Source organism: Bufo gargarizans, chromosome 8, assembly GCF_014858855.1.
Source record: "Bufo gargarizans isolate SCDJY-AF-19 chromosome 8, ASM1485885v1, whole genome shotgun sequence".
In the NCBI taxonomy this organism is placed as follows: domain Eukaryota; kingdom Metazoa; phylum Chordata; class Amphibia; order Anura; family Bufonidae; genus Bufo; species Bufo gargarizans.
The window spans coordinates 84,983,446-85,542,515 of NC_058087.1; the positions used below are offsets into that span (position 1 = coordinate 84,983,446).

Here is a 559,070-nt window from a genome sequence, read left to right on the forward strand (position 1 = left end):
CTTATATCAGATATTTAAGGACTCTTTAATGACAGGGAGTGTTTCACAGGATTGGCGCATAGCAAATGTGGTGCCAATATTCACAAAAGGTCCAAAAACAGAGCCCGGAAACTATAGGCCGGTAAGGTTAACATCTGTTGTGGGTGAACTATTTGAAGGTTTTCTAAGAGATGCTATATTGGAGTACCTCAATGAAAATGTCAAAATAACGTCATATCAGCATGGCTTCATGAGGGATCATCATATCAAACTAATTTGATCAGTTTCTATAGGGAGGTAAGTTCTAGGCTTGACCGTGGTAAATCAATGGATGTCATATATCTGGACTTCTCCAAAGCATTTTACACTGTACCCCATAAAAGGTTAGTATATAAAATTAGATGGCTTGGACTGAGGGGAAATGTCTGTATGTGTGTAAGTAACAGGCTCAGTCATAGAAAACGGAGGGTGGTTATTAATGGTACAAACTCAGATTGGGTCACAGTCACTAGTGGGGTACCACAGGGGTCAGTATTGGGCCCTATTCTCTTCAATATATTTATTAATGATCTTGTAGAAGGCCTGCACAGTAAAATATAAATTTTTGCAGATGACACTAAATTGTGTAAAGTAATTAACATGGAAGAGGACAGTATATGGCTGCAGATGGATCTGGATAGATTAGAGGCTTGGGCAGAGAAGTAACAGATGAGGTTTAACACTGACAAATGTAAGGTTATGCACATGGGAAGGAATAATGCAAGTCACCAGTACATACTAAATTGTAAAACACTGGGTAGTACGGACATGGAAAAAGACCTAGGAATTTTGGTGAACCGCAAACTAAGCTGACTAAACCAGTGTCAGGCGGCTGCTGCCGAGGCCAATAAGATAATGGGCTGCATCAGAAGGGGCATAGATGCCCATGATGAGAACATAGTCCTACCTCTTTACAAATCACTAGTCAGACCACACATGGAGTACTGTGTACAGTTCTGCGTTCCTGCGAACAAGGCAGACATAGAGCTGGAGTGGGTAAAGAGTAGGGCAACTAAGGTAATAACTAGAATGGGTGGACTACAGTACCCTGAAAGATTATCAAAATTAGGGTTATTCATAAAGTACTTTGTACACCTCTGAGAGGTCAGCGGTGTGGAGAAAAGTGAATTTAGAGCACACAGGGAAATCTGCGATTTAGGGGGGAATAATTCTAGTAAAAATGCTAAACCCATAAATAAAATTGATTAGAAAATTATTATTAAGGCATTTGGGACATTTAAAAAAAAAATTACTGGAAGTACTCCATGGTATGGAGATGTAGTGACAATGCTCTATGGGAAAATAATATGCAAAGAGGTATCTCCCAAGGAAAGAGAAGCATCTCACCATCGTTACCGTTTGGAAGTGGCTCCCTTTTAGTCAACCTTCCATCAGGTCTTGTGATTTAATAAAAGAATATAGCCAAGCCATATATCCATTCGTAGACAGCTGTTTCAGGGTACTTATTACTATGTTAAACCCCTCTTCTCAGTCGCAGAATCCACCAGTCTGTGTGCCTATACTGATTTCAGTGTTCTTCTATGACAGAAAACTGGTCTAAAAGATGATAAATGTGCAGGGGCAGATGGTGTTCAAAAACTTGCAACTGTACAGTTTATGACTTTTTCATGCCACAAAAGTGGGAAAACCAAATTATAAATCTGCCTCACAGTATCTATCCACGTTTTATCTGTACTGTACTGACTATGTTTGGCAGATCTTCCTCTATCTGTGGCATAAGCCATTCCCTTCAACATTTCTAGGTAGGAGTAGCAAGTGACAGTATCCTCGACAAAAATGACCATAGACTTTTCTCCTGCTCGTTGCACGGGATTCATTAACTTTGGGAGAGTCTCTCATGTGCTCGATAAAGGTACATGGGTTTTCTGAGCCACAGATTCTAACATTGTGGTTTTGATCTTTCCACTGAGGTGAAAGGTAGCCTCATCTCTGAACACCAGCCTTTCAGTATCAGCCCTGCAAGTCTATGCAAAAGTCACTGAAATCTGGATGACTTACAATGCAGATGTTTTTGTAAAATATGCTATAATGTGGTTTGTTGTACTAGTAAGTCTGGTCGATTTTCTAAGGCTATGATTTTACATGCGAATCATGTGTCTCTTTGGGGGGCCTTGACTTTTTCCATGACGTGAACAGCCAGTAGTTTTGACTTGCTTCACCCAACACCCAACATGTTTCTAGGCAGAGCACATTTACCAGATTTATTCTGAAAATGTCACCGTACTGTCACAACCGACCCTGTTCTTGAAAATTCCAACACATAAAAAGCATTTTCTTGCTGCAGTGTCGTACATCTTTGTGTACAGGTCTCATAACACATAGATGTGTTACGTAACCTACTATTGACACAGATTCATTATAACTGTCCGTGCTGCGATCCACAAATAGCAGTCCGCAATGCACAGGCACTGGCTGGGTACACGCCATTTGCGGATGCGGACCCATAGACTTGAATGTGTCCACGATTTGAACATGTTCTATTTTCTTATTGTGCGGCAATACGGACCAAAATCCGAGGGAAGCACTTCGTAGTCCTTCCATGGACTTCCGATGCATACCTTTGCACGCAAAAATATAGGTGAAGTCCTATCTTCTGTAATTTCTGGCATCCAATCACAGCACAGCTTTCATATTTCAAGAGCAGAATTTGTTTACTTTAACTGCAGACCTTTACTAATTTGCAGAATCCTTTTTGAATCAACCAGTACAAGAGCAATTGCTGAAAATGTTTACATTGTATCAGAAAATAACCATAAACAAGTGCACATTCTAATCATTATGAATTGGCTCTTTCTGCCACTATTTTTGCCACTTATAATTGATTCTCTTTTATGGTCAGACTGCAATTGAGTGTAAATTAATCCACCATTCATATTCTTTATTTTCTGGATGCAACATGCTGTTTATTTAATACAATTTTTATCCCATTAACCACACAGTGATTTTTCTTTAGTTTTTTACATTGTCTCATTGCAAAAACCATAACTTTATACAATGTCCGTAGATGTAGCTGTATGTGGGCTATTTTTTGTAGTGTATTATGGCTGTCAACATGACGCTGACAGCCACATTATTAGGCCTTGAAACTAACACCTTCACCAGGGCAAATTTGTTATGACGACTAGGGATGAGCGAACCCGAACTGTATAGTTCGGGTTCGTACCGAATTTTGGGGTGTCCGTGACACGGACCCGAACCCGAACATTTTCGTAAAAGTCCGGGTTCGGTGTTCGTCGCTTTCTTGGCGCTTTTTGAAAGGCTGCAAAGCAGCCAATCAACAAGCGTCATACTACTTGCCCCAAGAGGCCGTCACAGCCATGCCTACTATTGGCATGGCTGTGATTGGCCAGTGCAGCATGTGACCCAGCCTCTATTTAAGCTGGAGTCACGTAGCGCCGCACGTCACTCTGCTCTGATCAGTGTAGGGAGAGGTTGCAGCTGCGACTGTTAGGGCGAGATTAGGCAGTGATTAACTCCTCAAAAACTCTTAATTCAGTGATCGATCTACAGCTGTGGATCATTGAACTGCTGCTACTTAATTGCTCACTGTTTTTAGGCTGCCCAGAGCGTTTTTCAGTCACATTTTTCTGGGGTGATCGGCAGCCATTTTGTGTCTTGTGCTGCCACCAAGTCCATTTAACCATCAATAGTCTGGTTATTTTTTTGTTATATCCTACATCAGGGGCTTGGCTGTGCTTGCTATTTTATTGAGGGGTGAAATACAATTGCCAAAATAGCAGTACCCTAAATCTGGTGTTTCAACTGTGGCCAGCCAATTGTAATACTGTCTGCTGTCTGGCAAAGGATATATTTTTGTTCTGGGTTGAAATACAATTCCCAACTTAGCAATTCCCTAAATCAGTGGTTTCTGCTGTATCAGGCCTACTTTAAATCTATCCATTTAAATCTTTAAATCTATCCATGAAAGGGTATATTAGATTGAAGGTGCGGATAGTGTCATCCTCAATAACTTCACACGCTACCGTGCATTCCCAAGTCTAATTCTGTTCCTAAACGTATACCTGTCACCCAGCGCCTAAATAATAGTCCTAAAATATATATTCAGCTAAATCTGTGTTTATTGCTGAGGCTGGTCAATTCATTTAGTGTCCGCCAAAGCACAGTTTTTGTTCTGGGTTGAAATACAATTCCCAACTTAGCAATTCCCTAAATCAGTTGTTTCTGTTGTATCAGGCCTACTTTAAATCCATCCATAAAAGGGTATATTAGATTGAAGGTGCAGATAGGGTCATTCTCAATAACTTCACACACACACTACCATGCATTTCCAAGTTTAATTCTGTTCCTAAACGTATACCTGTCAGCCAGCGCCTAAATAATAGTCCTAAAATTTATATTCAGCTAAATCTGTGTTTATTGCTGAGGCTGGTCAATTCATTTAGTGTCCGCCAAAGCACAGTTTTTGTTCTGGGTTGAAATACAATTCCCAACTTAGCAATTCCCTAAATCAGTTGTTTCTGCTGTATCAGGCCTACTTTAAATCTATACATAAAAGGGTATATTAGATTGAAGGTACAGATAGGGTCATTCTCAATAACTTCACACACATGCTACCGTGCATTTCCAAGTCTAATTCTGTCTGTAAACGTATACCTGTCACCCAGCGCCTAAATAATAGGCCTCAAATTTATAGTCAGCTAAATCTGTGGCTATTGCTGTAGCTGGTCAAGTTATTTAGTGTCCGCCAAAGCACAGTTTTTGTTCTGGGTAAAAATACAATTCCCAACTTAGCAATTCCCTAAATCAGTGGTTTCTGCTGTATCAGGCCTACTTTAAATCTATCCATAAAAGGTTATATTAGATTGAAGGTGCAGATAGGGTCATTCTCAATAACTTCACATGCTACCGTGCATTTCCAAGTCTAATTCTGTTCGTAAACGTATACCTGTCACCCAGCGCCTAAATAATAGGCCTCAAATTTATATTCAGCTAAATATGTGGTTATTGCTGTAGCTGATCAAGGTATTTATTGACCGTCAAAGCACAGTTTTTGTTCTGGGTTGAAATACAATTCCCAACTTAGCAATTCCCTAAATCAGTTGTTTCTGCTGTATCAGGCCTACTTTAAATCTATCCATAAAAGGGTATATTAGATTGAAGGTGCAGATAGGGTCATTCTCAATAACTTCACACACACACTACCGTGCATTTCCAAGTTTAATTCTGTTCCTAAACGTATACCTGTCAGCCAGCGCCTAAATAATAGTCCTAAAATTTATATTCAGCTAAATCTGTGTTTATTGCTGAGGCTGGTCAATTCATTTAGTGTCCGCCAAAGCACAGTTTTTGTTCTGGGTTGAAATACAATTCCCAACTTAGCAATTCCCTAAATCAGTTGTTTCTGCTGTATCAGGCCTACTTTAAATCTATCCATAAAAGGGTATATTAGATTGCAGGTGCAGATAGGGTCATTCTCAATAACTTCACACACACGCTACCATGCATTTCCAAGTCTAATTCTGTCCGTAAACGTATACCTGTCACCCAGCGCCTAAATAATAGGCCTCAAATTTATAGTCAGCTAAATCTGTGGCTATTGCTGTAGCTGGTCAAGTTATTTAGTGTCCGCCAAAGCACAGTTTTTGTTCTGGGTAAAAATACAATTCCCAACTTAGCAATTCCCTAAATCAGTGGTTTCTGCTGTATCAGGCCTACTTTAAATCTATCCATAAAAGGGTATATTAGATTGAAGGTGCAGATAGGGTCATTCTCAATAACTTCACACGCTACCGTGCATTTCCAAGTCTAATTCTGTCCGTAAACGTATACCTGTCACCCAGCGCCTAAATAATAGGCCTCAAATTTATATTCAGCTAAATATGTGGTTATTGCTGTAGCTGATCAAGGTATTTATTGACCGTCAAAGAACAGTTTTTGTTCTGGGTTGAAATACAATTCCCAATTTAGCAATTCCCTAAATCAATGTTTTCTGCTGTATCAGGCCTACTTTAAATCTATCCATAAAAGGGTATATTAGATTGAAGGTGCAGATAGGGTCATTCTCAATAACTTCATACACACGCTACTGTGCATTTCCAAGTCTAATTCTGTCCGTAAATGTATACCTGTCACCCAGCGCCTAAATAATAGGCCTCAAGTTTATAGTCAGCTAAATCTGTCGTTACTGCTGTGCCTGTATTAGTGTATCACGGTACCTAAATAGATAGCCAGATAGTGTTAGGTGTCTGTAAAAAAAGGCCTGAATTTGAATTCAATACATTGGGCTAAATAATATTTTTCTTATTGTGGTGAACGGTAACAATGAGGAAAACATCTAGTAAGGGATGCGGACGCGGACATGGTCGTGGTGGTGTTAGTGGACCCTCTGGTGCTGGGAGAGGACGTGGCCGTTCTGCCACAGCCACACGTCCTAGTGAACAAACTACCTCAGGTCCCAGTAGCCGCCAGAATTTACAGCGATATTTGGTGGGGCCCAATGCCGTTCTAAGGATGGTAAGGCCTGAGCAGGTACAGGCATTAGTCAATTGGGTGGCCGACAGTGGATCCAACACGTTCACATTATCTCCCACCCAGTCTTCTGCAGAAAGCGCACAGATGGCGCCTGAAAACCAAGCCCATCAGTCTGTCACATCACCCCCATGCATATCAGGGAAACTGTCTGAGCCTCAAGTTATGCAGCAGTCTATTATGCTGTTTGAAGACTCTGCTGGCAGGGTTTCCCAAGGGCATCCACCTAGCCCTTCCCCAGCGTTGGAAGACATAGAATGCACTGACGCACAACCACTTATGTTTCCTGATGATGAGGACATGGGAATACCACCTCAGCACGTCTCTGATGATGACGAAACACAGGTGCCAACTGCTGCTTCTTTCTGCAATGAGTGTGCAGACTGAACAGGAGGTCAGGGAGGAAGACTGGGTGGAAGACGATGCTGTCACGGAAGGTGTACAGGTAACAAGACAATGCAAAATGAATGTATGACTCACTGGATTCAAAACTAAGGAACAAAAGGGAGACCCCTGCATAAGACCTGGCACTCTCCCTTACTGGTCAGCCTATGCGAAAATCCCAATGGTGGATGATCGCATATCCTCGTACCTCGACTGTATAACACCTGAACACCCTACAATAGTGAGGGGACACGACCACCGGCTCCCTACACTAGACACGGAGGGAGTCAGGGTCACCTGGGATCCAGCAAACAGGAAATCACAAAAGAATGTAACACTTAACTTGTAGAAGACAGGGAAATAGGATCAGCATGCACACACACTCCAGGAAGTTGTATAAGCCGCACACTAACGCATTATGGGGAGGAATTTAAAGGGATGCAATCAGTCCAACTACATGACAGCTGAGAGAGGCTAACGAGATGAAGAACTGAAAACCAAAACAAAGAATAGCTCAAGGAGGAGGTTCTGAAAGGCATCTGTCAGAGCTTCTCAGATATCTGGTTGTGACAGATGCAGGGGACGATGAGGTCCTAGACCCCACATGGAATGAAGGTCGTGCCACTGACTTTCACAGTTCGGAGGAAGAGGCAGTGGTGAGACCGAGCCAACAGCCTAGCAAAAGAGGGAGCAGTGGGCAAAAGCAGAACACCTGCCGCCAAGAGACTCCGCCTGCTACTGACCACCACCATCTGGGACCGAGCACCCCAAAGGCAGCTTCAAGGAGTTCCCTGGCATGGCACTTCTTCAAGCAATGTGCTGACGACAAGACCCGAGTGGTTTGCACGCTGTGCCATCAGAGCCTGAAGCGAGGCATTAACGTTCTGAACCTTAGCACAACCTGCATGACCAGGCACCTGCATGCAAAGCATGAACTGCAGTGGAGTAAACACCTTAAAAATAAGGAAGTCACTCAGGCTCCCCCTGCTACCTCTTCTGCTGCTGCCACCTCGGCCTCTTCTGCTGCTGCCGCCTCGGCATCTTCTGCTGCTGCCGCCTCGGCTCTTCTGCTGTTGCCGCCTCGGCCTCTTCCTCCGCCTCTGGAGGAACGTTGGTACCTGCCGCCCAGCAAACAGGGGATGTACCACCAACACCACCACCTCCGTCACCAAGCATCTCAACCATGTCACACGGCAGCGTTCAGCTCTCCATCTCACAAACATTTCAGAGAAAGCGTAAATTCCCACATAGCCACCCTCGATCCCTGGCCCTGAATGCCAGCATTTCTAAACTACTGGCCTATGAAATGCTGTCATTTAGGCTGGTGGACACAGACAGCTTCAAACAGCTCATGTCGCTTGCTGTCCAACAGTATGTGCCTTCCCTGCACAACCAAGTATCCGATAAAATCAAGTGTGCACTGCGCAACGCCATCTGTGGCAAGGTCCACCTAACCACAGATACGTGGACCAGTAAGCACGGCCAGGGATGCTATATCTCCCTAACTGCACACTCGGTAAATGTAGTGGCAGCTGGGCCCCAGGCGGAGAGCTGTTTGGCGCACGTCCTTCCGCCGCCAAGGATCGCAGGGCAACATTCTTTGCCTCCTATTGCCTCCTCCTCCTACTTGGCTTCCTCCTCCTCTTCTTCCACCTGCTCATCCAGTCAGCCACACACCTTCACCACCAACTTCAGCACAGCCCGGGGTAAACGTCAGCAGGCCATTCTGAAACTCATATGTTTGGGGGACAGGCCCCACACCGCACAGGAGTTGTGGCGGGGTATAGAACAACAAACCGACGAGTGGTTGCTGCCGGTGAGCCTCAAGCCCGGCCTGGTGGTGTGCGATAATGGGCGAAATCTCGTTGCAGCTCTGGGACTAGCCGGTTTGATGCACATCCCTTGCCTGGCGCATGTGCTGAATTTGGTGGTGCAGAAGTTCATTCACAACTACCCCGACATGTCAGAGCTGCTGCATAAAGTGCGGGCCGTCTGTTCGCACTTCCGGCATTCACATCCTGCCGCTGCTCGCCTGTCTGCGCTACAGCGTAACTTCGGCCTTCCCGCTCACCGCCTCATATGCGACGTGCCACCAGGTGGAACTCCACCTTGCACATGCTGGACAGACTGTGTGAGCAGCAGCAGGCCATAGTGGAGTTTCAGCTGCAGCACGCACGGGTCAGTCACACTGCGGAACAGCACCACTTCACCACCAATGACTGGGCCTCCATGCGAGACCTGTGTGCCCTGTTGCGCTGTTTCGAGTACTCCACCAACATGGCCAGTGGCAATGACGCCATTATCAGCGTTACAATACCACTTCTATGTCTCCTTGAGAAAAACCTTAGGGCGATGATGGAAGAGGAGGTGGCCCAGGAGGAGGAGGAAGAGGGGTCATTTTTAGCACTTTCAGGCCAGTCTCTTCGAAGTGACTCAGAGGGAGGTTTTTTGCAACAGCAGAGGCCAGGTACAAATGTGGCCAGCCAGGGCCCACTACTGGAGGACGAGGAGGACGAGGATGAGGTGGAGGAGGATGAGGATGAAGCATGGTCACAGCGGGGTGGTACCCAACGCAGCTCGGGCCCATCACTGGTGCGTGGCTGGGGGGAAACGCAGGACGATGACGATACGCCTCCCACAGAGGACAGCTTGTCCTTACCTCTGGGCAGCCTGGCACACATGAGCGACTACATGCTGAAGTGCCTGTGCAACGACAGCAGAGTTGCCCACATTTTAACATGTGCGGACTACTGGGTTGCCACCCTGCTGGATCCACGGTACAAAGACAATGTGCCCACCTTACTTCCTGCACTGGAGCGTGATAGGAAGATGCGCGAGTACAAGCGCACGTTGGTAGACGCGCTACTGAGAGCATTCCCAAATGTCACAGGGGAACAAGTGGAAGCCCAAGGTGAAGGCAGAGGAGGAGCAAGAGGTCGCCAACGCAGCTGTGTCACGGCCAGCTGCTCTGAGGGCAGGGTTAGCATGGCAGAGATGTGGAAAAGTTTTGTCAACACACCACAGCTAACTGCACCACCACCTGATACGGAACGTGTTAGCAGAAGGCAACATTTCACTAACATGGTGGAACAGTACGTGTGCACACCCCTCCACGTACTGACTGATGGTTCGGCCCCATTCAACTTCTGGGTCTCCAAATTGTCCACGTGGCCAGAGCTAGCCTTTTATGCCTTGGAGGTGCTGGCCTGCCCGGCGGCCAGCGTTTTGTCTGAACGTGTATTCAGCACGGCAGGGGGCGTCATTACAGACAAACGCAGCCGCCTGTCTACAGCCAATGTGGACAAGCTGACGTTCATAAAAATGAACCAGGCATGGATCCCACAGGACCTGTCCATCTCTTTTGCAGATTAGACATTTATAACTACCTCCCCTTAACCGTATATTATTGTACTCCAGGGCACTTCCTCATTAAATACTATTTTTATTTTCATTTTACTATTATATTGCGGGGCAACCCAAAGTTGAATGAACCTCTCCTCTGTCTGGGTGCCGGGGCCTAAAAATATCTGACAATGGACTGTTCCAGTGTTGGGTGACGTGAAGCATGATTCTCTGCTATGACATGAAGACTGATTCTCTGCTGACATGAAGCCTGAATCTCTGTTATGGGATCTCTCTCCTCTGCCTGGGTGCCGGGGCCTAAAAATATCTGACAATGGACTGTTCCAGTGTTGGGTGACGTGAAGCATGATTCTCTGCTATGACATGAAGACTGATTCTCTGCTGACATGAAGCCTGAATCTCTGTTATGGGATCTCTCTCCTCTGCCTGGGTGCCGGGGCCTAAATATATGACAATGGACTGTTCCAGTGTTTGGTGACGTGAAGCATGATTCTCTGCTATGACATGAAGACTGATTCTCTGCTGACTGAAGCCTGAATCTCTGTTATGGGACCTCTCTCCTCTGTCTGTGTGCCGGGGCCTAAATATATGACAATGGACTGTTCCAGTGTTGGGTGACGTGAAGCATGATTCTCTGCTATGACATGAAGACTGATTCTCTGCTGACATGAAGCCTGAATCTCTGTTATGGGACCTCTCTCCTCTGCCTGGGTGCCGGGGCCTAAATATATGACAATGGACTGTTCCCGTGTTGGGTGACGTGAAGCCTGATTCTCTGCTATGACATGAAGACTGATTCTCTGCTGACATGAAGCCTGAATCTCTGTTATGGGACCTCTCTCCTCTGCCTGGGTGCCGGGGCCTAAATATCTGACAATGGACTGTTCCAATGTTGGGTGACGTGAAGCCTGATTCTCTGCTATGACATGAAGACTGATTCTCTGCTGACATGAAGCCTGAATCTCTGTTATGGGACCTCTCTCCTCTGTCTGGGTGCCGGGGCCTAAATATATGACAATGAACTGTTCCAGTGTTGGGTTATGTGAAGCATGATTCTCTGCTATGACATGAAGACTGATTTTCTGCTGACATGAAGCCTGAATCTTTGTTATGGGACCTCTCTCCTCTGCCTGGGTGCCGGGGCCTAAATATCTGACAATGAACTGTTCCAGTGTTGGGTGACGTGAAGCATCATTCTCTGCTATGACATGAAGACTGATTCTCTGCTGACATGAAGCCTGAATCTCTGTTATGGGACCTCTCTCCTCTGCCTGGGTGCCGGGGCCTAAATATCTGACAATAGACTGTTCCAGTGTTGGGTGACGTGAAGCATGATTCTCTGCTATGACATGAAGACTGATTCTCTGCTGACATGAAGCCTGAATCTCTGTTATGGGCCCTCTCTCCTCTGTCTGGGTGCCGGGGCCTAAATATATGACAATGGACTCTTCCAGTGTTGGGTGACGTGAAGCCTGATTCTCTGCTATGACATGAAGACTGATTCTCTGCTGACATGAAGCCATATTCTCTGCTATGGGACCTCTCTCCAATTGATATTGGTTAATTTTTATTTATTTTATTTTTATTTTTATTCATTTCCCTATCCACATTTGTTTGCAGGGGATTTAACTACATGTTGCTACCTTTTGCAGCCCTCTAGCCCTTTCCTGGTCTGTTTTACAGCCTCTTTAGTGCCGAAAAGTTCGGGTCCCCATTGACTTCAATGGGGTTTGGGTTCGGGACGAAGTTCGGGTCGGGTTCGGATCCCGAACCCGAACATTTTCGGGAAGTTCGGCCGAACTTCTCGAACCCGAACATCCAGGTGTTTGCTCAACTCTAATGACGACCCATCGGCACCCCACAATCACGTTGTGGCAAGGACAGGTGCTTCAGGGTATCAGCTGTTTGCTGATGCCTGCTGTTGATAATGCAGGCTCAGCACTTGAGCCCATGCCATTGTTACATTGTATACTGTACCTATGGCACATTACGCAAACAGCCAACCTGCTGTACCGTATATGTATGGAGCAGCGTGAAAAGGGGTTAATGATTATACTGTACACGCAGGTGTGCCACCCCTCCATACTGACTACTGCTAATATCCATGATCACAATCGCAAGCATAAAGCTTGTTAGAGCAACTTATAGATGTAATATGGTGGAGAATTATAAAGAAAGCATTTTAATAATTGAATAAGTGAACACATCTGGGAGACACTCAGACAGTATGCAGGAGAAATGCAGCATAGGGCATGCAATCTACACAGTGCATCTTACATCACTTCCTTTTCCATTCATGCATTTTGGACACTACTAAATCACACAATAACATTATAATTTATTTTTAGATATTAACATATAATGTGATTGATTTTGTAAACATGGTATTTAAATTTTTGCCTTTTTCTTATGATTTTGTATCATAATCATCGCCGCGTTGTATAGTGTCTGTATGGCAAGTTACGCAAAGATCAACCCTTTTTTGTTTTACATAGAGCATGTAGAGCATGCTCTATTTTTTACAGTTTGCTGCATACTTCAATAGAAAACAATGGCGCACTGTAAAAATTGTATCTTTGATGTTCCATAGAAATAATATCAGGAATATTTCCTAGAGCTCTGTCTCTAACAAAAAATATAACTCCTGTCATGGTGTCACGAGGGTGTCAAGAGCCACGCCTGACTCCGTTGTACCCGGGGTCAGGAGGTCGCAGCGGTTGGCTGCACGCTCTATGTCAGAGAGGGAAGTTTCCTTATTGTAGCTTTCTGGGTTTGCTTTACAAACCCTTTTGGCTCACTCAGGGATCCGTAGCTCCTTCTCTCAGCTGTTCCTTGTCCAGCACTCCCAATCCTCCTTATATTCCCCTCTCACACTTCTCTGGTTGCCAGATATAGAGCTTCCTGCCTGGACATCTATTCTGACCCACTGGAGCTGTGTTGCTGCGTTCTCTGAGTGTTGCCTTAGAACGCTACCCTCCGGATCCCTGTTGGACCTTTGTGGACAATTGTTGCCGTCCACCTGGGTGTTTGTGTTTGTCTGTGTTTGTCTGTCCTCTCCCTGGTGTTTCCCTCTTAGTGCAGTGGTGAGGACTAGCGATCCCACCGGCCCGTTCATTATCTAGGGCTCATTTCAGGGAAAGCCAGGGTTTAGGCACGTGATCGCCGCACGGGTGAGGAACCCGTCTAGGGACGTCAGGGCAGTCAGGTGCCAGCTGCAAGGTGAGTTAGGGGTCACCACCTTTCCCTCTCCCTTGGGCAGGGCTTTCCCTGTTTTCCTCCCTGTGCGTGTTGCCGGTCATTACATTATATCTGGCCCTTATTTTTGTGTAGGTAAAATAAAAATTAAAAATAAAAAATAAAAAAAATAAAATTTTTTTTTTATCTACTTAGAATCCAGTATGGATCCAATTGCTGCTCTGTCCAAACAATTTCATGGCCTGTCTTTGGAGGTGGCAGGATTGAAGGCGTCGGTCCTCCAGCAACAGCAGCAATTACAACAGACCGCAAGCCCAGCGGTTGCTACTGGTAACCAGGTTGTTGCAGAACCCAAGGTCCCTCTCCCTGACAGATTTTCTGGGGGAAGGGACAAGTTTTTGACTTTTCGTGAGGCCTGTAAACTATACTTTAAACTGCGTCCTTACTCCTCTGGTAATGAAGAACAGCGGGTGGGTGTTGTTATTTCCCTGCTGCAGGGGGACCCGCAGTCCTGGGCGTTCTCTTTACCTACTGATTCCCAGGCTCTTCGGTCAGTGGATGAGTTTTTCGGGGCCTTGGGTCTTGGGTCTCATATATGACGACCCTGACCGAGTCGCACTGGCTGAATCAAAATTACGGAGACTCCTACAAGGAGAGCGGCCGGTAGAGGAGTATTGCTCTGACTTCCGTAGGTGGGCTACGGATACCCAATGGAACGACCCGGCTCTCAGGAGTCAGTTCTGCTCTGGGTTATCCGAAAGGGTTAAGGATGCGCTTGCATTGTATGAGACCCCCTTTTCCCTTGATGCAGTTATGTCCCTTTCTATCCGTATAGATAGACGCCTTAGGGACAGGTTGAAAAAAACAGAGCCATTGGTAACCCCTCCCAAGCAGCAGTTAGTCTGTACGGACGAGCCTATGCAGCTAGGAGGAACTACTCGTCAGGTCCGTCCTCCTGAGGTTCGCCGTAGGCGTGGGGGTTGTTTTTTTTGTGGGGAGAGGGGTCATTTCATTAATGTCTGTCCTTCTTTCCTCAGAAACAAAAAACCATCGGAAAACTACTAACCCCAGGCTGTGTGGAGGATGTCAGCCGGGGGGTATACGTTTCCTCCATACGTACATCGCAATTTGTGTTGCCAGCGGTTATTGTTTTTGGTGATAAGACAGAGACTATTTCTTTCTTTCTAGACAGTGGAGCAGGGGTAAATTTGATAGATGCCCATTTTGCCCGCACTATGGGTTTGTCTCTCTGTACACTACAGAGACCTATTCCCATATTTGCTATAGATTCTGCTCCTCTGTCTCAGAGAAACCTCACCCACATCGTTCATAATTTACACCTTCGGGTAGGGGACCACCATAACGAGATGCTCTCATGTTTTGTTCTGGAGGGGCTTCCCGCTCCGGTAGTGCTGGGTCTTCCCTGGTTGGTAGCGCACAATCCAGTGGTGGATTGGCAGGCCAGGGAGATATTGGAGTGGAGTGAGCCGTGCAGAGAAAATTGCTTAAATAGCAATTGCTTAGTCGCCTCCATAGCTACCCTACCTACATTTGTTTCGGACTTTGAGGACGTTTTTTCTGAAAAGGGTTGTCAGAAGTTACCACCTCATCGTCCTTATGATTGCCCGGTTAACCTTATTCCCGGCGCAAAATTACCCAAGACCAGGTTATATAATCTTTCAGGTCCAGAGAGACAAGCCATGAAGGATTATATCTCCGAGAGTTTGGCTAAGGGACACATCAGACCCTCTTCTTCACCCGTGGCTGCAGGGTTTTTCTTTGTTAAAAAGAAAGATGGGGGCCTGCGTCCTTGCCTAGATTTTCGTGAATTAAATCGGATAACCATCCGAGACCCATACCCTCTTCCTCTCATTCCTGACCTGTTTAACCAGATTGCGGGTGCTAGGTGGTTCTCCAAACTCGATCTTAGGGGGGCCTACAATCTGATTCGTATTAAAGAGGGGGATGAGTGGAAAACAGCTTTTAACACCCCTGAGGGGCATTATGAAAATCTAGTTATGCCTTTCGGCCTGACCAATGCTCCTGCCGTCTTTCAACATTTCGTTAATGACATTTTTAGTCATCTAATCGGCAGGTTTGTGGTAATATACCTAGATGATATCTTAATTTATTCGTCTGATCTGAGAACACATGAGGAGCATGTCAGACAAGTACTACAGGTCCTACGGATGAATGAATTATATGCTAAAATTGAAAAATGTGTTTTTGCCGTTCAGGAGATACAATTCCTAGGTTATTATTTATCTGCGTCAGGTTTCCGTATGGATCCTAGGAAGGTCCAGGCAATTTTGGATTGGGATCTTCCTGAGAACCTCAAAGCACTACAACGGTTCTTGGGCTTCGCGAATTTCTATAGGAAATTCATTAAAAATTATTCGGTGATCGTAAAACCCCTTACTGACATGACTAGGAAGGGGACTGATTTTTCTAAATGGTCTGGCGCCGCTAAAGTTGCTTTTTCCTCTCTAAAAGAGAGGTTTACCTCAGCACCTGTACTAGTCCAACCTGATGTCTCTCAGCCTTTTATTGTTGAAGTCGATGCATCAGAGGTGGGAGTGGGGGCTGTACTGTCTCAGGGTCCGTCTCCTGGCAAATGGCATCCTTGTGCTTTCTTTTCTAAAAAACTATCTGCAGCAGAACAGAACTACGATATTGGCAATAGGGAACTGTTAGCTATTAAACTTGCGTTTGAGGAGTGGCGTCACTTTTTAGAGGGGGCAGTCCACCCCGTCACTGTGTTTACGGACCACAAAAATCTGCTGTACCTCGAATCAGCTAAGCGTCTCACCCCTAGACAGGCTAGGTGGTCGCTATTTTTTACCAGGTTTAACTTTGTGATTACCTATCATCCTGGGGTAAAGAATACCAAAGCTGATGCACTATCTCGTTGTTTCCCTGGAGGGGGTAATGTGAGTGATCCGGTACCCATTCTACAAAGAGGAGTGGTTGTCTCTGCGGTACACTCTGCTTTGGAGGGGAAGGTGTTAGAGGCCCAGGGGGACGCCCCGGTCTCTTGCCCCTCAGAGAAATTGTTTGTACCGTTGAACCTACGTCTCAAATTATTAAAGGAACATCATAATTCGGCACTTGCTGGGCACCCGGGTAGTAAAGCAACCTTAGAGCTATTGTCTCGTCGTTTTTGGTGGCCAAGGTTGCGTCAGGTTGTATTGGATTTTGTGTCTTCTTGTTCTACCTGTGCGCGCGCAAAAGTTTCACATACACGTCCTGCAGGGTCTCTATTACCACTCGTCATTCCCAATAGACCATGGACACATCTGTCTATGGATTTTATCACTGACTTACCTTTGTCTGCGGGTAAAACAGTGATTTTGGTAGTAGTGGACAGGTTTAGCAAAATGGCACACTTTATTGCGTTACCCGCACTACCTAATGCTAAAACTCTTGCTCAGGTATTCGTCAGTGAGATCGTGAAGCTTCACGGGGTCCCCTCCGATGTTGTTTCGGATCGGGGAACCCAGTTTATTTCTAAATTTTGGAAAGCTTTTTGTTCCCGTTTGGGGGTTCACTTGTCCTTTTCCTCAGCTTTCCATCCTCAGTCGAATGGACAGACTGAGCGTACCAACCAAAACCTGGAGACATATCTAAGATGTTTTGTGTCTGAAAACCAAGAGTTGTGGTCGTCATATTTACCGTTAGCTGAGTTTGCCATAAATAATCGCCGTCAGGAATCCACTGGCAAGTCACCATTTCTTGGTGCATATGGTTTTCATCCCCAATTCTGTACTTTCAAACGGGGGGGTCTTCTGGGGTTCCCGAAGAGGAACGGTTTTCGTCATCTCTTTCATCAGTATGGCAGAAGGTGCAAGCTAACTTGAAAAATATGGGAGGTAAATACAAATGCATGGCTGATAAGAGACGGTCGCCATGTCCGGACCTAGGAGTGAATGACTATGTGTGGTTGTCTACTAGGAATATCAAGTTGAAGGTTCCCTCTTGGAAACTGGGTCCTAGGTTTATTGGTCCTTACAAGATTGTAGCCATCATCAACCCCGTGGCTTTTCACCTAGAGTTACCTCAGACTTTTAAAATCCATAATGTCTTTCATAAGTCGTTACTCAAAAAATATGTTCCACCTCTAGAACCGTCACCGCTGCCACCCCCTCCTGTTGTCGTGGATGGTAGTTTGGAATTTCAGATATCCAAAATTATTGATTCTCGTCGGGTCCGCCGCTCTCTCCAATATCTGGTGCACTGGAGAGGTTACGGTCCCGAGGAAAGAATGTGGGTTCCTGCGTCTGAGGTAAACGCCGACAGGCTAGTTCAGATTTTTCATGCCTCTCATCCTGAGAGACCTGGTCCTGAGTGTCTGGAGGCCCCTCGTAGAGAGGGGGGTACTGTCACGAGGGTGTCAAGAGCCACGCCTGACTCCGTTGTACCCGGGGTCGGTTGGCTGCACGCTCTATGTCAGAGAGGGAAGTTTCCTTATTGTAGCTTTCTGGGTTTGCTTTACAAACCCTTTTGGCTCACTCAGGGATCCGTAGCTCCTTCTCTCAGCTGTTCCTTGTCCAGCACTCCCAATCCTCCTTATATTCCCCTCTCACACTTCTCTGGTTGCCAGATATAGAGCTTCCTGCCTGGACATCTATTCTGACCCACTGGAGCTGTGTTGCTGCGTTCTCTGAGTGTTGCCTTAGAACGCTACCCTCCAGATCCCTGTTGGACCTTTGTGGACAATTGTTGCCGTCCACCTGGGTGTTTGTGTTTGTCTGTGTTTGTCTGTCCTCTCCCTGGTGTTTCCCTCTTAGTGCAGTGGTGAGGACTAGCGATCCCACCGGCCCGTTCATTATCTAGGGCTCATTTCAGGGAAAGCCAGGGTTTAGGCACGTGATCGCCGCACGGGTGAGGAGCCCGTCTAGGGACGTCAGGGCAGTCAGGTGCCAGCTGCAAGGTGAGTTAGGGGTCACCACCTTTCCCTCTCCCTTGGGCAGGACTTTCCCTGTTTTCCTCCCTGTGCGTGTTGCCGGTCATTACACATGGAAAGTCACATTTTCAGGTATCTTTTACCACATTTCCACTTTGTGGTTGTGCTGTGGCTTTGATTTATACCCGAATGCAAAGTCTAAGGGCTCATGCACACAGACATAGTTTTGGTCCGCATCCGATTCTTTTTTTTTTTGCGAATCAGATACGGACCCATTCATCTGATTAGGGCTGCAAAAGATGCATCAGTAAGTCCGTTCCGCAGCCCTACAAATAAATAGAACATGTCCTATTCCTGTCTGTTTGGGAAGGGGTAAATAAAAAGTGGCAGGCTCTCAGCTGGTATACATGTTTTGTGGGTCCGTGATTTGAGTACCACAAAAACTAATATGGTCATGTGCAGGAGCCCTAAGGCTGAGAGCTGCATGGAAACTTTGATCTCATGGTGTAGCTGCTTACAAGTTTCATGAAACAGAAATGTGTGTGATTTTCTCTGCACTGTGCGGCTGTGTTGAAATCGCTTGACTATTTACTGGTTGCAAATTCTATGTGATTTAGGATTTGTGACACCCACCAATGGACAGTGAAAAGATTCTGACCTATCATGGTCATGTCATGGTAACATCATACGTGTGTAGTAAGGTAACCATGTTAACAAACATTTCTTGCGATGAGGCAATACAGTCTTGCGCGCCTTGTATCGCATGACCAAAGCCCTAGCACTAGTTTAAGAAATGTTATCTTGCTCTTCAAAAGATGAAGTTTAGGAAACATAAGAGAAGGATAAATCCCAGGAGCATTGCTTTCAGAACAATTTCAAAGGATCCAGAATATTAAATAATAGATAAGTACTTTAATGATTATATGGGTGCAAGTACATCTATGTGTTATGAGACTGAATGTGTCTCTTCATCAGAGTATTACACCTAAAAGCTTCAGCTTGCAAGGCTTATCTACTGTATATTATGCAGATACTGTTTACCTTGTTTGGACCCAAGCCTCTCCTTCTTTCCTTCTATAGTCCAACGTGGCTATAAGCACGTAGCATTTGGAGCTCCAAATAATTCTATTTTATCAAAATTTTATATGAAACTGAGGAAATCTGTGAATGTATCATATGTCATTGTAACCAGTAAATGAGTAATATTTAAGTTTAATTTATAATTGCTTTCTGTTTGATGTTATAAGTGCCAAGAGGATGCCTTGTGTAAAAAGACTGTTACCCAAACAGAAAATCTACAGGACCCATGTACTACAGGCACCAGGCTACCTGCAACACCAGTCCTCCCTGGCTCAAGTACACTTCACCTAGTGACAGCCAAAAAAGCAATGCTACCACATGGCACCATATACTCCTGAACTGCAGCCAGATGTTGAGCTTCTTTCCATGAACATTATTGGAGCCATGCTCTACCACTGCCCAGAAGACATGACAGATCCTTCCAAACACCAGAAAGCGCCAAATATCTGCTGGAGAGCAGCAGCCAGAAGCTACAGCTTCTGAGTCCAGTCCTGCTGTCGTGGGTAATGGGGAGGGGATAACACCCGATAAACAGAAGGAATAGACCGGAGTCTAGGCCTCAAAGCTAAGGGAGAGAGATAGTGATCTCCCAGGATTCCCTATACCTCTCCCTGACTCCTGCCAGTATGAGTAGACCCTGAAGGTAGAAATACTCATACACCGGAACCTTAGCCCTGGAGACCCTGGAAGGCCTTAGAAGTGGTGGCAAGGAATGAGACTACCGGTTCCTCCCCAGATGAAGGAACCAGTGTCTCTCTGAGGTGTAGACAACAACACACACAAACAAAAAAACAAAATGCAAAACAAAATAAACTTAGCTTAAAGAAGAATGGAGGAGCAGGAGATCCAAAAGATCGAGCAGATAATATCAACCACATGGTAAGCAGTGTGAGTCAGAACTAAATAGAGCCTCAGTAATGACCATCAGCAGCACCTGACAAGAGGTGTGGTCATTACCAAACAACAACACTGCAAGTTGAAAACAGAGAGACTGCCAGATACCCTCACGTGCCTCCAGTCTCTCAGATCTTCTCACCTCTGTCATGGGAGGGACTGTGACACCTGCAGATCCTGGATCTGAGACTCCTGAAAGTTCAGAGGCCGGAGATACCACTCAGCCTTAAACAGAAAAGAGAAAGAAAAGCAAGGAGTCCAGAACCTAGGGTAAGAGACTGTATCTGTGTTTCTTAAGTGTTTGACTACCAAGAACCTTTCTTGTGACCTCTGTTCTAAGAGACTCCACCTCCCGTTTGCTGAGGTGTTTTGCAATGTTCAAGAGATTGTGTAACTTTAATTTACTTAAGCCCCTCTGAAAAGTTCCTGCAGTTCCAATTTTGCACTTTCCATGGGACTATTTCAGAATTTTGACATGGTCTTGTTTTGTACTACTGGCTATTGACTTCACTACATTCACTACAGCTCCATTTCACCCTATCTAAGATTTCATCAGCCCAGATCCCTCCTGCTGTGATTTGCACTATTTATTTGCATATGCCTTAACCGCCTCCGGACCACCTAACGCAGGATTGTGGTCCGGACGCAGCTGACTCAGGCACAATCACGCGCCGGCACGTCATCTTGCGAGACCCGAAATTTCCTGTGAACGCGCGCACACAGGCGCGCGCGTTCACAGGAACTGCAGGTAAGCAAATGGATCTACAGCCTGCCAGCGGCCCAAATTCCAAAGAGCACCTTTAGGATTTCACAGGGCATTTTTTACGCATTCGGATTCCAGACTTCTTCTCACGCTTTAGGTCCCCTAAAATGCCAGGACAGTATAAAAACCCCACAAGTGACCCCATTTTGGAAAGCAGACACCCCAAGGTATTTCGTGATGGCATAGTGAGTTCATAGAAGTTTTTATTTTTTGTCACAAGTTAGTGGAATATGAGACTTTGTAAGAAAAATAAATAAAAAAAATAAAAAATCATAATTTTCCGCTAACTTGTGACAAAAAATAAAAACTTCTATGAACTCACTATGCCCATCAGCGAATACCTTAGGGTGTCTATTTCCAAAATGGGGTCATTTGTGGGTGTTTTTGTACTGTCTGGGCATTGTAGAACCTCAGGAAACATGACAGGTGCTCAGAAAGTCAGAGCTGCTTCAAAATGCGGACATTCACATTTTTGCACCATAGTTTGTAAACACTATAACTTTTGCGCAAACCAATAAATATACACTTATTCCATTTTTTTATCAAAGACATGTAGAACAATAAAGTTAGAGAAAAATTTATATAGAAATGTAGTTTAAAAAAAAATACAACTGAAAGTAAAAAATGACATTTTTTTGCAAAGATTTTGGTAAATTTCGATTAATAACAAAAAAAGTTAAAATGTCAGCAGCAATGAAATACCACCAAATAAAAGCTCTATTAGTGAGAAGAAAAGGAGGTAAAATTCATTTGGGTGGTAAGTTGTATGACCGAGCAATAAACCGTGAAAGCAGTGTAGTGCAGAATTGTAAAAAGTGGTCTGGTCATTAAGGGGGTTTAAGCTAGGGGAGCTGAGCTGGTTAAAAGGCATCTGTCAGCAGATTTGTACCTAGGATACTGGCTGATTTGTTGCATGTGCGCTTGGCAGCTGAATGCATCTGTGTTGATTTCGTGTTCATACATGCCCGCATTGCTGAGAAAAAGTATGTTTTAATATATGCAAATGAACCATTATGAGCAACAGGGGGTGTTGCCATTACATCTAAAGGCTCTGCTCTCTCTGAAACTGCTGTGCCCTCTGCACATTGATTGACAAAGCCAAGAGTGATGACGGTTTCACTGCCTGGCCCTATCAATCAAATAGAACAGGGGAGACAGAATGTAATTGTGCATGTGAATGCTTTCTGTTTTCTAGGTCACAGGATAAGCGCAAATGCAGTGCCCCAGTGGACCACTGCAAAACTGAATAACTGATGACCTATCCTCTGGCATTGTGCTTGGTGAGCTGAGAGAAGGCCATGGCGCTACTGATAATGGCAGTGCCATCTCAAACAGCTGATCGGCAGGAGTACCAGTAGTCGGACACCCACTGATCAGATCCCAGAAAATCCCTTTAATTATTCCATGCACTATGTATCCTACATGGCTGAATATAAGGCAAGAAAGTAGTTAGCTATGGCAGCTCTAGTTAGGTTGCCAGGATGATGTACTGATTATGAGCCTGTCTTATTAGGTTAGCTCATTTTTGGCGATGGACTTTGCTGCCTGTGTAGAGGCTATATTGCTTTGCGCCCACCACACTTATATAACGGATTGGCAATCCATTTGAGGATCTGCACCCTGCAGTGTTAACTGCAGTACTGATTGTGAATTCTGCCTGTCTGTGATCGATTTGGGAACATTTTAAAGTGAGTGAGACTCAGGGACTACTACTGCCATCATTACTGCTTTCTATACACAGCCTTAGGAAAAGCTCTATGAAATACCTCAGAATTGGGCCTGATATATTCTTGTACTGCATTATCTGTCATCCGCAGTAAAAAGATTGTTCTTTGTTATCACTAAACTGAGCCTGGTCATTGACTTTACCATCCATCCGCAGACCCACTTAACTCTTGCCTTGCACCCTGCCAACTATCCACCATCAAGGGTGTGCCATCCATTCACTGCACGGCCCAGGATGAGGAGTGCCACAGTAAACTGTGAGTACTACTACCACCATTATAGCCACTACCAGTCCTCCTATCCTCGCTTCCCCTCTGGGTCACTGCATAAAGTGTACACTGTATTATATAACACTCTGGTGATGGAGAGATCCATTAATAATGAGTTACAGTAATTGAGATGGGAATGGATCAGGGCAACCATGAGAATTTTTATTGCTTCCACAGTATGAAAGGGGCGGAAACTAGAGATGTTTTTGAGGTACAGGCAGAATGAGCTGGTAAGTGATTGAATATAGGGGTAAAGGAAAGATCAGCCTCAAACATAACACTGCGACAGCGAACAGACAATCACTGGTGTTCTGTAGAACAGCAGTGGTGATGCCACTGGAAGAAGTATATAGTTGGGTGTCATCGGCATAAAGATGGCGCTGGAAGCAAAATCTGTTGAGTGTTCAATAGGGGCTGTGTAAAGAGAGAGAGGAGAAGACCTAGAACTGAACCCCAACATCAAAAGGGAGAGGAGGAGAAATGGAGCCAGCAAATGACACACTAGAAGAGCAGCCAGAGAGATAAGAAAACAAAACAAGAGAGAATGCTGTTCTTAAGGCTCATAGATTAGAGCATGGTGAGGAAGAGATGGTGGTCTTAAGGTGTAAAATGCAGTGAGATCGATTACAATTAGTAAAGCATAGTCACTGTTGCATTTAGCTGTCAGGAGGTTATTGGTCACTTTGGTGAGGGCAGTTTCTGTAGAATGTAGGGTGTAAAAAACTGATTGTAATGGATCAAGGAGAGAGTTAGCGGAGAGATAGCGGATAAATAACTGCCATTTTGAGGGAAAAGGATGGAAGAGTCTGAGGGTGTGGACCTCAAAAGATTGGAATGGTAGTGGGGGAATGACGCGAAAAGTGCATTGTGGGGAAAAAAAGGATACCCTCTTTACCACCAACTCTGTCGCCAGGTCTCGGGGTATGTAAAAAATGTAGGCCACTGTAAGAGAAAGCGGCAGGAGAAGCAGTGTCAGATTACTAAATCAAAGTTTCAGTAAGGGCCAGCAGGTTAAGAGAATTAGTAAAAAAAAAAGTTGTGAATGTATGGGAGTTTGTTACTCACTGACCATGGATTTCAGAGTTATAAGAGGACACACAACGAATGTTTATGGGATTAGCAGGGTTTCTATGAGAGATGGGGAATGGGTTAAAAATAGAAAAGGTGTGCCAATCAGGGGAAAGCATCAAGATATGTTTTAGATATACCACACCAAAATGACCCAGGAACTCCCGAAAGATGTTATTAACTAAGTTCTGAAAAAAGACTGGGGAATTACATAGCCCAAAGAGCATCCCCAGGTATTCAAAATGCCACTCGGCGGTGTTGAATGCCGTTTTCCATTCATCCCCCTTCCTGACTCTAATCACATTGTAGGTTCCCCTCAGGTCAGTCTTGGAGACTCACTGTCACGGAAGGTGAGAGAAGAGAAGCAAACCAAACGCTACAAAATAGAACAAAACAGCAGGCTAGGCCCCACAGCTAGGGAACAGGGAAAGGTCACCTCCTGACAATCCCTGAGCCTTTCCCTGATTGCCTGTAATAATATTACAGGCTATAGCTACTAGAGAGAGATCGTTGATCCAGGGATTTATTCTGATTGCCTGATTGGAGTCGGGAAGGAATTTTTATTCCCCTAAAGTGAGGAAAATTGGCTTCTACCTCACAGTTTTGTTTTTTGACAGGCCGAACTGGATGGACAAATGTCTTTTTTCGGCCTTATGTACTATGTTACTATGTTATGTACTATGTTACCCACATGAACAAATCTCGATGGTAGAAGTGTTCATGCACTTAAACCTAAGCCCTGCTGCAACTGACACAAACCCTCAGCTAGGGAGCATGAGAAAAGACAACTGGTTCCTTACACAAGATGAAGGAACCCGCGTCTACCTAAGCCAGTACAAACAACAGAAGGAAAGGAAGGAGGACTTAACTGAAGACAAACTGGGAGCAGGAGATTCACCAAACACCAGGAGAGAACTCCAAGAGAAACTACAAACCGCAAGGGCTATAGTGAGAGGCAGGTATAAATAGCATCACTAACAAACAAATGAGCAGAACCTGTGAGGGGGTGGTATCCTGCCCAAAGCCACAACAAAGCAATCTATCAGATAGATTCACATTTAGGAAGTCTGACAGATCTTCTCAGATTACTCACAGGGCAGTATGTGACACTCACCGAGCCCCGACAATCTGATTGAATAAATCAGGAATAAAAGGAAGGGGGTATTGGTTCTGGATGGTAATTTTATTGAGTTCCCTGTAAGCACAAGCCCCCATCCTTCTTTCTGACAAAGAAAAAGCCAGTCCCCTACTGGAGAAACAGTCATACAGTCAGGTCTATAAATATTGGGACATGGACACAATTCTAACATTTTTGGCTCTATATACCACCACAATGGATTTGAAATGAAATGAACAAGATGTGCTTTAACTGCAGACTATCAGCTTTAATTTGAGGGTATTTACATCTAAATCAGGTGAACTGTGTAGGAATTACAGCAGTTTGCATATGTGCTTCCCATTGTTAAGGCGCCAAAAGTAATGGGATGGAATAATAATTATAAATCAAACTTTCACTTTTTAATACTTGGTTGCAAATCCTTTTTAGTCAATTACAGCCTAAAGTCTGGAACACATAGACATCACCAGACGCTGGATTTCATCCCTGGTGATGCTCTGCCAGGCCTCTACTGCAACTGTCTTTAGTTCCTGCTTGTTCTTGGGGCATTTTCCCTTCAGTTTTGTCTTCAGCAAGTGAAATGCATGCTCAATCGGATTCAGGTCAGGTGATTGACTTGGCCATTGCATAACATTCCACTACTTTCCCTTAGAAAACTCTTTGGTTGCTTTTGCTGTATGCTTTGGGTCATTGTCCATCTGCACTGTGAAGCGCTGTCCAATGAGTTCTGAAGCATTTGGCTGAATATGAGCAGATAATATTGCCCGAAACACTTCAGAATTCATCCTGCTGCTTTTGTCAGCAGTCACATCATCAATAAATACAAGAGTACCAGTTTCATTGGCAGCCATACATGCCCACACCATGACACTACCACCACCATGCTTTGCTGATGAGGTGGTATGCTTAGGATCACGAGCAGTTCATTTCCTTCTCCATAATCTTCTCTTCCCATCACTCTGTTACAAGTTGATTTTGGTCTCATCTGTCCATAGGATGTTGTTTCAGAACTGTGATGCCTTTTTTAGATGTCGTTTGGCAAACTCTAATCTGGCCTTCCTGGTTTTGAGGCTCACCAATGGTTTACATCTTGTGGTGAATCCTCTGTATTCACTCTGGTGAAGTCTTCTCTTGATTGTTGACTTTGACACACATACACCTATCTTCTGGATATTGTTCTTGATCTGGCCAACTGTTGTGAAGGGTGTTTTCTTCACCAGGGAAAGAATTCTTTGGTCATCCACCACAATTGTTCTCGGTGGTCTTCCAGGTCTTTTGGTGTTGCTGAGCTCAGTGTTCCTTCTTTTTAAGAATGTTCCAAACAGTTTTTTTGGCCATGCCTAATGTTTTTGCTATCTCTCTGATGGGTTTGTTTTGTTTTTTTCAGCCTAATGATGGCTTACTTCACTGATAGTGACAGCTCTTTGGATCTCATCTTGAGAATTGACAGCAACAGATTCCAAATGCAAATAGCACATTTGAAATGAACTCTGGACCTTTTATCTGCTCATTGTAATTGGGATAATGAGGGAATAACACACACCTGGCCATGGAACAGCTGAGAAGCCAAATGTTCCATTACTTTTGGTCCCTTAACAAGTGGGAGGCACATATGCAAACTGTTGTAATTGCTACACCGTTCACCTGATTTGGATGTAAATACCCTTAAATTAAAGCTGACAGTCTGCAGTTAATGCACATCTTGTTTGTTTAATTTCAAATCCATTGTGGTGGTAAATAGAGCCAAAATTTTTAGAATTGTGTCGATGTCCCAATATTTATGGACCTGACTGTAAATGGGGATTACACAAAAAAAAGAGAAAAAATACGATACAGTGCAGTGATAAGAATCTAACTTACTGTAGTCCCCTCCTAAAGTCCCTGAATCTCAAGTCACGTAAATTAAAGCCACACACTTAATACAAACACACACTTGAACTTAAACACATGAATGCTCACAAACATACGTTGTTTGTCTTCTTGTATAAGTGCAGCTCTCAAACCAGACAGCTTTTTTCCCTCTGGATTCAAAGGACTAAGCTGCCCTTGGCAGTAAAAATTAAAAAGTTGCTTTACACCTACATTTTTCATTTTCCCAAAGGGTAACGGGACAAAATACACCCCACATTTTGTTCCCCATTTCCACCCAAATATGGTAACACCCCATATGTGCTCAAAAACTGATGTATGGGCGCACAGCAGACTTCAGAGTGGAAGGAGCACCATATGTTTTTTGGAGAGAGGATTTAGCTGGAATGGTAATTAGGAGCTCCCCACATTTTGTTCCCCATTTTCTCCCCATTCAGGAAACACCCCATACAATGAGGAACAGAAGTATTTGAACACCCTGCGATTTTGCAAGTTCTCCCATTTAGAAATCATTGAGGAGTCTGAAATTTTCATTGTAGGTGCATTTCCACTCTGAGAGACAGAATAAATAAATAAAATCTGGAAATCACATTGTATGACTTTTAAAGAATGTATTTGTCTTGCACTGAGAAGAATTCTGTCTCTCAAAGACCTGTTACTGTGCCTTTAAAAAGTTCACCTCTACTCCACTCATTAATCTAACTTAGTAGCACCTGTCTGAACTCTTTAACCCCTTCCCGACCGCAATCTGTATACAGGGAGTGCAGAATTATTAGGCAAGTTGTATTTTTGAGGATTAATTTTATTATTGAACAACAACCATGTTCTCAATGAACCCAAAAAACTCATTAATATCAAAGCTGAATATTTTTGGAAGTAGTTTTTAGTTTGTTTTTAGTTTTAGCTATTTTAGGGGGATATCTGTGTGTGCAGGTGACTATTACTGTGCATAATTATTAGGCGACTTAACAAAAAACAAATATATACCCATTTCAATTATTTATTTTTACCAGTGAAACCAATATAACATCTCAACATTCACAAATATACATTTCTGACATTCAAAAACAAAACAAAAACAAATCAGTGACCAATATAGCCACCTTTCTTTGCAAGGACACTCAAAAGCCTGCCATCCATGGATTCTGTCAGTGTTTTGATCTGTTCACCATCAACATTGCGTGCAACAGCAACCACAGCCTCCCAGACACTGTTCAGAGAGGTGTACTGTTTTCCCTCCTTGTAAATCTCACATTTGATGATGGACCACAGGTTCTCAATGGGGTTCAGATCAGGTGAACAAGGAGGCCATGTCATTAGATTTTCTTCTTTTATACCCTTTCTTGCCAGCCACGCTGTGGAATACTTGGACGCGTGTGATGGAGCATTGTCCTGCATGAAAATCATGTTTTTCTTGAAGGATGCAGACTTCTTCCTGTACCACTGCTTGAAGAAGGTGTCTTCCAGAAACTGGCAGTAGGACTTGGAGTTGAGCTTGACTCCATCCTCAACCCGAAAAGGCCCCACAAGCTCATCTTTGATGATACCAGCCCAAACCAGTACTCCACCTCCACCTTGCTGGCGTCTGAGTCGGACTGGAGCTCTCTGCCCTTTACCAATCCAGCTACGGGCCCATCCATCTGGCCCATCAAGACTCACTCTCATTTCATCAGTCCATAAAACCTTAAAATCAGTCTTGAGATATTTCTTGGCCCAGTCTTGACGTTTCAGCTTGTGTGTCTTGTTCAGTGGTGGTCGTCTTTCAGCCTTTCTTACCTTGGCCATGTCTCTGAGTATTGCACACCTTGTGCTTTTGGGCACTCCAGTGATGTTGCAGCTCTGAAATATGGCCAAACTGGTGGCAAGTGGCATCTTGGCAGCTGCACGCTTGACTTTTCTCAGTTCATGGGCAGTTATTTTGCGCCTTGGTTTTTCCACACGCTTCTTGCGACCCTGTTGACTATTTTGAATGAAACGCTTGATTGTTCGATGATCACGCTTCAGAAGCTTTGCAGTTTTAAGAGTGCTGCATCCCTCTGCAAGATATCTCACTATTTTTGAATTTTCTGAGCCTGTCAAGTCCTTCTTTTGACCCATTTTGCCAAAAGAAAGGAAGTTGCCTAATAATTATGCACACCTGATATAGGGTGTTGATGTCATTAGACCACACCCCTTCTCATTACAGAGATGCACATCACCTAATATGCTTAATTGGTAGTAGGCTTTCGAGCCTATACAGCTTGGAGTAAGACAACATGCATAAAGAGGATGATGTGGTCAAAATACTCATTTGCCTAATAATTCTGCACTCCCTGTATATATACGTGATAGCTGCACATACCCCGTTCTGGCAGCTCTTTAATCCAAGCGCTGCAAAACGCTTGGATTAAAGCTTCTGCCCCTGCCCTGTATTCCCAATCTATGCAGCCCCCCCATCTGTGCAGCCCCCCCGCCCCCGATCTGTGCAGACACCAGAACCCCCCCCGATCTGTGCAGCCCATCTGTGCCCCCTCCATCTGTTCCCAGTGCTGCCCCCTCCTTGAGTCCGCCCCCTGCTGGCGTGACATACCTCCCCCCCCCTTCCAGCGCTGCCCCCCGTCTGTCCCCCTGCTGTTTGATGGCGGCGGCTCCATTCCTCTGCTGTAAGTTCTGCTGTAAGTTCTGTAACCCCATAGATGCTGTGGCAGCGGCATCCATGGGGTTAATAGAGGGAGGGGGCTCTCTCTCTCCACCATCGGGACTGCTGCGCTGCGATGGCAGCCCCGATGGTTGCCCTGGCAACCGGACGCTTTGCAAAAGCGTCCGCTGTTGCCACCTACAGGGCATCTGAATGTATTACACTTTGCAATGCAAGACTGTCTCTATAAAGATATCACATGATAGACCCCGTCCGATAAACACCATAAATATAAAAAAAAAGTGTAAAAAAAAAGCAATTTTTATCACCTTACATCACAAAAAGTGCAACAGAAAGCGATCAAAAAGGCGTATGACCCCCAAAATAGTACCAATCAAACCGTCACCTCGTCCCGCAAAAAATGATACCCTATTTAAGACAATCGCCCAAAAAATAAAATAGCTATGGCTCTCAGACTATAGAGACACTAAAACATCATTATTTTGGTTTCAGAAATGCTATAATTGTGTAAAACTTAAATAAATAAGAAAAAGTATACATATTAGGCATTGCCACATCCGTAACGATCTTCTCTATAAAACTATCACATGACCTAACTCCTCAGATGAACGCTGTAAAAATAAATAATTGAAAACTGTTCCAAAACAGCCAATTTTTGGGTCACCTTGCCCCATAAAGTGTAATAATGAATGATCAAAAAATCCTACGTACCCAAAAATGGTACCAATAAAAACCTCAACACTTTCTGCAAAAAACGAGCCCCTGCACAAGATGATCGACAGAAAAATAAAAAACATATGGTGTTCAGAAAACCAATCCAGCACAATCTGCCTTCCAAAAACCATATGGCATTCCTTTCCTTCTGTGCCCTGCCGTGTGCCCGTACAGCAGTTTACGACCACATGTGGGGTGTTTATGTAAACCGCGGAATCAGGGTAATAAATATTGAGTTTTGTTTGGCTGTTAACCCTCAGTGTGTTAAAGAAAAATGTTTTAGAAAATCGAAAATCTGCCCAAAATTTTTAATTTAGAAATGTCATCTCCATTTTCCTTTAATTCTTGTGGAACGCCTAAAGGGTTAACAAAGTTTGTAAAATCAGTTTTGAGTAACTTGAGGGGTGTAGTTTCAAAAATGGGGTCATTTATGGGGGTTTCCACTATGTAAGCCCCACAAAGTGACTTCAGACCTGAACTGGTCCTTAAAAAGTGGGTTTTGGAAATTTTCTTAAAAATTGTAAGAATTGCTTCTAAACTTCTAAGCCTTCCAATATCCTAACAAAATAAAATGATATTTCCAAAATGATGCCAACATAAAGTAGACATATGGGGAATGTTAAGTAATAAATATTTTATTAGGTATGACTTTCTGTTTTAGAAGCAGAGAAATTGAAATTTGGAAAATTGTGAATTTTTCCAAATTTTGGGTAAATTTGGGATTTTTTCATAAATAAAAAAGGTGAAATATATTGACTCAAATATATGACTATCATGAAGTACAATGTGTCACGAGAAAACAATCTCAGAATGGCATGGATAAGTAAAAGTGTTCCAAAGCTATTGCCACATAAAGTGACGCATGTCAGATTTGTAAATTTTGACCTGGACACTGGGGCATCAATGACCCTTGGTCATGAAAGGGTTAAAGACACCTGTCCAACCCACTGTCAGTTAGACGCCAACTACTCCCATGGGCAAGATCAAAGAGCTGTCAAAAGAAACCAGAGACTAAATTGTGGACCTCCACAAGGCTGGGAAGGGCTAGGGGGCAATTGCCAAGCAGCTTGGTGAAAATAGATCAACTGTTGGAGCAATTGTTAGAAAATGGAAGAGGCTAAAGACGACTGGGGCTCCATGCAAGATCTCACCTCGTGGAGTATTACTGATGATAAGAAGGTGAGGAATCAGCCCAGAACTATAATGGAGGAGCTGGTCAATGACATGAAGAGAGCTGGGACCACAGTTTTAAAGGTCGGTAGAACACTACGCCGTTATGTTTTCAAATCATGCATTACACGGAAGGTTCCCCTGCTCAAGTCATTACATGTCCAGGCCCGTCTGAAGTTTGCCAATGACCATCTGGATGATCCAGAGGAGGCATGGGAGAAAGTCATGTTGTCAGATTAGACCAAAGTGGAACTTTTTGGTCTAAACTTCACTCATGTTTGGAGGGAAAAGAAGGATGAGTTGCATCCCAAGAACACCATCCCTACTGTGAAGCATGGGGGTGGTAACATCATGCTTTGGGGGTGCTTTTCTGCGAATGGGACAGGGCGACTGCACTGTATTAAGGAGAGGATGAATGGGGCCATTTATTGTGAGATTTTGAGCAACAACCTCCTTCCCTTAGTCAAAGCATTGAAGATGGGTCGTGGCTGTGCCTTCCAACATGACAACGACCTGAAGCACACATCAAGGATAACCATGGAGTGGCTCCGTAAGAAGCATATCAAGGTTCTGGAGTGGTCTACCCAGTCTCCAGACCTAAATCCAATAGAACATCTTTGTAGGGAGCTAGAAACTCAGTGTTGCTCAGCGACAGCCCCTAAACTTGACAGATCTAGAGGAGATCTGTGTGGAGGAGTGGGCCAAAATGCCTGTTGCAGTGAAAACCAGGTCAAGAAGTACAAGGAACATTTGACCTCTGTAATTGCAAACAAAGGCTTCTGTACCAAATATTAACACTGATTTTCTCAGGTGTTTAAATACTTATGTTCAGCAGTGCAAGACAAATACATTCTTTAAAAATCATACAATGTGATTTCCTGAATTTTTTTTTATTCTGTCTCTCAGAGTAGGAATGCGCCTACAATGTGAATTTCAGACCCCTCCATGATTTCTAAGTGGGAGAACTTGCAAAATCGCAGGGTGTTCAAATACTTATTTTTCTCACTGTATATGCAAGGAGGGAAGAATAATTATTACAACTACCCTAATAAAGATTTGAAGGTGTCAAATATGAAAATGGATACTCATGTTAGGAGCTAAAATCGCAACATTGAATGACTACAGTGGGCAAATTTCTCTAGTACATACATCACTCCTCAATAATTTAGCATATACTTATATTGCCCTTACTGTGTATATTGGCACCTTTGATAACATTATAGATGCGGGGAGGGGAGAATCACATTACCAAATTACTAGTGTTGGGCGAGCATGCTTGGCCGAACACAAATTTTACTTGAGCATCGCGATGCTCGGCACATCGTGGTGTTAGGCCGAATACCGCCTGTGCTCAAGCGCGATGCTCGAGTCTCCTCCCCGCACTTTTGTTGGCTGCTACGCAGCCCAAAAAATGTTCAGGTAAGTGCTGCCATTCACTGTAATGCCGTAGCCATGTTGGCTACTTTCATTACAGTGTTTGGCTGGCCAAAACGCGCCATCGGGTGCTATATAGCACGCCCTGATGCATGTTCGGCTCAGTCTTAGTAAGGGAGAGCTAGAGAGCAGAAGGAAGAGATAGTGTAGGGAGTGAAATAGGACTATTTTAGCTTTTGTACTTGTCATATTCCCAAAAGCCCTTTTAAGGACTATTGTTGTGTGTGGCAGCAATATATATTTTTAGCGCAACCGGCGCTAAATAGCTTGCAATTGTTTGGCCGCTGCAGACATTATCTGCGCTACATCTCCTGTATAAAGTTTGCGTATCCGAAATATCAGTGACATTCAATGTAATTCTTTCCGCCGCTGGTGACAGCGACATTATCTGCAATACATCTCCTGTGTAACGTGTGAGCAGCCTAAAAATATGTGTGACATCCAGTGTACTTTTTCTATAGACAGTGTCCGCAGCGGACAGTTACATTACCTGCGCTACATCTCCTGTATAACGTCTGCATATCCAAAATATCTGTGACATCAGTCAAATTTTTTTGCTCCTGGTGACAGCGACATTACCTGTGCTATATCTCCTGTATAACGTTTGTGCATCCTAAATATCTGTGACATTCCATCAGTGTAATTTTTTATTAAGCAGTGCTGACAGCGACATTACTTGCGCTATACCTCCTGTTTAACATGTGTGCATCCTAAATATCTGTGGCATTTATTCAGTGTAATGTTTTATTAGGCAGTGGTGACAGCGAGATTACTTGCACTATACCTCCTGTATAACGTTTGTGCAACCTAAATATCAGTGACATTAATTCAGTGTAATTTTTAATTAGGCGGTGGTGACAGCGACATTACTTGGGCTATACTTCTTGTTTAACGTGTGCTCATCCTAAATGTCAGTTATATTCATTCAGTGTAATTTTTTATTTGGCGGTGGTGACAGCGACATTGCTTGCGCTATACCTCCTGTATAACGTATGCGCATCCTAAATATCAGTGACATTCATTCAGTGTAATGTTTTATTAGGCGGTGGTGACAGCAACATTACTTGCGCTATACCTCCTGTTTAACATGTGCGAATCCTAAAAATATCTGTGACATTCTGTTTACTTTATTTGCTCATACACTTATAAAACCTGCGCTACTGTACATGTGACATACTTGCAAGTATATATGCCATTGACATAAGTCGATCTGATTCCCAAACTCTGGAGCATCCACAGTCAGAAGAAGATGACAGTGGGGAATGGCAATTAGTGTTTCACGAGGTGGATGATGATGATGAGATACAGTTGCCAATAAATCAACCGCAATTAGTGTCTCAAGAGGTTCATGATGAGGATGAGACACAGTTGTCAATAACTGGGGATGTTGTTAGGTCAACAAGTAAGTAAGATGACAAGAGTGAGGAAGTGGAAGCGGAGGTGCTGAAGTCATTGACCCAACCTGGGAAGGTGGCAAGTTGAGCGATTACAGCAGTACAGAGGGGGAGGGATCCACAGCCCTGCAACAGGCTGGAAGAGGCAGCGGGGTGGCAAAAGGGAGAAGGCGGGCCACAACAAACAGGCCCGCAACTGTTCCCCGGAGCATCCTATTGCGGCAATCTCCCTTGCCAATGGGTAGGTGTTCTGCAGTCTGCCGCTTTTTTGAGGAAAGTGCGGACGATAAAAGAATTGTCATTTGCAAACTGTGTCATATAAAAATGAGCAGGGGTGTGAACACTAGCAACCTCACCACCACCAGCATGATCCGCCACATGGTATCAAAGCACTCTAATAGGAGGGCCAAATGCCTGGGTTTACAACCAATGTCTGCGGGTCACACCACTGCCTCCTCTTCCCCTGTGTTACATGCTGGCCAATCCCCTGTCCAAGACGCAGGCCCAGATGCCTCCCGCCATGCACCTGGACCTTTGCAAGCACCATCAGCGACCACATCCACTTTTGTGTCCCTGCGCAGTGTACAGATGTCTATACCCCAGGCCTTTGAACAAAAGCGCAAGTACCCAGCCACCCACCCACAGACCATAGCACTAAATGCGCACCTTTCCAAATTGATGGCCCTGGAAATGTTGCCATTTTGGCTTGTGGACACTGAGGCTTTCCGCGGCCTGATGGCGGCGCTTGTCTCGCGGTACTCTGTCCCCAGCCACCAATATTTTTCACGGTGTGCAGTCCCAGCCTTACACCAGCATGTGTCCTGTAACATGACCCGTGCCCTGACCAACGCAGTTATTGGGAAGGTCTACTTAACGACTGACACATGGACAAGTGCTTTTGGCCCGAAGTTACATTTCCCTGACGGCACACTGGGTGAGGGAGCGAGTCGTACCCTGGGATGGCACAGGTGCTACCAACGCCAAGGATTGCGGGCCCTACTTCCATCAGGGTTTCCTCCACCACTTACGTTAGTGGCTGCAATCCCCCTTCTCCTCCTTCGCCTCCTCCTCCACTTCCACCTCTGAATTATCATCTTGAAGCACCAGTCAGTAGCTGGAAGCAGTGTAGCACCTGCAGTGGGGAAGCGGCAACAGACCGTGCTTAAACTGATCTGCTTAGGTGACAAACAACACACTGCCGCAGAGCTATGGCAGGGGATAAGGGACCACTCAACCTAGAACCAGGCATGGTTGTGTCTGATAATGGCCGTAACTTGGTGGCGGCTTTGGAGCTTGGCAAGCTCACACACATACCATGCCTAGCCCATGTGTTCAACCTACCCCAATTTGCCTGAGCTCCTGGTGAAGGTGCGCCGCGTGTGCGCCTATTTCCGTAAGTCATCGACAGCTTCCGCTGGTCTGGCAACGCTTCAGCAGCACATGCAATTTCCAGCTCACTGACTGTTGTGCGACGTGAGCACGCGCTGTAACTCCACGTTCCACATGTTGGCCAGGCTTTGTGAGCATAAGAGGGCAGTAGTGGAATACCAGATGCAACATGGTCGTTGCCTTTCCAGTCAGCTTCCGCTCTTTACAGGAAATGAGTGGGCATTGATGTCTGACCTCTGTGAGGTTTTGCACAACTTTGAGAAATCAACACAGATGGTGAGCAGCGATAACGCTATTATCAGCGTAACCATCCCACTTCTATGTCTACTCAAATGCTCACTGCTCACAATTAAGGCGGATGCTTTGCATGTGGAAGAGGTGGAAATGGGGGAAGACAGTACACAGGGTGATAGCCAGACCACCCTCAGTTTGTCTTCTCAGCGCAAATTGGATGATGAGGAGGAGGAGGAGCAGGAGACGATTGCCTCTGCTACAGAGGGTAGTACCCATGAAAGTTTTATTCTATCTGTTCAATGTGGATGGGTAGAAGAGGAGGAAGGAGGATGAGGAGATTTAGAGTCATCCTCCTGATGAGGACAGCAAAGTCTTGTCTGTTGGGACACATGGCTGACTTTATGTTAGCCTGCCTTTCCCGTGACCCTCGCGTTGTATGCATTTTGGCCAACACCGATTACTGGTTGTTCACCCTTCTCGACCCCCGCTACATAGAGAACTTCTCATCTCTCATTCCTGTGGTGTAGAGGACGAGCAAAATGGTGCAATACCAGAAAGTCCTTGTGGAAAAACTGCTCCAAAAATTTCCAGCTGACAATGCTGGCTGCAGAGTATATAGTCCCTTGGCCAATCGAGGACGGTAACACTCAGTAGTTTCAACAGAGGCAGGACAACACTCTCCAAGGCCTGGGACAGTTTTATGACACCCCGCCAGCACCCTCAACCTCGGCCTAGTGTCAAAAGGAGGGAAACATTGTGGAAGATGGTGAAGGAGTACGTAGCAGACCATGTCAGCGTCCTCATTGATCCCTCTGTGCTATACAACTATTGGGTGTCCAAGTTGTGTCCAAGCCGAACTAGCGCTCTATGCGTTCGAGGTGCTGGCCTGCCCCACCGCCAGCGTTTTGTCAGAGCATGTATTTAGTGCATAATGCTGACCGGTTGACTCTTTTAAAAATGAACCAGGCCTGGATTGCCTCTGACTTCTCTACTCCACCAGAGGTAAGCGGCTGAACATAAAGGCACACTAAATGTGGCTTTTATGGTGTATTAGGCTGCCCTCGCTGCTAATGTTTTAGATGGTCACTTCAGCAGCAGGCCCTTACCCATAATGTTTTAGAGGGTCACCAGCAGGCCCCCTCCCATGTTTTTGAGGGTCACCAGCAGGTCCTCAACCATAATGTTTTAGAGGGTCACCAGAAGGCTCTTGTTCTTAATGTTTTAGAGGGTCACCAGCAGGTCCTTGCCCCTAATATTTTAGATGGTCAGATCAGCAGAGGCACTCGCCCCTAATGTTTTAGATTGTCAGATCAATTACTGAAATAAAGTGGACTAAATGGGGGAAAATGCTCAAAAACCCCAAACACTGTGGCATATTTATAACCAGGGGAGCAATTCCTCCGCATGTGATCCGTTGCTAACAGCAATCCCTAGCAAAAATGCATACAATGGAGGATGTCGGCAGTGGACCACATGCACCACAATGGCATCCTACACAAGATGGGATAATGTGTGGATGAAAATATAAAAATACATAAATCACTGCGAAAGGTCCACCACAATGATATGTAACTGACAACACTGGCTAATCACTCAAGCTGATGTTAAGAACTGAGACTTTAGCTAATGTATTCCTGTCAGGAACACATCGGAGCCCTCAAGGTATATCAGCGTGGCATGGGTTCCTACCACTAGACTGCCTACGGTATGTGAACACGGTCTGAGAGGTGCTAAGATACAACTTACAGCCAAGCTCCCACATTACCTCTTTAGTGAAATAGCTCAGGTAGTGGGAGAGATGATAAGGCTGTAAGCCCCACCTATAACAGGCCATGTGACACAGGCTACCAGGTGCAACAGAATGCTACCAGCAGTACGCAATGGTGATAGATACTAGTTGATAGATACTAGTTCCCTGATTACTTTTTCTGAATAGAAATGTCTAGGAAGGGCAAACAGTCTTTCTAAATGACTGACGTAAACCTGAGGTTTAATGAGTTTGTATTTAGATGCGACACAAACTCTATGAATTCAGTCTTGGTACCACTCCAGATGACAAAAATATCATCTATGAAGCGTGCCCAAAGTATGACATCAGTAAGACCTGGCATTGGGGATAGCATGCTACCTTTTATTCTCCGGCGAAAAAAACTGAAGACTTGCCGGAATGACGGATCCGGCGTTTTTCTCCATAGGAATGCTTTAGAGCCGGATCAGCTTTTCTTTCTGCGCCTGTGCAATCGAATAGGAGGAGCTGTGGGTGAAGTCTACTTCCTGTTCTCTCTTCAATCCTGCCTGCGAGGGAGAAGGGTGGACGCCATTAGAAGTGAGTAGAAAGTTTTTTTTAATTTTGTTTCTGTATGCAGGAAAAAAGAAATATAAGCAGCATCTATGTATTTATACATAGGAGCTGTAGTAAATAGGTCATGCTAGGAGTAGTAGTCTTGTTGATTACCACTCCTAGCATCCACTATGTACTTGTACCACCTGTGGGGCCCTATGTACTTTTGCATAGGGACTGCATGTGGTGCAAGTACAAAGTGGATGGGATGCTAGGGGTGGTAGTCCTGATGACTACCACCCCTAGCATCCATTATGTACTTGCACCACATGCAGTGCCTATGTAGTTTTGCATAGGCAATGCATGTGGTGCAAGTACATAGTGGATGCTAGGGGTAGTAGTCATCAGGACTACTACCAGTAGCATCCACTATGTACTTGCTTTACATGCATTGCCTATGAAAAACTACATAGGCACTGCATGTGGTGCAAGTACTTAGTGGATGCTATGGCTAGTACTCCTAAAAAATTTTGGCGAAAAAAAAAAAGCCAAATAATTTGCCTTGCTCGTAAGATCAGGGAAAGGGAAACCGAAACAGGCCAGCCAGAAGTAAACATTTTTTTAAAATTCAACTATAATGTCAAGTAAGTATTATTTGTGTGGGTTTGTTGTATTATTAATAGTTCAAATCTAATTTATTTACTTTTTTTTCTACAGGCTCATCATCTTCTACTGAGGCCGGGACCTCTCCTCCAAGACGTCGTCGTAGATATGATATGGTAAGAACATTTTAGAAGCATTCAGCATTATAATATCATGAACGCATTTTAAATATTAAATTTATATTTTTCACAGTAATCATCTGCGGAGTAGAGGCCTCCCGGCCCAGACACCGCAGGAGAGGAGGAAGTCAGTTGTGGAGGACAGCAAGCGGTAAATTTTTATTTATTTTTTGTTATTTTTTAGTATCAATATTATGATTTGTATATTTGAACTTTTTTTATTATTGTTATTTCTATTACAGGCAGCTCATCCCGTTGACTCCAATAAAGGTCGTCAAGAAAAAGCCAGAGGAAGTCGGGGAGCACGCGGTGGTCGTGTTCGTGTGAGTATTTTCTCAATGAGTGTTTTAAATTGGAAATCTGTCAAACATGAGGTTCTAATTTTTTATTTATTTTTCTATTTTTAGGGTTCCAGAGGCTCCACCAGAACGGATGAGGAGGAATTTGGCAGTTTGATTATCGACAATGAACTCCTCATCCAGATGGAGGAGGACAGACCACTACTGTGGGACCACACCGACCGCCGCCACGCAGACCATCATGCTACCCGGCTCCTCTGGCTTGAGATATGTGAAGTCATAGTGCCAAATTGGGACGACCTCAATGAAAGTCAGTGGGAGGAGTGCCGTAAGTACACAGTATAACTTTGTATAATGCACATGTCTACTTTTCATTCAAAATTTGTTTTGTGTCTGGTTGAAGTTGGTTACTGCTACCTATAGTGAACATCAATATTTTTTTATTGTTGTTGCGGCAGGTTCAATCAAATACTAAACCATTTTTGATGTCTGAAAAAATTTTAATATATATTTTTTCTTGTGGACAGGGACGACGATCCTGGTGCGGTGGCGGTCAATGAGGGACCTCTATAAGAAGGACTATAACGAGGAGGTCAAGCGCCCGAGTGGCTCAAAAGCGAGCCAAAAGCGGCCGTACTGGTATGCGGCCGCATTAGGTTTCCTAAGACGAACATTACAGCTGCGAAGGTAAGCTCTAATGTTTATAATAATTATGAATGTTAATCTCCAATCTATGTGTGTGGCCCAGCCAGACTATCATTTGACACTCTGTCCGGGACATCCACATATAGTTCCCTATTTTTTCATTAATTATTTTTTTTGTTTCCTTTACAGCACATCTAGCAGTACTCAGGCGCACAAACCTGCTCGTGAAGTCCTTACAGAAGCTGGAGCACCAGAGGCGGTCCCCGAAGAGCCGCCCACTGCGGGTCCCTCTCGTCCCACTCCAACAGCTGGTCGGGACCTCAATGTTCCCCTACCTGTGCCCTCTGGCGACTCAACAATGGCCACAATGGCACCACTCTTTGAGGCATTGATGCGTCGCCAGAGGACCGGTAGGAGCCGTCAGGCGGACTACGAGGATCTCACAGGGCTCGTTTACGAGTCCTTGATGGGATTCACCAATAGAGTTGCTGCTTTGGAAGACACAGTGCGACGTCTGCAGGAGGGGGCGGTGCTGACGTCGCAGTTGGGTCCGGTGCATCACTATTGGTTATCGTTGCTCCCCGTGATGGAACGATTTACGCCCGACCAGCTGTTTGAGGCCTGAAGACAGGTGGACAGTGTCTTGTGTTAAGTACAGCCCCATCCCACATCCTATCCCCTGTCCATGCCCTATCCCCCATCACAACCTCAACAACCCCCTTCCCAAACTACCTACCCCCCTTTCCAACCTCCTCAGCCCCCATCCCAGCCTCCCCATCTCCATTCCCAATCCACCGAGCCCTTTACTCAACACTTTTCTCCTTCTCCTCCTCATTACTTTCCTGCTACCAGTTTCAACACTCCTTCTACTCATGCTCGGTCAACTCCTTCTCCTGCCCCCCCATCCAGATTGCATACTCCCTCTGTTGTGCTTGCCCCAACACACACTTATATGTCCACAGGGGCACAGGAACAGGAACGAGGGGGACCAACCAGTGTTTGGCCCTCCACCCCCCAACCTTCTACTCCTACCGGTCCAACCTATAGGCATTTGTAGCCTTTTTTTTATAATTTTTTTTAAATTTATATTATTAGAAAATATTTATGTTATCAAATAAAATATTTTTTGTTTGAAAAATGTATTATTTTTTTTTTTAAGTAACCAACTTCAAGTATGCTCCTGCTCCTCTAGCGTGGGCAGATTAAACATCACTCTACATAACAGGCCTGATAAAATCTACCAGTGCCAGTGGAGCGACACAAGTAGGTGTCGCTCCTCTAGCGTGGGCAGATTTAACCTCACTCTAAATAACACGCCTGATAAAATCGAAAAAGGAAACAGGTCAGCACTTCACCTTTTTGTTGCACGCTGCACGGGAGAGGAGCGGCCTTTAATGGATAATAGGTAGTAAATCCCAGCAGCTGTGTCTTTTGTAAGTAAGTTTCTTTTTATTTCATCAAAGCAAAAAGTACTCTAACCAGAACACGTTTCGGCATGCAAGCCTTACTCAACAGGTACATCCAACAAAAGAAATCAAACTATATATAGGGTCTAGTACCGCTCATAGGGACGTCTCCACCCTTTTTAGTGGGAGGTGTTTGAACATTTGTCAATCAACTAATGAAACAGAGTAGCAGAAAAATAAAGTGACATATGGCAGAGATTATTTCTACCTTATTGGAGAATCTAAATGTCCTTTTCATCACAAGGCAGAAGTCTAAAAGGAATACATAAGAAATATATTAAACATTTATATATATTTTGATATATCTGAAAACATCACAAATGTATGACCTCATAGTCTCTATTCAGGCCCCTTGGGTGCAGTGTGTCAAGGGTGTGTATCCAAAAGGCCTCTCTTTTAAGTAGAAGCCTTTTGACATCACCCCCTCTCCTTGGTCTCTTCACCTGCTCTAATACTTGAAATCGCAGTTGTGCAATGGTATGTTTAAATTTATACAAATAACTTGGAACTGGTAACATCAGTTTTTTTGTCCTAATATCGGATTTATGTTTACTAATCCAATCCCTCACTGCCTGCATTGTCTCGCCCACATATAATAGACCACAAGGGCATTTGATCAGATATACTACATTTGCTGAGTCACAGGTAAAAAAACCTTTTACTCCAAAACTTTTACTCCAAAACTTTTACCTGTATGTGGATGGTGAAACGAAGGGCCTTTGATTACGTGGGAGCACTGTAGACAATGCAGGCAGGGGGATGTACCCATCCGTGGTGTGGATATCCGCTGTTGTTTTAATATGGCTTTAGTACTACCCAAATCTGCATGTACTATTTTATCACGATAATTTGGATTCTTTTTGTTGCAGATAAGGGGTGGACACTTAAATTCATCAACCTGAGGGTATGCTTTATTCAGCAGGTGCCAGTGTTTCCTAACCGTATTATCAATACCCACATTAAATGGATGAAATTTGTGAATGAGGGCAATTCTGGACATCTTGCCTCCATCTTGTAGGACCCTTTCACCTTCTATCCCTTCTCTAGCTTTTTTTAAGATAGTCTGCGGATAACCCTTCTCCTGAAATCTCTCTTTCATTTCTGTCATCCTTATATTTTGTAGGACCGGGTCTGAGACTATTCGCTTCACTCTTTGATATTGAGATCTAGGAATGGCTTTTTTAAGGGGTAAAGGGTGGGCACTTTTAAAATAAAGTATGCTATTTCTGTCAGCGTCCTTACGATGAATATCTGTAAATATACGGCCTCCAGGGTCTTTGATGACCCTAATGTCCAGGAAACTCACCATATTAGTGTCAAAGGTGACCGTAAACTGTAGACCATCAACTGCGGTATTAACCACTTGCCATCTGGGCCATTTGCCCCCTTCCTGACTAGGCCTAATTTAGCAAAACTGACATATCTCACTTTATGTGGTAATAACTTTGGAACGCCTTTATTTATCCAAGTCATTCAGAGATTGTTTTCTCGTGACACATTGTACTTCATGATAGTCATAAATTTTAGTCAAAATATTTCACCTTTATTTACGAAAAAATCCCAAATTTACCCAAACATTTTAAAAATTTGCAATTTTCTAAATTTCAATTTCTCTGCTTTTAAAACAGAAAGTGATACCTCATAAAATATTTATTACTTAACATTCCCCATATGTCTACTTTATGTTGGCATCATTTTGGAAATGTCATTTTATTTTTTTAGGACGTTAGAAGGCTTAGCAGTTTAGAAGCAATTCTTCAAATTTTTAAGAAAATTGCCAAAACCCACTTTTTAACCCCTTAAGGACATAGGACGTACCGGTACGCCCTATTTCCCGAGTCCTTAAGGACCAAGGACGTACCGGTACGTCCTAACTTTAAAATCGGCATTCCGGCGCCCCAGGGGTTAATTTGAACAGGATGCCGGCTGAAATCATTCAGCCGGCATCCTGTTAAAACGCCAGGGGGGGTCATGTGACCCCCCCGTGTCGGCGATCGCAGCAAACCGCAGGTCAATTCAGACCTGCGGTTTGCTGCGCTTTTTGCAGTTTCTGATCCCCGCAGTCCCTGACCGCGGGGATCAGAAACTTTAGAGTGCCTAAATCAATATTGCACCCCTGCACGATTTGATGGCGGCGGGTGGTGCAGGGGGGGTGTCACAGGCGGTGGGGGCGTTGCGGGAGGCGGGCGGTGCGGCAGGCGGGATCGCGATCCCCCGCCCGCCTCCCATTGCGTAATCATTGGTGTACAGTGGGTATACCAGGGTGCCAGCACATTGCTGGCACCCTGGTATAAACGGCTGACATTGTTGATGTGATGTCAGCCGTTTAACCCTTTCCATACAGCGGTCCGTACGGACCACTGTATGGAAAAGGTTAACAGTAAGAGGGAGCTCCCTCCCTCTCCGATCGGGGGGCTGCTGTGCCTTTGCAGCCCCCCGATGGGAGAGGGAGAGAGCCCCCAGACAGCCCCCCCGAAGCCCCGTCCTCACCCTTCCCCGTCTGCGAAGTTGTGGCAGACGGGGAAGGTTCCCATGGCAACAGGACGCCTGCTCAGGCGTCCTGCTGTCCATGGTGCTGAACAGATCTGTGCTGAAAGCATAGATCTGTTCAGTGTAAGTAAAATACAGTACAGAAACCTATATAGGTTCTGTACTGTATTTTACAGACATCAGACCCACTGGATCTTCAAGAACCAAGTGGGTCTGGGTCAAAAAATTTAAAAAATAAGTGAAAAAATTTAAGATAAAAAAAAACATTTATCACTAAATAAAAAATAAAAAAATTCAATAAACGACACATATTAGGTATCGCCGCGTCCGTAACGACCTGATCTATAAAACGGTCATGTTACTTTCCCTGCACAGTGAACGCCATAAAAATAAAAAAATAAAAACTATGAGAAAATTGAAATTTTGCCCACCTTACTTCCCAAAAAAGGTAATAAAAGTGATCAAAAAAGTCGCATGTATGCCAAAATAGTACCAATCAAACCGTCATCTCATCCCGCAAAAAATGAGACCCTACTCAATATAATCGCCCAAAAACTGAAAAAGCTATGGCTCTTACACTTTTGTTTCAAAAATAAAATCATTGTGTAAAACTTACATAAATAAAAATAAAGTATACATATTAGGTATTGCCGCGTCCGTATCGACCGGCTCTATATAAATATCACATGACCTAACCCCTCAGGTGACCACCGTAAAAAAAAAAAAAAAACTGTGTAAAAAAAGCTATTTTTTGCCATCTTACGTCACAAAAAGTATAATAGCAAGCGATCAAAAAGTCATATGCACCCCAAAATAGTGCCAATCAAACTGTCATCTCATCCCGAAAAAAATTAGACCCTACTCAAGATAATCGCCCAAAAACTGAAGAAACTATGGCTCTCAGACTATGGAGACACTAAACAATTTTTTGGTTTTAAAAATGAAGTTATTGTATAAAACTTACATAAATAAAAAAATTGTATACATATTAGGTATCGCTGCGTCCGTGACAACCTGCTCTATAAAATTACCTTGTGATCTAACCTGTCAGATGAATGTTGTAAATAACAAAAAAAAAACGTGCCAAAAAAGCTATTTCTTGTTACCTTGCCGCACAAAAAGTGTAATATAGAGCAACCAAAAATCATATGTACCCTGAACTAGTACCAACAATACTGCCACCCTATTCCGTACTTTCTAACATGGGGTCACTTTTTTGGAGTTTCTACTCTAGGGGTGCATCAGGGGGGCTTCAAATGGGACATGGTGTCAAAAAACCAGTCCAGCAAAATCTGCCTTCCAAAAACCGTATGGCATTCCTTTCCTTCTGCGCCCTGCCGTGTGCCCGTACAGCGGTTTACAACCACATATGGGGTGTTTCTGTAAACTACAGAATCAGGGCCATAAATAATGAGTTTTGTTTGGCTGTTAACCCTTGCTTTGTAACTGGAAAAAAAATATTAAAATGGAAAATCTGCCAAAAAAGTGAAATTTGGAAATTGTATCTCTATTTTCCATTAAATCTTGTGCAACACCTAAAGGGTTAACAAAGTTTATAAAATCAGTTTTGAATACCTTGAGGGGTGTAGTTTCTTAGATGGGGTCACTTTTATGGAGTTTCTACTCTAGGGGTGCATCAGGGGGCTTCAAATGGGACATGGTGTCAAAAAAACTGTCCAGCAAAATCTGGCTTCCAAAAACCATACGGCGCACCTTTCACTCGACGCCCCGCTGTGTGGCCGTACAGTAGTTTACGGCCACATATGGGGTGTTTCTGTAAACAGCAGAGTCAGGGCAATAAAGATACAGTCTTGTTTGGCTGTTAACTATTGCTTTGTTAGTGGAAAAAATGGGTTAAAATGGAAAATTAGTCAAAAAAATGAAATTCTCAAATTTCATCCCCATTTGCCAATAACTCTTGTGCAACACCTAAAGGGTTAACGAAGTTTGTAAAATCAGTGTTGAATACCTTGAGGGCTGTAGTTTCTTAGATGGGGTCACTTTTATGGAGTTTCTACTCTAGGGGTGCATCAGGGGGCTTCAAATGGGACATGTGTCAAAAGAACTGTCCAGCAAAATCTGGCTTCCAAAAACCATACGGCGCACCTTTCACTCTACGCCCCGCTGTGTGGCCGTACAGTAGTTTATCTCCACATATGGGGTGTTTCTGTAAACAGCAGAGTCAGGGCAATAAAGATACAGTCTTGTTTGGCTGTTAACCCTTGCTTTGTTAGTGGAAAAAATGGGTTAAAATGGAAAATTAGGCAAAAAAATGAAATTCTCAAATTTCATCCCCATTTGCCAATAACTCTTGTGCAACACCTAAAGGGTTAACGGAGTTTGTAAAATCAGTTTTGAATACCTTAAAGGGTGTAGTTTATAGAATGGGGTCATTTTTGGGCGGTTTCTATTATGTAAGCCTCGCAAAGTGACTTCAGAGCTGTAGTGGTCCCTAAAAATTGGGTTTTTGTAAATTTCTGAAAAATTTCAAGATTTGCTTCTAAACTTCTAAGCCTTGTAACATCCCCAAAAAATAAAATATCATTCCCAAAATAATTCAAACATGAAGTAGACATATGGGGAATGTTAAGTCATCACAATTTTTGGGGGTATTACTATGTATTACAGAAGTAGAGAAACTGAAACTTTGAAATTTGCAAATTTTTCCAAATTTTTGGTAAATTAGGTATTTTATTATGCAAAAAAATAACCAGTGTCATGAAGTACAATATGTGACGAAAAAACAATCTCAGAATGGCCTGTATAAGTAAAAGCGTTTTAAAGTTATCAGCACTTAAAGTGACACTGGTCAGATTTGCAAAAAATGGCCTGGTCCTTAAGGTGAAAATGAGCCCGGTCCCTAAGGGGTTAAGGACCAGTTCAGGTCTGAAGTCACTTTGTGGGGCCTACATAGTGGAAACCCCCCATAAATGACCCCATTGTAGAAACTACACCCCTCAAGGTATTCAAAACCGATTTTACAAACTTTGTCAACCCTTTAGGCGTTCCACAAGAATTAAAGGAAATTTTTAAATTTCACTTTTTTGGCAGATTTTCCATTTTAATCAAATTTTTTCTTTAACACATCGATGGTTAACAGCCAAACAAAACTCAATATTTATTACCCAGATTCTGCGGTTTACAGAAACACCCCACATGTGGTCATAAACTGCTGTATGGGCACACGGCAGGGCGCAGAAGAAAAGGAACTCCACGTGGTTTTTAGATGCCATGTCCCATTTGAAGCCCCCTGATGCACCCTTACTGTAGAAACTCCCAAGAAGTGACCCCATTTTGGAAACTAGGGGATAAGGCGCCAGTTTTATTAGTACTATTTTTGGGTACATATGATTTTTTGATCATTCATTATAACACTTTATGGGGCAAGGTGACCAACAAATTGGTTGTTTTAGCACAGTTTCTATTTATTTATTTTTACAGCGTTCACCTGAGGGGTTCAGTCAAGTGACATTTTCATAGAGCAGATTGTTACGGACGTGGCGATACCTAATATGTATACTTCTTCTGATTTATTAAAGTTTTACACAATAATAGCATTTTTGAAACCAAAAAAATGATGTTTTAGTGTCTCCATGTTCTAAGAGCTATAGTTTTTTTATTTTTTGAGAGATTTTCTTATGTAGGGGCTCATTTTTTGTGGGATGAGGTGAAGGTTTTATTGGTACCATTTTGTGGGACATACGCGTTTTTGAACACTTGGTGTTGCACCTTTTTGTGATGTAAGGTGTAAAAATTGCTTGTTTTGACACATTTTTTTTTTTTTTTTTTTACGGTGTTCACCCGAGGGGTTAGGTCATGTGATATTTTTATAGAGCTGGTTTTTACGGACGCGGCAATACCAGATATGTCTATTTTATTTTATTTTTTCTATTTTTTCTATTTTTTTTATTCCTTACTTGGGGACTTTTTTTTTTTTACATGTGAAACTTTTTTTTATTTTATTTTTTCAACCCTTTATTTATTTATTTTTTATTTTACACTTTTAGTCCCCCATAAGGTCATACAAGACCTCTGGGGGACATTTACTTCACATTTTCTTTTTTTTTTCACTGTTGATTTCTCCTGTAACTGGGGGTGACATAGTAGCCCCAGTTACAGTGGAAATACACCCCCCAGAGAGGCTGTACAGCGCAATACTGCACTGTACAGCCTCAGAGCAGGGTTGATCGAGGTCTCTGAAAGACCTCACACAGCTCCTGCACTCTCCGGTCCCGGCGGTCACATGACCGCCGGGCCGGAATAGGAAGCGCATAGCGCTTCCTGCTCTGCATACACAGCGCTCGGTGAGCGCTGTGTATGCAGCGATCCAGAAGGCAGGGACACCTGGGAACTGTCCCTGCCTTCCCTCTGGGTTGCCCTGCTGTCACTGACAGCAGGCAACCCGATCAGCAGCTGCTCGATTAGCGTGCAGCTGCGATCTCTGAAAGGACGTTTTAAAACGTCCATTAGGAGATAGAGATCCACCTCCCGGACATTTATAGTCTATGGGCGGACGGGAGGTGGTTAAGATGATTCATTAAATCTGATAGGACCTCACGGGACCCCACCCATATGCAAAAAATGTCGTTGACAAACCTTTTCCAAATGATTACATTCTTACTAAATATCTCATTATTGTATACATTGTTTTCTTCAAATGCCGACACAAATATATTTGCATGGGGGGGGCACGATCGACACCATCGCGGTACCACGCTTCTGGAGGTAAAATGTATCCATAAATAAAAAATAATTTTCATAAAGGACCAGATGTAGTAATTGTCGAAAAAATTCTTGTTCTGATGTTGTATAATTAGTTCCACTCAATATAGTTGAAACAGCTTGTATACCTTCCTGATGACCAATTGAAGTGTATAAACTGACAACATCAATAGTCACTAGGAGGCTATCAGGGGGAACAGGACCCAAATCAGCAATAATCCTAAGAAAATGTGGTGTATCCCATAAAAATGATTTCGTAGTTTTTACCAAAGGGGTTAAAACCTTCTCTAGGATGACAGCTGGAGGGGATAAGATGGATCCCACTGAGGACACTATAGGGTGTCCTGGGGGATTAGTCAATGTTTTATGGACCTTTGGTAATATATACAGGACTGGAGTCCTAGGGGTGTGATTTACCAAAAACTTGCAGAGGTGTTGATCAATTACACCTAATCTCGAATAGTGCTCAACTATCCCCATGATCTTATGTTTTTTTCAAAAAGGGGGTCTCCATTTAATGGTTGATATGTGGATTGGTCTGATAATTGTCGCATCACTTCCTGAATATATTTGGTTTTATCCATTATTACTTTGGAGCCGCCTTTATCCGCAGGCTTTATTACCAAATCCTTATCATTTACATTTTAATGGCTCTCTTCTCACTAACTGTGACATTGTGTCTTAAATGAAATTCAATCTTCTTTATAGAGTCTAGCTGTTCCCGCACCTCCCTAGTAACTAGTTGTATATAAGTTTCCACAGGGTGATAGATCTTCTCGGATTTATTTTTCAGACCTAAGTCAACTAAACTTGGCCAGATTGTGTCTCTACATGCTCCGTGTTCCACTGCTTCCCAACAGGTCCAGAAAAATGAGCTTTAAGTCTAACTTTTCTGAAGAAAAAGAAACTTACTTACAAAAGACACAGCTGCTGGGATTTACTACCTATTATGATAAAATCTACCAGCGCCAGTGGAGCGACACAAGTATGTCGCTTCTCTAGCGTGGGGAGATTGAAAATGAGTCTCTATAAACATGCCTCACATAATATACCATCGCTAGTGGAGCGACGCAAGAATGTGTTTCTCCTCTATCGTGGGAAAATAAATATATTAAATAAAACTTTCAATTACGTTGAAAAACAATATTAATTGAAAAAAATCCAATTGAAAACAAATACAACAAACTATAACCACCAACAAACAGGCAAACAAACAGTTATTTGAAAATGAATCACAAAATGATTATACAAATCGGTCCTGCCAGTCCACCCTTCCGGCTTCAGAGCAGAAATAATCTGCAAAACAGTCTCTCATACGTGAAACCGCTACACTTGACTGAGGTCCAAAACTTTGAATGCTTGCCATTTCGCTGTCCTCTGGTATCTGTTCCAAATTGAGTGGTTCTTTTTTAAGGAGGTAGTTGTGTAACACCACAGCAGACTTTACAACCTCGTCAACCGATTCAACCTTCATATGAATTGGTTTAGTGAAAATCCTCCATTTTGCTACCAAAATTCCAAATGTACATTCAACCATTCTTCAAGCCCTGGTTGTCACGCTGGACAGGATACAAGATACATAGAAGACCACCAAACAAGTGTCTAGGCAAGAAGCTAGGGACAAAGGTCACCTCCTGACAAATCCCTACCAGCTCTCCCTAGACTTCTATGCCCACATTCAGACCCTAAAGGTGGGAATAAACGTGTCCCTGTGTCTAGGCTGAAGATTCCATAAAATCCCTAAGATGGTGAAAGGGGGAAAGAGGCAGCCTGCTCCCTCAGGACCTGGAGGGGGCAGGCGTCTCTCTAACAGCCTAGACAGAAAACCACAAGAAAAACAAAACCAACATATCTTGTTACTGAGCAGGAACAGCAAATCCTTCCTTCCTCTGAGCAAGACAGAAGCTATAACCCGCACAGGACACTGGGAGTGGGCATAATTTAAACTCATACCAACGACCCCGCCCAGTGCACCTGAAGGGAGGCGGATACAGCTCAACTCCAAAACAAAAACAAAAGGCTACACACGTGCTGCTAACATGGCAGACCTCTGTAGGGCATGACACTGGTCAAGCGGTAATTGTATGTGCGTTTTTTTAAATCTAATCTGCGGCTTGAATACGGTTTCAGAAGATTTCCACACATTTGGAAGGCCTCATCACCAACCAATACAAACGGCATGGGTGGGGCATCTGTACCTGGCAGTGGTTGAGGCAGAGGAAAATCAAATTGTCTGTTATATAGACTACTGCCCATATAAGAATTTTTAAATACCATTGAATCGTTGGTGCGTCCATAGGCCCCTACGTCGAGTGCAACAAAACTATATTGTGCATCTGCGATGACCATTAGGATTATCGAAAAATATTTCTTGTAGTTGTAAAATTCTGATCCGGTTCCTTGGGGCTTGATAATCCGAATATGTTTCCCGTCTACCGCACCTATGCGGTTGGGAAACTGAGAAAACGTCCCAAAAATTTTCAGCTATTTCTGTCCAATGCTGTCTAGTTGGATGTGGAATAAATTCATCATGCAGTTGTTCCCACAAAACACGGCATGTCTCCTTCACAATTATGGAGACAGTTGATATGCAAAGGCAAAATTGAAAATGGAGTGAGCTGAAACTTTATCCACTTGCCAGAAACCTAAAAAATAAAAAGTATTCGGGTATTAGATTCTCAAAAACCATAATATACAAGGTATATCAATCGGACGCAATTCTATGGGACCTTATTTCCATATTTTTATTTGGACAAGATTTTTTATGTGGCCAATATAATTTTTTTGAAAAAACAACGATAAAGGTTTCTTCTCGGTGGTGACCGATATTGCTCACAGTTCATTCTACATTGTTAATTACCATTATATGGATTAAAACTTTAACATACAAGATGTAGAAGTAAAAATAATAATGCTGAGCATCAATTGTGGGCAAAATTATGCACTTTGTACAGTGATGCCAGAAAAAAATAACAGAGCAAATTTGGGTTCAAAAAGATTTTTTATTTCACACTACCTGAAAGATCATCTTTAAAAAATGTATACAGAAAATAATGTGTACTATATATAATAAGTATGTACTTTACCTTATGGTCAACAATAGGCGTTCTGCTGGGGAAACACAGCGACGGAAAGTGGTGTCTTGTCTTTGAATGTGAGGTGACACACGTTGTAACAGATCATCAAAACTTTCTACGGTCATCCGTAAGTATTTGAAGAATTTTTCAGAATAATCCCTCAATTCAGGAAACAGAGTTTCAAAAACTCCCCTTCTTATTCTTGCAGAGGTTATTGAATGCACCCAATAGCGACGCTTACGACGCTGTCTGGCTCAAAGACGTCTTCTCTAGCGTAAAACCAGAATTAGAGCCTGAAATCCAAAACGAATATGGTCCGGCATCATCTTTGCAATCTGCAGAAGGAACTTCTGAGTGGTAAGTGACCTTCGGTTGTCTTTTATAGCCACTGTAGTATTTGCTTAACAGATTGCATCCTTTTATCTAAAAAATTTGAATACCAGATCTGTCTTTCCATTTAAAAACGGAAGAAAACGGAACAGACAGATCCGCTATTATGACGGATCCAGCAAAAAGTGTCTACGGTATGCAACGGAATGACGGATACGGCTTGAATTTCCGTCGAAAGAACGTTGCATGAAAAATGTCCGGTAATGTTCATTTTGCCGGATCCGGCAGGCAATTCCAGAGACGGAACTGCTTGCCAGATCACTCTGCCGCAAGTGTGAAAATAGCCCTCCTAGATAAGTAAATATACTAAGGAGCCACCAGCTCTTAGTCCTAGCAATATGGTGCTGCAGTTGCCTAGCAGCGCCCAAACCACATCGTTTTATCTGGCAGCTCCCCCTCTGAGGCTCCCCCAGCTGCCCGTGTAGCGCTCATACCGTGACATCATCGGGACTCCCGTTGGGGAGGAGGGCTTCGTGCTCTATCAAGGCACACATACTAGTGGAGCGGCGAGGCACGCTGGTCTCCACTAGCACATGCAATTAAGATGACACACGCATTCTTACTTTGGGTCTGAGCATTGGGCAATACCTTGAGCCCTGTGAATAGTGGAAAATGGAGCCATATGCCACCTTAGATAAAGGTTCCAGAAGGACTTGTCAGGGCGATGACTTCGTATTAGGAGTAGATCAGGGTAAATGAAATCTGACAGGGCAGTCTAGGGATAGTGTTCAATACCAGGACCCTACCCGTCATCTCTCTCTGAAGTGAAACCCAATACGCTTCAAGTTTGACTCCAGATGATTCTTACTGTACCTATCAGTAACATTGTTCCTTTTTTACTCGGAAACCCTTACGTCTCTGGTTGTTAGGTTTACTGTTGCTATGCCCTTGGGATTGGTTGATATAAAGGACATTTGGCAATCATTTGTTGTGTTTGTGGTACGTGTGTTGGTTTGTGATAGGAATCTCAACGTCCCACTTGGTACCCCTGGCACCAAACTTCTAGTATCGGCTTGGTTTGAGTCTTTTTTCTGACGTCAGGAGAGCGCTTCACTCAGTAGGTAATAAAAGACACAACAGTGATGTACTGAATGAACACTCTGAGGTTTATTTTTAATGCACACAGGTTATATAGAGGGGGCTTTACCCCCTTTATTAGCATATCATCGTAAGTTATGTATTCAACCTATCATATTAACACGCTCTATTCTACAGACAATGAAAGAGAAACAAAAACGGAACTTCCATATTAGGAATATTGTCCGGGAGTAGTGCCAAAGAGATAAAATTCAGGGTTACAGAGAATAGAAACTTAACAGCAATTAGTTTGACAGCAATCAGAGCTATTTCCTAACAGAGAAACAAAACTTCAGCAAAATGCAGAATTTGTTTTTGACATTAAAAAGAACATGGATTCCTTTCAGTTTGCAGGTATAAAGTGTATATTAAAACTTCACTTTTAATTCGACAAAATTGTAAAACGGCTGTGAGCCATAACAAACAATTAAAACATTTTGTTTCGACCCCAAAGAGTTGACGACTTAGTGCACATCTCCCCCACCTTGGCAGCAACTATCTCCTATTCACCACAACTATATCTGCAGAGCTTGAACATTGTGTGGATAGACTAATGTAAGCAAACTACCTGTAGTTGCCTGCAAAAACTGATTAAATGGAATAGGTAACTGTGCTCCGACACACAAACGTTCCCAGCACAGCACACTTGTCTGACACTATGTCAGTAGCTGTCAAGACGCTTTCACACACGGTGCTGAGCGCTCCACCTAGTTTAAAAACCTTAGATGTCCATTATCGCCATTATCAACAGCAAGCTTTTAGGAAGCTTAAATCTAAAATAACTAATTTTGATATATATAAGAGACTAGCAAAAGGACCCAGCTTCGCACGCTACATTTCCTCTATTTCATTTAATGTTTCTGCGTGTCGTTAAAAGATATCAACAGTATCCCCCATAACAGTGACCTCTACAGCATCACGCCCCCTTAAAAGATAACTTCACTGCCCCCCACCCCTTAAAACTGACCTCCTCACAGTGCCCCGCCTCCTTAAAATGGGATCTCCACAGCAGCCCATCCCCTTAACTTTGAACTTGACAGCAGTCTGCCCCTTTAGCAGTGAGTTTCACAGCACCCCACTCCCTTGACAATGACCTCCTCAGGTGCCTGCCCCCTTAAAAGTGGCCTATACAATACTCTGCCCCTTAACACTAACCTCCATAGGGGACTGTCCCTTTATCTATGACCGCCACTGTTCCCTGTCCCCTTAACATAGACCTCCACAGGACCAGTCCCTTTAACAGTGACTGCCACAGTACCCTGCTCCCTTAACAGTGACCTCACAGTACCCTGCTGACTTAACAGTTACCTCCACAGCAGCTGCCCATTTAATAGTGGCCCCTGCCCCCTTAACTGTGACCTCCACGGTGCTCGCCACTTTAACAGTGACCTCCACAGCAGACTGCCCCCTTAACAGTAACATCCACAGCAGTTGCACTTTTAATAGTGGCCCCTGCCCCTTAACAGTGACATCTACAGCAGCTACCCCTTTAACAGTGACTTTCACAGTGACTGCTCCTTTAACAGTGACTTTCACAGTGATCGCCCCTTTCACAGTGACTTTCACAGTGACCTCCCCTTTAACAGTGACTTTTACAGTGACCGCCCCTTTAACAGTGACCGCCCCTTTAACAGTGACTTTCACAGTGACCGCCCCTTTAACAGTGACTTTAACAGTGACCTCCCTTTTAACAGTGACTGCCCCTTTAACAGTGACTTTCACAGTGACTGCCCCTTTAACAATGACTTTTACAGTGACAGCATCTTTAACAGTGACTTTCACAGTGACTGCCCCTTTAACAGTAACCGCCCCTTTAACAGTGACTTTCACAATGACCTCCCCTTTAACAGTGACTTTCACAGTGACCGTCCCTTTGACAGTGACTTTCACAGTAATCGCCCCTTTAACAATGACTTTTACAATGACTGCCCCTTTAACAGTGACTTTCACAGTGACCACTCCTGTAACAGAGACTTTCACAGTGACCGCCCCTTTAACAGTGACTTTCACACTGACCGCCCCTTTAACAGTGACTTTCACAGTGACCGCCCCTTTAACAGTGACTTTCACACTGACCGCCCCTTTAAAAGTGACTTTAACAGTGACCTCCCTTTTAATAGTGACTGCCCCTTTAACAGTGACTTTCACAGTGACTGCCCCTTTAACAATGACTTTTACAGTGACCGCATCTTTAACAGTGACTTTCACAGTGACTGCCCCTTTAACAGTAACCGCCCTGGGCACCTGATGTACCTGTGTGCCAAATTTGGTGAAGATCGGTCGAGTCGTTTGGTCGCGCATAAAGAACGTCCAGACAGACAGAAATTCATTTTTATATATATAAGAGACTAGCAGAAGGACCTAGCTTCGCACAGGTATATTTCATCTATTTCATTTTACGTTACTGTGTGTCGTAAAAAGATATCGACAGTTTCTCCCATAACAGTGACCTCTACAGTACCCGCCCCTTTAACAATGACTTCCACAGTGCCCGCCCCTTTAACATTGACCTCCACAGTGGCCGCCCCTTTAACATTGACCTCCACAGTGCTCCCCTTTAACAATGACCTTCAGAGTGCCCGCCCCTTTAACAATGCCTGCCCCTTTAACATTGACCTCAAGTGTGACCGCCCCTTTAGCATTCACCACCCCTTTAACAGTGACCTTCATGGTGGCCGCCCCTTTAACAGTGACATTCACAGTGCCTACCCCTTTAACAGTAACAAACACAATGCCCGCCCCTTTAACAGAGACCTTCACAGTGCCTGCCCCTTTGAAAGTGACTTTCACAGTGACCGGCCCTTTAAGAGTGACTTTCAGGCCTCTTTCACACGGGCGTCAGTTTTTTTGCCCGGATAAGAGCCGGGTGCGTTGCGGGAAAATGCGCGATTTTCCCGCGCGAGTGCAAAACATTGTCATGCGTTGCACTCGCGTGAGAAAAATCGCGCATGTTTAGTACTCAAACCCGAACTCCTTCACAGAAGTTCGGGCTTGGGATTGATGTTCTGAAGATTGTATTATTTTCCCGTATAACATGGTTATAAGGGAAAATAATAGCATTCTGAATACAGAATGCATAGTAAACCAGCGCTAGAGGGGTTAAAAAAAAAAAAAAAAAATTTAACTCACCTTAGTCCACTTGATCGCGAAGCTGTGAGCTGCTCCATTAAATACCGGTTAAGGACCTTCGATGACGTCACTCCGGTCATCACATGGTACGTCACATGATCTTTTACCATGATGATTCAGCATGGTAAAAGACCATGTGATGACCGGATTGACGTCATCACAGGTCCTTAACCTCTATTTAATGCAGCAGCTCACCCCAGGTATTGTTCAGCAGCAGAGGAGACACAAGGAGATGCCGGGCTTCGCGATCAAGTGGACTAAGGTGAGTTAAATTTTTTTTTATTTTTTTTTAACCCCTCTAGCGCTGGTTTACTATGCATTCTGTATTCAGAATGCTATTATTTTCCCTTATAACCATGTTATAAGGGAAAATAATAATGATCGGGTCTCCATCCTGATCGTCTCCTAGCAACCGTGCGTGCAAATCGCACGGCATCCGTACTTGCTTGCGGATGCCATCCAATTTTCACGCACCCCATTGACTTCTATGGGGCCTGCGTCACGTCAAAATCGGACAATATAGAGCATGCTGCGATTTCAACTGAACGCACAAGTGATGCGTTAAAAACAACGCTCATGTGCACAGCCCCATAGAAATGAATGGGTCAGGATTTAGTGCGGGTGCCATACGTTCGCCGCACGGATCGCACCCGCACGGAAAACTCGCCCGTGTGAAAGGGGCCTCACAGTGATAGCCCCTTTAACAGTGACCGTCCCTTTAACAGTGACTTCCACAGTGACCGTCCCTTTAACAGTCACTTAACAGTGACTTTTACAGTGGCCGACGCTTTAACCCCTGTAGGGGTGCATCAGGGGTTCTTCAAATGGGACATGGTGCCAGAAAAAAGGCAATCAAAATCTGCCTTCCAGAAACCATACGGCGTTCCTTTCCTTCTGCGCCCTGCCGTTTGGTCATACAGCAGTTTACCACCACATATGGGGTGTTTCTGTAAACTGCAGAATAAGGGTAATAAATATAAAGTTTTGTTTGGCTGTTAACCATTGCTTTGTTATTGGAAAAAATGGTTTAAAATGGAAAATTTGCAAAAAAAATAGCTGTTTTGGCACCGTTTTTATTTTATTTTTTTGATCGTGTTCATCTGAGGGGTTAGGTCATGGGGTATTTTTATAGAGCAGAATCTTACAGACGCGGCGATACCTAATATGTCTACTCTTTTTTTTATGATTTAGGTTTTACACTATATTATCCTTTTATAATAAAAAAAAAAAACATTTTAGTATCTCAATAGTCTAAGAGTCCGTTTTTTTTAGTTTTTAGCCGATTATCTTAGGTAGGCGCTCATTCTTTGCGGGATGAGAGGGCGGTTTTATTGGCACTATTTTGGGGGGCGGGGGGCATATGACTTTTTGATCGCTTGCTATTACACTATTTGTGATGTAAGGTGACAAAAAAATACCCTTTTTTGCACAGTTTTTATTATATTTTTTTGACTGTGTTCATCTGAGGGGTTAGGTCATGGGGTATTTTTATAGAGCAGATTCTTATGGATGCAGCGATACCTAATATGTATTTTTTATTTATTTTAGTTTTACAAAATAATATTTTTGAAAAACAAAATTTTTGCTTTAGTGGCTGAAGTCTGAGAACCATATTTTTTTTTTCCGATTGTCAGTGGCTAAATGGAATGAAAATTCAAAAAGGGGATTATAAATTTAGTACTCCATGGAAAGTGTGGTACTCCCTGAAGCAATCTATAATGCAGAGGCCCGGATGATCAGGGCACGTGTCACACTGAGAGTGGTGTCCTTCCGTATCCCCCTACTGTGACACACTCTGCACCTTTTTGGGGTCCGTCCCTTCTTTCCAGTATGGGGGAACCACATCTGGAAAGTGTTTTACAGGGACGATCCGGGCGCCTCCAGTTCCCGAGGTACTCCGGCCTGCTCTTTCCCGGTCAGAAAAGATCAGGGCCTTGAGGACTGCCTTATAGAACTGCAGGAATTTCCCTGTGTTGCCAGCGCTCCGGGACAGCACAAAAGAGTTATACAAGGCAACCTGTACCAAGTAGACCACAACGTTTTGTACCATGCCCGGGTTTTGCGCATGGCATTATATGGCTTGAGGACTAGATCAGAGAGATCAACTCCTCCCATATACCGATTATAGTAGACGATACAATCAAGCTTAAGGACTGTTGCGGTACCTCGCACAGGGACAGCGGTGATGCCATTTACCGTGAATTGTGGACAATACAAGGACATCCCTGTTGTCTTTATATGTGACCAGCAACAGGTTTCCACTAGTAAGGGCACGGATCTCACCCCTGGGGATAGGGACCTGGAGGGGGTGGGTAGGGAGGCGGCGTTGATTTTTCCACACGGCCCCACAAGCGGACGTGGATCTGGCGGCGAGAGACCTGAACAAGGGGATACTATTACGAAAGTTATCCGCGTACAGGTGGTAACCCTTATCTAGCAGTGGGTGCATAAGGTCCCACACAAGTTTCCCTCTGGGGGTTCAATACGGGAATCTCGCCCCTTGTACACACGAAACTTGTAAGTGTACCCTGAGGTACTCTCACAAAGTTTGTACAGCTTCACTCCTTACCTCGCCCGCTTAGAGGGAACATACTGGTGGAAAATGAGTCTCCCCTTCAAAGCAATGAGAGACTCATCAACCGCAACCTCCCTTCCAGGTACATAGGCCTCCAAAATTTGTCCCCAAAGTGATCGATGACCGGCCTGATTTTGTACAGGCGGTAATAGGCAGGATCACCTTGCGGGGGACATGCTGCATTATCTGCATAATGCAGGCATTTCCGAATGGCCTCAAATCGGGAGCGTGTCATGGCCGTACTCTAAAGTGGGGTCTGGTAGAGGACGTCCCTGCTCCAGTAATGCCTGACTAGGCCCATGTGCAGCACGAGGACCCAAAATGTCCTCATCTCAGCTGCACTGACTGGAGTCCAGCCACCGGCCCTAGCCAAAAAGGAGCCCGGGTGTTGAGCAATGAACTGTTGGGCATACAGGTTCGTTTGCTCCACCATCAGATTCACAAAGTGGTCACTGAAAAAAAGACTAAAATAGTCATATTCAGTGAAGCCCACTGTGGGAATCTGGATTCCTGCTTGGCCAACAAAATCAGGAATTGCAGGCTCAAAATGCTCTGGGGTACACCATGCAAGTTCACCGGTAGGGGGCTCTGCTGGACTTAACTGGTGGGCCGGAAAACTAGTACAGAGTTGCTAGTACTAGTGTGGGCCACAGGGTCCCTAGCATGGCAGTCCCCTTGCTCCAGCTGGCGGCGTCTCCGCCACCTTGGGGGCTCATCATCATCGATAGATGATGAGGACGCGGATAACAAGAGGAAAGTGGGGTCATCCTCGCGCTCACTGGTGCTCTCAGAGTCGCAGGCAAGCAGGGCGTATGGTTCCTTGGCTGAGAACGTTTGGCGGGCCATAGGGGAGTGTGTGTGTGTGCGTGGAAATCTTTATTTGGTGTGTGTTAGTGTGGGGGCACAGGTGTTCGCGGATTTTGCCCTAAAACTAACAGAAAAAAAAATACGAAATAAAAAAAAGGCCCAAAAATGTTTAAAAATAAAATAAATGTAGACGCGCTGATCAGCCGTCCGAAGCTGATCAGCAGTGGGGTGTACGATGCGCTAACAGTGGCCGGGCGCTAAGAGTGTGTACGCAGAAAAAAAACCTGCTTGTGCCCCAAAAAAATGTGCGTGGGGGGGGGGGGGGCAGGGGATTTTAGGCTGCAGCACCCCTGGGGGGGTCTAGGGTCACACACCTGATTAGGGTGATGCAACAAAAAACTTTTTTCCTACTAAACTTTTCCTGAATATCCTTGCCTAACCTAACCTGTCCCTAACCACCTTTTAGTGCCAGATGGCACTGTGGAGGGTCAGAAGGGGGTTCTGGGCAGATACGGGGTGCTGGCTCTGGAGATCGATGCATATAAACCACCCACCTGCCCCTGCAGCCAATCATAAGCGATCCTGAGAGGTGATGTCACCATCACCTCTCAGGACCGCAGGATAGTGATTGGTGGTGCATTAGTGCATTATTGCACCACCGATCACCATCCTGTTCCGTGTTATCAGTTCCCCAGAGACCCGAATAACCTGGAAACGCAGCAAACCGCAGGTCTGAATTGACCTGCGGCTTGCCGCGATCAAAGATCCCGCGCATTGTCCCAGGGTGCCTGCTGATTTACTTGAGCAGGCACCCAGTTCCGATCACCGCCCACCATGCGGCGGTGATCGGAACTACACATGACGTACCGGTATGTCATGTGTCCATAAGTTTCGGGACATCATGACGAACCGGTACGTCATGTGTCCCCAAGAGGTTAACACTGACTTTGACAGTGACCGCCCCTTTAACAGTGACTTTGACAGTGACCGCCCCTTTAACAGTGACTTTCACAGTGGCCACCCCTTTAACAGTGACTTTCACATGACCGCCCCTTTAACAGTGACTTTCACAGTAACTGCCCCTTTAACAGTGACTTTCACAGTGACCTCCCCTTTTACAGTGACTTTCACAGTGACTGCCCCTTTAACAGTGACTTTTACAGTGGCCGACCCTTTATTAGTGACTGCCCCTTTGACAGTGACTTTCACAGTGACCACCCCTTTAACAGTGACTTTCACAGTGACCGCCTCTTTAACAGTGACTTTCACAATGACTGCCCCTTTAACAGTGACTTTTACAGTGACCACCCCTTTAACAATGACTTTCACAGTGACCGCCCATTTAACAGTGACTTTTACAGTGACCGTCCCTTTAACAGTGACTTTCACAGTCATCCCGCGCATTGTCCCATGGTGCCTGCTGATTGATTTGAGCAGGCACCCAGTTCCGATCACCGCCCGCCGCGCGGGACATCATGACATACCGGTACGTCATGTGTCCCCAAGAGGTTAAAAGTGACTTTGACAGTGAACACCCCTTTAACAGTGACTTTCACAGTGACCGCCCCTTTAACAGTGAATTTGACAGTGACCACCCATTTAACAGTGACTTTCACAGTGGCCACCCCTTTAACAGTGACTTTCACGTGACCGCCCCTTTAACAGTGACTTTCACAGTAACTGCCCCTTTAACAGTGACTTTCACAGTGACCGCCCCTTTAACAGTTACTTTCAGTGACCTCCCCTTTTACAGTGACTTTCACAGTGACTGCCCCTTTTAACAGTGACTTTTACAGTGGCCGACGCTTTAACAGTGACTGCCCCTTTGACAGTAACTTTCACAGTGACCGCCCCTTTAACAGTGACTTTCACAGTGACTACCTCTTTAATAGTGACTTTCACAATGACTGCCCCTTTAACAGTGACTTTTACAGTGACCGCCCCTTTAACAGTGACTTTCACAGTGACCGGCCATTTAACAGTGAATTTTACAGTGACCGTCCCTTTAACAATGACTATCACAGTGGCCGCCTCTTTAACAGTGACCACCCCTTTAACAGTGACTATTACAGTGGCAACAGCTTTAACAGTGACCACCCCTTTAACAGTCACTTTCACAGTGTCCACCCCTTTAACAGTGACTTTCATAGTGACTGCCCCTTTAACAGTGACTTTCAAAGTACCCGTCCCTTTAACAATGACCTCCACAGTGCCCACCCCTTTAACATTGACCTCCACAGTGACCGCCCCTTTAACATTGACCTCCACAGTGCCTAACCTTTAACAGTAACCTGCACAGTGCCCGCCCCTTAAACAGTGACTTTCACAGTGACCACCGCTTTAACAGTGGCCGCCCCTTTAACAGTGACTTTCACAGTAACCTCCCCTTTAACAGTGAATTTCACAGTAACCGCCCCTTTAACAGTGACTTTCACAGTGACCGCCCCTTTTACTGTGACCACCCCTTTAACAGTGATTTTCACAGTGACCGCCCCTTTAACAGTGACTTTCACAGTGACCTCCCCTTTTAAAGTGCCTTTCACAGTGACCACCCCTTTAACAGTGACTTTCACAGTGTCCACCTCTTTAACAGTGACTTTCACAGTGACCGCACCTTTAACAGTGACTTTCACAGTGACCGTCCCTTTAACAGTGACCGCCCCTTTAACATTGACTTTCACATTGACCGCACCTTTAACAGTGACTTTCAAAGTTACCAACCCTTTAACAGTGACTTTCACAGTGACCGCCCCTTTAACAGTGAATTTCACAGTAACCGCCCCTTTAACAGTGACTTTCACATTGACCGCCCCTTTTACTGTGACCACCCCTTTAACAGTGATTTTCACAGTGGCCGCCCCTTTAACAGTGACTTTCACAGTGTCCACCCCTTTAACAGTGACTTTCACAGTGACCACACCTTTAACAGTGATTTTCACAGTGACCGTCCCTTTAACAGTGACCGCCCCTTTAACATTGACTTTCACAGTGACCGCCCCTTTATCAGTGACTTTCACAGTGTCCACCCCTTTAACAGTAACTTTCACAGTGACCGCACCTTTAACAGTGATTTTCACAGTGACCGTCCCTTTAACAGTGACCGCCCCTTTAACATTGACTTTCACAGTGACCGCCCCTTTAAGAGTGACTTTCACAGTAATCACCCCTTTAATAGTGACTTTCACAGTGACCGCCCCTTTAACAGTGACTTTCACATTGACCGCCCCTTTAACAGTGACCGCCCCGTGACCGCCCCTTTAGCAGTTACTTTCACAGTGTCCTCCCCTTTAACAATGACCTCCCTTTTAACAGTGACGTTCACAGTGACCGCCCCTTTAACATTGACTTTCACAGTGACCACCCCTTTATCAGTGGCCGCCTCTTTAACAGTGAATTTTGCAGTGACCGCCCCTTTAACAGTGACTTTCACAGTGACTGCCCCTTTAACAGTGACTTTCACAGCAACTGCCCCTTTAACAATGACTTTCACAGTGGCTGCCCCTTTAACAGTGACTGCCTCTTTAACAGTGATTTTCACAGTGGCCGCCCCTGTAACAGTGACCGCCCCTTTAAAAGTGACCGCTCCTTTAACAGTGACTTTTACAGTGGCTGCCCCTTTAACAGTGACTTTCACAGTGACCGTCCCTTTAACAGTGACCTCCACAGTGCCCGCCCATTTAATAACAGTGACCTCCACAGTGCCCGCCCATTTAATAACAGTGACCTCCACTGGGCCCGCCCCTTTAAAAACAGTAACCTCCACATTGCCCGCCCCTTTAAGCAGTAAAGAAAAATGGCTGGGTTGTTAAAGAAAACCTGGAGTAAAACTGTTTTTATAGCAGTTGGGATTTGAAGAGAAAGACTTGCAGGCTTGTATGGGAGGGCTAATTTTTTGGGAATATCTCACGAAGTTAAAGAAATATTCATGTTTTTCAAAAACACACAGGAGTTTATCACGGATTGATTTAGTTTTCACTAACATTAAAGGTATATAGGATATTGAACGAGTTAGATATGGTCAACGCGGAATTTCGGATCATAACCCTATACACTACGTGCAGAATTATTAGGCAAATGAGTATTTTGACCACATCATCCTCTTTATGCATGTTGTCTTACTCCAAGCTGTATAGGCTCGAAAGCCTACTACCAATTAAGCATATTAGGTGATGTGCATCTCTGTAATGAGAAGGGGTGTGGTCTAATGACATCAACACCCTATATCAGGTGTGCATAATTATTAGGCAACTTCCTTTCCTTTGGCAAAATGGGTCAAAAGAAGGACTTGACAGGCTCAGAAAAGTCAAAAATAGTGAGATATCTTGCAGAGCGATGCAGCACTCTTAAAATTGCAAAGCTTCTGAAGCGTGATCATCGAACAATCGAGCGTTTCATTCAAAATAGTCAACAGGGTCGCAAGAAGCGTGTGGAAAAACCAAGGCGCAAAATAACTGCCCATGAACTGAGAAAAGTCAAGCGTGCAGCTGCCAAGATGCCACTTGCCACCAGTTTGGCCATATTTCAGAGCTGCAACATCACTGGAGTGCCCAAAAGCACAAGGTGTGCAATACTCAGAGACATGGCCAAGGTAAGAAAGGCTGAAAGACGACCACCACTGAACAAGACACACAAGCTAAAAAGTCAATACTGGGCCAAGAAATATCTCAAGACTGATTTTTTTAAGGTTTTATGGACTGATGAAATGAGAGTGAGTCTTGATGGGCCAGATGGCTGGATTGGTAAAGGGCAGAGAGCTCCAGTCCGACTCAGACGCCAGCAAGGTGGAGGTGGAGTACTGGTTTGGGCTGGTATCATCAAAGATGAGCTTGTGGGGCCTTTTTGGGTTGAGGATGGAGTCAAGCTCAACTCCCAGTCCTACTGCCAGTTTCTGGAAGACACCTTCTTCAAGCAGTGGTACAGGAAGAAGTCTGCAAGGTAAGAAAAACATGATTTTCATGCAGGACAATGCTCCATCACACGCGTCCAAGTACTCCACAACGTGGCTGACAAGAAAGGGTATAAAAGAAGAAAATCTAATGACATGGCCTCCTTGTTCACCTGATCTGAACCCCATTGAGAACCTGTGGTCCATCATCAAATGTGAGATTTACAAGGAGGGAAAACAGTACACCACTCTGAACAGTGTCTGGGAGGCTGTGGTTGCTGCTGCACGCAATGTTGATGGTGAACAGATCAAAACACTGACAGAATCCATGGATGGCAGGCTTTTGAGTGTCCTTGCAAGGAAAGGTGGCTATATTGGTCACTGATTTGTTTTTGTTTTGTTTTTGAATGTCAGAAATGTATATTTGTGCATGTTGAGACGCTATATTGGTTTCACTGGTAAAAATAAATAATTGAAATGGGTATATATTTGTTTTTTGTTAAGTTGCCTAATAATTATGCACAGTAATAGTCACCTGCACACACAGATATCCCCCTAAAATAGCTAAAACTAAAAACAAACTAAAAACTACTTCCAAAAATATTCAGCTTTGATATTAATGAGTTTTTTGGGTTCATTGAGAACATGGTTGTTGTTCAATAATAAAATTAATCCTCAAAAATACAACTTGCCTAATAATTCTGCACTCCCTGTAATATAAATATAGAAAGGAGGTGAAGAAAAAGAGGAATATGAATATAAATGTAGGGTGGATAAATATAATGGGTATACATGATACGTGTTTCTGTAAACTGCAGAATCAGGACAATAAATATTTAGTTTTGTTTGGCTGTTAATCCTTGCTTTGTTACTGGAAAAAATTGATTGAAATGGAAAATTTGCCCAAAAATAGCTGTTTTGGCACAGTTTTTACTTTATTTTTTTGACCGTCTTCATCTGAGGGGTTAAGTCATGGGGTATTTTTATAGAGCAGATTCTTACAGACATTGCAATACCTAATGTCTACTTTTTTAATTTTATTTAGGTTTTACACTATATTATCCTTTTAAAAAAAAACAAAAAACATTTTAGTGGGGGGGGGGGGGGGCTATTGGCGCCATGATACTGGCACATGGAGGGGGGAGGAGAGAGGCACTTGATACTGGCACATTAGGGGGCAGGGGGAGAGGATGGCACTATGATATTGGCACATGGGGGGCAAGAAATGGATATGAATCATGAGGGGCAGTAATGTGAAATGATTTGGGGGGGGGGAATGGACATGAATCATGAGGGGCAGAAATGTGAAATGATGGGGGAGCAAGAAATGGACATGAATCATGAGGGGCAGAAATGTGAAAATGATGGGATGGGGGGGGGGGGCAAGAAATGGATATGAATCATGAGGGGCAGAAATGTAGATTCGCTTTTGTTGACAAAAATCCTTGCACCAGCCCTGGACAGGTGTATAGTGTGAATCCATCACAGTAGTGTGTATGTAAAATGTGTAACACAGTGATATATATAATGTGCCACTCAGAGCTGTGTGTTTAGCAGAGCTGTGTATGTAAAATGTGTAACACAGTGATATATAACAGTGCAAAAACCCTGATGCTCTCAAAAAGATTAAGCAATACAAAACATTGTAGTTTGATACCTTTTACCCCTTAAAGACTGGGCCCATTTTCATTTTTACATTAGCCATAATCTTTTTATTTTTCCATTCACAGTCATATGAGGGCTTATTTCGTGTGGGACAAGATGCATTTTTTAAATGTTGCGACTTAATTTACCATGTCTTGTATCAGAAAGCAGGAAAAAAATAAATTCTTTGTGGGTTAAAAAAATAAAATAAAAAACACACACAATTCCGCCAAGGTTTTTGAGGTTTTGGCATCATGGTGTTCACTAAAAATGACGTCTTTATTCTGCGGCTCAATACGATACAAAACTTGTATAGTTTTTATTTGGTTTAATTACTTTAAAAAGTTACTTGTCTATATTTCGGTCTATGTGAGGGCTTGTTTTTGTGTAACGATCGGTAGTTTTCTTGGGGGGGAGGGGGCCCCATACAAAAATGTGCTGTGGGGCCCAGTCACTTCTAGTTACACCCCTAATTATCTACATAATGCAGGCATTTCTGAATGGCCCCAAAACTAGCGTGGAGCGTGTCATGGGCGTACTGTAAAGTGGGGTCTGGTAGAGGACGTCCTCACTCCAGTACAGCCTGACACTGGGTTTCTTGACTAGGCCCATATGCAGCATGAGGCCCCAAAATGTCCTCATCTCGGCTGCACTGACCGGAGTCCAGCCACTGGCCCTAGCCAAAAAGGAGCCCGGTTGTTGAGCAACAAATTGTTGGCCGTACAAGTTTTCTTTGCTCCACCATCAGATTCACAAAGTGGACACTGAAAAAAAGACTTAAATAGTCACATTCAGTGAAGCCCACTGTGGGAATCTGGATTCCTGATTGGCCAACAAAATCAGGACTCACAGGCTCAAAATCCTCTGGGGTACACCATGCAAGTTCACCAGTAGGGGGCTCAGGTGGACTTATCTGGTGGGGCCGGAAAACTAGTACGAGCCCCAGAGCTGCTCGTACTAGTGTGGGCCACAGGGTCCCTGGCATGGCGGTCCCTTTGCTCCGCCTGGCGGTGTCTCCGCCGTCTTGGGGGCTCATCATAATCGCTAGATGATGAGGAGGACGTGGATGATAAGAGGAAAATGGGGTCATCCTGGTCCTCACTGGGGCTCTCGGAGTCGGAGGCAAGCTGGGAGTATGCCTCCTCGGCCGAGAACATCTGGCGGGCCATGGGGGGTGCGTGTGTGTGTGCGTGCGTGGTAAACTTTATTTAGTGTGCGTGTGTGTGGGGTCACGGGTGTTCGCGGACTTTGCCCTAAACCTAACAGAAAATATTCATACTTGCTGATCAGCCATGCTGATCAGCGGTGGGGTGGGCGATGCGCTAACAGTGGCTGGACTCTAAGAGTGCAGGCCACAGTCAGCGTAAGCAAAAAAAAAAACACTTGCGCCCCAAAAAAATTGTGTGTGTGTGTGGGGGGGCAAGCTGCAGCACCCCTGGGGGGTCTAGGGTCTAGTAGACCCCAGACACCCGATCAGGGTGATGCAACAGTCAAATTGTACTTTATTTTTTTCCCTAAACTTTCCCTGAATATCCCTGCCTAACCTAACTTTTCCCTAACCTGTCCCTAAAGTACCTTTTAGTGCAGGATGGCATTGTGGAGTGTCAGAAGGGGGGTGCTGGGTCAGATCCGTTGCAGGCTGCTCTCTCTTCTCGCTCCCGAACACAGAATGGAGGAGGAGAGGACAGCTGGGGGGAGTTAACCCCCGCCCGTACAGCCAATAGCAAGCGATCCTGAGAGGTGATGTCACCATCACCTCTCAGGATCGCCGGATGGTGATTGGTGATGTATTATCACCCCACCGATCACATTCTATTCCGGGTTATCGGTTCACCAGAGGGTTACCAGAGACTGTTTGCTGCGGAAACGCAGCAAACGACAGGTCTGAATTGACCTGCAGTTTGCTTCGATCACCGATACGGGGGGGAGGGGGTCACAGGATCCCCCTCGACATTGTCATAGAGTCCCTGCTGAATGATTTCAGCAGGCAGTCTGTTCCGATCACCGCACACCGCGCGGTGGTGATCGTAAATACTCATGACGTACCGGTACGTCATGTGTCCTTAAGTACCAGGGCTTCATGATGTACCGCTACGTCATGTGTCCCCAACAGGTTAACAGTGACCTCCACACGGCCTGCCCTTTTATCAGTGACCGCCCCTTTACAAGTGACCTCCACAGTGTCCGCCCCTTTAACATTGACCGCATCTTTAACAGTGACCTGCACAGTGCCCGCCCCTTTAACATTGACCACCCCTTTAACAGTCTTCAGAGTGGCCACCCCTTTAACAGTGACCTCCACAGTACCCGCCCTTTAACAGTGACTTCCACAGTGCCTGCCCCTTTAACAGTGACCTCCACAGTACCCGCCCCTTTAACAGTGACTTCCACAGTGCTCGCCCCTTTAACAGTGACCTCCACAGTGCCCGCCCCTTTAATAGTGACCTCCACAATGCCCACCTCTTTAACAGTGACCTGCACAGAGCCCACCCCTTTTACAGGGACCTCCACAGTGCCTGCCCCTTTAACAGTGACCTCCACTATACCCCCCCTTTAACAGTGACCTCCGCAATGCCCGTCCCTTTAAAATTAAACTCCTCAGTGCCCGCATCTTTAACAGTGACCTCTATAGCACCCGCCCCTTTAACAGTGAGCTCCACAGTGCTTGCCCCTTTAACAGTGATATCCACAGTGCCCGCCCTTTTAACAGTGACCTCCACAGCGCCTGCCCCTTTAACAGTGACCTCCACAGTGCCCGTCCCTTTAACATTGACCTCCACAGTGCCCACCTCTTTAACAGTGACCTCTACAGCACCTGCCCCTTTAACAGTGACCTCCACATCGCCTGCTTCTTTAACAGTAACCTCCACAGCGCCTGCCCCTTTGACAGTGACCTCCACAGTTCCCATCCCTTTAACATTGACCTCCACAGTGCCTGCATCTTTAACAGTGACCTCTTCAGCACCAGCCCTTTTAACCTCTTGGGGACACATGACGTACCGGTACGTTTTGATGTCCCGGTACTTAAGGACACATGACATACCAGTACGTCATGTGTATCTACGATCACCACCGTGTGGCGGGCGGTGATCGGAACTGGGTGCCTGCTCAAATCAATAAGCAGACCCGATAACCCGGAAAAGGATGGTGATCGGTGGTGCAATAATACACTACCAATAACCATCCTGCGATCCTGAGAGGTGATGGTGGCATCACCTCTCAGGATCGTTTCTGATTGGCTGCAGGGGCGGACGGGCAGTATAAATTATTGCAGCGCTCCTCTTCGCCTCCTTTCTGTGTCCGGGAGAGATGAGGCTGCATCGATCTCCAGAGCCAGCACCCCCATATCTGCCCAGCACCCCCCTTCTGACCCTCCACAGTGCCATCTGGCACTAAAAGGCATTTAGGGAAATGTTAGGGACAGGTTAGGTTAGGCAGGGATATTCAGTGAAAGTTTAGTGGAAAAAAGTTTTTTGTTGCATCACTCTTAGCGTCCGGCCACTGTTAGCGCATTGCACACCTCACCACTGATCAGCTTCGTACGGCTTATCAGCGAGTTAAAATTTAAATTTTTTCATATTTTTTGGCCTTTTTTTATTCCGTTTTATTTTTTTAAAGTTAGTTTTAGGACAAAGTCCGCGAACACCGGTGCCCCCACACACACCAAATAAATATTTATACGCACGCACACACACACACACGCACACAAACACTCCCCTATGGCCCGCCAGACGTTCTCGGCCGCATACTGCCTCCAACTCCGAGAGCCCCAGTGAGGACGAGGATGACACCACTTTCCTTTTGTCATCCGCATCCTCCTCATCATCTAGCGATGATGATGAGCCCCCAAGGCGGCGGAGACGCCGCCAGGCGGAGCAAGGGAACCGCCATGCTAGGAACCCTGTGGCCCACACTAGTACGAGCAGCTTTAGGGCTCGTACTAGTTTTTCGGCCCGCCAGTTAAGTCCTCTGGAACCACCTACCGATGAACTTGCACGGTGTATCCCAGAGCATTTTGAGCCTGCGATTCCTGATTTTGTTGGCCAAGCAGGAATCCAGATTCCCACAGTGGGCTTCACTGAATATGACTATTTTAGTCTTTTTTTCAATGACCACTTTGTGAATCTGATGGTGGAGCAAACGAACCTGTACGCCCAACAGTTCATTGCTCAACACCTGAGCTGCTTTTTGGCTAGGGCCGGTGGCTAGACTCCAGTCAGTGCAGACGAGATGAGGACGTTTTGGGGTCTCGTGCTGCACTTGGGCCTAGTCAAGTAAAACAGTGTCAGGCATTACTGGAGTGGGGACGTCCTCTACCAGACCCCACTTTACAGTACGGCTATGACACGCTCCCGGTTTGAGGCCATCCGGAAAAGCCTGCATTATGCAGATAATGCAGCATGTCCCCCCCCCCCCAAGGTGATCCTGCCTATGACCGCCTGTACAAAATCAGGCCGGTCGTCAATCACTTAGGGGCCAAATTTGTACAGGCCTATGTACCTGGAAGGGAGGTTGCGGTTGATTTGTTTCAAGGGGAGACTCATTTTCCACCAGTATGTTCCCTCTAAGCGGGCGAGGTATGGTGTGAAGCTGTACAAACTTTGTGAGAGTACCTCAGGGTACACTTACAAGTTTAGTGTGTACGAGGGGCGAGATTCCCGTATTCAACCCCCAGAATGTCCCCCCACTCTGGGTGTTAGCGGGAAACTTGTGTGGGACCTTATGCACCCACTGCTAGATAAAGGTTACCTTCTGTATGTGGATAACTTTTATACTAGTATCGCCTTGTTCCAGTCCCTCGCCGCCAGATCCACGTTCACTTGTGGGACCGTGCAGAAAAATCAACGCGGCCTCCCTACCCACCTCCTCCAGGTAACTATCACCCCCTCCAGGTGCCCTTACCAGTGGAACCCTGTTGCTGGTCATATATAAGGACAAGAGGGATGTCCTTGTACTGTCCACAAATCACGGTAACGGCATCACAGAGTGTGTCACAGGAGGGGGATACAGAAGGACACCACCACTCAGTGTGACACCAGCCCCGATCATCCAGGCCTCTACATTATTGATTGCTTCAGGGAGTACCACACTTCCATGGAGTACTAAATTTATGATTCCCTTCCTCAATTTTATTCTCTTTAGCCACTGACAATCAGAAAAAAACTATGGTTCTCAGACTTGAGACACTAAGGCCTCTTTCACACGGGCGTCATGTATTTGGTCCGGATGCGTTAAGGGTGCGTTCAGGGAAAATCGTGCGATTTTGCTTGCGATTGGTGTTTATTTTGTATGCGATTGCGTCTCGTTTGTGCGTTTTTCCTGCGCGTGAAAAAAAACTGATGCCTCCACTACATTCACCTGTGACAACAAACTAATATATAAACCCCCATTATGCATTTTATTCATGATCAGCTCCATTTTTTGGAGGGTTGTTTGTGGTGTGGTTGGTGTGTGTGTATTTGATAGTAGATTTTCGTTGACAGGATGTCCACTTTCTCCATTTCATCCACTGACCATCACTTCCGGCACTGGCTGCTCTCCCACTGTTTTGGAGATCAGCTCGAAATGATAGAGGATGAACCGCGGCGGAAGCGTATGTGGGTACATCCTATTGTTTCGCAGCGGGCCAGCAAAGGTGTATTTGTAGGATTGTACTCTGAACTCCGGTCACACCCTCAAAAGTTTTTCAGTTATTGCTGCATGTCGGTGTCAACATTTGATCTGCTGTTGGGGAGTTGAGGCCTACCTTAACTTTCCAGGACACTAATATGCGGAGGAGTGTGTCCCCAGAGGAACGTCTTATTATTACATTCAGGTGAGTCAAAAAAAATTCTATATAATACTTATAGGACCCACTGTTTTCAAATACATGGTAGTTTAGTCAAAGGTATATGTATGTTTAATTGTTATTTTTTACAGCATAAGTATGTTAAAACATTAGACATTTATTTTAAAAGTTTTATTTGTATTCCTAAAGTATGGGTGCTTAAAATATTCACACCAGAATCCTGTTCCACAGGGATTAAGTATTCAAATGAAGCTTGTAATGATGAGGATACTTCCACCTGTGTGTATATGTTAATTATTTCTAACTATTTTCAACTAAATGTTTGGCCTTTTAACTGATTTTAAAACAATCTAAATTATGGCTTTCAAATGTACCATTATATGCTAGGTTCATGTATACTTTACATACGCATTGTCATTAAAGAAGGTCAAGTAATGTACTTGATTTGTAAATCAATGCTATACAGAGTATTAATAATGTTTATTTTGCCTTTTCAGATATCTGGCGACTGGAACTTCTTTTTCGGCTTTGCATTTTGATTTTCGCATGGGGACATCCACAATTGCTTGAGTGGTACGGGCTACATGTTCCGCCATTTGGTCGACACTTAAGGCTTCAGTGCTGCCACATCCAACCAGGCAGCAGTGCCTAGATATATCCCAGGGCTTCCTGGAGAGGGCTCAATTCCCAAATTGTATTGGTGCCCTTGACGGGAAGCACATACGGGTTAAGAAGCCACCGAACTCAGGGTCCCAATTCTATAATTATAAGCAGTTTTTCTCTGTAGTTTTGTTGGCCTTGGCTGACACAAACTACAGTTTTATAATTGTAGATATTGGGTCCTATGGAAGTTCTGCAGATGCTCGCATCTTCAGGGCTTCCAGAATGGGTCGGTGGCTTCAGTCCGACCAACTGGACGTACCACAGCCAGCCAACCTTCCTGGCTGTACTGGGCCACCAGCGCCTTATGAAGTTGTTGGGGATGAGGGATTTGCCCTTTCAAGCCACCTTATGCGTCCTTTTCCTCGACGAGGTTTGGATGGCAAGAGGCGGAATTTTAATTTTCGTTTAAGTAGAGCCTGAAGGTATGTGGAGTGTGGCTTTGGGATTTTCTCAAATAAATGGCGGGTTTTCCAGTCGGCCATCCAGCTTGCGCCACAAAATGTCAATGTGGTAATCAAGGCGTGTGTAGTGCTGCACAACTATATACTCATCTATGAGGCCACACCTGATGAAGACACACAAGTTTACAGTCCATCATCAGGAGAGGCATTACTACTTGGAAGATCTGGATATGCTGGACTGAGAGTGAGGGATTTATTCTCTGATTATTTTATGTCCCCTATCGGATCATTAACTTTTCACCAGTAGTCCGATCCTAATGGGTGTTTTTTTTTTTGCCTTTTTTTTATGAACCGGATGGTTCATTTTTTAGTTAGGGACTAGCAAGATAATGAGGACCCTTGATGTGGGTTGCGAGCTTACATATTTTGCTACCAAATAGTGTCAACCACATGGTATGCGAAATACAGTATGTACTAATACCTCATTTATCCATTAGCTACACATTGTTTAACAACTTTTGACAGTGCTTAATGGGGCTAAATTATTGCATCTTCGGAAAATGATTATATGTATAATACTGAGTTAAATAAATGTGTTATATTGATTATATGGTGTTCTAGAAGTATAGATTTGTTGGTCTAACATGTTCTGTATACCCTCACCTAAAGAATTATTAGGAACACCATACTAATACATTGTTGGACCCCCTTTTGCCTTCAGAACTGCCTAAATTCTACGTGGCATTGATTCAACAAGGTGCTGATAGCATTCTTTAGAAATGTTGGCCCATATTGATAGGATAGCATCTTGCAGTTGATGGGAGATTTGAGGGATGCACATCCAGGGCACGAAGCTCCTGTTCCACCACATCCCAAAGATGCTCTATTGGGTTGAGATCTGGTGACTGTGGGGGCCATTTTAGTACAGTGAACTCATTGACATGTTCAAGAAACCAATTTGAAATGTTTCGAGCTTTGTGACATGGTGCATTATCCTGCTGGAAGTAGCCATCAGAGGATGGGTACATGGTGGTCATGAAGGGATGGACATGGTCAGAAACAATGCTCAGGTAGCCTGTGGCATTTAAACGATGGACAATTGGCACTAAGGGGCCTAAAGTGTGCCCAAAAAACATCCCCCACACCATTACACCACCACCACCAGCCTGCACAGTGGTAACAAGGCATGATGGATACATGTTCTCATTCTGTTTACGCCAAATTCGGACTCTACCATTTGAATGTCTCAACAGAAATCGAGACTCATCAGACCAGGCAACATTTTTCCAGTCTTCAAGAGTCCAATTTTGGTGAGCTTGTGCAAATTGTAGCCTTTTTTTCCTATTTGTAGTGGAGATGAGTGGTACCCGGTGGGGTCTTCTGCTGTTGTAGCCCATCTGCCTCAAGGTTGTGCGTGTTGTGGCTTCACAAATGCTTTGCTGCATACCTCGGTTGTAACGAGTGGTTATTTCAGTCAACGGTGCTCTTCTATCAGCTTGAATCAGTCGGCCCATTCTCCTCTGACCTCTAGCATCAACAAGGCATTTTCGCCCACAGGACTGCCGCATTCTGGATGTTTTTCCCTTTTCACACCATTCTTTGTAAACCCTAGAAATGGTTGTGCGTGAAAATCCCAGTAACTCAGCAGATTGTGAAATACTCAGACTGGCCTGGTTGGCACCAACAACCATGCCACGCTGAAAATTGCTTAAATCACCTTTCTTTCCCATTCTGACATTCAGTTTGGAGTTCAGGAGATTGTCTTGACCAGGAGCACAACCCTACATGCATTGAAACAACCGCCATGTGATTGGTTGACTAGATAATCGCATTAATGAGAAATTGAACAGGTGTTCCTAATAATTCTTTAGTTGAGTGTATATGTGTAATAAAACATACTTAGTCAAAATACGTAGGACCTACATTTAGAAGTAAAAACCCCTAAAAAATAAAGTAGTGAACGTCAGTGTTTGTGTGCAAAATTAACAATTCATATGTGTAATATGTGGTTACTAATGTTTATTAAAATTTTTATATCTAAATATTGTGTTATGTGTATGTGTATGCGCAATAAAATAAAATCTGCAACATTAGAAACGTAAAAAACAAAATGTGTTTTATTGCACACAATTTCAAAATATATACTCTGTTTTATTTAAATAAAATTCTTTAAATAAAAATATAGCTATAAATTTACATACTGCCTTGATGGCGTGGAAGGTCCCTAATAAGGAGGGGCTGAGTATTGGCAGGGGCCAGCTTGATTAGATGCTTGCCCCTCATAAGGAGTCCCTGAATATTGGCCCTGTGAAGTTGAGCCAGAATATTGGGCCTGTGAAGGTGGGCCAGAAAATTGGGCCTGTGAAGGTGGGCCAGAATATTGGGCCTGTGAAGGTGGGCCAGAATATTGGGCCTGGGAAGGTGGGCCAGAATATTTGGCCTGGGAAGGTGGGCCAGAATATTGGGCCTGGGAAGGTGGGGCAGAATATTGGGCCTGGGAAGGTGGGCCAGAATATTGGGCCTGGGAAGATGGCCCTGAATATTGGGCCTTGGAAGGGGGCCCGAGGCATTGTGGTGGGCCATAATGATCCCTTGGGGGGGGGGCATTTGTTGTTGGCCCTGTAATGGCTGTGAATCTGTGGGGTTGTTGGGGACAAACAGTTGCCCATGGCGGCGCAGATTTTCTAGTGTATCATGCATTAGAGTGGGATGGTTTGGGGGAGTTGCTAGCTCTAGAACGATCTCGAGAGAAGTTCTCGTTCTTAATAATCCTTCTGGAGGTAGCTGCCACATATAATGGGCCAGACTATGGGCAAACATATCATGATGATCCTTATGCCGGGCTCTAGATAAATAATCCAGAACTTGGACATTAATGTTGGAGTCGGCAGGAGGATTTGCCCGTCGTCTGGACCTGCTGGGTAGAGCCAGAGGGGGGGAGGGACTCAGCTCCCGATGCTGCAGGAGGCTGGGAAGGTGCTGGTCTGGGTCCAGGAAGAGTCTCCCGCTGGGCCGCTGTCGTCTCCTCCTCACAAGCGCTCGACAGTTGTGGAGCCGAATCATCACCTTCCTCCTCTAGGTTGTCCTCCTTTCTACAAAATTAATAAAATACATATACATGACGATTAAAAATAATCCTTGCACATATTCCTGTCATGAGCTACACAAACTACATTTGTCACATAGTACTAACTGGCCCAACAAAGACATATGTGGTAATTGTGGTAGTATATATGTAGCAGGGATACCCCACACACTCTGAAATAGAATGTCTATACTCATAGTCTTATCTTTAACCAAAACAACTTGAAAAACTAACACATTCGGCTTTTTTACACATTTAGTAGACATCTTATGTCCCCTAGAGCATATGGGTTAACCCAGCTACATCAGTAACCTAAGTATCCAGACCATCAATCTTACTCCACTTGTCACTTAAATATGCTACTTTTGGTTAAGAAAGGAGCAATGTGAATGGTTACTATTGCCAACTATGACATTTCACATTGATCAATTCCAACCATTCACAGTACATTAAAATTCTACATACAGTGCGTATAGCTTCACATGTTGTGGACAGTGTGTAGAATGGACTTACGGACGCAGCTCCACGAAGGCGCGCAGAAACATCAGCTGCTCTCGGAAGAGGTAGAATCTTTTCTTGGGGGAACAGTCCCACTCCGCCCCTGATTTCTCATTTCTTTGCGGTAACTGGTCACGGCAGCTCTGCCAACGATTCTTGACCTCTTCAACTGGTAATACAAAGACAAGAAAGGAACATGTATCAATTTCTAAAGTGATATGTACACTAACGTATAACAAGGCCTATATACTAGGTACACTAACGTATAACAAGGCCTATATACTAAGTACACTAACGTATAACAAGGCCTATATACTAGGTACACTAACGTATAACAAGGCCAATATACTAGGTACATTAACGTATAACAAGGCCTATATACTAGGTACACTAACGTATAACAAGGCCTATATACTAGGTACACTAAAGTATAACAAGGCCTACTAGGGAGGACAGCATGGATCAAGCATGTATACATTGTTTACTTACTTAAAGGAACCTAAAACAAAAAAACTGAAATTTCAAAACTATTATTTTGTAAAACTAAAATAAAAAAAGTTGACATATTAGGTATCCGCCGCGTCCGTAAGAATCTGCTCTATAAAAATACCCCATGACCTAACCCCTCAGATGAACATGGTCAAAAAAATAAAAATAAAAACGGTGCATCACAAATAGTGTAATAGCAAGCGATCAAAAAGTCATATGCCCCCTCCCAATAAAACCGTCCTCCCATCCCGCAAAAAATGAGCCCCTACCTAAGATAATCGGCTATAAACTTAAAAAAACTGACTCTTAGACTATGGAGATACTAAAATGTTATTTTTTTTGTTTATAAAAGGATAATATAGTGTAAAATCTAAATAAATGTAAAAAAAGACATATTAGGTATCGCCGCGTCCATAAGAATCTGCTCTATAAAAATACCCCATGACCTAATCCCTCAGATGAACACGGTAAAAACAAAACAAAAAAAAGGGTGCTAAAACAGCTATTTTTTGGCAAATTTTCCATTTTAAACAGTTTTTTCCAGTAACCTTGCCTCAAAAAAATTTAATATAGAGCAACCAAAAATCATATGTACCCTGAAAATAGAAAAACTGCCACCTATCCCGTAGTTTCCAAAATGGGGTCACTTTCATGGAGTTTCTACTCTTGGGGTGCATCAGGGGGGCTTCAAATGGGACATGGTGTAAATAAACCAGTCCAGCAAAATCTGCCTTCCAAAAACCACACGGTGCACCTTTCCCTCTATGCCCTACCGTGTGCCCGTACAGTAGTTTATGGCCACATATGAGGTGTTTCTGCAAACTACAGAATCGGGGAAATAGATATTGAGTTTTGTTTGGCTGTTAACCCTTGCTTTGTTACTGGAAAAAATGGATAAAAATGGAAAATCAGCCCAAAAATTTAAATTCTTAAATTTCATCTCCATTTGCCAATAACTGTTATAGAACAGCTAAAGCGTTAACGATGTTTGTAAAATCGGGTTTTAATACCTTGAGGGGTGTAGTTTCTTAGATGGGGTCACTTTTATGGAGTTTCTACTCTAGTGGTGCTTCAAATGGGACAAATAAACCAGTCTAGCAAAATCTGCCTTCCAAAAACCACACGGCGCACCTTTCCCTCTACGCCCTACCGTGTGCCCATACAGCAGTTTACGGCCACATATGGGGTGTTTCTGCAAACTTCAGAATCGGGGCAATAAATATTGAGTTTTGTTTGGCTGTTAACCCTTGCTTTGTTACTGGAAAAAATGGATTAAAATGAAAAATTTGCCAAAAATTCAAAATTCTGAAATGTTATCTCTATGTGGAACACCTAAAGGGTTAATGACATTTCTAAAATCAGTTTTGAATACCTTGAGGGGTCTAGTTTCTAGAAAGGGGTCATTATATTATGTAAGCCTCACAAAGTGACTTCAGACCTGAGCTGGTCCTTAAAAAGTGTGTTTTTGAAAATTTCAGAAAAATTTCAAGATTTGCTTTTAAACTTCTAAGCTTTGTAATGTCCCCAAAAAATAAAATGTCATTCCCAAAATGATCCAAACATGAAGTAGACATATGAGGAATGTAAAATAATAACTATTTTTGGAGGTATTACTATCTATTATCACATTAGAGAAATCAAATTTGGAAATTTGCAAATGTTTCCAAATTTTTGATAATTTTTTTTTTTTTTATTAATAAAAATGAATTTTTTTTTACTCCATTTTACCAGTGTCATGAAGTACAAAATGTGACGAAAAAACAATCTCAGAATGGCCTGGATAAGTAAAAGCGTTTTAAAGTTATTCACACATAAAGTGACACTGGTCAGATTTGCAAAAAATGGCCTGGTCCTTAAAGGGAACCTGTCACCGGGATTTTGGGTATAGAGCTGAGGAGATGGGTTGCTAGATGGCCGCTAGCACATCCGCAATACCCAGTCCCCATAGATCTCTGTGCTTTTATTGTATAAAAAAACTGATTTGATACATATGCAAATTAACATAAAAGAGTCATATCTTACTTGTGTGACCAGAGAAGAGTCATATTTTCAAGCTCTGACTCATCTCAGGTTAATTTGCATATGTATCAAATTGTTTTTTTTTACACAATAAAAGCACACAGAGCTATGGGGACTGGATATTACGGATGTGCTAGTGGCGATCTAGCAACCCATGTCCTCAGCTCTATACCCAAAATCCCGGTGACAGGTTCCCTTTAAGGTGAAAATGAGCCCGGTCCATAAGGGGTTAATAGTGACCTCCACAGTGCCTGCCCCTTTAACAGTGATCTCCACATTGCCCGCTTGTTTAACAGTGACCGCTACAGTGCCCACCTCTTTAACAGTGACCCCCACGGTGCCTGCTCTTTTAACAGTGACCTTTACAGTGCCCGCCTCTGTAACAGTGACCTCCACAGTGCCTGCCCATTTAACAGTGACCTCCACAGCGCTCTGCCCCTTCAATGCTAGGGGTACACGACAACATATGTTGCGCAACATTTTGTCTCAATTTTTATAATGGTAGGCTATGGTGTCGCACTGGGACAGTCGCAAAAAATCAATCCAAGATGGATGCATGTAGCAGTGTAGTTGTGCCCTATGTGTCGTGCGACTTATTGTCGTCCTGTAGCCCTAGCCTTAGGGTCCATTCATACGTCCGTAATTTGGGTCCGCATTCGTTCTGCAATTTGCAGACCCATTTACCTTCAATGGGGCTGGAACGGATGCGAATCCGCATTTTCGGGATCCGCATCCGCATTTTCGGGATCCGTATCCGTTTTTGGGGGATCTGTTTTTTCGAGATCCGCAATTCCGTTCCTGAAAAAAATTGAAAATGTCCTATTCTTGTCCGAAAAGGCATTTTCTATTATAGTGTGTGTGATGTGCGGTCCGCAAATTGCAGATCGCACACTGCAGGTGTCCGTGTTTTGCGGATCTACAAAACCCTTACGGACGTGTGAATGGACCCTAAAGCTGACCTCCAGCAGTGAAGAAAAATGGCTGGGTTGTTATGGAAACCTGGAGTAAAACTGTGTTTATGTGGAGAATAAAGGACATGTGACCGTGTGTATGGCAGTTGGGATTTGAAGAGAAAGACTCGCAGGCTTGTATTGGCTAATGCAGGTAATTTTTGGGGGAATATCTCAGGAACAGTAAGTCCTAGAGAGCTGAGACCCAGTCTAAAGCCTTCCCGGACACCTGATGTACCTGTGTGCCAAATTTGGTGAAGATTGGTTCAGCTGTTTGGTCGCGCATAAAGAACAGACAGACGTTCAGGTAGACAGACGTCCAGACAAACGTCCAGACAGACAGAAACAATTTTTAATATACAGGTCCTTCTAAAAAAAATTAGCATATTGTGATAAAGTTCATTATTTTCTGTAATGTACTGATAAACATTAGACTTTCATATATTTTAGATTCATTACACACAACTGAAGTAGTTAAAGCCTTTTATTGTTTTAATATTGATGATTTTGGCATACAGCTCATGAAAACCCAAAATTCCTATCTCAAAAAATTAGCATATCATGAAAAGGTTCTCTAAACGAGCTATATACCTAATCATCTGAATCAACTAATTAACTCTAAACACCTGCAAAAGATTCCTGAGGCTTTTAAAAACTCCCAGCCTGGTTCATTACTCAAAACCGCAATCATGGGTAAGACTGCCGACCTGACTGCTGTCCAGAAGGCCATCATTTACACCCTCAAGCAAGAGGGTAAGACACAGAAAGACATTTCTGAACGACTAGGCTGTTCCCAGAGTGCTGTATCAAGGCACCTCAGTGGGAAGTCTGTGGGAAGGAAAAAGTGTGGCAGAAAACGCTCCACAACGAGAAGAGGTGACCGGACCCTGAGGAAGATTGTGGAGAAGGACCGATTCCAGACCTCGGGGGAGCTGCGGAAGCAGTGGACTGAGTCTGGAGTAGAAACATCCAGAGCCACCGTGTACAGGCGTGTGCAGGAAATGGGCTACAGGTGCCGCATTCCCCAGGTCAAGCCACTTTTGAACCAGAAACAGCGGCAGAAGCGCCTGACCTGGGCTACAGAGAAGCAGCACTGGACTGTTGCATGTCATTCGGAAATCAAGGTGCCAGAGTCTGGAGGAAGACTGGGGAGAGGGAAATGCCAAAATGCCTGAAGTCCAGTGTCAAGTACCCACAGTCAGTGATGGTCTGGGGTGCCATGTCAGCTGCTGGTGTTGGTCCACTGTGTTTTATCAAGGGCAGGGTCAATGCAGCTAGCTATCAGGAGATTTTGGAGCACTTCATGCTTCCATCTGCTGAAAAGCTTTATGGAGATGAAGATTTCATTTTTCAGCACGACCTGGCACCTGCTCACAGTGCCAAAACCACTGGTAAATGGTTTACTGACCATGGTATTACTGTGCTCAATTGGCCTGCCAACTCTCCTGACCTGAACCCCATAGAGAATCTGTGGGATATTGGGAAGAGAAAGTTGAGAGACGCAAGACCCAACACTCTGGATGAGCTTAAGGCCGCTATCAAAGCATCCTGGGCCTCCATAACACCTCAGCAGTGCCACAGGCTGATTGCCTCCATGCCACGCCGCATTGAAGCAGTCATTTCTGCAAAAGGATTCCCGACCAAATATTGAGTGCATAACTGAACATAATTATTTGAAGGTTGACTTTTTTGTATTAAAAACACTTTTCTTTTATTGGTCGGATGGAATATGCTATTTTTTTAGATAGGAAATTTGGGTTTTCATGAGCTGTATGCCAAAATCATCAATATTAAAACAATAAAAGGCTTGAACTACTTCAGTTGGTGTGTAATGAATCTAAAATATATGAAAGTCTAATGTTTATCAGTACATTACAGAAAATAATGAACTTTATCACAATATGCTAATTTTTTTAGAAGGACCTGTATATATAAGAGATATAAATAAGGCAGCACTCCACATATAGTGAAAGGGTGGTGGACCCGCTTTATTCACATTTGGTTTGGAGTGAATAACGGGGGTCCACCACCCTTTCACTATATCTGGAGTGCTGCCTTATTCTTCTGTTACATTCATTGGCTTTTAAAGGGAACCTGTCACCTGAAAAAGACAATTTACACTAATAACAGTACCTTAAAGTATCTCTCATAGTGTGCCCAAAGTTGTATTCATATCTTCTTTCTGCGTTGTGCTGTCTCATAAAATCGACTTTTTAGAAGTCGTGCTGAAGTCACGGGGGCAGCGGCCTCCTTGACTCAACCATCGGATAAGCCCGCCCCTATGCCGCTCCTCTGCATATTGATGGACATTTTTCCCTGTAGCCGTGACTGTGCTCTTCTTGCGCATGCGCCGTGCGTGTCCTGCCGCAGCGCGATCCCGGCTATGGCTCCCTCCCTCCTGGCATCCGCATGTTCACTGCGCCTCCGCTGCAGTGCAAGCAGACAGTGATCGCGCTCACGTTGCAGGGGAGAAGCGATGGGCGCAAGCGCGCTGTATAGGAACGGCGCAGGCGCAGTGAACAAGAAGATGCCAGGGAGGGAGGGAGCCGTAGCCGGGATCATGCTGTGGCAGCACACCCACGACGCACACGCGAGAAGAGCGCGGTCCCGGCTACAGGGAAAAATGTTCATCAATATGCGGAGGAGCGGCATAGGGGCGGGCTTATCCGACGGTTGAGTCAAGGAGGCCGCTGCGCCCGTGACTTCAGCACGACTTCAAAAAGGTGCCAAACACAGTTTTATAAGTCGATTTTATGAGACAGCACAACGCAGAAAGAAGATGTGAATACAACTTTGGGCACACTATGAGAGATACTTTAAGGTACTGTGATTAGTGTAATTTGTCTTTTCCAGTTGACAGGTTCCCTTTCACTTACAGCCTGGTGAGATCGCACCCAAATGATTTTCAAACTTTTAATTTGAGCTGCTGTGTTTATATATATATAGAGAGAGAGAGAGAGAGAGAGAGAGAGAGAGAGAGATGAGCCTATATCTATATAGATAGGCCTGAAGAAGGGACTAGTTCTAATTCAGTGTGAATTAGTGTAGTGATCAGACACTGTGCCTCATGACTCTGTGCCCTGGCCAGTGCCTGGTGCAGTACAGCTGTGCCTACCCAGTAGTTGCCATCAGTCCTGCTCATACAGTGACATGTCATACACACTGCCTACATGATAGTCCCATAGGATTATAGTGTTAGGGTTGTGCCACATCATGGCTGGCATGGGGTGAATGATAGGCATTTACAATTAAATTAAAAACAAATGAACGAATAAAGACAAGGACTGCCCTGCACTAGTCACCATGGTGCCGGGTGCCGCTCCTGTGTGTAGGGCGGCACTGACCGCTCTCCAGGTTGTGCTCTGCATCCTTGTGGGATCCTCCTCCAGCTCTGCAGCACGCATGTGCTGTGGCAACCTCCTCTCCTAGCAACAGAAGCATCAGCACCAGCCCAGGGGAGGGCGGAGCGGCCGCAGCTAGTAACCGGCTCCTCCTCTGTCATGCAGCAAGGAGGCGGGTGGGAGGTGTAATGTGGAGAGAAAACAGGAGAGCGAGCCAGACGGGTGGATACTGTGGGAGAGGGCTGCAATAGCTGAGGCAGCTGCAGAGAGGATCCAAATGGGAGCCAGATAACCCCTGCCGGGGTGTCCGAACCCCCTGTGTGCTGGAGACAAGAGCATGCATCACACAGGCTGAGCTGCATCCCGGGTCTGCAGAGCTATGAGATATGGAGGAGGCTGGCAGCTCCCTGCGGCATCCCCGCTCATCCTCTCCCATGCCCCATCTGCCAGCCCAGCTCCCCTGCCCTGCACTGCTGCACCTCTTCTGTCTGCTGCTGCTCTCCTGCCCGCAGCCCTGGGGAGCCTCTGCCACCCAGACAGGTGAGTGCAGCACTTTCTACTCTCTAGGCACTTGTCCTGCTGGCACCTGCAGTATGCCACCCACTGCCCACCTGAGACCAGCAGCAGAAAGTTGCATCTGTGATGGCTCTCCCAGGACTCAGAGCACAGCAGCTGTCTGCCCATGGAGTGCATGCTGGCAAATCTCTGCCATGTGTTCCTCCTGCTCACTGACCACCTGGCACCTCATCACTTAGGGCAACTCATGCAGCAAGAAAACCGTCCCGAATACAGAAATGTGCAATGACCTCTGCAAGGTGTAAGGGCTGCAGGAGCAGAGTAAGTGGAATGCAGATAATAGGGGTTATAGTACTACTATCAGACGCTTACTGTCACCTGAAGCAACCTGGTGCCCCGGCCTCTGTGTCACTGCTTAACCCCTTGATGACACATGCACTTCTGCATTGCAGTGCAGCGGCCATGCCTGGGAGAGGGTTAGGAAGTTTCCAGCTTGTTTATGCTGCATATGTACAAGACGTGTCCACCTAGGAGCATAGTACTGGCGGATTAACCCTGTCAGCGCTAGGTGTCTCTAATGCACAGCTCTTTTCAGACCATTGCCCAAATGGCTGCAGAAGAACAGATTGAATTGTTAAAAGCATTCCTGGCAGCCGGTGACATTGCCAGTATAGCTGAGTGGCCTAGGTAGGACATTGCCGGAGTTTCCTATCTTCCCTTACTGCAGTGGGATCTGCAGTTATGGCACCAGGAAAGCAATGCTGACTCCGCAGGGCACAATGCTCAGATCAATTTTACCCTGTACTTAGCAAATCATATGTCTCTGCACTAACCCAGAAGACACATCGCCATGCTGGCCGTGAAGCAGGATTATACTGCTGTACCCTAATTTTGGAATATTTGTATAGCCTTTTTCTTTTCTAAGATCTTGACCATGAATGACAGGGTCCACCATCCAGTGGTTGGCTGTTTGATTCTTTAGATATCTTCACCATTTTAAGAATGGTCCAGTGATGTAACTTTTGCTGTTTCCTATCATAGTGTCTGATATTATGTAAGGGTTCCCACACAAGAAAAGAAAGGAAGTCTACTTGTGTAAAGTGATGTGTAATAGTCAACGGGGCATTATACCGCTGTATATATACTTGTCAGGATGGCCCAATTTCTTATAGGGAGAAAGTTCTAAAAAACACCGCCCTTCTGTCACCTCTGTAGTCCATGGACTGTACAGAAGATGAACAAAAGTCACTACTGCCCCCTCATTACTTGGAATATTGCACTACTGCCCCCTCATTACTTGGAATATTGCACTACTGCCCCCTCATTACTTGAAATATTGCACTACTGCCGCCTCATTACTTGGAATATTGCACTACTGCCCCCTCATTACTTGGAATATTGCACTACTGCCCCCTCATTACTTGAAATATTGCACTACTGCCGCCTCATTACTTGGAATATTGCACTACTGCCCCCTCATTACTTGGAATATTGCACTACTGCCCCTCATTACTTGGAATATTGCACTACTGCCCCCTCATTACTTGGAATATTGCACTACTGCCCCCTCATTACTTGGAATATTGCACTACTGCCCCCTCATTACTTGGAATATTGCACTACTGCCCCCTCATTACTTGGAATATTGCACTACTGCCCCCTCATTACTTGGAATATTGCACTACTGCCCCCTCATTACTTGGAATATTGCACTACTGCCCCCTCATTACTTGGAATATTGCACTGCAAGAACCAAAAACATGTCCTGAAAATCCTCAGCCCCAATGCAAAGTCTGTGACGGGGCCTCCACCTGCCATGTGCTGTTAGGTGCAGTGGGCCCTGCCCAGCCCTAGGGCCCAGAGGCACCTCCTATTGCTATGCCAGGGAGCTTGGCCACTGAACTTCACATACCTATTACTACTTAGAATTTTACCCTTTTATTTTTGTCCAGTTTAAGACAGTTCTTATAAGAGTAACATGAGCCACGGTGTAAAGTATGTAAATGTTCCGGCAAATATATGATGCATCATCTATAGTAGTGGTTCCCTCATACCGGGCCGGGGGAGACTTTGAGGCCTGCAAGCCTGGTGGGCCTGGGTGTGGCCGCACTCTCTTCTTATACTTACACCCCTGACCAGTCTACAGGGTATAATACACAGAAAATAATAATCTGAAATCTATAATAATCTATAAACTTTTATTACATTTATCAAGCAAAGTTTCTTGTACTTTGCCGTTTAGTTACAAATCATCTACAGTTATACCTCAAAATCATTTGACGGGTATTGGGTAGAGTATCAATAAAGGCTATACACAGGTGGCATTGCCTGGGCACGGCTCAGTGATCTCTGAATTGCTTTATCCGTTTATTTCTCCACGCTTTACTCTTTTCCACTTTGAATCTATTTAACCAGCAGACAATCTCTCCTGACACAAGAAGACATCCATGCCTTTAAATCACTTCATGTTCTTCTTTAGATGTGTGTAATGTTATGCATCACAGGCTGTGCAGCATAGCTGGGTGAGAAATGAAAGAGGTCTGTGGAGCGTTCAGCCTTTCTTGGCATTTTTTGTTTGTAAAATTAATTAAAGTCTGTGCAGAAAACGAACAGGCTTGCCACCAATCCTTCACGTGCTTGGCTTTATAGAGACATCTATGTCACGTTCTTCTTCAAATGCAAAATTCTGCTGGCGAAATCTCTAGTAAAAATCCTCCTAGATAAATAATTTATTAACAAAATAAAACTCAAGATATTCTTGGATATTTCAGAGAATATCAAAGTAGAAAGAAAAAAAGACGACTCATTATCCATCAATGAGGAGACTGATGTTTTCGGATTCTTTTATGAAATGTTTAATAATGTTACCAACAATGTATCAAGTGATTGTTTATGTGTAAATACGTCTATTCATTGAGACCGAAGGTATTGGTGTAGCCTCCAAACTACTGAGCAGAACATACTGTTCTCATACCAGTGAAGTCTCTGAGGGGCACAGGGAGGGTCTGTCTTCTCTCATATCTAATTCAATTTCAATTACAAATTGCTGTACCTGAACTTGTTGTAACTGGTTTACTAGGAACTCTTCAGTGGCTGATTACAGTGTCCCTATATAATATGCAGGGGACCTTTTAAAGGGGTACTCCCATCTCAATGATCATAGTTTAATCTTTTACTTAGGTGCCAATGATTTTTTATGCAAATATGTTGTATTATCCAATTCCCACCCTTATTGATAACATTCCCTTCCTCCTACCCCAGTGTTGTATTTTGGTTTCCCATAGTTACGGCCGCCGCTCCTCTGCCGAATCCATGGGCCGTGCTTACGCAGAAGAAACACTCTTTTTTCCACTGGCCTGCCTCTCATAACATTCATGAACGTGCACGCCGCCGCGCAAGCGCAAAGCTTCCTTCATTCCTCTGAGCCATGTCTAATACAGAGCCGCGCATGCTCTGTATGCAGCGCGGACATCGGAGAGTGATGTGGAGAGAGAGGTCGTGCCGAAATTGTATCGGAGAACCGGGAGAACTATAAACTATGTGAGTGGCATTTGTACCTAACTAAATTCAGCACAAAATCCACCAACGATATTATACTATAAGACAATAAAGGGGGTTATTATATCAAAAGGAGGAACGTAGATGGATTACATTGTGAAGTTGAGGGAGGCTGGGGGAGGACATTATAGGGGAGGTGGACACTGTGGAGGACACTATTGAATGGAGGGACAATTGGGAATAAAATTATGAAGTGGAGGGACGCAGATTGAGAACATAGGGGGGGGGTTGGACACTGGGGAGGACATTATAGATTGGAGGGACGCTGATGGAGGGTATATTGTAGGGGAGATGGATGCTGATGGAGGACATTATGGAGTAGAGGGACACGGACTGAGAACATTATGGGAAGCTTATGGAGGGTATATTGTGGGAAAGATGGATGTTGATTGAGGACATTATGGATTGGAGGACATTATAGGGGGAGGGACACCTGGGAGGACATTATAGGGAGGACATTATGTGTAAGTGGCGCACAGCCTGGGGATCATTCTGTGTACATGGTGCACAGTCTGTGGATCATTATTTCTAACTGGCGTGGAGTCTGGGGATCATTCTGTGTATGTGGTAGACAGTCTGGGGATCATTCTGTCTATGTGGTACACGGTCTGGGGATCATTCTGTCTATGTGGTGCACAGTCTGGGGATCATTCTATGTGGTACACAGTCTGGGGATCATTATTTCTAACTGGCGCACAGTCTGGGGACCATTCTGTGTACGTGGTACACAGTCTGTTGATCATCATTTCTAACTGGCGCAGAGTCTGGGGATCATTCTGTGTATGTGGTACACAGTCTGGGGATCATTATTTCTAACTGGCGCACAGTCTGGGGATCATTCTACAGTCTGGGGATCATTATTTCTAACTGGCGCACAGTCTGGGGATCATTCTGGGTATGTAGTGCGCAGTCTGCGGATCATTCTGTGTACGTGGTGGGCAGTCTGGGGATCATTATTTCTAACTGGCGCACAGTCTGGGGATCATTCTGTGTATGCGGTGCACAGTCTGGGGATCATTCTGCTATGTGGTACACGGTCTGGGGATCATTCTGTCTATGTGGTGTGCAGTCTGTGGATCATTATTTCTAACTGGCGCACAGTCTGGGCATTATTCTGTGTAGGCGGTGTATAGTCTGGGGATCATTATTTCTAACTGGCGCACAGTCTGGGGATCATTCTGTGTATGCGGCGCACAGTCTGGGGATAATTCTGTGTATGCGGTGCACAGTCTGGGGATCATTCTGCTATGTGGTGTGCAGTCCGTGGATCATTATTTCTAACTGGCGCACAGTCTGGGGATCATTCTGTGTAGGCGGTGTATAGTCTGGGGATCATTATTTCTAACTGGTGCACAGTCTGGGGACCAATCTGTGTATGTGTCACAATTTTGGTGTAATTGATAATCTTGAACACTGATGGCAGATAAAGGGAATTCACTATTTGTTATACAACAGTTATGTGCCAAAAACATTTGATTATTATGTCAAAATACAATGGAATGCTTGATAACAATGTAAACTGATTGAAAGCATACAAAGATAATAGAGACACTGTTTTATATTTTAACTTTTTTTCTATTCCAGTAACACACTTTACAGTGTGTCATCGTGTTGATTCGTGAAACCGATCCACTAACTGACATTAGTTACAGAAATCACTACGCCTGGTGCCTGCTTTCAACGGTAATTGATCTTGATTTTTGTACTTGACACTAATGATCTTGCAAATATTTGACCGAAATACAATCATCAGTATTACCCTCTCAAATATATTGCTAGGATATGACCCCGTTGGATGATAGGTTTGTTTCTGATGACTTGTGTGTATGCCACCGCCATGTACTTCAGTGCAGCCCACGTACATAAGCTTGCCTATTTTCAATGTTCACACGGCAGTAAACGGAGGACGGCTGCATACGCAGAGTCTGCTCTTTATGACTTTACGAGGTCTGCTTACCAGATGGATGCGTGGTTCCATAGGTGCTAAAACCACACCTATGGTCTACTGGGGGGCATATGCAATCAATATACCACCAGTGTCTGGGATTGAAATGCATATTTTTTTGGTAACATTTTAAATATGTTTTATTTTATTACACATGGATTTTTTCTTTTTCCCTTTTAGATAACTAATTTCTGAATTGAGACTATGCACTTATGCATTATAAAGGAATGTACACACACCTGGAGGGACAAAGGGTAAAATATAATAATGCGTATTTTTCCCAAAGATTGGAGAATTATCCGTAAATGGATTGAGCAGGCTCCCAATCATTTTCCCAACGTGGATGAATGGGTAGAAAAAATGGATTCCAAAAACATAACAATTATCGATTGTGCTCAAAGCACTTTGAATGTTTTGCTTATGAAGAAGGTGGCTTATGTAAAAAATTATGTCCTGACGCCGTGCCCACCATTTTTCTAAAATCCTAGTACACAGGATTCGTCAGATGCAACTGCAGGAATAGCCAAAGAAAGCCCATCAACCTCTGAATCATTCATGAGTTCGGACTCGCGATCTGCTACCCCTTCTGCACATATTTTGGAAGAAATATTCGGTGGACAAAGTCAGGCAGCAGCTGTAACAGTGCCCACATTACAGACTACGCCATCTGTCCTAAGGAGACCGAAACAAAGGAAGGTTGCAAATATGCCAAGTACCCAAGTTAGGTCAGATCCTGTTACTTCAACAGGTAACGTAATTCTGACGGGGGAAATGAATTTATTTGAAAGCATGATAGAACTGCACCTACCGTTGACTTCTACCGTAACCCGATACAGATGTTCAGATTGCAAGTCCAAGTTTTCTATCAAAGGAGGACAAAGCGACCAATACAGACTTGCATTGGTCAAAAGATCACAATAGATTTGTTTTTGATACCAGTTTTCTTAAAAAAGTCAATATTGGTATTCAAACCCAAAAAATTAACTCTAGACAACGTGGCACACAGTGCCGTTTATTGGTGGACCCAGTTAAAATTGGCAATGCACCTGTTTCAAGAGTGACTAAGGGTACTTTCACACTAGCGTTTGAAGAATCCGTCAGGCAGTTCTGTTCCGTATGCAAACGGATATCATTTGTTTCCGGATCTGTCTGACAAATGCATTGCAATACCGGATCCGCCTCTCCAGTATTTAGCTTTTTCACAGATTTAAAGGTCTACGCATGCGCAGACCAGGAAACCGGATCCGTTTCCGGAACACTTGGTACCAGATCCGGCATTAATACATTTCAAGTGTTTTGGAATTCTCCGGCCAAATACCGTAAAAGGGACTGAACTGAAGATATCCTGATGCATACTGAATGGATTGCTTTTCATTCAGAATGCACTGGGACAAAACTGAAGCGTTTTTTTTCCGGTATTGAGCCCCTATGATGGAACTCAATACCGAAAAACTTTAACGCTAGTGTGAAAGTAGCCTAAGAGAAAAGTAATGTCTATTGAAAAACCAGCAATGGAAACTGATTAACCACGATTGAATGAAACAGATAATGGGCACAGTTTTCTGAAGAAGATATTGACCAGTCAAACAGATCCGACAATAGCAATAATGATTCCCTCAAGGAAGCCATAGAAGCCATAGACAGGTCGCAAAGTATATTTTCGTCCACCCCATTAAGTGAATCCAAAATGTGCAACAGAGGACTAGGAAGATGAGGATTTATCTGCATTTATTGAGATTGATCCACTAGAGGAAGTAACTACAGTTCTGGGTCAAATGGTGGCGATATAAAAGATCTGGTTGCAGATAAAAAATGTCTTGTCTTTCAGAGATGCCTGGAAAGTTTGGTCTCTATAATAGCATGCCAGTACAGAAAAATATGTGGTAGAAAACGAATGCATATGAAGATCAGACAGACAGGATCAGCTATAAATTTGGTTATAAAATGTGTACGGGGACACATTCAACAACTGTGGACCAGCCAGCTGAGAGTAAATCGAATTGTGGCAGGCAAGCTTATCTTGTCCAGTGCAATTGTTGTAAGTGGTAGCCATTTCCAGAAAATAAAAAAATGTATTTGAGCTAATCAATGTGTCGATGATATTAAAGTCTACACAATATCATCAACAGCCCAAGTATATCTTCCTGATCATAAGCGGAGAATGGCGAAAAGAACGTGCCCAAATAATATCCACACTTGGAAGGACACCTGTATGCTTGGCAGGGGATGGTCAATCCGACAGCCCTGGATTTTCGGCAAACTATTGTATCTATACAATGATCGAGACAGACCATGGAAAAATACTGAACTTCAGTGTACAACCAATTATTCCACCGGCCACTTCTGTAAGCTTTGAAAAAAAGCTTTTAAAGATACTATAGACCGTCATATTGATAGCAAGGTAAATGTGCGAATAGTGGCAACTGATCGGCATGTTGTCATATGAAAAATAATGAAAGAAGAATATCCACGTATCGGGCATGAATTTGATGTATGGCATCTGGCCAAGTCGGTTGGACAAAAGCTCCTAACTGCTTCAAAAACCAACCATTGTGCCTCACTGTCACCATGGATACCATCCATTAAAAATCATCTTTGGTGGTGCTCAAGAAACTGTGATGCAGACCCAACTGAATTAATAGAAAGATGGAAGTCCGTTTGAAAACAAGTGATAAATATTCATGAATAGGAATCTGACAATGACTACTCAAGGTGCCATCATCAAACCGGGCCGGTGCTACCATAAGGCAGACCAAGCGTCTGCCTTAGGGCGCACCTTGGGGGAGGGCGGAAAAATGTGACCTGGAGGGGGAGAAATGTGACATGGAGAGCTGATATGACATAGGAGGTGATTTGACATGGAGGGGGAGAAATGTGACATGGGGGGCTGATGGCTGACATGGGGGGGCATGATGGCTTACATGGCGGCATGATGGCTGACATGGGGGTCTGATTAACATTGGGGGTCTGATTAACATTGGGGGTCTGATTGCTGGTCTGACCTGAAGTGTAATGGAAAATATTTTTTTCTTATTATCCTCCTCTAAAACCTAGGTGTGTCTTAGAGGGCGACAAATATGGTCCTCAAACTAGCGATTGTCTGAAGCAGAGAGAAGATACCAGGACCACACAGAGGAGAAGCCAGCTGCTGCAGATGGGACCAGGCCAGGTAAGCTGCGACGGGGAGGAAGGGGGGGGGGGGGTCGCCAAAATGTAGCTTTGCTTGTGTTGGCAGCAAAAATCCTTGCACCAGCCCTGGGTATACAGGATACAAAGTGGCTCAGTACCGACTCCACCGCAAATTATTCAAGTGTACTCAAGTACCGTTCAAAACGGGTGCATTTTTATTATGATGCCATGGTTGCTCGAACAATGCAAGCTGTTTTGGACCACAATTCAAATGTCGGCAGAATCTAGGCAGTTTTAAAAGGATTTGAGTACAGTAAGGCACGTAAAACCTGGGTGGTTAAGATACTCTACGAACCACGTTCGCAAGAATTTCTAAATCCAATACTCTCTAGAATTCTTGATTTTGCTGAGGGAAAAATAGAGTCAACATGGCAATTGGCCATGTCGGGGTTGCCCAAAAATATTGCCCCAACTGAAAGGCCACCAAAAGAAGACTGGTTCGAAGACATTTGTTTAGAAAATAAAAATGATGTAAAGCAATTATAACTTAGCAAATGTTGAATAATATTGTTTCATTGCTTGTAGAATATTTTTTTTTACATGTACATGTTAATAATGTTAAATTTTTTTAATTCAGTAAAAAACATATAAAAAAATTTTGGTTAATGTTTTTTAAATATTTTTTTATGTCCTGGGTGGTACCTACATGTGTGAAAGGCTGTGCTGATAGAGGAATTCAGATATGCAAATAATCGGTATTGATACCCACTTTTGTACCCCGTTACCCAATATATTTTAGTTTTTATTCCAATAGCAGACACTGGTGGCATATCTATAGGATATCTCCCCACAGAATGATGGGTATGAGTCTAGCACCTATCGGAACAATCAGCCCTCTGTTAAACAAACCTAGTAACGTCCTCGACGATTGATTCAGATATTGACATTGAAAATTGCTTGTAATTAAAAAGTCTAAACAATGAATTCTCTTTTCAATTATTTATTTATAATAACTTAAAAATAAATAACATACACTATATTATATATATATATACACAGTACAGACCAAAAGTTTGGACACACCTTCTCATTCAAAGAGTTTTCTTTATTTTCATGACTATAAAAATTGTAGATTCACACTGAAGGCATCGAAACTATGAATTAACACACGTGGAATTATATACATAACAAAAAAGTGTGAAACAACTGAAAATATGTCATATTCTAGGTTCTTCAAAGTAGCCACCATTTGCTTTGATTACTGCTTTGCACACTCTTGGCATTCTCTTGATGAGCTTCAAGAGGTAGTCACCTGAAATGGTTTTAACTTCACAGGTGTGCCCTGTCAGGTTTATTAAGTGGGATTTCTTGCCCTATAAATGGGGTTGGGGCCATCAGTTGCATTGTGGAGAAGTCAGGTGGATACACAGCTGATAGTCCTACTGAATAGACTGTTAGAATTTGTATTATGGCAAGAAAAAAGCAGCTAAGTAAAGAAAAACGAGTGGCCATCATTACTTTAAGAAATGAAGGTAGGTCAGTCAATCCGAAAAAAAAGGCAACAAGCAGAAGAGACTTGTTTGGGCTAAAGAACACAAGGAATGGACATTAGACCAGTGGAAATCTGTGCTTTGGTCTGATGAGTCCAAATTTGAGATCTTTGGTTCCAACCACCATGTCTTTGTGCAACGCAGAAAAGGTGAACAGATGGACTCTACATGCCTGGTTCCCACCGTGAAGCATGGAGGAGGAGGTGTGATGGTGTAGGGGTGCTTTGCTGGTGACACTTTTGGGGATTTATTCAAAATTGAAGGCATACTGAACCAGCATGGCTACCACAGCATCTTGCAGCGGCATGCTATTTCATCCGGTTTGTGTTTAGTTGGACCATCATTTACTTTTCCAACAGGACAATGACCCCAAACACACCTCCAGGCTGTGTAAGGGCTCTTTGACCATGAAGGAGAGTGATGGGGTGCTGCGCCAGATGACCTGGCCTCTACAGTCACCGGACCTGAACCCAATCGAGATGGTTTGGGGTGAGCTGGACCGCAGAGTGAAGGCAAAAGGGCCAACAAGTGCTAAGCATCTCTGGGAACTCCTTCAAGACTGTTGGAAGACCATTTCAGGTGACTACCTCTTGAAGCTCATCAATGTAGTGAAGTACGGACGGCACTCCTAGTCTTTCCAGAGGTCCCGGTGCTCGAGTCAGGGAGAGACAGCCCACTTGATTCGCAGAAAAGACCGGCACTCGGGTGTTTGAAGAAAAACTGCTTTATTCAAGCATCAAAGGGTCAAAGCAGAGAACAGATAAGCTCGGCTCTATGAGCCTTGAAGCTCATCAAGAGAATGCCAAGAGTGTGCAAAGCAGTAATCAAAGCAAAAGGTGGTACTTTGAAGAACCTAGAACATGACTTGTCTTATTATTGCCTGCAAATAACGATCTATGGCTCCATTCAAGTGTCAATGGGTCCGCCAAAAAAAACTGAATGCATACGGAATGCATCCATATGTCTTCCATATCCGTTCCGTTTTTGCAGAAGCATCTATTGAAAATTTTATGCCAAGCCCAATTTTTTTATGTACTTACTGTTTAAACATTATTGTATGCTTCCGTTTCCATTCCGCAAAAAACGGATCACAAACCGAAACCAAATGGCAAAACAGAATGGAAGCGGAACCACTACTGAATCGGAAAAACGGCCTTAGGCCTCTTGCATACAAATGTATTTTCTTTCCGTGTCCTTTCCGTTTTTTTTGCTGACCGTAAGCAGAACTATTAATTTCAATCGGTCCGCAAAAAAAATCGGAAGTTACTCAGCGTGCATTCCGTTTCCATATGTCTGTATTTCTGTTCCGCAAAAAAATGGAACATGTCCTATTCTTGTCCGCATCACGGACAAGGAAAGTACTGTTCTATTAGGGGCTAGCTGTTTCGTTCCGCAAAATACGAAATGCACACGGATGTCATTTGTATTTTTTGCGGACCGCAAAAACATACGGTCACGTGCAAGAGGCCTTGTGCATTCTGCATCATGGATGCGGACCCATTCACTTGAATGGGTCCGCAAATCAAGAGATGCGATGTGGAACGGAACCACGGAATGGAAGCACTAGGGAGTGCTTCTGTGGGGTTCCGCTCCGTTCTTCCGTTCCGCAAAAAGATAGAACTTGTTCTGTCTTTTTGAGGAATGGAAGCATTGCGACCCCATACAAGTGAATGGGGTCGCGATCCACATGCTGCTGGCCCACGGTCAGAGCCCGTGCATTGCGGACCACAATTTGAGGTTCGCAGCACGGCCACAGGGGACACACGTTTGTGTTAATGTGGCCTTATTGTTCCTGTTACATAGGATGGGATCGGTATACATACATGTTTTCCTAGGTATCCATCCAGGTGGTAAATTGCCGATAAGCTGTAAGGTGAAGACAACAACAAAAAAAAAAAAAAAAGGCTACATTTTTTAGTAATTTTTATCACTATGTTCCTGTTGACTATGTGAAAGGTAACATACAATTCTGGTGACAGGCATTTTTTTTTTACCATAAACGACTGCCTTAGGCCTCTTGCACACGACCATATGTATTATGCGGTCCGCAAAAAAACAGATCCGCAAAAAATACGGATGATGTCTGTGTGCATTCCATATTTTGCGGAATGGAACAGCTGGCCCCTAATAGAACAGTCCTATCCTTGTCTGTAATGCGGACAATAATAGGACATGTTCTATTTTTTTGCGGAACGGAAATACGAACATACGGAAACGGAGTACCTTCTGTTTTTTTTTTTTGCTGACCCATTGAAATGAATGGTTCCGTATACAGTCTTCAAAAGAAAACTGAACTGACATGGAAAGAAAATACATTTGTGGGCAAGAGGCCTTAGAAGTTGCATGTAAAACAGATTGATATCTGTCATTGTTGACAATTACTGGTTTTTAAAATTGATCAATACATTATACTTGGCAAAGCAGACCTGACATCTGCGCTAGCCTTTCCCTTTTGTCTGCTCCATAATAGGATCTTTACAAGCAGCCTGAATTTTTTTTTTTATTACTCAAATGACTAACTTTCATTTTCTATTTAAAAATTTACAAATATAAAACCTGTTGTTTCTGATGTCTATTATAAAAAAAAATATTTGTGAAACTGATGTTCATGGATGTCACCGCCTTTGGTGGAGGGTATTGTTTGTCAAATAGAATAATTATTAGTTTGGCAGCCACAGTGCTGATAGTTGAGGGGAAGATAGATGTAGCAGAGCTGTATATGAAGTTGTTCAGCCACAGTGCTGGTGGCAGAGGGAAATAGACAGATGTAGCAGAGCTGTATATGAAGCTGTTCAGCCACAGTGCTAGTGGGGGAGGGGAAGACAGATGTAGAAAAGCTGGATATGAAGTGATTCAAACACAGTGCTGGTAGTGGAGAGGAAGACAGATGTGGCAGAGCTGTATAGGAAGCGATTCAGCCACAGTTCTGGTAGGGGACTGGCGAAGACAGATGTAGCAGAGCTATATAGGAAGCTGTTCAGTCACGGTGCTAGTGGGGGATAGGAAGACAGATGTAGCAGAGCTGTATAGGAAGAGGTTTAGGGAAGACAGATGTAGCAAAGCTGTATATGAAGCTATTCAGCCGCAGTGCTAGTGGGGGAGGGGAAGATAGATGTAGCAGAGCTGTATATGATGCTGTTTAGCCACAGTGCTAATGGGGTAGGGGAAGACAGATGTAGCAGAGCTGTATATGAAGTGATTCCAACACAGTGCTGGTAGTGGGGAGGAAGACAGATATGGCAGAGCAGTATAGGAATTGATTCAGCCACAGTGCTGGTAGGGGACTGGTGAAGACAGATATAGCAGAGCTGTATATGCATCTATACAGATACATGGTCTAAGGTGTATATACAAATGTAGTAGAGCTGTAATAAAAACAAATCTGCATCAGTGCTGGTGGGTGGGGGATGGTCATGTTTTATGGGAGGCAAAACCACAGATCATATGGCTACTAGCTAACATACTTTTTAGATAACGTGTAGAGTAGTGAATTGTTGTTTTGATGCTCAGAATAGGTTTGTAAAAGATAAGACAGGTTTAGGGTCCATTCACACGTACGCAAATTGGGTCCGCATTCGTTCCGTATTTTTGTCCTGCCATATAGTGAGGAACAGAAGTATTTGAACGCCCTGCGATTTTGCAAGTTCTCCAACTTAGAGATCATGGAGGGGTCTGAAATTCACATTGTAGGTGCATTCCTACTCTGAGAGACAGATAAAAAAAAAAAAGTCAGGAAATCACATTGTATGATTTTTAACCTCTTCGGGACATTGAGCAGGCACCTTGGCTAAATGCGTGGAGGGGATCCCGTGACCCCCCCCCCCCCCCCGTGTCGGCGATCGCTGCAAACTGCAGTTCAATTCAGAACTGCGGTTTGCGGCTTTACCTGCAGTTAGCGGCCCCCTGGATCTCGCAGGCTGGAAGCTGTATGAGTAATACACACAGGATTACTCATACAGCCAATGCATTCCAATACAGAAGTATTGGAATGCATTGTAAAGGATTAGACCCCAAAAGTTCAAGTCCCAAAGTGGGACAAAAAAAGTGAAAAAAAAGTTGAAAAAATAAAGTTTCCCCCCCAAAAAACTAAAAATAAACAAAAACGGCATTTTCCACAAATAAAGTAAAAAAAAATTGAAAAACTAGAAAAGAAAAGGATACATATTAAGTATCGCCGCGTCCCTATCGACCGGCTCTATAAACATATCACATGACCTAACCCCTCAGATGAACACCGTAAAAAATAAAAACTGTGCTAAATAAACCATTTTTTTGTCACCTTACATCACAAAAAGTACAACAGCAAGCGATCAAAAAGGCGTGTGCCCACCAAAATAGTACTAATCTAACTGTCACTTCACCCCGCAAAAAATGAGTCCCTACCTGAGACAATTGCCCAAAAAATAAAAAAAATTATGGCTCAGAATATGGAGACACTAAAACATCATTTTTTTGTTTTAAAAAAGCTGTTATTGTGTAAAACTTACATAAATAAAAAAAAGTATACATATTAGGTATCGCCGCATCCGTATCGATCGGCTCTATAAAAATATCACATGACCTAACCCCTCAGATGAACACCATAAAAAATAAAAACTGTGCTAAATAAACCATTTTTGGTCACCTTACATCACAAAAAGTGTAATAGCAAGCGATCAAAAAGTCATATGCACCCCAAAATAGTGCCAATCAAACCGACATCTCATCCCGCAAAAATCATACCCTACCCAAGGTAATCGCCCAAAAACTTAAAAAATTATGTCTCTCAGACTATGGAAACACTAAAACATGATTTTTAAGAAATCATTGTGTAAAACTTACATAAATAAATAAAAAAGTATACATATTAGGTATTGCCGCATCTGTGACAACCTGGTCTATAAAAATATCACATGATCTAACCTGTCAGATGAATGTTGTAAATAACAAAAAATAAAAACGGTGCCTAAACAGCTATTTCTTGTTACCTTGCCTCACAAAAGTGTAATATAGAGCAACCAAAAATCATATGTACCCTAAACTAGTACCAACAATACTGCCACCCTATCCTGTAGTTTCTAAAATGGGGTCGCTTTTTTGGAATTTCTACTCTAGGGGTGCATCAGGGGGGCTTTAAATGGGACATGGTGTCAAAAAAAAAAGTCCAGCAAAATCTGCCTTCCAAAAACCGTATGGCATTCCTTTTCTTCTGCGCCCTGCCATGTGCCCGTACAGCAGTTTATGACCACATACGGGGTGTTTCTGTAAACTGCAGAATCAGGGCCATAAATATTGAGTTTTGTTTGGCTGTTAACCCTTGCTTTGTTACTGGAAAAAATGGATTAAAATAAAAAATTTGCCCAAAAATTTAAATTCAGAAATTTCATTTCCATTTGCCAATAACTCTTGTGGAACACCTAAAGGGTAAACGACATTTGTAAAATTAGTTTTGAATACCTTGAGGGGTATAGTTTCTTAGATGGGGGTCACTTTATGGAGTTTCTACTCTAGGGGTGCATCAGGGGGACTTCAAATTGTATATGGTGTCAAAAAAAACAGTACAGCAAAACCTGCCTTCCAAAAACCGTATGGCATTCCTTTCCTTCTGCGCCCTGCCGTGTGCCCGTACAGCGGTATACAACCACATATGGGGTGTTTCTGTAAACTACAGACTCAGGGCCATAAATATTGAGTTTGGTTTGGCTGTTAACCCTTGGTTTGTAACTGGAAAAAAATTATTAAAATGGCAAATCTGCCAAAAATGCGAAATTTTTAAATTGGATCTCTATTTTCCATTAATTCTTGTGGAATACCTAAAGTGTTAACAGAGTTTGTAAAATCAGTTTTGAATACCTTGTGGGGTGTAGTTTATAGAATGGGTCATTTTTGGGTGGTTTCTGTTATGTAAACCTCGCAAAGTGACTTCAGACCTGAACTGGTCCCTAAAAATTGTTTTTTAGAAAATTTCTGAAAAATTTCAAGATTTGCTTCTAAACTTCTAAGCCTTGTAACATCCCCAAAAAATTAAATATCATTCCCAAAATGATCCTAACATGAAGTAGACATATGGGATATGTAAATTAATAACTATTTTTGGAGTTATTACTATGTACCGGTATTGTAGAAGTAGAGATATTGAAAGTTAGAAATTTGCACATTTTTAAAACATCTTGGTATTTTTTTATAAATAAAAATGAATTTTTTTGACTCAATTTTACCAGTGTCATGAAGTACAATATGTGACGAAAAAATTGCCTGGCTAAGTATGAGCATTTTAAAGTAATCACCACATAAAGTGACACTGGTCAGATTTGCAAAAAATGGCCTGGTCCTTAAGGTGAAATAAGGCTGTGTCCTGAAGAGGTTAACCCCTTAAGGACCGAGGACGTACCGGTACGCCCTATTTCCCGAGTCCTTAAGGACCGAGGACGTACCGGTACGTCCTGACTTAAAATCTGCATTCCGGCGCCGCGGGGGTTAATCGGAACGGGACGCCGGCTGAAATCATTCAGCCGGCATCCCGTAACAATGCAGGGGGGGGTCATTTGACCCCCCCGTGTCGGCGATCGCAGCAAACCGCAGGTCAATTCAGACCTGCGGTTTGCTGCGCTTTTTGCAGTTTCTGATCCCCGCGGTCCCTGACCGCGGGGATCAGAAACTTCAGAGTGCCTAAAATCAATATTGCGCACCCCCCCCTGCACCCCTGCATGATTTGATGGCGGCGGGTGGTGCAGGGGGGGTGTCGCAGGCAGTGGGGGCGTTGCGGGAGGCGGGCGGTGCGGCAGGCGGGATCGCGATCCCCCGCCCGCCTCCCATTGCATAATCGTTGGCGTCTAGTGGGTTATACCAGGGTGCCAGCACATTGCTGGCACCCTGGTATAAACGGCTGACATCGGTGATGCGATGTCAGCCGTTTAACCCTTTCCATGCAGCGGTCCGTACGGACCGCTGTATGGAAAAGGTTAACAGCGCAAGGAGCTCCCTCCCTCTCCGATCGGGGGGCTGCTGTGCCTTTGCAGCCCCCCGATGGGAGAGGGAGAGAGCCCCCAGAGAGCCCCCCGAAGCCCCGTCCTCACCCTTCCCCGTCTGCGAAGTTGTGACAGACGGGGAAGGTTCCCATGGCAACAGGACGCCTGCTCAGGCGTCCTGCTGTCCATGGTGCTGAACAGATCTGTGCTGAAAGCATAGATCTGTTCAGTGTAAGTAAAATACAGTGCAGAAACCTATATAGTTTCTGTACTGTATTTTACAGACATCAGACCCACTGGATCTTCAAGAACCAAGTGGGTCTGGGTCCAATTTTTTTTTAAAAAAGTGAAAAAAGTTAAGATAAAATAAAAAAACATTTATCACTGAATAAAAATAAAAATAAAAAAATACACTACACATATTAGGTATCGCCGCGTCCGTAACGACCTGATCTATAAAACGGTCATGTTACTTTCCCCGCACGGTGAACGCCATAAAAATAAAAAAATAAAAACTATGAGAAAATTGAAATTTTGCCCACCTTACTTCCCAAAGAAGGTAATAAAAGTGATCAAAAAAGTCGCATGTACGCCAAAATAGTACCAATAAAACCGTCATCTCATCCCGCAAAAAATGAGACCCTACTCAAGATAATCGCCCAAAAACTGAAAAAACTATGGCTCTTAGACTATGGAAACACTAAAACATGATTTTTTTTGTTTCAAAAATAAAATAATTGTGTAAAACTTTTATAAATAAAAATAAAGTATACATATTAGGTATCGCCGCGTCCGTATCGACCGGCTCTATAAAATTATCACATGACCTAACCCCTCAGATGAGCACCGTAAAAAAAAAAGAAAAAAAAAGTGTAAAAAAAGCAATTTTTTGCCATCTTACGTCACAAAAAGTGTAATAGCAAGCGATCAAAAAGTCATATGCACCCCAAAATAGTGCCAATCAAACCGTCATCTCATCCCGCAAAAAATTAGACCCTACTCAAGATAATCGCCCAAAAACTGTAAAAACTATGGCTCTTAGACTATGGAGACACTAAACAATTTTTTGGTTTTAAAAATGAAGTTATTGTATAAAACTTACATAAATAAAAAAAATTGTATACATATTAGGTATCGCCGCGTCCGTGACAACCTGCTCTATAAAATTACCACATGATCTAACCTGTCAGATGAATGTTGTAAATAACAAAAAAAAAAACGTGCCAAAAAAGCTATTTCTTGTTACCTTGCCGCACAAAAAGTGTAATATAGAGCAACCAAAAATCATATGTACCCTAAACTAGTACCAACAATACTGCCACCCTATTCCGTACTTTCTAAAATGGGGTCACTTTTTTGGAGTTTCTACTCTAGGGGTGCATCAGGGGGGCTTCAAATGGGACATGGTGTCAAAAAAACTGTCCAGCAAAATCTGCCTTCCAAAAACCGTATGGCATTCCTTTCCTTCTGTGCCCTGCCGTGTGCCCGTACAGCAGTTTACGACCACATATGGGGTGTTTCTGTAAACTACAGAATCAGGGCCATAAATAATGAGTTTTGTTTGGCTGTTAACCCTTGCTTTGTAACTGGAAAAAAAATATTAAAATGGAAAATCTGCCAAAAAAGTGAAATTTTGAAATTGTATCTCTATTTTCCATTAAATCTTGTGCAACACCTAAAGGGTTGACAAAGTTTGTAAAATCAGTTTTGAATACCTTGAGGGGTGTAGTTTCTTAGATGGGGTCACTTTTTTGGAGTTTCTACTCTAGGGGTGCATCAGGGGGGCTTCAAATGGGACATGGTGTAAAAAAAACTGTCCAGCAAAATCTGCCTTCCAAAAGCCGTATGGCATTCCTTTCCTTCTGTGCCCTGCCGTGTGCCCGTACAGCAGTTTACGACCACATATGGGGTGTTTCTGTAAACTACAGAATCAGGGCCATAAATAATGAGTTTTGTTTGGCTGTTAACCCTTGCTTTGTAACTGGAAAAAAAATATTAAAATGGAAAATCTGCCAAAAAAGTGAAATTTTGAAATTGTATCTCTATTTTCCATTAAATCTTGTGCAACACCTAAAGGGTTGACAAAGTTTGTAAAATCAGTTTTGAATACCTTGAGGGGTGTAGTTTCTTAGATGGGGTCACTTTTTTGGAGTTTCTACTCTAGGGGTGCATCAGGGGGGCTTCAAATGGGACATGGTGTAAAAAAAACTGTCCAGCAAAATCTGCCTTCCAAAAGCCGTATGGCATTCCTTTCCTTCTGCGCCCTACTGTGTGCCCGTACAGCAATTTACGACCACATATGGGGTGTTTCTGTAAACTACAGAATCAGGGCCATAAATAATGAGTTTTGTTTGGCTGTTAACCCTTGCTTTGTAACTGGAAAAAAAATATTAAAATGGAAAATCTGCCAAAAAAGTGAAATTTTGAAATTGTATCTCTATTTTCCATTAAATCTTGTGCAACACCTAAAGGGTTGACAAAGTTTGTAAAATCAGTTTTGAATACCTTGAGGGGTGTAGTTTCTTAGATGGGGTCACTTTTTTGGAGTTTCTACTCTAGGGGTGCATCAGGGGGGCTTCAAATGGGACATGGTGTCAAAAAAACTGTCCAGCAAAATCTGCCTTCCAAAAGCCGTATGGCATTCCTTTCCTTCTGCGCCCTACTGTGTGCCCGTACAGCAATTTACGACCACATATGGGGTGTTTCTGTAAACTACAGAATCAGGGCCATAAATAATGAGTTTTGTTTGGCTGTTAACCCTTGCTTTGTAACTGGAAAAAAAATATTAAAATGGAAAATCTGCCAAAAAAGTGAAATTTTGAAATTGTATCTCTATTTTCCATTAAATCTTGTGCAACACCTAAAGGGTTGACAAAGTTTGTAAAATCAGTTTTGAATACCTTGAGGGGTGTAGTTTCTTAGATGGGGTCACTTTTTTGGAGTTTCTACTCTAGGGGTGCATCAGGGGGGCTTCAAATGGGACATGGTGTCAAAAAAACTGTCCAGCAAAATCTGGCTTCCAAAAACCATACGGCGCACCTTTCACTCTACGCCCCGCTGTGTGGCCGTACAGTAGTTTACGGCCACATTTGGGGTGTTTCTGTAAACAGCAGAGTCAGGGCAATAAAGATACAGTCTTGTTTGGCTGTTAACCCTTGCTTTGTTAGTGGAAAAAATGGGTTAAAATGGAAAATTAGGCAAAAAAATGAAATTCTCAAATTTCATCCCAATTTGCCAATAACTCTTGTGCAACACCTAAAGGGTTAACGAAGTTTGTAAAATCAGTTTTGAATACCTTGAGGGGTATAGTTTCTTAGATGGGGTCACTTTATGGAGTTTCTACTCTAGGGGTGCATCAGGGGGCTTCAAATGGGACATGGTGTCAAAAAAACTGTCCAGCAAAATCTGGCTTCCAAAAACCATACGGCGCACCTTTCACTCTACGCCCCGCTGTGTGGCCGTACAGTAGTTTACGGACACATATTGGGTGTTTCTGTAAACAGCAGAGTCAGGGCAATAAAGATACAGTCTTGTTTGGCTGTTAACCCTTGCTTTGTTAGTGGAAAAAATGGGTTAAAATGGAAAATTAGGCAAAAAAATGAAATTCTCAAATTTCATCCCAATTTGCCAATAACTCTTGTGCAACACCTAAAGGGTTAACGGAGTTTGTAAAATCAGTTTTGAATACCTTGAGGGGTGTAGTTTATAGAATGGGGTCATTTTTGGGCGGTTTCTATTATGTAAGCCTCGCAAAGTGACTTCAGAGCTGTAGTGGTCCCTAAAAATTGGGTTTTTGTAAATTTCTGAAAAATTTCAAGATTTGCTTCTAAACTTCTAAGCCTTGTAACATCCCCAAAAAATAAAATATCATTCCCAAAATAATTCAAACATGAAGTAGACATATGGGGAATGTTAAGTCATCACAATTTTTGGGGGTATTACTATGTATTACAGAAGTAGAGAAACTGAAACTTTGAAATTTGCTAATTTTTCAAAATTTTTGGTAAATTAGGTATTTTATTATGCAAAAAAATTTATTTTTTTGACTTTATTTTACCAGTGTCATGAAGTACAATATGTGACGAAAAAACAATCTCAGAATGGCCTGGATAAGTCAAAGCGTTTTAAAGTTATCAGCACTTAAAGTGACACTGGTCAGATTTGCAAAAAATGGCCTGGTCCTTAAGGTGAAAATGAGCCCGGTCCTTAAGGGGTTAAAGAATGTATTTGTCTTGCACTGCTGAACGAAAGTATTTGAACACCTGAGAAAATCAGTGCAAATATTTGGTACAGAAGCCTTTTTTTGCAGTTACTGTACAGAGGTCAAACGTTTCCTGTAGTTCTTGACCAGGTTTACACACACTGCAACAGGGATTTTGGCCCACTCCTCCACACAGATCTTCTCTAGATCTGTCTGGTTTCGGGGCTGTCGCTGAGCAACATGGAATTTCAGCTCCCTCCAAATATGTTCTATTGGATTTAGGTCTGCAGACTGGGTAGGCCACTCCAGAGCCTTGATATGATTCTTACGGAGCCACTCCTTGGTTATCCTGGCTGTATGCTTATTGTCGTTGTCATGTTGGAAGACCCAGCCACGACCCATCTTCAATGCTCTGACTGAGGGAAGGAGGTTGTTGCTCAAAATCTCACAATAAATGGCCCTTTCATCCTCTCCTAATACAGTGCAGTCGGACTGTCCCCTTCGCAGAAAAGTACCCCCAAAGCATAATGTTACCACCCCCATGCTTCACAGTATGGATGGTGTTCTTGGGATGCAACTCATCCTTCTTTTTCCTCCAAACACGATTGAAGTTTAGACCAAAAAGTCCTACTTTGGTCTCATCTGACCACATGACTTTCTATCATGCCTCCTCTGGGTCATCCAGATGGTCATTGGCAAACTTCAGAAGGGCCTGGACATATGATGACTTAAGCAGGGAAACCTTCCGTGCAATGCATGATTTGAAACCATGACGGCGTAGTGTTCTACCGACAGTGACCTTTGAAACTGTGGTCCCAGCTCTCTTCATGTCATTGACCAGCTCCTCCCTTGTAGTTCCTGGCTGATTCTTCACCTTTCTTATCATCAGTGATACCCCATGAGGTGAGACCTTGCATGGAGTCCGAGGGAGAGTGACAGTCGTCTTTACCCTCTTCCATTTTCTAACAATTGCTCCAACAGTTGATCTATTTTCACCAAGCTGCTTGGCAATTGCTCTGTAGCCCTTTCCAGCCTTGTGGAGGTCCACAATTTTGTTTCTGGTGTCTTTTGACAGGTCTTTGGTCTTGTCCATGGTAATAGTTGGTGTCTGACTGACTGTGGGGTGGACAGGTGTCTTTACAGAGCTCAGACAGGTGCTACTAAGTTAGATTAATGAGTGGAGTAGAGGTGGACTTTTTAAAGGCACAGTAACAGGTCTTTGAGAGACAGAATTCTTGCTGTTTCTCTGGTTATGTTATGTTATGTTAAGCAGTGCAAGACAAATAAATTCTTTAAAAATCATAAAACGTGGCTTCCTGAATTAATTTTTTTAATTCTGTCTCTCTCAGTGTGACTGCACCTACAATGTGAATTTCAGACCCCTCCATGATTTCTAAGTGGGAGAACTTGCAAAATCGCAGGGTGTTCAAATTCTTCTATTCCTCACTGTATATTGATGACCTATTGTCAGGATAGATCATTAGTATCTTGGTATCCCCACTCATCAACTTATTGAAATGGAGGCGGCACTCCATGCAAGTGCTGCTTCCTGTTTATTACACTGCACATTGTCTCCTATGGAGCAGTGGTTTGTCAGTGAATGGAGCAAGTACTTGTCATTACACTGCACATCCAAGATGACTCACAGTGTCATAAAGAGGAAGCAGCTCTCGCATGGAGCCCCTCCTCTTCAACAGCTGACCGACCAGTGGAGGTATCGGGTGTTAGACCCCCGCTGATCAGATATTGATGACCTATTCTGACGATAGGTCATCTATATATTGCCAGATACCCCCTTTAACCACCTCAGCCCCCCTAGCTTAAACCCCCTTAATGACCAGACCACTTTTTACAATTCTGCACTACACTGCTTTCACGGTTTATTGCTCGTTCATACAACTTACCACCCAAATGAATTTTACCTCCTTTTCTTCTCACTAATAGAGCTTTCATTTGGTGGTATTTCATTGACATTTTTACTTTTTTTGATATTAATCAATAATAGCTATATAAGAGGGGCACACCTACATCTGATTCATACCAAACTCTAGACAATAGTTCATTTAAAAAAAATGTATTAAATACAAATAATGTGCAAATAAGGTACCTATTCACTCTAAAATGCAATATATATATTTAAAATATGACCATGCCAAGGGTGCTCGATGTGAGGCCGCAGCAAATGATGCAATGTCTATTTCAATAGATCGCAGCGATAGATACAATGTCTATTTCAATGGTCTCAGCTTGTACTGATAGTGGATACAGTCTGTATGTTGATCCACAATTTGTCAGCGATATATCCAATATACAGGTATACTGAAGTAGCAAGATTTTTGCAATACGTTGCATATGTACTTTCACAGCTATAGCTTAATTGTATTTAGCTAGTACACTGCGAAATGTAGTATTAGCAGGTTACTCACTGTTTCGAAGCAGTAAAGTGTTCGGATTTTTGTGCTTAACGTGGCGTCCCACGTATTGCCAGCACAGATGGTCGTACCTCCGATCGGCTTTTGAAGAGAGTAATAAATTTGCAACCATAGAAAGAGTCCGCTTAAATGCAGGGGTAGATGTGGGATTGTACCCTCTTACGGATTGTGGTGACTCAATGTCTTCTACCCAGGACAAGGCAGGACTATCGTTTCTTTCAGCAAACATTCGGATGTTGCAGATAAAGATGCGCAGGTGAGCTGCGGTTTTTCTTCCTTTTGTAGAGACTTGTATACACCAGACGCGTTTTGGAGTTAACACGACTCCTTCCTCAGTGGTCAAGTCTCATCTGTTGTATGGCTGTTTTTATAGAGCTGAATCCATTTCCTCATCTAGAGCTGTTACATCATTAAATGAGAACACCTGAAAGTCTGATTTTGGCTTGGCCAAACACTATTTGTTTCTTCAGTTTTGTATTGTTTTTGTTGCGGTTTTTTATGCGCTTATTGTGCGTTTGATTTGGGCATATAGGTGTGGTACAACAGGTTAATTAAAATGAATCTTCTATAAACCTTATAAAATCCTTAAAATATTCCCATGAAATATAAGATGGTGTTCATATATTATAACTATATATATGTGGGAATTTAATATTGAAAATAAATAAATAAATACATACATGGAGTTTGTCTGGCTACAGTTCCATATTGTGTGAGAGAATCTTATAGTTGAGGTATGGTAGTAGTTAATTTCATTATATGCAAGCGAGCACTTAGTGCTAGTAAGTGATTATATCTACAATGTAGGCATATATACTACTTGGTTTATATATATGTTCCTAACGGTCTCATATATACCTCATAGTCAATACATTATAGGTTTACATATTGCAACCGCTTGAATGAGTTTCCTTGGATCGTCTCTTGAAATCGTCGGGTGTGCCTATGCTCCTGCGGTTTTATATTTACTTGTTCGTTTGGACTATATAAAAAAGGTTTTTATCCATACTGCATCTTATTAGTAGCTGTTAAGTTTAGAGAATAAAAAATATGAGTATATTAAAAATATATGTGTTTATATTAGATAAAAATATTAAAAATATTTAAAAAAATAAAATAAAATGTATTAGTTAAAACTGTATAACACCACAATTTTAAAATATAGTACACATGTAGAAGGTAAAATGTTTATGTAGAATCAAGTTGGTGTTGTACAAGTAGGAAATGGGGCTTATTCTCAATGGTCCTCTTTTTATAAAAACCCAAATATCTCCATTTCTGCGTTTAAGCCTTGCGGGAGGAGGGAATTAAATTCAGAGGAGGGGACCATATAGGCAGAATGTCTAGGATGGAATCCAGAAAGATTTTTGAATTTAATTCCCTCCTCCCGCAAGGCTTAAACGCAGAAATGGAGATATTTGGGTTTTTATAAAAAGAGGACCATTGAGAATAAGCCCCATTTCCTACTTGTACAACACCAACTTGATTCTACATAAACATTTTACCTTCTACATGTGTACTATATTTTAAAATTGTGGTGTTATACAGTTTTAACTAATACATTTTATTTTATTTTTTTAAATATTTTTAATATTTTTATCTAATATAAACACATATATTTTTAATATACTCATATTTTTTATTCTCTAAACTTAACAGCTACTAATAAGATGCAGTATGGATAAAAACCTTTTTTATATGGTCCAAACGAACAAGTAAATATAAAACCGCAGGAGCATAGGCACACCCGACGATTTCAAGAGACGATCCAAGGAAACTCATTCAAGCGGTTGCAATATGTAAACCTATAATATATTGACTATAAAGGTATATATGAGACTGTTAGGAACATATATATAAACCAAGTAGTATATATGCCTACATTGTAGATATAATCACTTACTAGCACTAAGTGCTCGCTTGCATATAATGAAATTAACTACTACCATACCTCAACTATAAGATTCTCTCACACAATATGGAACTGTAGCCAGACAAACTCCATGTATGTATTTATTTATTTATTTTCAATATTAAATTCCCACATATATATAGTTATAATATATGAACACCATCTTATATTTCATGGGAATATTTTAAGGATTTTATAAGGTTTATAGAAGATTCATTTTAATTAACCTGTTGTACCACACCTATATGCCCAAATCAAACGCACAATAAGCGCATAAAAAAACGCAACATAAAAAACCGCAACAAAAACAATACAAAACTGAAGAAACAAATAGTGTTTGATAATGTGGACATATAGGATGTTTTTAAACATTTCAGGTGTTCTCATTTAATGATGTAACAGCTCTAGATGAGGAAACGGATTCAGCTCTATAAAAACAGCCATACAACAGATGAGACTTGACCACTGAGGAAGGAGTCGTGTTAACTCCGAAACGCGTCTGGTGTATACAAGTCTCTACAAAAGGAAGAAAAACCGCAGCTCACCTGCGCATCTTTATCTGCAACATCCGAATATTTGCTGAAAGAAACAATAGTCCTGCCTTGTCCTGGGTAGAAGACATTGAGTCACCACAATCCGTAAGAGGGTACAATCCCACATCTACCCCTGCATTTAAGCAGACTCTTTCTATGGTTGCAAATGTATTACTCGCTTCAAAAGCCGATCGGAGGTACGACCATCTGTGCTGGCAATACGTGGGACGCCACGTTAAGCACAAAAATCCGAACACTTTACTGCTTCGAAACAGTGAGTAACCTGCTAATACTACATTTCGCAGTGTACTAGCTAAATACAATTAAGCTATAGCTGTGAAAGTACATATGCAACGTATTGCAAAAATCTTGCTACTTCAGTATACCTGTATATTGGATATATCGCTGACAAATTGTGGATCAACATACAGACTGTATCCACTATCAGTACAAGCTGAGACCATTGAAATAGACATTGTATCTATCGCTGCGATCTATTGAAATAGACATTGCATCATTTGCTGCGGCCTCACATCGAGCACCCTTGGCATGGTCATATTTTAAATATATATATATTGCATTTTAGAGTGAATAGGTACCTTATTTGCACATTATTTGTATTTAATAAAATAAAAAAAATTAACTATTGTCTAGAGTTTGGTATGAATCAGATGTAGGTGTGCCCCTCTTATATAGCTATACTTTGACTCTCTTTTAAGGTTTGGGGTAACCTTTTTAGGGGGAGCACCCTTTTCCTTGCAACTTGGAGGGTGAGCCATCCCTATACTTCCTATACTATTAATCAATAATAATTATTAAATAAATGGCAGAACAGTCCAAACCAGTAAGCATATACAGGTAACCAACTCAAATAATAACCTGTGCAGGGAAACACCAAGGGGACAGCCAGTGACCAGGCCAAAGTTCATATGTGCAGTATTAGTACGTGTAACTTGGTACCTAGGTATGAGACATCAGGATTTTCAGGGTCCGATCCAAGGTCATACACGAGACCAACGGTTTCCAGAGGCAGTCTCTAGAGATAAATCGAGGAAGGCAGAGGTCATGCACAGGTAGTCTGGGAGAATATGTACCGCAACATACACCCGGGTTGTCAAAACAACAGTGGGCACTGACCAGCCAGGGAGATCACCTTTTAAGTACCTGCTAGCCAATCACAAAGTGACATGTGTCTATTCCTCATAGGTCATATAATGATCCTAATCCCTGACACTTGTGCGGCCTAGGCTGGTCCTTAGTCACTTAACCTATGCCTGCCCTCTAATCTACTAGATTTTACGTACAGGTATTTTACCCATCAGTGGCCGGCGTAGTGGATAAGATGCGTGTACGTTCGGCCTCGTATCCTTTTGCGAACCTCCTCTCGAGCGTGCACGCGGACGCTCGAGCGGCTCTGCATGAATACACAATTGCGTTGGCACGGACACTGGCACGGAATCCGCAGGCGATACCGGAGACAGGACTGGCCGCTGTGTGCCGCCACCAGTCTGGTCAATCTGCCTCCGAGACCCTTGCGGTCTTCCCCTCCGGCGACCATGCGGACACACTACCGCGTCTGCCCGCAAAGGATTCGGGACCGAAGATTCCCCAGGCACATGCTTGACCTGTCCCACTACTCCAACGGGGTTCCCCATAGGCAAGCCCCACGAGGACCCCTGGGGGCCCCAGTGGATCGCGGAACAGGAGAGTGTCTTACAGGTTGGTTCTATTTAAATATTACTGCACTTTCTGTACTTTCTTGACATCCATTTACATTATGTAATTGTAACAAGTGTTCTATTTTTAATGGTGAGAACTGACAACCACACCCATTATTTATAAATCTTGGAGAGGTCACAACACCCGTGACCATAATTAGTAATACAATCATGTTTTTGACGTCTTTACTTCAGGGTCCATTCACATGTCCATAGTGTATTGCAGACCCGCAAATTACGGATCCTCAATACACCCAACTGGCACCCCCATAGAACTGCCTATTCTTGTCCGCAATTGCGGACAATAATTGGACATGTTCTATTTTTTTTCTGGAGCCATGGACCGGAAGATCGGGGGCTCGCTCCGGATATGCGGATGCAGACAGCACACTGTGTGCTGTCTGCATCCATTCCTGCCCCATAGAGAATGAATGGGTCCGCACCCATTCTGCAATTTGCGGAATGGATGCGGACCCTTTCTACGGACGTGTTAATGGACCGTAACAGTACATGTTAAGTAAAGGATACATTTCCACTCTACATTTTATGATATGCGTGGCAGACACAGCACTATGAAGTGCCTTTTGCGCTGTGGCATTAGAAAAACTTTGATATCTCTGACTTTTAGTCTAACCAGACTGTCTATAACTGTAATTCCTCTAGCACTGTTCTATGGAAGCAGTAGGTTTAAAGAGCACACCAAATGCTTGAAATAACTTCTTTATTAACTTCAACTTTTCTTCATATATAACACTACTGCCTCCGCAGCAGATAGTCCATGTACAAAACACGCGTTGAATAAAGTATCATTAAATGGCGGTATGCATAAGATGGGGGTTCAACTGTTTAATCTTGTCATTCAACATAAAATGGTGGATATATTTATCTCTTGAGTATCTGTACTCTAAAGGGCTTCTGTCACCCCACTAAACGGATTTTTTTTTTTGTGTACTTATAATCCCTATCCTGCGATATTGCTATACCTTATGTTATTAATAATTTCCGTTCAGTAGATTTTGCAAAAAATGTACTTTTATGATATGCTAATTACCTTTCTACCAGCAAGTAGGGCGTCTACTTGTTGGTAGCAGCTGCAGAAAACCGCCCCCTCCGCTTGTTGATTGACAGGGCCGGCCACGAACTCCTCCTCCGGCCGGCCCTGTCAGCATTTCAAAAAATCGCGCGCCTGTGTTGATTCGGTGCAGGCGCTCTGAGATAAGGAGGCTCGCCTCCTCAGCACTCCCTCAGCGCGCCTGCGCCGATGGCGTCACCGAAAGAGAAGACGTCATCGGGGCAGGCGCACTGAGGGAGTGCTGAGGAGGCGAGCCTCCTTATCTCAGAGCGCCTGCGCCGAATCAACACAGACGCGCGATTTTTGAAATGCTGACAGGGCCGGCCGGAGGAGGAGATCGTGGCTGGCCCTGTCAATCAACAAGAGAAGGGGGCGGTTTTCTGTGGCTGCTACCAGCAAGTAGACGCCCTACTTGCTGGTAGAAAGGTAATTAGCATATCATAAAAGTATGTTTTTTGATAAATCTACTGAACGAAAATTATTAATAACATAAGGTATAGCAATATCGCAGGATAGGGATTATAAGTACACTTTGTAATCTCTCTGAGAGGTATATCTGAGGTTAACCAATAGTTCACTTGCTCTACTAGGTTTGCAGTTTTCCTCTATACAATTGCTTATGATCTGGTATGATTCCATTTGTATGCAATTTGTTTGATTGTATGGCTCAGTAGTTCGTTTGTATGGTGGAACTGTAAGTAAACATTCATACAACCAGTTCAGTATACAGTTCTAATCACTATATTAACAGTAGGAACATTATAAAACTGTTTTAAATAACTGTTTTGCCTTCTCTGCTTCCATAAACACAGATCTTAGTGGAGTGAATATCTTTTCAGCTTCTCTCTCTGGTGAATAATGATTTGTAGCAGCTCATGCTAGGGGAATTTCCCGCACAGGCTGTGTGTGAGGCTGGCTGTGATTGGTTTAGACTCCTGCCATCAACAACAGTTTACCTCTATGCATTCTGTTGTTTCTGCTGTGTCATTGAGCTTACCTTACATTATATAATGAATCTTAAAGGCATACTATCTTTTCTGCTTCTGTGAACACAATATATAACAGTTATATGACATCCAAACATGAAGTCACTGTAAATAACTCAGCTTTTTTCTTTAACACACAAACATAGGAACTGTATTAAGGTTATTGGCAGGTCTAGCTGTATAAACATATAAGCTATATTAGCAACCTAGGACCGGTCTTAGCTGGCCAGCTACACTCCCACCAAAGTTACCTATAATTCTATGTTCTTAGTGGTAGGACTTGAACATGAATTTGAGGAATTTTCCTTCAGATTCTCAACTTCCAAGTGTCATTTATCACTCTCAAATAGAACTAACTTCTGTATAGGACGTTCCAACTTGAGTGGAGTAGTGAGACGTTTTAAGTCTTCTATTTGTAACAACACTCTTCTTACTAGTTTGTCTTTATCCTCTTGAACTTCTAGAACTTTGGCCAATTTCCATTGACTTCTAGGTATATCTTCTTTTTTCACTAACACTATGTCACCAACTTGGACATTTTTTCTGGGTGTTTGCCATTTACTTCTTAGCATAAGATTGGCTAAGTACTCTTTTCTCCATCTATTCCAAAACTGTTCTGATAGATATTAAACTCTTCGCTATCTCCTTTTAGCATATCTCCTTTTAGCATATAAATCCTCTTTGGTGAACTTGCCAGGTGGTGGCTGTATGTAATCAGACTTAAGGTGAAGTAGATGGTTGGGAGTTAAAGGACCCAAACTTGTTGGATCGTTGATATTATCAACTGTAAGTAGACGACTGTTAACAATAGACATTACTTCATAGACCAGGGTCCTAAGTGAAGCATCATCTATTCTTCTGGTGTTCTTTTTTAAAACTCAAATTAAAACATTTCTTATAGTGCTGATTTGTCTTTCCCTAACTCCTCCTGTATGGCTTGCATGTGGAGCATTCGTGTGAAAATCTCTAGCAAATAGTTACCTTTTCTTTATCGATCGCTTGGTCTTATCTTTGTAGTTTGTCTAGTAGAATCCTTGCAAGTAGAAATGTATTTCAGTACTATTACACAGGTAACTTGAATAATACAATCTTTGTAGATTTAGAAGAGTTTTCATAGTTTGTAAAATTTGCAAACTGATAAGGATTAAAATATCACAATCTATGACAATGATGGTCTGTAGACATCTACAAGAATGATAACTTTACAATACTTGCCTACCATTTTAATCCCATTCCCCACTTGGCAGTTTGGGATCTGTAATATCTATTTTACCAACATACTCTGCAGCACTGAACTTACATTGTCAACATTCACTGTCCACATTGAGGCATGCTAAATTTAACCTATCAGTATACAGGTGAAACTCGAAAAAATTTGAATATCGTGCAAAGTTCATTTATTTCAGTAATGCAACTTAAAAGGCGAAAATAACATATAAGGCTCATTACATGTAAAGCGAGATATTTCAAGCCTTTATTTGTTATAATTTGGATGATTATGGCTTACAGCTTATGAAACCCCAAAGTCACAATTTTGAGGTACCCTTTGCTCAGGGGGTATGGATTAGATAGCTAACTAGAGTGTGACACTATGAGCCTAAAATACTGAACCTTTTAACAAAATTCAAATTTTAAGCTGCATTAATGCAATTCCTTTTAATTTGCATTACTGAAATGAATGGACTTTTGCACGATATTCTAATTTTTTGAGTTTCACCTGTGTGTGTGTATATATATATATATATATATATATATACTGTATATACAGTACAGACCAAAAGTTTGGACACACCTTCTCATTCAAAGAGTTTTCTTTATTTTCATGACTATGAAAATTGTAGATTCACACTGAAGGCATCAAAACTATAAATTAATGTGGAATTATATACATAACAAAAAAGTGTGAAACAACTGAAAATATGTCATATTCTAGGTTCTTCAAAGTAGCCACCTTTTGCTTTGATTACTGCTTTGCACACTCTTGGCATTCTCTTGATGAGCTTCAAGAGGTAGCAAATAAAGTCAAAATAATCTCCCTATAGGGTGAAGTTTGTCAGCTTGGGCTGCCACTGATTTCCAAAATGTAATGGTTCTATAGAGTGCTAAACTTCTAGTACTCTGAGATTTCAGTTACTGAAAGTCTCACAGAAAATGGCCATTAAAACCAATGGAAATATTCTTGTAATATTATTTTTGTATCTTGTTATGATATTCAGTAACATGAAATCTGTGCAGTAGGGATTTCGTTGTGCAATAAAATCTTCTGTACCTATGTCATATCAGATCATTTTAACAGTATTTCCCCATGAACAGGTATTTATGCAAGTATGTATTAAACCTTTCACAATATAGAGACAAAGCTAAATATAACACAGTTTGCATTAAATATGGTTTCCCTCATCCCATGCTGTTAAACAGATGGTATATTCCTGCTGTACATTTGACTGGCAACATGAGAAATAGACAAAACAAACCTTAACATATTTAAGTGAAAAGCTGTTCACAATTTTTCCATGCTTCAGCAGGTGATTGTACATGAAAAAAATCTGTCTATGCAAGGCACATGGACTGATTTGCGGTCAAACACAAAAACTTGTAAGGAGCTTTAACAACATAGAACTAGAGAATACTAGAAGGAGATACTGGATGTAGTGGCATCATTGGATCACCTCAGCTGTTGTTGGGTGAGAAACTCAGGACTTCTGATGTGAGTTCTTGTCTCATTTTGTAGTAATAGATGGATGAGTCTAGACATGCAGAAAAAAAATAAGAGCTTTGTACGAATCTACTATGTAGAAAGAATCTTCCATTTGAAGCTTTATTAGGTACCAATTAAAGTGTGTCAGTAGTTGACACACTGTCATCAACATGTGTCATAATATATAACCTGGGATACACACCACAAGGCAAAACCTAGAAATTAGCCAAATAAAATACCCAAAAAGGGTGCTTGGTTACAGATCTAGGAATAGATACTTGGTCCAGAGCCATGCACTGGCCCCACAGACAGACTCTATAATCTGTTCCAGATAAAACATCCAGATACTGGAGTCGGGCTATAATCCTGGACTGACTCGATCAAGCCTGGCATGACTACACACTAGAATATTTACCATTCCATATTCACTTTTGTCGTCATCATTAGTGATAGACTAACATCGGCCGGGACGTCGCATTCGCGATCAAATGTTTGTGAACTGCGCATTCGCCGCGGGCCCCATTCACTTTAATGGCAGGCAAACCTGAAAAAGCTTCAGGTCATATTTGCAGCCACCAAATACTTACTAGAAGTGCAGAAATAGTCCCGCAACATCGACAGTGACATACCAGAGGGGGATCAATGGCAAAGATTCCCACAAAAAATATGTATTTTAATCAGGGTCCATTTTTATGCGTCTTAAAGGGAAACTCTCAAAAATGTGCCCTTCTGGAGCCTAGAAACTTTTTATCTTAGGCCACAGGAGTACAGGCCCCAAAAATTAGGCATTCACCTGACAGAAAAGAACAAGTGATTATGTGGCAGGAGGTACATTAGGCAGTCACTGAATAACAATTTTACTGTAGGCCAGTGGAGTACAGGCCCCCAAAATCAGGCATTCACCTGACAGAAAAGGCCTTTTATGCTGCTGTATATACATAAGACAAGGACCATTTTTTGTTCTGGGTTATGGTGGATATGTATGGGCTGGCATGAGGAAACTAAATTACATGTGGTTGTCACAGGTGTTGAATTCCTCCGATATCCATGTCTCATTCATCTTTAGAAATGTGAGGTAGTCCACACTGTCGTGAGCTAGGCGAGTGTGCTTATCGGTCACGATCTCCCCTGCTGCGCTGAACATCCATTTGGACATTACATTCCACAAGGAGCAAGCCAAGAGTTCCATGGCAAATTATGCCAGCTCTGGCCACAGGTCAAGCCTGCACACCCAGTAGTCCAGCGCTTCCTCGCTTCTCAGAGCGTCCACATCGGCCGATAAGCCAATGTAGTCTGACACCTGTCGGTCTAGGCGTTCCCTGAGGCTGGATCTAGAGGGTGACTGTTGATGGGTTGGCTGCAAGAATGATCTCATATCCGTAGTGACCAACACATCTTCAAACCACCTTCTTCTTGCAGGCACGGTAGGATTGGTACCCACACCTGTTTCGCTGTGGGTGGAAATTCCTCTGCTAGCGCCCGCAACAGCAGAATGCAGCATCTCTCGCAGCAAGGCATGGAAATGCTGCATTCTGCCAGCCCTCTGTGATGCAGGAAACATGTCTACCATTTTGTGTTTGTAGCGGGCGTCTAGGTACGTTGCCACCAAGTACTGGTCCTTGCCCTTTATGCTTTTTATACGGGGGTCCCTCTTCAAACACTGGAGCATGAATGCCCCCATCTGCACTAAGTTGGAAGTGGTTGAGCGCCCTTGCTCCTGCTCAACACCCAGGAGAATGTCGTCCTCTGTCTCCTCTCCCCATCCACGGACAACACCAGGGATCCCTCTCAAGCCTGCTCTTTTTGCTCCTCCTCCTCCCCCTAGCCACCATCTTCCTCTGACTCCTCTTCAGACTCCTGCTGACTTGTCTCAGATGTAGTAGCCCCCCTATGGAATTCATTTAGCATTGCGATTTCCTCATCTTCCAGCTCCTGCTCCTCGACAGCTTGATCAATGACACAACGCAATGCACGCTTCAAAAAGAAGGCATAAGGTACAATGTCACTAATGGTGCCTTGGCTGCGACTGGCCAGTTTAGTGATCTTATCAAATGGCTGCAGAAGTGTGCATGCGTCGCGCTTGGGCAGCCATTTGAGCAGTGGAAAAGGAGGAGTCAGCCGAGGAGGAGACAGAGGATGGAGTAGGAGGAGGAGAAGAAGAGGCAGGCCTGCATGCAATCCGTAGCGGTTACACCAAATCCACACGGGTGCCATGGGTTACATGCTTGACGGCCATCAGAAGGTTCACCCAGTGGGCAGTAAAAATTAGGTGCTTTCCCTGCCTGTGTTTTCTAGACCACGTGTCTGTGGTCAGATGTATCTTGGCACCGACACTGTGTGCCAGGGATATATTCACTTGCCGTTGAACGTGGCCATATAGCTCTGGGATGCCCTTCTGAGAGAAATATTTCCATCTGGGACTTTCCATTGCGGTGTGCGAATGGCCCAAACATTTCTAAAGGCCTCCGAGTCCACCAGTTTATATGGCAGTAGTTGGCGGGCTAGTAGTTCCGACAATCCAACGGTCAGCTGTTGGGCAAGAGGGTTATCCGGCGCCATCAACTTTTTATGTTCGAACATTTGTGCCCACGGAAGCCTGCCTTCTGCCAGATGAACGAGACGACGGCACAGTGGAAGGTGGAGTGGAGGACAAATGGGAGGAGAGAGGAGAAGAGGAAGGACGTGGAGTGCCAGGAGTGTGGCTTTGTGGGTTCTGACAACGTTGCTCCCACTGGGCTCGGTGATGGGAGGCCAGGTGCCCTCTTAAGGCCAACACTTACCTAGGTCCCTAGGTAAGTGTTGGGCTTACCGCGACTTATGCATTGACCGCACAGGCTGCAGATGGCAACACTACTGTCAGCAGCTGACAGGTTAAAAAATTCCAACACTGCAATGTGCCAGCGCAAGATGTGACCTTGCATGGTGGATGGCTCGCTCCAGATACATTTGCAGTCTGCTTTTTGCCTCCTGTGTAATGCTGCTCCGTCTCTCCCTCTGAACTCCCCTCCTCTTCCTCTCTTGTGGGCACCCACGTGACGTCAATCGAAATGTCATCATCGTCACCTTCACCACCACTGACATTAGACATCTCGGAGTAGGCAGTAACAGCGGGGACCACCCTCCTTGGGCTGATCTGGGTACTGTCGTCAGACCGCTGGGTGGCGGCTGTTGCTACCTCCTCTTCCTCATCCGATGCCAAGAATGGCTGCGCATCGGTAAGGTCTGGGAATGGATGGGAAATTAATTCCTCTGACTCGAATGCAGGGGTTATGGTGGTGGTGGTGTCTTTGGAGGTGCACACAGCAGAGAGTGAGGAGGGTGCAGAAGCGGAAGGCTGAGTGTGTCCTTTGATGTAATCGCACACACCTTCTCTAATTTCCCACTTAGGCGTTGGCCTGGTGCACCTGCCCGACCCCTACCACCCCCGCGGAACTGCCTGCCTCTTCCTCTGCCTGTCATTTTCAAAATGACCCTGTGCCAAAGTTCCTAAAGAAGAGCAGTATTTGTGGAAGCAGTTATATCACAGGCCTCAATCAATATTTGGTGGAAGCAGGTATATCAATCCCCTTAATCAGTATTTTTTTAGAAGCAGGTGTATTGCAGGCCTCAATCAGTATTTGGTGGAAGCTGGTATATCGCACCCCTCAATCAGTATTTTGTGGAAGCAACTATATCAAATCCCTTAATCAGAATTTTGTGGCAGCAGGTATATAGAACCCCTTAATCAATATTTGGTGGAAGCAGGTATATCTAACCCTTTAATCAGTATTTTGTGGAACCAGGTATATCGCACCTCTTAATCTGTATTTTGTGGAAGCAGGTATATAGAACCCCTTAATCAATATTTGGTAAAAGCAGGTATATCGCACCCCTCAATCAATATTTTGTGGAAGCAGGTATATCGCAGGCCTTAATCAATATTTGGTGGAAGCAGGTATATCGCACCCCTCAATCAGTATTTTGTGGAAGCAGCTATATCAAACATCTTAATCAGTATTTTGTGGAAGCAGGTATATTGCAGGTCTCAATCAATATTTGGTGGAAGCAGGTATATCGCACCCCTCAATCAGTATTTTGCGGAAGAAGCTGTATCAAACTCCTTAATCAGTATTTTGTGGAAGCAGGTATATTGTACCCCATAATCAGTTTTTGGGCGGTCAACAGGTATATCACACCCATTTCAATTAGTTGTTCCAATAGCGTTTGTCTTTCTATATAGCTGCGGTGTTGCAGCAGAACTGCACACAACTGCTGCATAATACAAATGCACTATAATATACTTTCTACGTTAGAAAGTGTATTATAAGTATATCACACCCCTCAGTATATCACACCTATCGATAGCACACCTATACCAGTCCTTAAAAGGACTTTTCTGGCCCTATTAGCTAGCGTTTGGTGTCCAAGTCTGTCCCTGCTCCACAAAGCAACCTCTCCCTACACTGGCAAAACACAGAATTTAAAATGGCTGCCAGATCGGGTTCTGTTATAATGTGCTCAAACGTCTCAATTGGCTGTCCTGTCTCACCTGATGTGTGTGTTATGGGTCAAAGTTCAGCGCAATGCAAAAGAATATGGCTCCATATTTTCGCATGTTTGGCGAATCGCAAACGCGCAAAGTTCGCCATTAAACCGTTGGGCGAACCGCAAGGCCATCTCTAGTTGTTATCATAAGAATGAATGTATTTTTCTAAAGAACTTACTTGCAGATGTAATTTATAGAAAGGAACTAAGAGAGGTATTCATTTTAGGAAGCATGACTCACATTGTTACACTCTGTATAGTCTCCTATGAGACAAAGACCAAATGCAGTAAAATCTTTTTTTTTTCTCTCCACCAGCTCCACACCGCAATGAGACTGCAGGAGGCATGGCTGGCACATTGGCAGATGAAGAACAGGCAACACAGCATAACAGCAGCAGTAGGGAAAGCACTAACCACAGCCAGAGCAATGAAATGCACAAAGAAATCACACTGCCTTCAAGACTGGTCTATTACCTTAACAAAGAATCTGAAAGTCCATACCACATACTGGATACAAAGACAAGGGACCAGCAGAAGCATAACAAGGTACACTTTCCCTTGGGCAAAAAAAGAATGTTAGTTGACATGACAATACTCTACAAAGAATCATAATTCCTATCGCAATAATCATATCAAGACATATGCATGAACTATCTCTATATATAATCAGATACACACTGATTTGTAGCATACATGCAAGTTTGGGCACCCCTGGTCAAAATTAGTGTTGGGCACCTTGTACGGTTAGTACCTAGTAGCACCTCCTTTGGCAAGTATCACTTGTAAACGCTTTTTGTAGCCAGCCAAAAGTCTTTCAATTCTTGTTTGAGGGAATTTCATCTATTCTTCCTTGCAAAAGTCTTCCAGTTCTGTGAGATTTCTGGGCTGTCTTGCATGCACTGCTCTTTTGAGGTCTATCCACAGACTTTCAGATCAGAGAACTATGAGGGTCATGGTTAAACCTTCAGCTTGTGCCTTTTGAGGTTGTCTATTGTGGATTTTGAGGTGTTTTTAGGATCATTATCTATTTGTAGAAGCCATCCTCTTCTCAACCTCTTGTTTTTTACAGTGGGTGTTATGTTTGCCTCCAGAATTTGCAGGAATTTTATTGAATCCATTCCTCCCTCTACCTGTGAAATGTTCCCTGTGCCATTGGCTGCAACACAATCCCAAAGCATGATAGATCCAACCCCATGCTTAATGGTTGGAGAGGTGTTCTTTTCATGAAATTCTGTGCCCTTTTTTCTCCAAACATAGCTTTGCTCATTGTAGCCAAAGAGTTCTACTTTAACCTCATTGGTCCTCAGGACTTGTTTCCAAAATGCATCAGCCTTATTTAGATATTCTTTTGCAAACCTCTGATGCTGAATTTTGTGATGAGTATGCAGGAGAGGTTTTCTTTTGATGGCTTTTCCATGAAGACCATATTTGTGCAGGTGTCCTCAACTCTAGAGTCTGCTAAATCTTCCTGAAAATCTTTTGTAGTCAAGTGGGGGTTCTGCTATGCTTTCTAGTAATCCTACCAGCAGCTGTCTCTTGACCCCCACTGTTCCTTTTAACTGCCAAGTCTCAATTACATTTAGAAATGGCCTAAAAACACTTTGCTATCTTCTTCTCTTGCTTTGCGGGCTTTAATCATTTCCATTTTCAGAATGTCAAGAAGCTGCAGTGCTTAGAGGAACCCATGGCTGCTGTTTTTTGGAACAAGGTTAGAGGAATCTGGGTATTTTTAAAGCTTTGAAATTTGCATAATCTGGCCTTTCCTAACGATGATTGTGAACAAGCCTTAACCCTAACGGGCTACTTAAGGTCCGAGACCTCGGTCAAAGTTATCTGTGTGCTTAAATCTCCTTGGGTTCCCATACTTTTGCAAGGTACTCCTTTCCTATTTTCACTCTAAAATTGTACAAAATCAAAATAATACACTGATATTGCTTAAAATGTTGAAAAGTGTATTTCATCTTTAACTTTTTGCCTTTTGGAAATGATTTAATCTTCAACTGTTCACAGTAACTGTAATTTTGACCAGGGGTGTTCAAACTTTTTAATTCCACTGTATAGTATTTTTATTCACTCTTATTTTGCCAGAATCTTCATTAATCCCTATACTCCTGTATTAGTGTACATGTCATGTTTTAGGGGATTAATCAATATACTTTGGTTACGAATATGCCCCATTGTGTTTAGGAGTGACCTTTGAAGATGCCTTCTGGCCTGTCACAACTGAGTAACCAGAAAAGACATGGCTGGAATCATGAAAAGAGTCAGGAATCGAATTAGATATACTTTCACAAGGGGTAATGATATAAAAGAACCCATCATTTGTTACCCATTTTCTCCTGAATATAGTCACACCTCATATGTGGTCATAAACTGTTGGGGCACACTGCAGCGTTCAGGAGAGAAAGAGCCCTATGTGCATTTGTGGCCTAGTTTGGCGATTTATACAGCACTGGCCAACAACTGCAAAGGCTCTGAGGTTAAATAAAAATGTTACCCCATTTTTGAAACTACACCACTTACAGAATTTTCCAAGGGGTATAGTGAGCATTTTGACCCTACAGGTGTTTTGCAAAAATGTATTCACAGCTGATTGTGCATAGTGAAAATTCAAATTTTTCACATATATGGCATTTCAGTGCCCAATATCTTGTGTCCATCATGTGCCAGTGCGAAAAGCAATCCAACACATTATTATGCAGTGTTCTGGTTTTATAAACACCCAACATGTAGCTCTAATCTTTTCCCTGAACATATGAAAGGGCTAAGGAGTAAAAGAACACCATGTGCATTTCAGTCCTAATATGGTGATTTACACCTCTTGTGCTGACAACTTAAGAGGCCTTAAAGTAAATTAATAAATGAAACCCCTGAGATGTGACCCTATTGAGGTTTTAAGTAGTGTAGTAAGCATTTTGACTTCACAGGTATTTTTAGAAATGTATGCACAAGCGACTCGGCAAAATAGAAATTGCAAGTTTTCTACATATATGGCATTTCACCAGGGGCAGATTGGCCATAGACCCTACAGGGAAATTTCCCTGTGGGACGATGCGCAGAGGGCCACTCAAGCCCTCTTGATGGCCGCAGGACAGGTACATAATGATCTGTTGCGTCCTCATAACAGTGATACAATTGAATACTGTGGCTGGGACTGCAGTATTTTGTGCTTCCCTGTGGTATTTGGTTCTGCTGAGGTGGGATTCTGTGCCGCACTATGGTATTGCAGACCCCGCCTACTTCAGTTGTCCCCTATTGAACCCTGTTTGGGTACACTGCAGGGTTTACAAGCGCCATGTTGCTTGCCTTCCTCTGGATCAACTTGCAGGATAACAGGCCGAACTAGATGGACAAATGTCTTTTTTCGGCCTTATGTACTATGTTACTATGTTACTTTGGAACAGCCTCTGGGTGTTAGTGCAGCCATTTTCTGATAACCATACTTTTTGGGTTAATTTTCTTTCAACAGAGCTGTGTGAGCGCTTTTTATTTTTGTGGAATGAGTTACCATTATCATTGGTTCTATTTTGGTGTACATTTGACATTTTAATCACTTTTTATTTAGCTTTTTGGGAAGCAGGATATAAAATGCAGCCATTCTGCCATTGCTTTTTGGGTTTTGTTACTGCGGCGTAAACCATGCGGGATAAATTTAAAAATTATCCTTTTTTTTTTACATTTTACCACTTTTACAAAAAGTATTTTTGAATAAAATCATGTTTTTGCATCCCCATTTTCAGTGAGCCATATTTATTTTTTATTTTTTCTGGCGATGGCCTTATTTGAGGGCTTGTTTTTTTGGGGTACATAAGATTATTTATTTATATTATGATTTTGGGGGAAAGATGACCATAAAATAGCTGGTCTAGCATAGTTTTTATTTATTTTTTACAGCGTTCACCTGACAGTAGATCATATGGTATTTTTATAGAGCAGATCGTTATGGACTCTGTGATACCAAATACGTATTTTAAAAATGTTTGTTTTGTTGTATCAATAAAAGCATTTTTGAAAAAAAAAAAAATCATATTTTCGTGTTGCCATTTTCTGAGAACCATATTTTTTTCATTTTTCTGGAAGTGGTCTTATGTGAATGCTCATTTTTTTCATGATGAGGTGAGATTTTTATTGATATTATTTTGGGGTGCATGATAATTTTTAATCACTTGATATTACGCTTTTTGTGAAGAGAGATGACCTAAAAATTTATGTTCTGGTACCATTTTAAATTATTACGGCATTCACCTGACAGGGTAGATCATGTGATATTTTTATAGAGCCGGTCATTACGGACATGGCAATACATAATATGTCTAGGAGAGGGGTCCTTTTTTCCCTTTTCTTTTGTCCCACTAAAGCACGTAAATATTTTAGGGTCTGATCCTTTATCCAATGCAGTACAATACATGCTTTATTGTACAGCATTGGAACTGTCAGTTTCACGCTGACAGTTTGCCTATGAGACCCAGCCTAGGGGATGGGCCTCATAGGCTTCCATAGCTGACAGGCCCCTGCCCGATCAGTGCACCATACATTCACGCTGTTTGTATATGTCGAAGGTCAAAAAGGCATGAAATGCAATCTGAAGACAGCATATTAGACAGCTATCAGTACATATGGGAGGTGTTATCAGTGACTGACAGCTATCTCTGTATACACACTTACACAGAGCATGCTATTAATCACTGATAACACCTTTCCCCATGTACAGCTAAAGTTAGAAAGAGCAGTGTATAAACCACAAGTTTTACTGAATCTTTTCCCAGATTTTTTTTTAAATGAGATATATATATATATATATATATATATATATATATATATATCAGTCTGCTTAGCTACCTCCTGCTCTCTAACATGAGGCCTGCAGACCTCACTGCATTTTGTGTTGACTGGTCCTCTTTAACATAAACTGGGGTTATGTGGAGATAGGAGGGAGTAACTGAACTGAAGAGTGTGAGCTCTTGAAACAAACCTTAGTGGTGGCAATGTAAAGGTATTAATTATCTCGATATATCAAATGTTTTTTATTGGTTGTTCAGCCACACCCACACATCATGTATACTTCAGCGAGGGTAATCGTGACACATAGTCTACCCCTCACCCAAGGAGCCAAGTGCCAGTGAAAAGGGTTTGATTCTGGTGTGACTGTGACTGTTGTCAGTGACCCGTAATTATATCTGGAGGTGTCAACAGCTTAAGTTCCACATCCAGAAGACCAAGAGTCCCACCTAACTCCTCAGCCATTGTTTGGAGATCAGTGTCTTAATGTTTTGAGACCTAAAGTATGTTTCACCATACTTAAAAAATATATCACAAGATGAAGTTCTTAAATTTTTCTTATTCTGTCTTGTGGTCACAATTTCCATTCATTCTGTTCCTTGGGAAACTAATTGACATCCAACCTGGCTCCTGTTCTGTAGACCTAGCTTTCCAGCCTGTTAATGGCAAATCTGCCAGTTGCTACAGAAATACATGGTTGGCACTTGAACGGTAGCTATGTTGGCTGAAGTCTAGCTTTCCTTTAAAACATACAGTAAGGGCATCTGTCAGCAGATTTGTACCTATGAAACTGTCTGACCTGTTGCCTGTGCGCTTGGCAGCTCAAGGCATCTGTGTTGGTCCTATGTTCATATGTGCCCACAGTGCTGAGAAAAAATATTTTTTTAACTATGCAAATGAACCCATAGGAGCAATGGTGCCGAGGCCATTACTCCTAGAGGCTCAGCTCTTTCTGCAACTGCTGCGCCCTCTGCACTTTGATTGACTTGAGAAGTTAGGTCCAGGCGTGATCACGTTTACACTGCCTGGCCCTGTGAAGGATAGTGGAGAGGGTGCGGCAGTTGCAGAGAGAGCAGAACCTCTCAGAATAATGCCAACGCCCACATTGTTCCTAGAGGCTCATTTGCATATATTACATTTTTCTCAGTAATGTGGTCACATATGAATATGGGATCAACACAGATGCCAGTTTCATAGGTACAAATCTGCCCCTTAACAATTTGCAGGAGCCCAATTGGGAACTTGTGCTAGTGACTTATTTTATTTCAAGGTCATTTTCTGTTCATCGATAGCATGACTAAATTATGTCCTGTCTACCTGTGTATGTCATTGTACAGACAAGAAAATGCGGAAAGTTCTTTGGTTTTCAAAGGTTCAATTATAGTGCTCTTTAATGAGAAGTCAAGAAAAATACCCACCCTGATGATGATTATTTTATTTTATCTATATCTAGTTATCTCATAGACACATTTACCTCCATATGTGTGAATGGTATCAGCAGCTCTTCTTGTTTTCAATTCCCATTGGCTGAATAACGCTCCAATCTTTCACAGTTCTGATAGATATGGACATCAGATGTCAGGTAGTCACTAGTGTATATTATAATGTAATCGCTGAGTACCTTCACCAGTGTAAAACGTAGCATTTACCGATGATCATTAAAAAATCACCCAATTTGTGCCCTTAAAAAGCAATTAACATTGAGGCTGGGCAGGACAAGGAAAAGAAAATTGACCCAGACTGATCCCTTATCGTACCCTCTCCAGGCTTGGCATCTCATTTGGGATTTAGGGAAGAATATTCATATCCTCCCCTTTCTGTCATAGCGATTATTATGTTGATTGGCCTACCCTGCTGTTATTTCAATTTGAGCCATACTTTGATTATCAGTATTTTAATGTTGTGTGATAGATTTTTAAAAGTGTCTCAGTAGTAGCACTGTGGACATTTGGTATGTGATGCAGATGCATTATATTTGGTCCCAAATATGTGTGTCTTTCTTTATGGCCATAAGATATACTATTATCATTTGGCTATTACTACACTAATATAATCTGATTCGCACACATATCATTTCTGTATGGTTTGTTTTCTTGGAGTTTTTTGGTTTTATGTGGTCCCCTGATGAACTGACCCCAGAGAACGGTTCAGAGAAACGCGTCGGGACAAAGTTTGCATCCCTGGGACATATGGTATGTGTGCCTATCTTTTCCACTGGTGATCAAAACCTGGACGCCACTGGTTTATTTAGGAGCATATATGTATTATGAGCGATTATTATCGTTGTAACTTTATTATTTTCTGATACATACATTGACTCATGACATTACTATTGGACTGTAGTCATATTAGGTCTCTTCTCGTGTGGCAGTATCTATCCTTTGTCAGGAACATCTAGGGCTTATCAGGAGGTTCCTGACACGGGATCGCCCCTATCGGGATGGCCATTCCGTTTTGCTAGGCAGGGCCTATAGCTTGATAGGGCAAGTGTGAGACTGAGTCAATTTTATTTTCCTTGTCCTGCCCAGCCTCAATGTTAATTGCTTTTTAAGGGCACAAATTGGGTGATTTTTAATGATCATCAGTAAAGGTTACGTTTTCCACTGGTGAAGGTACTTTGTGATTACAAAATGAATGACGCTCCAGAATATTGCAGGGCATCTATAGGGACATTGATATCAAGATGGTCATCACAATGCAATCATCAACCAATCATTTCAGCTCATCATTTATACACAGACATATTTTAAGATAGCGTCAGTTGAGCTACTAGAATGGTTTCACATTTCTTAGTAGTTGACTGTAATATAATTGTGTCATCTTGACAAAGATTACTAAAAGTTTACGGTGAGAGACATTAACACACTGTACTTGAAAGCACACGTTTGTGATATCGTTTTTCTGGTTCTGAGAGATACTAGATATTACAAGACATAGACTGAAAGAAAAATCCACTGAAGCACAGGTCTAAGATGGGGCAAGATCAGAGCTTTGTCTCATTTGTCTGGAAGGAAATCATTTTCTGTCTCTTCATGGTGCGTCACCCAGCATGTAACTTTCTGCTAGTTGTTCCCCCAGCAATCTCAGAGATGTAGGATGGAACAGTAATGTGAGGAATTATGTAGGATTTACTGTTTCATAAAGGCATGTCCACCCACGCAAGGAAATTTGCAGAGTAGTACATGGTGAATTGAAATACATAGGCGGCCTATATAGAACAGGCTGCTCCTGCTGATTTTCTGATTGCTCCATGGTGACTCTTCTGAGTTTGAGAGAATTACAGTGTTCCTACCTGAAACCACTCTCTGCTCGGTACATGCCAATCCCTTTCAGTGCAGCTGAGCGTTTCTGGAGGAAAGATGTCTTCATGAGTTCTCTATCTCTAAGTGCAAAGCTTTTCAGGCGCCTTATGTTTCTCTTCATTTTGGAACTGGTTTAAATGTCATAATTTTCCTGGTTCTTTGGATTGCATTGCAGGCATGATTAGCAAGTCTAGCATGTTCACATGGGCTTATATGTCACAGACTCCTGTTACGTGAATCTTTCTTAATGTAACAGGTGTCGGGGCTGGGCACTAACGTTATTTCTTCTCCTCCTCATATGACAGTTACTATGTGTTTATTGCAGTTTGACATACTTTCTCATATCTGTAAATAGAAGTTATTCTCTATTTATAAATGTTCAGCTTTTTTATATATGTGTATATTTCATTTAACACATTGTCATGATGTGTGTATATTCAGCATATTCATATTTAATAACAGGCCTCGGATTGAAATTAAAGAGAGCCCTGTCATCCACACATTCCCGCATTCACATCCATCTGTTGGGATATGTGGTTTTAGCAAATAAAGGTTATGTGGCACCATCTTCTAGTCCTTAAAGAGGTTGTCCCGGCTTTTTAATATTGATGATCTATCCTCGGGATCGGTCATCAATATCAGATCGGTCAGGGTCTGAAGCCTGGCACCCCCGTCAATCAGCTGTACAGTGTGCACGTGCCATCTCCCTTCCGGTGCTACGGTCCCATAGACATACAGCAGATGGCATGTGTGCACAGCAAGCGCCATCTCTACAAACAGCTGATCAGCGAGGGTGCCGGGTGTCTGACTCCCGCTGATCCGATATTGATGATCTATCCTGAGGCTAGATCATCAATAGTAAAAGCCTGGACAACCTCTTTAAGGTTGATTTTTATGTTGGCTGCGTCTTTTAGACTGTGGTCACATGCCATGTTTGTAGATTTTTTTGATTATTTTAGCTTTGCAGCAGCTTTCACAAAACTGCATAACAAATAGGGTGTTTTTTATGAAGCCATGACTTTCTGAGAGCAGTTTTGTTGAAATCACGACTAAAGTGTGTAAAATCACAACATATGAACAAATTACAACATATGAACACAGCCTAAAACTCTGATCCGGGGTATAACATAATGTTCTCCTAATTTCATATTGGATTTGCTGTATGTCTGTTATTCACACTGCACAATTATTTCCAGGTCTTGGTGTTAAAACATGACCTCAAATGGACATCTATTTTCGGTGTTTTGCAAACTTGACCTGAAATGGACATCTATTTTCGGTGTTTTGCATTCTCTAAGCTTTTGCTGGTATAGCTTCTGTATTTTCTTCTTCTCTACTACTCCAGGCTTACAAGCTAATGCACATTGTCATATCATGGCTGTGGGCAACTTCCAAGTTGTAGGAGGGTGTAAATTTGATAGAGTCTATTGTTTTTGTATTTTAAATGGAAGGCATAACTGAAAATGACCCTTTTCTCTCATGCTTGTAGATTTACTGCAGTTGCAGCTCATGATCCGTGAGATGAATGAATACTTTAGTCACATGATCCATAATGGGCCATTTCATTCTTTATTGCCATATGGCCATGCAATGAAGCGTAGAATGAGGCAGCAAAGTAGCCGTGCTGTCACAGTTTACTCATCCTCTTCTTAGTTAATTCACTGGAAATCATCATCATCACAAAGGACTCATGGGTTCTCATGTCTGTCCTTTATTCTTATTTAAATCCAGGAGGATTATAGGCCATATATGCCCCTCTGGAATTCTAGGAAGAAGGTATCTCATTGCATACCTTCTTTCCAGAATTCCATAGGAGCATATATGGCCTATAAGTCTCCTCACACCAACTGAGGCACTTTCCGTAGGGAGAGGTAGTTTCCCCCAAATCCTAACTTAGGACTCACACCCAGTTAAGCCTGTACTCTCTGCAGTGATGGGGGCAATCACCCCAAAACAGCTGTCTGCAGATGAGGTGCTAGCTCTTGAATTTTGATAAAAACACAACTTTTTGCAAAATATGTCAAATCAATCATTAATAGTACTGTGATATCAACACAATATGTAAGTATACAATTTATGACATATCTATTATTTATCTTTATCTTAGAATAGAACATGAGGCACCACTCCAATGTTAGTGAAAACAATGGTGGCCCTCTCTCTAGCTATCTATCTGAAATGTATCTAATATCTAATAGAAAACAGAAAGCAGGCACAACCACCTTCTGGAGAATATAACAGCAATTTAATAAAATGTCAGCAATTTCATTCAATAAAAAAATATATCTGCAATTTCATTAATAAAATATCCAAAAGGCAACCAGTAGCAGCAAACAGTAGAAGCAATATATTCAGTAATAAAAACAGTAGCAGCAACATATTCAGTAATCGAAAAAACTAGCAGCAATTAGATCCAATGGTGAAATACGTGTATACACTCAATACTCAGTTCATATAGAGATGGTATAGATGTAGATATAGATGATGTCTCTGAGTATAATTATGTCAAAGGCCCATATTTCTCGTCTTGAGTAAAAAGTCTCCTTATAAGGATATAGTAATGATATAAAGGGAGTCCCACTTTTGAATGTATACACCGCCAAATATCCAATAGACAGCCCAGTGTGTAGAATCATATAATATGGATACTTATAATTTGTACAACCTTTTTTGGAAGGTCTCAATGAGACTCTTACCGCTCGATGACTGCTGGAGTGTCCGTTAGGTGTCTCTGCAGATAACTGCCTACTGACATGTGTGATCGCGCACAATCCAGGAAGCGGGGAGTGAATGGACAGATCAGGTGGTCAGGTCAGCTGGTTCACTGCTGTGATCAGGTGATCCACAGGTCTTGTACACCACAGGTCCTATACGTATTTAAAAGCTGTATTAAAAACGTCTTCTTTTGTGCGCACAATTCTTCTATACTTTGGGTCCGGACCGATAGTGGAGATGTAGAAGCCGCAGTTCGCTATTCGCTAGACGCGTTTCGAGGTGATTTGCCTCTTCCTCGGTAGCACAGAGGAAGAGGCAAGTCGCCTCGAAACGCGTCTAGCGACTCCCTTTATATCATTACTATATCCTTATAAGGAGACTTTTTACTCAAGACAAGAAATATGGGCCTTTGACATAATTATACTCAGAGACATCATCTACATCTATACCATCTCTATATGAACTGAGTATTGAGTGTATACACGTATTTCACCATTGGATCTAATTGCTGCTAGTTTTGATTACTGAATATGTTGCTGCTACTGTTTTTATTACTGAATATATTGCTGCTACTGTTTGCTGCTACTGGTTGCCTTTTGGATATTTTATTAATGAAATTGCCGATATATTTTTTATTGAATGAAATTCCTGATATTTTTTATTGAATAAAATTGCTGACATTGTATTACATTGCTGTTATATTCTCCAGAAGGTGGTTGTGCCTGCTTTTTGTTTTCTATTAATTTTCTCTGTTTACTGGGTAGGTGACCCAGTGAGCAGTGCACCCACCATTATCTATCCATCCAGGTGTTGAGCCTCCAATCCATTTATTTCAGTCTATCTCATATCTATCTATCTATTTATCTCATATCTATCTATGTCTCTCATATCTATCTATCTATCTATCTATCTATCTCGTGTCTATGAATATACAACTGACCTTAATTTTATTCTCAGTCAAAATAAGTTCAAATTTGCATTAATTAAAAGAAGCATTTCTAGTGAATTAGTTGCAAGGTAATCTCAAGGTCCTCTTCTGTGCACATCACTCATTTTTGCTTGCTTGGCAGAACTCACCTTGTTTGACCTTCTGGTTGATGGACATTGAAAACAGTGTTTCTCCATTTGCTGCTATGCTCCCTTGCACTGTGATAATACTATGTCAGCATACAGTTCTTTAGACCAAATTTAAAGGGAAACATTCTATACATCTGATTATGAAAGTAAAAGAAAACAATTCAGGACACAGTCAATGACTACACGGTACAATCTGCCAAGTTAGTGAGTGAGCCATGTAACAATATGTTTGAAAAAGTGTCTTCTAGACGTCTCAAATCATCTGTCATGAACAAAGTGTGACATTTATAACTTGATGATATGTGCTGTATACACCATAGACTTTAAAGTGTATCTCCAATTATAAATGTTTCAAAAATAAATAGTGCAGGTGACAATAAAAAACTTTGTAATGTTGTTGTTGTTATTCCTCCCCAACCGTCCCGTGTAAATTTACATCGACAGTCGAGCATTTAGAAATGGCGCCTGGTAGCAATCAAAGTGGGCACCATAGCAGCCAGGTGCCTGCTGTCTTAGACAACAGGCACTCAGGACTAATGTATGCGATTGACAATACATTGAAAACATCTAGTAGGTTAAAGACCGAGAGCACGTAAAAATGAATGGGCATCAGCAGGGGTGAAAACACCCATACTATTAAAATATGGAATGGCAAATTGTGGGAGTTGTAGTTTTACAACAGCTGGAGGGCCGCAGGTTAAGCATCCCTGCTTTAGAGGGTAGAGTCCTGACCAAGTTTTCACCTCCAGTAGAAGAGGAGAAGATCCCAACTGGGCCCCCTCTTGCTCTGGGCCCCATGGCAGTCACATGGTCTGCCGCTATGGTAGTTACGCCCCTGCTGTCTAGACTTCTTTGCTTAACATATTTTGAAGCAATCAAAATCTCTGAGAATACTAGGACATTCAACATTAAATGTCTTGGTTTTCGTGTTGAAAAGTCCTATCAGATATGATATTTTAAATGTTGTTTTTGCAGGTTAAGGAGATCACAGTAATGGCCTCTAAGAGGGTTGTTTACAGTAATATACTATTTATAGCCATTGTATAGTGAGTATAATAAAAGCTTCCTGATGAAGCTGGTGTGGCGAAACCTGGGTCGAGCGCTGTTATAACCACGGAGATTTTATTCTGTTTTAGGCTACTTTCACACTAGCGTTCGATCGGATCCGTTCTGAACGGATCCGATCATAATAATGCAGACGGAGGCTCCGTTCAGAACGGATCCGTCTGCATTATTTTAGCATATAAAAGCTAAGTGTGAAAATAGCCTCGTACGGATCCGTCCAGACTTTCAATGTAAAGTCAATGGGGGACGGATCCGCCTGAAGATTGAGCCATATTGTGGCATCTTCAACCGGATCCGTCCCCATTGACTTACATTGTAAGTCTGGACGGATCCGCACGGATCCGCACGCCTCCGCACGGCCAGGCGGACACCCGAACGCTGCAAGCAGCGTTCAGCTGTCCGCCTGTCCGTGCGGAGGCGAGCGGAGCGGAGGCTGAACGCCGCCAGACTGATGCAGTCTGAGCGGATCCGCTCCATTCAGACTGCATCAGGGCTGGACGGCTGCGTTCGGGTCCGCTCGTGAGCCCCTTCAAACGGAGCTCACGAGCGGACCAGCGAACGCTAGTGTGAAAGTAGCCTTATGCCTATTGATCTTATACTTTTGTGAGTATAATAAAAGCTATTACAATTGGAAACATTGGTGGACCTTCACTATGTGCTTGCACCTTTATATCTACAGAGGGGTGGTTTTGTGACCGAGATTATCCTCCTGTGGAACCTCGTTGTTTGGCATCACCTAAAAGCTGTTGTATCCTATCCTGATCAAGCCCTTTGAATCACAGCCAAGTGAGGCAGCGCGGCACCTTCCTTTGAACAGAATTATAAAGTATATGACAATGTCTTTCTAATAAAGTTAGAACCAGCCCTTCACCTCACATGGATCCAGTGCTCCCCCCACTCATTGTTCCCAATTGCTCTGCTAGATTTTCTTCAGGCTGGCAGCTCAGGGGACATGCTGTTTCCGCTGCAACTTTCTCCCTATCACAGCTCAGGGGGCATGTTCCTTCTGCTGCAGTTCTCACTCCAGTAGGGGGTGGTTCAGAAAACTGGAGAAACATTTCTAGACGAATGTATTAAGTTTAAGGATATATTACATTTAAAAATGTGCAATATTGGATAAATTTGCTGCAGATTCAAGCAAAAGTTAGATCAAATACTACCCTCATAATAAATTCTTCCATATGGCCCACATTTTCTATAAAAAATACTCCACTTTCTTTGTGGCAAAATTTTGGTGCACCTAATTTTAGACATATTTACTATTTAGATAATAGAAAATAATAATTGTTTCTGACATCCACATTTTTTGTTATAAACTAGAATGTGGTTGTGGCCAGCTTTTATTCATCTTATAGACACATTTAGGCTAGGTCTACACGACGACATTTGTCGCGCTACAAAAAGTCGCGCGACAGATAGGGCGCAACAGTTGTCGCGCGACATTTTGTTGCATCAATGTCGCGCGACAATTTTTATAATGGCAGTCTATGGTGTCGCACTGCAACATGCGACATGTTGCGACTGCGACGCGACAGTCGCAGAAAAATCCATCTTGAATGGATTTTTTGCGACTGTCGCGTCGCAGTCGCAGCATGTCGCATGTTGCAGTGCGACACCATAGACTGCCATTATAAAAATTGTCGCGCGACATTGGTGCAACAAAATGTCGCGCGACAAATGTCGTCGTGTAGACCTAGCCTCAAGATGATGAAATCTGTGATTATAGTGCATAAAAGTGGCCCAGATTAGAGCAATTTAGAGTTTACATTTTTTTGAGGACAGAATTTTGGTGCTTTGGGACACAATTTTGGTTTAAGAATTTTGGTGCATTATGAAACGTTTTTCAGTCTGAGACAAAATTTTGGCATATTGGAAAACATTTCTCATGTCATTTGGATAAATGTTTGGTGTAAACTAAGCCAGCAAATAGGTATTATAAACTAGACTAGATAGTTTAATTTAGCACAAATTTTTTATTTATTTCCAATGCAGAACTATTGCAAAAGTCATAAACTGTTTGGAGTTCCGGGCACTGAGCCATCATTATAGAATTTCAGACACTTTTTTAAGAACTGTGATTTGGCTGGGACCTACCTGCCTCTTTGAACGTAATGTAATGACCTATCTGCCTCTTTGATCTATGTAATGTAGAACTCATCATATAAGTACAGTATCTAATGTACGTCTCAAGGCTCTTAGCCTCTATACTCAGAAGTTCTGTAAATGATAGCATATATATTGATTCATTTGTGCATTAGCTGTTATCTTTCATAACTGCAATATAACCTACACCCAAAGAAAAGAGAACAGTGTCCTACGTTGTAATTAGCAGCGTGTGGATACCCCATTCTTTTTTTGTGGCTAATATGGAAAAGGAGCCATGTCTGATGAATGTTCAATGTAGTTTTACATAGCCCATTTTTGATCTTTATATTTTATAGCAGAGCCCAACATATGGTGCTATATAAAGCAGTACCTCTCAAATTTTGTGGTGGGCTTTATAGTTGAGGCATGCCCATTTGTTGATAAGTTCCAGAGGCTGTTTAAAAGTCAGCAGAAAATGTCATAAAATGGATAGATTAATCTGTTAAATCACTTGCAGATCTAGGAACAATGCTTTGGTGGGCTTTTTTTATATGTCTACACAGTGTCGGACTAGAGGGCTCATTAGTAAAATTCATTCTGGGGCCCACTGTACAGCTACATGCAGATACTCCCAGCTGGCACAGTGGCAGACAGCAGCAAGATGCTGACTGGCTTGGTTCGGTACCCTAAAGTTATCTCAGCTAGGGGAATTTCCCTGTTTCCCTGTGGGCCTGTCGAGCCTGTGCCTGCAGATATTACATATTAATGCCAAACTGGAACATGATCATTTCATCCAATGGCTGGTTACAGTGGTTATTCCAGTAAGTATGGTGTGTCACTGCCAAGGCCGGTGACTGCCTGAGTAATCACATGCATAATTTGCCTATAGTCCTTGCCTTATCTTGACATATGCCTTTCACTCCCATAAAACTTAACTTTTATTACAGCTGAATCATTATTACTGGCCATTAAGTCTACCCATTTAAAAACTATCAGTTGTGTTGCCTATGTTCTGTTAATGGATCAATTTATACTCAGTTCACTATCTGGACTGTATTTCAATAAGGGTCTGGAAGCTGCGTGCTAGCGCCATACTCCCCCCTATTCTTAGACTGAATACACTCGTGTTTAGACTGAATACACTTGTGTTTAGACTGAATACACTCGTGTTTAGACTGAGTGCACTCGTGTTTAGACTGAGTGCACTCGTGTTTAGACTGAGTGCACTCGTGTTTAGACTGAGTGCACTCGTGTTTAGACTGAGTGCACTCGTGTTTAGACTGAGTGCACTCGTGTTTAGACTGAGTGCACTCGTGTTTAGACTGAATGCACTCGTGTTTAGACTGAATGCACTCGTGTTTAGACTGAGTGCACTCGTGTTTAGACTGAGTGCACTCGTGTTTAGACTGAGTGCACTCGTGTTTAGACTGAATGCACTCGTGTTTAGACTGAGTGCACTCGTGTTTAGACTGACTGCACTCGTGTTTAGACTGAGTGCACTCGTGTTTAGACTGAGTGCACTCGTGTTTAGACTGAATGCACTCGTGTTTAGACTGAGTACACTCGTGTTTAGACTGAGTACACTCGTGTTTAGACTGAATACACTCGTGTTTAGACTGAATGCACTCGTGTTTAGACTGAGTACACTCGTGTTTAGACTGAATACACTCGTGTTTAGACTGAGTACACTCGTGTTTAGACTGAATACACTCGTGTTTAGACTGAGTACACTCGTGTTTAGACTGAGTACACTCGTGTTTAGACTGAATACACTCGTGTTTAGACTGAATACACTCGTGTTTAGACTGAATACACTCGTGTTTAGACTGAATACACTCGTGTTTAGACTGAATACACTCGTGTTTAGACTGAGTACACTCGTGTTTAGACTGAATACACTCGTGTTTAGACTGAATACACTCATGTTTATACTGAATACACTCGTGTTTAGACTGAGTACACTCGTGTTTAGACTGAATACACTCGTGTTTAGACTGAATACACTCGTGTTTAGACTGAATACACTCGTGTTTAGACTGAATACACTCGTGTATAGACTGAATACACTCGTGTTTAGACTGAGTACACTCGTGTTTAGACTGAGTACACTCGTGTTTAGACTGAGTGCACTCGTGTTTAGACTGAGTGCACTCGTGTTTAGACTGAGTACACTCGTGTTTAGACTGAATACACTCGTGTTTAGACTGAATACACTCGTGTTTAGACTGAATACACTCGTGTTTAGACTGAGAACACTCGTGTTTAGATTGAGTACACTCGCGTTTAGACTGAGTACACTCGCGTTTAGACTGAGTACACTCGCGTTTAGACTGAGTACACTCGTGTTTAGACTGAATACACTCGTGTTTAGACTGAATACACTCGTGTTTAGACTGAATACACTCGTGTTTAGACTGAATACACTCGTGTTTAGACTGAGTACACTCGTGTTTAGACTGAGTACACTCGTGTTTAGACTGAGTACCCTCGTATTTAGACTGAGTACACTCGTGTTTAGACTGAGTACACTCGTGTTTAGACTGAATACACTCGTGTTTAGACTGAATACACTTGATGCCAAATACATTCCATTATTATGCTGATTATACTTGTGTTAGGCTGAATACACTTATTGCTGAATACACTCCATTATGCTAAACACACTCCATATCTATAGGCTATACCCCTGCTCTAAAAATACTCTCCCCCATGTATTGAGTAATCACATGCCGCACAAACCTTTATGTAACTGCGATAATCTCTGGTTCATGGACACATTTGACTCCTCTTGTGCATATTTGATTGTTCCACTGCACTCAGAAGACAAATAATTTATACATTCAGATATGCATAAACCATGCCCAGGCTGGTAAAAATCCAGTAAGAAAAAATATTGAGACTCTTTTTCTTATTCTGGGTGGAGAACATATCTCTAAATTGGCGAGTAGTTTACTGAGTAGTCAAAAGAACTCAAGAATGCGTTTAAATTATATTAAAGATGGTAGCTTTTGAGCTGGAAGAGGAGTAATGTAGATCATCGTGGATTAGCTGGCTAATATATACTGTAATAGTAATGATGTGAATATTCCATAATTAATTGTAAAATTAATTTTGTAAATAAATGATTCTAACATGTGAGTGTATTACTGTATGTGCGCTAAATGCAATTGTATACACTGTGACTACAGTATTTCTTTTTACTCTTAGGCTGTGCATCTTGCCCAGACTAGTTTCCAGATAGAGGCCTTTGGTTCCAAGTTTATCCTTGACCTGTCATTGAACAAGTAAGTATATTGTCATCAAACACTGCATTTCACTTGTGTCAGTAAAACCAAATTATTCATAGGGTATTTTGCTCAGTTGCAAAAATTATAATGAAATAGTATAAGAGGTTTTTGTACAGTCCTTTTATTTATGGGGTAACATGGCTTTCCAATTGCATGTTTTATAAATGTGACTTTCCTCCCTATGGCATCTGCGTACCGGAGCACTGCTGCATTACAGCTGAGACCAGGTCTGTACATAGTCCTCACCCCAGTCTGTATGTGGCACCCCTACCATGGGGACCCCCCTTCTATGTAATATATGGATCTGTGTACATTGCACACTGAGCATCACTGCAAGTTTTTTATTCAAGGGTGTTCATATAAACGGATGTACTTCATTTTTTTTAAACATGCAATGATAAAGCTATCTTAGGGTTGTTTCACTTCTACATTTAGAGGTCTCTGGCAGCCTTTTCTTTCTGAATCTGGCATTGCCGAATGTTACCGCTTGCCCACTGGCCCCATTGACTATAATAGCATCCGGCAGAGGCTGCACGCAATGAGTTTTGTCCAGCCAAATCCCAGCATATTTGCTGGGAAGCGTCTGGATCTCTGCTGGATCCCATTATAGTCAATGGGTTCCAGAGGACACACAGTGGCTATGGCAGATCCGGAAAAAACTCCGGCAGGCTCTTCTGTGCTGAAACAGTCTGCCGGAGACCTCAAAAGATAGCGTGAAACTAGCCCTCATAATAAGTGGTCTAGTCTTCATAATAAGTGGGCTAATAAAGGCCATTCATCAAATACTTTGTCTCAGTCAACTTACAGATTTCTGTATTTCAATCACATACAATATACAGTGTTGTGAAAAGGTATTTGCCCTCTTGCAGATTTCTTTTGTTTTTGCACATTTGTCACACTTAAATGTTTCAGATTATCAAACAAATTTGATTATTAGACAAAAATAACCCAAGTAAATACAAAAAGCTGTTTTTAAGTGATGATTTCATTTATTAAGGTAAGAAAGCTACTGTATCCCAAACAACCTGGCTTAATGTGAAAAAATGATTGCCACCCCCATGAATTTACTGTGATTAACCACAGTTTTTGGAAAGCTGATTTCCATTTCACTAATCACACCCAGGCCTGATTACTGCCAGACCTGTAGAATCAAGAAATCACTTAAAGGGGTTGTCCAAGTAACTTTTTTGATGACCTATCCTAAGGATAGGCCATCAATATAAAATGACCAGAAAGCTCATTTAAAGAGGACCTTTCATCTGACAAAACATTGTGAACTAAGTGTCATAATCTGTACAGCGGTGCCCAGGGATGTCACTGAACTTACTATTATCCCTGGGCGCCGCGCCGTTCTCCCGTTATGCCCTCCGGTATCTTTGGTCACTGGGTTATAGTAGGCGGAGACTTAGGAGACTTGGTTATAGTAGGAGGAGACTGCCCTTGTTCTCCTGGGAGTCTCCTTCTCCCAGGCTGTGAGCTCTGCACTGCGATTGGCCAGCTGTACAGCCTAGGAGAAGGAGACGCCCAGCAGAACAAGGGCAGTCTCCTCCTACTATAACCAAGTGGCCGAACATACCGGAGGGCATAGCGGGAGGAGGGAGCGGCGCCCAGGGATAATAGTAAGTGCAGTGAGATCCCTGGGCACCGCTGTACAGATCATGACATTTAGTTCACAATGTTTTGCCATATGAAAGGTCCTCTTTAAGGATTAAGAATCCTGATTTATAAAGTGTTTTTAGAAGGTTATGTACACAGGAATATTATCAATGGATATAATCATCAATGATTTTAACAGATTTTCATTAGATCTTACTGCACAAGAAAGATAAAATTATTATTCATCAACATAACATAAAATATTGAGGAACTCAGGTCAAAGGTGCCATAATGAGACAAACAACATAAACAAGTTAAAACCAAACAACATACTAACTGGAATAGGTATAAACCTAAAAGTGTTGCTAAAAAACAACCATGGAATGCCCAGTATATTTAAAAATATATATACTTTATTATGTCATAAATTGATAAAAAATCATAAATATAAGACATTATTGGACAGAATTAATTTGGAAAAAAGTCAGCAAACAACCTGGATGCCGTAGTCCCCCCGCCGGTGTCTCAATAGCCCGCCAAACAGATGGAACACATGTAAGGTGTATGTGCAATATGCATTGTGGTGATATACAAGTAGATAGTATCTGGTACAAAACAACTACAAGTAACTGTGATCCTCACTCCACTGCATAACCCTGAGGAGAGTCTATAAAGGTGTAGGGCCCTAAAAAATTGTATAGATACTGACAAAAAAGATAACACAGTATTTATCTGGAATGTTCAGGTAGATACGTCACTATACACCAAGCCATCAATATGGAGGCTACAGGAAAGAAACTCTCCCACAGGTACCTGCTATAAAAACAAACATACCCAAAGACATGATGGAGGGCAGAGACAACGGACACAGGGCAGGCTGGAATAGGTAGCAACCTATTAGTGCAAAGAAAAAAATGGGGGTTAGGCCTCTTTCACACTACCGTATGGCTATTTCAGTGTTTTGCGGTCCGTTTTTCACAGATCCGTTGTTCCATTTTTTGTTTCCGTTGTGGTTCTGTTTCGGTTCCGTTTTGCCGTATGGCATATACAGTATACAGTAATTACATATAACAAATTGGGCTGGGCATAACATTTTCAATAGATGGTTCCACAAAAAACGGAATGGATACGCAAGACATACGGATACATTTCCATATGCATTCAGTTTTTTTTGCGAACCCATTGACTTTAATGGAGCCACGGAATGTGATTTGCGGCCAAATATAGGACATGGTCTATCTTTGCACGGAACGGAGATACGGAAACACTGAAAAAGAATGCATACGGAGTACATAGATTTTTTTTGTGGACCCAGTGAAATGAATGGTTCCGTATACGGAACTCAAAAAACGGCCCGCAAAATGGAAAAAAAAAAACGGCAGTGTGAAAGAGGCGTTAGTCAGGAAATCCCAGTGCGCAGGTGCACATCGCCATGGCTGAATGCGCAAAAGCAAACCCAATGCAACAGAACTCTGCAAACACAAATAATAAAGTGCCATACGCACTATAGAAAATCTGCTAATGCTATGTTATAAATGTGAGATTCTTGGCAAGTACATTTTGTACAAAATAATTTGTGCCTGTCTGCCAGCATCGAGGCGATCTCTTTAGGACGGGAACATATGCTAAATACTACCTCTTCTGGTGTCCTACTGGCCTCCATTAAATTCAGAGAATGCAGTTCCACATGCATGCTGAGCCCACTCTGTATTATTATTATACCTCTTTTTGGTGATACTGTACATATGGTCATATGACACTTGTCAAACTTGAGAAGGGACATCAGGCAGATTGCAAAGATGGGAACCAAATGCAGTGCATATCTGGCTATTTTTCCTTATGCCCCACTTATTTATAAAGGACATGCACATAACCTATGAATTTGAATCACAGATAGTATACACTCACCTAAAGAATTATTAGGAACACCTGTTCTATTTCTCATTAATGCGATTATCTAGTCAACCAATCACATGGCAGTTGCTTCAATGCATGTAGGGTTGTGGTCCTGGTCAAAACAATCTCCTGAACTCCAAACTGAATGTCAGAATGGGAAAGAAAGGTGGGCTACAACAGCAGAAGACCCCACCGGGTACCACTCATCTCCACTACAAATAGGAAAAAGAGGCTACAATTTGCACGAGTTCACCAAAATTGGACTGTTGAAGACTGGGAAAAATGTTGCCTGGTCTGATGAGTCTCGATTTCTGCTGAGACATTCAAATGGTAGAGTCTGAATTTGGCGTAAACAGAATGAGAACATGTATCCATCATGCCTTGTTACCACTGTGCAGGCTGGTGGTGGTGGTGTAATGGTGTGGGGGATGTTTTCTGGGCACACTTTAGGCCCCTCAGTGCCAATTGGTCATCTTTTAAATGCTTCGGGCTACCTGAGCATTGTTTTCTACCATGTCCATCCCTTCATGACCACCATGTACCCATCCTCTGATGGCTACTTTCAGCAGGATAATGCACCATGTCACAAAGCTCGAATCATTTCAAATTGGTTTCTTGAACATGACAATGAGTTCACTGTACTAAAATGGCCCCCACAGTCACCAGATCTCAAGAGCATCTTTGGGATGTGGTGGAACAGGAGCTTTGTGCCCTGGATGTGCATCCCTCAAATCTCCATCAACTGCAAGATGCTATCCTATCAATATGGGCCAACATTTCTAAAGAATGCTATCAGCACCTTGTTGAATCAATGCCACGTAGAATTAAGGCAGTTATGAAGGCAAAAGGGGGTCCAACACCGTATTAGTATGGTGTTCCTAATAATTCTTTAGGTGAGTGTATATGCACCCTTTTAGCACACCTTGAAATGAAATGAATAGGCCCTGAACAAATACAAACCACACAACAGCTCCTTTAAAGATATAGAGCTCAGCCTTTTATACCAACTCCAGCTCAGCCCTCTATACAGACTCCAGGACAGACCAACCTTGTATGCAGACCTCAGACCAGAAACCCTGTAAACAGACCCCAGACTAGACCCCCACTGTTTAATGATCCTAGATCAGACCCACCTTTTTACAGACCCCAAACAACCCTATTATAGATCTCAGACCAAAGGTTCAGCTCCTCTACCTAGCTTTGTGCTTGCCTTTGCTCCTGGACACCACTGCAGACAATGTTATGATGGCACGATTTTGGGAATCTGGGAGCTTTCCTGTTTCTGGCAGTCTCCTGGACATTCTTGGAGACTTGACAAGTATGTATAACACTTGATTGCTTCCTGAAAGCACAATTTGGAATCAATGATTTCTAGTGGTGATATTATATTTCAGACACCGTTTAAAGCTCTATTTAATAAATATAGATCATGTTAAGGACTGTGCAAAGGAGATGTCCGCTATATCTTCTCAGAAAGTTAAAATAGATTGCTACAGGTGGAGACAGTGGGTGTGGACTGCCTGAGACTTTTACTTAGGCCTCATGCACACGAACATTTTTTTCCCCTTTACGTTCCATTTTTTGCGTTCCGTATACGGACCGTTTACGGAACCATTCATTTCAATGGGTCTGCAAAAAAAAAAAGGAAGGTACTCCGTATGCCTTCCGTTTGCGTATTTCCGTTCTGTTCAAAGATAGAACATGTCCTATTATTGTCTGCATAACGGACAAGGATAGGACTGTTCTATCAGGGGCCAGCTGTTACGCAAAAAATGGAATGCACTCAGACGTCATCCGTATTTTTTGCGGATCCGCTCTTTGCAGACCGCAAAATATTGAAAAAGCCATGCGGTCGTGTGCAAGAGGCCTTATGCTGATACAATATATTATTTACAGTAGTCCTTCAAGTTACAGTAGCCTCATGTGACTGTATTTTCCACCTACAGTGGTCCTTCCTAGGCCATCATAACTTGAAACCACATTTGACATACAAGGACACCAGGGCTGTCTTTAACGCGAGGCAAAAGGGGCAGCTGCCCTGGGCCAGTTGCCCCTGGGGGCCCAAGGCAGCGTCATCTTGAGACCCACTGGCCACTGGATGACCTTTCATGGGTCCATACTTTATTAACTAAGTAGCAGGACATGTAGGGCATACATGGGGGATGTCCCTGCACTTACTATTATTTCTGGGTGCCGCTCTGTTGCGCCGCTGTGGCCCCGTTACATTCTCCCGCGCTATATGCTAAGTAACAGCATCGGAACACCAGAGAGAAGACATCAGCTTTTCTCCCTGGGCGTTCCTTCTCCCTGGCTGTAGCGCTGTCTCCTCCCTGGTGTTCCAATGCTGTTACTTAGCATACAGTGCGGGAGAATGTAACGGTGGCCACAGCAGCGCAACAGAGAAACTATAGTAAGTGCAGGGAGATCCCCCATGTATGCCCTGCATGTCCTGCTACTTAAATAATAAAGTATGGGCCCATGAATGCGGCAGCAGCACTTGTGTTCTCCTTCTTGCCCAGGGTCCAATCAATATTAAAGGGTTTCTACCACTTAGGTGTCACATATTTGGCTGTCAGACACTAGCGATCCGCTAGTGTCTGCTCTGGCCAACCATCCTAATATAATTGCTTTTGGGGCGGTGGTTTGGCTAAAAAAACTACTTTTATTAATATGCTAATGAGCCTCTAGGTGCTATGGGGGCGTCATTAGCACCTAGAGGCTCCGTCTACCTTCAGAAACTGCCGCCGCCGAGCGCGTCCCTCCAGCCCGCCCATCTCCTCCTGAATGCGATCCTCGTATGTATTCTGCGCATGCGCAGTGAATGTCTGACCGCTTCCTTGCTCAGACATCTCCACTGCGCCTGCGCGATGACGCCATAGTGCTCCGAGGAACAGGCGCAGTGGAGATGTCTGAGCAGGGAAGCTGTCAGACATTTACTGCGCATGCGCAGAATACATACGAGGATCGCATTCAGGAGGAGATGGGCGGGCTGGAGGGACGCGCTGGGGGCGGCAGTTTCTAAAGGTAGACGGAGCCTCTAGGTGCTAATGACGCCCCCATAGCACCTAGAGGCTCATTAGCATATTAATAAAAGTAGTTTTTTTAGCCAAACCACCGCCCCAAAAGCAATTATATTAGGATGGTTGGCCAGAGCAGACACTAGCGGATCGCTAGTGTCTGACAGCCAAATATGTGACACCTAAGTGGTAGAAACCCTTTAAAGACGGCCCTGAAGGACACAGATGCTGCTGACCTGAGGTTTGTGACATGAGCTGGAAGATCCAGACAATCAGCATCAGTATTTCACTGTTAAAACACCCATATTACTGAAGCTCTAGAAGCGCCTCCCCAAGGTACAGTGTGGTACTACATGTTCTGTGCTGACTGGTTGAGCTGCTCCTATGGACTCCAGGTGAGGGCTTTAAAGAAAAGGTGTCACCGAACATTTTGTCTGTCAGTTAAAACCAGATAGTGACACATCTTTTGTCTAATCTGATTTTATTTTCTGATTGCAGATTTTTTTTTTTTATAACTGAACATGATTATGGGGGCAGCCATCTTGCCTGAGCTGTTCTTCTTAACAGCATTTAGAAAGCATTAAGAAAATTACTTTACGGCACAATGGTCAGGAGAGGACCTCACTGACTTCTATGGGAGAGTCTTCTAGGCATGCGCTGTGCCCTGTGCAGAGGCCATTGTACAAGGAAAGAATAGATAAACTTTGACAATCACCTAATGTGAATGGTGGACCCTGTCTTATCTATACACAGAGGTGATATCATTACAGGCAGAATTAGAATACCAGATAAGCAGATAAGTGCAGCAAAGTGATCTGTATAAGACCAAGAAGTAGCACCTATCATTAGGCTCAGTGACCAGTGCAAACACTGAAGGAATTCGTTTTTTGTTTAAATATAGATATTGACATGGAAAATTTTAAATAACATCAACAACAATTATTTAAATAATATGTTAAACCTAAAAACGTGATTTACACAATTGGTCATTTTCTGATGATGCATTCCCTTTACAGATGCCTCATAGCAGACCATGGTGAGGGCTGCGTCCTTTTCAATGTTTACCTGCATGTCGCCTACAATGCAGTGGTGTGCAGTACTTTGGGACGTCAGCTTGAAGGTTTTGGCTATTTTAATAGAAATTGGTAGAGAACATTTGGAAAGTCATTGAATTATAAACTATGTAGACTGCCCAACTAGATCAGAGATCTGTGGTAGAGAAATGTGACCTTGTGCACACGGTTATATTTACAGCTCTCTATTATATAACATTTTAGAGACAGTACACATAAACCCGATATATATATATAAGGCAATGATCTTCACACAGCATGCATGATTAGCTCTGTGTGTAAGTTCCACAGCCACGCTTCCCTGTGCTTTCAGATAAGCATCATAATCTGAAAAGAGAGCAGTTAAGTATTAGGAAAAGGAACTTATGTCTCCTGTGCCTGCAATGTAGCATGGCAGGAGCTTGCTGAGTCAACATCCGCCACGTTTCCCCTATTTCAGCATGTTTCAGGAAAAATGAATCAGCACAATTGGATATTTATCCTGAAATAATAGTGCTGTTTCTTTGTATTTTCGCGTGACTGTAAATTATGCTGATGGTTAATAATGGGCTGGTAAGGTTCAAAAATACTTTAGGATTGTTAGTAAACCTAGTAAATTCGGTTTAAATGTGTAAAATTCGATTTGATATCTGTAAGATAAAATAAATCGCAACTTGATTTGTTAATGCAAGGCTCCAAAGATAGGGGTAAAGATAATAGTGGGGCATTACATATATAGTAATTCCATCATGGAGAGTAACTGTTGAAATCACTGTTGTTTTAAGCAGGTTTATAATATGTTTTTCACTTCAGCGCTTAGACCGATGATATCAACAGATATTTCTCATATTCTTTGTGTCTAGCACAGGGCAGTGCAAGGCATAGCTAGGGAGGCTAGCATGGCATGTGCTCCCGCAGCTAGGGGACAGAGGATGCCCCCAAAAAGCCACTCCACCCTATCTAGGCTATTTAAAGATCTACACACACGCCACTACACTCTGTATCTACTTTGTGTCGTTTCCAGTCCACTGTAACTATAGAGTATAATAGCCATACAGAATCTCACAAAAGTGAGTGCACCCCTGACATTTTTGTAAATATGTAATTATATCTTTTCATGGGGCATCACTGAAGATCTGACACTTAGATACAATGTAAAGTAGTCAGTGTTCGGCTTGTATAACAGTGTCAATTTGTTGCACCCTCAAAATAACTGAACACACAGCCATAAATGTCTAAACTGCTGGCAACAAAAGTCAGGACACCCCTAAGTGAAAGTGGCCAAATTCTGCCCAATTAGCCATTTTCCAGCCCCGTGTCATGTGACTTGTTAGTGTTACAAGTTCTCAGGTGTGAATGGAGAGCAGGTGTGGTGTCGCTCTCACACGCTCTCATACTGGTCACTGGAAGTTCAACATGGCACCTCATGGCAAAGAACTCTCTGAGGATCTGAAAACATGGCTAGGCTATAAGAAGACTGCCAACACCCTGAAACGTCTCTGAGTTCAGCATTCATTATGGGTCTCGGGGGCAGGTATACCCCTTTAGCAAAATAACCGCCAAACATGGAGCTGAATTTTCCATAACCTATGGCAGTGATGGCGAACCTTTTAGAGACCGGGTGCCCAAACTGCAGCCCAAAACCCACTTATTTATCGCAAAGTGCCAACACGCCAATTTACCCTGAATACTACAGTCCAGTACAGTAGATCTTCCATGTACTTTATCATTTACCTATAATAGCCTGTCTGCATTCAGTGCACTGCTTGTGCTGTTCATAGTGCACTCTGCGCTGATGAATGGCTGGTAAAGTCCAGAGTATATTGGTACACCATAGACTTTCCAGGGTGCGGGTGCCCACAGAGAGAGCTCTGAGTGCCGCCTCTGGCACCCCTGCCATAGGTTCGCCATCACTGACCTATGGCATCTTGGACTCGCTCCTTTACATTTGTGTTTAGTACCATTGCAGATCAGTGTGTGTGGTGCAGATACCATTAAAGGGGTTGTGTCACTTCAGCAAATAGCATTTATCATGTAGAAGAAGGTAACACAAGCCACTTACTAAGGTATTGTTATTACTCATATTGCTTCCTTTGCTGGCTAGACTCATATTTCCATCACATTATACTCTGCTCATTTCCATGGTTGCGACCACCCTTCAATCCAGCATCGGTGGACGAGCTTGCACAGTATATGAAAAAGCGCAGGCCTATGAGCACTCCCATGGTCCCAGCCACCAGACAGGCCAGTGCTTTTTTCTTTAGTCTACAAGCATTGCCACCTCTGATGGATTGAAGGGTGGTCATAACCATGGAAACGGGCAGTGTATAATGTGATAGAAAAATGAATCCAACTAGCAAAGGAAGCAATATGGACAATCATAATACATTAGTGGCTTGTATTAATTTTCTCTACATGATAAATGACACTTGCTGAAGTGAGACAACCCCTTTAAGCCTCATGCACATGACCATATTTTCGGTCCCTGTCCCATCTGCATTTTTTATGGATCACATATGGACGCATTTAATTTCTATGGGACCGCAATAAAAATGCAGACAGGGCACGGATTTCATCGCTGTGCTATCGACATCTGTGTGGCGATTCATCAAAACATAGAACGTGTCATATTCTGGTCCGTTTTGTGGACAAGAATAGGCATTCCTTCAAAGATGTTGCGGCATACACCCAGCCAGTATTTTGCGGATCTGCGGTTTACAAAAATACATACAGTCGGGTGCATGTAGCCTAACAGTTTGCTAAGTGCAAGAGCCAATGTTATGTAGAAGGAAGTGTGTGGCCGATCGGATTTCTCTGAGTTCAGCAGTCTTTATGGGTCTCAGGGCAATAAATTGATGATTCTAAGGGAACAAGGTCCTGTAAATGATTTACAAACACATCTAAAGCATAAGCCTAGGAAGGGTCAAGTCTCCTTCTCTGACAGTTTAATAGAGGTGGTTTTGTACATGTGAGTGTCTTCCTGCCACACCTTATTGATCCCAAAGACGTATTCAACAACATTATTGGAATAGCAGAATAAAATAGAAGCTACTTGGAGAAATAACCCTCAAGGACATACAACGGGCTCATGCACACAACTGTAGCTTTGGTCTGCGTCTGATCCGCATTTTTTACAGATTGCATGTGCGCCTATTTATTTCAATGGGTCCACAAAAAATGCAGACAGCACACACGTGTCATCTGCATGCTGTCCGCATTCCTGTGGCCGTTCCGTTAAATTGAAGAACATGTCCTATTCTTGTCCGTTTTCTGGACAACAATAGCTTGTTCTACTACAAAAATGTGGCATACACACAAGCCGGTATCTGTATTTTGCGGATCCGCAGTTTGCAGACAGCGAAATGGATACAATGGTGTACACGAGGCCTTGATTATTGGACATGACAGGAGAATATACAAGACCGCATGCACTAGGAAGGTTAATCACAGACACATACAGGTGCAGCGGAGCTAAAATTTATAGTTAACGTGTTAAGCAAAAGATGGCACAAAAAGGTTAACTAACTTTTGTCAAAAGATGGCAGAAGATAACTGCGACATTTGTTATCAGTTATCAGAGCCAATTTCAGCTCCGCTACATCTGTATATAGATCATCCTGATTAGGCCTGTTGGAAAAAAACCATACTCATAGTGACAATGGCAATATATGGCATAAAGCATCTACCGCTATAAACCACACGATATGAGGTTCTGTGGCCATATAAAAGAATACAGATAAGGCCTCATGCACACGACTGCATATTTGGTCCTCATCTGATCCACTTTTTTTTTGTGGATCGTATGTGGACCCATTTATTTCAATGGGGACACAATAAATGCAAACAGCACACTGGGCTGTCCCCATCCATATATCCATTCCACCGTCCTTCAAAAAGATAGAACATGTCCTATTATTGTCCATTTTGTGGACAAGAATAAGCATTTTTAACATAGGACGGGACGTGCGAAATGGAAAAATGTGGTGCTCATACAGCTGGTATCTGTGTTTTGCGGTCAGGTGCATGGGGCCTTATAGAAATCTGGGGTGACTTCTAATATTTTGTAATAGTTGGGAAAAATGGGAAGGAATAAAATCAACCAGGGAGCTAAATATCTGTGTGGAGGAGAACTAGATGATACTGGGTTATACAGATAGCTGGATTGTATCATTTGATGTGTTCCAATTACATTTACCAACTGAAACAAAAGCTAAATGTTTAATGATAGGCAAATTATTATACAATTGTGATGATTAAAATTGTATGTAATTTACATGCTACAATGATTTTTCTTATGGATAAATGATCAATTGTACAAGAGATGAATAACTGCGGTAGGTCGTCATTTACTATACTTCAGCTAAAGGTAGCTGTGATCGATACCCAGCAGTCAGAATGGTAAGATTATTGGTGCCTGTAGATGTGCCCCAAATGTGCCCTAAATAACCGAAATCATGTTCCTGGAAATGTATCTGACCTGTGGAATAAGGCTGTCTGATAGTAAGCAGCCACCACAATTGAAGTGTTCACATTGTCATCTGAAATGTTTCATGCATACTGCACATGACAGAAGGATGTTCCTCATGGAGTATGTGCCAGTAATTGCAAAAAACGTTATGATCGATTAACCATAATCAAGTTAAATCAGAAACGAGTGAACACTATAAACCAGCTTTGGCCAATGGAGCAAATTTCCACCTAATAGGACCAACTGTCATAATGATAATAAATACGGTTTGGCTTCTATGGTCTTATTGTAAACTTTTTGTGGTGGGCCTGTGGTGTCTATGAAATGCTAGACACCATAAAAATGGAGAAGAGGATAGCCCACCTGTTACACAATGGTGCCCCGGAGTTCTGTATATTTAGGCTTCTGTGATGTCAAAGCAAAGAAAACTCCCCTTTTGAACATTTTTCAGTAACAGTATAATATGGGAATACTGCATTATGGGCCCATTCACATGACTGTATATTTCTGTCAGCATCCATTCTGTAATTTTGTGGATTGGATGCGGACCCATTCATTTCTGTGCTGTCCACATCCATGTGTCCTTTCTGAGGCGCCACAAAAAAAGTTAGAACGTGTCCTATTCTTGTCCGTATTTGCGGACAAGAATAGGCATTTCTATCCTGGAGGTAAATGTTCCATTCTGCAGAATGCAGAAGGCACACGCCCGGCATCCATGTTTTGTGGATCCGCAAACCTGATTAGCGCTTATATTCAGCTATATGACTTTTTCACCTTTCATACCAAAATAGAATGCAATCATTTTGCTGACTCTTTATTGGAATCTTTATGTGGTTTATCTTAGGACCCCGCAGACATTTATGCATGTCAAAGCAGACTCCAACCCAAAAAGTAAAGCTTCTCTGTTACATTTGTTTTACTTATAGAAATATTTACATTTTCACTTTTGCTTTTTGTGGAGCCCATTTTTTGTCACGATGGTCAGTACATGAAGTGCAGTGATATTGATTACATCATTTTGATCAGTTTCTAAGCAGCTAACTGTAGGATAATCATTTTGTTATTTTAAAAGGATGGCTTATTGTCAGTTTATGTCAAACTAATTTAAAGGGAACTTGTCATCAACTTTATGCTGACCTCACTGAGGCCAGCATAAGTTAGTGACATAAATGCTGATGTCAGCGGTGTGTCACTCATGAGCTAAAAGTAAGTGGTTGCCGAGAACCAGCATCATAATCATTGCAGCCCAGGCCTGGTAAAGAGTCAAATCTACCTGAGAAGAGTCCTGGTTATCCATAATCTCCTGCACTCCCTACCACCCATCTGCTGATGATTGACAGTTCTCTCCTAGAGAAAGACAGAAAACTAGGTAGAAGACTGTAATCATCAGCAGGTGGGCAGGAGAGCAGGACTTCATGAGTAACCATGACTCTTCTCAGGTACATTTGACTCTTCTCCAGGCCCAGTTTGCAATGATTGTGATGTTGGTTCTTGGCAACCACTTACGTTTAACTTATAAATGACAGACCGCTGAAATCAACTCGCCTGTCTCTACTTTATTCAGCTGTTAATATGGGCAGCATAAAGTTGATGACAGGTTCCCTTTAAAAGTAACAAGCAATATGACTTGATTTCCAAATGAAAATCGCAAAAATATGGCTGCTTGATATCACTGTGTCCATAACGACCTGATCTATAAAACGGTCATGTTTCTTTACCCGAACGGTGAACGCCATAAATAATCAAATTTTGGTGCATTCTCTGACTTTTAATCTACTAGTGTAGCTGAACTCAGTTTATTTTGCATTGGGTCATGTGCCACTTGGGAGACACTTCACTGCTGCAGCGGCACACATGATCCAGCATGCAGTAAGTGCACGGATAAAGCCACATTCACACATCAGTGTTTCATGGATGTGTACTGTACGTGTTCTCCACGGACAGCACATGTCCCCATTCATTTTAATGTGTGTATTCAGACATCAGTGTTTTAACCCTTTGCAGCCCCCAGACAGGATGGGGAGACAGAGGGAGGGAGCCCCCCTCCTTACCCTTCCCCGTCTGCTCAGTTGTGGCAGACGGGGAAGGTTCCCATGGCAACAGGACGCCTTCTCAGGCATCCTGCTGTCCATGGTGCTGAACAGATCTGTGCTAAAGGCACATATATATAGTGTACTGTACATATATAGTGTACTGTACTGTATTATACAGACATCAGACCCACTGGATCTTCAATAACCAAGTGGGTCTGGGTAAAAAAAAAGTTAAAAAAAGTAAAAATCAAAAAACATCACTGATTAAAAATGAAAAAAATAAAATTCCCTACACATGTTTGATATCACCGCGTCCGTAACGAACTGATCTATAAAATGGTCATGTTACTTTACCCGAACGGTGAACGCCATAAAAAAAATAAAAAAATTAATGAAATTGAAATTTTGCCCACCTTACTTCCCAAAAAAGGTAATAAAAGTGATCAAAAAAGTCATATGTACGCCAAAATAGTACCAATCAAACTGACACCTCATCCCGCAAAAAATGAGACCCTACCTAAGATAATCGCCCAAAAACTGAAAAAACTATGGCTCTCAGAATATGGAGACACTAAAACTAGATTTTTTTTGTTTCAAAAATGAAATAATTGTGTAAAACTTACATAAAAAAAAAAAAAAGTATACATATTAGGTATCGCCGCGTCCATAATAACCTGCTCTATAAAAATATCACATGACCTAACCCCTCAGGTGAATACCGTAAAAAAAAAAAACGGTGTAAAAAAAGCTATTTTTTGGTCACCTTACATCACATAAAGTGTAATAGCAAGCGTTCAAAAAGTCATACGCACCCCAAAATAGTGCCAATCAAACCGTCATCTCATCCCGCAAAAATCATACCCTACCCAAAATATTTGCCCAAAAACTGAAAAAACTATGGCTCTGAGACTATGGAGACACTAAAACATGATTTTTTTTGTTTAAAAAAATGAAATAATTGTGTAAAACTTACATAAATAAAAAAATAGTATACATATTAGTAATGCCGCATCTGTGACAACCTGCTCTATAAAAATATTACATGATCTAACCGGTCAGATGAATGTTGAAAATAACAAAAAATAAAAACGGTGCCAAAACAGCTATGTCTTGTTACCTTGCCACACAAAAAGTGTAATATAGAGCAACCAAAAATCATATGTACCCTAAACTAGTACCAACAATACTGCCACCTTATCCCATAGTTTCTAAAATGGGGTCACTTTTTTGGAGTTTCTACTCTAGGGGTGCATCAGGGGGACTTCAAATTGGACATTGTGTCAAAAAAACGGTCCAGCAACATCTGCCTTCCAAAACCGTATGGCATTCCTTTCCTTCTGCACCAAGCCGTGTGCCCGTACAGCGGTTTACGACCACATATGGGGTGTTTCTGTAAACTACAGAATCAGAGCCATAAATATTGAGTTTTGTTTGGCTGTTAACCCTTGCTTTGTAACTGGAAAAAAATTATAAAATGGAAAATCTGCCCAAAAAGTTAAATTTAGAAATTGTATCTCTATTTTCCATTAAATCTTGTGGAACACCTAAAGGGTTAACAAGTTTGTAAAATCAGTTTTAAATACCTTGAGGGGTGTAGTTTCTTAGATGGGGTCACTTATGGAGTTTCTACTCTAGGGGTGCATCAAGGGGGCTTCAAATAGGACCTGGTGTAAAAAAAAAAACAGTCCAGCAAAATCTGCCTTCCAAAAACCATACGGCACACCTTTCCCTCTGCGCCCTACTGTGTGCCCGTACAGTAGTTTACAGCCACATATCGGGTGTTTCTGCAAACTACAGAATCAGGGCTATAAATATAGCATTTTGTTTGGCTGTTAACCCTTGCTTTGTTACTGGAAAAATTCATCTCCATTTGCCAATAACTCTTGTGCAACACCTAAAGGGTTAACAAAGTTTGTAAAAATCAGTTTTGAATACCTTGAGGGGTGTAGTTTCTTAAATGGGTCACTTTGCCTTGTTATTGGAAAAAAATTGATTAAAATGAAAAATTTCCCATTTGAAGCCCCCTGATACACCCCTAGAGTAGAAACTCCAAAAAACTTGACCCATTTTGGAAACTAAGGGATAAGGTGGTAGTTTTTTGGCACTATTTTAGGGTACATATGATTTTTGGTTGCTCTATATTACACTTTTTGTGAAGCAAAGTAACAAAAAATAGAAATTTTATCACCATTTGCCATTAACTCTTATGGAACACCTAAAGGGTTAACAACGTTTTTAAAATCATTTTTGAAACCCTTGAGGGGTGTAGTTTCTAGAATGGGGTGGTTTCTATTATGTAAGTCTCACAAAATGACTTCAGACCTGAACTGGTCCCTAAAAACTGGGTATTTGCAAATTTCTGAAAAATTTCAAGATTTGCTTCTAAACTTCTAAGCCTTGTAACATCCCCCAAAAATAAAATATCATTCCCAAATTGATCCAAACATGAAGTAGACATATGGGGAATGTAAAGTAATAACTATTTTAGTAGTTATTGCTATGTATTATAGAAGTAGAGAATTTTCAATTTGAAAAAACAAATTGATAATTTTTTGATAAATTTGGTATTTTTTACTTAATTTTACCAGTGTCATGAAGTACAATATGTGAGGAAAAAAACAATCTCAGAATAGCCTGGGTAAGTCAAAGCGTTTTAAAGTTATCAGCACTTAAAGTGACACTGGTCAGATTTAAAAAAAAAAATGGCCTGGTCCTTAAGGTGAAATAAGGCTGTGTCCTGAAGGGGTTAAGGTCATGTTCAGACTAGCATCATGGCTTCCTTTTAAAATGGAAGCCACAGCACTATGACAGATTCATCATACTATGGATCTAAACAGTAACTGATGGACCCTATTGACTTATAATTGGATCTGTTGGGTTTTTGTCATTTTGACAACTTGAATAGCCTCGTATTCTGTAGTATTGTCAAAAATATCAGAAACTCAAATGAATCCCAGACAGAGGGTCTGAATGCAGTATGGATACAGTATGGATCCGCAAAATATGGATGAAATACGGATGACATACGGACGTGCTCCGTGTGCGGTCCATTATTTTGCGGACCCGTTGACTTGAATGGGGCCTCGGACCGTGATTGGCGGACAGTAATAGGACATGCACTACTTTTTTGCGGAACGGAAATGGAATGCACACGGAGTACCTTCCGTTGTTTTTGCTGACCCATTGAAGTGAATGGTTTCACATACGATCCGAAAAAAAACTGAATGGAAGCGGAAAGAAAATACGTTTGTGTGCATGAGCCCTGAGTTACTGTTTCCGTTTCTGATCCGCAAAAAATGGATCAAATACGGAAACCATAAGGAAATGTTTTGTGCAGGAACGGAAGAGCACTTAAATCAGAGGAAAAAAACTAAAGTGCGGAACAATGGATCCGTGAAAAACAAACCGCAAAACAACAACGGTTGTGTGCATGAGCCCTAAGGCTCAAATCAAACCAGCATACAAGGGAAACATAATCATTAGGGCCCTTTCACACGGGTTTCGAATTCTGTGCGGGTGCGTGAGGTGAACGCATTGCACCCGCACTGAATCCAGACCCATTCATTTCAATGGGGCTGTGCACATGAGCAGTGATTTTCAGACATCACTTGTGCATTGTGTGAAAATCGCAGCAAGCTCTATATTGTGCGTTTTTCACGACGCTGGCCCCATAGAAGTGAGGGGCTGCGTGAAAATCGCAAGCATCCGCAGGCAAATGCGGATGCTGTGCGATTTTCACACATGGTTGCTAGGTGACGATCGGGATGGGGACCCGATCTTTATTATTTTCCCTTTATAGCATGGTTATAAGGGAAAATAATAGCATTCTTAATACAAAATGCTAATTAAATTAGGGATGGAGGGGCTAAAAAATAAAAAATAAAAATTTAACTCACCTCATCCACTTGTTCGTGTAGCCCGGCTGAGCGCAGTGACGTCACCAAAGATCCTTTTCCTCCCAGGTCCTCAAAGAAAAAGAAAGAAGACGAGCCGGGCTACGCGAACAAGTGGATAAGGTGAGTTTAATTATTTTATTTTTATTTTTTAACCCCTCCATCCCTAATTTAATTAGCATTCTGTATTAAGAATGCTATTATTTTCCCTTATAACCATGTTATAAGGGAAAATAATAACATCTACACAACACCTAACCCAAACCCGAACTTCTGTGAAGAAGTCCGGGTTCGGGTCTGTGTACCAAACATGCCGATTTTTCTCATGCGTGTGCAAAACGCATCAAAACGCTTTGCACTCGCGTGGAAAAATCATGCATTTTCCCGCAACGCACCCGCATCTTTTCCCGCAATGCCGTGTGGACCCAGCCTAAGTCCTACCAGAATCTCTACACAGCGAAAAAGACCAATGGATATCAGACAATTCCAAACGTTCAGTTGCCAGCAATGTTATGTTCATCTAAAAAGTAGGTGCAAAGATAAAAACTAGAGAAAGAAGGTAGACAATATAGCATTCTTTCTAGTATGGAAAACCAGAAGCAGAAAATTATCACCAAGATGGTGGTGGGTGCTTAATTTGCTATTATACACCATACAAGAGGGTGTATAAAAGACATACTGATGGGGAACTTAGATTGTGAGCCCCATTGGAGACAACTTGATGCTAATGTCTGTAAAGCGTTGCAGAATATAGCAGCACTATATAATTGCGTAAAATAACGAAATAAAAACAAATTATGACAGACCCACAATCAATTATTTGGCGACATGTAACTGCTTGGTATTATTGATGCTTCCATTGCTCAGTAGTTGTAGAAATTCAGAGACTACACTGTACGTATAGAAAGCTGATTAAAAAATATCTGATTGTGGAGAGCATGTGGAGTGAAAAGCACAACCTTCAATTTGCCATAAGGCTGGGTTCACACTTGAGCGTTGCGCAAACGCGCGTTTTACGCGCGTTTTTGACGCGCATTTTTATGCGCGTTTTTGTAATAGTAAACGCGCGTTTGACGCGCGTTTGTGTGATTCACTACAGTGTCCTATGGCCACAAACGCCCCAAAAGTCGCTCATGTACTTTTTGGAGCGTCGGGCGTTTTACAGCGCGATCGTACGCGCTGTAAAACGCCCAAGTGTGAACCATTCCCATAGGGAATCATTGGTTTCTCCTTGTTGAGCGTTTTACAGCGCGTAGGAACGCGCTGTAAAACGCTCAGGTGTGAACCCAGCCTAAGACATAAATTGGGTTGTGAACAGTAAACCTACCAAAGAAATTTCATGGATGGTGGCTAGAGATGATATTAGGCTTGGTTAGCCATGTTTAATTATAATACAGCAAACAACAAATATTGCAAGAAATGGATGCAGTAGCATGCACCAAGATGTCTGTACAATTGAATGCAGGCACCATTGTCAGTCCCTAAATAATGGCATTACACATGAGGGGAAGCATTATAATACAGGCTGGAGCACTACATCGAGCATTATAATACAGGGGGCACTACAGGGGCTATTATAATACAGGTTAGAGCAGTACAGGGGGACATTATAATACAGGGGGCACTATAAGGTAACTTATTTCTACTAGGTCCTATGGGGACATAATTAATACTGAGGGTACTTTGGGGATACTGTAGGGTGGACTTTGACTACGGGGGGATTATCTGTATAGCACTTTTATTTCTGAAGTATAGTATTTAGGGACTTTGGAGAGCACAGTGGGTACAGTATTAGGAGTAGCAGCAGAATAACACTGGAGGGGGAGGATGATGGAAAAGTGAGGAACCTAAGATGTCTGTGCAGTGGCCAGATACGGGTGGATAATATTCTGTATTTGTCATGACGCCAATTGCAGCGTGCACAGGGTACTATCCCAGGGCCCTTCCAAGGTGTTATAACGCACGTCCCAGGTTAGGAATGCCAGAGGGGTGTAATGGCCTATATTGTCTCTATAGTTTAGTGGTAATTGTGTCAGGTATCTCCTACCTGGGTACGGCTGGACTCCTAGCTCCTGGCTCACTTGCAATAAATTTGAGTGTAGTGATAGTAGGAGTAATAGAGGAACTTTGCAGAATAAATGATGTCCAGACCTTTAGATGAAGTTCAAACGTTGCTGTACTTGAAATAACTTGCATCCAAACAGTATACAGCTTTGGTCTCTTGGTCCCAGCAGGTTTTGGCAGTGATTGGCAGGAATAAGTACTTCTGCTTTAAATGTGGAGCTTGCAGGGTAAATGTCTGCTTGGTAGCTCTGTAACTGTGGCAGGATTAGCTTCTGCACTTATTTGTAATTATGGGATAGACTAGCTGAGGAGGAATAGGCTTCTCCTAGGACTCTGGACTTATCTCACAGATGGATTTTCAGGGGATGCTTTCTTCCTGGAACTCTCTCGTTTGTCTGTAGTTTCTGCTTCTTCATCCAGCAGAGCTGAAGTTGCATTAGCTGGGATATACATGGACATGTCTCAGCCGAGACTATGTCCTTGCAGTCTTCCCTAAGAAGGGGTTCTCCTGGACACTATCACACAGCCTTCCCCTAGCAGGGGTGGCTGGTACTCTCTCACTAACTTCCTTCTCCACCCATGCTGAAGGAAGTAGGACCAGCCCACCTCTCCACAGAGGGGGAGCTAAGTTGGAATAAACTATTCCAGCTTAGATACACTAAACTGTAACTTGTACCTGCCAATGAGTTGCTGCCACCTGCTGGTAGCCAGGTTAATTACAATAGATTTATATGCACATTTGTGGAAGACATGAGCAAAATCATATCTGATGACAGTATATAGGCTCTTAGAAGATAGTAGTGTGGTAGAGGAGTGTAGTAACACAACTCTGGGGTGTCACATCAATGTGTGTCAGGAAGCAGGGGGTGTTACCCCTACTCTGGGACCACGGGCACGGCGCAGGGCACGGGTTCCCCTTCAGCTCGGTAGAACACCTGGTGCCCGAGGTGCGGGTGCACGGCGTGTGCGCAGTACACAGGCTGCTCGCACATTTCCGGGTGCATAGAGTTCCTGCATTATCCGGCTGTCAGGTGTGAGCCTTGCTGAGGGAGATTCCCAGTACACACCTTCCAACTTCCTCGCCTGCCATTGGTTCCTGGGGAGGGTGGTTCCTACCTTCCCTGGCTATAAAGACCTGGCCTGAGCTCTGGTTCATTGCTGAGTTATTCCACCTTATGGTGAACACCTAGCCTCCCTGCAGATCCTTCTATTGCCTGTTGTTTCTTTGTATCCTTCCCGGCTACTGACCCCTGGACTGTCTTCCGCCTTGAACCTTCGCTGCCTGCCTCGACCCGGATTGGACATTGACTACCCCTCTTGGATTATCCCTAAACTTGTACCGCATTCTGGGCTGTCAGCTGCTTACTGCCAGTGGGTTCCTCATCCCACTACTGGCTCCCTGGGAGGTTCGTGACATAATAACTCAGCCTTCACCATGGAACCCGCAAAAGCAGTGGATCCCATGACGGCCATGACCCAGCAACTTAACCTCATGACGCAGGCCTTTCAGGAGATGCAAGCGAGTCATGAGCACCTGCTGCAGAGGGTTGCCACACAGGAGCAGCGCATCGCAGAGCGCACCGCGCTACCACCCTCGCCTCCCCCTACGCCGGCGCGCACCCTGGAAGTGGTCTCTAGCGAGCCGTCAGTCAGCCTCCCTGAGCGGTTTTCAGGAGATCGGAGGAAGTACCGCTCCTTCATCATCTCCTGCGAGCTGTTGTTTTCCCTGAAGCCACGTACATATGCCACGGACTTCGTCAAGGTACGCACGGCAATTTCCTTGCTCTCAGGGCCTCCCCAGACCTGGGCGCACCAACTCCTACTAGCCGATGACCCAGTGCTGGCATCTTGGAAGTCCTTTGCCGCAGCTATGCAAAGACTTTATGATGACCCCCTGCGTTCTTCAACCGCCAGGGGTACCTTGCGCACCCTCCGCCAGGGCAGACGTCCAGTGGAGGATTACATCATGGAATTCCGTGAGGTAGCCCCGGATACGGGCTTGAACGAGGTGGCCTTGATTGACCAATTCCGCATCGGTTTGTCCGAGCAGCTCAAGGATGAGCTCGCCCGCATTGGGGTGCCGGGCTCCTTGGGGGGCCTGATGGACTCAGTAACCCACCTGGATCGCCGCTTCCGGGAAAGACGACAGGAGCGACAACAGACCCCGCCTCTAACGGAGCGCCGGCCGGAACCCTTAAGGCTTCCTGTTCCTGTGGCAGCAGACGGTAACCAGGAGGAGCCGATGCAGATCGGGGCTGTTCGGGGTCCCCTGTCCACGGTGGAGAGAACCAGGAGAAGAACCTTGCATCTGTGTTTATATTGCGCAAAACCGGGCCATTTCCTGAAGGACTGTCCCATCAAACCTCCCGAAGGTAGGCCGGAGACACCCACGGTATGCATTAACCTACCTATGTATAACAACTCGTCTCATCTCACTATCCCTGTTTCCCTGCAGCTGGGCAACAACAATATTGATCTCTCTGCCATCATTGATTCGGGCGCAAGCAGCTGTTTTATGGACAAGGATCTGGCTTCCCAACTAGGCATCCCGTTGCGCCCTAAGAAGAACCCATCCCAGCTGCATCTGGTGGATGGCAGCACCCTAAAGACGGGACCTATCGCCATGGAATCACATCCCTTGTTCCTCCGCATCGGCCTTTACCATTCCGAGAAGATCGTGTGGGACATCGTGCCTTCCCCCTTGTTTCCAGTCATTTTAGGCATCCCCTGGCTTAGGAGACACAACCCCACGATTAACTGGACCTCTGGCTCCATCACCTTCACGCCCCCCTCCGGTTCTCCTGTTCACGCGTCTCCGGCTCCAAGCCCTCCTGCGGTTCTGGGCACCGTTGAACACAGACTACCTGACAAATATCGGGACTATGCAGACGTTTTTGAAAAAAAAGGAGCAGACGCATTGCCGCCACACAGGCCTTATGATTGCCCCATTGACCTGCTCCCTGGAGCCCCACTGCCGTACGGGCGCTTGTACAATCTGTCCGAACCCGAGACCAGGGCCCTGAAGGACTACATAGAGGAGAGCCTAGCGAAGGGGTTCATACGTCCCTCGACCTCTCCAGTTGGGGCCGGCATCTTCTTTGTGGGGAAAAAAGATGGGGGTCTCCGGCCCTGTGTCGATTACCGGGCCCTGAACGACATCACCAAGAAAAAACGGTACCCACTCCCTCTCATTCCCGACTTGCTGGACAGAGTCAAGGATGCCCGTTTCTTCACCAAGATCGACCTCCGTGGGGCCTACAATCTGATTCGTGTCAGGGAGGGGGATGAGTGGAAGACAGCATTCCGCTCACGGTTTGGGCACTACGAGTACCTTGTCATGCCCTTCGGGCTCTGTAACGCCCCTGCCACATTTCAGTGCTTCATCAATGACGTCTTCCGTGACCTGTTGGATACCCATGTTGTGGTATATCTGGACGATATCCTTGTCTTCTCCAGATCACTGCCACAACACGAACGGCATGTCAAATCGGTGCTCCAGCGTCTGCGGACCCACAGTCTCTATGGCAAGCTTGAAAAAAGCACCTTCGAAGTCTCGTCCATTGAGTTCCTGGGCTACATCCTATCCCCAGGTCGAGTGGAGATGGACCCCAGGAAGATCCAGGCCGTCCAGAATTGGCCTGTCCCCCGCAATCGGCGGATGGTGCAGCAGTTCATTGGTTTTGCCAATTTTTACCGCCGATTCATTCGGAACTTTTCAGCGATCTGCGCTCCCATCACTGCTCTGACCAGGAGCAACACCCTGTTTGAATGGACCCCGAAGGTCCAACAGGCATTCCAGCACCTTAAGAGGCTGTTCACACAGGCACCTATACTGGTACAACCGGACGCCTCTTGCCCGTTTTTTCTGGAGACCGATGCCTCCGAGGGGGCTATCGGGGCTGTTCTCTCCCAGGTCCAAGGGGAGAAGCAGCTTCTCCATCCCGTTGCCTTTTATTCCCGCAAACTCACCGGGGCCGAACGCAACTATGATGTGGGTGAGAGGGAGCTGCTCGCTATCAAGGACGCCCTGGAGGAATGGAGACATTTGCTGGAAGGAGCCGAAAACCCTGTGGTGGTGTACACCGACCATCGCAACCTCGAATATCTCCGCAGTGCCAAGCGACTGCGTCCTCGACAAGCCAGGTGGGCTCTCTTTTTCTCCCGTTTTCGCCTCCAGATTACCTATCGACCGGGATCCAAGAACGGCAAGGCTGATGCCTTGTCCCGTATGTGCTCCTCCGAGGCCGATCCTGCACCTCCGGAACCGATCCTGCCAGCCGCATACTTTCTAGCCACCCAACACTCCTTGATCGAGAGGATCCGACGGGCCAGCATGCCAGCTCCAGAGGAGGCAGCCCATCTGCCAATGAAGCAGGGGCTTTGTTACCACCAACAGTGGATCTACGTCCCAGTCTCCCAGCGACTGCCTGTACTACAGCATCACCATGACCACCCCACAGCAGGCCACCGAGGTAGGCGCAACACCATGGAATGCATCCTACGTCAGTTTTGGTGGCCCTCTTTGGCAGCCGACGTACGCTCCTTCATAGAGTCTTGTTCCGTGTGTGCACTCTACAAACGTCCCACCTCAAAACCTGTTGGGTTATTACAGCCTCTGCCAGTGCCAACCCTTCCATGGCGCAACATAGCCATGGATTTCATTGTGGACTTACCGCCTTCACAAGCCTGTACCACCATCATGGTGGTGGTGGACAGATGTACCAAGATGTCCCACTTCATTCCGACCTCCGGTCTCCCGACGGCCCAAAAAACCTCAGAGTTGTTCCTCCAACACGTGTTCCGGTTGCACGGCCTCCCTGATTCCATCGTCTCAGACCGGGGCTCACAATTCACCTCCCGCTTTTGGACCCAGTTTTGCCGTAGCCTTCATATCACTCGCAGCCTGTCTTCTGCCTATCACCCCCAGTCCAATGGGCAGACCGAAAGGACCAACCAAACTCTCGAACAGTTCCTTCGCTGTTACACATCCCATCTACAAGACGACTGGGTGAGCCATCTCCCCTTCGCGGAATTTTCCTTCAACAATCAGCTTCATTCCTCCACCGGGCTCTCACCATTCTATGCCAACTATGGCTATCATCCCGCAACTCTCCCGGATCTCCCCCTTGATGTCCCAGTGCCTGAAGTGGCTCAACGGCTCCGGCTCCTACGAGAACTGAGGCGGACCCTAACGCAACAACTCCAGGCCGCTCAGCAGCGGCACAAGATGCAGGCAGACCGTAGACGCACAGAATTCCCCAGGTACAAAGACGGGGATAAGGTGTGGCTTTCCACACAGCACCTCAAGCTGTCCTGTCCCTCCCGAAAACTGGGACCCCGTTACCTTGGTCCATTTGAGATCGTGAGTATGGTCAACAACGTTGCAGCCAAGCTCCAGTTGCCTACTTCCCTGGGAATCCACCCGGTATTCCACGTGTCCTTGTTGAAACCACACCGTGCCAACCCATTCCCGGACCGGGCACCTGCTCCACCACCTCCCATCCAGGTGAATAACGATGATGAGTATGAAGTCCAGGAGATCCTGGACTCCCGCCGCCGGCGTGGGGTCCTGGAGTATCTCATCCACTGGAAGGGGTACGGTCCCGAGGAGCGTTCCTGGGAGCCCTTGGGGAATGTCCATGCGGCCGCCAAGGTGCGGGCGTTCCATCGGGCTCACCCCGAGAGGCCTTCCCAGGGTCGCGTCCGGAGGCAGCTCCTTGGTGGGGGGCTCTGTCAGGAAGCAGGGGGTGTTACCCCTACTCTGGGACCACGGGCACGGCGCAGGGCACGGGTTCCCCTTCAGCTCGGTAGAACACCTGGTGCCCGAGGTGCGGGTGCACGGCGTGTGCGCAGTACACAGGCTGCTCGCACATTTCCGGGTGCATAGAGTTCCTGCATTATCCGGCTGTCAGGTGTGAGCCTTGCTGAGGGAGATTCCCAGTACACACCTTCCACCTTCCTCGCCTGCCATTGGTTCCTGGGGAGGGTGGTTCCTACCTTCCCTGGCTATAAAGACCTGGCCTGAGCTCTGGTTCATTGCTGAGTTATTCCACCTTATGGTGAACACCTAGCCTCCCTGCAGATCCTTCTATTGCCTGTTGTTTCTTTGTATCCTTCCCGGCTACTGACCCCTGGACTGTCTTCCGCCTTGAACCTTCGCTGCCTGCCTCGACCCGGATTGGACATTGACTACCCCTCTTGGATTATCCCTAAACTTGTACCGCATTCTGGGCTGTCAGCTGCTTACTGCCAGTGGGTTCCTCATCCCACTACTGGCTCCCTGGGAGGTTCGTGACAATGTGGCAAACTATGCAGAAACAAGGTGCAGCTTAAAGAAGTTGTCAAGGTGGTCTGATCTCCAAATGGAGAAGATGAGGAAAGTAAATGTCTCCAGAGAAGACATCATTGAACGTAAGAGATATGTGGTGCCGTATTATCCTGTATGTTTCATAATGCTGTATGTAATGTTTATCCACATATGGCATCAGAAAGGCTAGGTGTACCCCTGCTTCTAAAAGGAATCTGTATAGATCTGCATACAGACAAAACAGAAAAACATGGCAGAGTACAACTTTGTAGCCTATTAAAAACAGTATTGAGATATATATTTTCCCCCAATGGAAGTAAGTGGCAACAGAATCCAAGCGCATAGGCCCCCCTCGGGTGGGACCACAGGACATTAAAGTATCTTCCCTCAATACTCAACATTTTATGTTGAGTTAAACTACAGGGTATTGTAAATTGGTTGTACAAAACTGGAGTTTTCATTTATATTTCAGTAAAAGATATTCATGGTACAAATGATTAACCACTTCCAATGATGATGAGAGCTAATTTACTGCTTGTGACACACTGTACTTATAAAAGCCAAATAAATTTGTCCCAGAGAAAGATGAAGGTCAGCCATGCTGGGTATATGAGCGTTGTGCCATCAGGTCACACAGATGGTATAAGCAGGTGCAGATTTCTACTCTGCCAGGGTAACAACATTAGTGCTTTGCTGCGCTGCAAAGCAATTAATCTAGCCAGTTGAAATCCATAGCATAAAGCTACCACACTGAACAAGATAAATTAAAGAAATTAATATGTAGAAATGGCCTTGCGGTTCGCCCGGCGGTCGTTTCGCGGCAAACTTTGCTACAGTAGTTTGCGATTCGCCGAACATGCGAACATATAGCGATGTTCGCATGCGCCATATTATTTTGCATTGTGCCGAACTTTGACCCATGACACATCCATCAGGTAGGACAGGATAGCCAATTGAGATGTTTCAGCCCATGGACACACCCCCACCCTATAACAGAGGGCAGCCATTTTACATTCTGTGTTTTGCCAGTGTAGGGAGAGGTTGCTGTGTGGAGTAGGGACAGACTGTTAGGGACACCAAACACAAGATAATAGGGCCACAAAAGTCCTTTTAAGGACTGGTATAGGTGTGCTATCAATAGGTGTGATATACTGAGGGGTGTGATATACTGATAATATACTTTTTAACATGGAAAGTATATTATAGTGCATTTGTATTGTGCAGCAGTTGTGTGCAGTTCTGCTGCGATACCGCAGCTATATAGAGGGACAAACGCTATTGGAATAACTAATTGCAACTGGTGTGATATACCTGTTGCCCCCCCCCAAAAAAAACTGATTGAGAGGTGTGATATACCTATAATATGCTTTCTAACATAGACAGTATATAGTGAATTTGTATTGTGCAGCATTGTGTGTGGTTCTGCTGTGATACCGCAGGTATATAGAGGGACAAGCGCTATGGGAACAACTATTTTCAACGGGTGTAATATCCCTGTCCCCCCAAAAAAACTGATTGAGGGGTGCGATATACAGTTGCAAGAAAAAGTATGTGAACCCTTTGGAATGATATGGATTTCTGCACAAATTTGTCATAAAATGTGATCTGATCTTCATCTAAGTCACAACAATAGACAATCACAATCTGCTTAAACTAATAACACAGAAAGAATTGAATGTTACCATGTTTTTATTGAACACACCATGTCAACATTTACAGTGCAGGTGGAAAAAGTATGTGAACCCTTGGATTTAATAACTAGTTAAACCTCCTTTGGCAGCAATAACTTCAACCAAATGTTTCCTGTAGTTGCAGATCAGATGTGCACAACGGTCAGGAGTAATTCTTGACCATTCCTCTTTACAGAACTGTTTTAGTTCAGCAATATTCTTGGGATGTCTTGTGTGAATCGCTTTCTTGAAGTCATGCCACAGCATCTCAATCGGGTTAAGGTCAGGACTCTGACTGGGTCACTCCAGAAGGTGCATTTTCTTCTGGTTAAACCATTCTGTTCTTGATTTACTTCCATGCTTTGGGTCGTTGTCCTTTTGCAACACCCATCTTCTGTTGAGCTTAAGCTGGTGGACAGATGGCTTTAAGTTCTCCTGCAAAATGTCTTGATAAACTTGGGAATTCATTTTTCCTTCGATGATAGCAATCCGTACAGGCCCTGATGCAGCAAAGCAGCCCCAAACCATGATGCCCCCACCACCATACTTCACTGTTGGGATGAGGTTTTGATGTTGGTGTGCTGTGCCTCTTTTTCTCCACACATAGTGTTGTGTGTTTCTTCCAAACAACTCAACTTTGGTTTCATCTGTCCACAGAATATTTTGCCAGTTCTGCTGTGGAACATCCAGCTGCTCTTGTGCAAACTGTTAACGTGCAGCAATGTTTTTTTTGGGACAGCAGTGGCTTCCTCTGTGGTATCCTCCCATGAAATCCATTCTTGTTTAGTGTTTTACATATCGTAGATTCGCTAACAGGGATGTTAGCATATGCCATAGACTTTTGTAAGTCTATAGCTGACACTCTAGGATTCTTCTTCACCTCAATGAGCAGTCTGCGCTGTGCTCTTGCAGTCATCTTTACAGGACGGCCACTCCTAGGGAGAGTAGCAGCAGTGCTGAACTTTCTCCATTTATAGACAATTTGTCTTACCGTGGACTGATGAACACCAAGGCTTTTGGAGATACTTTTATAACTCTTTCCAGCTTTATGCAAGTCAACAATTCTTAATCGTAGGTCTTCTGAGAGCTCTTTTGTGTGAGGCATCATTCACATCAGGCAATGTTTCTTTTGAAAAGCAAACCCAGAACTGGTGTGTGTTTTTTATTGGGTAGGGCAGCTGTAGCCAACACCTCCAATCTCATCTCATTTATTGGACTCCAGTTGACTGACACCTCACTTCCATTAGCTCTTGGACATGTCATTAGTCTAGGGGTTCACATACTTTTTCCACCTGCACTGTGAATGTTTACATGGTGTGTTCAATAAAAACATGGTAACATTTAATTCTTTGTGTGTTATTAGTTTAAGCAGACTGTGATTGTCTATTGTTGTGTAGAGCACATTTTATGACCAATTTGTGCAGAAATCCATATTATTCCAAAGGGTTCACATACTTATTCTTGCAACTGTACCTGCTTCCACCAAATATTGATTGAGGCCTGCGATATACCTGATTCCACAAAATACTGAGGGGTGCGATAAACCTGCTTCCACCAAATATTGATTAACAGGTTCTATATACCCGCTTCCACAAAATACAGATTGAGGGGTGCGATATAACTGCTTCCACAAAATATTGATTAAGTGGTTCTATAAATCTGCTTTCACAATATACTGATTATGGGGTGCGATGTACCTTCTTCCACAAAATACAGATTGAGGGGTGCCATATACGTACTTCCACCAAATATTGATTAAGGGGTTCTATATACCTGCTTCCACAAAATACTGATTAAGTGGATTGATATACTGCTTCCACCAAATATTGATGGAGGCCTGCGATACACCTGCTTCCACAAAATATTCATTAAGGGGTTTAATGTACCTGCTTCAAGAAAATGCTGATTGAGGGTTGTGATATACCTCTTTCTACCAAATATTGATTATGGGGTTCTATATACCTGCTTCCACAAAATATTGATTAAGGGGATTGATATACCTGCTTAATCAAAATATTGATTGAGGCCTGCACTACACCTGCTTCCACAAAATACTGATTAAGGGGATTGATATACCTGCTTCCACCGAATATTGATTGAGGCCTGCGATATATCTGCTTCCGCAAAATACTGATTAAGGGGTTGTATATACCTGCTTCCACAAAATACAGATTGAAAGGTGCGATATACCTGCTTCCACAAAATACTGATTAAGGGGATTTATATAATTTCTTCCATAAAATACTGATTACGGTAATTGATATACCTGCTTCCACCAAACATTGATTGAGGCCTGCGATATACCTGCTTCCGCAAAATACTGATTAAAGTGTTTGATATACCTGCTTCCTCAAAATACTGTTTAAGGGGTTCTATATACCTGTTCCCACAAAATACTAATTGAGTGGTGCGATATACCTGCTTCCACAAAATACTGATTCGGGGCTGTTTCACACGAGCGAGTCCATTGCGGGAATCACGCTCCGTGTGTGAGTGTGATCCTCCGCTCTGGACTTGCAGGAGCACACGGCATTATCATGATTTATAATGCTATGTGTCTCTGCATGGCTTTTTTTCCACAGAATCATAGTGACATAAAGCTGTCAGTATTATTCAGTAGAAATAAGGTCAAGCGGAGACACATAGTATTAAAAATCATGATAATGCCGTGCGCTCCTGCAAGTCCAGAGCGGAGGATCACACTCACACACCGAGCGTGATTCCCGCAATGGAATCGCTCATGTGAAACAGCTGCTTCCACAAAATACTGATTAAGTGGATTGATATACTGCTTCCACCAAATATTGATGGAGGCCTGCGATACACCTGCTTCCACAAAATATTCATTAAGGGGTTTGATGTACCTGCTTCAACCAAATATTGATTAAGGGGTTCTATATTCCTGCTTCCACAAAATACATATTGAGGTGTGCGATATACCTGCTTCCACAAAATAATGATTAAGGGTTTTTTATATACCTGCTTCCACAAAATACTGATTGATTGGTGCGATATACCTGTTTTACAAAATACTAATTGAGGGATGTAATATATCTGCTTCCACATAATACTGATTAAGGGGATTGATATACCTGCTTCCACCAGATATTGTTTGAGGCCTGTGATACACCTGCTTCCACAAAATACTGATTAAGGGGTTTGATATACAAGCTTCCCCCAAATACTGATGGAGGCCTGCAATATACCTGCTTCCACAAATACTGCTCTTATCTAGGGTAATTTTGAAAATGACATGCAGAGGAAGAGGCAGGCCGTGGTAGGGGTCGGGCAGGTGCACCAGGCCAGAGCTTAAGTGAGAAGTTGAAGAAGGTGCGTGCGATTACGTCAAACGACACACCAGAGTTGGTTGAGTGGCTCACTCAGCCTTCCGCTTCTGCACCCTCCTCACTCCTCACTTGTGCACCCCTAAAGACACCACCATCACAATAGCCCCTCCACTCAAATCAGAGGAATTATTTTCCCATCCATTCTCAGACCTTACCCATGCGCAGCTATTCTTGGCATCAGATGAGGAAGAGGAGGTAGCAATGTCCGCCACCCAGCGGTCCGACGACAGTACCCAGATCAGCCCAAGGCCATCTCTATTGATATCCACTGACCGTCTAATATACCTCCAGCCACATAATCACTTGTTCTTTTCTGTCAGGTGAATGCCTAATTTTTGGGGCCTGTACTGGCCTACAGTAAAATTGTTATCTGCTGACCGTCTACAAACCGGATTCCAAAAAAGTTGGGACACTATACAAATCGTGAATAAAAACTAAATGCAATGATGTGGAGGTGCCAACTTCTAATATTTTATTCAGAATAGAACATAAATCACGGAACAAAAGTTTAAACTGAGAAAATGTACCATTTTTAGGGAAAAATATGTTGAATCTGAATTTCATGGTGTCAACAAATCCCCAAAAAGTTGGGACAAGGCCATTTTCACCACTGTGTGGCATCTCCCCTTCTTACAACACTCAACAGACGTCTGGGGACCGAGGAGACCAGTTTCTCAAGTTTAGAAATAGGAATGCTCCCCCATTCTTGTCTAATACAGGCCTCTAACTGTTCAATCGTCTTGGGCCTTCTTTGTTGCACCTTCCTCTTTATGATGCGCCAAATGTTCTCTATAGGTGAAAGATCTGGACTGCAGACTGGCCATTTCAGTACCCGGATCCTTCTCCTACGCAGCCATGATATTGTGATTGATGCAGAATGTGGTCTGGCATTATCTTGTTGAAAAATGCAGGGTCTTCCCTGAAAGAGATGACGTCTGGATGGGAGCATATGTTGTTCTAGAACCTGAATATATTTTTCTGCATTGATGGTGCCTTTCCAGACATTCAAGCTGCCCATGCCACACGCACTCATGCAACCCCATACCATCAGAGATGCAGGCTTCTGAACTGAGCGTTGATAACAACTTGGGTTGTCCTTGTCCTCTTTGGTCCGGATGACATGGCATCCCAGATTTCCAAAAAGAACTTCGAACCGTGACTCGTCTGATCACAGAACAGTCTTCGTTTTTGCCACACTCCATTTTAAATGATCCCTGGCCCAGTGAAAACGCCTGAGCTTGTGGATCTTGCTTAGAAATGGCTTCTTCTTTGCACTGTAGAGTTTCAGCTGGCAACGGCGGATGGCACGGTGGATTGTGTTCACTGACAATGGTTTCTGGAAGTATTCCTGAGCCCATTCTGTGATTTCCTTTACAGTAGCATTCCTGTTTGTGGTGCAGTGTCGTTTAAGGGCCCGGAGATCAAGGATATCCAGTATGGTTTTACGGCCATGACCCTTACCAACAGAGATTGTTCCAGATTCTCTGAATCTTCGGATGATGTTATGCACAGTTGATGATGATAGATGCAAAGTCTTTGCAATGTTTCGCTGGGTAACACCTTTCTGATATTGCTCCACTATCTTTCTGCACAACATTGTGGGAATTGGTGATCCTCTACCCATCTTTGCTTCTGAGAGACACTGCCACTCTGAGAAGCTCTTTTTATACCCAATCATGTTCCCAATTGACCTAATTAGTGTTAATTGGTCTTCCAGCTCTTCGTTATGCTCAAATTTACTTTTTCCAGCCTCTTATCGCTACTTGACCCAACTTTTTTGGGATTTGTTGACACTGTGAAAATTTGAATCAACGTATTTTTCCTTTAAAATGATACATTTACTCGGATTAAACGTTTGATCTGTCATCTACGTTCTATTACAAATAAAATATTGACATTTGCCATCTCCACATCATTGCATTCAGTTTTTATTCACAATTTGTTTAGTGTCCCAACTTTTTTGGGATCCGGTTTGTATATTCGGGTCAGCCGAGTGACTGTCATGGAAAATATGGCAGCTATACAGATCTTATTTCTCAAACAGCAGAAGCTATTGTGAAATTGGCCTAGTACATTCCTTACCTGACAAGATTATGTATAGAAGCAACGTTGGGAAACCATTGATAGAACGAATCCCATGCGTTGTGATAAAAATAGGTTTGGTATCAGTCGCACCTTCCTTGACGCCAGAGCTGTGCAAAGAATGCTGGATGCAACTGATATATGTGAACTCAGCTTTTCTATATACAATCTGCGCCCAAATCCTGCAATACGTGACCATGACCAAAGGCCAAGTGGCAATTGGTGCTTATAATTGTGCTGGGACTTCCTACTGAAAGGGAAGAGAGCAGATTTACTTGCAATCTGGAAACAGAGCTGTACATAAAATAAATATACTGTATATACAGCAGAACACTGGTAACAAAGTGTTAATAGTTACCTTACACATTACATGCATAGAGTCTGTTGGAAGGTCATACGTTTTCTTTTTTTTTTGCTATGGAGAAGTGGTAAACAAAAATCACAGAAAAAGATTTAAAAAAAAAGCATCCTGCACAAAGTAATAAATGAATATGCGGATGTGCATGACTTCATTCATATGGGGCAGGGGTGTCACACAAGTAGTCATGTCATGGTCGTGTATGTCCAGCTTTAGGCCTCTTACACATGGGCGTTCCGGATTTGCTCCGGATGCATCGCGTGTGCATTGCGGGAAACCTGCGCGAGTAGGCACGCAATTTCAGTCAGTTTTGACTGCGATTGCGTTCAGATGTTTAGTTTTTTCCACGCGAGTGCAATGCGTTTTGCATGCGCATGAAAAAACCCTGAATGTGGTACCCAGACCCGAACTCAGACTTCTTCACTGAAGTTTGGCTTTGGGTTAGGTGTTCTTTTCATTTTATTATTTTCCCTTATAACATGGTTATAAGGGAAAATAATAGCACTCTTAATACAGAATGCCTACTAAAATTGGCTTGAGGGGTTAAAACATTTTTTTAAAATTAACTCACCTCATCCTTTTGTTCGCGCAGCCGACATCTACTTTCAGGACCTACTAAAGGACCTTTGATGACGTAATGGATCTTCTATCTTCATTCAGCAGGACATGCGCTGACGTCACCGCGCTCACCGCGTGGATTACGTCATCAAAGGTCCTTTTGCAGGTCCTGAAAGAAGAAGAAAGAAGACATGTCGTCTGCACGAACAAAAGGATAAGATGAGTTAATATATATTTTTTAACTCCTTAAGCCACATTTTAGTAAGCATTCTGTATTAAGAGTGCTATTATTTTCCCTTATAACCATTTTATAAGGGAAAATAATACAGTGATTAGACTTTAATGGGGTTGCTCATCCCTATCATCTCCTAGCAAACATGCGTGAAAATCACTGCATCCACCACTTGCTTGCAGATGCTTGCGATATTCACGCAGACGCATTCATTTCTATGGGGCCTGCTTTGCGTGAAAACGCAAAATATAGAACATGCTGCGGTTTTCACGAAACGCACAAGTGATGCTTGAAAATCACTGCTCATCTGAACAGCCCCATTGAAGTAAGTGGGTCCGGATTCAGTGCGATGCAATGCGTTCACCTCACGCATTGCACCCCCGCGGAAAACACGCCCGTATGAAATGGGTCTTATTCTTATACCATGCCAATGTTATTCTTTGCTGCAGTTATCTGACGATAAGACATAATGTAGCTGCATTAGATGCAGGGTGGATTTGATTTAAATCAAACTGATTTAAATCACGATTAAAATCACTAGTCAGTAAGGCTTGATTTAAATCATAGTTTTCGACTAATTCTTGCTCGTATAACTTATAATATGCAAGTAGATGAAGATTTTTAGAATAACAACTTTTCATATTAGTTTGATTAGGTTGATTCTGCATTCGTAGGTTTATAAAAGTTAGGATTAAGGTCTTTTTCTCAACTCTGTTCATGTTATAACATTTTTGCTGTGAAGCAGAGGCATGTGATCTCTGCTGAGTCAAATTCAGTTTTGAGAACTGAAAAAGTAAACCAAGCATCTGTGATAATATCTTGTAGGCAGAGAAATTGCCCAATAATCTTACAAAAACCTCTGGAAGAGCATGACATTGTGAATGGATTAATGGAATTTATTTATCAAAAAAAATTAAACATATACAGCCTTATTCTACATAATTAAAAAAACAAATCTTTATTTCATGATGGAATAACCTTTGGATGGTAATATATTTTCCTCAAAAAGCATTTTATATAAAAACATCTGATTTAAATAAAAAAAATCATTGATTTTTATCCACCCTGATTGGATGCCTTATATACAGTGGATACAAAAAGTCTACACACCCCAGTTAAAATGTCAGGCTTCTGTGCTGTAAAAAAATGAGACAAAGATAAATAATTTCTGAACTTTTTTCACCTTTAATGTAACCTATAAACTGTACAACTGAATTGAAAAACCAACTGAAATCTTTTAGTTTTTTAAATAGGAGTCAGCAAACACCTGCCATCATTTAAAGTGCCTCTGATTAACTCCAAATAAAGTTAAGCTGCTCTAGTTGGTCTTTCCTGAAATTTTCTTAGTCGCATCCCACAGCAAAAGCCATGGTGCACAGAGAGCTTCCAAAACAGCAGAGGGATCTCATTGTTAAAAGGTATCAGTCAGGAGAAGGGTACAGAAGAATTCCCAAGGCATTAGATATACCATAGAACACAGAGAAGACAGTCATCATCAAGTGGAGAAAATCTGGCACAGTGACCTTACCAAGAACTGGACGTCCCTCCAAAATTGATGAAAAGACAAGAAGAAAACTGGTCTGGGAGGCTACTAAGAGGCCGACAGCAACATTAAAGGAGCTGCAAGAATATCTGGCAAGTACTGGCTGTGTGGTACATGAGACAACAATCTCCCTTATTCTTCATATGTCTGGGCTTGTTAAGGTTACCTGCACAATTGCTTGTAGAGGTTACTCGAAGAGGGGAAGGAGTCCAATGGCAGCGACACAGGAACAGAGGAGCGTGGAAACGGAATGGATGAATGATCCCGATATGCAGGAATGGCGGTGGCTCAATGGACCCGATAAGGTGCACGTGGTAGATGAGTGCCGAAGAACGAGGAAGGCAAGAGAGTAGTCAGGCAGTCCTGGGTCGGTACACGGGATGGCAGGTACAAGGATTCAGGATTAGGCAGGAGAGTAGTCAATGGAGGCAGAGTTCGGTACACGAGATGGCAGGTGCAAGGATTCAGGATGAGGCAGGAGAGTAGTCGATGGAGGCAGAGTTCGGTACACGAGATGGCAGGTGCAAGGATTCAGGATGAGGCAGGAGAGTAGTCGATGGAGGCAGAGTTCGGTACACGAGCAGGTTAGCAGACAAAATACTGAGAGGCTGAAGCAAGACTACGGCTGAGATAGCTCAATAATCTGGCAAGGGAGGAAGTGACATGGTCTTCCTTAAATAGGGCGTACACAGATCTGATTGGTCAAACCAAAAGCAGGAACATTCAGGTCAAGGAGGTGGTTCAAAAAAGTAACAGAAACTGTCCAGGAAGCTCTGTGGTCTAGTGAGCAAGGCTACAGCCTAGGACGCTGGAGTCTCCCGGTTCGATCCCTGACAGTACTCCCTCTCCTCTACGATGACCTCCGGGCATCTCCAAGATAGGCCTGTCGGGGTATTGCCGATGAAACTCACTGACCAGTCTGGGAGCGTGTACATTCTCCTTGGGTTCCCACGAGTCCTCATCAGGACCATAACCCTTCCAACGGATCAAATACTGCAGTTTTCTTTGACAAATTCTAGAGTCCAGGATCTTTTCTACAACAAACTCCTCTTCTCCATGCACCCTGACTGGTGGGGGTGGCATCAAAAAGCGATCAGGGAAAGTATTCTCGACAAATGGTTTGAAGAGTGAACAATGGAAGACCGGATGTATCTTGAGCGAATCCGGGAGTTTGAGTTTAAATGTGACATCATTAATTTGAGCCGAAATCTGATACGGTCCAATGTATTTTTGACCCAGTTTTTGAGAAGGGACTCTCAGCTTAATATTTTTTGTAGACAGCCACACTTTGTCCCCAATATGAAAAACGGGTTCTGGTCTACGGTGTTTGTCCGCAGCTTGTTTGGAGCGTCTTTGGGCCTCGTGTAAATTCTCCACGATTTTTCCCTGTACCTCCTGCAGGTTAGTTAACCGTTCGGTTACTGCTGGGAGGGCCGTGGTGATTGGCTGATGGGGAATGAAGACTGGATGGAGGCCTGTGTTTGCGTAGAACGGGCTGAAAGAAGTTGAACTGTGTTCCGAGTTATTGTATGCAAATTCTGCGGTGGAGAGATGTTCCATCCAGTCATCTTGTAAATGGGTAATAAAACAGCGTAGATACTGTTCGAGGGTTTGATTAGTTCTTTCAGTCTGACCATTAGATTGTGGGTGAAAAGCTGATGACAAATTTACTTTGATTCCAAGGGCAGAACAGAAGTTTTTCCAGAATTTGGACGTGAACTGTACCCCACGATCAGAGACCACGTTGTCTGGAATCCCGTGTAGCCGGAACACTTCACGGATCATGAGTTCTGCTGTCTGTTTTGCAGATGGTATTCCTTTGAAAGGTATGAAGTGTGCCATCTTGGTAAGACGGTCTATGACAACAAGGATAGTGTTCATTCCTTGAGAAGGAGGTAAATCGACCACGAAGTCCATTGAGACTGAGCCCCAAGGGCGAGATGGAACCGGAAGTGGTTGTAATAATCCCAGAGGGGAAGAACGTGGTGTCTTGTAATGCGCACAGGTCAAACATGAAGAAACATACCTTTTCACATCCCCTTTACAATTGGGCCACCAGAAGGAACGAGATAACAGTTCTTGAGTTTTTTTTATGCCCAAGTGACCGGCCAACTTGGAATCATGAGCCAGTTTAAGGACTTCAAGTCGAGCTATTTCGGGAACATATAGTTGATGATCCGGTTTGATCCAATAACCATCCTGGAAGTGAAGGTTAACCTCACTAGTGGGGTGGCTAAGGAAAGAGTCACTCTGATATCCGTCTTTAATTAGTTTCCATAAATCCCCCGAATGGGTGGCCCCCAAGAAGTTTCTTTCAGGCAGGATCGTGGTCTGAGTCTTATTTTCTTGGGAGGAGTCAGAGAACATTCTGGACAGCGCATCTGCTTTGCCGTTCTTAGAACCTGGACGGTAGGTAATAATAAAGTTAAAACGAGAAAAGAACAGGCTCCATCTGGCCTGTCTGGAGGATAATCTTTTGGCGTTATGCAGAAACTCAAGGTTCTTGTGATCAGTCAAGACGGTTACGGGAATGTCGGCCCCCTCCAAAAGGTGTCTCCACTCCGAGAAAGCTTCCTTGATTGCAAGTAGTTCCTTATTCCCGATGTCGTAATTTTTCTCGGCTGGGGACATTTGGCGAGAAAAATAGGCACAAGGGTGAAGCAACTCTTTATCTCCTGTACGTTGTGACAAAACCGCCCCCATTGCTGAATCAGATGCATCCACTTCTACCGTGAATGGTAGTTCTGGATCTGGATGGATTAGTATTGGTGTGCCTGTGAACAGAGTCTTTAGTTGACTAAATGCGTCTTGTGCCTCGGGAGTCCAGGTAAAGTGTACGGTTTTCTTTGTGAGTTGTGTGATTGGTTTGATGACCCTGGAGAAATTCCGGATAAATCTCCTGTAGAAATTGGCAAAACCGATGAATCTTTGTATGTCTTTTACATTTCTGGGAGTAGGCCACTCCGTTACAGCTCTAATCTTGCTGGGGTCCATCTCTAGACCCTTCGGAGAAATGATGTATCCCAAAAACTGAACAGTTGTTTTTTCAAATTCGCATTTCTCAAGTTTAATGTAGAGTTGGTGTTCTCGAAGTCTCTGTAGAACCTTGCAGACATCCATACGATGTTGCTCCAGACTTTCAGAAAAAATTAGAATGTCGTCCAAGTATATTATTACGAACTGATCCAACATGTCCCAGAACACATCGTTAACAAAGTGTTGAAATGTAGCTGGCGCATTACACAGTCCGAAAGGCATAACGAGGTATTCGAAATGTCCATACCTAGTTCGGAAAGCAGTCTTCCATTCATCACCCGGACGAATACGGACCAGGCTATATGCTCCTCTGAGATCGAGTTTCGTAAATATTCTGGCAGTGCGCAGTCTTTCGAGAAGTTCAGATATTAAAGGAAGGGGATAACGATTTTTTACAGTGATACTATTAAGTTTCCGGTAGTCTATACAGGGGCGTAAAGAGGAATCTTTCTTTTCTACAAAGAAAAAAGGAGCACCAGCTGGAGAGGTGGAGGGTCGGATAAACCCCTTTTTTAGATCTTCATCTAGATATTTTTTCAAAGCCTTCAATTCAGGATCAGAAAGCGGATAAATGCAGCCAAACGGTATTTCCGCTCCCGGTAATAGTTCAATCGGACAGTCGTAAGAACGGTGAGGAGGAAGCTTATCTGCATTTTTCTTGTCGCCAACATCCTGAAAATCCTTGTACGGCAGAGGTAATAACTCACTTGTAGACTGTTCCGGAACCAGAGGGATCGCTGGAGTTGAAGACTGAGTGTCTTGCAGGCAATTACACTGACAGAATTCCGACGGGAAGTGTAGTACATGATTTTCCCAGTCAATGGATGGATTATGAATCGCCAACCATGGGATCCCCAAGATTATGGGAAATTTTGGTGAAGAGATCAAAGAAAAATGGATGTCCTCAAGGTGATCCGTGTTGATGCGCATTTGGAGCCTTACCGTTTCTTGCGTAACTGGACCTGAGGAAAGAGGTGAGCCGTCCACAGTCTCCATATCCAATGGTGTTGTTCTCTTTAATAGTGGGATATGGTTTTTTTGTGCAAATGTTAAGTCCATAAAATTGCCCCCGGCCCCAGAGTCCAGCATAGCAGAGCAGGAGATTTCGAGTTCAGAGGTGAAAATCTGAATGGGTACCATGAAATGAGACTCGGGGATAGTAGTTTGGTCTTTCTTCCAAGCAATAGGGGAAATAGAGTTTATTTCAGAGTGTATGGAGTATGGATTTTCTGATTCCAATTGTTCTTCTATCTCTCTGACCGCGTTTATTCTACGGACCCTTCTAGGGCAGTCGATAGCATAATGTCCCGGTTTTCCGCAGTAGAGACAAAGATCTTCTGAGATGCGTCTTTCCTTTTCCGCTACAGTTATGGATCTCCGTAATGCATCGATTTGCATAGGTTCCGGTGCAGGTTCAGGATTACAGGGAGCTGATGGTCTGAAAAAATAGGTGGGTCGGTTTTCCTGCGCCCATTCTTTCTCCCTTCTCCTTTCAGTAAGTCTCTGATCGACTCTGATACAAAGTTTAATGAAGTCTTCAAAGTCTTCTGGAATATCTGTCCTAGCAAGTTCATCTTTCATTTGCTCAGACAACCCCCACCGGAACTGACTCTTTTGGGCGGCATGATTCCAGGTGGTGTCGGTCACCCAGCGGCGGAATTCGGCTGTGTAAACGGCCACTGAACGGTTTCCTTGGCGTAGATTATGTAGTTTTAGTTCCGCAGTAGCACAACGATTAGGATCATCAAACATCTGACTTATGGCAGAGATGAAGGTCTCCAGATCCCGCAGAAGGCTGCTGTCGGTCTCCACGTAAGGAGATGCCCATGCGAGAGCCTCATCAGACAAAAGATTGATTATGAACAATACCTTCATCTTTCCAGTAGTGAACCGGGCTGGATTCATTTCAAAATAGATTCGACATTGGTTCATAAAACCTCGGAATTGGCGTCGATCTCCATTAAACCTTGCTGGGAGCGGCATGCGAGTATCTCCAGCTGGGGCCTGCCCCTCCAGGAGTTGTCTCTGTAGGGCGATTATTTCCCCTTGTTGATCTTGTACCACACTTTGTAACTGGGAAAACTTTTCCTGATAAGTGGTTCCGAATTCTTGTAGCTCTATAACTTGTTTTTTCAGGAGCGTCACTGCGGACTCCATTTTTGAGGCCAGATTATTCTGTTAAGGTTACCTGCACAATTGCTTGTAGAGGTTACTCGAAGAGGGGAAGGAGTCCAATGGCAGCGACACAGGAACAGAGGAGCGTGGAAACGGAATGGATGAATGATCCCGATATGCAGGAATGGCGGTGGCTCAATGGACCCGATAAGGTGCACGTGGTAGATGAGTGCCGAAGAACGAGGAAGGCAAGAGAGTAGTCAGGCAGTCCTGGGTCGGTACACGGGATGGCAGGTACAAGGATTCAGGATTAGGCAGGAGAGTAGTCAATGGAGGCAGAGTTCGGTACACGAGATGGCAGGTGCAAGGATTCAGGATGAGGCAGGAGAGTAGTCGATGGAGGCAGAGTTCGGTACACGAGCAGGTTAGCAGACAAAATACTGAGAGGCTGAAGCAAGACTACGGCTGAGATAGCTCAATAATCTGGCAAGGGAGGAAGTGACATGGTCTTCCTTAAATAGGGCGTACACAGATCTGATTGGTCAAACCAAAAGCAGGAACATTCAGGTCAAGGAGGTGGTTCAAAAAAGTAACAGAAACTGTCCAGGAAGCTCTGTGGTCTAGTGAGCAAGGCTACAGCCTAGGACGCTGGAGTCTCCCGGTTCGATCCCTGAAACTAAATACTAAATACTAAACTGTATTAGTGAGATGAGCATACCATGTAAGCGATCATTCACACAGCCGTTGCCCGGCCGTGTGCATTCCACATCACGGATGCGGACCCATGTCATTTAAGAGTTATTTTAGTTTTTTTTTTTTTCTTCCCTCCACCTAAAAGATTTTAGTTTGTTTTTCAATTGAGTTGTACAGTTTATAGGTCAGATTAAAGGTGGAAAAAGTTCTTAAATGATTTATCTTTGTCTCATTTTTTTACATCACAGAAACCTGACATTTTAACAGAGGTGTGTAGACATTTTATATCCACTGTACATGTCATTTAAGAGTTGGGCCCGAGGCATAATTTTTAATATTAATGTGTTGGCATATTATAACATTTCAATAAAGCAGTTCATATACTCATATAAACTGATTCCAACTGAGTCATTAATACTCACTGAAATATATACTTTAATCTTGTCAGTTAAAAATACCATTACAATCAGATGTGATGTACTGAAAACTAAAATGGGAACAAGCACTGTAACTCTTCAAGCTGATGTTTCTACACACTTTTGTCCAATAATAATAGTTCACTGAGCTGTGAGATCTGAATAGCTGAATGGTTTCTATTTTAGAATCTGCCCGCCGCTGCCTTGTAAAGTGCATCTTTTAGCTGAGGGTATAGCAGAGGAGAAGCGTTCAGGTAAAGCGCTCAAGCTACAAGGAAACAGAATGGCGCTTATTGGTAAATTTTCATGACGGGGGTATTGGTTACTTTTCGTTCGCCCCCTCTCATACTTAACTGCCTTTTATCTAACCCCCTCCCACCATTAAATATCCAACCCAATGTTCTATACTCCATTAAACCTTAATAAAACTCAGACATCAGGCTGGATTAAATTGCCCACAGCAGCCGTTTTATTAACATAAATGATATATCCATAAACATTTTTCTTAGCTAAACATAAACATAATCATATCAATGACGATTACTCCCGGGGGAGGTCCTTGAAGCCCCAAATAACTGAGTTACCCCACCGGGTGAGCCATCTTGCCTCTATCCATTGCCCTCCAGCTCAGAAGCACCACTGAATGGCCCCCTTTAATACAGCCACAACTGATCGCCCACCATGGGAATCCAGCCCCAACCGTGGAGCCCTCCTATCTTCCTCACCTGCGAATATAACTAACTTCAAGGACCTCCCACCGCCACAGCCGCCATGACAAAATATTGCCCCCATTACCACCTCCTCTACCCATCCCCAAAACAAAACTGTAAAGGGTCAGACCCCCAAAAGTTGAAGTCCCAGAGAGAGATAAAAAAATAAAGTGGAAAAAATTGTCAAAAATAGGGAAAAAAAGAAAATTAGACATATTAGGTATCGCATTGTCTGTATCGACAGGTAAACACCGTAAAAAAAAAAAAAAAAAAAACTGTGCTAAAAAAACTATTTTTTTGTCGCCTTACATCACTAAAAGTGCAACACCAAGCGATCAAAAAGGCGTATACCCCCCAAAATAGTACCAGTCTAACTGTCACCTCATCCTGCAAAAAGTGAGCCCCTACCTAAGACAATTGCCCAAAAAATAGAAGCTTCTACAGAAGACAGTTGCCCGAAAAAAAAAAAATATGGAGACATGACCTAACCTGTCAAATGAATGTTGTAAATAAAAAATAAACGGTGCCAAAACAGCTATTTTTTGTTACCTTGTCTCACAAAAAGTGTAATATAGAGCAACCAAAAATCATATGTACCCTAAAATAGTACCAACAAAACTGCCATAGTTTCCAAAATGGGGTCAATTTTTGGAGTTTCTACTCCAGGGGTGCATCAGGGGGGCTTCAAATGGGACATGGTGTCAAAAAACCAGTCCAGCAAAATCTGCCTTCCAAAAACCTTATGGGGTTCCTTTCCTTCTGCGCAATTCTGTGTGCCTGTATAGCAGTTTACAACCACATATGGGGTGCTTCTGTAAACTACATAAATATTAAGTTTTGTTTGGCTGTTAACCCTTGCTTTGTAACTGGAAAAAAATGGAGTGACATGGAAAATCTGCCAAAATAGTGAAATTCTGAAATTTCATCTTCATTTTCCATTAATTCTTGTGGAACACCTAAAGGGTTAACAAAGTTTGTAAAATCAGTTTTGTATACGATGAGGGGTGTAGTTTATAAAATGGGGTCACTTTTTTGGAGTTTCTACTCTAGGGGTGCATCAGGCTGGTCTTCAAATGTAACATGGTAGCTTAAAATTATCCCAGTGAAATCTGCTTTCCAAAAACCATATGGAGTTCCTTTCCTTCTGCGCAATGCTGTGTGCCCGTACAACAGTTTACAACCACATGTGGGGTGTTTCTGTAAAATTCAGAATCTGGGCAATAAATATTGAGTTTTTTTGTCTGTTAACCTTTGCTTTGTTAGTGGGAAAAAATGTATTAAAATGGAAAATCTGCCCAAAAAGTTAAATTCTGAACTGGTCCTTAAAAAGTGGGTTTTGGAAATTTTCAGAAAAATTTCCAAATTTGCTTTTAAACTTCTAAGCTTTCTAACGTCCCCAGAAAATGAAATGGCATTCACAAAATGATCCAAACATGTAGTAAACATATGGGGAATGTAGATTAATAACTATTTTTGGAGGTATTACTATCTATTATAAAAGTAGATAAATTGAAATTTGGAAATTTGCAAATTTTTCCACATTTTTGGTAAATTTGGTATTTTTGTAATAAATAAAAAAATAAAAAATTGACTCAATTTTACCACTGTCATAAATTGCAATATGTGACGAGAAAACAGTCTCAGAATGGCCTGGATAAGTAAAAGCACTTTAAAGTTATCACCATATAAAGTGACGCATGTCAGATTTGCAAAAAAATGGCCTAGTCCTTAAGGTGAAATATGGCAGGGTCCTTAATAGGTTAAAAAAGAACATTAAGGCATGCTTGCATTTGTAATGTTTATTTGATAATATAACAATTGAAAGAAGAAATAAACTGCCTTAAATTACTTGGCTTACTGAACAGTGCTATTTGCACAATTGCAATTGGAGTGCCCTGATTCTTCTAATATATTACACTGCACGTTTTTCAGCTATTACTGCCGGCCAGGTGGCTCCTCAAATTGTCTAACTGGCCAAAAATCAACAATGCTTTGTTCATCTTTGGTATAACAATTACCACAATGGGGGAAAGAATACACCATGCACAATATATCCCATTGTGTTTAGCTGTGCAGTGGGCTGCAACGATTGCTCAATGTAATCGGCAGAAAAAACTCCTCGATGCAGTTCTCCTGCATCGAGGATTCGTTTTGATCATGTGACCACGGAGTGTAAGTGAAGTCTATCACTCACCGTTCCATGGTCTCCCATTGGCACCATGCTGCACTGTCCTGCGTGCGCTGCCTGATGCTGTGCGACGTCAGGTCCCAATGCATGTTGGGAAGAAGAAGTCGCTGCGGTCCTTCTCCTGTGGACTCCATATCTTCCAGCCGCGCACCCTGCCAGGAAAGGTAAGAATTACAGGGGGAGGGGGCTGATAGCACTGGGGGAGTGGGGACATGGCATGGAGGGGCTGATGGCACTGGGGGACATGGCATGGAGGGGCTAATGTCACTGGGGGAAATGATGGCATGGAGGGGCTGATTGCACTGGGAGACATGATGGCATGGAGGGACTGAGGGCACTTGGGGACATGATGGTATGGAGGGACTGATGGCACCGGGGAACATGGCATGGAGGGGGCTGATGGCACTGGGGGAGTGGGGTACATGATGGCACTGGGGGCAGCTCAAGGCTCAGAGGACTGATGGTACAGAGGAATGATGGCACTGGAGGGAGCTGATGGCAGAGAGGACTGATGGCACTGGAGAGAGCTGATGGCATGGAAGGGGCTGATGACTGATGGCACGGGGGCTGATGAGTTTTTATAAAGGAAAATGTTATTTGAATTCATTTTTAAAAAAAATTTGAGTACTTGATTAATCATTGGATTAATCGATAGAATACTTGATTACTAAAATAATCGATAGCTGCAGCCCTTCTGTGCAAATACATTCTCACTGCTGTATATCAATTTACACATCTATTGGTTGAAATATTTGTAGAAACTGTAATTAAAGGGGTTGTTCAGGATTTTAAAAACATGGCTAAAAAACAGATCTCCGACGGAAATGGCTCAAATGGATGACAACTGATGCAACAGGATCTTTTTTTTTTTTTTTCTTTCGGATCAGTATGGAAAGTTAAACGGTGATGTGAACTCAGCCTAAGGCCCAATGCACACGACCGTAGGTGTCCCGTTGCCATATTGCGGACCGCATTTGCGGATCCGCAATACACGGCCACCGTTCCATGTGCATTCCGCATCACGGATGCGGACCCATTCACTTTAATGGGTATGCAAATCCAGAGATGCGGAACGGAAGCACGGAACAAAACCCTACAGAAGCACCACGGAGTGTTTCCGCTGGGTTTCGTCACGTACGTCCGTTCCGCAAAAAGATAGAACATGTCCTCGGCCGGATCGCGGACCCACTAAAGTTTCCCCGATCCGCTGCGGCTGCCCCACGGACGGTGTTCGTGTGCAGAAGGCCTAACTGATGAAAGAAACTGACCAAGTAACTGAAGTGTGAACTTTGCCTTACTTCCAAAAAAACAGCACCACACCTGTCCACAGGATATTTGTGGTATTTCAGCTCAATCCCATTCACTTCAGTTGTTCTGAACTGCGATACCAGACACAAACCATGGGCAAGTATTTCACTTTTTTTGTTTAATCCATGGCCAACCCTTTGAAATTAATATTTTGAATGTGGCCAAATCTGTGTAATATTGTGAACATTAAAATAATATACATTTTGGAAAGATTGTGCACTTGTGTGGCGTCAATACAGTTCTCGTTGATTTAAATATCCAATATTACTCTCTGTGTTTTTCAGTGGCTTGTTGTCCTCAGAGTATGTGGAGATTGAGTTCAATGAAGGAAAAGCTAAATCCAACAAGGTAATGTAACAACAATGTATTCACATGATATATGTATTCTACAGATATAGAGTTACGTTTTTTGGCCAGACAATCAGCTTTTTTTGTGGAATAATTTTTAGATGTGTTTGAGGTATTTTTGCCCATATAGTGTTGTCTTTTCAATGGCATTTTGGCTTTCCTGGCGTGTTTTTAATAGGAATGTTTTTAGACCCCCTAACCCCCGTAATGTGTAATGTAATTTTCTCTGTACAGCTATACGGGAAGAACTATGGTAGAAAAAAACGCTATGCAAATGTCCCGTAAAAAAAATAGCTAATGCTGCAAAAGAAAAAAAAGTGGAGGGCTATGGGAGTAAAATGGCAGGCAATTAGAAAAAAATGCCAAACCCAGAGCATGTTGTGATTTGAAAAAAATTTCAGTGACCGAAAAAACTTATTTTTAAAGGTAAAAAAATGCCATTACAAAAAAGGTCTGTTTGTCCTGCATTTCATATTTCTCATAGACTTTCATGCAAAGGCTGGAATTGGCGTTTTAGCCTAAAAATGCTGCAATAAAAACACCATAAAAAAAAGCAACAACAAAAAAAAACATCCACAAAACCCTTCAAAAACACCAGAAAAAACTATGTGTGACACCAGCCTTAGGCCTCTTTCACACGAACGTGTGCGCTCTGTGGCCGTATTGCGGACCGCATTTGTGGATCCGCAATACACGGGCGCCGTTTCGTGGGCATTACGCATCACGGATGCGGACCCATTCACTTCAATGGGTCCGCAAATCTCGAGATGTGGAATGGTGCGGAACGGAAGCACGGAACGGAACCCTACAGAAGCACTACAGAGTGCTTCTGTTCCGCAAAAAGATGTCCTATCTTTTTGCGGAACGGGTGGATCACGGACCCATTAAAGTGAATGGGTCCGCGATCCGCTGCGGCTGCCCCACGGTTGATGTTTGTGCATTACGGCCCACAGCACAGCCACGGGGAGCACACGTTCATGTGCAGGAGGCCTTAAGTTGTTTTCGTAGCAAGCAAGCATATGGATTTCTATAAGCTCATTTTAGATGAATGGAACAGATTTACAGTTGCCAAAATTTCTGAAACAGTTCTTGGGGTGTTGCACCCTTCGGCCTCATGCACACGACTGTGTCCATATTACGGTCCACAAACCACGGTTCTGCAAAATACGGACATCTTCCATGTGCAATTTGCATTTTTCTTACTGCCATTACTAAAAATGACTACTGTTGTCCGCAATATGAACAAGAATAGGAAATGTTGTATAATTTGCAGAATGACATCCATGTGCTGTCCTTTTTTTTTTGCGGATCCATAGAAAAGAATGGGTCCGTTTGCCATCCTTTAAAAAATGCGGATCGGACACGGATACAAAATACGGTCATGTGCATGTGGACTTAGAGTGCTTCCACACTTGTTTTTGGGATTATACAAAGGTTATGAAATTCATGCATATTTTGGGGTTTTGTTTGGTTGTGGTGTTTTTGGCCCCTTTCACACGGGCGAGAATTCTGTGTGGGTGCAATGTGCGAGGTGAACACATTGCACCCGCACTCAATCTGGACCCATTAACTTCAACGGGGCTGTTCAGATGAGCGGTGATTTTCACGCATCACTTGTGCGTTGCGTGAAAATCGCAGCATGCTCTGTGTTTTTCACGCAACGCAGGCCCCATAGAAGTGAATGGGGTCGCGTGAAAATCGCAAGCAAGTGCGAATGTGGTGCGATTTTCACACGTGGTTGCTAGGTGACGATCGGGATGGGGGACCCGATCTTTATTATTTTCTCTTATAACATGGTTATAAGGGAAAATAATAGCATTCTTAATACAGAATGCTAAGTAAATTAGGGCTGGAGGGGTTACAAAATAAATAAATAAATATTAAACTCACCTCATCTACTTGTTCGCGCAGTCCGGCTCGTCTGCTTTCTTCTTTTTTGAGGACCTGGGAGGAAAAGGACCTTTGGTGACGTCACTGCGCTCATGACATGGTCTATTCACTTCAAAGGGTCCGCAAATCCGGTACTTCCGCGTACTTCCATTACGCAAAAAGATAGAACATGTCCTATCTTTTTTGCGGAACGAGCAGATCGCAGACCCATTAGTGAATGGGTCCGCGATCCGCTGCGGCTGCCCCACGGTTGGTGTTCGTGAATTGTGGCCCGCAATTTGAGGGCCGCAGCACGGTCACAGGGCGCCCTGCACACGTTCGTGTGCAGGAGGCCTAACTTGCATTTTTTCTAAACTTCTGGGAAAAATGCTACACACAGAGCTTGCTGCATGTTGAAATTAATGCCAAGGGACCAAAAAAAATCCAGAAAATTGTCTTAAAACACAAAAAATGATGTGTTTTTAGGGCATTTTATGATTTCCTATTGGCCAGCATATAACATCTGGTCAAAAAAACTGCTGACAAAAATGATGTTTTTGCAATAAAAACTACAAGTGCAACCACTGTAAACCAGTCAAGTCAAGGTTACATTTTATCTTGGTTTTGAAGACAAAAAGTTTCCATGTAATAGTCCTTTTCATAATAACTGCTGAGGGATTGTTTTTCAGAAGATCAGTGTAGTATATGAAGATAAAAAAGACATTTGATCCTGATTTCATAGGTAAAACTCTAGGGATTGCACTACTTATGTCAGCCGCAAAACCCATTAACAAAAGTCATTCTAGGTAACATTTAGATTCATTGCTGTGTGTAAAAGCTTCCTGTAGTCCAGCACTGAGCCACTATCGGTAACTTGCACACTACAACACAAGGCTTAATACACTTATCAATTTAGCTTTAACAGCTGGATGGAGTCAAGTGCCCTTTGTAGAATTTTTTTACAGTGTAAGCAATTACAATATAGATGGAGGTGCATGTCACTTTAATTTATTACATTTTAGCAGTCTGGAACAATGCAAGTGCTTACTGGCAAGCTGTATATAGAATGTGAAGATGGTAACGTCAGTGCTGGTGTGCACTATTCAAAATGAGCAGCTTTCCCTGTAGTTTCAGTCTGTTTTCAAACTGTGGCCATGTGCAGGTTTTACATCTAGCTCACATTACTTTAGGTATTCAGACCAAGTATAACCCATTTTTGGAAATACTGTCATAATAGTGCCTGGGCACATGGTTCTGGGTCATAACTAGAGAAGCCATCGCAAACATTTATATGCCTTAATTATTTTAGACCCCAGACGCCTAAATTAATCAGACCCCAGCCCAGACCAGAACCCTAATCTAATCGGATCCCCAACCAGAACCCTAAAAGTAATCAGACTTCAGACCAGGCCCCTTAAATCAGAACTTCAATCAGACCCCTAAAAATAATTAGAACCATGACTAGACCCCTGAAAGTTATCATAACCCAAGCCAGAAGCCTAAATGAATCAGACCCCAGACCATAACCTTAAGGACTGTTGCCGTATTGCGGACCGCATTTGCAGATCCACAATACACGGGTGCCTTTCCGTGGGCATTCCGCATCACGTATGCAGACCCATTCACTTAAAATCCAGAGATGCAGAATGGTGCTGAACGGAAGCATTGGACGGAACCCTATGGAAGCACTATGGAGTGGTTTTGTCCCGAACATGTCCTATCTTTTTGCGGAACGGGCAGATCGTGGACCCTTTACAGTGAATGGGTCCGCGATTCGCTGCAGCTGCCCCATGGTTGGTGTTTGTGCATTGCAGCCCGCAATTTGCGGGCTGCAGCACGGCCACGGGGCGCACGCGTTCATGTGCAGGAGGCCTAAATTAAAGCAGTTGGTTTTTATTTTTTTTGATGACCTATCCTCAGGACAAGTCATCAATATCAGATCAACATGGGTATGACTACCTGCACCCCTGCCGATCAGCTGTTTAAATAGAATACAGCACTCTTACGAGCACTGCCTTCTCTGCTCGCCATTGGAATTGCAGCAGTGAGCAGGTGTAATTACAACTCGGCTGTCCCCATTCACTTCAATGGGGTGGCTCTGTAGTATTCACTTGAACAGGAAAGGGCCATCCCCTTGTAGTGAATGAGGATGGCGGATTTGTAATTACACCTGCTTGCTGCGAAAATTACAACAGCGAGCAGGTAAACGGAGAAGAGAACACAGTGCTCGTAGTAGTGCTGCATTCTCTTCAAACATCTGATTGGCGGGGGTGCAGGCAGTCGGAGCCCCGACAATATGATTTGATGACCTCTCCTAAAAATAAGTCATCAAAATAAAAAAAAAGCATGGAGCATTCACACATCTGTAAGTGTTTTGCGGATCCGTAAAACACGGACACCGGCAATGCTCATTCCGCAATTTGCGGACCGCACATAGCATTCCACTATAATAGAAAATGCCTAATCTTGTCTGCAATTGCGGACAAGAATAGGACATGTTCTATTTGTTGGCGGAAAATGAAGCATGGATGTGGAAGTTTGGATCCGCAAATGCGGATACGGACAGCACATTCCAGCATTCCAGCCCCATTAAAAATAAATAGGTCTGCACCTGTTCCGCAAAATTGCAGAACGGATGCGGACCCATTTTGCGGACGTGTGAATAGACCCTATATCAGACTGCAGGCCAAACCTCTTAAATTAATCAGACCCCAGATAAGACCTCTTAAAGGGTTTTTTCCAAATGAATTACAACTTAAGTTTACCCCATTCCAACTAATGCTGTTAAATACAAAATTATTATATACTCATTTCTATCTCCTGCGCATTTCTCTATGCCACCAGTCCAGTTCTCCTCCCACTTTTTACGTGCAGGCTGCATAGATAACATGTACAGTGGATATAAAAAGTCTACACACCCCTGTTAAAATGTCAAGTTTGTGATGTAAAAAAATGAGACAAAGATAAATCATTTCAGAACTTTTTCCACCTTAAATGTGGCCTATAAACTGTACAACTCAATTGAAAAACAAATTGAAATCTTTTAGGTGGAGGGAAGAAAAAATATAAAAATAAAATAATATGGTTGCATAAGTGTGCACACCCTTAAACGGATACTTTGTTGAAGCACCTTAATTTTATTACAGCACTCAGTCTTTTTGGGTATGAGTCTATCAGCATGGCACATTTTGACTTGGCAAGATTTGCCCACTCTTCTTTGCAAAAACACTCCAAATCTGTCAGATTGTGAGGGCATCTCCTGTGCACAGCCCTCTTCAGCTCACCCCACAGATTTTCATATCGGATTCAGGTCTAGGCTCTGGCTGGGCCATTCCAAAACTTTAATCTTCTTCTGGTGAAGCCATTCCTTTGTTGATTTGGATGTATGCTTTGGGTCGTTGTCATGCTGAAAGATGAAGTTCCTCTTCATGTTCAGCTTTCTAGCAGAAGCCTGAAGGTTTTGTGCCAATATTGACTGGTATTTGGAACTGTTCATAATTCCTTCTAGCTTAACTAAGGCCCCAGTTCCAGCTGAAGGAAAACAGCCCCTTGGCATGATGATGCCGCCACCATGTTTCACTGTGGGTATAGTGTTCTTTTTGTGATGTGCAGTGTTGTTTTTGGGCCAAACATATCTTTTGGAATTATGGCCAAAAAGTTCAACCTTGGTTTCATCAGACCATAACACCTTTTCCCACATGCTTTTGGGAGACTTCCGATGTGTTTTTGCAAAATGTTGCCTGGCTTGGATGTTTTTCTTCGTAAGAGAATGCTTTCATCTTGCCCCTCTACCCCATAGCCCAGACATATGAAGAATACGGGAGATTGTTGTCACATGTACCACACAGACAGTACTTGCCAGATATTCATTCAGATCCTTTAATGTTGCTGTAGGCCTCTTGGTAGCCTCTCAGACCAGTTTTCTTCTCATCTTTTCATCAATTTTGGAGGGACGTCCAGTTCTTGATAATGTCACTGTTGGGCCATATTTTCTCCACTTGATGATGACTGTCTTCACTGTGTTCCATGGTATATCTAATGCCTTGGAAATTCTTTTGTACCCTTCTCCTGACTGATACCTTTTAACGATAAGATCCCTCTGATGCTTTGGAAGCTCTCTGTGGACCATGGCTTTTGCTGTGGGATGCGATTAAGAAAATGTCAGGAAAGACCAACTAGAGCAATTGAACTGTGTTCCATGGTATATCTAATGCCTTGGAAATTCTTTTGTACCCTTCTCCTGACTGATACCTTTTAACGATAAGATCCCTCTGATGCTTTGGAAGCTCTCTGTGGACCATGGCTTTTGCTGTGGGATGCGATTAAGAAAATGTCAGGAAAGACCAACTAGAGCAATTGAACTTTATTTGGGGTTAATCAGAGGCACTTTCAATGATGGCAGGTGTATGCCGACTCCTATTTAACATGGTTTTGAATGTGATTGCTTAATTCTGAACACCGCTACATCCCCAGTTATAAACCACATTATTTTAGGTTTTCTGTTCTCTTCCCTCCACCTGAAAGTACCCTTCTCCTGACTGATACCTTTTAACAATGATATCCCTCTGCTGTTTTGGAAGCTCTCTGTGGACCATGGCTTTTGCTGTGGGATGCGATTAAGAAAATGTCAGGAAAGACCAACTAGAGCAGCTTAACTTTATTTGGAGTTAATCAGGCACTTTAAATGATGGCAGGTGTTTGCTGACTCCTATTTAAAAAACTAAAAGATTTCAGTTAGTTTTTCAATTGAGTTGTACAGTTTATAGGTCACATTAAAGGTGGAAAAAGTTCTGAAATTATTTATCTTTGTCTTATTTTTATATAGCACAGAAACCTGACATTTTAACAGGGGTGTGTAGACTTTTTATATCCACTCTAAGTATATGGCATGTGATCATCACAGTCAATCACTGTCCTCAGTGGCAGGAGACACTAGGGACAGCGATTGGCTGCAGCCGTCACATGCTGTAAACAAACTGCAGGAGGAGTACCAGCAGTGCAGAGAATGATGCAGGAAAAATAGGTTTATTTTACAGCAAATGTATAAATAACTGGAGCAACCACTTTAAATTAATCAGACCCCAAACCCATAAAATGAATCAGACCTAAAACAGACCACTAAATTAATCATACCCTATACCAGACCCCTAAAATCAAGCAGACCCCAAATCGTACGCCTTACGTTAATCAGACAAGAACCATAAAAATGATTCATTTTTATGATGGATGTTTTTGCTCACTGGATCCTTTAATCACCATGATGGTTGCTTTATGAAGTGCTGATTAGAAATGAGCTAATTATTCTTCGATTCGGCCGGTTCACCAAATTTTCTGAAACAATTTGATTAGAATTTATTTGCAGCGAATCACGTTGAAAAACAGCTATTTCCTGGCTGCAGAGAGCCTGTATAGTGGTGTAGAACACTGTGCCTTGCTGTAACATGCATAGGGAGTCTGTTGTGGTAGTGAAACAATACTGTGAGGGCTCGTTCACACGACAATATGGCTTTTTCAGTGTTTTGCGGGACGTTTTTCCCGGATCTGTTTTTCCATTTTTATTTTTTTCAGTAGTGTTTCTGGTTTCGTTTTTCTGTATGGAATATACAGTAATATACATACAGTGTACATTCCGTTTATTTTTTATTTTTTATTAATGGTTCAGTATATGGAATGCAAAAAACAGCCTGGATACCATACGCAAAAAAAGTTCATGTGAACGAGCCCTGAGTCAGTATGGCACGCAGATGACAGGCATCGCTCTTAGGGCTCGTTCACACAAACGTTTTTTGCATTCCATATACGAACCGTTTTTTTTAGTTCCGTATACGGTCCGTATACGGAACCATTCATTTCAATGGTTCTGCCAAAAAAATGGAATGTCTCCGTATGCATTCCGTTTCCGTATTTCCGTTTTTGCGTTCCATTCGAAGATAGAACATGTCCTATTATTGCCCGCAAATCACGTTCCGTGGCTCCATTCAAGTCAATGGGTCTGTAAAGGGGGAATATTAATCACCAATATTATGCGAATATCGATAATTAATATTCCTAAATAGGAGGAGCCGTCTAGTGATGACTCCGCCTATTTATGCCTTTATATAACAATAACACAATACTTTCGCTATGCTTACACTGATCGCTACACTAGCTGCATGCGCCTTACTTACTACCGCTAACAAGTACACACTACACAAAGGGTACAAACATTACGGTATTTATTACAATACACTACGCACGCAATACTGACAACACAACACTAAATATACAGTACTCAACTACACTACACGTTCCCAAATTCCACCCACAAACTAACTATACAATACACACATACAGGTATAACAACCCACCCCACCTGACTACTTCTATCCCTGGGTATAAAACGAGGATCTACGGTGGTCTTGCTGGGGTTAAGCAGACCACAAACACAAAAGGTTTAACAATGGGGAGCTGTACAGCAATGCAGGGGTGAAGTATTCTGCAAGTGTACAGTGAGGGAGGGGTGTGTGCAGGGGTTTAACCAGGGGAATGGGGGTGTGGCAGGGGTTAACCAGGGGCACAGAACCAGGGGAATGGGGGTATGGCAGGGGTTAATCAGGGGCACAGAACCAGAGGAATGGGGGTATGGCAGGGGTTAATCAGGGGCACAGAACCAGATAGTGGGGGGGTAGATAGAATGGGGTTTAGTGGGGGGTTAATAGCGTTGGTGGGATAATGGGGGGGTTAATAGCGTTGGTGGGAATAATGGGGGGGTTAATAGCGTTGGTGGGATAGTGGGGGGGTTAATAGCGTTGGTGGGATAGTGGGGGGTTAATAGCGTTGGTGGGATAGTGGGGGGGGTAATAGCGTTGGTGGGATAGTGGGGGGTTAATAGCGTTGGTGGGATAGTGGGGGGTTAATGATACTTAGGATCCTGCTCGTTGTCCAGGGGGGCTTGTCAGTCCAGGGGATGATCCTCAGGGAGGGTGGGCGGCCGGCTCTCTTCTGCCCTAGTGTCGGGCCAGCCGGACTTATATGGAGTGGAGCGCGCACCACTGTGAGGGACACGTGGGCCGGCGCGGTGAGATGACGTCACCGCGCCTGCCCGCGCATCCCTGCACGCGCGCCGCAGGGCCGCGTGTACTTGCTGACAGGCGGGAGATCCTTTGATCTCCCGTCTGCAGCTCTCGGCATTTTGGACATCGCAATGGTAATTGAGATGCCGGAATGCGCATAATAGAGGGAGCGGAGGTGTCTCCTCTTTCTCTATTATACTTTAATTATCTCCAGCCGGGCTGCAGATAATTAGAACAAAAGGATTCAAATTCATTAGAATTTGAATCCTTTTGAGGTCACCAGAATGACCGGACCTTATCCGGTCATCCTGGCGCCTTTACTCAGAATACATCAATGTGAATGCTTGGGGCACATTCACATTGATGCATCTGGGTCCATGTAGGGGGGGTTTATGTGATATGGGGCTGTGTGGCATATTCCGGGGGCACATTACTTCAGGGGGCATGAATATATTGAAGGGGCACCTATATATATATATATATATACACATATATATATATATATATATATATATATTGATTGAAGGGGCACATACATACATATATATACATATTGATTAAAGGGGCACATCACATATTAAAGGGGCAGATATATCTATATACATGTGTATATGTATATGCATTCGCGGGCCACACTATATGAACTCCCACAGGGGCATGGATGAGCCCCTGGGGAATATCGGAGGCGGATGGGCACAGGTGCTGGGCACATCTGCGCACATCGCCCTCTGCACCGCCAATACATACACATACACACACCCATACAATACGCGCCACCCTTCCTCAACAATCCCCCTGTTTTCGGAAATACGACAATCTCTTGGGGGGAAGGGTGGAGGCATCTTTGCCCCCCTCAACCGCATCCTTGGTGATGGTCCAGGAAAACCGGAGTGCACCCTGTCTCTTAGGTACCTAGACATCATCTAACCCGATGACTTCCTCCGACCTGTCCTTCACCGTAACCGACTCCCCCATCCACAGGATACACCGTCGTCTTCTTTTCCCAGGAACTCTCTTCTGCCTTGATTGTTACGGTGTCAGCCCCTCCTACTGTCATCTCTTTCTGGATTTCCGGAGTGGCTTGAACCTCGCAGTCTTTGACTGGTCTTTCTTTTCACTTCTTCCGGTGTTGGTCACTCCTGAAGTTTAGAATGACCACACCCTCGCCGTCTCTTGGCATTGCTGCCAATCTTCAGGTGTCGTCCACGCCCAAAGAATCTGGAGTGGGTCCACCCTTGCAGTCTTAGTCTCCATTCTGCGCCAACTCTCCTTAAGCATGTCTTGTTCCATCTTGATTGAAGGATGGGTGCGGTTCTCCCATGGACAGCTGAATCGGTCTTTACAAGGCAGGTCAGATATATATCTTCAATAGAGGTGATGTCACGGTACCTAAATTCTAACAACGGGAATACCTCCGTTACACTACTCATCCAGGTTTTCCCTCATGGTCCTTACCGTTCAGGGGTCAAAGTGGCAAATGGCAACCAGAGGGGGCCTGTCCCTATCGTGCCCTATTCTATCCCCATTCACACCACCTATTTACACAATAACCCCCAACCCCCCCCCCCAAACCCAAGAGTTCAGTCCAATTGTCCTGTCCTTTGGGTGATTAGGCCTCAGGACTTCTTGTGGAGTCAAGTCCTGAGCCTTCGGCGGTTGACTTCGTGGAGTGCCGTCTGGTTCTGGTTTAGTTGGTCCGTTAGTCTCTTGACTCTCCGATACATCCACCATAGTCCAAGGTACATGAGTCCAACCAGAACCAGAAGCACTATCACCGGGTGTATCAATAAATTGAAAAATGACGTTGCCTTAGGACTATATCCGAAAAGACTCTCCCACCACGAAACCTTTGAGTCCTTGTCCAATGCTGTGGCAACCGCGATAATCTTTGTTCGGTCATGGGTGAGTTGAATGGTGGCTTGCTTCTCCGTCTCCCGAAGACGTTGTATGATCTCTTCCTCTTGGCTAAAATCCATCAGGAGATGTCTAAGTTCTTTGCCGAAACCAAGAGGAATCTTCTGAAGTCTTACAGGAACATCAGGGCGGACGTCAAGTCTTTTCTCTGGGGTAATCAGGGTTTTTCCCTGCTGCTCTGCGACGTTCAAACCTAAAACGGGACTAAGGGTGCAGTACGCTCCGGGGCGGAGTGTTCCTCGTTCGGTGCAGTTAAGCCCAAAAATTGCATATGATGGATCACTCCCTTGGTACCAACACCAATACCCCTGCCCCAAATATTTCAAAGAGGATGAGGGCATTGGGTTGGCCTTCATCTCACAGGACCCCTCGGTGTTCCAACACTGGTGTCTGAGCATCTGCTCCCGACTACCCTGACAGAGGATGGCATTCTCCCTTATCCGACATCCCTCTGTATCAAACAAAGAGGGATGGCCCTCCTCATAGGTTAGAAAGCCCGAGGGGAGCTGGGGATGAAGCACCGTCTGGTTGTTAATCATCGTTCCTAGATTGATGAAGCTGTATCCTTGTCTGATGCGACCGGATACAGGTGCCAGGGACGAAGCAGTGCAGGTTAAATTTTGACATCCATGCCACTGAACCACCCACCAGTTGGTGTGATTAATGGCAAAAGGAGAAATCAGTGGACTTATTCGCTGACGGAGGTTGAATGGGAAGTGGCCGTTATGAAGTGCCGTGACAATATGTTTAAGGTTGTCCGAGAGTTCACTTTGGACCTGCGTACACGCCAGAGCAAGCTGAGCCCGATCCTGCTCCTCCAAAAGACCCACCACTAACCTCCTAAACTTCTCACGTATAGCAGAAGATAGAGAGGTAGTGGCATCAATGTGCGAGTGTTGTAAACCCTCTAAGACGTGGTCTACATCAATCTGGGTCTTGAATCCCTCCCCGGCGTGTCGCGCAACCTCCCCAAGCTTACTTCTCAGGACTTCCATATCCATAGTGTTCAGGGCACCCACTCCCAAAGCACCTCCGCCAAGTCCCATAGCCACCAGGTCTCTCCTCCCCCTGTTCTTCCTGAGTCGAGAGTCGTCTTTCCTGACCTCTTGCCCCGCCTCTATCCAACCTCTTACCATGTCAATTTGGTTCCTAACGAACTCCTCACACCTGTGATCCCAGTGATCTACTATGAAGTCATCCACGGAAATTCTCCAGGTAAACAGGATGAATTTTGCATCCGTGATGATCTTCCAGGGGGATGACAGTTGAGGAGCTACAGGGTCTGCCAATTGATGGATAGGGGTGGTGCAAGAGTCCGAATGTGGTCTTACTGGTTGGAGACCTTCTGTTTCGTAGGGGACCCTTACTACCGTAACACAGACCTGTCCCCGTCCTTTGAATGGATACCATTGTTCGTCTTCTCCAGCCTGTAACACTAGTTTCCCTACGGGTTTGGTTTGAGACAGATAGACCCATTGAGTAAAGGTCCAGCACCCTTCGTCGGCTGCCTCGCAAAAAGGCCACTTGAATGAACCATCTATATTGATGTCAAAGTTAATGTCCCTGCCTCTGGGGTCTGTCCAATCGGAAGACACATACCTACCCCGGTATTCCTCAGTCATAGGGGTACCATCCATCCATACATCCACTGTAGGGGTGTCCACCCCATTACACACTAAATCCCACCTCCAGGGATTAGTGTCCAACATCACCATCTGGGTGTCCTGTTCCCAGTGGGCATAGGTGACGAAATAGTATCCCGTCACCTCAGGAACGCAGTTGTCTCTCATGATCGTAATCATGAAAGACCGTATGGATGGAGACCCCTTTAACTGCGTATACCTTGGGTCCTTGGCATCGGTCCGTACCTTTAAAACTGTGGCTCGATACAAACCCTCCAGTTTTACCGGACCACTCTGATCATTCCAGATGGCCTGATCAGAGTCACTGCAATTTAACTTTAACATCATTATGCTGGTTCGCAAGTAATCTGTGGATACATGTCCCTGTACATAACTGGATTCCCTGGTGATAATCATCTGGGAATCCCTCAACATACAATAAGCCTTCAGGGTGCCTTTTACCGGAATGGGCCTATCGAAATATGTCCTAACCCTCAACCCGTTTCTGCTATCCTTCCCTAGGAAGGTAGCTTTCAGGATATACCAACCGCTGTACTCTGCCCCAGTGACATCTTCAGGACTCAGCAAACCCTCCTTTGTACACAACACTGAGGTAGTGTTGGCTCTCACTTGCTGGTAAGGGTGCAGGTGTGGATTCCTAGACACCCATCTTAAGGATTTGATAGGTACAGGGTCCAAGTCCTGAAAATGCCTGTATTCCTTGAGACAGAGAGCGTGCAAGTCATGTTGTATGGCAGACACATTCTCCACCGGGGTATAATGCTGAATTACACTGTTGGCAAAACCCTCTCTCTGGAAACCATACAGATACCATTGACCTGGTGTAAAGGTAACTTTCTCGTATGGTTCCAGGATTTTGCCACCCAAACATTCCACCATTAAAAGGCCGGGTCCATCAAGTGATATGCTGGCCATACCAATATTAGTCCCCAGGTCCTCCCCTGAAGAGGCTGAGCCTGCCACCAACATGCTTACCACCAGTGTCACAAGCTGGATACGTATCCCATTCAGAGGATGCCTAGCTCTTCCCTGGTAGTGTGGTCCCATGGAGTGTCTCCCTCTTGTGTTCTGCAATGAGATGGAATGTATTAAGTGTATTGGATTCACATTTGACCCACCAAGCCCTTCCCCCCCCCCCCTCACCCAACTCGGAACGGTCTTCGTTATTGAGTTGGGGAGGCTCGGGTGGCTTTGGCCTGGTCGATGTGAATCCAAAAAACTTCCTGGCGTCTACGGGATTTCTTCTTGCTTGTGATAGGCCTTTGTACCTTCAGCATGGTGTCCCCCATCACTTCAAGGACCTTGTACGGTCCTTCCCAGTTTGCGTCCCATGGGCCGACCCGACGAAAGACTTTCACCATTACCATTTCTCCTACAGAGGGCATAGGTGTTTCCCCCTGTAGATACGGTTTGTGTAACCGTATAGCTGCATGAGGCAGTAACTCCTTCAGGTTCTGCTGAACCTGTTGAAGAAACAAGTCCCTGGCGATGGCGTTCTTCGTGGGCTCCGACACTTGGGGTTCGTTTGGTAGACATAGGGGCATCTTACGTCCGGTCATGAGTTCAAATGGGGAGATACCGGTACTAGAGGCCTCTGTGGCTCAGATACCCATTAGCACAGCTGGAAGGGAGGTTACCCAAGAGGAACCTTTCTCCAGCAATGCCTTTGAAAGCCGGGTTTTGATGGTCCGGTTCATCCGCTCCACGATGCCAGCTGACTGAGGGTGATAAGGGACATGAAACCTTTGCTTTATGTCTAGGAGACCACAAAGCGCTTTCATGACCTTACCCGTGAAATGGGTCCCTCTGTCGGATTCTATCAATCTGGGGATCCCCCATCGTGACAGAACTTGTTCCCAGAGAACACGGGCAGTGGTGGAGGCCGAATCATTGACCGTAGGGATGGCTTCTACCCACTTCGAGAAGACATCCACTACCACCAGGGCGTAACGACAGTTACGACTCCCAGTTGGCAAAGGTCCGATGAAATCAATTTGGATAGCGGACCATGGACCATCAGCAGGAGGAACCCGCTGTAACACTGGCTTCAAGGCAGATGCCCTTGGGTTAACCTGAGCACACACCAGGCACTGTTGCGTAATCTCCTCTACTGTGTTGGACATTCCGGGCCAGTACAATTTGTCTCTCAGGAGAGGCAAGAGCTTATTCTGGCCAAGATGTCCAAACATTTGGTGGTTCAACCGTGTCAGCTCTGCTTGCAGATGCTGTGGAACCACTGGGAGAGGAAGCGACTGTGTACCAGTGTCGTAACACAGGATCCCCTGATGTAAGGACCAGGGATGCTGTGGTACTTGGATGTGTGTCATTAGAAGAGGATCCTTAGCTTGTTCCTCCTCGAATGACACCGGGCTGTCACTCAGATGGGTATGTGCTGCAATCCAGAATGCGGGCAGTTGCTCAGTGCCTGGTTCCCTAAAGGTCCCAGATACTGCTGCTAGTTTTGCCAGTTCGTCTGCCTGGTTGTTACCTATTGTCAAAGGTTCATCCCCTTTTTGATGCGCCGGGATTTTTATGATGGCTGCTTCCGCCACGTGTGCCATACCCCACTCCCACAGCTCCTTCAGGACTGACACATGAGCCAGAGGTTTGTTTTGGCTGTCCACAAATCCTCTTCTCTTCCAAACGTCCAGGTGCAATGTGAGGGAGCGAACTACATATGAGCTGTCGCTATATATAGTTAGTTTCCCTGGAGGGTGAAGAAGCAGAGCCTCTTTAACAGCCTCCAGCTCTGCCCGCTGTGCTGACATGTGACCCGGTAACCGGACAAGACTCTGGGTACCAGTGGTCTCATCCAGCACAGCAAAACCTGTGACATATTCCCCATCCAGATAAAACCGAGAGCCATCAACAAAGATGACTCTGTCATCTGGATGCTTGTCAGTCCTGAACATCTGTGGAGAGTCGTCCATTACCGGTTGGCCACAGTCATGTTCAGTTCCAGTCAGGTTAAGCAACTGGGACAGAACATACTTGGCCTTGTGGTCCACCTGCAGATTCCGGCCGCTGAGATCCATGATCCATCTCCCGAATCTCTGTTGGGAGACTCCAGGGAGAGTATCACGGAGCAAAAGGGTCAACGGTGAATGTGGAGTCTGCAAAGTGAGGGGCCGGAAGCCAACAATATGCTCAGTGGTCTTAAAAGCATAGTGTATGGCTGCCAATTGCTTGGCGCATTCATCGAACCCTCGTTCGACGGGCGAAAGCAGCCTGGAGAAATATCCCAGCGGTCTGGTCTCGTAGCCTACTTTCTGTACCAGGACCGCTGCGATAGACTCGATCCCTGCATGCGCCTGTATGGCCAGTTCCCCATCTGAATGTGGAGTGGCCAACACAGGCGCCGAGGAGAGGTCCCTTTTCAGGGTTGAAAAGGCCCCTTCCTGCGCATCGGACCATCCTTTGATTGAGGGTTCCTCTCCTCGAAGGAGTTCGTAGAGAGGTCTCGCTTTGGCCGCGAAATCCTCTATGAACTCCCTCATGAAGTTGGCAACCCCCAGGAATTTTCTCAAATCCTGAAGGGTGCCAGGCCTGGGTAACTTTACCATGGCTTCCACACGGGCCGTCATGATACCTTTGGTTCCACAGGAAATTTGGACCCCAAGGAAAGTTACCTCTGCTTTAGCCAGATTTGCCTTATGGGGGCTCAGTTTGAGTCCTGACTTTGCCAGGAGTCCTAGCAGCTCTTTCAGCAGAACCAAGTGTTCCTCCATGGTTTCTGTATGCAAAAGCAAGTCGTCCACGTATTGTAAAAGGCATTCCGGTCGTGAGAATACACTCAGCACAGCCGCCAATGCCTGATGGAAATACGTGGGGCTGCTATGGAACCCCTGGGGCAGTACCGCAAACATGTACTGTTTGTCCCCCACCGTGAAAGCAAATTTGTACCGACACGACTCCGTGAGTTCGATGGAGAAGAACCCGTTGGCAACATCGATGGTCGAGAATACGCGGCTTTTGCCACTTATTCTGGCCATGATGTCGGGAGTTTGGGCCACCACTGGGGCTGACATTGGGGTGTATTTGTTAAGGACACGGAGGTCTATGGTCAGCCTCCATGCATTCGTGTCCTTTTTCTTAACTGGCCAGAGGGCATTGTTGCACTTTGAGTTGCCCTCAATGACCACACCCCTAGTCTTCAATTCAAGGATTGTGTCCATAATTGAATGGGTGGCCTCTGGTGGAAATCGATATTGGCGTTGAGGTGGAGGGTCAGGACCCTGTATGTCTACCAAAACGCCAATCAGTCTGCCACAGTCATTCTTACTTTGGGCCCACAGATCAGGGTGCTTGTACACAATAGGCTCAAGGTCTGGATTGTGTGAGACCTCAGGCCACTTGTGTTCCAGCACATCAGTAGAGTTATCTACTGCTGGCAAAGGTGGTCCCAGATACTGGCGTTGAATGACAAACACCTTGGCTCGTCTGGGACCTCTCCACACAATGCAATTTGCCAGATCCAGGATCCACCCATTTTGTGTCATTACATCGGTTCCGATAATGTTATCAGAACCGGGGTAATACCAGATGGGTATCCTGAGGGTAGTGCACCTGGTAATCTGAATGATTACCTCATCAATTCTGTGGGCCTTCACCCCCCCTTGTTGGTGATCAAATCCGATCACCACACACTGAGGGCTGTTGGGGAGTAGATCATGTTTGATATTGGTAATGGAAATTTCCGCCCCAGTATCAAGCATGATTTCTGTTTCTTTATCTTTTATCGTGGCTTTTATATGGGGTCTCCCTGAAGGATCCAGTATGATTGGACATACTGGTGCCAACTCTTTAGGGACCCCTAATCCTCATTCGATATCCACCAGACTCCCAGTAGGTATTTGTGTGGTACATACTGCCACTCTTGCGCTCTGTTCCTGATCCTTAGGTGTGGAATCTCTTAATTCCACGCCCCCTGGGACATTCATGACCGCCAAGCATTTTGGTGCTTGCCCTGATGAATGTCCCAGATTCATATCAACCTGTCCCCCCACAGGCCTGGCAAAATTGGGTTTCATCCTGAAACCATTATTATTGCCATTTTTATCCGAATTTGTCCGGTTAATGTTTAACCACTGTGGACAATTTCTTTTTATGTGCCCCTCTTGTAAGCACAGGAAACAACAAAAGTTTCCTGCCCTTTCCAACGGTGGGGCCGTGGGGCGAACGGTGGATGTATACCTCGTGTGTTGTACCCGGTCGTCTTGTGACCTACCGTATACAGGCACACGCTCCCTCACTTTCACAGACTTCTTACTGAGCAGTATGTCTTGTCTACACTGCTCAATAATCATGGCTGCGTCCGTGAGGGATGGCTCCCTAGCTGCACTCAGCCGGATTGCAGTATCAAGATATGGGAATTTTTCCACAAACATGCGCACCATGCCTTGTGGAATCCCAATACCCTGATCTTTGGTAACCCTCCTGTACATTGCTTCAAACCGACTACACAATGACAAGGGTTCATCATGTATAGTAGGCTTGAATTTTGACAGGACCTCTGGAGTGACATCCCAGTGACCCGTGGCCAGTCTCGTGAGTATGGAGAGACATTCTTCCTTATCATGAAACTGGCCATTCGTGGGTTGCATCCTCCCCGTTACCTCATACCTTTGATTAAGGTGTGTTGGTAACCATAATCTGAACAGCTCCATGCGATATTCCGGAGCCACTGAATATTTGTTACAGTGACCTTCGAAAATATCGCATGAAGCGAACGGATCTACATGGGGATCATATTTCGGGATCTCCTTGCAGATCCGTAACAGGAAGTTTATCCTTTCCATACTTGAATGGTTAGGATACATCTCTTCCTGTTTTTCCGGACGTGTTGGCGGATTGGAAGCGGAATATACTCCTCCACTCTCCTCTCCCCAACCGTTGTCCTGTTCCTGGTAACGGTTGCTACTCCTATTCTCCCCGGGTGTCGGGGTGAATCGTAGTGACCGCTCCACATGTCCCCTAGTGTCTACCACTGCGGATGTATTATCCGTCGAAGACCTTGGCGCTGTCGCCGCTGTCTCCCCCTGTGCCGTTCCCGAAACACAAACTTGTTTCGTGGGCACCATACCGTTGGTACTAGGCCTGGACAAATTGGAGATTGCCCGCTGCAAGTCTGCAATTGTTTGCGTCTTTGCAGCCAGGTCCTCCCTCATCTGAACAATCAGGGCATCCGTAGATACCGTATTGTTCCTATACTGATTAATCTCAGTGTACAGCCGGAGTAGCTCTCTGTCCAAGTCAGAGTAGAGACTGTCCTTATCCGAGAGTCTCGACTCTAACACGCAGATTTCTCTTCCCCTCTCGACCGTACACTGGGCTTCCTCTTGTAATTGAACCTCTAGTGTGTGAATTCTTCTATAGTTATCAACACAACAATTGCAGTGGAAGTTTGCCTTGTCCGCAACCTCCCCTGCCCTTCTTGTGCTGGCAAGTGTCTCTGTGTGTTCCGCCTTCCAAATGGTATCCTCATAGGAAAGAACCAATTTGGCTAGCATTTGGAGGCGTTTGGTGGTCTTGTTAAAGACACTCCTACTAATACAAACCTGGTCATGAGCGTACACCTGGTCCAGTAAAGCGGACCACAGCAGCTCAGCGGATTTGTATGTAGTAGGAACAATGGGATTAAAAGTGCTGTTTTTGGCTAAGTGTTGGAGTGTGGAGAAGTTCATACTCACATTTTTCTGAGCCTCCATCTTCTTGTTGGTGCTGTACTTTCCCGTCCCTTGCAGCTGCTTGAAAGAAGTCCTTTTCTTCCGGAACGCTTCTTCCCGACCAGCCGGACTTCTATGTACCTCCAACGAAGATGGATCTCTTTCCGTGACGTATCCTTCTTCACACCCCAGCGACGGTGACCGTGTAAAGCAAATACAAAAATATTAGTACACAGATAGATTATAGGTTCTCTGCAAAAGATTTTGTTTTATTTCTGGTACTGTAAGGGAAGTATCGCTTCTCCTGTCCGAATTATGGGGTCCTAGACGCTCAGACACTCCGCTGACCGCGTCTCTCCTGCCCGGTAATTCACAGTACTAGCGACCCTTAGCCTTAAGACCAAAAACAAACGCAAAATCTACGCAGTGGGCCTGGCTCGCCAATGTAAAGGGGGAATATTAATCACCAATATTATGCGAATATCGATAATTAATATTCCTAAATAGGAGGAGCCGTCTAGTGATGACTCCGCCTATTTATGCCTTTATATAACAATAACACAATACTTTCGCTATGCTTACACTGATCGCTAAACTAGCTGCATGCTCCTTACTTACTACCGCTAACAAGTACACACTACACAAAGGGTACAAACATTACGGTATTTATTACAATACACTACGCACGCAATACCGACAACACAACACTAAATATACAGTACTCAACTACACTACACGTTCCCAAATTCCACCCACAAACTAACTATACAATACACACATACAGGTATAACAACCCACCCCACCTGACTACTTCTATCCCTGGGTATACGACGAGGATCTACGGTGGTCTTGCTGGGGTTAAGCAGACCACAGACACAAAAGGTTGACAATGGGGAGCTGTACAGCAATGCAGGGGTGAAGTATCCTGCAAGTGTACAGTGAGGGGGGGGGGGGTGTGTGTGCAGGGGTTAATAATGCACAGATAATAACCAGGGGAATGGGGGTATGGCAGAGGTTAATCAGGGGCACAGAATCAGGGGAATCAGAATACCCAGGGGAATGGGGGTATGGCAGGGGTTAATCAGGGGATAATAACCAGGGGAATGAGGGTATGGCAGGGGTTAATGGGGGTATGGAGGAATGGGGGTATGGCAGGGGTTAATAGCGTTGGTGGGATAGTGGGGGGGCTTAATAGCGTTGGTGAGATAGTGGGGGGGTTAATAGCGTTGGTGGGATAGTGGGGGGGTTAATAGCGTTGGTGGGATAGTGGGGGGGTTCGTTGGTGGGATAGTGGGGGGTTAATGATACTTAGGATCCTGCTCGTTGTCCAGGGGGGCTCGTCAGTCCAGGGGATGATCCTCAGGGAGGGTGGGCGGCCGGCTCTCTTCTGCCCTAGTGTCGGGCCAGCCGGACTTATATGTCCAGCCGCCCGCACTCCGTGCCGCCCACACAGCGGCGCGCGAGCGCGCACCACTGTGAGGGACACGTGGGCCGGCGCGGTGAGATGACGTCACCGCGCCTGCCCGCGCATCCCTGCACGCGCGCCGCAGGGCCGCGTGTACTTGCTGACAGATCCTTTGATCTCCCGTCTGCAGCTCTCGGCATTCCGGACATCGCAATGGTAATTGCGATGCCGGAATGCGCATAATAGAGGGAGCGGAGGTGTCTCCTCTTTCTCTATTATGCTTTAATTATCTCCAGCCGGGCTGCAGATAATTAGAACAAAAGGATTCAAATTCATTAGAATTTGAATCCTTTTGAGGTCACCAGAATGACCGGACCTTATCCGGTCATCCTGGCGCCTTTACTCAGAATACATCAATGTGAATGCTTGGGCCACATTCACATTGATGCATCTGGGTCCATGTAGGGGGGGTTTATGTGATATGGGGCTGTGTGGCATATTCCGGGGGCACATTACTTCAGGGGGCATGAATATATTGAGGGGGCACCTATATATATATATATATATATATATATATATATACACATATATATATATATATATATATATATATATTGATTGAAGGGGCACATACATACATATATATACATATTGATTAAAGGGGCACATCACATATTAAAGGGGCAGATATATCTATATACATGTGTATATGTATATGCATTCGCGGGCCACACTATATGAACTCCCACAGGGGCATGGATGAGCCCCTGGGGAATATCGGAGGCGGATGGGCGCAGGTGCTGGGCACATCTGCGCACATCGCCCTCTGCACCGCCAATACATACACATACACACACCCATACAATACGCGCCACCCTTCCTCAACAGGGTCCGCAAAAAAACAGAACACATACAGAATGTACTCTGTGTCTTCCGTATCCGTTATGTTTTTGCGGAAACATCTATTGAAAATGTTATGCCCAGCCCAGTTTTTTCTATGTAATTACTGTATACTGTATATGCCATGAGGAAAAACGGAACGGAACCGAAAACACTACTGAAACAAAAAAGGAAAAACGGATCCGTTAAAAGCGGCCCGCAAAACACTGAAAAAGCCATACGGTCGTGTGAGCGAGCCCTTAGAATCACTGGACATTTCACTAGGGGCTTGTTCACACGATCGTGTGAAGCCCGTGCCTGTGCTGTGGACCTCAAATTGTGGTCCGCAATGCACGGGCACCATGGGAAGCCGCATGCGGATCGCAGACCCATTCACTTGAATGGGTCTGCGATACGTCTGTTCCGCAAAAAGATGGAGCAAGTTCTATCTTTTTGCGGTGCGGAGGCACGGAATGGAACCCCAGAAAGCACTTTATAATGCTTCTGTAGTGTTCCGTTCCCTGCTTCTGTTCCGCATCTCCGGATTTGCAGACCCATTGAAGTGAATGGGTCCGCATCCGTGATGCAAAATCCACACTTAACGGTGCCTGTGTATTGCGGATCCGCAAATGGAGTCCGCAATATGGCAACGGCCAGCACACGTTCATGTAAATGAGCCCTTATTTGGGCAGTTACGGGGCCAAGACTGACCAAATCACTCAAATATGAACTCAGCCTTACAGGTCAATGTTAGCGTCAAGAAGAAGCACACTCCTTTTACACAGTCATCAGCTGATTCCACATAGATGTCTACAGAACCTGTTCTATTAAATGCTTATACAAGTAAAGCCCCCCAACAGAATAAAGAGGGTGTCAGCAGTAAGTTTGTGTTAACTTCACTGATTATTTTGCCCTTCCTCTGATCCATCAGAACAATAGCCCCCAAAAAACGGATCCTGTGTTGTTGAGCATCTGCCTTCACTCGGTCAGCATTTGGTCAGTAATCCAACAGTGTTGTTAATGTAAAAAAAAAAACAGGAGTGTATCCAAAACAGAAATTACTGGAATGGAATATTTGCATGTCTTCTGTGTTTTGTACCCACTCCTGCTTTTGGCTACCAAATCATAGGTAAATTGTGATACAGGCCTTACAGCTGCTACACAGACAGGATCCGTTGTGCGTCTAATTTTTCTTTCCTTCTGAGAAATCAGAAGAAGGGTCAATTAAATGGTGATGTCAACCAGGCCAAAAAGGCAAAATAGTGTCATGGAGTGGGGAGGGTTGGAGAACAGCTAGAGAAGTCCACAGGGTAGCCCAATGACATAGTGTTGAGGTGGAAGCAGCATGAGGAGTGGCCCAGTGACATAGTGGTGAGGTGGCAGCAGCAGCAGCATGAGGAGTGGCAAGGTGATATAGTGTTGAGGTAGCAGCAGCATAAGCAGGCCACACAGTGGCACAATTACAGTGTGGAGGTGGCAGCAGCAGCATGAGGAGGCCAAAGAGTGGCCCAGTGACATAGTGTTGAGGTAGCAGCAGCACGAGGAGGCCACAGAGTGGCCCAGTGACATAGTGTTGAGGTAGCAGAAGCATGAGGAGGCCACAGAGTGGCACAATGACAGAGTGTGGAGGTGGAAGCAGCGGCATTAGGAGGCCACAGAGTGGCAAGGTAACATAGTGTGGAGGTGGCAGCAGCATGAGGAGACCACAGAGTGGCAAGGTGACATAGTGTGGAGGTGGCAGCAGCGCAGCATGAGGAGTTCACAGAGTGACCCGGTGACAGAGTGGGGAGGTGAGTGGCAATAACAGTACCCGCTGACCATGGTGGCTGTAAGAAAGAGCACTTGGCATCAGTTGTGTTGCATCAGGCGGGTGGCAGCATCCGAATAGTAGCTGAGGCAGGTAGTCAGACGAAACCGGTCTCTTTTGTGAAGGTTTGGGTGAGGGAGCATGGATGATCTAATCTGATGCAACAGGCATTGGTGGGTGGAAATCCTGGCTGATCCACGCCTGATTCATCTTGACAAAGGTCAGTCTCTCCACATTTTGGGTGGACAGGTGAGTTCTCCTTGGGGTAACTACGGCCACCGCCGCATTAAACCCCCTCTCTGATACCACACTACTGGCCAGGCAGGACAGCTTTTCCAGAGCAAACTCTGCCAGTTGTGGCCACAAATCCAGTTTGGCTGCCCAGTAGTCCAGCGGATCTTCAATGACGGCTGGCAGGGTGCATTCCAAGTATGCCACCACCTGCTGGTTCAGGTTCTGCTCTATGTCTAGCTGCTAGTGAGTAGTTTCTTCCCTATGCGGGTGAACAAATCTGCTCATCAGCGACTCTGACTCAGGCTGCTGCTGATGGACCTGGTACTGCTCCTGCCCCCATCCCCCCCAGCAGCCATGGCAGTGGAACGTGAGCGCAGAGCGCAGACCTGCGAGAGGATGGACGATGGCACAGATAGGCAGCGGCCAACTGACTGCATAGGATGTCTCTATAGTAGTTCAGTTTGTCCTCCTTCTCAGCGGGTGTAAAAAAAGCCCCCATTTTGGAGCAGTAGTGAGGGTATACCATGGTGGAGAGCCAGTAGTCATCCCTCTGCCGAATGATGAGAATTCGTCTGTCACTACGCAAGCAAGCGAGCATGCATCGGGCCATTTGCGCAAGTGACTCAGAGGCATTCCCTGCCTCCATCTCCACTGCATACTGCCACGTTGTGTCTGGGTCATCTGCCTTGTCTTCCTCATCACCCTCTTGCTCCTCTGGCTGCTCCTACTCCTCCTCTCCTGTCACCTGTGTAGAAAAACCACCCATTTCGCTACACATTGCTTGTGCTCCAATGTCCTCCTCCTCCTTCTCTTCCTCCAGTTTCGGCCCCCACATAGCTCATGTGGCCGTGAGATGTAGGCGCTGCGTCTCCAGTCCCCTGAGACAGCCAGATTTAGGCTACATACACACGAACGTTGTTTGTTTCTGTGTCCCTTCTGTTTTTTTTGCGGATAGGATGCGGACACACACCGTGGACACACACTGTGTGCTGTCCGCATCAGTATGTCTGTTCCGTAGCCCAGCTAAAAAAATAGAACATTTCCTATTCTTGTCCGTTTTAGGCATTGTTACAATGGATTTACAAAAAAAAGGATGGCATACGGATGTCATCCTTTTTTTTGCGGATCCGCAATTTGCGGACAGCAAAACAAATACGGTCGTTTGCATGTTGCCTTACCAGCATCTTTTCCAGGATATGAATCAGTGGAATGACGTTGTTTATCCCATAGTCCTGGCAACTGACAAATAAAGTGGCTTCCTCAAATGCCATTTTTAGGATGTCTTGCATATGGGTGGAAGGCTTCAGGAAACGCTTGACAACTAGATTGAACAAGTGCACCATGCAGGGCGCATGGCTCAGCCCTCCTAGACGCAGCGGCGACACCATGTTCTTCCTGTTGTCGGTCACCATGGTTCCAATTTTGAGTTGTCGCAGAGAAAGCCAAGGTTCGATTTCTTGAGGAAGGACGCGGAGCAGTTCCTCCCCTGTGTGACTCAGGCAAACTAGGTGCAGAACAGCATGACACTGCCGTGCCCTGCACATGTGGTATGCTGGTGGGGCACTGTGAATTGTCTCTGCAGCGGAGCCTAAGGACAAGGTGGAGGATGAGGAGGCAGAGGCGGACATTGTCGCAGGACTAACGGCGTGAGAACGTGGAGGCGGAAGCAGCGTCACCTAGCCAATTTGCTGAATTGGCTGGGCAGGAATCACATTTACCCAGTGGGCTGTAAAGAAACATATATTGTCCTTGACTGTAGTTACAGCTCCACACGTCGGCGCTGCCATGCACTTTGGCAGACACCGTCAGGCTCAAGGACTGGCTGACCTTCTGTTCTACATATGTCTGCAAGGCTTTTACTGCCTTTTTGGCAAAGAAATGACATCTTGGGACTCTCCACCTTGGCTTGGCACTAACCATCACGTCTCTGAAAGGTGCAGAGTCCACCACTTGGAACGGGACGGACTGCAGTACCAGCAACTTGGGCAGGAGCATGTTCAGCTTCTGCGCCGTTGGATGAGTGCACGCATACTGTTGTCTCTTGGCAATCGCTTCAGTGATTGACTGTTGAAGGAATGGTTGACTAGAAGGAGGAGGAGCAGAAGCATCAATACAAGCAATGATTTATCCTTGCAGTCTACTGGAGAATTGCTACCTTCCACTGGCCTCAGAGCTTTCAGAAGGCCTGAGGCGGCCCTAGCAACTGAATGGCTCCCACGATCATGCTGTGGCGGAGCTGTTTGGGCATCAGGAGCACAGCACTCTTGGGATTTGACTGCTCAGATTCTGTGAATTTAGTCCATGATTTGTGTAATCGCTGATCATGGACTCAGCCTCAGGGTATCTGTGTAAAACAGCAGGCCCCCAGTGGCTATGGTGCCAGCTCAACTCCTGAGTGGGTCCCAACTTGCGCTGTACATGTAATGCGTGAGTTGGGAAAGGGTTAAGAATCACATTTGATAAATCTGGAGTGCATCCAACCAGCAAAGCTAAGTATGTTCACTTTTCCACTTGCTCAAAAGTAGTGAGTGGATCATAAAATACACAAATTGCTGCAGTCTTTTAGAGCAAAACATAAATCTCTAAAATGAGAGACACCACGGAACAGGGAAGACACTGGACCATTAGACCTTCCAGATTATCCGATTGCATTTAATAAGTTTACAGATAGTTTTTTCCACAACAAAAAATAATAATAAAAAACTATCATTATATCTAAGGCTACTTTCACACTAGCGTTTTTGCTGGATCCAGCTGGGTTCAGCAAAAACGCTTCCGTTACTGATAATACAACCGTCTGCATCCGTTATGAACGGATTTGGTTGTATTATCTTTAGAGGGGTATTCCCATCATAGACAATGGGGGCATATCGCTTGGATATGCCCCCATTGTCTTATAGGTGTGGGTCCTACAACGAGAATGGAGCGGGGAGAGCTGTGGCTGGAGGACCCACCAAGCGCTGCTCCCCGCTGCTCCCATAGAAGTGAATGGGAGCGCACCACGCACGCGCAGCCCTTGCTCCCATTCATTTCTATGGGGCAGACAGAAATAGTCAAGCCAGCGCTGAATGGATGGAGGGTGGCTGCACATGCGCAGTGAGCCCTTCGTTTATTTCCCTCCTCTGTTCTCATTGAGTCACTTATCAGACAATGGGGGCATATCCTAGCGATATGCCCCCATTGTCTGTGATGGGAATACCCCTTTAACATACCCAAGACGGGTCCGTCATGATCTCCACTGAAAGTCAATGGGGGACGGATCCATTTTCTGTTGTGTCAGATTGTGTCACAATTGTGGGTCATGGCAGATCCGTTTTGCTCCGCATCCCAGGACGGAAAGCAAACCGCAGCATCTGTGCAGCGGGCTGTACCCATTCAACTTGAATGGGTCCGTGGTATGTCCACACCGCAAAAAAATATGACATGTCATATTTTTTTGCGGTGCGGAACCACGGAATGAAACGCCACGGAAGCACTCCGTACTGCTTCCGGCGTTCCATTCCGTGACTCCGTTCCGCATCTCCGGAATTGCGGACCAGTTCAAGTGAATGGGTCCGCATCCGTGATGCGGGGTGCACACAGCCCGCAGCCGTGGATTGCCGACCCGCCATTTGTGGGCCGCAATACGGCCACGGCTGCCCAACGGCATTGTGCATGAAGCCTTTCTGGAATGTTCATTTCGGAATAATAGAATTTTACTGTAATACCTTCTACTCTATGCCCTCCTTCACATGGCCGCTGGCATTCTTGGCAAAGCTAATAAATGTGTTACCAACAAATTGTTCTGCGTCTTCTGAATATTAACAAGGACTCCTTGCTCCCTTGTATAATAATGGGCATAGATTCAGTTACTGTACACTGTAACTTCTAACACCAACAGTATAAATCGCTCAGGTAGCAGACTGACAATTTTTTGCATTTAGTCCAAGTCTCCGTGACTTGATCGCACTTGTATGTGCCTGGTAGCTTGCATTTCAATAGCGTGTGCAGTTTTAGTTGATGGGATAGCAAGACATTGCATGTGTATGTAAGAGAGTTAACTGATGGGGACTGCCCACAGATGTGTCCTTGAACTGTCAATAGTTGGCAAGTGGCAGGCTCTGATGATACCATGGCACTAGTGCCATTACATCTCCATATTGTGATGTATGCATTTTTTTGCAGGCTAACAGCAGGATACACAAGTAACTACTGTATGTAATACATGTGATATATTATGTGTACACTGTTGCTTTAAAGAGTTTCTGTGACCCCAATTTTCGCTATTAAACAGGCTAGCATTATAGATGTGAAAAAGTCACCTGAATTTAACTCTGCATGTATCTCCTGCCGTTTTTTGGCGCGCATGCTTGTCCCCCGGAGGGAGGGTGAAAGGAGAGATTCTGTTATCGGTGCGGTTCGCGCTGACTGGTGTTGCCATTGTTGTGTGAACTGTTACTTGTGTTTGAATCTCTCCTCGTCCATTCTCAGTGGTTCCTGTGTGAACTGCATCTCTCCGAGCTGTTTGTTGGCTAGCTGTCTGGTTCCTAGTTGGTGGTTCAGGCGTGCTGGTGGCAGTCTTGGGGAGATTTGCTTGCACTGATGCTGATTTGCTACTCCCCCCCTATTGTTTTGGGGTGTTCCACCTAGCTTACCCTTTTCAGTTTGGGAGGGCTTTGAGGGGTAGGAGTGTCAAGGTCTTGTTGTGCGCTTTGACACGTTATCCACGTATGCTGGTTGCCAGGGGCAACGTGTTGTGGTGCAGCATGTTTGTGCTTTCCTCCTCTGGTTCTTTCCCTGTTGGGTGCTGGGGGGTTTAACTTCCTGGCTAGGTGTGTTCTGTGGCCTCATGGCTCTTCTTAATCTGGTGCTTTGAGCTTGAGATCAGTAGTTATCCAGCCTTGGTGTGTGCTGGAGCTATGCTCCTGCCCTGGATATTCCATCCTTCCAGTGTGAGGGGCACTTAGTTAGACATCAAGGTCACCCGATGTCTTCCTTATGTATTTTCCTTTTCCTTCCCTTGTATATGTTTGGTGAGGGTTTATGTACAAGGTTATGTCTAGTGTTGTGTTCCATGTCTGGTCTGTTTGGTGTGTTGTCCAGCATGGAGGGCAGCATTGAAGCTAGGAGCAGCTCTTGTCAGCAGCAGCATGTGATGCTACCTTAAAAAATCTCCTGGGAGCTTCCTTCAGAACTCCGCCCAGTTTGCTCCTACACTCCCTGTCATATTATGGCAGCGGTGCTGTGTTCTCTGCTGTCTAGTGAGTAGGAGAGGGAGCGGGGCAGGAGGTCTGCACTGCTCTCTAAAGAGTGTATATATATATATATATATTTTATATATATATATATATATACAGTACAGACCAAAAGTTTGGACACACCTTCTCATTCAAAGAGTTTTATTTATTTACACACTGAAGGCATCAAAACTATGAATTAACACATGTGGAATTATATTGTTTATAAGTATGAAACAACTGAAAATATGTCATATTCTAGGTTCTTCAAAGTAGCCACCTTTTGCTTTGATTACTGCTTTGCACACTCTTGGCATTCTCTTGATGAGCTTCAAGAGGTAGTCACCTGAAATGGTCACCTTGCAACAGTCTTGAAGGAGTTCCCAGAGATGCTTAGCACTTGTTGGCCCTTTTGCCTTCACTCTGCTGTCCAGCTCACCCCAAACCATCTCGATTGGGTTCAGGTCCGGTGACTGTGGAGGCCAGGTCATCTGGCGCAGCACCCCATCACTCTCCTTCATGGTCAAATAGCCCTTACACAGCCTGGAGGTGTGTTTGGGGTCATTGTCCTGTTGAAAAATAAATGATGGTCCAACTAAACGCAAACCGGATGGAATAGCATGCCGCTGCAAGATGCTGTGGTAGCCATGCTGGTTCAGTATGCCTTCAATTTTGAATAAATCCCCAACAGTGTAACCAGCAAAGCACCCCTACACCATCACACCTCCTCCTTCATGCTTCACGGTGGGAACCAGGCATGTAGAGTCCATCCGTTCACCTTTTCTGCGTCGCACAAAGACTTCGGTGGTTGGAACCAAATATCTCAAATTTGGACTCATCAGACCAAAGCACAGATTTCCACTGGTCTAATGTCCATTCCTTGTGTTCTTTAGCCCAAACAAGTCTCTTCTGCTTGTTGCCTGTCCTTAGCAGTGGTTTCCTAGCAGCTATTCTACCATGAAGGCCTGATTCACACAGTCTCCTCTTAACAGTTGTTCTAGAGATGTGTCTGCTGCTAGAACTCTGTGTGGCATTGACCTGGTCTCTAATCTGAGCTGCTGTTAACCTGCAATTTCTGAGGCTGGTGACTTGGATGAACTTATGCTCCGCAGCAGAGGTGACTCTTGGTCTTCCTTTCCTGGGGCGGTCCGCATGTGAGCCAGTTTCTTTGTAGCGCTTGATGGTTTTTGTGACTACACTTGGGGACACTTTCAAAGTTTTCCCAATTTTTCGGACTGACTGACCTTCATTTCTTAAAGTAATGATGGCCACTCGTTTTTCTTTACTTAGCTGCTTTTTTCTTGCCGTAATACAAATTCTAACAGTCTATTCAGTAGGACTATCAGCTGTGTATCCACCTGACTTCTCCACAATGCAACTGATGGTCTCAACCCCATTTATAAGGCAAGAAATCCCACTTATTAAACCCGACAGGGCACACCTGTGAAGTGAAGACCATTTCAGGTGACTACCTCTTGAAGTTCATCAAGAGAATGCCAAGAGTGTGCAAAGCAGTAATCAAAGCAAAAGGTGGCTACTTTGAAGAACCTAGAATATGACATATTTTCAGTTGTTTCGCACTTTTTTGTTATGTATATAATTCCACATGTGTTAATTCATAGTTTTGATGCCTTCAGTGTGAATCTACAATTTTCATAGTCATGGAAATAAAGAAAACTCTTTGAATGAGAAGGTGTATCCAAACTTTTGGTCTGTACTGTATCTTCAGGAGCTAAGTTAAGAACGCCTGTGAAGGAACAAGTGCCCTGCCTGGTTGCCTGATGCTCACACAAAGTGATACATAGAATTCCCCAATATTAATAGATTATCCCAATAAAGACTTTTTAGTTTTCTTTTAATACGTTCATTAGGCTGTGTTAATATATTATCCACGAATGTTTAACAATTCTTACCAGATCAGTGTGTGAAATAGATTTACCTCAGATTTACCTAATCCAATACACTTTGCTGGTATTATATTCCATGCAGAAAAACCTTAGGCAGCTCCTGGCCTGACCTCCCAGCACTGACGGGGTCACATAGCATTATATTGATTTATGATACTATGTAACCCTTAGGCCTCTTTCAGACAGGCGTTACGGGAAAATGTGCGGGTGCGTTGCGGGAATAGCCGCAATTTTTCTGCGCGAGTGCAAAAACATTGTAATGCGTTTTGCACCCGCGTGAGAAAAATAGCGCATATTTGGTACCCAAGCCCGAACTTCTTCACAGAAGTTCGGGTTTGGGATCAGTGTTCTGTAGATTGTATTATTTTCCCTTATAACATGGTTATAAGGGAAAATAATAGCATTCTGAATACAGAATGCATAGTAAAACAGCGCTGGAGGGGTTAAAAAAAATAAAAATTAAATTTAACTCACCTTAGTCCACTTGATCGCGAAGTCCGGCATCTCCTTGTGTCTCCTTTGTTGAATAGGACCTGTGGTGAGCATTAAATACAGGTAAAGGACCTTTGATGACATCACTCCGGTCATCACATGGTCTTTTACCATGGTGAATCACCATGGTAAAAGATCATGTGACGTACCATGTGATGACCGGAGTGACGTCATCAAAGGTCCTTTACCTGTATTTTATGCTCACCACAGGCCCTATTCAACAAAGGAGACACAAGGAGATGCCGGGCTTCGCGATCAAGTGGACTAAGGTGAGTTAAATTATTATTATTTTTATTTTTTAACCCCTCCAGCGCTGTTTTGCTATGCTTTCTGTATTCCTAATGCTATTATTTTCCCTTATAACCATGTTTTAAGGGAAAATAATAATGATCGGGTCTCCATCTCGATCGTCTTCTAGCAACCGTGCGTGAAAATCGCACCGCATCCGCACTTGCTTGCGGATGCTATGCGATTTTCACACACCCCATTCACTTCTATGGGCCCTGCGTCGCGTGAAAATCGGACAATATAGAGTATGCTGCGATTTTCACTCAACGCATAAGTGATGCGTGAAAATCACCGCTCATGTGCACAGCCCCATAGAAATGAATGGGTCCGGATTCAGTGCGGGTGCAATGCGTTCAACTCACACATCACATCCGCACGGAATACTCGCCCGTGTGAAAGGGGCCTTAGACTTTAGGGGCCCTGGGCATTTCCCAGTTTGCCCCCCCTAAGGCCAGCCCTGGGTGAGGTAGGGATAACACGCTTATTGGGTTGAGCCCAGACGGGCAGGTGTTTATTTTCGATGTTTGTGTGTGATGGTGCTGAAGTGCAAAAATGAAGCACCTTTTGGACTTGAACCCCGTTGTCAGAGAAGAGGTCTGATTGCGACCCCCTAAGAGAGAGCGATCCCTTACAATATATATAATATATAAAGCTGAGTGTATGTGTGTGTATGTCCGCTAAAGGAATCTGCATTTACAATCACGAAATTTGGCACACAGGTACATGAGGTGTCCGGGAACATTTTAGACCTCAGCTCTCTAGCACGTACAGTTCCTGAGATATTCCCCGAAAATGCATTAGCCAATAGAAGCCTGGTCACATGACCCTTATCAGCCAATAGAAGCTCACAGGTAAAAATCTACTTCTGTCAGCTGCAGCCCCCTTCCTGCAGCTCACACTCAGACAACACAGTGCTGCTGTCTGAAAGGGAGCTGTTCATGAAAGGGAGCTGTTCAAAAGGACATCCCTGTGTACGTCCAGGCCCTGCGGAGGACAGGGAGTCTGAAAGCCGGGCTGTCTGGCCTAAAATCGGACCTCTTTCAACTCGTATAGGCAGGCATTTTGACCCTGTGAAGGTATAATTTTTGGACGCTTCATCTCCCAAGCCACTTTTTACTTTTTTTTTATCCCATAACACTCAGTGTGTTTAAACATCCTCTTCCCTGATAATGTTTGGAAGCTTTGGAACATAAAAAACACATGTGACGGCGCTGTGTGTTTTTAAATGCGCTGTATGTTAATGCCATCAAATGTGTGTTTACCCATAGCTACTGTATGTATGTTTTATCCTTATGTATTATCCCCTGATACCATCACTTCACATACTACTGTTTCTTTTAGACTTGATAAAGGAGTATTTTTACTCCGAAACGCGTTGTCACCTGAACAAATAAATATTTCTAAAAAGACGACTTTCGCTATTGTGGTTTTGCGCCAAAAGGTATCACAGTGTGAACAAGCTAGTACACAGCCCTTTTACAGCATTCTATATCACTCCTCTGGAGTACTGGCGACTCCAAGGATTGAGAAAGATACCGGCAGCATACCTCATCTGGATCGAATTTTTACTCCCCCCCCCCCGCCTTTGCAAGTGTTGTGCTGACACAAGCACAAACACCAGAAGGTGAGTGTAATTACTGAAACAACACTCTATCTAACACTATCTACCAGAAACTACTACCCTATGAGCGCCTTGTTTCCCGTTTATCTCGCCAAATTAGCTCTACTGTATGTATGTCAGTGTCACTCAGACATCATTTACTATTGCAGTCATTGCGTTTGAGGGCCTGGCAAGGAGGGAGTGAAACATTTTAAAAAATTCATACAAAAATGAACAAAAAGAGAGTTTTCCTAAATCCTAGGAGACTAGAGGGTGTTATATGCCGATTTTCAGGGCAGTTGGAGTAATTTTTGTTTGGTCCTAAAATCCTAATAAAATACATTTAAGTTATGTAACATGAAAAAATGTGGAAAAGTTCAAGGCATGGCAAAGGTAAGGTTGTTGATATGTGCTAAAAATGTACAAGTGTACCTTTAACATCAAAGACTGAAATATAAACTTACAGTCAGTTTAATGATATTATAATTACTATACATGGTCACTCCACACATTTAGGTCTCTCCACACATTGAATTGGCAGAGTAAAATGTAAGAGATGCCTAATGCCTAATACTTACTCTTTGATAATGAAGAATTTAGCGTATACTAATGAGTTGCGTTCCATTCAGAAATACATCCATACATCTTTAATTCACACACTGGAAATACCTTTTATTATATAAAATACTAGCAGAAGGACCCCGCTTCGCATGGGTATATTTAATCTATTTCATTTAATGTTTGTGTGTGTCGTTAAAATATTTCGACAGTATGCCCCATAACTGTGACCTCCACAGTCCCCCACCGCCCATACCCTTAACTTTGACCTTCATAGCAGCCCGCCACTTTAAAAGTGGCCCCTGCCCCCTTAACAGTAACATCCACAGTGCCCGCCCCTTTAAAAGTGACCTCCACAGCAGCTGCCCATTTAATAGTGGCCCCTGCCCCCTTAACAGTTACCTCCACAGCTCCCTGCCCCTTTAAGGCTAGGGCTACATGACAACATGTGTCACGCGACATTTTGTTGTACCAATGTCGTGTAGCCCTAGCCTAAAGCTGACCTACAGCAGTAAAGAAAAATGGCTGGGTTGTTATGGAAAGCTGGAGTGAAACTATGGGCCTGTGGGCTTTTATTGGCTGATAAGGGACATGTGACCGTGTATATGGCAGTTGGGATACGAGTGAAAAACTTACAGGCTTCTGATGGCTAATGCAGGTCATTTTTGGGGACTATCTCAAGATCGGTACATTCTAGAGAGCTGAGACCCTGTCTAAAACCTTCCTGGACACCTGATATACTTATGTGCCAAATTTGGTGAACATCGGTCCAGTCGTTTGGTCGCGCATAAAGAACAGACAGAAAGAAACTCATTTCATTCTTACAAAACCTGTATTTCACACAGAAATCACTTGACTGGCCGCTAGTGTTCAACCCCTTATTACAATTTAAATTGATGTTCCTTCTGCTTCCAAAGTAATTGGTTTCTCATCCATTACATAGTTACATAGAAAAATACGGTTGAAAAAAGACATAAGTCCATCAAGTTCAACCAAGGGATAAGTGGGTATGCGAATCCCAGAAGGAAGTGCGACTTTTATAAGTATTAATCTCATTTACTAGAATTCATCTAAATTCTTTTTAAAACTGCCCTCTGTTCCTGCTGTGACCATGTCCTTACAGTAAAGAAGCTTTGACGCTTCTGGAGACTAAACTTTTTCTTCTCTAGTCAGAGGCAGTGCCCCCTTGTCTTTTCAGGGCATTTGACATGGAACAGTTTTTCACTGTATGGCCCATTTATATATTTGTATAGGTTAATCATGTCCCCCCTTTGACGTCTCTTCTCAAGACTAAATAAATTTCATTATTTTATTCTTTCTTCGTAAATAAGACCCTCCATGCTCCTTAGGCTACTTTCACACTTGCGTTCAGAGCGGATCGGTCTGAGACGGATCTGCTCATATAATGCAGACGGTGTATCCGTTCAGAACGGATCCGTCTGCATTATATTGTAAAAAAAATTCTAAGTGTCAAAGTAGCCTCAGACGGATCCGTCCAGACTTTACATTGAAAGTCAATGGGGGACGGATCTGTTTGAAAATTGAGCCATAGTGTGTCATATTCAAACGGATCCGTCCCCATTGACTTACATTGTAAGTCTGGACGGATCCGTTTGCCTCTGCACGGCCAGGCGGACACCCGAACGCTGCAAGCAGCGTTCAGGTGTCCGCCTGCTGAGCGGAGCGGAGGCCAAACGCTGCCAGACTGATGCTTTCTGAGCAGATCTGCATCCACTCAGAATGCATTAGGGCTGGACGGAAGCGTTCGGTGCCGCTTGTGAGAGCCTTTGAACGGAACTCACAAGCGGAGCTAGTGTGAAAGTAGCCTTATCAGTTTAGTCGCCCTCCTCTGTACTTTTTTCCAGCTGCAGAGCATCCTTTCTATGGACTGGTGCCCAGAACTGAATATTCCAGATGAGGCCGCACCAATGCTTTGTAAAGTGATAATATTACATCCCTGCCCTGAGAGTCCATGCCTTGTTTAATGCATGACAATATCCTGGTGGCCTTAGAAGCAGCTGATTGACATTGTATGCTGTTATTTAATCTACCATCTACAAGGACACCCAAATCTTTTTATATAAGTGACTCTCCCAGTGTTACATCACCTAGGACAGTGATGGCGAACCTTTTACAGACCGAGTGCCCAAACTGCAACATAAACCCACTTATTTATCGCAAAGTGCCAACACAGCAATTTACCTTGAATACTACAGTCCAATATAGTATATCTTCCATGTACTTTATCATTTATCTACAATATCCTGCCTACATTCAATGCGCTGCCTGTGCTGTTCATAGTGCGCCCTGCGCTAATGACTGACAGGAGAAGTCTAAGGCATATTGGTACAACATAGACGTTTTCCAGGGTGCGGGTACCCACAGAGAGAGCTCTGAGTGCCGCCTCTGGCACCCGTGCCATAGGTTCGCCATCACTGACCTAGGACATATGAAGCACAGAGATTATTACTACCAAGATGCATAACTTTACATTTGTCCACATTGAACCTCATTTGCCAAGTTGATGCCCAATCACAGAGTGTTCAAGTCAGCTTGTATTTTATGGACATCTTCCATAGACTGCACAGTACTACACAGCTTAGGCTACTTTCACACTGGCGTTTTGGTTTTCCGTTTGTGAGATCCGTTCAGGGCTCTCAAAAGTGGTCCGAAACTGATCAGTTTTGCCTAATGAATTCTAAATGGAAAAGGATCTGCTCAGAATGCATCAGTTTGCCTCCGATCAGTCACCATTTAGCTCTGGAGGTTGACAACAAAACGCTGCCTGCAGCGTTTTTCTGTCCGCCATGTGGTGCAGAGCAAGACGAATCCGTCCTGACACACAATGGAAGTCAATGGGGATGGATCCGTCTTCTCTGGCACAATAGAAAACAGATCCGTCTCCCATTGACTTTCAAAGGAGTTCATGACTGATCCATCTTGGGTATGTTATAGATAATACAAACGGATCCGTTCATGACAGATCCATGCGGTTGTATTATTGTAACTGATCCATTTTTGTAGATCCATGACAGATCTGCCCAAAACGCGAGTGTGAAAGTAGCCTTAGTGTCATCTGCAAAAATAGAAATGGTGCTATTAATCCCATCCTCAATGTCATGGCAAGCAACAGAAACAACACAGACGTGATTTGATTCAAACGGAAAACATGTCAGATCAAACCACGTGTTGCCAGTCTCACTGATCTCCTGCCACCTGTCGTGGGAACGTTCGTGACAAGACCTTACTTTACCTATAGTGACAGGACCAGGGGAAAAGTGGTAGAAGGAGTCTACATTTCACCTAGGTTCCTGTCTTATACGTTCTAAAAAGCAGCCAGGGAATTGACAGCAAGGAAAACTAGGTTTTCTCTTTGCAAGGGTTTTGTTAAAGACCTGGTTAGAAGGGCCTGGCTGCTTGGAGCAGGGAGAGATGGGTGGGTCCCTGCTCCAATTAGCCACTCCAGGTATTCAGGTAACTGTGGCTAATCACCTTGGAACCTGTATGTGCTATAAAAGGGCAAACAGCTCACTAGCTGCTCTCTCTGCTCCTGGGAAGAACCCTGCTGGGTGAGTGAAAAACAACAGTGTGTTTTGTTGATGGAGCTGGGCACAAGGCTCAGTTTCATGTAGTTAGGGACTACTGCCTGTTTAGACGTAGTGGCCAGACGGCCAGGTATTTCATTTGTTTTGAACTGTTTTGTTCAATATTTATTTTTCTGCAAAAGTCAATAAAACTGGCTGAGGCCAGTTGCACCATACTTGCTTGGACTGGACTGGGTTTTATGTGCCTATAGCGCCCGTCTATCCCAGGAGACGGCGGTCCCGTGAGCTAATCCCGTCACATATGGTGGAGGCTGCGCTGGCACAAAAAAATCCAGCAAGTTTTATGTCCTGGGTTAAGTCTGCTGTTCTGAAAAAAACAAACAGTGCAGATATGGAGGAAGTGCTGAAACAGCTGATCCAGGCTAACATACAGCTCCAAAAGGTGAATGCTAACCAGCAGGAAACCAATCGGTTGTTCATGGAGACTACGCAAGCTGGTTTCAGAGAACAGCAATCGCTTAATAAAAGTCTGGTGGAGCAGATAGCGGTGCTGGCTGAAAGGCCGCATGTCCAGGAGGAATCCATCTCTGTGGGGAGGAGAGTGCAAGCTTCCCTTCAAAAAATGATAGCAGGGGATGATGTGGAGACCTACCTCACCATTTTTGAAAGAGCCGCTGAAAGAGAGAAACTCCCAGCCGAACAGTGGGTAGACACCCTTGCTCCATTTCTGAGTGGGGAGCCACAGAAAGCCTACTATGATTTGAGTGAGCAGGATGCCAGACAGTACCCAAAACTGAAAGCAGAAATTCTCGCTCGCTTAGGTGTAACATCTGCGGTCAGAGCCCAGCGAGTGCACAACTGGACTTTCCAATTGGATAAACCAGCGAGGTCGCAAATGTATGATCTTTTTCACCTGGCTAAAAAATGGCTACAGCCAGAGGTATCTACAGCCACTCAGGTGGTGGAAAGAGTGGTCCCGGACCGGTTTGTTCGTGGTCTACCAGTTCGGATACAGCGCTGTGTGGGACAAGCGGACCCCAGGGATGTGGATTAGCTCGTCGCCCTAGTGGAGCGGTATCTGAACACCGAGGAGTATCTCCAAGACCTCTCTCCTACTTGGCCGGCCCCAGGGAGCCAGAAGTCTACTGATCGCGGTAAGACTGTTCCTAATCTAAAGGGGGCGAGGGAGGGCCGTAAAGTAGGAACTGAGACTGATCTATTAGCCAGACCTCTTAAGCCAGTTAGCCCTAGACAGCCTTGGGCGGTCAAAAACATTGTTTGATGGTGATGTCAAGGACTGGGCCACGTGGCTGCCAACTGTCCTTTGGCTGATGAGCCTATGGAGTGTGGCAGTGGGCGGAGGAGGTCATTGTTTGCGGGTCCTGCCTACTTTGCCTTGCCGACCCCAGATATGGAGCGACAAACTTGCAGCTTAGTGATTGAAGGACATTCAGTTCAAGCTCTGTTGGACTCTGGTAGCCTGGTGGACACTAGGAAGCTGCAAAAGAGACAGATGGGGGTTATCTGCATACAAAAGAGTACCCCACTGCTATAGTCTCTTTTGAAACCCCGTGCGGGAAAGTAACCCATGAAGTGGGGGTTGTAAAAAGCCTATTGCATACTGTCATTGTGGGGTGTGATTTTCCTCTGTTTTGGCAAATGTGGAATATGCTTGATAAGTGTTTAAGTGGGTCTGCTGTAGATCCCCTTCCCCTGGCTGAACCTGAAAATGTGCAAACAGTAGGGGTGACCCAGAGTGAAACCGAGAACTTTCCCTTAGCAGTACTTGCAGGTGATACTGATGATGTTCTGAAAATTGGTCTCCCTGACTTGCCAGTCTCCAATGATAACTTTGGGACAGCTCAACTCAGGGACCCTACGTTAACCCACGCATGGCAAAGTGTGAAAGTAGTCAATGGGGTGCCTCAAGAAACTGGGGTAGAGAAAATATTTCCCTATTTTTCTATAGAGAATGAACTCTTATATAGAGTTGATGAGCAAAATGGACAAGTTGTGGAGCAACTTGTGGTCCCAAAATCGCATTGCCAAAAGGTGATGGATCTAGCCCATTCACATGTGCTAGGAGGACACTTGGCTTATGAAAAAACCAAAGACCGGATTTTGCAGAGGTTTTATTGGCCCGGGGTACATAAAAGAGATAAAAGAATACTGTGATTCATGCCCAGAGTGTCAATTACACAACCCTGTAGCGACCTTTAGGAGTCCGTTAGTGCCACTCCCGATTATTGAAACTCCCTTTGAGAGGATTGCAATGGATTTGGTGGGACCTCTTGTTAAGTCTGCCAGAGGTCACCAATACATTTTGGTTGTCCTTGATTATGCTACCCGCTATCCTGAAGCAATACCTCTAAGGAAAACCTCTGCAAAAGTGATAGCCAAGGAGTTGTTCCAGATGTTCACTAGAGTGGGCATACCTAAAGAAGTACCCACTGACCAGGGGACGCCCTTTATGTCAAAGGTTACAAAAGAGTTGTGTAAACTGTTGAAAATAACTCACTTGCGTACCTCAGTTTATCACCCCCAAACAGATGGACTAGTCGAAACATTCAACAAAACCTTAAAAGGGATGCTCAGAAAAGTAGTGGCACAGGATGGGAAAGACTGGGATTGTCTTTTACTATATCTTATGTTTTCTGTACGGGAGGTGCCTCAAGCATCTACCGGATTTTCTCCCTTCGAGCTAGTGTATGGTCGGCACCCTCGGGGTCTTTTGGATATTGCCAAAGAGACCTGGGAGAGTGAGGCTACACCCTACAAAAGTGTGATTGAACACTTGTCCCAAATGCAGGAAAGGATTGAAAAAGTAATGCCCATTGTAAAAGAACACTTGCTGCAGGCCCAGGAGAGTCAGTCCCGGGTTTACAACAGGTCGGCTAAAGTAAGAAACTTCAACCCTGGGGATAGGGTATTAATCCTTGTCCCCACAGTAGAAAGTAAATTTTTGGCCAAATGGCAAGGACCTTATGAAATAGTTGAGAAGGTCGGAGAGGTGAATTACCGGGTTCACCAACCAGGTAGACGTAAGCCCTACCAAATTTATCATGTGAACCTAATCAAACCCTGGAAGGACCGAGAGGTGTTAGCAGCTTACAGCAGTGGGAAAACGGGATGTAGCGTTGAGATACCAGAGGTAAAAATTGCAGACACTTTGTCGGGATCTCAAACCCAAGAGGCAAAGGAGTTTGTACAGAAAAATAAAGATGTCTTTTCTGAGCTACCTGGTCGAACAGATATAATTAAACATGATATTGTAACTGAACCAGGGGTCAGAGTCAACCAAAAGCCTTATAGAATACCTGAGGCTAGACGTAAAGCTGTCTTACAAGAAGTCCAAACAATGCTTCAGTTAGGGGTTATAGAGGAGTCCCATAGTGACTGGTCTAGTCCTATAGTCTTGGTCCCCAAACCTGATGGCACCATACGTTTCTGTAATGACTTCAGGAAACTGAACACTGTCTCAAAGTTTGATGCTTACCCAATGCCTCGAGTGGATGAGCTGATTGATAGGCTTGGTAATGCTAGGTTCTTTACCACTTTAGATCTTACAAAAGGTTACTGGCAAGTACCGTTAACTGAAGGGGCCAAAGAAAAAACGGCTTTTAGTGTCCCTGATGGCCATTTTCAGTATGTAGTCCTTCCCTTTGGTTTACATGGGGCCCCGGCCACATTCCAGAGGATGATGGACAAAATTTTAAGACCACATCGTAGATACGCAGCTGCCTATTTAGACGATGTGATAATCCATAGCACGGATTGGGAGGGTCATCTACCCAGGGTAGAAGCTGTCCTGAATTCTATTAGGGAAGCGGGTTTGACAGCGAATCCCAAAAAATTTGCCATTGGGCAAGAAGAGGCAAAGTACTTGGGGTACACAATTGGGCGAGGAGTTATAAAACCTCAAATAAACAAAGTAGAAGCCATCCAGAGCTGGCCAAGGCCTTTGAACAAAAAACAAGTCAGAGCGTTCCTAGGTTTAACGGGTTATTATAGGCGTTTTATTGAAAATTTTGCCAGCATTGCGAGCCCTTTAACAGACCTTACAAAAGGGAAGGATTCAACCATGGTCAAATGGACCACGGAGGCGGAACAAGCCTTTCAGAACCTGAAGCAGGCTCTATGTGCCCACCCAGTGTTAGTCACACCAGATTTTAAAAAGGAGTTCATTGTGCAAACAGATGCCTCGGATGTTGGTATAGGGGCTGTGCTGTCGCAAGTAAGGGCTGGGGAAGAGCATCCAGTAGTGTACCTGAGTAAAAAGTTAAATGAACATGAAAAGAAATACTCCATTGTAGAAAAGGAGTGTTTGGCAATTAAGTGGGCCGTAGAAGCTCTCAGGTATTATTTGGTAGGGAGAACATTCAAACTGGTAACTGACTTAAATGGATGTGCCAAAACCGTGAGAAAAACAGGCGAGTGACCCGATGGTTCATGTCTCTTCAAGATTATAGTTTTACAGTTGAGCATAGGCCCGGGCGTCAGCTGGGAAATGCCGATGCCCTGTCCAGGATGTACTGTTTAAGGGCACAGAGTGTTCCTACCCCAAGGTCGAAACAGGGGGGGAGGATATGTGACAGGACCAGGGGAAAAGTGGTAGAAGGAGTCTACATTTCACCTAGGTTCCTATCTTATACGTTCTAAAAAGCAGCCAGGGAATTGACAGCAAGGAAAACTAGGTTTTCTCTTTGCAAGGGTTTTGTTAAAGACCTGGTTAGAAGGGCCTGGCTGCTTGGAGCAGGGAGAGATGGGTGGGTCCCTGCTCCAATTAGCCACTCCAGGTATTCAGGGTAACTGTGGCTAATCACCTTGGAACCTGGATGTGCTATAAAAGGGCAAACAGCTCACTAGCTGCTCTCTCTGCTCCTGGGAAGAACCCTGCTGGGTGAGTGAAAAAAAAAAAACAGTGTGTTTTGTTGATGGAGCTGGGCATAAGGCTCAGTTTCATGTAGTTAGGGACTACTGCCTGTTTAGACGTAGTGGCCAGACGGCCAGGTATTTCATTTGTTTTGAACTGTTTTGTTCAATATTTATTTTTCTGCAAAAGTCAATAAAACTGGCTGAGGCCAGTTGCACCATACTTGCTTGGACTGGACTGGGTTTTATGTGCCTATAGCGCCCGTCTATCCCAGGAGACGGCGGTCCCGTGAGCTAATCCCGTCACACTATTAAATGTCTTTGAGGGACAATATCAAAATCTAGAAACACTACATCCACAGCCACCCCTCTGTCCAGGCTACTACTACTCACCTCCTCATAAAAACAAATCAGGTTAGTCTGACAACTTCTGTCCTTGGTAAACCCATGCTGGTTATCACTTATATTATTTACAGTCACATACTCCTGTATATAGTCCGTTAAGATTCCTTAAAACATTTTTCCCACAACAGAAGTTAAACTAACTGGTCTATAATTACCTGTGAACTACCTTGATCCTTAATATGGGCACCACGTTTGCCTTGCGCCAATCACTTGGCACTGTACCAGTACCTAGAGAATCTTTAAAAATTATAAACAGGGGCACAGAAATGACTGAGCTGAGCTCTTTAAGGCTACTTTCACATTTGCGTTCAGAGCGGATCCGTCTGAGACGGATCCGCTCATATAAGGCAGACGATGGATCCGTTCAGAACAGATCCGTCTGCATTGTATTGTAAAAAAATTCTAAGTGTGAAAGTAGCCGCAGACGAATCCGTCCAGACTTTATATTGAAAGTCAATGGGGGGACGGATCCGTTTGAAAATTGAGCCATATTGTGTCAAACTCAAACGGATCCGCCCCCATTGACTTACATTGTAAGTCTGGACGGATCCGTTTGCCTCCGCACGGCCAGGCGGACACCCGAACGCTGCAAGCAGTGTTCAGGTGTCCGCCTGCTGAGTGGAGCCCAAATGCTGCCAGACTGATGCATTCTGAGCGGATCCGCATCCACTCAGAATGCATTAGGGCTCGACGGATGCGTTCGGGGCCGCTTGTGAGAGCCTTCAAACGGAACTCACAAGCGGAGCCCCGAACGCAAATGTGAAAGTAGCCTAAGCACTCTTGGGTGTAATCCATCTGGACCCGGAGCCTTGCTCACATTTACCCTATTTAACTTATCTCGGACCATATCTACAGTTAGCCAGTTGAGTATATTACTGGATGTGCTAACAGCCCCAGCACCACAGATATCCGCTGTTTTCTCTTTTCTTGTATAAACAGAGCTAAAAAACCCATTTAGTAACTCTGCCTTTTCCTTATCTTCAGTGCTATCCATTATTGAGGCCTTGCCTGCTCAGACCTTGGTTTTTTAGCATTTATATATTGAACTAGCAACTGCCTGTCCCTATCTCTGTCATTTGAGAAGTGTGAACCATTGGCCCAAAAATCCTTAAAAGGCAATATGTTTAATAAAATAGGGTAGACTATCTATCTATCTTATACAAAAAGTGGGCATACTGTACCACACAGTAAAATATTAGACAGAAATGATATTAAACATCCAAAAACTGTAATATTCCACAATATAATGGAACATAGAGCCTAGTGAATAAGCAAGCTAGAGAGCAGGAACTGCAAAAGGATAGAAAGAGCGTGGACTAGAGACAACATGGGAGGCATAGGAGTCTCCCAACTGTTCCTGCACCATGAGAGAAGGCCCTAATAAAAAAGGCTACAAATCAGTTCTCTGTTGACCTTGCGGGCAAGCAAGTGTTGTGCTCAGTGCAGCAGAAATGACCATAAGACAGCCGCATATGGTTGATGTTAGGTGTCTGGATGGGTGCAAGCAGGGCTGGCTCCAGGTTCATGTGGGCCCTTGAGCGATAAATCTCAATGGGCCCCCTTGTGGCATATTTTTTTTACATTTACATGTACCCCTGTGGCTCGCACACAGTATAATGACCCCCAGTGGCCCCCATACAGTATAATGACCACTAGTGGCCATTCACACAGTATAATGACCCCCCCAATGCCCCTACACACAGTATAATAACCCTTAGTGGCCCCCCACACAGTATAATGTCCCCACGGTGGCCCTCCATTCAGAATAATGACCCCACTGTGGCCCTCCATTCAGAATAATGACCCCACAGTGGCCCTCCATTCAGAATAATGACCCAAAGTCGCCCCCATTCAGAATAATGACCACGGGGGAGGAGGGGAGGGTATTCTGTATGGATGGGGCATTAGGGTCATTATACTGTGTAAAAGGCTCTCACTAGCTAGTACTGACTGGGCCCCCCAGCAATGGGCCCCCCAGTAATGACAGACTCGCTCACTGCTGACTGAGGCCGGACAAGTGGACATGCTGACTGAGCCTTTAGGAATATTCGCTTTACTGCTTGCTGTGCATTTCTTTTCCTTATCCACATGTATGTACATAGTATGTGGTAGCCTGAGGTATACTGGGGAGGGGAGGCGTCTGAATCCCCCACAAAGAGGTTTGTATTTGTTGCTCATTATTCTCCTATTAGTGGAGTGTCGGCTGGGGGATCTCTCCCCCAAAACACCATTGCATTAGTCAGTAGCCCTGCGGCCGCCCCTCATGTTACTGGCACCTGTCTAAACTCCAGGTTTCTTCTTCGACTCGGCTGCTATGCTGTGCTGTCTTCTGCAGCTGTGCGGCTGATCAGCTCCGTCTCCGCTCCGCCCCTGCTGTGATCCCTGACCACGGTCCTCCAGTCCTCCTCCGATTTTTCTCACAGGCCTGGAGATCCTGTGAAATGGCAGCAGCACAGCAGCAGTAAAGTATGTCAAAATGTTTGGGACCGCGGAAATGAGTGGGCCCCCTAAGGAACAGTGTGCCCCATGCGTGACAATCGCACGGCATCCGCACTTGCTTGCGGATGCTTGTGATTTTCACGCAGCCCCATTTATTTCTATGGGGCCTGCGTTGCGTGAAAAACGCACAATATAGAACATGCTGCGATTTTCACGCAGTGCACAAGTGATGTCTGAAAATCACCGCTCATCTGCACAACCCCATTGAAGTGAATGGGTCCGGATTCAGTGCGGGTGCAATGCGTTCACCTCACGCATTGCATTTACGCGGAATTCTCGCCCGTGTGAAAGGGGCTCAAGGCCTCTTTCACACAAGCAAGTTTTCAGAGCAGGTGCAATGCGTGAAGTGAATGCATAGCACCCACACTGAATCCGGACCCATGCATTTCAATGGATCTGTGTACATGAGCGTTGTTTTTCATGCATCAGTTCTGTGTTGCGTGAGAATTGCAGCATGTTCTATATTCAGCGTTTTTCACACAGCCCTGAACCCATAGAAGTGAATCGGGCTTCAGTGAAAAACGTATTGCATCCGGATGCAAAGCATTTTTCACTGATGGTTGCTAGAAGATGTTTTTTGTAAATTTTCCGTTTCTTTCACACACGTGGAAAACACTTAAAAACTGATTGCACCCGCACAGGAAAAAACTGAAACACTGATCGCAATTGCAGACAAAACTGACTGAACTTACTTGCGAAATGGTGCGAGTTTCACTGAACGCATCCTGACACAATTAGTATCACTTGTGTGAAAGAGGCCTAAGTCACACTTTTTGTACATGTTTTTCATATTATTTTTTTTACAAGCATTTTTTTTGCATTTTGTCATTTGTCTATTACATCTGCAAGATGCATTTTCAGCAGTTTTTCAGTCCTATAGAAAAGTCTATGGGAAAAGCACTAGAAAAAAAAGAGCATTCATCTGTTTGGGGAAAAATGCCACTAACCCCCAAAACAGACCAAAAGGCAAGAAAAATGGCATAAAAAAAGCATTGTTTGCAGTGCCTTTTGTACTGTATTTCACTATGCTTTCAGCAAACATCTGGCTGAAGCTTTTGGGGGGGGGGGGGGGAAATCATGCAACGCTACTTTTACATCTGTATTTTTGCTGGATCCATCATGGATCAGCAAAAACGCATCCATTATTATAATACAAATGGCTACATCTGTTATGAACGGTTGTATTATCTCTAAAACAGCCATGATGGATCCAGCACTAAAACTATTGTAAGTCAACAGGCTCCGGATCCATTCTCTTTTGTGTCTGAGAAAACGTATCTGGTTATCATTGACTAAGGCTCCATTCAGACGTCCACAAATGGTTCCGCATCCGTTCTGCAATATTGGGAACTGGTGCCGACCCATTCAGTCTCAATGGGGCAGAATAGGATGCGGAGAGCACACTATGTGCTCTCCGCATCCGCATTTCTGGAGCGCGGCCCTGAACTTTCTGGCTTCTGCCCCGAACATCCGGGTCACGGCTCCGCAAAAAAATAGAACATGTCCTATTCTTGTCCGCAATTGCGGACAAGAATAGGCAGTTTTATGGGGATCCGCAATACACCATGGATGTGTGAATGGAGCCTTACATCGTGTTTCATGACGGATAATTCGTGCTCGCATCCCACGGCACACTCAAAAATGCTGCTTGCAGCGTTTGGCTGTCCGCACTGGGAATGCAACCAAATGGAACGGAATGCATTCTGGTACATTCCATTCCATTGAGTTCAGTTTTGTCCCCATTGGATAGTGAATGGGGACAAAACAAAAGCGTTTTCCTCCGAAATTCAGATCCTATGACAGATCTCAATAGCGGAAAGGAAAATGCTGATGTGAAAGTAGCCTAAAAATGCTGGGGGGAAAAACTCATGGAAAATGCTATATTTTTCTAAAAACGTTTTGTATGTATGAATACTCCCTAGTAATAACATTTACGATTGATTTGCATTAGGAAGTTAGCCCTTTTACACAGGCTGAGAATCCAGACAATTATTGGTGATGAATGTTCATATAAATACAAATTTTTGTTAACTGTCTCATGTAAAGATGTGATTGGTCACCCGACGAATGATCAAACACTTGTTCATAAGGTGATCGATATTTCATTACCCAAAATCATCAGCACATTGCCATGAACAAATAGTGATGTGTTGCCAACAATCAATGAATCTGAGTATTAAAAGGGTTTTCCAAGACTTATCCTCTGGATGGTTCATCAGTATCTGATCGGTGGGAGTCCGACACCCGGAAACCCGGCCGATCAGCTGCTTGACAACCTTTATAAAAGACAAGCTTTCAAGAGTTTTCCTTTCTTCCTCGGTATTGCTTCAGACCTGAGAAAGAGAAAAACACTCTCAAACTTTTCTTTATAGTTTAAAGCAGTTTAACCACTTCAACCCCCCTAGCTGAAACCCCCTTAATGACCAGGCCACTTTTTACACTTCTGCACTACACTACTTTCACCGTTTATTGTTCGGTCATGCAACTTACCACCCAAATGAATTTTCTTCTCACTAATAGAGCTTTCATTTGGTGGTATTTCATTGCTGCTGACATTTTTACTTTTTTTGTTATTAAAGGGATTCTGTCACCTCCCCTAACCCAAAATCCGATTTTAAAGCAGCCATGCCGCACAGCTTACCTTGATTAGGCTGTGCTCTTTTATCTTGTAATCCGTCCAGTAGTTTCTGCAAAAAACGACTTTTATGGATATGCAAATGAGTCCTGAAGGTGCCCAGAGGGGCGTTTTGTTCCCCTTAGTGAGCCCAGTACCGCCCCTCTTACAGTGCCCAGCCCGCCTTCCTTGCACTGTCTAACCGCCGCCTCCAGCCTGCCACAGCCTCTCCTCCCTCTCTTCCCCCTCCCTCACGGCCGAACGAACTCTCGCACAGGCGCAGTACCCACTGAGGGCTGCGCCTGTGCGATCTGCAGGAGACTGAGGGCAGGAGCTTCATCCTCGTCACTGGGCATGCGCCGAGCCCAGTGACGTCCGATGCTCGCTCTTCCCTGCTGACTGAGGGAAGAGCGAGCATCGGACGTCACTGGGCTCGGCTCATGCCCAGTGACGAGGATGAAGCTCCTGCCCTCAGTCTCCTGCTGATCGCACAGGCGCAGCCCTCAGTGGGTACTGCGCCTGTGCGAGAGTTCGTTCAGCCGTGAGGGAGGGGGAGGAGAGGCTGTGGCAGGCTGGGGGCGGTTAGACAGTGCAAGGAAGGCGGGCTGGGCACTGTAAGAGGGGCGGTACTGGGCTCACTAAGGGGAACAAAACGCCCCTCTGGGCACCTTCAGGACTCATTTGCATATCCATAAAAGTCGTTTTTTGCAGAAACTACTGGACGGATTACAAGATAAAAGAGCACAGCCTAATCAAGGTAAGCTGTGCGGCATGGCTGCTTTAAAATCGGATTTTGGATTAGGGGAGGTGACAGAATCCCTTTAATCGAAATTTAACGATTTGTTTGCAAAAAAATGACATTTTTCACTTTCAGTTGTAAAATTTTGCAAAAAAAACGACATCCATATATACATTTTTTGCTAAATTTATTGTTCTACATGTCTTTGATAAAAAAAAAAATGTTTGGGTAAAAAAAAAAAATGGTTTGGGTAAAAGTTATAGCGTTTACAAACTATGGTACAAAAATGTGAATTTCCGCTTTTTGAAGCAGCTCTGACTTTCTGAGCACCTGTCATGTTTCCTGAGGTTCTACAATGCCCAGACAGTACAAACACCCCACTAATAACCCAATTTCGGAAAGTAGACACCCTAAGGTATTCACTGATGGGCATAGTGAGTTCATAGAACTTTTTATTTTTTGTCACAAGTTAGCGGTAAATGATTATTATTTTTTTTCTTACAAAGTCTCATATTCCACTAACTTGTTACAAAAAATAAAAACTTCCATGAACTCACTATGCCCCTCACGGAATCCAAATGCGTAACATTTTTTAGACATTTATATTCCAGACTTCTTCTCACGCTTTAGGGCCCCTAAAATGCCAGGGCAGTATAAATACTCCACATGTGACCCCATTTCGGAAAGAAGACACCCCAATATTTTATTTTTTGACACAAGTTAGTGGAATATGAGACTTTGTAAGAAAAAAAAAAATAATTTCCGCTAACTTGGGCCAAAAAAATGTCTGAATGGAGCCTTACAGGGGGGTGATCAGGGAATCTATATGGGGTGATCACCCCCCTGTCATTGATCACCCCCCTGTAAGGCTCCATTCAGACGTCCGTATGTGTTTTGCGGATCCAATCCATGTATCCGTGGATCCGTAAAAATCATACGGACGTCTGAATGGAGCCTTACAGGGGGGTGATCAATGACAGGGGGGTGATCAGGGAGTCTATATGGGTGATCACCCCCCTGTCATTGATCACCCCCCTGTAAGGCTCCATTCAGACGTCCGTATGTGTTTTGCGGATCCGATCCATGTATCCGTGGATCCGTGAAAATCATACGGACGTCTGAATGAAGCCTTACAGGGGGGTGATCAATGACAGGGGGGTGATCAGGGGTGATCAGGGGTTCATAAAGGGTTAGTAAGTGACGGGGGGTGTAGTGTAGTGTAGTGGTGTTTGGTGCTACTTTACTGAGCTACCTGTGTCCTCTGGTGGTCGATCCAAGCAAAAGGGACCACCAGAGGACCAGGTAGCAGGTATATTAGACGCTGTTATCAAAACAGCGTCTAATATACCTGTTAGGGGTTAAAAAAAATCGCATCTCCAGTCTGCCAGCGAACGATAGCCGCTGGCAGGCTGGAGATCCACTCGCTTACCTTCTGTCCCTGTGAACGCGCGCGCCTGTGTGTGCGCGTTCACAGGAAATCTCGTCTCTGGCGAGATGACGCACGGATGCGTCCAGGAGGAATGAATAGACCGCCTCCAGGATGCATCCGCGCGTTAGGCGGTCTGGAGGCGGTTAAGCAAAAACCAGGGCTGTGTAAATAATCCCATATGTTAGGCTACTTTCACACTTGCGTTCGGTGCGGATCCGTCTGGTATCTGCACAGACGGATCCGCACCTATAATGCAAACAATGGTATCTGTTCAGTGCGGATCCGTCTGCATTACAGCTTTTTCAGATCTGAGTTTTCACGATCGTGAAAACTGAGATCCGACAGTATATTCTAACACAGAGGCGTTCCCATGGTGATGGGGACGCTTCAAGTTAGAATATACTAAGAACTGCGTACATAACTGCCCCCTGCTGCCTGGCACCACCCGATCTCTTACCGCACCTGAGGGATTAATGTGCCGCACCTGAGGGGTTAATTGTGTACTTGTGCGGATCTCAACCCCCTGATCGGGTGCTGCCAGGCAGCAGGGGCCAGCCCCCCCCAGTATTAAAAGCATTGGTGGCCAGTGCGGCCCCCTCCCTCCCTCCCCAGTATTAAAAGCATTGGTGGCTAGTGTGGCCCCCCCTCCCTCCCTCCTCAGTATTAAAAGTATTGGTGGCCAGTGTGGGCCCCCCCCCCCCTCCCCTGTATGAAAAGCATTGGTGGCAGTGGCCACAGGCTAACAACCCGCCCTTCCCCATCATTGGTGGCAGTGGAGCGGCATTTCCAATTGGAGTCCCAGTTTAATCGCTGGGGCTCCGATCGGTTACCATGGCAGCCAGGACGCTACTTCAGTCCTGGCTGCCATGGTTACTTAGCTTATACTTACCTGCGCTGCACAGACCTGTCACTTACCAGTAGGAGGAGCGCCGGCCGGCCACAGACAGCCTGGCAGCACCCGATCAGGGAACTGAGATCCGCACAATTAACCCCTTAGGTGCCGCAGCTGAGGGTTTAATTGTGCGAATCACAGCCCCCTGTAAGAGATCGGGTGGTGCCAGGCAGCAAGGGGCAGTCATGTACACAGTTCTTAGTATATTCTAACTTGAAATCCGATGGTATATTTTAACATAGAGGCGTTCCCATGGTGATGGGGACGCTCCAAGTTAAAATATACTATCGGATTGGAGAAAACTCTGAATAGGAACTCCTGACTTTACATTGAAAGTCAACAGGGGACGGATCCGTTTGCAATTGCACCATATTGTGTTAACGTCAAACGGATCTGTCCCCATTAACTTGCATTGTAAGTCAGGACGGATCCGTTTGGCTCCGCAGGGCCAGGCGGACACCAAAACGCTGCATGCGGAATGGAGGCGGAACGGAGCCAAACTGATGCATTCTGAATGGATCCGCATCCATTCAGATTGCATTGGGGATGTATGGATCCATTCGGGGGTGCTTGTGAGAGCCATTAAACGGATCTCACAAGCGGAACCACAAACGCAAGTGTGAAAGTAGCCTTAAACATATCACTAAAGAAGACCAATGAACAGACGCTCACAGGCTTAGTCACAAAAGGGCGAAGAGTTTGGAGAAGGGAACAATCTAGGACAACATAACTGAATAGAAAAGTGAGCTGAATTGGAGAATTTTTTTCAAATCAGCTATGTTGTCCTATATTGCTAACTTCTGACTTCTCCAAAAACTTCACCCTTTTGTGAAATAAGAACATAGGAAGACAGGCACTCTATATGAGGTCACCAGCAGATATCAACAAAGGACAAGGGATAGTGTGTATATGATAAAAACTATATTTATTTGGGTAGTAATAGAAACGTTATCAATATAGGTCACTCCCAATGTACAGGGAGAGCAGTGGGTGGTGTAAAATAGATGAATGGATAAATGAATAAAGAAAAAGAGAAATAATGTGAAAATGTGATGATAAATGTTAATGCAAATGTTGCAGTCTTTTCCTCTGGTCAGAGGGCTGCTGACTGTGTCTGGCATTCTTGCCACGTGCGGCAGTTTAGCGCGCGCTTTAATTCCCGGTGTTGTCAATGGATGGAGGTAGCCTGATGGTGCAGGGGAGTTTGGAAGCGCTTCCCAGGGCTTGGATAGCCATGCGCGTTTCGAAGGATTGCAGCCTTCTTCACATGGCAAGAACGCCAGACACAGTCAGCAGCCCTCTGACCAGAGGAAAAGACGGCAACATTCGCATCGACAGACCGATCCACAAACAGCAGCCCTTCACGGTCATCGTATCCATCTGCAACCGCGCTGCCGGCCCCGTCTATCCATAACCGCACTAAGCATCCACAGCACACAGAGGATCCTGCGCGGAGAAACCCACATAGAAGAACCGACGATCCTCCAGAGAGGTAACAGTGACCAGATAGCCAATTTTAGGTGGGACGCCACCAGGCACTGGTTCGCTGAAAATAACCTTTGCATAGCTGTGTATACACATACATCGGATCTGGAATGCTGCTGATATATCCTTTTAAACCTGTCGCAATTTAGATCTTTGTACTAACTTTTTACTTATTTTAATCAACTGAATCCATCTCAGACTATTGACTATATTTGTCTAATATTTAAAGTCCTACATACCATGATTCTGGACTTATAGCCCAATACAGGGCGTTTTATCATCACATTTTCACATTATTTTTATTTATTAATTTATCCATTCATCTATTTTACACCACCCACTCCTCTCCTTGTACATTGGGAGTGACCTATATTGATAACGTTTCATTACTACCCAAATAAATATAGTTTTTATCATATACAGACGTGGACAAAATTGTTGGTACCCTTTGGTCAATGAAAGAAAAAGTCACAATGGTCACAGAAATAACTTTAATCTGACAAAAGTAATAATAAATTAAAATTCTATAAATGTTAACCAATGAAAGTCAGACATTGTTTTTCAACCATGCTTCAACAGAATTATGTAAAAAAATAAACTCATGAAACAGGCATGGACAAAAATGATGGTACCCCTAGAAAACACAGAACATAATGTGACCAAAGGGACATGTTAATTCAAGGTGTGTCCACTAATTAGCATCACAGGTGTCTACAACCTTGTAATCAGCCATTGGGCCTATATATATGGCTCCAGGTAATCACTGTGTTGTTTGGTGATATGGTGTGTACCACACTCGACATGGACCAGAGGAAGCAAAGGAAAGAGCTGTCTCAAGAGATCAGAAAGAAAATTATAGACAAGCATGTTAAAGGTAAAGGCTATAAGACCATCTCCAAGCAACTAGATGTTCCTGTGAGTACAGTTGCACATATTATTCATAAGTTTAAGATCCATGGGACTGTAGCCAACCTCCCTGGACGTGGCCGCAGGAGGAAAATTGATGACAAATCTAAGAGACGGATAATCCGAATGGTAACAAAAGAGCCTAGAAAGACTTCTAAAGAGATTCAAGGTGAACTTCATGCTCAAGGAACATCAGTGTCAGATCGCACCATCCGTCGTTGTTTGAGCCAAAGTGGACTACATGGGAGACGACCAAGGAGGACACCATTGTTGAAAACGAATCATAAAAAAGCAAGACTGGAATATGCCAAACTACATGTTGACAAGCCACAAAGCTTCTGGGAGAATGTCCTGTGGACAGATGAGACAAAAATCGAAGTTTTTGCCAAGGCACATCAGCTGTATGTTCACAGACGAAAAAATGAAGCATATCAAGAAAAGAACACTGTCCCTACTGTGAAACATGGAGGAGGCTCTGTTATGTTCTGGGGCTGCTTTGCTGCGTCTGGCACAGGGTGTCTTGAATCTGTGCAGGGTACAATGAAATCTCAAGACTATCAAGGAATTCTAGAGAGAAATGTACTAGCCAGTGTCAGAAAGCTTGGTCTCAGTCGCAGGTCATGGGTCTTGCAACAGGACAATGACCCAAAACACACCGCTAAAAACACCCAAGAATGGCTAAGAGGAAAAAATTTGACTATTCTAAAGTGGCCTTCTATGAGCCCTGACCTCAATCCTATTGAGCATCTTTGGAAGGAGCTGAAACATGCAGTCTGGAAAAGGCACCCTTCAAACCGGACACAACTGGAGCAGTTTGCTCATGAGGAGTGGGCCAAAATACCTGCTGAGAGGTGCAGATGTCTCATTGACAGTTACAGGAAGCGTTTGATTGCAGTGATTGCCTCAAAAGGTTGCGCAACAAAATATTAAGTTAGGGGTACCATCATTTTTGTCCATGCCTGTTTCATGAGTTTATTTTTTTACATAATTCTGTTGAAGCATGGTTGAAAAACAATGTCTGACTTTCATTGGTTAACATTTATAGAATTTTAATTTATTATTACTTTTGTCAGATTAAAGTTATTTCTGTGACCATTGTGACTTTTTCTTTCATTGACCAAAGGGTACCAACAATTTTGTCCACGTCTGTACACACTATCCCTTGTCCTTTGTTGATATCTGCTGGTGACCTCATATAGAGTGCCTGTCTTCCTATGTTCCGATACGCCTGCCTTGTCTGACTGGGTGAGTCAGCTTAGACACGTGCACCTTGCATATTGCCCACACAGGAGAGCCACCGTATTCCCTCCAAACTTTTGTGAAATAACCCTGTGGGCAGGGCCGTCTTTAATATTGATTGGACCCTGGGCAAAAATTTACTTGGGCCCCCTGGATCCCGCCTTCCCACACCTTAGCAGGCAATCACGCCCTCCACCACAACACACACACAAAAAATCCACACATCTGGTAGAGTCCAGTGAATGACTGTAAATACTTCCAGTTCTCAAGACTCCAGCAGCTCAGGATCAGTGCTCTGGGCAGCTGGGCTCAGGCTGGAAGTGGGCACCGCTCTGCAGGAAGGAGACCAGGGCTCGGCTCACCCTAGTGTTACAGTGCACCCCAGCACCCCACAGTATGCAGTATAGCACCCTATAGTATACAGCACCACACAGTATGCAGTTTAGCACCCCACACTATACAGTACCCCACAGTATATAGTAGAGCAGTATAGCAGCCCACAGTATACAGCACCTCACGGTATACAACACCTCACTGTATACAGCACCCCAAACTATACACGATACAGCCCCCCACAATATACAGTACAGCAGTATAGCACTCCACACTATACCGCACCCACAGTATACAGCCCCCCACACTATACAGTACAGCAGTATAGCACTCCCCCCCCCCCCCACTATACAGCCCCCCCCCACAGTATACAGGCCCCCCACACTATACAGTACAGCAGTATAGCACTCCCCCCTACTATACAGCCCCCCCCACAGTATACAGGCCCCCCCCACAGTATACAGGTCCCTCAACAGTATAAAGGCCCCCCCCCACAGTATACAGGCCTCCCCCACAGTATACAGGCCCCCCACCCCACAGTATACAGCCCATTACACAATATATAGCCCACCACACAGTATACAGCCCACTATACAGTAGTTTACAGTATATTAACATAACAGCCCCTGTCACCTTTTTCTGATGTAATCTTTACACAAAAAAGCTCCACAGTTAACTTCTGCAACACTCAGTAGGACCTGTGATGACCTCATAGCCATGTGACCAGTAATTGCTAGGTTACTGGTCACATGGTAATGATGTCATTAAGGTCCTAGATCAAAACTCATTAAGGTCCTAGAATTAAGATCATTAACACAGTACGATCATGATGCCTGTGTAGCCGACAGCCTGACACCCGGGGCAGTAGCTAGCAGGGCTCAAGAGGCAGCTGCCTTGGGCCCCCCAGGAGCAACTGGGCCCAGGGCAGCTGCCCCTTTTGCCCCTTGGTAAAGACGGCCCTGCCTGTGGGTGTTGTTGGTGTGTGCAACCAATGCTACTTATTCTGCTTGTAATACAGAATGTGGTGGTCAGGGGTGCGTGTAACGCAGAGTGTGGCGGTCAGGGGTGCGTGTAACTCAAGGTGCGCTGGTCAGGGGTGCTTGTAACTCAAGGTGCGCTAGTCAGGAGTGCATGTAATACAGGGGGCGCTGGTCAGGGGTGCATGTAACGCAGGGGGCCCTGGTCAAGGGTCCATGTAACGCAAGGGGCGCTGGTCAGGGGTGCATCGCAGATAGAAAATGTACTTACAGTTCTGATGTGCTCTGTCCTCATGTTTCCTGATGTTAAATCCCCAAGCCGCATTCTTTTCTGCCACTGCAGTCTGTGCTAGGCTAAAGTACACAGGCGGCCAATGGCAGTGCTGCCCTCTACCTCCCAGCCAATAGCAGCTGAGGTGGGCGGGGGAAGATTCACTTGGCTGCCGACTGCCGAGGAGCCCGTAGTGAAGCGGGTGGAAAACTGACAGATCGCCGCTGTACTCAGAGCCGTCTTTAACCACTTCAGCCCCGCTAGGTGAAACCCCCTTCATGACCAGAGCACTTTTTACACTTCGGCACTACACTACTTTCACCGTTTATCGCTCGGTCATGCAACTTACCACCCAAATGAATTTTACCTCCTTTTCTTCTCACTAATGGAGCTTTCATTTGGTGGTATTTTATTGCTGCTGACATTTTTACTTTTTTTGTTATTAATCAAAATGTAACGCAAAAAAACGACATTTTTCACTTTCAGCTGTAAAATTTTGCAAAAAAAACGACATCCATATATAAATTTTTCGCCAAATTTATTGTTCTACATGTCTTTGATAAAAAAAAAATGTTTGGGCAAAAAAAAAAAAATGGTTTGGGTAAAAGTTATAGCATTTACAAACTATGGTACAAAAATGTGAATTTCCGCTTTTTGAAACAGCTCTGACTTTCTGAGCACCTGTCATGTTTCCTGAGGTTCTACAATGCCCAGACAGTAGAAAAAACCCACAAATGACCCCATTTCGGAAAGTAGACACCCTAAGGTATTCGCTGATGGGCATAGTGAGTTCATAGAACTTTTTATTTTTTGTCACAAGTTAGCGGAAAATGATGATGATTTTATTTTTTTTATTTTTTCTTACAAAGTCTCATATTCCACTAACTTGCGACAAAAAATAAAAAATTCTAGGAACTCACCATGCCCCTCACAGAATACCTTGGGGTGTCTTCTTTCCAAAATGGGGTCACTTGTGGGGTAGTTATACTGCCCTGGCAATTTAGGGGCCCAAATGTGTGAGAAGTACTTTGCAATCAAAATGTGTAAAAAATGACCGGTGAAATCCAAAAGGTGCACTTTGGAATATGCGCCCCTTTGCCCACCTTGGCAGCAAAAAAGTGTGACACATCTGGTATCGCCGTACTCAGGAGAAGTTGGGGAATGTGTTTTGGGGTGTCATTTTACATATACCCATGCTGGGTGAGAAAAATATCTTGGTCAAATGCCAACTTTGTATAAAAAAATGGGAAAAGTTGTCTTTTGCCAAGATATTTCTCTCATCCAGCATGGGTATATGTAAAATGACACCCCAAAACACATTCCCCAACTTCTCCTGAGTACGGCGATACCAGATGTGTCACACTTTTTTGCAGCCAAGGTGGGCAAAGGGGCACACATTCCAAAGTGCACCTTTCGGATTTTGCAGGCCATTTTTTACACATTTTGATTGCAGAGTACTTCTCACACATTTGGGCCCCTAAATTGCCAGGGCAGTATAACTACGCCACAAATGACCCCATTTTGGAAAGAAGACACCCCAAGGTATTCCGTGAGGGGCATGGCGAGTTCCTAGAATTTTTTATTTTTTGTCACAAGTTAGCGGAAAATGATGATGATTTTATTTTTTTTTCCTCTTTTTTCCTTACAAAGTCTCATATTCCACTAACTTGCGACAAAAAATAAAAAATTCTAGGAACTCTCCATGCCCCTCACGGAATACCTTGGGGTGTCTTCTTTCCAAAATGGGGTCACTTGTGGCGTAGTTATACTGCCCTGGCAATTTAGGGGCCCATATGTGTGAGAAGTACTTTGCAATCAAAATGTGTAAAAAATGACCGGTGAAATCCGAAAGGTGCACTTTGGAATATGTGCCCCTTTGCCCACCTTGGCATCAAAAAAGTGTCACACATCTGGTATCGCCGTACTCAGGAGAAGTTGGGGAATGTGATTTGGGGTGTCATTTTACATATACCCATGCTGGGTGAGAGAAATATCTTGGCAAAAGACAACTTTTCCCATTTTTTTTATACAAAGTTGGCATTTGACCAAGATATTTTTCTCACCCAGCATGGGTATATGTAAAATGACACCCCAAAACACATTGCCCAACTTCTCCTGAGTACGGCGATACCAGATGTGTCACACTTTTTTGCTGCCAAGGTGGGCAAAGGGGCACATATTCCAAAGTGCACCTTTCGGATTTTGCAGGGCATTTTTTACACATTTTGATTGCAATGACAGGGGGGTGATCAGGGAGTTTATATGGGGTGGGGGGGGGGGTGTAGTGTAGTGTAGTGTGGTGTTTGGTGGGACTGTACTGACCTACCTGAGTCCTCTGGTGGTCGATCCTAACAAAAGGGACCACCAGAGGACCAGGTAGGAGGTATATTAGACGCTGTTATGAAAACAGCGTCTAATATACCTGTTAGGGGTTAAAAAATTCGGATCTCCAGCCTGCCAGCGAGTGATCGCCGCTGGCAGGCTGGAGATCCACTCGCTTACCTTCCGTTCCTGTGAGCGCGCGCGCGCGTTCACAGGAAATCTCGCGTCTCTCGAGAAGACGCGTATATGCGTCCAGGAGGAGTAAAGCAACCACCTCCCGGACGCATATACGCGTACAGCGGTCGGGAGGTGGTTAATATTGATTGTTTGGTTATTGAGATCTGCACACCTTCTTAAAGGTGGGTGCTCACAGAGGGATAGGTAGATATCTGAGAGAAATTCTATGGCACACCAATTATTAATTGGTGTGCCATAGAATTTCTCTCAGACATTAAATATTGATTGGACCCTGGGCAAGAATTTACGTGGGCCCCCTGGATCCTGCCTTCCCACACCCTAGCATGCAATCACACCCTCCACCACAACACACACACACACACACACACACACACACACACACACACAAAAAAGACTAATCCACACACCTCTTAAAGTAGTAAACTTTAATAATGATGAGTGGCCGCTAGAGGTGTTCCTTGGCAGTAATGTAAATACTGCCTTTGTTTCTGAAAAGGCAGTGTTTACATTAAAAAGCTTGCAGAGACATGCTATAGACACCAGAACTACTACGTTTAGCTGTTGTGGTTCTGGTGACTATACAGGTCCTTCTCAAAAAATTAGCATATTGTGATAAAGTTCATTATTTTCTGTAATGTACTGATAAACATTAGACTTTCATATATTTTAGATTCATTACACACAACTGAAGTAGTTCAAGCCTTTTATTGTTTTAATATTGATGATTTTGGCATACAGCTCATGAAAACCCAAATTTCCTATCTCAAAAAATTTGCATATTTCATCCGACCAATAAAAGAAAAGTGTTTTTAATACAAAAAAAGTCAACCTTCAAATAATTATGTTCAGTTATGCACTCAATACTTGGGCGGGAATACTTTTGCAGAAATTACTGCTTCAATGCGGCTTGGCATGGAGGCAATCAGCCTGTGGCACTGCTGAGGTGTTATGGAGGCCCAGGATGCTTCGATAGCGGCCTTAAGCTCATCCACAGTGTTGGGTCTTGCGTCTCTCAACTTTCTCTTCCCAATATCCCACAGATTCTCTATGGGGTTCAGGTCAGGAGAGTTGGCAGGCCAATTGAGCACAGTAATACCATGGTAAGTAAACCATTTACCAGTGGTTTTGGCACTGTGAGCAGATGCCAGGTCGTGCTAAAAAATGAAATCTTCATCTCCATAAAGCTTTTCAGCAGATGGAAGCATGAAGTGCTCCAAAATCTCCTGATAGCTAGCTGCATTGCCCCTACCCTTGATAAAACACAGTGGACCAACACCAGCAGCTGACATGGCACCCCAGACCATCACTGACTGTGGGCACTTGACACTGGACTTCAGGCATTTTGGCATTTCCCTCTCCCCAGTCTTCCTCCAGATTCTGGCACCTTGATTGCCGAATGACATGCAACAGTCCAGTGCTGCTTCTCTGTAGCCCAGGTCAGGCGCTTCTGCCGCTGTTTCTGGTTTAAAAGTGGATTGACCTGGGGAATGCGGCACCTGTAGCCCATTTCCTGCACACGCCTGTACACGGTGGCTCTGGATGTTTCTACTCCAGACTCAGTCCACTGCTTCCGCAGGTCCCCCAAGGTCTGGAATCGGTCCTTCTCCACAATCCTCCTCAGGGTCCGGTCACCTCTTCTCGTTGTGCAGCGTTTTCTGCCACACTTTTTCCTTCCCACAGACTTCCCACTGAGGGGCCTTGATACAGCACTCTGGGAACAGCCTATTCGTTCAGAAATTTCTTTCTGTGTCTTACCCTCTTGCTTGAGGGTGTCAATGATGGCCTTCTGGACAGCAGTCAGGTCGGCAGTCTTACCCATGATTGCGGTTTTGAGTAATGAACCAGGCTGGGAGTTTTTAAAAGCCTCAGGAATCTTTTGCAGGTGTTTAGAGTTAATTAGTTGATTCAGATGATTAGGTTAATAGCTCGTTTAGAGAACCTTTCCATGATATGCTAATTTTTTGAGATAGGAATTTTGGGTTTTCATGAGCTGTATGCCAAAATCATCAATATTAAAACAATAAAAGGCTTGAACTACTTCAGTTGGTGTGTAATGAATCTAAAATATATGAAAGTCTAATATTTATCAGTACATTACAGAGAATAATGAGCTTTATCACAATATGCAAATTTTTTTAGAAGGACCTGTAGTGTCCCTTAATATAGAGGGGAAAAAAGAATCAGCACAAAAGTATCAAATAAAATGGCTGTATCATTATTCTAAAAATAAAAAAAGCACAACTTCTGACACAAATATATGGCATTTTGCAGATTACTTATTTTTTTTTACAATGTGCAGATAATACTGTACTACTAACCCCTCCATCCACCCCTACATAGAGGGTAAGGCTACTTTCACACCTGCGTTCGGTGCGGGTCCATCTTGTATCTGCACAGATGGGTCCGCACAGATAATGCAATGCATGTATCCGTTCAGAACGGATCAGTTTGCATTATAAAAAAAAGTATTGACTTACATTGAAAGTCAATAGGGGACGGATCCGTTTTCAATTGCACCATATTGTGTTAGTGAAAACTGATCCTTTTTGGCTCTGCATCGTCAGGCGGACACCAAAACGCTGCAAACTGCGTTTTAGTGTCCGCCTCAAAAGCAGAACTGAGATCAAAAGCAGCCAAACTGATGCATTCTGAACGGATTCTTATCCATTCAGAATGCATTAAGGTTGAACTGATCCCTTTTGGACTGCTTGTGAGAGCCCTGAAACGGATCTCACAAGCGGACCCAGAAACGCCAGTGTGAGAGTAGCCTTATACAGCCCCACATACCTCTTACATCCAGTGACTTCTCTTTGATGTAGATGTTCTTTCCTCATCTTCTCCTTTTAGATCTTCAGACCAGACCACCATTTTTCAGCCATTTCTCGTCTCTGCAGTTTGACAAACAAAATCTTAGTTTACTACTTTTCCATCATCCTCCCATCTTCTGGATAAATCATCCTACCAGCCCCAATACTGTGCCGCTGTGCTCCCCAATACTATACTGCAGAAACAGATAAACCCCCTGATAATAGTAGTACCATGCAGGTAGTGCCCTTCAATAATTATTGGTACACAGCGCCCTAAAATAACTGCGCCCAGCAAAAAGTGCCCCTGACACTTATAGTGTAAACATAACGTCCCCCAAAAATAATTGTAGTAAGCTGACACTGTGCCAAGGTGCCCCCACAGTAATAGTGCTCCCAAAAGTCCCACCAATAGGAATAATTATCTGCTAGAGCACACATTGTAGTAATAGTGATCCTACAGTGCCCCCAACATGTCCCCACTGTGCCCCAGAAGTAATACTGCTCCCATAGTGCACATACTAGTAACCATGTTCCCCATAGACCCCCAGTAGTAGTAATGTGCCAGTGCAAAAAATACCCTCTTTTAATGCCCCCCAGTTGAGCTAATGTCTCCATAGTGCCCCCATAATGTGCCAATATAAAATACCCCTATATAGTGCCCCCAGTAAGTGCCCCATAGTCGTCCTCTCCCCCTTCTTCTTAGTGCCCCCCATAATGTACCAGTATAAAATACCCCTTCTTAGTACCCCCATAGATGAGCCCATTGTACTCCTCTCTCCCCTTCCCCATAGTACCCACCATAATGTGCTCCAGTATTAAATACCCCTATACAGACCCCCCATATAAAATATCCCTTCTTTGTAGCCTCAGTAGAAGCCCCCATAGTGCCCCCAATAATGTGCCAGTAAGAAGTGCCCCCATAGATGCCCCCAATAATGCACCAGTAACAAGTGCCCCATAGATGCCCCCCAATCATGCGCCAGTAACAGGTGGCCCCATAGATGCTTCAAATCATGTTCCAGTAGTAGTACCATATAAAAAAAAATAAACACTTATACTTCCTGCCATCAGGCAGGCAGTGATGCGATGCAGGCCTCCTCTGGCCTGTGTCCCACGCTGTACGGCTCAGGCGGCACGATGACGTCATCACGCCGCCGGCATCAGCCTCTGATAGGCTGCAGATACTAGGCCTGCAGCCGATCAGAGGAACAAGGAAGGGAGACGCCTATCCCTCCCGTGCCCCGCCGCAGCACTTCCATCTGTAACGCTGTCCTGAGGACGGCGATACAGATGACTATGGAGATGAGCGCTTCCACAATGGAAGTGCTCCATCTCCCTGTACCCTGCCGCTGCCCCCCACGTCACCAGTGGCCAGCGGGGCTCAAGAAGCAGCTGCATCGGGCCCCCAAGGAGCAACTGGGCCCGGGGCAGCTGCCAATTTTGCCCCGCTTTAAAGACAGCCCTGGCTGTACTAGAAGCAGCAAATGAATGTGAAGTACTATTATCGGCCTTTTAGCTGAACGACATTAAATGCTTTTTTTTAAAACTCTTAGACCCCTTTTACATGAGCAAGTTTCCAGCGTGGGTGCAATGCGTGACGTGAACGCATAGCACCCGGACTGAATCCTGACCCATTCATTTCAATGGGTCTGTGTACATGAGCGTTTTTTTTTTTTTTTCACGCATCAGTTCTCAGTTGCGTGAAAAACGCAGCATGTTCTATATTTTGCGTTTGTCACGCATCTCTGGATCCATAGAAGTGAATGGGTCGTCAGTGAAAAACGCATTGCATCCGCAAGCAGGTGCGGATGCAATGCGTTTTTCACTGATGGTTGCTAATAGCGATGAGCGGCAGGGGCAATATTTGAATTTGCGTTATTTCGTGTATATTTGGTAAAATATTCGTCATATATTTGCGAATTCGAGATTATTTTCTCAATCGTGAAAAATCGTCAATGTAATACAGTCCTGATCAAAAGTTTAAGACCACTTCAAAAATGGCAAAAAATCATATTTTACATTGTTGGATCCTAACAAGGTTCCAAGTAGAGCTTCAACATGCAACAAGAAGAAATTAGAGTGAGACAAGACATTTTTTGAGCATTCAATTTAATGAAAACAACGATTAAACTGAAACCGGCTGTTTTTCAGCTGATCCAAATTTTAGGACCACATGCCTTTAAAAGGCCAAATCTGTACAAAGATGTGGATTCATTGTCATTTTCTGTCAGGTAGTCACACGTTGTGATGGCAAAGGCAAAAAAACTCTCCCTTTTTGAATGTGGTTGGGTTGTTGAACTGCATAAGCAGGGTCTCTCACAGCGCGTCATAGCTGCTGAGGTGGGACGCAGTAAGACAGTCATTTGGAATTTCTTAATACGCATGTATTTCTTAATACGCCTTAATACGCGCATGAAATACAGGCGTGGGTCACTATTGCTACATTTTTTAAGCTGCTAGAAGTTTCCTGAAACTGGAGAAAATGGTTGGCACGGCAGAACATTACAATAGCTTTATATGCAGATAGAGTGCTCCAATATATGTGCGATTGTGAAATCGGCACTAATCATGCAAATATTTTGGCGCAATACATGCAACTTCACATTTTAACAGGTCTGACTACTTATTAGTGATTGGTGACTAAGTATTGTTGTGAACTTGTGATATCACAGCACTATGTATGTAGCATGTATGTATGGAGAGCAGAACCTGTCAGCTACATTATATCACTATCTAACCTACACTGACTATCCCCCACTAACTATCTGTAATATATACATAAGCTAACTAACTATCTAATGTAATGACACAGGAAAGCAGAGAGCACAGCAATAACACTCTGTCAGATCTGAAAAATACTGCATACAAGGGCTGCTGGGGAGGTTCTTGTATAGTAAGGGGTAGGGAACTTTCCTATTGGTTGCTAGGGATGTTGCTAAGCTTAGACAAAGATATTGCAGCCTTCTCATTGGCCAACAAGTAAAAAAGGAGGTTACTGATTTAAAAAAATCTAGAATATTCAAAATTACGAATATATATCACTATATTCTAAATATTCGCAAATTCTCGAAGTGCCAATATTCTCAATTAATATTCACTTTTCGAATATTCGCGCCCAACACTAATTGCTAAGAAATGTTGTTTGTAAACCTTGTTTTTTATCACACATGTGAAAAACGTGAATACATGATTGTAAATGTATTCTTTTCTTCCACAGGGAGGAGAGCACTGCTACTATCATGGTACCATCAGAGGTGTCAAACACTCCAGAGTGGCGATCTCCACTTGCAATGGTTTACAGTAAGGAGAAAGCTGGCATTACAGCAGCAGTTTGTGTGTTTATTCTATGGCACATGATTTATAAATCTACAGTATACTTGTAGAAATTGTACTGCACTGATGTGTGCATTGTTTCTTGAGGTGCTCACCCACCAACAATTTATCCTGAACCATGACATATTTCTATGTTCAAGTGGCCTAGTGTGCAGTCATATTTTGTATAGACAGCATAAAATTAAATGTCATGTAACCTTTATCAGAGCGGTTATCAGAGATTTTGATATTAAGGGTCTATCCTCAATATCTGATTATTGGGATCCCAACACCTTGCACCCTCACTGATCAGATGTGTGAAGAGGCTGTGGCACTCTGGTGACTGCTGCAACCTCCTCACAGCATATCAAACACAATGCCGTACACTGTATAGTGGTTGTGTCTGGTATTGCTGCTCAGGTCTATTCACTTGAATCGGACTGACCTGCGCCTAGACCATGATGTGCCATGGCCTCTTCAAACAGCTGATAGTTGGCGGTGAGTCAGGTTTCCACCAATCTTATATTTATGACCTATCCTGAGGATATGTGATCAATATCAAAATCTCAGACAACCCTTTTAAAACAAAAAATATGCACATATTTTATCCCAGTGGGTGAATTTCTTGGTTGTTGAAAGGGTAATTCTGTGAACAGTGATGTGTATGGTGAAGCCCTGGAAGGTGTGTATATCTCATCTAGGTGAGATAAGTAAAGTCTAGGAAGATGGCACTGGTTTCAGCAAACCTAGTTGCTGAAGCTATTTTCTTTATTTATTCAGGGCTGGATTTTATTGGATTGGGATGGTAGGCTTGACAGTGGGACCTCCCAATCCACCTCCCTAATTCCAGGGCATGTTTTCCTTTCACCTGAGGTGATCGCAGGTGAGGCCTGCTGTATTTAGGCCGACATAAAGCACCTCCCAGCGTGTCAGTCTGAGGAGGGAGAGAAAGAGTGTTTGTGAAGCAGAGTCCTGCTAAGGCTCTGGGTGTGTGGTCTCAGCTAGCAAGTCTGAGGGGCTACAAGGCTAGGGTATAGCCTGAAGTTTTGTGAATGCAGTGAAGCCTCCGGAAAAAGGGTCACTAGGTTAGAGTTGGGAGGACTACTGGACCACAATCCCCCAAAAGGTACTGGAATTGCCACAGCCTGGAGGCTGATGGATTGATGTTGGCTTAGGGAAGCCACATATGATGTTCATGTGTGAACTGTGCTGTACGAGTGAGGTAGGGACGTATTTTGTTTAGGTAGTGCCTAGACGGGCAGGAGTTTATTTGTGTTTAAGTGTTGGAGGGGCGGGAACCTCACCCCACCCGGTGAAGTATAACTGGACTATCCTGTATGAGAAGAGTGCCAAAATAAATGCACAGTTTGGACATGAAAATCCGTTGTCTGGCGAGATATCTGTGAGTGTGACCCCTGAAAAGAGACGATCCCTTACAATATGTATTGTGTATCCATAGTTAAATACTATGTGTATCTTCTGCATTGAAAATATGCAACAAACTAAATAAGAGTGTAATTGCTAGAGAATGGGGTATATGAGGATGCTCCATGACAAGTAAATAGGTAAGATTTATGACTTATCTGCTGTTATATTTTTTTAAACAGAATACAGTGCATATTGTATAACAAGTCAGTACATTCACGTAGCCACTTTGCCAGTACCAACAAAGGTTTTCATACATCGAGAAATAAAGAAAATAGGAACTCATCAAATAAAACAAACACAAACCAGAAAAAGAAAGGTATAAAGTAGTCTCCTCTCGAGAAATAGGATATAATATCAGATTCCACATCTCTGCAAAGCTAGTAGAGGAATGGTTAGCCATGGCTAGAGTTCTTATATAGATATAAGTGGTATTTAGTTTTAGAAGAATTTCTGAAAAGCAAGGGATTTTTTTAACTTTTCCAATTTTGGGTAATGGCTAGTTTAGTTGATAGAAAGAGATGACCTATGATTAAAGTTATATGGGATGGCATCTAAATCTAATAAAACTAAAGCCATTGAAGGCGAGGGAGTCAGCTAGTAACCCAGAAGATCCAAAGCTAGGGACAAGGCCTCCTTCCATATTCCCTGGAGAAGAGGGCATGACCAAAGGATATGAAAAAGGGTGCCGTTGTGCCTGCATCCTCTCCAGAGATGTGAAACTCCCAGGAAAAAGTGGCTCAAACAGTCCAGTGTAAAGTACCATCTCAAGACAGTTTTTATCAGAGATTCATAATGAAGAACACATTTCAAACGCTTAGAGATAAAGCCTAAGACTTTCTTCCATTCCTCCACCAAGAAGGAGAGACCCATTTCCCCTTCCCAAGAATGGAAGGGAGTAGACTTAGTGAAAGACTCTTTATCCCTTAATATCACATATAGTGGATGTAAACGGGTAATATTAAAGGGGGGAGGAGGGGAGGAAGTGACCATATTTTAAACATTTATGAATTGGCAGAGGCCTGAAGGGGAATATTAATATGGAGGAGGTGTCTAATGCGGAGATATTTAGCATTGAGTCAGCATTGGTTATTTGAAAAGTATTGTGTAAGTGTTCAAAGGTAATTATTTGCTCTGCCTCAAACAATTTAGATAATGTGTCTATTCCACAATTCCTCCAGGATTCAACAGCCAAGTCAGGAATGAGATATTCGAGCACTGTGATAGGGGCAAGATGAGTAACGGATACTAGGGTGTTGGGACTATTTTTATGGAATTAGGACCAGTTCGCTAGGGCTGTAGATACCAGGAAAGGTGTTTGCAGGCTCTCAAATTAAGAGTGGAGAGATGCTATCAGGAGGGTTTTTAGGCTATGTGAAGGAGTTCAGGTGGATTCTAATTGGACCCAGTGTTTGGAATGGTCCTTCAACCACCAAACTCAAGATTTTAGTTGGGTGATTGGTAATGTTTTAAATAAATATAAGAGCTTTGGGAGCGTAAACGTTTGAAAGGCTGCAATACGACCTACCCAGGATATTTCATATTTTGCTAAGTTGACAAGCTCCTTTTCCAAAACAGATAGGAAAGGAAGGTGATTAGCCTTATAAAGTTGGGAGACATCAGATGTTAATTTTATTCCAAAGTACTCAATCTGGGAAGCTTGCCAGTCTAATTTGAAAGATGACATTAAGAGCTTGAGATGTTGAAGGGTAATATTAAAGCCTCATTCACATGTCAGTGTTTTGGTCAGTGGTTTCCATCAGTTATTGTGAGCCAAAACCAGAATTGGAGCCTCCACAGACATAAGGTATAAGAGAAAGATCTGCACCTGTTCTGTGTTTAGAGCCGCGCCTGGGATTTAGTAGCGCTGAGCTTATAGAAGGATAAATCACGAAATGAGGAAATAATATCCATTGCTGCTTCTAAAGAGTTAAGGGGGTCAGTCAGGGAGAGAATTATATGACATCTGTTTTCAATTGCGACACTATTTATTCTGTGATCTCCCTAATTGCTTGGGCTAGGGGTTCTATTGATAATGCAAACATCAATGGGGATAAGGGACATCCCTGTCGGGTACCATTGGTTATATTAAAGGGCTCTGAAAGTGCTCCATTGACCCAGACTCTGGCGTATGGACAAGTATATAAAGCTTTAATGGCTGATAAGATTGCCCCTGATAATTCCATTTGAGATAGGACAGAGAACGTAAAAGACCAGTAAATGCGGTCAAATGCCTTTTCAGCGTCTAGCATTACCAGTATAGCTGGGGGTTTACCCTTCTGTGGGAAGTCTATGATATTTAGAATCCGCCTGGAGTTTTCTTGAATCTGTCTGCCTTTAACAAATCCCACTTGGTCAGAGTGGGTGAGACGGGAGCTAGGCGGTTGGCCAGGACTTTGGCAAATATTTTGGTGTCTGTGTTTAGGAGCGAAATCGAGTGGTATGTTTTCAGGTCATCAGAGGGCTTTTCTGATTTGGGAATCGTTATTATGGTGGCTTCCAGCATTTCCTTCGGGAGATCCCCTGTATCCATCATCCGTTGGAAGATCTGGAGCATGTATAGGGAGTGCACCTTTTGAAACGTCTTGTAATAGGCGTTGGATAAGCCGCCAGGGCCTGGAGCTTTATTATGGGGGAGTTTTTTTGATAAGGGCCTAATATTTCATCTGCTGAGAGGGGGGCATTTAATTGTTAGCTGGTTACTGTTAAGACAGGGGAGATCAAGGGAGGTCAAAAAGCGGTTTATAGCTTCTGGCATTTGGGGGGTGGGTTCTGTCTGGGTGGACAAGTTGTATAATGATTCATAGAAATCTCTGAAGGAGTTAGCTATCGCTTGTGGGTCCATCACTTTTAAGCCTGATTTTGGGGAAGTAAGGAATTGGATTTTAGACTTGGTTTATCTTGCTTTTAGTCTGTGGGCCAGCAATTTTCCCGCCTTATTATTTTGTGAGTAATAGAAAGCTTTAAGGGTCTTCAATTGTTTTTCATGACGGTATAGAAGACAGTTTTTTTTATTGAAGCCTTAATAACTGCAATTGTTTTGCATGTATCGCAGAAGGGTTAGCTTTGTTCAAGGAGATGCGTTCATCCCTTTCCTTTTTGGCTCTATGTCCTACCTTGATAAATATTCCTCTAATGAACGCCTTGTGGGCGTTCCATAGAGAGAATGGGTTTGACACTGAGCCATCATTAGTATGAAAATATTCAACCAACGCAGCAGGGATTTCTGTTTTGTGTTTAGGGTGCTCTAATAGATAAGTGTTATTATGTCAAGGGGTATATGGTGGTGTAAAAGATGTTTTATTGATAGTCAGAGTAATAGGGGCATTGGACCAGTTAATCAGTTCTATTGAAGTCTTGGAAGTTTTGCGTAAAAGAGATCTATCAACCAAAAATAGGTCAATCCTGGAGTAGGAGTTATGTGCAACCGAATAAAAAGAATAGTCTCTCTATCTGTGGTGGTGGATCCTCTCTAAGAAGAAGAGGAGCTAATGCAGAGGGATGATCTCTGGCTGGAGCCGAAGAGTCAATGGAAGGATCAATCACGACATTGAAGTCTCCACCCCAAAGGACAAAACCCCCTCTTAATTTTATTCAACCTGATTATAAGTCTCCTTAAGAAGGAAACTTTTGGAGCATATATGAAGACCAGGGTGTACAGTACATTATTCAAAGTAGTGACTAAAATGATAAATCTGCCACCCTGGTCCACAACTGAAGCCACTAGCTGAAATGCCACCGAGTCCCGAATCGCTACCATCACACCCCACAGTTTTATGGTGTAGTGAGTTTGGAATATATGGGGAAACAAGTATGTTTCAATCTATGAGCATCAACCTTGATTATTTGCGTTTCAGTGGCGCAGAAAATGTTGCACTTAAGAGTTTTAACGTTATTCCCTTGGTATTCAAGGCAGCTATCTTGAGAATCATAGGTAGAAGGTTAAAGGCTGTGGTATCTGATAATATTGGTGAATAGACAATGTATATCTGAGGCCATGCAGGAGGCCCAAGTGACAGATCCGGTATAAGCCCTCGAGAGAAACCAAAGAAGTAAATATACATGAAAAAGTTGAAAACAATAAAACCAAACTAAAGAGAAAAACAGAACAAAGTAAAGAACCAGGCCGGCATTAAGTGCCAACTAACTATTTCGGGCATATCTTACGGCTCAAGGCCGGGAAGAAGCCACACGGTGCCTCTGTGCCCATTATCAGTAGAACCGTAGAATCAATGTTTGGGCCTCCTCTTCTGTGACACTAACTGCCATTCTGGATGTAGCCAGGTGGGTGCTCTCGGGCCTGGACCGGAATCTTCCATGGTAATGTTCCAAGAGTCGAAGAGTTATTTTCCTGACTCCAGCGAGCATATGGCATGGAGGGACCCTTGATGCTGGATTAGAACTTTCGTTGTGAATCCACATCTGTATGGGATGTTATGTTGCCGTAGGGCTGTAGTAAACGGGCCCAGTGTACGATGCTGCTGAAGGGTGTGAGCAGATAGATCTGCAAACATTTTCATCTGCTCATAAGAAGAGGACAGGGATGCTTTTTCCCTTGCTCCTGCCATCAGTGCCTCCTTAATATGAAAGAAATGCACTCTAGCTAGTACATCTTTGGGTGCGTTTTCCGAGAGATGCTTTGGATGCACCACTCTGTGTGCTCTATCAGTGGTTAAATCATGCGAGGAGAGGTCTGGGAAGAGGATCTTCATGAGGCACTGAAGGTAAAAAAGTAAATCTTTGGAAACAATTTCTTCAGGGATCCCTCAATATGTAATGTTGTTTCTGCGGGACCGGTCCTCTAATTCTACTACCTTGGCCCTGAGATGATCTAGCTCTTCTGTCAGCTCATTGTGGGCATCTATCAACTGATTGTGCAAGGTAGCAAAGTCACCCATTTTGGACTCCACGTGGATGACCCGCTATATCGATAGCCTCCACTGAGTTTTAGAGCGGGAGGATAAGGGTGGAGAAATCTTTATGTATTGACTTGCTGAAAAGGACTAGCTAGCATGTCCTTTAAAAAATTGCCTGAAGCAGGCTGATCATTAGTGGGGAATGCTTGAAGGGCAAGTGTAGCATAGTCTCTCACCTCTGTTTCATGCGTGGATGGTGCCTGCACACGAGACTTCTGTTTCACGGGACTGGAGGAGGGAGATGGCATAGCTGGGTCATCTTGTCTGCCTGTAAATGGGGGTGAAGGAGCTGTGCTCTCCCGGGACTGACTTTGCGGTGGAAGAGAGAGCCGTTTAGTTAGTGGCGATCTAGCTTCTCCTTCTGATGGAGGCTTCAGAGGTAAGTCTGGAGCATTGGGGGAGCTGGAACCTGGAGAGCGGGACAGAGTCGGGGACGCAGTGCCATTTTGGCTTTGGCTCCTTTCCAGGAAACAGTCTAGTTTCCCCTGCTTTTTCATTGACCGCTTGCCTCTGGTCATCATCTAGGAGGTTTGACCACTACTTAGATGTAGTTTGTAGAGGTTCTAGTAAGGTTGCTCTCCTGTCATTGCTGGTATGGTGCTGGAACTCACGTCGCACACAGCCATCTTACTCGGCAGGCAGACCACACCCTCGGCCACATTATTTTGAAGCTGATCAAAACTGACCATTTCAGAAAAAATCAAGTGAAACTCTGGCAAAATTTTAAACTGTTAAAGATCGATTTCTCTAATTCATTACAGACTATCATCCAATAGTTGCTAGTCCACAAATGATCTTTCCATGGAAGAACATTTCCAGGAAGATGATTTGTCCTTCTACTGATGTCACTGAAAACCAATGGACAGTTTAAGTGACTGTAATAGTCAATATGGATCAGAATGTGTATGTCAGCCTTGGATCGTTCACCAGACACCGTTCAGTCATCTCCCTACTTCTAGCCTACATGCACACGAATATGGTTTGGTTCCGCATCTTAACCACATTTTTTGCAGCTCGAGTGCGGACCCATTCACTTCAATGGGGCCACAAAAGATGAGGACAGCACTCCGTGTGCTGTCCGCATCCGTTGCTCCGTTCTGTAGCCCCACAAAAAAATTAATAGAACATGTCCTATTCTTGTCTGTTTTGCAGACAAGGATAGGCATTGTTACAATGGATCAGCAAAAAAAAAAAATGCCATACGGACATCATCCGTTTTTTTTGCGGATCCACAATTTGCGGACCGCAAAACACAAACGTTTGTGTGCATGTAGGCTTGTATGGTCCATTGTTTTTCCCCAGACAGTTTATTTAAGGTTACTTTACATGATCTCAAAAGATACAGCCACAAAGGCCAGAATTTCCACAGCAAATCTGCTTCAATAAATGTGAGTGGATTTGCTGCAGATTTGAACCTATGCGTTGTAAAGGGTAAATTCCGTGGTGACAATCAATAGGAAAAATTGACATGCACCGCAGGTCAGTTTACGCTGTTGAGGATTTTTTGGCATTGTGTGGAGGAGATTTCTGAAAGTCTCATCCACATTGCTGGTACTGTAAAGCTATGCAGATTTACTGTCTACAAATCCTCAGCATATCTGCCATGTGGGCATATACCCTTTAAGCAATGAGATGATTAAATCTACAGTATGTAGTCTAGTCATCTAGTGTATGATGATAGTTCCTGGTACATGCATGTCAGACGGAACAGATCATTTACAGAATGAAATATTCTAATGAAATGAAGACTAAATTCATAAACAGTCCCAGATAAACAGAGCCATTGACAGAATTATACGGCTGTTAGAAAGCCAAAGCTGTTACTGTGTGCTGACCTCAGACTTCAAGCTAATAAATTATTAACAAAATGATGTTGCGCTGTGCTTGTGCGGCCGGTAATACAGCTTTAAGAGCACCCTTTCTGTGCCACACGAGCTGGAAAGGGCATTTTGCTAGTCTTACAACTTCAGTGTCCCTAGACACATTTAATAATGTAGCCTTCATTCTCAAGGACAGTGAAGAATACTGACTTCCAGCTGACTGCTTCCATTGCGGAGCCATTCATATTATACTGACACTGCTGATTACTTGGCTCCTCTCCTCTAAAGAGAACTAGTAAAACACAAGCTAATAGCTGTGTGCATACACATCCTGTACTACAACGGCCCCTGGAGATTTCCATCATTCTGGGTATTTGTGTACATTCATGTAACTGATGAGAGATCCAAATATTTTATGTAGAAAATCATCAAACTCTAAACAGAATCATTCTGCCTTCTACATTTATGTATAAGTGCATTACTCATTATTTATTTAGCGCTAACATATTCCACAGCGGTGTACAGCGCACACATCAGTCCTCTCTCTCCCCTATTTGGCCTACAACAATGGTATTTCATTTGCGTTTCAATATGTGTCCAGTGATGGACTCTGGTTTAGGAGGTGCAAGACATAAAATCAGCGGTATTCCTTCTAAAATGGTAGGGAATCAACTTTAAAATCTACTAGGAAAGTGTAATCCAGTGTATTGCAGTATAGGCCCTAGTCATTTTTATGGCACATTAGGGTATGTTCACACACACAGCTTTCTTGCAGAAATTTCGACTACTAAAAATCTGTTTCACACATATCACTGCGGTTACGTTCTGTAGAAAATTTGTGGACTTTTACAAAAATAATTCAGGTGTATGGGTCAGTCACAGAAATTTCTGAAATAAATGTATCATGTAAAAGCATAGCTTTTCTGAATGTTTTATACAGACCTGATCAAAAGTTTAAGACCACTTGAAAAATGGCAAAAAAAACATATTTAGCATGGCTGGATCTTAACAAGGTTCCAAGTAGAGCTTCAATATGCAACAAGAAGAAATGGGAGTGAGACAAAACATTTGAGCATTCAATTTAACAACTAATAAACTGAAACAGGCTGTTTTTCAGCTGATCAAAAGTTTAGGACCACATGCCTTTAAAAGGCCAAATCTGTGCAAAGATGTGGATTCATTGTCATTTTCTGTCAGGTAGTCACACGTTGTGATGGCAAAGGCAAAAAAACCTCTCCCTTTTTTAACGTGGTCGGGTTGTTGAACTGCATAAGCAGGGTCTCTCACAGCGCGCCATCGCTGCTGAGGTGGGACGCAGTAAGACAGTCATTTAGAATTTCTTAAATGATCCTGAGGGTTATGAAACAAAAAAGTCAAGCGGAAGACCCCAAAAAATTTCATCAGCACTGAGCCAGAGGATCCAATTGGCTGTCCGTCAAGACACTGGACGATCCTCGACCCAAATTAAGGCCCTTACTGGTGCTGACTGCAGCCCCATAACCATCAGACGGCATCTGAGACTGAAGGGCTTCAAAAACAAAAAACGTCTTCAAGACCTCGTCTCCTTGAACGCCACAGAACTGCTCGTTTGGACTTTGCAAGAGAGCACCAAACATGGGACATGGGACATTCAAAGGTGGAAGAAAGTTTTATTCTCTGATGAGAAAAAATTTAACCTTGATGGTCCTGATGGTTTCCAACATTACTGGCATGACAAGAGGTTCCCACCTGAGATGTTTTCTACGCGCCACAGTGGAGGGGGCGCCATAATGGTCTGGGGTGCTTTTTCCTTCAGTGGAACAATGGAGCTCCAGGAAGTGCAGGGGCGTCAAACGGCCGCTGGCTATGTCCAGATGTTGCAGAGAGCATTCCTCATGACTGAGGGCCCTCGTCTGTGGGGTAACGACTGGGTTTTTCAACAGGACAACGCTACAGTACACAATGCCCGCAGGACAAGGGACTTCTTCCAGGAGAATAACATCACTCTTTTGATCAGCTGAAAAACAGCCTGTTTCAGTTTATTTGTTGTTTTCATTAAATTGAATGCTCAAAAAATGTTTTGTCTCACTCCCATTTCTTCTTGTTGCATGTTGAAGCTCTACTTGGAACCTTGTTAAGATCCAGCCATGCTAAATATGATTTTTTGCAATTTTTCAAGTGGTCTTAAACTTTTGATCAGGACTGTACTGATGACCTATCTGCAGATTCGACTCTCAGGACCCCCACCGATCAGCTGTTTGAGGAGGCCATAGCACTTCAGTAAATAGAGAGGCTCGGTATTGCCACAGTAGCCATACTGTTTGGTATTGCAGCTCATTGCGCCCCATTCTGAGACTGAGCTACACCTAGGCCAGGTAAGAGATGAACGTGACATCAACAGCTTAGGGCACTGATGGCTAATCTCCACCACTCCAGCTGTGGTAAAGCTATGACTCCCAAGATGCACACTTGCTTGGCTGTTCTCAGAACTCCATAGAAATGAATGAAGCATGCTGGGAGTCATAGTTTCACCACAGTTGCAGTCCTGGAGGTTAGCCATCACTGCCCTAGGGTAAGCTGTGAGGAAGCTGCAGTGCTCACCGGAGTGCTGCAGCCTCTTCAAGCGCTGATCGATGAGGGTGCTGGTAGTAAGATCCAACCGATCAGTTACTGATGACCTATCGTGAGGACAAGGATAGGACATTTCTGCAGAAGAAAAAGAAACATGGCAGTAAGCACTTGGCCGGAATCCGTGTTTTGCTGTGTTTTTTTTTGCGGTGAAACAGACTTATGGGTGTGCTGCCCGCATCTTTTGTGGCCTCACCGAGATAAATGGGTCTGCATGCAGACCAAAACTACTACCATGTGCATGAGCTCTTATAGCGCTTTTGGACGTACCCAGAGAGTGGTTTCACACAGAATTTTTTTTTTTTTTTCATATGCAGTGTTTTGCGTTAAAGTGAATAGAAAGTAATAGTAAATATAAAGCAAGTGCAAAAATGATGCCTTCCTGCTGGATCCTCTTCTGGCTTTAGCTAAAAAACTGCAGTGCCATTTAACCACTTCACATCCGCCCATAGGATATAAACGTCGTATGGGTGGATGTTTATCTCTGAATGGACGTTCTGGAATGTCCATTCAGAGATGCCAGCTGCATGCTAATCGTGCAGCTGCCGAGAGGGGGGCCCGCTGTCAGTGACAGCAAGGCAACCCAGAGAGAAGGCAGGGACAGTTCCCAGATCCCTGCCTTCTAGATCGCTGTATACACAGCTATGCGCGTCCTGTCCCGGTGTTCTGCCAGAATACTATACCTTATCAGAATGCTATATCCTCGTCACTTCCGGTGACGCGGCCGACCCGGAATCAGCTGGAGGAGGTGGTGTGCGGCGCAAGCGCAGATCCACGGCTAAGTCAAAATTATAACACCGCCGCGGAAGAAGCGCCCACTTAATGCACATGTGCGAAACCGGCCGGGACACACTGCCCCTGCGCCCAGAGCCTCGGCTGGGTAGGAGAGGGTGCGCACACGCGACTATATACTCCCATCTGCCACACACATCAGGATAACACCGCACATGCGCACTCAGGGGCAGGTAGATTTGTCAGTGCAAAATGTGCGCACGCGCTGACACAGATCATCAGGAGCATCTTCTTCCAACACTCTCAGCCCTCCGACAGGTTGGGGGGGGGGGCGGTTTTGTGCCTGCTAAGCTATAATTTTGACTTACCGTGGATCTGCACTTGCGCAGCGCTGCACACCCCCTCCTCCCCCCTCCTCCGGCTGATTCCGGGGCGCCCGCGTCACCGGAAGTGACGAAGGTATAGTATTCTGACTGAACACCGGCCCGGGGGTCATGTGACCGCCGATGCAAGGAGAGTGCAGCAGCTCTCAGGGCTTCTACAGATCTCGATCAGCCCTGCCCTGAGGCTGTACAGCGTTGTATTCTGCTGTAAAGCCTCTCTGGGGGGTGTATTTCCCTTGTAACTGGGGCTACTATGTCAGGCCCAGTTACAGGAGAAATCAATGGTGAAAAAAATAAAATAAAAAAAGTTAAGGTAAATGTCTCCCAGAGGTAGGACCTAATGGGGGACGCAAAAAAAAAAAAAAGCCTTCACATGTTAAAAAAATAAAAATTCCCCAATTAAGTAATTTAAAAAAATGTTAAAAATACAAGAAAAATAAATAAAATATACATATTTGGTATTGCCGCGTTCGTAACGACCGGCTCTATAAATATATCACATGATCCACCCCGTCTGATAAATACCTTAAAAAATAAATAAAAACTGTCAAAGCCATTTTTGTCACCTTACATCAAAAAAAGTGAAACTCCAAGTGATCAAAAAGGCGTATGTCCCACAAAATGGTACCAATAAAACCATCACCTCATCTCTAAATAAATTAGCCCCTACATAAGAAAATCTCTCAAAAAATTGAAAAAACTATAGCTCTCAGAATATGGAGACATTAAAACATCATTTTTTGTTTCAAAAATGCTATTATTGTGTTAAAGTTAAATAAATTTTAAAAAGTATACATATTAGGTATCCCCGCATCTGTAACAACTAGCTCTATAAAAAATATCACATAATTAACCCCTCAGGTGAACACCGTAAAAAAAATCAAATAAACAGTGCCAAAAAAACTAATTTTTTTGTCACTTTACATCACAAAAATTGCAACAGCAAGCGATCAAAAAGGCGTATGCCCCCCCATTCAGAATGCATTAGGATTAAAACTGATCAGTTCTTTTCTGGTATAGAGCTCCTAGGACGGAACTCTATGCTGGAAAAGAAAAACGCTAGTGTGAAAGTACCCAATCGGTCAAAAAATAAAAAGGCTATAGCTCTGACTATGGAGACACTTAAAACTTAAAAAATAAAAGTATACATATTAGGTATTGCCACGGCTGCTCTATAAAATTGTCACATGATCTAACCCCTCAGGTGAACGCTGTAAAAATAAATAAATAAAAACTGTGCTAAAACAACAAATTTTTTGGTCACGTTGCCCCATAAAGTGAAATAATAAATGATCAAAAAATCATGTACCCAAAAATGGTACCAATAAAAACATCAACTCTTCCTGCAATGAGCCCCTGCACCAGACGATTGGCATAAAAATTAAAAAAATATGGCATTCACAAAATGGAGACACAAAAACATAATTTATTTTATAAAAATGCTTTATTATGTAAAACTGAAGCAAACAAAGAAAGTAGACATATTTGATATCACTGCGTCCGTAACTACTAAAATAGCACATGATCTACCCAGTCAGATGAATGTTGTAAAAAAATAAGAAATAAAAAATAAAAACAGTGCCTGTTGTAATATAGAGAAATTTTTTATTATATGTACCCCAAAATAGTACCAATAAAACTGTCACCTTATCCCCTAGTTTCCAAAATGGGGTCACTTTTTGGGAGTTTATAATGTAAGGGTGCATCAGGGGTGCTTAAAATGGGAAATGGTGTCTAAAAACCAATCCATCAAAATCTGCCTTCCAAAAACCATATGGCGCTCCTTTTATTCTGTGCCCTGCCGTGTGCCCTTACATCAGTTTGTGAACACATGTGGGGTGTTTCTGTAAACCACAGAATCAGAGTTATAAATATTGAGTTTTGTTTGGCTGTTAACCCTCGATGTGTTAAAGGAAAAATGGATTCAAATGAAAAATCTGGCCAAAAAATTTAATTTAGAAATGTCATCTCCATTTTCCTTTAATTCTTGTGGAACACCTAAAGGGTTAACAAAGTTTTTAAAATTAGTTTTGAGTAAATTTAGGGGTGTAGTTTCTATAATGGAGTAATTTTTGGGGGTTTTCTACTATGTAAGCCCCACAAAGTGACTTCAGACCTGAACTGGCCCTTAAAAAGTTTTCTTAAAAATTTTAAGAATTGCTTCTACAATTCTAAGCAGTTTAACGTCCTAAAAAAATAAAATGACATTTCCAAAATGATGCCAACATAAAGTAGACATATGGGGAATGTTAAGTAATAAATATTTTATGAGGTATCACTTTTAGGCCTCTTTCATATTACCATATGGCTATTTCAGTGTTTTGCGGTCCGTTTTTCAGGGATCTGTTGTTCCGTTTTTTTTGTTTCCATTGTGTTTCCATTTTGGTTCCGTTTTTCCGTTCTTTTTTTCCGTATGGCATATACAGTATACAGTTATTACCTAGAACAAATTGGGCTGGGCATAACATTTTCAATAGATGGTTCCGCAAAAAACGGAACGAATCCAGAATACATACAGATACATTTCCGTATGCATTCCGTTTTTTTTGCGGACCCATTGACTTTAATGGAGCCACGGAACGTGATTTGCGGCCAAATATAGGACATGTTCTATCTTTCAACGAAACGGAAATACGGAAACAGAATGTATACGGAGTACATTCCGTACTTTTTTGCGGACCCATTGAAATGAATGGTTCCGTATATGGAACCCAAAAAACGGCTCACAAAACGGAAACCAAAAACGGTAGTGTGAAAGAGGCCTTAAAAGCAGAGAAATAGAAATTTAGAAAATTGCGAATTTTTGAAAATTTTTGCTAAATTTTTGATTTCATAAATAAAGATGAAATATATCGACTCAAATTTTACACTGTCATGAAGTACAATGTGCCACGAGAAAACAGTCTCAGAATGGCTTGGATAAGTAAAAGCGTTCCAAAGTTGTTACCACATAACGTGACACATGTCAGATTTGTAAAATCAGGCCTGGTCAGGAAGGGGGAAATGGCCCAGATGTGAAGTGGTTAAAAAAAAAAAAACGCTGTGTGAAACTTCCCTAGGGCCTCATGCACACGAAAGTATTTTCCTTCCGTGTCCATTCCTTTTTTTTTTTTTTTTTTTGCGGACCGTATATGGAACCATTCATTTCAATGGGTCCGCAAAAAAAGGAAGGTACTTCATGTGCATTCCGTTTCCGCATTTCCGTTACGCAAAAAAATTGAATATGTCCTATTATTGTCCGCATTACGGACAAGGATAGTACTGTTCTATTAGGGACCAGCTGTTCTGTTCCGCAAAATACGGAATGCACACAGACGTCATCCGTATTTTTGGGGGATCCGTTTTTTGCGGACTACAAGATACATATGGTCGTGTGCATGAGGCCTAAGGCTGGTTTCACATACAGTTTTATTACCTTTTTGCTGAATTTTGAGTTTTTTCCTGCTTTTTTTTTTTTTTTTTACATTCTTTAGTGCATGCACTACTTTTTTGAGGCACGGACAGACGTGGGTTTCCGTGCGTCTGTTCGGCACCGCACCTTCCATAATGCAGACCCATTCAAGTGAATGGGTCTGCATCCATGATGTGGTGCACAAACAGCCGGTGCCCATATATTGCGGACCTGCTGTTTGCAGGTTGCAATACGAGCACAGCGGCGCAACAGCCATGTGCATGAGCCCTTACAAATCAGTTTTTTTTTTCTTGATGAATCAGAGGAATAAAATCCGCCACATACCTTCAGTATGCTGCATTTTGGTCCCAAAAAGGTGGGATACCTGTTTGACTTTGGTAGGAAATAACATGTGGATATGGTGCCATCTGTTTAACTATGTGTTTCCTTTCCAGTGGAATGTTTGATGATGGCGCCCACACCTACACCATCCATCCAGTGGACATAACTCACAGTTCTGTAAGTATTGTACATTGACCAATGATTAATGCTGCCAAAATGTACATGTAAATGTGTATTCACAGGGTTTATAATCAGGAGCCCCCTGTTAGGGCTCATTCACACGAAAGTGCGCTGCCTGTTGCCGTATTGCGGACCGTATTTGCGGATCCACAATACACGGGCACCATTCTGTGTGCATTCTGCTTCATGGATGCAGACCTATTCACTTCAATGGGGCCGCAAATCCGGAGATGCGAAACGGAAGCACGGAATGGATCACTACGGTGTGCTTTCTGACACAGCGGTCCACAGCACAGACACCGGCTTCACACGGTCGTGTGAACGAGCCCATAGCTTGTTCCAATTAGCCAGAGTCACAGTAGTTTTAATTCTCATTCAAACATCAATGTTCCATGTACGTGTGCTGTACATGTTCTCCGCAGACAGCATACGTACCGATTCATTTTAATGTGTGTATATACACAGCAGTGTTTTACCATGGTCCATGGGTCCGTGTTTTTAGCATGGATGCATGATCTGTTTTGTCCTTGTTCACGCATCCATCACACATATTATAGTCTATGGGTCTGTAAAAACCACGGATGCCAGCTGAAAATTACTTTTCAGCTGTGCAGTTTCAGTGAAACACGGATGACATGCGGACAGCAAAAAACGGACACGGGGACCAAACATGGATCCTTCACGGACATCTTCACTGGTATCACTGACCACCTTTTCACAGATTTGAGCACGGATGTGTGACTGAAGCTTACATAGTGCAGAATATTCAGGTGACTGAACCGCTGTAAGGTCAACAATGAGACAAATGGAACAAGAACCCTGCCCACGGGAGCTTACAATCTAAAAGGAATGACAGATTGCAAAGTCCAGTGGACCATATGCATTTAGAAATATGAATCTACCCATCTAAAGCATGGATGATGTAGAAAGTTGGTGGTTTGGGAAGAACTCTTGCTCTTTTGCTGCATCAGGAAATTTGAGTAATAGGGAACCGCAGCTGCAGGGATATGAGAGTAAATGCTGATGTCAGCTGAATGTAGTCAAGGATGAGAGTAGAGGAACCATTGCAAAGTGCTAATGACCACAGCAGCACTTCTGCGTGTCCACTGAGAGAACAGAGATGTCCTTCCACAGCCGTTCACCTGCTGACAGCCCTGGAAATGCAGCTGTGGGGGATTTGTTCTCACTGTAGCTGCTATTATACAAATCGAAATTCTGATGTTTTAATGTATATTAGAAAAAAAGCTGATAATACGTCCTTGACCATAGTAAGCCTCCTGAATTCATCATAAAATATGCTAGCTGCTCATTTTGAGGTTGTTTTTTTCGTTTAATAAATTCCTCCCTTCTATTTAACCCCTTAAAGAGGACCTTTCACTAGTTTTTACTTTACAAACGCAATACCTCACACTGTAGCCCATGTTCCCTAGATGTCATATCGCTAATTTCTTTCAGGATATGCTCCTCTGTTGCGCCGCTGTGCCCCTTTTTCGGTGTATGCTAATTAATAGCATCGGAAAAGGGAGGAGACATCAGCTTTTCTCAGTGGGCGTCTCTTCTATCTGGCTGTGCCGCGGTCCAATCACAGCGGAACGTGTCACAGCCATTGAGAAAAAACAGCTCACCTTCTCCCTGGCTGTAACTCGCTCTGCTGTGATTGCATAGTGCCACAGCCAGATAGAAGAGACGCCCACTCAGAAAAGCTGATGTCTCCTCCTCCCTGTTCCGATGCTAATAATTAGCATACACCGAAGGAGTGGTACAGCGGCGCAACGGAGGAGCATATCATGAAAAAAAATTGCGATATGACATCTAGGGAACATGGGCTACAGTGTGAGGTATCGCTTTTATAAAGTAAAAACTGGTGACAGGTTCCTTTTAAGTACTGGGGCTATTTTTGTTTTTGCATTTTAAAATAGCTTTTTTTTGCGTGAAAGGTAGTATTTTTTAACTGCATCATATAATTTGCTAAATCTTGTATTGGAAAACCTGAAAAATCTTTGTGAGATAAAATAAAAAAAATAAAAAATCAGCATGATTCTATTTCAGCGGGTCAGTACAATTACAGCGATACCAAATTTGTATATTTTTATTATGTTTTAGGCTACTTTCACACTGGCGTTTTGGTTTCTGTTTGTGAGATCCGTTTCAGGGCTCTCACAAGCGGTCCAAAACGGATCAGTTCTGCCCTAATGCATTCTGAATGGATAAGGATCCCTTCAGAATGCATCAGTTTGCCTCCGTTCCGCCTCCATTCTGCTCTGGAGGAGGACACCAAAACAGGATCCTATTGCAATCTAGGGGATTTTCACAGGTTGCCTGTCAGGCGTACTTTGGGCATGGCTTTTTAGGTAGCTAGCCATAACAGGTCTGGAAACCTTCACAATGCCACAGATTGTCATGATAATTAATAGAGATGAGTGAATTTCTCAAAAATTCGATTCAGTCGGTTCGCCGAATTTTCCAAAAAGATTTGATCCAAATTTATTTGGAAGAGCCTGTATAGTGGTGTAGAACAGTGTGCCTTGCAGTAACACACATAGGGAGTCTGCTGTGGTAGTGAAACAATACTATGAGTCAGTTTGACACGCAGATGACAGGCGCCGCTCTTAGAATCACTGCACACTTCATTCATTTGGTCAATTACGGGGCCAGAACTGACCAAATAACTCAACTGTGAAGTCAGCCTTACAGGTCAATGTTAGCGCCAGGTATAGAGAACCATGCTGAGGCCCAAGAACCTACTATAGCGTGAAAGAGTGCACTCCTTTTACACAGTCATCAGCTGATTCCACATAGATGTCTACAGAACCTGTTCTATTAAACGCTTATACAAGTAGAGCCCCCCAGACAGAGTGGAGAGGGTGTCAGCAGTAAGTCTGTGTTGACGTCACTGATTATTTTGACCTTCCTCTGATCCGTCAGAACAATAACCCTCAAAAAACGGATCCTGTCTGTTGATTATCCGCCTTCACTCAGTCAGTAATCCATCAGTATTGCTAAAGCCAAAAAAAACTGTAGTGGATCCAAAACAGAGATGACATGTGAATGAAATATTTGCATGGCTTCTGTGTTTTGTACCCACTCCTGCTTTTGGCTACCAAATCATATGCCAATTCTGATGCAAAAAATAAGGACCATGTCATACAGGCCTTAGAGCTACATAGACAGGATCCGTTGTGCGTCTCATTTTTCCTTCATTTTGACAGACCAGAAGGGTCAATAAATGATTTCAACCAGGTCTGAAAGGCAAAATAGTGTCCCAGTCATAGAGTGAGGAGGGTGTGAACAGCATCATAAGTCCACAAAGTGGCCCAATGACAGAGTGGTGAGGTGGCAGCAGCATGAAGAGACCGCAGAGTGGTGAGGTGGCAGCAGCATGAGGAGACCACAGAGTGGTGAGGTGGCAGCAGCATGAAGAGACCGCAGAGTGGTGAGGTGGCAGCAGCATGAGGAGACCACAGAGTGGTGAGGTGGCAGCAGCATGAGGAGATCAGAGTGGCCCAGTGACATAATGTTGAGGTAGCAGCAGCATGAGGAGACCACAGAGTGGTGAGGTGGCAGCAGCATGGGGAGTGGCCCAGTGACGAGGTGGGGAGCAATACCAGTACCAGCTGAAGATAGTGGATGGCAGCAGGAGCACCTGACAGCAGGTGTGGCATCAGGCGGGTGGCAGCATCAGAATAGTAGCTGAAACAGGTAGCCAGAAGAAACAGGTCTCTTTTGACAAAGTGTAGGTGTGGCACCATGTATGATCTAGTCTGATGCATCAGGCACTGGTGTTTGAAAATCCTGGCTGATCCTTGCCTGATTCATCTTCACAAAGGTCAGTTTCTCCACATTTTGGGTGGACAGGCGAGTTCTCCTTGGGGTAACTATGGCCCCAGCCGCACTAAGTACCCACTCTGATGCCACACTGCTGGCCAGGCAGGAAAGCTTATCCAGTTGCGGTGACAAATCGAGTTTTGCTGCCCAGTAGTCCAGGGGATCTTTGATATGAGGTGGCAAGATGCACTCCGAGTATGTTACTCTATGTCTAGCTGCTGCTGCCGGTGAGTAGGTTGTTTATTATCCGTGGTTTGTGCTATTCCTAGCACCTGCAGTTATTTTTTGGTTTAATTTCGGCCCCCTTTTTGATAGGTGTGTTGACCTAAAAAAATGGTGCTATGTGTCTTAAATCTCCAAAAGCAGACCTCCTTTGTGCCAAGGCAGATAGATGTCTGTGAAGGTTCTCATTTATCCAGGTCATGGTATATATCTGTAAAGAATAAATCAAGGCAACTGGACGTACTGTAGATTTCTTGAAAACGTTTCACTCGTTCTTCCAACGAGCTTTCTCAATTCTGAGTAATTGTACAAAAATTCTGGGAATAAATATGTAACTGAATCCACATCTGGTAATTATACCCAGCATTGGGTCAAAGGTGTTGATTCCATTATCCTAATTGGAGTCATTAGGTGATAAAGACTTCCCAGAAAAAGTTGTCAAGACAGCATTGTATGTGGCAGACAATAGATGTCTAACCCCCCCACCTCGATTGGTACAAACGAGGCGTGAAGGAGGCCATCTACGTAAAAATGGAGAAGCCAAGCTTGAATAGAGGTGGGGGGGTTAGACATCTATTGTCTGCCACATACAATGCTGTCTTGACACCTTTTTCTGGGAAGTCTTTATCACCTACTGACTCCAATTAGGATAATGGAATCAACACCTTTGACCCAATGCTGGGTATAATTACCAGATGTGGATTCAGTTACATATTTATTCCCAGAATTTTTGTACAATCACTCAGAATTGAGAAAGCTCGTTGGAAGAACGAGTGAAACGTTTTCAAGAGATCTACAGTACGTCCAATTGCCTTGATTTATTCTTTACAGATATAAGGCAGATAGATGTACACAATAGAATGGTATATCTCCTATATTGTTTAATTTCGAAAATATAAAGAATTTGTTTAATATTTTACTGTCTTCTCTGAGATATCCAGCAGCCTGTCAAGGTCCTGGTCCCTGAATTTCAGTATATTTGTGGATTAAAACCAGTAAAATGTTCTAGTTTTGTTTTTCTGCATTCAGCATAAATGAATAGCTGTCATTACAACACTGCATTTGGCCCCATTGCTGAGCATTTTGGGCACAAGGCATTAATCATATTGACAGTGCAATAGATCATGGTGTTACATATTCTGTGCTTGGATACATTTCAGCATTAATTGCATTTAACTTCACCTAAGAAATCCTGTTCTATCATTGTCCATAGCTTATATAAAACACAGCAAAAATCAGACATGATAAAACTATCTAATGGGAAAAGGTCAACAGAATCTGTCTTCAGTCTAGATGTTAGAGAATTTTTTTTTTTTCAAATTCTAAAATTAACTATGAAAAAGGATACCAGGTTTGAGTTTTATCAGTAAGTGGTCTCTTTAAGCTACGGCAACATGGCGACACTGGTGGCGCTACAGCTGTTGCAGCTACCGCTACTTTTTGATTCTGGCCAGTGACAGCTGTCGTGCAACCAGAGTCACGATGTAACCCTAGCCTTATAGCATGGGGATAGAAAATATGAAAAATTAAGGCAGGATTACTATTAGTTCCTGCGTGTAAGGGTATGTCCATGCAATCAGGTTTCCTGATGCAGTTTTGGAAGCCAAAATGAGGAGTGGATCATAAAAGGGAAAAGTGTAAAGCACAGATAAGATACAGCTTCTGTTTTTTATTTTATTTACTCCTGGTTTTGGCTTCAAACCTGCTTCAAGAAACCTGAACATTTGGCCATACCCTAAGGGTAGGTTCAGATGGAGGATTTTGGGCATGAGTTTCAGTATGGATTCTGTGCCGTAAACCAGGCCAAATCTGGGCTGAAACTGTCTGTCATTTAGCAGCAGGTAGGCGGGGAGAGTCAGGAGCTCATGAATAGTCATGCCTCATCCTTATCAGCTGGAGCTTTTCAATACAAGATGTTGGCAGATTGACTGGGTCAATTAAAGAAAGTGACCCAGCATTTTGCTAAGAGAATCAGTCACTTATTTATGTTGCCCTTAGTTGGGACACCATAAAACTGGTGACAGGTTCCCTTTAAGTTAATCAAATACCATGTTAGTTGCCTCCTCTCAAGACTAAATAAATGTAGTTTTTGTAAACGAATTTTTAGCTCATAACTAAGACCCTCCATACTCCCATAGCAATTATTTCGAGATTATGTTTTTCCCCTGAAGATCTTCTGATATATTACTGTATTTCATGAACTGTAGTAACAGATGTTCCATTTAAAAAATACTGTATTTTTGTCTCTGAAACCAATAAAAACTACCTAACCACAACGAATCCAAATCAGTTCTTAATTCTGATTTCATTCAAATTGCAACTGCTTTCTATGTTACATTTCAAAATAACTGCACACTAATATTTTGTGTTGAAAATGAGTTAAGATCTTAAAAGGGTTATGTCATGATTGATGTAAAAATCAGACATATAGTACATGACAATACCTTTCTAACAAAGCTAGGACCAGCCCTGAACCTCACATGGAAGCAGATCTCCCCCATGCATTGCTCCAATTACTATGATAGATTCTCCTCATGATGACAGTTCAGGAGGTGTGTTCTTTCTCTGGGGCATGTTCTTTCTGCTGCAGCTCAGGGGGTGTGTCCATTCTGCTGTAGCTCAGGGGGGGTGTCCATTCTGCTGCAGGTCAGGGGGGGTGTCCATTCTGCTGCAGCTCAGGGGGTGTGTCCATTCTGCTGCAGCTCAGGGGCTGTGTCCATTCTGCTGCAGCTCAGGGGCTGTGTCCATTCTGCTGCAGCTCAGGGGCTGTGTCCATTCTGCTGCAGCTCAGGGGCTGTGTCCATTCTGCTGCAGCTCAGGGGGTGTGTCCATTCTGCTGCAGCTCAGGGGGTGTGTCTATTCTGCTGCAGCTCAGGGGGTGTGTCCATTCTGCTGTAGCTCAGGGGGGTGTCCATTCTGCTGCAGGTCAGGGGGTGTGTCCATTCTCCTGCAGCTCAGGGGGTGTGTCCATTCTCCTGCAGCTCAGGGGGTGTGTCCATTCTGCTGCAGCTCTTTCTCTGTAACTGTCACAGTTTCTAACAAAGGATATAGCTGGTGGGCAGTTAAAGGATGGAACTGAGCATGTGCAACCACCTCAGTAGATGAATGTGCACATTACTATACAGATTAAACATCAGAAGGCGGCATTATGTCGAAGTAAAGAGATCTCGCAACTGGGGCATTTTATTAACAGAAAGTAATTACAAAAGTAACCCATTTTTTCATGCTGATGTATATTAAAATAATATGGTGGCAAGAACCTTTTTAAAGAGCATCTATTAACTCTATTAAACCAGGCATCACACTGGGATTTATCCTGCTGATGAATGTAATACTTGAAAAAAAAATTCTGCATTCCTGAAAAAAATGACTTCTAACCTCTAAGTAAGGGCTCGTTCAAACGACCGTGGGTTTGGTCTGCATCTGAGCCGCATTTTATGTCATATAAACAAGCCCTAAGTTAGAGGGTACTGAAGCCCTCCTTTGCATAAATTCTGAGGGTTTTTTCTGGGAATGCCATAATCAATTTCAGGTTTCAGGAAGATTAAGGCCCCTTTCACACGGGCGAGTATTCCGCACGGATGCGATGCGTGAGTTGAAATCATTGCACCTGCACTGAATCCCGACCCATTCATTTTTATGGGGCTGTGCACATGAGCGGTGATTTTCACGCATCACTTGTGCGTTGCGTGAAAATCGCAGCATGCTCTATTTTGTGCGTTTTTCACGTAACGCAGGCCTCATAGAAATGAATGGGGTTGCGTGAAAATCGCAAGCATCCGCAAGTAAGTGCGGATGCGGTGCGATTTTCACGCATGGTTGCTAGGAGACGATCGGGATGGAGACCCAATCATTATTATTTTCGCTTATAACATGGTTATAAGGGAAAATAATAGCATTCTGAATACAGAATGCATAGTACAATAGTGCTGGGGGGGTTAAAAAAAAATAAAAAAATAATTTAACTCGCCTTAATCCACTTGATCGCGCAGCCGGCATCTCTTCTGTCTTCTTTCTTTGCTGTGCAGGAACAGGACCTGTGGTGACGTCACTCCGGTCATCACATGGTCCATCACATGATCTTTTACCATTGTGATGGATCATGTGATGGACCATGTGATGACCGGAATGACGTCACCACAGGTCCTGTTCCTGCACAGCAAAGAAAGAAGACAGAAGAGATGCCGGCTGCGCGATCAAGTGGATTAAGGTAAGTTACTTTTTTTTTTTTAACCCCTCCAGCGCTATTTTACTATGCATTCTGTATTCAGAATGCTATTATTTTCCCTTATAACCATGTTATAAGGGAAAATAATACAATTTACAGAATACCGATCCAAAGCCCGAACTTCTGTGAAGCTTCTGTGAAGCCGATTTTTCTCACGCGAGTGCAAAATGCATTACAATGTTTTGCACTTGCGCGGAAAAATCGTGCATTTTCCCGCAATGCACCCGCACCTTTTCCCGCAACGCCCGTCTGAAAGAGGCCTAACCCTACCAAGGCATGCCTGGTCAGAGTTGATCCTGCTGACTGGTGCTCATTAAAAGAGTTCTCCTAGAAAAATTAAAATGAAAATGCAAAAAAAAATTTTATCAGACATAAACTCTTGATTTCCCTTAATTATTTATAGAGGCTCATTTTGTCTAGGGGACAATTAGTGAAGGAGTTAAAATGACCGCTTTCAGATTCCTGGACATGGACTCCGTCCTCCTAATGACTGCCGGATGGTCTGTATGAGAAAGCAGAGCACAGAGCCCGATGTAAACTCCAGTCTCTCCAGTCTCTGCCTGCATCAGTACTGTGAAGCTCTGTATTAGGCTACATTCACACGACCGTATGACCCATTCATTTCTATGGGGCTGCAAAAGATGCGGACAGCACACCGTGTGCTGTCTACATCCGTTGCTCCGTGCCACAGCCCCGCAAAAAGAATAGAACATGTCCTATTCTTGTCCGCAATGGCTGATGGGAACAAATATTTTCTATGAGAGCTGCGGCATGTGCGGTCTGTATATTGCGGAACGCACATTCGTGTGAATGTAGCCTTATGTGCAGATCACAGCTGAGATAAGCACTTATTTGTGTCCATCTGCTTCTGAGGCAGACAGACAGATAAGGCTACTTTCACATTAGCGTTTTTTGCGGATCTGTCATGGATCTGCAAAAACGCTTCCGTTACAATAATACAAACACATGCATCCGTCATGAACAGATCTGGTTGTATTATGTCTTATATAGCCATTACAGAGCCGTCATAAACACCATTGAAAGTCGATGGGGGATGGATCCGTTTTCTCTAACACAATAGAAAACAGATCCGTCCTCCATTGTCTTTCAATGGATTTCATGATGGCTCCGTCTTGGGTATGTTAAAGATAATACAACAGGATCCATTCATAACGTATGCAGACGGTTGTATTATCAGTAACGGAAACATTTTTGCGGAACCCTGCCAGATCCAGCAAAAACGCTAGTGTGAAAGTATCCTAAACTAGACTGGACTTTCAAGGAAAGAGATGCTAAATAGACCTCTCTTCTGGAAAACATAGCAAGTAGCTATAAAGTGTAACTTTATCTATTAATATACAGCAATTTCTTATTTGGCTGTCAAATCATGTGCTGATTTTTATCCTTATAGGGGTGGGAACTTAATATTTTTTGCTGCAGAGCTCTAACTCCCCCAATTCTTTCTGCACACCTCTGGCTTTCTGCTGCCAACACAAAGCTATAAGATTAAAACAAAAAAAAGTTAGCCAGCTCAGCACCTTCTAAGGTTACATGCACAAGACTCCCAGTTGTGCCCCAAGTATAGATAATGGCCTCCTTAGTGCCTCCCAGTAGTTATAATAGCCAAGATGTGCCCCAGTATAGATATTAGCCCCCAGTTGTGCCCACATACACATATTATGGCTAAGGATGAGCCAATCGACATCCGAAGTCGATTCGCATAAAACCTTGAATGCTGTATGGAGCGAGCGAGTTTTATGCGAATATTCGCTCATCCCTAATTATGGCCCTATACCAGTTGCGTAGCGTGGGTTGCCAGCACCCGGGGGAAACAAAAATTGCACCCCCCCCCTACCCCAGGCACGCCCCTTTTAACAGATACTGTAGTAGATCACTAGCAGTCCTATGTAACACCTCAGATAACACAGAGATAACTCTCTGAGTACAGATAATGTAGTAGATGGGTGTAAGGCCCCAGAATTCAGAACACAGTGTGACTTGAAGTCTGGGGCCAGGATACCGTGAAACAGATATGTGCATGGACATTATTATTACAGTATAATACCGAACCATACCTGTTACATCCAGTGACGTCTCCTGTGATGTAGACTTACCACAACGTCTTCAGTCAGAGATAAGACCGCCATGATACCTTCTTTCAGCCGCTTCTCGTCTCTGCAGAGTTTCACAGAATTTTTTTTAGGTTCCTCACTTTACTATCATCCTCTCCTTCCTGGTGTCTCAACACTGTCATCCTGCTGCCCCCCAATACTGTGCTAGAGCCAGACAGTCCCCCATTCCTCATAATATTATTCCCCCTGTATATTATAATGGCCCCCTTTTTATTATTAATATTATGGACCCTCTTTATTATTAATGTACAGGCCCCCTCTTTATTATTAATGTACTGCCCCCCCTTTATTATTAAGGTACTGGCCCCCCTTTATTATTAATGTACTGCCCCCCCCCCTTTATTATTAATGTAATGACCCCTCTTTATTATTAATGTAATGGCCCCTCTTTATTATTAATATAATGACCCCTCTTTATTATTAATATAATGGCCCCCTCTTTATTATTAATGTAATGGCTCCTCTATTATTAATGTAATGGCCCCTCATTATTATTAATGTACTGGCCCCCTCTTTATTATTAATTTAATGTCCCCCTCTTTATTATTAATGTAATGGCCCCCTCTTTATTATTAATGTAATGGCCCCTCTTTATTATTAATGTAATGGCCCCTCATTATTAATAATATAATGGCCCCCTCTTTATTATTAATGTACTGCCCCCCCTTTATTATTAATGTACTGGCCCCCCCCCCTTTATTATTAATGTAATGACCCCTCTTTATTATTAATGTAATGGTCCCTCTTTATTATTAATATAATGACCCCTCTTTATTATTAATATAATGGCCCCCTCTTTATTATTAATGTAATGGCCCCTCTTTATTATTAATGTAATGGCCCCTCTATTATTAATGTAATGGCCCCTCATTATTATTAATGTACTGGCCCCCTCTTTATTATTAATGTAATGGCCCCCTCTTTATTATTAATGTAATGGCCCCTCTTTATTATTAATGTAATGGCCCCTCATTATTATTAATGTAATGGCCCCCTCTTTATTATTAATGTACTGGCCCCCTCTTTATTATTAATGTAATGGCCCCCTCTTTATTGTTAATATAATGGCCCCCTCTTTATTATTAATGTACTGGCCCCCTCTTTATTGTTAATATAATGGCCCCTCTTTATTATTAATATAATGGCCCCCTCTTTATTATTAATGTACTGGCCCCCTCATTATTATTAATGTAATGGCCCCCTCATTATTATTAATGTAATGGCCCCCTCTTTACTATTAATATAATGGCCCCCTCTTTATTATTAATATTTTCAGGGGATTGGATCAACATCTCGTTGAGTCTCCATTTGTAGGAGGTAACGGGCCTGTCAGGTGTGAGGATGTTAATCCATATAGGGGCATGATCGGAAATGCTAATAGAGCCAATTTGAGCTTTAGAGCATAGTTGGATATGATCAGCTGAGATCATAAAGTAGTCCAAACGTTGATATGAACTGTGAGGGTTTGAGAAAAATGTGTAATCCCTAATTGTGGGGTTCAGGGATCTCCAAATGTCAATCAGACGACGTTCATGGAAAGATTTCCTCAGTTTGCATAAAGCTTTGTTTGACAGAGCAGATTTTTTAGAGGATGAGTCTTCAGAGGGAATCAAAGTGAGATTGAGATCACCACCCATAATGATCACCCCTTCTCTAAAATGGTCAATCATTTGGAGAATCTTATGTATCCACGTGATCTGACCTCTGGAGGCAGACGAGTTCGTGCCACAATGGTACCAAATGGGAAAGCAGGAATGGGACAAATTCGGGAAGTGGTTCACCCTGAAGTGCGTCTCCTGGAGGAAGGCGACGGAACAGCCCATTTCCTTATCTCTGACAGAATTTGGCAGCGTTTGAAAGGGGCGTTAAAGCGTTTTACATTATAGGAGGTAACTTGTATATCTGCCATTTTACCTTATAATCTGAAAGGGATCGCTCTGCCATCTTCCACCAAAAGAGGATTTTAATCCAGACGTGCTGCGGAATGCAAACAACCATGTGTCATTATACTTTCCTGCGGAATATTTAAAGGAGCCGCAGGTCATTATACATCCTGAAACAAAAGTGTTAACCAAATAACAATGAGGTAATGAACCTATTGTGAACATTAAAGTGTCAGGCATGGTCAAGCCTGAAAAGTAGTAGAGGGGGGAGAAAGATAAACATGTTAGAGATCACCATTTTGATAATGGTCTGGCAGGTCCGGTTGGACATGGACGGATATGATCAATTGTCCATAGGTAGTCTTCTGGACGAGGATCTTCTTGGGTTCTTGGGGCTTCTGTGACGTTTTGGGGTACGTTGGCGCTCCCAGATGCCTGGTTGTGGAATGTCAGGGAGGTCGGAAAAGTCCTGGACGGGGTCCCAGTTTTCTATCTCCAGTGGATCAATCTGTAGGTGGTTAAAAACAGGATCCAGATCTGCGTGGTTGGATATTGAGAATCTGCGGCCCTCATATGAAAATTTAAGCCCGAAGGGAAATGTCCACCTATAGGGGATCTTGCGGTCTCTCAGCCATCTTGTCAGAGGACCCAGGGCTCTTCTTTTATCCAGGGTGGACTGAGCTAGGTCCTGGAAAATTTGAATGTCATTGCCGTCCCAGATCACTTTACCAGATTGGCAGGCTTTAATGATGACTGCCTCTTTAACTGGGAAACTTAGAAATTTGCAAATGATGTCTCTTGGTGGAGCCGAGGCAGGGGGTTTAGGCCTTAGGGCACGGTGGGCTCTCTCAAGGATGACTTTGTGGACTGTATCTGGGCCAAGAAGAGACATGCAGATTTACACCACAGTACTCGGGACGTCTCCTGCTTCCACCGTTTCAGGGATCCCTCGGAAGCGTAAATTGTTCCGCCTACCTCTATTTTCCTGGTCTTCCAGGGAGCTGCAGAAGTTGTTCATCTTTTGCTGAATGATCAGGAACCACTGTGAAACTGCAGTCTGGTGTCTGATGATGGCGTCCTGTGTGCTTTCAAGCGTCTCTACCCGGCAGCCTACTTGAGTTATCTCTTGTTTAATGGCCGCAAGATCCAAGGCTGACGCTAAGGAGGAGGATAAGAGCTCCCTTAGAAAGGAGCGAGAGATCGGGAGGTCGTCCGCAACTTCTTCTTCACCTCCTGTAGCCTGATCTGGCAGGTCTACGTGTTTAGAGCGCGGGGCGCGAGTAGGAGTCGGCGCCATCTTGAGCTCTCTAGATACATGCAGCGTCGCTGCCTTCTTTATGAATTTGTCCATCTCCCCAGTAGTAGGGTTCCTCCTATCTGGAGCAGCTTGTTCTCCGGTCCTTGGGCCTCCGATTTTGACCATGGTCGGCGTGCCAGCTTGTTAATGGAGTGCTTCAGAGGTGATCTCTGTACGGAGCAGCAGCCTCAAGCGTCCATACTGTTTCGCCGCTAGCTCCGCCCCCTCCACACTGTTTCGGCGCTAGCTCCGCCCCCTCTTTATTATTAATATAATGCCCCCTCTTTATTATTAATTTAATGGCCCCCTCTTTATTATTAATGTAGTGGCCCCTCTTTATTATTAATGTACTGGCCCCTTTTTATTATTAATATAATGGCCCACTCATTATTATTAATATAATGCCCCCTCTTTATTATTAATGTAGTGGCCCCTCTTTATTATTAATGTAATGGCCCCCTCTTTATTATTAATGTAATGGCCCCTTTTTATTATTAATATAATGGCCCCTCTTTATTATTAATGTACTGGCCCCCTCTTTATTATTAATGTAATGGCCCCTCTTTAATAACAAGGAGGGGGCCATTATATTAATAACAAAGAGGGGCCATTACATTAATAATAATGAAGGGCCATTACATTAATAATTTAATTTTAAATGTGAGGGTCTTACATTTTGATGAAATTGTGTAAGCCCATCTTTCACAACCAGATGACTAGACCTAGGATCACGAAATGAACCAGCTTGATGCCTTAGTCACACAGTCGCTATTCGGTCAGCTCTAAACACAGAACAGGGGCAGATCTTTCCCTTATATCTTATGTCTGTGGAGGCTCCACTCCTGGCTTTGCCTCACAATCACTGATGGAAATCACTGACCAAACACTGATGTGTGAATGAGACATTATTCTGCTCTAATAAAATCGGCGATGTGCACAAGCAAGACAGAGGCAGTCACCACCACAGATGCTCAATGTAAGAAACTGTTTTGTCTGTTTCTCTTCTCAGCGAAACAAATGTGCTGAGACTGCAATGCAAATTGAAGAAGGTGGCCAAGTGTAATAAATCACATTTTCCTTTACATCATGTTCATAGCCAGGTGTATGCACTGTGTAACTGGGAAACAGGTGGCACCACAACGTACTACGGGGAGGGAACAAGGCGTGTTGGCGAAGACGGTGTGATGCTTTGGGAAATGTTTTGCTTGAAATCCTTGGGTCCTGCATTCATATGTGGGTACTTTGATATGTACCACCTTCCTAAACTTTGTTGCAGACCAAGTACTCCTCTTCACAGCAGTGATATGTTCTAATTGCAGTGGCTTCTTTTAGCAGGATAATGCACACTGCAAGGTGTTGACTTGGACTCTAAATTTGCCAGATCTCAATCTGATCGTGCATTGGTGAGATAGGCTAGATCCATGGACGTCCCACCTCACACCTTGCACTGTCCATAAATACCTAGGCATTCCAGGAAAATAGGGTAAAAAGGAATTATTTATCTTTTTCAGGCTTGGACAGTTTGTGCAGGTTATAATGGATGAAGCTATCACTTCACAGTTAATAGTAAATGCTGCAGACCTGTTCGTATTTGTATTGTCAGCTGTAGATATGTATCACTGACATTCTTTGTGACGGATTATGGTTTTCCAATTTGTCATCTAAAAAATAAATAGCTGTCTGTGATTTCCAGAAAAGTTGTCCAGAAATAATAAATAATCAGGATGGAAAGCCTGTGTCCTGGTGCCACATACCAAGGGACACCGCCAAGGTCTTGTGGAGGTGATGCCTCGCCGGGTCACATCTGTTTTGGTAATAGAAAAAGCAATGACCCTAGTAGGTGGTGGGTAAATGCAATTAGTGAAGCGTAATAATTTGCATTAAGGTCCCAAAATTACCATATTACCACTCTACCAGACTTAACTCTAATTTTGCTGTAAATTTTTAACCGTTTTTAGTTTTTCTTATTCATTCTGAAAAGACTTTAAAATCCCCACAATGATATGTGTAGCATATTAGATTGCTTTGTGTCATGTTTCACTATTGATTTGGGCTTTCCGTCATTAGTGCACGATACCGCAGACACAGTGCTTTATATTCCACTGCATAAATTAGGACTTTGATCTTCCTGATGCAGTACTTTCAGTATACTATACACACAATGGTGGACAGAACCTGGTTGGGTTTTTCAGGTCATGTCAGTTTTTTTCTTGTGAATTAGTTAGTTAATAACTTTCTACACAGATTTGCATAAATCAATAGCACAGATAAACATAAAAAAAATCACAAAGTGGTCCATATACTTTCTGCATGTAATTTGTGGACCCATTGTGTTTAACGTGTCAGTGGTCCATATTTTGTGGACATGGTATATCTTTTTGGAGAACGGATATGGAAAGCACACGGACGATCTGTGTGCTGTCCACACCTTTATGTCCATGATGCAAAAACATCTTATACTTATCTGTGGCCCATGGACCCTTTGAAGTCTTTTGCTGATCCATGATTGGAAAATGGATGTGGTTGTGCCCATGGGGTCTTAACCCCTTCCTGACCGCCCCACATAAATTTATGTAAACGGTCGGGAATATAAAAATGGAGCCAGCTCACAAGCGGAATAGGCACTATTGCCGCCAGGGATCCAGCTATTTTAAGCAGCAGGCCAGGACTAATATATGTTATCGACAATAACGTTAATCGCAGACATTTAACCCCTTATATGCCATGGTCAAATGTGACGAGGATCAGGGAAGCCAAATGTAATGTGCGTCAGCTCCGGTACTAGGAGTGGTACAGGGCTGTTGCACATTAGTTCCCATGGAGCTCCTGACTGTGCAGTCTAATGAATGCTTGTTATAGTTCCCTAGGGAAACTATTAAAAAATGCAAAAAAAGAATAAAGAGCTTTTAAAAATATTTAAAGAAATAAAAACATTAAAATTCTAATCACCCCCATTTCCCCCAAATTAAAATTAAAATACATAATTTAAAAAGTGAACTTCATAGGCATCGCCACATGCGAAAACACCTGTACTATTTAAATATAAAAATATTTATCCCCTATGGCAAACGGCGAAACGGGGGAAAAAGTAAAAATAGCTGAATTGAAAAAATTGTCAAAAAGTCATACAGAACCCAGAACGGTATCAGTGAAAGGTACAGATCTCCCCGCAAAAAATGAGCTATCACCCAGTATGAAAATGCAAGAAAAACTATAAATGTGTGGTATTTTTGTAATTTTACTGACCCAAAGAATAAAGGTAACAGGTCAGTTTTACTGCATAGGAAATGCAAAAAAACCCCCCATAAAACTGTGGCGAAATGGTGTCTTTTTCTTTTCTTTTTATAATTCCTCCCATTTGGATTTTTTTACCCGCTTACCACCACATTGTATGCAACTGTAAATGGTGTTATTAGAAAGAGCATCTTGTCCCACAAAAACAAGCCCTCCTATGGCTATGTGAATGGAAAATTAAAGTTATGGCTTTGGGAGGGCTGGGAGTAAAAACTGAAAATCATCTGGTCTTGAAAGGGTTAAGAAACCAAGATAACCTGCCAGCTCTCTGAAGGATCAGATTACAAGCTCCCATAGAAGTCTAAGGAAAGGGATGAGGACTGAGCTGCTGTGAGAAAAAGCAGATGGACACAACACAGACACTGATGGAGCTAATTGTGTTTTATATCAACCCAAGAGCCTTATTCACATCAATACTCCTCCAGTACTTCTCTGTGATATAAAAATAATAATATAATATCCTGAATGCTTCTAAGTGAGTGACAGAGTTAGGAGCAGAATCTCCTATTTCTCCCCTTATGGAAGACATCATAACAGGTAGTCTCTAGCCATTAGGTCAGGGAGAACTGAGTATTAAAGATGGAGCCGTAGGGTAAACTGCTTACAAATACATACAGAAGACAAGTCATATAATGGCCAGAAACAGTGTTATTACCTGAGGTGAGTTTTATAGTGTGTTCATAGGGTAATTTCTTGATGTCAAATTAGTACACTAGATCTACCTTGGTGGCATGAGGGAACTTACATAATATTAGGCATGTGGTTTTTATGTTATGGCTGATTGGTGTATAAGAATGACAAACAAAAACCTCAGGACAATAGAAAAGCAGATGACAGATGAGTAGATGACGGATACAGGGAAAACACACAACACATTGATAGAAAAAAGGTCTCACAATAGCTAAGTCTACATGTCACACCATCAAAATGTCCGTAAGCAAATTTAAGCTATGTGAGTTGGAAACCTTTTTTACTATTAGGTTTTTAGTACATTAGACAATAGATTATGTGCATACCATACTCCAGGGCTATATGTTTGGTGTATGACAACAGTATTAATAGTAAATATTCATGATGTAGTAGGCTCTACATCATGAATATTTAATATTTAGAGCTGATTTTTAACATATTATTTTTCTTCCCACAGGAAAGCACAAGCCGACCACATATCATAGAAAAAGCCCCAGGGTCCCAAATCTCCAACCTTCCAAACCATTCAGGTAAACCATACCTTAAAGCCTATAAATGCTGTACATTCATGACAATCTCAGACTCAGGCTGGTAGTTCAAATTTTGTGATGCTGTTGAGATCATCCTGCAATGGGTTAATCATTTTCTTAAAGGGAACCTGTGACAAAATAAAGTCTATCCTGCAAATAGCATGTTATATACAGCAGGAGGATCTGGGCAGAATGAATATAATTTTGTGAAAAAAGTCTCAATATAATTTGTATTTTATTGTTCCGAGACTCTACTCATTTTGACCTTAGGAGTCCATTGGGCAGGCTCACTTATTGATTGCCAGCCTTCCCTGTATGAGTCTACATCTAGAGATATCTATCAGTCACTGGGTAGAATTATCCACTGGGATCTGTTGCTCAGAAAGAGCAGAAGTTTACATGACTAAATTACAAGTTATACTTAAAGGGGTTGGCCACTTTCTGGCTACTGCTAACCAATGTGTTTGTAAGATGACTATATGGCACTAACTAATATAGTCTTCGTTGATATTCTGCACCATTTTCTATATTTCATAAAGTATTCTCCCTTGTGGGTCAAGTCTTTTGTGTTGTCCACATAGAGGTCCTGTCCATAAAATGGCAGCTGATGGAGGGTCATGTGAGCAGGCAAATCAGTCGGCCTCCTCCACTCAAACACACTGCACCTGTACTTATCTCCCAACAGGGCAAGTTCAGATGGCAGCTGTGGTGTATTTGAGAAGGCTGAGTGATATCTCTGGAGTTTTTTTGCCTGGTCACATGACCCTCCATCAGCGGCCATTTTATGGACAGGTCTCCTGTGTAGACAGCACAGAAAATGTTCCTAACAAGTGCACATACTATAGCTTATAAAATATAGGAAACAGCACAGAAAATCAACATAGGCTATATTAGTAAGTGTCATATAGTTATCTTATATACACATTGGTTAAAAATAGCCAGAAAGTGGCCAGCCCCTTTAATTATTTCCCACAAACTTTCAATTTGCTATCCTGCTCTTTAACATGCTGCCTGCAGAATGGACTGGATTTTCAATGTCACAGGCTCCCTTTAAAGGATCAGTCACGTGACAGTCCATTAGACTACGGTATCTACTAGATTGAGTACTTCTGTTGAAGGGGTACAAAGTGTGCTGTGTGATAATCAGGGCCTCCCTTCCAGATGATTGGCTAATGGGGATTCACATGCTTACAATTTTGATGTGCATACCTAAAGGGGATCTGTCACAACAAAATTAAATGCAATCTGCAGGCAGCAAGATATAGAGCAGGAGCAGCTGAGCAGATTGATAAATACTTTTGTGGGAAACAATATCATTTATATATTTCAATCTCTACTATTTCTATACTTAAAGGGGTAGATGCTGATGACCTATCCTAAAGATAGGTCATTATCATATCGGTGGGGGTCCTATACTCGGCATCACACCGATCAGCTGTTTAAAGAGGAGGTGGAACTCGTGTGAGCACTACTTCATCTTCAAAATTTAAATTGCACATTGTCTTACTTGTAGCAGCAGTGCAGTGTAATTCAAGTGAATAGGACAAGCAGCTGTAATTAGTGTGCCACCATGATTACATGCAAGTAATCTTGAAGAGGAAGCCTTCCTGGCACACGCTCCACCTCTTCTTCAAACAGCTGATCGGCTGGGGTGCTGGCTGTTGGACTCCCGCCAATCTGATATTTATGGCCTATCCTGAGGATACACACTTACACAGGGAATGCTTCCAATCACCGATAACCTCTCTGTGTACAACTATCAGTAATTGACAGCTATATCTGTATACAGCCTTACACAGAGAATGCTATTAATTACTTATAACACTTCTGCCGTGTACAGCTATCAATGATTGACAGCTATCTCTGTATACACACTTACACAGAGAATGCTACCAATCACTTATAACACCTCCCCCTGTACAGCTAACAGTGATTGACTGCTATCTCTGTATGCACACTTACACAGGGAATGCTATCAATCACTGATAACCTCTGTGTACAACTATCAGTAATTGACAGCTATATCTGTATACACACTTACACAGAGAAATCTATCAATTCATGATAGCTACTCCCAATGTACAGCTATTAGTGACTGAGTGCTATCTCTGTATACACTCTTACACAGGGAATGCTATCAGTCTCTGATCACACTTCCCTCATGTACAACTATCGGTGACTGACAGCTATCTCTGTATACACACTTACACAGGGAATGCTATCAATCACCAATAACCTCTCAGTGTACAACTATCAGTAATTGACAGCTCTATCTGTATACACACTTACACAGAGAATGCTATCAATCACGGATAACACTTCTGCCATGTATAGCTATCAGTGATTGACAGCTATCTCTGTATACACACGTATACAGCATATGCTAGCAATCTCTGATAACACCTCCCCATGCACAGCTGTCAGTGACTGACAGCTATCTCTGTATACACACTTACACAGGAAATGCTATCAGTCTCTGATAACACTTCTCTCATATACAACTATCATTGACTGACAGTTTACTCTTTATACACTGTTACACATATAATACTATAAATCACTGATAACACCTCGTCTGTGTACAGCTATTAGTGACTGACAGCTATCTCTGTATACACACTTACACAGAGAATGCTATCAATCACTGATAATACCTCCCCATGTACAGCTATTAGTTACTGACAGCTATCTCTGTATACACACTTATACAGAGAATGCTACCAATCCCTGATAACACTTCCCCTGTGTACAGCTATCAGTGACTGACTGCTATCTCTGTATACACACTTACACAGGGAATGCTAAGTCTCTGATAACACTTCCATCATATACAACTATCAGTGACTAACAGCTATCTCTGTATACACACTTACACAGAGAATGCTATGAGTCACTGATAGCACCACTTTGTGTTCAACTATCAGTGATTGATAGCTATCTCTGTATACACACTTGCACAGAGAATACTATCTATCACTGATAACACCTCCCCCATGTACAAGTTATATTGGATATTTTCCCACAGAACTATATATATATCATTCTGCTCCACTCCTCCTGCTCTATAATATGCTTCCTGCAGTTTGGACCATGGTAACAGATCATCTTCAAATTTTTGGAACGCTACATAACTAATGTTTCTCAGGCAGTCAATGAAACCTACGTCAACAGGTGTGTGTGTATATATATATTTGTGTGTGTGTATATATATATATATATATATATATATATATATATATATATATATATATATATATCATGCCCTGCACTTCAGGATTCCCCGAATTCCAAAAATTGCAAAATAGGGTTTTTCATTCCAGATTGATCACTGAGACACCTATTTAAATTGCAGTTCACTCCAGTAGGGGTGGCATTTAAAAAACTGGAGTAGCATTTCTAGACAAAGGTGTTAGGTTTAAAGATAGGGCAAATGTAGCAAACAATGTGCATTGTTAGATACATTTGGTGAAAAGTGCGCCAACAAAGACAGAAAGAAAACTGGCCCCAGATCTTCCCCTCTTGATAAATTCCCCTCTTTAGATAATACTAACACTTTCATGATGAGTTGCACTTTTCTTTCATCTGCTTATGTTATACTTCCTGCAGATACAGAAGGGAAAGCCACTGAGCAGCCATTCTTAGCACAAACACGATGGCTGCGAAAAAGGAGAAAAAGAGCGGTGAATGTAAGTGGAAAATGTAGATTATCAAAAAATATATTGACCCTTGTTTTACCCAGGCATTTTATATAAAGATACAGTTGTTTTTTTCTCTCTCGTGCCTTCAGTGTCTTCAGATGTAAGATTTTCCAGCCTCTTGGCATATAGAAGTTGATTACTTGGAAATGAGCACAGTTTTATTCACTCGCAAATGGCTGTTCACGATTGCCGTTTTAAGCTGATTGTAGCGACATTGTCATTCTACATAGTTGCTTGGGAAGCAGCATTACTATGAGAGCATGATAAAAAAAAATGTCATAAACCACTGGTTCACTGTAACATAGAAAATCGCTAATAAATGTTCAGCTTTTCTTGGTTTTTCATAATATTCTTTCTAGGAAGCAATTGTGATAACAACAATGGCCACCATTATAGCTGTCATAGACGTTGTCATCTTAAATGGTCATTCTACCCATTCATCCACAGCTCCTGCACTAGAAGTCAGATTAAAGAAGCACGCCAGGAGAATTTTATATATCTTTTCCTCTGTTTGCAATGTCCATTTTTTTTACTGATTTGGCTGTAATATAAAGGGGTTATCCAAAGACTATTGTAAAAATAAAAATCAGACATCATATAGTACATGACAAGCTCTTTGTAACAAAACTAGAACCTGCCCTGTACCTCACATGGATCCAGAGATCTCCCCATTGATTGCTCTGCTAGATTCATGTTAAGCTGACAGCTCAAGAGGAGTGTCTATTCTGCTACAGATAAGGGGCGTGTCCATGCTCTCCCTATCACAGCTCAGGAGGCGTGTCCATGCTCTCCCCATCGCAGCTCAGGAGGCGTGTCCATGCTCTCACTATCACAGCTCAGGAGGCAGTTGAAGGATGAAACTGAGCATGTGCGGCCTTCTCAGTGAGCAGGACAAAGCAATAAAAGGTACATAAAGCAGGAGGCGCTATGCAGTTCCTTTTTATTGAATAGCTGTATACTTACAGTCCGTGCGGCTCCCGGGGCGCTCCAGAATGACGTCAGAGCGCCCCATGCGCATGGATGACGTGCCGTGCGATCACGTCATCCATGCGCCTGGGGCGCCCTGATGTCACTGTGAAGCGCCCTGGGAGCCGCACGGACGGTAAGTATGCTGCTCCCCCGCTCCCCACTACACTTTACCATGGCTGCCGGGACTTTAGCATCCCGGCAGCCATGGTAACCACTCTAAAAAAGCTAAACGTCGGATTCAGTAATGCGCCGAAACGACGTTTAGCTTAAGGCCGGATCCGGATCAATGCCTTTCAATGGGCATTAATTCCGGATCCGGCCTTGCGGCAAGTCTTCAAGATTTTTGGCAAAAAGTGCAGCATGCTGCAGTATTTTCTCCGGCCAAAAAACGTTCCGGTCCGGAACTGAAGACATCCTGATGCATCCTGAACGGATTTCACTCCATTCAGAATGTATTAGGATAAAACTGATCAGGATTCTTCCGGCATAGAGCCCCGACGACGGAACTCTATGCCGGAAGACAAGAACGCAGGTGTGAAAGAGCCCTTAGTCACATAACATTTTATGTGCATTTCTTTAGTCTTTTTTTTCTATAGAGCAGTCTATGGGAAAACGCCTGAAAAAGCCCTCACCCAGAGCATGCTATAATTTGAAGAAATCTCCAAGGGACCAAAAAACTAGCTAGCTCGCGCATTGCGAGATTACGGCGCTCTAGCTTTGTGATGTCGGGGCGCAAGGAGTAGATTCGGAGAACGCGGGGTGGTGCTGGGGTCCTTCACAGTGGGCGTGGCTGGGCTCAGAGTCGGAGAACGCTGGACTCATCTCTCAAGCATAGAGGGGACAGGATTTATCAAAGGTTAATTTACACATCTATAAAATCGTTTTTTTTTTATACAATAAAGGCACACAGAGCTATGGGGACTGGATATTGCAGATGTGCTAGCAGCCCATGTCTTTAGCTCTATACCCAAAATCCCGGTGACAGGTTTCCTTTAAAACATCACTACAAAAAATCCACTGTTTGTAGGGAGTTTTATAATTTCCTGTTGACCTACATGTAGCATAAAAAAAGAAGAAAAAAAGTTTGGAACAAAAGTGAAACTATCCCTATAGCTCCGTAGAGCTTTGCAGCACCCTCGTTTTGTAAATCAATGATGGTCAATTTCCTCTGAGGTTACTGATGTGATCTACTGTGATGTACCTGTGGTGTTTTGTACTTTGCCTTTATCAATAAGAAAACATTGGAAAGAATTTTTTATTATCAGATCAATTTTTACTTGCTTTAACCATTAAAATGCACAAATATTGCCTCATTGTATTTCCTACTTTATATCCGCAACAGGTGCCCCGCGGAGTATTCGAAGAAATGAAATATATTGAACTTATGATTGTAAATGACCATCAAATGGTGAGCCAGACTTCAGTACCGTTCAGAGAAGAACTGATGTGGAAATGAAATACTAATAACTAAAGGCCTCATGCACACGGCCGTTGTTTTGGTCCGCATCCGAGCCGCAGTTTTGGCGGCTCGGATACGGACCCATTCACTTCACTGGGGCCGCAAAAGATGCGGACAGCACTTTGTGTGCTGTCCGCATCCGTTGCTCCTTTCCGTGGTCCGCAAAAAAAATATAACCTGTCCTATTCTTGTCTGCGTTTTGCGGACAAGAATAGACAGTTATATTAATGGCTGTCCATGCCGTTCCGAAAATTGCAGACTGCAAAACACACATCGGTCGTGTGCATGAGGCCAAACTTAGATTACGGATTGTCCTGTCCTGTGCAGATTCTACACTGAAAACCAGCAACAAAATGCTGTATAGTACAATACATGGAAATGGGTCTGTTCATATGCAGAGGGGGAAAAAAACATCGATTTTGGAGTATGCTGGGGATTTCATAAGCCATAGGCCTCATGTACACAACCGTTGTGTGCATCCGTGGCCGTTGTGCCGTCTTCCATTTTTTTTCGCGGACCCATTGACTTTCAATGGGTCCGTGGAAAAATCGTAAAATGCACCGTTTTGCAGCTGAGACCGTGATCCGTGTTTCCTGTCCGTCAAAAAAATAGGACCTGTCCTATTTTTTTGACGGACAACGGTTTACGGACCCATTCAAGTCAATGGGTCCGTGAAAGAACACGGATGCACACAAGATTGGCATCCGTGTCCGTGATCCGTGGCCGTAGGTTACTTTCATACAGACGGATCCGAAGATCCGTCTGCATAAAAGCTTTTTCAGAGGTGAGTTTTCACTTCGTGAAAACTCAGATCCGACAGTATATTCTAACACAGAGGCGTTCCCATGGTGATGGGGACGCTTCAGGTTAGAATATACTGCAAAACTGTGTACATGACTGCCCCCTGCTGCCTGGCAGCACCTGCCAGGCAGCAGGGGGCAGACCCCCCCCCCCTGTTTTTAACTCATTGGTGGCCAGTGCAGCCGCCCCCCCCCTCCCCTGTAGTTAACTCATTGGTGGCCAGTGCGGCCGCCCCCCCCCCCTCCCTCCCCTGTAGTTAACTCATTGGTGTCCAGTGGGCCCCCCCTCCCTCCCCTGTAGTTAACTCATTGGTGTCCAGTGGGCCCCCCTCCCTCCCCAGTAGTTAACTCATTGGTGTCCAGTGGGCCCCCCCTCCCTCCCCTGTAGTTAACTCATTGGTGTCCAGTGGGCCCCCCTCCCTCCCCTGTAGTTAACTCATTGGTGGCCAGTGGGCCCTCTCCCCTCCCTCCCCCTCCTAATTAAAATCGCCCCCCTATCATTGGTGGCAGTGGAGAGTACCAATCGGAGTCCCAGTGTAATCGCTGGGGCTCCGATCGGTAACCATGGCAACCGGGACGCTACTGCAGTCCCGGTTGCCATGGTTACTTAGCAATTTGTAGAAGCTTCATACTTACCTGCGAGCTGCGATGTCTGTGACCGGCCAGGAGCTCCTCCTACTGGTAAGTGACAGGTCTGTGCTATAGGCAATGCACCGCACAGACCTTTCACTTACCAGTAGGAGGAGCTCCCGGCCGGTCACAGACACCGCAGCTCGCAGGTAAGTATGAAGCTTCTACAAATTGCTAAGCAACCATGGCAACTGGGACTGCAGTAGCGTCCCGGTTGCCATGGTTACCGATCGGAGCCCCAGCGATTACACTGGGACTCCGATCGGTACTCTCCACTGCCACCAATGATAGGGGGGGGGGGGGGCGATTTTAATTAGGAGGGGGAGGGAGGGGAGAGGGCCCACTGGCCACCAACGAGTTAACTACAGGGGAGGGAGGGGGGGTCCACTGGACACCAATGAGTTAACTACAGGGGAGGGAGGGGGGGCCCACTGGACACCAATGAGTTAACTACAGGGGAGGGAGGGGGGGGCCACTGGACACCAATGAGTTAACTACAGGGGAGGGAGGGGGGCCCACTGGACACCAATGAGTTAACTACAGGGGAGGGAGGGGGGCCCACTGGACACCAATGAGTTAACTACAGGGGAGGGAGGGGGGGTATTCACACTTCCATTAGTCACACTTCCATTAGTTTTTTCAGTTGTTGACACTAAGCTTATGGTGTCATCTGCAAATGCTTTCTATCCAGTAAAAAGGGAGCCATAATAAATCGGTGAGATCCATCAGGATCCATTACAGAAGGAAACATAACAGATACATTTGGCTTCTCCACTGAGAACCATGATGTCAATGTGAACACAGCCTTATCTAACATTTCTTAACATATATGCATGATCAACCACTATATCTCTTTTAGGGTGGGTTCATACCTGCGTTCTAGATTCCGTTATGGCTTTCCGTTATAAAATGGTTATAACGGAAAATAACAGAATCAATAAGACGAAAGGATGGATCAGTTATGCTGCCCATAGACTTGTATTATGACGGAATGCAAGCCTATGGGGAAGCATAATGCATCCGTCTGGTTTCCTCTATGTAGAATGGAGAAAAAAGTCCTGTTGACAGGACTTTGTTTTCCGTCTTGCATAATGGGACACAGTTGGATCCGTTATGCTTCCCCATAGACTTCTATTAATACGGATCAAAAAGGAATGCCTCTAAAGGCTTCCGTTTTGACTTCTGTCTTATGGATTCCATTATTTTCCGTTATAACCATGGTATAACGGAAATACGTAACGGAATCCAGAATGCAGATGTGAACTCACCCTTAGTCGGTTGTGCAGGCGCGCAGAATGGAGTTTTGCTCCTAGTAATAAATATTAGTAAAGCTGCATAATCCCCTCTTCTGTCAGATGTTACAGTTTTGAAGCTTGTGGCTGGGAAGTTCTGGGCAAACTCGCTGGAAAAGGTCCCTGGTTAATGGGCAGGGTCCTGGGCAGAAGCCCTATTCAGATTTGGACTGGCCCACAAGGGAACCAGGGAATCCCCTGGTGGGCCCCTGAGCAAAGTAAGCCCCTAGATCACATACTCTGCACAAGTGGCACATGGCACAATAGACTGAATGCACTACATACTGTATACTGTAGATGAGCAGTATACAGCATCCTAACCAGTTTATGTTCATATGAAAAACTAGGTAGTAGTGTTGAGCGAGCATGCTCACCACATCGCAGTGTTTGGCCAAATGTGCTAGAGTACAATTTAATACAATGAAAGTTAATAGGAGACCCAAGCATCAAACCAGGCACCCCCTGCTCTGAAGAAAAGAGGGTGTTTGGTTCACAAAAAAAGGTTAGAAATTGATGGAAACCCCATCAAAATGGTTTGGAAACAGCATTAGGATGGCTGAATGCATCTTGGACTCCCATTACCTATGACATACAATACAATATATGCCAAAAGCCAGGTATGTGCAAGGCAAGCCAACAATCTATCCATGAGACAGATAATAGTCAGCATACCTTACAATGGCCGCCTTGAGCACTATGAGACATTCCAAACCAGCTCTCATCTGACTGAGAGCCAGTTAACCTCAAAGTTGCTTCATAACTGTTGAATGGCTTGGGTGGACCTGCGGACCTCGATCATTATTATTAGGGCGACAAAAAGTTTTCTGATTGTTCTAACATAATCAATAAAAAACGTCAAAGTAGGGAGGCTCAACACCTGGATGGAAGGGTAACGGTGGGTTCACTGCTCACTGGGTCACCCACCCAGTTAAGGGTAAGAAAATGTAGCAAGGAAAATAGCAGGCACACCACCTTCTGGAAAATAATGTAGAATACTGCATAATACTATATTTGACTATTTATTCAAGCTATAATGCTCTATGCATAATTAATAGTTCAATAGTACAGGATATCACATAATAAAATATAAACAATAAAAATCACTCAATAACAAATCACTCAATAAAAACCACTAAATGTCACTATGTGACAATTCAAAGAATGCGCAGAGGTCTGGCTCCCTCATGATATACGGACTCCAATGTATACAGTCTCCTGAAACGTGCCACAACTATGGAAAAAAGTTATCCAGCTGTAACACAAAGGTAAGCACCACTCTTCTCATAGACCGCCCAATATAGTCTGGTAAATAGTTGCCAAGCTTATTAGATTGTCTCAGTGAGACTCTTACCACTCCGTAGTATTTGTAGTGTCCGTTGGTGTGTCAGCAGGATTGCTAACTCACGTGTCTGCACGGACACCTTCCGAAGAGTGGGGAGTGAGATGTTATCACTGAGACGCTGAATACATTTGATCCTGATAGACATAGATGACATAGATAACCTTTCTATACAGTTGTGTCATGTAAACTCATTTGCATAAACACAGGCATATGGAAAGACATGCAAATGAGCAGAATCTGCCTTGTGTTTCAGCTGAAAAACTATTTTCATGGAAAATTCATGATAAACATTTGCGATTACAATATTCGCGATCTACACTTCTCATGAACAGCGCCATCTATTGGATTCATAGTCTTGTCATAAGACTATGAAACCAATAGATGGCGCTGTTATCTTGTTGGGGTGCTAGTAAGTGGGGAACCCTGCTCAACAGAGTCTACACAACGTGTATATCGGATTGCTGCTATCATTCACACATCTTCTCCCACTTTATCTGCTGTAATATAAGCTTGCTAGGGTGTATCTGAGGACTATTGCCCTGCTTTTAATGACTCATGAACAGCGCCATCTATTGGTTTCATAGTCTTATGAGAAGACTATGAATCCAATAGATGGCACTGTCCATGAGTAGTGTAGATCGCGAATATTGTAATCGCGGATTTTTATCATGAATTTTCCATGCAAATGGGTTTTCAGCTGAAAAACAAGGCAGAGTCTGCTCATTTGCATGTCTTTCCCATATGCCCATGTTTATGCAAATGAGTTTACATGACATTACTGTATAGAAAGGTTATTGAATATTATGTTAGTACAATCAGAAAACTTTTTGTCACCCTAATGATATTGATCTAGGTGCGCAGGTCCACCCAAGCCATCCAACAGATATGAAGCAACTTTGAAGCTTATTGGCTCTCAGTCAGATGAAAGCTGGTTTGGAATGTCTCAAGGCTGTTATTGTAAGGTATGCTGACTGTTAGGGTACTTTCACACTAGCATTTTTCTTTTCTGGTATTGAGTTCTGTCACAGGGGCTTAATACTGGAAAAAAACGATCCTTCCATCTGACAAATGCCATCCGTTTGCGTCTGGATTGCCAGATCTGGCAGGCAGTTCCGGCGATGGAACTGCCTGCCGGAATCCTCTGCCGCAAGTGTGAAAGTACCCTTATCTATCTCATGGATAGATTGTTGGCTTGCACATACCCCGCTTTTGGCATATAGCCTTTGTGTGGTTGTCTATTGTATGTCATAGGTAATGGGAGTCTAAGATACATCCAGACATCCTCCCAATGCTGTTTCCAAACTATTTTGGTAGGGTTTCCACCAATTTTACTGTACAGCTGTATACAATGGATTGTGTTTTGTTCTCAAACCTTTTAGGCTAGTGAATGGCCGATTCCAGTACCTTCAGTGGCTTATTTGTAAGAAACTTGTCAGTGCTCAGTTAATGTGATGAATTCTAGTGTAGCATAGTAATACATAGCTAGCACTAGATATTACAAATCAAAAGGTGGCGTGCATAATAACTTACTGAAAAACATGGAAACCATTACTTTTAAAATTCCTTATAGATTCAGTTTGGAGTTTTAAGTCAAATTATACAGGTTAAATACATGGCTATTCTTCTAACATACCTTACAATTCGATTTCAGAATGTGATTTAATTTACTTTTTGTATTCTCAAAAGCTACCACTAGGTGGCGGTGAATTAAAACACTCTTTAAAACGCATGCAATGATCGGTAGTCCTTACAGTGAGGCTTTTGCTCAAGATTCAATTTATTTGGCATTATGAAATGAAAATTCTTATTAATATAAAATGATAATGAATATCCCTTGACACTACAAGATGTTCATTGCTGCTTTTAAACACATTAGCATAAATAATTTTGTTAAACCTCATTAACTTCCATTGTACTGTCCACTGTACTTCCCATATCTCACACGCAACGCATGCGGACATCACACCCTGTGCTATCCGCATCCATATGTCCATTCCGTAGCGCCGCAAAAAAGATTAAACATGTCCTATTCTTGTCAGTTTTGCAGACAAGGATAGGCATTTTTATAATGGATCCGCAAAAAATTGACGCAACACGGATGTCACATGGACTTCATCCGTATTTTTTACAGATCGCAAAATACATATGGTCGTGTGCAAGAGTCCTAAGGCATAGGTAGTGGGTACAGCAGGATGCCTATACCGTTGGATTCTGCTGCCATTGTCTTTAAAACAAACAAATGGATGCTAATCTTTGACAGGACAGAAAAGTGTGGCCAGACATACTGTGTAAGCAGGCGCCACCCTTCAGCCAATCGTACAGAATGGCACTGTTGTCTGTGGAGCTGTAAGGCTAGGCTTATAGTGCATTCAGTGTGTGCGGCTGGTATATGCTCCATTATTGGCCTGATGGATGCCAAAAGAGGGTCATTTTGGCACTCTAATGGTTAAATAAAAAATATTGTAATCCGAGGACATTGTAACTTGAAGCACCAGGTATTTTATTGTTTCAGGACAACCTTTTTAGTCACCACTTGGTGGCAGTATTGCATCTTTGTAATATTCACTGCATTCTTATTAACTCTGGATTCAAAGTGAAATTTCTAGGTGCTCTAAGTTAATGAGCGTTTCTTATTTTTCTTTTAGTACAAGAAACAACGATCCTCTTACATTCATACCAGCAACTTTGCAAAATCTGTGGTAAACATTGTTGATTCTGTGAGTATTACTTGTTTCTATTTAATTGTATGAATAACGGTATTTAATATTTGTCAGAAACAGTACTTACTCTGTTACTGTAAGGGCACACCACACCAGACACCACCTTTCACTCACCCCTACTATGTTAGGACTATGCTCGCTTCTCCATGGGTCAATAGAGCGGGCTATACCCAGGCTACCCCAGGCAGCTGTGGTTACACTCTGTCCCATTGAAGTGAATGCTGTAGCTGTAATTACACCTCCTCACTGCTGCAATGTCGACAGCAAGCAGGTAAACTCGAAGGATCGCTGCGTTCTCTTTAAACAGACGATCGGTTGACCACTGATCTGATATGACCTATCCTGAGGATAGGTCATCAGTATTGGAAACCGGACAACCCCTTTAAGGAAACTCCCGGACCTGAAATAATTCTGGTTATTGCACACTTAAAGGGGTTGTGCAGGAATTTTATATTGAAGACCTATCCTCCAGGCAGGTGTTGTATGTATTCCCTGCAGGTAAGTGGTGCTCCAGAGTTAAAGAAACCCATGTGCGATGTTTCAGGATCGGGTTCCAAACTATTTTTTTTTTTTAACTGTCTTGTCTATTGGGACGGACGGACTTTTCTGGCATTCAGTCATTCTGGCAACAGCTGTAATGTGGCCCATAGCCATACTTTAAATTAAACATTTTGGATGGTAACCCCAGTGACTAACTTTTGATGGAGCACAAATCACTTTTGCTGGAAGCTAAATAATAGGCACTTATTACTGAGGATGTATTTAAGTATCCATTTAACCCTTTGTACTTTGACTATATATTAATTGCCAAATATCCATGAAACAACTCACCCTACTCCCAATTTACCTCAGGGAATTCTCACTTATATGGACGAAGTTTTATCTCCATTAGTTGTCTCCTTTCTCTCTTGTTTGAGGGATGCTTAGGACACTGTAACCCTTCTCCAAGAAACTACTATCACTCCCAGTATGGTGGCTCGTCTGGATGTTTAATCCTTATAAACAAATGTTAGTCACGATTTGGGCCTCATGATAGTCTGGCACTTTCTGAGCACCAGGGGGACTCAACTTCACTTGTACAATGAATCTGTGTTCTCACTTTTGTAATGTCCTTTGACACACAACTATTTTATATATTTAATGGTATTTAATGATAAATTAGATTACAAATTTAAAAGCAATGCTTTGTGCACTATGTGCACCCAACTATGTTGGATTGCTTTTGCGGTTGTGGAAAGATATTTAAAGGGGTTATCCTGGAAAAGATAATGATGACTTATCATCAGGATATGTCCTCATTATCACCTCAGTGGGGTCCAAATCCCAGCATCCTCACCGATCAGCTGTTTCTGGGAGCTGCTGTGCTGACTGAACCTCTGGTGAGCAATGCAGGCTCCCAGAAGCTTTCCAAGGATAGCGCCATACATTGATAGTGACAGTGCTTGGTATTGCAGCTCCGCCTGATTGACTTGCATGTGACCGATATACAGTGATGTCACTGGCCTAGGAAGTGGCTCCACTGCTCAATGCCTCTTTTAACAGCTGATCATCAGGGGAAGCCAAGGAGAAGACAAAAAAGCTTTATCAGCGCTTCTGCCTTGTGCTCTGCAGTGTAGACCTGACGATCACATGATCACTGAGTGTATCGAGGGTAGAGTAGCGCAGAGCTGCAGGGTCAGTAGACGCTGATCAGCTCTGCCCTGGTACAAAGCCCCCCCAGTAGGCTGGTTCCTTTAACTGGGGCTCCTTTGGATGCTCCAATTGCAGTGGAAATAGTAAAAAAAAAAAAAAAAAAAAAGTCTTATTGTCTCCCAAAGGTCTTATGTGGTAAAAATATATTTAAAAAAATGTAAAAATAAATAAAAAATATAATAAAATATAAATAAAAGAAAAGAGAAAAAAATGTTATGTGGCAAAAAAATTTAAAATTATAAAAAAAAATGTAAATATAAAATACAATAAAAAGGAAAAATGTTAAATAAAAGAGTGTTCGCTGTCCCGCAACAGTCTTTTTATGATCCCTTGGGGGACATATTATGTGGCAAAAATATATTTAAAAAATAATAGAAAATTCAAAAAATTAAATTAAATACAAATAAAATAAAAAAATTTAAAGGAAAAATAAAAAAATACAAATACAAATAAAAAGGAAAAGTGTTCATTGTCCTCCAACAGTCTTTTTATGATCTCTTGTGGGACATATTGTGTAGCAAAAAAATATATAAAAAAAAGTAATAAACCAATTAGAAAAAAAAATAATACAATAAAATATTGATAAAATACAAATAAAAGTGGAAAAAGTTCAAAATTTAAAAAAGTGACGGTGTTGCCCAACGTCTTTTTATGACCTCTTGGGGGACATATTATGTAGCAGAAATATATTAAAAATTAAGTTAGAAAAAAGATTTAAAAAAAATAAAATACATAACAGAAAAACCCACACCAACCAAAACCGTCACCATTACTGGCCCATTCACGTGAAACTATACATATTATATAACAAAATGGCCTAAACAAAATAGGGAACTAATTATAATAATTTATTTTGGGGTCAGTTTGCATATTTAAAGAATAAGGAGCTATAGTTTGAAAAAAAAACTTTTGTACAGTTTTCCCGAAATAAAAATTGTTTCAAAAATTATTTTGGTAGTCCAACAAATAAGATAGTTACAACCTTTTGAACCACCACGTGCGCTAAATCACAAAAAAGTGTCTGGTCATTAAGGCCTTTTCAGGCTTGGTCATTCAAGTGTTAACCAAAAAGCGCCTTCACCACTTGGAAAGTAAAGTGCTTACTGGTTACTGCAGGGCGCCTATAACTGGATTGGCAGGATGGTAATAATGAGTGTGCTCTGTGCCTCTGCAGTGAAGTAAAGCACTGATTTATGAATAGGAGGCAGGACGGAAGTAAATGTCATCATTTTTTGGGTAAAAATGATTTTTAACAAGTTCCTGCAGATGGCCTCTGAAGTAGAAGATTCATAATTACATGCTCCATGCCACTCTGGTCCTCTCCGCTGCTCCCGCTGCCTCCATCTTTCTTGCTGTTCACACCTGGCAGTGCATGGCCATGTTCACATATACCGCTCCAGTCAATGACTGACTTCAGTGGTGACTGCTGCTTGTGGCCACATCACCGCGTAAGCCAGTCATTGGCTGGAATGGCGTATAACCATATCAATGTGTAAGGGTGTGGAGCAATGTTCATTAATGCTGTTGAATATAATTTGTATTTGCCTTTTATAATTCCCTTGGTCAGTAGATGGCGACAAAGGATAAGATATAGTCTCACTGAAGCTGTTTAGTAAATAAAAGTTATATTAATTTTTATCTTTCAAAGTTGAAATAATGCTAATTTAGGGCTTAGTGGCACCCTCAGAAGGGTGATAGTGAACTGTAGAGTTGATCGAACCTGAACTGCAGACCCGAACCCGCACTTTTTCACTGAAGTTGGGGTACGGTGTTCGGGTGATTTTGTTATTTTCCGTTATAACATGGTTATAACGGAAAATAATAGCATTCTTAAGATAGAATGCTAAATAAAATGTTTATTGAGGGGTTAAAAATAAAAATTAAAATAACCTCATCCACTTGATCGCGCAACCGATATTTTCTTTTCTTTAGGACCTGCAAAAGGACCTTCTTTGATGTTACCGAGCTCACCATGTGGTGAACGCGTTGACGTCACCACAGGTCCTGCTGAATGAAGATAGAAAGTCCTTTTGCAGGTCCTGAAGAAAAGAACATATTGGCTGCACAATCAAGTGGATGAGGTGATTTTTTTTCTTTTTTTTTCTTTAACCTCTCAATAGACATTTTATTTAGCATTCTGTTTTATAAGAATGCAATTTTTTTCCGTTATAACCATACGGAAAATAAAAAAGTGAAGTTCGGGTTCCTATTGAGTTAAATAGGGTCCGGGGTCAAGTTCGGGTCCCGAACCTTGACCTTAAGTTCGGCCAAACCCGAACTTCCACAGGTTCGCTTAACCCTAGTGAACTGTAAATGCAGGTTTGAGACTGCACTTAGAATATCACTTGCTGCATCACAGTCTCCCTGGGAAGGGGAGGAGTTCCAGGTTAGGGCACGAAGTGAGGAGACGGAGTCTGCCTGGTGAATGCTGAGGACGTCAGGGAAGAACCTCTAGGGAGCCTGAAAGAGGATTTATGGCTCAGTGGGGCCTGGCAATGGCAGCTAGGGAAGATTCACAGCCACGGATCCGGGAATCACGTGGCTGTACGGTCCAGTTCTGGAGTGGATAAGTGGATCAGGAAAAATCGCCAAGAGACTGCCAAGAACTGTAAGTGCTGTTTTGCGGCGTCATATCGCACCACACGTTACCAGTGACATTTTGGATATACCAGAAAGCTACAAGAGACATACTCCACTTTCCTTTTGATTTCAAATAGTATTGTGCAATACTTAGGGTGCACCCCAACGAGAATATCGCTCAGGAACAATTAGGTGCAGCTACGCTGCTTTATGGACTTTGGGGGACATTTTGCAAGAGTTGGTTTAGTGTTAGGCAGCATTATATTTACTGTGTATTCATGCTCTGTTTTCAATGTTTTATATATGCTCAGCTAGTTGTTCATTAGTTTATTCAGTAATGGTAACTGCTGGGAACGAACCATTGTTTGTGTCTGTTTGGCATCGTGTACCCTCTGTATCTGTGGGCCCAGCCCTCGGTTTTCCTTCACATGCACTGCCAAGTGTAAACAGCGGGGGCCAGGGCCGTCTTTACCAAGGGGCAAAAGGGGCAGCTGCCCCGGGCCCAGTTTGTCCTGGGGGGCCCAAGGCAGCTGCCTCTTGAGCCCTGCTAGCCACTGCACCGGGTGTCAGGCTACTGCACCAAAGTGTTATCTCTCATCAAGTTGGAAGATACGATTCCTCTGCGACAGGAAATGAATTGCGGTACATCATTTGTCATCTATTTATTGTATTGCTCTTGCCATATTTACTACGTAGGTCGCACCACACAATCCTTACGCGAACGAATGAACGAACATCGTTCAAATATCCACCGTAAAGTAGTGACCCACAGCGTCTCCCGGCATTTTTCGATCCATCACGATGGGGACCCAAGTTCACTTCATGTCACGCCATTAGAGTGGGTACCGCATTCCTACCAAACTCTCTGCCGCAAGGAGATGTTTTGGATTTTTAAATTAAATACTCTGACCCCGTTCGGACTGAACGAATCCTTGGAACACTCCAACTACTAGAGTCCAACCACCCTTCATTTTTTTTTTTTTTTTTTTTTCGGTTGAATTATGTATCTAGTATTTTTTTTGAATTATGTATCTAGTATATTTAATGGATATACCATGCCCATTACCTGGACTTAACCACCTCTATCAGGGGACCAATGCCCGACGAGGAATGCCATAGGACATTTTCTATACATAATCCCCATTTGTAGTCCTTGTGTTCATTATGTCCTTATGCGTTTCTTAACATTATATATTTCTTATACTTTCATCTAATTTAATATTTTACCCCTATATTTATAAATTTATATATTTATTCTGATTTATTACCATTTATTGATTATTGACAACTTTTTAACTATTTAACTTCTACATGCGGGTCTCATGTGTATGTATGTATTTATGTGTATGTGTATGCACATGTATGTGTATATATATATATATATATATGTGTATGTGTGTGTGTATGTGTATATATATATATATATATATATATATATATGTGCATTCTTTCCAAACATTTTTTCCAATTATTACTATTATTATTATACTTCCTATATTCTCCTCTCCCCCATTACCTGATCTTATTATTATAATTGAATTATATCCAATTATTTAATTATAGCTAGTATCCAGATTTTATTTATCCATTTTTCTTTATCCATATTTCATCTATCTATATTTATGTATGTGTGCACATAAATTTGCTGTGAGCACACATTCCTCTTTTTTTCTTTTTCTTATATGCCTTTTTGTATATACCTTTTGTATACACATATATGTATGTTTATTCATTTCGAGCATACTTCGGCTTCATGCCTTTTGTATACACATATATATATATTTATTCATTTCGAGCATATTTCGGTTCATTTCTGTGCCCACAACATTGTTTTTCCAACTTGTTATCGCCACGGGCTCCTATTGGCTCTCTGTGCGTTCCACCTGAGCATCGCTGCTTTTGGGCCGGAAACCCCGGCTCCCGTTCCCGTTGGAACGCACTAGGTGCGTTCCACGGAGCGGAAACCGGCCTTCCTTCCGGTCTGTGACGATGCAGGTTGGTGCCGGCTATCAGCGGCACCCCAGGGAGCTTAGCCGGACATTTGTTCCAGCAGTCCACCTCTACTTCCGCCCGGTGGTGATACGCATCGATATGCGTTCCACAGGGCGGAAGTGCTACTCCATCCGATCCGACAGGCACGATCCGGTACCTCTATTGTGCCTATAGTTGGCACTATGACTTGTATGAAACATTTATATATTTTTATATTTGCCTTTAGTTGTAAACCTATACACCATGTCATATATTCTTTATATTCATTCATCTATTTGATTGTGGAACGCATATGCGTTCCAAATACCGGAAGTACGGCTTCTCCACTTCCGGTTTGAAAAACGCGCCCTTTTGAGGGCCATTATTGTATAAATTGTTTGTTTTACCATTACTTGATTATGTAATGCTCCTGAAGAAGGGGATCTATTGTCCCCGAAACGCGTCGAGCCATTTTCTACAATAAAGGTGATTGATCAGAAGCACCGGATTACCTGCTGCCTTCATCACTACGACTCTACATACGATCCTGGCCGGGGGGGTTCAAGTCACAGGTGTCATATGCTTATCCTGGTGACCACCCCCCCAGTGAAGTGAGTGTTTCTAAGAGTGTGATTTTGTCCTGAATTGGGCATTCCTCACCTCTATTATTATCATTATTTATTTGATATTTTATCTCATGTATGTATGTAATATATATATATATATATATATATATATATATATATATATATATATATATATATTTATTTATATTTATATTTACTTCATCATTTATGAATTCCATTCCATTTTTATCAGTCTCTATCTTTGTCAACCACATTGTCTTCTAAATTGGGCTGTCAGACGGTCTTTCCTGTGGAGCAGGGTATACTTAGGGTCTTCCACGTTGGAGCACCCATTATCCAGGTTTTACTACATTGCTTCCTTTCCTGCTCTTGATAATTATCACGGTTCAACGGTACTCCCACTCTAACTACACTGTTAATAAGGCCTGGCGCTCTCTTCCATTTGGGGTCTAAACTATAAGTGGTGGACTCTCCAACACTGTAGTTTATTACCCCTTACACCTGTTCACTATCCTTTAAGTGTCTGTAGGTACAAACACTTCTTGAGCTGCCTCACCTCCCTTCCCATATTTTCCTATTCTCCTTATTAGCCTTTTTCTCTTTTCTCTCTTTTTTTTTTTTTTTTTTTTTTTCTCCTTTGCCAGTTTTATCCCAACACCACCCCTGTCGGCGCCCAACTTTTCAATTTCCCATTCCTTTGGGATTCATTGTGATCCCAATAGGTCTGAATTGAATTAACTTCCAAATTTTCTTTTCTGTTCTTTATCAGGCTGTCAGCTGCACAGGGGGTGCTGCAATGCCATGCCTGCCAGCACTGAGTCCAGGCCTCATACTGTGTTAGAGCTGTGATCTAGGACCTTAGATGACATCATCACCATGTGACCAGTAACCTAGCAATATTACTGGTCACATGGCTATGAGGTCACCACAGGTCCTCGCAGGAGTGTTGCAGGAGAAGTTTGCCTTATCTGTGGAGCTTTTTTTTAAGATGACATCAGAAAAAGGTGACAGGGGCTGTTATGCTAATATACTGTAAACTACTGTATAGTGAGGTGCTGTATACTGTGTGGGGGACTGTATACTCTGGGGGGGCTGTATACTGTGGGGGGGCCTGTATACTTTGGGGGCCTGTATACTGTGGGGTCCTGTATACTGAGGGGGGCCTGTATACTGAGGGGGGCCTGTATACTGAGGGGGGCCTGTATACTGTGGGGGGCCTGTATACTGTGGGGGGCCTGTATACTGTGGGGGGCCTATATACTGTGGGGGGCCTGTATACTGTGGGCTGCTATACTGCTCTACTTTATACTGTGGGGTACTGTATAGTGTGGGGTGCTATACTGCATACTGTGGGTTGCTGTATACTATAGGGTGCTATACTTCATACTGTGGGGTGCTGGGGTGCACTGTAACACTAGGGTGAGCCGAGCCCTGGTCTCCTTCCTGCAGAGCGGTGCCCAATTCCAGCCTGAGCCCAGCTGCCCAGAGCGCTGACCCTGAGCCGCTGGAGCCTTCAGAACTGGAAGTATTTAGTCATTCACTGTACTCTACCAGATGTGTGGATTTTGTGTGTGTGTGTGTTGTGATGGAGGGCGTGATTGCTTGCTAGGGTGTGGGAAGGTGGGATCCAGGGGGCCCAAGTAAATTTTTGCCCAGGGTCCAATCAATATTAAAGACGGCCCTGGCGGGGGCAGTGCGAAGGACCGGAGTGGTGAGGAGCAGGTAAGTATAACTCTTTGGTTTCAGGGTCTATGCTGCAGCACGATATTTTGGACCAGGGTTGTTTCGGGTATCTAATTTTCAATAGCCTACTGCACAGCCCAGTATCAGGGGTTAACTGCCGCTGATTGCAGCTCCCTGTCATAGAGGTCGGATGCCGGCAATGTGTTTCTGCCGCCAGCTTTATTTGTATTAAACGTTAATTATCATTGGTGGCGCAGTGAGCCTTCCCACTCCCCAGTATTAAAATCATTGGTGGCGCAGTGCACCCTCCCCTCACCCCCAGTATTAAGTCGTTGGTGGCGCAGAGCGCCCCCCACCCCCCAGTATTAAAATCATTGGTGGCAGTGGCCACAGAGTCCCCTCACCTCCTATCATTGGCGGCAGTGGCAGCTTCTGATCGAAGCCCCAGCAGTATAATCCTGGGGCTCCAATCGGTTACCATGGCAGCCAGGACAATACTGAAGCCCTGGCTGCCATAGTCAGCTCCCTGCTGCTGTGTGTACTGTGCACAGGGAGAGTGCAAAGTCCTATTCACCCTAATAGAGCTCTATCAGGGTGAATAGGACAAGGGATTAAAATATCCCAGGTTCTAGCCCCTAAGGGGGGAAATAAAAAGTAAAAAAAAAAAAAAAAAAGTAGAACAAAAAACACAACAAAATATATATTAAATAACCCCCTTTCCCACTTTTACATATAAAATATATAAACAATAAATAAATAAACATATTACATATCGCCACGTCCGAAAAGTCCAAACTATTAAAATATTTTAAATGGCGTGATTCGCCATTTTTTTTGTCACCTTGTCCCCCCCAAAAATAGGATTATGGGCGGGATGTTACATAAAATGCGGAATGCATGCAGCTTTTTTTTGCGTGGTATCGAGTATCACAATACTTTTTTATGGTATCGAAACCGAATCAAAATTTTGATGTCGAAACATCCCTATTTGGGACAATTACTGGGAACAAGTGTTTATAGGAACGCTTATATCTGGCAGCTGATCAGTCGATAAACAAGGAATAACATAGTATATAGGGCCAAAAAAAGACATTTGTCCATCTAATTTGGCCTATTATCCTGCAAGTTGATCCAGAGGAAGGCAAAAAAAAAAACTGTTAGGTACAAGCCAATTTTCCCCACTTAAAGAGGACCTTTCACTAGTTTAAAAAGTAAAAACTAACTATATCAGTTGGCAGAGAGGCACCCAGGGGTCCCCCTGCACTTACTAGTAAGTCTGGGCGCCGCTCCGTTCGCCCGGTATAGGCTCCGGTGTCTGCAGCTCCTTCTTTTGTACTGGGCGGAGTTTTTGTATTAGGGTTGTCCCTTGCTGCAGCGCTGGCGACTCCCAGGCTATGAGCTGTGCGCTACGATTGGCCAGCGCTGCAGCAAGGGACAACCCTAATACAAAAACTCTGCCCAGTACAAAAGAAGGAGCTGCAGACTTTGGAGAAGTCCAGATATACGACATTCGTTGATTCACCTCGGTCAAGTCTAGAACTTACCTCCTCATAGAAACTGATTAAATTAGTTTGACATGACCGATCCCTCATGAAGCCATGCTGATATGATGTTATTTGCTTGTTTTCATTGAGACGCTCTAAGATAGCTTCTCTTAGAAAACCTTCAAATAGTTTACCCACAACAGATGTTAAACTTACCGGCCTATAGTTTCCAGGCTCTGTTTTTGCACCCTTTTTTTAATATTGGCACCACATTTGCTATGCGCCAAACCTGTGGGACATTCCCTGTCAGTATAGAGTTTGTAAATATCAGAAATAAGGGTCTGGCTATGACATTACTTAATTCTCTTAGGATACAGGGGTGTATGCCATCTGGTTGTGGCGATTTGTCTATTTTAATCTTTTTAAGTCGCTGTTGTACTTCTTCCTGGGTCAGACAGGGCACTTTTAATGGGGAATTAACTTTTACATTCTGCATTTCATCTGACAGTTTATTTTCCTCAGTGAATACAGTAGAGAAAAAAATATTTTATAGCTTTGCTTTCTCCTCGTCGCTCTCTGCAACTTCCCCCTCATTGCTCTGTAGAGGGCCGACACCTTCAGATTTATACCATTTATATAATTGAAGAACATTTTAGGGTTAGTTTTTCTCTCTTTGGCAATTAATCTCTCGGTCTCTAGTTTGGCAGCTTTTATTTGTTTTTTACATATTCTATTTTCCTTTTTTTCAGTGCTTCCTTCCTATCCTCCTGTTTTAGTGATTGTAACGGACCCTTTCAGCAGACAAGGGGTTAAAATCCATTTAGGCGATATGCCCCTTTCTGAGAGACAGGCACAGCTGCTGCAGAACACCAATCTCCCGAACTGGATACAAAATAGCACTCCAAACTGGAACCTCGCGAATAGCTGCCAGCAGACGAACAGGAAAAGCATACAATCAGCTTACACTCCTGGCAATCAGTCTCTAACAGCATACAGGGAATACCCCCAATAACGAGACAAGGCTCCGTGTTGAGGGTCAAGCAGTGGTCTGACGTGCTGGCACACCCAGCCTGGTTTTTATTAGTTCTTGCAAATACAGGACAGATACAACACATCCCCACAATGCATCATGGTTTCCTCCTCTCTGTCCCGGAGACAACCGAGGGCAATCCAATTATCTATCAGGACAAAGGGAAGTTGCCAATACACATGTGGAGACAACAGGACAGACATTACCATTTAAACACACAATGGGACAATAGAAACACACCCACACAAAATCCTCCCCTCTGCCGGTGATGATTATTGAACACACTGGCGAATATAATTATCAAAGGCAGAGAAATACAGTTTTATAAAACATATCACAGGAACCCCAAAACATGCAATAACCCCATAACCAATATATCCTCGGAACCGGGGGATCTGTGTGAACCACATATCCAAAATTCACCCACATCCGTTCAGTAGTTTGGAAGATACAGTTTTATGCCAGTTACACCGCAAATATACAAGTTATTCAGATAATAGTCATAATAAATGTGTCCCCTGTTTGGTAGTTTCAAACTACTGAATGATGTCTCTGTGCACCAAATACAGGCAAGATAGCACCGTGTTGAAAAGTCAGAACAGTGTCTGTGAGTTAAAATGGCCGCTATCTATTGTTCTCACCATGTGCTCCATCCATTGTTCTCACCATGTGCTTCATCCAAGCAAGTAAGGCAAATGATGCAATCCAGGGACAGAGGGCTCCGTCCCAAGTGCCTTAAGACCCAATAACTTAAGGGACCATAATCCCAGGGCAGGAGGCTGGCAAACAGCCCCCTCCAAAACACCATGGCGAGGTTGGTTTCGCCACAGTGATTTCAATGCTTTATTTTTGTCATTTATTGCTTTCTTTACAGTTCTATTTATCCACATTGGTTTTTTCTTGTTCCTTAACGCTTTATTCCTATAAGGTATGTACCTCTCACAATTAGATTTTAGGATGCTTTTAAAAATATTCAATTTTTCTGTCAACCCGATCCACGATGTGTTGAACTCTAGCGCCAGGAAGACAACACACTGTACGGCGATCACGATCTATGTGACAGATTGCCCTTTCTGTACCCCTAGTCTCACACTACCAGCACCTGTCTGGCCTGCCCTGCTCTCCTGATCCCCTGCTTACTGGAGCTGACATTCCCCTGACTGGCAGAGGAAGTGTCCGGCTGCAGCAGTGCTGTCCCTGAACCGACATCCTCCTCATCTGCCAACCGTGCAAACTCGTTGGGGTGTGACAGATCAGGGCTAGCCTCCCTGGCACTCTTCCCTCTTCCCCGCTTTCTGTTACCCAGCTAGCTACCTCACTTTCCTCAGCCTCCTCGCTTTCACCCTCCCCCTTATCTACCTCATAGAGTGCTTGCTCAGTGACCAGCAAACTCTTTTCCAAATTGTTTACGCCTCTCAGTGTTGAAACTCGCCCGTTTAGATACTCAATTTGCGATTCCAAACGGGTAATTTGCTTACATTTTGAACAATGATATACTCCCTCAAACTGCTGTTCCAGGACTGCATACATTAGACAAGATGTGCACTGGACTGCGCTATCAATTATGAAAGACATACTAGATGGGGATTACGCAAGAAAGAGAAAAATACAATATAGTGCAGTAATAAGAAACTGATTCACTGCAGTCCCCCACTGCAGTCGCTAAATCTGAAGTCACTTAATCTAAAGTCGCACACTTATACAAACACACACTTAACTCAAACACGCGACGCGCAAACTCACGTTATATTCCTGCTTATATAAATGGAGCTCTCAAAACCAGCCTGTTTTTTTTCCCTCTGGATTCAAAGGACTGGGCTGCCCTAAAGGTTGGCTTTTTACCTTCTCCTAATTAGACAGTTGCACCCTAATTACACACCTCAAACACGCGACGCGCAAACTCACGTTATATTCCTGCTTATATAAATGGAGCTCTCAAAACCAGCCTGTTTTTTTTCCCTCTGGATTCAAAGGACTGGGCTGCCCTAAAGGTTGGCTTTTTACCTTCTCCTAATTAGACAGTTGCACCCTAATTACACACCTCAAACACGTGACGCACAAACTCCCGTTATATTCCTGCTTATATAAATGGAGCTCTCGAAACCAGACTGTTTTGTTTTCTCTGAATTCAAAGATGTACGATTACCTGCAGCACATCTCCCTGTGTAATCAGGGATGGGCTACCAATAATCAATATAACTAAATGAAAGCAGAATGACTGTGGCAGCGATCACTCCTCCCCAATCATTTTGCACTTGCTTGTGTAATAGTCCGATGAGTGCCGATGACAATGTGGCCGAGTGTTATGACAATGTGGCCCCCAGAACAAAAAAGGTTGTGCACCCCTAGTTTAGATGAACTGCTGTCCAGAAATTATGGTTGGTGGTGCCTGCTAGAGATGGCCTTGCGGTTCGCGGCGAACTTTGCGCGTTCACGATTCGCCGAACATGCGAACATATGGAGATATTCACGTCCGCCATAATATTTTACATTGTGAAGAAATTTGACCCATGACACATCCATCAGGTGGTACAGGACAGCCAATTGAGACGTTTCAACCCATGGACATACCCCTACCATATATATAAACCTGATCTGGCCGCCATTTTACATTCAGTCTTTTGTCGGTGTAGGGGTTGCTGTGTGGAGTAGGGACAGACTGTTAGGGACAAAAACTGTATCAAATAGGTCCACAAAAGTCCTTTTAACCACCTCCTGGACGCGCCGATGCGTCCTCTCGCGAGACGCGAGATTTCGGGCAGAGCCGGCCCGCACATGTGCAGTGCGGGCCGGGAATCGTTGCAGGAGAAGTTCGTCACCAGCCTGCCAGCCAATGATCATCGCTGGCAGGTTGGTGACTTTTAAAAAAAAATGAATCAGAAGCCATTTAACACCTTATATTTATAAATATAAGGTGTTAAATGGCTTCTGTGCTCCTGTGCTGGTCCTTTTTGTCGGTTGGTCCCAGCAGAGGAGCACACATCACAGTGAGTACACCAAACACTACACTTAGCCCCCAGATCACCCCCCATCACCCCAATTAACCCCTTGATCACACCTAAACTAGGTTTTAGGATAGTTTAGGCCCCTTTGTTAGGTAGTTAGCGTCGGTTAGCACCCAAACCACCGCACCGCAGTCATTGATTTGCTGATTAGCGTATTGCTAATCAGCATTGGTACTTTTGTAGTATCTGTAAGTGATCAGTATTAGTGTCTCCTTAGTTCGCCCTCCACCCAAAACGCAGTGTTTGCCCGATCAGGCCTGATCGGTCGCCCACGCGTGCGTTCACCCACCTCCACCCCGCCGCAGTGACAAATTATTATTATTTTTTTATCACTGCGCAATCACTACACAAGCGCTGCGGGCATAAAAACATCCGTTTTGATATTTTTTATCAATCGCAGCGGCTTCCGGTACTTCGCTAGCCTCCCATTCGTAAGACCGGCTTGCTTTTTTTCTTGGGTAGTCTCAGGGAATACCCCCTAAATTTAGTTGACCAAATGGCAAGTAAGGGGTATTCTTCTGAAGAGGCCTACAGGCTTCTGACCCAGTCGGATGAGGAATGGGAACCCTCATCTGACGAATCCAGCGGGTCAGAATATGAAGCTGTAGAAAGCAGTGGCAGTCTGACCCAAAGTTCGGACGATGAGGTCAAGGTCCCTGATACCACCAGGCGTACCCGGCCCCGTGTTGCTAGACCACAGGATGCGCGGGATCCGCTTCAAGGGCAGCAGAGTGGAGCTGGTGCTGTCGGATTACATGGTGAGGCATACACCAGCAGCGCAGCCCATCCTGGACCTAGTACCAGCACTGCCGTACAACATGGTGAAGTGAGAAGGGCAGTTGAAGCTGGTACGGTGGCACGTGCATTAGTTCCCCCGTCGCAGCCACCGCACAGACAGGCCCGTAGAGCCCCTAGAGTCCCTGAGGTGCTGGCAAACCCTGATTGGCAGCCCCCAACTTCAGCTGCACCAGTAGTTCCCCCTTTCACTGCCCAGTCTGGAGTTCGGGTTGAGATAGCTCAGATCGGATCGGCACTGTTTTTTTTTTTTTAGCTGTTCTTGACTGCATAGCTCTTGGGCTTAGTTGTGGCAGAAACAAACCGGTATGCCACTCAATTTATAGCCGCCAACATGGGAAGCTTTTATGCCCAGTCTTTCCGGTGGAAACCCGTCCAAGTTTCCAAATTTAAAACTTTTCTGGGCCTTCTTCTCAACATGGGCCTAACAAAAAAGCATTAATTGCGGTCATATTGGTCCACAAACCCAATTCATCACATGCCCATGTTCTCTTCTGCCATGTCCAGGACATGTCAACGTCCCAGAGGCCACCCAGCTTTTGACCGGCTCCACAAAATTCGGCCCCTCATAGACCACTTTAACACCAAATTTGCAGATTTGTATACCCCTGAGCAAAACATTTGCATAGACAAGTCCCTTATACATTTTACCGGGCGCCTTGGCTTCAAACAGTACATCCCAAGCAAGCGCGCCCGGTATGGGTTCAAATTGTATAAGCTCTGTGAAAGGGCCACAGACTATACGCACAAATTTCGAGTCTATGAGGGTAAAGATCAGACCCTGGAGCCGGTCGGTTGCCCTGACTACCTGGGGATCAGTGGGAAGACAGTCTGGGACTTGGTGTCACCCTTATTTGGCAAGTGGTACCATCTTTATGTGGACAATTTTCACACAAGTGTGCCCCTCTTCAGGCATTTGTTTTTAGAAAAGATTGGCTGCTGTGGCACAGCGCGACCTAGTCGCTTCCCCCAACAGCTCGTTACCACCCTTCTTGCAAGGGGGGAAAGGGCTGCCTTGTGTAACAAAGAACTGCTCGCGGTGAAATGGAGAGACAAGCGTGACGTTTACATGCTCTCCTCCATTCACGCAGACACAACAATCCAAATTGAACGAGCAACCAGTGTCATTGAAAAGCACCTCTGTGTCCACGACTATAATTTGCTCATGGGCGGGGTGGACTTCAATGACCAGATGTTGGCTCCCTCTTTACTTTCCCGCAGAACCAGACGCTGGTATAAGAAGGTGTCTGTATATTTAATTCAATTGGCACTGTATAATAGTTTTGTTCTCTACAGTAAGGCTGGGAGAACAAGATCCTTCCTCAAATTTCAGATCAAGATCATCGAGAACCTCCTGTATCCAGGAGGTTCCGAGGCCCCAACCACCAGTGTAGTGAGCTGTCTACACGAGCGACATTTCCCCAATGTTGTTGTTGGTACCTCAAACCAACCGCCACCCCGAAAAAAATGTTGTGTCTGTAGCAGGAGTGGAATAAGGCGTGACACCCGCTATTTCTGTCCTGACTGCCCTGACCACCCTGCCCTATGCTTAGGGGAGTGTTTCCGGAAGTACCACACACAGGTACACTATTAGCATAGGGATTGCGTCACACAGGACAGGCACACAGGGCTCTTAGGGCCCTTTCACTCACAGCTGCTGCAAACCTCTCCTCCTCTCTTTCACCTGGGACAAAGTGCATAATGTACTTTGCCACATCTCGGGGCGATTTGCGCTTTGCACATTGTCCCATGGGGAAGGAGAGGTTTGTCTTATAAAGGTAAAAAAATAAAAAATAATCGCCGGTAAGCAAAAATGTTAATGTTCTGTTCCAAAAGTTCAATAAAGTTTATAAAAGTTAAAGTTCTGTTCAAATGTTATCTAAAGTTTAATGTTAATAAATTTTTTGCGTTGCGGCCTGTTTTTTTTTTTTTTTTTTTAGCTTCTAGGTGGACCAACCGATGAACCAGCTGCAGCACTGATGTGCATTCTGACAGAAGCATTCCGCTACTGTCAGATTACACAAAAGTCGGTGTATGCAGCGCTGCAATACGAGATTTCTCCTCTGTAGTAAAAAAGATATGTTTGCCAAGGCTTATGAGCTAAGGGGCGGTGTTCATATGCTTTGGCAAACACTTTGTATATAAAAAATAAAATAAATCCCGGCAATGATTCATTCATCCACATCGATTGATGTGAATGGAGAAATCTGGTTTGCCAGGGCATACGAGCTGAGTGGGTTTGGATGTTGGGCGGAGCTCCTATGTCCTGGCAGATGCCTTTCCCCTCCTTTTTTTTTTTTGGCAGAGATTTTTTCATCCACATTGATCGATGTGAATGAAGAAATCTGTGCTGTTCATTTTTTCTTTCAGCCCAGAGGCTGAACAAAAAAAAAAAAAATCTCATTACCCGTATGCTCAATATAAGGAGAATAGCAGAAATTCCTAATGCTGGCCATACATGAAATGATTGCGGAGACCCTCAAATGCCAGGGCAGTACAAACACCCCACAAATGACCCCATTTTGGAAAGAAGACACCCCAAGGTATTCGCTGAGGGGCATATTGAGTCCATGAAAGATTAAACTTTTTGTCCCAAGTTAGCAGAAAGGGAGACTTTGTGAGAAAAAACAAAAAAGAAATCAATTTCTGCTAACTTGTGCCCAAAAAAAAAATCTTCTATGAACTCTCCATGCCCCTCATTGAATACCTTGGGGTGTCTTCTTTCCAAAATGGGGTCATATGTGGGGTATTTATACTGCCCTGGTATTTTTCGGGCCCTAAAGCGTGAGAAGAAGTCTGGAATCCAAATGTCTAAAAATGCCCTCCTAAAAGGAATTTGGGCCCCTTTGCGCACCTAGGCTGCAAAAAAGTGTCACACATGTAGTATCGCCGTACTCAGGAGAAGTTGGGCAATGTGTTTTGGGGTGTCTTTTTACATATACCCATGCTAGGTGGGAGAAATATCTCTCTAAAATGACAACTTTGTATAAAAAATATGGGAAAAGTTGACTTTTAGAGAGATATGTCTCTCACCCAGCATGGGTATATGTAGAAATACACCCCAAAACACATTGCCCTACTTCTTCTGAGTACGGCGATACCACATGTGTGACACCTTTTTGCAGCCTAGGTGGGCAAAGGGGCCCAAATTCTAAAGAGCACCTTTAGGATTTCACAGGGCGTTTTTTTACACATTTGGATTTCAAACTACTTCTCACACATTAGGGCCCCTAAAATGCCAGGGCAGTATAAATACCCCACAAGTGACCCCATTTTGGAAAGAAGAAGGTATTTCGTGAGGGGCATGGCGAGTTCATGTAAAATTTTATTTTTTGTCACAGGTTAGTAGAATATGAGACTTTGTAAGAAAAAATAAAAATAAAAATCATTTTCCACTAACTTGTGCCAAAAAATAAAAAAAATTGTAGGAACTTGCCCCTCACGGAATACCTTGGGGTGTCTATTTTCCGAAATGGGTCATTTGTGGGGTTTCTACTGTCTGGGCATTGTAGAACCTCAGGAAACAGAAAGTCAGAGCTGCTTCAAAATACGGAAATTCTAATTTTTGTACCATAGTTTGTAAACGCTATAACTTTTGCGCAAACCAATAAATATACATTTATTGCATTTTTTATCAAAGACATGTAGAACAATAAATTTAGAGAAAAATGTATATAGAAATGTAGTTTTATTTGAAAAACTGAAAGTGAAAAATGACATTTTTTTGCAAAAAAATCGGTAAATTTTGATTAATAACAAAAAAGTTAAAATGTCAGCAGCAATGAAATACCACCAAATGAAAGCTCTATTAGTGAGAAGAAAAAGAGGTAAAATTCATTTGGGTGGTAAGTTGTATGACCGAGCAATAAACCGTGAAAGTAGTGTAGTGCAGAATTGTAAAAAGTGGTCTGGTCATTAGGGGGTTTAAGCTAGGGGAGCTGAGGTGGTTAAGGACTGGAATAGGTGTGCAGTACAGAGGGGTGTAATACACTTATAATATACTTTCTAACATAGAAAGCATATTATAGTGGATTTGTATTGTGCAGCAGTGGTGGTGAGCGGTTCTACAGCGATACTGCAGCTACACAGAGTGACAAACTCAATTAGAAAAAATAATTATAACTGGTGTGATATACCAGTCGCCCCCCAAAAAAACTGATAGAATCGGGGTGTTATATACCAATAATATACTTTCTATTATTCTATATAGTGCATTTGGGTACAGCAGCATTTGTTTGCGGTTTTGCTGCGTTCCCTCTGCTACACAGAGGGACAAATGGTATTGGAAAAAATAATTATAACTGGTGTGAGATACCAGTCGCCCCCCAAAAATACTGATTGAAGCGGGGTGTTATATACCAATATACTTTCTTTATAGTGCATTTGGGTACTGTATAGTGCATTTGTGCATGCGCGTACACAAAAATTATATTGCCGATATTTCGCATAATAATTTTTTTTTTTATGGAGATTGCAAATTCGAATCGTCTCGGCAGATGTTCGTCCATCACTAGTGCCTGCACGAACAACAGGATCACTCAATGAGAGAGTAATCGGTGGCATATTTAGATGCGTTCACAGGAACGCTCATTCCTGATAATCTGGGCTATTATTGGTTTGTCTAAATCCAGTTTAAGCAACATTCTTATCAGTAAGATAAGAAATGAGCTAGAATGAGTGTTTAAATGTCAGAGAACAGAAATAAGGAGCCCGTCAGGTAAGCTGGCTGATTGAGTAAAAAGAGAAAATTCTGATCCTGCTAGTAGGGCAGCTCCGCCCTGTACAGAAAAAGGGCTACATAACTCTTAAATATATAAAAAATGAGTTTCTATCTGTCTGTCTGTCTGTCTAGACGTTCTTTATGCGCGACCGAATGACTGGACGGTTCTTCACCAAATTTGGCACATAGCTATATCAGGTGTCCGGAAAGGTTTTAGACCGGGTCTCAGCTCTCTAGGACGTAACGTTCCTGAAATATTCCTAAAAAAAAATACCCCCCCCAAATACAAGCCTGCAATTCTTTCTCTTCAAATACCAACTGCCATAAACACAGTCTTACCCAGCCAAATTTCTTTACTGCTTAAAGGGGCGGTCACAGTGAAAGTGACAGTTAAAGGGGCGGTCACTGTGAAAGTCACAGTTAAAGGGGTGGTCACAGTGAAAGTCACAGTTAAAGGGGCACTCACAGTGAGTCACAGTTAAAGGGGCAGACACTGTAGAGGTGACTGTTATGGGGGAAACTGTTGATATATTTTTACGACACACGGAAACATAAAATGAAATAGATGAAATATACCCGTGCGAAGCCGGGTCCTTCTGCTAGTCATATATATATATATATATATATATATATATATATATATATATATATGAAATTGAGTTTCTGTCTGTCTGTCTAGACGTCTGTCTGGACATTCTTTATGCGCGACCAAACGACTAGACCGATCTTTACCAAATTTGGCACACAGGTACATCAGGAGTCCGGGAAGGTTTTAGACCGGGTCTCAACTCTCTAGGACGTACCGGTACTGAGATATTTGGTCTCTAGGACATACCGTTCCTGAGATATTCCCCAAAAATTACCCACATTAGCCAATACAAGCCTGCAAGTATTTCTCTTCAAATCCCAACTGCCATAAACACAGTTTTACTCCAGGTTTCCATAGCAACCCAGCCATTTTTCTTTACTGCTGAAAGGGATGGGCACTGTGGAGGTCACTGTTAAAGGGGCAGTCACTGTGAATGTCACTGTTAAATGGGCGGTCACTGTAAAAGTCACTGTTAAAGAAGCAGTCACTGTGAAAGTCGCTATTAAAGGGGCGGCCACGGTTAATGGGTAGGTCACTGTGAATGACACTGTTAAAGGGGCGGCCACTGTGAAAGTCATTGTTAAAGGGGTGGTCACTGTGAAAGTCACTGTTACGGCCACTGTGAAAGTCATTGTTAAAGGGGTGGTCACTGTTAAAGGGGCGGTTACTGTAAAAGTCACTGTTAAAGGGTCAGGCACTGTGGAAGTCACTGTTAAAGGGGCGGCCTCTATAAAGGTCACTGTTAAAGGGGTGGTAAATGCTAAAGGGGCGGTCACTGTTAAAAGGGGAGGCACTGTTAAAGGGGCGGCACTGTGGAGGTCATTGTTAAAGGGGTGGGTACTGTAGAGGTCACTGCTATGGGGGAAACTGTCGATATCTTTTTACGACACACGGAAACATAAAATGAAATAGATGAAATATACCCGTGCGAAGCCGGGTCCTTCTGCTAGTTTTTAATAAAGACCAATTGAAAATAATGATTTTAAGCTCAAAATTAGTACAATACAATAATTTTAAAAAAATGCCACCAAAGGTGTACATAGCTTTAAAGGTGCCCTGAGCTTTAGGTTCCTAACTTGCTTGTTTACCAGTGAGGGTGTTCTTTTCTGTTGAGCAATTGCTCTTTTTCTACTTTAAATTGCACACTGGTTGTTAAGGATTACATGCAAACCCTCCACTTAAACGGGTTGTCTGACTTCAGCAAGTAGCATTTATGATGTAGAGAAAGTTAATACAAGCCACTTACTAATGTATTGTGATTATCCATATTGCTGCCTTTGTTGGCTGGATTCATTTTTCCATCACATTATGCACTGCTCGTTTCCATGGTTACAAACCGCCCTCCAATCCATCAGTGCACATCTATAGGAAAAAGAGTGAGCCTCTCTGGTGGCCGGGACCATGGGAGCACACATAGGCTAGTACTTTTTCCTATTTTGTGCAAGCACAACCACCACTGTTGGATTGCAGGGTGGTCTGTAACCATGGAAATGAGCAGTGTATAATGTGATAGAAAAATGAATCCACCCAGCAAAAGCAGCAATATGGATAATCACAATACATTAGTAAGCGCTTTGTTTTAACTTTCTCTACATGATAAATGCCACTTACTGAAGTGAGACAACCCCTTTAACTCTAAAGCTGTTTGTTAACAGAATCGAACCCCACAACAATGAATGCCAGTGGCAGCAGCTGTAATGGCAACAATAATGTTGGAAGCCACATTGACCCTGTAACAATGCCAACATATAGAATTGCCCCAGTAACTGCAGCAACATCCACAGTGCCAACAGCCTGGCCAGGAGCCACAGCACCTATCCAATCCCTTCCCACTGTAAACTAAGCCTACCTATTCCACCTTGAACCACAACCACTTACCAATCACTTGCTATTAGGCACCAAGTACTTACATAGTTATCCTCCATTACTGAAAGCTATATCTACCTACTGGATGTTAAATATCTACATTTATTTAAATATCTACATTTATTCAAAATTTTGGACAATCAAGAGAAAGTGGGCTTGTGTTCCCCATGCATTTGCCACTCAGTTCAACCCTATGAGACTGCCAGATATAACCAAGTGCTTGTACTTTTCTATGTCTGGCAGTCCCATGCAGTTGAATAGCTGAATGGAGTGGCAGTGTGCATGTGTGATCGTCACTCCATTCAGAAGGGGGAACACAGAGCCCTTGTTCTAATGTATATGTTGATGAAAATAATTGTACTTCATGTATTATGTACTGGATTTATCTGTTTTATAATGAAGAAACAGTCTGACGAGTACTCCATTAATTTGGTGCAAAAAAATAAATACAATTGTTGAAGGAATGTCATCTTGAGCGGTACTGTCAGTTTCTGAATAGGAATAATGTAGTCCTAAATTAATACATTTTAAATATTCCAATAGTCCATAATTTACAATCCCACATAGACAACGCGTTTTGAGGTATAACTAAGTATCAAGTCAGTGAGACTGGATAAAGGGGCTACACCCTGAAACGCGTTGCCCATATGGAATTCCAAATGAAGGACTATTGGCCCAATTCAAACCTGTTATTTTCATCCTACATCATTCTCATTCAGAAGCTGACAGCACCGCTCAAGATGTCATTCTTTCTTTGATTTATGCTTTTTGCATCAAATTAATAGAGTTCTCTTTATTCTAAGTCTTTGTTATAAAACACATAAAGCTGAGCCAGGACACCAGGCTTGCAGTCTCTTCATCATTTACTCTGTGTGTGAGTTATATGCACTTATACACGAATTTGCACAATTTTCATGTACTGTACATCAACCATAAAGGTGCTGATAATCTGTAAAAAGTATTTCTGTGTTTTATAATGGCTAATGTTGAAAAAAGTTGCTCTATTTATTATTATTGTTGTTATTTATTATTAAAGCGCCATTCATTCCATAGCTCTGTACATATGAAAAGGGGTATACATACATAATACAGACAATTGCATTAATCAATAAACAAGACAAGTTACAAACTGGTACAGAAGGAGAGAGGGCCCTGCCCGTGAGGGCTTACAATCTACATGGTATGGGAGAAGGACACAGTAGGTACAGGTGAAATTGGTAATGGCGGTATAGAGGCAGCACGGTCACTGGTTGTAGGCTTGTCTGAAGAGGTGGGTTTTCAGTTATTTTTTTAAGGATTCCACTGTAGGTGAGAGTCTGATATGTTTTTTTGGGTAGCGAGTTCCAGAGTGTGGGGGATGCACGGGAGAAATCTTGGAGGCGATTGTGGGAAGAGGTAATAAGAGGAGAGAAGGAGGCCTTGCGAAGATCGGAGAGTGCGTGTGGGGCTGTATCGGGAAAGTAGCTCAGAGATGTAGGGAGGGGAAAGGTTGTGGATGCCCTTGTATGTATTTGTTAGTGTTTTGAACTGAATTTGCTGGGCAATGGGGAGCCAGTGAAGGGATTGGCAGAAGAGTAATAGGGTGGGAGGTGGATTAGTCGGGCAGCAGAGTTGAGGAATGATTGGAGGGGTGCGAGAGTGCTAGATGGAAGGCCACAGAGGAGAATGTTGCAGTAGTCTAGGCGGGAGATGATGAGGGCATGTACAAGCATTTTCACAGATTTAAAGTTAAGTAAAGCGCGGATGCGCGAGATATTTTTGAGTTGGAGGCAGCAGGTGGTTTAAAGGGCTTGTATGTGCGTTCAGAAGGAGAGGGCAGCGGACTTGGTTGACCGGGGAGAGTGTGCAGCCATTGATCGTGATAGATGGATCTTTTGGGGGGGTTGAGCAAGATGGGGGAAAGATGATGAATTCTGTTTTATCCATGTTAAGTTTTAGAAAGCGAAAGGAGAAGGATGATATAGAAGATAGACATTGTGGGATTCTGGATAGTAAGGTGGTTATGTCTGTCAGCATAAGAGTGATACTGAAAGCCATGAGACTCTATGAGATGTCCCAGGCCAAAAGTGTAGATAGAGAAGAGCAGGGGTCCTAGGACAGAGCCTTGCGGGACACCAACAGAGAGGGAATGAGACGAGGAGGTGATGGGAGACGCTAAACATCCGGTCTGTGAGGTATGATGTGATCCAGGAGAGGGCCAGGTCTATGATGCCAAGAGATGAGAGAGTTTGCAACAGAAGGGACTGGTGAACAGTGTCAAAGGCAGAGGACAGGTCAAGGAGCAGGAGGACAGAGGAATGTTTTTTTTGTTTTGGCTGTTAGTAGGTCATTGGTGACTTTGGTAAGGACAGACTCAGTCAAGTGGTGGGGTCGGAACCCAGATTGTTGGCGGTCAAAGAGCGAGCAGGAGGAGAGGTGAGAGGACAGTTCAGAATGGACATATTGGTCAAGTAGCTTTGAGGCATATGGAAGAAGTGATATGGGGCGATGACTGGACAAAGAAGATGGGTCAAGTAAAGGCTTTTTGAGGATGGGTGCAATAGTAGCATGTTTAAAAGCAGAGGGGAAGACACCAGAGGTTAGTGATAGGTTGAAGAGATGAGTTAGGGCTGGGATAAACACTGTGGTCAGGTTAGGGATGAGGTGGGATGGGATTGGGTCAAGTGCACAGGTGGTGAGATGTAACCTGGAGAGTAGAGTGGAGAGTTTTTCTTCTGTAATGGTGGAGAAGCGGGTTTTGGGAGAAGAGGACCGAGCAGTTGTGTAGAGGGTCTGTGGGGAATGTGTACTGAAGCTTTCTCTGATGTTGACTATCTTTTGTTTGAAGTATTTGGCAAAGTCCTCAGCTGAGAAGAGGCTTGCGGCGCTGGGGGACGGAGAAGGGAGTTAGGTGTTAAAAAGTTGTTTAGGGCTGTGGGCCAGGGAAGATCCGAGAGATTAGAAGTAGGCCTGTTTTGCATCAGTGAGTGAGGATTTGAATATGAGGAGGGATTGCTTGTATGCGGTGAATTGATCTTTAGAATGGGATTTCTTCCATCGCTGTTCAGCAGCCCTGGAAGCTTGTCTGAGTTTTTTGGTCAGGTTGGTGTGCCAGGGTTGTCTGTTGATTTTTCGGGTTTTGTTGTGTGTGAGGGGGGCAACAGTGTCCAGAGCTGTACTTATGGTGGTGTTATATAGGGTGGTGGCAGCATCTGGGTCTTGGAGGGAACAGATGGTAGAGAGTGGGAGAAGAGAGTCAGAAAGCAAGCGAAAGTCGAGATGTTTAAGGTTCCTGTGGGGGTGTGCTAGTGTGTGGACCGGAGAGCAGCAAAAGAGATCAATGAAGAGAAGGTGAGTAGGTTGTGGTCGGATCGGGGGAGAGGCGAATTGGAAAGGTTAGATAGGGTGCAGAGGCGGGTAAAGATTAGATCTAGAGTGTGACTGGGGGTGGGAGCTGAAGACCACTGTTATAGGCCGAAGGAGGAAGAGAGTGATAGGAGTTTAGAGGCGGCTGAGTGGCAGGGGTCAATAGGGATGTTGAAGTCACCCATGATAATAGTGGGGATGTCAGCAGAAAGAAAGTGTAGTAGCCAAGTGTTAAAGTGGTCAAGAAAGATGGTGGCTGGGCCTGGGGGCGGTAAATGACAGCTAGTTGAAGGTTGGAGGGAGAGTAGATGCGAACAGAGTGTACTTCAAATGAGGTGAGCGTAATGGAAGGTGGCAGTGGAGTTGGGCTGTAGGAGCAGGTGTCTGATAGGAGAAGTCCAGCTCCTCCACCATGTTTGCAGCCGGGGTGGGGGTTGTGAGTGAATTAAAATCCACTATATGAGAGTGCAGCAGGGGAGGAGGTGTCAGAGGGTGCCAGCCATGTTTCTGTGAAACCCAGAAAGGAAAGTTTTTGAGAGATGAAAAGTTCTTGAATGTAGGACAGTTTGTTACAGACGGAGTGAGCATTCCATAATGATCCTGCAAGAGGAACCAAAGGAGCAGGGGTCAGAGGAATGGTTATTGGGTTTAACGGGTTGCAGAAATTTGTAAAAGGAGATTTGTAGTGGGACATGGAGGTGATAATGGGGATTTGCTGAGGAGGACCTGGATTTGGAGAGATATCACCAGCAATAAGTAGAAGCAGAGAAAGTGTTAGTAGGCGAGAATAAGAGAGGGCAGGAGGTATCTGTGTGTGTTTGGGAAGGAAGTGTTTTATGTTGCCAAACAGGTTTGTGCAAGCTGTCAGATGAAAAGGTAAGATGGAGGAAGAGATTAATAGTTCCTTGCTGGGTAAATGGATGTGGGGGTATTTTAGAAGATTTTGAAAAAGTGGGAAGAGATGATAAAAAATTGAAAACATTGTTTGCATTAGTTATTTCTGTAAATAACTGTGGTCCCCTTCTGGTCCAATTCTGGTATAATTCGGTATGTGCACTTAAAGAGTTGCACTTGAAAGATGGTGCATTTGGAATGAAGTGTTTTATGTTGCCAAACAGGTTTGTGCAAGCTGTTTGGCAACATAAAGGTATGAGAAGGTAAGACGGAGGTAGAGATGAATAGTTCCTTGCTGGGTGAATGGATGTGGGGGTATTTTAGAAGGTTTTGAAAAAGTGGGAAGATATGATAAAAACATTGTTTGCATTAATTATTTCTGTAATTACCTGTGGTCCCCTTCTGGTCCAATTCTGGTATAATTCGGTATGTGCACTTAAAGAGTTGCACTTGAAAGATGGTGCATTAAAAAGACCTAAGGACTTAGATTTATACCACTCAGTGTTCAATCAGGGGGAGGGGGCTACATATGGCTACATATGGCTTAATCAAGGGAGGACCAGATACAGGGTAAAATTGTCAATGTAAACAAATACTCAATAAATCCAGCAGGGAAAGAGACATTAAAGTTCAGTGTAGACATACTGTTGAGGAACAGAGAAGACAGTGCTAACAGTGTATCTAGAAATCATACTTAAAATACGAGGATAACTTGAATTCACCCAGCAGCTGGAAAGTTAGACATAGATCGATGCCTCCATCTTCATCTAATTTCCCTATCAGTTCATATCTTATTATAGATGTAGAGTGAAATTAAGCCCAGAAATTGTAACATTCATGATATCGTGTCCGTGATGACTCAGTAAAGCAATAAACCCATCTTGTTAAAAATAGATAGCTTCTTGCGTCATCCATACAGTGTGTTCATTAAAATAGACTTACTTGAGTACAGTATATGGACAATAGGATTTTTTCTGGCTGATAGCATGCACTGTACTGCTATATTCAGAACTCCTATAGAAGGGAATGGAGAGAGCTGCGCATGCGTGCCACCTGTCCATTCACAGGGATGAAGGACTGTGAATTTGCCTTAAATGTCCAGATGGGAATATTCCCCTAAGCTTACCCTGCAATGCACAGGTACTTTACATGTACAAACCATTTGCGGATGTGGACCCCTTTGACTGGGTCCACGATCCAAAAGAGACAGTCCACACCACAGAAAAATAGGGCATGTTGTATTTTTTTGTGGTATGTAGGCACGGACCAAAATTCTATGGAAGCGCTTCATAGTGCTTCCGTGGGCTTCCGATTCATGCCTCCGCTCTGTATCTTAAGCATTGTGAACCCATTCAAATCAATGGGTCCACATCCGTGATACAGAGTGCGCACGGCCGGTGCCCTATACTGTGGACCCACTGTTTGCTGTCTGCAATATGGGCACGGGGCACACATACTCTTGTGAATGAGCCCTAACTGCGAGAACAATCTTCCAGTATCCAAACCTTTTGCTATTGCATGATGATTATTAACCCTTTGAGGACATGGCGATTTTCCACGTTTGTGTTTGCGTTTTTTACTCTTGGCCTTCCCATAGCCATAGTTTTTTGTGGGATAATCTGTACTTTCTAATGGCACCATTTACTATTATATACAATGTAGTGGGAAACTGGAAAAAATCAAAGTAGGATGGAATTGGAATGTAACGCAATTCCGCCACAGTTTTACAGGTTTTTTTATGGTGCTTCCTATGTGGTTAAACTGACATGTTACCTTCATTCTCTGGGTCAGTACTATTCAACAATACCACAGTTGTACAGTTTTTCTTTTGTTACTTTATTTTAATACTATTTTAATACTAATAACAAAAAATTATTTTGGAAACAATACATTTTTTTCATATCCATATATGCTCACCCCCATAACTTTTTTATTTTTAAATCTATGTTGCACTGTAAGAGCTCATTATTTGTGGATCAATCTGTACTTTTCATTGATACCATTTTGGTAGAGTTGAGCGAGCATACTCGGCTAAACTGCTGTTCGGCTCAAGCATCGCTATGCTCGGCACATGGTGGTACTAGGCCGAATACCACATGTGTTCGAGCGCCATGCTTGAGTCTCCTCCCCGCACGTTTTTCAGCTGCTGTGCAGCCAATAAATGTGCAGATAAGTACTGCCCTCACTGTAATGCCAGTAGCCATGTTGGCTACTGGCATTACAGTGATTGGCTGGCTGGAACACGTAATCGCATGTTCGGCTCATTTGTAGTCGGGGAGAGCTGGGCTTTGGAAGGGACAGAGAGTGTAGGGAGTCTGATCGCAATCAATTCAGTAGAAAAACGTTTTAAAGACCCAAATGTCCTTTTAAGGACTCTTGTGTGTGGTGGCAGGCTGGCAGTATTTTATAGCTACAGTACTATTTTTTTTTTTTCCAGCATTTTCAATACTTTTTATATAGAGGGTGTCTGCAGTGACTAGATAAATCTGTCCAATACCTTCTGTGTGTCAGGACCAGAAATTGGAGAAATATAACAGAAAATTAATATATTTTATCCATCATTTTCAATTACTTTTACGTACTTTTTCCATATACTGTGCTTGCTGTGAACTGTGACATCCGTGCCACATCTTGTGTGTCAAGCATGCATATAACATTTAATATATGCGCAAGGCAAGCAGTAAGGGACAGGGAAGTGGCCGTGATGCTGATGGTTCACGCAGAGGCCGTGGCCCTGGGCGCGTTGAAACTGTGCCTGCTGCCAGAGCACAAGAAAAACAATCATCCACGATGCCTAGCTTTATGTCCCAGTTTGCAGGGCATAGCAGGACAAAACTCTTGAAGTCAGACCAGTGCGACCAGGTGGTCGGTTGGATTGCAGCAGATAATGCTTCCAGTCAGTTAAGCACCACCCTGTCTTTCACCAAGTCCAGTCTCAGTAGCCAAGAGTCTGATCAACAGAATCCTCTCCCTGATCCTCCTTCCTCCCACCATGGCCAAACAAGTGATCCCACACTAGGAAATTCCGAGGAGCTCTTTTAATCGCCATTACTTGATTTGGCCCTCTCACCAAGCACGCTTGAAGAGGGACATGAGGAGATGTCGTGCCTGATTCCCAACCTCTTGAGCATCCACAGTCACCAGAACATGACGGTGGGGAATGGCAATTAGTCTTTAATAAGGTGGATGATGATGAGACACAGTTGCAGCAATTACTGTTTCAAGAGGTTGATGAAGAGGATGAGACACAGTTGTCAATCACTAAGGTTGTGGTTAGGTCAACAAATCAAGAGGATAATCAGAGTCAGGAAGTGGAAGAGGAGGTGGTGGACGATGAGGTCACTTACCCAACCTGGCAAGGACACCAGAATAGAGGGAGAAGGATCTGCAGCACCGCAACAGGCTGGAAGAGGCAGTGGGGTGGCAAAAGGGAGAAGGCGGGCCACACCAAACAGGCCCACAACTTTTCCATTGAGCACCCCTTGCTTAAATCTCCCTTGCCAAGAGGTAGGTGTTCCACAGTATGGTGCTTTTTTTAGGAAAGTGCAGACGACAAAAGAATTGTAGTTTTCAACCTGTGCCCCACCAAAATGAGCCGGGCGTGAACACTAGCAACCTCACCACTACCAGCATGATCTGCCACATGGCATCCAAGCACCGTAATAAGTGGGACGAACGCCTGGGTCCACAATCTGTGTCTGCGAGTCACACCACTGCCTGCTGCAGCATGGTCGTGGCCTTTACAGTCAGCTTCCGCTAATCAGAAGCGAGGAGTGGGTATGGATGTCTGACCTCTGTGAGGTTTTAAGAAACTTTGCGGAATCAACACAGATAGTGAGCGGCGATATCAGCGTAACCATCCCACTTCTGTGTCTACTCAAACTCTCGCTGCTCAAAATTTAAGTACGACACTTTGCATGTGGAAGAGGTAGAAATGGGGGAAGAAGACATTACACAGGGTGATAGCCAGACCACCCTCCGTCCGTCTTCTCAGCACGAATTGGACGATGAAGAGGAGGAGGAGGAGACAGTTGCCTCCTCTACAGAGGGTAGTACCCATGGAAGTTTAATTCCATCTGTTCAGCATGGTGGGCAGAAGAGGAGGAAGAGGATGAGGAGATTGAGACTGATCCTCCTGATGATGACAGCAAAGTCTTGCCTGTTGGTACTATGGCACACATGGCTGACTTCATGTTAGGCTGCCTTTCCCACGACCCGCGCGTTATATGCATTTTAGACAACACAGATTACTGGTTGTTCACCATTCTAAACCCCCGCTACAAAGAGAACTTCTGATCTCTCATTCCTCTGGTGGAGAGGACAAGCAAAACAGTGCTATACCAGAAGGTCCTTGTTGAAAAGTTAATAGGGCAGACATCCGAATGAATCGTCGCCGTCACGGGGACATGCGATCGCCTACAACTAGAAGTTATCTAGAGTCAACAAAGCGGCAGCAGGCCCTCACCTACAAGTCCAGTCTCATTAGCCAAGAGTCTGGTCAACACAATCCTCATCATGATGGCACACTGGGTGAATGCTGTGGAGGCCGGTAGCAAGTTGGCTGCTGGCACCAGACTTGCCCTCCAATAGATTCTCGTTAACGGAAAGTGTACTTATTCCAATAACAGGGCAGCTTAGGAGTGCTGTATTGTTATTTATCGTCACTACCTCCCCGAGTTGGGAGTGGTTAATTGCCGCGTGCCTGCTGCCTTCCTTGGATGCTTGTGCTTTAATAACTTGACCCAACTTCTCTGGGTGGTTCATAATTAGGAAAAAAAAGGGTCAAGGCAACAACAGCCAATCAGATTTCAGCCATTGACCTCCCTTGGATGTGGTAGCCCTTTCTCAGGCTCCCTCTCCGGCATCGAACCCTGATTGCCCTTTACACGTGATCACTATGGTAGGTGCATAAAAGAACATCGAAAGTTGATAGGGCAGACATCCGAATGGATTGTCGCAGTCCCAGGGACATGCAATCACCCAGAGGTTATCTAGAGTCACAAATGCAGCGGCAGGCCCTCGCCCCTAATGTTTTAGATGGTCAGATCAGCAGGCTATCAATCATAATTTTTCAAAGGTGTGTCTGATGCCCTTTTTTATGTGCAACAAAGGGTGCTTTGGAGTTCCGGTTCCTTGTAATTTTTAGCAGCCCTTTCAATTAGTGCATAGGCTTTATGAGTGTAGGAGTCCCACTACCTGAACTATTGTACCACAATGTGAATGAGGCACTCCACAGAATTATTCTTAACAATTTTTCCTCTAAAATATTTTATTTCTACTGTTTTATGCGTATTATTGTCAGTCTGCAATAGTGGCGTACTACTCGGACAACATGGTTCCCAGCAGCGACCTGGGTGTCCAAGATGTATCGAGACATCCTCCCCATGCTGTTCCCGAACCATTTTGGGTGTGTTTCCATCAATTTCTGACCTTTTCCTATGAACCAGGCACGCTCCCCTCTTCATAGCAGGGGGTGCCTGGTTTAATGCTCAGGTTTTCCCATTGACTTCTATTATACTCGGGTGCTTGGTAGCGCACCCGAGCATCCCGATGTGTTCAGCCAGATCACTACATTTTGGGTTTTCGATAACTTTTTATAAAATTTTTTGCGGAGGTGAAGCAACAGAAAACCTGAGAAAATTGTCCATTTGGATTTTTTTTTTTCCGTTAAGTTGTTCATTATAGGGAAAATATACTTTTATATTTTTATAGTACAGGTGTTTGGGGATGTAATGATGCCTATGAACGTCCTTTGGCCACATCCCACACTGATGACCGCTTCATTGTGACCAATGCACTTCAGAACCGGATGATGAATGCCACACAACTCCAGGCACATTTAAGGGAGATGAGAGGCACCCAAGTGTCATGTCAGACCATTCAAAACCGTTTACATCAGCGTGATCTGCATGCTAGACGACGTGCAAGGGTACCTGACCACAGGCGTCATTGTCTTGCATGGACCAGGAAGCATCTGCGCTGGATGGGGGACCAATGGGCCTCAGTGCTGTTCACTGATAAAAGTTGATTCACATTAAGCAGAAATTATGGCCAACAACGATGTTGGAGACGTCAAGGAGAGTGCTATGCATCAGCCACTGTTGTCACCAGATGAGCCTTTGGTGGTGTGGTGTTACAGTGTGGGCAGATTTGTCTAGTCAGTACAGAACTGCCATACACGTTGTGCATGGTACAGTGACAAGCCCATACTACTTGAATAATAACATTAATTCAGTCATTGTGCCTTTGCATGGACAACACAGGCCTAATTTCATCTTCATGGACGACAATGTTCTAGCTCATCGAGGTCGCATCATTAGGGAATGACTGCTGGAGACTGGGGTACCTAAAATGGAGCAGCCTGCGCTTTCTTCAGACCTGAGTCCCATTGAAAACCTATGGATTCCACTGAGTCTCCATGTAGAGGCTTGTAACTCTGCACCTCAGAACCTCAATGACCTGAGGGCCGCCCTTCAAGAAGAGTGGAATGCCATGCCTCAGCAAACAATAAATCTATTTGTGAACAGCATGAGACATTGTTGTCAAGCTGTAATCGAGCTCAAGGCCTTATGACAAGTTATTGAGACATTGACATTTTTGTGGGAGTATAACCACCACTGTTGTTGGCTTTCATTTCAATAAATTGTTTGATATGAGAAAATCACCATTGCATGCTTTTACTTAAATGTCCTACTTTCATGATATAATATCACTGTAGTGTGACCTTTATTATGTTTTCCATATATTTCACCTGAAAGCCAAATATCCTTAACTTTTCTTGAGTAGTGCCTGTGTAAGAGGCAGCCCTGAATCAACCAGCAGCATTTCCAGCACTTATATCTATGCAGACTGTCATGTTTCCCTTCGGCCACCAGAGGCCACTGTGACTGAGCAGGAACCTGAGTTGTGCTGGCCAGAGGCTAAGAAAGAGTTAAGAAGTTTTGTCGGGCTGTTCTAGAAGTTGCTTGCTGAGACAACAGGGAGAGATGGACTGCTGAGAGATAACCGTAAAAGACTGGAGCAGCAAGAGGATACATACAATAGCTGAGTTTTGGCTGACAGCTGTGGAGCAGCATACAGAGGACTGTACAGTGTGTTCCAGAGGAGTGGGACCATGTGTCAGAGACCAGTACAAACAGGATGCTTCCTGCCAGAGCTGAAACTAGGTGAAGACCTGCATCTGCTGTAACCAGAGAGAGAAAGACCGGACACTGAGCCAGACTGCATCTTATTGGATCAAGGAGAATCTGCAGAACTGTGAGTGGCACCGGTGCTTATCTGTGATAGGTTATTGAGTCAGGGACTTAGTGTGCTGTAGAAGCGTCCCCTGGGTAGCAGGGCTAGATAGGAAATAAGTGTTAAGAGTAGCTTGTAAGCTGTTTGCTGTTTAGCTCATTCTGTGTCTATGCAAAATTCCTGTACCATTGTTGATGATTTATGTAAACCTGTTAATACCATTCCTGTCATTGACCCATTGCGCCTCTGGTGTGGTGGTACTATACTGTTATTCAGATTTTCCGGCAGTTTCATTTTGCTCCTTAGTATTTTCCTAGTCCGCTGTACTGCACTTGAATCCTGCCTTGCAGTCTCTTCCTCCCCTGACCGTTACATATATAAAAGACAAATAAAAGCAGCCAAGCTGGAGAGAGAGACTTATTGCCAAAAAAAAGTAAAACTAACCCTAAAATGTTCTTTAATTATATAAATGGTAAAAAGTTTAAAACTGAAAGTGTTGGCCCTTTACAGAGTGAAGTGGAGGAATTGTAGAGAGTGATGAGGAGAAAGAAAATCAATTATATCATTTTTTTCCCCACTGTATTCACTGATCAAAATAAACTGTCAGAGGAAATGCGTAAAAGTTAATTCCTTATTAAAAGTGTATGAACCAGGAAGACGTGCAGCAGCGTCTTAAAAAAAATTAAATAGACCAATCACTGGGTCCAGGTGGCTAAGATATTAAGTAATGTCATAGACCCTTAGATCTGATATTTAAGAACTCTATATTGAAAGGGGGCATTCCATTGGGTTGGCGGTTATAGATTCCTGGAGAAGGGTCGTTGATCAAGGGAGTTATTCTGACTGCATGATTGGAGTCGGAAAGGGATTTTTTTCCTCTAAAATGAGGAAGATTGGCTTCTTCCTCATGTTTTTTTTTTTTTTTTTGCCTTCCTCTGGATCAACTTGTAGGATAACAGACTGAACAGAATAGAAGGATGTGCAAAAAAATGAATGCCGCAAAATTTATAACATAAAAACTCTGTGGCAGTATTGCTGTTTTTTCTCATCTCCCTCCCAGAAAGAGTTAATAAAAGTTTATCAGTATTTTTATCTACCCCAACCATTAAAAACTACTCCTTGTCCCACAAAAAACAAGCCCTCATATGGTTACATAGACAGAAAACTGAAACAATTATAGCTCTTGGAAGGCGACAAAAAAATAAATTAAATAAAAATCCCTGTCCTTTAAGGTCCAAAACAGGCTGATCACTAAGGGATTAAGTGGTGTAAAATTAGTTTCAAATGTCCTGTCTTCTCTCCAAGTGTACTGACATACTCCTCAACAAAGGTTATGCAAATCAAGGAATCAGCAAGCGTTGCTAAGATCTGCAGATCATCACATTTTCAAGCACCTAGCTCCAATCTGTGTCATATGGGAGGGGCATAAAAGCCAGATTAAAAGCAAAGTTTTTTAGCCACAAGAATCCTCAAAAATCAGATCAAATCCTGTGGGATAATAGGGCAATGCCTCTTGTTCATCAATGTGGCAGTTATCGCCACTTGTCCCAAGCCAAGGGAATCCAGCAAACAGTGTCTACACAAACCATCAAAAGGTGTTTGCATGACATTGTGCTGTGAACCAGACATCCAGCTGCAGGTGTTCCACTGATCTCACACCACTGCTCTGAGGCGATCATAGTGCACAGCAACACAGCAGTGGAGTCTGATATGGAGAGCTGTCTTTTTCCGCCATAAGAGCTGCTTTTGTCTTGGATGCAATGATAGCCTTCACAAGGGAACGTCACACTGGTCCAACTTCTGGGATTATGGTGTGGGGTGGCATAATGTATGGTAGATGAACCTTTTTAGTCTTCATTTCAGGTACATTAACATATTCTCATTATATTGATTTGGTCATGGAACCAGAAGAATAGCCATTTCTCCAAAGTGTCCAAGGAGCTGTTCTTGAACAGGACGACACCAGGCTGCATGTTGCTTATGCAATTTTGAGCAGCCTGTGTGTTCTAAGCATGCTACCATGGCCTGCAGCATCTCCAAACTTGTCTCCCAGCAAGCACATCTAGGATGTCAGTGGTCGGCAATTACCAAGGGAGCTGCTAGCAGCAAATTTTGATGATTTCAATGCCCTAGTGCAGTCAATGTTAATGGACATCCATTAATAAACTTGTTGATCGCATGACAAGGTGTGTAAGTGCACGTATTTCTCGTATATTTGATACTAAATAAATTGAGATGTTGTAAATATTTTGTTTCCATTTGTATTATTTGTATATCATTTAACATGACAATCCTGTGATTTCCATAATTAAAAAATGACTTTTCCATCTTCGTGTTGCAATTTCAATGTTGAAGAGTGCTGGTGTGTCTGAGACTGTCAGCATTAAATAGATAATGTCTGAAACCCCTCTCCAATTGTTTACACCCAGTTTTACCTTTATTCATAAACTTCTAGTTTTAATAATAGAGTAATGGCCAACTTAGAGATATATAATGCTCCAGAATTATTATTACATGGAGAATAAAAATAATAGTCTTTATTTATATAACACCAACATATTCCTCAGTCCTTGACAATGAGAGGGTTCATGTACAAACAAAATCATACATAACATATCTACAAACGAGACAACATAAAAAAAAGAGAAATTAAGGCCCTTCTCACAAGAGCTCACAATCTATGTGTGCAGTGTCCCACTCTGTGTTGGAAGTGGGCCCCTTAAATCTCATGTACAGTGAATATAAAAAGTCTACACACCCCTGTTAAAATATTAGGTTTCTGAGATGTAAAAAAAATGAGACAAAGATAAATCATTTCAGAACTTTTTCCACCTTTAATGTGACCTATAAACTGCTCCACTCAATTGAAAAACAAACTGAAATCTTTTAGGTGGAGGGAAAAAACAAAACAAAAAATAATGTGGTCTTATAAATGTGCACACCCTCTTATAACTGGGGATGTAGCTGTGTTCAGAATTAAGCAATCACATTCAAAATCATGTTAAATAGGAGTCAGCATACACCTTCCATCATTTAAAGTGCCTCTGATTAACCCCAAATAAAGTTCAGCTGCTCATCAAGTCATTCAGTCATCATCAATGCGAAAAAATATGGCACAACAGTGACATTACCAAGAACTGGACGTCCCTCCAAAATTGATGAAAAGACGAGATGAAAACTGGTCTAGGAGGCTACTAAGAGGCTTACAGCAACAATAAAGGAGCTGCAGGAACATCTGGCAAGTACTGGCTGTGTGGTACATGTGACAACAATCTCCCGTTAAAGTTTTGGAATGGCCCAGCCAGAGCCCAGACCTGAATCCGATTGAAAATCTATGGGGTGATCTGAAGAGGGCTGTGCACAGGAGATGCCCTCACAATCTGACAGATTGGGAGTGTTTTTGCAAAGAAGAGTGGGCAAATCTTGCCAAGTCAAAATGTGCCATGCTGATAGACTCATACCCAAAAAGACTGTAATAAAAGTGCTGTAATAAAATTAAAAGGTGCTTCAACAAAGTATTAGTTTAAGGGTGTGCACACTTATGCAACCACATTATTTTATTTTTATATTTTTTCTTCCCTCTACCTAAAAGATTTAAGTTTGTTTTTTAATTGAGTTGTACAGTTTATAGGTCACATTAAAGGTGGAAAAAGTTCTGAAATTATTTATCTTTGTCTCATTTTTTTTCCATCACATAAATATGACATTTTAACAGGGGTGTGTAGACATTTTATATCCACTGTATGCATTTTATATATGCCATTGTATTTTCTATGTTTTATGTATTAAGCTGCAAATTCCCTACAACAGGCTGGTAGTTGCATTACATCCATTCACCCCTAGGAGGTGCTGGCACCACACACATATATATATATATATATATATATATATATATATATATATATATATTATTCACAGTCCTGATCAAAAGTTTAAGACCACTTGAAAAATGTCAAAATAATATCTTACATTGTTGGATCTTAACAAGGTTCCAAGTAGAGCTTTAACATGCAACAAGAAGAAATGAGAGTCAGACAAAACATTTTTTGAGCATTCAATTAATTGAAAATAATGATTAAACTGGAACAGGCTGTTTTTCAGCTGATCCAAATTTTAGGACCACATGCCTTTAAAAGCCAAATCTGTGCAAAGATGTGGATTCATTGTCATTTTCTGTCAGGTAGTCACACGTTGTGATGGCAAAGGCAAAAAAACTCTCCCTTTTTAAAAGGTGGTCGGGTTTTTGAACTACATAAGCAGGGTCTCTCCCAGCACGCCATCACTGCTGAGGTGGGACACAGGTAGACAGTCATTTGGAATTTCTTAAATGATCCTGAGGGTTATGGAACAAAAAAGTCAAGTGGAAGACCCAAAAAAATTTCATCAGCACTGACCCGGGTGATCCAATTGGCTGTCCGTCAAGATCCTTGACAATCCTCGACCCAAATTAAGGCCCTTACAAAAAACGTCTTCAAAGACCGCGTCTCCTTGAACGCCACAGAACTGCTTGTTTGGACTTTGCTAGAGAGCACCAAATATGGGACATTCAAAGGTGGAAGAAAGTTTTATTCTCTGATGAGAAAAAATTTAACTTTGATGGTTTCCAACGTTACTGGCATGACAAGCAGATCCCACCCGAGATGTTTTCTACGCGCCACAGTGGAGGGGGCGCCATAATGGTCTGGGGTGCTTTTTCTTTCAGTGGAACAATGGAGCTTCAGGGAGTGCAGGGGTGTCAAACGGCCGCTGGCTATGTCCAGATGTTGCAGAGAGCATTCCTCATGACTGAGGGCCCTTGTCTCTGTCGTAACACAAGGGTTTTTCAACAGGACAACGCTACAGTACACAATGCCCGCAGGACAAGGGACTTCTTCCAGGAGAATAACGTCACTCTTTTGGCCCATCCTGCGTGTTCTCCTGATCTTAATTCATTTGAGAACCTTCGGGGATGGATGGCAAGGGAAGTTTACAAAAATGGACAACAGTTCCAGACAGTTGATAGCCTTCGTGCGGCCGTCTTCACCACTTGGAGAAATGTTCCCACTCACCTCATGGAAACGCTTGCATCAGTGGGCCTTCTAAGCACTCACGTATTCCGGATGGAAGGTCCCATACAGGTAGTGGGATGAAGTACATTAGGTAATAATATAATAATAAAATAATAAAAAAATGAGAAGGTTTTTTTTATGAAAAACTTTTTTGTGGAAGACTTTTTATAAGAAACTTTTTTATAAGATAGTACGTTTTTATGGAAGAATAATTCTTTATAAATAAATAATTTTCATGGTATTATTCAGGCACGTGTTTTCATAAAAAGTAAGGTATATGTATATATTTAATAAAATTACTGTATTCAGGGAATGAGTCCCGAATTTTATATAAATTTTATATATTGATATAGCCATGCATTTGCAGTTTTCATTGTACAGTTTCTGTCCCCTAGGATGTTTTACTGTAACAGTTTTTGGGCTGGTTTCGTTTTATCTTTGGTCTAAGAGAGGCTTGACTTAAATAAGGAGGTCAAACCGGGTGGGCCACAATAGATAATTGGAGCAAGGTGGGTGAGCGGTGGGGAAGGTGTCCCTGCCACTACTACCCTGATCTAATCCTGTGCCCAGGGACGTCTCCTAGTGGTGGGGACTCCCTGTCCTCGTGCCTAGCCTCAACCTCCTACCAAGCCCTAATGGGGTGAAGGAAGGAGGATTGCTGGTACCGAAAAGTGCCCCCCCCCCCGAGAGTTGGCTAACACAAAAACACATCAGTACATACAGAAATACAGAAAAGGTGTCCACAGTATACGACCCTCGTGACCTGTTGCCAGGAGGTACCGGGTACACCGAGTGGTTAAAAATACGTGGACAGAACATATACACACAGGCACATATATATATAGAGATTATATTATGTGCAAAAGGATACAAAATTCACCCCAAAATTTGGGGTGAATTTTGTATCCTTTTGCACATAATATAATCTATATATATATATATATGTGCCTGTGTGTATATGTTCTGTCCACGTATTTTTAACCACTCGGTGTACCCGGTACCTCCTGGCAACAGGTCACGAGGGTCGTATACTGTGGACACCTTTTCTGTATTTCTGTATGTACTGATGTGTTTTTGTGTTAGCCAACTCTCGGGGGGGGGGCACTTTTCGGTACCAGCAATCCTCCTTCCTTCACCCCATTAGGGCTTGGTAGGAGGTTGAGGCTAGGCACGAGGACAGGGAGTCCCCACCACTAGGAGACGTCCCTGGGCACAGGATTAGATCAGGGTAGTAGTGGCAGGGACACCTTCCCCACCGCTCACCCACCTTGCTCCAATTATCTATTGTGGCCCACCCGGTTTGACCTTGTTAGAGTTATATAGATTTATAGATTTCTCATTAAATGTAGATACCACATTTTTCAGTAGGGTTTATTGCTGGACGTTCTGTTGTATACATGATTACCCCTATGTTTTGTACTTTAGACATCAATTTCGCTGGACTTGTTTTGACTTAAATAAGGAAGATATGGATAAGTAGCAGAAGACGCATCCATATCGCAGCGACTTAAACCGTGGTTTATAAAGCTAAAATACAGAGCTAATTAAAAAGGAATGGACTTTTTAAAAAATGGAGGAACCAGCAAAGAAGCAATAACTATGCACATTCGATATGAGAAGGGGCAGAACGATACTGATACTTATATGCCGCAAATAAAATATAAATAAATCGAAAGTACTCCCGGATTGACGATCCAGGCCAGGTTTGAACTTTAACCTCTTGACCATATAAAAGAACTTGATGGGGGGGTGGTCTGATTACCACTGAAGAAGGGGTACTCCAACCCCGAAACGCGTCTGGTCAGACCCCCCCATCGACCTAAAGAGTAGTGCACTACGTGAGAACAGAGACCGCTGCCGGGCGCCTGCTGAAAGTCCACGTGGATAGCATCAGTGCATCGGGTCCGAAGCCAAACCGGCGGAGTCAAGCACACTGACTTACCACGCGGCAACCGAACTTGAAGGTTGAAAGGATAAACTCCATAGACCACTGCAGGAGAGCTGGGGCGCATCAAGTGGGTAAGATCATTCCGACATCAAGGTCGGTGTGCCCAAAGTTCAATATACAAGTTTAAAATACAGCTGTATTAGCGGGACGCCGCTACATATTAGTTTAGTTCTGCAATTGTACAGCCACACTGTGTGTGCTATAAACGAAGTACAAAGTTTCCTACAAGGGACACGAACTTACAGCTGTCTTTTACCTAATTCATTGCTGAATGTGTGATGCTGACCTCCTAAAGGACATATATTCCAACAAATTGTGACCGACTGCCTCTGTCATCTTGCTAGAGCTACTTTAGTTCCATTGTGCCGCTGCGCATTCATAATTTAAACACCAAAAGTGCATTTTTTATGAACTAATATATTTGCTGCTACTTAGGACTATTGGTGATTTTTTTGTATTGCACCATTGGATTTACTTTTAATTTTCACTTATTTATTTACTTGGTTATTATTGTTTCATGTACCTTATAGATGTAGAAATAAATGTATGGCCGAATATCTTGAGGTTGTGCCCAGTCTTCCACTTATTGTTACTATATATTCTTGAGTAGTGGGTGTTACTACTTGACCGTGGGCACCCCGCCTTGGTGGCTTCACAAACCTGTGCGTCTGACTACCTTTGATTGATATGTTACTAGGATTGCAGCTTAGCCAATCGTGTATGCATCATATGGGTTGTCACTCTGGACATGTAAATGTACTGCACTAACTATTATCTCAAGGCAATTGATTAAGTAAAAGTTCCGTTGTTTACAACCATTGACTCCTCATCCTTTCTAACACTTTCCTTTGCCCCTAACGGTGCTGGCGTCACTAACATCAGGGACCCTGCCTCCACGGCACCTTAAAAACCACACCACCAAGGGGACCTCAACCACCATCTGGCAGGAGTCCCCGGACATTAGAGTGTGCCCCGAAGGAACTGGTGCTGTCCTTCCAATCACTGCACACCGGCCCAGGGAGCTCTACAGAACAGTGAATAGACAACTACTACCCCCATCGGCCCACCAAAGCAGCAGTATCTTTGCCTTTTGAATGCCTTTTGATGCAAAAGAATGATGATAACCATGATTACCTCAGAGGAAACAGATATAAACGGAAGATGACAAATATTTCACGCACCATCCACATTTAAAGCAACCAGTCTGCTCTTCTAGTTCAGTCATCATGACAGAGTGATATCAACTGCCTTATCCCTGTTTACAGTTTCTCCTGGGCTAACGAGAAGATCACTGAAATTATGTTAGCAGGTCACTTGTGGCAGTGCTAAAATGCATTGGAAATTGGGTTTTTGTGATTCAGTTAATTTTCATGGCAAGGAATGACTTTGCAATGAATTGCATCTGATCAGTCTTCATAACAATCTAACCGTTCAAATTGCTTTCATTAAAATGAAGCAGCAAACTTTATGAAAAAGCACCCTCAAAACAACTAATAAACAAATCTTTTTTCTGTGTCTCATGTACTTAACTTCCTCTTCCTGCTCACTGTCCTGTGTCCAGAGGCGAACTGGCCATAGACCCTACAGGGAAATTTCCCGGTGGGCCAACACCCAGAGGCTTGTTGATTTGATGCTCTCAGCATTAATTAACGTAAGAGCATCAGGTACATATGAAACTGACCAAAGGTTCCCTTCTGAACTCAACCGTATCATCATACGCGGGACGGTCATACACTACGTGCAGAATTATTAGGCAAATGAGTATTTTGACCACATCATCCTCTTTATGCATGTTGTCTTACTCCAAGCTGTATAGGCTCGAAAGCCTACTACCAATTAAATGTTAGGTGATGTGCATCTCTGTAATGAGAAGAGGTGTGGTCTAATGACATCAACACCCTATATCAGGTGTGCATAATTATTAGGCAACTTCCTTTCCTTTGGCAAAATGGGTCAAAAGAAGGACTTGACAGGCTCAGAAAAGTAAGAAGAAAGGCTGAAAGACGACCACCACTGAACAAGACACACAAGCTGAAACGTCAAGACTGGGCCAAGAAATATCTCAAGACTGATTTTTCTAAGGTTTTATGGACTGATGAAATGAGAGTGAGTCTTGATGGGCCAGATGGCTGGATTGGTAAAGGGCAGAGAGCTCCAGTCCGACTCAGACGCCAGCAAGGTGGAGGTGGAGTACTGGTTTGGGCTGGTATCATCAAAGATGAGCTTGTGGGGCCTTTTTGGGTTGAGGATGGAGTCAAGCTCAACTCCCAGTCCTACTGCCAGTTTCTGGAAGACACCTTCTTCAAGCAGTGGTACAGGAAGAAGTCTGCAAGGTAAGAAAAACATGATTTTCATGCAGGACAATGCTCCATCACACGCGTCCAAGTACTCCACAACGTGGCTGGCAAGAAAGGGTATAAAAGAAGAAAATCTAATGACATGGCCTCCTTGTTCACCTGATCTGAACCCCATTGAGAACCTGTGGTCCATCATCAAATGTGAGATTTACAAGGAGGGAAAACAGTACACCTCTCTGAAAAGTGTCTGGGAGGCTGTGGTTGCTGCTGCACGCAATGTTGATGGTGAACAGATCAAAACACTGACAGAATCCATGGATGGCAGGCTTTTGAGTGTCCTTGCAAAGAAAGGTGGCTATATTGGTCACTGATTTGTTTTTGAATGTCAGAAATGTATATTTGTGAATGTTGAGATGTTATATTGGTTTCACTGGTAAAAATAAATAATTGAAATGGGTATATATTTGTTTTTTGTTAAGTTGCCTAATAATTATGCACAGTAATAGTCACCTGCACACACAGATATCCCCCTAAAATAGCTAAAACTAAAAACAAACTAAAAACTACTTCCAAAAATATTCAGCTTTGATATTAATGAGTTTTTTGGGTTCATTGAGAACATGGTTGTTGTTCAATAATAAAATTAATCCTCAAAAATACAACTTGCCTAATAATTCTGCACTCCCTGTACAGTTGACTACTGTGGCAAGGGTTTGCACTGTGGTATTTGGTTCTGCTGGGGAAGGATTTTGTGGTGCAGTACGGTATTGCTGGCCCACATACATCTGTTGTGACAGCCTACTTCTATTTGCTCTGTCTACTTGTGCTGTCCCACCTTCTGTCAATTTGGGCCCACTTACAACATGGGGCCACTTTTAGGTTTTGTTCCAGGGCCAGTCCGTCCCTGCCTGTGTCTAGCTGTAAGATAGTAGGCTAAAGCAGCCCCTCTGTCCTGTCTGTAAGAGGACAGAAAGATTGTTAGGTCTGATCTCCTTTGCTAAGTCCTGCCCCACAGATGGCTACTACCCAGAGACATAAGTTTGTCAGTAGGAGAGGTAATCAGTATGACATTGGCGTGGGATCCAACTCCCAGCACCATGAGCGCTGTGGCCTCCTCACAGCTTTCCAAGCATAGCACCATACATTTTATAGCAGCTGTGCTGGGTATTGCAGCTTAGCCGCATTTACTTGTATGGGGATGAGCTGCGCCTAGGCCATATGACCAATAATTGTTACATCACTGGCCTAGGAAAAGGCCTAAGTGCTCACAGAGCACCATGGCCTCCTCATACAGCTGATTGGCAGGGGTCCTGGGAGTCGGACCCCTGCCAATCTGATATTGATGACCAAGGATAGACCATTAGTATGTAGAACGCCAATGGTAAAATATCCTGGTGTAATATACTCTATCACAACCATATTCAGAAGCAAAAGGGACAATGAGGAAAAGAGAAGGACATCTGCTTGACTTGAGAGCAGTGCAATAAAGATTACAATTTTATTGATGCACATTAATCAGCAACCGGTTCACAGCTTATAATCATCTAAAAGTAAATAAGCATTGTATATGTGACGCCAAAGTGAGAGAATGGCAGGTGACTGACGTGTTCATGACAAGGTAAATCGCTGTCACACTCTAAGTAAAATAGCAGTGCAATTACAGTTTAGAATTGGTGGTAAGCTACACCAGGTACGACCTGGAAACGCATAGGATGTCTTTGCATATATGTCACACTACACTATAATTAGTATGGCAATATTAGTAAGTATGACTGAATGTGTATACGTCTGACATATTTTCGGGATGGCCTGCAGTACTCCGGATGGCCACTACACAGGGGACAGACAGTAAAAATAGACATGCAAATAAAAACTGGCACTGAAAACAAGTACCGATAGTCTCTTGTGATTAAGAACCTATTGAAAAAAGAAAATTGATGGGACTCAGGACAAATTATTTTTTTCAAATGTACTATCTGTGAAATGTTTTTTTTTTTATGTTTTTTTTTTTTTTTTTAAACACCAACCCCAAACCACCTCAGTGTGCTTGCAGTCCTCCTCCCTATGAGCCTAAAACACCAGTCTGATGTTGGCTGTATCACAAACCAGGTATCCTTCTTCTTTCAATACAGCTTGTCCTCTTCGGACGTGCAGCATCTTCACAATCGTCACAATTGTAGTGTTCCAAGAAATACCTGAATAAGCAATGAGGAGGCAAAGGAACAACACCCTGGGTGGGATCCACGTATACCTTTAAATCTAATAACCTCCAAGAATCCATTACAATGTGTAGACTTCTGTTCTGCCACTTCTAGCTGTTCTTATGTTATAGGGTGTAATTTGAAATCACACATTTCCCCGGGCAGAAAATGACTTATTAAAACACTAATAAGCAGAATTAGATCTTATAACAGAGATAGGAATTGGAAAAATGATACTGCGATTGTAACTGTTCAAATAGCAACATACTGCATGGCCTGAATGCATTTTATACATTATTTATGGTATGTACTATTCATGGGGTACCAAATAGCAATTCATGGAGCAGTAATCACTTCAATATTTTAGACATTTAGTTACTACTAGAAGAGCTGCTCACAGGTCACATAGGTGTACTGGTTCATAGCCTCCGGATATCCTGACATACCCCTACATCTGTGGTCAATTAATGCCTTTCTGGGCAGCCCTCGGCCATTAGGCTCCCACTTTATGGAGCACTGTGTAGCTGACAGGGATGGGGTGCTACTGTATGGGTTCTATTTTACCAAATTAAAGGTGTAACTGTAAGGATCAGGAATGATGCAGGTGTATAATGGCATGGAATAGATGACAGGGTGGTACAGAGGGTATAAACGCTTGGTGGGTATGGAAAAAATGGGCATGAAACTTGACGTTTATAGTCCCTTTAAGAGGGCATGCCTCTCATGGGGGTACTTGCAGAGAGGTACTGTTCTTCCAGCCCTATTTAGTCCATATGCTTAGCCCCATAGGGACCTCTCCGGTTCAGGGGTGATGTAAGGCTATATAGCCAGATAGTGGTTGCTTGTTAGCGTCACTCCCTCAACAATGCTCTGTGCACCAATCCTTTTGCAGCCTCACCGTAGAGTCCCGTGGGCAGACCGGATGTCTCTAACTAGTCCTACTCCCCACTTGATCTGCTGCAACACTCCAGACACTTCGGTCCACGTTTCTGCAAACTCCATAGTGATGCTCCATCTCATGTGATCTTATCCTGACCATCTCTGCCATTCATCCCAGTAAGGGCACTTGTGGGAGGCCTGGTCTGAGACTGGTATTTCAGCACATCCCTTATGGCGACTCTTTCACAGCAGCAGCACTGCACTAACACACTGGCATGCCTGCACAACACTTCCCACTGCTGCATCTATAGTTTGAGTCCCGGTGCACCTGTACCACTTCTTGCTAGGGAAACTCTTTTGGCCAGAAGCAGGGGCTCTTCAAATGTTGCAGCAGCAGGGCCTAGTATACACTAACCCCCAGCCAGATAGGTCATCAGTACCATTACAGTGGACGGCCCCTTATGCTTTATTGCAGCCCTTGAGCTTGGACCAGGGCTTTCGATCCCCTATTGTAGATTTGTAACCCACATATATGAACTGTTTTGCTGTTTCAAAGCAAACCTCAAAAGCCACTTCATGTTCAATCCTATTGTGTGCATGGGGTTTTATAAAATTATATTTATTGCAGTTTAACAGCCAACCACTGCAATGCAGGGAATGCTTCCAGTGGATCATAGTTCTATAGGGTAGCTTCACATGTGGCATATTTATTGCAGAATTTTCCTTCTCTTACCTTTTAGGCCTCTTTCACACGACTGTATGGCTTTTTCTGTGTTTTGCGGTCCGTTTTTCATGGATCCGTTGTTCCTTTTTTTGTTTCCGTTGTGTTTCCGTTTTTCCGTTCCGTTTTTCCGTATGGCATGTACAGTATACAGTAATTACATAGAAAAAAAATTCAATAGATAGTTCTGCAAATACGGAACGGATATGGAAGACATACAGATGCATTTCCGTATGTGTTCCGTTTTTTTTTTAACAAACCCATTGACTTGAATGGAGACACGGAAAGTGATTTGCAGGCAATAACAGGACATGTTCTATCTTTCAATGGAACGGAAATACGGAAACGGAATGCATATGGAATACATTCCGTTTTTATGCGGGAACCATTGAAATGAATGGTTCTGTATACAGACCATATACGGAATTTAAAAAACGGCCCGTAAACGGAAAAAAAAAAAACGGTTGCGTGAAAGAGGCCTTAGGCCGGAAGGTACTCTGTATGCAGGATAACAGGCCGAAATGGTTGGACAAATGTCTTTTTTGGGCCTTATATACTATGTTACTATGCCTTCCGTTTCTGTATTTCCTTTTTTCCGTTCCGTTCAAAGATAGAACATGTCCTATTATTGTCCACATAACGAACAAGAATAGTACTGTTCTATCAGGGGCCAGCTGTTCCGTTCCGCAAAAAACGGAATGCACACGGACATAATCCGTATTTTTTGCAGACCCGTTTTATTCGAACCACAAAATACTGAAAAAGCCATACAGTCGTGTGCAAGAGGCCTTAGGGCTCATGCACACGACCGTTAGCCCTCCGAGATATACGGTCCGTGAGCGAACCATATGTCCCGGAGCAGCACACATCGTGTGCACGGGAGCGCACAGCATCATAGGTTACTATGATGCTGTGCGCATCGGGCCGCCCGTGGGACAATTGTCCCACACTCATATGATCTTATGAGTGCGGGACAATAGCCCCGAGGGCGGCCCGATGCGCACAGCATAATAGTAACCTATGATGCTATGCGCTCCCGTGTGCACGATGTATGCCGCTCTGGGACATATAGCTCGCTCATGAACTGTATGTCTTGGAGGGCTAACGGTCGTGTGCATGAGCTTGCCAGAAAAAAAAAAAAAACTGTTCAGGTCAATGTAACTGATTTCCAGTGGCATAAACCTACTAAATGGAACGTGGCATACATTAAACCATGCAAAATCTGTACAAAAATGTCTGCCTATACAAATGACACCAGTACAAGTTCACTGAGGTCCAGTGCCGTTCCGTGGACAGCATACTGGGACTGGGATCCCTACAACATTGAGACATCATGTTGTGAACCTGGCTTCAGAAGTGGAATTTAACCTTTAGATGTATTTGAATAGCAGAATATTGCACTGTCCACACTTTACACCCTCACTTTCTAAATATTATATAGTACAATTTCTATGAAACAATAAGACCCTGTAATAGTGGATCTCCGAAGCTGGGACACTTTAACTAAATCTCCAGTAAGTTCTAAGACACGTGGAATGGAATGGACACATAAACTACTTAATCCTATTAGTTCTAGTCTAAAGGTTATGTTGCTCCGTTTCTGTTATTTCCAGAACAATGTAATTATCGAATAACACATTTATATGTAATGTAAAAGAGAACTACAGATCAAAAGTATCTGAGCTCCAGTAATTGTGCAATAGACTTAATTGTGGTTCTTGTAAGTGTGTGCTTGGCCGGAGCTTTCATAGTTGTATTGCACTCTTGTAATTCAAAGTAATCTGGGATGAAAGCTATTATGTGCAATTGAGATTATCAAAGGCCATCGATGAAAGCTTCTGTGTTTATAACACTTGTGAGGTGTCCTAGCCCTCATATCCGACACTTTAATAGGACATCTCATCTTCAAGTTGCTTAGTTTACATCCACACATTCAGAAAGTCAGACATGTTTACAGAACTGTTCTGTCTTTTGTGCTTTGTCTTCTGACCCTTTCAGAACCAGAATATTCAAAATGCCAGTTTTGCCTCGTTATATTAATGATAAGGATTAGTTTTGTTACGGACTGGTTTATGGGTTATGATCTGTTTACTTGGGATCTCTGTCAGGTTCTTTACTTGCTAGAATAGGTAGCATGCTACAGTTCTAATAGACGTCTGCATTTAGCCTTCTGTACTCCTGATCTGTCAGAAGAACAGAAAAATAAAAAATAACTGATCCGTCTAAGGGTCCATTTACACGTCAGTAGTGTATTGCGGATCCGCAATACACCCGGCCGGCACCCCCCATAGAACTGCCTATTCTTGTCCACAATTGCGGACAAGAATAGGACATGTTCTATTTTTTCGCGGTCTGGAAGTTCGGGGCCGAAGCCCAGAAGTTCGGGGTCGTGCTCCGGAAATGCGGATGCGGAGAGCACATAGTGGCGTTCCACCGCCATGGCTACTGTGGCGTGGTGGGGGTTAGGCGCAGTACCAGCTCCATCAGCAGCAACTTGAGTTTAGAGTCGCTTTCTTCACCCGTGAGCAGCTTTCTTCACCCGCCTACTAAAGAAACTACTCCCCAGCAGCAGCAGCTAGACCTGGAGCAGGTGGTGGCATACTTGGACCCGACATTGAAGATCCGCTGGACTACTGGTCAGCCAAACTGGATTTGTGGCCGCAACTGGCTGAGTTTGCCCTGGAAAAGATGTCCTGCCCGGCCAGTAGTGTGGCATAGGAGCGGTGTTTAGTGCGGCGGGGGCCATAGTTACCCAAGGAGAAATCACCTGTCCACCCAAAATGTGGAGAGACTGACCTTTGTCAAGATGAATCAGGCATGGTTTAGCCAGGATTTCCACCCACCAATGCTTGATGCTTCAGCTTAGATCATCCACGCTGCCTTACCCAAACCTTAACAAAAGAGACCGGTTTCTTCTGGCTACCTGCCTCAGCTACTATTCTGATGCTGCCATCTGCCTGATGCCACACATCTGATGCCAAGTGCTCCTTCTTACACTATCGTCAGCGGGTACTGTTATTGCCACCCACCTCCCCACTCTGTCACTCTGTGGTCTTTTGATGCTGCTGCCACCTCACCACTCAGGTCTCCTCATGCTTCTGCTGACACCTCCACACTATGTCACCTTGCCAGTCTGTGGCCTCCTCATCCTGCTGCTAACTCAACACTGTCACTGGGCCACTCTGTGGCATCCTGATGCTGCTATTGACACCTGCACACTATGTCAGCTTGCCAGTCTGTGGCCTCCTCATGCAGCTGCTAACTCAACACTATGTCACTGGGCCACTCTGTGCAGTACACGTATACATCTCTTTAATATTAGAGCACCAAATACCTAAAGCTATAAAACTAAGCATGTATGTCATGTGTGGAACAATAATAGCTCTGTATACCAACCCAACTAAACCACACATGTAGTATAGAAAAATAAGCTTTATTACACATAATCATATCAATACAGAATATCACAAAGACACATCATAAAATCAGCAGGTGAGAACTGTAGAGCCAACATCTTCCCCCACACAGATACTGTCAGCATATGCATGTGCAATTCGCATATAAATAAAAGTAATTATATATGCACACCAGCAAGGTAACGCATGTTAAAGTGCTAAGGGTATTAGAACTTGTGAGATTCATGGTGGGCCGATGGGTGGGTTCATCGTGTACTCACGGTTAGCAGATGCCTCCCTGGGCCAGCAGTGCAGTGAAGGGGAGAACAGCACTAGAATCTCCGGGGCACACTCTATTACAGGGGACACCGGCCAGGTGGTGATCGAGGTGCCCTTGATGGCGATTGGATTTTCTGGGTGCTTGTGCGGCTGGGCCCCTGACTTAGGTAATGTGACGCCAGCACCTCGAGGCAAGGTTTGAATCCAACTCAAACTTAACTCTAACCAGGATGTTGACAACAGTTTTACATCCAGTTAATAAACAGTCTTTTGTGAAAATGTAGGAGGAATGTGATAAATCCCAGTAGCAGGCTGTATACGTGGCTATCTCTCAGGCTACCGTAGGAAGTTATGTACTCACTGGTATTCAGCTCTGTACCTTGCTTCAGTCTCAGTAAAGGTAGTTTAAGGCTATTTTCACACTAGTGGCACGGACCTTCGGCAAGCTGTTCCGTCGGTGAAGGCAGAGGGTGGAGGCACGGCAGCGAACGGATCCAACAGGCTGTTCACCCTACGGAACAGCCTGCCGGAGGTCAGTGCCACTAGTGTGAAAGCAGCCTAAGTCCTTGTTTTCTACACACAAGTGATGCAACAGATGGCCTACCTGTCCTTGAAGTAACGATGAGGCTGCCGGAAGCTAATAAACCTTTGCCTTATCACAAAGGCACCTAAAGCCTAGAATAATGGCTATTGTCCTTCCTTTTCTTTCCACAATGCACTTCGTAAAATCCACTTGGCACTCCGGAAGAGTAGACGGTAGAATAAGACTTCACCTCTGCCTATTTTGTTGGCTTGACACCGAGACCATGAATTGGCTCCTCTGGGCCGTGGAGCCGAAGAGAGAGCTGAGAGGAGGGGGTCCTCTCCTTCCCCCTTGCCCCTCACTCCATCTCCTCCTGCTTCCACCCTCTTACTCCAACTCCCTACATCTCACCAACTAACTAACTAGGCCTGACTGTGGTATGTATGTATATATATATATATATATATATATATACAGAAAAAAATTACTGGCAGCACCACCTTGGAAGCAATTGCAGGTGGGTGCAAAGTCCAAGTACAGTAACTGGATCTTACCCACTTCAAAATAATAGAAAAAATTGGACTGCACTCCAGACGGTTCCTTTAGTAAAACAAGTGGAGTTTTATTCACACATGTGATAGCAGCAAAGAAGCGACGTTTCGGCTCAACATGAGCCTTTTTCAAGCATTGATACAAGTGTACAAACCAACATATATAAGTGAGCCAATCAAATCATTAAGGATATCAACATAATTGATACTTAATAAAAAACTGTGTACAATTTTACATATAAGTTAAAAACGGAAACATCCCAGTGATCATGAATAAAGTGACTAGTGCTATCAGAAAAACAAATACATAATGAAGCTGGCTATTACATTATAATACATAAGAATCCATAAATCAGGCCAGCTATTCCTAATACATTCATTAAATTTAATGATCCTTTAATTGTGCACATGTGCTTCGGGGGTACAATGATGAAATTCTACCTGGGGGAATGATGCGGCCCACATATACCATCACGTTGTTGAGCGCATCTCTCAGGAGCCAATGCGCATGTCACGATCGCATACTTCTCATGAATCAGCGTCCTCGCAACTCCACCTAGTTTCAGTGATGTCGCTCCCAAATTACGTAGCAGACGCCCATTGCTGACTCATTAAGTCGCGTCCGCTGTCTCTAGGGAAAGGGGCGCATGCGCACTCACATGATTGAGGCTCGGAGTCTCCATTTCTGTAAAGGGAGTTTGGCCAGTGTATATTCTCTGCTGAGTTAGCACCTACAGAGTTACTGCATTTATTATCAAGTCACAGTGGATGATTTCCACTTATAGCAACCCAGGGGAGCGTCCCCACTTTTCCAAGTTGGGAAACTATCCCCTAATCGCGGCCCCAATGCTGTAAGCACGCCAGTACCTCCAGCATCGCGGGTCGCATACAAGCTGCGACTCGTGACCAAGAGGGTTCTCCCCATTATATGCTAGAACTATAAACTGTAAGCAGTCAGAATAGCCAATGCACATATTATCCTGCCTTATATGCGATCGAGACAAGAGCAGCACCCCCCCCCCCCCCCCCGAGAAAAGAGTGCAACAATTTACATAATCAAGTAAAAAAATATACTGAGGAACATTGTGGGCTCCTCATCCACCATCCAGGCTCATCATTGATCTTCCATTTCTTTCCCCGAAATTCCAGTGAATCTGTAACAATACATAAAATTAGTGATGCAAGTGACACTCAAAAAAGCCATTAACTTTGTTTTACTGATTTTTTGTTATTTTTTATGTTCTTTTTCATAATTTACATTTTTTATACATTTTTTTTTATCAATGAACATATACTCAACAAGAGAATACTCGACACAAAATCATCAACAGCATATACCTTAGTCAAACTTTTCTCCTCACAGTCCGCCTCCATATCCGCAATCAATATTCAAACCATTAGGCTGTAAGGTATAAAGAGTTTGAATGCAATATGATTCTTTCTTTTTAAGTAATGATATTCGATCACCTCCCCTACGAGGCATTTGTATCTGATCAATGATCCAGAATCTCAAGTCTTTTTCACTATGTTTAAGTGAAAAATACCTTGGTACTGGAAGATCCAACCGGCCCTTTCTAATAGTGAACCTATGATTGTTGAGCCTAGTCTTCAGGTCAGTCGATGTTTCCCCTACATACAAGAGATGACAGGGACAGGAGAGGACATACACTACAAAAGTGGAATCACAGGATAGATGGAATTTGATGGGATATGTTATACCAGTATTGGGATGTGTGAAAGACCTGGATCTACTGATAAACCGACAGTTGACACAATGCAGGCACGGGAAGCATCCTGTGCCCGATGGTGCCAATGTGGTCTGTCTGGTGATAGTTTTGGGTCCCACATCAGCTCTGACAAGTTGGTCTTTGATATTTTTGCACCTTCTATATGCACAAAGGGGAGGTATCTTAAACTCTGGCACAGTTTTTTTGCAACCACTTAATATGGGCCAATGTCGTTTCAAGATCTTGTTTACATCATTGCTATACTCGGGGTAGGTGGACACAAATGTAACTCTCCTATTACTCTTCTTATTTTTATTGTTGACCTGTAACAACAAATCTCTATCCATAGCTAATGCTTTATCTTTCTGTGCTTCCAATAATTTACTGGGGTATCCCCGTGCCTTGAATTTGGAAATCATTTCATCAACAGTTTTGTCAAGGACAACCCCATCCATGACTATCCTCCTTGCCCTCAAAAACTGAGAGTATGGCAAATGTTTTACCATACTGCGAGGGTGGCAACTCTCATATCTCAGTGTGGTGTTCCTGTCCGTGGGTTTTATGAATAGTTGCGTACTTAAAGATCCATTGGACCAAATGACATTAGTGTCCAAAAATTGGACAGAGACATCAGAATGAGTAAATTGGAGTTCCTTGTTTACACTATTCAGGTAACGGTGAAAGTCTTCTAGTTGTTGTTTTGTTCCAGTCCAAATGAGGAAGACGTCATCTATGTATCTCCACCATCCCTTGATATATTGGGCATGGTGGGAGCCATAGACGACTTCCTCAAATCGGCACCTATAGATATTGGCGTACGTGGGGGCCACGTTGGAGTTAACTATAAAACCTGCCGACAAAGGCGGTTCGGTTGTAGTAATGGATACTGCCAAATACATCCAGGACATTTTAAGGCAGTTAGATGATGCAAAGGTGTACAATATGATATCACATGATCCCAAATTTCAAATTGCACGGTTGATAGAACAATGTGTTTCTGATGCTTTAATTGCAGGTGTTATAGACTAAAAACTCTCTGAATATTTGATTGTCCCTCATCCCATTACCCCAGTGATCTATATACTGCCCAAAGTCCATAAAACTTTGGTTGACCCACCGGGGCGCCCCATAGTTTCAGGGATGGATTCAGTGTTTGGGCATGTTGCAATCTTTTTAGATAAGGTTCTGCGTGATTTTTCTACCGGCGGGCAATCATATATCAGGGATACATCTGACTTTTTGATCAAGTTGAGGGAGACCAACTTGATGGAAACTGACCCCGTCATCTTGGTCTCCTTTGACATAGTATCTTTATATACTTCAATTGAACATCAAAAAGGGATCTCTGCTGTACAGAGTATGCTAGATATGTCCACACTGACGCCTGAGGCCTGCCTGTTCATCATTAGACTCCTCACGATTGTTCTTGAGTTCAATTATTTTCTTTTTCAAGACACCTATTATGTCCAAAAACGAGGCGTGGCGATGGGGTCCAACGTGGCCCCCACGTACGCCAATATCTATATGCGCCAATTTGAGGAAGACGTCGTCTATGGCTCCCACCATGCCCAATATATCAAGGGATGGTGGAGATACATAGATGACGTCTTCCTCATTTGGACTGGAACAAAACAACAACTAGAAGACTTTCACCGTTACCTGAATAGTGTAAACAAGGAACTCCAATTTACCATCACTCATTCTGATGTCTCTGTCCAATTTTTGGACACTAATGTCATTTGGTCCAATGGATCTTTAAGTACGCAACTATTCATAAAACCCACGGACAGGAACACCACACTGAGATATGAGAGTTGCCACCCTCGCAGTATGGTAAAACATTTGCCATACTCTCAGTTTTTGAGGGCAAGGAGGATAGTCACGGATGCGGTTGTCCTTGACAAAACTGTTGATGAAATGATTTCCAAATTCAAGGCACGGTAAATTATTGGAAGCACAGAAAGATAAAGCATTAGCTATGGATAGAGATTTGTTGTTACAGGTCAACAATAAAAATACGAAGAGTGATAGGAGAGTTACATTTGTGTCCACCTACTCCGAGTATAGCAATGATGTAAACAAGATCTTGAAACGACATTGGCCCATATTAAGTGGTTGCAAAAAAACAGTGCCAGAGTTTAAGATACCTCCCCTTTGTGCATATAGAAGGTGCAAAAATATCAAAGACCAACTTGTCAGAGCTGATATGGGACCCAAAACTATCACCAGACAGACCACATTGGCACCATCGGGCATGGGATGCTTCCCGTGCCTGCATTGTGTCAACTGTCGGTTTATCAGTAGATCCAGGTCTTTCACACATCCCAATACTGGTATAACATAGCCCAACAAATTCCATCTATCCTGTGATTCCACTTTTGTAGTGTATGTCCTCTCCTGTACCTGTCATCTCTTGTATGTAGGGGAAACATCGACTGACCTGAAGACTAGGCTCAACAATCATAGGTTCACTATTAGAAAGGGCTGGTTGGATCTTCCAGTACCAAGGTATTTTTCACTTAAACAACATAGTTAAAAAGACTTGAGATGCTGGATCATTGATCAGATACAAATGCCTCGTAGGGGAGGTGATCGAATATCATTACTTAAAAAGAAAGAATCATATTGCATTCAAACTCTTTATACCTTACAGCCTAATGGTTTGAATATTGATTGCAGATATGGAGGCGGACTGTGAGGAGAAAAGTTTGCCTAAGGTATATGCTGTTGATGATTTTGTGTCGAGTATTCTCTTGTTGAGGATATGTTCATTGATAAAAAAATGTATAAAAAATGTAAATTATGAAAAAGAACATAAAAAATAACAAAAAATCAGTAAAACAAAGTTAATGGCTTTTTTGAGTATCACTTGCATCACTAATTTTATGTATTGTTACAGATTCACTGGAATTTCGGGGAAAGAAATGGAAGATCAATGATGAGCCTGGATGGTGGATGAGGAGCCCACAATGTTCCTCAGTATATTTTTTTACTTGATTATGTAAATTGTTGCACTCTTTTCTCGGGGGGGGGGGGGGGGTGCTGCTCTTGTCTCGATCGCATATAAGGCAGGATAATATGTGCATTGGCTATTCTGACTGCTTACAGTTTATAGTTCTAGCATATAATGGGGAGAACCCTCTTGGTCACGAGTCGCAGCTTGTATGCGACCCGCGATGCTGGAGGTACTGGCGTGCTTGCAGCATTGGGGCCGCGATTAGGGGATAGTTTCCCAACTTGGAAAAGTGGGGACGCTCCCCTGGGTTGCTATAAGTGGAAATCATCCACTGTGACTTGATAATAAATGCAGTAACTCTGTAGGTGCTAACTCAGCAGAGAATATACACTGGCCAAACTCCCTTTACAGAAATGGAGACTCCGAGCCTCAATCATGTGAGTGCGCATGCGCCCCTTTCCCTAGAGACAGCGGACGCGACTTAATGAGTCAGCAATGGGCGTCTGCTACGTAATTTGGGAGCGACATCACTGAAACTAGGTGGAGTTGCGAGGACGCTGATTCATGAGAAGTATGCGATCGTGACATGCGCATTGGCTCCTGAGAGACGCGCTCAACAACGTGATGGTATATGTGGGCCGCATCATTCCCCCAGGTAGAATTTCATCATTGTACCCCCGAAGCACATGTGCACAATTAAAGGATCATTAAATTTAATGAATGTATTAGGAATAGCTGGCCTGATTTATGGATTCTTATGTATTATAATGTAATAGCCAGCTTCATTATGTATTTGTTTTTCTGATAGCACTAGTCACTTTATTCATGATCACTGGGATGTTTCCGTTTTTAACTTATATGTAAAATTGTACACAGTTTTTTATTAAGTATCAATTATGTTGATATCCTTAATGATTTGATTGGCTCACTTATATATGTTGGTTTGTACACTTGTATCAATGCTTGAAAAAGGCTCATGTTGAGCCGAAACGTCGCTTCTTTGCTGCTATCACATGTGTGAATAAAACTCCACTTGTTTTACTAAAGGAACCGTCTGGAGTGCAGTCCAATTTTTTCTATTATATATATATATATATACTGTGGTGCTATCCCCATCTAGTGGTGGAATGTGTGTAATGCACCTAACAGCCTGGTAACAGGGATTCTACACAATAATTAAATACAGCATGATACAACATATGACATAACAAGCTTTTGCAGTGCCCACGTACAATCCTCTGTGACAGGTCATTAATAGAATATTCTAAGTCTAATACTCATCCCACAAATTACATGTAAGGGTCCCTAACACAATATGGTCCAAACAATGTGGCTACAACTTGGGAATATCCCAATGAATATCTCTGATGGAAATCAAAGTGGTATCAGTATAGGCAAATGTTACCAAACACAGACACAAAGCATACTGACCCTGGTATCCGTGGGGGGAGAGAGAGGATGACCTTTATATGTGATTTGCACATGTAATACATGCTGACAGTATCTGTGTGGGGGGAGATGTTGGCTCTACAGTTCTCACCCGCTGATTTTATAATGTGTCTTTGTGGTATTCTGTCTTGATATGATTATTTGTAATAAAGCTTATTTTTCTATGCTACATGTGTGGTTTAGTTGGGTTGATCTCTTTGATATTGCTGTTTTTCCAAATGTCCATAGTGTTTTTACAGTTGTTGCATGTTGTAGTAGTGGCATTTTTCCCTTCTCTGTATGAATAAAAGGTTGAAAGAATGCATTTCACACATATGTGAAGAAAAAAAATCCACATAAAAAGGCATAAAAACTTCATGTGACAAAAGCCATAAAAACTTCATGTGACAAGAGAAAAAAAATGCACGCAGTTTTAGAGCTCTTTTACATACAAAGGGACTCATTTATTAAGATCTGCGTTTTAGACGCCGGTATTAATAAAGCCCTGCACTGGCAGTGGATCTCCGAAGTTCTGAAGAGGTTCTGGCCTCTACATAATTTCGTCGCATCTAGCGCCGCTTCCTAGCTTACATTTAGACCATTTTCTGCGCCTAAAACAGGCATAGAAAATGATGAAAGAGACAGGCTTGCTGGCCCGTCCATGCGATGCCCACTTTTTTAGACTTGGCATGAGTTGGGAGAAGTCGCAGATTGCAGCACAATTAACCATTGCACCACCATCTGCTCCTGATGCCTAATATAGACGTTAAATAAGACGTTTAAGTATAATAAATGACCCCCAAAATTTGTCATTTTCTCACTCATAGAAACCGCTTGGCTTCATGGTGCTTTTCAGTACCATTTTTTCTTTATGACTCTGTGGACCATGTGTTTTTCATGCAGTTTTTTTTCCCTATGGAGAAAATATGTTTAAAGCGTCAGCATGCTGTGTATTTCAGAAAATACCAGACATCCCAAAAAGCCACCTATTTAGCAAAAAGACCAGTGTGTCCTGCATTTCACATTTCCCATAGATCTTCAGCTAACATCTGTACCTGATGTTTTTACTGCAAAAAACATACCAAAAATCAACAGGCTCAAAAAACAACAGAACAAAGAAAGAACATGTTCACTAAAAACCTGTGTGTGTACCCACAAATTCCTGGTCTTCCAATGGTTGCCTTCTGCCTCTCTTATTCTCCAACTGTCAAGAAGGAGCTTTGGAAAACAACAATCACCTGCTTTTAAGGCAACCGCTCTGAATTGTGTATTCACCTCCCTTGATGTAGAATTTTGAATGTCTTCTGCTCCTGAATAGTTTTTCTTCACACTTACAGATATACAAAGAACAGCTGAACACTCGTGTAGTTTTAGTCGCTGTGGAAACATGGACAGACAAGGACCGTATCACAATTGGTCCTGATCCAGTGAAGATGTTACATGACTTCTCCAGATATCGACAGAATAACATCAAACAGCATGCTGATGCTGTACACCTCTTGACGTATGTATTGAATTATCTCTTTAATCAGAGAAATCTATAAAAGTGATAGTCCTAGATAGTTTTGCAGTAGCATGCAGGGCTGCAAGGCTTTAACATTTCCTGTAGATGCTCAGCATAAGGCCTCATGCACTCGGCCATTGTGCAGCTCTTTCGTGCATTGGGGACTGCAAACATCCGTGCGGCGCCCGGGACAGATCTAGACCCATTCAACTTAAATAGGTCCGTGATCCGTCCACACCGTAAAAAAATAGAACATAAAACACCGCAGCCATGGATTGTGGAGCCATTCAAGTGAATGGATCTGCATCCGTGACGTGGTGGGCACACGGCCGGTGCCCGCATATTGCGGACCCGCTGCTTGCCATGGCAGTGTGCAGGAGGCCTAAAGGTGCATTTACACGTGGCAGAAAAATGCCGGAAAATACTGATTTTGTTGTGAATTTCAGTGTGGATTGCATTGCAGACTATTATTCTGTATTGGAACATACAGTGGATTTAAAAAGTCTACACACCCCTGTTAAATTGTCAGGTTTCTGTGATGTAAAAAAAAAGACAAAGATAAATCATTTCAGAACTTTTTCCACCTTTAATGTGACCTATAAACTGTACAACTCAATTGAAAAACAAACTGAAATCTTTTAGGTAGAGGGAAGAAAAAATATAAAAAAAATAAAATAATGTGGTTGCATAAACCTTATACTTTTTTGAAGCACCTTTTGATTTTATTACAACACTCAGTCTTTTTGAATATGAGTCTATCATCATGGCACATTTTGACTTTCTTTGCAAAAACACTCCCAATCTGTCAGATTGCGAGGGCATCTCCTGTGCACAGCCCTCTTCAGATCTCCCCATCGGATTCAGGTCTAGGCTCTGGCCAAAAAGTTCAACCTTGGTTTCATCAGACGATAACACCTTTTCCCACATGCTTTCAGAGACTTCAGATGTGTTTTTTGCAAAATGTAGCCTGGCTTGGATGTTTTTCTTCGTAAGAAAAGGCTTTCGTCTTGCCACTCTACCCCATAGCTCAGACATATGAAGAATACGGGAGATTGTTGTCACATGTACCACACAGCCAGTACTTGCCAGATATTCCTGCAGCTCCTTTAATGTTGCTGTAGGCCTCTTGGTAGCCTCCCAGACCAGTTTTCTTCTCGTCTTTTCATCAAATTTGGAGGGACGTCCAGTTCTTGGTAAGGTCACTGTTGTGCCATATTTTCTCCACCTGATAATGACTGTGTTCACTGTGTTCCATGGTATATCTAATGCCTTCGAAATTCTTTTGTACCCTTCTCCTGACTGATACCTTTTAACAATGAGATCCCTCTGATGCTTTGGAAGCTCTCTGTGGACCATGGCTTTTGCTGTGGGAAGAAAATTTCATGAAAGACCAACTAGAGCAGCTTAACTTTATCTGGGGTTAATCAGAGGCACTTTCAATGATGACTCCTATTTAACATGGTTTTGAATGTGATTGCTTAATTCTGAACACAGCTACAAGAGGGTGTGCACACTTATGCAACCACATTATTTTAGTTTTTGTTGTTTTCTTCCCTCAACCTAAAAGATTTCAGTTTGTTTTTCAATTGAGTGGTACAGTTTATAGGTCACATTAAAGGTGTAATAAGTTCACAAATGATTTATCGTATCTTTGTCTCATTTTTTTACATCACAGAAACCTGACATTTTAACAGGGGTGCGTAGACTTTTTATATCCACTGTATTTTCTGGTGGCTTTTCTGGCACGCGTGAAGCCACTCTAAGGCCCCTTTCTCACGGGCGAGAATTCTGTGCTGGTGCAATGCGTGAGGTGAACACATTGCACCCGCACTGAATCCTGACCCCTTCACTTCAATGGGGCTGTTCAGATGAGCAGTGATTTTCACCCATCACTTGTGCGTTGCGTGAAAATTTTCTATATTATGCCGGCCCCATAGAAATGCAAGTGCGGATGCAATGCGATTTTCATGCATGGTTGCTAGGAGATGATGTAAATAAATTGATAAAAGTCAATTTACTGTATTATTTTCCCTTATAACATGGTTATAAGGGAAAATTATAGCATTTTTAATACAGAATGCTTACTAAAATGTGGCATTAGTGGTTAAAAAAATATATATCAATTAACTCACCTGCCAAAGGACCTTTGATGACACAATCGCGCTCACCACATGGTGAGTGCAGTGACATCAGCGCAGGTCCTGCTGAATGAAGATAGAAGATTTCAATCTTCATTCAGCAGGACCTACGCTGACGTCACCGCGCTCACAACGTGGTGAGCACGATTACGTCATAAAAGGTCTTTTGGCAGGTCCTGAAAGAAGAAGAAAGAAGATGATGCCGGCTGTGTGAACAACAGGATGAGGTGAGTTAATAATATATTTTTTTTTTAACCCCTAAAGCCACATTTTGGTAAGCATTCTGTATTAAGAATGCTATTATTTTCTTTTATAACTCTGTTATAAGGGAAAATAATAAAATATACAGAACACCTAACCCAAACCCAAACTTCAGTGAAGAAGTTTGGGTCTGGGTACAATAGTCTGTTTTTTATCACGCGGTGCAAAACGCATAACAGCAAGTTGCAGACAAATCGCACATATTTTTGTGCCGCGTTACATTTCTATGTCTCACTTGTGTAACACCTGTTACCTTGTAGCAATACTCTAACACAGGCGGCTGTGCCATGGCGGCTAGTATTCTACTAACACAGACATGCTCAACTTGTGGCCCTCCAGCTGTTGCAAAACTAAAACTCCCATCATTCCTGGACAGCCTACAGCTATCAGCCTACAGCAGGGCATGGTGGGAGTTGTAGTTTTACAACAGCTGGAGGGCCACAGGTTGAGCATCCCTGACCTAACAGATCTTTCCAGTTTGTGTGGCGTAAGCAGCAGATCTCAGTATAAGGCCTTATGCACACAACCATATCTGTTTTGCGGTCTGCAAATCATGGATCCACAAAACACGGATACCGACACAATTTCCTCTTCCACAGATCCCACACTATGCTACAAATGCCTATTCTTAAATATATAAAAGTTAGGGGGGCGCTCAATATCAAGACTATATGGATCACTATAAAAATTTAATATTAAAACCCTTTAATCAGCATACACTTAAAAAAAAATATATATATATATATATATATATATATATATATATATAATACAATCAAAACTGCAAGCACAAGCAGCTATATTCCTATCTCAGGTATTGTAGTAAATGATCATGCCCATAAATGATGGTAGACAGTCAATTCATTAATAGGTACGGTGTTCATCCAGATCTATGTGGATATTCTGGTTATAACCCTACACTGTTCCACTTAGTGTACTGTGTATTACTCCACTCTTATCTTTCTTAATTGGAATCCTCCTCCTTTAGTTTTCAAACTGTGTCCACAATCTCTGATAATCAGTTAATACGGTGTCGGACCACGCGCTCACCACATCAGTATCAATATATATTCAGTCATCTAGCTGCATGCAACAAATAAAACCTCAGGGTGAGTGTTTGTACTTTACCACTCTCTGCATGGTTGTTCGCGCTTGGTTTTGTCTCATCTCAGGAGAATTTCCTCCTCTTTCGCCTGCCAGGACCTACGCGGCGTCCCACGTGATCCAGCCGTCACCTCGTGGTGTCCCACGTGACAGAGGCAGGAAGCAGAGCGTGTCTTCTGGGTCCTAGAGTCTCGCCGCTCCGCTGCAATAATACACACAGTCGGTGTTCCGAAATCCTCAATCTCCGGATTCCCACAAGATGCCCCTATATTGCAGCCACACAAGTGGAGTATAGGTTCTTCACTGTCCTCGACCAAACGTGTTTCGGGGCTACAACATGAACTGGCATTTATTTTATAGGGTAAATACACCACATGCAGTCTGTGAAGTGTTTGGGCCAGAATCTGGATCTAGAATCCATATCTTGAGGACTGTTAACTATCCCAGAGAACATTGTGGTAGTGGGTATTTACCCTATAAAAGAAATGCCAGTTCATTTACTGTATAACCACTGAGGAAGGGGCATGTTGTAGCCCTGAAACGCGTTTGGTCGAGGACAGTGAAGAACCTATTCTCCACTTGTGTGGCTCCAATATAGGGGCATCTTGTGAGAATCTGCAGATTGAGGATTTCGGAACAACGACTGTGTTTATTATTACGGCGAGACTCTAGGAACCAGAAGACATGCTCTGCTTCCTGCCTTGTCACGTGGGACGCCACGATGAGACGGCTGGATCACGTGGGACGCCGCATAGGTCCGAAAGAGGAGGAAATTCTCCTGAGATGAGACAAAACCAAGCGCGAACAACCATGGCAGAGAGTGGTAAAGTACAAACACTCACCCTGAGGTTTTATTTGTTGCATGCAGCTAGATGACTGTATATATATTGATATTGATGTGATAAGCGCGTGGTCCGACACCGTATTAACTGATTATCAGAGATCGTGGACGCAGTTTGAAAACTAAAGCAGGAGGATTCCAATTGAGAAAGATAAGAGTGGAGTAATACACAGTACACTAAGTGGAACAGTGTAGGGTTATAACCAGAATATCCACATAGATCTGGATGAACACCGTACCTATTAATGAATTGACTGTCTACCATCATTTATGGGCATGATCATTTACTACAATACCTGAGATAGGAATATAGCTGCTTGTGCTTGCAGTTTTGATTGTATTATATATTATTTATATATTTTTAAGTGTATGCTGATTCAAGGGTTTTGATATTTAATTTTTATAGTGGACCGTATAGTCTTGATATTGAGTGGCCCCCGAAATTTTATATATTTAGGTTTGTTGTTTACAGGCTTTGGGTGAGCCAGTGGGTTGTGCACCACTCCATCTCCGAGTAGATAGATGAGCCGCTTACTTTTCAATTTTTATAAATGCCTATTCTTGTCCGCAAAACGGACAAGAATAGGACATGTTAAAAAAAAATTGTGGGTCCACAAAATGGACATACGGATGCTAACAGAACACGGGGGTTCTGTCAACATCTTTTTTGATCCCATTGAGATGAATGGGTCTGCATCCGTTTTGCAAAAAATGGAGATAGGATGCAGGCAAAAAATACGGTTGTGCGCAAGTTTTATCAGAACTCTCCAACAGCTAAGGGCTCATTCAAACAATTGAATTTCATGTGCAGGTGCTTTTCAAGAGTATTACTGAATGCACGGACCATCGGTTCATGCTGAGAAAATTTCAGTAAGCACCATCCAGCTCCAATTTTCTCACAAGACTCATTCACTCAAGTGAGTGAGTCTGCGAGAAAAACAGACAGCACACAAACCACATCTGTGTGTGGTCCATTTGAACAGTTTAGTCTTCTTTCACACTAGAGTTAGGCTTGTCCAGCAGGGGAACAGCCTGCCAGATCCGTACTAACGCTTCCCGATTATAGTGAATAGGGCCAGGCCGGGCTTCGGGCAGCACACGTGTGCTGGAACAGCCTGCCGGACAAGCCTAACGCTAGTGTGAAAGAAACCTTAATTTAACTGGGTTTCCTGATAGCAGACTATTATGGAAATCCTATTTGTGAAGTCCTGCAATGTAATCTTTAAAATGGTTCCTAAAGTGGAGCTTCAGATAGTATTCTTTTGAGGGTTGTTCTAGCTTAGATCACTTAAAATGTGTATTTTTGAATTACTTTTAAGGAATAGGACTTTCCATTATAAACGGAGCAGTATGAGCTTCTTTGGAGGAATCTGTTCCACCTCTAGAGGCGTGGGAGTGAATGAGGTAATATTATATGTTATTTCATATTACGTACTATTTTCCTGATATATCCAGGGTTGTAATTAGTGATAAAATCCTTGAAATTTGGATTTCATTTGGCCAAATCAAATTGATGGGGCGATTCGATTCGAGTGTGAATAAATTCAACCTGATTCAAAAGTGTATATGTGGCTATGGGCAAACGCATGGTTACTGCAGGTAACAAACAGCACTGTAAAAATGCAAATATCTGCTGGTGTGTATACTGTGCACACTGCCAGGGGTCATGTGATCCTCTTTCTTCATCTTTCCAGTCTTCTGATGTCATTTTGAGAGATTCACCTAATTTGAATCGCCAAACATTCCAATTTAGATTTGACCTGAATTTGTGGAAAATTCAGCTTGAATCCATTTAGTTTAGAGTTGATTTGCTCATCTCTCGTTGTAATGCATTTCACATATATTTTAGAAACTATGTGGAATATATTGGGCTAAGCAGTTAAACATTTTAATGGGTGATCCTTCCCTCTATCCCTTCTTTCTTAAAATCCTGTCATATTTGTGTTGATGTCTGTACAGTACCAGGAATGTACCGTACATTTATCCCTTTTCTGCAAATAGATGTGCTATTAAATCCTTATTCTAATATTCTAACTGCAGTAGGATATAAGATCATGTCTAATGGATGGCTCATGCACAGGAGTTGTGTCCATGCCATACACAGCAAGTGCATCGCCAATTTACAAAGGACATCACAATGAAACAGCCGGGATCAGAGTTGTCTGGTCTCACCTCTTTTACCTGCAACCTTGCAACCTGACCCCCATGTCTTCCATAAGTGAAAGCCTATGTCACACTGACAGACAATAAGGCTGCTACTTATCGAATTATTGCAGCTTCAAGTACCCTGGTTGGACAAAAAAAAAAAAAAAAGGTAAAATTAAGATCAATAAAGTTTAATACAATAAAAAAGGTCTGTCCCCCACAAAATATAAAAAAAATATATAAATATTTTATTTTTATAAAATATAAAATATTGTATAATATAGTTACATGATGCTGCTGCAATTGGCCCTTAGAAAAACAATTTTTTAAACCACAGCTGTCTCAGCCATCAGTTAGTGCCACCAGCCACATCCACCAGTCCCAGTGCCAGCAGTTTCAGCCATCAGTCAGTGCCACAATCCACAGCCACCAGTCACAGTGCCAGAATTCTCAGCCACCAGTCACAGTGCCAGCATTCTCAGCCACTAGTCAGTGCCAGCATTCTTTGCCACCAGTAAGTGCCAGCATTCTCAGCCACCAGTCATTGTCAGTAGTCTCAGCCACCAGCCACTGTCAGCAGTCTCAGCCAGAGCCAGCACTCTGTGCCAGCAGTCTCAGCCACAAGCCAACAGTCTTGGCCACCAGCCACAGCCACCAGTCAGTGCCAGCAGTCTCAGCCAGCAGTCAGTGCCAGCCGTCTCAGCCATCAGTCAGGCACACCAGCCACAGTGCCAGAAGTCTCAGCCACCAGTCAGTGCCAGATGTCTCAGCCACCAGTCAGTGCCAGCTGTCTCGGCCATCACTCAGTGCCACCAGCCACAGCCACCAGTCACAGTGCCAGCAGTCTCGGCCAGCAGTCAGTGCCAGCCATCTCAGCCATCAGTCAGTGCCACCAGTCTGTGTCAGCAGTCTCAGCTGCAGTCAGCAATCTTAGCCACAGCCAGGACTCAGTGCCATCAGTCTTAGCCACAAGCCACAGCCAGCAGTCTCAGCCACAGCCATCCATCAGTGCCAGCAATCTCAGCCACAGCCAGCACTCAATGCTAGCAGTCTCAGCCACAAGCCGCAGCCAGCAGTCTCAGACACAGCCACCACTCAGTGCCAGCAGTCTCAGCCACAAGCCACAGCCAGCAGTCTCAGCCACAGCCACCAGTCAGTGCCAGCAGTCTCAGCCACCAGCTGCAGGCAGCAGCCTCAGCCCCAGCCAGCAGTCAGTGCCACTAGCCACACGCACCATTCAGAGCCACAGCCATCAGTCAGTGCAAGCATTCTCAGCCAGCAGCTGCAGCCAGCAGTCTCAGCTACAGCCACCAGTCAGTGTCAGCAGTCTCAGCCACCAGCCGCTGGCAGCACTCTCGGCCACAGCCATCAGTCAGTGCCAGCAGTCTCAGCCACCAGTCACAGTGCCAGCAGTCTCAGCCACCAGTCAGTGCCAGCAGTCAATGCCAGCCATCTCAGCCATCAGCCATTGCCACCAGCCATAGCCTCCGGTCACAGTGCCAGAGCAGCTTCAGCCACCAGTCAGTGCCAGCCGTCTCAGCCATCACTAAGTGCAACCAGCCACAGCCACCAGTCACAGTGCCAGCAGTCTCATCACCACCAGTCAGTTCCAGCAGTCTCATCACCACCAGTCAGTGCCAGCCGTCTCAGCCATCAGTTAGTGCCACCAGTCACAGTGTCAGCAGTCTCAGCCATACAATCTGGTCAAGTTCCCTTTCCATTTAATATTCATACCTAGGGTGCTTTCACATTCATGGCAGGGGACTTCGGCAGGCTGTTCCGGCGGGTGAACAGCCTGTCGGATCCGTCCTGCTGCTAGTTCACGTGTGCCCCTGGACTGCCGCTCCATCCCCATTGACTATAATGTGGGCGAAGTTCCGGTGGCGGCACAGCAGCGCACGGCGAGAGACAGCCAGACTAAAAGTCCCTTGACTTGAAAAAGCAGCACGCGAAATACGCCTCGGGGAGTGGACTGGTGGTGCATGTATTTTGTTGTGGACTATCATCCGATCAGTATTATTGGATAGCGCTGTTTGGCTTTTCAGTAAGTCTTATCAACTTTTGGTGAAGCACATTCACCTTTAAGGGTTTTTACTTGTTGACTTTGTACAAGATGATTACACTTTTTAGTGTGCCACAGCAACGGTGCCTGATATATTTCTTGATTTGCACATGTTTATATTCATCTTCTACTTAGTGCAGTCTATCAACTTTGCAGCTGACCGTCACTGGTTATGGTTTTTAGTTTTATTGATGACCGCATGTTTGCACTTGCAATTTATTCAATAGCCCACCAATCATGCACCACCAGCCCTATAGTTTTTAATCTTCATTTTTAATATTGTGTTTTGCTAATCATGTGAATTAAAGTGATTATAATAAAATTATGTATTGATTGATTATACTTTGTGTTGGTATATCATTTCATATGACATAGTGAGGATCCATATATTGCTTTGGGTGTTGATGATTTGGTTATATATGGGTTTAATACATTTATATGGGAATTAGTTTTGGTGTTTTACTCAAGCTTACTTAGCTTGGATTTAGGGAATGCAAGCTCAGGAGGGGACATGCAACCATTTAGAAATCACAGGCAGGGCCTGCGGGCCCAGCAGAGCCGGGAGTGCTCTGCTGGCCGACACACAGCCTTCCCCTAGGAAGGGGTAGACCAGACTCTGCACAACCTGTCCACAGGGAGGAGAAGGCTAGACTGACTTTCCTAACACTAAACTCCTCCCTCTCTAGAGAGGGCTGGAAGGAACTAGAGAAACGCTTGTTCATCTGGTAATTGAATTGTTTGTGCACACACAAAAATTATTGTTTACTGACAGCAGATTGTGCTGTGTAAACACAATCTGCTGCCTGTAAACAAGTCATTATGAAGACGAGCGATGGGATTAGCGATCATTCCTCCCCATACTGTGGAGGAGATCGCTGCTTGTAAATGCAGCAATCTCCGTCACTAACTAGCAATCTGTTGCTCTGTTGTCCCAAGTAAAGGAACCTTATGTGTCTGTCTAGCTGTCTATCAATCAAACATTCTGTCTGTCTATCTAATATCTATGATGAGGCTTGCATTTACACATTACACATATAACATATAGTAATAATTACGCTATGTTTATGTCACAGTACGGGTTTTTGATGGCAATGGCCCAGCAGCTGGCTCAAAGTTTAGCTCAGAATCTTGGTATACAGTGGGAACCAGCCTCCAGAAAAATGAAGCCAAGTAAGTGTCAATATGAGGACTTACGAATTAGAGATAAGTTAATTAATTCGCAAATATCAATAAATCAAATCAGACATCTTAAGCAGTGAGGGGCTGCTCAAGAGGCTTCTCTTTAACTGACAGTAACTGACATCTCACCTGGTCCTGGGAATCTCACACCTTCGCCTTTTCTCCAAGTAGCTTTACAAATGTAGAGTCTGTAGCTTCTGCCGAAGCAGCACGGATGCCGACTATGCGCGCACCGCTGCACTTCTGGATACCCAGAGATGTCCTGTCCTGTTAATCAAGGGGAAGGGGAAGCATCTTGTGCAGCAAGAGCCAGCCCCTCGCAGCTGAAGAACTCTGTTTTGAAAACAATTCAGTTCTTACAAATCGATGCACTCATCTCTGCTATGAATAGATTAATTTGATCTCAAAACAAATAAAACTGAAAAAATCCTTTTCTTTCATCTATTTCTTTTAATAGTAGTTAGTAGTTTTCTGGTTATTACTTATTACATAATTGTTATTCTTTGATTGTAATATGAAAACAGGTAGTATAGATTCACAAATTTTTTTTGTTTTATAATGTCTTTTTTTTAAATCTATTAACATTATCTCTGGTATGTCAGAACCTTTGTTGGACCATGTGTTAAATATTGACACCCAGACAAGTGCAGATATTTACTAATGATATGAGAAATAGATACTACCATTAGCGTTGCTAGGGCCGGTGCAGTAGAAAATGTGACAGTGCAAAAAATACCCCCTTGTAAGGCCCCCAGTTGAGCTAATATCCCCATAGTACTCACCATAATGTGCCCCAGTATAAAATACTACAGAGCCCCCCATATAAAATATCCCTTCTTTGTGGCCTCAGTAGATTCCCCTATAGTGCCCACCAATAATGTGCCAGTAATAAGTGCCCCCAATAATGTGCCAGTAATACGTGCCCCCAATAATATGCCAGTAATACGTGCCCCCAATAATGTGCCAGTAATAAGTGCCGCCATAGATGCCCCCAATAATGTGCCAGTAAAATGTGTCCCCATGGATGCCCCAATCATGTGCCAGTAACAAGAGCCCGCCAAAACATTTGCCAGTAACAAGAGCACCCCATAATGTGCCAGTAATACGTGCCCCCAATAATGTGCCAGTAATAAGTGCCCCCATAGATGCCCCCAATAATGTGCTAGTAAAATGTGTCCCCATAGATGCCCCCAATCATGTGCCAGTAACAAGAGCCCGCCCAAACATTTGCCAGTAACAAGAGCACCCCATCATGTGCCAGTAACAAGAGCACCCCCATCATATGCCAGTAACAAGAGCCCCCCATCATGTGCCAGTAACAAGAGCCCCCCCAATCATGTGCCAGTAACAAGAGCCCCCCATCATGTGCCAGTAATAAGAGCCCCCCATCATGTGCCAGTAACAAGAGCCCCCCCAGTATGTGCCAGTAACAAGAGCCCCCCTCATGTGCCAGTAAAACTTTAAAGTATTGTACATATAAAAAACTTATACTTATACACTTATACTTGCCTCCATGTCAGCAATGCGATGCAGGCCTCTTCCGGCCTGTGTCCCGCACAGTACGGCTCAGGCAGTGCGCTGCCTAGTGCCGGCAACCCATCAGAGGAACAGGGAAGGGACACTCCTCTCCCTCCCCTGCCCCGCTGCAGCACAGCCATCTGTATTGCTGTCCTGAGGACGACGATATACAGATGACTATGGAGATGAGCGCTTTATCGCAACGCCACTGGATACTACTATCAGATATTATCAGATGTTATACAGTTATAAATGTTTTATGTTGCTTATTTATTCACTATTTATTCACTATTATTATCGTTATCAATATTCTTTCAGAAGAATGTGACTGTACAGAGAACTTTGGTGGATGCATTATGGAGGAAACTGGGTAGGTATGGTACCTCTAGAATATGCCAAATATAGATTTTAACTACTTCCTGACCCAGCGATTTTCTGTCTTTTGCCTTTTTCTCCATCTTCCATGAGCCATAACTCTTTTTTATTTTTATTATTTACATAGTCTCAATTAACCACGGCATGGTATCTGAGGGATTAAAAGTCAATGATTGACAACAACTTTGGGTGTCCGCTGTGTAAAACAGCAGGCACCTCGGCAGCTTCAGCTTCCCCAACATGTTTTGTCACCTACCACGGCAACATCAGGGGTAGGGATGAGCGAATCGACTTTGGATGAAACATTCGCAGGAGCTCCATACAGTATGAGAATGAATTGGCTCCGATGAGCCGAAGTTATTGCTTCACGAAGTCTCGCGATACTTCGTGTAATAACTTCATAAATTAATTTGTACAGTAAAAAAACATTTCCCGAACTTGGGTTCGGTTACAGTAAAAATGAATTTATAAAGTTATTACACAAAGTCTTGCAAGACTTCCTGAAGCAATAACTTTGGCTCATCGGACCAATACATTTTAATACTGTACAGAGCTCCTGCTCTGTACCGTATTAGAACAAAGTTTCATGCTTCATCTGAAGTCGATTTGCTTATCCTTAATCAGGGGTATTGGAGCACTGCTGGTGTGAACACCTACGGACATCCACAAATCCTGAGCGAGGCCAAAGATGACGTTTCTGAGCGCCCATCACGGTACTGCCTGGGCTCTGTCACCAGCACCATGTGACCGATGCACTTGTGCCTGTGTCAAACACAGGCTGAGAGAATGGCATCTCTGTCAAAAGACCCGCTAGTGATCAGTCTATCTGCTCACACACCGGGTCCTAAAGCCAGACAGCTATAACCCAAGTTGGAGGGAAGGGGAGGATAATTATACTAGTATCTATGATATCATCCCTATCCATGTCAAATATGGACCACCTTAAGGCTACACGCAAACGACAGTGAAAAAAAAAATCTGTTAAAAACAGACATTTTTAGCGGACATTTTTTTTTTTTTACTGATGCCTTTCTGAGAAGATTTCTATCTTCATTCAGCAGGACCTGCGCTGTCGTCACCGCGCTCACCACGTGGTGAGCGCGATTACGTCACCAGAGGTCCTTTTGCAGGTCCTGAAAGAAGAAGCAAGAAGAGGATGCCGGCTGCGCAATCAATTGGAACAGGTAAGTTAATTTTTTTTATTTTTTAACACCTCAATCTACAGTTTACTAAGCATTCTTTATTAAGAATGCTATTATTTTCCCTTATAACCTTTAAATATTAAAATCTACAGAATACCTAACCCAAACCCGAACTTCAGTGAAGAAGTTCGGGTTCGGGTCCGGGTACCACAGTCATTTTTTATCACACGCTTGCAAAACGCATTGCACCCACGTGATAAAAACTGAACATCGGAACGCAATCGCAGTCAAAACTGACTGCAATTGCGTACCTACTTGCACAATTTTGCCTGAATGCAGACGCAACGCATCTGGACCTAATCCAGACACGATCGTCTGCAAGGGGCCTTAGTTTGCCAATACATTGCTATTGAGTGTACATCAATACAATAACTGTTTTGGTATTAGTTAACCCTTTGCAGTAGTCCTATGGGGTACTGCATCTTTTCTCAGGAGGCATATCCTTTCTGATGCAGCTTTCTCCCTATCACAGCTCAGGAGGTGTTTCCTTTCTGCTGTAGTTCTCTCCCTGTAACTGTCACAGCTCCTACCAGTAGATAAGGCTAGTGACAGTTGATGGATGGAACTGATCATTCATGTGTGTCTACTTCAGTAAGCAATAGAGAAAACAGGCAAGTGGTGCTATACAGATATATTTTATTAAATAGCTCAGTGGCTATACTAAATTCTAAATTATATGCAGTTACAAAAGTATTCAGATCCAGGTGGTGGTTTGAAAAATGTAGAATATTTTTCGTGGCACAACCTCTTTAACTTTAAAGATTGACAGATGTATCAGAATGTATGCACATGCTATAGGAGTAAAAAAAAACAACAACAAAAAGTGAGTAGTTTGTTATGAATTTTGAAGATTGTTTAGGTACTGTCTAATGATTTTAATTTTCAGAAACCTTTTCTGTTTCTTCTTTCACCCTGTAGTGTGTATCATTCTCGAAGGTTTTCTAAGTGCAGCATTGCTGAGTTCAAGGAATTTCTCTCCCGTGGAGGAGGATTATGTCTTTTCAATAGACCAACAAAGGTACATAAAGACAATCAATATAGATTGTTTGACCTACTAAGTAACATTCCTAGTGTTCTGGATCACTGACCTTCTGTAAGTCAGTTGTATAAGTCACAGCTCATTCCATAATATACATAGAAACTCCTCTACAAAATACAATTACAATATGTGTATAGAGAATTGCTTAAAGGGGTTGTCCAGGACTTAACTATTGATGACCTATCTTCAGAATAGGTCACCGATATCAGATCGGTGGGGGTCCAACACCTGACTGCCTTGCCAATCAACGGTTGGAAGGAGCTGTGCTGCTTGGATGAGCGTTGAGGCCTCTTCATAGTATACCAAGCACAGCACTATAGCTTATATCTAAGGCTACATTCACACAACCGTTTTTTGCAGACCTATTGAAACAAATGGGTCCACATCCTATCTGCAATAAAAACAAAACTGACACGGAAACAAAATGCGTTTGTGTGAATGTAGCCTAAGTTGTACAAAATCATTTGACCAATGAATGTGACGTAACAGGCTCTTTCAACAGGTTATTGGTGGGGTACCAGGAGTTAGACTGTTACCAATCAGATATTGATGACACATCCTGCAGATAGGTAATCAGTATCTAGGATCTGGAAAACATCTATATCCTATTCAGTACATGATCAGTTTTGCACATTGGCAGAGCATTTATTTTAGAAACAATGATATTGTAAGCTATAATTAACAGGATAATGTTATAACATTAATTTCATATAGGGATTGGTGGGGTATTGCTCTGGTAAACAGGGTAGCGGACGCAGTATAGAGGCACATAAGTCTTTGACTTTAACAGTTCGGTGGTTATTCACACATAAGGAAACACAAAATGACAGTTCACAGTCTTGGTGTTTGTTCAAACCATGCAATGTCCATAGAACAAAATCTTCACCTGGTTAGCAGTTGTTCCCCCACCCGCCCACAGCAGGCTTTAGGTGCCTGTTTTCCAGCATGCAGCTTTCAATCCTTTAGCACGGCACCAATTCACAGATCCCAAAACAGAGTCTCCACAGCTTGCCTGTCAGATGGAGGATCATGCACACACAGCTGAGACTGCTGGCTGGGTTTTTATATAGGCCAATAAAGACCCGGCCTGGAGCGTGGGGAGGATCCACCCACCCAGCACTTTGGCTACTCCCAGTAAGAGCCGTCCCGGATCGGCTTTACAGGGAGTGCAGAATTATAAGGCAAGTTGTATTTTTGATGATTAAATTTAATAATTATACAACAACCATGTTCTCAATGAACCCAAAAAAACTCATTAATATCAAAGCTGAATATTTTTGGAAGTAGTTTTTAGTTTGTTTTTAGTTTTCGCTATTTTAGGGGGATATCTGTGTGTGCAGGTGACTATTACTGTGCATAATTATTAGGCAACTTAACAAAAAACTAATATATACCCATTTCAATTATTTATTTTTACCAGTGAAACCAATATAACATCTCAACATTCACAAATATACATTTCTGACATTCAAAAACAAAACAAAAACAAATCAGTGACCAATATAGCCACCTTTCTTTGCAAGGACACTCAAAAGCCTGCCATCCATGGATTCTGTCAGTGTTTTGATCTGTTCACCATCAACATTGCGTGCAGCAGCAACCACAGCCTCCCAGACACTGTTCAGAGAGGTGTACTGTTTTCCCTCCTTGTAAATCTCACATTTGATGATGGACCACAGGTTCTCAATGGGGTTCAGATCAGGTGAACAAGGAGGCCATGTCATTAGATTTTCTTCTTTTATACCCTTTCTTGCCAGCCACGCTGTGGAGTACTTGGACGCGTGTGATGGAGCATTGTCCTGCATGAAAATCATGTTTTTCTTGAAGGATGCAGACTTCTTCCTGTACCACTACTTGAAGAAGGTGTCTTCCAGAAACTGGCAGTAGGACTGGGAATTGAGCTTGACTCCATCCTCAACCCGAAAAGGCCCCACAAGCTCATCTTTGATGATACCAGCCCAAACCAGTACTCCACCTCCACCTTGCTGGCGTCTGAGTCGGACTGGAGCTCTCTGCCCTTTACCAATCCAGCCACGGGCCCATCCATCTGGCCCATCAAGACTCACTCTCATTTCATCAGTCCATAAAACCTTAGAAAAATCTGTCTTGAGATATTTCTTGGCCCAGTCTTGACGTTTCAGCTTGTGTGTCTTGTTCACTGGTGGTCGTCTTTCAGCCTTTCTTACCTTGGCCATGTCTCTGAGTATTGCACACCTTGTGCTTTCGGGCACTCCAGTGATGTTGCAGCTCTGAAATATGGCCAAACTGGTGGCAAGTGGCATCTTGGCAGCTGCACGCTTGACTTTTCTCAGTTCATGGGCAGTTATTTTGCACCTTGGTTTTTCCACACGCTTCTTGCGACCCTGTTGACTATTTAGAATGAAACGCTTGATTGTTCGATGATCACGCTTCAGAAGCTTTGCAATTTTAAGAGTGCTGCATCCCTCTGCAAGATACAGACGTGGACAAAATTGTTGGTACCCTTTGGTCAATGAAAGAAAAAGTCACAATGGTCACAGAAATAACTTTAATCTGACAAAAGTAATAATAAATTAAAATTCTATAAATGTTAACCAATGAAAGTCAGACATTGTTTTTCAACCATGCTTCAACAGAATTATGTAAAAAAATAAACTCATGAAACAGGCATGGACAAAAATGATGGTACCCCTAACTTAATATTTTGTTGCGCAACCTTTTGAGGCAATCACTGCAATCAAACGCTTCCTGTAACTGTCAATGAGACATCTGCACCTCTCAGCAGGTATTTTGGCCCACTCCTCATGAGCAAACTGCTCCAGTTGTGTCCGGTTTGAAGGGTGCCTTTTCCAGACTGCATGTTTCAGCTCCTTCCAAAGATGCTCAATAGGATTGAGGTCAGGGCTCATAGAAGGCCACTTTAGAATAGTCCAATTTTTTCCTCTTAGCCATTCTTGGGTGTTTTTAGCGGTGTGTTTTGGGTCATTGTCCTGTTGCAAGACCCATGACCTGCGACTGAGACCAAGCTTTCTGACACTGGCTAGTACATTTCTCTCTAGAATTCCTTGATAGTCTTGAGATTTCATTGTACCCTGCACAGATTCAAGACACCCTGTGCCAGACGCAGCAAAGCAGCCCCAGAACATAACAGAGCCTCCTCCATGTTTCACAGTAGGGACAGTGTTCTTTTCTTGATATGCTTCATTTTTTCGTCTGTGAACATACAGCTGATGTGCCTTGGCAAAAACTTCGATTTTTGTCTCATCTGTCCACAGGACATTCTCCCAGAAGCTTTGTGGCTTGTCAACATGTAGTTTGGCATATTCCAGTCTTGCTTTTTTATGATTCGTTTTCAACAATGGTGTCCTCCTTGGTCGTCTCCCATGTAGTCCACTTTGGCTCAAACAACGACGGATGGTGCGATCTGACACTGATGTTCCTTGAGCATGAAGTTCACCTTGAATCTCTTTAGAAGTCTTTCTAGGCTCTTTTGTTACCATTCGGATTATCCGTCTCTTAGATTTGTCATCAATTTTCCTCCTGCGGCCACGTCCAGGGAGGTTGGCTACAGTCCCATGGATCTTAAACTTATGAATAATATGTGCAACTGTACTCACAGGAACATCTAGTTGCTTGGAGATGGTCTTATAGCCTTTACCTTTAACATGCTTGTCTATAATTTTCTTTCTGATCTCTTGAGACAGCTCTTTCCTTTGCTTCCTCTGGTCCATGTCGAGTGTGGTACACACCATATCACCAAACAACACAGTGATTACCTGGAGCCATATATATAGGCCCAATGGCTGATTACAAGGTTGTAGACACCTGTGATGCTAATTAGTGGACACACCTTGAATTAACATGTCCCTTTGGTCACATTATGTTCTGTGTTTTCTAGGGGTACCATCATTTTTGTCCATGCCTGTTTCATGAGTTTATTTTTTTACATAATTCTGTTGAAGCATGGTTGAAAAACAATGTCTGACTTTCATTGGTTAACATTTATAGAATTTTAATTTATTATTACTTTTGTCAGATTAAAGTTATTTCTGTGACCATTGTGACTTTTTCTTTCATTGACCAAAGGGTACCAACAATTTTGTCCACGTCTGTATCTCACTATTTTTGACTTTTCTGAGCCTGCCAAGTCCTTCTTTTGACCCATTTTGCCAAAGGAAAGGAAGTTGCCTAATAATTATGCACACCTGATATAGGGTGTTGATGTCATTAGACCACACCCCTTCTCATTACAGAGATGCACATCACCTAATATGCTTAATTGGTAGTAGGCTTTCGAGCCTATACAGCTTGGAGTAAGACAACATGCATAAAGAGGATGATGTGGTCAAAATACTCATTTGCCTAATAATTCTGCACTCCCTGTACAGCCATACTAACAACAAACAGTGTCAGTCAGCAGTAGCTGCCGCTGACATTTAAATCTACCGGCTCTTACCTCACTTGCACTTCCCTACAGGATTAATTGAAGTTTATTCTGTTATTATTCATTATAATATTTTTGGAGGATTTACATTACTCATTAACCGCTTGGATACTGGAGGTTTTTTCATTTTCATTTTTCTTTCCTGTTTTCCTGGAGCCATAACTTTATTTCTCCATTCAGATAGCTGTATGAAGGCTTGTTTTTTGCAGGATAAGTTGTACTTTTGTTTAATACCACCATTAAATATGGCATACGATGTAGTAGGAAGCTGGGAAAAAATAAAAAATAAATGCATGTATGCCACAGTTTTATGGGTGTTGTCCCTATGACGTTCTTTATGTGGAAAAACATACCTGTGCCCTTCACTCTCTAGGTCAGTACGATTACAACACTACATATGTGTAGTTTTTTGTGTTTTAATTCTGAAATAAATAAAAACTTTAAAAAAAAGTCTTTTTTTTTATTTTTTTATTGCCATATTGTGACCCCCATAACTTTTTTTTTATTTTTTATAATTATGTATACTGAGCTGTGTGGGGGCTCATTTTTGCAGGATAATCTTTTGTTTTTATTGATACCATTTTAGAGTGTGTTACTTTTTGATCACATTTTATAAAAAAATTTGGGTAGGAGAATTGATGGAAAAATGGCCAATCGGCTGCTTTAATATTTTATTCTGTAAGGCCATTTGCCGTATAGGATAAATATTTTTATATTTTAATACTACAGTCATTTTAGGACACAACAATGGCAATTTAGATTTTTTATTATTTATGTATTTATTTTTTATTCTAGGGAAATTTAAATTGTATTTTTATATTTTTTAACCTAACTTTTTAAAACTTTTTTTCATAGCCCTAGGCTCCCTAGAATATGCAGTAACAGAAAGATAACATAGGATATCTGCAAAATCAGCTTGTACAAACCGGATTCCCAAAAAGTTGGGACACTATACAAATCGTGAATAAAAACTGAATGCAATGATGTGGAGGTGCCAACTTCTAATATTTTATTCAGAATAGAACATAAATCACGGAACAAAAGTTTAAACTGGGAAAATGTACCATTTTAAGGGAAAAATATGTTGAATCAGAATTTCATGGTGTCAACAAATCCCCAAAAAGTTGGGACAAGGCCATTTTCACCACCGTGTGGCATCTCCCCTTCTTCTTACAACACTAAACAGACGTCTGAGGACCGAGGAGACCAGTTTCTTAAGTTTAGAAATAGGAATGCTCTCCCATTCTTGTCTAATACAGGCCTCTAACTGTTCAATCGTCTTGGGCCTTCTTTGTTGCACCTTCCTCTTTATGATGCGCCAAATGTTCTCTATAGGTGAAAGATCTGGACTGCAGACTGGCCATTTCAGTATCCGGATCCTTCTCCTACGCAGCCATGATGTTGTGATTGATGCAGAATGTGGTCTGGCATTATCTTGTTGAAAAATGCAGGGTCTTCCCTGAAAGAGATGACGTCTGGATGGGAGCATATGTTGTTCTAGAACCTGAATATATTTTTCTGCATTGATGGTGCCTTTCCAGACATGCTAGCTGCCCATGCCACACGCACTCAGGCAACCCCATACCATCAGAGATGCAGGCTTCTGAACTGAGCGTTGATAACAACTTGGGTTGTCCTTGTCCTCTTTGGTCCGGATGACATAGCGTCCCAGATTTCCAAAAAGAACTTCGAATCGTGACTCGTCTGACCACAGAACAGTCTTCCATTTTGCCACACTCCATTTTAAATGATCCCTGGCCCAGTGAAAACGCCTGAGCTTGTGGATCTTGCTTAGAAATGGCTTCTTCTTTGCACTGTAGAGTTTCAGCTGGCAACGGCGGATGGCACGGTGGATTGTGTTGACTGACAATGGTTTCTGGAAGTATTCCTGAGCCCATTCTGTGATTTCCTTTACAGTAGCATTCCTGTTTGTGGTGCAGCGTCGTTTAAGGCCCCAGAGATCACGGGCATCCAGTATGGTTTTACGGCCTTGACCCTTACGCACAGAGATTGTTCCAGATTCTCTGAATCTTAGGATGATGTTATGCACAGTTGATGATGATAGATGCAAAGTCTTTGCAATTTTTCCACTGGGTAACACCTTTCTGATATTGCTCCACTATCTTTCTGCGCAACATTGTGGGAATTGGTGATCCTCTACCCATCTTGGCTTCTGAGAGACACTGCCACTCTGAGAAGCTCTTTTTATACCCAATCATGTTGCCAATTGAACTAATTAGTGTTAATTGGTCTTCCAGCTCTTCGTTATGCTCAAATTTACTTTTTCCAGCCTCTTTTTGCTACATGTCCCAACTTCTTTGGGATTTGTTGACACAGTGAAAATTTGAATCAACGTATTTTTCCTTTAAAATGATACATTTACTCGGATTAAACGTTTGATCTGTCATCTACGTTCTATTACAAATAAAATATTGCCATTTGCCATCTCCACATCATTGCATTCAGATTTTTATTCATAATTTGTTTAGTGTCCCAAGTTATTTGGAATCCGGTTTGTACTAAGTGAGTCAACCAATAATTGGTATAGAGTTAGGCCTCCTGCACATGACCGTATGTCTTTTTCAGTGTTCTGCGGACCGTTTTTCCCGGATCCATTTTTTGTTTTCAGTATTGTTTCCGGTTCCGTACCATTTTTCCATTTTGTTTTTCATATACAGTATACAGTAATTTCATAGAAAAAATTGGGCTGGGCATTAAATTTTCAATAGATGGTTCCGCAAAAACAGAACAGATACAGAAGACATACGGAATGCATTCCGTATGTGTTCTGTTTTTTTTGTGGACCCATTGACTTGAATGGAGTCACAGAATGTAATTTTTGGGCAATAATAGGACATGTTCTATATTTCAACGGTACGGAAATATGGAAACTGAATGCATAAGGAACTCTTTCAGGTTTTTTTTGCGGAACCATTGAAATGAATAGTTCCGTATGCGGACCATATACGAAACGCAAATAACGGCCCATAAACGAAAAAAAAAACATTTGTGTGCAAGAGGCCTTAGACAAAAGTGTCTAGCCATGCAACAGTTTGCCACTGAGATGAATCGTGTGCAGGTCTAGACAGCCAGTCTAAGTCTAGACATAAAGAGAGATTTATCAAGACTGGCATTTTCATTGTTGGACCTTGTCTGAATCTAATTGATTTATGACAACACGAATGCCTCGTCATAAATTAAGAACATCCTCCTGATAAATATGCTGGGGCCAGTGGCCTTGCCCACACCAGGCCACCACCTTTCCCCCTTTTCAGAAAGTTGTGAGGGTGAGCGGCAAAATCTTTTTGTGCATATACTGTTTAAAAAGTCGCAAACACCGTTTTTTGGGCATATAGGGATGATACAAAAGCGAACCATGGAGGAGTCAGTGCAGAGGAGGGGAGTGGTTGTGTCATGGTGTACTCCCTCAGGCCGTTGCTCCCTGGGGATCGGTGCAGTGGAAATTAAGTTTTGAAGAATGAGGCCAGAATTAACTGTAGAAAAGTCTCTTTTCCTAAGTATAATGTAGATTTTTAGGTACATTCAGTAGCAGCTGATTTCCAGTGCAATTTTCTGGCACCAGGAGGTTGGATGGCTGCAATTATACATTTGTATGGTACAGGCCTAGTAGTATTCTGGGTGATGGGTGTCGTAGCCATAGTCCCTCACTGCACAGTCATGTATTTAACCCCTTCGGTACAAAGCCACTTTTAACCTTAAATCCCAGGTGATTTTTGCAAATCTGACATGTGTCATCTTATGCGGTAATGCTTTTACTTATCCAAGCCATTCTGAGATTGTTTTCTCGTGACACATTAAACTTCATGTTAGTGATAAATTCGAGTCAGTGGGTAAGATTTATCAAACTGGTATAAACCATCTTTTGTTTTTCACTTCTCTTTTGGAAAATATGTTTTACATTTATTTATTAAACCATTCAAAATTTACCAAAAATGTGAAAACATTTAGCAATTTCTCTACTTTGAAGGCAGATAGTGATACCTCATAAAATAGATTTTACTTTACATTTCTCAATTTTGAAAATCAATTATTATTTTTTTTTAGGACATTAGAAGGCTTAAAATGTTAGAGGCAATTCTTAAAGTTTTTAAGGAAATTTCCAAAACCCACTTTTTAAAGGACCAGTGCAATTATGAAATCTCTTTGTGGGGCTTACATAGTAGAAACCCCCCATAAATTGCCCAATTTTTGAAACTACATTCCTCAGATTATTCAAATCTGATTTTACAAAGTTTGTTAACCCTTTTGGTTTTCAGGTATTAAAGGAAAATGGAGGTGACATTTAAAAATTTATATTTTAATCCATTTTTCCTGTAACACAGTAAGGGTTAAAAACAAAACAAAACTCAATATTTATTCCCCTGATTCAGCAGTTTACAGAAACACGCCATATGTGGTTGTAAATTGCTGTATGGTCACAATGGAGGGCTCAGAAGGGAAATAGCTCCATATGGTTTTTGGGTGGCTGATTTTACTGGAATAATTTTGAGTTGCCATGTTGCATTTGAAGAACCCCTGATGCACCCCTACAGTAGAAACTCTCAAAAAGTTTTTTTGTTAAGTTTTTGTGTTGCCATTTTCTGAAAGCCATATTTTATTTTATTTTTTCACAAAACTATATCAATCTGCTCAGCTCTTCCTGCTCTATAATATGCTGTCTGTAGATTGCGCTGAATTTTCAAGATGACAGGTTCCCTTTAAATGCTTATAGTAGCTGGTCACCCTGCTGTCTTCTCAAATATGTACTCGAGGCTGTCTTTAACTGTAATTCTCAATGGAGAATCTTTCTTAGGAGCAGGAGCTCAGTGGTGTGCTTTCTCTCCACTCCCTATCTTAACAGGAACAACCCCAGCTGGCAGGAAGCAGAACCAAAAACAAACTAACAGTTCTAACTATTCAACCGTCAGATGATCAGATAGTAGAAAAAGTGGGATAGAAAATTAAAGATCACTGGGGACACCACTAAAACTTAACTTTTAATAGAAGTATAATCAATCATAAAATCATTGAACAATGTTTTCTACCTTGGCTATTGTGATAAGACTGATTTAAAAAGGCAGGATAAATGAAAGAAAAATTCCTATCTCTCACCCTATATCTAGTTAAGCCCTGCCTAAAGATGGAATAGCCACCCCGATAGGGGCGATTCCGTGTCAGGAACCTCCTACTCGCCCTGTTCGGTCCTTGACAAGGAGAAAGATCCCATCACCAAATGTGGAGACAATGTCCGACTGTCAGGCAGGGTCGAGTCATACACCTTGTAGTTGGTAAAAATAACAAGGACAAACAAAAATAAGAAGCAGTTAAATCCTCAGAGAAAAGATGTACAATCAAATATAAGTATGTCTCGATTAAGTATCCCGTTCCAACGCATTTCGCTGTGCCTAAGACAGACACCAGCTCATCAAGGGACAACTAGCAACTGTCGTATCCTGAGGATAAGATACCAAATTATAATACCATGAAGATAATTGTAATTTTAAGGCCAGTAAACTAAAGGTGTACTATATGATAGAGTGGTTCAAAGTATATTTACTACCAATGTGCCATTGAAACAAGATAAGTACAGACAGTTGATGCCCCTAGATCAGTCCCATACAGATAGTGGAGACACAACAGTGCATATCTGTATATATATCGATCTCCCATTGGATATTCATAGGGAGAATGCATAGTATTTGAATAAACAGATAGACCCAGGACCAAACAAGGTCCAATACTTGCAGTACTGAAGAACCAAGGGCAGTCACTGTGTCTCAGGGAGGATAAAGAGGGCATCGATTTAATGGCGATACGGAAGGATCCTGGCATATCTTTTTAAATCAGCCTCATCACAATAGCCCAGGTAGAAAACGTTATTCAATGATCTTATGATTGATTATACTTCTATTGCAAGCAGAACCATCCCAGTCCTACCAAGAAGATGAACAGAGTGTTTAGCCCTGTACCTAGTCCACCATTGCCACCCATTCCCTACTGGTAGATACGGCCAAGCATACAAAATGCATAACAATATAAAACTACGGTATATAAACCATATACTGTATATTTGTAGTACCTCCAGGTCTGGGATACTGCATTACCTCCAGGTCTGGGATACTGCATTACCTCCAGGTCTGGGATACTGCATTACCTCCAGGTCTGGGATACTGCATTACCTCCAGGTCTGGGATACTGCATTACCTCCAGGTCTGGGATACTGCATTACCTCCAGGTCTGGGATACTGCATTACTTACAGGTCTGGGATACTGCATTACCTCCAGGTCTGGGATACTGCATTACCTCCAGGTCTGGGATACTGCATTACCTCCAGCTCTGGGATACTGCATTACTTACAGGTCTGGGATACTGCAGTACCTCCAGGTCTGGGATACTGTAGTACCTCCAGGTCTGGGATACTGCATTACTTACAGGTCTGGGATACTGCAGTACAACTCTCCCGGATATCTATTAGAATATGGGCCAGTAAGTTTTACATTAATGGACATTTTTCTTTTTTCCAGTTGTTTGAAGTAACCGAGTGTGGCAATGGTTATGTGGAGCCAGGAGAAGAGTGTGACTGTGGTTCAAAAACAGTAAGTTAATTAAGTTATATGCAATAAGGATAATTCAGAGACATCACTAATTTCTATTCCCATTTACTGCATACTTCATGATCTACCTCACTGTGTTCACATGGTCAACCTTATGAATCATGTTACCTGAAATGTCTGCTTTAGTAAATACTTGCATTCCCATAAGAATTCCGGGGCATAAGAATTCCGGGGCATTTTCCCATAGATTGTGTTTTGTGATTCCTCTGTTATTCCTCTTAGAAAAATATGAATAAATTGACAACCCCAACAGTTAATATCCAGTTGGCAATTTATTCACAAATATCTGGGAACAATAATAATTGATTAACTGCACGACATAGATCAGGGATCTCAAAACTCTGCCACATACATGGGTCGCACAAAAAAAAAAATTTGATTTGACGGGCCACGTGTATTTAAAATATGATACAATACACGTGTCACACTTACTGCTCCTGAGCTTTACGTTAGTCGGCCACTCATGGGAATGATGTATGCTGTCAGGACATGGTGCAGTGCTAGGTGAAGAGGACCACGAGGCGGTGAATAATGCCAAAGTGGCACTAGCAGTGCCGTACTCATCCCTGGGCCTCCTGTCCTGTACTAATGAGCACTTCCACAATGTAACCCCTTAGTGACCAGCCTGTTTTGGGCCATACTGACCAAGCGTTTTTATTTCTTTTTTTATCGTCTAGTTCCAAGAGCTATAACTTTTTTATTTTTCCGTCTATATAGCTTTATGAGGACTTGTTTTTTGCGGGACAAATTGTGGGTTTTAATAGCGCCATTTTGGGGTACACATAACTTTCTGATTAACTATTATTAACTCTTTCTAGGAGGGAGATGGGAAAAACTGCCACTGCGTTTTTACGTAATACATTTTACAGCGTTCATTTTTTTGTATAAATAACATAATATCTTTATTCTCTGGGTCAGTACATTTACAGTGATACTAAATGCATATCTTTTTTTAAGTTTTACAACTTTTTTGCAATAAATCCCTTTTTTTAAGAGAAAAAAATGTTTTTGCATTGCCGCTTCCCAAGACCCATAACTTTTTTCTTTTTCTTTCTATGGAGTGGTGTGAGGGCTTGATTTTTGCGGGACAACTTGTATTTTTCATTGGTATCATTTTGGAGTAAATGGCGCTTTTTTGATGCTTTTTTTTTGTTTAGTTTTTTACGGCGTTCACCGTAGGGGATAATTTATATGATATTTATGTAGTCCGGGTCGTTATCGACGAAGCAATACCAAACATATGGGGGTGATTTTTTTGGGGAATTTTCTTTTATTGAAAAGCATATTTTCAATGGAAAAAAGCGTAATTTTTTTTTATGTTTCTTTTTATTGATAAATGTTTTTTTTATTTTTATTTTTTACTTTTTTTTCACTACTTCACAGACAGCTTTTTCATTGATTTTAAAATGAAATGCATTATCCCTATACTGCATTGCATTTTAATATCAGTACTATTCTTACATTGACCAGCAGGCTGCGCCTCTCTGGTGCTGGAAATTACTCAAGGCTGGTCTGGGGCCTACATCAGACCCCTGCCAGCCTCCACACATATCGGCATCCCGAGATCGCATTTGCGGGGTGCCGATGGGAGACAGAGTGAGTCTGCTCCCTCTGTCAGCACTTTACATGCAGCGGGAGCCATTGCCCGCAGCATGTGAAGTGTTAAACAGCCCAGATTGGCATTCCTGCTGGCCCGGGCTGTTAGAACAGAGCCGTGGCTCTCATATGAGAGTCGGGCCCCTGCTCCCCACTGCACATGCAGCGCTTAGACTGGGCCGCTGTAAAAAAGCGTCGGCCCAGCCTAAGGCCCCTTAGTGACCACCGTAAAAAGGTGTATGGGTGGTCACTAAGGGGTTAAACTCATTAGTTAATAGCCTCCTCCCCCCTTGAGATCTTGCAGGCTGTCTCAGGGGCCACATGTTTGAGACCGCTGACATAGATATTCAAGAATTGTTATATTATGGGTAATACAAGCCTTTATTAAAAGAGGTAGATCATGAGAGCTCCTTTAAAGGAGTTTTCTGAGCGTTTACTATTGATGACTTATCCTTAGAATAGGTCATTAATATCAGATTGGCCGAGGTCCAATTCCTGGTACCTCTGCTCATCAGGAGTTGCCACAGTAGTAATAAAATCCCTCTATAGTGGCAACAGTATTAATAAGGACCCTCTATAGTGTCCCTAGTAGTAATAAGGTCCCTCTATAGTGCCCCTACAGTTATAATGCCCCAATAATGCCCTCAGTATTTATATTGTCCTTATAGTGTCCCACTAGTTATAATGTCATCCTAGAGTGTCCCTTGTAGTTATGATGCCCCCTAAAGTGCACTTAGTACTTATAATGACTCCTGTAGTACCCCCAGTAATTATAATGACCTTTATAGTGATCCCAATAGTTATACTACCATATTATAGTGCCTATAGTAGTACTGTATGTTCCCCTAAAGTGACACAGCAGAAAAAATTGAGAATTACCGTTGCAGGCTATGGGAGTATCGCTATGTTCCTATGGAACCCTGCCTGTGGAGCATTAGTGTGGTAGGTCTTGGATCCTTCAGAGGGCCCAAGGTTGCAACAGGAACTGAACAGTTCCCTTGATCTTAGTGCAGGAGAGCCGTTCAGGCCCCTGAGAGTGCAGAGCTCCCCGGATTTCACTGCTGAGATGCTGGGGTCTGCATTATTACCCATTACGGACTTTGTCTCCAGATGCTTGTTTTGTAAAACAGCAGAAATCTAGTAGCTATGGAATCCACTCAACACCTTAGCAAGTGCCATCTTTAATGTCACAACCTCCACCATACATGGTGGCCATGAAGGGGTTAAGTTTGCATCCAGTCACACCAGGGTAAAGGATTTACTATTTACAACCCCAAATGGGTTAAAAGGCTGGGAAGTTGCAAAAAAAATGCTTACCTATTCACACCCCCTCTGCTACACCACCCCCTGTCTGATTCTCCCTGCTACAGCAGCTGTGCAGTCATGGTTTTGGCTGCAGCGATGATGTCTTGCATACAGCATGTGACAGCGTCAGCCACTCGCTGGCCTCAGTGGTCATGTGCGGTATATGGGCAGCGATATACAGAAAGCCCTGCTGGGAGTATCAAAGCACTGGAGCTGGAACAGATGGGGTTAGAACAGGTGAATATAACATCTTTTATTATTTTAACACTGTCTCTGTCTTTTAAAGGGAACCTGTCACCGGGATTTTGTGTATAGAGCTGAGCACATGGGTTGCTAGATGGCCGCTAGCACATCCGCAATACCCAGTCCCCCATAGCTCTGTGTGCTTTTATTGTGTAAAAAACCCGATGAGTCATGTACGTGAGATGAGTCAGGGACAGGACTCATCTCAGGTTAATTTGCATATGCATATGTTTTTTTACACATAGCTATGGGGACTGGGTATTGCGGATGTGCTAGTGGCCATCTAGTAACCCATGTCCTCAGCTCTATACCCCAAATCCCCATGACAGGTTCCCTTTAACTTTGACAACCCCTTTAAGATTTCAGTGGTTTGCAAATGCAGCTCCAAAGTTCTGGAGGTCTCTGGGCATAATTTACATACTTTACATGTTTTATTTTACTTTTTATGATTTGTAACATTTAAAATTTAAGGCCATTTACTAATCGCATGGATAACGGGTGGTCCGACAGCCATGATGGTTGACTTAGCCACATCTTATTCTAGTTAACTGCACTGTCTGGCCTTTTAGATTAAAATGGTGACTGTTTTTGAATGCTCTGCAATGACCTAAATCTGACATAAAAGATGTGTTAGTGTTCATATCTCTTCAGCTTGCCGATGTTAATAATGAAATCAAATGCTATGTTTAGCATGCCATGTGAATGAGATGGGTTGATGAGCATCAGCTTATCACATAAATGTTTCCCACATGGAGTGTCCATGTTCTGCCTTTCTCATAGACCAAACATTTTATCCAGGATTGTTTTGGAGACTGCTGCAAGAAATGCTCCCTGTCTAATGGGGCTCACTGTAGTGATGGACCATGCTGCAACACCTCCTGCTTGGTGAGTACGACTTGTCACTGCTGACATATACTGTATATAGCCGATAACACTAAGGGTGGGTACGCACTTGCGTTATGGCATTCCGTTCTATGTTACGCTTATAACGGAATATAATGGAATTCCCGTACGGAATGCAAAATGGAAGCCTTTAAGAGGCATTCCGTTTTGAGGTAAGGCTGTCAATCACTGATAGGACCGCCTCCTTGATCTCAAAGCCCTAAATGAGCAGGAATTTAAATGAATAAAGCACAAGTTTTACTGAATCTTTTCCCACAAAACGATATATCTGCCGTAGCCAAATAGAGTCTTGCACTGCCCGATTCCCATTGACCTCAATGGAAGCTGGTTGCTTTCCAGCTTAAATGCCTGCTGTCGACATAACTTTTAATCTGGCCCAAAGCACTGATATGGTGAACTCTGGCAGGCTGTTCCTCTGCCGGAGCAGCCTGCCGAATTTAACTACGCAGATGTGAAATGAACCTAACTTAGTTCACTGGAATCGAAATTACATTTTGAATAAAAGTTTAATAAGATGTTCCTAATGACATAATAACACTTTTTAAAATATATTTAATTAATGCTTTTTATATTTTTCATACACTTTCTCCCTCCTAAAGCGCACTATTCCCTGTGTGCTTAAAATTCACTTCTCTGTACATCGCTGACTGCTCAGCGGTGTACGGAGTACGGGCTGTAGACATTTTATGAATGGGGCAGCAGCACAGTGAGTACAGGCAAGAGCACACATTGCTGCTCATGCCCCTGCCCCCTGGAGGTTTACTAAGTCCTGGAATAACACATGGGTACCCTGTACCCATGTGCTATGCCAGGATTAGCTAAGCGGAGCGGGCTCCTGCCTGTGCCTGCTCTGCTTAGCTAAGAGTCCTGCATGTCTGCCAAGCAGGCAAAACCAGGAGCCTGCTCAGCTTGGCTAATCCTGGCATAGCACATGGGTACAGGGTATCCATGTACTATGCCAGGAGTTAGTAAACTTTGGGGGGGCATGTCAGGAGCAGCAATATGCGCTTCTGCCCGTACTCACTGTGCGGCGGCCCCATTCATAAAATGTCTACAGCCCGTACTCCGTACACCGCTGAGCAATCCGCAGTGTACAGAAATGTCAGTTTTAAGTGCACAGTGAATGGTGTGCTTTAGAGCGGAAAAGTGTATGAAAAATACAAAAAAACATTAATAAAGTATATTAGAAAAAGTGTTATTATGTCATTATGAACATCTTATTAAAATTTTACTTTGGGAAAATATGGAGAATTTCTTAGATTAGTATGAATACTACTAATATGAAGTCATTAATGCCACTCTATAATGATGGATTCTCTGGGAAATTTAGGGAAATATAAAATTTTAAATTGGATATTTTAAGTTTGTTCCCACACCTAAATGGAGCGACACCATTAATAAAGGTAATTGTTCGCACAAATGATCCCTTCAGCAACATGTCAGATTGAGCTGGCAGTTTTCCTTTCCTTTTTTTTTTTAAACGTACTCCCTTGTTACAAATGATCATTAGAACATGGCATGGCTGCTAACGTAGGGGTCTATATGGAAAAGTGCTAACTACCGGGTGTCTAGAGGTAAAAGCAGTGTCAGGGCATCCACCGGTGGGCCAGGCCCTGATACCATAATGGGCCCCAAACATCCAGGAGCAAAACAAACAAACATGTGGCTGCCTTTGGAGCCAGTTACTTGCCACTAAGGTCTATTCTCATGATGGGAAACCCATTAGACTGCTTTCACATGCAGCAGAAATCCATATGCTTGCCGCCAAAACAAACCCATTCAGTTGAATGGAACTGATTTTCCGTCTGAAAAATTTCTGCAACAAAATCTGCTACATGTGAAAGCGCCCTAAACTCTGATGATATAAGGGTTTCAGCCTCTAGAATTTCCATGGGAGCCCCAGTCCGACACTGGGTGAAAGTACCTCTTGTACTTACAAACTGCATTGTGTATCCCTGTGATATGTACTGTAATTCCCTGTTATTTGCAATCGCCTGTTATTTATGTGCTGTATGACATTTTATGGCTGTTACTTCTTCCGTCTTTGACCCTGTTTTATGTATGCTCTGTATGGCACTGCTATTCAAGTGCTTCATGGTCCTCTTATTATTGCGTTGCATTGCCATATGGTGTTAGCTGTTGTCAGCTTCACACTACTCAGGTATTCAGCCCTAAATTGAGGGCTTAAAAATGCCAATAAGGATTGGCAGGATATAAACTATTGGGGTCATTTATCAAACTGGCGTAAAGTAGAACGGCTTAGTTGCCCATAGCAGCCAATCAGATCCCACCTTTCATTTTGGACAGCTCCTTTTGGAAAATTACAGGAGGAATCTGATTTAGTTCAGTTCTACTTTACACAAGTTTGATAAATGATAAAAACACCCTATAGTTCTCTCTTTCTTCCTCTGCAAAAGTCAAAATTGCCCGTAGATGGAGAACCTGTTTACGATAACTGTGTGTTTTGTGTATTCTATGATATCTTCACAGTTCCTTCCTCGGGAGTATGACTGCCGCTATGCTGTTAATGAATGTGACATCACAGAACATTGCACTGGAGACTCGGGCCAGGTAACACGTACCGCAGCTGATGTTAGCGTCAACACCGCCCCTATCAATGAAAGTGTACCTAAACTTTTACATAAACTTTGGTAAAAACCTATTCTAAATGTGATGAGAAGAACTTTTGTAATTACTATTATTTTTTTTTTCCTTGTGAAATAGGCACGTGAAATGTAGATGCCCATAGTGGTATGGAATCCATACTTGTCAGCGGTGGATGAGAGTATGGATTCCACTGGGTCCGCAGTGAGCCATGTACAGGCAGGAGGACGCATAGCTGCTTCTGCCTGTACGAGCTCCACTCTCTAAAACCTCTGCATAGAACATCATCAATGTGCCATGCCAGGCTTCAGTGGAGTGGGCACAGGCAGGAGCAGTTATGTGCTAGAGCTCCTGCCTCCTCTTGCTCTCCTCTGCTACAAGGCTTTTAGCAGAGTGGAGCGAGCGGAGGCATGAGCTCTACCACTTTGCTGCTCTTGCTTGTGCCCGTTTCACTAAAGCCTGGCATATTCTCTAGTCATGTGTTATGCAGTGCTTTTGGAGAGCGATGTGTGCTCCTGAGTGTGCATTACTTACTGCAGCGCTAGTGGAATCTATACACCTGTACACCACTGACATGTCAGTAATGTATGAGTGTACTGATTCCAAAGCAATTCCAAACTTCAGGTACGTATTTCACTAGGCAAAGTAAAAAATAAAATTTAAAGGGGTTGTCCGGGATCAAATAGATTTTTAAAAACATGGCATCTTACCATGTCTAGCTGATTCAAGGTCCCCCTGTTGTGTTCCTGTATTGTTAGCACTTGTCCAGTGCTCCTACGGCCCCCCACTGAATATTGACATGTTTGAGTATATCTGTGGTAACTTCCTGTCGCACTGACTTGTGGGTCCCACAAGGCAGCGCAGCATCGCGGCTTCCGAGCTATCAGTCAGATCAGTGTCTACTCCTTTGTGCATCTTCCCCCCCTCCCCTCATTGATATTCCGCCTCCTGCCCACATATCCCCCCTTTCTATCTTCATAGATAAGGCTGCACAATGTCTGGTGACGTCACCGGACCAGAAGGGCGTTACATATCCCTGATGTTACCTCCAACAAACCTCCCTCTCTGCACTGTGCATAATATTCTTGTGTGCCAGTGATGTCACCGCTCCAGAAGGGCGTTACATATCCCTGATGTTACCTCCTACAAACTTCCCTCTCTGCACTGTGCATAATATTCTTGTGTGCCAGTGATGTCACCGGACCAGAGGGGCGTTACATATCCCTGTACATATCGATGATGTTACCTCTTACAAACCCCCCTGCGCTCTGCATAATATTCTTGTGTGCCAGTGATTTCACCGGACCAGAGGGGCGTTACATATCCCTGATGTTACCTTCTACAAACCTCCCTCCCTGCGCTCTGCATAATATTCTTGTGTGACAGTGATGTCACCGGACCAGAGGGGCGTTACATATCCCTGTACATATCGCTGATGTTACCTCTTACAAACCCCCCTGCCCTCTGCATAATATTCTCTTGTGCCAGTGATGTCACCGGACCAGAGGGGTGTTACATATCCCTGATGTTACCTCCTACAAACCTCCCTCCCTGCACTGTGCATAATATTCTTGTGTGCCAGTGATGTCACCGATCCAGAAGGGTGTTACATATCCCTGATGTTACCTCCTACAAACTTCCCTCTCTGCACTGTGCATAATATTCTTGTGTGCCAGTGATGTCACCAGACCAGAGGGGCGTTACATATCCCTGTACATATCGATGATGTTACCTCTTACAAACCCCCCTGCGCTCTGCATAATATTCTTGTGTGCCAGTGATTTCACCGGACCAGAGGGGCGTTACATATCCCTGATGTTACCTTCTACAAACCTCCCTCCCTGCGCTCTGCATAATATTCTTGTGTGACAGTGATGTCACCGGACCAGAGGGGCGTTACATATCCCTGTACATATCGCTGATGTTACCTCTTACAAACCCCCCTGCGCTCTGCATAATATTCTCTTGTGCCAGTGATGTCACCGGACCAGAGGGGTGTTACATATCCCTGATGTTACCTCCTACAAACCTCCCTCTCTGCACTGTGCATAATATTCTTGTGTGCCAGTGATGTCACCGGACCAGAGGGGCGTTACATATCCCTGATGTTACCTCCTACAAACCTCCCTCTCTGCACTGTGCATAATATTCTTGTGTGCCAGTGATGTCACCGGACCAGAGGGGCGTTACATATCCCTGATGTTACCTCCTACAAACCTCCCTCTCTGCACTGTGCATAATATTCTTGTGTGCCAGTGATGTCACCGGACCAGAGGGGTGTTACATATCCCTGATGTTTCCTTTTACAAACCTCCCTCCCTGCACTCTGCATAATATTGTTGTGTGCCAGTGATGTCACCAGACCAGAGGGGCGTTACATATCTCTGGTGTTACCTTCTACAAACCTCCCTCCCTGCACTCTGCATAATATTGTTGTGTGCCAGTGATGTCACCGGACCAGAGGGGCGTTAGATATCCCTGATGTTACCTCCTACAAATCTCCCTGCGCTCTGCATAATATTCTTGTGTGCCGGTAACATTACCTGACGAGAGGGGCGCTACTTACCGCAGCTTGTTGCCGCCTATTACCCGCCCTCCCTACGCTCTGAATAATGTTTGTGGGTGTCTGTGATGTCACCGGGCTTCTTGCGAAGCGGAAGAAGAGGCTTCGCTCTCCACAATGGGGCCCGGTCCATCACCGAATTCTGAGCCGGAAGTGCGGTTTCTCCACAAGTTAGAGATTAAAAAAACGGGCCATCAGAAAAGGAAAATAAAGGTAATGCAGGCATGTATGTACAATTAAGGTGACTACAGTGTACTTAAGCAAATGTCACCAATTCTGGACAACCCCTTTAAGTATATTACATTAAGAACGAGTTTCAATACATTGCAACCATAGCAACCAATCAGCTTCCATTTTTGACAGCTCCTTTGGAAAATAAAAGGTGGAATCTGATTGGTTGCTATGGGCAACTAAGCCAGTTCTATTTTACACCAGTTTGATAAATGACCCCATATGTTTAAAAGTTTAGGTGCACTGAATGATAATCTGACATGGAACTATTTTTTCACATGCTATACTATAATTATGTCTAAAGATTAAAGAGTAAGGGCTCTTTCACACTTGCGTTCTTTTCTTCCGGCATAGAGTTACGTCGTCGGGGCTCTATGCTGGAAGAATCCTGATCAGGATTATCCCCATGCATTCTGAATGGAGAGAAATCCAGTTCCGGACCGGAAAGTTTTTTGGCCGGAGAAAATACCGCAGCATGCTGCGCTTTTTGCTCTGGCCAAAAATCCTGAGCACTTGCCGTAAGGCCGGATCCGGAATTAATGCCCATTGAAAGGCATTAATCCGGATCTGGCCTTAAGCTAAACGTTGTTTCGGCGCATTGCTGGATCCGACGTTTAGCTTTTTCTGAATGGTTACCATGGCTGCCAGGACGCTAAAGTCCTGGCAGCCATGGTAAAGTGTAGTGGGGAGCGGGGGAGCAGTATACTTACCGTCCGTGCGGCTCCCAGGGCTCTTCAGAGTGACGTCAGGGCGCCCCACGCGCATGGATGACGTGATCGCATGGACACGCCATCCATGCGCATGGGGCGCTCTGACGTCATTCTGGAGCACCCCGGGAGCCGCACGGACGGTAAGTATACTGCTCCCCACTACTACTATGGCAACCAGGACTTTAATAGCGTCCTGAATGCCATAGTAACACTGAACGCATTTTGAAGACGGATCTGTCTTCAAATGCTTTCAGTTCACTTGCGTTTTTCCGGATCCAGCGTGTAATTCCGGCAAATGGAGTATACGACGGATCCGGACAACGCAAGTGTGAAAGGGGCCTTACTGAGAATTTTCATAACACTTTTGTTGTGTTATAGAGACATTTAAAAGGTTTTGATCTGTGGGGGTCTGAGCGCCTCACCGATCACTAGAATGAGGAGAGAGAAGCGCACACATATCGCACTCCTTCTCCTCACTTTAGGGATGAAGCTTTCTATTGAATCCATCTCGTTGCGTCTCATGCAGTGAGGAGAGAGAGTGTGATATGCGAATGCTTCTCTCTCCTCCTTCTAGCAATTGATGAGTTTCTTAGCAATTAGACTTCCAGCTGTCTCTGACATATCAAACATTTTATGAAAACTCAGTAGGAGACATTTATCAAAATTGGTGTGCAGAAAAACTAGCTTAGTTGCCCATAGGGCAACCGGTCAGCTTCTTCGGAAAATGAAAGGTGGAATCTGATTGGTTGCTATGGGCAACTAAACCAGTTTTCCTATACACCAATTTTGATAAATGTCCCCCGGTGAACCCTTTAAGTTGCCAGAAAAGTTGAGCAATATAAGACTACCTGAGTAAGATACATTCTTAAATTTTCTAAATATAATTATTATATATCACAACAATATGTTCAACTATATCATGCTTTGTCTTCATAGTGTCCACCTAATCTTCGTAAGCAAGATGGGTATGCCTGTGATTCAAATCAGGTAACTTTTTGTTTAATTTACGAAATAACCTATAATCATGTTACATATAATATAGATTGGCTTATTTCCTTTAATCTCCATGCCACGGCCAATTGTTTGATAATTCTCCATGTTTGATATAATCTTTGTTTTTACAAATAACAGTAGTGCTACCTTTTAACACCTTAAGGACCCAGCCATTTTTCACCTTAAGGACCAGGACATTTTTAGAAAATCTTACATGTCACTTTATGTGGTGATAACTTCAAAACGCTTTTACTTATCCAGGCCATTCTGGGAATGTTTTCTCGTCACATATTGTACTTCATGAGTGGTAAAACTGAGTCATAAATTTCATTTTTATTTATAAAAAAATACCAAATTTACCCAAAAAATTTAAAAATTTGCAATTTCCAAATTTCAATTTCTCTACTTTATAATTGATAGTAATAACTCCAAAAATAGTTATTACTTTACATTCCCCATATGTTTGGATCATTTTGTGAATGTCATTTTATTTTTGGGGGACGTTAGAAGGCTTAGAAGTTTAGAAGCAAATCTTGAAATTTTTCAGAAAACCCGCTTTTTAAGGACCGGTTCAGGTCTGAAGTCACTTTGAAACCACCCAAAATGACCCTAAAAAATGATTTTGCAAACTTTATTAACCCTTTAGGTGTTACACAAGAATTAAAGGAAATATTTAATACCCTGATTCTGTAGTTTACAGAAACACCCCATATGTGGTCGTAAACTGCTGTACGGTCACACGACATTGTGCAGAAGGAAAGGAACACCATATGGTTTTTGGAAGGCAGATTTCACTGGTATAATTTTAAGCTGCCATGTCACGTTTGAAGACCCCATGATGCACCCCTAGAGTAGAAACTCCAAAACAATTACCCCATTTTGAAAACTATGGGATAAGGTGGCAGTTTTGTTGGTACTATTTCAGGGTACATATGATTTTTTGTTGCCTATATTACACTTTTTGTGAGGCAAGGTAAAAATAGCTGTTTTGGCACAGTTTTTATTTTTGTTATTTGCAATGTTCATTTGACAGGTTAAATCATGTGCTATTTTTATAGAGCAGGTTGTTACGGACGCGACAGGTTTGTTTTAGTTTTACATAATAAAGAATTTTTGAAAAAAAATATTTTTTAATGTCTCCATATTCTGAAAGCCATAGTTTATTTTTTATTTTTTGGGGCGACTGTCTCATGTAGGGTCTAATTTTTTTCAGTATGAGATGGCGGTTTGATTGGTACTATTTTAAGGTGTGTATAACTTTTTGATCGCTTACACTTTTTGTAATGTAAGGTGACAAAAATGGCTTTCTTGACACTTTTTATATATATATATATATATATATATATTATTTTTTTTTTTTTTACGGTGTTCACCTGAGGGGTTAGTTCATGTGATATTTCTATACAGCAGGTTCTTACGGATGTGGCGATACCTGATCTGTATACTTTTTTATTTATTTATGTTACACAATAACAGCATTTTTTTATTTAAAAAAAATCATGTTTCAGTGTCTCCATATTCTGATAGCCCTATTTTTTTTAAGTTTTTGGGAGATTGTCTTAAGTAGGGTCTCATTTTTTCGGGATGAGTTTTTTTCAGTTTTTTTTTTGAGATTGTCTTAGGTAGGGTATCATTTTAACGGGATGAGATGAAAGTTTGATTGGAACTATTTTGGGGTGCATATAATTTTTGGATTGCTTGCTATTGCACTTTTTGTGATGTAAGGTGACAAAAAATTGCTTTTTTGACACCGTTTTTATTTTATTTTTTTCATGGTGTTCACCTGAGGGGTTAGGTCATGTGGTATTTTTTTAGAGCAGGTTGTTATGGACATGGCGATACCTAATATGTCTACTTTTCTCTTTACATTTAACTGAATAAAAGCATTTTTGAAACAAAAAAAAATCATGTTCCATAGTCTGACCCATAGTTTTTTTTTGGTTGATTGTTTTAGGTAGGGGCTAATTTTTTGTGGGATAAGGTGACAGTTAGATTGGTGCTATTTTGCGGGGCATAAGCCTTTTTGATCGCTTGGTGTTGCACTTTTAGTGATGTAAGGTGACAAAAAATGTTTTTTTTTAGCAGTTTTTATTAAAAAAATTTAATGGTGTTCATTTGAGGGGTTAGGTCATGTGATATTTTTATAGAGCTGGTCGATACAGACGTGGCGATACTTAATATGTGTACTTTTCTTTTTTTCCCTATTTTCTACAATTTTTTTAACTTTATTTTGGGAAAACAACGCTTTTTTTATTTTTTTACTTGAAACTTTTAATTTTTTATTATAAAAACTTATTTTTTACTTTTTATAATTGTCCCATGTGGGACTTTGCCTTTTCAGGGTTTGATCCCTGTTTCAATTTAGTACAATGCAGTCTGTATTGTACTGTCAGTGTCTTACACAATAAGACGCTGACAGTTGCCTAGGAACTCCTTGGGTGTTTCAAACTCCTATAGCGGTGAATACAGGATTGCTGCGCATGTGTGGTTGCTCTCTCTTCACTTTAGGTGACCCATTCTGTAAATGGGAGTGGGTACCAAAGGTTTTACATTTGTGGTATATTCTTAAGATATGCCACAATTGCTCAGTTGCAGACAAATCATTTCAAAGCGTTTTTCATGATTTCTTTCACTGCATTTTCTTTGTTTGGCGGGGGTCAGAAACCCTGTGGCCATAATACCCTGGGGCGTTATGCTACAGGGGGTTCTACAGAGGAGCATTATACTACAGGAGGTAGAGAATTATATATACTACAGCTACAGAGGGGGCATTATACTACATGAAGAGAGTATTATATGTACTACCACTACAGGTGGACATTATACTACAAGGGGTCAGAGTATTATACATACTAGCACTATAGGGGTGTTATACTACAGGAAGGAATTATACTACAGGGGACATTATACTACAGGGGGTAGTATGGGCCATTTTACTACTGTGGACTATAGGGGTGGACTCTATATGAGATTGAGATTTTTGGAGTTTCCTGACCATGGACCCAAAATTTTAATGTTTTGTTAACCGAGCCACTTAGTTATCACTTTTGCTTTGTGACATGATGCCTCATTATGTTGGAAAAAGCATTGTTCATCAGAAAATTGCTCCTAGATCATTGGGATAAGTTACTCTTGTAAGCTGTTTTGATACTATTGTTTATTTATGGCAGTGGTCTTAGTAAAAATTGTGAGTGAGCCTACTACCTTAGATGAGAAGCAATCCCTCACATGAATGTTCTCAACATGCTTTGAGAAGCCACTTCTCTCCAAGAAAAACATCAAGGACAGTCTGACATTCTGAAGGAAGTACAGGACTGCAGAGGACAGGGGTAAAGTTATTTTTTATAATGAAGCACACTTGATACTGTTTGGGACATCTGCAAAAATTATTGTCCTGATAAGAAAAGGTGACTGTTATCATGAGTCCTGTGTCCTGATAATAGTAAAGCAATCTTAAGAGCATTTATATGTGGGCTTTGCTTCTCATCCCGGGGAGTGGGCTGGCTCACAATTTTGACTAAGAACGCTGCTGTGAATAAAGAAGGTAAAGAAGGTATCAAAAGATACTCCCAGAATGCCTCCCAACAATTCAGGAGCAAAATGATTTTTCCAGTATCATGGAACACCATTTCACAAGGCAAAAGTGATAACTAAGTGGTTCAGTGAACAAAACATTCAACATTTTGGGTTCATGTTCAGGAAATTCAGCAGCTCTCAATCCCATTGAGAACATATAGACTGAAAAATACACAGAAGTTGTGATAAAATCAAAGCAGTGATTAGAAAAGAATGGGTTACCATTAGTGTTGGGCGAGCATGCTCGTCCGAACACCATTCCGGCTAGAGCATCGCTATGCTTGGCACATCGCAGAATATCGCTTGTGCTCGAGTGCGATGCTCAAGTCAGTGTATTTAAATCTAATGTAGCCTCTATTTCTGAAAAGTTTCGGGTGGCATTCGAACTCACAACCTTCTACATTATAGCCAAGAATCTTAACCGCTACACTATAGAGCTGCATGGCCAGTTGCTTTAAAAAAATAAAATAAAATGAAACTTCTGCTATATAGGAATACTTACTAGTAATAAGTATTCCTACTATACAACAGAAGTCTCATATATATATATATATATATATATATATATATATATATATATATATTTATTTTAGTAACTGGCCACTACTCTATAGAGCTGCATGGCCAGTTACTAAAAATAAAAATAAATGAGACTTCTGCTGTATAGGAATACGTAATAGTAGTAAGTATTCCTATACAGCAGAAGTCTCATATTTTATTTTTTATTTTAGAAACTGGCCATGCAGCTCAATACTGTAGTGGTTAACATGTTGGGCTGTAATGTAAAAGGTTGTGAGTTTGAATCCCATCAGAAACTTTTCAGAAATAGAGGCTAAATTAGATTTAAATACACTGGGGTGTCCCCAAGCACTGACTCCATATATTGACATAGCTATATATGGAGTCAGAGCAGGTACTCCTAAGCCGAACTAGAGTCCCAACACCCTCCCCTGTTCAGGGCAGTGGGTGCCTGGTTTAATGCTCGGGTTCTCCCATTGACTTCTATTGTGCTCGGGTGCTTTGTAGAGCACCCTAGCATCGAGAAGTGTTCTACTCGAGCACTAGAGCACACAAGCACTTTGGTTCTCGACCAACCCTAGTTGATATCCAGCATGCCAGAAGGGTCAACACTGTAAATACTGAGTCTTTGAAACCTGATATATTTTTCAATAAAAATAAATATATATTTATATATATATGTATGAAATGCTGATAATTGTACTTCAGTATACAATAGAACCATCTGACAAATTGTTCCGAAAACGCTTTGTGAAAACCAAAATTTGTGTCAGTCTCAAGACTTTTGGCCATGACTGTACAAAAACCTTACCAAACCACCATAAACAAAACCATTCAAACAATTAATAAAAAGACCTAAAAACACTGAAGCAGCAAACTTTGTGAATACTAAAATCTGTCTCAGTCTCAAAACTTCCAAACTTTTGGCAACAACTGTAGTCAGTGGCATTTTTATCAAATCATAGCATGCTCAAGGTACGACATTTTCTCATGTGCTTTTCTCCATAGTCTTCCCATTAGAATTGTAAAAATGGCATAAAAGAAACAACTGCAGAAATTTTTATTGGTACTATTTTGGGGTGCATATGATTTTTAATTGCTCTATATTACATTTTTTGTGAGGCAAGGTAACCAAAAAATGTATATTTTGGCATTGTTTTTATTTTTGACAACATTTATCTGACAGGGTAGATCATGAGCTATTTTTATAGAGCAGGTTGTTAGGGACTAATGATATTAAATATGGCTACTTTCTTTGTTTCACTTTTACATAATAAAGCATTTTTGAAAAAAATATGTTTTTGTGTCTCCACTTGAACGTCTTATTTTTTTATATTTTTCTGCCGATTGTCTTGTGCAGGGGCTTGTTTTTTGCAGGAAGAGTTGATGTTTTTATTGGTATCATTTTTTGGTACATATGATTTTTTGATCATTCATTATTACACTTTATGGGGCAAGGTGGTAATTTTTTTTGTCAGTTTTTATTTATTTATTTTCCCAGCATTCACCTGAGGGGTTAGGTCATATGATATTTTTATAGAACAGATCGTTACGGACGTGGAAATACTGAATATGTATACTTTTTCTTATTTATTTAGGTTTTACACAATAATAGTATTTTTTAAACAAAAAAAATGATGTTTTAGTGTCTCCATAGTCTGATAGCTTTTTTATTTTTTGACCGATTGTCTTAGGTAGGGTCTCCTTTTTTTAGGAATGAGGTTACGGTTTGATTGGTAGTATTTTGGGAGGCATACGCCTTTTTGATCGCTTGGTGTTGCAATTTTTGTGATGTAAGGTGACAAGAATGGCTTTTTTGAAACAGTTTTTATTTTTAATTTTTTTACGATGTTCATCTGAGGGGTTAGGTCATGTGATATTTTTAGAGAGCTGGTTGTTAAGGACGCGGCGATACCTAATGTTTCATTTTTTTTATTTAATATTAACACAATAATAGCATATTTGAAACAAAAAAAATGTTTTTGTGTCTCATGAGAGCTATATTTTATTTTTATTTTTTTAGCAATTTTCTTATGTAGGGGCTCATTTTTTGCGAGATGAGGTGACTATTTTATTGGTATCATTTTGTGGGACATACACCTTTTTGATTGCTGGGGCTGGATCTCCTGGGCACCCGTAGAAGGAAGGTCCCAATGCCGTGCAAGGCATTGGGCAGCCACTGCATGGCATTGGGCTGCCTTCTCACCCATCAGGTCCCCCGCCACAGCAGCATGGGGACCCAATGGGCTCCCTCACCCACAGCAAACCCCTTCTATGTTGCAGTCATTGCTGACCGTGGCATAGAAGGGGTTAATGCGTCTGCATCTGTGTCCGGCTAACGGGAACAGGCGGTCCTCTGCAGCTGATTGGGCGGGCGCAGCTCCTGCAGCCGCCCGATCAGCAGGCCGTGATAGTATGGCACTGGGCGGCAAGCCATGTCCCGCTGCGCTGTACTATTACTATACTGGTCGGGAAGGGGTTAGGAACTGGTAATTTGACTCCGTACTGTGTCCACTTACCCTGTCTCAACCGGAGCGAGTCCCTACTATATATATATATATATATATATATATATATTTATTTATTTATTTATTTTTTACTAAAATGGCAACACTGGCACTAAGACAGAACAAGCAGGTGCAAGCCCAAGGGGAATACGCAAAATACAAAAAATAAAAACGGGCAGCACTCTTAGAAGGAAATATAAGTCCTTTATTCATCCATGTGGTAACAGCAACGTTTCAGCTCAACAATAGAGCCTTTCTCAAGCAAAAACAGGATCATGATACAGAGTATATATAGGAAGTGAATTTCATTACATGATTACAGATCATCAATAATTCATGATTAATCAATTCATAAAAACATTCCACACGCATACATGAACAAAATTCAAAATGAGCCAAATATCCATACAACATGATTATTGTGTCATATCTCTGTATCCATAATAGTAGAAAACATTTTTTTGATTGTGAGAAATATAAAAAAAATATAATGCCCATAATAAAGATTAAAAACAATACTAATGTCATAGTGCAATAAAGTGACATGTGCAGACTCTTTGTAATAATAACCCCTTAGTTACCACGCACCTTTTTGTTTTTTTTTATCGGATTCCAAGAGCTAGAACCTTTTTGTTCTTTTCATCAATGTACTTGTATGAGGTCTTATTTTTTGCAGGACAAGTTATAGTTTTTAATGCACGATTTTGGGTATATGTAATGATTGATTAAAGCCAGCTGTTTAGCTTAAAACCCCTTTGTTTATGTCAGTAAAAAGGTGTTTTAGTGGCCACTAAGGGGTTAATAAAACTACAGGGGAATTAGGAGACACAGGTGTGCTTACCACATGAGGGACAACAAGTTGCATGCTAGGTGCCAACATCAGCGTTCAGCGAGAGACACAGCGCATGTCCGGGTGATGTCACAAGCAGCAGAGACACAGAGGTGGAGTGGCAGCTGGGGCATGCGCAGTAAAGAACTAGAAGCACAGCAGCTATATGGGTAAGGGAAAAAGGTCTAAATAAGCTGGCGCATGGCTGAGAAGCACTTCTTAAATATAAACACCATCTTAATTATTGGAAGAGTAATCCCTACATGAATCAAGAAGGCAAACATTCACCAAAACAAACAACAAACATATGGCTCTTACAGGGGACTCCTGGAGCCATATTAGGGCAATTTATCCATCAGACAAGAGGAAAGTGGAGACGCATGCCAAAGAGAACGCGCGTCCACTCCCAATTGTAGTGAAATCCAAACATAGCTCTCCATCGACATGGGGTACCAGTAACAGGACCCCCTCAAAGTCCATTATGGTATATATGCCCAAGAGGGATCTCCTCATATCGTCTCATATATTGTAAAAAACATAGACCTTCCCTTGTACAACAAACTGGACACATCAGTTATTCATATAAAAATAAAAACACTACTGTTGATTGCTCATTTGGTGAGTCCAGTTGTCTCAATATTCAATATACCACCTGTAGAAAAAAACAAAAAAGAAGAATTATTCATGAAATAAATAACATCAAAGAAAAAATATCCCCAAAACTACACACAATACAAGAGGCAGAATGATGTATCTAAAGGAGATTAGGGGCAAACCTATCTGTCACAACAGTACCCTCATTTAATAGTCAACATTGAGACTAGAGATGAGCGAATTTATGAAAAGTTTGTCACAAAGTGAATTTTTTTGTACGTTGCGGGTACAATGACAGGGAGCTGCGATAGCGCCACCCCCGTCATTGTACCCCTCAGATGCTGCGTTTATACATGATTACGGTATCTGAGTGTAAAAAGCGTAAAATTAACATTAAAAAATTAAATCAAACTTACCGCCTCCATTTGCTCGCAACGGGCCGGCCGCCGTCATCTTGCTTGAAGATCTGGAGCAAAATCTTGTGTGGCGTGAGATTACGTCATCACGCCGGCTAGTGTGGTGACGTCATACGTCGCCATGCATGGGATTTCGGACGAGCTCTTCAATCAAGATGGCGGCTGGCGGCCCATCGTAAGAAAATGGAGAAGGTAAGTATGAATTGTTTTTTTTTTTTTAAACAATTTCAGGTTAAATTTGCTAACACGAAGCACGCAGCTTTGAGGCGAATCAAATTTATTCTGAAATTCGGATCGAATTCCACTTCGTAGGATTCAATTCGCTCACCTCTAATTGAGACCATGATGTTTCAAAGAGTTAAGTCTGTGGATCCACAACAATTCTTTTTTCTTCAACATGTTGATATGATTGCCACCCCTCCTAGATGGAGTGACACGGTCAATGATACAACATCTTAAATCCTTTTCTGTGTGCTTACATTCAGAAAGTGTTTGGAAACAGGTAAATCAAGACGCTTTTTTACGAATAGTAGAACGATGATTGTTAAGACATGTTTTCCAGGGCCGTCTTTACCAAGGGGAAAAGGGGCAGCTGCCCCGGGCCCAGTTGCTTCTGGGGGGCCCAAGGCAGCTGCCTCTTGAGCCCTGCTAGCCACTGCCCCGGGTGTCAGGCTGTCAGCTCTACCAGGAAAACGTGTCTTAGCTTGTCACTGTGGAGTGATCAAGCTGGTAGACGATCATAAGGCTCATTACCATGACCCGGTACAGGATACAATAAAGTTTATTTTGAGACAACGCGTTTCGGGGTCTCGACGGCCCCTTTATCAAGTCTACATGGAACATAGATAATAGGAAAAATACAGTAAAAAATAATAAATAAAAACATATATATGTACGTTTCAAAGTTGTATATGGAATTTGGTATAGACAGATGTGTACATGTATATGTACGTTTAAGAGTCGTATATGGAATTTAATATATAGTTATATATTTGCATGGGTGAATATATAACCAGGAGTCCAGGCATCATGATCGTACTGTGTTAAACTGTGTTAAAGTTGTGATCTAGGACCTTAATGACATCATCACCATGTGACCAGTAACCTAGCAATTACTGGTCACATGACTATGAGGTCATCACAGGTCTTACTGAGTGTTGCATAAGTTAACTGTGGAGCTTTTTTGTGTAAAGATTACATCAGAAAAAGGTGACAGGGGCTGTTATGTTAATATACTGTAAACTACTGTATAGTGGGGTGCTGTATACTGTGTGGGGGGCTGTATACTGTGTGGTGGCTGTATACTGTGTGGGACTGTATATTGTGTGGTGGGCTGTATATTGTGTGGTGGGCTGTATACTGTGGGGGGGGGCTGTATACTGTGGGGGGGGGGGCTGTATACTGTGTGGGGGCCTGTATACTGTGTGGTGGCCTGTATACTGTGTGGTGGGCTGTATATTGTGTGGTGGCCTGTATACTGTGGTGGGGGCCTGTATACTGTGAGGGGGCCTGTATACTGTGTGGGGGCCTGTATAGTGTGGGGGGCCTGTATAGTGTGGGGGGCCTGTATAGTGGGGGGGCTATACTTCTGTACTGTATACTGTGGGGGTCTGTATACTGTATACTGTGGGTGCGGTATAGTGTGGAGTGCTATACTGCTGTACTGTATAGTGTGGGGGGCTGTATCGTGTATAGTTTGGGGTGCTGTATACAGTGAGGTGTTGTATACCGTGAGGTATTGTATACCGTGAGGTGTTGTATACTGTGGGCTGCTATACTGCTCTACTATATACTGTGGGGTACTGTATAGTGTGGGGTGCTAAACTGCATACTGTGTGGTGCTGTATACTATAGGGTGCTATACTGCATACTGTGTGGTGCTGGGGTGCACTGTAACACTAGGGTGAGCCGAGCCCTGGTCTCCTTCCTGCAGAGCGGTGCCCACTTCCAGCCCAGAGCACTGATCCTGAGCCGCTGGAGTCTTCAGAATTGGAAGTATTTACAGTCATTCACTGTACTCTACCAGATGTGTGGATTTCTTGTGTGTGTGTTGTGGTGGAGGACGTGATTGCCTGCTAAGGTGTGGGAAGGCAGGATCCAGGGGGCCCAAGTAAATTTTTGCCCAGGGTCCAATCAATATTAAAGACGGCTCTGATGTTTTCATATCAGTAGAGGTCTCCCCCACATACAATAAATTGCAGGGAAACAAGAAAACGTAAGTAACATAATTGGAGTCACACATTAAATGAAATCTGATATATACGAATGTTTGACGCCCGTAATAGGGTGAGAAAAAGTATTACCCTTACACATGAAACGACAATTGACACAGCCTAGGCAAGGAAAACAACCAAGTCCAGGTTGTGTCAATGTTGCCTACCGTGTCATTTTTGCAGAGCCAATGTCGGCCCTAACCAGTTGATCAAGTAGACTCTTTTAGATATTTTAGATGATTCTACTGATCTCAGTACTCAATATCGTGTGAGTGGAGACAAACTGGATCCTAGAAATGCCCTTACTGCGGGTTCCACTAGTAAGTGTGCTAATGAGATTCATCACTGTATTCTCTTGTGACTGTAGCAAAGCATATCCATGTTGTACAAATTTAAAAGACATGTTATCTAGTGTTTTATCCAAGGATTGCTAGTCTGACAGAATACGTCTGGCTCTTTAAAAATTGAAAATAAGGCAAATGTCTCACCATTTTTCTGGGATGACAGCTGTTATAGTGTAAGATAGTGTTCCAATCTGTAGGTTTGGTATACAATTCAGTGTGCAACCTACCATTAGAGGAGATTACAGTGGTGTCCAGAAACTGAATTTCTTTTGTGGAATGCACTAATGTGTATTTCACATCATGGTCAATATCATTTAAAAAGGTAAGAAACTCCATCAAACCCACCTCAGTTCCTGTCCAGAGGAGGAAGGTGAAGTGAACTGCGAATATATTTTTCTTTTTGTACTGAAATAAGCCACTGAACGCTTTTTCCACAAATAACTGCAACAGTGAAGTGCTTTTTTAAATTTCTGTACTAAAATAGGCCACCAAACGCTTTCAACACATATAACTGCTGAAGTGAACTGCGAATATATATATTTTTTGTACTGAAATAGGCCACTAAACGCTTTCGCCTCAAATAACTGCAACAGTGAAGTGCATATATACAGATATTTTTCTTTCTGTAATGAAAAAGGCCGCTAAATGCTTTCAACACATATAACCGCAGAAGTGAACTGAGAATATATTTTTCTTTCTGTACTGAAATAGGCCACTAAACTGTTTCGCCACAAATAACTGCAACAGTGAATTGCGTATATATTTTTCTTTCTGTACTAAAATAGGCCACTAAACGCTTTCAACACATATAACTGATGAAGTGATTTTAGTACTGAAATAGGCCACTAAATGCTTTTGCCACAAATAACTGCAACAGTGAAGTGTGTATATATTTTTTATTCTGTACTAAAATAGGGAACTAAACGCTTTTGCCACAAATAATTACACCAGCAAAGTACGTATATATTTTTCTTTCTGTATTAAAATAGGCCACTAAACACTTTTAACACATATAACCGGCAGAAGTGAACTGAGAATATATTTTTCTCACTGTACTTAAATAGGCCAGTAAACGCTTTCAACACATATAACTGCTGAAGTGGACTGAGAATATACTTTTCTTTTTGTACTGAAATAGGCCACTAAATGCTTTTGCCACAAATAATTGCAACAGTGAAGTGCGTATATTGTTTTCTTTCTATACTGAAATAGGCCACTAAATGCTTTTAACACATATAACCGCTGAAGTGAACCGGGAATATACTTTTCTTTTTGTACTGAAATAGGCCACTAAATGCTTTCGCCGCAAATAATTGCACCAGTGAAGTGTGTAAATTTTCTTTTTGTACTGAAATAGGCCACTAAACACTTTTGCCACAAATAATTGCAACAGTGAAGTGTGTATATTGTTTTCTTTCTATACTGAAATAGGCCACTAAGCTCTTTTAACACATATAACCGCTGAAGTGAACCGGGAATATACTTTTCTTTTTGTACTGAAATAGGCCACTAAATGCTTTCGCCGCAAATAATTGCAACAGTGAAGTGTGTAAATTTTATTTTTGTACTGAAATAGGCCACTAAATGCTTTTAAAACATATAACCGCTGAAGTGAACTCGGAATATATTTTCCTTTTCTACTGAAATAGGCCACTAAACACTTTCGCCACAACTAACTACAACTGTGAAGTGCATATATATTTTTATTTCTATTCTGAAATAGGCCACTAAACTCTTTCAACACATATAACAGCCGAAGTGAACTGAGAATATATTTATCTTTTTGTTCTAAAATAGGTCACTAATCGCTTTCACCACAAATAACTGCAACAGTGAAGTCCGTATATATTTTTCTTTTTGTACTAAAGTAGGAAACTAAATGCTTTTAGCACATATAACTGCTGAAGTGATCTGAGAATATATTTTTCTCTTTGAACTGAAATAGGCCACTAAACGCTTTCGCCACAAATAACTGCAACAGTGAACTGCGTATTTATTTTTCTTTCTGTAATTGTAATTTAACAGTTATAGAAGTAGGGGCATGGTATGACCAAGAAATAAGACCTATATATACTGAAATAACGTTTCGCAACAGTATTTTGTACACAAAAATCATATCTATGCGTGAGGGGTGGAGAAAAAGTCTTTTTCAGATGCATGTAAAATGCACCAGAGATCAAAAATCACCTCCTTATTTTCTCTAGGGTCAAAAAGCCTTGCTTTAAAGGCATTAATGTTGTACAAAATCAACGTAGGAAGCGGATTTGGGACCTGTTGGGAGTATATATAGATGCAATGGTATATATCTCGTTATCGATTGAACATACTACAATCATATATCGACCGTGAGATTCAGCATAAGATGTAATAAGATTAAAGGAGACTGTGTCCTTAATTGCTATCATTACACCCGCTTTCTTTTTATCTGAATGCGAATTAAAAATATGAGGGAATCTTTTGTTATGAAGTCTAAAGCTATCTTTAGATATCAAATGTGTCTCTTGTGTGCAAAGAATATCACATTTTAGTTTGAGTGACTATCTCCACAGGCTACATCTTTTAAAAGGGCTAACCCTTTAACATTTAAAGATTATATTTTAAGTGCCATATTGACAGATTGAATATATGCTTATAAACAGTTGGTTTGTTCGGTGGTTTGAGTATAAAGAATGGGATCTGGATAGCCCCGGCAGACTGTTGTGTATCATGTCTCCAACACCTGAAGCAGACATGTCTCCCTCATAACAGGTAAACTGAATAACGTAAAAACCAAAACATTGTAGGAATCTAAACGTTTCCAAACAGTCGCCAATCCCAATCCCAATTGCCATGTGTAGGATTGGGAAAAATATAATGGGGGAGTACCTGTTGGGAAAAGGAAGGAATAAATAATCAATACCAATGTGATTAGGGGTCGAGCAAATCCTCGGATCAACCAGAGGAATAATGTAACAGTGAATAGAAAGGTTTCAGATTGGTTAGCGCCGGCTAGCCAACAGCTATAGCTTCTGAAAGTTCTATCAGAAAAATGAAGTACATCTCCCTGAGTATTGAGATATATAGGAGTACCTTACAGTACCACAATAAAGGTCCATCTTTATCTTGAAGCTTTCACTAGAGTCCATTCTTGCATCAATGTTGGAGGCTTCTGCTTAGCTTGGGATATTTCTCCCGCTTGTGGCAGATGAAGAGACCATTTCTTTAGCAACTCTGCAGCTTGTGAGGGAGACATTAAAACAAAGTTAGTGACATTTTTGCTAACTATCACTGTTTTCTCTCAATATAGCAGTATATTTGGCAAATTCCCTCCTCCTCACCAGGGTTGCGGGGAAAAGGTCAGCATAAAATCAATCTGTTTGAATCTCTCAGGAATGTCTTTCTTACGACCAGCTTTTCTCAGCAAGTTGTTTTTAAAATGAAAAAAAATGTAGCCTCTCTAGCACCTCTCTTGGCATGCTTGTAGGTGTAGATCTGGGTTTGGGAACCCCGTGTGCTCTATCTATGAGGAGATCCCTTTCAGGGGTGTCAGGAAGAATTGACATAAAAAGATCTATCAGGAGCTCTTGAAGAGGCTGTTCAGGGCTGATTATCTGATTGGATAGAGTACTATAAATCTGCCATTAAGTCCTGCATTGTGGTCAGGGTAATTATATCCTCCCGCTCAGACCTTATTACAGCCCCAGTATTGCCTCCTAAGGGAGAGCTTTGAGCTGACCTCCCACTTGAAATACTTTATTTACTTGCCGGAGATGCTTGCTCTGCTGCTCCTGAGGGATTCTGCTGCCTTGTGGCACGCTTGATGTAGGAGTCCAGCGTGTCTTGTGCTGCCTTGTGTGTAGAGTGGGCACCATCTTGGATCGGCGCAGAGGAGAAGAAGGAGGTGAGTTTGGTTGGAGGACCTGGTGTCTTCTTTGTCCTCGTCATTTCTTTGCTCTCCTTGGCTGCTGAGAGGGTTATTAAGAGGGTCTGGGTGGCTTTTGAAGGCAAAGGTGGCTTTGTAAAGCACATCCTCCCAGCACGGCATCAGGCCACGCCCCTCCCCTAGTTTTATCACTAAACCATAATTTTAACTTTATAGAACAAAAATAGGAAAATAAATCCAAATCCAAATCAAACCAGTTAATGAGTATTAGGACAAAATTAAAGCCCCTTACTAAGGACACTCACTTGTGCATCAGACAGTTTTTTAGAGGATAGGTTAATGATAGGTAATTTTTCCTTGGACGTCTGGATCTTGCCCACAGGTGGACGAATCTTGTTGCGTAATTTTCCACGATACATAGATGACATCTTCCTCATCTGGACAGGAAATTAGGTGGGTTTGATGGAGTTTCTTACCTTTTTAAATGATATTGACCCTGATGTGAAATTCACATTAGTGCATTCCACCACAGAAATTCAGTTTCTAGACACCACTGCAATCTCCTCTAATGGTAGGTTACACACTGAATTGTATAACAGCTGTCATCCCAGAAAAATAGTGAGACATTTGCCTTATTTTCAATTTTAATAGCCAGACGTATTGTCAGACAAGCAATCCTTGGATAAAACACTGGATAACATGACTAAATTTGTACAACGTGGATATGCTTTGCTACAGTCACAAAAATATATAGTGATGAATCTCAATAGGGATAACACACTTTCTAGTGGAACCCGTAGTAAGAGCATTTCTAGGATCCCGTTTGTTTCCACTCACACGAAATTGAGTACTGAGATCAGTAGAATCATTAGACGACATTGGGCCATCTTAGGTGGCTGTCTTAAGAATGTGCCTGAATTCAAGTCTTTACCTCTTTTTTCATATCGTAGATCTAAGAGTCTACTTAATCAACTGGTTAGGGTCGACATTGGCTTTGCAAAAATGACACGGCAGGCAACATTGACACTACCTCGACTTGGTTGTTTTCCTTGCCTAGGCTGTGTCAATTGTCGTTTCTAGTGTAAGGGTAATACTTTTTCTCACCCTATTACGGGGGTCAAACATTCGTATATATTCATATATATATATCGGATTTCATTTAACGCGTGACTCCAATTATGTTATTTACGTTTTCTTGTGTCCCTGCAATTTATTGTATGTGGGGGAGACCTCTACTGATATAAAAACATGTCTTAACAATCATCGTTCTACTATTCGTAAAAAGCGTCTTGATTTACCTGTTTCCAAACACTTTTCTGAATGTAAGCACACAGAAAAGGATTTAAGATGTTGTATCATTGACCATGTCCCTCCATGATGACTTAATCTCACTTAATCTCACGCCGAACAAGATTTCGCTCCAGATCTTCAAGCAAGATGGCAGTGGCCAGCCCGTTGCAAGCAATGTAGTCGGTAATTTTGATTTTAATTTTTTTATGTTAATTTCATGTGTAGGGTAGTGGATGTTTTAAATAGGGGCGCTCCCACTATCAGTTTTAGAAAACAATATAGAATTTGAGGGAGCTTAAAATGTAACTTTTAATATTAGATTTTTTAAGAAAATATGCGCCACAAACAGATAATTGAGATATGGCTTAAGAAATATGGAACAGTCTTACCATTCCGACGCACCCTGATTAGGGATCAGCCTAGCGTGGTGGAAATACCGCGTCTGGACAGATGATTAGATATGGTCGTAGGTTGTTAGAAGATGTAGACTGGTGCAGGGAACCACTGTCCCTAGTAAACCCTGGATGGGGAGGGGTTTTTGTACAACGGAAGGTCTACATACATGTAAAATATATGAGATGATATGAGGAGATCCCTCTTGGGCATATATACCATAATGGGCTTTGAGCGACTCCTGTTTCTGGTACCCCATGTTTATGAAGTGCTATGTTTGGATTCCCCTCCAATGGGGAGTGGACGCGCATTCTCTCTGTGCCAACTTGTTGTCCCTCATATTGTAAGCACACCTGTGTCTCCTAATACCCCTGTAGTTTTATTAATTATTACAAAGGGTCTGCACATGTCACTTTATTGTCTTGCACTAATGACATTAGTATTGTTTATATTCTTTATCATGGGCATTATATTTATTTTTTATATTTCTCACAATCCCCCCAAAATTTCTACTATTATGGATACTGAGATGTGACAATAATGTCACGATCCCTCCTGTGACAGAGGTTAGAAGATCTGAAAGACTTGCATCACATGAGGTTATCTGACAGTCTCTCAGTTTTCACTTTGCAGTGTTGTTGCTGGTATGACCACACCTCTTGTTTCAGGTGTAGCTTGTGGTCATCACTGCTCCTCTATTTAGTCTGGACTAACACTTCTTACCATGCGGTTGATATTATCTGCCTTAAGTTGGAAGAGCTGGTGTGTTGTCCTCTTCTGAGTTCCTGCTCATGAGGTTTTCTATTGAAGATAAGTGTACTCCCCTTTGTATTTTGTTGTCCCCTTTAGCTCATTGTTTCCTAGGCCTCAAGGAGACAGACGCTAGTTCATTCATCTGGGAAGGAACCAGTGGTCTCAGACCCTGTCACCAAGTCTAGGGCTTTTCAGGGTTTCTAGGGCCTAGGTATACGGTGTATGAATATTCCCACCTTCAGGGTCTATTCATAATGACAGGTGTCAGGGCTATGTTTAGGGTTCCCTAAGTGGTGACCTTTTTACTTACCCTAGCCGTGAGGCCTAGTTTCGGGTCATTTTCCTTCTGTGGTCATTCTGGTGTTCCTCCCCTCCCCTTACATTGTGACAACTACCGTGTAATCATGTTCTATGGATATTTGGCTCATTATTAATTTTGTTCATGTATATGTTTGGAATGTTTTTATGAATTGATTAATCATGAATTATTGTTTAATTGCTCTACAGTATTGTTGTGCTGAAACATTGCTGTTACCACATGGATGAATAAAGGACTTATTTTTCTTTCTAAGAGTGCTGCCATTTACATATATACATATATATATATATATATATATATATATATATATATAAAATCTAGTGGCCAAATTAATTTGATTTGTTTGTGATTTTAATTAAAATAAATATGAATACATAAAATTTTTACATAAAATATTGTTTCATTTAATGCCCCCTTTGATCATTGGTGATATCAGTGGGAATAAAGCGAGGGCCAATTTATAAAATACCGTACTTACCACATAGGAGGATCCAGCGACGTCACAGCACTCTCCTCCTTCTCTGCGATGCCGGCTGTCTTCTCTTCCAGGAGCACTGTAACATATTTGGCACTTTCAGGAAGGCAGTAGCCGGCGAGCGTCCTTCCCTCACTGCGCCTGCGTCGAATACTGAATGGGATGGCGCAGGGGCAATATTTCCCCAGCACACAGCCGGCAGGAGGAGACGAACGCCGGCTGGGGCCCTGTCAATCAACAGTAAAAGGACGTGGAATGAGGTTAAAGAACGGAGTCTCTAGGAGCAGGAGCAACGCCCCCCTCCTCCTAGAGGCTAATTTGCATATAGTAAGTTATAATTGTGCAAAAACGGGGGCATACGTAAAAAAAGAATAGCACAGTTAGACTCAGCTGACATTTGTACATGTATAATGTCAGCCTGTTTAATAGGGATATTTGTGGTGACAGAAACCCTTTAAGGCAAGGGGAGTGAGAACCAAACCTCTACCCATTTTTATAAGCATTCATGTTCTTTTCAATTCTCAGAATTCATCTAAGCCTTTTTTTAAGCATTGAACTGTTCCTGCTGTGACCACCTCCTGAGGCAAACTATCCAACAGATTCACAGTTCTTATAGTGAAGCCTTGTTGTCTCTGGATTAACCTGAAAGAATACTACTGGAGCTAACTCTGAGCTGTGAAAAATATTAAATGGATTTTTGTACTATTAGACTGGTGGAGTCTTGGCCGCAATGTGCTGTTTCTTCATTCTGCTTCTTCACAGACTTTCCCTGTGTGGCATTGCTTCCATTCTCCTGATGTGCAGTGAAGTACAACACCTGATTGAATCTGTGTTTCCATTCCCTGAACAGCAGGAGTACAGGAACACCACGAAGTAGGGAAACGCCAAAAAAGTGTCTGTCCCTTTGGTCAGCTGATGAAGTATCATAGTATATAAGGCCGAATAAAAAACATTTGTCCATCCAGTTCGGCCTGTTATCCTGCAAGTTGATTCAGAGGAAGGTAAAACAAAAAAAAACTGTGAGGAAGAAGCAAATTTTCCCCGCTTAAGGGGAAACAAATTCCTTTCCGACTCTAATTAGGCAATCGGAATAATTCCCTGAATCAACGACCCCTCTCTAGTAGCTATAACCTGTAATATTATTAGCCTCCAGAAATACATCCAGGCCCCTCTTTTAGTGAACTCACCATCACCACCTCCTCAGGCAGAGAGTTCCCTAGTCTCACTGCTCTTACCGTAAAGAATCCTCTTCTATGTTTGTGTACAAACCTTCTTTCGCAGAGGATGTCCCCTTGTCACAGTCCCAGTCCTGGGGATAAATAGATGATGGGATAGATCTCTGTACTGACCCCTAATATATTTATACATAGTTATTAGATCTCCCCTCAGTTTTCTTTTTTCTAAAGGGAATAACCCTAATGTTGATAATCTTTCAGGGTACTGTAGTGCCCCCATTCCAGTTATTACTTTAGTTGCCCTCCTCTGTACCCTCTCCAGCTCTGCTATGTCTGCCTTGTTTACAGGAGCCCAGAACTGTAGACAGTACTCCATGTGTGGTCTGACTAGTGATTTATAATGTGGTAGGACTATGTTCTCATCACGGGCATCTATGCCCCTTTTGATGCAACCCATTATCTTATTGACCTTGGCAGCCGCTGCCTGACACTGGTTTTTGCAGCTTAGTTTGCTGTCAACTAAAATTCCTAGGTCCTTTTCCATGTTAGTGTTACCCAGTGTTTTACCATTTAGTATGTACGGGTGACTTGCATTATTCCTTCCCATGTGCATAACCTTACATTTGTCAGTGTTAAACCTCATCTTCCACTTATCTGCCCAAGCCTCTAATCTATCCAGATCAATCTGTAGCAGTATATTGTCCTCCTCAGTGTTAATTACTTTACACAGTTTATTGTCATCTGCAAAAATTGATATTTTACTGTGCAAGCCTTCTATAATACATAGTAATACCTCCAAAAATAGTTATTAATTTGCATTCCCCATATGTATACTTCATGTTGGGAATGCCATTTTACTTTTTGGGGACGTTACAAGGCTTAGAAGCTTAGAAGCAAATTTTCCAAAACCCACTTTTTAAGTACCAGTTTAGGTTTGAAGTCACTTTGTGAGACATATATAATAGAAACCACCCCAAAATGACCCCATTTTAGGAACTACACCCCTCAATGTATTCAAAACAGATTTTACAAACTTTGTTAACCCTTTAGATGTTCAACAAGAGTTATTGGCAAATGGAGATGACATTTCAGAATTTCACTTTTATGACAGATTTTCCATTTTAATAATTTTTTCCGCTAACAAAGGAAGGATTACCAGCCAAACTAAACTCAAAATTTATTGCCCTGATTCTGTAGTTTACATAAACATACCATATGTGGTCATAAACTGTTGTACGGGCACACGGCAGGGCGCAGAAGGAAAGGAACACCATATGGTTTTTGAAAGGCAGATTTTTATGGACTGGTTTATTTACACCATGTCCCATTTGAAGCCCAGATCATTAATAAATATATTGAGGAGAATAGGGCCCAGTACTGATCCCTGAGGTACTCCACTAGTGACAGTGACACAATCTGAGTGTGTACCATTAATAACCACCCTCTGTTTTCCAGTTACTCAGCCAGTTACTTACCCACATACAGACATTTTCTCCCAGTCCAAGTATTCTCATTTTATATACTAACCTTTTATGTGGTACAGTGTCAAATGCTTTGGAGAAGTCCAGATATACGACATCCATTGATTCACTGCTGTCAAGTCTAGAACTTACCTCCTCATAGAAACTGATTAAATTAGTTTGACATGACCGATCCGTCATAAAGCCATGCTGATATGGCATTATTTGCTTATTTTCCTTGAGGTACTCCAAGATAGCATCTCTTTGAAAACCTTCAAACAGTTTACCCAACACAGATGTTAAAGTTGCTGGCCCATAGTTTCCGGGCTCTGTTTTTGGGCCCTTTTTGAATGGTGTTGATAAGTATCATGTTATGAGGAGACTATGTAAGGGTGGCACAACTAGTGTAGTATATTAGCACAGGAACCAGACAGGCGGCAGATTTTACATAACTTTACTTTAGCAATGAAATAGATGACTCTGGGTTATACGGTAACACAAAAAATAAGTCTCTGCAGATCTCCACAAACCACAGACACATCTGAGTGATAATAGTCCCAGAGGTTCTTACTGTATCTGGTGTTCTAGCAGCATTCTAAGCCAATTTAAATAATTCTCGGAGAACCCCTTTAACTCTGGTCTCAGTCTCCCCCACTGTCTCTGTATGCTGTTCCCTTTAACAGCTGTCCTTTTAGGGTCTCTCTGCAGTCGCTCCTGACTCTGCTCTCATAAACCCTCCTCACAGGCCTATTCTCCATGAGCACAGAGCTTCACTCCCTTCTTTCTAGTGTTTTTTTCCCATTGCTTCCATGTACTTTTGGATAATGGCCAAGGAGAGAAAAGGGCGCTCATAGGGTAAATAAGTTAAGAGCCAAGCCTCCAGAGCAACAGGAAGAGTGGTACTGCTCACCTGTTGTTCATGCACCTATTGTTTGGTGCAACTGGACTGGAGGTGGATAGGAGTGATTACGTCCCACTGGTTGATGCTTCCGATTCCGTCCGCGTTTCCCTTTGGCGGGGGCCAAGCCGCCGTCTGGGTCGATGAATAGGATATATTTCCACTGGACTGGGGGTCGAGTGGAGGGGTGGACCGTAGGCGCAAAAACGCAACCAGAGTATTTTTAGAAACCAATGTTTTTTTTATTGTTGTTATAGTGACAACGCGTTTCGGGATTCTGCGGACCCCTTTTTCAAGTCGGTGGGTGGAAACCGCTGGTGGAGAGAGCGCTGCTTCTAGCTCCTTGCACGTGTGGCATCTGGAGGCCGACCCCCGGTCCAGTGGAAATATATCCTATCCATGTACTTTTGAATTTGCATCTCTTTTTTAGGACCACAACATTTTTTTTTTTACTTCATATTAAAACAGACCATTTTGATCCCAAAGGAAGGTAAAGACCATACTCTTTGCTCCAATTTTAGGCCCATTTCCTTACTCAACATAGACCTAAAGCTTTTAGCAAAACTATTAGCCAATAGATTAGCTAGGATCCTCCCGACCCTGATCCATAGAGGTTTCATCAAGAACAGAGAAGGTAAGGACAATACAGCCAGGGTACTCAACATCCTTCACTTTGTTAAGAAACAGGCCCTACCTCTGGTCCTTCTCAGCACAGATGCTGAAAAGGCCTTTGATAGAGTTAGCTGGTCCTTCATGTATTCAGTTTTACATTCTATCAACTTTCCTCTCCACTTTATCCAAGCAGTCCACGCTATGTATTTAAATGCATCGGCCTCCATAATAGTCAACGACACCTTGTCAGCCCCCTTCCAAATAAGCAACGGTACACGACAAGGCTGCCCCCTGTCGCCCCTCCTTTTTGTCTTAACCTTAGAACCCCTACTGCAATCTATTAGATTAGATGATGACATCCAAGGTATAACCTTGGATGACCAGCAACACAAAATAGCCGCGGATGATATGCTAATAATGGTCCACAATCCAACCACGGCTCTCCCTAAGATTTATAAACATATAGAAAATTTTGTCTCCCTTTCCAACCTTAAAATCAACCATAATAAATCACTCATAATCTCCACAGGCATTTCCAATACTCTAAAGAGACGCCTAATCCAAAAATCGCCTTTTAATTGGTCCTCCCCACATTTAACATTTCTAGGAGTCAAGCTTGGTACAGACCCCAGCCAATTTTTTTACTTGAATTATCTCCCTCTTTTACAGAAAATCAAATCCGACCTAGTAGCTTTAGATATCCCTATCCTTTCATGGTTCGGGAGAAAGAACATACTAATGTCTCTGGTCATACCTAAACTGACATACCTTCTACAAACACTCCCAATATCTCTACCATCTACCTATTATGCTTCCCTTCGCTCTCTGTTCAGATCCTTTATTTGGTCTGGGAAGAGGGCAAGGATTTCATATAGAGCCTTAACTTACTCAAAAGAGAAAGGGGGAATTTCACTGCCAGACCCGGAAATATATGGTAGAGCAGCCCTTCTGGCAAGAGTGGTGGATTGGATGAGATGCCCCCCTCACAAATCGTGGGTCGCAATGGAGCAATCCTTACTTGGAACACCATTCACAGCCTTTTTACTGGGCAAATTATCCTCTATCCCTCCTCGCTCTAACATGTCTCCGGTTATGAAAGCTACTTTCCAAGCTTGAAACACCCTGCAGAGATCCTCCATTAGCATACATCTTCCATCCCCAGCTTTGTTTGTAAAGGATATCTTTGACTTGGCCCCTCAGGAACTAAGAGATAGTATCCCACCTAAGGTTAGACTGTCAAAGGTAAAGATTATAGCTCTTTATCAGGAAGGTTCCCTTATTTCCATTGATGATATGCAAAAACTTCTAGATGTAGCCCCTTCACGTTATAACTTAATATACTTCCTCAGAGCGTACATGTCCCAACACGGTAGACTAAATAATCTTCTTAGACCTCTTACGTGGTTCGAGAGCATTATTTACCAAACCCAGCCACCACTTAAAATTATTTCTCAACTATATAAAAAACTAAGAGACCCTCCATCCTCACTAGTTCCTGCTTTTATTCGCTTGTGGGAAAAGGATCTACCAAAACCTTTCAGAGGGATGGAATTCAGAAAATCTATATCTCCCCCCCATATTGCTTCTAGATGCGTGAAGATCCAAGAAAATAGTTACAAAATAATCTCAAGGTGGTACAAAACCCCTGACAAAACATGCTTGTACTCTGCTTCGGCATCGGACGTGTGCTGGAGATGCTCTAAAGATAGAGGTACATACATTCATATCTGGTGGAGCTGCCCTACAATGCATCTCTGGTGGAAAAATATTTTCAGACAAGGTAATCAGATCTGTGGAACCAATTACCTTGCTTCTCCCGAAACTGCCCTTCTAAATCTCTTCCCTAGAGACTTCCATACACCCAATTTAAAGTTTAAATACCTATTAAGTGCGGCCAAACTCTTGATCCCAACCTTGTGGCTCTCTCCTGAAGTCCCATCTCTGGAACAATGGTTCCTTAAGATTGATCAGATATATAGGCTTGAGGAGATATCCTCCTGGGAAGCGAGATCGCACCATAACTTTGACAAGACATGGAAGGATTGGAAGTCCTTCAGAGGATATAAGACCTAAAGCTCTTGGGAGACTTAATCCCTCTCGAGATTAGCATGAGTCTTTAGTAAGGTTGATAACCTCATTTACCTCCACACTAGTTTCATCAATTCGCAGCTACTGGGGAAAATTCGCCTAACCCGCCTCAGATGATGATTCCAGCTTTAATATTTTGGATTCAATCACTTGAATGCTCTTGCCTTATATAGCACATTAACATGTGACCAGTTGTTCTTCCCCACCCCTTTGTTGAAGTAATGCACATTGAAGAAACAAATGTAATATGTTGGAGACTTGATGTTGTCTCTATTTACATGAATCTAGATCTCTGTATCTATGATATTACTCAATAAAAGAGTTAAAAGAAAAAAAAAAAAGAAAAAAAAAAGACCATTTTTTCAGGCATGCCATAATGCTACATAAGGTTTTTTCTGTAAAACGCATAGCAAATACTGGTGTACCAGAGCAGTTAACTGATTCAACTACTGTTTTAGGGCCGATGTTACAATGGTGAATGCAAGACGAGAGACAATCAATGCAAACACATCTGGGGACAAAGTAAGTTGAATTATGATTGTCAAAGCTTCTTTCATTATAATTTGGACAAAAGGTCAGTATAGGCTTTTTAGGAAACATTTGTATTTGGTGGATTTCCATTGCAGGATTTCCTTTAACTGAAATCAATCCCATATATATAATGGGGCCTAAAAATCTATGCAAATACTGTGAAAAAAAATAATCCGATATGTATTTCTGTATGCAACAATTCTGTTGTATGCCTTAGTAGTTATTACCGTTGGAAAATGAGCATCAGTTATAACTCCCAAACATCCTACTAGAATATTAGGAGGACAACACAGGAAAATATATTTTCCTTTTTTTTATTGAATTTAGTTTCATATTTTTTTATATTTTTTTTTTACTAATTATTCTATTTAATTTGAGCAGCTTAAATAGTTATTGCAAACTTGAGGCACAATTGGGCGCACTCCATTTCATCTGTATAAGATTACCAAAAATGCATTTAACTGTAGCTGTCAAGTTAATTAAAGCATGTCAGATTTAATAGTGGGGATTACAGATGTTCAGGAAAAAGCCATGAAAGTAAGTCAATATGTATTTCTTTGGTTCTAAATAAGATATTTCCTGTTTCTATCACTTCTTTGGTTATTTCACAGTATAAAACAGTATACTTTATGAATTGAAATGAATTATACAAGCAAAAAATAAAACCTGCACTGTATAGCTGATAGGAGGGCCCTAAAAATGATTTCCTTTGGTAGGTTTAATGTATCCAGATCCAACACTGATTAATAATCCTGAAGTCAGTTATATTGTTGTTCGCCCCTGGCAGTGCAAATTGGGCAGTGCAAAAATAGAAATGGTCTAGGGCTACATTGCGACTTGTGACCAGTGATGGTCAGTTTGCAGTGTTCGCCAGCGAACACATGCGGGCTGGCATCTTGACTCACCCGTCCGGCGATGCACAGGTAAGCCCTTACATGTGCCTGTGTCGGGAGCCAGTCTGAAATCAAATGTGGTCACCGAGAGCAGGCAGTTCTGAGAACTGCCGCCGGGGGCCTTCATCGGGTTGTTCTCGGAACTGCCTGCTCCCGGTGACCGCTGATTTCAGCTGCGATTTTATATTTGCATTATGATTTTAAATGAACCTATGATAAATGAATATGCATGTATATCAGAAAGTGGATCAGGTGTAGTTCTTCTAACATTGAGTTTCCCCAATCGAGTTGCTCGCAACATTGCCCACTGACAGCAGTCATTGGTGGCACAAATTTGATTATTAAGGGTATTATATGGATTCAGCAGGTGGCAGGCGCTGCATCAAGGTTGCCCCATGGAAACTCAGTCATTAGTAGAAATGTTTTTTTAGTTTAACTGAATTGTGATTTGCATTTGCAAGAAGAACTGTTATTTGTAATTACTGAAGCATAACTAAATGAAGCCAGGACAAGTGTGGAATGGAGAGGCATCAAGATGTGTGATACAGTCATGGATATTGCCTCCTGTGAGCTGGACAGTAGGGCTCTCCATGCCCCTTTGCCCCTTTGTTTTTGCTTCTTGACCTCTTCCTGTGCCTTGTGTGGAGCTTTTAGTTCTTTAGGTGCAACTAGATGTCCTCATTGCTCTGTTAATTTGCATTCAGCCTTCTTCTGAGATCATGGTAAGATTTTAAGTTGAAGGCTTCCTTTAAGGAAACTGTTGCCTAAATACCTATCTCCTCTCTTCCACCTGCTTTTCACTCTGCTATTCTGCAAAAATGTCGTTGGCCTGAAAAAGAAGCTTACAATTGTTCTAGCTTTGAAATGGTTGTCTTTTTCTGACCAGCTTAATTTTTGCAGGACAAAGGAGTACAGGCAGCAGTGGAAAGGAATTGGTAGTTATTTTAGCAGCAATTTCCTTGAAGGAAGCCTTCAATTTATTTTTGGTAGCACTGTAGAAGAAGCTTTAATGGCTCATATAAGACCAATTTCACAAGAGCATGTTCAGTGTGAGATATCAGAGGTATCTTCCAGAGGTCAGAGGTATTTCCCATCCTGAATGCTGATACTTCGACATGGACCCACGGTATTTTAATGATTTATACAGTTGTGTTCAAAATAATAGCAGTGTGTTTAAAAAAGTGATTGAAGCTCAAAATCCTTCTATTAGCTTTTATTTCCATACACACAAATGCATTGGGAACACTACACATTCTATTCCAAATCAAAACCTGAAGAAAAATATATCAAATTTGTATTGTTCCTCTAAAAAAAATTGAAGAAAAGTGAATATTAGACTGTTCAAAAAAATAAAAAATAGCAGTTTGTATTCTTTACAAACTCAAACATTCACTATATAAACTGATACATATTTGAAGATTTTGCTTTCCTTTGAATCACTTAACTAATATTTAGTTGTATAACCACTGTTTCTGAGAACTGCTGTACATCTGTGTTGCATGGAGTCAACCAACTTCTGGCACCTGTGAACAGGTATTCCAGCCCAGGATGATTGGACTACATTCTGCAGTTCTTCTCTTATTTCTGGTTTTGCCTCATAAACTGCATTTTTGATGTCACCCCACACATTTTCTATTGGATTAAGATTCTGGGATTGGGCTGGCCACTCCATAACGTCAATCTTGTTGGTCTGGAACCAAGATGTTACACGTTTACTGGTGTGTTTGGGGCCGTTATCTTGTTGGAACACCCATTTCTAGGGCATTTCCTCTTCAGCATAAGGTATCATGACCTCTTCAAGTATTCTGATGTATTCAAACTGATCCATGATCCCTGGTATGCGATAAATAGGCCCAACACCATAGTATGAGAAACATCCCCATTTCATGATGCTTGCGCCACCATGTTTTACCGTCTTCACAGTGTGGCTTGAATTCAGTGTTTGGGGGTCGTCTGACAAACTGTCTCCGGCCACTAGACCCAAAAAGTTTAATCTTACTTCCATCAGTCCACAAAATGTCTCTTTAGGCCAGCCAATGTGCTCTTTGGCAAATTGTAACCTCTTCAGCACATTTTTTTTTTAAACAGTGGGACTTTGCGGGGGCTTCTTGCAGATAGCTTGGCTTCATATAGGCGTCTTCTAATTGTAACAGTACTCACAGGTAACTTTAGACCTTCTTTGATCTTCCTGGAGCTGATTCTTGGCTGAGTCCTTGCCATTTTGGCTATTCTTCTATCCATTTGAATGGTAGTTTTTCGCGTTCTTCCATGTTTTTCAGGTTTTAGTTGCCATTTTATAGCATTTGCGATCATTTTAGCTGAGCAGCCCATCATTTTCTGCACTTCTTTATATGTTTTCCCCTCTCCAATCAACTTTTTAATCAAGGTCCGCTGTTCTTCTGAACAATGTCTGGAACAAACCATTTTCCTCAGAATTTCAGAGAGAAATGCACTGTAACCCACATGTACAACATTTGCTGCCTTCCTTCCTTAAATAAGGGCAATAATTACCACCTGTTTTTCAAAGAATGAATGGCCTCACTCATTGAACCCCACACTGCTATTATTTATTTTGAACATGCCCCTTTCATTAGTGATTCAATTACACAGAATCAGCAGCATGCATGCCATGACTGTTGGGTCTGTTGGATTTATATTACTGTACTACACCTGCTAGTAAATTATTTGCCATGTAGAAATATCATTTCTACCAAAAACAGTGATTGATCAGGTTATTGATGTCTCACTGCTATTATTTTGAACATAACTGTAATGCTGTGTGTTCCTGCCCCACCTCAACTCTAATGAATTGTACTCACATAATGCTATCAGTACAAATCATTAGAGTTGAGGTCATTATAATGCCGTTGGTCGATATCATACAAACAGGACGGTTAATATTTCTGACACACGGAGCGTGTTTCTCGCACTAAATACACGTGTGAAATTTGTCTAAGAGGGCTATCAAGACTTCTCCAGTGGTACCTACTGTAGTGAGGAAGTGATGTGTGCACTACAATGGCTAAGATGTCAGATTGGACAGTTAGGGTTAGGGTTAGTAGACTGCCAGGGTATGTTTTGCATGTAACACTTGTTTTGGCATAGTGTCTATTTAATCTTTCTTCACAATTACAGAAGCTGCAAGCTCAGATAAGCATTGCTATGAAAGGTTGAATACAGAAGGCACAGAAAAAGGAAATTGTGGGAGAGAGGGAGATAACTGGATTCAGTGCAGCAAACAGTAAGTTAATGGAGACCATTTGTGTAAGCTTAAGATACTACAATGTAGCTAGTTAGTATGGAAACTGAAAGGTTGAGATAATGTTATCCATGGTCATTATTTAATAACTGTAAAATTCTTCATCTTTGAGGCAGGCGGGAGGATGGCTAGTTGGCATATTCAGCCTCCTAGGGCCTGCCAGTGAGGGAGATGCCCAATTTGTGGATATAATCACCAAGAAAGGTGGAGAAGGTGGAGGTGGTGGGAGACATAGCCCGAAAATGAGCTGCAGAAGCCAGCAGACCATTTTAAAGATATGTGGTACGGTGGTTAGCCGATCCTGCATTGGGACCTTCCCTTGTGTTGAGGGGAAAGGGCAAGAGGGAAATGGTGAGCATGTTTAATTAAGATAATAGATTATCTATATAGAAGATTGCATAATCAATTATTCTTTTGGACAAGGGCTCCTAACTCCTACATTTTCCATTTTCCTTTATTACTGTGTCAACAATTGTTCAACGTCTGTGATCACTCACATATATTAATGCATTTAATGTTTTCCTGCTTTATAGTGATGTATTCTGCGGTTTCTTGCTTTGCGCAAATGTGTCCAAGATTCCCCGCATTGGTAAATTAGCTGGTGACATACCTCCAACATATATCAATTACCAAGGGAGAGTGATGGACTGCAGGTATGGACTCAAGTTCACCTAGTGTCCTTATTTGGGGACATTTCTGTGCCAGTCTTTATTTGCTACTAAAGCAGTGACTTGTATTATGTTATAATGATGTATTTACAGAGCTCAGTTTGTCACTGGTATTGTGTTATCCGTGGATTTACATTACCGGCATATTTAGTGAGTTATCATAAAATACCAACGATGCAGGCTTAAGCATTAAATTACAAAATCCACTTAGCTTCAACTCTACATCCTACAAACAGAATAAGGGAGAACATGTAATAATTGTCATTTACTGTTTGCTCTATTATTTTACATGTATTTTCTCAAGGACATTTTTGATAAAGAAGGTCATTCTTGTCTTTAATAATTTATTTGCTATACAGTGGTGCTCATATATTTTTGGATGATGAGACTGACATGGGATACGTGGAAGATGGAACACCATGTGGCCCATCAATGATGTGCTTAGACAGGAAGTGCCTACCTATTGCATCACTGAACATTAGCAGTTGTCCAATGGGTTCTAATGGAAAAGTCTGCTCTGGCCATGGGGTAAGACCAATGTAATGGTAAAGATTGTTAATAAAAATGATTATTTTTTCCCTCGCTTACTGGTAGAATTGGTCATAAGGCATTTTAGTCCCTCTATGGAACCATTTTCAGTGGAGCAGATTTATTAATCCTAATATTTAGATAGACAGCTTAAACTTAACAAAAGCGAGTCACTCATGCTGTATGATAAATTTGGCTGACATTTTTATCAAATTTTACATAAATTTTTTTAATCAAAATTTCTCTTACTTTCTTCCAAAATTTTATGCCAGAATTTTGAACCAAACTTGGCGCAGGTAGTGGCATCATAAGCCACACCGATTTTTGTTAAAGCTTCTTCTCTTCCGCTTATTTTGTCAAAAAATTGAAACAGGCAAGCTCTGTACATTGGATTATTCTTTTTGTTGCATAATTAGATCTAAAACGTGATGCTATATTATGCACAAGAAATGTATCAAATTTCTACTAACATAAATAAGTTTGCCGCATTGTATTAAATTCTGAATTTGAATTTATTATAGTAGATATCTAACAGAGAGAAAACATGAACAGTCAGAATTAATAAATTATCTTTGATTTCAAGTGTTGCTTTGAATTATGTACAGTAGGGACATCATTATTATTTATTATTAACCCTTTCAGCTGCTTGTGATGTTCCATTTTTGTTTTTCACTCACAGCCCCCCTGGAGTCATATATATTAGATTTTTTTCATTCACATGAGGCTTTTTTTTGTGTGGGACAAGTTGTACTTTATAATGGCATACAATGTAGTGGGAAGCTGGAAATAAATTCTAAATTCTAAAACTACAGAATTGAAAGAAATTCTGCAATTCCGCTATAGTTTTATGGGTTTAGTTTTTAGGGCATCTTTAGGCATGTGGTAAAACTTACCTGTTACCTTTATTCTACAGGTCAGTACAAGTACATAAAAAACAAAATTATATTAATTATAAATTATGTTATTTTTCTTTTCATTACTATATTCTGACCCCCATAATTTTTTTAGGGTTGTGTCTACCAAGCTGAGTAAAGACACCGCTTAGGAAGAATCTGTAGTTTTTATAGACACCATTTTGGAGCGTGTATGACTTTTTGATGACTGTTTATAATTTTTTTGGGGCGTGGGGAGATAAGGCAATGAAAAAGTAGTGAATCAGACATTTTGATTTTTTTTCTGTTGTGGCGTTTACTATACAGGATAAATACATTTATATTTTAATAGTGTGGGTGGGAACATTGCATATCAGCCTATGTTGGGGGACACCATTCTGCCACTGCAGCTCAAGGAGGGTGTGTTTTGCGGTGTACGAGTGGCTGAAGTGGATGAAAAGTTTCCTGGCCATTTTCAGAATGACTTGCAGATGGGGTGAAGACTTCACAAACTGCTTTACAACCAGATTGAACATGTGCGCCATGCAGGGCGCATGGCTTATCCCTCCTTGACGCCGTGCCGACACCATGTTCTTCCCGTTGTCGGTCACCATGGTTCCGATTTTGAGTTGTTGCAGAGAAAGACAGGATTCAATTTCTTGATGAAGGACGAGGAGCAGTTCCTCCCCTGTGTGACTCCATTAGCCCAGGCAAACTAGGTGCAGAACAGTGTGACACCACCATGCCCTGAAAATGTGCTATGCTGGAGGAGCGCTGTGAATTGTCCCTGCAGTGGAGGCAGAGGACATGGTGGAGGAAGAGGCCACATTTACCCAGTGGGCTGTAAAGGACATATATTGTCCTTGACCGTAGTTACAGCTCCACATGTCAGCGCTGCCATGCACTTTGGCAGACAAAGACAGGCCTCAAGGACTGGCCTACCTTCTTTTCTACATATTATTACACACTATTATAGCTTGCAGCATTCTCAAAGTGCAGGAGGTAATCTGGAGGTGGATACAATCAAAAAAAGTTAGATTTGTTTGTTTAAAATTTTCCCCTCTTTAAAATGGCAGACCTGGTTCTGTGCAGGAATTATTGTGCTTTTATTTCAAGTTCCACTCTTCGGAGGTTTGGATGCTGTTTGATCTTTAGACAGCTCTCCATAATGCAGCAGGAAATTGCATTTTTGAAATTTGTTAATTAATTGTTAAACAAACTCAGGCTGGGAATTGGTGCAATGGCACTGCCACAGAGGCCCCTAGAAATGGAAGATGGGTTACTGCAGGTTCTGGTAGACTTAGAGTTGTGGATAGAAGACATGTCCCACAGCCTGTGGCTCTCCATAATTCATTTGCAGCACTTTCAGACTGCACTTAATAGCAACATGGAGGATGGCTCAGGCACAGTGGGTGAGGAACATTCATCTCCCATGCCTAAAATATTCAAGACTGAAGCCAAAGATAAAAAGGATAAGGCGAGGACTGATAGTAAGCAGCTGTTGGTGGGCGATTTTATCATAAGAGGTGTGAAGTTTGAGGAAAAAAGGTTTTGTGAGATGTCTCCCTGGTGCTACCGCTAGCAGGACAGATGACGTATCCTTAATATTGTTAGGTTGCATCGACTGTTTCATTCTCTGCAGTTTTACCTGTGCTTAACCTTCAGCATTCCAGGAAGATGCGCATTAAGGAATTCAATGTATGGCTTGGTGTCGGAACCAAGGGTTTGGCTTTGTGTCTCATGTTAGCTCTAGTTGGAATGGAAAAGAACTGTAGAAGAAAGATGGTTTGCAGCTTTCTCTCAAGAGAACGAATGTCCTCAGTGAACAGTTCAAAGTATTTGCTAAGGAGCATTTAAACTAGGAAAAGGGGGCAAATGAGTGATAATTCAGCAGTCCGACTGCCCCCCGGAACAATGCCAGAAGATGCCAGTAGCACATAGGTTAAGAAATGACAAGCTCAGAATTTTGTCTGCAAATGCTCACAGTTTAAGGAATAAGATCAATGAACTTTAATCTATAATGGCATCTGAGAATATAGATTTAGTGGCTGTTACTGAGACATGGTTCAATGGGAGTAATGACTGGGATATAACAATACCAGGGTTCTCTCTATATAGGAAAGACAGAGAAGGCAAGATAGGGGAGGGGGCTTGTATGTGATTTGGAGTATTGAGTACTGGAGACCATGTCTTCAGAAGGATATTGATACTTTGGAGCGAGTTCAGAGAAGAGCTACTAAACTAGTACATGGATTGCAGGATAAAACTTACCAGGAAAGGTTAAAGGACCTTAACATGTATAGCTTGGAAGAAAGACGAGACAGAGGGGATATGATAGAAACTTTTAAATACATAAAGGGAATCAACAAGGTAAAAGAGGAGAGAATATTTAAAAGAAGAAAAACTGCTACAAGAGGACATAATTTTAAATTAGAGGGGCAAAGGTTTAAAAGTAATATTAGGAAGTATTACTTTACTGAGAGAGTAGTAGATGCATGGAATAGCCTTCCTGCAGAATTGGTAGCTGCAAATGCAGTGAAGGAGTTTAAGCATGCACGGGATAGGCATAAGGTCATCCTTCATATAAGATAGGGCCAGGGGCTATTCATAGTATTCATTATATTGGGCCGACTAGATGGTCCAAATGGTTCTTATCTGCCGACACATTCTATGTTTCTATGTGTGCAGGGCTGATACTGCCTTTTTCGCAAAGAAATGATGGCTTGGGACTCTCCACCTCAGCTCAGAACAAGCCATCAGCAGTAAGTTTGTGTTGATGTCACTGATTAATTTGACCTTCCTCTGATCTGTCAGAACAATAACCCACAAAAAACGGATCCTGTCTGTGGAGCATATGCCTTCACTCAGTCAGTATTTGCTCAATAATCCATCAGTATTGCTAATGCCAAAAAAAAAAACAGGAGTGGATATAAAACAGAGATGACACGTGAATGGAATATTTGCATGTCTTCTGTATTTTGTACCCACTCCTGCTTTTGGCTACCAAATCATAAGCCAATTCTGATGGGACCATACAGGTTTTACAGCTGCTACATAGACAGGATCTGTTGTGCGTCTCATTTTTCCTTCCTTCTGACAGATCATTAGAAAGGTCAAATAAATTATGATGTCAGCCAGGCCGAAAGCCAAAATAGTGGACCATTTATGAAGTGGGGAGGGTGGGAACAGCATAAGAAGTTCACAGAGTGGACCTATGACATAGTGGTGAGGTGGAAGCAGCTTGAGGAGACCACAGAGTGGCCCAATGACAGGGTCTGGAGGTGGAAGCAGTGTGAGGAGGCCACCAAGTGGCACAATGACAGAGTCTGTCATCGAGTGGCAAGGTGACATAGTGTAGAGATGGCAGCAGCAGGAGGAGACCACAGAGTGGCAAGGTGACATAGTGTGGAGATGGCAGCAGCAGGAGGAGACCACAGAGTGGAAAGGTGACATAGCGTGGTGATGGCGGCAGCAGCAGCAGCAGGATCCCACAGAGTGGCAAGGTGACATAGTGTGGAGATGGCAGTAGCAGCAGTATCAGGAGGATACCATAGTGTGGAGATGGCAGCATCAACAGCAGGATCCCACAGAGTAGCAAGGTGACATAGTGTGGAGATGGCGGCAGCAGCATGAGGAGACCACAGAGTGGCACAGCGACAAATTGTGGAGATGGCAGCAGCAGGAGGAGACCACAGAGTGGCAAGGTGACATAGTTTGGAGATGGCAGTAACAGCAACAGCAGCAGCATGAGACCAGAGTGGCAAGTTGACATATTGTGGAGATTGCAGCAGCAGCTTCAGGAGGATACCATAGAGTGGCAAGGTGGCATAGTGTGGAGATGGCAGCAGCAGTTGCATCAGGAGACCTGAAAGTGACTCGTAATAGAGTGGGGCGGTGGGTGGCAGTACCAGCACCTGCTGATGAAGGTGGGTGAAATAAGGAGCTCTTGGCATCAGATGTGTGGCATCAGGCGGGTTACAGGATCAAAGTAGTAGCTGATGCAGGTAGTCAGAAGAAAACTGTCTCTTGTATCAAAATGTTGGTGTATCATGGATGATCTAGTCTGATGCATCAGGAATTGGTGGTTGGAAATCCTGGCTGATCCACACCTGATTCATCTTGACAAAGGTCAGTCTCTCCACATTTTGGGTGGACAAGCTAGTTCTCCTTGGGGTAACTATGGCCCCCGCTCTGATGCCACACTACTGGCCGGGCAGGACAGCTTTTCCAGGGCAGAAATCCAGTTTGGCTACCCAGTAGTCCAGCGGATCTTTAATGTGGAGTGGCAGGGTGCTGTCCAAGTATGCCACCACCTGCTGGTTCAGGTCCTGCTCCAGGTCTATCTGCTGCTGCTGGTGAGTAGTTTCTTCACAATGAGGGTGAATAAAGCTACTCATCAGCTACTCTAGACTCAGGCTGCTGCTGATGGAGCTGGTACTGCTTCTGCCACCCCTCCCCAGCAGCCATGGCAGTGAAACATGAGCGCAGAGGGCCCTCCTGGTCAGACCTGCAAGAGGATGGATGATGGGGATGATAGGCCGCGGCCAACTGACTACATGGGATGTCTCTGTAGTAGTTTAGTTTGTCCTCCCTCTCGGTGGGTGTAAAAAAGGCCCCCATCCTGGACCGGTATAGAGGGTCCAACAAGGTGAAGAGCCAGAAGTCATCCCTCTGCCAAATGGTGACAATTCGGCTGTCACTATTCAAGCAAGTGAGCATGCAGCGGGTCATTTGTGCACGTGACTCGGAGGGACTCCCTGTCTCCATCTCCACTGCATATTGCCATGGTGTGTCCGGGTCCTCTGTCTCGTCTTCCTCATCGTCCTGTAGCTCCTCTGGCTGCTCCTGCTCCTCCTGTCCTGTCGGCTAAGTAGAAAAACCACCCATTTAGTTACACATTGCCAGTGCTCCAATGTCCTCCCCCCCTCTTCCATTTTGCCCCCACAGGGCTCATGTGGCCTTGAGATCGAGGCGCCACGTCTCCTGTCCCCTGACCAGCCATTGTTACCGCCATATGTTCCAGGACATAAAGCAGTGGAATGACGACATTCATCCCATAGTCCTGGCGACTGACAAAAAACGTGGCGTCCTCACCTGAGCAAATGGCAGGTGTCGCGCATGAGCTGCTGTCACTGCCTGCCCTGCGAGAGATCTGAGAAGATCGGATAGACTTGCAGCGCGTAAGTCTATCTGACAGGTTTCCCTTCTGTTTGTTGTTGTGGGCAGGATCCCACCTCTCCACAGGTTCTGCTCGTTGGCTGTTTAAGAAGCTGTATTTAAGTCCTCCTCTTACTTCTGACTTTGCGGTTGATATTTTCCTTCTGGAGTTCTATACTGGTTGTTTGTGGATCCTCTACTTCCCGCTTGTCTCAAGCTAAGTCCTTCTGTTCTCCCCTTTGTGCGTGTGTTGCTTCTAGGTCTCAGGGAGATGCTGGACCCTTCACGGTGGAAGGTACTGGCCGTCTCATTCCCCGCTCCCTAAGTTAGGGTTTGCTTCAGTGTCAGCAGGGCTTAGGTTCCAGTGTATGAGTTTGTTCACCATCAGGACTTGCTCATACTGTCAGCAGGGAGAGGCTCAGGAATTGTTAGGAGGTTACCTCCTCCCTAGCTTTGGGCCCTAGTCTGGTTACCCGTTGCTGTTTGTTTACTTGGTGTTCCTCTTATCCCCACTTGTCGTGACAGCTGCCAGTGGCTGATATCGAGGTTACACAGGGGAGTGCTCCTATCCGCTTGCATCATCAAAAAATCGTTGATGGCCTTTCTCTGTTCGTATAGTCGGACCAACATATGGAGGGTGGAATTCCAATGGGTGGAAACGTCGCAGATCAGCCTATGTTGGGGGATGACATTCTGCCGCTGCATCTCAAGGAGGGTGTGCTTTGCGGTATACGAGTGGCTAAAGTGCATGCAAAGTTTCCTGGCCATTTTTAGGATGTCTTGCAGATGGGTGGAAGACTTCAGGAGCCACAGGACAACCAGATTGAACACGTGTGCCATGCAGGGCGCATGGCTCAGCCTTCCTTGAGGCAGCACCGACACAACGTTCTTCCCGTTGTCGGTCACCATAATTCTGATTTTGAGTTGTCGGGGAGAAAACCAGGATTCGATTTCTTGATGCATCACACGGAGCAGTTGCTCCCCTGTGTGACTCCGTTCGCCAAGGCAAGCCAGGAGCAGAACAGCGTGACACCGCCAAGCCCTGCACATGTGGTATGCTGGAGGGGCACCGTGACTTGTCCCTGTATTGGAGGCTGAGGACACTGTGAAGGATGAGGAGGCAGAGGTGGATATTGTCGCAGGACCAAAGGCGTGACAATGTGGAGGATGATGCAGCGTGACCTGTCCAAGTTGCTGGTGTGGCTGTGCAGGAACCACATTCAACCAGTGGGCCGTAAAGGACATGTATTTTCCCTGACCTTAGTTACAGCTCCACACAACGGTGCTGCCGTGCACTTTGGCAGACACCGACAGGCTCAAAGACTGGCCCACCTTTTGTTCTACATGTGTGTGCAGGGATGGTACTGCCTTTTTCGCAAAGAAATTACGGCTTGGGACTCTCCACCTCGGCACAAATCATCAGTTCTCTGAAAGGTGCAGAGTCCACCACTTGGAAAGGGAGGGACTGAAGCACCAGCAACTTGGACAGGAGCATGTTCAGCTTCTGCTCCGTTGGATACATGCATGCATACTGTAGTCTCTTGGCAATCGCTTCGGTGATTGATTGCTGACGGAATGACTGATGAGGAGTAAAAGCAGGAGCATCTGGACCAGCAGAAGATGGGATTGACAGACAGCTCCCTTCAACTGAGGTGATGGAGCCTTGACTGGCTGAAACTGGGTGCGTGCCACTGGGTGATGGAGCAGTTGCTGCAGCAGGCTGGACCACCACATGGGAGCCGCGGTTCTCCTGGCCACTGTATGGTGATGCTGCATATGTTGACGCAGGGCCGTAGTGCCAACATTGGCACCCAGGCCACACTTCACCTTCTACCCACAGATGCGATATATGGCCAAGTTCACCTCCTCTGGTGCTTTGAAAAAACTGCCACACCGCCGAGTAGGATCTCACAAACAGAAAGCCAAAATGCCAGTGTGAAAGTAGCCTTACTCTGCTGCGACCTCTGCTTGCGCCAGAAACATTTATACCTCTGCCACTCCTCTGTGCATGGCCTGGCACTTCTCTGTCTAACATACTTGTAGCTGAACTAAACAAATGAAACGGCATTTAAAACACCCCTAAAAGCAACAAATATATTTCTCGTATTGTACTGAAATAGGCCATTAAATTATCTCTGAACAAATACAAGCAAACGTGACCTGCGTTTATATTTCTAGTATTGGACTAAAATAGGCAACTAAATGATTTCCGAGTAAATAACAGAAAAAGTGAACTTTGCATATTTTTCTCTTTTTCTACTGAAATATGGCATCAAATGCTTTTAGCGCAAATAACACCAAATGTGAACTGCGTTTAATTTTCTCATATTTTAGTGAAATACGACAAGAAATGCTTTTAGAACAAATAACAGCAAATATGAACTTAGTCTATTTTTCTCTAGAAATATGGCATTAAACACTTTTAGCACAAATAACACCAAAAGTGAACTGCGTCTATTTCTCTCGTACTGTAGTGAAATACGACAAGAAATGCTTTTAGCGCAAATACAGCAAATATGAACTTAGTCTATTTTTCTCTAGAAATTTGGTAATAAACGATTTTAGCGTAAACAACAGCAAATGTGAACTGCATCTATTTTTCTCGTATTGTAGTGAAATATGACAACAAATGCTTTTAGTGCAAATAACACCAAATGTGTCGTATTGTAGTGAAATGCTGTATGACAATAAACGCTTTTAGCGCAAATAACAGCAAATAGGAATTTAGTCTATCTTTCTCTTTTTCTCTAGAAATATGGCAATCAACGCTTTTAGCTCAAATAACCACAAAAGCGACCTGCATAAATAGTTCTCGTATTGTATTGAAATAGGCCACTAAATAATATCAGCACAGTTAACAGCAAAAGTGACCTGCCTATATATTTTCTTTTTCCACAGATAAAAGCCACTAAGGCTGGTTTCACACAAGCATTGTGGGTGCTTTGCTGGAACATGCACGATTTTTCCCCGCGAGTGCATGCGCGTGAGAAAAATCGGCATGTTTGGTACCCAGACCCGAACCCGGACTTCTTCACAGAAGTTCGGGTTTGGGTTCAGTATTCTGTAATTTTTAATAATGGCATTTTTTAATACAGAATGCTTATTAGAAGGTCAATTGAGGGTTAAAAAAAATATATAATTAACTCACCTCCTCCAATTGATTGCGTACCTGCCGGTCTCCTGTTCTTTCTTCAGGACCTGTCAAAGGACCTGTGGTGACATCACTGTGCTCATCACGATACATCACATGATCCATCAACATGGTGATAGATCATGTGATGGACCATGTGATGAGCGCAGTGACGTCACCACAGGTCCTTTTCCTCAAGAAGATAGAAGAGAAGCCGGGCTGTGGATTAAGGTGAGTTAAATTATAATTATTTTTTTTAACCCCTCCATTACTATTTTACTAAGCATTCTGTATTAAGAATGCTATTATTTTCACATATAACCATGTTATTAGGGAAAATAATAAAGATCGGGTCCCCATCCCGATCGTCTCCTAGCAACCGTGCCTGAAAATCGCACCACATCGGCACTTGCTTGCGGATGCTTGCGATTTTCACGCAGCCCCATTCCCTTCTATAGGGCCTGTGTTGCGTGAAAAACGCACAAAATAGAACTTGCTGCGATTTTCACACAAAGCACAATGCGTGAAAATCACCGCTCATGTGCACAGCCCCATAGAAATTAATGGGTTCGGATTCAGTGCGGGTGCAATGCGTTCACCTTTCACCCGTGTGAAAGGGGCCTAAAGATTTTTCAACATAGCACTTGCACCCCAATAACTAATTGCTGGAATGACAGAGCTGTATTATGAGACTATCTGGATCCATAAGTAATGTTTCCCTGCACTTGTAAATCGCTTTTTTTCACAATGAGGATTTTACTATAACTCTCCCTAGCATCTGCACATGTCTCTCCCTGCCTGTGAAATAATTCCTCTCACTATCCCTTCCCTGCACTAGTAAATCGCTTCTTTCCTTTTTTTTTTTTTTTTTTAACAATTAATTTTTCTTTCACTCTCCTTAGCGCCTGCATACACGTCTGTCCCTGAACAAAGTACGATAGTGAATGGCAGACTCTAAGATGGCCATCGTATTTAAAGGGCTGTGACATCACCGGGCTGGCTGCTAATTGGCTGCATGCATGGCATTATGGGTCATCCCGCTTTCCCAGAGTTCCTTGCCCCATCTCCTCACACGTGTATCCGCCATTTTAGTCGCCATTGTAGCCGGCAAGCCGCCATGTTAGGAAACATTGCGATTTATTACCACGAAGCACAAGGAAATTCACATTCGTTCAGAATTGAATTTTTCCTGAAATTTGGAACAAATTCAACTTTGTCAGCTTTGATTCGCTCATCTCTAATCTCAATGTATTTAAAACAAACAGCAAAGTCATAAACAGTATTAACGCTAAGGATATCTGAAGGGGTCACTCTCTACACCTTTCTGTGTGCAAACTTATGTAGAGAATGTTTTTCTAAAGGCCCCTTCATATGGATTGATGATTTGGGCAATTATCAGAAAAGGGGTGATCCTAGGAATACCCATTCCCAGTAATTACTCTGTGTAAAGGAGTCATCTGATGAACAAGTAAACCCTCATTCATAAGAACATTGTTGATGTTGACATTTCCTGGCAGCAGATTGCTCTGTGTAAATAGGGATTGCTCATTCCCATAGAGCAGGGTTGGTTGCTGCATGTAAATCTCACTGATAATCAGGTAGTTATAGGGAATGGACAATAAAGGGGCCTTAACACTCAAAGAACCACTTGAAGGGATTGACCATTTTGCTTCTAAATTACAGTTATGCAATATATTAGTGTGTGACTGTACCTGCCCTGACCGTTTTCAATAAATTGCCATCTTTGAAAAGGATATGAGTGGTGTTGACTATTCACACTACTATCCTGAAAACGCAGGGGGTGCACCTCCATGCTGGCTCAGGTAAGACCAGAGGCCATATAGCAGCTTCTTATGACTTCAGATGCTAATGCATGGCATTACTGTAATTTAGCAGTAAAGTGGCCACATGAATCTTTTCTGCATCTATCTTTGTATAAGTTGTGTAGGATCCACTATGTAGAGTAGAGATCTCTTAATATTACTAGCATTATGTACAGGCTGCATGTAGGGTGTGAGCAGAGTAGGAAGTCTCTGAGTTACAGTGCCAGCCAATCGCTGCAGGGCAGTATGTCTCTGAGTTACAGTGTCAGCCAATCACTGCAGGGCAGTATGTCTCTGAGTTACAGTGTCAGCCAATCGCTGCAGGGCAGTAAGTCTCTGAGTTACAGTGTCAGCCAATCACTGCAGGGCAGTAAGTCTCTGAGTTACAGTGTCAGCCAATCGCTGCAGGGCAGTAAGTCTCTGAATTACAGTGTCAGCCAATCGTTGCAGGGCAGTATGTCTCTGAGTTACAGTGTCAGCCAATCGCTGCAGGGCAGTAAGTCTCTGAGTTACAGTGTCAGCCAATCGCTGCAGGGCAGTAAGTCTCTGAGTTACAGTGTCAGCCAATCACTGCAGGACAGTAAGTCTCAATGAGTCAGAGTTTCAGCCAATCGCTGCAGGGCAGGAAGCCAGAGAAGGGGACCTTACTTTGGCAACATCTGCACAGCCCAGAGACACGTAGCCATTTTGATATTTCCTGTAGTGTAAAGGATCTATTGTATACATAGCACCTTGGAAATGTGCATTTGAAGGACCAGAGTGAAGGATTAACCCTGGGTTCACACCTGAGCGTTCTGAAAGGAGCGCTCTGTATGCGCGATTGTACGGGCGTTTGCAATCGCGCATACAGAGACAAGCGAACGCCTATTGTCGCGCGTTCCCGAAAGTCTATGTACGCGCGACAAAACGCGCGACAAAACACCCCAAAGAAGCTCAAGAACTTGTTTATGCGTTGGGCGTTTTTCAGTGCGTTCGAACGCGCTGTAAAACGCGAAAATGTGAACCAGTCCCATAGGGAAGCATTGGTTTGCATCGGTTATGCGTTTTACAGCGCGTTCGAACGCACTATAAAACGCGCAAGTGTGAACTTAGGGTCATGGTGCTGGTATGTTACAGGACATGACCATGGTAGCTCAATTTACCTAAAGATGACAATTTGCCCAGAGTTTTCACTTTACAGTTATATTTTTGAACTTTTTGGTCATCATTGTCTTAAACAATGTGATTTTTTTCCAGGTTTGCAGCAATGAAGCCACCTGTATATGCAGCTCCACATGGGCCGGAACTGACTGCAGTATATATGACCCAAAGAAAGAGCCTACTGTTAGGAAAGATGAAGGACCGAAGGGTTTGTGTCATTTTGTTGTTAATAGATTTAACAAGTGTGCGTACAGATAGTTTGTTTCTAATTTTAGTAGCTTTTATTGAAGCTGTATAGTATATAACATGTCAGGATTGGGTGTATTACTGGATACAGAAGTACAGAGTGGCAGCTAGAGGCAGTACAATAGACACACCGGTTAAATCCTTTGTTTGAGGACTTCCCGTGCCGCATTAGAAGTATATGCCCTAAAGACGAATCTTTGAGTTTGGATAAGATCACTTCATGTGTCTTAGTATTTAGCAGTTGCGTAGAGGCACAGTTAAGACCCGCTGAATGTTGTTGCTTGTAAAGTAAGTTTTGGCGGCTCGGATGCGGACCCATTCACTTCAATGGGGCCGCAAAAGATGCAGACAGCACTCCGTGTGCTGTCCGTATCTGTTGCTCTGTTCCGTGGTCCGCAAAAAAAATATAACCTGTCAAGAATAGGCAGTTATATTAAAGGCTGTCCGTGCCGTTCTGCAAATTGCGGAATGCACACCGTCCGTGTTTTGCGGATCCCCGAATTGTGGACCGCAAAACACACAACGGTCGTGTGCATGAGGCCTAAGGATACATGGACAGGGCTTTACCAGGAGGAAGGTAAAATATACATTTCCAGTAAATATGATTGGGGAAAAAAAAAGTGAATGATTGAAAATCAGATGAATTAATATACAATATAACACAAACCAGTGTCAGGATCTGAGAAGTTCTAATTGACATCGAAGCAGATATAAGAGGAGAGTCGTCTTTCTACATTACGATTGAATTCACACTAAAAGATTTCAGAGCAGCATGTAATGCCATGTAAGCTGCATGGTCAAGTCTTTCCTGTAGGTACGAGGAGGACTATTCTACTGCTGATTAATACTAAATGACTTTACAAAGAACAATATTCTATAAATGGTGTATGACAAAGTATTGTACATGCAGCCCATGCTACAGCGCTATAGATAACTTTATTTGGTCTGCCTCCTGTCCTTAACACTAGGAAGGCTGACAATTTTTATAGTATGCTAGTGTTGACTTGATGGTTGAGAATATTGAATACGGAGCATGAAGCAAACTTAGACAGATGATGTGGTTGACCTAAATTGAAAAACTAGGACAGACCTAAATGGGTTGGCCTACAAACAACATTTAACACCAGTCACAGGATAATAGGTGTTAAATATATGATCACCTGGGACCTCCAGTGATCATGAGAACAGGGATCCCTGAGCCCTTTGTGTGAATGGATGGTAGTGTGCATGTGTGACCACCGCTCCATTTGCTTCTGACAGATACCATAGCTGAGCGCTGTACTCAGCAGTACCATGCACCATGAATTGAGCTGTAGGACAGTGGAGATAGTAGTCCGCTATTGCTTCCTCCTCTATCTCTCCTGATGGCTCTCACAGCCGACTCCAACCGGAAAAGCATTTCTGCTTATTTTTTCTATCAACCCCTAGTCCACCAGGATTTGAGAGAGCAAACATCAAAATGACAAGCCCAGTCTGGACATTATGGTATGATGATTTAGTAATAAATGATCAGGTACAGGTGATCTGCCAATGAAAACCTTAGGCATCACCTACTGAATTGGAGACAACACTGCTAGAAGGATCTTAAACTGATTTTCTGGGATTGTAATACTGATGACCTGTCCGACACCCGGGACCTCCGCCGATCAGCTGTATGAAGAGAAGGCTGTGCTCTATGCAAGCTCTGCCTTCCCTTCAAGCCGTCCCATTCACTTCTATAGGAAGACTCGTTGTTATACACCTGAATAGGAAAGAGCCGTCCTGTTGAAGTGAGTGGGACGGCTTGTAAGTACACCTGCTCACCGCTGCCGATGGCGAGCAGGTAAACAAACAAGGGAAGGCTGCGCTCGCACGGAGTGCGGCCTTCTCTTCACCCAGCTAATCTGCGGGGGTGCCAGGTGTCGGACACCCACTAATCTGATATAAATGACCTATCCCAGAAAACCCCTTGCAAGAGTGGCAACAGGGATTTGTGTTTAATTTCAACTCAAACTTAAATTTCTTAGTCTTGAGTTGATGAAGTCCTTAAAGAGGGCCCATCAGATCTCCTGACATGTCTGTTTTAGTCTTTAGTCTTGTCTGTGCTGGAGGATCTATTAGGAGCCCCCCACATATTCTGTCAATAGAGCCTGAAAATAGTGCAGTATGCTTTGCTATTTTATCCTGTAATATGCCAGACTAATAACAGAAAGCTGATGGACTCCATTAAATTTATTGGGGCCCATCAGTTTTGTTCATTACATCATGCAGTGGTCCCAACGTTTCTGTTATTTTCATTGATTTGCTCCTATATTGGAGATTCGAACAATGGAAAGACAAGCACACGCAAATAAGGCCTAAATAAATACTGCTATTCACCATGGAATGTAAATGCTGGATCTTCTTTTGTTAGACATCTGTGTTGTATCATTCCTGTATTATTCCTCCTAGAAATGTGTGATTAGATTGGCAACATGTGGGGGGGTGTCCCTACATAGTCTGACATAGTCCAATCAGTGCTGACAGTGCCAGACTGAGTAGGGACATATATATTTAGGAGGAACTACAGAGAAACATAAAGGATGTTGCAGAATTGTTATTTCATGGGGAATGCAAGTAACTGCTAAAGCCGACATGTCCGTAGTGGTGACAGGTCCTCTTTAAACCTTTACCCTTTCTACTTTTCACTAGATCAAAATCGGACAGAGCTAAAAAGGGTTTTTTATGTCAATAGGATGTGATGAAACACTACCTATGAACACTGTAGACTAGGGATGAGCGAATCGACTTTGGATGGTACAGTTGGTACTACAGATGGTAGTTCCCGCAGCCGCTCCGTACAGTATTAGAATGTATTGGCAGTGCATTTACATTCCGCTGTGCTTGGACAGCACCACAGCCAGATAGAAGAGACGCCCACTGAGAAAATCTGATGTCTCCTCCTCCCTGTTCCGATGCTATTAATTTGCATACAGGACGCCTAAGCAAAAGGAGAGACCTCCACCTGGCAGTCAGCTTGGTGACGTTACTAGCACAGATGGGTGGTCTATAGCGCTGCCCTAGACTATTTTGGAGGCGCAAGGTAAAGGGGAGCATCAGAGCATGGAAATGCTCCTATGTTCCACTCATATACAGTAAAAGAATAAAGAACAGCTGATATCTGTGTTCAGCGCTGACTCTGGACAACCCCTTTAACATGCAGTCAACTGTTGGGAAGGAAATCTTCTTTCCTGACTGTCAGCTTCAGTGTAAATGCACCTTAAGATTACTCTGTCTACCTTTTTTATAGCATTAGTAAATTAAGCTGGATTACACTGGTTTAATGAAGGAAGCGTTCCTTCCCGACAGTGGGCTGCCCGCTCGGTGAAGGAGACTGAGCAGTTACATGCAGCGATCTCCTTTACTGTGTGAGGACGACGGATCACGATAGCTTTTCAGACAGCATGATCTGCTGCTCAGACGACATGATCGGTGGTGCCAGCAAGAATGACTGAACCACCAGTCTGATTGGCAGTGCATTTACATGGTGGGTGTTTTAGACACCAGTCTTAATAAAGCCCTATAGCTGGTGTTGGATTGCCGAAGTTATGAAGAGGTGCCACATCCAGCGCCATTTCCTACACTTCAAACAGGCATAGAAAATGAATGAGATGGGCCTGCCGGCCTGTCTTATTCCCCTCCTATGTCACGCCCACAATTTTAGATCTGGCGTGAGCGGGGCGAAGTCACAGATAGTGGTGCTGTCTGCGTCTGAAATACGTCTAATATAGCCGTATTTTAGCATGATAAATGACCCCCTTTGTGTTTACCTGACAGTAACAGTATATGATTGTTCATTGAGACTACTTACAGAAGCTCCAAATGAAGGACATGTAGCTGCTGAAGCTTATTAGGCCTTATCGCTTAAGGTCCCTTTACATGGGACAATTTAGCAGGCGATTGTCAGGAAGTATTCATTCACGACAAGCGCCTGCTCATCAGTTTACATGCAGCGATCTCCTCTACTGTATGGGGAGGAGCGATCATTAATGCCTTCGCTCGTCCCCATACATAATCATTGTTTGCCGGCAGCAGAGGCCTTTTAGACGGCACAATCTGCTGCCGGCAAACAAGGATTTAGGTGCCTGCTCAAATGAGCATATTACGTTTCTCTCTTTCATCAGATAATTGGTGGCACCTTTCCTATGGTAATAACCACCTGCATTCAGGCAGATCTTTCACCTTAATATGCTGTCCTATGTATCTGCTTTAGTTAATGGCCAAACACTGTGATGACATATGGCACCCATACATTTTATAGCTGTAATCTCTTATACAGTTTGCAAACAGAAAAATGCAACTTTGCAAACTGTCTTAACTAAAAATACTGTATGTACAGTTTATCTGATGCCTCTATGCAAATCTATGTGTTTCCATAGTAGCAGACTCAGCGTTCTGTGTAGTCTGATCTTACAGTAATACTTAGCATTTTTCTCCTCTTTTGCTAATGTACTTCTGCTAGCTAGAAAGAAGGGACAGTTGGGAGTATGACTGCAGCATCAGATGACTCGGAGTCTGTGTGTAGTCTGTTACTCTATTCTAGAGGCAGTAAAATTGGTTGCAAAAATGTACATAGAAAGGGAAATGGCTGCAGGTCAACACATAGTAATAAGGCCAATATATATATAGCCTATATAATTCTGGGATAACAAAAGACATTCTAAACATGCATATAATATACAGTGTAATTTTTTAAAATATTTGCAAAACAAATGTTGGTAAATTTGGGCTAGTAAGTCTCCCCTTATGTCTGAATAACATCACAATAAGAGTCAATAGATGCATTGGGGAAGAGCTATCACCATCAGTACAAGGGAAAGTGAAGCAGCTGCCGACAGCAACCAATTGTTGTCCTATTTATTTTCTAAACCAAATGCCTCTTTAACGAAATAGCTGTATTTACACTGCAGAATAAATTTCCTAATTAGGCTACATTTACATGACCGTATCCATTTTGCAGTCTTTAAATCACATCTCACAAAAAACTGATGCGGTCCGTGTGTATCCTGCACTTTTCTCGGGTACCTTTGTAAAAATGCCTAATCTTGTTTGCAAAATGGACAAGAATAGGAGACGTTGTATTACTTGTGGCAGGGATGCAGACAGCACTTGGATGACATCTGCATACTGTCTGCATTTTTTTGCAGCCCCATAGAAATGAATGGGTCCATGTGTGATCTGCAAAAAATGCATGTCACAATGGGGTGCGGTGGGAAAAGGATGAGGTAAATATAAGGGTTCCATCACAAGCGGCAAATTTTGTGGCAGAAAATCTGTTCCATTCATTTGAATGGGGCAGCAAGCACATGGATTTCTGCAAGCTCCATTAAAGTGAATGGAACTGATTTTCAGTTGCAGAATTTTCTGCCACAGAATCTGCCGAGTGTTCTGTTACTTTTTTCACCATGTATAGCCTGGGGAGCCCCTTTAATTGCACATACGTAATGTCAGCTTCAAATGGAAAGGAAGAAAATGAATTCAGACCAAACCCAGCTTTAGGCCTTAGGCCGAATGCACACAGCCGTGAGCGGTCCTTGGAACCGCGGCCTGGATTCCTGCTGAGTGCAGGAGCGCACGGCGTCATGGGTTGCTATGACGCCGTGCGCTCCCTGCTGCCGCCACAGTACAGTAATACACTGGTATGATCTCAGGAATCCAGGCAGCGGTTCCACGGACCGCTCACGGCCGTGAACAACGGCCGTGTGCATTCGGCCTAATTCACATGTCAGTGTCCGGTCAGTGATTTCCATCAGTGATTGTGAACCAAAACCAGGAGTGGAGCCTCCACAGACATAAGGTATAAGGGAAAGATCTGCCCCTGTTCTGCGTTTAGAGCCGCACCTGGTTTTGGCTCACAATCGCTGATGGAGATCACTGACTAGAGACCGAGGTGTGAATGAGGCATTAGAGCCCACTTTACATTTTCTGCTTAGTGCAGGTCTCATAATTTGTACTCTGTTAATGTAATTTACTAAATGTTAAATAATATATCATTTATTGTCTTATTATTTACTTTATGAAATATTGTTTTCCACAAGGAGTGTTATTTTTCATTTCAACAGATAATTAAAATTTCATGTTCATATTTGATCCTATTGATTATTTTTAGGCCTTGTCTACATAGTGCGGATTTTATGCATTTTTGTCAGCTGAACTTAGGTTTGGACTTTCCCTTTATACTTTTATTCTATTTAGCATTCATGCATGCATGGAAAAACTGCACTATGTGATTAAGGGCTGAAACAACTTTCCATATTTACTAATGTTCTAGTTAGACTTTAGGAGGGATTCTGTGTTCATCAATGCAGGATTCAGAGATGTTTTATATTCATGAAAGAGTGACTAATGTATTGAAAATAATCTACCTTTTCCCTTTCAAACAGTGAGCATGGCCACTAACAGACTAATAGGTGCAGTGGCAGGGACCATTCTGGCTCTGGGGGTGATATTTGGAGGAACAGGGTGGGGAATAGAGTAAGCATTTTTTTTTCCAAGTTCCATGTCTGGTGCCTAGTGTGTGAGGTAAAAGTATACCGTGTGTCTGAGCCTTATGTGTACCTGTCCCATTGGCTTTGTGTCATGTGGTGATGACCGTACCAGTCATGTGATCTTGACCGTGTCCATGTCATGTGATTTGCTCATGCAGTGTTGACCCTCTCCTGTCTGGGACAATGTGGGGCATAACGTCAATTTATATCCTTGTTCCTAAAACCCAATGAGAACTGGGTGTGTTTGTTTGTTTTGTTGTCTAAAATTGTCTATAGTATGACACTTTTCAACAATATCCATTGTAAAATGCCGCCTTTCAAGTAGTATGAATATTGCTTTATGTAAAACCTCCAATGAAACCTTCTCTGTCATATTTTACCGATGCTAGGAACACATCATTCTTACCAACAAGTACAAATCATATGATTACCATGCTAAATAACTAAATTACAGTACTCCTAATTGATGGCACCTTTTTTTTAATAACGTAGTCTCCATATCTCTGGTGCCTTCACACTGCTGGACCTTCTATGACTACCCTAGAGCTTTTTTCTTTTCCCCAGCACAGTTTATACAGAAAATATGTTTGATTACTATGTAATCTTGAAAATGTTATGAAATTCTGTGGTTCTCGTTCATGGATATACCAAAAGTTGTGTTTGGTAATCCTTAAATGGATTGTCCAAGACGATAAAAGTCCATTAATGTGCGTAAATGATTAGTGGGAGATCCGACCCCCTAGGAAAGCTGCCGATCAGCAGAACATAGGCAGAGTGCTATTACCCATTGACTGTTTATCCAGACACAGCTCCATACAAGTCTGACTGTACCTTGTCCTGCAGTTCAGCCCATTCACATGAACGTGACAGAGCTGTGGTACCAGCCACAAACTGTATGGTACTGTGCCTGGATAAATAATACTGTGACTGTTGGTGTCATAGTCCCCAGTTCCTGTAGGTCACACTACTTTTCATCATACATTGATTTAACCAAGGAGACTTGCAACAAAAAATGGTATTATCCCATTTAGCTTCATGGTTTTCGGTGAAGCCGTTGGAAGTGAATACTCCTAATGGCAATTCATTTTGGTCGCATTAAAGTGGGACTTTATATTTGATTAGATTTGAGTTATATTTGTTCTAAAACTCGTCCGTCTCAGAAGTAGAATAAAATACAATCATCATGAGTTTTGTATCTTGGTTTACAATATACACGTCCTCCACATGGTGTATATTGGACCCAGGATTGTCATCTCATACAGAATACAGGTACAGTATTCACTAATTCTGACATTTTAGGAGTTGACATTTAGTCACATAATGGGCAAACAATCCAGCTGTGATGTGGCATACTCATGGTTGAACTACAGCCTCAGTTTGTTACATCCCATCCAGCGGTAACATAATCACATGACTGCATCTTCCTTGGCCTTTGTTTATGTGCAAAATGATGCCATATGGACAGAGCAAGCTAGTTTATGTGTGCCTTCCACTAGCACGGTGTATTTAGATGAAACACTTCTAAACTCTCACATAACCCATGTTTTGCTAAAAAAAAAAAAAAAAAAAAGCAGAACAAAAGGGCTGTGTGGGCAGTACATATCCAACTCTTGGCATCCCCGCTGATCAACTGCAAAAAGAGGAGGCGTGCTTGTACGAGCACTGTTTTCTCTTCAAGATTACACTATGCATGGTCTCGCTTGCTGCAGTGGTGCAGTGTAACTGCAATTGCTCATCCCACTCAAGTGAATGGAACAAAGACTTGTAATTACACTGCGCCGCCGAAACCTCTGAAATTACGCACAGTGTAATCTTGAAGAGGATGTAATGCTCGTATGAGCGCCGCCTCCTCATCAAATAGCAGGGATGCCATAAGTCAAACCTCCACTGCTCAAATATTGATGATCTATCCTGAGGTCATTAATATGTACTGACAACACAACCCCTTTAAGTGCTGCTGTGTTTCTCCCATTTACAACACATAGTTCCTTGTACACATCATTAATAAAGGGTAGTCTGGTACTTTAACATTGATGGCCTGTGCTATGTATAGGCCATCAATATGTTTGAAGGTGCCACAGTTCTTCAGCCTCTTCATTACTTACTACCGAATGCACATCACTATGTCTGGTAATGAAAAAGCTGAGTACCCCTTTAACTGACTGATTATGGGGGTGTCAGGACCTCAACTCTCACCAATCTGATATTGACAGCAAATCTATTGATACAGTCTGCAACAGAACCCTGAACAAACTTAAGCTGCTAGATATTTTATGGCAGGTTTCATGTATTGTATTACCTGTGTCATTCAAGATCTGCATTTTCCCTGTGCATTTCTATTGTTTTGTTGGGACAAGCAGCACTAGTAGTATCTGGCAGCTGCTTATATTATTCCCCTTCTCATAGAAATGATATTCATGTTTGGCTGAGATATATAGGTGCATCTCAATAAATTAGAATATCATTGAAAAGTTCATTTATCTCAGTAATTCAATTCAAAAAGTGAAACTCTGTGTGTAATGTGTATATATATATATATATATATATATATATATATATATATTTATACACTAGCAGAGGGACCCGGCTTCGCACAGGTAAATTTCAACTATTTAATTTAATGTTTGTGTGTGTCATTAAGATATCGACAGTATCCCCCTTAACAATGGCCTCTACAGTACCCTGCCCCCTTAACAGTGACCTCCAAAGCCCCCCACTCCTTAACACTACAGAATTAGTATACACTTAAGGTCACGTGAGTTACATCAGCCTCTACAACAACGTTGGCTAAGCTTCGCAATGGAAATCATATTAACTCACACATTAGCTGTCTTATACTAAGAATGTCCTTTTATTGCCTATAGCAACCAATCAGAGCTCTTATTAATGACCTGTAGCAAAATAGAAGCTGAGCTGTGATTGGTTGCTCTTTGCAACCTGATAAATATCGAGGCTAACTGCCACAACAGCCACAGAGAATGGCTCCTGTAGTTTGGTGGTTAGGTTATTAAGCGTATTTTTTTTACTAATATTTGGGAAGCGCGGGGTGAAAATTTCCACTCAAAACATAGTCTATGACGTTCCCCGAGTCACAGGAGGCGGCTGTGCAAAATCGTGATTGTAAATGCGACGGTGCGGATTCATTTAGCAGACATACAGGGAGTGCAGAATTATTAGGCAAGTTGTATTTTTGAGGATTAATTTTATTATTGAACAACAACCATGTTCTCAATAAACCCAAAAAACTCATTAATATCAAAGCTGAATATTTTTGGAAGTAGTTTTTAGTTTGTTTTTAGTTTTAGCTATTTTAGGGGGATATCTGTGTGTGCAGGTGACTATTACTGTGCATAATTATTAGGCAACTTAACAAAAAACAAATATATACCCATTTCAATTATTTATTTTTACCAGTGAAACCAATCTAACATCTCAACATTCATAAATATACATTTCTGACATTCAAAAACAAAACAAAAACAAATCAGTGACCAATATAGCCACCTTTCTTTGCAAGGACACTCAAAAGCCTGCCATCCATGGATTCTGTCAGTGTTTTGATCTGTTCACCATCAACATTGCGTGCAGCAGCAACCACAGCCTCCCAGACACTGTTCAGAGATGGTGTACTGTTTTCCCTCCTTGTAAATCTCACATTTGATGATGGACCACAGGTTCTCAATGGGGTTCAGATCAGGTGAACAAGGAGGCCATGTCATTAGATTTTCTTCTTTTATACCCTTTCTTGCCAGCCACGTTGTGGAGTACTTGGACGCGTGTGATGGAGCATTGTCCTGCATGAAAATCATGTTTTTCTTACCTTGCAGACTTCTTCCTGTACCACTGCTTGAAGAAGGTGTCTTCCAGAAACTGGCAGTAGGACTGGGAGTTGAGCTTGACTCCATCCTCAACCCAAAAAGGCCCCACAAGCTCATCTTTGATGATACCAGCCCAAACCAGTACTCCACCTCCACCTTGCTGGCGTCTGAGTCGGACTGGAGCTCTCTGCCCTTTACCAATCCAGCCATCTGGCCCATCAAGACTCACTCTCATTTCATCAGTCCATAAAACCTTAGAAAAATCAGTCTTGAGATATTTCTTGGCCCAGTATTGACTTTTTAGCTTGTGTGTCTTGTTCAGTGGTGGTCGTCTTTCAGCCTTTCTTACCTTGGCCATGTCTCTGAGTATTGCACACCTTGTGCTTTTGGGCACTCCAGTGATGTTGCAGCTCTGAAATATGGCCAAACTGGTGGCAAGTGGCATCTTGGCAGCTGCACGCTTGACTTTTCTCAGTTCATGGGCAGTTATTTTGCGCCTTGGTTTTTCCACACGCTTCTTGCGACCCTGTTGACTATTTTGAATGAAACGCTTGATTGTTCGATGATCACGCTTCAGAAGCTTTGCAATTTTAAGAGTGCTGCATCCCTCTGCAAGATATCTCACTATTTTTGACTTTTCTGAGCCTGTCAAGTCCTTCTTTTGACCCATTTTGCCAAAGGAAAGGAAGTTGCCTAATAATTATGCACACCTGATATAGGGTGTTGATGTCATTAGACCACACCCCTTCTCATTACAGAGATGTACATCACCTAATATGCTTAATTGGTAGTAGGCTTTCGAGCCTATACAGCTTGGAGTAAGACAACATGCATAAAGAGGATGATGTGGTCAAAATACTCATTTGCCTAATAATTCTGCACGTAGTGTACATACATACATACACTCAGCTTTATATATAATATATATATCACATTTTGAATTGAATTACTGCAATAAATTAAAGGGGTATTCAGATTGTTTGAAGTTATCCCCTATCCACAGAGTGGGAGATGAGTGTACAGAGCTGTAATTGGGCAATTGGGCTGCGATAGATGTATACAGAGGTATAGGCCACAGTATACTTCTGTATACCTCCTTGGCATGAAGCTAGGAGAGAATACAGTGTCTCCGTACATATAGTGGCCAATGGAGCCTGAGTACATGCAGCCACCCCCTGAAATGAACTGAGCGGCCGGTCACACGTGTGTGTGGCTGCTCAATTCATTTCTATGGGAGTTCCGGAGACAGCCGATCTTCATAATTCATATAGAAATGAATGGATCGGACGCACGCATGCTCGACTAGCTGCTCCGTTCATTTCAGGAGGACATCAGTGGGTATGTGGCCCCTGTTCTCGTGATCGTGGGGATCCCACCGATCGAATAGTTATTTAAATAAGTGGAATACCCCTTAAGTTTTTGATGATATTCTAATTTGTTGAGATGCAACTGTATATGCATGTTAATGGGGGTATCCAATGTTGCCAACCAAATGATATAATGGCCAAACTACTGTAGATACAATGTCATAATAATCAGAATTCTAGTTTTGGAGACAAACCCTTTGCTAGTACTGATTTATAGAGAGCACGAACTGGTTGATTTATTGTGCTTAACGTGTAATAAACAGTCTTTTATCCTGTTATATATCAGTCGTGTGGCCATCATCTAGTGTAATTTGTATCTATGTGAGTTCACTTTGTAGTTACTGTTAAAGGCAAAGTTTCTTGTTTCATGTAGCCTTTTTAGATGCCGTGTGATACATCTTTGTGTAGTTTAATCTTTGTAACCTGTTGTAGATGTAGTGATAAGTTTTTCATTATTGTGTATTGGATAAAGCCAGAGGGGGACATTTATCAAGTCTGCTATGTCCGTTTTGTGGCATAAAAAATGTTGCAAGTGACGCCCCTGTGCGACATTTGGTGATCACTTTTAGAAGTGGAGTAAAAAGTAGGTCAGGATTTTAGTTTAGAACACCTTGAAGTCTCATTTATGATGTGTGACTTTTTAAAAAGTTGCAAAAAAGTTGCATCGCCACATCAGGAAACCCCCTGGTCTGCTTTTATAGACATAGGAGTACACCACATTGCACTTGCGCCAAATGTATTATTACTGAGCGACATTTCATACATTTCCTGTAACCTCACAAAGAAGAAACAGACTTAAAACTGACACCAAAACCACCGGAAATGATATAAAGTATATAATATGGGGCATAACATAATTCATTGCCCTACACAACACGTACTGTTATTTATAATTCAGTTATTTATATGTATTTGTTTGTACCATATAAAAAAGGTAAATTGTGTTACTTAATGAACTGCAGCAATGAAAAACATCTGTATTAAATATGAATTTCATAGAACGTATGACAAGTTTGAGTAATACTTTATTCTTGTGCTTCCCAATTGTTAAACTGTTAACTTGTTAGCAGATGTTATAATGGTATGTACTGTGTACCAAATGTGTGTACTCCAGGTAAGTACAAGAAGACTTTTCTAGTCAACACAGAAAGCTTGCTTTGTATAAGCACCTGTTACTATTTGCATGTTTGCCTTGTTTTAGGAGTATTCGGTTCTGTTTCCAGCATATCAATGCATTCCAATGGCTGCCCTGGTGTAAACGTAGTACAGTGTGCAGAGCCGGAATTTAGTTTATGGTTTAGCTTTCCCGCTGTACCATAATTAAGGTGTAAGAGAACATCGCTCATATCAAAGCTTATTTTTGTAGGAGATATACAGAGGTATAGGCCACAGTATACCTCTGCATAGGAGAGAATACTGTGTCTCCGTACATATAGTGCCATGCGTCTCCATGCTAGGGAGATGTTCAGCATCTGTGCTCTGACATACAGGCTCTAGGTATTGGGTTTTGCCATGCACAGTGAAATCTAGATGCAGCAGACTACACATCTAAGATATATAGCTGCCTGACACTCCAAGGAAACCACTTGGAATTTGATTTCACTGTTGATTTCCCTGAGTTCTCCATATATGCATCAAGTGGATGGGCAGCCTCTTTTCTTTTTCTCCCCCACAATGATTCAATTGATAACATATTTTTTTACACTTTACACACTCCTTTTTTAAGACCGAATGTCACCCATAGATAGAGTGTTGTACAGGTAGTTGATTTAATAGCAGGCTATATTGTTAATTCCAGTAGGTTTGGATTAGGCATAGAAGGTCTATGTTTGCAATGCAAAGATTAATGTGACAAGGGGTGGCTTAAAAAATAGAGAAAAAGGTACAGCACTCCAGATGCTGCAGTTATTAATTCATTCATTTCATAAGCGTTACACCATAGTGTTATAATGGTAGGCAATGGAAACATTTCAGACCAATGGTCGTTCCTCAGACTGGGCTATGATGAAAGGAACTGTGTATGGAACCTCCATCCATCATGCTAGTGGTAGCGCTGGAAGTGCAATATGTATGGCATCCAAGATGTAACAGCTAACGGGTGGCTTTAAGCTTAGAACACAAAAATGCTGTTTATCCTGTAGCATACCTTTTACTCTGGCTGAGGATCGGGATAATTATAGGGGCTGAACATTCGAACAAATACCTTCTCCAGATAATTGTCCGGGTGACCACATCTATCATGTGGCACCTAAAATCATTGTTTGCGGGCAGGACATTGCTCTGTGCTGCCCTCAAGCAATAAGTCTGTATGGGGATGAATGATCACAGTAGCAATCGTTCATCAATTTCATAGAGAGGGAATGATTGCTGCATGTAAACACTGCTCTGTAGCGTCTCAACATTAGGGCAATGATCAGAAAAAAACTGTTTGTTTCCAGACATTGCCTCGTGCATTAGCCTATGTAGAAGGGCTCTAGGTGTGGTCTTGTGGTTCCACAGGGTAGCCACTCGTGTTTCACCTTTGCAGAGACTTCTGTTTTAACGTTTCCTGAAAAGTTTAAAGGCCTTTTTCACAGAACTCGTGAATCAAGGTCAACGTCAAATGTCTGCATTCACTGGACTGGATGGTCAACTGAATGAGAAAAGAATGAGGAAAGCTAAATTTTACATTTGGTCTGGAAATCCACTTACATACATTTTTGGTATTGCATTAAACTTGTCAATATAAGGAACATGAAAATGATCTGCAAAGTGGATTGTTGTAGTAAATACCAAGTGACAAGGTTACGGAAATGCAAAAGTATGACTATAAGATCATTATTAAAAGGACCCTTTAGTTTTCAAGTGTTCTCTCGCTGTTTAAAGAAAATTACTCAAATTATGTCTCTTGCGTCACCTTTTCCTTTTAAATTTACTCACTAACGTTATTTGATGATTGATATAAATGTTAAATAAAATGCTTTGATGTTCGAATGGTCCTATGAACTTGAAGACCCTTGCTAAAATGATTGAAGTGTAAATTAAGTTAGCAGAGTTCTTATAGAGAGGACTATTTAGATGTTACAACTTAAACTCATAACTTTTACCTCGGTCGCCAAATTAGCTAAAAAGGAGTTATATAATGGATCTTAATAACAATTTATTCTCTACCTCCTGGACTAAGAAAAGCAGTGCACAGGAACATCATGTAACTCATATGTTTTATTTCAGAATGTCACTATCATGGAATATGTGAAAGGTGATAAAAACAATAAAAAGGAAATGCAGAAAACTAATTTGTATTGCCCTTTAAATATCCTATTACTAAAAGCACTAAACCTTAGTGCATAAAATTCCCCCTAAAGATTTTTATTGCTAAATAATGTGCTGTTAAATTATTAGCAGTTAAAAGCTTAATGGAATGGAGCCAGTGTGGCAAATGTATTAAAAATACACACTTACTAGATGAGGTGAAAACCAGAGATTAATAGAGATTAATCTGTATGTATTTCTTAGGTTAGAACACAAGATTATTTGCCTGCGATTCCCTTTTGTGGTTGGTTCTTATGTTTTTCTTCCCATAATCCTTTACCACAGGTCCTAGTGCCACCAACCTTATAATAGGGTCCATCGCTGGTGCCATCCTGGTAGCAGCTATTGTCCTTGGGGGGACTGGATGGGGCTTTAAGTAAGGAACAACGCATGTCTTCTCTTCAGTGGCAATGCCATAACTCTTTCTGCTTTTACTGTATATCACATTTGAGTTTCTGCTGCATGGTTCTATTTCACTAATTAGGAATGTTAACTAAACCATGAGAGTAAAGAAGTTAATGTCACATGGGTGATGAGATAGCTGTAAAAAATAAAATATGCATCCTATTTTTAGCCAGTGATATCATCAGTATTTTTGCTAAAGCAGAAGATGAATGTATTGTCCTATATCCACTCATCTAATTAAAGACTTGCAGAGTTGACTCTTAGTATAGTGTTACTGATAAAACGCTGTTTTTTGGATTCTGACAATACGGCCACATGTTCAGGTTTCTCGGTGCAGTTTTAGAAGTCAAAGCCAAGAGTGGATCATAAAAAGAGAGAGACAATTAATGACAAATACTTTTCTGAATTCAGTCCTGGTCTTGGGTTTCAAAACTGCATCAAGAAACCTGAATGTGTGGCCGGATCTAAGATCAATCAATGCTGTCAATGCTTCCTGACATAGTGGGAGATTAATCAAAGATCTGCAAAAACGGATCCGTTACAATAATACAACCGCATGCATCCATCATGAACGGATCCGTTTGTATTATCTGTAACATAGCCAAGACGGAGCCTTCATGAACTCCACTGAAAGTCAACAGAAGATGGATCGGTTTTCTATTGTGCCAGATTGTGTCAGAGAAAACGGATCTGTCCCCATTGACTTACATTGTGTGCCAGGATGGATCTGTTTGGCTCATGCATGACTGATGCATTCTGACGGATTCGTCTTGGCTATGTTACAGATAATACAAACGGATCCGTTCATGATGGATACATGCGTTTGTATTATTGTAATGAATCCGTTTTTGCAGATCCATGACGAATCCGCCCAAAACGCGAGTGTGAAAGTAGCCTTACATCACAGGAAAATAAAAACTTAATGCAGAAAACAGATCTGTCACAGTGACATCTGATGGACCCATTGTTCGTATCAAGGTGTCCAACATTTTACCTAAAAAAATGGTATAGCATTCTGTACAATTTATTTTGCCATGTTGAATAAATTTACAACAGCCAAGCAGATGTGAACAAAGAATCAAGGAGACAAGAGTGTCATGTATGGTAATATCAACATAGCTGTAGAAATGGGGAGCCCTACAAAGGGTTAAACCATCTATGGGCTGTATAGCAGGCAATGGAGCTAGCTATGATATATACACCACTGAACACAAATAGGCATGCCCAGCAATAACACCACTAGGAACATGAAGGTAGCGGTACCATAACTTACTATGAATTATACACAAATGTAAGTTCCCCTGTAAACCATTGTGTTTGCAATTTAAGAACAAATATTTATAACATAAACCCTTTTCTTGTTCAGTATCCATATTTCAAAATCAATTTGCTTTTTGAAACCTAAATTTTAAAAATGTGGATGTAATTTACTCCTACATGCCTAACGACAATGTAAACTATGCATTTAGTTAGCTTCAAATGGAATTAGAGAGCATATGGCAGAAATGTTTGTCTTTCTGAGCATGTTAGCAAACTGGTGTCAAAAGACAAACCTAGGTATAAAACTCTCCACATCTGAAGTAATGAAAGCAGTATTGATCCGCAGTAATGTATGGCTGGATTTCCTTGTTTGGTTTCATGTAAATGGATTAATCATAAGCATTGTACTGGTATATGGAAATAGTATGCGACTTTCTAATACTTTGTATTTTAGGTTTTTAATTCTCAGTGATACCGAAAACATGGATAGTTACATTCAATGGCTGAAAACATGCCACAAATCTGGCCAATCCTATGTGAGCTAAAAAAAAGAATTTGAGGCTGATACTACTTTACCTATTCTGGTACATTGTAGCAAACTTTTAAGACAGAAAATGTGTAAAAAATAAAAATTATAACTAAAATAATAATGAGATCTTAAAAATTGAACACAAAATATAATAATATAACGTTGGCTAATCTTTCTGATTGAATTTAATCGCTTTAGAAAGAGTCAGAAAGTTTGAGATTTTTTATTTTGGTTAAGATAAGAATATAATACTATATATCCTAATATTTAAAGAAAATCAGTGTAATTAATTAAAGTACCCACTCAATAGCGAGGACAAAGTAGCCTGGCCTGTAGGTTGACTGATTAGGAGAGTTACATAGCTGCTGGTCAAGCTAAAGAAAATTCTGCATTAGAAAAAAGTGCATATTTCTCCAAAGAGCTCTCTAGCTGCTATCTCTGCACCCAAAGTGTCATTTTTTCATTTACAGTAACTTAAAAATATAATTGAATTCTATTTTCCACCGATAACTGCATAAAAACCAATCCAATGTTAATTATTTGCTGCAGCAGAACCTCAATCACTGGCCTGGCCTAGCACACAGCTTGACGTGCATGTTATTATTCAAAGGGATGGGAAGATTATAATACACTTAAATTTAGCTGCTGGTGAAGGGACCAGCTGTGGTAACTGTACTTACTGTATGTCTTTGTTTTCAGTTACTTACGTAATAAGCTTGGAAAAAAAAACTGCCTTCAGTGCTTTGCTATGTTGTCGTCAGATACTGTGCATTGCTCGCTTGGATGGTTCCAAATTCTTTTGAAAAATATATCATTGTTTCCTTTTTTTAATTAATAGGAGTCTGTCATCAGTGACATCACTATGCAACCAAGCATAGTGCCAGATAGGCTTAGCTCACCTGATTCCAACTGTGCCATGTTTTTACAGACCTATACATAAAATTCTGAAAAAGACAGAAAAAATGGTGGCTCGCTCACTGTTCCACTCAGTATCTGGCAAATAATAGACTGGTAGATAAAAGTTAAAGAAATGTAATTTATCAAACTGTAATATACTCAATAGACATGATTAAAAACATAACCACTAATTATAAACATAATCATAAAAAATAATCATAAAAAACGCATAATGACGTATGGTAGAAAAAGACATACAGGTTTCAAAATGGAGGTAGATTCGGTTTGTTGGTGGGATAAATGAATGTTCACCACAGTCTTAAATGATATTCTCAAATATATACCCCAAATCTTGAGTCTTAGTATCTCCTATATGGAAGGACAAGTCAACTGGGGTGCATACAAAATGTTTGTCACATTAGTATCCACACAATAGGACTAGGCTTTGGAATGTCTATTGCGATTGTACCACATGTGTTGGCATCTATTACCAACCCAGCTGAGTAAGGGCCATTTGCCAAACAATACTCTACTGATATGGTGCAGTACTTTACAGCTCCTGTGTTCGCTGCTGGATGTCCACTTGCACAAAGTAGTGTTGATCTCCGCTGTGACCTGCAAGGACCTGTTTTGAAACCTGTATGCTTTTCCCTACCATACGTCATCATGCGTTTTTAAGATTTTTTTTATGATTATGTTTACAATTAGTGGTTATGTTTTTAATCATGTCTATTGAGTATATCACAGTTTGATAAATTACATTTCGGATAACTTTTATCTACCAGTCTATTACTTGCCAGATACTGAGTGACCCCCAAATCCCCCTTTAATCCTCTATACATAAAAGTACAGCATTTTGCGGACCGCACATCGGCAGCACTTCGTGCTGCCCCATAGAAATGAATGGGTCCGCAATTCCGTTCTGCAAAATGCGGAACGAAATTGCGGACATGTGAATTGACCCTTAGTCTGATGAAGGCATCACAATTGCTTCTCATTACACAGAAGCTACTCTCCATTCACTGCCCAGCCTTTCTTCCTTGAACCATTAATTGACAGAACCAGGCTGTAGGTACATAATCTTAACGGGCCAATTGGCCATGTCCATCAGTGGTCCAAAGGAAAATGCTAGGTAGGGAGTGGAGTGGAGCTTCTGTGCAGTGACACCAATAGCGCCGCCCTCATCGCACTAAAGGCATCATTTACATATTTAAAAAAACTATTTTATCGGCATGGGAGTGACCAAGGACACAGTTGGAATCAGGAGAGCGAAGACTTTCTGGCAGTATTCTTAGTTGCATAGTGATGTAGCTGATGACAGACTCTCTTTAATCTAGCAGTGAAGCTATGCATGTTCAGCTAATGTTCTAAAATACAATAAAACTGCATAGCCGTAAAGTAAAAAGAAAAAGAGGAGTAGCTGTCTATTCTTTTGTGCATAGCATTCCAGTTTACAGAATTTTCATTTACGGTAGGTTACTGTCGTTTTGTCCAGGGATATAAACAGAAAAAGGCAGCAGTCCTAATAAATTGTTCAAATGAAAGGGGTGGACTCATTCTTCTTGTTCCAGATCAAGTATCCAAATAGTATAGTAAAAAATCTGCAGCACTCCTAGAGAAGTTGAATGTGCAAAGAAAGAAGGTTTTATTAGCCCACGTCCACATAATTTTTCAGTCCTATCACAGGACCTTTTTCAAGCCTTTCATCCAGAAGGGAAAGACAAATTCTTTCAGATTTATATTAGTCTGACTTCACATCTGCATTGTTATTTCTGGTTTTCTGCTGTCATAAAAATTATAACAAACACGACCCTGTCTGGGGATCAGTAAATGAAATCCGTGGCACTTTCATAAATGCTACCCTAGATTGGATATCATACTCGCGCCAGATAACAAAAAGAACAAATGCTAAAATGTAACTTTTATTGCTATATCTAAAAATAATACTGCCCGTTACCCCTGAGGAAGCCAGATCACTGGCGAAACATGTCGGGGGCAGTAAACAGTTGTTAGAAGCCTAGCGCTTAGTGTTCATATCATAAGTGCGTCAGTGAGCATAGCTGACCACGTAGCACATTGTGAGCAGAGATAGAAGGATTATTGTGGGTAGTGCACACCCTCTAGTCCCTCAGCCATGCACACACAAGTCAATATGCACTAGTGATAGCTAGTTTTAAGGCTGTAGTTGCTCACATCATTATTTTTAGATATAGCAATAAAAGTTATATTTTAGCATTTGCTCTTTTGTTATCTGGGGAAAGTTTGGTATCCAGCCTAGGGTGGCATTTAGGAAAGTGGCACTGCTGTGTCATAAGAGCACAAAACGGAAAGTTACAGTACACCATTCTGGATCAGTCACATAATAGAAAGCAATGTGGCCAACTGACCCATTTAGTTTATAAAGGTATCCATCGGGTTTCTTTATAGTGCTGGTTATTTAACAGAAAAAAATAATGCTGCAATATTTTTTCCATTGAATGTGATGGAATCTGTGACAGAGGCTCTGAATGGAGCCTCCAAAGTAGATGTAGCCATAGCAGTAACCTTAATCCATGAATAAACAACTTTTCTTAGATAAATAAAAAAATGTTTTCTATATATTCTTTAGAAGATTACATTTGTTCCAGGCCTTAACATACAGCAGTAGTACAATTTTGGACACAGATATGAATAAAATCCATATGTAGAGGTATACATTTACTCTCTACACATGGATGTATATACAGATGTAGCCAAGCTAAAATTGAGTCTGATAACACTTGTCATACAAAAGCCATTAAAATCCATTAAAAAGTCAGTTACCATTTTTTTGCCCTTCTTTACTTACGCTAAATAATGACTTTTATAATATGTAAATGAGCCTCTAGGTGCTAGTGGGGCGTTGCTGCAGCACCTAGAGGCTCCGCCCTTGTAAAGGTGATTGAAAGCCTCGGTCTCCTCCGTGCCCCGCAAATCCCGCGCCTGTGCCGTCCATTTTAGTATTAGGCGCAGTGAGTGAAGGACGGCAGCAGACGAGCGTCCATCACAGCAGGCAGGGAGATATAAGTCATACAGTTATGTTCTTCTGACATTAGCACATCACATTCTGATGACAGAAACCCTTTAACACTAAACTTGTCCTGCACCTACATGTGATTTCTAGTCAGCAATCCTTCGGAGATGAACCTGTTGGCACTACCTGGTTTCCCATGTTGGTGTCCTGGTGTTCTTATAAGACTGCAAGGATTCTATTTGCTTTTGTCCTAAGTAAGATTGTAGTATTCCTTATCAATACGTAACTGTAAAGCACTATTATATTTAACTAGTTATGTAGCAAAAATATAAAAAACACTTGGTAAATTAATTTGTAATTAATAAACGTATAAAGTATTCTAATTAAAGTTACATTTTAACTCTACATGATTTGCATAGCAGGAAGCTATGGATAATACTTTACACCTACTATATTTCAATAATATATAAATATGTTTACAAATATTTAAATATCTAAATTTTAAATCATTAGTAAATTGGGACTTCCATCATTTCCTTAAAGGGTGTCTCCCCAAAAAGTTATTGTGGCTCCCCCAGCTCAGTTTGGAAATGTGCTGGTATATATAATTGTTTATTCAATAGCCTTACATATTTTATTGATGTATTTTTAGCCTTCATTACTTTTGGCAGTTGGATCATGTGACTTCTGATGAGACTTGCTGGATCAGTGTCTGCTGTGTGAACAGGAGGTCAATTTCTCTTTTTGTTCCTATGAAACTGACACCAAGCCCCTCATAGGAAGGAGTTGAGAAACTGTGCGATCAATCATGTCTCATTGGTGCCAAAAGTAATGGAGGCTGAAAATACATCAATAAATCAATACTTAAGTTTGTTAAATGAACAGTAATGTATACCAGCACAATTAATGCGGGTACAATACGTTTTTTTATGGGCGTGCCTCTTTAAAGGGGCTGTCCAAGATAATTAAAACTATCGGACAACCTTTACAATTGCTTAAAATAAAAATATATTCTCCAATGTTGTTCTCAATGTTTACTGTCCAGTACATATTAAAAAACATAAATGAGCTGTCCTCTTCCTCCAACACCTTATTTACATCAACAATCCCAGATTGGACATGAAATCTGCTACATGAAGTTTTACACATGAGAACAATCCTCTAATGCCTCATGGCTGAATCAGTCTTTAGAAAGATAATATCAGGTTTATCAAAGATAAATGGAAAAATACAGCATAATAAAAATAAACCAAGGTCACACTACATTCAACTTTCTTAATTTAATGAGTTACATTCCAATCTATAAACGAAAAGAAAAAGGTAGTTCTAAGCATTAGATTTTGGCCTAAAAGGTTGATAAGTTATCAATAATAACACCTCATCAGATTTTGATATATAATGGCAGCTGTTACTGTGAAAACACCCAGCTAAATGAATAATGGATGAAAATGCTAATCAGATTCCATAGCCATTTATGTTCTGCAGATCGTGAGGCAATATAATAACAGATCTTGATGCATTTAAAATAAAATCTGAGGAAATGGAAAAAATAAACAATAGAAGCACTAATCGATAAAAGCTCTTCCATGTAAAGTCACTTACAATGTCACCAAAAGCAATAGGGCACTCCACAAAAGCTTAAAGGGGTTTTTCAGGAGTTTAGTATTGATGACCTATCCTCGTGTAACTCTTAGCACCAATCAGCAGTTTGGAGAGGCAATGGCACTTTGGTGAGTGCAATGGCTTCTTCCCAGGATTGTGACATCATGTTCATTGGTCTCATAGCCCAGACACAACTCGGTCTCATTCAAGTGAATGGGAACAGGCCTGGGCTGCAATACCAAGAACAGCCACTATACAATTAATGGCTCATTGGTTACATAGCCTAGAGCAGGCATGTCCAAACTGCGGCCCTCCAGCTGTAGCAAAACTACAACTCCCAGCATGCCTGGATAGCTTACAGCTACTAGGGCATGCTGGGAGTTGTAGTTTTGCAATAGCTGGAGGGCCGCAGTTTGGACATGCCTGGCCTAGAGGCAGCTCCGTCTTATTCAAGTCTATGGGCCTGGTCTGCAGTACCAAGAACAGCTGCTGTACTATAAACGTGCTTGGTACTTTGTAAAGAGTCCTCAGCCCTTATCGGAGGGCTACAGCCTCTTCAAACAGCTGATAGATGACCTACCCATATCTGAGGACAGGTCATCATTATTGTACTTCCGGAAAACCCCTTTAAACCCTAGAGGATGTTTTACTGAAAGAGCAGTGGAATAGTCCCTAAGGTGCTAATTTGAACAGTTCAATAAAGGCCTAGTTGATATCTTAGAACAAAATAAAATTATTTCTTATGTAAATGTATAGAATACTTACTTGACTGTTCATCCTGTATAATGAGCATTTGTGGGGTTAGGAAGACATTGTTATGCCTTTAAGGGAAGGATAGTTAATTCTGGATCAACTGAGGAAAACTAAGTTCTAAAATGTACCCCTCCCCCTCCGTTTTTTCTACGTCCTTTCCCCTTCCCTGGTTGAAACTGGTGGACATGTATGTTTTTTCAATTGTAATAACTATGTTACAAACTAATCGTAGCATTGAACTTGTAAAATAGGTCCCAGACAATGAAAAGTCAGAACAGACTTTTTAGATGAAAATAAAGATAGTTGGTCCGAAGGGAAGATATCCGCAAAGGAAGACCCACAGAGAGGAAGAATTAGGAAAGGGGAATGGTGAATGGATAACCAGCGAACCACAAAACAACATCTATACAAAAACACACAGATAAATTCCATAATAGCAAAATACATTCCCTAGCTATTTATAATTAAAACACAAATTTAAATGAGACATAGTGTAGTCAGAACTAACTAATGATATCAGTGGTCGGAGGATCAGTCATTTAAGCTGTAATTACCTTTTAGGGAACAGTGGCCATAGCCATGTTGTAAATTTTAATTGGGAGTCAAAGTCACACCACAATGGCAATTATTATTTTTTTTCTAAGAAAATGTTGTTAAAACTTCTTCTGTGGTGCAACATGTAAAAACTTTATTAAAACCCAATTTGCTCTTTGAATTCTGATGCAGTTTTTGTATGCAGCTTAATTTAGCTACAAGTTGGAATAGCTTCACATATAGCTTTCACTTACACTTCTCATCCATTGAGGATCCACTCCTGGTTTTAGTTAAAAGTATTTGAAAAATTTTAAAAAGTGCATCAAAACTTCAAAATGTGAACTGAACCATAGGCTGGTGTACATACAATTATACATTGCCTCAGGATGCCAATACATGTTTTCTGCAGGACCATAATATATAGGATACTATATGTTGTCTGCTAGAGAGTCCTAGAGAAAATAGCCCATGTAATGCCTGGAGGAGCTGACCAAGTTCTCACGTACCAGATGATATGATGCTTTGTAACAAAATGCAAGACTCTTTGATTATTGGGGTTTTTCATGGACCTGAGTGTTGTCAGTGAAGTAGAAACCAGTGTCAGGGTACTTTCACACTGGCGTTAAAGTTTTTCAGTATTGAGATCCGTCATAGGGGCTCAATAATGGAAAAAAACGCTTCAGTTTTGTCCCCCATCCTTTGTCAATGGGGACAGAACTGAACAGAACGGAATGCTCCAAAATGTATTCCGTTCCATTTAGTTGCATTCCCAGACCGGAGAGCAAACCGCAACAGGTTATAGTTTGCTTTCTGTCCTGGGAAAAGCGGTGCAAGTCAATGGGGACAGATCCGTTTTCTCTGCCACAATATAAAATGGATCCGTCCTCCTTTTGACTTTCAGTGGAGTTCAAAACGGATACGTTTTGGCAACATTAAAGATAATACAACGGATCCGTTCATAACGGATGCAGATGGTTGTATTATCAGTAACTGAAGCGTTTTTGCTGGACCCTGCCTGATCCAGCAAAAACTCTAGTATGAAAGTAGCCTTAGTAAATTTTATGTCTACAGCATCTATCTCTCTTAATATAATTGTATATATATATATTAGAATATATATACATTTTGGTGTCACATTTGTGCTTTTCAGCTGCCATATATCTACAACTGCCTGCTTTTATCTTGTGTCTTAAAGATGTGTTTCAAATCACTATTTTGTTGGACTAGTGAATCTACTCACAAGCGTGTCACAGAACACGAGGCTGCATATGCATATTTTGATACTACTGTTCTGTGTTTTGCATGTGAAACTGGTGGCGGTAGTGGTGCATATGCCAAGTGTTACCAAACTGAATGCATGAGCCCTTTTGCTTGATGCCCCACATAAAGCCAGATAATGGGGAGGTTGCACCCAGTGTATGTTGCCATGTAATGTCATGCTATATATCTTTACAGCCTTCCGCTGTATAAGGAGAATGGACACCAGTGCACTGTGTACTTACCATTTAACAATAACGGTATAGCTGTAATTTCTCTACTAACCAAATAATGAGTCCATTCCCCTTGGTGTGCATTATCTTTGCGGAAACTATTCAGATTTGTATTTGTTATGTAGAAATGTGTTGGCTCCTGTGGTAGAGCAACGTTCACCATAGGCACTGTTGTCCTTGCTTTCAATATATTTTTACACTGCGCACTTTATCCTCTGTAACATGCCTGGTATACCTTGCACCAAAAATAATGAATAATAGCATTAAAGGGGTTTTCTTATGACGAGAACCTCTGGCTGTGTGCCCTGTTCTGACGCACTGAAGACCATCTTGTATTCCCAGGACAGCCATTTGTCTGGTCACCCTGGGAGACCCCATTCTGAAAAGGCTTGTGAAAGAGTTTTTAACTTCTGTTCCGATCATTATTTGGACACATTGCCCTGTGGTGACTGCTCTGCTCTGCCATGAATTTAGCCATTGCTTTTGGTTTATTAAATATAAACTAATAATTGTTTTGCTTTTCTTTCACTATTCCACCTTTCTTTGATGCATTTTGGAAGAAATGTCAAAAAGAGAAGATATGACCCATCTCAGTCTGGAATATAAGCAACTTTGCCACAAGGTCTTCCTTCATCAATGAGCGCAAGTTCATACATGCAATCTGCTTCTCCAACATCATTTACGTTAAGCCTTCAGTACTACAATACAATATTATCAATGGCTTTTTTTATATACAGGCCTAAGAGATCAATTACAAGACACCACATAAAAAGTGCAATAGTTAGTTTTTTTTATACAATGCAGGGCTGATTATGAGAATCAACTGAAATGTCTGATAAGCATTGTCTAGCATAAGCATGACTAACTTTCCGCAATGAATACTGGTAAAAATACAAGGCATGTCATTTTTAATTTTTTTCAAACTAGAGCAAAGCTGCATGGCACAGTGCTAACTCGGACAACCAGCTGTTAAGCCAACCTTCCACACCACCCCCCAAATATTAAAGATGGACAGAACAGAGGAAAAGACAATCTTATGACGTCAGGTCAATACGTGCTTTGCAGTCTTTAAAACTAAAAGCAAACTTTTGCTGAAATCCAAGCCATGATTTTTCTGCAGCAGCAGAGTGGACATGAAATCATTCAATGAATAACAAATTATTGAGGACATGTACATATGAAAATAGAAGACTTTACAATATCAAGTGTATGAAATCTTTTCTGACAACAAAAGCTTTATGTGTATGTAAAATAATAGATAAAAAAACATTGAAATATATGCATATATTTATATGTATATAGGTATGTGCAATATATTTTATATACTATATATATATATATATATATATATATATATATATATATTCCACCCCCTAATTTTTCTAGCATGTAGGGAAGGCACGCTAGGCTTGCATACATAAATAAATAAGGAGGATAAAGCATGTACATGCAGGAAATTTTGGCACAAAACAGGTGTGATCTAGGGTTTGTATGCTTGAAACCAAAAACATACTTCTTTATTAAAGTATATACTGTAAATTGATATGTATTTAAGAATTCCAAATATGATTAAGTTCCATTTTTTGTGTCAAGCTAATTTTGTACATAATGTATGAAAACAGATATATAGCTACATACTCAAATTATTCACTAAAGTGCCAAGATCATATGCACATTTCTTTTATCACATCTTCTCCATTGTGCATGTAAATACAGTATGTAGTGGTTTGCATCACTTTCTTAATTAATGGGTAATTACCAGGCTGGAAAAGTCAGTAAGTCTGTGTATACATATGTTTAATGACTGTATGAAAATCAGACATATTGTCTGTAAAGTGCAGTATACAGTATGTGACTAGGAAGTCTGTACCATTGCTGCATGCCCCTCTGTCTGTTCCTGACCTTTATGTATAGACATTTTTTGATTTCTTCATTCATACACAACTTTATTCATAAATCTCTAAGAAAAATACCCTTAGTACCCATATATATTGCTGTTTCACAAGTCAACCTGCAAAAAATGTCTTACTTTTGTTCCTGGCCATTGGAAATCTTGTTCAAAGCTTTTCTAACTCTTTTTGATATTGAGATATTTGATTTATTGCTGTGGCTGAGGATAACTCATGATACCTTGTTAATGGTCATGATACTGATGGTTTAACATCCACCCAACAAATTCAACCCTAAATCTGGCCATACACAAATGATAAATGTTGGTAAACACCCATTTTGCCAACAGCTATTTCTCCTGGCTTCACCAGAAACGGACCTTGGGTTTACAGTGCATGTTTATTTTTTTAGCTGTCAGATGACTTATAGCTAATATGTATGCCATTGTAAAGACTATGTACAGCTTTCATGCCATTATTATTATTGCAAGGGCTAAAAATAATTTTCCTATTAGGTTTTAGTTAAAATTGTTGCAAGTGACCATAGGAAACTGTGTAATATGTCTGATCACTGAGAATTGTTCAATTCTCACGTTATCAGCTTTTAACCTCTTTGAAAAATGTCTTAAACCCATCCAGGATGTATCAGCTTCACAGAAGAATTATATTACATACACATTTCAATACAAGTCTATAGAGAGGAGAGGGGAGGAGGGCTGAGTAAGATCTACACTGACAAAGAAACTGCTACAGCTACATGGGGCTAAGATCTAAACTTCTTCATTCAAAACCATACTGGTCAGTACTTATCTGTAATGTCCAACATGATCCTGGGGATGCATCTGAGTGTGAGAAAGCTAGGAAGCAGATTCGCCTCTGCTTTCTGTGAGCAGTGGATGGCAGCTAGTCTTCACCCACCATGTCAGAGAGAGCTGCAAACCGGACATTCAGCATGCACAGGGGAAACTGCTAAAAATGCAGATACAAGCCCTATAATTGTCAGAAATAGTATTATTCCTCATGTACACATACTGTATTGTTACTGTTAATAGTACTTGGTGGAGGTGACAGACTCCTTTTAAGCTGAAATCATATCAAACTAACAAGGGTAAGAGCTACAGTGAGCAAACAGACAGCTTCTCTGGCCGATTTGTGTGTGTGCATAAGAAATGAAAATCAAAAGTAAGCGACATCAAACTGAGTTCAAAAGGAAACAAATTAAGAAAAACAAGGTCAGTCCACAAGGCCCAGTTCACACACAGTAACAAAAATCACAAGCTTCTTCAGGCTACTACCTCTGACTGAAAAAACAGTTGCCACAACCCAAACAGTCTGAGATCTTATTTCATTAAATCCTCTTCATAGCAGCAAGTTGATGCAAACACTGTCAACGAAGTCTAGAAGTAGTCACGGTCAGAGATATAGACTCCACAAGTCTTGATCCGGACTCTAAGAGAAAGGAATAGGGAGAGTGCAGACTGTAGGCACATTTTATATATCCAGGTTTATTCTTTAAAACTCTTTAAAACATAGACATTAGTTATATCCAAAGTGCTGAGCTCACGGCTGAACCTAAGCTTTTGCCTAACCTCAGGCTTCTTCCAGGGCATACTCGGTGCATATCTGTTTCCACTTAAATTGGAAAAACAATATTTCTCACACCCACACAAACAAATTAAAAAAAGATAAATTAATAATGATCTTTTTTTTTTTTTTTACAGCATATACCAGGGATAGATTTTCTATAATAACATAAAAAAAACAAATAATTACTGTGTTTAAAACACAAGTCTTGATCTTTGTGCGCCGGAGTAAGATGCACCTAATCTATTAAGATACAAGGAAGAATTTCTCACGGCGCAAGAACCACCAAGTGGTTTGGTTAAGATGCAGGTTTTTTTTATTAAGTAAGCAGTACAACGCGTTTCGGGGATAAAATCCCCTTCTTCAGGTACTAATAACTTTATTTATTAGCACCTGAAGAAGGGGATTTTATCCCCAAAACGCGTTGTACCGCTTAATAAAAAACCCTGCATCTTAACCAAACCACCGGGTGGTTCTTGCGCCATGAGAAACTCTGCCTTGCTGATCTACTGGCTTTTCTGAGGGACCCCAGGCACCCCTGACCAGAAGTACCTGCATTCCTGGCCACATACCATCCGCTACAAGTGATCTTCAACAGCCCCATACGTGCCTACACTAGAGTTGTGCCTACACTTAGCACAACCCTCCAAGGTGTGCCTCCATTTTTGGAGACACTTCTATTATTTTTATGAAGTGTTATCACCCTATGGTGCGCTGTTTTTATGTTCTACAGTTGAACACAGCCTGCACAAGCCATCTTAATAAATTAGGCGCATTTCTGGGAGTCTGTGCATCAGAAACTGAAGTCTACACCAGCCAGCGGCTGGCACAGACTTTAGCTATAACTCAAGCCAATAAACCGGAGGGCTGTGCTAAGCTCCACTCCTCCCACTTAAGGCCCATCCCTTTTTCTTTTCTGAAGTAATGAGAAGATTAAGCTTAAGACTTAAGCTTAAGTCAGAAATTATTGCGCAAATATGGTGTGTCCATAATGTGCAACTAATTTACATCACAATATTAGTAAATGCCCCTTAATATATTTTTCATAAAATATTTTTAAATCTATATCCAGAAGCTATATTTGATACTTTCTAATCGTGAATAGATTAGATCAAGAGATTGAAGCCACACAGTACCACACTAATAATCGTTTGAAGGGACGCTAAAATAAAATAACAAACAAGCTTTATTAAATTAATTGGTTAAAATCTGGGAGTACAAACACATTACTACTCAAAACATATTTCATACCATATACACTAATTCACTAGTATTTTTTGCTTCACTGATTAACACCACTCTCACATTTGGTGTATCTCAAATATTGCCCTCCACCAATTAGCAGTTGCCATATCTTGTGGATCACCACATCTGCAGCACACAGCCAGTGCCTGTATATTGTGGACCGCTATTTGAGGTCCCCAGCACGGACACAGAGCCCTTACATTTGTGTAAATGAGTTTTATGACTGTATTTTGAAGAGCTTTGTGAGAATGGAAAAGAAACCTTTATTTTGAACTATGGTCTGTACTCCACAAGTCTGATCAAGACTTGTGGAGTCTATATCTCTGATTGTTACTACTTCTGGACTTCAACGACAGTGTTTTCATCTTGCTGCTATGGATAGGATTTCATGAAATCAGATCTCAGATTACTTGGGAAGACCATTCTTTCTTGAATTTTACTGCTGATCGGTAGTGGTAAGTGGCACTGTTTTTTCAGTCAGAGATAATAACCTGAAGAAGCTTGCAACTTTTGTTAATGTCTGCGTTGGGGGGTGTGTGAAAACAAGCTACTTCATAGAAGACATAGGGGTTACAATTTGTAAGGAGAACCTATTAGGAAAAATATTTTTAGCCCATAAAAGTTGCAAGGCAAAATATTTTTTTTAATTGCTCTTGATGGTGTGCATAGACTTTAAGAATGTACAGGGTGGGCCATTTATATGGATACACCTTAATAAAATGGGAATGGTTGGTGATATTAACTTCCTGTTTGTGGCACATTAGTATATGTGAGGGTGACCATGGCGGCCATTTTGAAGTCGGCCATTTTGAATCCAACTTTAGTTTTTTCAATAGGAAGAGGGTCATGTGACACATCAAACTTATTGGGAATTTCACAAGAAAAACAATGGTGTGTTTTTAACGTAACTTTATTCTTTCAAGAGTTATTTACAAGTTTCTGACCACTTATAAAATGTGTTCAATGTGCTGCCCATTGTGTTGGATTGTCAATGCAACCCTCTTCTCCCACTCTTCACACACTGATAGCAACACCGCAGGAGAAATGCTAGCACAGGCTTCCAATATCCATAGTTTTAGGTGCTGCACATCTCGTATCTTCACAGCATATGCTGTGCAGCACCTGAAACTACGGATACTGGAAGCCTGTGCTAGCATTTCTCCTACGGTGTTGCTATCAGTGTGTGAAGAGTGGGAGAAGAGGGTTGCATTGACAATCCTACACAATGGGCAGCACATTGAACACATTTTATAAGTGGTCAGAAACTTGTGAATAACTCCTGAAAGAATAAAGTTATGTTAAAACCAAGCACACCATTGTTTTTCTTGTGAAACCCCCAATAAGTTTGATGTGTCACATGACCCTCTTCCTATTGAAAAAAACAAAAGTTGGATTCAAAATGGCCGCCATGGTCACCACCCATCTTGAAAAGTTTCCCCCCCTCACATATACTAATGTGCCACAAACAGGAAGTTAATATCACCAACCATTCCCAGTTTATTAAGGTGTATCCATATAAATGGCCCACCCTGTGCATTAATTTTTTTGTTATTGCACTCATTTTTTTTGTACCTATTATTGCATATCGGTAATGCCCATTGCTATAAACTTTATATATACCAGATGCAAGCCTGACAAACACCATAGTTGGTTTTAAATATAGTATTACAAGACATAACAATGTTATTTACACATTGCTTTTTAATATAAATGCTAAATTTAACTAGTCCAGAAATATAAAGTTACTATTTACTTTTATTATATTAAGCCCTACTTTTACTCTTTTTTTCACCTTTCTAAACACTTTAATTTTGACATCATAGTTCTATAGTACCCATTCAGGTAATAATAAAGTAGTCCCCAATGAGTCCCCAAAACAAACTATGCAAACTGAATTTAACATAGGTAATTTTAGCAGTATGCCAATAGTTTTATGATGGCCACATGTGTGTTAAGTTTATTTTATCGTTCCTGAACAAACTATTTTAGTTGAATGTAATTTTATAGGATCGAACAAGTAACTTTATTTTCATTTGCAAATACATTATTGGGTCTATATGTATTCAGCTAAAAAAAATCTATATACTTTACTACAGTTCTACAGTTTAGAAAATGAAGGCTCCGGTTAATGGTATTCTGGTTTGCTCTGTGCAACGAGAAAACTTTATTTTTCTATGATGTAATCTTGATTTAAAGAAAATTTCTATTCTCTGACCTACTAGAAAGGTACATGTAATCTCTAGTGAATTTAATCTTTTCCTCAGTCACTGTATTTGTCAGTTATAACCTCCCTCCTAATTTTTAGCTGTGTAATGTGACCAACTTTCTGATCTCTAACTGACATCAGACAGGAAGTCAGTTACTTCTCTATTCATTCCTATGAGACTGACATTGAGGCTCCCATAGGAATACATAGAAAAAACTGACTTCCTGTTCACACATAAGATGCTGTGTTATATGGAAAGTCAAAGTGCTGGTCACATGACACAGCCAAGAAGCCGAAGGTAGGGGAAATCTCACCAATACTGTAAAAAAAAAATACATTTACCACATATTACATCAAGTACCTTTCTAGCAAGTCAGAGAATATTTTTTTTGCAAGAGTTCTTCTTTAATAGGCCAAATATATTGTGAAGAATTAAAGGGGTTTCCCCTACCCAGAGGATAGGAGATAAATGTCCAATCATGAAAATAGGACTTTGAACACCAGGTTTGAACACCGCCACAGTAGTGCATGTCTGCTGCCACTCCTTTCATCGCTATGGTGGTGCCTGGTAATTCCATAGATTTAAATGACCTAGCAATGGACATGCGTGACTACTGCTCCATTCAACAAGAGAAACAAGGGGACTTTTGGCGTGGTGCCAGTGGTTGGACCCTCACCAATCAGACACATACTCCCTGTCTGGTGGAAAGGGGAATAAATATTGTTTAAGGTAATACCCCTTTAATTAATTTTTGGGGGAATGAATTTTATGTATTTATTTATAAATGTAATGCTTTATATAAATTCTTTTCCTTGCCAATGCAGTGTTATTGAAGGGGTTTTGTCATCTTTCCCTGTCTGTGGAAGGATTGTGTTTCATGTGCTGGCAGCAGATAATGCAGAGTCAGTGAGCAACTAACAATAATTTGGCTGCTAGACTTGTGGACGGTATGGATGGCACAACGCCTGCAACTGCATTGTTTACATGTTGCTCCAGACTTCCAAAGCATGGGCCCATCATCCTACAGTACAGTAACACTTTATTGGTAATTGGTAAGATTTTATGTAAACCGAAACATTTATTTATAATTTATATATAAAATAATAAACTGTGTATCTCTAAACTGGAAAAGTTTTATGTAAAGTGTGTGTGTGTTTATTTATATATAAATAGTTGTAGTTTTCCAAAGAAGAGGCAGCACTCCAAGATAAAGGTGAAAACGACCCCCTGTGCAACCTTTCAACTGCTCATTGCACAGGGGAATAAAGCGGGTCGTTTTCACCTTTATCTTGGAGTGCTGCCTCTTCTTTGGAAAACTACAGCTATTTTGATGACCGAATTGCCTAAGATCTGAGGATTTCTGCACCCGACTTCACTAACAAGAGCTGTTGTGCTTTCTTTGTGATATAAATAAATATATATATATATATATATATATATATATATCTTTATATACCATGTAATGTAACCATATTTAAAAATATCTATTTTGTTTTAAATACGATTTTCTAATTTATTTACTGATTTACTTATTTATCATTAACACATTGACTTACTACCTATACATTAAACTGTTAATTTTAACTTTCATTCATGATATAACTCCTCAGTATGGAGGATTCCTAGTGGTGTAGTAAAATTTTATATTTGCTGATTGAAAGCCTGACAAATGTTCAAGGTCTAAAATTTCAAGTGTGACTGAAGTTGACCCTGTGTCTCATTCTTTAATATGCCACATTTCGCCAACTCCAGAAAGCTAAGATACCGTATGAGTACCGTTTTTTTTTAAAGCCTGCATAGTTACCATTTTAAGTGAAAGCAAAACCTGGTGACTACACCACTCCATGTCATAGGTAGGCAGGAGGATTGTTAAAACAGCACTACATTGTTAGCACTGATGTAACTTGAAGCTTTAAGGCCCAAATCAAAAATTCTAACAGAACCCCATGTATAATACTGATGTCTTCATATATGGTAAAGAGGACCATGAGCATATTAGCCTACTTCTCTTCCACCCTCTGTAGCTACACCCTTGACTGAGAGGATTTCACTAAGCAATGACTCAAGGACGCAAGGTTCTTCTACCTTATGAATGTGAAATAGGAGGGGGGGGGGGGATTGTGGGGTTAACTGCAGTCACCTTAATGTTGAGGTCTGAGGTTAACTTTGATCTGAAGGTTACATTATCATATTAATATAGACTTTATATTATTTCATAAGAAGATTTTGTAATATTTATGTAGTTTAGTGACATCAGTTAAAATTAAGGGCATTTATCAGAACTACGGTAGATAACAGCAAATTGTTCAGTTGAGTAAAAATTAATTTTTTTTAATTTTTTTATTCAGATTCCTCTGGCTCAAATTGAGAGTGCATGATTCACCTGCTAGAGGAGTCTTACAGGCCAGGCAAGCCTCCTCTGGGTATGCAAATTAGCTTCCCTTCCAAAAGGAATATAAAACGAATCCTTTGTTGACCCAATAAGTGAATGCTTAGTGTATAAAACAGGCTTTGAAGCAAGACTTGCCTGGCCCCTCATTAGTGCAGAGCAGAGAGATTACATCCGATATAGAAATGTATGAGACATTGAGCCTCAGAAAATCTGCAGCAAACCATTATTTATATTCCACAGCAGTCAATGCTCCTCTGAAAGTTGTCAATCCCTGCGCTGTTTTCCCTAGTGTAAATAATAATTGTTGCAGATTTTCTAAAGTTAAATGTCTCCATTTATTTCAATGGGGATGTACTCCGCACATAAATCCACACTTAGTTTTCTTCTCCTTTGGGAAGAAACATTAATTTGAATATTTTTTCCTCAGAAACCTAGAGGAGCGTTGCCTGACCTATAAGACTAACATCCTAACATGTGGTGATTACAGAGGCTTAGTTTTGTGTTCCTTTTGGAAGGAAAGCTCATTTGTACCTTTTGGAGGCTTGCCTAGCTTATAAAACTCCTCACATGGGTGAATCTGTCTTGTAGAATCAATTCATACCTGAATCCATTTTTTTTTTTTTTGCAGGAAACTTGCCGAATCTTAATCAGAATTATAATGGGAGTCCTGAATGATAATAATGTAGAGTAGACTTTATTTTAGTTTTCCAAAATAATGATAAGGAAATAATACAGAAAGGTTCTCTCTGTACTATTTGCCACTTTGTATAAAGCAGGAAATGTACATTAATAAATAGTCACTGTTTAGGATACTGAAAGATATTTCTAGTTATATAGAAATGTGTTTGTTTCATCTGTAGTTTAATGTCCATAATTATTCTAGTCAGGATGAACAATTAGATTACATTTTTTTGTTGTAATGTAATAGAAATGCTTAAGATAAGCTTGCAGTGTGTGAATGAAGTAGAGAAGAAAACATTATAGGAATTCATTTTCATAGCCCATAATTGATGAAAAAAATGAATGTAGCTGAGTCATATTATAACTGTAAGGGAGAGTTCACATCTCCCTTTCATTTTCCATTCTCCTGATCCTTCAGAAGAACAGAAAAAACAAAACAGGATCCTGTAAAAAATTGAATCCTGTTGCGCATTTGGCATCCCTTTGAGCCATTTTCATATGAGATCCGTTTTTTTAGATGGAAAAAAAGTCCTGCATACAGTACTTTTTTTTTCCGCCTAAAAGATACGGATCTCAGACGGAAATGGCTCAAAAGGATGCCAAATGTGTAACAGGATCTGTTTTTTTCCTGTTCTTCTGATGGATCAGAAGAATGGAAAATGAAATGGAGATGTGAACTCTTCCTAAGTGAGTCATTGAGGAGTCACTACTCTAGTGACCAATCAATATGGTCCTTAGGAAATCTTAAAAATTCAGCTTCCTGAGAGAGTTAGTACAATTAATAGGACTGCAGGTGATATGTTTTGCTGTTCTGGTATATTGACAAGAATCATTTGACTGACTTTAAATTTGTGTAATTAATCAGATACAGGCCAAAGTATCATTTTTATTTATTCTGAGAGTAACAGATATGACTCTTTGCAGATAGATTGGTAACATTGGTTGCAGCTAGAGATAAACAAATTTCATATTTTTAAATTCGTTCACACTTCATTTGTTAAAGGTGAATTGTGTTATGGATTCCGTTACCATGGGCCATAACGCCATTCTATGATGGAATGCACAACGGAATGCCTTTAGATGCATTCCGTTATTCATTCCGTCATAATAGAAGTCTATGGGCTGCAAAACGGATCCATCCTATATCTGTTATGCAGGGGAAATTCACTCATCTCTAGTTGCAACTAAACACATACTTATCTGTTCACTGTTATCATTACTCCTACTGTTAACCCTGGATTATTGGAAATGTATTTTTTCCCTAATACATCAGCAACATTATATCAATTTCAAACCATGTAGTTGTCTTGCCCAGTGGTTGCTTGTCAACCTTTGGCTCTACTGTTAGGTTGCCAACACATGCTAGGAGTTGTACTTGTGCAACAGCTGGAGAGGAAGGAAACTAGCCCATTGCAATGTATTGATATACCTGGGTAGATCACCAATACCTTAGTTCAACAGTGAGATTGTTTCAATAGTTAAGCCCAGAAAGTTGGAATAATAATTCTTATTGATATGGTTGATACCAAATACCTTCTGAATTACTATAGAACATCTCATCCTTACTACAACTGTCAAGTCACTCAAAAGCCAGTATTATTAACATTAAAGGTGTTGTCTGGAACTTTCAAAAGTCTGGCTAAGAGAGAACAATGAAAAATGAAGACATAGCCTATACTCACCTGTTGTTCCAATCCTAACCAGTCCAGCAGTCAATCACCAACCTCAGTGGTCACAAGTGCATGTATGTAACATCATGGTATGTGTGGAGGGAACAGGGAATAGGTTATTAATTTTATACTATTGCCTACGCTTAGCCAGACAGCCTTTTTGAGTTGATTCCACCATCCAGTATGCATGAAATTTTATTGTAATTATCTAATCCTTCTAGCAAGAAGGTCCACATTTTTATGTAATTTTCCATATAATCTTCATGATTGCTAAAGTCAATGTATCTTTCCACTTCTCACTAATTCATATTACACCTTGCAAGTTTTGCAGATAATCAAATACTGATTTGATCCTCTACAACATGGCCACAATCGGCCACGTCTCTTTAAGGCTTCAACTCCCTCTTGAACATGGGCGGTTGTAAGGTTTATTTAGTTAGTTACTATAATATAAAAATTTTCAGTCATTTACAAAGTTTCCAGATATGCAAAATTAGTTATCTAATTTTGGTTTGGATAGCATGTTAGTGGCTCAGGTGTTTTGGCTGTAATATGGATCCAAACCTGTGTCCATATTATGCCCATGTGAAACCAGCCTAAATGTTTTTTTAATGTTTTGCCTTGTTAAGCAGAAGTACATGATGGTATTGTTTTTCTTCATAGTATACACATATTTAGAGTGAACATATAGTATAATATTCACAGAAATAAAAATTGCCCTGAAGTCACTGCTCTAATTATGCTTTAAAACATAATTTTTGCAACACTCTCTGCACGACTCCTCAGTAATAGATTAAGCCTCCTGTATGACAGTTGTCTTCTTTCATTGAACATTGTGTAGGTGCATGTTTGGATGATCCAATATATTTGTATCTTTGATTTATGTTTTTTCTTTACTATGCAACATTATGAATTGCACAAATATCTGGAAACATTTCAAAAATACTTGAATTTGTTTGTGAAATAATTGTATTTTCTTTCATTTAAATTGTCATTGTTTTCAGTGTTATTTTGGGGGGAGTTTGTATATTTAATATTTTTAGTGCTTAGATGAATTTCATATTTTGCTTTTGCTGAAACTTAATGCACATTTGCAAGTGTGATCATCAACTATGAAGCTTCAATGAAAAACTGGTTATGATTTAACTACTTATTGGTTTCTTGTATATTTTTTATATGCATCACCAAACTCAAAAGGGTCATTTTATAAAGTTAGGATAATCCAGTTTTAGAATGCCATTCTAGCTGTCTTCCATGTGTGTATACAATGCAGATGTCACATAGAGGTCCACTTGATGAGCTCACAAGGTAATACATGAAAGATGTACACTAATCAGTCTTAGCATTTAAAACACCTGCCAAATATTATGTCACGCTCATTCCAGCATTGTTGACCTGTTGACTCCAATATGTATCTGGCATCGTGTTGTTTGCAGCAGGTCCTTTATTTCCTGCAATCAGCAAGTAGGGGTCTCTGTGAATTATACTTTTTGCCAGCACATCTCAAGTGCACAATTAGATTTAGAACTGAGAAATTTAGAGACCAAGTGAACACCTTGAACTCAAACAATTCCTGAACAATTTTAGCAGTATGGCAGGACACATCATCCTGCATGAAGACTGCTATTACAGAATACTGTTGCTGCAGAGGGATGTACGTGGTCTGCAACAATATTTAGGTGGAAGGTACTGTGAGAAGTGCCATCTACCTGAATGCCAGGGCCCAAGGTTTCCCAATATAAAATTGCTGAGAGCATCGCCTTTCACCTTGCACCAACTTGCTAATGCATCTGAGTACCAGGTAAGTTGCACACACTCACATGGCATCTACTTGATGTAAAAGAAAGCGTGATTCATCAGACCAGACTTCCTTCTTCCATTGCTCCATGGTCTAATTCTGATGCTCGCATTAGCAGAAAACAGCATGGGGTTCTGAAGCTATACAGCCGCATACACTGCAGGCTGTGATGCACTGTGTATTCTGACACCTTTCTATCATAGAAAAAAATATTTTTTCCAGCAGTTTGTAAAACAGTGGCTCTTCTGTGGGATTAGACCAGTCAGGCTCACCTTCACCACCCAAACACATTTATCATTGGGTGCCTATGAACCTATCTAATCCTTGGACCACTTTTTGAAGGCACTAACCAATTCATACTAGTAACACCCCACAAGACTCACCATTTTGGAAATTCTATGACCCAGATGTCTAGCCACCACAATTTGGAAAAGTCCCTCAAATCCTTCCTTTTGTCCATTTTTCTGTATTTTCATTTACTTTCATAATGTATTCCACTTCTTGACAGGTGCCATTGTAATGGGATAATCAGTGTTATTCACTTTACCGCTCAGCAGTTTTTTTATGTTATGACCGTTCAGAGCCTTCTCAATCTAGACAGATGATTTCCCTGCATTGTACGGACAATTAATTTATCTTCTGTGTAGTGAGTAATATATTATCAATAGAGTTGGGCTCAAAGGTTCCTGAATGTTTATTTATCATTGAATGCCATAGATTATTTATAAGGCAAACCATCATCTAAGATTTTTAATTCCTCCTTTAAAAACAAATTAATAATGAATGTATGGTAACTCAGAGTTAACGCTCCGTATCCAGGATGTCATTCTACTTTCTGCACAAAGTACAAATACTGATGTCCTCATTTCTATTGCTGCCTTCACATAATCCTTCCAGAACTGCCGGGCCATCTTCTGCACAACTCTGAACTATCTGCATTGGACCCAGTTACTGTGGAAAAATATCAAACTATACTGGTGTTTTCCGTAAAATAAAAATGAGAAGGAATGGGTTCAAATTAGAAAAAAATTCTGGTATTTGGTATCTGATGTGTGACTGATTAAAAGTGAAGTTTTCCTTTAAAGGCATCATGCCCTGCTTATGCTATTGGTGACTAGTGATGGACGAACATCTGCCGGGACGGTTTGCGAACGCGATCATATGTTCACGAACCGCAAGTTCATGGCGGGTCCCATTCATTTTAATGGCAGGCGAACCTGAAAAACCTTCAGCTCATATTTGCAGCCAAGAAATATCTACTAGAAGTGCACAAATAGTCCCACAACATGGACAGTGACATACCAGAATTATTATTAGAATTTGCGATCTCCATCCTTTTTTTTTAATGCAAAATATCGACAATATAATTTTCACGTATGCGCAGGGTGCAAAATGGACTATACAGTACCCAAATGCACTATAAAGAAAGTATATTGGTATATAACACCCCGCTTCAATCAGTTTTTTTTTGGGGGGGGGGGGGTGACTGGTATATCACACCAGTAGAAATTATTTGTTCCAATAACTCTTGTCCCTCTATATACCTGCAGTATCGCAGCAGAACCGCACACAACTGCCGCACAATACAAATGCACTATAATATACTTTCTAACATAGAAAGTATATTATAACATTGTACAAGGAAGGCAATCCATTAGACTATACATAAAGATAAAATGTAACCTTTAACCCCTTAAGGACCAGGCTCATTTTCACCTTCAGGACCAGGCCATTTTTTGCAAACCTGACCAGTGTCACTTTAAGTGCTCATAACTTTAAAACGCTTCGACTTACCCAGGCCGTTCTGAGATTGTTTTTTCGTCACATATTGTACTTCATGACACTGCTAAAATTGGGTCAAAAAAGTTAATTGTTTTGCATAAAAAAATTCATTTTTTACCAAAAATTTAGAAAAATTAGCAAATTTCAAAGTTTCAGTTTCTCTACTTCTGTAATACATAGTAATACCCCCCAAAATTGTGATGACTTTACATTCCCCATATGTCTACTTCATGTTTGTAGCATTTTGGGAATGATATTTTATTTTTTGGGGATGTTACAAGGCTTAGAAGTTTAGAAGCAAATTTAGAAATTTTTGAGAAATCTTCAAAATCCCACTTTTTATGGACCAGTTCAGGTTTGCAGTCATATTGTGAGGCTTAGATAATAGAAACCTCCCAAAAATGACCCCATTCTAGAAACTACACCCCTCAAGGTATTCAAAACTGTTTTTTTAAACTTTATTAACCCTTTAGGTCTTCCACAAGAGTTGATGGCAGATGGAGAAACAATTTTGAAATTTCTATTTTTTGGAAGATTTTCCAATATAATCAATTTTTTCCAGGAGTAAAACAAGGGTTAACTGCCAAACAACACTCAAAATGGGTTGCCCTGATTCTGTAGTTTGCAGAAACACCCCATATGTGGTCGTAAACTACTGTTTGGCCGAACGGTAGCACATAGAAGGAGGGGAACACCATATGGGTTTTGGAAGGCAGATTTTGCAGGACTGGTTTTGTTTATACCATGTCCCATTTGAAGCCCCCTGTTGCACCCCTAGAATAGAAATTTCAAAAAAGTGACTCCATCTAAGAAAGTACACCCCTCAAGGTATTCAAAACTGGGTTTACAAACTTTGTTAACCCTTTAGGTGTTCCACAAGAGTTAATGGCAGATGGAGAAACAATTTTGAAATTTCTATTTTTTGGAAAATTTTCCAATATAATCAATTTTTTCCAGGAGTAAAACAAGGGTTAACTGCCAAACAACACTCAAAATGGGTTGCCCTGATTCTGTAGTTTGCAAAAACACCCCATATGTGGTCGTAAACTACTGTTTGGCCGAACGGTAGCACATAGAAGGAGGGGAACACCATATGGGTTTTGGAAGGCAGATTTTGCAGGACTGGTTTTGTTTATACCATGTCCCATTTGAAGCCCCCTGTTGCACCCCTAGAATAGAAATTTCAAAAAAGTGACTCCATCTAAGAAAGTACACCCCTCAAGGTATTCAAAACTGGGTTTACAAACTTTGTTAACCCTTTAGGTGTTCCACAAGAGTTAATGGCAGATGGAGACACAATTTAGAAATTTCAATTTTTTGGAAAATTTTCCAATATAATCAATTTTTTCCAGGAGTAAAACAAGGGTTAACTGCCAAACAACACTCAAAATGGGTTGCCCTGATTCTGTAGTTTGCAAAAACACCCCATATGTGGTCGTAAACTACTGTTTGGCCGAACGGTAGCACATAGAAGGAGGGGAACACCATATGAGTTTTGGAAGGCAGATTTTGCAGGACTGGTTTTGTTTATACCATGTCCCATTTGAAGCCCCCTGTTGCACCCCTAGAATAGAAATTTCAAAAAAGTGACTCCATCTAAGAAAGTACACCCCTCAAGGTATTCAAAACTGGGTTTACAAACTTTGTTAACCCTTTAGCTGTTCCACAAGAGTTAATGGCAGATGGAGAAACAATTTAGAAATTTCTATTTTTTGGAAAATTTTCCAATATAATCAGTTTTTTCCAGGAGTAAAACAAGGGTTAACTGCCAAACAAAACTCAAAATGGGTTGCCCTGATTCTGTAGTTTGCAAAAACACCCCAAATGTGGTCGTAAACTACTGTTTGGCTAAACGGCAGGACATAGAAGAAGGGGAACGCCATACGGTTTTTGGAAGGCAGATTTTGCTGGACTGGTTTATTTACACCATGTACCCTTTCAAGCCCCCTGATGCACCCCTAGAGTAGAAACTCCATAAAAGTGACCCCATCTAGGAAACTACGGGATAAGGTGGTTGTTGTTTTGGGACAATTTTTGGGGTAAATTAGATTTTTGGTTGCTCTATATTACTCTTTTTTGAGGCAATGTAACAAAAAAATTTAATTCTAAAATTGTTTCTACATTCGCTATTTAGTTTTGTGGAACACCTAAAGGGTTAACATAGTTTGTAAAGTAATTTTTGAATACCTTGAGGGGTGTAGTTTCTTAGATGGGGTCACTTTTTTGGAGTTTCTAGTCTAGGCTACATCAGGGGGGGCTTCTAATGGGACATGGTGTAAAAAAAAAAAAACTGTCCATCAAAATCTGCCTTCCAGAAACCGTATGGAGTTCCCTTCGTTCTATGCCCTGCCGTGCGGCTATATAGCCATTTACGACCACATATGGGGTGTTTCTGCAAACTACAGAATTGGGGCAATAAATGTTTAGTTTTGTTTGGCTGTTAACCCTTGCTTTATTACCGGCAAAATGGATTTAAATTTAAATTTTGCCCAAAAATAGGTGTTTTGGCACCGTTTTTATTTTATATTTTTAACACCGTTCATCCGAGGCGTTTGGTAAAAAGTTATTTTTATAGCGACGACTTTTACGCACGCGACGATGCCCAATATGTATGGCTCTCAGACTTTGGAGACACTAAGCAGGCATCCTAAAACTGCGGCCCTCCAGATGTTGTAAAACTACAATTCCCACCATGCCCTGATGATGGCTGTAGGTTGTCTGGGCATGCTGGGAGTTATAGTTTTACAACATCTGGAGGGCCGCAGTTTGAGGATGCCTGCACTAAAACTAATATTTTTTGGGGAAAGAAAAATTGTTTTCGTGTCTCCAAAGTCTGAGAGCCATAGTGTTTTATGTTCTCTAGTGAACTGTTGGGGATTATAAAAATTTAGTACTCCATGGAAGTGTGATACTCCCTGAAGCAATCGATAATGCAGAGGCCCGGATGATCGGGGCACGTGTCACATTGAGTTGTGGTGTCCTTCCGTATCCCCCTCTTGTGACACACTCTGCACTTTTTTTGGGTTCGTCCCTTCTTTCCAGTATGGGGGACCACACCTGGAAAGTGTTGGCCAGGGACGATCCGGGCGCCTCCAGTTCCCGAGGTACTCCGGCCTGCTCTTTCCCGGTCCGAAAAGATCAGGTCTTTGAGGACTGCCTCATAGAATTGGAGGAATGTCCCTGTGCTGCCAGCGCTTCGGGATAGTACAAAAGAGTTGTACATGGCAACCTGCACCATGTAGACCGCAACTTTTTTGTACCATGCCCGGGTTTTGCGCATGGCGTTATATGGCGTGAGGACTTGATCAGAGAGATCAACTCCTCCCATATACCGATTGTAGTCGACGATACAATCGGGCTTGAGGACCGTTGCCGCGGTACCTCGCACAGGGACTGGGGTGGTGCTGTTACCGTGGATTGTGGACAGCATAAGGACATCCCTCTTGTCCTTATACCTGACCAGCAACAGGTTTCCACTGGTAAGTGCACGGGTCTCACCCCTGGGGATAGGTACCTGGAGGGGGTAGGCAGGGAGGCCGCGTTGATTTTTCCGCACGGTCCCACAAGCGAACGTGGATCTGGCGGCAAGGGACCTGAACAAGGGAATGCTGGTATAAAAGTTGTCCACGTACAAGTGGTAACCCTTATCCAGCAGTGGGTACATAAGGTCCCACACGAGTTTCCCGGTAACACCCAGAGTGGGGGGACATTCTGGTGGTTGAATCCGGGAATCTCGCCCCTCGTACACACGAAATTTGTAAGTGTACCCTGAGGTACTCTCACAAATTTTGTATAGCTTCACGCCATACCTCGCCCGCTTTGTGGGAATGTATTGGCGGAAACTGAGTCTCCCCTTGAACGCAACGAGAGACTCATCAACCGCGACCTCCCTTCCAGGTACGTAGGCCTGCTGAAATGTGGCCCCAAAGTGATCGATGACCGGCCGTATCTTGTACAGCCGGTCATAGGCAGGATCACCTCGGGGTGGACATGCTGCATTATCGGAATAATGCAGACATTTCCGGATGGCCTCAAACCGGTGACGTGTCATGACCATACTGTACAGTGGGGTCTGGTACAGGACGTCCCCACTCCAGTATTGCCTGACACTGGGTTTTTGGACTAGACCCATATGCAGCACGAGGCCCCAAAATGTCCTCATCTCGGCTGCACTGACCGGCGTCCAGCCACCGGGTCTAGCCAAAACTGAGCCTGGGTTTTGAGCGACGAACTGTTGGGCGTACAGATTCGTCTGCTCCACCATCAAATTCACCAGTGGGTTACTGAAAAAAAAACTAAAAAAGTCTATTTCAGTAAACCCCACTGTGGGAATCTGGATTCCAGGATTGCCAGCGAAATCCGGAATCTCAGGCTCAAAGTCCACTGGGGGACACCAGCTAAGTTCATCGGCAGGGGGCTCCGGTGAACTTATTTGGTGGGCCGGGAAACCAGTACGAACCCCAGGGCGGCTCGTACTAGGGTGGGCCACAGGATCCCTAGCATGTGCGGCCCCTGGCTCCGCCTGGCGGCGTCTCCGCTGCCTTGGTGGCTCATCGTCATCCGATGATGATGAGGAGGATGCGGATGACAAAAGGAACGTGGGGTCATCCTCATCCTCACTGGGGCTCTCAGAGTCGGAGGCAATCTGGGCATATGCCTCCTCGGCCGAGAACACCCGGCGGGCCATGGGTGTGTGTGTGTGTGTGCGTGTGTATGTGCGTGCGTGTAAACCTTTATTCTATGTGCGTGTGTGGGGGCACGGGTGTTCACGTACTAAAAAGTCCAGGCAAAAAAAATGGGCAAGTGTTAAGAAAAAAAAAAAAAAAAAAAAGTTCAAACTTGCTGATCAGCGGTTCAACGCTGATCAGCGGTCGGTGGGGTGGTGGGGCGGGCGATGCGCTAACAGTGGACGGACGCTAAAAAGTGCCGGCCAGTCAGCGCACGCAGAAAAAAAAAATAAGTGGTGGTGGGGGAAGGGTCTGGTGGTGGGGGGGGGCTGGTGGTGGGGGGGATGCGGGGGGGGGCAAGTGGCAGGGGGGGTCTGGGGTCTGAAAGTTGAAAAAAAAAAGTTTGGAATAAATGTGCTTTTTTTTTTTTTTTTTTTTTTTTCTAACTTTTCCCTTCTATCCCTGCCTAAAGGTGCCTCTCCCTCACTGACCCTAACCTACCTGGGTGGCGATGGGTGCAGGAGGGTGATGGATGCCGATTTAGGGGGACACAGGAGCTGGTGCTGGACGATGCTGCACGGTCAGGGTGCTGGACAGGAAGAGGAGGGGAGAGAGGAGCGCAGGAAGTTTGAATCTCGCGCCTCTCTCCCCTGCACCAATCAGCACCCTGGACAGCGGCGTTCAGCACCAGGGCCAGCTCCGCCTCTGCAAATCCTCGGACTGCGATTGGTGGTGTAAAATTACGCCACCGATCGCAGTCTTTTTCCGGTTCATCGGGTCACAGGACACCCGAATGGACCGGAAACGCAGAAAACCGCAGGTCTGAATTGACCTGCGGTTTTCTGCGATCGCCGATACGGGGGGGTCCAATGACCCCCCCCCTGCGTTGTTACGGGATGCCGGCTGAATGATTTCAGCCGAAATCCCGTTTCGATTAACCCCCGCGGCGCCGGAATTCAGATTTTAAGTCAGGACGTACCGGTACGTCCTCGGTCCTTAAGGACTCGGGAAATAGGGCGTACCGGTACGTCCTCGGTCCTTAAGGGGTTAATAATGTTACTATGAGGGTGCATTTACACGTCCGTAAGTGTTTTGCGGATCCGCAAAACACGGACACGGCAATGTGCATTCCGCAATTTGTGGACCGCACATCGCTGGCACTATAATAGAAAATGCCTAATATGGTCTGCAATTTCAGACAAGAATAGGACATGTTCTATTTTTTTGCGAAAACGAAAGCACTGATGCGGAAGTCCGCGGATCCGCAAATGCGGTTGCGGACAGCACATTCCGGCCCCATTGAAAATGCAGAACGGATGCAAACCCATTTTGCGGACGTGTGAATGGAAAAGTTATCCCTCAAAATGAAAATAAATTTAATTATTAAAGTTAAGCAAAAAGCATAGATGTGGTAGGCAATAAATCAGAAACCATATGTCCTACCACAATCCGGGGGGTTCCAGTGCACAACCATGATTCCCGGAGGGAAAGCAAAAACCATCTATCCCTGGGCTAGATGATGATGTGGTATTGAAGGACAGGGTGGGCAAAGAACTGTCCCTGATATTGCCCTACAGGGGGGTGCTATTCTGGCCCTGATAGCCTAACCACAGACCACCCGCCCTGATAAGAGCGACCCCGTCCGGAACCTTATCCTATATAAAAATGGCCCTAGTAAGCCCCTAGCCCCTAGGCACTGACTTCCAGGTGATCACTATATAGATCGATGTGTTTTTGACTCATTATAAAAGTATAAGTATATCACACCCCTCTGTGTATCACACATATCAATAGCACAACTATACCAGTCCTTAAAAGGACTTTTGTGGCCCTATTAGCTAGCGTTTGGTGTCCCTAACATCCTGTCCCTGCGCCACACAGCAACCTCTCCCTACACTGGCAAAACACTGAATGTAAAATGGCGGCCAGATCGGGTTTATTTATAAGGTAGGGGGTGTGTCCATGTGCTGAAAGGTCTCAATTGGCTGTCCTGTACCACCTGATGGATGTGTCATGGGTCAAAGTTCTTCACAATTGAAAGAATAAAAGAATATGGCGGGCGCGAATATCTCCATATGTTCGCAAAGTTTGCCGTGAAACGACTGCCGGGGGAACTGCAAGGCCATCTCTATTGGTGACTAATGGTTAATGTACAGCATGCCTCACAAGCTGAGCCTATGCAGTCGAGAATAAGTTTCAGCTTTAACATACAACTGATATTCTGCTGCAATGGATAGGACCAAGTCTATCTCTTAACCCAGCAGTTTAACCCCTTAGATCAGGGATGGCTAACCTCCTGCACTCCAGCTGTGGTGAAACTACAACTCCTTGCATGCTCTATTCATTTCAATGGAGTTCTGAGGACAGCCAAGTGTACATCTTGGGAGTTGTAGTTTTACCACAGCTGGAATGCCGGAGGTTAGCCACCACAGCCTTAGATGATGACTGCAGCATCAAAAGGTGCTCCTCTGTCTCCCCATCTGTGTAATGTCAGGCTGATAGTGGGTTGTCATGACGGTCAGAGGCCTAACATACACCCCCATGTCTGCCAAATGTATTTAACTATTAGGTCCTGTAAAACACTGGCAGCACAGTAATATAGTGTATTATGCAATGAGAGGGTGACACAATCAAGTCCCATAGTGTAATAGAAAAAAATCCCCACACAGGGGGAGTACAATAAAAGGACTACATTAAATTGGAGTAAAATAAAAACTCCTATTTGATATTGGTACATTTGAAAAAACATTTTTTTGTTAACTTTAGTTATATTGTAACAAAAGCTGTTTGTGGTCTTTGGAATCCTTGACCTTCACCATGTTGTGTGGCTCATGTGGCATAAATCAATACTGGTCCTGTCCCCTAACATTGTATGTCATTGGTATAGTGGTAGGACAAGCTGCCTTGGTGCCAAGGCAGGGATTTCAGAATACACCAAGCCCCTAACCTTTCCCTTTAAGGCTTCTTTTTTTTATTATTATTATATTTATTTATCATTTTCTTCTTCACAATAAAACAAGACAAAAGACAAGCAAATAGGGGGTAGACATTACAAATATACAAATATACACCATCGTAAATTACAAAGGTGCACCGAGACAATTTCCCCCCCCCCCCATCCAGTTTACTTTTGCTTCACAATAAATACAAAGAACCAGAAAAAGAAAAAAAACCTTTTCCCCCAACCCTCCCCGCCACCCTCTTGGTTGTCTTGGGAGTATCTTCAAGGCGTTTCCTTTCCATGACCTCTTTTCAAGCACTTAAGTTCTCCCCTTCTTACTCCTTATTACCCATCAGTTTCACCTGGCTACTTTTCTCATATCTATACACCCTTTCAGATAGGTTTTTCCACTCTACAACACTTGGCGGACTGTCCGCTCCCCATCCTCTAGCCAATACAACACGTGCCAACATCAACCCCTTTGCCCATTTCCTTTCGCTTACTTTATCCACCCCGATTCTTCCAGTATCTCCCAGCACTGCTATACTGATCTCCAGAGGTGCAGATTTCCCAATCTCTCTCCCGAGGTCCTGAAAGACTTGAGTCCAGTACCCCTGTACAATCGAACAAAACCAAATCAAATGCACAAAGTCGGCCCTCTCCTCTCCACGCTTCCAACATTTTGCCTCCCCTGTTTTGTACATCTTACTCAGAACCCTAGGGGTGATATAGGTCCAATGGAGGATAAAAAACTGCGTCAGTCGAAAACTACTGGAGATAGTACTCTTTTTTACATTTTTATAGATACTTCTCCAGTCCAAAGTTGAGGGTTCCACCTCTTGTGCCCATTTCTTTTCACTATTAAATCTAATCACCCCCCCCCCCCAACCTCTTCTTTATTTTTTTGTAAATCTGTGAAATTGATACTTTACTCCCTATTCCTTGATAACAAAATTCTGCAAAATCCGAGTGTTTCGTATTAAAATATTCTCTATTCTCCGTTTTATCAAATACATGTTTTAATCTAGCATATCTAAACCAGGTGAGGCAATCGTTATCTATATTTAAACCCATTTCCTCTATTGTCTTCAGCTGTTCCTCCACCATCATCTGGGACACAAACCTAATACCCCTTTTATCCCAAAATACAAAATCTTCAAACTTCCAAAATTCTTTTAAATTTAAATTTCCCCAAATAGGGGAAAACTTTAGTGAGTAATTTATTCCTAGTAATTTTTTAACATAAACCCAGACTAAGTGTATCATATTGCTAATTGGGCACTGCCTACCCTTTATTTTTATCACTCCAGTTTCTAAAGTACTAATGATATTATATTGGAGACCTCCTAATTCCCCTTCCTTTAAGGCTTCTTTAATATATGCGTTTTTGCCTGATCCATCAGGGATCAGCAAATACGCTTCCGTTCTTGATCATACAACCGGCTGCATCTGTTATGAACGGATCCGGTTGTGTTATCTTTAAAATAGCAGTAATGGATCCAACTTTAAAACCACTGTAAGTCAACTGGTGCTGGATCAGTTTTCTATTCTGTCCGAGAAAATGGATCCCGCACAATTGACTTGCATTTTGTGTCATGCTGGATCCGTTTTGCTCTGCTGCTTGCAGCGTTTTTCTCTCTGGTATGGGAATGCAACCAAACCGAACGGAACGCATTCTGGTGCATTCTGTTACCTTCAGTTTTGTCCCCATTGACATTGGGGATAAAATGGAAGAATTTTTGTCTGGTATTGAAATCCTCTGTGTCCAGTAACCAGTATAAAAACAGCATTAAAAACATGTATTTACTCACTTCACTGGGGGTGGTCTGTAGGATAAACTCAAGACACCTACAGAACCAATTCCCCCTGGCCAGAATCGCCTGTAGAATCTTAGATATTGATGGCAGACAAAACGGCAGAGGCTTCTTATCAATTTCTTTATTGTAGATCCTGCTCAATGCGTTTTGTGGTATAATGGGAGACCCCCTTCATCAGGAGCCATACAAACAAATATATAAAAACATATAGTATACCTGGATACACTTATATTTAGCTAGGATTTCACCAAAAATCATGTGTGGATGTACACTTTGGACCGGTTAGGAGGTAGCTTCCGGTATTGCATACTTCCGGTTATCGATGCGTTCCACTGTGTAACGCATCGAGGGCAAAAAACAGGAAATAGCACAAGAAACAGAGATGTAAATGACTTATATACTTAATAATATACTGTATATTTTTCTGAATAAGTAAGATTACATATACCCAAAAAGATTTGTGGGTAAGAACTTCTTGTGGGTGCGTGTCACCCTGGAACGCAGTGAACCTTGTCGTTCCTCTGTTTGGATACATATTAGGCTTAGTTTACTTATTAATATCTAGATGCTCAATTTAACCATATGTTATGAGGAAGTGATCTGTATACAACTATAAATCAATAAAATAATAATATATATGATATGTGAAGGGGAGAAGGAACTTGATGGTGCGTTCCACTCTAGAACGCACCTGACGTGTAGTTAATAGCGTCTCCTGCTTGGATGGGTATTCAAAAATAAAAAAATAAAAACCAGATACACTGGTTTAGATCATACCAGTGTATTACTGTATTGCGGCGACAGCAGGGAGTGCACGGCATCATAGCAACCAATGACGCCGTGCGCTCCTGCTCTCAGGAGGAATCCAGGCCGCGGTACCACGGACCGCTCACGGCCGTGAACAACGGCCGCGTGCATTCGGCCTAACGGTGTGACACAATTCCCTATTTAAAAATCAAATATACAAATTCATATATACAAATTCATCTAGAGTGATAAATAAATGGATAAATAAATAAGTAGCCAAATTAAATATGGTGGTAACCCCAGTGTTACATAATTTGTTATTAATCTAATATATAAAGCTGAGTGTATGTGTGTGTATGTCTGCTAAAGGAATCCGAACCTCCGCATTTACAATCACGAAATTTGGCACACAGGCACGGTACATCAGGTCTCCGGGAAGGTTTTAGAACAGGTCTCAGCTTTCTAGGACGTACCGTTCCTGAGATATTCCCCAAAAAAATGCATTAGCCAATAGAAGCTTGGTCACATGACCCTTATCAGCCAATAGAAGCTCGCAGGTCCTCCAGCCTCCACATACAGTTTTACTCCAGGTTTCCATAACAACCCAGCCATTTCTCTTCACTGCTGTAGGTCAGCTTTAAAGGAAATCTGTCACCAGGATAATCGCTATTGAAGTAAAGCCTTAGCCTAATAGCACTTAGTACCTTATTTCAAGACGTGCGTTTATTCCAGCAATAGATGTTTTTATCCTTTGAAAATCCAGTTTATCTGGTATGCAAATGAGCCAGTAAGAAGGAACCCCACCCCCCCTGCCACAATGTGTCCACCCTCAAAAGACGAACTTAAAACCCCACCCCCAGGTCCCACTATGCCACACCCCTGGCCCGTTTAAGCCACGCCCTCCCACTCCTTAGCTGACAGGGATTGAAAAAATGAAGTTAAAAATCAACTTCTAGGTCCCGCTAGGCCACGCCCCTGATTCAGTTAGACCACTCCCCACACACACACTTATTAGCCAACAGGGATTGAAAGTTAAAAATCAACTTCTGTAAGTTGCAGAGGTGGGAGGGAGGGTGACTTTCTTCCTGCTGCCCACATTCAGACATCACAGTGATGCTGTCTTAGACTGAGCTGTTCAAAAGGACACGCCCTCGATCCAGTTAGGCCATGCCCCCTCCCACTCCTCAGCCGACAGGGATTGAAAAAATGAAGTTAAGGGGATGGTCCGCTATGGAGGTCAGTGTTAAAGGGCAGATTGCTGTAAAGGTCACTGTTAAGGGGGCGGGCCCCTGTGGAGGTCACTGTCAAGGGGTTGGTATGCTGTGAAAGTCACAGTTAAAGGGGAAGGCTGCTGTAAAGGTCAAAGTTAAGGGGGTGACATATAGAGGCAAGTTGTTTACTATATAAACAGAGAAACAGGGCGCACCATAGGGTAAAAACTTTTGGAAATATTAAATGTACTCCAATATAGGAGGCTCACCTTTTAGGGTTGTGCAATGATAGGCACAACACTAATTTGGACGTGTCGGAGATGAGTTTAATCCCCAATGTGAAGGTAGGTATGCAGCCACAGATGCAGGTGTCCTCAGATAGGCGTGCCTAGGCCCACACGGAGGATTGGAATGAAGTAAAAAGGAAAGAGCATCCCTCGGTGCAAGGAACCAACCAATAGCGGATGATGTATCTTCAAAAGGTATTTATTGCAAACACACAACGCGTTTCGGGGAAAGAATCCCCTTCATCAGGTGAAAATATTGCATGACAAATGGACAAACATGCTGGGTATGTATGCACACATAAATGGTCACATGTAGGTGAGGTCAAGGGGGAGGTGGGCGTCACCTCAAAAGTCTCCCCAAACTGGAAGCATAACAATAAATATACAAACTGGTGAACCAGGATGTGTACTTGTATTTAATAAGCCAAAGGACCTGCAGGCTAATAAATAGTTAAATTTTAGTCATTAACATGTAAGCAGATCGACTTGAGGCATAGACGATCTCTAGAGGAGGAGGAACAGCATCACCCAGGGTCACATGATCGCAAGTCCGATCATGTGACTTGCCATACAGATATGTTGCTAAGAGACTGGACGCTTTCAGGTTCGTGTGGAGAGCGGCTAGGCAGACAGGGAGATCGGGCGTCATGCTGCCTTCATGATGCGGCCAGTAATCCTGTAGGCGGTGCTTGTGCTGTCCTCCTTCACTAGGAATGATCGGTCCACCTGGACATTCAAGAGAAAAAAGAAACAGGAGAAAAGAAAAGGAAGGGGGGGGGGGGGAGGGGGGATAGGGGAGGAATTCATTTTCCTACATATCTCTACCGGACTCAAGGATATATATATTAAAAATGACATGAATATGCAATATAAAAAGAGGAATAAAAAGTAAATGCAAAAATGATAAAATCCAAAATACATGATTATAAATAAGCATATAATTAATTATAATTGATTGATTATGAAAAATACATGAAAAAATACATTATGAAAAATTGATTATGAAAAATACACATTAAAAAACATATATATATATATATATATATATATAGATTTGGTATAAAAATATGGTATAAAATATATATATAGATCATGCAGGAATACATCTTGAAATATTATAGAAACTTCAGATCTATCTATCCATTCAATACACAATTGGATAGATGATTATTGATTGAATGAAAAGTTAAAATATATACCAAAAAGAGAAGATACTATCTAAGTATACTGATAAATAAAAATATATTTTTTATATAATAATTATTTCGCTTTATTCCCCATACAAAAATTGTCACATCTATGACCCTAAAGATTTATTTCAAATGCCTCATTCAGACCGTTTGGATTGGGGCAATCAAGCGTAAAAATCCAGTACATTTCGCGTTTGCGGAGGTTCTGAATGGCATTACGGCAGCTGTCATTTGCCTGTTCGATGGGTGTGACCTTAAAGCCAGAAAAACACCCATCGTGGTACTCCGTCGCATGGCGAAATACACTATGCTGCAAGAATTTCTTTTTTACATTGGATCTATGCTTGTTTAGCCTATTGCGTAGTGTTTGGATGGTGCGGCCAACATATTGTAGGCCGCATGGACATTCCAGCAGATAGATGATATTCTGGGAACCACAAGTGAGATTTTTTTTTATGGGAAAGGAAGCTCCAGTAGATTTACTGCAAAAGGACGATGTAGTACTGATGGTCATACAACACAAACACCTGGATAGGTTGCATTTGTAGCTCCCTAAAGGTCTTGAGACTAAGTTACTCACAGACAGTTTCACATATTGTGAGGGTAATGGTCGAGTCTACTAGGGGCCAGAACATTTTTAAGGGTTTGGGCCCTCCTGAAAGTTAGTCGGGGTTGTCCTGGTAACATTTGTTTCAAATGCGGATCCCTTTTCAATATGTGCCAATGTTGAGACAATATATCTCTAATGGCGTTATGATTATTCCCATATGTCGTCAACAAATTAATACTAGAATGTTCATTACTATCTTGTATTTTTTTGCTTTTAATGAGGCATGAATTTTGTGATAGGCCCCTGGCTCTTTCATATGCAGCTTCAATAATCTTCGGGGGATATCCTTTCTTTAAAAACCTATCACGAATAATTTCACTTTGCCAAATAAAATCCTTATCAAGGGGAAGTTAAGGGGGTGGGCTGCTGTGGAGGTCCAATTTTAAGGGACGGGGCACTGTGGGGGGGGGGGGGGGGGGGGCGGGGTTAAGGGGTGGGGGGCTGTGGAGGTCTCTGTTAAGGGGGTGGGGTGTTGTAGATGTCACTGTTATAGTGGATAGTGTTGATATCTTTTAACGACACACACAAATGTTAAATTAAATATATTAAATATACCCAAGCGAAGCCGGGTCCTTCAGCTAGTATAAATATAAGAGTGGTATGTTCTTATCCTTCTATCATCTAATATAGGTCAAAATTTTATATAGAAGACACAACTAAGGGACAATAATAGAGAGCAATTCTGACTCAGGCTTAATGCTTGGGAAAGGAATATTAATCCGTTGGTCACATAATAATAATTAGATACTTAGTGGATAATAGGTATTATATAATAAATATATATGTATATATAACATAAAAATAATAATAATCCGATGAATCAATATACATTCCAAAGACATATTCCAAAGACTCGTTTAGTCCAAACAGTGCAAGAGTGTTGAGTTGGTATATCCAGAACATCTCCTTTCTGCACAATTGCTGAAAGGAGAGCTGGACATACTCTATGAGGGTGACCTTCAGAGAGGTTGGGTCTCCTTCATGTGCCACCGCAAAATTTATGATTCACTATGAGTGACCACCTTCCGCTTGATATTGGACCGGTGTTCATTCATGCGCTCGTGGAGGGTCTGTGTAGTACAGTCCACATGGTATTAATTGCAGGCACATTGGAGAAGGTAAATGACATTGGAAGTGCCACAATTCATGTGGACTCTACCTTAGATATACCTTCTGAATTAACGAGTCTGGAGCTGTATGCTTTTTCTTGGGATCTTTTTTTAAAAAGTGGTCACGTGCTCCAGCCCTAACTCTCTCTCTTACATTAATGTACTTGTGCATAACTGTCCACGCGATTATCCCACTAGCCGCCTTCTCTACTATCCTACCATCTATCTATTAAAATCTACCCACTTTATAGTCCCAATTTGGAAATTCATATCATTCTGGGTCTCCTTTTCTCCACTGGTGCCTCCAGTTTCTCTTATCTTTGAAAAAAGTTTGTCTTTAAAGATCTGATTAACCCTCGTTCTTTTTACTTTCTTTATACCATTGAAATCCTCTGCCTGATCTTAATCCCAGAATTTTTTTTTTTTACATCTACAGATGTGAAAGTAGCCTAACACATGTTTCGACAAAAAACATTGCCCTGCAGTGGTCAGTAGCCAAAAGTGTTTTAAAGGAAGGAAAACCAATGAACCAGGTCATGCATACCAGTTTACCTAAGGGTAGCCAATTTGGTTGCACTTGGATCCCACAGAAGAACTACAAACTTCAAACATATCTTTAATTTGAAATAAATGGATGAGAGGCTCAACACTTAGATGGATAGATAACGGCGGGTGCACCGCTCACTGGGTCCCCTACCCAGTAAAAAAAAGAGAGGAACTAGTATAAGGCAAAAAGCAAGCAAAACCACCTTCTGGAGAATATAACAGCAATTTAATTAGATAATAAAATGATAAAATATCATATTAGCAATACTAAAATATCATATCAGCAACTCAATAATAAAAACATCAATTGAATCCAATGGTAAAATGAGTGGAGGATCCAGTAATCAAAACCAGCAGCAATTCGATCCAATTATGAATAATAGCAGCAATGATGAAAAGTAGCAGCAATGATGTGAACTTAGCAGCAATGATATAAACCGGCAGCAATGGAATGCGTATATATAATCATATATACTCAATATTCAGTCAATAACAAATGCTCAGTAAACTGTAGATGAAAGGACTGTGCGAATAAAGATGATATACACACACACATATAAAAGTCACATAAAAGGATAGTGTCTCTGATTATATGTATATCAAAGGCCCATATTTCTCATCTTGAGTAGAAGGTCTCCTTATAGGAACATATAAAGGAAGTTCCACTTTGAATATATAGGGTTGTGATAGAGGAGATCACCACCAGTTATCTGATACAGCCCAGTGTATGGAGTCACATAATATTATACTGTATTCAACATTTTGACATGTCTCAATGAGACTCTTACCGCTTGATGGCAACTGGAGTGTCCGTTAGTAGTATCCGCAGGTACTGCCTACTCACGTGTATAAACAGGCACAATCCAGGAAGCGGAGAGCGAGCCATTTACCAGGACGCTGACTCCACGTGTTGGGAGTGCTCCGCTGTAAAGCTTGATGGGTGTGTCCGGTGACTCTGCAGGTCAGGTGTTCCTGGTGGACAGGTCAGGTGATCAAGTCAGCTGGTTTGCTGTTATGGTCAGGTGATCCGTAGGTCCTGTGTATCACAGGTCCTATATGTGATAAAAAGCTGTATTGAGAATTTCTTTTGTGCGCACAATTCTTCTGTATTTGGAGTACCGGTCGTAGTAATGTCAAAGCCACAGTTATTCTCTAGACGCATTTTGAGGCGACTTGCCTCTTCCTCAGTAGCTCCTGAACTGCGCTCCTCCATACATTTTTATAGGGCTCCTTGATTGGACCTCAGATAAAAAGCAAACATTGTTAAAATATAATAAAATACAAAGACAAATAAAAACATAAGTAGTATTAGACTTTCATTAATATTTTCATTAAACTATAACTGGCTTAAAGGGCTTCTGTCACCCCACTAAACTCCTTTTTTTGGGGGGATACTTATAATCCCTATACTGCGATATATCTATAAATTATGTTATTAATCATTTTCGTTCTGTAGATAAGGCAAAAAACATACTTTTATAATATGCTAATTACCTGTCTACCAGCAAGTAGCAGCCGCAAAAAAACGCCCCCTCCTCCTGTTGATTGACAGGGCCAGCCGCGATCTCCTCCTCCGGCTGGCCCTGTCTGCATTTCAAAAATCACGAGCCTGTGTTGATTCGGCGCAGGCGCTCTGAGAGAAGTAGGCTCGTCTCCTCAGCACTCCCTTAGTGCACCTGCGCCGATGATGTCACCGAAAGAGAAGAGAGAGAAGACATCTCTCTGCTCTGCTTGTCAGGTATTATTGTCCTGAATACAGTTTAATAAGATCTTTAGCTGAATCTCTGTAGGAATGGAGTTCATGAGGAGACATGAAGTGCAAGGTGGGGGTAATGAGCAACAGATCTTGTATGCAGTCTCCTTTACCATAGTCTATCCTGTCCGTCCTCTCTGTACTTTATGTCTCCTCATGAACTCTATTCTTGCAGAGATTCAGCTGAAGATCTTATCATCTGTATTCAGGATCATAATCCTTGACCAGAGAGAGGAGGCAGCTCAGTGTTGTGAAGTAACTTGTCCTCCTGTGTGATTAGGATAGACTTTGTGTACACTAATAGGACGGTGGCCATTTTATTTCTCCTAATGATTACAAAATAATCCATTATAACTAATGAAAGGAATTTGGGAATATTTAAATTTTCATAATTCCCAGAAAACCCCTTTAAACTCCCCCAATATTATCCACCCACCCCCTCATCACTAAAACCCTCTGAGAATAGGAAAAAATAACTGTTGTAAGATTGAACAAACTGTGACTTCTATACATGGTTTTTCCATGATGACCATATCCTCATGTTTTTTTCAGCTGGACTTATTGCATTGCTGACAACCAAAATTTAGCCATCTATTTCTGGCTACAAACAGTGCCCTTCCTGCTTCTATTATTTAAAACCTGTCTACCTAGTACCATGCCATTCAGCTTTGTCAGGTGATTTCTGCATCTTGGAAACATAATTTATTTATTTATTTTCCAAACTTTATTATTTTCTAAAACAGATATGTAATTTCTGTTTTTGATCTACAATTTACATGAATTCTTCTAAATTATAATTGTGCCAGAGTGGAGTAAAGTGAGTAGGGTTTTTTTTACGCCCAGTATTTTCTTAATCTTATTCCAAACCCTATTTAGTGTATCACTAATAAGACATTGTTTTTTCCTTCTGCCCGGATGTCTTGTCTCCAGAATAGAAAAAATATCCCCATATGGTCCCTGAAATTCCCTTGCCAGGATACCTAATAATAGAGCGGACTGGTGGTCCGCCCCCCCACCCCCACCCACACCACTTTATCTGGGCAGCAAGATAGTATCCTTAAAGGAAGGGGAGGGACAGACAAAGATATTTTTTCTTGATCCTGACCCTACCCCTCCCCCAAATCAACTAATTCAACAGTTTATCCAGCAGCCCAAAAAAAGAATCATCGATCCGTATCGGACACGCTGTCAGAGGGTATAAAGCAATAGGGAGGACCACCATCCTTATCAATGCAATTCTTTGATAAATCAGCACTTATTCTAATACCCAGATATCGGATAGAATTGGTTAATCCAAGTAGCCTGATACTCAAGAAGCCCTCCGGGGGTGCTCGGACAAGGGGAAGTTCAGACTTATCCCAATTTACTTTATACCCTGATAATAAACCGTATTCTCTCAAGATTTTCATAATCGGTGTAACCGCTTTCCACCCTTGCTTCAGAAATATTAAAATATCGTCCGCGTATAGACTAATGTTGTCTGCCTCTCCACTCCCACCAAAACCAATGATCTCATTGGATTGTCGGATTTTACATACAAGGGGTTCCAAAGCCAAGGCAAATATCAAAGGTGAGAGGGGACACCCCTGCCGGGTACACTGCTGTAACGGGATCTGTTCAGAGTCAGACCCATTTATCTTAACCCTGGCATTAGAGTCACAATAAAGTAGTTGTATCCATTTAATAAAATGTTTCCCCAGGTTCATTCTATCCAGGGTTCCCCACAGGAAGGGCCACTCCACATACAAATGCAAGTACGCATACCATCCATCGGCCATATAAAAAGACAAATCGCCCTTCCTTATCGATCCATTGATCGTATGAGTCGTAATCAACATTCCTATGTATATAAACACTTACTCCTCGCGAATAGGCTGAGTGGTGGGAGTGATACTCGTACCGTGACCAAGATTTTTACATATAATGCAATTTTTCGGCAGTAAAATGCGTCTCAAGCAACCCCACAATGGCAGGTAAATTTCTAGAGACAATATCGTAGACCACCCTCCGCTTAATCTTGTCCGCCGACCCGCGGACATTCCATGTCAATATACGTGGCATTTACGAAATAACGGTGAATGGTCAGGTCTATCCCTCCTATTCTCTGTTCTATGTTGGATCCCGCAGCAGTGAAACTCTTCTCCCCCCCACCTCCAGCTCCCCATGGCGCAAAGGACAGTAAGATCCCATGATCCTCTTACACATCACCTAATTTCACCAAATATATCCAATGCAAAGGACCACAACTGCCTAAAAGTTAATAATAAAAAAGAACATGTAAATCATAATTGAATATAACAAAAAATGAAAAATAATAATAAGGAGGCCCATCCAGCTACAAATCTCATAGCCCCCTGGCATCCAGCCAGGTAGAGGCTTCCTCAGTGCTAGGGAAGAACATGACAGTATCCTTATATACTACTCTTAATTTAGCCGGGAAGACCATCGAATATTTAATATTAGCATTGATTAAACGTTTCTTGACCTCCCCAAATTGCCTTCTTTTAAGTTGTGTAGAAAAGGAGTAGTCAGGGTAGATTCAGATCTTGTTTCCATTATAAGTCAAGTCCCCTATTTCTCTTTTCCGGGTCAGTACTTTATCCCGATCACAGGAACATAGGATTTTGGCAAGAAAACTACGTGGGGGGCCACCAACCAGGGATTTTTTATTGTGCACGTTCAACCATAAATTGTGATGAAAAGGATTCTCGACCCATAGCGTCCATCAACCATTTCTGAATAAATCCCCCTGGGTTATCCCCCTCTGATCCTTCAGGGAAACCTATCAATCGGATATTCCCTCTACGCGCCCCGTCCTCCAGATCGGTTCGTTTTTCCTTAAGGGCCCGATGTTCTTCATCTATCATCTCACTTTTTTTTCCCAATAAAGAGACTTTGTTTTTTGTGGCCTTTAGAGAGATTTCAGTTTCTTTGACTCTGGAGCGAATTTTATCCATGTCATCCCGGATGAAGGAAATATCAGACTGCATTGAACCCACAGTAGTTGTTAATATTCCAGCTTGGTTGGTTATTTTTAAGGCCTCAAGAATGTCCCCCAATTTTTGCTCAATTGTTTCCATGCGGATATATATCTGATTATCTATAGCCTCTTTTTCAACATTATCAGGGAGCGTTACCCAATTTCTGATCTCTTCCCTTTCCTCTAAATGGGCAGCAGCTTTCATTGTACCTTTTGTTTTAGTAGGGGAGTATTTTAAGTACCTCTCTATATTAGATTTAGGACTCTTCCCTTCTATACCTTTAGGAGATGTAGTACCAAGAGATTTCCTATTTATTGTTTTTGGAGCCATATTCAGACCTATTATTTTTTTTTTGCTAACAGATATTCCTGTCTCTTAAGGTTAGAGCCAAAAAGGCAGATTCTGCCTATACCGCGAAGATTAAAAAATCCTCCCCAACTCCGGGACACCTCTGTACAGGGACACCTTCAAGCAGGCCTTTAAAACGTATTTTAAATCCTTCTGTAAAACCAGCTAGTCGTCAGCAATATTCATCAGCAATATTTGGTCAGTCTGTTAGTATTGTTAGTAGCCCAACCGATGTATCCCACAGTTAGTAGCCTTTGGCCTATAGCTTAATAGTTTAGCAATTAATAATACACTTATTCAACTAAGCACATGGCTACCGCCAAACTTGCCCGTCCTTGGCTCAGTCAATGTGTCAGGATCCACCGCGTTGTTTCGGGGCCCAGTTGCTGTACTCCCCTTTCACCGGCGTCTCTATGGCCTGCTATTCTTCTCCTCTTGCAGGCCAATAGCACACTTCACAACCGGAAACGGGGAGCAGCTCCTTCGGCCGATGATACGTCGCTTCAGCCACCTGCGGTACCCTCTTACAGCCCGCAGTGCACCAGGTCCATCCGTCGCACTGGCCTGAGGTTCCTGTATGCTCCACGCTTATTCATGTGCCAGACAGGGCACCAGCGAGACACTCTCACCGCTCGCTGCACAATCCACCCCGCCGAACTCCAGGCACAGCCAACGCATCACAGGTCACCACCGTCAGGGGAAACCACCAGCCGGTCCATCACAGGTACCATACCGCTAGCCCTCACGATTTGACCGCAGGCAGTCAGTCAGGCAATACAAGCCCCAAGGGAGAGGAGACGGGGGAGGCTCAGAGCAGCAGGGGGGCGGAGGCCCGCAGCACGCCTACGTCATGCTGCACGCTCCCTTCCACACATCTTGGAAACATAATTGATAATCTTTTAATTTTAACAGACCCATACGAAGTTAAAGTTGCGAGGAAATTCAGTGGGGCCACTGCTCATAAACCAGTTTCACTTTAATACTCCACTTATTCCCAGCTATGCTAGCAGATCTGTTGTACATCACTCAAGCACTTCTGCATAACTAATGTAGAAGAACATCTTTACCTGAACAGTTGTCATACTATTATTTCTAAATTCACAAGCAGGTTAAGCACTGCTATCAGATTTATATGTAATTCACAGTTTAGCTTTTCTATGAATGAAAATACTAATGAAATTCATTGATAATTCACAAAGGGACTTTTTAGCATCACTGGCAGCAAAAATTTATTTTCCATAGGCTCATAATGTAATGCATGTTTTACCTTCTAACTAAAGTGCGCAGGAAAATAGTTGCATAAAATGAAAGGGATTTTTTTTTTTATTATCATTGAGTAGATATTAAGGAAGGTCTAATCCAGAAGGACTACTAGAATAAACTGAAATTATTTATTTATGAAAATGCCTACCAGATACAAATGATATTACTCTTTTAGGTTAGGCTTTGCCTCGTGTGCTAGAAAAGGGAGAAATCTAAATTTATTACAAATTAAAATCTATTTTTATGTTTTTTGAGAAACGCTTGCATAAGACTAATTTTGGCAATATGAAAATCTGTAGTTATGCATACAACCTGATTTTTAATGTCATTGCTAATGTATTTAACTTCCTGATAGGACATAAAAAAACAAGAAGTCTTTATTGTGAGCAATATTAAAAAGTATACAAGCTATATGCCCTGTGGTATAAAATCAGGCTCAAAAAGGTGATCATATGCAGAGGAGGACTAATCATAACACATAACCTAGGTCACTACTTCTTATCAAGTCTCCCCCACCCTGCTCTACAATGCGCCCCTGGGTTAATGTATTATTCAGACCACAGTAAGACTCTCACAGCCACACAGAGGCATGCACAAGCCCCTCTCACAGAAAATGCTTCTCTCCTCTAGTTTTGCTGCTCTACATGTTTCTGTGCCAGTCATGACATGTCATCAGTAGTGTATGAGGAGCGATACAACAAAATACTGTATAACAGCACTAGCCACAACAGAAAGCATGTGTCTAACAGAGCCTCCAGCAGAGCATGGCTGTAAAGGTCACCCAGAGCTTGCTCTATTTAACAGGGTTGCTACCCCCCTGGGGCGTGGAGATCGCTAGTGGGACCAATTTCAGAAATATGGTTGGGAATCAAAGAACACATCACTTTGTCCTACCCTGAACATGCAATAGTTACCCTGGTAGGCCTGAGAAGAGGACATGACAGGACCATAAAGTGGATAGTAAGTATCCAGTATAAAAGTACAGGTCCCGAATAAGGAAGGGTCTATGTGTAATAGGCAATATGCATATCAACATATACTCCATAAGAATAATTACTGGGATATGTAGACCCACTGTTACATTTAGTCCCAAATTGGACACAGTGGAAACACCATTAAAGTAGATGCTGGGATATTCAGTACCTCTAACACACTGTTAGTCCCAAGATAAACAGAGCACAGTGAAGCACACCCCATTAAGGTATCAAGGATTTCCGAAGGGGGACACAGACCGAGGCGGATTGGCCATAGACCTTACAGGGACATTTCCTGGTGGGCCAATGCCCCAGGGAGCTGCCCAAGCCCTATTCTCTGCCACTGACCAGGTACATCATAAGCTCTGAGCGATAATTAATGGTGTGAGAATCAGGTACTCATGTACCCAGCCAGTGGCCACACATGCCCTCCTGCTGTGGCCCACATCTCACCTTCTAAGCCCCCTGCTCCATATCCAGAGACAACTGGAGGAGGAGGAGGACAGAAAATTGCCTCCTATTGATGTCCACTACAGAGGGACATCTTTTATGACAATATATTGTGCTTCACTGTGGTATATGGTTCTGCTGGGACAGTATTTTGTGCTATAGTATTTCCGACAGCGCCTAAATGTGTTGCTACTCCTTCTGTCAATTTGGACTCCTCCACAACATGGGGCCAATTATTATTATTTTTTTTTAAGTTCCCATTCCACCCCTGGACACAGATAACAGATGCTAACATACTCAGGTGATCGGAACCTGCATAGAAGGATAAATGGGGGTGAGCTTGGGGTATTTTTAGGGACTAGATAGGAGTAAAGAAAGCAGACAGGACACAGCCCAACTAGGTGAAGTCTACATACAGCAGGGGTCGTGGTGTCAGAAATAGAGGGACTATAAAGTGGGAGGTATGAGGATAATCCATTAGACCACTAGTCACTGCAGAAAAATGCACCAAACGGGGGGAAATGCTACAAACTCAGACACTGTAGCGTGTCTATAACCAGGGGAGCAATTCCTCCGCATGCTCTCCGCAGATAGCGGCAATTCCCAGCAAAAAATGCGTACAATGGAGGATGCCAGGGTGGACTGCATGCACCACAAGAACATCTTACACAAAATGATACGGTGTGCAGATGAAAAAATATATATATACACAAATCACTGCAAAAAATGCACCAAAATGATACGCAACTGACAATACTAGCTAATTCCTCAAGCCGATGTTAAAAGCGGAGAACTTTGCCAATATCTTCCAGTCAGGAACATATCGGAGCCCCTCATGCACCATGTCACGGTGTCTCAGCAAGCATGGGGTCCTACCACTCAACTGCCCGTGGGGTGTGAACAGGGTCTGAACAGTGCTAGAAACCAACTCACAGCCAGGCTCTCACATGCCTCCATAGTGGTATCACCAATGCACTGTGAGGTAGGATAAAGATGTGAGCCGCACCCACAACAGATTATGTGAAACAGAAGCTACCAGGTGCAAAAGAACGTTACCAACAAAATAAAGTGGCACATTCCATACACATAAAGACAAAAACTCACTGAAAAAGGGCCTAAACTGGTGGAAATGCTCCAAAACCAGACACTGTAGCGTGTCTATAACAGGGGGAGAAATTCCATTGAACCACTAGCCCACACAGAGCTGCACTTAAATAAAACAGATGTATGAAATCTGGTAGTTAAACCTGTTTAACTGTCTGTAATCTAGAAATTCACTAGGCATCCTTTTCTAATAAACTGTTGTTGAGACAATTCCCCCAGGATGGCAATGCAACTGCTATACCACCTGAAATCTGAATACCGATAACTGCCCGCCATGCATTTCACATACATGAGCGGAGACCAGGGTGTCTATATTGCTCAAATATTTATCAATACGCCTCCTGAATTCACATTTCATTTTTTCCTATGTACTGAGTACAACATGTACACATGATTAAATGTATGTCTCCCGCCATCTTACAGTTAATAAACGATCTATTCGCGGAAGTGGTGCTGGTAATGTTACTCATCAGTTCCTAACTGTGCCAAATAAATTTGCATGGAATACATAAACCGCATTTGTAAGTGCTGACAACTCTGTTAAGAAACTGTGGACAAAATGGTCACAGATATTCCCCCATGTCTATACGTAATATAGTGATGTGTTCCTACCAGATATCCTATGTCAGGGTCTGTTGTTAGGATCCCCCAATATGTCTCCAATATCCCCCTGACCTCCCCATGGGCTGAGTCATAGGTGCCAATACTATAAATTTACCCTTCATTATCAGGTCTACTTGGATTCAGGAGATCATCTCTATTAGGGCTCTATTGTGTCCATGCTGTGGACCACAAATAGTGGTCCACAATGCATCGGTACCGGCCAAGTGCGCACCACTTACGGATGCGGACTCATTTACTTAAATGGTCCACGATACACTAGATACATTCGCACCACACAAACATTTTTTACATATTCTTATTTTTTTGCAGTGAGGAGGCATATACCAAAATCCCATGTAAGCGCTTCATAGTGCTTCTGTGGGCTTCCGATCCGTACCTCCGCTCCGCATGGATCCATATCTTGAGTATTGCAGACCCATTCAATGAAATGGGTCACAGAAATCTATCCCTAAGGTCATTAATAGCCACCTTGAAGTCCACCATGTCAGAGCAGTTCTGAGTTATTGGTCCTAAGGACCCCCCTCTTAAGAGGCATTTATTGTTAGTTTCTGATAGTTTGTGAAAAAAATCAGGCCCATATAAAAAAAAAATATTCTGATGAAGAGGTACAGAAACGTAATCTATATATACCCTGCCTGTTCAAAAAAAAGTCGCCACCTGGATTTAACTAAGCAAATAGGTATGAGTCTCCTATTGGATAAATACTGCATGGGCGATTATCTTTCAGCTGGCAACGTTATTTTACTCCAACTGGTGCAATGAGTTGCTTCTCATTTCTAAAACAACCTTGTGGAAAGACACATCTCGTGGTTGTAGAAAAAATGTTAGTCTGCTTGAGAAGGGTCAATTCATTGGTATGCATCAAGCAGAGAAAACATCTAAGGAGATTGCAGAAACTACTAACATTGGGTTAAGAACTGGAAGGATAGTGGGGACCCATGGTATTCAAGGAAGAAATGTGGCGGGGAAAAAATCCTGAATGATCATGATCGGTGATCTCTTAAACGTTTGGTGAAATCAAATCGAAGAAAATCAACAGAAGAACTCAGGGCTATGTTTAATAGTGATGTCCTGAACTATTCGCTGGCGAACAGTTCACGACGAACATGGCATGTTCGCGTTTACCGCGGCAGCGACTATATGCGATGTTCGTTCCGATCCCTATACATTATCATTGAGCAAACTTTGACCCTGTACCTCACAGTCAGCAGACACATTCCAGCCAATCAGCAGCAGACCCTCCTGGACAGCATGAATTTTAGATTAATTTGGAAGCTGCATTCTTAGTGAGATGAGGGAGAGTGTAGCTGCTGCTGATTCAATAGGGAAAGCGTTAGCTAGGGCATTGTTCTGTGTCCACAGACTCATCTGCTGTAAGGACAGCGTCCTGACAGCACCCCAAAAAGCCCCTTTCAGGGCTGGTACATCAGTGTGCTTTTTTATCTATATATATATATATATATATATATATATATGTATAAAAGCAGAAAAAGTAGGACTGCACTCCAAAATAGTGGTGAAAGCAAAAAGTTTTATTCACCCATGTGGCAAATCTTGGGGCCATGGGGCCCGCATATACCATCGCGTTCCTTGAGCGTCTCCATCTCTTCATTGCGTTTACCGCGGCAGCGACTATATGCGATGTTCGTTCCGATCCCTATACATCGTATGAATCACCGTGTAAAGGTCGTGCGCATGCGTTCTGTAAGGCCAGCCTGGAATCGCCATTTTACTTATGTGAAAAATACCCTATAAATCCGTTCATATTTATTACATGACTGTTGACTGAACAAAATATTTACTAAACAAGATATGGAACGAAATATATAAAGAACGGAATAATTGGTACCGCAGTAGGAATCTCCTACATGAGCCAGCGTCCGGACCGGGGTCCCATCCTGCCGGGAGGGATACCGGACCAGGGGGCCGCGAATGTCAGAGGGGGACATCTCCATGAACCCTGCCGACAGCCATAGCCCACTTACTGGCAATAATACGGTCATAGAGGGATTATCCCTCTCCATTACAGAAACAGCATCACACGGGAGACTGATCACATATCTGGAATAGCGCATAAAAGAGAGAACGCTAAGGACGGCACTGGGCTGTATCGCTTCCAAAAGGTCAAAGTTCAAGGATCCACATCCAGTGTTAAAATATCTAAAAGGCAAAAAGAATTACATACTTTAGTTTCTGAATTTATATTGTGTTACAATTACAAATATGCATTATTCTTTCACAATTCTCCTGCACTATTATACTTGTGGTCAAGGCTGGGCGAAGGTGGAGAACTGGAGATGTTGAAACTAACTTGGCTAGTGGTGTGCCTTTAGCCATGTAACGCGGGTGAGCCAGAAAAGGGGGCTAACCCAGGGAGTCTGAGCTTGGAGCGAGACTGGAGATGAGGGAGGGTAGGGTGGGGCACCACGCGATGCCGACGCCTGTTGGAGGCTGTACGGACGGCTAAGTACCCTATGCCCCTCCCACAAATGCAGGCTGGAAAACCAGCCTGCTGTACTTGTGGTCAAGGCTCCGGGGGTGAGCCAGAAAAGGGGGCAAAACATGAATTTAGGCAGTTTATTTATTGAGGAATTACAGAACCAAACTGGAGAAGGCTTTGGCGATCTCGACCCGTGGATGGGGGATGTAACGGGAAAAACACAAAGACTGCCACCGTCCCATCTTCCGTATGACGTGAGCGGGAACGCCGTGTTTGGAAGCTGCGGACGCGGCCCCGATTCGGAAAGAATGCCCGGATGTGGAGGCAGCGTGGAACCCTAGACCCGAAGCTATGGAGCGGATGTGTCTGATGAACTGCACAGAAGTCAGTGAGAGCACGGGAAAAGGCAGTAAGGGGCTGTCGGGAGTTCTGTCTCAGAGAGTGGAGAGCAGTTGGTTGAACACTGTCACAGGGCACCAAGGATTGAAAGAATTGAAGTACTCGATCTGTACTGGTGGACCGACTTGTAATAAGGCCAGCCTGGAATCGCCATTTTACTTATGTGAAAAATATCCTATAAATCCGTTCATATTTATTACATGACTGTTGACTGAACAAAATATTTACTAAACAAGATATGGAACGAAATATATAAAGAACGGAATAATTGGGACCGCAGTAGGGATCTCCTACATGAGCCAGCGTCTGGACCGGGGTCCCATCCTGCCAGTAGGGATACCGGACCAGGGGGCCGCGAATGTCAGAGGGGGACATCTCCATGAACCCCGCCAACAGCCATAGCCCACTTACTGGCAATAATACGGTCATAGAGGGATTATCCCTCTCCATTACAGTAACAGCATCACACGGGAGACTGATCACATATCTGGAATAGCACATAAAAGAGAGAACGCTAAGGACGGCACTGGGCTGTATCGCTTCCAAAAGGTCAAAGTTCAAGGATCCACATCCAGTGTTAAAATATCTAAAAGGCAAAAAGAATTACATACTTTAGTTTCTGAATTTATATTGTGTTACAATTACAAATATGCATTATTCTTTCACAATTCTCCTGCACTATTATACTTGTGGTCAAGGCTCCAGGGGGAGCGCTGGGCGAAGGTGGAGAACTGGAGATGTTGAACCTAACTTGGCTAGTGGTGTGCCTTTAGCCATGTAACGCGGGTGAGCCAGAAAAGGGGGCTAACCCAGGGAGTCTGAGCTTGGAGCGAGACTGGAGATGAGGGAGGGTAGGGTGGGGCACCACGCGATGCCGACGCCTGTTGGAGGCTGTACGGACGGCTAAGTACCCTATGCCCCTCCCACAAATGCAGGCTGGAAAACCAGCCTGCTGTACTTGTGGTCAAGGCTCCGGGGGGAGCGCTGGGCGAAGGTGGAGAACTGGAGATGTTGAACATAACTTGGCTAGTGGTGTGCCTTTTGCCATGTAACACGGGTGAGCCAGAAAAGGGGGCAAAACATGAATTTAGACAGTTTATTTATTGAGGAATTACAGAACCAAACTGGAGAAGGCTTTGGTGATCTCGACCCGTGGATGGGGGATGTAATGGGAAAAACACATAGACTTCCACCGTCCCATCTTCCGTATGACGTGAGCGGGAACGCCGTGTTTGGAAGCTGCGGACGCGGCCCCGATTCGGAAAGAATGCCCGGATATGGAGGCAGCGTGGAACCCTAGACCCGAAGCTATGGAGCGGATGTGTCTGATGAACTGCACAGAAGTCAGTGAGAGCACGGGAAAAGGCAGTAAGGGGCTGTCGGGAGTTCTGTCACAGAGAGTGGAGAGCAGTTGGTTGAACACTGTCACAGGGCACCAAGGATTGAAAGAATTGAAGTACTCGATCTGTACTGGTGGAGCGACTTGGGAGGTTTTGGAGGAAGGGAGGAAGAAGATGAAGTGGTCTAGACTGCGGTGGAGCTGACTGATTGCTGGCCCTAAGTTCCGGGCTGAAGTGCAGCAGAACTCCCCAGGCCTGAGGAACCCATAGAAGCTGAGGTAGAGGGCAGCTTTGAGGATCAAACTTTTGAATGGGCCAAAAGGACTACCATCTAGGGCGGCAGAAATTTTTTGAAATATGTCCCCTGTGACCGGTTGTCTGGTGGGAGTGGATGGAGAAGAGAGCTTCTGGATGCCCCTCAAGACTGCCTTGACCGCCTGGGAGGAAAAGAAGGAGGTGTGACTGGGGTGACTGATCATGTGGTGGTGCTGGATCCCTGCTAGGTAAAGTCTGATGGTATTGTGGGATAGCCGGAGTTCCTTGTGGCAGTAAGCCAGGAAGGCCAGGAGACTTTGTCCCTGTCCCCCCTGGGGTGAAGGCGTGAAAACCGTCTGAAGGTGTTCCACCCCGTTAAATAGTTCCGGGCAGTATTGGCCGAGAGCGACTTGCGGATGAGACCATGGGCTGCGGAGATGTACTTATCTAGTCCATGATCAGGGCTTCGAACCCTGGAGGGTTGATTCCGACTCTCCGCGCTCCCGGCATGACCTGAAAAACTAATTAAAGTTTAAACGGGACAGGGCATCGGCTGCGGTGTTTTTCTTGCCCTCAATGTGCCTGCAGATGACACGGAAGTTGTGTTGTAAGGACAGCCAGATGAGCTTGCGAACTAGACGCATGACCTTGGGGGAGCTGGACCTACCTCTGGCGAGGATGTCGACAACTGCTTGGTTGTCTGTCATGAAGCACACCGGCTTGTTACTCCATGACTGCCCCCAGATACAAGCAGCTGCTACGATGGGGTATACCTCGAGTAGGGGAGAGGACTTGGCGGCCTCCTGGTCTGAAGAGACCTGCGTGGGCCAAGGACCCGAAACCGAGGGAAGCAGCAGCATCGGAGAACACCAAGGGGGAGGCATCGTTCCACTTAGGAACAAAAAGGGAGATACCGTTCCAACTGGACAAAAAAACTGACCACATGGCCAGGTCCGCCAACGCATCGCGTCCGAGGTGGATGATGGCATGCTGATCTGAGGCTGTTGGGAGGAGTCTGAGCAAGCCGGAGGTGAACGATCTGCCCTGGGGCATGATCCTGGCGGCAAAGTTGAAGGACCCCAATAATGATTGGAGTTCCAACTTTGACACCGTGCGGGTACCCACGAGCCTGGCCACTGAGTCCTTCAGTCTGATTAATTTGTCCAGGGGAAGGCTGGCCTCCATTTTGACGGTGTCCAGGGTGATGCCTAGAAAGGTGATTACCCTGGAGGGGCCCTCGACCTTTGCTGAAGCCACTGGAACGTTCAGGCGGCTGAACAGGTTGAGGAGGCTGTCCAGGCTATCCGGGGCGTGTACCGCCTGCTCGATGAGAAAGAAGTCGTCCAAGTAATGGATCACCCTCGGACAATGGGCATGGTTAACCAGGATCCAGTGAAGTGCTTGGGCGAACTGGTCAAAGAGCCAGGGGCTGCTCTTTGACCCGAACGTCAAGCGGGTGGCAAAATAATACTTTGCCCTCCATTTGATGCCGTAGATCTTCCACAGGTGAGGCAGAATTGGCAGCAACTTGAAGGCATCGGAAATGTCAGCCTTTGACAACCAGGCTCCTGCCCCGATCTGTAAGATGAGTTCTATGGCCTCGTCCAGAGAAGAGTACTGCATTGAAAATTCATCTGAGGGGACCAGGGAATTTAGGCTGGGGGTGCTGGATGCATGAGGAGCAGACAGATCGTAGATTAATCTTTTTTTATTAGTTTTCTTAGTGACCAAACCTATGGGGCTGACCCGGTAAACAAGGAAAGGAGATTCGGCGAAAGGACCTATCATGAAGTCTTTCTGCAACTCGGCCTCCAACAATTCGTCCACCGCCACGGGGTCCGCAAGAGATGACAGAAGGTTGGGGCATTCATGAGTGACCTGCGGAAGGGTGACTAACCCTGTATGGAAGCCCTCCGAGAAACCCTGTTTGAGAAACAGGACAAAACTGGGGTCATGATGTTGTTGGAGGAGGGAGAGTAACAGGTCAATGTTGACCCCGCCTAGTCACGAGCGTTGGGCCGTGCGTTGGAAACAGGAGGACTGCAGATGGGCCCTAAAGCAAATGGAGCAAATGTGCAAGGCTTTACACTTATCATAACTGCAGAAACCTAGATTGAAGTTGTTTCATATTTGATTCTTCCCTAAGAAGGTGATGGGACGACCGAGTTTGTCCGTGAAGGGGTTGGACTTTTGCGCACTGGAGTTGATCACTGGTCTGGCAGAGGTTGGGTTGGAGACATGGGGGCACCAATCGGAAGAATGGAGGACTGACTGGCAACTGGCACAAGCTGGGGCTTTCTGGCCAGCAAAATGCCTGCAAAAGAGCTCCATATCCAAGACAGCCCAGTTGGTGACATGCTGGTACTGGAGGAACGCCGCTGCAGCTTTTGCGAAAAAAAACTACCGATGGTACTCGTAGAAGGCGGAGCCGCCGTACTTGTAACCTAACTCGGTGATCCTGTATAGATATGTATCCAGTTCTTCCCTGTGGTGGGGATGAATGGAGCACACAATGTCGCGGTACAGGCTGAAGGTCAGCATGAATTCGGGAATGGTGAGCTACCTGTTGAGGCGGACGTCTTTAGACCTCAGCACCACCGATACATCACCGCAGGCAATTGTCCGGTTTTCGACCGTGTCGTGGGTGGAAATCAGGATGGCGGCCAAGTTGATGTCCTTTCCAGCCAGGATATCCCGCCTGATGTTCTCTGGTACGAAGAAAGCGGGGGCGATGTCGGGAGTGCCAAGACTTGTACCTGGAGGGTTGGCCCGGGAAGTTGAAGGAACAGCTTCGGGCTCCGTTGGAGGAGGAGACGTGGAATCCTTGTTCTCGATGGCCTGGAGTCTTGAATCGATGTCCGAAATTGACGACGCTAAGTTGTTTATGTTTGCGTGGAGCTGGGTCAAGGATAGCTGGATGGTAGACATAGAGACCAGGTCTTCGGAGGCTCTGGGTGGTTCAGGGGCCCTGGGTGTTTCAGGAAAGAGCAGACGATATAACTCTGCCTTTCGTGCTGATGCGGAGTGGTGGATCCCTTTCTTTTTAAGTTCGGCGATCAACCTGGGGATGGTCCAGTGTCTGTATGAAGCGCGGCTGGCTGCCTCGGAGATCGCTGACTCCGGGATAGACATTGAGTCTTCAATGTCAGACACGTGGGACATGATATCAAGAAAGATGGGCACACCGTTTGAGCCGGACCCTGTTGGGAGGATCTGAATTGAAATGACGAACCTCATGCAAATAACAAAAAATTATTATTATTATTATTTTTTTTTTCTTACCTGGAGCCAAGAGGAATTAGGGTGGAAAAAAGGGAACACTGGGAGCAAGCAAAATGCCCGGGAAAGTCCACGAAGAGGGTGAGACTTCACACCCCGCAAACCTGGGATTTGTAAGTGAGGCAGAAATTTAACAGGTACCTGCGTGAAGAGGTACACCCCAAAAAATTCTGAAAACGGATCTTACGTAGATGACGATCAGGAAGAACGAGACCTGAATAAGGGAAGAAAGAAATGACAACCTGAGCGGGTCAGGAATTAACGAGAGCGATGGACTGTGCAGAATGATCGGACTGGAGACCCTGGGGTACGCCGGGAGATGGTACTGGAGAAGATGAAAACTGTGCTATGTAGCTGAGTGGCCCATACAAAGCCGTGATGGGCGGACAGAAAACAAATGCCTAGGGCCAACGAACCTGGCTAGAAGGTGAAAACATGAGCGGTACCAGGTGATGGAAAGTCAAGAGCTTGAAAAAACACGCAAAACGAAATGGCCTGAGCGTATCAGGTAGTAAAAGAAGCATGAGCTGGCTTGACAGGTGACTTGGAAAAACGTTGGGTCCTGTAAACAAGACCGAAAGCCGAGATGCCTCTGGTGACGAGGCCTCAACTGGATGCCAGCGTGGAATTTACCAGTGTGGCAGGCAGTGAGGTGACATGATCTGTGCACGATGGCAACGGAGAGCAAACAGGACCCGAGTGTGAGGGGTAAAGAGCATGAACTGACCGTGATAGGTACACCTAAAGCAGAAAAAAGGCGTTACAGGACAGTAGGAGGGGAGTTGACGTGAGTGGACAAGGACAGATGAAGAACCTGGACGGGACGGCCAGGAAACATGGAGTGATTGTGGAAGTGTCAGGCAACCGGCCCTGAAAATCAGTGTGTATCGGAAAGGAGAAAAACTGAGCATGACAAGCAAGGGGACATGATGAAAACCTGAACGTATCAGGTGACAGGACACGAAGAAAACCTGAACATATTAGGTGACAGGGAACGAAGAGAACCTGAACGTATCAGGTGACAGGACACTAAGCGAACCTGAACGTATCAGGTGACAGGACACGAAGAGAACCTGAACGTATCAGGTGACAGGACACGAAGAGAACCTGAACGTATCAGGTGACAGGACACGAAGAGAATCTGAACGTATCAGGTGACCGGTCACGAAGAGAACCTGAAAGTATCAGGTGACAGGACACGAAGAGAACCTGAAAGTATCAGGTGACAGGACACGAAGAGAACCTGAACGTATCAGGTGACAGGACACGAAGAGAACCTGAACGTATCAGGTGACAGGACACGAAGAGAATCTGAACGTATCAGGTGACCGGACACGAAGAGAACCTGAAAGTATCAGGTGACAGGACACGAAGAAAACATGAACGTGACAGTGTGAAGACAGGAAAAGAATCATGGCGGGCCAGGCAAAGGAAAGCAAGGAAAACATGGACAGAATCTGTGATGGGGGTCCCGACCGGAGCCCCCAACTCCAACCCTGCATCAGCTACAGTCTGAACCAGGGGTCAGCAACCTCTGGCGCTGATGCTGCTTGGAAACTACAACTCCCAGTATGCTTCGCTCACATCTATGGGAGCTGGAAGAGTACCTGAGCATGTTTACATGATGGGAGTTGTAGTTTGCCTTGTTGAAACATTTTGGTTGAATATTTGACACAGACCTGGTTTGTTTGTCACCTGTTGCCTCTACCCAACCATCTAGACAAAAAATTATGAGTGTTGACGGAGCCAGAACCATAAATACATGGTTCATGGCTGGCGTTCGACGTGTACAAGTGGTTGTGTGAACCAGTGTTGAGCTCAAGGACAGTGTAGTGCCAGGACACACTCACAATGCCTCTATGCGCAAGAGTACAGAAAGGTTGGCATTGTGTATGCAAGAGTATATTTTTGATATGTACGTTGTGGTGCTGCGCCTGCCCAAGGCAGGGAGCCGACTCCTCCATCAGGGAAGCGCAGCTCTCTGGGCCCCGTCTGCCGCTGACCGGTGACGCGGCCTGCAGTGAGGAGGAGACGTGCGACGCCCCCTTTTTTTATTATATTTTTAATCATTTTACAGCCGTGTGTGAGGCCGACCGGGGCATGCGGGCGGAGGGAGCGGCGAGCAGGAACATGCCTGGGAGAATGTGGGCTGGCGGTGGGCGCCCGGACCAGCGGTGGAGCGACGGGGTGACCGCTTACCAGGATAACTGCTGCGCAGGAGAGGGTATCGCTGCCGCTGCCGCCGCCGCTGTTCGTCGATGTGGGAAGGCTGGAACCGGAAGTCGCACTCGGATGACGTCACCGCAATGCACCACGCGATGCTGACGCATGTTGGAGGCTGTATGGACGGCTAAGTACCCTATGCCCCTCCCACAAATGCAGGCTGGAAAACCAGCCTCTTCTGGGAAGTGCAACCTGATCAATGATCCAGCATCTTAGATCCCGCTCAGAGTGCCCAAGGGATCTAAAATGTCTGGAGACTGGTAAATCAGTACGTTTTTTCCTTATTGAATTCCTATGGTTATTTTATCTCAGTTTCAGTTCTGTGGACGTTTCACCAATATATATTAAAGGGGTTGTCCGGGTTCAGAGCTGAACCCGGACATACCCTTATTTTCACCCCGGCAGCCCTCCTGAGCCTGGCATCGGAGCATCTCATGCTCCGATGCGCTCCCGTGCCCTGCGCTAGATCGCGCAGGGCACAGGCTCTTGTGTTTACAATAACACACTGCCGGGCGGTAACTTCCGCCCAGCAGTGTGTTCGGTGACGTCACCGGCTCTGAGGGGCGGGCTTTAGCTCTGCCCTAGCCGTTTTACTGGCTAGGGCAGAGCCAAATCCCGCCCATCAGTGCCGGTGACGTCACCGGGGTTCCTGTCAGCCCCATAGAGAGCCCCGGTACGTCACCGGAACTCAGAAAATGCCTTTGCCCTGCGCGATTTAGCGCAGGGCAAAGGAGAGCATCGGAGCATGAACTGCTCCGATGCTCATGTCAGGGGGGCTGCCAGGGGGAAAATGGAGGGCTGTCCAGGTTCAGCTCTGAACCTGGACAACCCCTTTAAGTTGCAAGACAGGCCAGCACATAAATTACATATGATGAAGAGCAATTCAAATGAAATTTGATAGGGTATTCTTTGTTTGTAGATAGATGTATAAAGGACCTGGATTTACATATATAGCGACAATTAACGCAATTGAGACATGGATAACATCCAAGTCCTGAGTGCGTCAATGTTCGCTGCACACTGATTTTCTTAGGGCCTACATCCGCTCTAACTAGATGGTCTTTAATATTTTTATTTTTACGATATGATAAGAGGGGAGGAAATTTGAGTTCTGGTACATCTTTAATAGACCTACTTAAAATACTCCAGTTATCTTTGAGGATACGTCCTATCTCCATACTACAATCAGAGTATGTAGACATGAACGGTATCCTCTGGATTTTTTGAGGTGATTGATACTGTTTCTATATTGGTATGCAGGATTTTACTCTTTTGTTCGTCTAATAATCTATGAGGATAACCCCGTTCCCTAAATTTACCTGCCATCATTTCTAATGTAGTTACTAACTCAGTCTGGTCCGATACAATACGTTTCGCACGTAGGAACTGTGAATGCGGAAGATGTTTGACTAGGCTTCGAGGATGGTTACTTTCATACCGTAAAATCGTATTCCTGTCTGTTGACTTAACATATAAGCCTGTGTTAATTAAACCATCAACCAATTTAACATTGGTATCCAGGAATGACAATTGTGTTTTAGAGTAAGAAACTGTATATTGAAGATCGGGGTCAATACCATTGAGATGTGTATGGAACTCGCCCAATTGTGGTTCCGTACCTGACCACAGGAGGAAGACGTCATCTATGTGCCGCCACCACCCAATAACATATTGAAAGTGGTGGGATACATAGATAAAGTCCTCCTCCATGTGACGCATATAAATATTTGCGTACGTTGGGGCCACGTTGGACCCCATCGCAACGCCACGTTTTTGATTAAAGAAAGTATCTTGAAACAGGAAATAATTATTCTCCAGGATCAATCTCAGCAAGGTATTTATAAAACACTTTGAGTTCTCTTTTATAGGCGAATCATCCAAATATTTATTAACTGCAGCAATGCCCTTCTCATGTCCTATTGACGTCTATAAAGATACAACGTCAAAGGACACGAGAGTGACAGTCTGCATGTTGCTGACATCAACTGTTCTCAGTTGTTGCAAAAAATCACCTGTGTCTTTGACATATAACTTTCCAGCTATCGCAAATTCTCTTAGTATCCTGTCGAGGAAAATAGCAATTCTGCTGAAAACAGAGTCAGTACCAGAAACGATGGGGCGACCGGGGGGGTCCACAAGGCAGTATATATATAACTGGAGTAATAGGAGATGTCACCATCAAATACTCTCTTAGCCCTTCATCTATAATACCCCCGGCCACTGCATCAGATAGACTGCTGTTGATAATATTCATAATATAAAATTTTGGATCTTTATGTAACACACCATACACATCCGTGTCACTCAGTTGGCGTACAATTATCGGCAGGCTTAATCGTTAAATGGGGGTTGTTCTTGAGTTGAGATAGCGCCTCGATTTCTGCAGTTGTCAGATTAGGATTACTTAATCTAGCTGTATCCCCCAGAAGGGATTTTAACTCTCTGATATCTCTTTTAACTGCAGAAATATAGGCCTCTATCACAGGCTCATCCACATGGGGAAGAAAAGCACTTTTATTAGTTAAACCTAATTTCTTGAGTGAAAATTCACTCGAACATATCTGTGTGTTAACAGTACGGCCCTTAAAAAACACTTTAAGCTTGATAGAACGAAAAAAATCATTTAAATCCATTTCTAGATCAAACCAGTTTACCATAGCCCTCGGGCAGAATGTAAGCCCCTTGGACAGGACACTGTGTTGAGCTTCAGTCAATTCAACTGAGGATAGATTAAAGACTATTGTCTCTTTCTCTGTGATGACACCTTCATCGATTGTAGTCTGGTTCTGTTGTACCGCTGTTTTCCCTTCTCTTCTGTACCTGCGACCTCCTCTCCTGGTTCTTGTTCTTTTCTTTATGTCCAGGTCGTCCCCTAAAAAAGTTTTGTCTTCATCTGTAGATGACTGTGTGTATCTTCTCCTTTTCTTATTATCACGGTTAAAGCCCATAGACGGCATATCAGATTGCCACATGTAAATATCGCCTCGTTTATAATCTTCCGCATCATGTACCCATTTGCTCCTTTTTCCCTAAAACGTATTGTATCGGACCAGACTGAGTTATTAACTACATTAGAAATGATGGCAGGTAAATTTAGGGAACGGGGTTATCCTCGTAGATTATTAGACAAACAAAAGAGTAAAATCCTGCATACCAATATAGAAACGGTATCAATCACCTCTCAAAAAATCCAGAGGATACCGTTCATGTCTACATACTCTGATTGTAGTATGGAGATAGGACATATCCTCAAAGATAACTGGAGTATTTTAAGTAGGTCTATTAAAGATGTACCAGAACTCAAATTTCCTCCCCTCTTATCATATCGTAAAAATAAAAATATTAAAGACCATCTAGTTAGAGCGGATGTAGGCCCTAAGAAAATCAGTGTGCAGCGAACATTGACGCACTCGGGACTTGGATGTTATCCATGTCTCAATTGCGTTAATTGTCGCTATATATGTAAATCTAGGTCCTTTATACATCTATCTACAAGCAAAGAATACCCTATCAAATTTCATTTGAATTGCTCTTCATCATATGTAATTTATGTGCTGGCCTGTCCTTGCAACTTAATATATACAGGGAGTGCAGAATTATTAGGCAAGTTGTATTTTTGAGGATTAATTTTATTATTGAACAACAACCATGTTCTCAATGAACCCAAAAAACTCATTAATATCAAAGCTGAATATTTTTGGAAGTAGTTTTTAGTTTGTTTTTAGTTTTAGCTATTTTAGGGGGATATCTGTGTGTGCAGGTGACTATTACTGTGCATAATTATTAGGCAACTTAACAAAAAACAAATATATACCCATTTCAATTATTTATTTTTACCAGTGAAACCAAAATAACATCTCAACATTCACAAATATACATTTCTGACATTCAAAAACAAAACAAAAACAAATCAGTGACCAATATAGCCACCTTTCTTTGCAAGGACACTCAAAAGCCTGCCATCCATGGATTCTGTCAGTGTTTTGATCTGTTCACCATAAACATTGCGTGCAGCAGCAACCACAGCCTCCCAGACACTGTTCAGAGAGGTGTACTGTTTTCCCTCCTTGTAAATCTCACATTTGATGATGGACCACAGGTTCTCAATGGGGTTCAGATCAGGTGAACAAGGAGGCCATGTCATTAGATTTTCTTCTTTTATACCCTTTCTTGCCAGCCACGCTGTGGAGTACTTGGACGCGTGTGATGGAGCATTGTCCTGCATGAAAATCATGTTTTTCTTGAAGGATGCAGACTTCTTCCTGTACCACTGCTTGAAGAAGGTGTCTTCCAGAAACTGACAGTAGGACTGGGAGTTGAGCTTGACTCCATCCTCAACCCGAAAAGGCCCCACAAGCTCATCTTTGATGATACCAGCCCAAACCAGTACCCCACCTCCACCTTGCTGGCGTCTGAGTCGGACTGGAGCTCTCTGCCCTTTACCAATCCAGCCACCTTGGCAGCTGCACGCTTGACTTTTTTCAGTTCATGGGCAGTTATTTTGCGCCTTGGTTTTTCCACACGCTTCTTGCGACCCTGTTGACTATTTTGAATGAAACGCTTGATTGTTCAATGATCATGCTTCAGAAGCTTTGCAATTTTAAGAGTGCTGCATCCCTCTGCAAGATATCTCACTATTTTAGACTTTTCTGAGCCTGTCAAGTCCTTCTTTTGACCCATTTTGCCAAAAGAAAGGAAGTTGCCTAATAATTATGCACACCTGATATAGGGTGTTGATGTCATTAGACCACACCCCTTCTCATTACAGAGATGCACGTCACCTAATATGCTTAATTGGTAGTAGGCTTTCGAGCCTATACAGCTTGGAGTAAGACCACATGCATAAAGAGGATAAAGAGGATGATGTAGTCAAAATACTCATTTGCCTAATAATTCTGCACTCCCTGTATTGGTGAAACGTCCACAGAACTGAAACTGAGATTAAATAACCATAGGAATTCAATAAGGAAAAAACGTACTGATTTACCAGTCTCCAGACATTTTAGATCCCTTGGGCACTCTGAGCGGGATCTAAGATGCTGGATCATTGATCAGGTTGCACTTCCCAGAAGAGGCGGTGATCGCCTATCAATTCTGAAGAAAAGAGAATTACGTTGGATCTATGATCTGGATAGCTTGCACCCTAGAGGAGTTTAGGTAGGAGCCTCTGGATTTGTCGCTCACTTTGGTTTTCTCTGCGAGTGTGTAAATGTACCTTTTTCACACATGTATAATAGTGCAGGAGAATTGTGAAAGAATAATGCATATTTGTAATTGTAACACAATATAAATTCAGAAACTAAAGTATGTAATTCTTTTTGCCTTTTAGATATTTTAACACTGGATGTGGATCCTTGAACTTTGACCTTTTGGAAGCGATACAGCCCAGTGCCGTCCTTAGCGTTCTCTCTTTTATGTGCTATTCCAGATATGTGATCAGTCTCCCGTGTGATGCTGTTACTGTAATGGAGAGGGATAATTCCTCTATGACCGTATTATTGCCAGTAAGTGGGCTATGGCTGTCGGCGGGGTTCATGGAGATGTCCCCCTCTGACATTCGCGGCCCCCTGGTCTGGTATCCCTCCCGGCAGGATGGGACCCCGGTCCAGACGCTGGCTCATGTAGGAGATCCCTACTGCGGTCCCAATTATTCCGTTCTTTATATATTTCGTTCCATATCTTGTTTAGTAAATATTTTGTTCAGTCAACAGTCATGTAATAAATATGAACGGATTTATAGGGTATTTTTCACATAAGTAAAATGGCGGTCCACCAGTACAGATCGAGTACTTCAATTCTTTCTTTCAATCCTTGGTGCCCTGTGACAGTGTTCAACCAACTGCTCTCCACTCTCTGTGACAGAACTCCCGACAGCCCCTTACTGCCTTTTCCCGTGCTCTCACTGACTTCTGCGCAGTTCATCAAACACATCCGCTCCATAGCTTCGGGTCTAGGGTTCCATGCTGCCTCCATATTCGGGCATTCTTTCCGAATCGGGGCCGCGTCCGCAGCTTCCAAACACGGCGTTCCCGCTCACGTCATACGGAAGATGGGATGGTGGCAGTCTTTGTGTTTTTCCCGTTACATCCCCCATCCACGGGTCGAGATCGCCAAAGCCTTCTCCAGTTTGGTTCTGTAATTCCTCAATAAATAAACTGCCTAAATTCATGTTTAGCCCCCTTTTCTGGCTCACCCCCGGAGCCTTGACCACAAGTACAGCAGGCTGGTTTTCCAGCCTGCATTTGTGGGAGGGGCATAGGGTACTTAGCCGTCCGTACAGCCTCCAACAGGCGTCGGCATCGCGTGGTGCCCCACCCTACCCTCCCTCATCTCCAGTCTCGCTCCAAGCTCAGACTCCCTGGGTTAGCCCCCTTTTCTGGCTCACCCGCGTTACATGGCTAAAGGCACACCACTAGTCAAGTTAGTTTCAACATCTCCAGTTCTCCACCTTCGCCCAGCCTTGACCACAAGTATAATAGTGCAGGAGAATTGTGAAAGAATAATGCATATTTGTAATTGTAACACAATATAAATTCAGAAACTAAAGTATGTAATTCTTTTTGCCTTTTAGATATTTTAACACTGGATGTGGATCCTTGAACTTTGAGCTTTTGGAAGCGATACAGCCCGGTGCCGTCCTTAGCGTTCTCTCTTTTATGCGCTATTCCAGATATGTGATCAGTCTCCCGTGTGATGCTGTTTCTGTAATGGAGAGGGATAATCCCTCTATGACCGTATTATTGCCAGTAAGTGGGCTATGGCTGTCGGCGGGGTTCATGGAGATGTCCCCCTCTGACATTCGCGGCCCCCTGGTCCGGTATCCCTCCCGGCAGGATGGGACCCCGTTCCAGACGCTGGCTCATGTAGGAGATCCCTACTGCGGTCCCCCTATTTATATTCCGTTCTTTATATATTTCGTTCCATATCTTGTTTAGTAAATATTTTGTTCAGTCAACAGTCATGTAATAAATATGAACGGATTTATAGGGTATTTTTCCCATAAGTAAAATGGCGATTCCAGGCTGGCCTTACAGAACGCATGCGCACGACCTTTACATGGTGATTCATACGATGACGCTATCCTGGACATGCGCAATGAAGAGATGGAGACGCTCAAGGAAAGCGATGGTATATGCGGGCCCCATGGCTACCCAAGGTCGAACTTCTATGATCCCTATTCACTATACTGTCACTTTCTAATTGCAATTTAAACTGTAACTAAGTTTTGTACATGTTTTGTTCTACACAATATGGACTATATCCTGAAGTTGTAGATCGTACGGCACTGATCACTTTATGCACATGCACTTTATTTATTTGTATCAGATGGATGTAATTCAATTTGATTGTAACCACACCCTGGTTGGTGGAACACTTTTTGTAATGCCTTTATATGTCTTCACTTTCACTATCTCTATGCTTGAGGAAGGCTTGTGTGGATGCGAAGACCTTGTGTAGAAGAGGGGGACAGACCTGCCCTGTTTACTTACCTCATACCCGGACTTAATGGTTGGTGGTGTGCCCTTAGCCATGAACGTGGGTAGGCCTATAAGGGGGCATACTCTGGTAGAAGTAGAAAAATGAGGGAGGGTGGGAGGGGCACAGATAGCTCACGGGCAAGGAGGGACACGTGCCCTGGCTATTTAAAGGCACCTTCGCCCCTCCCACAAATGCAGGCTGACATGTCAGCCTTAACTACTTGTGGTCACGGCTGCGGATGCGAAGACCTTGTGTAGAAGAGGGGGACAGGCCTTCCCTGTTTACTTACCTCATACCTGGACTTAATGGCTGGTGGTGTGCCCTTAGCCATGAATGCGGGTAGGCCTATAAGGGGGCAAAGAACAAGCCAGGTAGTGTAGAAAAGAGAGTTTATTGTACATGCAGAACGTCATAAAACCAGACTACAAAAGGCCTTGGATATCTCTCGGTGTGGATTTGGAATGTACCGCCCGCAGCATGCAGAGTGCCAGCGACCCATTTGTTGGATGATGTGAGCTGGGACATTATGCTTTGATGCTGCGGATGCAGCCCCAATGCGGAAGGAATGCCCCGAAATGGTTTTTGGATCATAACCTAAACCCGCCACTAGGGAACGGATGTGCGAAATGAACTGGGATGACGTGATGGATCTGACTTTGAAGGGAAGCAACGGGCTGTCTCGGGCCGAATCGCCCAACACCGCCAGGAGCTGCTGGAGGACCTGGACCGGGCACCATTCGTTGAAAGTGGGGAAGTACCTGATCCCCACTGGTGGACCGACTTGGGATGTCTTGGATGAAGCGAGGAACAGGATGAACTGGTCGCCCTGCCAGACCAGCTGGCCCCTAGTTAAGCCTTTGGCTTTAGCAGAGGAGCTGGTGAATTCCCCTGGCCGCAAGAAACCATAAAAGCTGAGGTACATGGCCGCTTTGACCACGGTACTAGCAAGGAGCCCAAAAGGATTACCATCTAGGGAGGTGGATAACTTCCTGAAGAGCTCTCCTGACACCGGCTGTCTGAGAGAGCTTGGACCCCTGCTACTTTTTTGAATGCCCCTAAGGGTGGCTTTCATCGGCTGTGACAGGAAAATCGACCTGCAGTCTGGATCTTCTAATGAGAGGAAATTGTAATGACCGGCAACACGCACAGGGAGGGAAAAGGGAAAGTCCTGCCCAAGGGAGAGGGAAAGGTGGTGACCCCTAACTCTCCTTGCGGCTGGCACCTGACTGCCCTGACGTCCCTAGACGGGTTCCTCACCCATGCGGCGATCACGTGCCTAAACCCTGGCTTTTCCTGAAATGAACCCTAGATAATGAACGGGCCGGTGGGATCGCTAGTCCTCACCACTGACACTAAGAGGGAAACACCAGGGAGAGGACAGACAAACACAGACAAACACAAACACCCAGGTGGACGACAACAACTGTCCACAAAGGTCCAACAGGGATCCGGAGGGTAGCGTTCTGGATCAACTACCAGAGAACGCAGCAACACAGCTCCAGTGGGTCAGAATAGATGTCCAGGCAGGAAGCTCTATATCTGGCAACCAGAGAAGTGTGAGAGGGGAATATAAGGAGGATTGGGAGTGCTGGACAAGGAACAGCTGAGAGAAGGAGCTACGGATCCCTGAGTGAGCCAAAAGGGTTTGCAAAGCAAACCCAGAAAGCTACAATAAGGAAACATCCCTATCTTACATAGAGCGTGCAGCCAACCGTTGCGACCTCCTGACCCCGGGTACAACGGAGTCAGGCGTGGCTCTTGACACCCTCGTGACAGAAATGCTGTACCCCGGCCAGGTATAGCTTTATGAAGTTGTAGGACAGTTTGAGCTCCAAATGGCTGTATGCCAAGAAAGCCATGATGTATGCAGTCTTGCCGGTATCATGTCTTGGGTGAAGGAGCGTGAACTTGTGGAACACATTCCAGCCTGTTCTATAGTTCCTGGACATGTTGAACGATAAAGAATTTCTCACCAGACTTTTTGCAGAATCAATGAACGATTTTAATCCAAAATCAGAGTTTGGAACGCAGGAGGGGATAGACCCACTTGGTCCGCCTCCGGCATTGCCTGGAAAAAATCATGAAAACGAAATCGTGACAAGGTATCTGCGGCGATATTTTGTTTACCCTAGATATGCCTGCAAGTGACATGAAAATTGTGACGGAGGGAAAGCCAGACCAACCTACGGACAAATGACATGATGAATGGAGATTTTGATCTGCCTTTGGCGATTATGTCTTCCACCGCCTGATTATCCGTGACAAAAACTACAGATGAATTGGCCCATTGACTGCCCCAAACTTGAGCTGCCGCTACAATGGGGTACACCTCTAGTAAAGGGGAAGATTTTAAAGCCTGCTGCGCAGAAGACACCTCTGGGGGCCAGGGACCAGCGAACCACTGATTTCCGCTGATTGCTGCGTAACCTGCAGAGGCCGCGGCGTCCGTGAAGATCGTGGCTGATGTGGGACCCCATAGCGGAACAAACACGGAGACACCGTTCCAGCTGGCGAGGAACGTGTCCCACATTGCTAAATCCGCGATCACTTGGCTGTCCAGGCAGATGAGACTATCCTGCTCGGGGGCTGATGGAAGCAGCTGTAGCAACCGGGAGGTGAAAGCTCTGCCCTGCGGCATGATCCTAGTAGCAAAGTTCAACATACCCAGCAAAGATTGTAACTCAAATTTAGTGAAACGCCTGGAGCCTGCTGCCTTGGAGATCTCTTCCCGGATTTTGGCAAGCTTCTCCTCCGGAAGCCTAGCTTGAATTTTAACGGAGTCCAACACTATCCCTAGAAAGGTAATTACCGTTGAAGGGCCTTCTACCTTTGAAGAGGCGACGGGAACATTGAGCTCAGAGAAGACCCGGAGTAGGGACCTGAGCTTGCTGGTTCTGTTGCCTGGGGATTCAACCAACAGGAAATCATCCAGGTAATGGATGACCAGCGGGCAATCGCAGCAGTTGACTAGAATCCAATGCAGAGCCTGCGCAAATTGGTCAAACAGCCAGGGGCTGCTCTTGGATCCGAAGGTCAGATGGCTAGCAAAATAATAAAGATTTTGCCATTTAATGCCATACCACCTCCAGAGCTGCAGGTGAATAGAGAGCAATTTGAACACGTCTGCGATATCCGCCTTGGATAGCCAAGCCCCTCTGCCTACCTGGAGAATGAGTTGTATGGCTTCATCCACTGAGGAGTACCTCATGGAGAACTCTTCGGAGGGGATCAGAGAATTTAAACTCGGGATGTCGGAACCATGAGTCGCAAAAAGGTCATAAATGAGACGTTTTTTATTTGAGAACTTTTTTGCCACAATGCCGATAGGGCTGACCCTCCAAGAATCAAAGGGGAGAGTGGAAAAAGGCCCTGTGAGAAATCCCTTCTCCAGCTCTGATTGTATGAGGTCTCCTACCGAGTCGGGATCCTTGGCTGCTGAGAGGAGATTGTGACCCTCCCAGGTGGACTGGGGAAGTGCGACCAGACCCGTATGAAAACCCTCTGAAAACCCTACTGTGAGAAACTGAACAAAACGGGGATTGGGATGGTTGTGTAGGAGAGTTGCCAGGAGATGTACGTTGACTTAAGCTGTTGCCAGGAGATGTACGCTGAGGGCATGTTGTGATGAGGTGGGCTCTAAAGCAATCAGAGCAAATGTGCAGGGCTTGACATTTATTATAATTACATATGGCCAAGTTGTAATTGTTGCACAATTGACTATTACCCAGGAAAACTATGGGGCGGTCTAATTTGTCGGTGGATGGAGTGGGTCTTTGTGCGAAACTAAAGGCGCTGGGAAGGAACCTGCCCTGGGAGACGGGAGGGACCATGTTGGGGCACCAATCTGACGAGTGGAGGATGGAATTGCACGACGCACAAGCTGGCGCCCTGAGACCAGCAAAATGGCAACAAAAGAGCTCCATGTCCATGGATGCCCAATTGGAGGTGTGGTGGAACTGGGCCAGAGTGGCGGCCGCCTTGGCCGAAAACGAGCGATGGTAATCATAGAAGGCGTATCCGCCATACTTGTGGCCCAGATCCGTGACCCTGTACAGGTATGTGTCCAGTTCCTCCCGTCTTCCAGGGCAGGCAGAGCAGATGATGTCCCTATATAAGCTGAAGGCCAGGAAAAATTCGGGGATGGATAATTTTTTGTTGAGGTGGACGTCCCTGGAAACGTCGCCGCACGCAATGGTCCTATTGTCGATGGTGTCATGGGTAGCAATGAGAATGCTAGCTAAATTTACGTCCCTGCCGTCTAGAATATCCCTTCTAATGTTATCTGGGACATAGTGTGCCGGAGCTGCCTCAGGTGTGAATGAAGCCCTACCTGGGGAATGGGAACACGAAGCAGTGACCAATGGAACCGGAGGGACAGAGGGACTAGGTTCTACCGCAACCAGTCTGGCCTGCATGTCCGAGACAGAAATGGCAATGTTATTGATCGTGGCATGCAACTGTGCCAATGATAGCTGAATCGTTGACATGGTCACTTGATCCGCTGGAGGGGCCGTGGGCTCGGACACCAGGAGTCGGTATAGCTCCGCCTTCCGAGCTGACGCAGGGTAACAAATCCCTCGGCTGTTGAGCTCTTTGATTAATTTTGGAATGGTCCAACTCCTGAGTGACATGGTGCTGCCGTGGGCGGAAGCGGAGGAGTCAGGGAGGGCTAAGGAATCCTCGTGGTCTGATAGATGGGACATACTGTTGGAGTGAGAAATGATGACAGAGTTAAAGGTCGGAAGACCCCGGAGTAAATAGTGCCCCGTGATGGTGGACAAATTTTTATTTTTATTTTTTGTGCTGGTGCAGACCGGAGTGTGAGAGCTTACCTGTGTGGACCTGAAAAAGAAAGTGACACTGGCGATTATGACGTGACTTGAAGGGAACCTGTCACCGGGATTTTGTGTATAGAGCTGAGGACATGGGTTGCTAGATGGTCGCTAGCACATCCGCAATACCCAGTCCCCATAGCTCTGTGTGCTTTTATTGTGTAAAAAAAACGATTTGATACATATGCAAATTACCCTGATATGTGTCCTGTCCCTGAGATGAGTCAGGGACAGGACTCATCTCTGGTTAATTTGCATATGTATCAAATCGGTTTTTTGAGACGATATTTTCGTCGGTTGGATCCAGCAGAGGAGCAGGCTTCACAGTGAGTAGCACCAACAGTACATACTTAGCCCCAGATCACCCCCTGCACCCCAATTAACCCTTTGATCACCCCTTTGATCGCCCCTGTCAATCATTAGTGAAAGGAAAAAAGTGATCAGTGCAAACTGTCACTTTTTTTTTTCACTGGTATTGACCGTTAGGTTTTAGGATAGTTTAGGCCCCTTGGTTAGGTAGTTTAGGGATCGGTTAGCGCCCAGCCCACCGCACCGCAGTCACTGATTCGCTGATTAGCATATCGCTAATCAGCATTTGTACTTTTATAGTATCTGGAAGTGATCAAAACTGATCACGGTCAGATCTATAATAGTATTAGTGTCACTTTAGTTTGCCCTCCACCCAAAACGCAGTGTTTGCCCGATCAGACCTGATCGGTCGCGCACACGTGCGTTCGCCCACACCCGCCCCACCGCAGTGACAAAAAAAATTTTTTTTTTGATCACTGCACATTCACTTTACACGCGCTGTGGCGATAAAAAAAAAATCAGTTTTGATATTTTTTTATCAACCGCAGCGGCCTCCAGTACTTCGCTAGCCTCCCCTTTGTAAGACAGGCTTGCTTTTTTTCTTGGGTAGTCTTAGGGAATACCCCTAAATTTAGTTGCCCAAATGTCAAACAGGGGGTATTCTTCTGAAGAGGCCTACAGGCTTCTGACCCAGTCGGATGAGGAATGGGAACCCTCATCTGATGAATCTAGCGGGTCAGAATACGAACCTGTAAAAAGCAGTGGCTCTCTGACCCAAAGTTCGGACGAGGAGGCTGAGGTCCCTGATAGCACCAGGCGTACCCGGCCCAGTGTCGCTAGACCACAGGTTGCGCAGGATCCGCTTCAAGAGCAGCAGAGTGGGGCTGGTGATGTCGGATTACGTGGTGAGGCATACACCAGCAGCGCACACCTCCCTGGACCTAGTACCAGCACTGCCGTACAACCTGGTGAAGTGGCGAGCACCAGAAGGGCAGTTGAAGCTGGTACGGTGGCACGAGCAATAGTGACCCCGTCGCAGCCACCGCAAAGACGGGCCCGTAGAGCCCCTAGAATCCCAGAGGTGCTGGCAAACCCTGATTGGCAGTCCCCAACTTCAGCCGCACCTGTAGTTTTCCCTTTCACCGCCCAGTCTGGAGTTCAGGTTGAGACAGCTCAGATCGGTTCGGCCCTGGGATTTTTTGAGCTGTTCTTGACTGCGGAGCTCTTAGACATAGTTGTGGCTGAAACAAACAGGTATGCCACACAATTTATAACCGCCAACCCGGGAAGCTATTATGCCCAGCCTTTCCGGTAGAAACCAGTCCAAGTTTCCGAAATTAAAACTTTTCTTGGCCTTCTCCTCAACATGGGTCTAACTAAAAAGCATGAATTGCGGTCATATTGGTACACGAACCCAATTCATCACATGCCCATGTTCTCTGCTGCTATGTCCAGGGCACGTTTTGAGGCCATCCTGCGTTTCCTGCACTTTAGCGACAACACCGCCTCCCGTTCCAGAGGCCACCCTGCTTTTGACCGGCTCCACAAAATTCGGCCCCTCATAGACCATTTCAACCTGAAATTTGCAGATTTGTATACCCCAGAGCAAAACATCTGCGTAGACGAGTCCCTGATACATTTTACCTGGCGCCTTGGCTTCAAACAATACATCCCAAGCAAGCGTGCCCGGTATGGGGTCAAATTGTATAAGCTCTGTGAAAGGGCCACAGGCTATACCCACAAATTTTGGATCTATGAGGGAAAAGATCAGACCCTGGAGCCGGTCGGTTGCCCTGACTACCTGGGGAGCAGTGGGAAGACAGTCTGGGACTTGGTGTCACCCTTATTCGGCAAGGGGTACCATCTTTATGTGGACAATTTCTACACAAGTGTGGCCCTCTTTAGGCATTTGTTTCTAGAACGGATTGGCGCCTGTGGCACCGCACGAACTAGTCATGTGGGCTTCCCCCAACGGCTCGTTACCACCCGTCTTGCAAGGGGGCAGAGGGCCGCATTGTGTAACGAAGAACTGCTCGCGGTGAAATGGAGAGACAAGCGTGACGTTTACATGCTCTCCTCCATTCACGCAGACACGACAATACAAATTGAGCGAGCAACCCGTGTCATTGAAAAGCCCCTCTCAGTCCACGACTATAACCTTCACATGGGAGGGGTGGACTTCAATGACCAGATGTTGTCTCCGTATTTAGTTTCCTGCAGAACCAGACGCTGGTATAAGAAGGTGTCTGTATATTTAATTCAATTGGCTCTGTATAATAGTTTTGTTCTCTACAGTAAGGCTGGGAGAACTGGATCCTTCCTCAAATTTCAGGAAGAGATCATCGAGAACCTCCTGTACCCAGGAGGTTCCGTGGCCCCATCCACCAGTGTAGTTAGCCGTCTACACGAGCGACATTTCCCCAATGTCGTTCCTGGTACCTCAACCTAACCGTCACCCCGAAAAAGATGTTGTGTCTGTAGCAGGAGTGGAATAAGGCGTGACACCCGCTATTTCTGTCCTGACTGTCCTGACCACCCTGCCCTATGCTTTGGAGAGTGTTTCCGGAAGTACCACACACAGGTACACCTAGCATAGGAATCATCTCACCAGGACAGGCACACAGGGCTATTAGGGCCCATTCACTCACAGCTGCTGCAAACGTCTCCTTTCACCTGGGACAAAGTGCATAACGTACTTCGCCACATCTTTGGGCGATTTGCGCTTTGCACATTGACCCATGGGGAAGGAGAGGTTTGTTCTATAAAGGTAAAAAAAAAAAAAAAAAGCACCAGTAAGCAAAAAGGTTAATGTTTAGTTCAAAAAGTTCAAGTTTATATGTTCTTTTCCAAAGTTAATAAAATTATTGCGTTGCGGCCTGGTTTTTTCTTTTTTTTTCTTTTTTTTTTTTTTACCTTCCAGGTGGACCAACCGATCGACTAGCTGCAGCACTGATGTGCATTCTGACAGAAGCATTGCGCTGCTAGTCGGTGTATGCGGCGCTGCAAGACGAGATTTCTACTCTGCAGTAAAATATACGTTTGCCAAGGCATACGAGCTGAGGAGGAAGCGGCGTTCCTATGCTTTGGCAAACACTTTGTATATAAAAAAAAATAATATAAATCCCGGCAATGATTTATTCATCCACATCGATTGATGTGAATGGAGAAATTGGGTTTGCCAGGGCATACGAGCTAAGTGGGTATGGATGTTGGGCGGAGCTCCTATGTCCTGGCAGATGCCTTTCCCCTCCTTTTTTTTTTTTTTTGGGCAGAGATTTTTTCATCCACATTGATTGATGCGAATGAAGAAATCTGTGCCGTTCATTTTTTTTTCTTTCTCATTACCTGTATGCTCAATATAAGGAGAATAGCAGAAACTCATAATGCTGGCCATACATGTACAGATTGCGGAGACCCTCAAATGCCAGGGCAGTACAAACACCCCACAACTGACCCCATTTTGGAAAGAAGACACCCCAAGGTATTTGCTGAGGGGCATATTGAGTCCATGAAAGATTTAAATTTTTGTCCTAAGTTAGCGGAAAGTGAGACTTTGTGAGAAAAAACAAAAAAAAAATCAATTTCCGCTGACTTATGCCAAAAAAATAAATTTCTATGAACTTGCCAGGCCCCTCATTGAATACCTTGGGGTGTCTTCTTTCCAAAGTGGGGTCACATGTGGGGTATTTATACTGCCCTGGCTTTTTAGGGGCCCTAAAGCGTGAGAAGAAGTCTGGGATCCAAATGTCTAAAAATGCCCTCCTAAAAGGAATTTGGGCACCTTTGCGCATCTAGGCTGCAAAAAAGTGTCACACATGTGGTATCGCCGTACTCAGGAGAAGTTGGGGAATGTGTTTTGGGGTGTCATTTTACATATACCCATGCTGGGTGAGATAAATATCTTGGTCAAATGCCAACTTTGTATAAAAAAAATGGGAAAAGTTGTCTTTTGCCAAGATATTTCTCTCACCCAGCATGGGTATATGTAAAATAACACCCCAAAACACATTCCCCAACTTCTCCTGAGTACGGCGATACCAGATGTGTGACACTTTTTTGCAGCCTAGGTGGGCAAAGGGACCCACATTCCAAAGTGCACCTTTCGGATTTCACCGGTCATTTTTTACAGATTTTGATTGCAAACTACTTCTCACACATATGAGCCCCTAAATTGCCAGGGCAGTATAACTACGCCACAAGTGACCCCATTTTGGAAAGAAGACACCCCAAGGTATTCCGTGAGGGGCATGGCGAGTTCCTAGAATTTTTTATTTTTTGTCGCAAGTTAGTGGAATATGAGACTTTGTAAGGAAAAAAAGAATAAAAAAGAAAAATCATCATTTTCCGCTAACTTGTGACAAAAAATTCTAGGAACTTGCCGTGCCCCTCACGGAATACCTTGGGGTGTTTTCTTTCCAAAATGGGGTCACTTGTGGGGTAGTTATACTGCCCTGGCAATTTAGGGGCCCAAATGTGTGAGAAGTACTCTGCAATCAAAATGTGTAAAAAATGGCCTGCAAAATCCGAAAGGTGCACTTTGGAATATGTGCCCCTTTGCCCACCTTGGCTACAAAAAAGTGTCACACATCTGGTATCGCCGTACTCAGGAGAAGTTGGGGAATGTGTTTTGGGGTGTCATTTTACATATACCCATGCTGGGTGAGAAAAATATCTTGGTCAAATGCCAACTTTGTATAAAAAAATTGGAAAAGTTGTCTTTTGCCAAGATATTTCTCTCACCCAGCATGGTTATATGTAAAATGACACCCCAAATCACATTCCCCAACTTCTCCTGAGTACGGCGATACCAGATGCGTGACACTTTTTTGCAGCCTAGGTGGGCAAAGGGACCCACATTCCAAAGTGCACATTTTGGATTTTGCAGGCCATTTTTTACACATTTTGATTGCAGAGTACTTCTCACACAATGTTACCTTAATTTTCAGTGCAGATAAAAGCCAGACTGGACTGTAACTGGATTTTATCTGCACTGAAAAATAAAGGTAACATTTTAACTGAGCTGGACCTTTTTCTCTTTTTACTCTGTCAGCTGCTGGGTTGGAGGGAGGGTGACTTTCTCCCTGCAGCTCAGACTCAAACAGCACTGTACTGCTGTCTTAGAGTGAGCTGTTCAAAAGTACACGCCCTCAATCCAGTTGGGCCCCGCCCCCTCAGCCGACAGAGATTTAAAAAAAAATGAAGTTAAAAAGAAACTTCTAGGTCCAACTAGCCACGCCCCTCCCACTCAGCCGACAGGGATTGAAAAAATGAAGTTAAAAATCAAGTTCTGTTACCCCGCTAAGCCACGCCCCAGATTTGGTTAGTCCACGCAAATCTTTATCTCGAATATCGACACTTCGAGAGTTTGCGAATATTTAGAATATAGTGCTATATATTCACTATGTCGAATATTCAGCATTTTTTTCCATATGAACACATGATTCCTCTCTGCTTCTTGCTTGTGGGCCAATGAGAAGGAAGCAATGTCAAGTTCACAACAATACTTAGTGCTAAAATGTGAAATTGCGAAAAAATATTCTAATCACTGCCGATTAGCACAATCGCAAATATATTGGAGCACTTGACTCTATCTGCATATAAAGCTATTCTAATGTTCTCCCATGCCAACCATTTTCTCCAGTCTCAGGAAACTTATACCAGCTTTAAAAATGTAGCCAAAGTGATCCACGCCTGTATTTCTCGTTATAAATTCCCATTGCTCGATTTTTACATTAAAATTCTCGAAATTCATGAATATATGATCAATATTCTACAAAATATTTGTGAAATATCGCAATATAGCCCCTGTCACTCATCACTAATTCCATATTGCAATCCAAATTGCATATAACCATACCAGCTCATACTCAACCAATCTGCAAATAGTTACTGCTAACTGCATACTGCAAATTGCAACCAAATTCAGCAAGTAGAACTATTAGTTAGACCTCAGATATACCTCTCAGAGAGATCATAAAGTGCTTAAATAACTTCAAGTGAGAGTACAGATACTGAAGAGAGAAATGTATCCATTATTTTATGTTAATTGACAAGATTGAACAGTTGAACCACCATCTTATGCATACCGCCATTTAGTGATATCTTTTCAACACGTGTTATGTACATGGACTATCTGCTGCAGAGGCGGCAGTGTTATATATAAAGAAAAGTTGAAGGTAATTAAATTATTTCAAACATTTGATGTGCTCTTTAAAAATGCATTAGTCAATAGAAACCTGGTCACATGACCCTGTGGCAATGTGAACAGTGATGTGTGCTGTAAAGCCCTGGAAGGTTCCTCAACTGAGTGAGGTAAGCAAGATTCAGGATGGTGCCGGCTTCAGCAAACATAGTTGCTGAAGCTGTTTTTATTTAGTAGTTCATGGGCTGGATTTTATTGGACTGGGAAAGGTAGGTTTGGTAGTTGGACCTCCCCAGTCCATCCCCCTTCCAGGGCAGATTTCTTTCCCCTAGTCTGAGGGATCTTCAGGTGTAACCACCTGGGATCATTAAGGGGAAGTGAAAAAAACCGGACCTCTGGCCACCCTATGGGCTGGCTGCTGTGGAGGTCAGTGTTAAGGGATGTCCCCTGTGGAGGTCACTGTTAAAGGGGCGGGTTGCTGTGGAGGTCACTGTTAAAGGGGCGGGCTGCTGTGGAGGTCACTGTTAAAGGGGCGGGCTGCTGTGGAGGTCACTGTTAAAGGGGTGGGCTGCTGTGGAGGTCAATGTTAAGGGGGCTTGATTCTGTGGAGGTCACTGTTAAAGGGGCGGGCGCTGTGTTGGTCTCTGTTAAGGGGGCAGGGAATGGTCACAGTTAAGTGGATGATCTTCTATGGAGGTCATTGTTTATAATATATCGCCAAATGTAAAATATTTATGTATTAAAAATATATCAACCTGATTTGGTAATCCTCTCCAAATCTATTGTATGCTTATTTTGAGCAACGAACACCTGGAGGACTCATTGCCAGGATTCAACTAATGCGATCAGTCGTCATAAAAGATGATTACTTATAAAAAATAGTTTAGGAAAGGTCTTAATCTATAGTCCATGAGTGAATGTTGAAAGTCCTTGACTCTTCAAGTTCTATGTGTCTTCATCTTCTCCAGCAAAAACAACCCCCAACAGACTTGAGAGTGAGTGTAAGAAGACCACCCCTTGTCTGTCCCTGTCAGTCATTTATACCATAGATACAGGCGTGCCTCTACTAATGTATGGACTTTTACATTGTCATATATGGTAGACTTCAAATATAGGTCTTGACGTTCCCATACAGACCTCCCATTGCCAAGTGTATTACAATAAATGGTGTGTAATGTACTACATATCAATTAATATTATATCACATATTATTTAACATTTCCCCTTCTTAAGGGGTGAAATAATCTTTTCGAACCCACAACATAGAATTTTGCAATTATCTTGGACTCTTCATTCTTCTTTTCTTATTTATAAATTAATTGTCCTTCAATTATTTATTTGACAACACAATTATAATATTAGCTAAAAAAAATAAAAAATAAACCCTAGGCCGTACATAGGCTCTAAATATCTAACTTCTGGAACCCTAACTATTCTAACTCTAAATTTCTTACTGAAGCTCTTCAGCACTCGCTCTTTCTGTCACAGACTTACTTTTTGTGTCGACAGAACTTTCTTTCTATGAACTTTACCTCTGTAGCTGTCTATGGACAGGTGTGCTTCAGGTATTCTTCACCCTTGTATTGGGTCACTCTCCAGTGCCCCTTATCTTTACACCTTTCCCAGAATATGATACAGATTGTTTACCTCCAAGTCTTTTCCTGGGACTCTGTGCACATCAGTCTTTATGTTTATAGACTTCATGATTATCACAATTGCTAGAAAACATTACATTTCCTGTTGACTTTAGTCTTGATTGAAGATATTTTCTTCTTTCCTATTTCTACACCAAAGTTGGTGATTGTAGCTAGCCTAAATTTACACAGTGTACCATACCATTCATTTATTAGCATATTATATTTCAACATAAAATAGATGTTTTATATATTATTGAAAATATTATCCTAACACTAAATCCTTTTATGTAAGTGTAACCTTTTTATCTTTATTCCTTTGTGTATGTTTGTGGAAATTTTGTAAATACAAATTATATTGATTAATTTATTTGAACACACAAAATATTTCTTTCTACAGTAAAACTAAATCTTTACCTTTTTTAATAAAGTAATATTCTGCATGAGATATGATATATTACGCTATTAAATAGCATTGTATTCTTCTTCTTTAAAATATAACTGTAAATATAAACCTTTGTTTAGAAAAGCAACAAATATGTATTAACATAATTCCCATAGCTGAAATGCTTTCAAATATAGCTGACCCTTATATTTAAATGACCATTTATGAGTTTCAATTCCTATCAGTGATCCAGAATTAACTCCTTTTATATTTGGAACCTCTCTAGAATACAATATCCCAAATAACAATTACAGTAACTCCATGATCATCATGTAGTTCATGTATACCATACTCACATATCCTGATTAGATGATTCATACAATTGTGCAATAGATATCTGCATAATATTTCATTATACCCTTTTATTTGCATACTTTCTTCCATATACCAATACTTATTGACTCAAATTAACTAAATTTAACTATGATCCTTAGACTTTAACTCTTGGGAGACATGAGTATACCTTGACAATCTGTGGACATCATCACTCCTGTATAAACAAAACACGAAAGCTTTACCATAAAACCTTACAAATGTTCAGTTTAGGCTACTTTCACACTAGCGTTCATGGGTCCGTTCGTGAGCTCCGTTTGAAGGAGCTCACGAGCGGACCCAAACGCCTCCGTCCAGCCCTGATGCAGTCTGAATGGAGCGGATCCGCTCAGACTGCATCAGTCTGGCGGCGTTCAGCCTCCGCTCCGCTCGCCTCCGCACGGACAGGCGGACAGCTGAACGCTGCTTGCAGCGTTCAGCTGTCCGCCTGGCCGTGCGGAGGCGAGCGGATCCGTTCAGACTTACAATGTAAGTCAATGGGAACGGATCCGCTTGAAGAGGTCACCATATGGCTCAATCTTCAAGCGGATCCGTCCCCCATTGACTTTACATTGAAAGTCTGAACGGATCCGCTCAGGCTACTTTCACACTTAGAATTTTTTCTAAGTTATTAATGCAGACGGATCCGTACTGAATGGAGCCTCCGTCTGCATTAATATGATCGGATCCGTTCAGAACGGATCCGATCAAGCGCAAGTGTGAAAGTAGCCTTAAGGATATAGGTGTGTGTATATATATATATATATATATATATATATATATATAATTATAATATAATATTCATTCACATTAAGACTATTTATTACTATCATGTATAAAATATATAATATCCTCCTGTAAATAAGGATATAGTTGTGTGTGTGTGTGTGTGTTATATCAATAATAAATCATCACTATAAATAAATAAAAACACTTTTGAAAACCAAAATAAAACAAACAATCTTATAGAAAGTAAATCCCATAAAAATATTAGCATGAAACATTTGTAAATTAAATTACATTTTTTATCTATGAATCTTTATCATTCTATATACTGGATCATCAAATATTTAACTTTAATATAACTTATAATGTTATAGAACATTTCACATGTAACAATAGGATCAAGTGTCTTCTTGGACATATGTGTCACATTACTATTATAAGGCTTCAAAATTATCCGTATTTTTAACACAATTTAGACAAATTTCATTTATCTCATTTCCAGTATAAATGTTACATATATAATTGTCAAAACAAATAATGTAATATGTTGTATAATCCTACACTATATCTGACAATTCATTATAAATAATATGACCATCTTTTAACTAATATTTTTAGTAATTTCAAACTCATATTTTATATTCAGTCTTAGAATAGCATTCATACATACTCGCATGCACCTACTCACATGGCACATACTCACATAACACATCAGCTGCTTACATCACTTTTACATCATCACATGGTCATATAGCCAATTAACTTCATTTTAATAAAATGATATATTAGAACCCATATGTATGTATATTTTGTAATGTGCATTATAAAAGAAATTTCAGTTATAAACCTGAAATACTTCATTTGTGGACCACAAATAAAAACTATTTAGTATTTTGCATAAACTTAAGAACCTTGAATTTCTAGAATTTTGGTCTTTCCATACCATTAACCTATTCTTAGACAACACAAATGTCATTGTGTGTTCCTATCAATAAACTGACCTTGCGCTTTCCACCATGCTATACACAAGAAGAAACATGCTTTTCCAAAAGTAAGTTATCTCTTTAATATCTTACATTTAGTATAATTCTGTTTGTCAAACATTGTTACATAGATTAATAGTTTCACTACTAGACATTCCATGCAAGTTATGAAAGTCATTTAGCAATGTCGAGAAAATTGCTATGGAAGAAAATTGTGATTTTGGAAAAATGCTGCTTTTTAAGAAATTTTCTACTAGAGAAAATATAAAAACATAAAATATTAGCTACAACAGGTTTCATCATATTTCCTAGCAATATTATCTGTATAAAGAATATACAAAAATCTTATTCTTCTATTCTCTGACCTCCTACGGTTTAGAGAGAAATCTCTCTAGACTCAAGACATATGAGAATAGCATCCTGTTACTTTTACAATTATAGCTTCTCTCTCCTATATCAGGCATGCTCAAACTCTACATGTCCTTGTACAAAAATAGAAAAGAGAGGATGGAAACATAATCTAAATACATGGTTTATCTTACAATGTGCTGATCTTACAATAAGTATCACATATCTCTATATATACTTATATTATATCATACATTGTCTTATAATTAATCAGAACTTTTAATTAGCTAACTTTAATGGAAAAAACAAAATCTTATCCTTATCCAGGCCAAAACCATTACCAATATGTTTGTCCTCAATAGACTTATTTCTAGCCAATACTTAAACCTATTCTCATTACCTCTCTATTGATGAGATCCTGGAATATCCTGCTGTGATTGGTTTAGAAATTTCAAAATCTTTTAATTCATTTAAGAAATCCATTGACTTATTTTTCTTAAGTTTTTCATCAATGTTTTGGTGTGATTTTAACAGAGAACTTAGTAGTAAGGACTCTTTAGTCCAGGGGCAAACTCAGCAGGGTCCGGACAGACAGCAGTAGTAGATATATGTTAACAGTGTAGTATAAGGCCTACAAATAAATAAGCTTGATGAGGACAACAGAAACAGGTAAAGCTAAGGGAGTATTTTGAGGCCTACACATAAGAAATCACCTTGCAGGTAAAGGTAACGGTGTAGTATGAGGCCTTCACACAACTACAAAGGATCATGATGACAATAGCAGCAAGGAGATGTTAAATTTACGGTGTAGTTTAAGTCAAACACATAGCTCGGCCTAACTCAGCAGGATCAAGAATTTTGTAGGATTCTGTGGCTGGAGGGACATTAGGTGGTCAAGAGATTAAAATGTTACTGTAGGCCAGTACAGGCCCCAAAAATTAGCTAATAGGCGTTCACTTGACAGCAAAGAACTTTGTATTCTGTGGCTGGAGGTACTTTAGGCGATCACAGGATAAATATGTAACTGTCGGCCAGTACAGGCCCCAAAAATTAGCCAATAGGCGTTCACCTGACAGCAAAGAACTTTGGATTCTGTGGCTGGAGGTACTTTAGGCTGTCACAGGATAAATATGTAACTGTCGGCCAGTACAGGCCCCAAAAATTAGCCAATAGGCGTTCACCTGACAGCAAAGAACTTTGGATTTTGTGGCTGGAGGTACTTTAGGCTGTCACAGGATAAATATGTAACTGTCGGCCAGTACAGGCCCCAAAAATTAGCCAATAGGCGTTCACCTGACAGCAAAGAACTTTGGATTCTGTGGCTGGAGGTACATTAGGCGGTCACAGAATAAATATGTAAGTGTCAGCCAGTACAGGCCCCAAAAATTAGGCATTCAACGGAAATTAAAGGCTTTTTATGCCTCTGTATTTAAGACAGGGACCATGATTTGTTCTGGGTGGTGGCTGATATTTGTGGGCTGTCATGAGGAATTTCAATCAAACATGGTCGACTCATCAAATGTGTTGAATTCCTCTGAGAAAAATGCCTCATTCATTTATAAAAATGTGAGGTAGTCCACACTGTCGCGAGCTATGTGAGTGCGCTTATCAGTCACGATCCCTCCTGCTGCGCTGAACTACCTTTCGGACAGGACACTGGACGAGGGGCAAGCCAACAGTTCCATGGCAAATTGTGCCAGCTCTGGCCAAAGCTCAAGCCTGCCCACCCAGTAGTCCAGGGGTTCATCTTTTATCAGAGCGTCCACATCGGCCGTTAACCCCGATGTAGTCAGACAATTGTCGATCTAGGCGTTCCCTGAGGGTGGATCCGGAGGACGGCTGTTGACGGGTTGGCTGCAAGAATGATCTCATATCCGAATTGACCAACACATCTTTAAACCTCCCTCTTCTTGCATGCGCTGTTGGATTGGTACCCGCAACTGTTTATCTGTGAGTGGAAAATCCTCTGCCAGCACCCGCAAAAGTAGAATGCAGCATTTCTCGATGCAAGGCCTGAAAGTGCTGCATTCTGACAGCCCTGTGTGATCGTGGTAACATATGCGCCATCTTGTGTTTGTACCGGTGGTCTAAGTACATTGCCACCCAGTACTGGTCCTTGCGCTTTATGCTTTTTATACGGGGGTCCCTCTTAAAACACTGGAGCATGAAGGCCCCCATTTGCACTAAACTGGAAGTGGTGGAGTGGCCTGGCTCCTGCTCATCATCCAGGATAATGTCGTCCTCGTTTTCCTCCCCCCATCTACCGACAAAAAAAAGGACATTTTTCACTTTCTGTTGTAAAATGTTTCAAATAAAACTACATTTCTATATACATTTTTCTCTCTATTTATTGTTCTACATGTCTGATAAAAAATAAAAAAAAATGCAATAAGTGTATATTTATTGGTTTGGGTAAAAGTTATAGCGTTTACAAACTATGGTGCAAAAAAATTAATTTATGCACTTTGACTTTCTGAGCACCTGTCATGTTTCCTGAGGTTCTACAATGCCCAGACAGTAGAAACAAATGACCCCATTTCGGAAAGTAGACACCCTAAGGTATTCGCTGATGGGCATAGTGAGTTCATGGAAGTTTTTATTTTTTGTCGCAAGTTAGCGGAAATGGAATTTTTATTTTTTCTTACAAAGTCTCATATTCCACTAACTTGTGACAAAAATAAAATTTTACATGAACTCACCATATCCCTCACGGAATACCTTGGGGTGTCTTCTTTCTAAAATGAGGTCACTTGTGGGGTATTTATACTGCGCTGGCATTTTAGGGGCCCTAAAGCGTGAGAAGTAGTTTGGAATCCAAATGTGTAAAAATGCCCTGTGAAATCCTAAAGTACTCATTGGAATTTGGGCCCCTTTGCGCACCTAGGCTGCAAAAAAGTGTCACACATGTGATATCGTCGTACTCAGAAGAAGTAGGGCAATGTGTTTTGGGGTGTATTTTTGCATATACCCATACTGTGTGTGAGAAATATCTCTGTAAATGACAACTTAAAAAAAAAAAATTATACAAAGTTGTCAATTTACAGAGCTATTTCTCTCACCCAGCATGGGTACATGTAAAAATACACCCCAAAACACATTGCCATACTTCTCCTGAGTACAGCGATACCACATGTGTGACACTTTTTTGGAGCCTAGGTGCGCAAAGGGGCCCAAATTCCAATGAGTACCTTTTAGGAGGGCATTTTTAGGCATTTGGATTCCAGACTTCTTCTCACGCTTTAGGGCCCCTAAAATGCCAAGGCAGTATAAATACCCCACATGTGACCACCATTTGGGAAATAAGACACCCCAAGGTATTCCGTGAGGGGCATGGCGAGTTCATAGAAGTTTTATTTTTTTGGGCACAAGTTAGCGGAAATTGATTTTTTCTTTTTTTTCTTACAAAGTCTCCCTTTCCGCTAACTTGTGACAAAAAGTTCAATCTTTCATGGACTCAATATGCCCCTCAGCGAATACCTTGGGGTGTCTTCATTCCAAAATGGGGTAATTTGTGGTGTGTTTTTACTGCCCTGGCATTTGAGGGTCTCTGCAATCATTACATGTATGGCCAGCATTAGGAGTTTCTGCTATTCTCCTTATATTGAGCATACGGGTAATGAGATTTTTTTTCCCGTTCAGCATTCATTCGCATCGATCAATGTGGATGAAAAAATCTCTGCCAAAAAATGTGCAAAAAAAAAAGAGGGGAAAGGCATCTGCCAGGACATAGGAGCTTCGCCCAACATCCAAACCCACTCAGCCCGTATGCCCTGGCAAACCCGATTTTTCCATTCACATCAATCGATGTGGATGAATAAATCATTGCCGAAATTTATTTTTATTTTTTAATATATATATATATATATATATATACAAAGTGTTTGCCAAAGCATTTGAACACCGCCCCTCAGCTCATAAGCCTCGGCAAACGTATCTTTTTTACTGCAGAGGAAAAATCTCGTGCTGCTGCGCCGCACACACTGAATTTTGTGTAATCTGACAGCAGCGCAATGCTTCAATCAGAATGCACATCAGTACTGCAGCTGGTTGATCGCTTGGTCCACCTAGAAGGCAAAAAATAAATAAAAATAAAGCGAAGTACAGGAAGCCGCTGCAGTTGATAAAAAATATCAAAACAGATTTTTTTATCGCTGCAGCGCTTGTGTAGTGATTGTGCAGTGATAAAAAATAAAAATAACATTTTTGTCACTGCAGCGGGGCGGGCGTGGGTGAACGCATAATCAGCGACTGCGGTGCGGTGGGCTGGGCGCTAACTGAAGCTAACTACCTACCAAAGGGGCCTAAACTAACCTAAACCTAACAGTCAATACTGGTGGAAAAAAAAAGTGACAATTTACAGTGATTGCTTTTTTCCCTTTCACTAGTGATTGACAGGGGTGATCAAGGGATTAATTGGGGTGATTGGGGGTGATCTGGGGCTAAATATGTAGTACCTGTGATCTGTGATCTGTGCTCTCTGCTGGGACCAACCGACGAAAAGGACCCAGCAGAGAGCACAGAAGCCATTTAACACATTATATTTATAAATATAATGTGTTATATGGCTGGTGGTTCGTTATTTTAAAAGTCACCAACCTGCCAGCACTGATCATTGGCTGGCAGGCTGGTGACCAACTCCTTGTGCGCCTTTTGCCAACCCCACTGCGCATGTGCGGGCCTGATATGTGCGTCATCTCGCGTCTCGCGAGATTACGCGTAGATGCGTCAAGGAGGAATAGCCCGGCAGCCCGCAGGACACATCCCTGCGTTAGGCAGTCGGGAGGTGGTTAAAGTACTTTTTGATCTTAACAATTGCATTGTACCGTATGGTATAACTTTGTATTTGTGTACCTGCAAAATCCCTGTTAAAAGGCAGATTAGGTGCAATTTATACATCCCACCACTAGATGGGGATAAAACTTAGGTCTTATATATATACCTAGTTCAGGCCTAGTTAGTCAGATGACAGTTGGGGACAGAGACAGGTCAGTGTGCAGATGAGTGATTAGAATACTGATACTGAGAGAGTGAAAAGGTGCAGAACCAGCACTTTATCTCTGAGGAAATGTTTTAGTCTAGCAAGGGACAAAAAGGACAGACTTAAATACATCCAAAGGATAAAAGCCGTAAACCAGGCATAAAGGACCTTTGGGATATTCAGGTGAAGGATACCATAGCCTCCGACAACCTTACCAAAATTGCACTGATATTGAAGCTAACCCACTGCTCAAAACTAGAAACCTGAAAAGCCTAGAAACAGTGGATTTGCAGAATCAACTCTGTCAGATCAAGAAACTGCATTTTTGTACTGCTGCAACCAAAGACCTCAAAAGTAAACGTTGTGAGTTGCATCTTACCACTGTCTACCTCATTATTACCACTATTGTTGTACCGCCATTAATGGTACTGGCGTCACGACAAAAACCATCAAGGGACTCAGCCGCAACAAGCACCCTAAGCCCTAACATCAAGGGCACCTCAACCACCATCTTGGCTGATGCTTCCTACCACAGAGCGTGCCCCAGAGGATTTCGTGCTGTCCACCTCAACACTGTGCTTTCAGCCCAGAGAGGCTTTCTGCTAACCGGGAGTAAACTGATGAACTGTGTGTTATACTATTTGGCCCCTCATCGGTCCACCGTGCACCTTATGTGTTGCCCCTGCGACTGGCTGGCTGCAGATATATGCTCTGGGGTATAAAATCAGGCTAAAAAAAGGGCTCATATAAAAATGAGGACCAATAGGGGCGTAACAGACAAGCCAGGTCATCCTCAATCACTGCCTCTTATCAAGTCCTCTCCATCCTGTACTACAATAAGCCCCTGGGTTAGGGGATTTTTACACTAGCGTTTTTCTTTTCCGGTGTTCTGTCACAGGAGCTCAATACTAGGAAAAAACTGATCAGTTTTATCCTAATGCATTCTGAATGGAGAGCATTCCGTTCAGTATGCATCATGATGCATCAGTTCAGTCCCTCTTATGTTTTTTGGCTGGAGAAAATACCACAGCATGCTGCAGTTTTCTCTCTGGTCAAAAATCCTGAACACTTGCCGGAATGCCGGATCCGGCATTAATTTCCATTGAACTGTATTAGTGCCGGATCCGACATTAAGTCTTCCGGCAAAACAGATCAGTTTTTTTTCCGGTCTGCGCATGCGCAGATCTTTAAAAATGCAAAATAAAAATAAAAGTTCCAGCTGACAAATGCCATCCGTTTGGGTCAGGATTGCCGAAATGCGGCAGAACTGCCTGCCAGAATCCTCTGCCGCAAGTGTGAAAGTAAAATGTATTATTCAGAGACCAAGTGAGCAGATAGTGGAGAGTATTTTATGTGAGCCACAGTAAGACTCTCAGGCCATACAGAAGCATGCATGAGCATCCCTAACAGAAAGTGCTTCTCCCCTGGTCTTGCCGCTCTACGTGTTTCTGTGCCAGTTATGGCATAAGAAAAGGAGCATATGAGGAGTGATACAACTAAATACTACATGAAAAAAATACCATGCCTCTGTGTGGCTGTGAAAGTTGTACTATGGCTCGCACACTATACTGTCTACTATTTCTGCACCTGAGCTTAGAATAATACATTAACCCACGGGCACAGTGTAGTAAAGGGTGGGGAAGACTTAATAAGACCCAGTGACTGGAGTTGACCTGTGTTATCTGTTATGTCCTCCTATGCAGATAAGCTCCTTTTTGAGCATGATTTTATACCACAGGGCATAGAGCCTCTATAGTTTTTAATATTGCTCACAATAAAGATGTCTTGTTCTATCAGGCAGTTCTATATTTTTTATCTCTGGATGTAAACTACATTGCCATTTTGTTGTTGTCCACCACTCATTGTTAATTTACAGTGGATATAAAAAGTCTACACACCCCTGTTAAAACGTCAGGTTTCTGTGATCTAAAAAATTGAGACAAAGATAAATCATCAGAACTTTTTCCACCTTTAATGTGACCTATAAACTGTACAACTCAATTGAAAAACAAACTTAAATCTTTTAGGTAGAAGGAAGAAAAAAATATAAAAATAAAATAATACAGTTGCATAAGTGTGCACACACCCTTAAACTAATACTTTGTTGAAGCACCTTTTGATTTTATTACAGCAGTATTTTGGGGTATGAGTCTATCAGCATGGCACATTTTGACTTGGCAAGATTTGCCCACTCTTCTTTGCAAAAACACTCCAAATCTGTCAGATTGCGAGGGCATCTCCTGTGCACAGCCCTCTTCAGATCACCCCACAGATTGTCAATCGGATTCAGGTCTGGGTTCTGGCTGGGCCATTCCAAAACTTTAATATTCTTCTGGTGAAGCCATTCCTTTGTTGATTTGGATGTATGCTTTGGGTCGTTGTCATGCTAAAAAACGAAGATCCTCTTCATGTTCAGCTTTCTAGGAGAAGCCTGAAGGTTTTGTGCCAATATTGACTGGTATTTGGAACTGTTTATAATTCCCTCTAGCTTAACTAAGGCCCCAGTTCCAGCTGAAGAGAAACTGTTTTTTTTATTCTCGTCTTTTATTGACATTTTGGAGGGACGTCCAGTTCTTGGTAATGTCACTGTCGCCACCTGATGATGACTGTCTTCACTGTGTTCCATGGTATATCTAATGCCTTGGAATTTTTTTTGTACCCTTCTCCTGACTGATACCATTTATCAATGAGATCCCTCTGATGCTTTGGAAGCTCTCTGTGGACCATGGCTTTTGCTGTGGGATGCGACTAAATAGGCTACTTTCACACTTGCGTTCGGGGTTCCACTTGTGAGTTCCGTTTAAAGGCTCTCACAAGCAGCCCCTAACGGATCCGTACTGCCCCAATGCATTCTGAGTGGATAAGGATTCGCTCAGAATGCATCAGTATGGCACCGTTTGGCCTCCGTTCCGCTCAGCAGGCAGACAACCGAACGCAGCTTGCAGCGTTTTGGTGTCCGTCTGGCCGTACGGAGCCAAACGGATCCGTTCAGATTTACAATGTAAGTCAATGGAGACGGATCCGTGTGTCCTGGCTCCGCTTTGACACAGGATCCGTTAGAAACCGTTCACGTCTCTGCGCATGTCCAGTAACTTCCTGTCCCTCCCCCTCATCGTCGGCCATTTTAGATTATCTACTCGATGAGACTGGTAAGTATATGAAGTTTTGTCTGTTTGTCTATCTTTCTTTTTTCACTATCTATCTATCTCTCTATTTCTAGGGTGGGGGGGCTGCTGGCACTTGGGAAGGGGTGTGTGTGTGGGGAACAGTGGGGGCTGCTGGCACTGGTGGTGGGGGCTGCCTATATGGGGGGCTTCTGGCACTGGGGGGGCTGATGGCACTGCGGTGGGGGGTGGCTGGAACTGGGGGGGTCTGCTGGCACTGCAGGGGTGTTTGTGGCTGGAACTGTGCGGTGCTTCTGGCACTGCAGGAGTTTTTGTGGCTGGAACTGTGGGGTCTGCTGGCACTGCGGGGGTGTGTGTAGCTGGAACTGTGGTTGCTGCTGGCACTGCGGGGGTGTTTGTGGTTGGAACTGTGCGGTGCTTCTGGCACTGCAGGGGTGTTTGTGGCTGGAACTGTGCGGTGCTTCTGGCACTGCAGGGGTGTTTGTAGCTGGAACTGTGGGGGCTGCTGGCATTGGGGGGGCTGAGGGCACTGTGGGAAGTTTGTTTGGAACTGAGGGCTCATGTCACTGTGGGGGGCTGCTGGCACTATGCGGGGCTGCTGTTTCTGGGGGGTGTTTATGGCACTTGGGGGGATTATGGCTCCTGTCGGATTAATTTTTTTAATCATTTTATTATTGGGGTCGTTCCCAAAAAAGTAAAAAAATAAAAAATGCAAAGAAAGTTCTGCGGTGGGCAAGCACAGATCTATATTTTAAAAAGTAAGTATTAAAAAAAAAAATTGTTGATATATGAGGAAATAGTGCTCTACATGTTCCTTTAACGTTATCTGCATTTTGTCTGGTATTCTGTTGCGTACAGATGTCCTCAAAGAAGACAACCATAGACTGGAAAAACCCACCCAGAAGGCAACGTCGTATCCAGTGGCCGGTAAGTATAAAATCAACACTTGGAGTTTTTACAGTTTGATTCGTTGCATTAATCAGTATGTGCTCTTATTATAGATTTATTCATCATCTGCGGAGGGCTCTCCCGAAGTGGCCGACTCACCTGCCGCATCACCAGCATCCAGGGGAGGTGGACCAAGCCCGGACCGGGGCTGTCAAGAAGTAAATATATATATATATATATATAGCTATCTTAATTATTATTATTTTTTTTATCCATTCTTATAAAAAAATTAAATTGTTTCAGCAGAGTCCGCGGGAATGAGCGTGGCGGTCGTAGACGTGTAAGTCTTGAATTAAGTAGTTTAATTAGCATTTAGCATTAGGATTTACATAACATTTTGTATTTCCTTTTTTTCAGGGCTCTGTAGGCTCCACCAGGGAAGATGAGGAGTTTGGGGTCCCGACCATCGATAACCTGCTCTCATTCAACTGGTGGAGGCGCGTCCAGCATTATGGGACCACTCCGATCGCCACCACGCTGATCATCGTCGTACCCAGCGGCTCTGGAGGGACATCTGTGGCGAACTTTTCGAGACCTGGGGGGATCTAAATGCGGCGGCTCAGGAGAAATATGGTAAGTAAAACAATATGTATCTTTATACATTAAAATATTGTTCTTTTCCTTTCATCATGCTGATTTTAGTTTTTATAGTTTTTTTCTATAGTCAAACTGGTTACAACGAGTTGGCGATCTATCCGGGACCGCTTCAGGAGGGATTATAACAAGGAGGTTCAGGCCCCGAGTGGCTCCGGAGGAACCTCAGGAACCACCTACATCCATACAGCGGCCCTGGGGTTCCTACGAAAGGCGATGGCACCAAGAAGGTAAATATTTTTAACAACTGTTAAAAAAATTTTGTAAAGGGGCTGTCTGAGACAGGGTAGCGTTTGGCTCCGCTGTTTTGGCCAGTCCCCTACAGTCAGAGGGACAACTGTTCTCTCCGTCTGAGTGTAAGGGGATGCCTGAGACAGCGGAGCGTTTGGTTCCCCTGTTTTGGCCAGCCCCCTACAGTCCGTCTGAGTGTAAGGGCCTGTCTGAGTCAGCGGAGCGTTTGGCTCCCCTGTTTTGGCCAGCCCCCTACAGTCCGTCTGAGTGTAAGGGGCTGTCTGAGTCAGCAGAGTGTTTGGCTCCCCTGTTTTGGCCAGCCCCCTATGGTATATGGTAGACATAGCATAGAACATGGATGTTTTAATTAAAGAACAATTCCTAACTTTCCTTTTTTTTTTCCTACAGAAGTGCCAGCAGCACTCGGGAGCCTGACCAACCTCTTGAGGCGGAACCGGAACAGAGCGCCAGCGCCAGCACTCCTGTCCCTCATGTATCAGCTCAGGATAATCCGGGTCCCCTACCGGGTCCCTCCGCTCAACACAGGGTCTTAGGTTTTCGCCAAAATTTGAGAGCCCTGGTGAGCGGGCAGAGATGAGGCCAAATCGAGCTGATTATGCAAACCTTGTAGAGGTGGTTTCCGACGCTCTAGAAGGTTTTGCCCAACATCAGATGGAGTTTGGTGCTGACTTGATTCGCCGCTGGGAGGGGGCGGAGTCGGCGTTTCAACGCAGCCCAAACTACCATTATGGGCTAAGTATAATCAGTTTGATGGACTCGCCCGAGCAGTTGCATGAGTTTAAGATCATGCTAGAGAACGGGTCATGGGAAATCATGCACCGCCCCCAACCCCCATCCCACATCTACCCCCCCATCCCACATCTACCCCCCATCCCACACCAGTGGACAGTACCGCCAACCTTTCCCTTCCCACCCCCCCAAGCATGTGTTTCCTTCTGCTTCTTTCTCTTCTCCTGCCCCGTATTTTCCTCCTACTTCTTTTCAAACTCCCTCCACCTCTTCACATGCTCAGGTCCCCTCCTCCTCAGACCCTTCCTTTTTCCACACCCCACAATTATGCCCTGCACCCTTTCCTGTGGCCCGTAGTTTGACATCAGTGGATCGCCAGGACAGGGGGGGCTACCATTGCCAGCCCCAGACCATTGAGTCCACAACAGTCCACCTCCCCTCACAGTTATGAACAGTTATAAAAAAAAATATTATGTTTATATTTATTTTATTTATTTACTTAAAAATAAAAATGTTTTATAGTTTACTGCACTGTGTCTGTGTTTTTATTGTCCAGTACAGGGCAACCTTGGCACTACAGCTGTGTTGAAATTAAAACTACCCTAGTCTCACTACTGTGCATTTATTATAACACCCTTGGTAGTTTTTATATCAAAACAGCATTAGTGCCAATGTCGTAAGATCCATTAAAACATGACCATCAATAATGAGATCTTTTGGCTCTTTATTGATCGTAGACCCTATGATTGGCACATGAACAAGCAAATGCTTGTTCATTGTTCAATCTTGTGCCCTTTCATATGAGCCCTTGTGGGAGTCACGGTCCATGAGCATCATCAGGAATTCATTAATAAATTGTGATTTTAACGTTTAATGATTTCCTGATGACGCTAATATAACTAGTGTGATTACCACAAGGGATACGCAAGGGACATACAGTTTTTAAAGGGGTATTCACATAGACAATGGGGGGATTTCACTTGAATATGCCCCCATTGTCTTATAGGTGTGGGTAACATTGGTAGGACTCGCACCTATATCGAGAACGGAGCGGGGTGCACTGTTTCTGGAGGACAAGAAATTTCCCATGGTACGTCCACCACCTAAACACTAATCCCCGCCTCTCCCATAGAAATGAATGGAGGGCGGCAAGTGCAGTGTGACCTCATCTACTTTCTTGGCTTCGTTCTCAATATATGTGAGGGTACCAGCCATGGGACCCGCACCTATAAGACAATGTAGGCATATCTTAGTGGTATGCCACCATTGTTTGAGATGAGAAAACCCCTTTAAGGCCTCTTGCACACGACTGTATGCCCCAAATGACATACGGTCCGTGAGCGGGCCATATGTCCCGTAGTGGCATTGATCGTGCGCACGAGAGTACACAGCATCATAGTGTACATTGATTCTATGAGAGTTGAGCTGCCCGTGGAGATATTGTCTTGCACTAATAGATCATCTGAGTGCGGGACAATAGCCCAGTTTGCGGCACAACATGGTCAGCATCATGATGCTCTGTACTCCCGTATGCACGATCAATGACGATCAGGGACATATGGCCTGCTAACGAACACTATACATCTTTAAGTGCATGTAGTCGTGTACAAGAGTCCGAAAGGTGTGGTCCACTATCAAAGCCGGACCAGCTTTGAATTTCAACAAGATAGCCCTGGAGGAATATAGGAGCATTACAACCCTATGGATCTGAATATATGAAGATGGAACCTAGAGATGATTCTCATTCCAAAACGTATCCGCTAAACGGATGACAAAACGGAAACCAACGTGACAAACGGACCCGAAATACATACGGATCCGTTCAAACGGATTCGTCTGAATGGCTTCCGTTTGGCTCCGTTTAGTCAGTTTATTGATGGATCCGTTTGAAATGCCTTTCAAACGGATCCGTGAAACGCAAGTGTGAAAATAGCCTAAGAAAATTTCAGGAAAGACCAACTAGAGCAGCGGAACTTTATTTGGGGTTAATCAGAGGCACTTTAAATGATGGCAGGTGTATGCTGACTCCTATTTAACATAGTTTTGAATGTGATTGCTTAATTATGAACACATTTACATCCCCAGTTATAAGTGTGCACACTTATGCAACCACATTATTTAAGTTTTTTTTGTTTTCTTCCCTCTATCTAAAAGATTTCAGTTTGTTTTTCAATTGAGTGGTACAGTTTATAGGGCACATTAAAGGTAGAAAAAGTTCTGAAATTATTTATTTTTGTCTAATTTTTTTTTACATCACAGAAACCTGACATTACAGCAGGGGTGTGTAGACTTTTAATATCCACTGTACATTAAAACACAATGAAACAGACGAGAGAAAATAATATATAAGTAAGGTGGAGTATTGCCCATAGCAACAAGCAGAAGAAAGCAAGGACCTGTCTGTTTGCTATGAGTAACTCCCCCACTTTTATTTGTACTAGTTTTGCTTCTTTTTGTGTCAAATCATCAGAAGAAAGAAAATATTTTTTTTTTGGGGGGGGGGGGGGGGGGGGGGAATCACTGGACCTGACAATTGAATCAATGTAGAAACAAATAAACAAATTTGTGCAGCAGAGGGCATTTCAACCATGGACAGGTGTATTGCTAAAACACTAAGTCCTGCAGAAAGTTGTCTTTCTACACCCATTTAGTGACAAGAATGGCTGTTTGCATAATGGCTGTGCTTCTTTGTACAGTCATACTTGTGAAGGAACAGATATGTTTGACCGTAATGTCTCTTTCAGCCATATGAGCTGATTCAGCTGCACAGCTAGATGTATTTCATTCGGAAGCAAAAGGCATCTCCCTATGAAAGCACTGTACTGCTGTGACATCCTTTCCCTTACTTCCTATGTTTGTTTTCAGCTCTGAAGCTCAAAGAACAGATAAGGAGGAATAAATCACACAGACACAGGAGGCTCCTGTTCAAACGCAGGGTCTCAACTAGGTCTGACATGCCCCCACTTCTTCTATCCCGTCTTCTGGTGGTCTGCAACTTAGGTGGAAGTGAGACCCCCATGACGTTACAGCTTTTTATTCGGGTTGATAAACGCATATTTTTTAATGAAGTGATTTAGAAATTTGTAGCAACACAATTCTCTATTAAGTGATCTGAAATTGTATGAAACTGTAAGGGTCCAATCACACGTCCGCAATTTTGCGGAACGTGTGCGGACCCATTCATTTTCAATGGGGCTGCAAAAGATGCGGACAGCACACCTTGTGTTGCCCGCATCCACACCTCCGTTCCACGGCCCTGCAAATAAATAGAACATATCCTATTCTTGTCTGCAGCCACGGACAAGAAAAGGCATTTCTATTATACTGCCGGCCATGCGCGAACGGTCCGCCAAATGCGGAACGCATATGGCCGGTGTCCGAGTTTTGTGGATCTGCAATTTGCAGACCGCAAAACACTTGCAGACACATGAATGGACCCTTAAATGTACAGTGACTCTTTAAAATGAACATATTTCCACATGTCCAATCCTTAAGGTGCCCAAACCTTAAGTTTACCTTCAGTACCTGTAAGATAAAAATCAGCTATGTTTTCTGCCTACCTTGTACTCATACATGCATGGCCATGGCCATGTGTCTGCGTGTTTTCAATCGAGATATAGGAGAAAACTGCTGCCAGACACCTCTGTAGGTGTCTTATCTCCTGGAATCTACCGGATCCTTCTTTCCCTCAACACCATCTATCAGGAGGTCCCCTACATTACATTGTTGGCTGGTCTCGTCGAATATGGCAGGTTTGGCCAACAGGTTGCAGCAGCTGCAAGATACCCTACCACAGGGTTGTGCCTGGTTTCTCTAGCTAGTGAGAGCACCTTACTGTGTTTTGGTTATACAGTCCTGATCAAAAGTTTAAGACCACTTGAAAAATTGCAAAAAATCATATTTAGCATGGCTGGATCTTAACAAGGTTCCAAGTAGAGCTTCAAAATGCAACAAGAAGAAATGGGAGTGAGACAAAACATTTTTTGAGCATTCAATTTAATGAAAACACAATTTAAACTGAAACAGGCTGTTTTTCAGCTAATTAAAAGTTTAGGACCACACCGCCCAAAAAAAACTAACCCCCCCCCCCCCCCCAAAACAGAAATCCAACTTCCAAACATGAACTCAGTAATGAGTAGCTCCGCCGTTATTGTTTATCACTTAAAAAATTTGTTTTGGCATGCTTGATGCAAGCGTTTCCATGAGCTGAGTGGGAACATTTCTCCAAGTGGTGAAGACGGCCGCACGAAGGCCATCTACTGTCTGGAACTGTTGTCCATTTTAGTAAACTTCCCTTGCCATCCATCCCCAAAGGTTCTCAATTGGATTTAGATCAGGGGAACACACAGGATGGGCCAAAAGAGTGATGTTATATTCCTGGAAAAAGTCCCTTGTAAGGTGGGCATTGTGTACTGTAGCGTTATCCTGTTGAAAAATCCAGTCGTTACCAAACAGACGAGGGCCCTCAGTTATGAGGAATGCTCTCTGCAACATCTAGACATAGCCAGTGGCCGTTTGACACCCCTGCACTTCCTGACGCTCCATTGTTCCACTGAAGGAAAACACACCCCAGACCCTCCACTGTGGCGCGTAGAAAACATCTCAGGTGGGACCTGCTTGTCATGCCAGTAACGTTGGAAACCATCAGGACCATCAAGGTTAAATTTTTTCTCATCAGAGAATAAAACTTTCTTCCACCTTTGAATGTCCCATGTTTGGTGCTCTCTTGCAAAGTCCAAACGAGCAGTTCTGCGGCGTTCAAGGACACGAGGTCTTTGAAAAAGTTTTTTGTTTTTGAAGCCCTTCAGTCTCAGATGCCATCTGATGGTTATGGGGCTGCAGTCAGCACCAGTAAGGGCCTTAATTTGGGTCGAGGATCGTCCAGTGTCTTGACGGACAGCCAATTGGATCCTCCAGCTCAGTGCTGATGAAATTTTTTTGAGTCTTCCACTTGACTTTTTTGTTCCATAACCCTCAGAATTATTTAAGAAATTCCAAATGACTGTCTTACTGCATCCCACCTCAGCAGCGATGGCGCGCTGTGAGAGACCCTGCTTATGCAGTTCAACAACACGACCACGTTCAAAAAGGGAGAGTTTTTTTGCCTTTGTCATCACAACGTGTGACTGCCTGACAGAAAATGACAATGAATTCACATCTTTGCACAGATTTGGCCTTTTAAAGGCATGTGGTCCTAAAATTTGGATCAGCTGAAAAACAGCCTGTTTCAGTTTAATCGTTATTTTCAATCAATTGAATGCTCAAAAAATGTTTTGTCCCACTCTCATTTCTTCTTGTTGCATGTTGAAGCTTTACTTGGAACCTTGTTAAGATCCAACAATGTAAAATATGATTTTTTGCCATTTTTCAAGTGGTCTTAAACTTTTGATCAGGACTGTATGAGCATCTCATAATCTAATGGCTGTGCACTGTGGAGCAGTATATTGTTTTATTTGCATGAGACCTAGTGACGGTTGATAGTAATAATTTATTCAATACAGTAGCAGTCATGAAATTTGTTCATGTTTTACTCTGTTGGTCATATATTTATATATTGAACATTTTAAAGTCTATGACTTTTAAAGAAACTTTTATCCCTAAAGTGAAAGAAATAGCCATACACTTACTAATATAATTCTGAGGGTGAGCAGCATGCATGGTAAGTGTAGACATAAGCAAGATTAATTCTTAGGTATCAATTGTTAGGATGGTAATAGAAAATGTAGCCTAGGGTAGTATTAAATCAGCCCTGTATGCTAATATGCCATGTTGGTGACGTCAAGAAACTTATTGATAGTAAACTGCGTCAGACTCTGCTCCCATTCGCAACATGCTCATCCAGGCTTAAAGTTAACACTTTGCAAGGCCAAGGGGAATTGAAAAACATATCAAAAACACATATGCGCTCAAGTAGGGCATGTAATAGATGTAAAGACATAGCAGTTCCTCTCTTCTCAGTCTAGTGTGCAGACTGTAGTTCCATAATGAAATGTTCTGCAGGTAGCAGAATTGTAGCTCACACAGACATTTGTGAACACTGCCCCTAGCTTATGGGAGAGAAGATCAAATAAACTGCAAATCAATGCAATAACATAACACATTAGAATTACTAGATTATTGGAGATGGATCGTTGATCCAGGAATTTATTCTGATTGTCAAATTTAGAGCCAGTGGCTACTAGGTGGATGGGGTAGCAGAACAAAAAATAGGTTCATGCATTTTTAGCTTCTATTGTGATGACTATAGGTTTCACGTAAAACTTTAACTGGAGCACTGGAATGTGAGATCCCCTGCTACTATGGGCAGCTCTAAAATACCTGACCAGATGAGTCCTGGCAGTGATACCTGTAACCATCTGCGTCACTCAAGGACTGGAAGTATAAATAATTGATCTTCAGCCAAACACTAAGTAAAGATAATGCTCATGTAATTGATCAAAAGCACTAACAAACTGACTTTACAATTTATTGAATACAAATTTAACAGATTGATCTATGGAAAAACAAACACCACCTGTGATGGCCAGTTCGCCGTGTTCACCCACGAACACATGCGGGCTGCCATCTTAAATCACAAGTCCGGCGATGCACAGGTAAGTCCTTACCTGTGCCTGCGTCGCGAGCCAGTCTGAAACAAATGCGGTCACCGGGAGCAGGCAGTGATGCTGATGACCACCAGCAATCGGTTCATTATGTGAACATGAGTGCTATACCATTTGAACACTAGGTGGCACTATATTATATAACTGGATGTTATAACTGTTCTCAGGATCCTGTCTTCCTGCAGTCAGACACAGCAGCTTTGCTCTCAGATAAATCCATTAAAAGGAATATAAAGGGAAGGATGCCTTTGCAGTTCAGGTGATGCAGAGTAGACAACCTAAAATTCACTACAAGGCTTGTTTGGTGTTCACCTAATGTTGCAAACGTCCCATTTGCCAGGAATGACAAACTAAACAACTATATGCATCCATCTCCACTTTTGGTTTACATGTTAATAATTAGTAGGTGTGTTACTGGCACATGCAGCAGTGTTGTGTGGGAACACAGCATATTTCTGTTATAATGAAAAACACTGAACTTGAATATAAATGTATATGAAGTACACATAATAGTCATAAGGTGTTCAGCTTTGAAATTTAATGAATGCCTTATAACAGTGCTAGACAGCCCCAAAAGATATCTTCTACATACAGTTTTACACCTAAGAACTTCTCCTACTTCTTCAAATAAAAGTCTCTTGTCTCACAAAACCATTTTTAGGAAAGTTTACTGAGTATAAGAGATTTGCAATGACAGTAAAGAGAATTAGAGTGGAAAATATAAATAAGTAGAAATGTGCTGCACATAGAAGCCCAACCAAAACCAGATGGTTAAAGCTAAAGGAGCTTTTAAACCAATTTGCACACTGACATTAAGTGATTCCATATTATTAACAAGAAGAATATGTTGACTAGAACAGAATTACGGTCTCTGATATTCCATAAGACTGTCCTTTCCCCAGCTGCCTCCCTGCAGTGGAGGTCACACCAAAAACTCTATTTTAGGGTACTTTCACAGTAGCGTTTTTCTTTTCCGGCGTTAAGTTCCGTCCTAGGGGCTCAAATCCGGAAAAGAACTGATCAATTTTATCCTAATGCATTCTGAATGGAGAGTCCGTCCCTCAGGATGCATCAGGATGTCTTCTGTTCAGTCTTTTTGACTGATTAGGCTTTTCAGAAAACCGTAGCATGTTGTATTTTTACCTCCGCCCAAAAATCCTGAACACTTTGACTGAACGCCGGATGCGTCCTTTTTCCCATTGACTTGCATTAACGACAGATCTGGCGCTGTGTATTCCGTCAAAACGGATCCGGCTTTTGCATGTTAAACCCGAACAATATGAAAAAAAAGTTAAAGTCCATAAATGGCGGATCCGTTTTTTCCAATGCATTTTTTCATTGTGATCAAAATCCTGATCAGGATTCAAATGTAATCAGTTTTCACACGTTTTTCCGGATCCGGCGGGCAGTTCCGGTGTCGGAATTGAACGCCGGATTCAAACAACGCTAGTGTGAAAGTAGCCTTAGAACAACTAGATATGTGAAGACTTTCTTTTTATTAGGTCAAAGATCTTCATTGATCATAATATTATATTGGCAAGTGGCCGACATGGAGACGAGTGATTGGCTGTAGTGGTCACATACTGTTGTTGTGCTGGTACTGCTGCAGCTGGGAAACAAAGACTGGTGGGGAGAACTGGAGTGGTGGTGTTGGATCTACTTGGTAAGTACAGATTTTTTTTATCTTATGCCATTTGCCACCAGGGTCGGCGCCACCATTAAGCAGAGTAGGCTCTGGAGTCTGGCCACCAGTGGCGTTGCGAGGTGGGTGGGGCGGGTACGGGCCGGACCGGGTGACACCAGTCTGATGGGGTATCACCCGCCGGACCCAAGTTCCCAACACCACTAGCACCCACCCCCTTGTACTTGTGTCGCTGATCTGAACCTGTACTTGCCGGCTGCGTGGGCATGAGTTCAGTCACTATGGCTCGCAATCCCGCGAGACCTGTGACCTCCCGAGGTGGTTCTCACTGGATCACGCTCCGCAGGACGGGATTGCGCCGAAGACACTGAACTTAACCGAACTCATGCCCGCGCAACCGGCAAGTACAAACTGTACAGGATCAGCTACACAAGTAAGTGAGGGGGGGGGGGGGGGGCAAATTACATAATGGAGGGCAGTGTGGGGGCAAATTACTTAATGTGAGGCAGTGTGGTGGACAAATTACATATTGTGGGGCAGCGTGGGGAGCAAATTACGCAATGTGAGGCAGTATGGGGGCGAATTACTTAATGTGGGGCAGTGTGGGGGAAAATTACATAATGTGAGTTAGTGTAGGGGCAAATTACATAATGTGGGGCAGTGTGGGGGGCAAATTAATGTGAGGCAGTGTGGGGGCAAATTACATAATGTGGGGCAGTGTGGGGGGCAAATTACATAATGTGAGGCAGTGTGGGGGGCAAATTAATGTGAGGCAGTGTGGGGGCAAATTACATAATGTGGGGCAGTGTGGGGGCAAATTACTTAATGTGGGGCAGTGTAGGGGAACATCACATAATTGGGGCACTGTGGGGGCAAATCACATAATGTGAGGCAGTGTGGGGGGGCAAATTACATAATGTGAGGCAGTCTGGGTGCAAATTACATAATGTGGGGCAGTGTAACGGGACTGCTGTAGAATATCTAAAATTAGCTGATCAAGTAAAATGTTGCATGCAACAATCATTAAATAGGTGGCCGGAAAAAATGTGGCGGATCAAAGGGTGTGGTCAATGGGCGGAGTCAAGGGGGCAGAAAAATTAGTTTTTGCTTAGGGTGGCAAAAATCCTTGCCCCAGCCCTGTTTGCCACTGCTGCCCTGTTTCTTGCTGATACTAGATAACCCCTTTAATAAAAGTTCCCTATTATTTATCAGCCGTGTTGAATAATACATTGATTTGAGTCTTAACAAAAATGGCACTAATTGCTATAAATAAATCCAAATTGAGCATTTAGCATGACAAACCTGGAACAAGTCAGTAATCGTAGTAAACAGACTGATTTTATTTGTGTCACATTAGGATGACTTCGTTAAATACCAGCACCTTGGCACCCAAGTACTGCAAATCTTCAATAAATATAACACATTTCATAACTAGTCTTGTATCCAAAACTGACAAGAAGTGTGAAAGTGTCTAAAACACATACGAAATTTGAACACCATCTTTGCAGCCATTTACAATATCATTCTGGGCTGGCACATTTTACTTCTCCCCCATAGTTTATAAATGACCTCAATGTGAGCAAACAATGCCCATAGTATAACTTAGCCAAGATCTATATTTTAGAAGTAAGTTATATAATGATAATAATAATAATTAATTAATTGATTTAACTAGCAGACATTGAAAACTAACTTCTCTGTTAGGAAGACATAAGTGGAGGTTACGAAGATGGAGGTGGACGAACATTGGCCGGGACGGTTCACGACCAGTGAGTTCGCAATCAAATGTTCGCCAACCACGCATTTGCGTCAGGCCCCATTGACTTTAATGGCAGGCGAACCTGAAAAACCTTCAGGTCATATTTGCGCCAAATACTTACTATAAGTGCACAGATAGTCCCACAACATGGACAGTGACATACCAGAGGGGGATCATTGGCGAAAATTCCCACAAAAAATGTGTATTTTAATCAGGGGCTATTTTTGTGCGTCTTAAAGGGAAACTCTCAAAAATGTGCCCTGCTGGAGCCTAGAAAAATGTTTTTTTTAGGTCACGGGAGTGCAGGCCCCAAAAAATAGGCATTCACCTGACAGAAAATAACTTGTGATTATATGGCTGTAGGTACATTAGGTGGTCACTGGATACAAATTTTACTGTAGGCCAGTACAGGCCCCGAAACTTATGCATTCACCTGAGAGAAAATAACTTGTGATATTGTGGCTGGAGGTACATTAGGGTACATTAGGTGGTCACTGGATACAAATCTTACTGTAGGCCAGTACAGGCCCCGAAACTTATGCATTCACCTGAGAGAAAATAACTTGTGATTATGTGGCTGGAGGTACAATAAGTGGTCACTGGATAAAAAATTTCTCTAGGCCGGTACAGGCCCCAAAAATTAGGCATTAACCTGACAGGAAAGAGCTTGTTATTATGTGGCTGGAGGTACATTAGGCTGTCACTGGACAAAATTTTTACTGTAAGCCACTGGAGTACAGGTCCCAAAAATTAGGCATTCACCTGGCAAAAAAGGGGCTTTTATGCCGTTGTATATACATAAGACAATGACGATTCTTTGTTCTGGGTGGTGGTGGATATGTGTGGGCTGGCATGAGGAAATTAAATTACACGTGGTCGTCACAGGTGTTGAATTCCTCCGAGATCCATGCCTCATTCATTAGAAATGTGAGGTAGTCCACACTGTCGTGAGCTAGGCGAGTGCGCTTATCGGTCACGACCACCCCTGCTGCGCTCAACGTCCTTTCAGACAGGACACTCGGGCAAGCCAAGAGTTCGATGGCAAATTCTGCCAGCTCTGGCCACAGGTCAAGCCTGCACTCCCAGTAGTCCAGGGGTTCCTCGCTTCTCAGAGCGTACACATCGGCCGTTAATCCAATGTAGTCGGACATCTGTCGGTCTAGGTGTTCCCTGAGGCTGGATCCGGACGACGGCTGTCGATAGGTTGGCTGCAAGAATGATCTCATATCCGAAGTGACCAACACATCTTAAAACCGCCCTCTTCTTGTAGGCGCGGTAGGATTGGTACCCGCACCTGTTTCGCTGTGGGTGGAAATTCCTCTGCGAGCACCCGCAAAAGCAGAATGCAGCATCTCTCGCAGCAAGGTCTGTAAATGCTGCATTCTGCCAGCCTTCTGTTCTGTTTGTAACATCAGCCATTTTGTGTTTGTACCGGGGCTCTAAGTACATTGCCACCCAGTACTGGTCCTTGTCCTTTATGCTTTTTATACGGGGGTCCCTCTTCAAACACTGGAGCATGAAGGCCCCCATTTGCACTAAATTAGAAGAGGTGGAACGCCATGGGTCCTGCTCATCGCCCAGGAGAATGTCATCCTCGGTCTCCTCCCCCCAGCCACGGACAACAACAGGTATCCCCGAAATTTTAAGTCCCCCTCAAACCCTGCTCTTCTTGCTCCACCTTTTACTCCTCCTCCCCCCAGCCACCATCCTCCTCTGACTCCTCTTCAGACTCCTGCTGACTTGTCTCAGAGGGAATTCATTCAGCATTGCGACTTCCTCATCTTCCAGCTCCTGCTGCTTGATGGCTTGATCAATGACATGACACAAAGCACGCTCCAGAAAGAAGGTAAAAGGTATGATGTCACTGATGGCGCCATGACTGTGACTTACCAGTTTAGTGATCTCATCAAATGGCCGCAGAAGTCTGCATGCATCGCACATGAGCAGCCACTGGCGCGGTGAAAAGAAACCAAGCTCCTCAGAACCTGTCCTGCTACAAAGTTCATGCAGGTAGTCGTTAAGGGCATGTTGCTGCTGGAGCAGCCTATCAAGCATATACAAGGTGGACTTCCAGCACGTCAGGCAGTCACAAATCAGATGTCTGACGGGCAAGTGGTGTCGCTGCTGAATGTCAGCAAGGAGAGCCATGACCGTGCAAGAGCTTCTGCTGCAAGACATCCTGGACCCCGGGGTATTTGGCAACGGATCGCTGCACGACTAAGTTCAGGACATGTGCCATGCAAGGCATGTGTGTCATTTTGCCCTGTTTCAGCGCACTCAGCAGATTGGCACCGTTGTCGCACACCACGTTACCAACTGTCAAATTGAGCAGGGTTAGCCACTGATAGGCCTGTGACCGCAGAGCTGAAAACAGTGCAGGACCGGTGTGGCTTTTGGCAATGTCTCACCTGGCACATCGAATAGGTTCTGGGGAGCTTGGGGGGCGCAGCGGAAGAGGCGGTAGCAGTGGAAAAGTAGTAGTGATGAGTGGGAGGTGCCATATTCGATTTTGTGATATTTTGCAAATATTCGATTGAATATTCGTCTTATATTCGTCGAAATTGAATATTCGTCATTATTCTATTTATCGCAAATAATATGCGATTTAATTATTCGCGTATTGCGATTTTCTTTTAACTGTATAAGGCAACTTTCCTATTGGTTGGCTATGGCTATGGCTAATATGTGTATTTAGCGAATATTTGCTATATTGCTATAACTTTTTTTTTAATATTTGTTATAGCAATATAGTGATTAGCCATAAAATACACATATAGACTGTAATTTAGCTAATATAGTGCTATAATTTTTTTATAGTCTAATTTTTTTGGTCTCTTCTGAACTTCAGTTTTGGAAAAAATTTACACTATAAAAAAAATACTATAGCACTATATTAGCTAAATTACAGTCTATATGTGTATTTTATGAATATTCGCTATATTGCTATATATTCTTGTTTTAGAATATGTCGAATATGACAAATATTCTAAAAAACTAAATTATAGCAATATAGCGAATATTCGTAAAATACACATAGACTGCAATTTAGCTAATATAGTGCTATAGTATTTTATTTAAATAGTGTAAATTTTTTCCAAAACTGAAGTTCAGAAGAGACCAAAAAAAGTGACTATAAAAAAAAAGATTATAGCACTATATTACCTAAAATACAGTCTATATGTGTATTTTATGAATATTCGCTATATTGCTATAACTTTGTTTTTTACGATCTCAGGGAAAACTCTGATGTGATGGTATATTCTAACCCACAGGCATTCCCATGGTGACGGGGACGCTTGTTGGGGAGCAGAATGCCAAAGTGGAATAACAGTACACATTGAAAAAAAAAGACGAATATTCTAAATAACAAATATATTCACTATATTGCTATATATTCGTTTTTTAGAATATTCTTCATTTTTTTCCCATATACATGATTCCTTCCTGCTTAAGTTGCTTGTGGGCCAATGACTCATTGACCCACAAGAAAGAAGCAGGGAGAAATCATGTTTTCAGATGTTATAAAATTACAAATATTCGATATAGCAAATATATAGCACTATATTCGAAATATTCGAGAATTAGCGAAGTTGCGATATTCGTGATTAATATTCGCTGATCGAATATTCGCGCTCAACACTAAAAAGGAGGAGTCAGCCGAGAAGGAGACGAAGGATGGAGTAGAAGGAGGAGAATAGGCAGGCCTGCTTGCAATCCTTGGAGGTAATACCAAATCCACATAGGAGTCACGGGTTACATGCTTGACAGCCGTCAGAAGGTTCACTAAGTGGGCAGTAAAAGTTATGTACCTTCCCTGCCCGTGTTTTTTAGACCACGTGTCTGTGGTCAGATGCATCTTGGCACCGACACAGTGTGCCATAGATATATTCACTTGCCGCTGAACATGGCCATATAGCTGCCCTTCTGGGAGAAATATTTGCTTCCGGGGATCTTCCATTGCAGTGTGCTAAAGGTCACAAATTTTCTAAAGGCCTCCAAGTCCACCAGTTTATATAGCAGTAGTTGGTGGCTAGCAGTTCCGACAAGCCAGCGGTCAGCCGTTGGGCAAGAGCGTTATCTGGCGTCACCAACTTTTTATGCTCGAACATTTGGGCCAGGGAACCCTGCCTTCTGCTAGATGAATGCGACGACGGCACGGTGGAAGGTGTAGTGGAGGACAAATGAGAGGAGAAGGGGAAGAGGCTGGATGTGTGACTTTATGGGTTTTGACGGCATTGCTCCCACTGAGCTCGGTGATGGGAGGCCAGGTGCCTTCTTAAGACGGTCATCCCTAGGTGAGTGTTGGGCTTTCTGCGACTTCATGCATTGACATCACAGGCTGCAGATGGCAACAATATTATCAGCACCTGTTAAAAAAAAGCCCACACTGTGGAGCCATGTGCCGGTGTCCTGGGAGCGCCAGAAGTGACCGTGCATAGTGGATGGCTCGCTCCAGATACATTTGCAGTCTGCTTTTTGACTACTGTGCCCTGCGAGCTCTGTCTGCTTCTCCTCCTTATCCTCCTTTTCTGCTGCTCCAACTCTCCCCCCTCTTCCTCTTTTGTGGGCAACCACGTGACGTCCATTGACACGTCATCATCGTCACCTTCACCACCACTGACATTTGAGATCTCGGAGTAGGCAGAAACAG

At 42.9% G+C, this 559,070-nt stretch overlaps 1 protein-coding gene and 1 long non-coding RNA gene across 6 annotated transcripts; both read left to right on the top strand.

Moving 5' to 3' along the window:
- Window positions 1–38,347: 38,347 nt before the first annotated feature.
- Window positions 38,348–39,740, top strand: LOC122944562. Its single transcript, XR_006391030.1, has 5 exons — window positions 38,348–38,457; window positions 39,130–39,191; window positions 39,268–39,345; window positions 39,437–39,517; window positions 39,602–39,740. It is a non-coding gene; the product is annotated as an uncharacterized LOC122944562 (long non-coding RNA).
- A 44,094-nt stretch (window positions 39,741–83,834) lies between these two features.
- Window positions 83,835–463,993, top strand: ADAM23 (ADAM metallopeptidase domain 23). Of its 5 annotated transcripts, none has more exons than XM_044303192.1 (26): window positions 83,835–84,174; window positions 121,672–121,901; window positions 139,586–139,662; window positions 186,532–186,595; window positions 250,875–250,957; window positions 266,699–266,762; window positions 284,794–284,866; window positions 288,473–288,552; window positions 290,876–290,941; window positions 297,702–297,773; window positions 356,544–356,710; window positions 362,374–362,458; window positions 366,335–366,431; window positions 368,277–368,328; window positions 370,454–370,553; window positions 381,523–381,594; window positions 385,537–385,641; window positions 388,150–388,230; window positions 392,704–392,754; window positions 417,542–417,605; window positions 421,643–421,748; window positions 422,300–422,419; window positions 422,794–422,962; window positions 435,181–435,292; window positions 441,732–441,822; window positions 461,335–463,993. In XM_044303192.1, exons 1-26 carry the CDS (start codon window positions 84,021–84,023, stop codon window positions 461,378–461,380), a joined length of 2,481 nt encoding a protein of 826 aa, XP_044159127.1. In that variant the 5' UTR covers window positions 83,835–84,020; the 3' UTR covers window positions 461,381–463,993. The 5 variants fall into 5 exon arrangements, with proteins under 5 accessions (XP_044159127.1, XP_044159126.1, XP_044159129.1 ...); XM_044303191.1 differs by lacking the exon at window positions 441,732–441,822 and adding an exon at window positions 450,598–450,688; XM_044303194.1 differs by lacking the exon at window positions 441,732–441,822 and adding an exon at window positions 450,598–450,688 and having other exon boundaries at window positions 385,555–385,641.
- Window positions 463,994–559,070: the final 95,077 nt, after the last annotated feature.

Coding starts and splice junctions, on each gene's coding strand:
- ADAM23 (XM_044303192.1), top strand. CDS start 84,021: ATGGAGGAGGCTGGCAGCTCCCTGCGGCATCCCCGCTCATCCTCTCCC. Junction 297,774..356,543: donor TGGTAAACATTGTTGATTCT/GTGAGTATTACT, acceptor TCACACTTACAG/ATATACAAAGAACAGCTGAA. Junction 441,823..461,334: donor GGAACAGGGTGGGGAATAGA/GTAAGCATTTTT, acceptor GCATTTTGGAAG/AAATGTCAAAAAGAGAAGAT.